This window comes from Thamnophis elegans, chromosome Z (assembly GCF_009769535.1).
Source record: "Thamnophis elegans isolate rThaEle1 chromosome Z, rThaEle1.pri, whole genome shotgun sequence".
In the NCBI taxonomy this organism is placed as follows: Eukaryota; Metazoa; Chordata; class Lepidosauria; order Squamata; family Colubridae; genus Thamnophis; species Thamnophis elegans.
Window position 1 is genome coordinate 58,231,120 of NC_045558.1, and position 576,716 is coordinate 58,807,835.

The 576,716-nt window shown below is 42.3% G+C and overlaps 4 protein-coding genes and 1 long non-coding RNA gene across 15 annotated transcripts; 2 read left to right on the forward strand and 3 right to left on the reverse strand.

Moving 5' to 3' along the window:
• Positions 1-7,854: 7,854 nt before the first annotated feature.
• Positions 7,855-76,795, reverse strand: EXOSC7 (exosome component 7). The gene is made up of 8 exons (XM_032235107.1): positions 76,558-76,795; positions 47,233-47,334; positions 32,848-32,942; positions 24,980-25,145; positions 19,574-19,644; positions 16,424-16,544; positions 13,824-13,979; positions 7,855-8,066 (listed from the first exon to the last, which is right to left on the reverse strand). Exons 1-8 carry the CDS (start codon positions 76,699-76,701, stop codon positions 7,962-7,964), a joined length of 960 nt encoding a protein of 319 aa, XP_032090998.1. The 5' UTR covers positions 76,702-76,795; the 3' UTR covers positions 7,855-7,961.
• Positions 76,796-76,833: 38 nt separating this feature from the next.
• ZDHHC3 (zinc finger DHHC-type palmitoyltransferase 3) lies at positions 76,834-170,219 on the forward strand. Of its 6 annotated transcripts, XM_032235101.1 has the most exons (9): positions 76,839-77,000; positions 82,014-82,222; positions 102,699-102,857; positions 131,018-131,347; positions 143,226-143,350; positions 144,372-144,468; positions 148,390-148,471; positions 150,549-150,679; positions 169,120-170,219. In XM_032235101.1, exons 4-9 carry the CDS (start codon positions 131,042-131,044, stop codon positions 169,357-169,359), a joined length of 981 nt encoding a protein of 326 aa, XP_032090992.1. In that variant the 5' UTR covers positions 76,839-77,000; positions 82,014-82,222; positions 102,699-102,857; positions 131,018-131,041; the 3' UTR covers positions 169,360-170,219. The 6 variants fall into 6 exon arrangements, with proteins under 6 accessions (XP_032090997.1, XP_032090992.1, XP_032090991.1 ...); XM_032235106.1 differs by lacking the exon at positions 102,699-102,857 and having other exon boundaries at positions 76,834-77,000; positions 131,018-131,203; XM_032235100.1 differs by lacking the exon at positions 102,699-102,857 and having other exon boundaries at positions 76,840-77,000.
• A 9,091-nt stretch (positions 170,220-179,310) lies between these two features.
• On the reverse strand, positions 179,311-343,115 carry TGM4 (transglutaminase 4). Of its 4 annotated transcripts, none has more exons than XM_032235683.1 (15): positions 343,039-343,115; positions 267,435-267,567; positions 249,040-249,219; positions 225,631-225,737; positions 224,074-224,203; positions 221,916-222,034; positions 203,786-203,893; positions 193,218-193,392; positions 191,680-191,818; positions 187,881-187,984; positions 186,961-187,212; positions 186,302-186,598; positions 185,830-185,999; positions 184,500-184,636; positions 179,311-180,448 (listed from the first exon to the last, which is right to left on the reverse strand). In XM_032235683.1, the coding sequence occupies exons 2-15, from the start codon at positions 267,448-267,450 to the stop codon at positions 180,307-180,309; spliced, it is 2,076 nt and encodes a 691-aa protein (XP_032091574.1). In that variant the 5' UTR covers positions 267,451-267,567; positions 343,039-343,115; the 3' UTR covers positions 179,311-180,306. The 4 variants fall into 4 exon arrangements, 3 of the variants coding, with proteins under 3 accessions (XP_032091574.1, XP_032091573.1, XP_032091576.1); XM_032235682.1 differs by lacking the exon at positions 343,039-343,115 and adding an exon at positions 303,690-303,812; XR_004256901.1 differs by lacking the exon at positions 343,039-343,115 and adding an exon at positions 303,690-303,812 and having other exon boundaries at positions 180,365-180,448; positions 184,384-184,636.
• Positions 343,116-343,197: 82 nt separating this feature from the next.
• LOC116521068 lies at positions 343,198-387,290 on the forward strand. Its single transcript, XR_004256902.1, has 3 exons — positions 343,198-343,309; positions 385,788-385,987; positions 387,169-387,290. It is a non-coding gene; the product is annotated as an uncharacterized LOC116521068 (long non-coding RNA).
• A 2,461-nt stretch (positions 387,291-389,751) lies between these two features.
• KIAA1143 (KIAA1143 ortholog) lies at positions 389,752-403,350 on the reverse strand. Of its 3 annotated transcripts, XM_032237025.1 has the most exons (5): positions 402,991-403,350; positions 401,785-401,923; positions 398,273-398,307; positions 392,181-392,316; positions 390,354-390,441 (listed from the first exon to the last, which is right to left on the reverse strand). In XM_032237025.1, the coding sequence occupies exons 1-4, from the start codon at positions 403,096-403,098 to the stop codon at positions 392,185-392,187; spliced, it is 414 nt and encodes a 137-aa protein (XP_032092916.1). In that variant the 5' UTR covers positions 403,099-403,350; the 3' UTR covers positions 390,354-390,441; positions 392,181-392,184. The 3 variants fall into 3 exon arrangements, with proteins under 3 accessions (XP_032092915.1, XP_032092917.1, XP_032092916.1); XM_032237026.1 differs by lacking the exons at positions 392,181-392,316; positions 398,273-398,307 and adding an exon at positions 399,252-399,360 and having other exon boundaries at positions 390,349-390,441; XM_032237024.1 differs by lacking the exons at positions 392,181-392,316; positions 398,273-398,307 and having other exon boundaries at positions 389,752-390,441; positions 402,991-403,161.
• Positions 403,351-576,716: the final 173,366 nt, after the last annotated feature.

A 576,716-nucleotide genomic window follows, 5' to 3' on the forward strand; every position in this document is an offset into this window, starting at 1 on the left:
GACTCAGCAGTGAACAATTGCTTCAATTTCTTGAAAGCTGCTTGACATTCCATAGTCCAATTCAGAGGCTTACCTGGCCTAGGTTTAACCTCTCATTTTGATTTTAGGATATTTGTAATTGGCAGTGCAATGCTCACGAATGAGGGGATAAATTGGCAATAGAAATTTGCAAATCCCAAAAAACTTTGTAGTTGCTTGTGGGTGCGAGGTGGTGCCCACTCAGTGACAGCCTGGATTTTTGCCAGGTCCATTTCGATACCTTTGTGGGAGATACAGTATCCCAAATAATCGATCCTCCCTGGGTGAAATTCACACAGACAATTTGGCATAAAGTACAGCAGCCTGGAGTTTTTGAGAACCGAGCGTACCAAAGTCACGTGTTCATCACGTGTTTTCATGTTGATAAGGATGTAGTCAAGGTAAACCAACACTCCCTTGTACAGGTGTTCATGCAAGACTTCATTTATTAACTGCATGAAGACTGCTGGCGCCCCCTGAAGTCCAAACAGGAGTACTTTAAACTGGAAGCATCCCAAAAGGCAGTTGAAAGCAGTTTTCCACTCATCTCCCTCCTTTATTCTGACTCTGTAGTATACTTTCCTTAGGTCCAATTTAGTGAAAATTTTCCCTTTACCCAACTGGGTCAACATGTCCTTCATGAGTCGCAGGGGTACACATTTTCCATGCATATGGCGTTTAGATTTTTATAGTTCACGCATAAACGAAAGGAGCCATCTTTATTTTCCCTGTGATTTAGCCAGTTGTATGAACCCCCTTTTTAAATTTTTGTCAATGAACTTTCATAATTCCTCCATCTCACATGGGGTCATCAAATAAATCTGGGGCTTAGGGAGTTTTTCCCCTGGGAGGATTTCAATGCTGCAATCAGTGGCACGGTGGGGGGGGTGTAGTTTGTTGGAGGCCCTTTCACTTAAAACCCCCCTGAGGTCCCAATATTCTTTGGGGATTTTCTCTTCTCCTTCAATCTTTTCCTGCACTGCAGCAGCTAGGTTCATTTTAGCATTGGCTATGTGGGTCATCCTCCCCTTCAGGGGCTTTAGCGGAACAAATGTGTAATCACCCTTTCCTCCAGTTCACATAAGGGTTCCATTTCCGTAGCCATGGCAATCCCAATATGAGGGGCCAATCCATCTCAGGTGCGACGATGAAACTCAAGGTTTCTTGGTGATCTCCCATCCACATTTCTATTGGTTCAGTTACAAAATGGGCAGGGGCACCCCCAGTGATTGACCCATCCAGCTGGCAAAAGGCAATGGGCACTTTCAAAGTCCTCAGTCAAACCCATTTTCTCCACCACCTCCAGGCTGATTATACATCGGGTGCATCCAGGGTATAAACGGCCAGCATCATAACCAGGGCGCCAGTTGATGGCATTTTTAATTCTACTGGGATGGTCATGGGACCCGATCAGGGATTCACAGAGTGGTCATCATCTGAATCAGTTTCACTTTCTCCCACGGAAGAGGAGGGTTCCTTCTCCTCCTGGCCTGGAGGAAGGACACCAGCCAATTGCATGCCTTCAGGGACAGTTTCACAGCGCCTCTCTAGCTGCCAGCCAGTTTCCTCCCTACCAGCTGGGGTCAGTTTTGGGCCATGTCTAGCATAGCAGTTGGGCTCCCAATGCGCCTCCTTTCCTGCTTTTGGTGCCTCCTTGGACCTCCCCCTCATATGCACAAACAGCTCAAGAAACTCCTGTGTGTACTCAGCCTCAGGCCTCCCCTCCTGGGTTAAGGGTTTCATCCTGCTTTTCGTCTTTTAATTTAGGAGGGGGGGTCATCAAATTGTTTCCTCAGGGCAGTCATAAACCCTTTGTAATCCCTCAGCAGGGGCGGGATCATCATTATGCAAGGCTACGATCCAGGCAGCTGCTTTGCCTTCCAAAGCCATAGTAACACTTCTCACTTTGGCAACTTCCGATGAGAAATCATCTCCATACTCTTGCATGTAATCCCAAAGTTGCAGTACCCCCCCCCCAGTTCTTTGGGATCTCCTCTGTACTTCACACCAAGTGGAGGAATCTGACGCATTTGGTGCCTTTGGGGGTTTTCCCCCATCCTTGGGGGAGCTTCAACTGTTGCTGCTGTGGCTGGAGTTCCTCCCTCTTGCCCAGCTCTGGTAGCTGTTCTCAGGGACATTTCAGGGCTAACCAGGTCTTCTGCTAACCAGGTCTTCTGCTCGGCTAATCCACTCTCCCTTTTAGCAAGACATCATGAGATCCTCTCTTTCAGCTGCCTGCCAGTCATCCTCTGGCTTTCGGCTGGTTGTGAGCCTTGCCATCGTCTTCTCCTGCTTGCTGCAGGGGTTAGACATTTGGGTAATCCCCCCACGGAAGCTTTTAACTCCGGGATGGATGCGAGGTGTGATCTTGCTTAATGTCAGGCATGCCTCCCTCAATAACCAAGAAAAAAAACTCCTAACTCCATTTTTTGTGGAATACTTTTACTGGTTATGAAAAGATAGCGGCAAAAGTAAAGCAAGATCTGAGCCAGGAAGGCGCAAACAAATACAAATCAAATGATAACCCAGCCCCCTCCCTCCAATGACCCCAATCTGCAACTCTCTTAGGTGTCATATGGGGTGCATCTCCAAAAGGCATCATCAGGTTGGTATGCAGGATGGTTGGCCTTGACCAAGTCCAAACACCAGCATGCGCGGAAGATGGTGAGAAAAAAACTCCCTTTTCCATTCACTCCTGTACCATTTATTCCCATCCCAAACACCATGCTCCCACCCTCCCTGTTTCTTATGGCAGCCAATAGTAAGTAAACAAAGCAGAGGCTGACAGCCCCTGTCTATACCATCCTGTCAAAATTCCAGAACTTGCGGTATCGAGGTGTCAGATGGTGTTATGGATGCCGATCAACACCACTTGATGAATGCCAACCACGTGGAATTATAGATCCTTGTAGTCAACGGCTGCCTGGATGCCTTCAAGGTCAAGATGACCCTAGTGGAGACGTTTGCATCCCTCAGGAGGCCCCGTTCAAGTGCCAGGCAGTCAGGTGGAGCCACTGGGGCTCTGGATGTATCGAGGCCCCCTGGCACAGACAGACCTCTTCCCTGGGAATTTTCTAAGGTGCGGAAGTGGACATCTGCACTAAGTCTGCATACCACAGTCTCCTGGGCCAGTTTGTTGCCTTCAGGATTACCTCCGCCCCCTCTGACTCTATCTTCCTGGTGGTCCCTGGAAGAAGGGAGAGAAGCATACAATAGGCCTCTCGGCCGGCTGCATCTCATAGGGTCCATGTCCTCTGCCTCTTGGGTCCGGTATCTGGATATGAACTGAGGAAGCTGTGTATTTGCCAGGGTGGCAAACAGGTCCATCACCGTGGTTCAGAATCTGTGGCAAATGTGATGGAACAGATCCGGATGGAGCTGCCACTCCCTATAGTCCATGGTGGTCCAACTGAGCCAGTCTGCTTAGAGACTGAGCAGTCCCCGAAATATGGTCCACTACAATCGAGGCCACGCGTGTCTCCACCCATGAGATGAGTCTGTGTGCTTCTGTCCACAAGGCCCTCAAGTGTGTGCCATCCTGCCTGTTTACGTGTCTTTGGTGGCAATGTTGTCAATGAGAAGTAACACGTTTGCATTGTAAGTCTGGTTGACTGGCGAAGTGCCAGTCGAGCTGCTTTCAGCTCCAGCCATTTATATTGTGGTGCAGGTCTGTGGCAGTCTAACATCCCTGCACCAGTTTTGAGCCCATCAATGCCTCCCAACAATAAAGGCTCATGTTTGTGGTTACTCTTGTCGGCTCTCTGAATTCTGATCCCTGATCGAGTGCTGCAGAGAGCCACCAGAAGGACAGGCAGACCTGAAGAGACACTAGAATGGCCAAAGGTGAATTGCTCCTCATATCTTTGATATGAGATTAAGGCTCATTGTAATGTCCAGGCATGAAGGTGTGCTGAGAGCACTATCCCAGTGCATGAAATCATTATGCCTAACAATCATGAAAGGTCTACTATTAGTACTACCCGCCTGGAACGCACCTTATGAATTAATTTCTGCAAGTTGGACCATTGTCCTGGGACAAGAAAACCAACCTTGTGCCTGAGTCTATAATTGCTCCCAGGTGCAAGATTTTCGTGGTCGGTGCGAGATGGCTTTTGGGAAAATTGACAGAAAACCCTACTCGATGAAGTGTCTGAATAGTAAGTGGAAGATCATGAAGAGCTTGGACTGGGCTTGCACTAAAACATCATCTAAGTAGCATTGGAGTCTCACCGGGATGGACCATAGGTAAGCCACCAATGCTGCCAGGACTTTAGTGAATGACCTCGGGGCTCAGGCCAGCCCAAAGGGCAACACCTGGTATTGATAATGAGATCCCTCCTGAGCAAACCTGAGATACTTGCGGTGGGATGGTAGTACCGGGATGTGCAGGTACACCTCAGTGAGGTCTATTGATGCAAGATAGTCCCCCTTCCTTGTCCCTTGTAATATGGATCTCAAGGAGGCCATCTTGAATCACCTGTAGACGATATACTGGCTGAGACGCTTCAGATCAAGGATCGCTCTCCACACGCCTCCCCCTCAAAGTCTTCAGGACAACAAAAAGATTGGAGTAAAACCCCAATCCTGCTCCTCCGATGGAACCGGCTCTATCACATGGATCTCTAATAAGTGGTGGATTGCAAATTTCATGAGTTTCTGTTTTGCCGGGTTCTGAGAGTGGGGGGGGGGGAACGACCGGAAGAGAGTCACGGGAGAGGAGAGGGATTCTAATCTGAGGCCGTCATACTGTTGCGCGGACCCATGCATCCATCATAATGCATTCCCATTGTGACGCAAAATGATTCTATGGGAAGGGTTGGATTAGACTAACTTCCCTCTGCGGAAGGGGCAACTGCCTTCCGCACGAACAGGCAGCTTAGATTGGCCCTGGAACTTACTTCTATAGGGGAAGTAAGGCCTGTTCTGAGAACGGTTCATTTTAGGAAAATAATACCTGTTCTGGTGGAAATCAGGTTCACTGAGATGGAAGGAAGGTTGTCTGTGATACGGAGTTGACCGGTTCTCCTGGCGCTTGGCTGTTGTGGGAAGCACTTTCTTTTCGTCCTTGTTCTCTACAAGGATAGGGTCTAAGGACTCCCAAAAAAGACCCTCCCACATATGGGGCAGATGCCAGGTGAAACTTGGACTTGTTGTTTGCCTGTCAGCTTCTGAGCCACAAGAGACATCTGGAGGTGACAGAGGCAGACAGGGCCTGGGAGGCACACTTGACAGTCAAGTGTAGCATCCACCGAAAACTGCGTGGCAGCTGATTTTGCTAACATCTTTTAGCATATGAAAGTCTTCAGGAGGGATGTGCTCCTGTAATTGCTGCAACCATAAAAGGAAGCAGCTACTGCCAATTTTATGGCCCATGCTGAAAACTTTTACCTAAGGTTAATTCTAGGTTAATTTTTTACCTTCGGCTTTGAGCTTATCTGCAACATCTTGAGACTATAGAGGAGGAAGATGTCAAGGCTGTGACTGGGGCATCAACTGTCAGGACCTGGAGGGCCTGTGAGAATACCTGGTCTAAGTTATAAAAGCATCTGCCATTGCCCCCACTGGGTTAGGGAACGCCCCTGGATGAGACCACTGTTTTTTACTACTTCCAGGAATAAAAGATGAGCAGCAACCTCCTCCTTATCCAGGGCAGTCTTGGAAAACATCGTGTGGTCAGATCTTTGCAACTATCTGTAGCAGCTGCTGTGGAACTTCCACCCAGTTTTGTGGTGGTCTTGGCCTTGCTCAAAAGGTTTGAAGAGAGAAGGTGGGAAGATGCCAGTGAAGGTCGGTGTCTGGCTTCCCGGACTCTTCATCCTCCGACAATTCTAAGTAGCGCTTAGGTTCCTCGCCTATCACTGAACTCTCACAGGCCAGTGAAGGAGACCTGGGCCGGTGCTCACTATCTGCTTGACTCTCTGTGGGTGAGACTATATCAGACTGAGTTTGAGATCTCTTGGTCCCCTGGACCCTTTTCCCTTGCTGTCTGAGCCCTGAAGATATCCCTTAAGAAATTGCTGAGGCAATTATTTTTTGCAAACTTGGAGGGGGATGCTCTAGTGCCTCCAAATCATCATAAGGATCATCTACTACAGTACGCTCTGCAGACTGAGGAACTAGAGTAGTCCTAGGAATAAGAACAGCCTGGGATGTGCCCTCTAGAAGATCACCTATAACATCCCTAATTGCACTAGGTGATACCGAGTGAGAGGGAGATATGTCAAGTGTGGACATTCTAATACCCCTGACAGGAGATAGGTCTGGGGAGGAATCTGGACTAGAGGCCCTGGATGGAGATCTGGATCTCTTGTCTTTTTGAGCCTCCCTTAGGTGTTCTGTCTGAGCCACCCATTTTTTAAGGGCCGGCTGCCTGCATTGTTCATCTCGGAGTGCAGCCCTCAATGGGTGCTGGGCAGTGGTAACCTTGGTAGCCTTTGACTGGGTGGCTAGTTTAACTAGCCCTTCCTCCGCCCCATGGTCTCCCAAATCAGAATCCAGCATTGGTCCTGCCAGCCGCCATCTTGTGATCACATTCCACTATTCACAGCTCAGTAATCAGAGTCCTTTCTCTTGGATTGCCTCTGTATAGTCCTGGAATTGTCACTAACAATATTGGGCCTGGCGCAAAGTTTTGAGACTGCTCAGAGCCTCATGGCGGTGAAACAAAATGGTGGCCCACTGTTTAGAGCAACAAAATGGCCACCCATCTCTGCAAACCGCCGGTGCGTCATTTTAAAGCAAGTGGCAACCAGAACTCGTAGCTGAGGTGAGTGGTGGCGAGAGGCTTTTTCAGAGGGCTGCTGGCTGGTTGGCACCCTCAATCAAGGCGAAGACCGATGGCTCGTTGCCAAGGCAAATGGCTGGCTGGCTCGCTTGATAAAAACCGCTGCTACTGCGATCTTTAAATTACCAGTGGCATTTCCCAATGGAAGGGCCACAGCCATGCAAACCTCCGCAATTACTGACTCTTCAAGCCAGCCGCTGTCAGTGCCGGATTCCACATGACTGGTAAGTCCGACTCTCGCTGGAGCGGCGATCCAGCACCCCATGAGATGGCTATTCTAGGCAGCCCCTCACTCGCCCTGCAGCTCAATTTTAAAATTTAGAAGAAATCCAAATTGATCAATTTAATATATTAAATATATATAATATTAGCTTTCCTACACTAGAGCCTAATTGGACCATAGACTGAGAGGAAATTGGGGCAGAAGGAGTAGAGGCATGGCTGCAACACTTTTTCTCAGTCTTTTCTCAGTCTACCAATCAGCCCATCAATAGCACCTACCAGTGGCACTGCAGTATGCCATGGAGAACAGAATATTCACTCTGAAACATTCAAATATGGGTTTAAGTCTTCAACATCAGTCCACTTGTTTATACAGCATTTGGTTAATTTCAGAAAATTAAGGACTAACGCAGGATACATCCTATGAGCATGTATGTCTGTTGCTCTATTTGTGTTCCACCCACCATATATCCCTGGGTCAAAATAAGGTTAGGTAATGCAGATTCAAGAATTGACTATACTTACCGCATTATTAAAAGTATTGATATATTCAGTGTCAATTCCAAAAATGAAAAATAGCATAAAATAAAAACAGAATGAAAAGCAATCAATAAAAAAATATTGGAAGGCGAATATAAAACAAAATATGAAATTGAACAAATGAAAAATACAGGGCATGGGTACCAAACATATCATGCAGAAACTTTGACAACACTTGAACTTTATAGGGCAAAGGAAGAAATGGCATTTGTACATTTTTTGGAGTTTTTTTGGAATCTAATTTCTTTTGTTTTGTTCTAAATATTTAAGATCCACTTAACACAAGTTTATATGAGTAATCCTTTATTTAAAATATATTGAATTCTGTAGAAACAAACAAACCAATAAACACACACTTTTAAGTAAAAATTCAACTGATTGAAGTTGATGATGGCACTCATCCCAGAAATCCAACTTTTTTTTGTGCTGTTCCAAGACTCTCTTCTTTATCTAAAATAGCTTGCAAGGAGGTGTGCAGCAATTTGCCTACTCTTTTTCCAGTCTAGAATACAAATGAAAAATAAACTATATAAATCAGCCCAAATGAATTAAAAGAAGCAAAATTCACTAGAAGGTTTCTCTTTACATATTCACAATGGGTTTTCTGTTGAAATTAATTCATTGGAATAAAACATAAAATGCAAAAAATAACCTAAATTATGTGTTTGTAAGAGCCATCCCTAATCACTTTTTGGCTTATTATTCTATAGGTAGTTCTTGACCAACAACCACTATTTCTGTTGTTAAGTCACTGCGGTTGTAAGTTGAATTGAATTTTACAATTTTTACAGCAATCATTAAGCAAATTACTGCAGTCTTTAAGTGAATCAATAGGTTAGCAAACGAATCCGGCTTCCCCAATCAGTGTTTTTTTGCCAGAAACTCACAAAAAAGATCATATGAGCATAGGACATTCCATCCATCATAAATATGAGTCAGTTGTCAAGGGCCTGAATTGCGACCATGTGATTGTAGGGGCTAGTGCAATGATCATAAGTGTGAGTGCAGGTACTAAGTCACTTTTCCCAAGGACATCTTAACTTTGAATTGTTGTCAAACAGTTGTAAGTTTAGAAACACCCATATGCTGAATTTCTTTACATCCATTTAAGCAAATTGCTAAACAATATGGGGTAGGCTTAGATTCTCATATAGTATTTTGTGAAACAAAATGCTGAAGACCATTGTCTGGTCTATAACTGATGAAATTTTTTGCCATAAGCCAGAAAGGAAGAATACAAGGAAAAGATATATTAGAATAATGTCATAAAATATCTTAAATTTCCACTAGAGTGGTGTTTTTCAAACTGGGAAATTTTTAAATAGCTGGGACTGGGATTTGAAGTCCACTCATCTTAATGTTGCTAAGTTTAAAAAACACTGCACTGGAGAAAGCTGGTATTTTGTAACAGCATTCCAAAGCTCTTGATTTGCACATGATTTGTGAAGAAGATGAAAAATAGAGGCTATAGGATCAAGGGGTACAGCAATAGGACTATACTAATACTGCATGAAAAGTAACAATAATTCTTTTATTTAATGCAAATATCTTAAGAAATAGACAAAAAATTGATTAAAATTTGAAAAAAAGTAAAAAAGTATAGCAATGTAGTACTACTATAAATAAAAGCTGGCATGACGTTTACATGCTAAATGTTTCTAAGCATATGGGATTTATAAACAAAAATGAAGCTATTGTTTGCCTCAGGCCACTAGAGTCTAATGCTCCACTTGAGTCCATGATGATTTTTATCCCACATTTATTATTTTTTCATAAAAAAATCTCAAGGCAGATTGTTCCTGACTCTTAAATGCAACATTATTTCAAAGGAATAATGAGTCAGAGAGATAAAAGTAGTGGCCCTTTAACTCCATTTCATTTGAACCTTCCTGAGGCTGGTGATTGGAGCTGCTGGCTACAAGGGTTGAGTCAGAGAGACAAAGAGGACTAAGTAGTGGCCTGTGCGCCTAATGGCACGTGAATCATATATCTATAAACCAAAATATCAATAATACATTCTGGATTAGTGCGCTTGAGATTGTGATTTTATTTTATTTCAAAATGACGGGCTTAGTTCAATGTAATAGCTGTTTTGCATCTGTCTTTCACAGTACACTTTTCAAATTTGGATACTGTCCCCTTTGTAAACAAATTACTAGTATACATAGACAGATTACCTATCTAGAATCTCTAATCTGTGCTCTCCAAGCAGAGGTTAGGTGCCCAATTCGGCCATTCCACTCTATGGAGTTTTTTTTTTTTAGAGTTTTATTGAACACTTATAGGCCGCCCTTTTCCCTGAGGGGACTCAGGGCGGCTTACAATAATGAGGGAGGGGAGTGCAAGACAAGACATAAAAGAAAATGTGAGTAAAAAATAATTAACAATAAAAGCACAACATTCACTCAGCATTCGGGCGGGGAGAGAGTAAAGTCCTATCCCCAGGCCTGACGGGATAGCCAGATCTTGAGGGCCGTGCGGAAGGCCTGGACGGTGGTGAGGGTGCGGCTCTCCACGGGGAGATTGTTCCATAGCGTCGGAGCTGCAACTGAGAAGGCTCTCCTCCGCGTAGTCGCCAGTCGGCACTGACTGGCGGATGGAATTCGGAGGAGGCCTACCCTGTGCGATCTGATGGGACGCAGGGAGATAATTGGCAGAAGGCGGTCTCTCAAATAGCCAAATCCACTACCATGGAGCGCTTTATGGATGGTAAGTAGGACCTTGAAGTGCACCCGGAGATCAACAGGTAGCCAGCGCAGCTCACGGAGGATCGGTGTTATGTGGGCGAACTGCGGTGCGCCCACGATCACTTGCGCGGCCGCATTCTGGACTAGCTGAAGTCGCCGGATGCTCTTCAAGGGCAGCCCCATGTAGAGCACATTGCAGTATTCCAGCCTAGAGATCACAAGGGCTCGAGTGACTGTTGTGAGGGCCTCCCGGTTCAGGTAGGGCCGCAACTGGAGCACCAGGCGAACCTGGGCAAATGCCCCCCTGGTCACAGCTGACAAGTGATGGTCAAAACTCAGCTGTGGGTCCAGGAGGACTCCCAAGTTGCGGACCCTGTCTGAGGGGTATAAATTTTGCCCCCCCAGCCTGATTGATGGGACATTAGCCAAATTGTTGGGAGGAAAACACAACAGCCACTCGGTCTTTTCCGGGTTGAGTACCAGTTTGTTAGCTCTCATCCAGTCTTTAACAGCCTCAAGGCCCCGGTTCATCACGTCCATCGCTTCATTGAGTTGGCACGGGGCGGACAGATACAACTGTGTATCGTCCGCGTATTGATGGTATTTTATCCCGTGCCTCCGAATGATCTCGCCCAGCGGTTTCATGTATATGTTGAATAGTAGGGGGGATAAGACCGAGCCTTGTGGCACCCCATAAGTTAGGGGCCTCGGGGACGATCTCTGCCCCCCCACCAACACCGACTGCGACCTGTCCGAGAGGTAGGAGGAGAACCACTGCAGAACAGTGCCGCCCACCCCCACCTCCCGCAGTCGTCGCGGAAGGATACCATGGTCGATGGTATCGAAAGCCGCTGAGAGGTCAAGGAGAACCAGGATGGACGCATGGCCTCCATCTCTGGCTCTCCAGAGATCATCGGTCAATGCGACCAAAGCGGTTTCTGTGCTGTAACCGGGCCTGAAGCCGGACTGGAAGGGGTCAAGATAGTTAGCTTCCTCCAAGGTACGCTGAAGCTGGAAGGCCACCACCTTCTCAACAACCTTCCCCACAAAGGGGAGGTTGGAGACTGGACGGTAGTTATTAAGAACTGCTGGATCCAAAGACGGTTTCTTCAGGAGGGGTCTCACCACCGCCGCCTTAAGCGCGGTGGGGAAGTACCCCTCCCGAAGAGAGGCGGTAACAACCGCCTGGATCCAGCCTCGTGTCACCTCACTGCTGTTGGCAACCAGCCAGGAGGGACACGGGTCCAGTATACAGGTGGAGGCGCTCACAGCTCGCATAGCCTTGTCCACATCCCCGGAGGCAACATCCTGAAACTCAACCCAGAGATGGTCTGCCAAGTCATTCCCTTGTGTCTCGGCTGGATCTGCAGGAGTGGAGTCCAGGTCCGATCGAAACCGAGCAACTTTGTCCGCCAAGAACTGAACATACTCCTCAGCCTTACCCTGTAGGGGGTTCCCCGTCTCCCTCCTATTTAGGAGGGAGCGGGTTATCCTAAACAGGGCGGCTGGGCGGGACTCGGCGGACGCTACCAAGGAGGCAATGTGTGATCTTTTGGCTGTTCTCAAAGCCCGAATGTACTCCTTGGTGCATGCTGTCAACAGTGCTCGGTTCGACTCGGACCTATCGGACCTCCACAGGTGTTCTAGGCGTCTCCTCCGGCGCTTTATCTCCCGGAGCTCCTCGGTGAACCAAGGAGGCCTCCGTGAGCCGCTGACCCGGAGGGGCCGTAGTGGCGCAATCAGGTCCAGAGACCTTGATGCTGCCGAGTGCCAGGCCGCAGCAAGAGTCTCCGCCGAACTGTGGGCGAGAGCATCTGGAATAACCCCAAGCTCCGTCTGGAACCTAACAGGGTCCATAAGTCGCCTGGGGCGGAACCACCTGGTCGGTTCCTCCTCCCTACGGTGGGGGTTTGGCCTCCGGAAGTCTAGCCTCAGTAGGCAGTGGTCTGACCACGACAGGGGAATGATCTCATTTCCCCTCAGACCAAGATCATAGCTCCACTGCTCCGAGAGGAATACGAGGTCGAGTGTGTGCCCCGCTGAGTGGGTAGGGCCTCGGATTACCTGGGTCAAGCCCATGGCTGTCATGGAAGCCATGAACTCCTGCGCTCCATCAGAGTGTTCACCGAGCGAAGGCAAATTGAAGTCCCCCAGAACCATGAGCCTAGGGAACTCAATTGCTAGCTCGGCTACTGACTCGAGGAGCGAGGGGAGGGCTGCTGCAACGCAGTTGGGAGGCAGGTACGTTAGCAGCAAGCCCACTTGACCCTTGAGGTCCAACTTCACTAGTAGGGACTCACACCCGGCAAGCTCAGGAGCAGGGATCCTACGAGGTGCTAAAGACTCCCGGACTACAATAGCCACACCGTCACCCCTTCCCTGGGCTCTCGGCTGATGAAGCACCTGAAATCCATCTGGGCACATCTCTACGAGGGGGACTCCTCCCTCCGTGCCCAGCCATGTCTCAGTAATACATGCCAGGTCTGCCCCCTCGTCTAAAATCAAGTCCCGGACGAGGGGAGCCTTATGAACAACAGACCTGGCATGGAGATGCCACACTATCAGCCCCCTCTACCACAAAGATCCTGCAGGGGAAAAGGTTTGGACAACCGTGGGATCTGGCAGGGTGAGAGCTGTGAACCATAAATACAAAGCTTTTGCTGTGACCCAGCATAACAGATATAGCATCCTTGCTGACCTTAATGGGGACACTAAAGAGACAGGTCAAGGTAGTTGTGATAATGATGACTCAAAATAGGCAGGGGATCGTGGTCCAAAATGAAGAACTTTCTTCGGAAAGGCGAAATGGAGACCCAGGTATCACACATCAGTCGCACAAGAAGATCAAGGTATGCAAAAAGAGAAGTCACCTTCTGGTTGGTGATTCAATTGTAAGGGATGTAAATTTAGGAAATGATAGGGAGGTTTAAAAAGAGGTCAGGTGTCTGCCAGGTACTACTGTCAGTGGGGACAAGAGGTGTATTCTTAAGATAGTCAAGAATGCAAGTAAGGACTGTGACGTTGATGCTATTATACATCTTGGCACAAATGATCTGTCCCAAAAAGATGTACTTTCTGTGAAGAATGATTTCCAGAGCTTGGGTTATGAACTTAGTAGTATAGATTGTAGGGTTATCTTTTCAGAGGTTTTACCAGTATATAAGGAACAAAAAGGGAAGGGCCAGTGTGTAGCAGAGTTTAATGTGTGGCTAAAGGAGTGGTATAAAAGGGAAGGCTTTGGTTTTATTAGTCATGATGCCTGCAGCTAGTCCAATGAAAAACTGTACAAAAGAGATGGTTTGCACCCATCCAAGAAAGGGAACTGAGTTACTTGGCATTAAATTCACAGATTTTCTGGATAAACATTTAAACTGAACAGCGGGGACAGAGAATTAATTGATACAGAACATTTCTGTCCCCAGCAATCTAAAACTCATCGGGTTATCAGTGTATGTAACATAGATGTTTGTGCAGGTATGATTATCACTCCTGCTGTCAAGCAAAACCAAGCATTTAATAAAAAAAATTGCACTGTAATTTTAAATCTAATCATTTATCCAGTGCTTGCTTACCTCCATTATCTCAAAAATGCTTTCTGGGTCAAGGCTCCCTCTTCCCACTTTTTTCATGCAAGTGATAATACCCTGACTTGTTACAGAAATAAGGAGGCTAGCCAAGGAACATGCTTCTTCCTGAAGAGTGGCGTCGACCACATGTCTATAGCCAATCTGTGGAAACAAAGGCATATATACTTTATTATATCTGTACTGAACTGTTGAGGCATTAGGTCAAATTCTAGTAAAAGCTGGAAGTAAAGTTGTAAATATAGAATTGTCAAATACAAAGAAACTTCCTACTCATTTCAGGATCAACAAATAATTTTTTTTCCAAGAATATGCAATACTGCTAACAACATCAAAGTATTAATATGGTCTGCTTGAGAATCTGCTTGCCACTGTGATTAAGCTGCTGGACTAGAAATGGGGAATCATGAAGTCTAATCTTGCATTAGGCATAAAAGCCAACTGAATGATTTTGGGTTGATCACTCTCAGAAGAAGTTGAAGAGGAATTTTAAGAGATTTTAGATGTAACCCCCAGAATAATATTAATAGTAATAAAAATAATATTCAAAACAAAAAGCTTGAAAGTATTAGCATGCTTTGTAATACAGCTTGCGGGCCAAAAACCACAACTTCCTAGTTGAGCTTCAAGTAACAAGGTTCTCAAAAGATAAGAGAAACTATTAATCCCAAGAATACAAACCAGCCATAAGTTTGAGGCTGGGAATTATAGAGGTTACTGCTGGAAACCAACGTATTTTCATTAACACCAGTAGTTAAAGAAATTTATTAGTAATAGGCTTTTTTCTAAGCAAAGCCTCATTGTGTAAGAAGAGTGCCTTTCTCTAACCCATATTTTACAGACTATATTAATATGTAAAATCAGATCAAATCAGTCTGTTGCTAAAGGGAAATGACCAATTAAATGTATGCTGATTCAATGTAATTATAATGTAAACAATTATACACGTCTCTGGTAAACTATGTCAATGAATCAATTTAAATTTCACTTAGGTGTGCCTTGCTCTCCAGCTTTAGCAACAATTTCAGGGAATATTTTTTCTATTATAATGGTAATGACAAATCACTTCTGAAAATGCTATCAAGCAAACCACATGATCTTGTCTATTCAGTTTCCAGGAGTTAAATTCAACCTGAAGACAGAAAGAAAAAAGAAAGTAATTTCTATGTCTTCACTCAATCTATCTGTCTTCAAAACTCCTTTGCTAGATGACCCTATAATTCAAGATGAAATATAGCAATTGGATGCAAAATCAGCAGATAGAAAATCTTATTAACATCACCCATTGTGGTATTTTTCTCAGGTAAATTCATGAATGATCTTAATATTACACTGACAATCTTCTTTTTATTCTCCCAGCCATTTTCATTAATTCACTAGCTTGAGTATTAATTCTTGATTAGTCTTGATTATATTAAGTTATTACTATTTTTAGAATATTATTGATTCCTTGGTATTGAGGATATTTCCTTCTAATGCTGTTTTAATAAACCAACTTGAGATTAAAAGAAGTTTTAAATAAGATAGGATGGAAATCCCTATTTACTGTAATGCTTATAATAATGAAAATTATGTTTAAAATTAAAAGTCTATACAAATTACACTTCGTTATTTTAAAAATATTTTCTATGTTTTAGAAACCAACTCAGTATATACTATATACTTTTAAAGTCTGAAATTATGTATTTATATAAAGAACATTTTATATAATGTAATTTTAATATATTTATATAAAACACCAAAAAGTGTTTGGGTTTTTTTGGTTCTAAATCCTCTGTCAGAAATGACCTGTTCCTTTCCTGAGTTTGCTACGTTGGGCAGTAAAAAAACATGACAGGAAAAGCCATGCTGGCTCTGATCTTGTAAACCACTGCCTTGGGTTTCAGCCATCACAAGCAACCAATTCCCAACAAGTATTTTCGAAATATTTTTCAACAGGAAAAAAACTTCTCTATCCTTTTCTTAAACGTAACAATTATAATAACATTTATATATATTTATATATTGACTTTTATTTTAGAGTCCATGGAGCACTAATCACTTAAAAATGGAATTGAAAAAAAGGATCTGGAAAAACCTAGATAGATAGATAGATAGATAGATAGGTAGGTAGGTAGGTAGGTAGGTAGGTAGGTAGGTAGGTAGGTAGATAGATAGATAGATATACATAGATAGAGATAAATATATATAAAGATATATGTATGTATGTATGTATGTATGTATGTATGTATGTATGTATGTATATAAATATCCAAATGAGAAATAGTTAGACCAACATAATTTGCTTACAAAGGACGATTTGAAGCTCCAGAAGCATACTTTCTGCATTTTTGCATACCTAGTTTTATGTCATAACATATATAAATCTTCATAAATAATCTGCTTCCCAAAGATGCTTAAGGAACAAACAAAATTAAATACTAAAAAGGAAATTTCTCTACTTGAAGAAGAAAGATCAAAACACCCTGTGTATGGTTTCCATGAACTTTCCAAGGCTGTGGTCACAAAAAACATAAGTCACATTTTCTGCATAATTTTCAGTTTAAAATAAGCATCAAAAGAAAAGTTCTGAATTTTTACAGGCTTACTTTGCTTAAGGTAACAATACAAGGAATATTATAAACATTGAGTCGAAGACAATCAAAAGGATCATCAGACAGTTCAATTTCATGTCCTCCTTCATCCTCCAAAACACGTACTTTGGGGATCCTAAAGAAAAGAGAAATGATTATCAAACAATATGACATGCCTGTATATTTTGTTAAGTAACATTGATCCAATTCCCAACCAAATGTAAGTAATAAGCAAGGACAGAATTTATATAAATTACACCTGCTTTTGTATTTAACTTTATAACCTAACCATTACATAAAGTGATGGAATATGCTACTTTAAAGTTTTGTAGTAATAGCTGCTTCTTCCTGCAAAAAGCGGAGATACAGATTCCATATCACCTATCTGTACTTTGGGACATAAGATACTTTTGGATATCCCAAGCATGTAGGACAATGGTTTATTATAATCCATTTTAGCATTGAGCTAGCATTACCTTGCATTAGTCAATAGCAATAGCAGTAGACTTATATACCGCTTCATAGGCCTTTCAGGCCTCTCTAAGCGGTTTACAGAGAGTCAGCATATTGCCCCCAACAATCTGGGTCCTCAACTATTACTATGTGTAGGAGACCTAGCATAAAATACTGCTGCTGTTAATTGATCATTAATTGGTGATGTGTGAATAGCACAACGACAATATCACATTTGCTTTTTATATACTATGAATAAACAGAAACATATATGACAATATCATATGACATCAAAATGTGTTAACACATTCATGGAAATATCTTATTTATAGCAATGCTGCGAATAAAGCACTAATCCTCATAGTGTTGAAGTGGTTACATTTTCCTGAAAATATGATCCAGCTTCTTTGAGGGCTTTCCCAAGTTCATGTTCATGCATATACAGAAGACAGAAGACTATTTAGAAGAGCTGTTCTGGGAAGAGCTTCAAATTCACTGTACTGAACCTTTAGAATTGTAGGTAGTAGTTTGATACTTCCAAGAGACACCCCTCTGAATTATCCACACAGCACAGCAGAAGAAGCATTATTTAAATTATTACATACATTTGCTCAATATATTGTAACAATTCTATGTGCAGTGATTTGCACTAAAGTAACTATTTTGTATGAGTACAGCCAATTTCAATAATCTGCCTTAGATGTGCATTTTCATTTGGTGACACATCCTGTAATATACTAGATGAGATATACCATACTATTGATAGGGTGATGGTGGCATTAGGTTCGCCTAAATGAAATAGATTAACTAAATCTATTACAATTCAAAGTTATCACAGCATTTATCAGCTATTTTGCCTATTTAACTTATTATCATGACTTAATCAAATTAAATAAGCTGGAACAAGATTTGACCTTACAATTTTACCATGGCTCCACATTTTTCTTGAGAAATTCTACCTTTTTACAAGGTAGTTCTGGAGCTTTTGACAATAGCTTGACTATGTAAATATTGTATTGTTCCTCAACCTATGTTCTGTCCCTATGTATAAACTTCCAGAAATTTTGAGGAATAGATTATAAGAACTGGTCCATATATCTGGAGGACATCCAGGTTGGGTAAGACTAACCTATAATATCACACTCTTTCTTATCTCTGCTGTTCAAGTTTAATACTGAAGACAATCCTTCAGGATATTGGCTTTGATGCCCTTAATATGCAGATGATAGCTAAACCTTTCTGTCCCACTTTTACCACATTACAAAGAGGTTAGGGAACTGCATATGTAGGCTGCAAACTGAAGCTTAATTCAAACAAACTAAGAATACCATTAGTTCAGGAATTCTTATTCAAGGTTGGATGGGATAGAATTCCTCTTAAAAGCTCAGGTTCATAGTTTGACCTTGAATCTTTGATCTGGCAGTGAACTTGTTGTACATGGTTTTATGTAATGTTATAATTGTGTTATGCTTCCTAGTTTAAAAGTGGATTGCAGCAGTGATCTAACAATGCATCAATTAATATTAATTTGTTAATTTTTCTTGCAGAATGAAATGTCTTTTACATTGACATATTAGGTATAATACGTGTCCGGGATTATTTTATAATGAGAGAAATGTGGCAGACATTTTGGCCTGCAGACAGTATCAAATTAGCCATGGTGACATCCAGGATGTACAAATTTAAAGTGGACCTTTAAAAAATATTGTTTGGCAATGTATGAAACTTCTCCATTCCTTTTAACGGCACCATGCTACCTACAATGTATTCCATTAATCACTTTTAAAATGTAACATCAAAGGTGTGAAGTTACTAAAATATGTCAAAAGACTAATCTGTGCCCTGGATAGAACATTTTGTCACCAACTTGGAAAATATTGTACTCTTCTTAGCTTTCAAAAAATATGTAATTTAGAACGGCTACCCATCTTTAAAGAAGAAAATATAGAGTGCCAAAATGTGGATTCATTCCAAAGCCAGGGCTAAGGCACTTGGAAATAGTAGCCTGCAAATATGTGTCAAACAGCTATGGGGCTTTTATATAATATAGTGGAACACCCCGCTTCCCAGACTAGATATTCTGAATCAGACTATTTGGCTAGGAAGCTCAAAAGAGTTACAGGATTTTGGTAACTGCTTCAATTCATTAAAAGTAAATAAATCTTTCTAAGCAAATATAAGTGACCCATCCTGGGCTAGCCAATTTTTCAGTAGATGAGATCTCCAAATCACAGGAAAGGGGAAAGAAAGGAAGAAAGTAAGTAGAGGAGATGATGCCCTGTGGGTGTATCTGGCCTGCACACATAGGCATGGCTAAAATTTCCAAATTTTTATTGTTTTTTGTGGGAAATGTTGCATATGTTCTTAAAAAAAGTCTAAGTTATGTTTATTTTAGAGTTGACACTGCTATCTAATAAATTTGTGTTTCATTTCAAATTAACAAAAAATATGCTATCAATGTTTGGCAACCACGATCAAGGGATATAGCTGCCTTTTCCCAGTTACCCTCTCATTTGTACAGAATTGCTTTATAAATCTCTTTCATCAAACAGTTCAATGAAAAGGAAAATCCCTGTACAAGAAAAAAACTAATCTAAAGAAAAATGCAAATATTCAGGCCTATATTCACTTTTATTCCTATGCTGATCTACAAACTAATAATTAGTTTGCAGGTAGTACCCCAGAAACTGCCTTTTGAAGAGATGTGTTTACCTGGTATTAAAGAGTGCTGCCTTCACTGCAATTGAGATGGCATCGAACAAGTTACCACCACACTCCAATAACTGAAATTTTGAAAAAGTAGATTTTAATTATTATTCTATTATTTTAATAATCATTTTCTATTCTAAAAGCCATGATTTCATCATCTCCCTCTTATAATAATTCTGATATAAATGTATAAGTTTAAACAATTCTCTTTGTAATATGCAAACAACCATGAAAGATAGGAAAATATTTCTCTGCCTTATATATAGAAATGCTGAGAGATGAATGTTTGAAAAAGGCTAGTTTCAGATTTCCTGGCTTCAATCTTAAATGCTAATTATTCTATTCATTCTTTCCCTGAATTGATTTTTTTAAAGAACAATAGGGACTAGATAAATGTACCATATTCAACATCAAACTGAAAAAACTCGTAGCTGTGAAAACTGAAGTAATCAAAATGCCCTACAGAATAACATCAAGAGTCTGAAAAAGGAGAAAGAGAAGAAATTGATAAGTAAATTACAAGATGGGAAGGGAGACTTACAGGAGGGTGACTTACAGAAAATTATATGACCAAGAAAAAGTGCAAATATTGCAATATTTAGGAAAAGCAGAATTACTAAAAGTACCTGAAATAGTGAAAACTATGTTAAATGAAAATTGACAATGATGGAATTGACAGAGGCAATTAAAAAACAAAACAATGATAAAACACCAGGGCCAGATGGACTGCCAGCAGAATTTTATAAATATCTACAAGACATATTAAGTACATCAATATTACAGGTCTACAATGAAGCATTGTTAGAAGCTAAGATACCAAAGAGTTGAAGGGAAGCATATATTACACTAATCTCAAAAGAAGACTTGAATTTAACTCAAATAAATAATTACAGGCCAATATCACTATTTAAATGTAGACTACAAAATAAAAGTCTAGATAAGCTGTCTGCACTTGGGACCAGTCTGTTGAATAAAACACATAGAAAAAGAGTAGAAAAATTACAAGCTATAAACACTGTAGCTCTTTGATTGGACACACAATTGAGTATTTGCACAATTGAGTATTTGGAACTGGGGAATAATAGAGACTGCTAAAAGATAAAAGAAGAGTTTTATAACCTAACTTTCAATATCTTCTCTCTGGAGATTTATAAGAAATGACTGGAATAGTAAAGGAATTGGATTTACTCTTGCAAAATGCAACGGGCAGGATGGAGAAAATATTTAAAGAAGCTATGGAAAAAATTGAAAACTCCATACTAAGACTAATAAGTGGAGACCAAATTCTCCTGGAAAATGAGGAACTAATAGAAGAAAGGGAAGAATTAACAAAAAAAAGAGAAAAAGGAAGGAGATAAAGAGGAGAAAATATAAAGCCAATAGTGATGGATGAAGTAAACCTGGGGGAAAATATACTGAGAGAGTTGGATGGTATTTTGGAATGGAAAAAGAGGCTGGGGTAGTAAGCTTTGAAACCAGGCAACAGAAGAGGGTGGATATGGGAGGAATATTTAGATAAAATATTCAGGAAATTGACATAAACAGAATCAAAGATGTAAGGGAGGAATATGGGAGGCAGGCAAAAAAAAGCATAACAAATAAAACACTGAAACAGGCAATAGACAATGGTTAGATGTTCTTTTTCTATTATCTAGCATTGTTTGGTGTTGCCTTTCCCCTCCCTCTATTTTATTTAAAGCATAGTGACTATAAGGCTGAAGCAGGCAAGAAATGATGAAGGGGTGATCCCCCTTTTCCTCATGTTATATTGAGTGGCTTCTCACTCCCTCTCCCCACTTGCCTGCTTATTTTACTGAGTGTTTTTTTATACTTTCTGTTGTTTTTTGAAATGGGACAAACTGACTATTAGATAAGAAAGACAGAAGTTAGAAAAGAAGAAATATTAAAAGAGGAAATCTTAAAAAGAAGAATTGTTAAAGCAGAGGATGTTAAGTATCATTGTGACTACGTTATTGCACTACTACTATAATAGTGATGAATATTATAACAAGAATGAATACTATGTCTGATGAAACATTACTGTACCAAACGTTGTTTGATGAAAATTGGATTGAATATAAATCAATAAAAAATTAAAAATGTTGGAAATGCAATGTTACCAGGTTTATACTATCACATGTGGTGGACTTGTCCAAAAGCAAAAAAATTCTTGACGAGAATACATACATGGTTAGAGAAATGGTAAAACAACATACAGATATAAAACCAGAAATAGTTTTGCTAGGTATATTACCAGAAAACTATGATAAAGGGACCACATATTTAATAATACATGTGTTGACAGCAGAATTGTATTTGCACAACATTGGAAAAATGAAGATACACATATGGATGAAATATAATTAGAAAAATCTTAAGACTGTGCAGAGATGGATAGACTAACATTAATTATAAAGGATAAGGAAGAAACAATATTTTCTAAAATGGGATATGTTCAATCAATGGTTGGATAAAAGAGGTGGAAACTAGAAGAAAGATTAATACTATATATAAGAAAAGAATGTAAGAAATTGTATTACATATAAATAAACATTAATATTAATATTACAGTTATATACTTTATTTATTAAATATGAAACTCAGTCAACTGAATATTCAAAAATGCATCACAAATACTATTGACTAGTGCTAATGGTTGAAATGCTTTGCTGCCAGCATCCTAGATATCAACCAAGTACCTTCTTAAAATATAAAATGTTCCGAGTAGTGTAGTTTTTTGCAGTTCTGCTGGTGTTATTGCAGGAAGATGCAATTTGTTGACGTATCTTATAAAATTCTTGGACATGGTGCCAAGTGGCCCAATGACAATAGGTATCACTGTTACATATTCCATCCATAATTGTGTAGTTTCGATGGGCAGGTTGTGGTATTTCGTGAATTTTTCCAGTTCTTTTTCTTCGACTCTGGCATCTCTTGGTACCTCAATGTCAATATATTGTGCGTTTTGGTTTTTGAGAACTGTGATATCTGGCATGTCATGTTCCAAATGACGATCAGTCTGTATTCAAAAGTCCCACAAGATCTTCATCTCATTTTCGATAACTTTTTCCACTTTATGTTCCCATGACTTTCTGGATACAGGTAAATTGTATTTTTTACATAATGACCAGTGGATTAATTTAGCAACTCAATCATGTCTAGCTTTGTGACCAGTTTATGCAATTTTGCTACATTCACATGTTAACTGTGAAACAGTTTGGATTGTTAATGGATTTTTGTATCTTCGCTTTCATGGCATTAGTTTGTAGTGCTTGTTTTGGTTGTTGTTTTTGTTATTATTCTTATTACCAGTATTATCATTATTGTATATTATAAGTAAATGATGTAAGAATCATATTACAAAGAAGCCATTATTAGTATTTTAAGAACAGTTATTATTATTACTCTCACTATTAGTTTATTAATACTTTGTATGAACACATGTAACCAGACAATACACTGCTAATTAAGCATTTATGTAATTTAAAGAACAAGAAAAATGTATAAATAAACAGTTTTTAAAAAAAGAATAACATTAAGAGTTTGGAAAAAGATGATCACTGCAAATATCTGGATATACCTGACAATATGAAGTGCACTGAAATCAAGAAAAAAAGGTTAAACATGAATACATCAAGAGAGTGAAGATCTTAAAGTTCAAACAGTGAAGGAAATGCCATCAAGACAATCAACACCTGGGCAATTTCAGTCATTAGATACACAGCTGGAATAGTGGACTCAAGCAAAATAAAAGCCCTGGATAGGAAGATCAGAAAAATAATGACAATGAATCATGCCCTTCATCCTCGCAGGGACATAGACAAACTTTAGCTAAGAAAGAAAATATGTGGGTATGGAATTTGCAGGAACATCAGATGGTTGAAGAAGAAAAAAGAGCATTGAAAAAATATCTGAAGAACAGTGAAGAAACTAATATACCAGAAAGACTACTGGAGAGACCAAGTGCTGCCTTCATTGCAATTAAGGTGGAATCAAACAAGACCAAATGAAGAGCAGAGTGGAGGCATAGGAAGAGAAAGCATTACATGGTCAATATATTAAAAAATAGCAGGTAAAGCAAATAACAACAAGACTCTTTGTTAGAAACAGAATTCTGGCTGCACAAGACCAAGCCTTAAGAATCAATGCATATAAAGCCAAATTGAGAAGACAGCAACAGACAGCAAACGCTGCCTATGCCAAGAAGCAGATGAAACAGTGAACCACCTGGTTAACTGCTGCAAGAGTATCACACAGACTGACTACAAGCAACGGCATGACAAAGTAGCAACAATGCTGCATTGGAAGAACTGCAAGAAATATCACTGCCTGCAAGCAATAATTGGTGGATGATAAAATAGAGAAAGTCATAGAAAATGAAGAAACTAAATTGCTCCGGGACTTTAAAATTCAAACAGAAAGGCAGCTGTCACATAACACACTTATTGTCAATAAGAAAGACAAAAAAAAATCTGGCTAGTGGACATGGCAAGTCTAGAAACAGGAGAATAGAAGATAAAGAACTGGAGAAGATAACAAAATACAAATATCTGCAAATAGAAATAGAACAGCAAGCAAACAAAGATAATGCCAACAGTAATAGTTGACTTGGATGCAACCCAACACAACTGAAGCATCATTTGAACACTCAGCACTGACAAATTCACCATCAATCAATTGTAAAAGGTGGCTGTCCTCAGAACAGCTTTCATCCTGAAACAATATCTTTAATACCATCAAACATCCATATCTGCCTATCCTAAGTCCTTGGAAAGAACTTGATATACAGCCAAAAATGCAAATCCAGTCTGAACATCTGGCTGCTGAATCATATGATGAATTATCATCATCATAAACACAACAGGAACTATCTGATATACAAACTGTTTTTAGTGTTCCATTTAGGAACCAGAAATACCAAATTTCTCCATGGCGTAGTGAATAACAGAACAGAATAACAAAGTTGGATGGGATCTTGGAGGTCTTCTAATCCAGCCCCATGCTCAGGCAGGAAACCCCATACCATTTCAGACAATGGTTGTCCAATCTCTTCTTAAAAACTTCCAATGTTGGAGCATTCACAATCTCTGGGGGCAAGCTAGAATAAAAAGAAGGCCCAGGCAATTGAGGAATATAAAAGAGATATAAAAGGTGAATAACTGAATACTGGCTGGATGACTTTGGGGCAAGTTGTTCTCTTTGAGCCTAACTCACTCACAGGATTGTTGTTGTTATGGAGGAGGAAGGAGTATTGTTCCATGTTTGAGTTACTTACAAAAGTAATAAATGCAGGATAAAAAAATCTAATTAATAAAATAAATGCATCCAAGATTGTGGTAATATTTAGACTTCCAAAGAAACAAGCTATTGAGCTTATATTTAATTTATATTCACTTAGAACATACTCACCAAAACATCAACATAAAGTATCCAGCAATGCTGTCTGGGATTAATACAGAGGGTTTTCAAGTCGATACTGCTCTCATTATTAAATATCCTATAGAGGGTATTTGCGATCTCAGTGCTAAGTTCTTCACCACCACGTCCTTCAAATTCTGGAGTAGCATTTGCTGAACTAAAAAGAAAAAAAATATTATAATTCAGAAAATTTAAGCCACCATTTGGAATATTAAGTATTCATTAAATATAAAACCAAGGATATAAATCACAATCAAGGATATGGACTATAAAAGTTCTCGAACTAGCTCCAAAGAATTAAGTTGGCTATCTTATTTTCTATTCTTTAATAATTTCTCTTTGTTACTAAATTAAGTCCATTAGGTTGGTGGAAATTATTCTTATGAAATAGAACTACTGAATAATTTAATTGCTAAATTCAGAATAAAGAATAATGTTTGAAAACCAGCAACTCTATAACCTGTTAAACAAGATTGATTAAGAACACAAATGCAGTGGGTGGAACAGATAAAGTAATAGGACAATTGGCATAGTTTTAATATATGCTAGTCTATGACAACATTTATTCAATTTGTTTTAATTGTCTATAATAGAAAAAATTATATATATCAAATTGCTAATTTGCCCCATTTCCTATAATAATTACAACTGAATGTCAGTTAATAGAGCATTTTTCCTATTTTTAGAATAACTTAATAAAGATTACAAAGATACAATAGTAAAAGCTAATAGAAACAAGATACAGGTGAAACTCGAAAAATTAGAATATCGTGCAAAAGTTCATTTATTTCAGTAATGCAACTTAAAAGGTGAAACTAATATATGAGATAGACTCATTACATGCAAAGCAAGATAATTCAAGCTGCAATTTGTCATAATTGTGATGATTATGGCTTACAGCTCATGAAAACCCCAAATCCACAATCTCAGAAAATTAGAATATTACATGCAATCAATAAAACAAGGATTGTACATAGAATATCGGATCTCTGAAAGGTATAAGTATGCATATGTACTCAGTATTTGGTTTGGCCCCCTTTTGCAGCAATTACTGTCTCAATGCAGCGTGGCATGGAAACTATCAGCATGTGGCACTACTGAGGTGTTATGGAAGACCAGGATACTTCAATAGCGGCCTTCAGCTCTTCTGCATTGTTCGGTCTCATGTTTCTCATCTTTCTCTTGGCAATGCCCCATAGATTCTCTATGGGGTTCAGGTCAGGTGAGTTTGCTGGCCAATCAAGCACAGTAATTCCACGGTCATTGAACCAGGCTTTGGTGCTTTTGGCAGTGCGGGCAGATGCCAAGTCCTGCTGGAAAATGAAGTCAGCATCCCCATTAAGTTTGTCTGCGGAAGGAAGCATGAAGTGCTCCAAAATCTCCTGGTAGACGGCTGTGTTGATCCTGGACTTAATGAAGTACAGTGGACCAACACCAGCAGATGACATGGCTCCCCAAATCAACACAGACTGTGGAAACTTCACACTGCACTTTAAGCATCTTGCAGTGTGTGCCTCTCTTGGTTTCCAAATGACATGCAAAAGTTGCTCTCATCAGAAAAGAGGACTTTGGCCCACTGAGCAGAGCAGGTCTGTTTTTCTTTAGGCCAGGTAAGATGCTTCTGACATTGTTTGTTGTTCAGGAGCAGCTTGACAAGAGAAATACGACATTTGAAGCCCATGTCCAGAATCCGTCTGTGTGTGGTTGCTCTTGATGCACTGGCTCCAGCCTCAGTCCACTCCTTGTGAAAGTCCCCAACACTTTTGAATGGCCTTTTCCTGACAATCCTCTCCAGGATGCGGTCATCCCTGCTGCTTGTGCACCTTTTTCTTCCACACTTTTCCCTTCCATGTAACTTTCTATTAATGTGCTTTGATATAGCACTTTGGGAACATCCAACTTCTTTTGCAATTACTTTTTGAGGCTTTCCCTCCTTATGGAGGGTGTCAATGATGGTTTTCTGCACAACTGTCAGGTCAGCAGTCTTTCTCATGATTGTGATTCCTACTGAACCAGACTGAGAGACCATTTAAAGGCTCAGGAACCCTTTGTAGGTATTATGGCTTAATTAGCTGAATAGAGTGGGACACTTTGAGCCTAGAATATTGCACCTTTTCACAATATTCTAATTTTCTGAGATTGTGGATTTGGAGTTTTCATGAGCTGTAAGCCATAATCATCACAATTAATGTAATGAGTCTATCTCATATATTAGTTTCACCTTCTAAGTTGCATTATTGAAATAAATGAACTTTTGCATGATATTCTAATTTTTCAAGTTTCACCTGTACAATAGAAAGGCTGCTTGCTGTAATAATAGAAAGAATATATAAAAAAGAAAGAACAGAAAAAAGAAAAGTAAGATGATAGTAAAGAAAAAGAAAATAAAGACTTCCAATTTTTATTACAAGTATAAACTATTTTAATAACACCAACACCTCTTAAATAAAACAAATGACTTTTCTTCCCATATCCCATCTCTTATTTATAAACAATTCCATACAGCATTGTTATTTCAGTTCTGGTGTCAGCAGAAGTCCATTAATGGTTACCAAATATAACAATGTAGCTACATTAACCTTGAGCAAATAATCCAACTTTATATTCCTCCATTTATTTCTAACAATGTTAATGTGTAGTCCATTCAAATAATGTCACAGATTTTAATTTCTTTTCATGTTTTTTGTTGTTGTTTTTCATGAGATTCAAAACTTTTCCTTTATTTGGAAAATATAATTACAGAGGGCAGACAGACTTGCAGAAACATTCAGTAAAAAAAAGGTCTCTGCTTTTATATGAACAACCGATGATGCCAAAATGTAACTACACTAAAGAAATTCTGAGCTGTGGACTTAAGAGACATTAATTATTAATTGCAAACCATTTTATTCTTCACTAGAGTTTTCCTAATTTCTACTATTTACAGTGTATGTTCCTCCACAGGTTTGCATAAACAATGCATTACAAACTCTAGTTGACCAGTTTATGTGGGCTGAAGTAAAATACCCATTCACTCCTCATTGTATTAGGAGATTTCATCAGTGCTAACCTAAGCCAAGAGCTACCAAAATACTTTCAGCAGTCAAATGTCTCATTAGAGGCAAGAATACTTTAGACCACTGCTACACAACATTAAAAGATGCTTATCAGTTTTGACCATGAGCAACTGGGGCACAGTCTGATCATTGTATGACTCACATTGTATCTGTTTATAGACAAAGGCTTAAAACAATAAAAACCAACAATTAAATCAGTGAAGTCTTGGACTGAGGAGGCAAACTGTCTGGTTTGGCACTGCAACCAGTCAAGACAAACACAGACTTCAATGGATAATTAGAACTGCAGAAAAAAGAATTGCTATCTATCTGCCTTCCATTGAGGATCTATATACTGCACGAGTCATCAAGAGGGCTGTGAAAATGCTTCGCATGCTGGACATAAACTGTTTCAACTTCTACCCTCAAAGCGACGCTATAGGAAATTGCACATCAGAACAACTAGACATAAGGACAGTTTCCCCTCCCATGCCATCACTCTGCTAAACAATTAATTCCCACAACACTGTCAAACTATCTAAAAAGGCATTACCATCATTATTCTCATCTTTCCTATTATCTATCTCCTATTTTTTATGACTATAAGTTTGTTGCTTGCATCTTACTATTTAATTGTTTACTTAGTATTCTAATATGATTTATGTTGATTGCTTATTTACCATATTATTTGGAGTATAAGACACACTTTTTCCCCCTAAAAGAGGCTGAAAATTTCAGTGCGTCTTATACTCTGAATGTAGCTTTTTGGAAGCTTTTTTTCAGCCCCAATGAGGTGCTAATGAGTGAAGCATATTCCTTTTCAGGCAAAGCACAGAAGATCAGAAGATTGCTTCACTCGTTAGCACCTCATTAGGGCTGGAAAAAAAAATCACTGTTCCAGCTGGGAGAAGCAAACAACAAAAGATTTGAAGACTGCCTTAAGAGGTACTTCTGTTGTCCAGTTTCTATTTTTGGGAGATACTGTATTTTTTGGAGTATAAGATGCACCAAGATTTTGAAGAGGCAAATTAAAAAAAAAGTTTTTGCACTCTGCAGAACTCCCCAAAATGGCCCATTTTTCGTGAAAACGGGCCTTTTTTTTCACAAAAAGGGCATGAATAGCCTTTAGGAGGCTTATAGAGTGCTCCTGGGGACTGGGGTAGGAGAAATTGAGCAAAAAAACCAGCCATTTTTGCTCATTTCAGCCCTCCCCAGCCCCCAGGAGCACTCTGGAAGCCTCCTAAAGGCTATGCACAACCATTTTGGTGAAGGGGCAGGGTTTCAGAAGGCAAAAAATGCTGTATTCTGTGTTTAAGATACACCCAGATTTTCAGCCTCTTTTTGGGGAGAAAAAGGTGTACCTTATACTCTGAAAATACGGCAATCCTGTCAAGGGCAAGGCAGAGAGTTCTTGTAACTATGTGATTTCTATTCTTTTTGGGATAATCCCTTTAAGAGCAAGGCAGGGATTTTTCCTATTGGCTGTCTGATTTTTCTCAATGGTTTCCTTTAGGCAAGCACTGAGCTGGTTTGTTGATTCAGCTTTATTACATTTTCACAGGTGTGAAATGCTTTTGGCTGAATGCCAGACATCTAGTTAAGCTTATTAAAAGTTTCCCCGGCTGCCTGCGGAAAGAAAAAAAGTGGCAAAAAGTGTAGTTTTATTATACTATTGTGTTTGCTTGCTTTTCTGGTGTTCTAGGAATAAAAATGAATACCTGGTAGGCAGAATCCCCCCCCCTTATTTTCCTCCCCCAAAACTAAGGTGCATCTTATACTCCAGTGCGTCTTATTCTCCGAAAAAAGGTAGTATCCAATCTAGTATCCATGACTAACACTAAGTGTTGTATCTAATATTATGAGAGGTATTTAATTTATTCATTTATCCATTTAGACTACAGACCCAGTATTTCTGGTTGTATTTCTTCTTCATACTAATCAGGACAGATCATCCTTTGTTAAGGTGGAGAATAACAGTTCTAATAAGAACTTAATTGTTCCTTTCCCCCCTTAAATTTAGCATTTTGGAATGACATTGAAAAAAATGGATAATTTGGCAATCTAATGAAATGGACACTCACTTTAATCAATCTAAGGAAGTAATTCACAGAGAAGTTTCAGATGGTAAAATTTATTCAAGTGGTAAGATCCCTAATATAATATGCATACTGCCAGAGTATGTTCAGAGACTGGAATAGAAATGATAACAGGTCAGCCAATGGGGACTCTTTGAATAGTGAAACATAGTATTTGTTTCAGTGGTGGGATATGACTGGTACACCCCGGTACAGGCGTACCGGTGCCTGCTGGGAGCACCAGGTACTGTTCCGGTACGGTGCTCCGGAGGGCCCACCTGCCGTCCTTACCTGTATTTGTGCCAATCGGCGCTTCCATGCACAGAGCATATGGCCCCTGTGTGATGCTCCACAGAGCAGGTGGAGCGTTGTGGGCAGTGAGTATGCATCCGTGTGCATATGGTGGACACCCAGCCCCATTGCACCATACCTGTTGCAATGGGATCCGGAACCCATCTCTGATTTGTTTTTATGGGGCCTTAAGAGACAGTTTGGAGTCTGGGTGTGGTTTAGACTTGCTAAATTGTATAGAAGAGTTGGTTAGGCCTCTGTAACTTTGCTCAGCCTTCTGTACAATGTAAGCCTCTGTATCTCTCTACTCTGTAATGACTTGCTTCTATGAATATTGCTTCTGTGTTCCTGATATTGTATGCTGAATCCTGCTATTTGGTATTGTATATAAATAAATTTCTTATAATATAACTGAATCCTGCTGAAGTTCATTTACTTGTGTGCTTGCTGGATGTGCTGCTGCAAACAAAAAACTCTTGACACATACTCTAATCCCGTGATGCCTATGGCATGCGTGCCAGAGGTGGCATGCAACACCCACTCTGATGGCATGCGAGCCATTGCACCAGTTCAGCTCCGCTACACATGTTCATGTGCCTACCACCAGCCAGTTGGTCTTCAGGTTTCTGTTGTGCATGCATGGGGGTGGGGCATGTGCAGGGGAGCTGCACGCACATGCATGGGGTGGGGGTGGGGCACACGCATTGCATTTTGGGGGTTCGGGCGTGCATACGTGCATTCACACACTCACACTTGTGCTTTGGGCCCTCAGTCCGGAAAAGCTAAGCCATCACTCCTCTAGTCAAACTATTTAAAATTTTGACAGTGAAATTGAGCTACAAGCATAAGTAGCAGATGCCTGTGCAATATACATAGGAATCATCATCTCAGAAATGACAATGGTTTTCTGCTACTACTACTGTATAATATCATACTTCACCCAAATGACGAGTAATAGAACTAGGTAACTCTTTAGCTAAAGCTATCTTTTCTTAGGACTTTGTGTCAATTTTTAAAGGATGGGGAATAGAGAATTCTTATTCTTACAGAGAATTCGGTAATCTTTACGATATAAATGTTAGAGAGGGAATTAGAGCAATGTAGTTTTTGCAATCAATCCTACATGTACGAATAGGACTTCTATTTTACTTCTGCTATTGAGGGAATTCAACTCTCTGCAACCAAATAATAGTAAAAGCCCCTGAGAAGTTCAGAAGAATCGACACACATAGGTCCCTTTGTTCCTCTGGCAGATAATCTACTAAATTGACCAACAATATTTTAATACCACACTCAGGTTTGATACTAGATTGAAATAATCTGATTTTTAGCATTATTAATGAATTATATAGTTAACTAGTTTTGTTTAAAATTATGAATTGATATTTTATATGTGTATTCTACCCTGATTCATCCTTGGAAGATGTATATACAATTATGTGATCCATCCCTGGAAATTTCTGTTTTTCTTCCCTGCCTTCAGGAATAGTTTATTTCTTAAATCAAATCTTCTAGAAATAGAGGGAATTGTTTTCACAATGTTTAATCTGTTCAGATCTTTAACACATTTTGGGAAAGAACCAAGAAGATATGCATTTAACTATAACAATATTTTTTTTGAAAAATAAAAGATCAAAGAAAACTTGTTATAAATTGTGATGTATATCTTATGTACACAAAACTCATCTACGTTCAAAGAAACAGATTTGGAACAATCAATTTGCAAACAATTTCAATTAAGAATTGGTATAATATATAACTAATCTTAACTATTAACTCTCTCACCCTGATTATTAGAGATCTGTCTCAGTCTTTATTATTATCTTCTGAGCTTTGAGGGAGAAAAAAATCAGTTTCTCTAACCTTTTTATACACAGCTCAGTGTAAAATAACGAGATAGCCATACAATTCCAGGGACTATCCTGGTCCTGAGCAAAGATAAGAAAAATAATGGAAAGAAAGAAAAGAAAAACCTATTATATTAGCTTGCTGAATGTATCTAATGATACATTTGAGTTTTTCAAGCAAATACATATTTATTTGCAAAATGAGTAACTGGAATACAATTCAAATTAACCTGGATGCTTTTCAGGGCACTTCTGAATCCTTATTTTCTTTCTGTATAAAAACAAGGCATTCTATCACTAATGTGACTTTTTGTGTATGTGTGCCTTCACTTGGTGCTGACAAGATTTGCCTTTGGTAAGATTTTGGAAATGGTTTGCCATTGCCTTCTTGTAAGAACTGAGAGACAATGACTGGCCAAAATCATCCATCTGGCTTCAGGCCAAAGATGGGACTAGAACTCATGATCTGTAGATAACATGATGCTTAACCCCATACATAACTAGCTTAACCACCATATGTAACTGGCTCTCAAGATGACTTTTACCTGGCAAAATCATTTTAAATATTTGATAATCAAATACAAGCCTCCACTGTGAATACTTAAACTAACCAATCAACAAAGAATTCCAAGCAGCCTTCATTTGGTTTCTCCAGCTTTGGTGTTCCCATTTCTGCCTTGACTCCAACCAGGATGTCTGTGTGTCCCTGTTATAACAGAGATAGATAGGTTTTCCAAGTTATTTAAGTTCTTACAAACTTATATTTCCACATGAATAGCATTATCCAGCAATTCTCCTTAAACATGAACTCTGAAAATAAAAATACAGTTTTAAATGTTTTAAATTCCCTCAGATAACCAACCAACTTAAATACAGCATTAGATAGACATCAATCATGGTCAAGAATGATCCATATCTGATATGAATGACACTGGAATTAAGAGCAAATGTACAAGAGATAGAAATTAAAACAAATGTATGGGCAGATCATAACCCAATAAAAATAAAATGAAAAGGACAAAGGAAAAATTGAGATGGATGAATCAAGCTATACTAAAAGATAAAGAATTTATACAAACAATAGAAAAAGAAATGGATTTCTTTTTAAAAGAGAATAGAAACAAAGAGACTTAACTACAAAACATATGGGATACAGCAAAAGCATATATTTGGTGAGTAGTCATAATCTACACAGCAAAAAAGAACAAGAAAAAGATGCAAACACAAAAGAGATTAGCAGAAGAACATAAAAGACTTGAAATAGAATTACAGAAAGAACCGGAAAAAGAATTTAAAAAAAACAAATGGAACTAATAAAAGACAAACTTAACTTAATGGAAACAGAAGAACTAACACAAAAAATTAAACTAGCAAAACAAAACTACTTTGAAAATGCCAATAAACCTGGAAGATGGTTAGCATATAAACTAAAATAGAAGAAATTGATAGTTTGTTACATGAAAAGGGAATCCTTCACTACCAAAATGAAATCAAAAAGAAAATAATTCAGAATTACTATGAAAAATTATACAATCAAGAGAAGGTGGCAGAAGAAAAAATAAAACAATATTTGGAAAAAGCTGAACTACCCAAAGTGCCTGAAACAGTGAAGGGTATGTTACATGAAAAGATAATGATAATGGAATTAAAAGTGGCAATATGGGACAAAAACAAAACAAAACAAAACATCAGAACTAGATGGATTATCAGCAGAACTTTATAAACACTTACAAGATATTTTAGGTTTGCCAATGTTAGAAGTCAAAACACCAAACATGTGGATGGAAGCAAATATAACTCTAATACCGAAAGAAGAATCAGACAGAACACAGAAAAAAAATTACAGGCCAATATTACTATTAAATGCATATCACAAAATATATGCTTCAATAATTGCAGAGAGATTTAAAAGATTTTTGAATGAATTTATACTAGACCAGAATGGATTTTGACCTAAAAGGCAGATTAAAAATAATATGAGAATCATCCTGAAGATGTTTACATTCCGAAAAACAAATGCCGTTGATTTTTTTAGATGCACAGAAATCATCTGATAATGCAAATTGGCAATTTATGTTACTACAATTAAAATATATGGATTTGGGTGAGAAATTTATCAACATGATTAAGGCAATATATTCTAAACAAACTGCAAAAGTAATGGTCAATGGGGAAATGACAGAGAACTTTAACATAAGGAAAGGCACGAGACAAGGATGTCCCTTGTCCCCTTACGATTTATATTAAGTATTAAACAGAAACATCAGACAAGATCCAGAAATAAAAGGAATGGAAATTAAAACAGAAAAATATAAACTGCAGATGACCTAGTATTTATCTTAGAAGAACCACAAGAAACTGGATCCAAGTTAATAAAATGATAGCAGAATATGGTAAAGTTGCAGGATTGAAAATGAATAAAGAGAAAACTAAAATATGAGTAAAAAATGTTACAGAGAAACAATAAAAAAAGCTGGTGGAGAAGATAGTTATTCAGATAGTTAAGAAAGCTAGATACTTAGGAATTCAGTTAATAGCAAGTTGTGCAACTATTAAAGAAGATAATTATATGAAAATGCTACAACAAATCAAATTAGATGAAGAAATGGAAAAACCTGCAGTTATCGATGATAGGAAGAATAGGAAGAATAGCTACAATAAAAATGAATATCTTGCTGAGACTGTTATTCTTATTTCAAACAATTCTGATAAAATTAGAAAAAAAATCTTTGAAGAACTAAATATAATGATATTAAAATATATTTGGCAAGGGAAAAAAACAAGAATGAGATTGAAACTACTATAATATATCAAACATAAAGGGGGGGTTGGATTGCCAAATTGGGAGTTATGTTACCAGGCCTCTGCACTTGCCTTGATGAAAGAATGAGTAAATATGAGACATAAAAGATTATTAAATTTGGAGGGACATGATCTCCAATTAGGGTGACATGCTTTTCTCTGGTATGGTAAAAATAAAATACATGGATACTTTCAAAGACATTTTGTTAGAAATGCATTGTTGTTAGTATGGGGGAAAATCAAAGAAAGACATTATATGAAAATACCAGTCAGCTCTCCATGATGGAGGCACTGATACATCCAATGTGATTAATATGGAAAAAAATATAAGATATAATGTCATCTCGAATGACAAAGGGGAATTTAAACAAGAATTGACCAATCAAGGGATTGATTTAGCATGGTGGCCATATGTGCAAACACAATCAAGACATGAGAAAGATGCAAGAATGTATGATTTTTATAAAGAACCAACAGAACTAAATCAGATATTACTAGGGACAGATAAAAAGGGCGGTACTTATCTGATACGCCTCTTCTCATAGTGGGGGGAGGAGTATCCAGAATGGGTTGACCTTGTCCTCTCATGATTGGATGAGTCAGATAAGCTCTTTGGGCAACGCCCCCGGGCCAGCGGATATTCCCCATATTTGACAAAGAGCTCTATCTGACTCGTTGCACCATTCACTCCAGACTCTTAATTCAGTTCTTAGCTTTATCGTCTTCGACATCAATATTTATATAACTTCATAAAACAATGAACATAACACTTAGTCGTACAAACATAGTCAGGGAGGGACTGGATACTCTTCCCCCCACTATGAGAAGAGGCATATCAGGTAAGTACCAACGCCCTTTCTCCATAGTGATGGGGGAGGAGTATCCAGAATGGAACGTACCAAAGCCTGCATGTCCCTAGGGAGGGAGATCCCTGAGGCCCCATGTCCCCCCCTCATGCCAGTTGAGGCATGGGCCCCACCCTGTGAACTGTCTGTGGCTGCGCTCCGCGTGGAGTGAGCTGTGATATGATTGGTGTCTGTAAGCCCTGTGATTGGTATGCAATGGCAATGCAGGTTCGCCACCACCTGCCTATTGTGGTGGAAGTCACCTCATTACCCAGGACCTGGTTGGAAGGAGACAAATAAAGTTTCGGATTTCCTGTTTGGCCTGGTTCTCCTGCGGTAAATCCTCAGAGCCCTCCTTATGCCCGGAGTCTGCCACTTCTTCTCCAATGGGTGAGAAGGGTCTGGACAGGAGTTGGGCAAATCAGTTTCTGGTCTCAATGGAAGCAGGGGCCCACCCTGGGGATGAAGGATGGATCCAGTTGTAACCCCACCCTGTCTTGGTGGAAGACACAGAGATCCTCCCTGGTGAACAGAGCATGCAGTTCGTATATCCGCCTGGCGGAGGTGATGGCCACCAGAAAGGCCACCATAAGAGTCAGGAACTTAAGGGAAACTGTTCGTAAAGGCTCAAATGGAGCGCTGTTGAAGCGTCCCCTACCATGTGTAAGTCCCAGGAAGGGTACCTGAACACCGTGTGTGGTTTGGAGTTGGAAGCCCCCTTGAGGAATTGCCTGACCATAGGATGGTGAGTCAAGCTCTGGCTCCTGCCACGCAGGAGAACTGACAAGATGGCTGAAACCTGTCTCCTAATCGTGTTAGGAGCTAACCCTCTGTCCCAGCCTGCCTGGAGGAAGTCCAGAATCTGAGACACTGAGGCCTGGATAGGATTGTACTCCAGGGAGTTACACCATGAGGCAAAGGCCCACCACATGGAGCCATAGATACGCTCTGTGGAGGGTGTGCGGGCAGTCTGGATAGTCTGCATCACCCTGGGGGGGGGGAGAGGTCTTTCCCCAGGATGCTCCGCTCAAGAGCTAAGCGGTCAGCTGGAGCCATTGAGGGTCTGGGTGCTCCAGCGACCCCTGGTTAAGGGATATCCCCTCCTGGGGGATTCTCCAGGGCCTCTCCCCTGAAAGCAATTGGAGATCTGCAAACCACGGCCTCCGGGGCCAGTGAGGTGCCAACAGAATCCCTTCCGCCCCCTTCCGAAGGATTTTCCATATGACCCTGGGGATTAGGGGTAAGGGCGGAAAGGCATACTGACGACCCCTGGGACAGGTGCTTCGCAGAGCGTCCATCCCTTCTGCCCCCCATGTCTGGTACCTGGGGAACTTCGGGAGCTGAGCGTTGAGGGCCGTGGCGAATAAGTTGACCTCTGGCCGTCCGATGCACTCCGCCTGGTCCTTGAAGATTGCTGGCTGCAGCTTCTGCTCCAAATTGTCCACCTCGATCTGGCTGAGCCAGTCGGCTCTGATGTTCTCCACCCCTGCTATATGTTCTGCCCTCAGCGAATGCTGTCTAAGATCATAGGCTATCTGAGGTGCTTCTGCGATTTCTCATAGTTGGACATCCCATTTTGAGTTTGTGGTGGGCTCTGGCATGGGGACTGGCCTGTCTGACCCTTTTCCCCCCGGCCATAAGGGTGCTATGATTCTATGGCTAGGATTAGTGCAGAGATATTCTGAATGTAAACACAGACGGAGTTCAATGGTCAGCCACTAGAGTGCGTGTAAAGATGAAATGAGGGAAGCTAAGGCTCACAATAAAGAAAAGCCTGCCGCAAAGGTAAAATAATAATAATAATAATAATAATAATAATAATAATAATAATAATGATAACAACAACAACAATAATAATAATACGCCGTTGCCAGTCCCAAGCCTGGATGAGAAAGGAGGAGGGTTGGGGTCAGGTTGGCAACCTGGCTTCATTAAAAAAAACCGCCACCCCATACAATATGGTGAAAGAAACGAATAAAAATTTTATACCGCATCGGTTGTCGGGCGGGTTAACAAGGGCCGCGGCGGATGATGGGGTCCCTGGACATCTGTCGACAAGTGGGCTACAAGTGGACCACCCAACAAGACAACAAAAATATAGTGCAGATGAAAACCGTGCCATAATGGCCTGTTACTACAATTCAGAGCCAGAAAAAAGAGGTTATTTAAAGCGAATGTATGAATTATGGAAACAACAATATCCAGATTCAAATATTAGTGAACAACGGCTAGCAGATCAAAGGCAATTTATTATACGGAATAAAGTGTTTAGTGAAGTTGAACTTCAGGAAATTCAGGCAAATTGCAAAACCAAAAAAACCAATATCACAAGCGGAAATAACTGATATTCAAGACACAACTAAAGACATTATAGTAGAACTCCAAGAAGAAGCTCTCAGGAAGGAAATAACACCACCACCACTAGAACCAGTTATCACTGAACCAACTGATGAACTAACTCAAAAACAAAAAGAATTGAAGGATAAGATCATGGAGCATTTTCTGCTTAATGAGGAAAGGCAACGTTTACCATCACTAAAAACTGTGCCTAAGAAAATTTTGGCCCCTATCATGAAAATGGTTAATGCAGTGTTTTCAACAATTGAATTGGGATCCATCTTGGAAATGAACCAGTTAATGTACAGCGCAGCTATAATAGTCACTAATGAACTAGGCACTAAAATCAAAGTACCTAGTCACACAACAGAAAAAACATCAAAGCCAAAGTGGAAAATCCGATTAGAACAAAAAGTCAACAAATTAAGGGCAGATGCTAGTAACTTAAAGAACATGCATGAGCAACAGCTTAAAAACAACAAAATGATAGATCGGCTAATCAGAAGATATAGATTGGATACAAGAAACATCAATGAAGCTGTAGAGATTGTAAAACAGCAGATAACAGCAACAGCTAGAAAAATCGAAAGATATGAGGCACGAATCATCCAATATAAACAAAATCAGCAATTTCGATCTGACCAACGGCGTTTTTATCAAAGTCTTAATGTCAATGGTGACACCAAAAGTGAAAAACCAGAAAAGCAGGCCACAGTTGAATTCTGGAAGGAATTGTGGGAAAATGCAAAGGACTACAACAAGGAAGCAAAGTGGATACATGACTTTGAGAAAAGCATTGGCAACAAGTGCAAGTATTAGAAATAACAACTGAGATGGTCAAAAATCGAGTAAAAAAGGTAAAGAATTGGACATCACCTGGAAAGGACCAATTACATGGTTTCTGGCTCAAATATCTGACCAGTTTACATGCAATATTGGCCAGGCAACTGAATGAATTTTTACAAAAGGGCCAAATTGATGAATAGTTGACAACTGGAAAAACATACTTGATTCAGAAAGATGCAACTAAAGGAACAACACCAGAAAACTACAGACCAATAACATGCTTGCCCAACAACCTTCAAATTACTCACAGGCATTATTGCAGATAACATGATGGATTATTTGGAAACAAACAACATCTTGCCTGTAGAGCAAAAAGGCAACAAAAGAAGGAGCAGGGGCACAAAAGATCAGCTCCTAATTGATAAAATGATATTAGAAAATTGTAAGAACAGAAAAACGAACTTGAATATGGTCTGGATTGATTACAAAAAGGCATTTGACTCACTGCCACATAGTTGGATCATAAAATGCTTACAAACAACTGGCATTAGCAAAAATATTACATCCTTTACTGAAAAGGCGATGAAACAATGGAGAACTAAGTTGGCAGTAGGGAATGAGATCTAAGCGAGGAATTTTCCAGGGTGATTCACTTTCACCTCTTCTCTTCATCATCGCAATGATCCCACTATCAGTAATCTTAAAAAACAAAAAACAAATTAGGCTCCCAAACAGCCAAAGAAGCTGAAAAAAAATTCACATTTAATATATATGGATGATTTGAAACTCTATGGAAAGTCAGAAATAGAAATCCAATCATTGACAAACACAGTCCAAATATTCAGCACCGATATTTCAATGCAGTTTTGCATGGAAAAATGCGCCACTGTATCCATAAAAGGGGCAAAATCACTGCATGTGAGGGAATTGAAATGCCCAATGGCCAACTAATTAAATGCAATGAAAATGAAGCCTACAAATATTTAGGCATTCTGCAGTTGGATAACATCAAGCATGGAGAAGTAAAAACTATTGTCAGGCAAGAGTACCCAATAGAGTTAGGAAAATTTTGAAATCTAAATTGAATGGTGGAAATACAATCAAGGCCATAAATACCTGGGCAATACCAGTTATAAGATACACAGCTGGTATAGTTAACTGGACACAAGCTGATTTGGACATTTTGGACCGAAAAACCAGGAAACTAATGACAATGCACTACAGTTTACATCCACGTGGTGATACTGATAGACTATATCTGTCCCGAAAATCAGATGGCAGAGGATTATTACAAGTGAAGTAAACAGTTGAAGAAGAAAAACATGCACTGGCTGATTATTTAAAAGAAAGTCAAGAACATCTATTAATCGAAGTAAAGAACAAAAATCTACTGAAGGCCCAACAGATGAAACAAGAATACAGAAAAGATGTGATAAAATCAAGAATGGAGAGTTGACAGAACAAAGCACTGCATGGGCAATTTCTGGAAAAAAATAAAAGATAAAGTGGACAGTGAACAAACTTGGTTATGGTTAACAACAGGTACATTAAAGAAAGAAACAGAGTCACTAATCCTGGCTGCGCAAGAACAAGCTATTCCGCACAAAGGCTAAAATCGAAAAATCCTCTGATGATGCCAAATGCAGACTTTGCAAAGAAGCTGTTGAAACTGTTGATCACATACTCAGCTGCTGTAAAATAATCGCGCAGACTGATTATAAATTACGGCACAATTCAATAGCACAGATGATGCATTGGAATTTGTGCAAAAATTATAATATTAAAACAGCAACAAACTGGTGGGAACATCAGCCTGAAAAAGTCACCGAAAATCAGATGGTCAAGATCTTGTGGGATTTCCGTATACAAACGGACAAAATACTGGCGCATAATACACCAGACATCACACTGGTTGAGAAAAATAAGGTCACAATCATAGACATCGCAATACCAGGTGATAGCAGGGTCGCCGAGAAGGAACATGAAAAAATCGCAAGATACCAGGACTTAAAAATCGAAATTCAACGACTATGGCACAAACCAGCAGTGGTAATTCCAGTGGTAATTGGCACACTGGGTGCTATTCCAAAAGCACTGGAATTACATTTAAAACAGTTAAAAATTGACAAAATCACCATCAGTCAAATGCAAAAAGCCGCACTGCTTGGATCTGCACGCATATTACGAAAATACGTTACGACGTCCTAGGCCCCTGGGTGGGGCCCGACTAGTAACCAATGCCAAATCCGGCGAAACAACTGGCCGCTGTGATACAATTGTACAACAACAACAACAACAACAATAATAATAATAATAATAATAAACTCCGCCGTTGCCGGTCCCAAGCCCGGATGAGAAAGGAGGAGGGTTGGGGTCAGGTTGGCATCTGGTCCCGTAAAAAAAAAAACCGCCAACCCATACAATACCATCAGTCAAATGCAAAAAGCCGCACTGCTTGGATCTGCACGCATATTACGAAAATACGTTACGACGTCCTAGGCCCCTGGGTGGGGCCCGACTAGTAACCAATGCCAAATCCAGTGAAACAACTGGCCGCTGTGATACAATTGTATAATAATAATAATAATAATAATAATAATAACAACAACAACAACAACAACAACAACGACTGGGTGGGGCCCGACTAGTAACCAATGCCAAATCCGGCGAAACAACTGGCCGCTGTGATACAATTGTATAATAATAATGACTATGGCACAAATCAGCAGTGGTAATTCCAGTGGTAATTGGCACACTGGGTGCTATTCCAAAAGCACTGGAATTACATTTAAAACAGTTTAAAATTGACAAAATCACCATCAGTCAAATGCAAAAAGCCGCACTGCTTGGATCTGCACGCATATTACGAAAATACATTACAACGTCCTAGACTCCTGGGTGGGGCCCGACTAGTAACCAATGCCAAATCCGGCGAAACAACTGGCCGCTGTGATACAATTGTATAATAATAATAATAATAATAATAATAATAATATAAAATAAAATACAAAAGCGGGCATCTTCCCACATGTTAAAAACAAGAAAGATTAAGGAAACGACTGGTCCCTTGCTGGGAGAAAGTGGCCAGAAAGTGACAAGCAGCAGGGGTAAGGCAGAACTATTTAACTCATGTTTAGCATCTTCCTTACCCAAAGGGATAAAACAGTTCAACCTATCAAGAACAGCACCCCAAAAATCAGATTAGGAACCCAAGATGAGATAGGAAAGAAATGGTAAGTGAGCACCTGCCTACCCTAGCCAAAGTCCAATTCCCAGGACCGGATAGGTTACACCCCAGGGATCTGAAGGAACTCCAAACAATTGAACTATATCTTTCAGAGAACCTGGAGTACCGGAGAACTATTATATGATTGCTGATGTGGTTCCCCTCTTCAGAAAGGGAGAAAAACAGATCAAGAGCCCAAAGCCAACATGGGTTTGTCAAAAACAGATCATGCCAGACTAGCCATATTTGTAGATTTTGTAGATTTATTTATTTATAGGCCGCCCTTTTCCCTGAGGGGACTCAGGGCGGCTTACAATCAAAAAAGGAAGGGGGGTGTAGGACAATACCAAAAAGAAATGTGCACAAAGTAAATTAGACAGTAAAACTCAACATTCACTCAACATTCGGGAGGGGCAAAAATAAGATTATCCCCAGGCCTGACGGGCTAGCCAGTTCTTGAGGGCTGTGCGGAAGGCCTGGACGGTGGTGAGGGTACGAATCTCCACGGGGAGATTGTTCCATAGTGTCGGAGCCGCAACAGAGAAGGCTCTCCTCCGAGTAGTCGCCAGTCGGCACTGACTGGCGGATGGAATACGGAGGAGGCCAACTCTATGCGATCTGATGGGACGCAGGGAGGTGATTGGCAGAAGGCGGTCTCTCAAATATTGCCTTCTTAGATACAGTGACAACATTAATGGACCATAGGAATGCCATCGATATAGTTACTTGGACTTCAGCAAGTCCTGATAAGGTAGACCATAACCTACTACTAGATAAAGTAGAAGAATGTGGGTTAGACATTGTCACACCAGATGGCTTTGTAACTGGTTGACCAACCACACACACCTGTACTCCTCGATGGAACTGCCTCTTCATGGAGGGAAGAATGCAGTGGAGTACCCCAAGGCTGTGTTGGGGCCAATACTCTTCAACATCTTCATCAGTGCTTTGGATGAGGGTGTTAGGTGTGTAAGCTAACAGTTGGGTTAGCAATATATATGCCATGATAGTAGTACTGTTTCTTTAAGTACTGCTGTTATCTCAAGCGGTCATAAGAAGGAGCCAGAATGACAGTTAGCTCTCTGTTTGTTAAATGCTGCTCAGTGGGGGGACTCATCAGATTTGCAAATGACCCCAAGCTGGCAGGAATAGCCACCACTCCAGAATACAGGCTAAAGATACAGAAGGATCTTGATACATTTGAACATTGGGCACTGTCTAAGAAAATGAGATTCAATGAAGTAAGGTTCTACCTTTAGGCAACGAAAACGAAATGCACAGGTACAGAATACCTTGCTCCACAGTAGTAACTGTGAAGGGGATCTTGAAGTCCTAGTGGACAACCCTTTAAATATGAGCCAGCAGTGTGCAACAGCTGCCAGAAAGACCAACTCAGTTTTTGGCTGCATAAACAGAGGAATAGAATCAAGCTCCCATGAAGTGTTAATCCCACTTTATAAGGCCTTGGTAAGGCCACATTTGGAATTCTGCATTCAGTTTGGTCACCATGCTGTAGAAAGGATGTGGAGACTCTAGGGAGAGTGCCAAGAAGAGGGGACTGGAGGCTAAAGCCTATGAAGAATGGTTGCAGGAACTGGGTAGGTCTACTGAAAGGAAGCACTAGGGGAGACATGATAGCAGAGTTCCAATATCTCTGGGGTTGCCACAGAGAAGAGGCAGCCCGACTATCCTCCAAGGCACTTCAGTGCAGAACAAGAAGCAATGGGTGGAAACTAATCAAGGAGAGAAGCAACTTAGAACTGAGGAGAAATTTCCTGACACTTAGAACAATTAATCAGTGGAACACCTTGCCTCCAGAAGTTGTGAATGCCCCAGCAGTGGAAGTTTTTAAGAAGATGTTTGGTAGCCCTTTGTCTGAAATGGTATAGGATTTCCTGCCTAGGCAGGGGGTGGGGCTAGAAGACCTGCAAGGTCCCTTCCCACTCTGCTATTATATTGCATAGTATTGTATTGCATTGTATTTTGCTCTTTGCCTAGTCGCCCCCACCCTTGGAAGGCCTTCAGGGGTAACCTCTAACCTGATTGGAGGCTCTTCTGTACCTCCATTGAGAGCTGCAGCCTTTAGCAGCCGGGCTGATTACTGCTCCCCCCTCTGCTTGTGTTTTTCCAGGCTGCAGGGGGCTGCCATCTTGGGCCACGTGGGGCCTCTCCTCCCCCTTCTTGCCAAATGGCTCTGCGGGGCAAATACCATAGCCCCGCCCTCAAGAATTAGCAACAAAAAACACAGCTTGTGCTACTAAGAGCTGCTGGCCGTTAACTGTGGTCTCCTTCTGAGAGCCTTCTCACCCCCGCCTCTTTCTCCTACTTAAAGGAGAGTGTTCTTAAGGGGGGAGCCTTCTCCTGTTACTTGGCAGTCAGAAAAGGGACAGAAATGGGCTTGCATACATCGTGAGGCAAGGTTGCTGTAACACCGGGGGACAAGCCGAAGGGGATCCTCCCCCCAGGGGAGGAGTTCTCAGGTTGGGGGGGTGTCTTCCTGCTGCAAGCCTTGTGGCAACTGCCTCTGTGATTCATCTAGGAGGTAGGTTTGGAGGGGGGGGGATTGATCCACCGCCTGCCTCTTTAACCTCCTTGATAAGCCTCCTTTTGGCCCTTTGCTGCCCCCCCCTTGGCTAATGCCTCTGCGATGGTTTCTCACCTTTTTAAGGGCTCCTCAGAGCCTCCGGTGGTGGTGTTGCTGGAGGGCTGAGAGCTGGGCTCCTGCCGGCCTCCTCTGAGCTGCTGGGGGCCGCCATCTTGGACCACGTGGTTTCAAGATGGCCCCCGGTTCCAAATTCAAAAGGCTCCTCTTTGCTGGAGCACATGGAGATGGCTTGTGCTTTGCAGGGTGCCATGCCACTGGAGGCTGTCTCTCTCGCCTCCCCCTGCCTCCCGCAGCTCTTTCTGAGCCTCTCCGGCTCTCACCTTGTTCACTGGTGATAGCTGCCAGCGCAGGCTTTCCAGGGCGTTTTAACAACCCGCGGTTCATGGCTCAACCCCTGAGGGGAGTGGAGGAGCGCTCCTGCTCCTGAGAAGCCTCTGTGGCAACGGCTTGCCTCTAGGAAGGAGGTGCCCTGTCCTGCTGCTTGCCCGGCAAAGGTCCTCACTGAGTGACTCCGTCTCGCTCAGTGGCCAGGGCAGCGTGCCGCCCCAGGGGGCTTGTGGCAGTCCAGTCCTTGCAGGAGGAGGCTGTGTGCGATGTAGGGAGGCAGGATTCGTGGGGTCCAAGTTTATTTTCCTTAATCCTTTGTAAATTACTGGAGGTCCAGAGTGATGCAACCTTTCCAGTGAGTGGATGAGTCAAATATGGGGAATATCTGTTGGCCAGGGGGCATTGCCAAAGAGCTTATCTGACTCATCCAATCATGAGAGGACAAGGTCAACCCATTCTGGATACTCCTCCCCCCTCACTATGGAGAAAAATAATTTTAAAAATGCATAACTATCTACTGAGTATAAAACAACAACAAGTGAAAGAAACAATAATATAGGCTAAAAAATTTGGTTATTCAATAGAACTAGACAAATGGCAGAAACTGTGGAATAGAAATGGTAACCTAACAATGTCAACAGAATATAAAGAAAATTATACAAAATGTTTTATAGATGGCATTTACCACTAGAGAGACTAGCAAAGGTGTTTGAAAATCTATCAGGTAAATGTTGGGAGTGTAATCAGATACTAGGTTCATATTATCATATGTGGTGGACACACCAAAAGCAAAAAGAAAATACTGGACTAAAATACATACTTGGTTAGAAAAAATGATAAAGCCACAGATAGATTTGAAACCAGAAATATTTTTGTTGGGTATATTTCCAGAATAATATAATAAGGGGAATACATACTTAATTTTACATATGTTAACGGTAGCAAGAATTGTGTTTGTATAACAATGAAAAAATGAAGAGATCCCTACAGTGGAAAATGTGATGGCTAGATTAACATTTAAAAGAAAAGAAAGAAACATAATACTTTTTAACATAGGATTTGTTTTACGAGTGGCAAACAGAAACACAGGTTAGAAACTAAAAAGATTAAAAAGATAATAAAAACTTTTGCACTGTATTTTATATACATACATACACACATGCATGCATACATACATGCATACATTCATTACATACACACATATATATATAAATAAATAAAACAAAAAAATACAGTATTAGGTAAACTTGTAAAACTAATTGATGTCAATATCTTATCTATTTGGATAGCTATTAAATATTTAGATATTTCCATGATCCATACAACAAAAAATAGACACCCAGTGCTCTCCAAATGGTTCCAAAACTATTTGATTGTTTTGGTGGTTTGGTTTGGTGGCTCTGGGTTTAACTGTAGAATCCTTGGTGCTCCCTGAGGACCTTGATTATTCATTTGTAGACATTACTAAAATAGATAGCTTTATCAATGCTAGTGAGTGTGAAGCTTGCTCCCTGTTTATATACACTAGCACCCTGCCATTGTTGATGGAACTGTGATTTTCTTCTTGATAATTCCTTGATTAGGGTATTATTTTCTGCTTAAGGGAAAAAAACTGAGCAGAAAACAATACTCATTTAGCTGTGCAACAATGTTAATTATTATATTTATATTCCACTTCATGTTCAGAGACGTATAATGCTTGCTCTTTGCCCCTTTCAGCATTTGTCCACAAAAACATATACAGCTATCTTGAAGTAAGTCTTGCTTTATTGGGAGCAAATTCAGAGCACATTTATAAATAAGGTCTAGGTTATTCTTGTAGCAATTTCTTCTGCTTGCCAATTAGCATAAACACAATTTGGTAATTGAAAATAATATTTCATGCATTTTCATACCAAGTACATTCTGACCTAGAAGAGCCATGTATTAATTTTTAACTTAAGTCTAGAATCCTATACTAGAATTCTTAAGTAATGAATTATGTGCTGATTTCATAAAGAGAAAGATTCCTTCTTCAAATAAAATCAGTGAATATAATGGCAGGGTAGAATATGTTAGACATACTTACAAGTTTTACTCTAGCAGATCCACTTGTATTAGATGTCACATCTGTTTCCACTTCTATACATCTATAATCTTCACAGCCACGGCCATCAACTCGAAGATCTTCCTACAATACCAATTATAATACCGTCACATTATGCCATCACAATGTCAAAATTTGCATTGTTTAACAGTAAGGTAAAAATTACTTAGAGAAGCAAAATTGTGTATTATTAATGACTTTATGGATTAATATAAAAGCAGTCCAAGGAAAGTTTTCTCTTAATTTTAGTTACTCTTGCAATCAGCTCACTCAATATTTAAGCAGGCCTCATTCAAAATAATCAACTCAATCATGATTTAAAAACATCCTTATCATACTATATCAAGGCTCAAGGTTGCATTGCAAATTTCCTTCCCTATATCTACGCTCTGATTTTATGTCAGGTGAAAAAAATGAAAGCTGCTTTTGCTAAAAACAAGCTAAAATCTCATGCAACTTATGAAAAATTATCAAGATATTCAAATAGCTTGTTCTTGGTTTGTTTTAATTACTTTATTAGGCTTTCCACCCACATCTTTATTAAAGAAACTATGTTTTTTTTTCCAACTGTTTCTTTAATCTTACATCATGTGCAAAGGATGCATAGGCAAAATATGGAAGCATAATGCATAATAGAGGTCATTACTGTATCAATAATGAAGAATCTATATCTTTCAGACTTTGACTCAAACTTAACATGTGAATACAGTTACTATGATTGGTTTATAAGGGATAGTGGGAATTGTAGCTGTTCTAGGAAAATCAGTTTCCCACAGTTTGATTCATGGTTTCAAAATTACCACATGAAGTGAATCTTAAGACTGTTGACCAGACCAGTTATACAAATCTTTTAAAATGCCCATGCTTTGCATTTACTGGTTGAAATATTTCATTATTTTTTAGGAAGATTAATTTACAATGCATAAAGCATTTTTATTACTTCCCTTCTTAAATGGTTTTGCTTTTGACTATCAAACATTGCTATGACTCATAATGCCATTTTTATTTTATTTTATTTTTTTTTTTTTTATAGATTTTATTGGTAAAAAGAAAATACAACATCCATAACTTGTAACAAAACAATACAACTACATTTCGAGATATTCCCATACTATCAAATCATTATAAACATCAAAGGTTAGGTATCTTTCCCTCCCTCTTTTCTTCCCTCCCCCCTTACTTCCTTCTCCCCTGCCTTCCCTCCTTTCTTTTCTCCTTTCCTTCCCCCTCCTTTCCCTCCCTCGCTCCCCCCCTCCTTCACACATACCTTCCCTCCTTCCCTGCCTCTTTCCCTCCTCCTTCCTTTTCTCTTAATCTCCCTCCTTTCCTCCCTCCTTCCCTCCTTCCTTTCAACTCACCTTCTCTCTTTCTTTCCCTCCCTCTTTCCCTCTTTACTACCCTCTCTTCTTCCCTCCCTCCTTCCTCCCCCAGTTTCTTCTCTTTCTTCTCTCCTTCTTTCTTCCCACCTTCTTTCCCTTCTCTTCTTTCTCTTCCTCCTCTTTCTTCCCCCCTTCTTCTGCCTTTCCTATTCTTCTCCTTTCTCCTCTCCATCCAGACTTCCCTACTATCCTCCTTCCCTCCCTTCTAACCTTTGTTACATTTGCGTATTTTCCTCTGCTGAGGACAATCTGGTTCTCTTTCCCTTTCCTTGCTTGAAGAGGCAAGGATTATACGTCTTCTCGCCTCATCTAAAATGAAGTTTGATCACTAATTTCATGCAGGTAATTATAGCGAATTTCCTATCAGCTTTTTAAAGTTTTCCCAGCATTGTAGCGTGACAAAATTGCTCGACAGTGGGTTCTCGCCCCTGATACATTTCTCCTTTCGTTTATCTCTCAGTTGTTGTATATTGTTCATTTGAGTTATTGGTTTAATCGTGATAGGTTAGTTAGCTATCTCTTTTTATGTCTAGGTCTTCACTGACTCATCAAGCCATTTGTATAGCTTCTCCCAGACTGTATAAAAGTCTGTGTCTTCTTTGTCATTAATTCGCATCGTCAGTCTGTTCATTTCTGCTAGTTCTAAAATTTTATTCATCACCATAGTGTTGGTAGGGGCATTTTCACTCTTCCAGCACTGTGCGTAAACAATCCTTGACGCTGTCAGAATATGGACTAGGAGGTATTGGTCAGATTTGCAAATTTTTTGATCTATTATTCCTAATAAGAAAGTTTCCGGCTTAAAGCATAGTTTAATTGACAGGATTCCATTCAGCCATCCTAGTATTTGCTTCCAATATGCTTTGGCTACCGGACACGTCCACCACATATGGTAGTACGTGCCCAGCACCGTTTTACATTTCCAGCATATGGCTGAAACTTTTGAAGACATTTTCGCCAGTCTTGTCGGTGGAAGATGCCAGCGATAGAACATTTTATATATATTTTCTTTATAGGCCGTCGACTTTGTCAATTTTAGATTCCATTCCCAGACTCTTTCCCAGTCGTCTAGATCTATTGAGTGGCCGATGTTTTGGGCCCAGGTTACCATGACTTCTTTTACTCTTTCTGCTTCCGTTTTTCGAATCAGTAAGCAGTTGTATATTTTTGAAATTAATTTCTCATCTGGTCCAATTAAAATTTTATCTAATTCCTGGTTCTTGTTCTGGAAGCCAGGTTGTGCTAGATCGAATTTATGTTTGTTTTGAATTTGAAGATATGGCCACCAATCGATGTTTATTCCCTTATCAGCCAAATTTTCCCTGGGGTTTAGTTTGTTTTGGTCGTCTAGCAACTGTTGGTAGGTAACAATTTTATCCAAGTTTATCAAATTCGGGTATATCAGGGCTTCCGTCGGAGATATCCATTTAGGTAGTTGCGTATAGTATCTCCTTCTAATTTCGAGCCAGTCCTTAATCAATACCCCCCTTAAATGGTAACTACTAAAATAATTGTGGATTTTATTTCCCTCGCACCATAAGTAGTTGTGCCACCCGTATTGCAGGTCGTGGCCCTCTATTGTTAAGATTCTTTTATTAGCTAACATTACCCATTCTTTTATCCACATAGTTGTTGCTGCTTGATGATATGTTTTCCATTCCGGTAATCCCATTCCCCCTTGAGTTCTTTTATCCTGCAGGTGCATATATTTTATTCTGGGCTTTTTACCATTCCATATAAAGTTACGAATCATTTTGTCCAAATCATTATAAAATTTTTCCCCTAGCTTAACCGGTGCCGTTTGAAATAGGTAGAGGATTTTTGGGAGAACATTCATTTTAATTACTGCGACTCTTCCCATCAGTGATAGTTGTAGTTTTGACCAGGTTTTTAAGTCCTTTTGGGTATTCTGTAACAACTTATCATAGTTGTCTTCTTTTATGGAAGAGCACTTCGCAGACAGCCAGATCCCTAAATACTTAATTTTTTTAGTTACCTTTAATTCCATTGTTTCCTCTAGTTCTCCAATCTGGTTTTTGGGGAAATTTTTTATAATCATTTTTGTTTTTTCCTTGTTTATTTTTAAACCGGCCACACACCCAAAGTTCTCAATGTCCTTCATCAAATTCGGTCCTGAAAGTAAGGGGTCTTCCACGATAAAGACCATGTCATCCGCGAAGGCCTGTACTTTATATTGTTCTTTTTTTATGGTCAGGCCCCTAATTTCCTGATTTGATCTTATCCGATTTAAAAGGACCTCTAGAGACGTAATAAATAGTAGTGGGGAGAGCGGGCACCCTTGTCTAACACCCTTTCCAATTTGTATCCTCTCCGTTAGTTCCCCATTGACTATAATATTTGCAGATTGCCGTGAATATATAGATTCTATAATCCTAATAAATTTATCGCCAAATTTCATCATTTTTAGTTGAGTGGTTAGAAAGTTCCAATCTAGGTTATCAAAGGCTTTCTGAGCGTCGACAAAGATTAATGCGAGTTGTTTCTCGGATCTTGTTTGATAGAATTCCAGGGTATCAATTATTATTCTTGTATTGTTTCTAATATGTCTTTTTGGGAGAAAGCCGTTTTGATCCGAATGGATACTCTGATTTAATATTATTTTTAGTCTTTCCGCCAATATTGATACAAAGATTTTGTAATCTGCATTTAACAGGGATATGGGTCTATAATTTTGGACCTTGCTACTGTCCGCCTCTTCCTTTGGTATTAGGGTAATGTAGGCTTCCCCCCATGATTTTGGGACCCTACCATTTTGCAATGTATCATTACATAGTTCTAATAATTTGTCTTCTATGGTATTTTGAAGTTTTTTATATATTTCCGACGGGAGCCCATCCGGCCCAGGTGTTTTATTGTTTTTTTGTTTTTGAATGGCCTTTTTCAGTTCTTCTTGTGTGATTTCTTTATCGAGCATCTCTCTCATCTCCTCCGACAAGACTGGAAGCTTCTGCTTTATAAGGTATTTTCTAATGTCCTGTTCATTAATTTCGTCTTGTTTATATAGTTTCCTATAATAGTTCTGTACTATCTTTTTCTTTTCTCCTATTTCTTGTTTCAGATTCCCCTCCTCGTCATACAGTTGTTTAATAATTCTTTTGACCTTCTCCTTTCTTATTTTGTGGGCCAACCATCTCCCAGTTTTATTTGCATGTTCAAAATAATTCTGCTTCATTTTCTTAATGTTTTGTGCTATTTCCTCTTGGGAGATCAAATTTATTTGGTGTTTAATTAACTCTCCTTTTTCCCTGTGTCTACTATTTTCTGGCTCTTTCTGGGTCAGCAGTTCCGTCTCTCTTAGTTCTTTGTTCAGTGTATTAAGTTTTTCCCTGTGCATTTTGTTTCTTCTTATTATATAGGCTATGGAAATTCCCCTCACAACTGCCTTCATCGTGTCCCAAACATTTTGTATTGAGGTCTGCTCTTTACCGTTTTCTTTAAAGAAGTAGCCCAGTTCCTTTTCTATTTGTTGTACAAATTGTTTCTCTTGTAGTATGTTCTGGTTTAATGTCCACCTAGCTTTTATCCTTGCCTTCCCTTTCCATTGCCATAAGACTGGGTGATGATCGGCCCACTTGTTGGTTATTATTTCAATATTTACAGTATCCATGAGTAGCTCCGAGTTTGACCAAACCATGTCGATACGGGACCATGAATTATGTGGATGGGAGTAAAACGTGTAGTGTTGCATCTTGTCATTCATTGCTCGCCAGACATCATAAAGATCTAAATCCTTCACCATATTTACATAGGCAGACGGTAGTTTCCTTCTTGTGCTTTTCTTGTGGGTACCCTTATAGTCCATCTTACCATCTGCTATAGCGTTGAAATCCCCTAGAATACATATATTTTGCCACTCTATTTCATTTATCCTCTTATATAGATTAATATAAAATCTCTCTTGTTTTTGATTTGGGGCATAGATTCCAACTAGTAAAAATTATTTCCCACCATTAATTATCTCCACCATTAATACCCTACCACCTTTGTCTGCATATATTAATTTGGGGTTCAACCATTCTTTTATATACATCACAATTCCTCTTTTTCTGGTTTGTGCTGACGAGCAGAATGTTTTACCTAGTTTTGGACAGACCAACAGGTTATTGTATTTTTCTTTAATGTGGGTTTCCTGAAGACAGATTACATCTAACTTTTGTTTCACTAGATCCAACAGTACTCGTTTTCTTTTGGAAGTTATGTTAAGACCATTTACATTAGCTGATAGTACATTCGTTTCCCATTCTTCAATTCCCTTACACGTTATTCGCTTTGAGGGCACCTTTGGATCGAGTCTCGATGGGTGACCTTGCTCTCGAATCTTCTCTGCCATATCTCTCTCGTTCTCTGGCCTCTCCTGGCCCCCGCCCCTCTGGTTGAGTTTCAATTATAGTGTCCCCCTGTCTTAAAAGTCCTTCTTTATTAAATCTCTCATCGTCTGCTAGTAAAAGTTCCTGGAATTCTTGAGCTTTCGCCAAGGTATCTATTCGGTATTTCTTTTCCCTCCATGTTATCAACATTCCTTCTGGAAGGAGCCATCTGAACTGAATTCTGTCTCTGTTTAAACGTGTGGAGAGGAAGTTGTATTTCCTTCTCTTCTCTCTGACTCTCCGTGGAGTCTGTTTTAAGATGAGAATTTCTTTACCTTTGTATGTTAGAGAGTCCCCTCTTATTGTACTTAGAATGTCCTCTCTCAGCTGTCTTCTCAACACCCTCACATGGATCTCCCTCGGAAGCCGGTGGCGTCTCGCGAAGCCTGTATTGACTCTATAGGCTTCGTCCAGATCATTAATAACCTCTTTTTTCGGCCTGCCGAGGACTAATCCCAGGATTTCTCCAATCAGCTCCCGGAGGTTTTCATCTTTTGCTTCCTCCACGTTTTGTAGTCTTAAATAATATGCTGATCGCTCTAATTCTAGCTGGAGGATGGCCTCCTCCAGGCTTGAGTTTATAGATTCCAGATTGTCCTCCACTTTGTCTATCCTTTTTTCCACTATTTCCGTTCTCCCCTTAACATTTTGAATTTCCTGCTCATTTTTCAGCAGCGCTGTTTGTATTACTCCTATACGTTCCTCAATTTTTCCCATATTTTTTCTTACTTCACGCATTTCATTCTTTACTCCCTCCAGGCCTTTGGCGACACTTTCCCCCATCTTCAATATTGTCTCTTGTAGGGAGTCCATTGTTACTTCCTGGTCTTGCAGGGTTGGGGCTGCCTTATCTCCCGTTTGCCTGCCCTCAGGGGACTTTTCCCTCACCGGGGTAGATAGGGGAGTTTGCTTTTTACTCCCTTTAATTAAGGTTACTGTTTTCGTTGCCATTTGCTTTAATTCAGCTCTTCCCCTATAAGGTGTAAGTCTAGTACCTTCTGAGTGCTGCTTAAGTAGTTATACAGAGCCCGGGGTACATACAGGGTAATTAAGCTGGAGCAGGGCTGTGAAATATAGGCTCAGTTAATTCTATAGTATCTGGGAGAGTCAGGAAGAGAAACGTTTCAGCGTGATACGACAGGGTGCAGGAGAGGCCAGAAAGTATTTAGAACTCACCCATCAATCTCTTCCTGTTGTCAGTGTAGTGTTTTCCTTCTGCTGTCTCTGGCTGTAATATGACACTGGGTACTTCAAACCCTTGTGATTAAACTTCTTTCCTTTTTCCCAGGCAGGCAAATCCAGCTTCTCTTCTTCGTCTCGTCCTCTGTTAATCCTCAAATTTAACTAGTCCAAAGCCTGTCTTCTTCTATTCACAACGTCAATCAGCTTTCACAAAAGTTCACTGTTTGTATTTAATAGCCGCTGCAGATAAATGCGCCCACACACGTATCTGTATTTATTGCAGTAAAGTTGTTTATCTTTTAGGTTTAGGCTTTTAAGTCAGATCTTGTGATTACTGTCATTTGGTCCGCTATATATTCCCTGCAGCTGTCTCTCCCTTCCTTATTAGTGGCTGGCAGTCACGCCTTCTGGTCGGCCATTAATCAGCCGACCTCTTTTGCACGAACTCTGAGGGAGCCTCTTGCTTCGTGGGAGGAGATCGCCTTTCACCCTCCACTGCACAGAGGTTTCCCCTCTCCAAAGGTCCTCGCACCTCGAAGGGACCTTGCCTATTACGGCCACGCTCGTGGAAAGACCGGGCGAACCGAACAGAGAGTCTGTCAGCAGCCCGTTCCAGCGTGACGCCAGACCGGAAGTTCGCCATTTTTAGTTAGACTTAAGACTTGTTAAAAAAAATAATTGTTTTCTTTGAAAAATATGCAAATATAAATAAATAAGAACCACCCAATGAATGATTTTTTTATAGAACATGTAAATGTTAACTAACAGTTCTGCTAGAAAAAGTACAAATTGATAATACTAGCTAGAACAGGAGTGTCAAACCCGCAGGCCGCTTCCAATCTGCATGGCCATCCTGGAAAATGAGTCTGGCCTGCGTCACTTCGGTGTGGCCCACGCCATTCTGGTGTGCAGGGGCACAAGCCTAGTTCTCTGTCGCCAAATGCAGGGCAAGAAAAGTAGTCTGTGGGACTATAGTAAAAAAAGTAGTTCAGACCTTCCAACCTTGCGAGATCTTAATTTTCATGAGAAGTTGGAATGTCTGAACTAATTTTTTCCCATTGACCCACAGACTACTTTTCTTGCCTGCACGTGGTGGCAATGAACAGAGCTGGAAAGCAGGTTAGTGAAGGGATGTGGCTGCTCTGGAGGGGTGAGGGTGGGTGAGGGTTTGGCATGAGTGGCCTGGCTGAAGGGCCCCCTGCCTTGCATCATCCTCTACCCACTGCCTTGTTCTTCTTCACTTCTTCTCCTTGCTTGCCACCATAATGGAGCAGGAGGCTGAACATCAAACTGGTGCAGCAGACACAAAATGAGGTGGTAGTGGGTGGACAAAGCAAGGTGGGGGATGCTGAGATTCCCCCCACATCCTGCATTGATTTTCCTGACAGTCCTGTCATCCAGGCACTGAAGCACCACAACTGCTGCTGCAGCAAGACAGAGACAGAGTAAGAGAGCTCCCCAACATGTGTGTGTAAGAAAGACAGAGTGGTTTGTGCTTCTACCAAGGCACTCAAGCTGCTGGCGGGGGCGGCAGGAGCCATCTGTGTGGCCATGATCCCCTTTCCTCAGCCAGCCAGCTCTGCCTGACCTACTCCTTGAGTTTCACCATTCTTCTCCTTGTCCTCCCCTCTGTAGGACAACAAGGTCTCTCATTTCTCCATGGTCCGAGCACCAGTTCCAGTTGGGGCATTCAAACTGCTGGTTGCAGCAACCATGATTCCCCCCTCCCCCGCCCCAAGTCTGATCTGTTCCCTGCCTGGTCAGCCGGCTGGCTCAAAGCCTCACCATTCTTCTCATCTTTGTTGTTGTTGTTCACTCCGCTCAAGCAGCGGGGGGCTCCATGGGACAGGATCTCATTCCTACCCCGGTACAGCCAGCAGGATGTACGGGAGGATGAAGGGCTTGGTCCCACATTTGAAGGTTTCATTCAGCCTTCAACTTCATTCAGGTAAGTTTGGCCGTGGAATTGGAATTGGTCGGGTGCAAGAACCAATGATGCGCTCTCGCTTGTGTGTGTCAGCCTTACTGTTTGAAGGCTGAACGAAGGCTTCAACTGAGCAAGGAGGCACTGTGGGGCCAGGCTCTTCACACCGGCCCCCAGCCCGCCAGAGTTCACCACGCCGGGGAAGGAATGAGACCCTGTCCCACAGAGACCACCACTGCTTGAGCGGAGAGGATGACAACAACAAAGATGAGAATGGTGAGGCTTTGCGTCCAGCTGGCTGGCCAGACAAGGAACAGGTCACTCAGTGCTGGTTGGCTGGGGGCAGGAGGGTGGGGCACAGCCAGCAGCTTGAATGCCCCAACTGAAGCTGGTGCTTACCGCACTGTGGGAGAAATGAGAGGCCCTGTTATCCTGCACGGTCCACTGCTGCTTGATTGGGGAGGACGAGGAGAAGAATGGCGAGATTTAGGAAGTAGGTCAGGAGGAGCTGGCTGGCTGGGGAGGGGCCGCTCAGATGGGTGCAGCCACCCCTGCCAGCAGTTTGGGTGCCCCAGCAGAAGCATGAATTCTCCCTCCCTCCTCTCACACTCATACTCACACACAAATTCACACACACACACATTGGATCAGATTGTTCTTTTGCTCTCTCTCTGTCTTGCTCTAAGTGCCTCATGTACACACAGATGCCCCATTTGCATGTAAGTATGCAATAAGGCCTCATTAAATAGTTAAGTGGAAAGTGGTTGGGGGGAGGAGCAGGAGACCAGCAAACACTTTTCACACCAAGAATGAAAGTTTTGGGGTCCTTGACTCTGCAAAAGACGACGAATGCCTGAACCTGCGTGATATTATGGCACCAGGAGCGTCCATTCTCAGCACAAAAAGCATTTCCAAGCCAACTCTCCTCTCAGATGTTTGCAAGATAAGTGTGTGTGTGTGGCAGGAAGGGAGAAGCTTGAGGTATCTTAACGGGTTGGGGAGGCCTTGTGGGTTTATTCTATCACTAGGCCCCCTCATGGCCTTCCACACCCTGAGATACCTCATGTGCACTTAACGAAGAGCACATTGATATTCTTGAATTGTGAACTGTTGAGAAAGTATCCCCTCATTGTGTGTTGCAAACAGTCATTTCCAGTGGAGAAAATAGGACAAAGCAAGTGGAAGAGAATGGGAGACTGAGGTAAATATTGCCTTAGCATTTGGCTACCAGCAGCCCTGCTGCCTTTTGCCATCCCCTTATCCCCTCCTCCTGACCTTTCCTGGTGATCTCCCATCCTATCACTGAGGATGCTAACAGAGCCGAGGTGGTGCAGTGGTTAAATGCAGCACTGCAGGCTACTTCAGCTGACTGCAGTTCTGCAGTTCGGCTGTTCAGATCTCATTGGCTCAAGGTTGACTCAGCCTTCCATCCTTCCGAGGTGGGTAAAATGAGGACCCGGATTGTTGGGGGCAATATGCTGACTCTGTAAACCGCTTAGAGAGGGCTGAAAGCCCTATGAAGTGGTATATAAGTCTAACTGCTATTGCTATGCTTTGGTTACAAATCCATATCTCCTCTCAAGGAGAGGGCCTCCCTCTGACCTCCCACACACATCATAAGCAACCTGGCCAAGGAGTGCAAGCACAGCAGCAGTGGGAGCTCCCCCCCCCCGAACCACAACCCTGATGCAGCCCTCAGTGAAATTGAGTTTGACACCCCTGAGCTAGAAATATAACAGCAATGTCCAATAATTTCAGAAAGATATTAAATATCAGATTCTTTCAAGCCATAATCACCTATGTCAAAGCCTGTGCACAATAGACCCCACACCCATAATACAATGTGCGTGTGACTACCCCCTGCACTTCCCTCGGCCCTCTGCACATATATACGACCCCCCATGCCCCATTTTGGGCCTAGTAGGCCTCCCTGCAGCCTCCTGGGAGCAAAAGGTAAGCCTCCTGGGGACCCCACCCGCTTCCTCCACCCCTGCACATGCGCATGAGATTCCCCACCATACTTCATGTGTGCGCTTTTCCCGCATGTGTCCTGTCCCTGCACAGCAGAGACCCAAAAATCAGCCAGCTGGTGGGAGTCGTGTGCACATGCATGGTGGAGCTGAGCTGGGGTGACAGTTTGCATGTCTGCAGAGAGGGCTCTGCTTGCCACATGTAGCACATGTGCTATAGGTTCGCCATCACAAGCCTATGTCCTACAAAATGGCAACATTGAATAAAAGGATCTGAAGTGCAACCAATATTCCTACAATGGGAGAAAGAACGTTGACCTTACCTGTAATGCTCCTGAAGTCAACTTGTAAAGCGTTTCCATGATTACTATCGTTGAAATAGGAAAAGGGAGGAGAATTCCATGCATACCTTTGGCCAGAGTCAGGTGCCATATTCCTACAGCTGGCATGTGAAATGCACATGCTCATAGCCTGCCGCAACACCTTGTTGGTGGATGTGATTTATGACAGAGACAGAAGGGGGGGATACAGGGGTAAAATTCATGCAATTAAGTGTGAATCAGTTTCCACTCTGCAGAAGAACATGCCAAAATGTTGATCCTAATATATGAATGGATTTCTCTTGAACTTTGTCTCAAGGCTCGTAAATTAATTAGGTCATCTTTTGGAAACTTCACAGAGAGCCGAAACTGACTTTTAAAATCGATCAAGATTTCTGGGTTTCCTGAATCCCGGGCTCTCCAAGCACTCCCTCCATATTTGGGGTGCTTGGAGGGAAAATCAGGCAACCATGGCTGAAGAGAGAGACTGATTGCAACTGGAAGTATGCGGCTAGCTCCAGACATCAAAGCTCCAGACAGCCAAGCTGTGATGCCTTTCCCAGCAGTAGAAGCAAGAAAGGATGAGTACTGGTGGAAATTAGCCCCTAAGGCAGCTGAAGTAGAGTTCCCTTACTCTAGTCCCCAGATACAGGGAAGGGTCTCAGCGAGCTAGCAAGGGTGGACTGGAGGTGGGAATTGGCACAAGCCAGGCTCCCAAAGCCCCAGATGGAATTCCTGGAGAGTGCAATAAAGCAACAGAGGGAGGATTTTGACAGGACCACCTTTGCTGATGAGAGGCCATCATGCCGCCCAAAAGGGAGGGGAGGGACATCTGATCCTGTAGAGGGGAGGAGATGCAGACTGGAGCACAGCTCTCCTCAATAGCAGTAGACTTATATACCGCTTCATAGGCCTTTCAGGCCTCTCTAAGCGGTTTACAGAGAGTCAGCATATTGCCCCCTACAATCTGGGTCCTCATTTTACCCACCTCGGAAGGATGGAAGGCTGAGTCAACCCTGAGCCGGTGAGATTTGAACCGCTGACCTGCTGATCTAGCAGTAGCCTGCAGTGCTGCATTTAACCACTGCGCCACCTTGGCTCTCTTCTCCTCCAATAGGAGGAGAAGGAGCCCAAAACTGCAACCAGTACCTCTCCCATGCAGCAGGCAGCCTGCGCAGGGCAGGCAAACCCTCCCTCGTCCTTGCTGTCATATGATTTCCTGAAACTGCTAGAGGCCAGAGTTGAGGAGGTGGTGGAGGACCCACATGCAGAAGAGGAACTCAGCAACCTAAAACAGAGGGAGAACTCCATCAAAGAGCACATCTGTGAATTTAGGAGGGTCATAGGAAGGCTACCCCCTTTACCAGAGTGGCTGCTGGTGCATTTTTCAGAACAAGCCTGGACAAGAAAATTGCCCAGGTAACCGCATACTGCGACATCCCAAATCGACTCTCTGAGTGGTTCCGAGTAGGCTGTGCACCAATGACATGAGAAAGCAACCAGACACAAAAGAGAGTGTCAACCTGACCTGAAACTACCCAGCTGACGGGGAATCCCAGCATCACAGCAGGCCCTGAGACCAGCCCTCCCTCAAAGTCCACTGAAATGCTATGGGCCACATGGCAGCTGCGTGCCCAACCCCAGTCCCAAAATCAAGGTCAGACCCACTGTCAAGGGCATGACCAGGACGAGGCCCCAAACAGACCACCAACACATCTGGGAAAGCCCTCCAGGCAATGACAACGAGTTGCCCGAATCATATGACAGCAAGGACGAGGGAGAAAATGACCCAATGGTGAGTGAACCAATTCACCCTTTCCTTTTTCAAATATGCCTTACAGCCCCCAAAACAGGAAACCATGGGGATTTTCAAATCCTAATAGACTCAGGCTGCATGAGGTGCTTGATCAACCTAACCACAGTCCTGAAACTGTGGATCAGAACAAAAAGACTGGTCCACCCGATCTGGTTCGAACAGGTCGATGGGTCCCTAATGGGAGGATGGGAGGAGCCTATGCCACCCACCTGACCGAACCAGTGAGGCTAGAACTAATGGATCACTGGGAAGTAATTTGATTCATAATAGCCCCCAAAATGACAGACACAGTCATACTGGGACTTTCCTGGCTAGACAAATGGGGACCGACCATCTGGTGGCAAGGGGGTACCCGCAGAATTAAGATATCAAGGGGCCCCCAACCCCACCCACACCAGCCACCAGAAACACCACTCACAAAGGAACCCCCCCCCCCCAGAGGCCACAAGAACAACTGGCAAACACATCCGACAAATCCCAGAGGCCGAACTGATTCTGATGGAATATCAGGACCTCGCAGAAGTATTCAGCGAGGCCAAATGAGATGTTCTGCCTCCTTGCCGTGAGACAGACTGTGCCATCGAAATCATCCCTGAGGCAAAACTACCCAAGCCCAAACTGTACGCCATGACATCCCAGGAAGTGCAAGAGATACACAAATACATAGACCTAGCAAGGAGGTTCATTGAGCCAGCCAAGCACCAGTCCTCTTCAAAGAAAAAAAAGATGGAACTATGAGATTGTATGTGGGGTGTGCATACACAACCTATACTCCTTTCCCCCTCATGAAGGACATGCTATCTCATCTGGCCAAGGGAAAAGTCTTCACATAACTAGACCTCAGAGAAGCATACTATCAAGTGCGTATCAGAGAAGGAGATGAGTGGAAAACAGCGTTTAACTGCCCCCTAGGGAGCTTTCAATTCAAAGTGATGTCTTTCAGACTACAGCAGTATTCATGCAGTTAATAAACGAGGTGCTGCATGAGCACCTCTACATGGAGGATCCTCATCTACCTGAATAACATCGTTATCTACACTGAGACCATGGCTGAGCACATACCCCTGGTCCGCCAAGTACTGGAAAAACTTCCGGCAGCCAACCTGTACATCAAGGTATCAAAATGCAAATTCCATCATGCACGGTTAGACTACCTGGGTTACCAAGTGTCAAATGAGGGAATAGAGATGGACCCAGCCAAAGTACAAGCTCTCCTAGGCTGGCAACCCCTTTGCACCCGCAGACAGCTACAAAGTTTCCTAGGGTTCACGAACTTCTACAGGCAATTCATCCCCTCCTTTGCAAAGATTGCCAAAGCCCTGACAGACCTCCTGAAGACAGGGAGCCCAGAAATGAAACCTTGTCCTGGACAACCCCTACAGTGGGACCTAACCTGCCAAGAGATGTTCGAAACACTAAAAGAAATGTTTGCAAAGGACCCAGTGCTGAAGCATCCTGACCCCGAGCAGCCCTTTGTGATCCAGGCAGATGCCAGCGACATGGCAGTGAGAGTGGTGCTACTCTAAAGAAACAACCAAGGAAACTTCCAACACTCCGCCTACACCTCCCGCAAGCTCACAGACACAGAGAGACGATGGGCTGCATGGAGGCTTTCACAGTGAGATGGGCACTGCTAACCTGGAGACACCTGTTGGAAGGGGGCCAGAAACCGTTCGAAGTCTGAACTGACCACAAAAATCTGGAGGCGCTTAAAACCACACAGAAACTATCACCCAAAAAGTCTGAAGGGCTCAATACTTCAACCGTTTTGATTTTGCTTTAAAGCACATTCCAGGTGGAGGAACTTTCTAGCTGATGCCTCTCCCGCATGCCTCAGTACAAATGCGAACAGGAGCACGTAGTGGACGCCATCATTCTCTCTACTCAGACAGCTGCCTAAGTGACCACCAGGTGGCAACGCTGTGACCGGCAAGACCAACCCGCAAGCGACCTAATCACGAGGTTCAAAACCAAACTGCTAGCAGATCCCTGGTTCTAAAATAACCAACACATCTTGACAAAAAAAGATGACCTTGCATGGAAGGAGACGAAATTCTACATCCCAGAATCTTTACCTACCCTAATTCTCCAGAGGAACCACGACACCAAACCGGCAGGCCACTTTGGGTTCCTAAAGACTTTACACTTAGCCTGGAGGCAATTCTAGTGGCCTGGCATAAAGAAAGATGTGGCTAGTTACGTGAAAAGTTGCACCATCTGTGTCACAATGAATAGATGACCGGGAACACCACCACCCTCCCCACACTGCTGCAAACAGTAGCAGAGCTGATGAGGCCATGGGAGGAGATCGCAATGGACTTTATAGTAGAGTTACCAAAAAGTGGGGAAAACACGGTAATTTAGACTGTAACTGACCTTTTCTCTAAACACTTCATACCCTGCAGCAGACTACCTTCGGCTCACAAGCTGGCTAAACTGTTTATGAAGCATATCTACTGACTGCATGGAGTACCTCGAAGAATTATTTCAGACAGAGGGGTCCAGTTCATGTCTAAATTCTGGAGGGAGTTCTTGCAGTCCATTGGGTCATCTTAGGGTCTTAGTTCAGCTTTTCATCCAAGCACCAATGGGGCAGCAGAGAGACTGAACACCATTCAGTAAGTAATGTAAGCTCAACTCAAAGACCGGGTGGCAAGAGAAGCCAGGACCCTGGTCTCAGGTTGTTGCTGCTAAATGCTAGGTCTGTGATTCATAAAGCTCCCCTGTCCGGTCTGTGATTCATAAAGCTCCCCTTGTCCGGGACTTAATACTTGACGAGGGGGCAGACCTGGCATGTATTACTGAAACCTGGTTGGGCCATGAGGGAGGAGTCCCACTCTCAGAAATGTGCCCAGAAGGGTTCCAGGTACTCCACCAACTACGACACCACAGAAGGGGTGGGGGAGTGGCAGTTATTATCCGAGGATCATTAGCTCCTCTCAGGAGCCCTGCTCCGGAGATTGTGGGGTGTGAGTCCCTGTTCTTGAAGTTGGACCTAGGGGTTCAAGTGGGCTTGCTTTTGACGTACCTACCTCCCAGCTGTGTCACAACAGCCCTGCCTGTGCTCCTGGAGTCAGTAGCCGGGTTGGCGGTTGAGTTCCCCAGACTGATAGTATTGGAGGACTTCAGCCTGCCGTCCCTAGGCAAACACTCTGATGGGGCCCAGGAGTTCATGGCTTCCATGACAGCTATGGACTTGACCCAGGTAATTCAGGGTCCGACTCATAGAGCAGGACACATACTCGACCTAGGGTTTCTCTCGGGGCAGTGGAGACGTGATCTTGAGTTAAGGGGAGTAGAGATCTCACCCTTGTCATGGTCAGATCACTTCCTGTTGAGGCTTGATTTTCGGAAGCTACTCCCCCACTGCAGGGAGGTGGAACCGATTAAGTGGTTCCGCCCCAGACACTTGATGGACCCGTTGGGATTTCAGAAGGAGCTTGGGGAGATACCCAACTCTCTTGCCCACAATCCGATAGAATCCTTGGTCGCCGCCTGGAATATAGTGGTGACTGAGGCGCTAGATCGGATTGCGCCTTTGCGGCCTCTCCGTGGCAGTGGATCCAGGAGGGCACCTTGGTTTACCGAGGAACTCCAGGAGATGAAGCGCCAAAAGAGACGCCTAGAGCGACATTGGAGGGCTAGCAACTCCGAATCCGACCAAACACTACTAAGAGCCTTTATTAGGACTTATTTAGTGGCGATACGGGCGGCAAAATGTGCACATTTTTCCGTTCTTATTGCATCCGCAGAATCTCGCCTAGCCGCCCTGTTTAGGATAACCCGTTCCCTCCTGAAAGGGGGGGAAATGAGGGATGCCTTACAGGGACGGGCTGAGGAGTTTTCTCACTTTCTGTCGGACAAAATCGCTCAGATTCGGACAGAGCTTGACTCCATTTGGACAGAAGCAGCGGAGATGCCGAGGGAGGGTCTTGTTCAGACTTTCTGGAATGAGTTCCAGTTTGTCACCACTGATGAAGTGGACATGGGAGCGATGAGTGCCTCCACCTGTTTAATGGATCCGTGTCCTCCTGGCTGGTTTCGACCAGCAGGGAGGTAACACGAGGCTGGCTCCAGAGAATTACGAACGCTTCCTTGCGGGAGGGTTCTTTTCCACAACCTCTGAAGGAGGCGGTGGTAAGACCCCTCCTCAAGAAGCCTTCTCTGGACCCAGCTATTCTTAAAAACTATCATCCCGTCTCCAACCTCCCTTTTTTAGGGAAGGTTTTTGAGAAGGTGGTGGCCCTCCAACTCCGACGAACCTTGGATGAAGCAATTACCTAGATCCTTTTCAGTCTGGTTTCAGGCCTGGTTACTGCACTGAAACCGGTTTGGTCGCACTGACCGATGATCTCTGGCGGGCCAGGGATAGAGGACATTCCTCTATCCTTGTGCTCCTTGACCTCTCAGCGGCCTTCGATACCATCGACCATGGTATCCTTCTGCGACGACTGGAAGAGGTGGGAGTGGGAGGCACCGTTCTATGGTGGTTCTCCTCTTACCTCTCCAACAGGTCGCAGTCAGTGTTGGTTGGAGGGCAGAGGTCGACCCTAGGCCCTTCAATTATGGGGTGCCGCAGGGGTCGGTCTTGTCCCCCCTCCTATTTAATATCTACACGAAGCCACTGGGTGAGATCATTCACTGGCACGGGATTAAGTACCACCAGTATGCGGATGACACACAGTTGTATCTGTCCGCCCCGTGCCAACTCAGCGTAGCGGTGGAAATGATGTGCCAGTGCCTGGAAGCTGTTAGGGTCTGGATGGGAGTGAACAAACTCACACTCAATCCTGACAAGACCGAGTGGCTGTGGATGTTGCCCCCTAAGGACAGTCCAGCTAGTCCGTCCTTAAGCCTGGGAGGAGAAAATTTGCTCCCCTCAGAGAGGGTCCGCAACTTGGGGGTCCTCCTGGATCCGCAGCTGACTTTGGAACATCACCTGTCGGCTGTGACCAGGGGGACCTTTGCCCAGGTTCGCCTGGTGCACCAGTTGCGGCCCTATTTGGACCGGGAGGCACTGCAAACAGTCACTCACACCCTTGTCACCTCAAGACTGGATTACTGTAATGCGCTCTACATGGGGCTGCCCCTGAAAAGTGTTTGGAGACTACAATTAGTCCAGAATGCAGCCGTGCGAGCAATACTGGGTGTACCAAGGTACATCCACACTACACTTATCCTCCGCGAGCTGCACTGTCTTCCCATTGATCTCCGAGCACGATTCAAGGTGCTGGTTATTACCTTTAAAGCCCTACATGGCCTAGGACCTGGATATCTACGAGACTGTCTTCTGCCGCATACCTCCCTAAGACCGATAAGATCGCATAGGATGGGCCTTCTCCAGGTGCCATCAACTGGACAATGTCAGCTGGCGACGCCTCGGAGTAGGGCCTTCTCTGTTGCCGCTCCAGCCCTATGGAATGAGCTACCCCCAGAGATCCGGACCCTACCCACTCTCATGGCCTTCCGAAAAGCTATCAAAACCTGGCTTTTCCGGCAGGCCTGGGGCTGTTGACCTCTTGATTGAGGTCCAGCCCCGTTTAGACTGGGTGCATGTTGTGTTTCCTTTTTTAATCTGCTATGTCTTATTTGTTTTAATCTTTTTTAATATTTCTTATTTCTGTAAGCTGCCCGGAGTCCTTCAGGATTGGGCGGCCTATAAATTCAATAAGTAGAAATAGAAATACATTGTAGAGCAGTACCTGAGGTGCTACATGAACTATCAGCAGTCCAATTGGACAGACCTTTTATCTTTTGCTGAGGTCGTGTACATTAATGCTGTTCACTGTAGCACAGGACTCACACCGTTGAAAGTAGTGAGCAGCATGGATTTCGTCCCAATGCCTGAGTATCCAAGGGACACCCCCCCCCCCCCCTCAGTCAGCTTGACTGATTGGATGTCGATGCTGAAAGCAACCTGGGAAAATATCAAAAAGGCACTGGCTAAAGTGGCACAAACCTATAAGAAACAGGCAGATAAACACCGGCTCTGCAACGGCCATTCCAGGTGGGAGAGAAGGTTTACCTCTCCACAAAATATTTGAAATTAAAACTGCCTAGCAAGAAACTGAGGCCAAAGTTTATGGGAACATTCCCCATAGTAAAGATCATCAATCCAGTCACAGTGCAATTGAAACTGTCTTGATTGCTGGGGAAGATACACCTGGTGTTTCATAGTAGCCTCTTAAAACCTGGATCCAATCTGAAACCACAACCCTGGGAGCCCCTAGGCCCTGTGGTCATAGGTAGGGCCAAACCCATTATGAAGTTCAACAAGTCCTTGATTCAAGGTGGCACACGAGACAATTCCAATACTTAATCAAGTGGAAGGGCTCCCCTTATCAGAGGCATCTTGGGTAAAAAGTAGAAATATCCAGGCTGATTGCCTTATAGCAAAATTCCATGCAGAAAATCCAAGCAAGCGTGGAGGTGGGATGCATCCCTAAGTTATACACCTGTACTCAAATTGTTTTGTTCCATGCAGGTGGCTTTCGGGAAGTGAGGGGAGCCAGATATCAATTTGTAAAACATTTCCATGGCTACTATCGTTGACATAGGAAAAGGGAGGAGAATTCCATGCATACCTTTGGCCAGAGTCGGGTCTCAAATTCCTATAACTGGCATGTGAAATGTGCATGTTCATAGCCTGGCACAGCACCTTATTAGTGAATGTGATTTATGACACAGACAGAAGTGAGGGGATACAGGGGCAAAGTTCAAACGCAATTAAGCATGAATCAGTTTGCGCTCCTCAGAAGACATGCCAAAATGTTGATCCTAATAAATGAATGGATTTCTCTTGAACTTTGTCTCGAGGTTCATAAATTAATTAGGTCATCTTTTGGAAACTTCACACCTTCTTGATGTGCTGAGTGAGAATCCAAAGTATGGATTAACTCCGCCTTCTTCCTTTCAGAGACTGAATCCATTAAACTTTTCTGCCACACCTCTCCTGAGCACTCCCCTGTTTGATGAAGACATAGCAGTTGATTTGATGTACTACTGATCTTGTTATCCACTCCTGGACTCTGCACCAGACAGTTGCCAGGGTGGGGTTGGATTCTCACTCAGCACATCGAGAAGGAGCGTGTCAGTAAGACCAACGCCTGATATGCTGATGTGAAAATCCAAAGTATGGGACATACCAAAGCCAACCTTGTCTTAAGGGTCCCCATGTTTGTATGCACCTTCTGAAGGACACTTCTGCCAAAGGCTGCCTCAGTTGAGGCAAATGCATCCAGCTTATTGTGCCTGATGAATGGAGACAGTGAGGACCAAGTCACTGCCCTACAGACTTCCTTCTCGACAGAGGCCTGTGTTGCCTAAGCAGCTGTTGTGGCTGCACTTCTGGTAGAATGGACAGTCACTCATCGGGATAATGGAAGAGCTTGAAGCTCGTAGGCCTTGGTGATGCATATCCATATCCACCGTCCCACTGTTGATGCAGTAACCTTGCCACCTAGCATAGAAAGTTGGAATGATACAAACAGTGATTCCATTTTTCTCAGGGGAGCTATTCTCTTTATGTATATGTGAAGATATCTAAGGTATGCCACTTCTTTTCTAATTCATGGGTTGGACTCAAGACAGAAGTCCAGCAATATGATTTCCTGCACCCTGTGGAACCTGGAATTAACCTTGGGTAAAAAGGAGGGGTCTAGGTGCAGTACTACCTTGTTTGGATGGAATATACATAAGTCCTCCCTTACAGAGAGGACTGCCAGCTCCGAAATTTGTTTTGCTGAGGTAATAGCCACAAGGAAAGCTATCTTGCATGTGAGGTATTGCAGGCTGGTGTCCCGTAACAGTTCAAAGAGGTTCAAGGAAAGTGCTTGCAGGATCTTGGGTAGATCCCAGGTGGGATACCTGTGTACCACCAGAAGCTTTAAATTGGTTTCCCCACGAATGAATCTGCGCACCATAGGATGATGCACACGGGATTCTAGATCCCCACATAACAACATAGATGCCAGCACTTTGACCTGTTTGCAAATGGTGTTTGGGGATATTCCTTTGTCTAGCCCTGAAGGAACTTCAGAATCTGGACCATTATTACTGAGATGGGGTTGATGATGCCCTTGGAACACCAGCTACAAAAAACTTTCCAAATAGTAGTGTAGATTCTGTTAGTTGACAGCCTCCTGGACACACAACTTGCCCTGTGTCAGGGCTCTCCCTCAAATGCCAGATGGTCAGCTGCAACCACTGTGGCTCCAGATGTACTAGAGTCCCCTGAATGAGGGATAACTTTTCCTGTGGGTCCTCCAGGATCTGGATATCGATAGGCTGAGCAGGTCTGTGAACCACAACGTCCTGGGCCAGTGGGGGGCTAGGAGCAATATTTCCACCTTCTCCTCCAGCACCTTCCTGATTACCCTTGGGATCAAGAGGGGGAAAGGCATATAGGAGTCATCTCAGCCACAGACTGCAGAGTACATTTGCCTCTTCCACCCCTGGTGTTACAAACCTGAAGTAAAATTTCAGCAGCTGGCTATTTAATGGTGTGGTGAACAGGTCAAGGACCGGAGACCCAAGGCATTCTGTCATTTCCTTGAAAGTTCTGGATGCAGGCGCCACTCTGTGTGATTGACTGTGGTCCTGCTGACCCAGTCTGCTTGGACATTCGTTGCCCTGAGATGTGCTCTGCTCTGATGGAGAGAAGAGGCTTCTCTGCCCAAAGGCTCAACTGCTCTGCTTCTTGCCTGAGCACTCTGGAATGTGTGCCCCCTTGATGGTTGATGTGGGCCTTGGTAACTACATTGTCCATCAGGATGAGATGTGATGGCCAGTTATTTTGTCCTGAAACCCGCTCAGAGCCAAGCGAACTGCTCTGAGTTCCAGACAGTTGATATTGTTTGCTAGGTCCTCCCGTGACCACTGTTCCTGTGCCATCTGCGCCTGAAAGTGGGAGCTCCAGCTGAAGAGACTGGGGTCTGTTGTGATGGTTAGGCAGTTGGCCTCCTTGAAGCACAACCCCTGTCCATGGCCCAGGACATCCACTAATTGAAGGACTGTAGCACTTTGTGTGGGACCGGAACCTTGGTTTTTGAATTACCTTCTCTGGGTCTCTGGTAAGGTAAGAGAAACCACTGTAAGGTCCTTGTGTATAGATGTGCCCAGGGAACCTATTGTGAAGCACAATACCATTTTGCCTAGGAGCTTTGAGAGAAGGGCTAATGGAACTTTGTGGTCCGCCCAAATCTGATTTATTAATGACTTTACGCTGTGCTGTCTATGACCACCCCCAGGACAGGTAAAAGGGTGTTAGGAGTCAGATGACTCTTCCTATAATTTACAGAAAAACCATGATCCTGAAGAATCCGGATTGTGACTTGTAGGTCTTCTGCCGCCTGACTGTGGAAAGAGGACTGGATTAAAATGTCATCCAAACAGCACTGGACTCGGATTGGTAGTGTCCTGATGTGGACCAAGAGTGTTGCCAGGATCTTGGTAAACACCCTGGATGCTGAAGACAGACCGAATGGTAAGGCTCTGTAATGGTAATGCTGACCCGTGTAGCAGAACCAGAGGAACTGTCAGTGTAATGGTAGGATGGGCACATGGAGGTACATCTCCGTTGGGTCTATGGACATTAAGAAGTCGCCCTCCCAGATGCTCTCCAAGATGGACTGGAGAGATTGCATTTTGAATCTCTTGTAAATGAGGTACTTGTTTAGTTTTTTCAGGTCTAGAATTGCTCTCCACCCTCCTGAGGCCTTGGGAACCCCAAATAGTATGGAGTAGAATCCCTGTCCCTGTTGTCTCATTGGGACCAGCTGGATAGCTTGAATATCAAACAGGTGTTGGATTGCAGTCTCTATGAGGCCCTTGTGTTGTCTCCTGGCGCAGGACAACGTATGAAGAATCTCGGAGGTGTGGAGAGAAATTCAAGCCTAGTATCTCTGTGTTTAGAACCCAGGTATCTCATGTGGGCTGAAGACTATGCCCAGTTCTTGGCGGACAAAGTTGCTCGGTTTCGGTTGGATTTGGACTCCACCTTTGCAGAGCCAGCCGAGGCACGAGAGGACGATCTGGTAGACCATCGCTGGGTTGAGTTTCAGGATGTTACCCCCGGGGACGTGGACAAGGCCATGAGGGCTGTGAGTGCCTCCACATGTGTACTGGACCCGTGTCCCTCCTGGCTGGTTGCTAACAGCAGGGAGGTGACACGGGGCTGGATCCAAGCGGTTATTACCGCCTCGCTTCGGGAGGGGCACTTCCCCGCCGCACTTAAAACGGCGGTGGTGAGACCCCTCCTGAAGAAACCATCTTTGGATCCAGCCGTACTTAACAACTACCGTCCAGTCTCCAACCTCCCCTTTATTGGGAAGGTTGTTGAGAAGGTGGTGGCCTACCAGCTCCAGCGGTCCTTGGAGGAAGCCGATTACCTGGACCCCTTCCAGTCTGGCTTCAGACCTGGTTACAGCACAGAAACCGCTTTGGTCGCATTGACCGATGATCTCTGGAGAGCCAGGGATGGAGGCCACGCCTCCATCTTGGTTCTCCTTGACCTCTCGGCGGCTTTCGATACCATCGATCATGGTATCCTTCTGCGACGACTGCGGGAGGTGGGGGTGGGAGGCACTGTCTTGCAGTGGTTCTCCTTCTACCTCTCGGACAGGTCGCAGTCGGTGTTGGTCGGGGGACAGAGATCGACCGTGAGGCCCCTAACATATGGGGTGCCGCAGGGGTCGGTCCTGTCCCCCATACTATTTAACATCTACATGAAACCGCTGGGCGAGATCATTCGGAGGCACGGGATAAGATACCATCAATATGCGGACGATACGCAGCTGTATCTGTCCGCCCCGTGCCAACTCAATGAAGCGGTGGACGTGATGAACCAGGGTCTTGAGGCCGTCAGGGACTGGATGAGGGCTAACAAGCTTGTACTCAACCCAGAAAAGACCGAGTGGCTGTTGTGTTTCCCTCCCAAAAATTTGGTTAGTGTTCCATCGCTCAGGCTGGGGGGCCAAATTTTACACCCCTCAGACAGGGTTAGCAACTTGGGAGTCCTCCTGGATCCACAGCTGACCTTTGATCACCACCTGTCGGCTGTGACCAGGGGGGCATTTGCCCAGGTTCGCCTGGTGCGCCAGTTGCGACCCTACCTGAATCGGGAGGCTCTCACAACAGTCACTCGCGCCCTCGTGACCTCTAGGCTGGAATACTGCAACGTGCTCTACATGGGGCTGCCCTTGAAGAGCATCCGGTGGCTTCAGCTAGTCCAGAATGCGGCCGCGCGAGTGATTGTGGGTGCACCTCGGTTCACCCACATAACACCTATCCTCCGCGAGCTGCACTGGCTACCTGTTGATCTCCGTGTGCGCTTCAAGGTGCTTCTTACTACCTACAAAGCCCTTCATGGTAGTGGATCTGCGTACTTGGGAGACCGCCTCCTGCCAATCACCTCCTCTCGACCCATAAGATCTCACAGATTAGGTCTCCTCCGAGTGCCATCTGCCAGCCAGTGCCGGCTGGCAACTACGCGGAGGAGAGCCTTTTCAGTAGCAGCTCCGACCCTCTGGAACGATCTCCCCGTGGAGATTCGTACCCTCACCACCCTTCAGACCTTCCGCACAGCCCTCAAGATCTGGCTATCCCGCCAGGCCTGGGGGTAAGACTATAATCCGCCCCCACCCGAATGTTGAATGAATGTTGCTTGATTTTAATTTTACATTGTGTCTTTATGTCATTGTATGTCTTCCCTTCCCATACAAGTTGTTAGCCACCCTGAGTCCCCTTAGGGAAAAGGGCGGCCTATAAATAAACTCAACTACAACTACAACTACAACTACTTCCCATTGGTTCGTGAATAGCGCTAGGTGGCCACCAATGGGAGGGTCTGTCCTGAGGTCACTTGTAGCTCTTGAAAGGGTGGCTTCCAGAACCATGAAATGATTTCTTGGTATGTAATTGTTGTTTGTTTCTATCTCAAAATCCAATCTCTGTTTGTCAATCAGTTCTCTGTGGGAACCTCCTTTGGAAGTAGCCCCATCCAATCTCTCCTGGCCAAAAGGCGGAACGTCGGTCCGCTCACCTATGTAGAAACGGCAGGATTTTCCTCCTGTCCTTGGCCTCTACCGAGATGGACTCCATGGCCTCTCCAAACAGCATGCTACCAGTGAAGGGTGCAGAGGCTAATTTCCATTTGGATTTGGCATCTGCCTGCCAATTGCGAAGCCACAGCATTCGGCAGGCTGTTACCGCTGATGCTATAGCCCTGGAGGCACTTTTGGTTGTATCCAAAGTGGCATCAGTCGAGAATTCCGTCACTGCTATCAGTTTGCTGATGTCTTGTTAAAGGCATTGGTCATCAGGTGAAATTCTATTTTGCATCTGGTGAAGCCAGGCTAAGGACATTCTATTGAAAAGTGAGGTGGTTATGGTTGCCCCGACTCTCCAGGCTGCTATCTGATGAACACTGCTAAGGGAGAACTCTGCCCTCGTATCCTCTGATTTCAGATTGTCTGCTGAATCTTGGGACACAAGGTTAGAAGATGTTAAGGCTGCTACTGGCCCATCTACTGTTGATAATTGCAGTTCCTCTGCAAAGTCTGTGGCTACATTATAGAATCTCTTGTCATTCCCATTTCGGTTGGGATATGTTCCAGGTTGGGCCCATTGTTTCCGGACCACCATCACGGAACAATTGTGGCAAGGGGACCACCTCATTCTGCATGACTGGTTGTGTAAAGAGGAGCATATTTGGATCTGCCTTTGATACACTAGGTTCAGCCTCCATGTTGGCTGTGGTCTTGACCTTAAACAAGACAGGTTTGAAGAGAGAAGGGCAGAACAGTGCCGTGAATGCTGGGAGTTCAGGAGCCGATCCCTCTTCCTTTGAAAGACTTGAGTCTCTGTTCCTCCTCTCCTGAAATCCAATCTCTACTCTGTAAGGATAGGGTGAGAGAGCGAGATTCCCTAAATCCCTAAAACCTTCCTGATCTTGGGGTTCCAGGTGTTGATTAAGCTCCAGGGATGAGTCTGATGCCACAGAAGCATTCTGGTTCCCCTGTTGCAAGCATGAGATCAGTCCTTGTGTTAAGGTTATCAAAATCCTCATTTGCCCAGAAATCTCTGAGCTTTGAATCTCTCCTTGGTGAAGCCCCGCTGCTGTGGGGGTAAAGGTGGCCTCTGGAGCCACATGCCTCCTTTTAAAATCTGGTTCCCATCCATTCTCTGCTGACAGGCTATTTGTCTGCGAGGATTGCTCTTTGGTGCCCTCTGGCAACCAATTTGGGGGACTTATATGCCCCTGTCCCTTCCAAGCGTGCCTCAAGGGAGCCAGCTCTTTCCACTCAGCCTGTCTTTTAGCCTTTGAGATTTCCTTTTCCAAGGCTCTCTGATGCCTCAAGGCATTCCTTTCCTCAGATTTAGAGGCTTTTGTCCTTATCTTGGCAGCTATTTTCCCACTGCCCATCTCTGATGCTGAGAGGCTTCTTTGCTAAACTTGGGGTTGCACCCTAACCCCTTATTTCCCCACTTACATGAGCCACCTTGTGGCTTTCTGATGCAGCAGTATTTTGCACCCCTTGTTGTTGCTGCGCTGGGGATTTTGAAACCCTGCGAGGGAGGCACCAGGATGTCTGCTGATGAAAGCGCGCCAAATGTCAGCTCTCCTGGGATGAATCAGAAATGGTGGCTGAATTGAGCAAATTAGATCTCCAGCCATGTTGTTCTGGCAGCTATGCTGCTCAGACCATGTAACCAGCGCACTCGTTGCAGCGGTTGTGCTGATAAAAATGGGGGAACAGCTGTTTCCTTGTAGTGGCTGTGTCAGTCAGACCCGGATAGCCAGCTGGGTCTTACCGGTAACTTCCTAGCTTGCCCGGGCAGTAATGTCCTTTGAAATCCCCTCCAGCGTGGCTATGGAGTCCCTTTAAAAAGCCTCCCCAGTGCGGTTTTCTTGCCCTGCCGCGGTGGCTCCATGAATCACTCTTGAAACGCGCCATTTCTGACTCACTGATTGCCTCAGTGATTGCCTAGATTGTCTTTCTAGCGCTCATTGCTGATTTTTTGCAAGGGAAGGAATCCACAAATCTGACTTTCTTCAAAACAGCTCTGCAGCACACCCCAGAAGCTCGCTTTCAAAGTTATTACCTTCTGCTCTTCAATGCTGCTATTAAAGAGACAGGCTGTGCTTCTCAGCCACCCAGAAAAAGGCTGAACTAAATCGCTAACCAATGCTGATAAATTCCTCTATTGCTGATTCTGAGAATCCAAAGTAGGATAAATTCCATTGTTCTGAAAAACCTTTACTACACATGCCTCTTTCTGATGAAGACTGAATCAAACTAGAGATCGATTAGGAGAGACGTGGCAGAAACTTTTAATGGATTCAGTCTCTGAAAGGAAGAAAGTGGAGTTAACCCATACTTTGGATTCTCACATTAGCACATTGGAGAAAGATAGTTCCTTAAATAACAGATACGATGTTGTGATGGGTTTTAAAGGCAAGAACCAGCACCTTGAATTGCACCTGGGGGCCAGCTGGTAGCTAATGCAGCAGAGATGACACATGAGCAGAATGAAAAGTACCCACTACTGCTTACACCATTTCAAATAATTGCTGCCCCTGGGTGGTCTTCAAGGACAGATTCATGAAAAGTGCATTGCAGTAACCAGATGGCTTTGAGATAACCAGGGCAGGATTGACCATCTGCAGGGCCTCTTAGTTGAGAAAGAGTGCAGCATTTATGAGTCAAGCTGTACAGCCCTAGGCTGTACCCAAATCTCAAATTGGGAAGTTGCAGTTCAAAACTTTAGCTGACTCTGTTACAAAGCATTAGTTTTAACCTATATCAAAGCTTTATGTCTGGTGCTAGAACTGCAATTTGGGAACAATAGGCAGTTCAACTCAGCAAGACTGAGTAGCTTTGGAGGATCCAGGAAATTACCATCTCTGGTGCTGGATAAGATGGTACTGTCAGCCTCTGCTTTGCTGCTGCTTTGGCTGCCATTGAAACGGGGAGGGGGGGGCATGGTATTTGGGAGGGGATTACTAATTGTGCTGGAGGAAGATTCTGGAATTCTGCTGCCTGTCTGACTGCGCATGCGGAGGAGGTTCCCGCCAAGGCCAACGGCACCGACATTCCATCTTGGTGATGCCTTTCGAAGTTATCTCACACCTGACACTTGGGAGAATTACGATTGGACTGCAACTGGGATGCCAAGGGGTGGGGAATGGGTTATTCTATATATCACTCGCTTTCGCACCTAAATAATCAGTCTTCGCTTTGCTACGCTTCTAATCATTTATAATTAGTAAAAGTACACTTGATTTCTATCAATGGGCTCTCGTGGTTTTCTTTCCTAATTATTCAATGAAGGAGTGCTGACAGGTACTGACCCAGCAGATCCTATGTACAATCTCAAGGTCCTTTTGGACATGATTCCAATGCACAGGTGACATCTGTGGCTTGAAGGACAACCTTTGTGCAACTTTGGGTTGCATGCCAATTCATTTGTTCTTGGATCAGGAGACTCTGCTGTAATCTTGGTCACTCTTTTCCTGATCACCTCCTGAATGTACTCTATATGGGATTTTCCTTGAAGAGCATCTCTAAATTTTAACTGGTACAAAATGTGATGGCCCAGGCAGTTATATGCACTCCCAGAACAAACTATATCTATACTCTGAACTGCATTGGTTGCTAGTTTGCTTATGAATTCAATTCAAGGTGTTGATAATGGCTATTAAAGCCCCACATGGCATGGCAGATTATTTGAGGGGCAGATTTTCCCTATCTGCCTTTTAAGATGTAAAGGAAGGGGCAGTTGTGGTCCCATTTGCTAAGGACATTCATTTGTTAGTAGTCAAGAAGACAGCCTTTGCTATCTGCCCTTTGGAATATAATTTCCTCCAAAGTGAGATTGGTTGGACTCTACTGATCTTTTAGAAATCCTTTAAACCTGGTTCTATCATTGTGATAGGGGAATCTAACGGAATTATATAGCCGGTTTTCACAAATTGTTTTATGATTTAATGTTTTAATTAGTTGTAAGTGTGTTTGTTATTATTGTTATGATTACTTAGTTGCATTGTTTCTTATTATTTTTGTAACTATGTGAGTCTCCCAGAGCCGTATATGGCTATGCTGTATAAATTGAACAAATAAAATCGCACACGGACTGCAAGTCACATTCTATGTCTACGAGGAGCAAATAAATACATATGCACATACAGATGTGTTTTCAACAGAATAAAAATGATGGGGCATATTCACTAGAATCACGTAGTGATTCTTGATTTCTTGAAGCAAGATCAAGAAAGAGGCTTAAAAGGAGCCCTTTCAATCCCTAATCCCCATTTCCCAGCCTTTTACCTGGACACCATGCATGATGTAAATCTTTTCCGCCTCGCTTAGGACCACCGACGCCATAATAATTAGTCCTAAGCGCAGGCGCCTTCTTCTCCAACACCAAGAACCGTTTATCCGATTGTCAAAAAAGGCGCCTGACACCACCATAGAGTTCCGTTAGAGCCTCGCGCCTTTGTAGCGCGTTCTGATTACGTCACTCTCCTTCGGCTTTCCCGTCGCTGCTTTTTAGTTTCTTCCCGTTTTTGTTACGAATGTGTGGAGATATGGCATCCCCGCCTATTCTCACTGGGTGACTCATTCCTTGCTCGTACGTCACGGATTGCGAGGGAAGCTCAATGGCGGGATTTCCCGTCTTCGGTGCAATTTTTTTCTGGAGAAGCGGAACGGTGCTTCTGCTAGATCGAAAGAAGGAAAGAAAATGTCCAAGGCATTCTTTTCGATCGTAGGTATGTTTAATCAGATACAAATCCAGCTGATCCCGTCAGATAAATGCACCCTGGTCTATGGTTATATAGTATACTATGGCTAAATTTATGAGTAGAGTTCTGTGCAAATAGAATAGACTGAAGGTGATGCATAATATTCCGAATACAATTGTTTTCAGAATTTGAAATTTTAAACATAATATTTATTTATTTATTTTCATCAAATATGAATTAGACAACAGATATAAGTATAGACATGATTATGAATACATGAAATGAATACGAATACAAGGGAATATTAGAACAGGTGTGGTGCACTTATGCACACCCCTTAAAGACCTCTTAAGAATGGGATGAGGTCCACAGTAGACAGTCTAAGTTTTGGGGGTTGGGGAAGAAACCAGAGAGTTAAATACTGCGTTTCAGGCATTGACAACTCTGTTACTGAAGCTGTATTTTCTGCAATCAAGTTTGGAGCGGTTTATCATAAGTTTGTATCTACTGTGAGCTTGTGTGCCGTTGTGGTTGAAACTGAAGTATTCATTAACAGGTAGGACATTGTAGCAGATAATTTTATGTACTACACTTAGTTCAGATCGAAGATGGCGAAGTTCTAAATTGTCTAAGCCCAAAATTTCAAGTCTAGTGGTATAAAGTATTCTGTTGCGACGTGAAATATCTCTAGACCCATTCGATTGTATTTATATCTGATATGAAATGCAGGTTCCAGACAGATGAGCTGTATTCAAGAATTGGTCTAGCAAAAGTTTTGTATGCCCTAGTTTGCAATTCAATATTTCTGGAGAAGAAGCGTCACAAGATTAGGTTGACAACTCTTATCTTTTCCCCTCTTATTAATTCTGCATTTTGTATTTATCTTCTGGTCCCTTGATCTTTTTTCCATTTATTACTTTCCTATTTTTTACCTCTTTCCTATAGCCATTTGTACCATAAATTCCATACTGTGTAGTACTCGGATTCCTTTTTGACTTTTAGCTCTTTTGTGAGCCTGTCCATTTTGACGCATTCCAGTATTTTTTTAATCACGTTTTCTTCTGTTGGCGTGTGTTTATTTTTCTAGTTCTGTGCGTTTGTGATTCTTGCTGCCAGGATTACATGTAGTATCAGATATTTAATTTTTTTTCATAATTTCCCTTGATTATTCCTAATAAGAACAGTTCCGGTTTTAGATCTATTAGGTGTGTAATAATCTCTTCGAGCCAGACTTTTTATTTTTCTCCAGTATTTTTTTGGAGATGGACACGTCCACCACATATGATAAAATGTTCCGTGTGCTTGGTTTCATTTCTAGCATGCTGGTGAACATTCCGGAAAAATTTGTCCTATTCTTGTGGGTGGTAGGTGTCATTCTGTAGAACATTTTGTATAAATTCTCCCTGTATGCCATTGCCATTGTTAATTTGTAATTTGTTTCCCAGAGATTTTCCTATTCTGCTAATTCTATAGTAAATCTGAAATTTGTAGCCCATATTATCATAGTCTCTTTCACTACTTCTTCTTCCATATTAAATCTTAATAAGTAGTGATATATTTTTTTAATCAATTTGTCTTCCGTTCCCTGTAAAATTTTATCTAATTCTTGTGGTTCTTTGTAGAATCCATCTGTTTCTCGGTCTATTTTGTACCTAGCCTGTATTTGTAAGCGTGACCCGACAAATGTGTGCATGACAACAGCGCGCCGCTGAAAGCACGGCGGCAAAACCGCAACATCATAAATGCGCCCACAACAACGTGCCAACAAAACCGCACCCACAAAAGCGTGATTTAAGTTAAGGTTAGGGTTAGGGTTAGGTTCAGGGTTAGGGTTAGGGTTATTAGGTTGTTATTAGTTGTTTGTTGAAGGCGCGCTTTTGTCGGCGCACTTCTGCGCTCATTCATTGGCGCGATTTCAACCTCGCGATTTTCTTGCCGCAGTTTCATCGGCGCGCTTTTGTCGCATTTGTCGGTGAACCATTTGTAAGTATGGCCACCAGTCTACAGGTGAAACTCGAAAAATTAGAATATTGTGCAAAAGTTCATTTATTTCAGTCATGCAACTTAAAAGGTGAAACTAATATATGAGATAAGACTCATTACATGTAAAGCAAGATAGTTCACGCTGTGATTTGTCATAATTGTGATGATTATGGCGTATAGCTCATGAAAACCCCAAATCCACCATCTCACAATAATCCCACAGTCATTGAACCAGGTTTTGGTGCTTTTGGCAGTGTGGGCAGCTGGAAAATGAAGTCAGCATCTCCATAAAGCTCGTCTGTGGAAGGAAGCATGAAGTGCTCCAAAATCTCCTGGTAGACGGCTGCGTTGACCCTGGTCTTAATGAAGTACAGTGGTCCAAAGTCCTGTTGTTCAGTGGTCCAAAGTCCTCTTTCCTGATGAGAGCAACTTTTGCAAAAAGCACCAAAACCTGGTTCAATGACCATGGGATTACTGTGCTTGATTGGCCAGCAAACTCGCCTGACCTGAACCCCATACAGAATCTATGGAGCATTGCCAAGAGAAAGATGAGAGACATGAGACCGAACAATACAGAAGAGCTGAAGGCCGCTATTGAAGCATCCTGGTCTTCCATAAAACTTTAGCGGTGCCACAGGCTGATAGCTTCCATGCCATGCTGCATTGAGGCAGTAATTGCTGCAAAAGGGGCCCAAACCAAATACTGAGTACATATGAATGCTTATACTTTTCAGAGGTCCGATATTGTTCTATGTACAATCCTTATTTTATTGATTGCGTATAATATTCTAATTTTCTGAGATGGTGGATTTGGGGTTTTCATGAGCTGTATGCCATAATCACAATTATGACAAATCACGGCATGAACTACCTTGCTTTGAATGTAATGAGTCTTTATCTCATATATTAGTTTCACCTTTTAAGTTGCATTACTGAAATAAATGAACCTTTGCACAATATTCTAATTTTTCGAGTTTCACCTGTATATCTATTCTCTTGTTCTTTAATTCTTGTCTTGTTTTTAATCCCTCCTGGTTATCTAATAAATCTTCATATATTATTTTTTTTTTATATCTAATATGTTTGGATAAATTAGTGCTTCCATAATTGGTAGCCAGATAGGAATTTTATTGTAGTGTTTTCTTTTAATTTTTAACCATGTTTGGGTTTTTTTTCCTAGCCAAATAAATTATGTTATTAATTTGTTTACATCTACAGAGAATTTTTTCCCTAAATTTATTGGTGTTATCTGGAATAGGAACAGGATTTTTGGTAGGACATCCATTTTAACTACAGCAATTCTTCCTGTTAGCGAGATTTGCAATTTCTCAAATTTTCCAATTTTAGCTTCCCAAAGTTTATGCATGCCCTATGCGTGCAAAAAATAAGCCTCAATTTTTTGCTCATTTTTCCTTCCCCAGCCTCCAAGAGCACTTCACAGGCCTCTCAAACTCTCTGCCTGCCCCGTTTTTCACAAAAAAAATGATGCGTGCAGAGGATTTGGGAGGCTTGCAGAAATTTAATTTTTTAATTTACCTCTTCAAAATCTTGGTGTGTCTTATAGCCTAAAAAATACAATATACTAAAAATGAAACTGATGAATCTCTTAAAATTAGTATGTAGCTTAATTCCTGCTTCTTTATTATGCAGCCTTTATATTATTTTAAGATTGTGTTGTTTTTTTCATCACTTTAGGATATTTCTTAATTTAATTTTAAACAGACTAATATAATGGTATAATTTTCTTGGACTGTACATTTTATGGGTTGGAATTTTTTAAAATGATCATTAGTATAAAAACAAACTCAATAAAAGAAAAGTATCATGTGAAACAAATCTTTTTACCTGGAAAATATGTAATAATGTGCAATTACTACTATTTACTATGGCAGATAAACCTTAACATATGATCACAATTGAGCCCAAAATTTCCATTGCTAAGCAAGATAGTTAAGTGAGTTTTGCCCATTTTATGACCTTTCTTGCAGTATCTTTTAAGTGAATCACTGCAGTTATTAAATTAGTAACACAACTGTTAAGTGAATCTGGCTTCCCCATTTCTTTTCCTTGTCAGGTCACAAAAGGTGATCACATAACCCCAGGACACTGCAACTGTCATAAAAACATGCCAGTTGCCAAGTGTCCAAATTTTAATCATGTGACCATGGGGATGCAACAAGGGTCATAAGTGTGAAAAACATAAGTCATGTTTTGCAGTATCATTGTAACTTCAAATGATCACTAAACATATGGTTGTAAGTTGAGGACTACTTGTAGTGTATTTTTAGTATTCTAAGATTGCCTAGACCCTAAAACATGCTGCTGTCTTAGGCCATCTCAGACCACTAAAATATTAATAACTAATTAATTTATTGTTTCACCTATTTATTATTACTTATTGATTATTTATTAATAAGTAAATATTCCTATCAGCAAATAGAACTCCATCCCTTACCTCCCTTTGTATCAAGATGTACAAGCTCAGAAATTATTTTTGGCATCTGAAGAAGTCTAATTCTAGACTTTGATAGTAACATTACAACATACTAAATAGTGCAATAGTTGATATTTAAATATTTCCAGTATTTTAATTTAATATTTTGTCCTCTTTAAAGATACCTAGGATATTTTCCCCACTACGTATCAGTAAAATCTTCCTTGACTGTACTGAATGTTCTTTGACCCAATTGTATTAAGCATTAAGTTCAACTGAAACGAATGACATTTTCTGCTAAGTATGTACATTGATAACTTATAATAAACGTTGGATACTTTGTGTCGCATCTGTGTTCCTTACACTTTTTGTATGGAAAGGAAGGAACAGGCGAATTTAGAGTATTTAATTCAATCAATAAGCCTATTCAATGAGTACAATGGTAATTTAATTACTGGAGGATGTGACACCAACAATGCAACTGCCGCAGCAATGACCGGCACGCCTCCTTCGAGACGGTCTGTCCCCTTGCTGGGAGGGAGTCGTTCCGGTTTTGGGGAAGAGGAGGGCGAGGGCGTGGCAATTTTGGCGTTATTCACTTCCTGGTTTCTCCTTTTTCGCAGCGCGAATGGGGAAGCTGTGAAAGGAGTGGGGTAAACCTTAGCCTTATCTCTCAGGAAGGAGCTCCGGCTGAGCATTGAAGGGCGTCTTCTGGCAGACGAATGGAACGCTGTGCTGTGCTGAGCGGTGGAAAGTCGAGCCAGGATAAGCGGGCTGCTGGCAGAACGGGGGCGGCGGGAGCACCAAGGGTGTTGCTTCATCTTCAGCCTGGGTAAGTTAAAGAGAGGAGGAGCTCGTCCAGTGGGAAATGCTTCCATTCCGGGGATTTTGAGCTTTTGCTGGGAAAAGCGGTAGATGGGCATCAAGAGAAAGCGTTGAGCTAGCGAATGAAAGATCGGCAAGGTTGCCCTTTCTGCAATCGAGAATGTGAGGCGGGAGCCCTGCAGGTGGATATTCCTCCCCCCCCCCCGCGGGGTGAGTGAGAGACAAGTAGAAGAGCGAGTCAAGGAAGCTCATAATTTGGGCTCTGCTTGGGTAGGCGGTATGGATTTCACAAGGTAAAAGACAGTAACACGGAGAGTCAAGAGAGGGCCCGACCACGTCCTTATAGCACTATTGGGTGCATCAGATAGTGAAACATGATTAGAGCCCCAATAGTGCTATAAAGATATGTCTCTTCTCATAATGTATAAACAATTATAGTTTATATATTTTTTAGAATACAGCAAGTAACCTCTTCTTCCCATATCTCAATTTTTACTATCATCAACTCCTTAAAACTTCATCATTTAGTTCTGATCACCAAAAGTTCGTTAAAGGTTCCAGCGATATCTTATTTAGTCCTGATCAAATAAAGCAAGTTTATATTTTTTTTATTTTAACTATCTTGATCTTTAATTCTTTTGAACAATGTTCTAGAATTTCATTTCTTTTAAGTCTTATTGTCCTTTTTCAAAAAAAAAAATGATGTAAAGTTTTTTTATTTATATATAAGTATTTTGAATACAATGTGTTGTCCAGGCATTTCATTTTACAGCAGAAAAAACCCATATACTGCTAATAATACATATAATAATTATAATCATATTTATAATTACATCAGCTTATTTATGATCATATTAATTCTATTAGCATACATAGTTATAAAGCAACATTCCTATTTTACTTACACATAGCAAAGCACTTTCTTCATCTAGTTTCTACCTTATCTCTAACCATTGATAAAACCTATTCCACATTAAATAATAATCTGTATCGTCTTTATTTCTTAGTTAGGGTTAGGGTTTTTCCAGTTCTGTCAATGTCAATCTATCCATCTCTGCACAATCCAGTATTTTCTGAATTATATTTTTATCTGATGGAGTGTTCTCATTTTTCCAATATTGGGCAAATACAATTCTCACTGTTATCAATACATGTAGCATTAAATATCTAGTCCCTTTATCATAACTTACTGGTATTATACCTAACAAAAATATTTCTGACTTTAAGTCTTATATCTGTGATGGCCAACCTATACGGAGCAATTTCTGAGGGCATGCAAATTGTTGCCCTGTCAGCTCCACCGCCATACGCGCGCTAGCAAGCTGATTTTCAGTTTTGATTTTCGGCCATTTTTCTCCCTCTGGAGGCTTCCCTGAAATCTTCAGAGGGCAAAAAACCACCCAATGTGCAAACCGGAAGTTCAGGAACGGACTTCCAGTTTGCGCATTGGTCTGTTTTTCATCCTCCGGAGGATTCCTGAAGCCTGGGTAGGACGAAAAACAGCCCAACGTGCCTCCTGGAAGTATGGAGGCTTCAGTGAGGCCTGCGCACATGTGCAGGGATAGGGCATTGAATTATGGGTGTGGGCACACGTGCAACCCCCCACACTTTTGGCATGCCTCAACAAAAAGGTTAGCCATCGCTGGTCTATATGTTGCTTAGTCATCTTTTCCAGCCGTGTGTGTATTTTTGTCCAATATTTTCTTGCTTTCATACATGTCTACCACATAAGATAATACGTACCTGGAATCTGATTACATTTTGAACATTTGAAAGATGTTGTTAAATATTTTTGCTAATCTTGCTGGTGGCAGATGCAACCTATAAAATATTTTAAAAAGATTTTCCTTATACAGTATAACCTCTAGTCACAACCATAATTTGTTCTATAACTTTGGTTGCAAACTGATTTGCTTGTGACCCAAACCTAATTTTGGAAATTTGGTGCTTACAGGGCGGGGCATAACCTTTTCCTAGGGGGTCACAGCAAGATCGACAGCAGTTTACAACTTCCGCGACGCCTCATTTTAAAGCCCATAAAAAACTGAATTGAATGAGCTATTAAATGTTAAATTTGCTTTAAGAATGGCTGGAAAATTCGATTCGGAAGAACAAAGGATCATTGACAGAATAAAATGCATTGCCTTTCGAGAGGCTCGCGATGCTGGAGCCAGATCTCAATTCGCCAGATCTCAATCCGGCAGAGAACATTGGGGCCATAATTAAGGATGAAGTGGAAGCTCTGATGATTCAGGAGCAAGGTCAAAATCGATATTCGGTTGAAACTTTGAGAATGAATTTGGAAACTGTGTTGAAAAATCTGGAAAATCGAACGGAACTGTTTGAAGATTTGTTGTGTTCTTATCCACCTCGTTTGAATGCTGTTCGAAGGGCTAATGGTGGTCATACTGACTATTAAATCGTGTCAATAAACTCAGTTTTTGATGGGCTTTCGAATGGTGTATGAATTATTTGTGTTGTTATTACAAGTGTTGCTGTGACCCCCTAGGAAAAGGTTATGCCCCGCCCTGTACAAAAAAAAATGGCATGGGAGGGGAAATCGGCCCGGAAAAAAAAAGATGCTTTTTTTTGGTTGGAACCCGATTTGGTCGTGGTCAGAAGTGTTCATGACTAGAAGTTCTAATGTGGCCATTGTCAAAGTTTTTGCCATTTATCTGGTTCTATAGTATAGCTAAAGTTTTTTGCCCATACTATTATCGTTTCTCTAACTTGTTCATCTTTAAATCTTAGTGGGTAGTTATATAGTTTTCTTATGTTTTTTATCTGTCCCTGATAATATCTTGTCAAGGGTTGTTAGTTCTTTATAGAAACCATATGTTTTCACATTTTTCTCATATCTCGATTGTATTGCAGGTGTGACCACCATTCTAAATCCACCCACTGATTTTGTAACTCCTGTCTAGTTTCAAGTTTCCTTTTCTCATTTAAAATGTCTTTATTTACAATTTTATCCAAGTTGACAACATTTGGATGTATCAATTCTTCCATTATAGAAAGCCACTGGTATTTTCCTATAGTTTTGTGATTTAATTTTTTCCCATAATAAAAGTCAAGCATTCCTCGCATAGTGTCTTTGAAAATATCTATGTACTGTACTCCTTCCATACCATAGAAAGGCATGGCACCGTAATTGAAGACCATTACCCTACAGTAATAATAATCTTCTATTCCTTAATTTTATCCATTCTTTCATCCATGTAAGTTACAACTTTCTGATAGTACAACTCCCAATCTGGTAGCCTGAAGTCCCCATTCTCTTTAAACTCCTGTAACATTTTCAGTTTTATTCTTGCTTTTATTCCTTTGCCAAATATATTCCAAAATTGTTTTATTCAGTTCTTCAAAATATTTTTTCATTAATTTTTATCAGTGTTGTTTGGAATTAAAAAGTAACGTCAATAATATGTTCATGTTTATAGTAGCGGTTCTCCCTATCATTGAGAGTTGTAGGTTCTTTCATTTCTCCAAATCCAACTTAATTTGTTTCATTAACTTTGTATAGTTATCCTCTTTAATTGTTGCACATCTTGCTGTTAAGTAAATTCCTAAATATTTCACTTTCTTTCCTATATGAAGGTCTACCTTCTTTGTCAATTTGTTTCTCTATTTATCTGTAAAGGTTTTTTATTATTATTATTTTAGTTTTTTCTTTATTTTCAATCCTGCAACTACTCCATACTCCTCAATTTTTCCTATCAGCCTGGGACCAGTTCCTAATGGTTTTTCTAATATAAAAACTAAATCATCTGCAAATACTTGTAGTTTATACTTCTTTTTTTATTTCCATTCTTTTTATTTCTCAATCCCGTCTAATATTTTTAGTTAACATTTCCAATGTGTTAACTAGTCTCTTGTCCATCAGATTCAACGGTCTCCTTCCGTTCCAGTGCTCCTCACAATTGCTGGGGAAGAGGATTTCATGTCTTGCAATCGTTCCCTGGGCAAGGTTGCACGCAAGAGATCTTCAATGGTTCCTCCTTCCATTATAAAGGGCCAACGGCAGCAACTCTACGGTCAAGGTTCGTCTGTTGCCAAAAGTCATTTGCTCCCTCCAGTGGTGGCAGTCCCTGGCCATGATGAAAGGGTTCCTATTCCAGGAGCCTGACTGCCTGACCATCACGTCAGACACCAGTCTATTCAGATGAGGCGCTCACCTCCACAACCAGATTGTGTGGGCAGGTGGTCCGCCTGTGAGTTGTCTCACAACATCAACTGGTTGGAGCTAAGGGCAGTGCACCTTGCTCTCTGCCGGTTCCAGAAGAAGGTTCAAGGTCACCACATCCTCATCCTCATGGACAATGTGGCAACAAAGGCACACATCAACTGACAAGGGGCACTAGATTCAGATTGCTCATGTCAGAGGCACTTGGAAGATGGGCAGAATGACATGTGACATCGATATGGGCGGAACACATCTCCGGTGTTAACAATGTTCGAGTGGACTGGCTGAGCAGGCCCACCCTGAATGAGTCAGAATGGTGTCTGCACCCATGTCTGTTTCAGCAGCTGTCACTGAGGTTCGGTCACCCCATCATCCACCTCTTCACCACTCTGGAGAACGCACGGCTTCCTTGTTTCTTCATCAGGTTCCACTCTCCTCAGGTGGAAGGTGTGAATGCTCTCAGTTGCCCCTGGCCTTGGGCCTTCTCTACGCCTTCCTTCTGTTGCCCCTCACCCCCTGAGTGATCAGGAAGATACTAGTGGCACAAGCGGAGGTGATTCTGGTAGCAGCTCATTGGCCTGGTTCGCCAATCTGACCAGCCTCTCCATTGCCCGCTCCTGGAGAATTCCACAGGAGTTAGTTTCTCTCAGCCAGGAGGTCTTTCTACACTTGGAGCTTTAGTGACTCCAGTTGACCATGTGGCACTTGAGAGGGACCTTCTGACAAAGTGCAAATTCTCTAGCCAGGTCATCCACACCATTCAGGCGGCCTTCCACTACCAGAATCTACGACGCCCCATGATCTGCTTTTGTGTGCTGGTGTGTTAAGCACCATCTGAACTTTCTTGCGGCATTGATTCTACAATTATTGGTCTTCCTCCAGGACGGCTTTGATAAGGGAATGGCTCCAAACACCTTGAGGTGACAGGTAGTGACGCTATCCATGATTTTGCCAGCAGATTCCCATCTATCGCTCAGGGTATGTAGCTTTTTAAAAGGAGCTTTGAACTTACGGCCTCAGGTCATTCATCATTACCCTACCCTGGAGCTTCCTGTCATGCTCAGAGCTCTTTCTGAGCCTCCATTTGAACCTCTCCATACTTCGACCCTTCAGCAGCTATCTCTCAAGATGACATTCCTTATCGCCATTACATTGGCCAAAAGAATTTCAGAGCTAGCAGCCCTGTCGGTCAGGGAGGACTTATGCATTGTTCACCGTGATAGGGTCGTTCTCCGCCTGGCCCCTTTGTTTATACCAAAAATCAACTCATACTTTCACAGGGCCCAGGAAGTGGTTCTACCACATTTTTGATGCAGGCCAAATCACCCTAGGGAGCACCGTTGGGATATTCCTGATGTCCGCAGGGCACTGAAGAGGTACATCAAGCAGACAGCCTCCTTCCGACCTTTGGAAGCACTTTTTGTGTCGTTTCAGCTGGCGTCCATGGGCCGCAAAGTTTCCTCATCAAAGCGTGCATCTCTCTCAACTATGAGCAACAAGGCAGACTAGCTTCTCCTCGTCTTATGGTGCACTCAACCAGGAGTGCGGCCACTACAGCGATCTGGGCGACCCAGACCTCAGTTGAGGAAATCTGCAAGGCAGCAACTTGGGTGATGCCTTCTCTCTTTGTCAGACATTATAAATTGGACAAATATGCTTCTGTGGACGCTTCATTTGGTAGACGAGTTTTGCAGAGTATCCATTCCAGCACAGATTGATTGACCAGGGTTTGGGGTTCGGTTTTTTTACCCGCCCTAGTAACATTTTAGCTTGGGTATGTCCCATGCTTTGACTCTCCAAGCAACACAAAGGAGAATGACCATTAGCTTACCTGAAGGGTCATTCTCTGTGCGCTACGGGAGAGTCCAACCCCATCCTGGGATGTATTTCTAAACTATTTTCTTCTGTGACTCAAGGTTTCTTTGCACCTGAGATGGAACTATGTTTTGATGGGACCATGCCTTCATTGAAAAACTGAGCCTGAAGGAAACTAGGAGGCGTGGTCAAGAAATTCAATCCAGTCCTTGGGAAGAATGACAGAATTTAACCCATGCTTGGGCTCTCCCACAACACAGAGAGAACGACCCTTCGTTCGAGAACGACCAGGTAAGCCAATGGTCACTTTCCCTGGTCTCTCAGAGCCCTGCTAGAGACCATGGACTTGCAGTTTTCTCATGAGGAGAAAGTGTCTGAAGCTCTTGTTGGCAATTTCAAGTCCTCTTCTTATCTGGACAGGAATTAAGAAGAATTCTCCATTCTGCTACGATTGTTGACTTTGTTTTTAGGTGAGCTATCTTCAATTCACCCAATCAGTTTAGATTTTAGACTGTAACATCCATAATAAAGCATTGGAAAAAATACTTTCAAAATTTTATTTATCAATTTTATTTATCAAGGAACCCCTTTTGACCAATTCAGCTGGGGCTTGTAGATTTTATGCTGTGAATACAATACTGATTTGCTGGTGCTGAATAAGAAAATGTTACTAAAATATAAGTTGTGCACTTTGAATTTTAAAACAAAAACAAATGCTGAGCTGAAATCCCTTAGCAATTTTCATGTGGGGTGAAAATTTGAGGTTTGTGTGTATGTGTTTGAATTTAACCCCAAGCTACTCCAAAAACTTGGGATATTGCTATTTTAATAAATTTCAATATTATGTAGTATATAGAATATCACAGCTTCTGTAGAAATCTTAATGATACAAAATGATGATATCCACTTTTCAAGGTAATTGTATAAATGTATTTATATAAATGTAATTACATAGTGTTAGAATTATATTACCATACATATATTTATCTATCTATCTATCTATCTATCTATCTATCTATCTATCTATCTATCTATCTATCTATCTATCTATCTATCTATCCACCTACCTACCTACCTATCCCCCCATATATATATATATATATATATATATATATATATATATATATATATATATATATATATATATATATATATACATACATACATACATACATACACACACACACACACACACACTGTATAATGATTAAGGTACTGCACTAGGAAGGCCATGATGCCATAAGTTTAAGTTGTACCTTATCCATGAAAGCCACCTGACTTTGGGCCAGTCACTTTCAGCCCAGCCCACCACAAAGGATTGTTATGGGAAAATAGGAGGAGAAAGGTGTGTTGGATATGTTCACTACCTGGAGTTAAAGATTTAAAAATAATAAAGGTAGGATACAAACACCGTATTTTTCAGACTATAAGACCCACCTAGCTTTTGGGGAGGAAAAGGAAAAAAAATCTGCGTCTGCCTTCCAGCAATTTGCCTTTTTTCAGTAAACAGCAAATCCATGCAGACTTCTTCGGGGTGCTGGGCTGCCCGTGTGGCTTCTCCCTGGACATGGCCTGGCTCCGGCAGCACTTACTGGTCCTGCAGTGCTTGCTACACCAGGATTGCTTCAGCCCCCAACTGTAGGTGGGAGCTGGCCAAGTGCAGCTTCTCGGAGCAGCACATCACCCTGATCATGTGCTCTGGGGTTAAAAAAAAAAAAGACAGCGAAGAGCCCCAGCCTGGTGCTCCCACCCCCTGCCAAAACTTCTTGCTACTGTTTTGGTGGGTGTGGCTTGGTGGGAGGTCATAACTGAGTGTGCATCAGTGACATCAAGTTGGCCACACCCACTCGGTCATATGCTCTCCATCTAGCAATGCCCACCGAACCGTTAGTAAACATTTTTTGAAACCCACCCCTACTCTGTGCATCCTGTTTTCAACCTCTGCATGCCCCGTTTTCGGGCTGTTCCATGCGGCAGGGATAGGCGGTGGCAACTGGTTGTAAATGGGGCGTGCAGAGGCTGAAAACTGCAATCATGGAGGCCAAAAATAGGGCATGTGGAGGCAGTGATGGGCAGTGGTGAGCCCCACAGCCTGGAACAGCTGTTAGGCGGTATTCCAGAAGGCAGATCCAACCACCAATTAGCTGCTCATGCTAAATTAGGCTGTGCTGAAGCTGACCAGGCTGTTTGCTATTTGCTACAAGGAGGCAAGTTGCTCAGAGACAGAGGCTGAAGGGCGGGAGTTGGAAGGGCTTCGGCAACGTTCGCAGTGTAAGACACACAGACATTTCCATCCACTGTTGGTCTTATATGCAGAAAAATATGATAATAGCAGTTAGACTTATATACCACTTCATAGGGCTTTCAGCCCTCTCTAAGCGGTTTACAGAGTCAGCATATTGCCCCCAACAACAGTCCGGGTCCTCATTTTACCCACCTCGGAAGGATGGAAGGCTGAGTCAACCCTGAGCCGGTGAGATTTGAACAGCCGAACTGCAGAACTGCAGTCAGCTGAAGTAGCCTGCAGTGCTGCATTTAACCACTGCGCCACCTCGGCTCTGTTAGCATCCTCAGTGATAGGATGGGAGATCACCAGGAAAGGTCAGGAGGAGGGGATAAGGGGATAAATAAATCCTCTCCTTTCAAATGGACACACATAGTAGAATCAAATACTTAGCCTAGAAGATTTCTGAATGATGGTGATGATTTTTAAAAAAAACCTATTTTAAAGTAGTTTTGCAATTAAGCTTTATATTATATATTATAGTTTAGTGCGCATGCGCGAGAATGGGAATGGCCGCCGAGCTCTAACGCTCCGGCTACTGAAAAGAAACAGCGGAAAATTCCAGGCGACGAGGACCCCGAATATGACAACGGAGGGGTCCTCGCAAACGATCAGCTGTCAGGCTTCCAGGGAAGGTAACTTTTTGAGGAGGGGGCTGCCTGCGGGTGGTCCCGGGACGGCGTTACCTCCCTCGGTGACTTTTCTCTCGATCAGCTGGGCGGCGGCGGTGGCGGCGTTGCGCGAGCGGCGGCGGCTTCGGCCCCGCTGCCTTAGGAGGCTGCCCCGCTATCCTGGGAGGCTGGATCCGTGCTTTGAAGTGCCTGCTTGGTTTGGAGGATTATTTTTCTACCCTCACCGCAATTCTGGTGCCTGGCATTACGGCCCTGTTGACTGCTCCCTCTTGAACAGCTGGGTGGCGGTGGTGGCGGCGTTGCATGAGCGGCGGTGGCTTTGGCCCCGCTGTCCCAAGAAGCTGCCCCGCTACCCTGGGGAGCTTGTTCCGTGCCCTGATCAGAGGGTAAGGAGCTGCATGGAAGTGCCTGTTTGGTCCGGAGGACTTGGTTTCTACCCCCACCACAATTTTACTGTCTGGTATTGCGGCCCTGTTGACTGCTTTCTTTCCCCTTGGTACGACATCTCCTTTGGGTTCTGCTGCTGCTTTCACTGGGCTTTGCAAGGTTTTATTCACCATCTACCTTCCTGGACTGTGATCCCAGGACTGCAACAACAAACTTTTTATTGTGTTGGGTACCATCTGCTGCTGTTGCTGCCTCAGGAGTGCCACGTCAGGCAAAACGGTCTACCAGACCATCTTGTATTGGACACCATTACTCCGGAAAGGCAGCATATGTGGACCTCTGACTCCCTCCAGTGGCCGTTACTGGCGCTTCCTCTAGTTCTTGGCTGGTTTCATCATTTTTACCATCTCTACCGCCTTCTTAATTACCACCTACTCACTCCACCTACAATTACATCTATAATTACATCTGCCAGGCCTCTGCACGTACGAACTAACTGCATCCATCTGGTCAATATTATCTTTTATCGCCCAAGGGAAACCATCTTAACTGCCCAGACTTTGCCTTCACTGACACTATCGATAAATCGGACTTTAACAGCTTTAACGATTTCTTCTAATCGCCTGGACTTTTTGGGACCTTCCCAAATACATAAGAAGGGACGAAGGCTACTCCCCCTTCTATATATACTCTTTTATAAGATCTACGCACGCTGCGCACACTCTTAAATGGTATGGCGAGTGCATGTGATTGTATGTGTGAATTGGATGATCCCACTTTTATTACCCTATGACTCTTGTATTTTATGTGTTTTAATTATCACGTGGGGACTGCTTGAGTGTATAAATGAGTGTGCTTGATTCGGAGGACCTGCCGGGAATTGCGGGGGCTATGGGGGTGGCTGAGGGGGCTAAAGACACGGGAGAGGGTCGGGGTATTGCGGTCGTGACAGGGAGGGGCAGATACGGCGGGGACTCTAGGGCAGGCCATTACCGGGGAAGGAGGGTTCGCTACATCACAGAGATCCCTCCTTCCGGCCCTAGGAGTCCCACTCCAAGACCAGATGGTGTAAGTAATCAGGACCCTGGTCTCAGGCTGTTGTCGCTAAATGCCAGGTCTGTTGTACATAAAGCACCTCTCGTCCGGGACTTAATTTTAGACGAGAGGGCAGACCTGGCATGTATTACTGAGACCTGGCTGGGCCCAGAGGGAGGAGTCCCCCTCGTAGAACTGTGCCCAGAAGGTTTTCAGGTGCTGCATCAGCCGAGAGCCCAGGGAAGGGGTGGGGGTGTGGCCGCTGTCATCCGGGAGTCGTTAGTTCCTCGTAGGGTCCCTGCTCCGGAGATTGTCGGGTGTGAGTCTTTGCTGTTAAAGTTGGACCTCAAGGGTCAAGTGGGTTTGCTGCTAACGTACCTGCCTCCCAACAGCGTTGCAGCAGCCCTCCCCTCGCTCCTCGAGTCAGTAGCCGAGCTGGCAGTTGAGTTCCCTAGGCTGATGGTCCTGGGGGACTTTAATCTGCCGACGCTCGGTGAAAACTCTGACGGGGCGCTGGAGTTCATGGCTTCCATGACAGCCATGGGCTTGACTCAAGTAATCCGAGGCCCAACCCATTCGGCGGGACACATGCTTGACCTTGTATTTCTCTCGGAGCAGTGGATGTGTGATCTTGGTCTGAGGGGGAGTGACATCACACCCCTGTCGTGGTCAGACCATTGCCTACTGAGGCTCGACTTCCGGAAGCCCAACCCCCACTGTAGGGAGGAGGAACCGACCAGGTGGTTCCGCCCCAGGCGTCTTATGGAGCCAGTAAGGTTCCAGACAGAGCTTGGGGTTATTCCTGATACTCTCACCCACAGTCCGGTGGAGACTCTGGCTGCTGCGTGGCACTCGGCAGCGTCAGAGGCCCTCGACCGGATTGCGCCACTGCGGCCCCTCCGAGGCGGCGGATCCCGGAGACCACCTTGGTTCACCGAGGAGCTCCGGGAGATGAAGCGCCGGAGGAGATGCCTAGAGCACCGTTGGAGGTCCGATAAGTCCGCATCGAACCGAGCAATGGTAACCACCTGCACCAGGGAATATACTAGGGCACTTAGGGCAGCTAAAAGATCACATATAGCCTCCCTGGTTGCGTCCGCAAAGTCCCGGCCAGCCGCCCTGTTTAGGATAACCCGCTCCCTGTTGAACAAAAGGGAGGCGGGGGAACCCTTGCAGGGCAGAGCTGAAGAATATGCCCAATTCTTAGCGGACAAAATTGCTCGGTTTCGGACGGACTTGGACTCCACATCTGCAGTTCCAGCCGAGACTCAGGGGGACCAAGTACAACAGCTCTGGGTTGAGTTTCAAGAGGTTACCCCCGGGGATGTGGACAAGGCCATGAGAGCTGTGAGTTCCTCCACCTGTGCTTTGGATCCGTGTCCCTCATGGCTGGTTTCTAACAGCAGTGAGGTGACACGAGGCTGGATCCAGGCGGTTGTAACCGCCTCCCTTCGGGAGGGGAACTTCCCCGCCGCACTGAAGGCGGCGGTGGTGAGACCCCTCCTGAAGAAGCCATCCCTAGATCCAGCTGTCCTTAATAACTACCGCCCGGTCTCCAACCTCCCCTTTTTGGGGAAGGTTGTTGAGAAGGTGGTGGCCTTCCAGCTCCAACGGTCCTTGGAGGAAGCAGACTATCTAGACCCCTTCCAGTCAGGCTTCAGACCCGGTTACAGCACTGAAACCGCCTTGGTCGCATTGATGGATGATCTCTGGAGAGCCAGAGATGAAGGACATCCCTCCATCCTGGTCCTCCTTGACCTCTCAGCGGCTTTCGATACCATCGACCATGGTATCCTTCTGCGAAGACTGCGGGAGGTGGGAGTGGGAGGCACCGTGTTACGGTGGTTCTCCTCCTACCTCTCGGACAGGTCGCAGTCGGTGTTAGTGGGAGGGCAGAGATCGTCCCCAAGGCCCCTAAAATATGGGGTGCCGCAGGGTTCGGTCTTATCCCCCCTACTATTTAACATTTACATGAAACCGCTGGGAGAGATCATCCGTAGGCACGGGATTAGATACCATCAATATGCGGACGATACTCAATTGTATCTGTCCGCCCCGTGCCAAATCAATGAAGCGGTTGACGTAATGGACCGGGGGCTCGAAGCCGTCATGGACTGGATGAGGATTAACAAGCTTGTGCTCAACCCAGAAAAGACCGAGTGGCTGTTGTGTTTTCCTCCCAAAAATTCGGCCATTAATCCAACACTCAGGCTGGGGGGTCAAATTCTACACCCCTCAGAGAGGGTTCGCAACCTGGGAGTCCTCCTGGATCCACAGCTGTCATTCGACCATCATATAGCGGCTGTGACCAGGGGGGCATTCGCCCAGGTACGCCTGGTGCGCCAGTTGCGACCCTACCTGAACCGGGAGGCGCTCACAACTGTCACTCGGGCCCTCGTGATTTCTAGGCTGGAATACTGCAATGTGCTCTACATGGGGCTGCCCTTGAAGAGCATCCGGCGACTTCAGCTAGTACAAAACGCAGCCGCGCGAGTGATCGCGGGTGCACCTCGATTCACCCGCATTACACCTATCCTCCGCGAGCTGCGTTGGCTACCTGTCGATCTCCGGATGCGCTTCAAGGTGCTATTGACCACCCATAAAGCCCTACATGGCAGTGGATCTGGATACTTGAGAGACCGCCTTCTGCCAATTACCTCCCTACGGCCTATAAGATCTCATAGGTTAGGCCTCCTCCGCATCCCATCGGCCAGCCAATGCCGGCTGGCAACCACAAGGAGGAGGGCCTTCTCAGTAGCGGCCCCGACCCTTTGGAACGAGCTCCCCGTAGAGATCCGCACCCTCTCCACCGTCCAGGCCTTCCGCATAGCCTTGAAGAACTGGCTCGCCCGTCAGGCCTGGGGATAAGGACCATTGCCCCGCCCGAATGTTGTATGCATGTTGTGTATTATTTTATTATGTGTTGTTGTTTTAGTATTGTATTGTTTTGTATTCCCCTCTCCCTGGTTTCTGTGAGCCGCCCTGAGTCCCCTCAGGGAAAAGGGCGGCCTACAAATAAAATCAATTCAATTCAATTCAATTCAATTAAGGGTGGCCACAGATTTTCAGATAACAGTGTAATAAAAACAATGTTGACCTTTTTTTTCAACATAGAATACAGGTTATGTTCAAATTCATCATTCTATGATTCCTGGTAGATAAATAATATCAATACACAAAAGCTTATATAAGGACAAGAGAGAGATGCAATTTTCATAGGACAGGAATTTGGTACGATATTCACTTATGATATAGCTTGAATTTTACCAAAAAGTCTTGCTGTTTATACCTATGAGAGATCTTAACATATGAAACCTATGCAGATCATTTCGTATACTGGAGAGCTTGAGTAAATACTTTAGATAATAGGTTTTAGTTTTATATTGCTGAGTATTCCAAGGAGTTCTGTTCTTGTTTCAAAATTGGATATGTATTTTCTTATGGTCAGCATATCTTTCTTGAGTTTTAATTTTTCACATTTTTAGATTCTTATCTTATAAGTGAGTGGATCGGGTGGAAAACACTATTATTCCTAGATAGTTTGTGATATTGTTGGAAGTAATTTAGTAACTGAAGTAAATTGTCTCTGTAAGGGTTATTTTTCACTGTAGTTTATCTTTTTTTAAAGCTGGAACAGCTTTAAAATTATTAAAAAGACATGTTAGCATAGTGCTGTTTGAAATAAATGCCCAACTTCAACACTTTAAATTTTGAAATATAAAAACACTTTTTATAAAAGGAAGTGTTAGCATTAATTTTCAATATTTTTCACTTTTTCTGTTTGTTTATATAGGTGGTCTCAATTATTATGGTTAATGAATTCACAAAATGATGGCATTATTTGAATTGCACTATTCCAAAGTCATATTTCTATGGAAAATGGAGGAATTAGTTCTATAGAAATAGACAAATAAATGTTTAAACATAAAGTTTTATATATTTTTTCATTAAGTACATAGTAAAAAAGATAAACCCTTATCCAAAGCATACTCTTTATGTCCTATATTCTCCATTTCTTTAACAAATTTCTTCTTAAAATTTGCCTCTTTTTTCTTGAGCTATGTCTTGCTTTTTCCATGTTGCACTAATGATTAGCACCTAAAATCCCAATAGCAACTGGTAATGTAACCTCAAATGAGCCTTAGTAATACATGTACTAATCTCTCACTAACTGAATTTTGATTCACATTAATTTCATACGTTTGTACCATATAAAGTGGAATAGACTATTCTTATTTTAAAAGATTTTGGAGGTATTTAATAATTTTTCACATACAGTGTTATATAAATCACATATTTTACTTGGTTTTTATTCCTAAAATTTATCAGAATTGCAAAGCTGTTTTCTTAGAAATATTTATTTAGTGATTAAAAGCTTAGATTCGACTTTTTTTGGATGGCAGGAAAAGATTTCTGGCAAAACTTTATTTGCCAGCCAAGAAATTACATACTTCCTACATCTTATGAATGGAGAAGTATGTAGTCTATAACATAGAATCTAAATATTGCTGAAGCAAAATCCATTCTATTAAATGATATTATAATAAATGAATTAATTTGTAATAGCATTTCAAAGCAGTGTAGTTCATGTTCACAATTATGTGTAATATTATGTCATCTGCTAAATTGGTAGTTACACATTTTAGTTGCTTGATTTAGACAGATTTATTTATTTACTAATCAATCCATTTATATGTCTGCCTACATCAGATCATGTGACTCTGGTACTGTACAAAAAACATCACAATCATTCAATATAAAATACCTAATTTAAACATTCAATAGTAAAGAAATAAAATGTAAATCAAAATTGGAATCTCTATCTTATCAGGTTGGATTATATATTGCTGTTAACCAGATGCATAAATCAGGTTTCTGTCCCTTAAATTTAACTAAATTTCAGTTGATCATTCTGAATTTTCAACAAATAACAGATATTTAGCTGGATGGCTTTATAAAATAGCCATATCACAGATGTATAGAAAAAATACGTTACCGTATTTTCGAAGTATAAGACACACATCTCCTAAAAGAGGCTGAAAATTTGGGTGTGTCATACTCAAAATGTAGCTTTTTCAAAGCTTTTTTCAGCCCTAATGAGGCGCTAACAAGTGAAGCGATATTCCTGCTTTGCCTGTTTTCTCATTGCTGCTCCCTCCCACATTCGCATCTCATTAGGGCTGAAAAAAAGCTTCTAAAGCACAGCTGATCGTCAGAGGGAGCAGCAATGAGAAAAGCAGGCGAAGTGCATGCTTCACTTGGTAGCCCCTCATTAAAGCTGAAAAAAAAGCTTTGAATGTTTTTTTAATAATTTTTTTAAAATTTTAATTTAAAACAAATACATCATCCTTCTTTACATGCTATAGAAAGTGTATCAGTTGGTTACAAAAAAAAACCTTTCATGCATCTCTTCCACAGTCAACAAATTATATTATCATATTATCTTAAGTATTTTAACTCAAATATTTATACAAGTCACCATCATTATATCTCCATTTTCATTTGACTATAATTGTTTAAACGTCCATCATAAAATATACCAAAGTTTAATACATAACCACATACTGGCCTTTCAATTACTATTTCTAAAATTCTCCACTAACACTAAATCCTTATGTCCTATTCTAGCTAAACATCCATAATATTTAACAACAAAGTTTTCTAATCCTCCTTTCCAAATCACTGTTTAAAGTTTACATCCAGTTTCCTTATGTTATACCCATATTTATATATGCATTGTTATTCTTATCCCTCCTTTATTTGACCATATCCTGTATCATAACATTTTACCCCTAATAATCAAAACTTTAATTGTATCTAACTTAGTTCTATTATTATTATTATTAATAATAATAATCTACAATCCAAAGGAATTGCTAATCTTCCTTACATGGGTACCATTCAATATTCATATCCAATTATACTCATCAAAACACTACCCATTGTATACATTAGTAACTATCAGTTATTTCTATATTTATTATCAATAAATTTCACTGTTTAACTAATTTTTAAATTATATTCTTCCATCTTTCAACCTGTATCTTTCCAATAACATAACAATCTCATATCTTCTGCCATTTGTGGTGCCAATCTTCTAATTATCTTCTTGATCAGCTTTGTATGGACTTTTCTTAGCAACTCCTTGCTTGTAAGATCTCTCATATAATCTTGATGCCCTCTTTCTGTTTCCTTATTCAGCTTGTCTTTGATTGCTAATAAAATTTCTTTCTTTAAGTCCATAGATTCTGTAATTTTTTTCTTCTTCTATATCCTGCCCTCTGGAATAGATTTCCTCTCCATTTACTTCCTCTTTCAGTATTTCATTTTTTCCATTTTCAGGAACAAACCAATTACCATCAATATCAGAAGGTTTAATCTCTTTGTATTCATTTTCCACTTTGGTTTTTTGAGTTTCAATCACCCCGTCTTGCATTTGATAAACATCCTCAATTTTTTCATCATATTTTATTGTTATGTGCTCTTAAGTATTCCAGTTTTTCCCCTATTCTTTCATATATATTTGATAATTTCTGTATTTCTGAAAGTATCTTTTGCAAATTTGAGACTTCTATTTTCTTTTGTAGTTGTACAATTCTAACAAACACAGCTGCTCTAGCTTGGAAGGTTAATAAGATTAAAGCATAGATTCACAAAGAATGTTGCTTCCCTTCTTATCACTCTCTGTAGCCAAGCAGTAAAACCTTGTAGTGCCAAGTCAAAACAATCTGTGAAGGAACAAAAACCTCCCAGCCTCCGAGCAGTGGTAACAGTGTTAAAAAGATTCCTTTTTTATCTTTTTTTTGCATTTCAAGTTAGTCCAAAGATTGAAGTCCAATCTTTAAATGAATTAGAAAAATACCCACAGCAATGTAAGAGAAAAACTTTAGTCTATAGATTACAGAGAATCATAGAGAAAAGGTAGAATAAAACTTAATCCATCCATTTCAAAAGGCTTGCATAAATTCCATCCATGAAGATAGCATTTAAAAAGTAAGATAACCACTGTCCAAAACCATTCCAAATTTAATTCCGCTGCTTGACTCTTCTTCAATTTAAATTATTTTTTAAGTTTTTATAGGCAGTCTCTTTTTTAAAACAGTAAAAGTTCCTCACCAGTTAGAAACACTTTCACTTTCCATATTCTTCCGTTTTGGAACTGCCCCGACTTCATCAGCCTTGGCTGGATTTTTTGTCGCCGGCTTAAAGAACTTCTCTTGCTTCTTTGGGGGATTTTGCGATATCCCCGAGATCAGCAAGACGTATTCTTCTTGTCCACGGTCTCTTCGGGACAGTTGAGGCCCAGCGGCTGCGGTCTCAGAGCATCGAGACTGCATGACCATATCATTGCGATGTTGGCTCTTCCTCTCAAGCTTTGAATGTTTTTATTGCAGCATACTCACCCCTTTGGATACCAGTATATCTAATTGAAGTTTGGAAGAGTAAACAAAATTGAGTCTGTGCTTCAAAAACAATTTCTCAAGGAATGGAGAATCTACTTTTCTCTAATGCAATAGATTCTTTTGCAAGTTATGGCTATCTTCTTTGATTTTTCTCATTTAAGTATGCCTTTCAACTTTTCTGTGGAACAGATAATTTGGTAGTATTACTGCTCCAAGTTTCCAGAATAGAAATAACATTGATCATGCTGGTTGATGATCTCATATAGAGTTTAGATAGGAAAGTATACTTCTTTTTGGTCCAAATAGACTTCTTACTTGCCCTCAATAATGATTGTTTGTAATGATTATAAGTGATTGTTAATCAATGTGGCCTCACTTGGAATACATAGTCCAGGGGATAAAAAGCATGCATGCTCAAAAACAGCAAACTTATGTACTGATGCTGACCAGACTAAGGATGCTAGTCAGATGAATACCTGGTAGGCAGATTTTTCCCCCTATTTTCCTCCCCAAAAACTAAGGTGTGTCTTATACTCCGTTGCGTCTTATACTCTGAAAAATACGGCAATTCATTAATAAACAGAAGCCAACATGATATACGCCACCATAAGGAAATGTGTATGTTGAAAGTGCTATCTTGGAGGAACTATCTCAGAGCATACCATATTTCAGAGAGAGCTAAAAATTTTGCTCTTAGAATTTTGAAAGGACATGGTAGGCATACTATAAAAATTGGTTGCCATGACAAACTGTGGGAGTGACCAGTCAAAAAGTAAGCCTTACGAGCCTCAGCAGTTAGGGCTGCCTGCTAGAGCCTTGTGCCCGTCCTCCTGCTGCCCGGCCAAGGTCCTCACTGAGTGTCTTCAGATTCGCTCAGTGGCCAGGGCAGCGTGCCGCCCAAGGGGGCTAGTGGTAGTCCCAATCCTGCAGGAGGAGGCTGTGCGCGGAGCAGGGAGGCAAGGCTCGACGGGTCAAAATGAATTTCCTTAAATCCTAGTAAATTGCTGGAGATCCAGAATGAGCAACCTTTCACAATCGTTTGAGTCAGAAAAACTGGGGATTTCTGGTGCCAGGGGGCGTTGCCCAAAGAGCTTATCTGACTCAATCCAATCACGAGAGGATAAGGTCAACCCATTCTGGATACTCCTCCCCCCACTATGAGAAGAAGCGTATCAGGTAAGTACCAATGCCCTTTTACCAGAAAGTGAACTATCATATTTTTCGGACTATAAGACACACTGGTGTATAAAACGCACCAAGATTTAGAAAAAGTAAATAAGAAAAAAAAAGTTTTTGCCTTCCCTCAGCCCCCAGCAGCACTCTGCAGGCTTTAGCATGGCTGGAGTAAGGCAAAAACGCCCCCATAACGGAGACGTTTTTGCCTTACCCCAGCCCTGCTGAAGCCTGCAGAGTGCTGCTGGGGGCTGAGGGAAGGCAAAAACGCTTCTATTTTTGGAGAAAATGGCCCGTTTTTCACAAAAATTGGATGCGTTTCTTTGGGAGGCCAAAAATGGCTGTATTTGATGTATAAAATGCACCAACATTTCCACGCTCTTTTACGGTGTGGGGGAAGGTGTGTCTTATTCTCCAAAAAATACAGTAATTCTCCCCTAGTGGTTTTTATCTCTGATCTCAGAGTCATCCCTATAAATAAATAAGCTAATGCTTTGTTTTGCAGAATGGCAGTTGCATGTTTAATTTTTTAATTGAAAAAAGTCAAATGGTCATGAAGCTTAAACATTAAGGAGATTGGAATGTTGGAGCATAGTGCTGCTGGCACCATGTTATGTACTCTTGCCATCTTTATGTCACCATATACAGGACTTATTGGGAGATTATCTGATATTGGAAGAGCCATCAGTGATATACCAAAGCAGTCCAAATAGCTGTGTCTGTCTGACTGACTGACAGACAAACAGACAAGATGAGCTATAAATGTTGAATTCTAAATTAAAATGTCCTTTCAGTCATAAAAATAATTAGGTTCATTACTTTCCTGAGTAATTCATCTGAGAATCTTGTTGGCAAAGCCAGCTCAAACTCATTAAAAAGCAAGGATGATAGCTAGGAATCTGTTACCACATCAGTTGACCAGGAGAACAAACAGAAGTTTTGTGGGAGAGTTTAATGTGGGAAGGGAGAAGGAAATTTAATTGTGAGTTGCCAAGTATGCATTAGACTTATTTTCTTAGTAGAAGACTAAGCTACTGGATCAGTGATGGGTTCCGGATCCCATTGCAACCGGTACGGTACAACGGGGCCCAGCATCTCCCACATGCACACACGCAGCATACGTGCGCAGTGCCCGCATGTGTCCTTACCTCATGCGATGCTCCAGCTGCTTGGCGGAGCGTCACACAGACGCCGTACGTTCTATGCGTGTGCACAGAAGCGCTGAAAAGCTCAAATACAGGTAAGGACTCGGGCTGGTGGGTGGGCCCACTGGAGGACCGTACCGGAACGGTAGCCGGTGCTCCCAGCAGGCACCAGTTTGCCCGTACCGGGGTATACCACCTGCAACCCACCATTGTACTAGACCTGTAGCAAATGAAAACTTGCTATTTTCTGGAGAAGATGAGATGATGGAGAGTAGGCTTTCTTCCTCCTAAAGTAGGAAGAAGTGAGCAGTATCTTTGTAAAACTCATGGTAGGCTATGGTGGTAAGTGGGAACATCAATTTAATTCAGCTAATAGTAAGAGATTTCATAGGTTTATGATTTTGCTTGCTGAGCTTTGTTTTTCAGAAAGTGGAAGAAGCAGGAAGGGAGCAGAAAGGCAACTCTCATGGACCTAATTCTGATCAGCAAAAATGAATTGGTTGATGGACTGAAGGTGTCAAGCACTCTGAGGGAAAGCAACCACATCATGTTGGAGTTCATAATGAAGGGAGAGGGAAAGACGAGGCAAGTCAATTATGTCTTCAGGAATGCAGATATTAATATAAAGCAAATACAATACAATATAGCCTGAAATTCTAAAGTAGCGATAGCTAGAAGGACCTTTGCTCAACTTTCTGTGGTGTGCCAGTTATGCCATTTCCTGGGTAGGGAGGCTTTTCACTTGGTTACTCATGCCCATGTCATCTCCCATTTGGATTATTGCAATGTGCTCTACATGGGCTACGCCTGAAGCTTTAGTTGGTACAGAATTTGGCTGTGTGAGCAATCTTCATTGTGTGTGGCATCTAACACCATTATTGAGTGAGTTTGCATGGATGCCAGTTTGCTTCTGGATCCAATTCAAAATGTTGGTTATGACCTTTAAAGCCCTACATGGCAGAGACAAGATTACTTATTGAACCATATTCATCTCATGTCAGTCTACCCCACACTCAAGTAGGGAAGATATGTTGCAGATCACATCAGCTAAAGAATTCTGATTGGCAGTATATAGGAAGAGAACCTTCTTTGCCATTGCCATCAATTTTTGGAACATTCTTCCCTTATAGGTGAGTCAGTCCCCATTCTCTTTGTCTTTCAGAAAGACATAAAACCATGGGTCTGTGGCCTTGCTTCGGGCTCACAGAAGAGCAAGTAACCGTGGGGCTATTTAGCACTTTGAAAGCCTTTCCCTTGCCTTTCAATAAACTTTAATATTACTTTTTAATCCATCTTTGCCTTTTTAAATAGGAAATTTAATATATTATTTTTATGTTTTAATATTTTTTACTTGTATACTGCCCAGACTCCCTCTGTGAGAGGGATGAGCAGTTTCAAAAATTTGATAAACAAATAAAGAAACTGGGTAGCGGCAAGCATCTCAGTGTTCTCTACCCTGATCTTCAGAGTTTTTCTCTTTGAAAGGTGTTTCTGTCCCTTGGGGCAAAACAGTTGCCATGATGGACACATGTGCGTTACATGATACTGCAATTCAGGGGATTTGCAACTGATTAAACAAATGCACACATTGGTGCTCTTATTGCATTATGTAAAAAATAATCAAATCAGATCTTTATAGAATCTATCCTTGACCAAGTACTCGTTTACCTTTTTATAAATAACACAGAGAATAGAATGTAAAGGATGCTTATGGGTAACATCATGATAGAGGGATTGAGTAATCTTAAAAGGGTTAATTAAAATACAAAATGAATGAATATGTATATTTTAATTTTAAGTACTTTTTATTAAATTATTTTATCATAATAGTAAAATCTAATACAAATTAAATTAAAGAAATTAAAGAAGAAAGTAAAGAATGTTAAAAAGGGAAAAGAGAAGAATAGAAGTGGTATAAACAAAAGAAGATAAATACTGTATTTTTTTCACTATAAGACTGTCCCCCCAAAAAAGTGGATGGAAATGTCTGTGCGTCTTATAGAGTGAATATTGTGGTGGGGGGAGGGGTTGGTGCGAACACCCTGTAACTTTCGCTACCTGTCACAGCTGCCGCCATTTCCTGCACCGCGGAATGCTGGAGCCTCTGCTGCCAAGCAGTTGATGGGCGGTTGGATCAGCCTCCCGGAATACCGCCGATCAACTGTTCTAGGCAGCAGGGATCGCTGATGCTGCCAATTGCTGCTGCCATAGGCGATGGCAGCAAATAGCAGTAATCATCAATGGTGAACGGTGATCAGTGGTGGTGGTGATCCCTGCCACCTAGAATAGCTGATTGGTGGTATTCTGGGAGGCTGATCCAACCGCCAATCAGCTGCTCGGCAGTGAAGGCTTCAGTGTTTCCTGCCGGCAGGAGCTCAGCTCAGTTGACTGATAGCGGGCACAATGGAGCGGAGCTCAGTGTCACAGTCACTGCCAATAAATTGACTCCAAGGCCCCTCTCCTCCCAATTGAATGGCCGTATCACTTTTAGGGATCTGACACTCCCCCTCTCTCCCTTTCTTTTTCTATTGTTGGTGTATATTTCAAAACTCAGTTTATGTTTCCTTGGGAAGGTATTTCCAGCAACCCAAATATAATTTAGTATCATTTCTTATTCCCTTACCTTCACTACTCTTGAATATATACTTATATATTTAATGTTTTCTTTTCTGTTTTCCCCTTCTTCCCCCCCGCCCCCCCTTCCTTTTCCATTTAATAGTGCATTGTCTGGGTACTTTATCTTCTTCCTACTTTCTTTTTTAGCTTGCTTTCTCTAACCAATCATAAAATCTTCCCCATGTCTTGAAATAATCCAATTCCTCTTTATCCTTTATTTTCATTGTCAACCTATTCGTCTCTGCACAATCTAATATCTTTTTTATTATCTCTTCATCTGTTGGTAGCTTATTTAATTTCCAATTTTTGACAAATACAATTCTAGCTGCTGTAGTCACATGTATAATCAAATAAGTATCCTCTTTCTTGAATTTCTCTGGGATAATATCTAGTAAAAATATCTCTGATCTAAATGTTGTAACATTTTCTTTAACCATACTCTTATTTTAGTCCAATATTCCCTTTCTTCTGCACATGTCCACCACATATGATAGTATGAACCTATTGCTCCAACATTTCACTGACTTGTCTTTAAAGATTTTTGCTAATTTTCCCGGTGACATATGCCATCTGTAAAACATTATGTATAACTTGTCTATGTAAGTTGTTGGCATGGTTAATTTATAATTCCTTTCCCATAATTGTTGCCACTTTTCTAGTTCAGTCGTGTGGGAAAATTCTTTGCCCAAGTTAACATTTTATCTTTAACCACTTCTTCTAGCCTAGTTCTTAATAGGTGGCTATATATATCTTGCAAATTTAATTCTTCCACCATCGTGAAAAATGTTTTGGGTAGAGTTTTTCTTAGTTTCTTGTTCATCTTTCTAGATTTATAGTCTATTCCATTATTTATGATGGCATTAAAGTCTCCTAATATACATATATCTTCATAGTCACATTCTATTATCTTTTTGTGTAGTTTCTTAAAAGATTCTTGTTTGTCATTTGGGGCATATATTGCCACTAATAATGTATTTCTCATGTTCATTGTTATTTTCACCATCAGTATTCTCCCCTTCCCATCTTCAAAAATTTTATTTGATTGTATTGTCTTTCTAATATATAATGCTATTCCCTTTTTGCTTTGGTCAGCCAGAGTCTTATATAAATTACCTAGTTTTGCCTGTTCCAAAAATTTTCCGTGTTGCTTTCTAATAGGTACTTCCTGTAAGCATATAACATCCAATTTCAGTTTCTCTAATTTGTTAAATGTTCTTCTTTTTATTGCCAAGTTTAATCCATTTATGTTAATGGAGATTACTTTTATTTCTTCCTCCATGTCATTGGTTTATAGGTTTAGTTGATCTAGTCGTTTTTAGCTCCCTCTGCTCCTTTGTCTCTTTGGCCCGTGCTCCTTCTCTTAGCACTTTCTCCAGTGCACTGCTCAGAGAGCCCAAATGCTGGGTTAACACAGCCTATCTGCCCTTGGACTGAGTGATGTTTTTCTTGACCACGCCTCCCTTTTCCTGCACATGCTCAATTCGAAAACTCAGTCCGCCCGAGTTAGGGCTGTTTTGGGAGAGCTCCAGTCTAAGAGCAGAAAGGCTGGAAAAAGTTTCCCAATTTGGACCACGTTTAAATTCTCAGATAGAGGAAATCACGCTTCTACATCAGGTCTGTCTATTTGCCTCCAGTGAGGCTTCCGTCGCTTTAAGAGAAGGGCTGCCGGGTTTTCCCTGCTGTTGCTAATTGCAAGCACTGCAGGGGGTTGAAAAGGCTTGCACAGCGGGGGCTGGCTAGCAAGGGAGCAATTAGTGGGATAAACCAAGTTCCCTGTTGGAACAGGGGCGTCCCAGGGGGAGGAAAAGTCCAGCAAGGCTCTGAGAAGGCTCTAAAGCAGGTGAGCCGGATTGCTAGGATTCCCTCGCCTGCTCCATTTTGCCCGGCAACAGCAGCGACGGCTGGAGCCTTCGCGCGCCTTTCAGGGCTGGAAAGAGCGGGAAGCGGCTGCGTGCGCACCCCCGCCATTTTGGATCGCTCCGACTCACTGGGCAGAGCGGCAGAGCTCAGAGCGTGCGAGGAACAAGGCAGCAAGAAGAGCCCAGCCAGCCAACGGAGCCTCAGCGAGCCCTCAACGACTGCAGAACGCCGCGGGGAGGCTGGGGGCTAGTCTGGGAAGCCAGCTAGTCTCTCCCTCCGGAAAATAAGCTAAGTCTCGGGGAACCGAGGGCGGTGGGAGGAAGGAAATCCGACCCCAAGGCGGCCCTTCCCTCCTGGAGATTCTGCCAGCGCTTTTGGACTGCAAAGGCCAGCGCGTGCCCATCCCAACTCCAGCTATCTTCCAGGCCTCGTGGGGACCTGAAATGGCTGAGGAATGCAGGGAGGCCTTAGGGGATCAGGTGGGGCCCTCCAGCAAGCGCTGCAAGCTGGATCCCTCTGTAAATAAAGGCAAAGGGCACAAAGGCTCACTTGAAAGGTCTTCTCCAAGAGCCACAGTGGATCCCAGGGAGGTTTCAAGGCCCCTTCAGCCAGAACCTAGCCCAGACCATCGCAGCAGGGAGTCAGCTTCCCCTGATCGTGAGGCCCAATCCCCCGGGGACAGTGAATTCTTGTCTGGAGATAACTATGCATCCAGGGATCCATCTCCTGAAGCATCTTGGGGGTACCCCGACTCCCCTAGCTCCTCCATCGGAGAGGAACGAGATTCTGTCCAGAATTCCCCCTTTGGGAAGGGTGGATCCAGCTCAGGCAGGCCTAGCCGTCGCAGGCCCAGTAAGCAAAAGAAAAAAAGGGGAAAAAGTCCTGCTCTTTCGGACGAAATGAGGGAGGTAATTGCCTTAGCCATCTCCCAAGGGATAGCTGAAGGCATTAAGCGCAAGGGCTCTCGCAAGGGCAAGGCCCCAAAGGAGAAACGCAAACCTAGGGCCTCCACCTCTAAAGAGCCTGTATCCTCTCCATCTTCAAGCCCCTCTCACTCTGGGTTATCAAGTTCTGAGCAGGAAGAAGGGGAGATTTTCGCCCTTTCCGAAGACGAAAACCCCACCCCTGACAAGCCAAAATTCTCTGGCCTGTTTCAACCGTCATTATTCAAGTCTATCTTGCACAAAGCCATGACGGCCACAGAGTTAGGCCCCACTTCCAGACCTGAGGCCTCTCAGGCTTCCACTTCCAAGGATCTTAAGCATGGGTTGTTCAAAGAGACAGTAGAAACTCCCGAGGTTATTCCTGTGCCAGACCTATTTATGGACGCGGTACAGCGCCAGTGGCTACAGCCGGGCACCCTGACCAACCCCAGTGGGGGGGATAGAACTCTATATGCAGTAGAAGATAAAATGGAGGAAATCCTCAAATTCCCAGAAGTAGATGCCCCAGTCGTGTCTCTGACTTCCAATTCCAACCTGCCAGCTGAGCTCCTAGAGGGACTTAAGGCAGAAGATAAGAGGTCGGAAAAGGCATGTCAGAAAACACACATGGCGTCTGCCTGGGCCATCAAGGCATCCACCTCTGCCTCCTTTTTTATTAGGGCCACCCTATTCTGGCTGCGCCAACTCAGGTCCAGACCCCCGCCCAGGAAATCTAGGTGGCGCCATGAGCTAACCAAGATTATTACCGCTGTCGAGTATTCGGCGGATGCCACCTTGACAGCAGCAAAATTCTCTTCCAGAGCTCTAGCTTCCAATATCACCTCCCGCCGCCTCCTATGGCTCAGGCACTGGCAGGCCGAAATGAAGGCTAAATGGAAGCTGGCATCGGCCCCATTTAAAGGGGGCTTTCTGTTTGGAGAGGCCCTGGACAAGTTTGTCACCGAAACCAAGGACAAACGCAAGATCCTTCCGGCAACCTTTAAAAGGGGTGACCGGAAAGGGGCGGGGTCCTTTCGTAAGAGACCCTACAGGAGCCAGGAAACAGGGCAATCTTCTCACACTTCCTCCTATCAGAGGCCCTTTCAGGCAGGGGGGGATAGGCACCAAGACAGATCCTTCGGGGCTCGTGCCAACCAATCCCAGTCTTCCTTTCGGAGACCATTCCGAGGAGAAGGAAACAACAGTGGTGGATCCCGGCCCTTTCGTAAGGGAAAGTGACGGTCACAGGGATCCCCCCATCGGGGGTCGGCTACGGCTGTATGCCGACAGGTGGGAGGAGATAACATCGGACAAGTGGGTCCTCAACACCATTCGCAAGGGCCTTCTCCTGGACTTCCTATCCTTTCCCCAAAGAAAGTTTATCCACTGCCCTACCCCCAGGAACCCAGAAAAGAGGGAACGCATGAGGGCAGAAATCTGCCATCTCCTAGAGATAGAGGCGATAGAGCCAGTCCCCAGGGATCAGCAGGGGAGGGGCTTCTATTCGATCCTCTTCCTATTGCCCAAAAGTTCAGGGGGGTGGAGGGCCATCTTGGACCTCAAGAGCCTAAATCAGCATCTGGCTTACAAAAGGTTCAAGATGCAGTCACTCCACTCCATCCTGGGCTGTGTGAGGGAGGGGGACCTATTGACATCAATAGATCTCAAAGAGGCCTACCTGCATGTCCCCATCCATGTGGCCCACAGGCGGTTCCTGAGGTTCTACGCGGAAGGGAAGCATTTCCAGTACAGGGCTCTTCCCTTCGGGCTATCATCTGCGCCCAGAACATTCACCAAAATTCTGGCAGTGCTAGCGGCTCATCTCCGCAACCATCCGGTTCGTCTGGAATGTTATTTAGACGACATAATCATTCACTCTCTCACCACCAAGCAGGCACACCGCGATGTTTCTCTAACTGTGCAGACCCTGCAGTACCATGGCTTCTCTGTCAACATGGAGAAGAGCCAGTTCCGACCATCCACCTGTATACAGCACCTGGGTGCGGTCATCAACTCCACCTCCTGCCAGGTATTTCTTTCGCCAGACCGGCTGTCGAACCTGAGACGCAGAGTGAAGCACTGCAGCCTTGCCAGGTCGGTACCCATCATTCAGCTGTCCCAGCTCCTAGGGATAATGATCTCGTGCCTGGGGGTGGTTCCCTGGGCTCGCCTTCACGCCAGGGAGCTGCAGTGGTTTCTGCTGCCAGTGCAGAGGGCCAGGAACAGCAACTCACTCAGGCGGGTTCGGCTCCCACGAAAGGTGATCCGGTCTCTGGCATGGTGGAGGTCCAAGGCAGTCAGGAAGGGCTGCCTGTTCAAGGAGCCGGAGAGACTAGTTGTCACCACGGATGCCAGCCTCCTGGGGTGGGGCGCCCACTGTCAGGGCCACCTAGCCCAAGGCCGATGGACTCAGAGGGAGGCCGCCCACAGCATCAATTGGCTGGAACTGAGGGCAGCTCGCCTAGCGCTGAGAAAGTTCGCATCTCTAGTAAGAGGGGCTCATGTACTGTTGATGACAGACAATGTGGCGACAAAAGCGCACATAAACCGGCAAGGGGGCACTCGATCAAAGGCCCTCATGCTCGAGGCAGAAGCACTGGGCAGGTGGGCGGAACGTCATCTGGCTTCTCTCAGTGCAGATCACATCTCCGGCGTAAGCAACCGGGAAGCAGACTGGCTGAGCCGCCAACGCATCGACCACTCGGAGTGGCGCCTGCACCCGGACCTGTTCCAGCAGATCGTGAGGAGGTTCGGCAAGCCACAGGTAGACCTGTTTGCCACACACAACAACACACAGCTCCCACGCTTCTTCAGTCGCTACCACTCGCCCCAGGCGGAGGGAACAAATGCTCTGAGGTCAGCGTGGCCTCAGGGACTTCTGTATGCCTTCCCTCCACTTCCGCTCATCCCTCAAGTGGTGAACAAGCTCCTGACCGAAAAGGCAGACCTCATTCTGGTGGCTCCCTTCTGGCCCAGAAGGCCCTGGTACGCAGACCTGGTCAGCCTCTCAGTTCAAAGACCTTGGAGAATCCCCCGGGACAAGATTGCCCTCAGCCAGGGGGCCATCATCCATCCGGAGCCCCAGTGGCTGCAGCTAGCCGTTTGGCACTTGAAGGGGAGCTCCTGAGAAAGCAAAAATTCTCTGACCAGGTCATTCGAACAATCCAAGCGTCCAGGAAGCCCTCTACGACTAGAATCTACGATGCCACCTGGGCCGCCTTCTCACGGTGGTGCAAGACTAGGAACATAGAGGCCTCCTCAGCCTCGATCCCCCAGACTTTTTGCAAGAGGGTCTGGATAAGGGCCTTGCAGTCAGCACCCTCAGACGCCAGGTTGCAGCGTTGTCTACCATCCTGGCAAAGGGCTCCTCTCGCTCGCTGAGTCAGCTCCCCCAGATCAAGAGCTTTCTCAAGGGAGCAGCGAACATCAGCCCTCCAACTGTTCACCGGTATCTGTCATGGGATCTTCCATTTGTGCTTAAGGCCCTGACCAAAGCCCCATTTGAGCCTTTAAAAAAGACCAGTCTGCGCTACCTCACCATCAAAACCGCTTTCCTGGTGGCCATTACATCCGCTCGCAGGGTAGCCGAGCTTGCTGCGCTCTCTGTCAGGGAGGATTTGTGCGTAGTTCACCCGGACAGAGTAATATTGAGACTTGATCCGTCATTTGCTCCGAAAATTAACTCCCTGTTTCACAGGACTCAAGAACTTATTTTGCCCAACTTCTGTCCCCATCCTTCTCACCCTAAGGAGCGTGAGTGGCACAAGCTGGACGTGAGACGGGCCGTGCGCACGTATGTAAAGAGAACAAAGGACTACCGCCGGTCAGAGGCTTTCTTTGTCTCCTTCCTCCCTGCGTCCCTGGGCCGCAAGGTCTCCTCTCACACTGTGGGACGTTGGCTACGTGCTTGCATCAAACTGGCATATGAGCACCAGGGCAAGACGGCTCCGAGACGAATCACCGCTCACTCCACCAGGAGTGCTGCAACGTCTGCAGCCTGGGCAACCCAGGCCTCTATCCTAGACATTTGTAGAGCGGCCACCTGGGCTTCCCCCACGGCCTTTATTAGAAACTATAAGATTGACACCTTTGCCTCAGCCGAAGCCTCCTTTGGCAGAAGAGTATTACAAAGAGTGGCTGAAATGCCAGAGGCTTCGGCGCTTCCCCACCCTGGGACTCAATAGCTTGGGCATGTCCCAGCATTTGGGCTCTCTGAGCAGTGCACTGGAGAAAGACCGTTGGCTTACCTGAACGGTCGTTCTCGGGGCACTGCGAAGAGAGCCCAAACCCACCCGGGTGTTAGTATTGAACGATGTGGCTGTATTGACTGTAATTGATTACAGGACGGTTCCTTCGTTTTCGAATTGAGCATGTGCAGGCAAAGGGAGGCGTGGTCAAGAAAAACATCACTCAGTCCAAGGGCAGATAGGCTGTGTTAACCCAGCATTTGGGCTCTCTTCACAGTGCCCCGAGAACGACCGTTCAGGTAAGCCAACGGTCTTTCTCTTCCTGTTCTTTCTCCATCTCCCTTTGATCTTTTCCCTTAGCTTCCTGGCATTCAGCTCATCTCTCTTCTCTTACCAGCACTCCCTCCTGTGCTGCTATATGTTGTTCATAAAATAATTCTGCTTTCTCTAGTGTATCTAGTCTATACCTTTGTTCGTGCCAGTTTACCAAAATCCCTTCTGAAACAAGCCATCTAAAACTCACCCCTTTTTTGATCAGACTCTTAGTCAGAAAGTAGTATTCCTTTCTTATTTCTCTGACCTTCCTTGGGATTTGCTTCAATACCACTATCTCTCTAGACTTGTATTTTATTGTGGTACTTCTTGCTGTTTGCAATATTTCATTTTTACAGGGTTTTTTGACAAATCTTACATGTACCTCTTTGGTCAAGTTGTTTCTAATTGCATATCCTGTATATAAATGTCTTATCCATTCTGCCTAGAATATATTCCTTACTCATTTCTGTAGCCGCTGAGAGAATTCTGCGATCTTCTCTGCTAAATTCTCTCCTTTCTCCTCTTCTATGTTCTGGAGTCTTAGATAGAATTCAGATCTTTCCATCTCCCAAAATACACTGGCTTCATCTTGCTTTTTATCTATTGCTGTCAACCTGTAATCCATCTCCTCCACTTTTTTCTCTGTTATTTCTGCCTTTTCTTCCACCTTCTGCAGTCTCTGCTCATTTTTCCCCATCATTTCCTAGACTTCTTTCAATTCGTCTTGCACCTTGCCCATTTTCTCTTCTACTCCATTTATATGCTCCTTGAGATCCATATGTATGTCTAGCTCCAAAGTAGCTTTGTCTTGTTGCATTACTGTGCCTGTTGCTTTCTGTGTAGCTGAACCGGGTGTGGTGGCTCTTGCAGACACATCTGTTTTCTATAGACAAATCTATAAAACATTATTTTTCAGTGTGAGCAAAAAGTCTGTAAAAGGTTACCAGAAGTAACAATATATCTTGTTTTAACTGGTTTTATATTTCTTTTTACTTCTAGAAGTTGTAATCTTTAGTTCATTTAAATATTGTCATAGGGTTTTATTTTTCATTTTTTCTTTGTCTTAGTGCACATAGTTCTTCAAAATTTTAATAAGCCTCTTTTGAAAATTAAGTAGAAAAAATTATATAGGTCACTCTCTTGCTTTGTCATTTAATACAATAACAGAATAACATAATTGGAGGGGATCTTGGAATTCTTCTAATCCAACCCCCTTTTAAATTTGAATTACTCTTTTAAATTTTAAAGCATCAACCAACTTCATTGTTGATTCTTTTCTAAATTATTCTCTAATTCATTTCTTAAGTAGTTCAATTATATGGAAGGCAGGCACCAATTTTGAAAAGATAAAATGTAAACTGATAAAACCATAATAATGATAATTGTTAATTTTGGCAATATTTGCTCAGAAAGTTGTTGGAAATGTAAAAATCAAGTTGCAATATTTTAACATACTTGGTGGAAATATAAAGCCCAACTATTGTAGAAGATGATTTATTGCAAAATGAAGTCCTAAATGTTTTCCTTTCTATCATTTATTTTTCTATTGTGTATTATTAAAACTAGCAGCATTTTATTGTCTTTATATACCGTGTTTTCCCCCAAAATATGACCTACCCCGAAAACAAGCCCTAGCCTGATTTTTCATGCATGCACCTAAAATAAGCCCTAAACCCAAAATAAGCCCTAGTTAAACTCTGCCCACCAACTAGTTGTCTGAGATGGGTTGAAGTGCAGACTTAAAAATCAAGCTGGGGTGGGAGGGGAGGAGCTTCCCCATGTGCCCCACACCCAGTTATTTTAGAAATGCAGTAGCCAAGCTTCCCATGCCTCAACACATGTCACCCCTCTGAGTGACATGTGATAAGACTTCTTCGGTAGCTGCAAGTAGTAGGATGCGAGTGGCCGATTTTTCCTGCTTTAGCTTGGTTGTATTGTAGTAACACTATCTGATACGTTCCCCTCTCCAAATCTATTATACCAAATGATTTATAACAACTCTTGAAACTCATACTGTCAATCCTGAAACTGTTCTGGCTATGGGAGTTTTCCTTTTTCTCTTCTGTAGTTCTATTAGGAGTTGTTTCACTTTACTTCAAGCTTGACAAAGCTTGGAGCTGAGGAGGGGGGAGTTTGTAACTGAAACAAACTAGTGCGTTCCTTGGTCAAGGACATTCCAAATGCCAACTGGCTGGAGGTGGAGGAAAGAGTTGCCTGGTAATCAGCCAGTGCTTGGATTGGATAATACTTTGTGAAAAAGTACAACTTTCGCTTTTATCTAGTTGGAAAGCCCGGGAAAGCTCAGAGTTGGCTTTCATCAGTTGTTGCCAAGATGATGCCTCTAAAATAAAAACCTGTTCTTTGAGAATCTGCCTCGGAGCTCTGTTTTGAAATGGGGTCATTTCTTGGAACTCTGACATTAAGCCAACTTCTCGGCTCCCATGAAGTTACTCTCTGAGATCCTGAGCCCCGGCTGCTGATCTGATGTATCCAAGGTAGGAAGACTCAGGGAAGATCTCAGAATGGAGGAAGAAGGGGAGGAGCTGTGGAGAGGTGGCAGATCCCCTCAGGCAGCCAGCGGTTAGCGGAAGTTGCAGCAGAGACTGTGCAACCTGACACCTAGCTCAGGGCCTGCATCAAGATGCTGCTTACCGGAGGCTCAAGCCAGATGGAGGACAGATTCCAGAGCCAAGGCTTGCCCCGGGGACCAGAGAGGTGTCAGCGAGGAATGCCACAAAGGGAGCCTCTTCCCAGTGTGCTTCTTTGGGCAAGTGGTGGCCATGTGCCCTGGTTCTCTTGCAATAGAAACACAACCCGCCTGAACATCATCTATTTTTCTCAGTCAGCAACAGGTGATGTCTGGTGCCTAATTCCATGGGCTCTTACTGCGAAGCCGGGGTCTCACACATGACCGAGACCACCCAGGTCTCCTGGGAGACACGGCAACAGCTTTGTCTCTGTAACTGAGTATCAATCTGAGGCAAAGATGGATTAGTGCGTTGAAATTCGGAGGAATATCTATCCAGACCAGCTCATCCTGAAACTTCTCCCACAACCCATCCTGGAACATACTGTGAGTGCAGCCTCTTTCCAGACCGAATCCTGACTAAGCAGCCTAAACTCACTAATATATTCCTGCGGAGGGCGCTGGCCCTGCTTCATGGTCTTCAGATGTTGTGTAGCAGTCTGTGTCATAATGAGTTCCTCATACATCAGCCTAAGGTCACAAAACCCCTGGAAATCATCCAGCAAAGGGCTAACCTGAATCAGCAGGGACGTGGCCACAGAGCCAGAGAGAAGGCTAATCATAAACCCCAGCTCTCAGACTGATAAAGAGCGGGCATTGTCCCAAGAATGCTGGAAACATAGCTTGGTTGCCATCAAATTTATCAGACACCGCCACCATACATTTCCTCTGAGGAGATGGAACAGTGTGAGCTTGGAGCTGAGCCATCTGGGCTGCCAGCATAGCTACCTGTTGAGTGAGCTGAGCATTCTCCGCATGAAACTCCATATTAATAGAGGCTTGTTGGGGCAGGAAACAAAATGTTCTAACTTAGGCTTCCCAAAAATATGAAGCTAACTCCTCATCCCTATAAAACCCATTTTATTTAGTTTAAAGTAAATTCTTCGTCAGCAAAGTTCCAGCCAACAGTTTTTCAAGAGATTTCACAACTACAGATGTTTATCAGGCTTTGAGAGCTGCCAGGCCAATATCTCCCAAATGCCACTCTGTAGCAGACAATACTTGGCAAGAAGTCAGGAACAGATCTTCACTCTAATGAATTGAACTAATTGTCTTCTGAAAACTCCCCTCCCCTTTCACTCTTTATTCCCTATGGGAGGGGACATTCACCGTCCACCTGTGGCTTTATTCCCAAGTTGACACTTGTTCCTTAGCTGTTCCCTTCTCCTGGTAGCTCTGTGCACGTGCACACTGGGAACAGGCTCCAACTGTTCTTCTGCCCCACTGATGTCCGACACCGAAGGCAGCTGATAACTGTCAGATGACTACAGGAAGCTAAAACTGGAAGTTGGCCCTGTTCTCCCTTGAAAGGTCATTGAAAGAAGGAAGGCCAGATGATAGAACAGTGCCAAGCAAAGTGAGAAAGCTTCTATCATCTCAGTGTCATCTCCCAACAAACCTCAGGTCCCTAGAAAATACCGGGACCTGACAGAAATGTTCAGCAATGAGGAATGTAACATACTACATACCTCCCCACCCACCCACAGACTGTGGCATAGAGATTATACCAGGGTGAAACGGCCCAAGCCAAGGATGTACCCCATAACCCAAAGGAGATGAGGAAGCTAAGAGAAGACATCGACACCAACCTGGGCTGTGGATTTATCCAACCCGCTAAGTAGCTGCCCCAGTCTCTTTAAAAAGAAAAAAAGATGGGTCAATGAGGCTATGCATAGTCTTCAGGGGAATTAATGCCATATGAGAGGCGTACTATGGGTGCGAATCAAAGAGGGGGAGGAGTGAAAAACCACATTCAACTGCCCTTTGGAGAGCTTCCAGTGCAAAATGCTTTTTGGCCTGCAAGGAGCCCCGGCTGTGCTCATGCAGCTAATAAATGAAGTGTTGCACGAGCACCTGTATAAAGGGGTCCTTCTGTACTTAGACAACATTCTCACTTTCACAAGGACACTAGAGTTCTTCGAGAATCTGCCTCGGAGTTCTGTTTTGAAATGGGATCATTTCTTGAAACCTTAACACATACATTATATGCCCCATTTCCCTGAAAAAAAGACCTATCCCAAAAATAAACTAGCATGTTTTACATATTTTACTCTAGCCTAATATAAGCCCTACCCCCAAATAAGCCTTATTTATGAGCGTGTGCAGCTGTCTGGCCGCACATTCCGTCTGGTTGCTCGCAGTGCCACAGCCACAAGGCATTGCGGGTAGGTGGGTGTTGAGCTGCCCCATGCCCCCCACACTGGGTTATTTCAGGACCCCCGCAGCCAGGCCATTCATGCTCTGACACTTGCCTCTGACATTATGTGCAGCAGGAGCCCATATAGCCACTGGCCCACTTGTTCTGCTTGCTTTCTATCACAATGGAGCAGAAGGCCAAGTGGTGTGTTAGTGCAGCAGTCCCGAGGCAAGGCAGGGCAGATATCAGGGTATAGAAGGCTTGACTGCAGGAGGCCTGAAGTAAGCTGATGTGGGGCGCATGGGGCAGCTCCACCCCATTGACTTGCCGTGGCACCAGCATGTCACTTGTTCTCCTGCTCTATTGCAGCCATGAGCAAGCAGAAGAAGTGGATCTCCAGTACATGGGGGGAAAAATAAGACACCTCCCAAAAATAAGTGCTAGCACTTATTTTGGACCCAAAAGAAAATAAGACCTGGTCTTAGTTTTGGAAAACATATACAAAACAGGATACAGCACTGTATATGCTGGTTTATTTTATTTATTTATTTATTTATTTATTTATTTATTTATTTATTTTCCTTTATTTGTATGCCGCCCTTTTCCCTGGGGGGACTCAGGGCGGCTCACAATTCAAAAGGGAGGGGGGGGGAAGACAAACAGTATTCCAATATGGAAACAATACAACATATTAAAAGAGAACACAACAGTCACACAATTCGGGTGGGGTTGAAATCTTAACCCCAGGCCAGCCGGGACAGCCAGATCTTTAAAGCGGTGCGGAAGGATTGAAGGGTGGTGAGGGTCCGAATCTCCACGGGGAGTTCGTTCCAGAGGGTCGGAGCAGCCACCGAGAAGGCTCTCCTCCGGGTAGTTGCCAGTTTGCACTGGCTAGTAGATGGAATTCGGAGGAGGCCTAATCGATGCGATTGTATCGGTCTAGTGGAGGTAATTGGCAGTAGGCGGTCTCTCAAATACCCAGGCCCACTACCATGAAGGGCTTTAAAGGTGATAAGTAGCACCTTGAAGCGCACCCGGAGATCAACAGGCAGCCAGTGCAGCTCGCGGAGGATAGGTGTAACGGTGAAGCGAGGTGCACCCACAATCGCTCGCGCGGCTGCATTCTGGACTAGCTGAAGTCGCCGAATGCTCTTCAAGGGCAGCCCCATGTAGAGCATATTGCAGTATTCCAGCCTAGAGGTCACAAGGGCACGGGTGACTGTTGTGAGTCTCCCGGTTCAGGTAGGGACGCAACTGGTGTACCAGGCGAACCTGGGCAAATGCCCCCCTGGTCACAGCTGACAAATGATGTTCGAAGGTCAGCTGTGGATCCAGGAGGACTCCCAAGTTACGAACCCTGTCTGAGGGGCGTATAATTTGACCCCCCAGCCTGAAAGATGGAACACTTGGCCAATTCGCGGGAGGGAAACACAGCAGCCACTCGGTCTTTTCTGGATTGAGCACAAGCTTGTTGACCCCCATCCAGTCTTTAACAGCCTCCAGACCCTGGCTCATCACATCCATTGCTTCGTTGAGTTGGCACGGGGGGGACAGATACAGCTGGGTATCGTCCGCATATTGGTGGTATTTTATCCCGTGCCGTCGAATGATCTCACCCAGCGGTTTCATGTAGATGTTGAAAAGAAGGGGGGACAGGACCGAACCCTGCGGCACCCCATACGTTAGGGGCCTAGGGGTCGATCTCTGCTCCCCAACTAACACCGACTGCGACCTGTCCGAGAGGTAAGAGGAGAACCACTGTAAAACAGCGCCTCCCACCCCCACCTCCCGCAGTCGTCGCAGAAGGATACCATGGTCGATGATATCGAAAGCCGCTGAGAGGTCAAGGAGCACCAGGATGGAGGCATGGCCTCCATCCCTGGCTCTCCAAAGATCATCGGTCAACGCGACCAAAGCGGTTTCTGTGCTGCAGCCAGGTCTGAAGCCTGACTGGAAAGGATCGAGATAACTGGCTTCCTCCAAGGACCGCTGGAGCTGAAAGGCCACCACCTTCTCAACAACCTTCCCCACAAAGGGGAGGTTGGAGACCGGACGATAGTTATTTAAAACAGCTGGATCCAAGGACGGTTTCTTCAGGAGTGGTCTCACCACCGCCGCCTTTAAAGCGGGGGGAAAGACCCCCTCCCGAAGAGAGGCAGTAACAACCGCCTGGATCCAGCCTCGTGTCACCTCTCTGCTGTTGACGACCAGCCAGGAGGGGCACGGGTCCAGCACACATGTGGAGGCTCCTACAGCTCTCATCGCCTTGTCCACATCCTCAGGGGTAACAGCTTGAAACTCAACCCAGCGATGGCTTACCAGATCATCCCTTAGTGCCTCGGCTGGTTCTGCAGAATTGGAGTCCAGGTCCACCCGGAACCGAGCAACCTTGTCTGCGAGGAACTGGACGTAATCCTTAGCCCTACCCTGCAACGGATCGCCCGTATCCCTCCTATTTAGGAGGGAACGGGTTATCCTAAACAGGGCGGCTGGGCGCGACTCAGCAGACGCAACCAGAGAGGCAATGTATGTTCTCTTAGCCATCCTAATTGCTCGAATGTACTCTCTGGTGCAGGTTGTTAAACGTGCTCGGTTCGGTTCGGATTTACTGGACCTCCATAAGTGCTCTAGGTGTCTCCTTTGGCGCTTCCTCTCCCGGAGTTCCTCAGTAAACCAAGGAGCCCTCCGGGATCCACTGCCTCGGAGAGGCCGTAGAGGCGCAATCCGGTTAAGAGACTCCGTCGCTGCCAAGTGCCAGGCAGCAACCAGAGTCTCCACCGGACTGCGGGCGAGAGTATCAGGAATAACCCCAAGTTCCGTCTGGAACCCCAAAGGGTCCATAAGTCGCCTGGGGCGGAACCACCTGGTCGGCTCCTCCTCCCTACAGTGGGGGTTTGGTCTCCAAAGGTCAAGCCTCAATAGGTAGTGGTCTGACCATGACAGGGGCAAGATCTCACTACCCCTCAGACCAAGATCACAATTCCACTGCTCCGAGAGGAATACGAGGTCGAGCGTGTGACCCGCTGAGTGGGTCGGTCCTCAGATTACTTGGGTCAAGCCCATGGTTTTCATGGAAGCCATGAACTCCTGCGCTCCGTCAGAGTGACCACCGAGCGAAGGCAGATTGAAATCCCCCAGAACCATAAGTCTGGGGAACTCAACTGCCAGCTCGGCTATTGACTCGAGGAGCGAGGGGAGGGCTGCTGCAACGCAGTTGGGAGGCAGGTACGTTAGCAGCAGACCCACTTGACCCTTGAAGTCCAACTTCACCAGCAGGGACTCACACCCGACAAGCTCCGGAGCAGGGATCCTACGAGGTGCTAGAGACTCTCGGATAACAACGGCCACACCCCCACCCCTTACCTGAGCTCTCGGCTGATGGAGCACCTGAAAACCTTCTGGGCACATCTCTACGAGGGGGACTCCTCCCTCCGGGCCCAGCCAGGTCTCAGTAATACATGCCAGGTCTGCCCTCTCGTCCAAAATTAAGTCCCGGACGAGAGGAGCTTTATGAACTACAGACCTGGCATTTAGCGCCAGCAGCCTGAGGCCAGGGTCGTGATTACTCACACCACCTGGCTTTGGAGTGGGACTCGTAGGGCCGGAAGGAGGGATCTCTGTGACGTAGCGAGCCCTCCTTCCCTGGTAATGGCCAGCCCTAAAGTCCCCGCCATATCTGCCCCTCCCTGTTATGACCGTAATGCTCCGGCCCACTCCCGTGTCCGTAGTCCCATCAACCACCCCTGTGGTTCCCGCGTTCCCCGACAGGCCCTCCGAATCAAACATACTCATTTGTTCACTCAAGCAGTCCCCACGTAATAATTAAAAACACATAAAGTACAACAATAATGGGGTAATAAAAAAAAAAGTGGGATCATTCATTCACACATGCAAGTCCCATACACTCACCATACCAATTAAAAATTGCGCAGCGTGCGAAGGTCGTACAGGCTGATATAAAAGATCTTAATAGTCTTGGCCTTCTCCTCTACAAGTCCAGTAAGAGTTCAATAAGGAGGGTATAGTCCAGAGAGGGGTGGTCCGCCCCTCTCCCTTCCTCCAAGTCCCAGAAATGTGCCCAAGGCCGAAGGTCGCTCTTTTGAAGGGGCTGAGGTGGCATCCCTAAGCCTCCACGGGCGGTAGTGGTCACACTAAATGAGACCAGGTTGTAAATCCAAACATCCAGGTGCCATGAATAAAGAGAGCCAGATGGCAAAAAAGCCCCGTTTGAAACTGACCTGGGCCACTCTAGCAGAGGAGGAGGGGAACGCTGATGTTTTCGAAGCCCAGTCCTCGCCACTGCGGCCGCCATCCTCTATTGCTCCCACACCAACTCAGCCACAATCCTGCTCCTCCTAACGGCTGGAGCGGGAGGCAAGGAGCAATGTCCGGGGGAGGCTACAATGACATAGGGCTCGGTTCAGGGCGTCGTCCTCTTCTCCGCCCGAGCAACCACATCAGTCAGCCAAAGCCTGCCAGGTCTTTTCCTAGGGGCCGTAGGAGCAAGGCAACGGATAACAGGGTGAGCAGAGATAGAACCAGGGGGGGGGGGCGTCTGGGGCAGCGGCAAACACAGCCAGCCATTCAGTCCGTCGCTCCGCGGTCTCAATACAGCTTCCGACGACCCCCTTTTTCAAAATGGAAAGTTGGAAAGTTAAGTTGAAATTAAAAGCCCTCAGAGCTCACCAGTCACCAGGGCTCACCAGTCACTCGGCTCAAGCAAGCTCAAGCGGGCTGTCCAGGGAAGAGGCATTCAAGGTGTAAAATGCTGCGGGCCAGCTGTATGGTGCCGCCATCTTTCCCTCCACGCTTTCCCCCGATTTCCACCACTGCCGTTCCGCTGCTCGGGAGACGACTGCCAGGAACCAGGAGCCAACAGATGAACAGACGAATCCTTGTCAGGGGGCTCACCAGGTCGGGCGGACAGCACCAGGGACACCCAGGCATCCGAGAGTGGTAAAAGACACCGACCGTCAGTGCGCCGCCGCCCTCACGCAGCCAGGTGGTTCAAGGCTGCTACCGTTGCGAGGGCTAAAAACCTCCGAGAGTGATAGCCCCCCAGCTATCTGGATTCCTTTGGGTCCCGCAGATCTTAAGCTCTCCCAGGGACCCTTTCCAAAAAATTCTGCGGTCCGTTTGGAAGGCTTCCAGCGCTCTTTCGCCAAGTTTGAACGGAGCGAAAGAACCCGGTCGCCATTCCAAGCCCGCACATGCGCAGGTTTAGGTTTTTAGGAAAATGAAATATTTGAATACTAGTTCGGTGGCAAGATGTAATCGTATAGAATTCCATGCAAGGAAGTTGGCTAGTACAGAAAGGGGGGAAAACCATGATTATTTAAATATAGAAAATGGGTTGGCTATTGGAAGATGGATGGAATTTTAAAGATTATTTAAAAAACCTGAGCAGGTGAGTACTTTTATGGATTTAAATAATAGAAGTTAGAGTGTGAAGTGCTTAGAGTCAGATAATTTTTGATATTCTAACTAAGCTCCTCTAATGCTCATAAACCTTACTTTATTTTTTATTTTTAAAGGACCTGTGTAAGAATCTAAGAAGTAGATTAGGAATCTGAAATTTGGATATGCTATAGTAGGGGTGTAAAACTCAAGGCCCAGGGGCCAACCCCTGCCCACGGGGTACTTAGATCTGGCCTGCAGGGCCGCCCTAAAAACAGTGAAGGATCGGCCAGTGGTGCCTCTACCAGCAAAAACAGAGCTCAGGAGCTCCATTTTCACTGGCAGAGGGTTGTAAGAGGCTGTTGGCAGCTGAAAACAGAGCTCAGGAGCCCATTTTCCCTGGCAGAGAGCTCGGAGCACCACAGGTGCCCCCCCAACACAAGTGATGTCATGCTGACCACACTCCCTGGCCACACTTAATAAAAGTCTAGCTTAATAAAAGCAAGAAAGTAGGTGAGAAAGAAGAATACTGGTAAAAGGTGAATTATGTGGCAATTAAGGCAATAACTAAAAATAGTAATTTATTAAACTTGTATGCCACCAACTTTCAACAACTCTAGGTGGCTCACAAAGGAAGAAATTACAATAAAACCATTAAAAGATATAAATAAAAAGATTGCAATTCAGTGAGGGATCTCACTCTCCCCCAGCTCAAATGTCAGCTTTTTATAGTATTTCTATACAACAGCAGAAGGGGACATCTGATTCTCAAGGGGTTGAGGGCAGGTATGCAAAGAGAAGGAACATTTCCAGGGTCCTGACATGTTATACACAATACAAATACAATACAGAACTTCTTTGTATCAGAGTTGTTGCTTACGATTTTTACCTTATTTATTTGATGACATAAAATATTTCGGAAGCTCCTGTGGACATAAGGAGATTTGCAGTTACTATATTGGTGCTACCTACTAAATTTTCACTGCATTGAATACTTTTGACAAAAAAATAAATTTAAACAATATTATACTCAATCATTAGCTTTGGATTCTTACAGAGATGTAATCCAGAACATAGATGCTTAAGAGTATAAAATTGCTTAATAAGCATGCTGGCTGCAGTTGATATGGTCCAAAACAGTAGACATACTTCAAAAGCCTGACTGATCAGTGTATAAACATATTACCAAAAATTGATAAAACAAGATTTATTTCAACAGAGTGGCATCTTCTTTCAAGAGCTTGAAGCTCTCTATTTATTTATTTAAAAACCGTTATTTTTATGCATGTATGTATAGAAGTAGTGCTCAACTTAAAACAGGTCATTTAGTGACCGTTCAAAGTTACAATGCAACTGAAAAAAATGGCATGACCATTTTTCATAGTTGCAACCTTTGTAGCATCCCCATGATCATGTGATCAAAATTCAGATGCTTGGCAACTGACTCAAGCATCTGAATTTTGATCACATGATCATGAGGTTGCTACAAAAATTGTAACTTTGATGTTACAAAGGTGGCACCTTACAACCATTGCTGTGTCCCAAGGTCATGTAGTTCCCTTTTGTGAACTTCTGACAAGCAAAGTCAATGGGGACAGAATCACTACGTTATCAACTGCAGTGATTCACTTAACAACTGAGGCAAGAAAGGTAATAAAATAGGGCAAAACTTACTTAACACGTGTCTCACTTAACAGAAATTTTGGGTTCAATTGTAGTTGTAAGTTGAGGACTGCCTGTATATGTATACATTATTAAATAGAAAATACCTACAGGAAAACAATGTTTGTCATCCTAATGATTTTGTAAGACTGCAGCTAGAGATTCTTAAGGATGGCCTACCACCATTGTTTGTTTATCCTTCCTCTAATTGAAGCATATCTAAGTACTTCCTCACATTGAGAATTGGAGTTTAAGGCTGCCTCCTAACCCCCAGCAAGATGGATGATCACCAACTATCATAGAAACTATTCATAGATAAAGCATTGCATGTTAACTTTTGAACCCCTCAACATTATTTGCCAGGATCAAAGAACTCTATTTTTTAATATGGAAGTAGTACATGAGACTGATCTTTGTAGTTGTTGAAATATTTACCAGATCAGACCAAATATTTACTATACCTGGTATAAATCTACTTTAGATACGGCTAGCTCAATATCTATTCATTGGTTTAACATGGATTAAGAGCTACATGAGCTTTCCACAAAGTGGTGTCTTCCAGACACGTGAGACTATTGTTCTATCTTTGGGTAACAGAGTCACATTGGCCACAGATGGTTTACCAATAGTCCTACCATCAAAGAGCTTCATGTTGGGAAAGGCTGTATTGTCAGAAGTTGTTCTCAAGAGCACCATCAGATTGAAAAATATCTGTTTCTAAAAATGAATACTTGTTGAATTATTTTACACCATTTTCGGTTACTGTTAGTAAATATCTGTAAATATCTTGGATTTAGTGATTATTTAGTTTTGAAATATTAATGCAGTGATCATAGTCTGCCTAGTTCCTGAAGCAATATTCAGTGGAACTGTTCCAATTCCCTTCTAAAGATCAAAGTACTACTTTGCCTACCTCCTTCTTCTGTTAATTTATTAATTCCAAAAATATGTCTGGTATTCAGTAATGTATTATTTGATTATAAATTCAACTATCCTTTAGAGCTAAGGTGAAAAGCCTCAATATTTTGTTCATTGTCAAAACAATTATTTAAATGTTGAATAGCTAATTTTCAATTACTTAATTGTAAACTAGTGTTGAGGTGTAATGTATTCTAGACTGCAAAATAATTATTGTTTTTTTAATAGGAATTAGCATTAAATGTGCTATCAGTAGATTATCCTTGCATTAAAAATATAATGTAAGATGGTTAATTATTATTAAATTCCAGTCAAGGCTAAAAAATCTGGCAGTATAGAATTAAAAGCAACTGCTGGTTTTTAAGAGTTCATTTTGTTCTAATTCCCCTATGACATATACTTGCTACTTTTGTTATTAGGCTTTTGTATCTGGGCAAACAAGTTTTGAACAGTAATGTCCATTCCTTGACATTGAAAATGCTTCTCAGTTAAATTTTTGGCTCTGCCCATTATCAAAAATTCTGCAGTCAAAACTGATAAGCCAATCATGTCCTATAATAAACTGGTTCCACAGTAGTTTTGGAGGGCTGATTAAAAAAAAACCATATGAGCTGAGACTGTGCCCCTGTGAGCAAGGGGCCATTGAAACTGTAGGTCACATCCTGCTATACTGCATAAGGACTCTTGGACTCAATTTATAACACCTTACCTAATAAAATATCAAAAAAATACTGATCTTTTTTACATGCAACTACTGTTATCAGATCAGTATGAAACAGTTTCTCTGAATGTGCCCAAATTCTGCTATGCTGTTGCAGAAAATGACAGGCTTTAGACTTCTCAGGATACAGGAAAAGTTTATTTGGCAGCCAGGTTCAGAAAGCTAGCCCATGGCTAGCATTGCAAGTTCTGAACAACCTTAATTATTGAAACACGCATTCTTATACATTCTCAAAAGCATTGCAACACGGAAATACTTAACACATTTCTTAGTTACCTCGAGGGGAAAGCCTTATAAGGAGATGGGGTCTTACTTCTCCTTTTGTTTATGGAGTACGTGTCATTAACGAACTTTAATTGAACCTTGGACTTTTGACATCTTGTGGTTAGGCACTGGCTTCCTTTTTCTTTTGCAAGTTCCAACTCTGTCTATGTGGCTTTTAATATAGAAGTAAAGGGGCTCTAAGAGGCTGCCCAGCCTGACCCAATAGGTTTCACACTTAATATCCAAATCTCATTTTACGTCTGCTTTATCCCTCCCTTCTAGACTCTATTAATACCCACAATTGAGTCTATCCTGTTAGATTAAAAATACAAGCATGCATAATACAGAATAGCAAATTATAGCACATCTTATAGCACATCAATACGCATCTTAGGGCTTATTTTCCAGAATCACTTTCCCTTCTTCTAAGAGTGCAATTTGAATATAGGAGCTAGTATCTGAAGCGTCATCTTCCATGAGGGTATGTGGGATTAGGCTTTACCTTTTTATTACCTGCTAAATTTCTTACTTTTGCTCAAAGTTATGCCCGATGTTCTATCTCCTTATGCACTAGATTGTTAATACCTGTCTCTGCCCTGGGGTGTTCCATAATTTGGACTTCCCAGCAGCGCTGGCTAATTTTTAAAAGTCCAAATTCTTGATCTCCCAGCCCACGCTGGCATATTTTTAAAAATTGAGATATATGGAGACTTCTATTAACACATCATTTGCATCTGGGTGGGGCTCTTGATTCATCTCATGGTGGCCAGAATCTGATGCCCTACAGAAAGGCACCCCAAATCTTGGCACAATGTCTTTTAGTACACACAAAACCAAGAGATCTTTAAATCCCAATTTCTGGGAATATTGTGGGGAAATCTATTTGCCACACAGCACCTGCGAGCCCTGTAGAAGGGCTTCCAAAGAAAGTTTCCATCCTGTCTTTGGGTTGTTGTTTTTTTTCAACTGAGACAGGCTGCAGCAACCTGATTAACAACAGCATATGTGTCTCTAACTACCGATCCCTGCAAACAACCTCCTTGAGGCTTGTGCAATGGGGGTGAGGATAATTTCTCTGCCAGAGACTTTACTAAAACTTTTCTGAAGGTTTTTTTTCAACATGTATTGGAGGGGCGTTCGAGAAACGCTCTACACCCTCCCATGTTCTATTTCTAACACACTTTCTACTGACCTGTGGCCCCAGAGCTCACGGCCACCAATAGAAAATGCAGCAGATTAACTTCCCACACAAACCTAGAGCCTTATTAGGATACGCTGGTTCCATTTGGAAGGGATCGGGCCCCCTCTTCCACTCCTAACCAAGTGGGTCTACAATTCTTTTGATACTTGCCTGTAGGCGTCTTCTTTCGCAGCTGGCGTAATTTTTTATTAACTTGTCCTGTCACTGGTCAGATTCTTGGATCGGTGGTGTCCTCCGGATGCCCAAGAGAGATCATCAGCCTTCTTCCAGAGAAAGGTCTCTGTGGCACCTGAAGATGGGTGAAATGGCCTTGATGGGGCACCGGTCAGTCCGTTCCGTCCTCAGTGAAATATTGCTCTAAGTCCTGTGCCACGGTCGCCAGAATATGTTGCAGAAAATGACGGGCTTTAGATTTCTCAGGATACAGGAAAAGTTTATTTGGCAGCCAGGTTCAGAAAGCTAGCATTGCAAGTTCTGAACAACCTTAATTATCGAAGCACACATTCTTATACATTCTCAAAAGCATTGCAACATGGAAATACTTAACACTTTTCTTAGTGGTTATCTTGAGGAAAAAGCCTTATAAGGAGATGGGGTCTTACTTCTCCTTTTGTTTATGGAGTACATGTCATTAACGAACTTTAATTGAACCTTGGACTTTTGACATCTTGTGGTTAGGCACTGCCTTCCTGTTTCTTTTGCAAGTTCCAACTCTGTCTATGTGGCTTTTAATATAGAAATAAAGGGGCTCAGGGAAAGAAGACGGGGCTTAGCAGTGAGAAGACAGATTTTCAGGCTATTCCTGAAATTCCTCTATTCCGAAGGAATTGGACGGTTCATTTTTGAACCCAAGCTGTCCCGGAGAGACAGTGAAAGGTTGGAGGAGATCCAGTGACCCCAGAGACGTTCGCAAAGTCCCTGGGGGCTTGGAATTTAACCTCCTTTGCCAGTGACTTCTGGATTAGCCGTAAGTTAACCGAAACTGCAGGTTGCCCCTAAGAATGGCGTGAGTGTTTCCAGCTGGTAAGGTGATTTTATTACTCAGAGAGACACGGTCCGCATAAAAATTTAAGCTAATTGAAACCAAAAAACAGAAGAATCTAGCGGCGAATTGGATCTCTTTATTGGTTTATGGATGGTGGTTACCCTATTTCTTAAATGTTTTAAATGCTACTTACATGGACAAAGGAAAGATTACTCCAACATCTCCTCTGACTCTCTGTAAGTGGGCTGTAAACCAATTTACTATAATTTGGCTCCCTACAACTTGACACTTTTATTGCTTGGCTGGGTTGGTCTAAGATCAGATAAGATTGTACAGCTCCCAGCTTGTTTTTACTTGCAAATACCTTAAAGCCTCTAAAGGGAAAATACTAACTGCGTACAAAGATGGCGTCTGTTCAAGTTTCAAATGATTCATTTCAAATGATTTCTTCCGCACTACAAAAGCTATCTGACACGTACGACAGATTTGAAAAAAAGCTGGATTATTTGCTGTTTTTAACATCAAAATATGAAGAAAAAAGTGAGAATGTTGAATGTTTGAATGTTCCTGAAATACAAACGAAGGATGTCAGAGATGAAGATTTTCAATTTGCTGACATTCCGGGCATCTGGTTTACCTCTGAGGGAGAAAAAGATGGAACGTTTGAGGGGGGGGGGGCAGCCACACAGAAGATTTACTTCGAAAGACAGAGCGCAGGAGGAATGAGAAGCATTAAAGAATTTATACTTTATGAAACATCATTTGCAAAACTTTTGATACCACCACTGAGAATTAAAGACAAGCTGAAAAGTGCAATAAACATAGGACAACGACATTATATGAGAGGCACCTTAAGCAAAAAGGTGCAAAGATCTTCTTGTTTGGACTTGCTCATAAAGACGTTTGGAGAACTTGATCCACGAATGGCAACAGGATTAAGGAGGTTTTGTTATTGGAGAGACACAGGCTGATAGATGGAAGAATACAATTCAAAATTAGCTAAACCTAATTAATTTTATTTGTAATAGACATAGTTGAATAATAATTGATAATGATAGTAATGCATATAATGTGGAGTTGATATGATAAATAATAACTGGATATGAGAAGGGAAGGTTAGAAATATTTTTGGACCATATACAAAGGTTATTAATCACAATAATTATCACTATTAAAAAATAAAATAAAACTATATACAGTTAAATGATAACTAATATGGGGAAAATGTTATGATATATGATATAATTACATAAAGAAAGGAGAATGATAATAAACTATATACATGGAGGATGGAATTTTTGGTATTAAATATTATGGATGTTTAGCTAAAACAGAATATGAGGATTTGATGTTAATGGAGGATTTTATAAACAAGTAAATGAAATGCTAGCATGTAGTTATGGATTAAATCTTTGGCATAGTTAAGGATGAAAGATGTTTAAATAACTGTAGTCAACTAAAAGTGGAGGTATGATGATGTCAATATGGTAAACATTTGAGTTAAGATATTTGAATTAATATGAATTAATGGAAGAGATGCACAAAAACGTGTTGTAACCAGCTGATATACTTTTTTATAATATATACTTGTGTTCTTTTTTTTTTCTGTTGTTTTTTCTTTTTTTTTTCCCTGCCTTGTTTTCTGTTTTTTGTCTTTTTTGTGTTTTGATTTTTTCTTTTCCCACTGGTGTGGGCATGTGTTGTTTATGTAACAAAATAAAAAAAAATTAATAATAATAATTAAAAAAGAAATAAAGGGGTTCTAAAAGGCTGTCCAGCCTGACCCAATAGGTTTCACACTTAATGTCCAAATCTCACTTTACGTCTGCTTTAATGCTGTAATAAAATTAGGCAAACTTTAACTGCCTACTATTAATCTACCACTAATCTCAATACATTATTCTCTCATTTTTATTTTTAACTATTATTGTTTAAACATTTTTATTAGTTTATGATTGCAGTAAAAATTGTTTGATTGATTAAAATAACCTGGATTTCTTGAGATTTAAACCTGCTGGTGAGATGTTATAGTCTGGATTAAGAAGCCCACAGAGTATAAGAAGGCCCTTAATACCATTACTTATTATCTTTTCAAAATTTAGAATTATATTAATAGAGTACAAAAATTATTTCATAACTCAACTTCTTTCATATAAGTAAAAATGTAATTTTTAATTATATGTAAGTAAAAATATATTTTGTTGAAAATAAGCCACAAAGATTAATAACATTCCATTTTTAAATTTCCTTTAAGTTATGATTTGGGGGCATTGATGTAAACATTCATCAAGGTGAAGCTCACTAAACTGCTAGACACTCGCTCATGAGTTTGAAGTCCATTATGTGATTTTTCTTTATGATAATGATAAATACATATTGTATCTTTTTTAATCTGCTTCACTGAAGTTGATAGTTTGAGGAAAACTGCTTATTTCATAAAGAAATGTATTTGTATTTTTACACTAAAGTATAAACTTTAATTATAACTGTGTTGTCAAATTTTAATATTGTCAGCCTCCAGAAACCAAGTTACTCCATAATTAGAAGAATTACAAATCCTTCTACCATACATGATTGAACAATATCATGTGCTTGTAGTGTTTCTGGTGAAATTCAAATTTCATTAAGATTAGTCTTCTACTTCAATGTTTATCTATATGATAAAAAGCTAAATACAAGCCAAGTCATGTTTTAGATGGGCAATGCTAATATTTTATTCTTCTTTAACATCATCCTTGCCATCATTATCTGCTGCTAGAAAGTTTTAATCTTTATTTGGTTATAACATGGAGAACTTTTCTTTTCTTTTCCAGATCCAAGAATGGGCATTATAACCTATGATGATTACTCCAGTTCACCGCTTCAGAGATATTGAGAGGAAACCAGAATATCTTCAACCGGACAAGTGTGTCCCACCTCCCAGCCACAGTTCCTCAGGAACAATGTGGTTTATTCGAGATGGTTGTGGTATTGCCTGTGCCGTTATCACCTGGCTCCTGGTATTTTATGCTGACTTTGTAGTCATCCTCGTAATGCTGCTTCCATCAAGAGACTATATTTATAGTGTAATCAATGGAATAGTTTTCAATACTTTGGCATTCCTGGCTCTGGCTTCACATTTGAGAGCAATGTTAACAGATCCAGTAAGTTTATTACTTTAAGAAGGTTTCAAACTAATGCAAAGGCTTAGAAAAAGAGCAGCAAGAATATTCACAAAAGCACATTAAAGGATGTAAGAATACTTAGAAGAGAAACCTTAAGAAGGGATTTGGCAATACAATTTAAATTTCTAAAAGAAATCTAGACAGAAGATGTTTAGATCTTCATTCCATGCTGCAAGTAGTGAAATTATGCTTTTGTTATAGGAAGAGAGATTGAAATGGAATATTAAAAAACTAAAAGCAGAGTTTAATGAAGTAATTTTTTTCTCGTGAACATATTTAAGAAAGGCTGAGTAGCCATCTGTCAGGAATGCCTTAATTTGGATTCCTCCAGGTATTTGGGATTTAGATTTAGTAACTTAAATGACCTTTCCAGCTTCATGAAGCTAAAAACATGTGACTCAGTTGCCTTTTCTCTTAGTTGCTTTGTACCATTTTTTTTTTACAATGTGTAGAGAATATAACCTCTTGGTTAAATAGCATCATTTCTTAAAAACAAACCTTTAATTTTTTGTCTTTATCATTATTTTAAATATGTGCTGTAGACTATTATTCACATAAGAAATTATGTTAGGATCCTCAAACAGTAAGAATGGATCTATATATGGGGCGTGGGGGGAGATACACAGATGAAGATTTGTATTTTTTCTTATCTGCTTCAATACATGTAATATTAACAGCATGCCATGGCAATGAAAATATAGAAATGTTTGTCTCTTTAAACAACTATATTGTATTTTGAATGAAAAATGCTTTTCCATCTTTAGTATAGAATAATAGTTATACATCTATAATTACACTCTAAACAGCAATTTCCATTAGTCTCTGCCAGCAGAGAAACTTGCTGTATTGACTGGGAATGATGGAAACCAAATGCACATATCAAGCAATGGTAAAACTGAATCCAAATACATTTTAAAACAACTACATTTAAATAATAGGAATTCTTCACAGGGTGGATGTGAACTTTATTAAAAACAGAAAGCAGAATTGAGTTTTTAAATCAGTTTTGAATTTCATATTTACAGCAAATTGCATTATCCCTTGAATAATGCTGTCTGATAGTTTGAGCATCCTAATAGATCAGGGCTTTCAAACTCCCAGTCTGTGGGCCAGATGCGTCACACACTGACAATGTCCACACCCAGTTTAGCAAAGGGGGAAAAAGTCCCAATACATCACATGATGCCCCTGTGATAATGTGAGCTTGACTCTCCTGTAATAGATGATTTGAGCAGTCTCTAATAGAGATGAAATTGAAAATGAATGAATCTAGTGGAAATATTTTCCTTTTTAAAAAATATTTCTAGGCACTTAGCTTTATAACTGTAGATACAAAGAGGTGGGGCTTAGGAGTGCTTCTATATCATCTGTTGGCAGTTTTTAAAAGCATTTGAATCTTTTCACGGGATTTGTATGCTGGTCTCTGCAGCTGGTTTTGACCACAGGAAAAGACATATGAGTTTAATGGATTGTCAAAAGGTGCTTCAGGTAGTCCTTGATTATTGATGGAAATTGGGACGAGTAATTCTGTTGCTAAGCAGTGCAATCATAAAGTTGATGTCATGTGACAGTAGTGACTTACAGTGACAGTTGCAGTAATTTTAGTTTTTACTATGCAAATCCCACATGGAAGCAGTGCCCTGTGATGATGCTTGCCATTTGAGACGACCTGCTGGTTTCCAATGGTGTCTTGGAACCGAAGGTTGCAAATGGTTAACATATAGGAGCCATGGTGGCAAAGCGATTAGACTGCAGTACTGCAAGCTACTTAACAGCTTAAAATGGGCTGTAAAAGCACTGTGAAGCAGTATATGTTGAAATGCAATTACTATATAATGCTTTATCAAAATTGCACACCAATTTTCAATTACCCAAATTGAAATTATGTTACCATAGGGACACTGACAGCCACACCCATTCATTAACTCCTGCCATAACTTTGAACAATCACTGAATGAGGACCACCTGTATTTGCATCCTGATATGTGGATAGAAATTATTTGTCTTTTCTACTCCAAAATGCTGTACATCTGACATTAGTTGAACTCAAAAAGACATATTAATGCATGAGGTTTTCATTTCACCAATGATGTTAAACCTCCCATATATTTTCTTACAATAAATATTTCAGTTATAGGTAATGAAATCTCTTATAATTATCTGTGTTTGTTTGTTTTATAGTATATAAATATACTATAAAAGTATATTGAAGTTAGTTACAGCCAAATTAAAGTAACCTGAAGCTGGAAGATGTGTTGCCATACTTAGGCAAATGCAGCTAAATTAATTTTTTTACAGTGAATTGATTCATTTTTCCAATAGCTCCTTGTGGAAAAGAATGAAGTATCTCAATTGGTTGCTAAGGTGCTACTTGAATAACTACAGATAGAAGATAATATTTGTAACTCAGGTTGAACTGTGGGGTTTCTGAGCTTGGTGGTTTTCTTGCAGATGTTTCGTTACCAAACTAAGTAACATCACCACTTGCATCAAACTCGGAGAGCACCAAGGACCCCACAACTTAATAACTCTCAAATAGCTTTTAATGGGCTAATTTGTACTATTATAAAAATCATATTTCACATGATTAAATTTTCCACAGGTCTTAAAAAGGGGATAGGTACCTAATGTTCTGCAGATGTATTTGCTATAATTCCCTTATGCCAGTGATGGCGAATCTTTTTTGGCTTCTGTGCCATAAGAGGGGGAGCACAGGGGAGTTCTGCGCGAGTGTGCTGCACCCATAATGCAACGTGCAACACCCCCCCCCCAGTGTGCATGCACGCGTGAGAGGCGCTCCCCCCATTTTTGCATGCTTTTTTCGCCCTGCTCAGGCTCCAGAGGCTTTTATGGAAGCCTGGGGAGGGCAAAAACAGCCTCCCCCACCTCCCTGGAGGCCCTCTAGAGGTTCAGGGACCTTCAGGAGGCTTCTCTGAAGCCCCCGAAGGGCAAAAAACAACCCTTTGAGCAAACCAGAAGTCACTTCCGGTTTGCTCGTAGGGTCGGTTTAAGCCCTCCGGAGGCTTCAGGGAAGCCTCTCGAAGGTCCCTGAAGCTCCGGAGGGCTTAAACCGACCCTACGAGCAAACTGGAAGTCCGTTCCCAAACTTCCAGTTTGCTTATAGTGCCGTTTTTTTTGCGCCTATAAAGCCTTTGGAGCCTGGGTAGGGTGAAAAATGGCTTTAAAAAAGACTGAACGCCTTGCGTGCCCTGACAAATGGCTCCGTGTGCCACCTGTGGCACGCGTGTCATAGGTTCGCCATCCCTGCCCTATGCTAAGGGGATCACTAAAATTTATTGGAAACATCAGTAGAACATGAGTTCATTGGATGAATCAAAAGCTGCAATCAGGTAGGTGAGTTCACCACCAATAGTGCTGACATAAAACAGAAACTGGGCCTCTAATTCCAATTTGCCTGATCTCTTAGCTTTTACACCTGAATTTTCTAAGAATAGTTGCAGGAAATGCTTGAAAGCACATATGCATTTGTTTCTTATAGTAGTTATCTGTTTTCTTGTGATTTTCCTTTAATTAAATATGATGGGCACAGCATATACTTGTAGAAATGTGTTTTCTGGTGCTGTACTTCAAACTAAATATTTCAATCATTATAGGAGTTTGCTTGACGTCATGAGGATTGCTTGACCTCATGAGAATTGCATTTTCCTCTGAACCTCTTGTGTTAATATGAGGTTGGTTTCTGGACTACCAATGTTTACTGGAACTTATACAATCATAAATGACATTTAAATTTTCTTTTATTCATTATAAAACCCTTCATAATGTTTCCATATTAACAAGATAGAAAACATCATGCTTTATTTAATATGTTTGACTATATTGCATATGGACTTATATAACAAGAAAGCTTTCTCTTGTTTCTTTCTCATAAAGTTTATATTTATAATCCTATCATATAAACCAGGGGTGTGAAACTCGATTACATTGAGGGCCAAATCAGGATTGTGTTTGACCTCCGAGGGCCGGGGTTGTGGGCCCAGGGATGGGCGTGGCCATGTTGGGTATTTGATAGAGGCTCAAGATGCATTTTTTCCCCTTCTTTCTTTCCACAGTTCTTTATTACAACCATTTTCCTATTTCTTCTATCAGATATTACTGGCAAACTTATTCTTCATACTCACTAAACATTTTATTTCTAAATCTATACCCTATTGTTTAATAATAAATTGCTTTTCCAGGCAGAAAAGCTATTTATACTATTGTATTTTTATTATTCAACTAATAATAATACAATAGCATAAATAACCTGATGACACAAGATCTAACAGCAGAGGTAAATTTCTAATAGAAATAGCTGTCAATTATAGATTGTTGATTGTTGATTTATTTATTTTTATTTGTTAGTTTGTAAAATGTGAAGGATAGCAGGTCTAAGTATGAATGTGGACATGAACAGAGGAAATGAATACAAGTAAATGGGGACAATAGAACAGGGATGGTAGGCACGTTGGTGCGCTTATGCACGCCCTCTTTACAGACCTCTTAGGAATGGTCCACAGTTGACAGTTTAAGGTTGAAGCTGTGAGGGTTTGAGGATATAACAACGGAGCTGGGTAGAGCATTACAGGCGTTGACCACTTTGTTGTTGAAGTTGTATTTTCTGCAATCGAGTTTGTAGAGATTGTTTGCCCGTGTATTATTGTGGTTGAAACTGAAGTAGCTGAAGTAGTCATTTACAGGTAGGACGTTGTAGCAGACTTTTTTTTTTTTTATTAAATGTTTTTTAGTTTTAGTTTAAAACAGGTACAGCATCTTTCTTAATATATCAATCAATTACAGATAATACAAAAAAAAGACAAAAACAACAATCAGAAAAACAAGACAAAACACAGGTGTCTATTATGAAAAAATAAGAAGTATATCAACTGGTTACAACATGTTTTGGTGCTTCTCTTCCGTTAGCTCCTATTAATTCAGATATCTTAACTCGAATATTTACCATATCAACATCATTATACCTCCAGTTTTAATTATTATGGTTATTTAAACATCCTTCATCCTTAGCTATGCTAAGGAATTAGTCCATAACACATGCTGGCAGTTCATTTACTTATTTGTAAAATCCTCTATTATCATCAAATCCTCATATTCTATTTTAGCTAAACATCCATAATATTCAATTATATCATATATCATAACATTTTCCCAGTATTGATTAACATTTGATTGTATGGATTTTATTTAGTTTTTTAATAGTGCTAATTATTATAGTTAATACTCTTTATGTATAATCTAAAGGTATTTTCTCATATCCAATTGTTAGTTATCATATCAACTCCACATTATATACATTACTATCAATATCAATTATTATTCAGCAATATCTGTTACATGAAAAAGCAATTAGGTTTAACTAGTTTTCAATTATATTCATCAATCTATCAGCCAGTTCCAAATTATATATATTGCTATCCATATCAGTCATTATTCAGCTATATCTATTACAAATTGAAGTAATCCGATCTAGCTAATTTTAAATTGTATTGTCCCATCTGTCAGCCTGTGTCCCTCCAACGAGATTTCCTCCGTCCGATAGCCATTCGTTGGATAAATTTACCAAATGTTTCCATAAGCAAATCCAAACAAAAATATTTCGGCACCTTTGGATTCTGAATGTCGGTGATGAAGTAATAATGTTGTCCTAGGCTTATAAAATTTCCCAAATTAACTTTAATTCTCAAGGGTGGATTCTCCATTCCTCCTGCACACTGTCTCTTTAAATGAGTCGTCTTTATAGCTTCCCCCCTCCTCTCTTCCTCTGAGATAGACCAGACACCATTTCTCACATTTTCCATTTGTGTTTCAGGAACATTTAAGCATTCAACGATCTCAGTTTTAACTTCATATTTTAGAATCAATTGATCCAGTTTTCTTTCCAGTTTTTGGTAAGAATCAAAGAGTCCTCTACACGCAGAGAAAAGAGTCTGAAATGAAATCTTAGAGGTATTTTGGGACGCCATGATGTGTCGTAGTTAAAATAGAAGCTCTCTTTTTTTTTCCTTACAGGCTTCGAAGCACTTTTTTTTTTTTTTTAGTCTCTTACAGGCTGTCAATCTTATCTAGTTGTAAACAGAACTAGATAGTAAAGTAATAAAAATGTCGAATCGTGACGGGCTAATTAGTAGGAGATAAGTTTTACGATCCACTTAGGGAGATTCAGAGGGGGGAGGATGTCGCGGAGTTTCTTGAAGCATTTAAAAAGTAAAGTAACCACCAGTCATAAATCCATTAGAAAGAGCCAATTCGCCGCTAAATCTTCCTGTTCTTTGGATTCAGTTAGCTTAATTTTTTAACACGAACAGTCTCTCTTGGATAATAAAATCAGCTTACCAGATGACATCACTTCTTCCATTCTTAGGGGCAACCTGCAGTTTCAGTTAGCACGCAGCTAATCCAAAAAGGAATTGGCACGAGGAGTTAATACCCCCCCCCAGAAATTTGCGGATGTCTCTGGGGTCCTGGGTCCCTCCCCACCTTCACTGTCGTCTCCGGGACAGCTAGAGTTCAAAGAACCCGTCCAAAAATCCTTTGGTATAGAGGAATTTCAGGAGTAGCCTAAAACTCCATCTTCTCACTGCTAAGCCCCGCCTTCTTCCGTTGTAGCAGACCTTTGTGTACTATGCTTAGGTCTGACAGCAGGTGGCGCAATCCCAGATTATCCAAGCCCCAAATTTCGAGCCTGATGGCATAAAGGATTCTATTGTCAGCAGAGGAGTGGAGTACTCTTCTTATGAAATATCTCTGGACCCGCTCGATCATATTAATATTCGATATACAGTGTGGTTTCCAGACAGATGAGCTGAATTCGAGAATTGGTCTGGCAAAGGTTTTGCATTCCCTAGTTAGCAGTACAATGTTACCAAAAAAGAAGCTTTGCAAATTTGGGTTAACAACTCTTAATGTCTTTTTGACAATGCTGTTACAGTAAGCTCTGGGGGTTAGATCATTTGAGATGAGTACTCCTAGGTCCTTGACAGAGTGAGGGTCGTCTATGAGGACGTTTCCGCCCAAGTTGTATTTGGTGTTCTGATTTTTATTGCCAAAGTGTAGGACAGAGCATTTGTTAGTTGAAATTTGGAGTTGCCAATTATGCATTGGCATTTTGACACATAGTTGAGGTTGCTTTGTAGGGCAGCAGCATTGTCAGTGGTGTTAAATAATTTTACATCATCAGTTAAGAGGATGCAGCAGCTTATAATATGGTAACAAAGATCATTTATGTAAAGCAGAAAGAGTGTGGGTTCTAGAACGCTGCCTTAGGGGGACACCGCTGTTGACTGATGCTGGGTTTGATAGGGTGCTCTCTGTTTTGATTACTTGTTTCCTGTTTGACAGGAACGCAGCTATCCACTTGTGCAGGGATCTGGAAATGCTGTAAGAGCTTAGTTTTAACAGTAGTTTGCCATGTACCACTGAATCAAAGGCTTTGCAGAAGTCTATGTAAATTGCTTTACCCTGATCAAGATGTGTGGGCCAAATGTTTCTGTAGTGTAGGAGTTGCAGATTACAGGACATGTTTTTCCTGAAACAAAACTGCTTGTTAGAAAGCAGGTTGTTTGTCTCTAAGTGGCGGGTGATGGATTGGTTTATAATTGATTCCATGACTTTATAGGTGATGCAACACAATGAGATTGGTTTGTAATTTTCTACTAAGCTAGGATCTCCCTTTTTAAAGATAGGTATGATCGTGGCTAATGACCATAGGTCAGGCACAAAGCTGGTTCAGAAAGATATCTCATAGATCGTGCTTAGAGGTTCAGCTAGGGCGTCTGGAGGGACAACTATCTGACCTCGGTGGACCTCACAGAGGCCTCCCTCCATGTCCCAATTCACCCAGACATGTGGCAGTTGTTGCAGTTCTGCTATCGGGGGAGACATTTTCAATATCAGGCACTCCCCTTTGGCCTTTCCTCGGCTCCAAGGGTATTTACCAAATTTCTGTCTGCGCTCGTGGCCCATCTGCAAGCCCACCCAATCAGAATCTTATGCTACCTGGATGACATCCTGTTGTTGTCCAGGTCCCCTGGCCAAGCTACACAGAACTTGGAGGTGACGCTCCACACCCTGAGAGAACATGGCTTCTCCATCAACCTGGGGAAAAGCCATATGATCTCGACAACACAGCTGCTCCATTTAGGAGCAGTCATAGACACAGGAAAGGGCAGGGTCTATCTTTCCGGGGAACATCAGGTCAGTTTACTGAGTCTAGTCCGGCAGGTCAAGACACACCATCGAGCCCAGTTGATTGTCCTCTCTCAGCTCCTGGGCAAGATGGTGTCTTGCTTTTCTATAATCCCATGGGTGAGACTCCACAGCCGGCCTCTCCAATGGCTCCTGCTGCCACACCAAAAAGATGACACCAGTTGCTCAACCAGGTCAATTCGCATCCCCCCAGAAGTTCTGAAGTCCCTAGCATGGTGGGATTCTCCAGTCCTGAAACAGAGATCATTATTCCGAGACACCCCCCCCACAGGTTACGATCACCACCAACGCCAGCCTATCTGGGTGGGATCAGAACTGGCCCAGGGACTTTGGTCTCAGACGGAGCAGCGCCACACCATCAATTGGTTGGAGCTTCAAGCGATTGAGTGGGCCTCCTTCACCTGCAGGACGCAGTTGTCAAGAGGCATGTCCTGGTCCTCATGGACAATATCACAGCCAAGGCCCATGTCAATCACCATTGGGGGGGGACACGCTCCAAGGATCTGATGCAGGAAACCATGGGCCTGGGTCACTGGGCAGAGATAATCTCTGTCACTCTGGGCCGAACACGTCTCTGGCAAGGCCAACACAACAGCTGATTGGCCCATCCGAACTCACCTGGACCAGTTGGAATGAACTTTATCCTCAACTGTTCTGGTCACTGATCAGCCGCTTCAGCCCACTCACAGTTGACCTCTTCTCCACTAGAGGAAACAGGAAGATTCCACGCCTCTTCGCAAGGTACGCAACCTTGGGGGCAAAGGGAGTGGACGCGCTCCAATGTCCTTGGCCCAAAGGTCTCCTTTATGCCTTCCCTCCCCTCCCCCTCATTCAGCAGGTCATTCAGAAGATGTTGGAGGAACAGGGGGAACTAATTCTCCTAGCACCTTTTTGGCTGTGCCGCCCCTGGTTCGCAGATCTCAAGGCTCTCTCAGTGGCTCCTCGGTGGCATCTCCCTGCTCAAGCCTCGTCTCTGACACAAGGATCCTTCTCTCATCCAGACCCCAGCAGTCTTTGGGACCATCTATGCATCCAGGCGAGATTTCACCAATCACCTATACAACGCCACCTGGAAAGCTTCAGGAACATCAGTCCATCTGAAGCTCTTACGCCACAGATATTGGAGTTTCTACAGGGGTGTCTGAATTTAGGGTTGGCGCCTAACACACTCAGGACACAGGTAGCGGCCCTCTTTTGAGTCCTACGCTGTGGGGGCCCCATGTTGTTGGCACACAACCCCCTCACTAGGAGGTTTCTGAGGGGAGCCACCAAGCTTTGTCCACCTGTGGTGCATCATTTTCCAACCTGGGATCTTTCCATAGTGTTCCAAGTGATCACGGAACCTCCATTTGAGCCTCTGAGACAGACGTCACTTCATTACCTGTCATTCAAAGTGGTCTTCCTGATAGCTATCACTTCAGCTAGGAGGGTGTCAGAGCCAGCTGCGCTGTCTATTAGACAAGACTTGTATATTTTTTCACATGGTTAGGGTGGTCCCGAGCTCAACCCATCGTTCATCCCAAAGGTGAACTCCATTTTTCATCAGTCCTAAGAACTAGTTCTACCCAATTTTTGCCCGCACCCGTCTCATCCCAGAGAACGCAAGTGGCATACTCTTGATGTGCGTAGAGCCCTACACATCTGCATCCTCAGAACGTTTTTGGCCTACGGAGATGTTGTTTACCACTTTCCATCCAGAGTCGTTAGGACGGAAAGCCTCGTCATCAATTCTGGGGTGCTGGATCTGGCATGTATCACAAAAGCATACACCTTACAATCGCAGGTTTCTCTGGCCAGATCACTGCCCATTCCACTTGAAGCACAGCGACTTCAGCAGCCTGGGCCACCCAGTCCTCTGTGGAGGAGGTGTGCAGAGGTGCCACATGGACTTCACCTTCTCCTTTTATTTGGCATTACAAAATTGACTAGTATGCATCGACCGAGGTGACTTTTGGAAGGCTAGTGTTACAACAGGTTGCAGAGAGTCAGATTTATCCAGCCCCGTCATCATCTCACCCATAATGAGGAGACAGCTTTGGTATATCCCATGCATGAATGCTGTCTCCACCAATGTTGGAGAATGGGTGTTGGTTTACCTGAGACACCCTTTCTCTGGACAGGTGGAGACAGCATCCAGCCCTGCCCTGATGTTGGTTTTTTTGTCCGGTCTGGTATCAGTGGGAGAGATTGCCTCATATGATTTAGTTTTTACATGTCAGTCTGGTATCATATTCGTATTCATCAAAAAGCTGGGTAGAGCTACAGGAGAAGGCATGTCTTAAAGATATCAGACTCAGTCCTATTGGTTAGTATACGAGTATAAACTATGCATGGATGCTGTCTCCACCTATCCAGAGAAAGAGCGTCTCAGGTAATCCAATGCCCATTTTGTTTACGAGGCTTCTTGCGTTACATAGCCTGCATTTAAGGTCTGTAGGGGTGGATCTGGGGTATTAAATGGACCTACAGTATGTAAAATCTGGCATTAAACTGTAGTATTAACATAGGATGTGCTTGTTTTCTATCCAGATCAGGCACTTACTCGAAGACACAGAATTGTAATCAAGTCCTCCTGCAGCACTCTGCTGGCCAAAAACTAGCTGCGCGGAGGCCCCATGTGCCCCCCCAGGCCCTTTTGGCAGGCATGGGCATAATCCTTTGATATTTCCAGTCCAGCCCCATGGGCCTGATTTAAGTACCCCTTGAGTTTGACACTCCTGATATAAACTGTTTTCTTGTCATATCTGCCATATGTGAAGTGAATGGTATTGAAATGTCTATTTCCCCTTTCCTCATAGAGCATAGCTTTCTTCGGGTGGTAATGTATTTTGTAAATACACATAACTTTTGCATTTTTTAAAAATGTAGCAAGTTGTCTTTAGTTCATGAAATTTGCTTGGTTGATTTTAGATGTGGCCAAGAAATGTACCTTGCCTTTAGAAACCCAAGCTGAAAAGTTCTTCTGAACTTTTCTAGATTGACTGTAGTTCCCACATTTTTGTTCTGAATTTTATGCAAACCAGGATGCCAAAGTGATACTGTTGTTTCTTTGAGATGAAACTGATGAATATCACCCTTACTCCTAGGGATACGTGGGGCCACCATTAACTGCTGCACATAGTTGTGCATCAGTTTCACAATGATCTCACTCCTTTCATTGCAGAATGTCCACCTCTATCCTAATCTCTTGAGAACCTTCCCTTTATTCCCTCAGCCTCTTCCATTATTGTCAGGGAAAGCTTTAATCAATTTTTTTTTACTTTTCTCTCCCCAAATGCTTTGATCCAAAGTAACTGTATTGTGGTCTACATTTGGAACAAAACTGATCTAATTCATATCTGTGTATCTACATTAACATATATTTCTGGCCAGCATTTTAGGCATGGAATCCCTTGCATGCATAGGTAGTCCTCATATTAGAATAGCAATTGGGACTGGAATTACTATAACTAAGCCACGTGTTCATAAACTATTTGATTGCACATTTTAGCTTCAGGTTCAAAGGGCCATATCTTTGTAACATATGCATTGTCATTAAGCTTTCCTAAAATCATCTATGTCTACAATAGGGGCTCCTGAGTTTTCTGACATTGTGACCCAGTGTTCTGGCACTCTTTTTTTTTTTCATTTTTAGGGTGCAGTGCCCAAAGGTAATGCCACAAAAGAGTTCATAGAGAGCTTACAGCTGAAGCCAGGACAAGTAGTTTATAAGTGTCCAAAATGCTGTAGTATCAAACCGGACAGAGCACATCACTGCAGGTAATTAAAATACATTATCATCATCATGGTCTATTTATGTTACTATTGTACTTAAATAGTGGCATCAGCATTAATCTAGCCTTTGAATTACTCAAATGATTTTAGCACATTTCTGCATTTTGATTTGTTTTAATTGTGTTGCAAAACTCAATACATTCAGAACTAAATTTTGTAACATCTTCAAACTTTCTGCTTTAAAAAGCAGGTTTGTACACCTATTAATCTGTAATATGTTAATTTATTCACTTTGAGTTATGAGGTAGTTTAGAATTGTTTCCACTGGTATATCCACATGTCTGGAAAAATAAAGCCCTGGTATGCATTTGCTCATGTGTACACACACACACACACACATAGACAGACAGACCGACAGACAGACAGCAGTATTTTTCTGGATATGTGGATATAGATATATCTATCCCCTTCCTCTAAAGACATCTGTGGGCCTAGCATTCTGTCCAAGCCTTCAAAGTTTTCTTGTAGCAGGAGAATCACAACAACATATGGACACCTGCAAGGAAAGACTTTTTCCATTGTTCTATGATGTACAAACCAGTCCCATCAGGTGGACTAAAGGGTTAAAATGCGCTCCACGGCACCAGTACACCAAGCTGAATGCATGTAGTCAGTGAAAAAGTCAGTCTGCTAATTGGCATAGAGTATATTGTGAATTGCACTTAAAAATGCTGAAAATACTCAAACTCTCCCCCTTCCCTGCTCCTAGCTTTTAAATTACATTTAATGACTGAAAAGTAACTAAAATAACTGAAATAATTAAAACTGAAATAAAAAACTAGAGCCTCTAAACCAATTAGATATTTGCAACAAAGTTTGCCACCTATTCATAATGCTCCAAATCTAATATTTACTTCTTCTTTGAATGACAGTGTGAATCTAAAAGTGTCTGAAAAGACATTTTAGGTTTTGACAGTGAAAATATTTATTCCACTGTTTGATATCAATAGACCAGTTTCTCGATGTAGATGGGATTATATTTTGTGGTGTTTTTATTTCCTTTTAGTGTTTGCAAAAGATGTATACGGAAAATGGATCACCACTGCCCATGGGTTAATAACTGTGTAGGAGAGAACAACCAGAAATACTTTGTACTGTTTACAGTAAGTAATTCACTGAGTGAGTGATCTGTGTAACTATTGAAATTAGCCCTGGAACTTCAAGTAGATCTTGCTCAATTTTTTTGACACTTCCTCCAAAACTAATCAAAAGGAGATACTTATGAGAAACGTAGCTACTTGTTGAAACTGCAAAATGCTTGAAGCAAGTTATAAAATATAATTGGCCAGCAAAATATGGTTTTCCAAAGTACATTACTGGACTTTAAATCACAAGCTATAATTCTAGCCATTTTATTTGCTTAATATTGTATCATATTCCTTCACCTAAGTAGTTTGATTAATATGAAAGAGAGAGAGAAGAGAAAGAGAGGGACAGAGAGAGAAAGAGAATCGGAATGAGAGAGAGAGAGAGAATCAGAATAAAGCCAACGTTTTGCCCCAGTGCGTGCACAAGAGCATCACCGCTAACTGTCTAGTAGCAACTGCAGCTTACCGGCCCCTTGGTCAGCACAGTCAGGGGCTGCAGTACCTGCGCAGCTCAGGTGAGTTGATTACTTATCCAAGCAGCAGGGGGAGGCATGCTATCGGGATATGCCATGCAGGAAAACTGAGAATTGGTGGGCTGGAGTGCCTGGCCGAGTGAGGGAGGCTTGCTTTCATGCGGCTGTTCTGGCAAATGATATAGGCAGAGGCGCAGGAGGAAGGCAGGTGATTTTGATGCACTGCACGGGCTGCGGTAAAGCTGAGAGTTGGTGGGCTGGAGCAGGTGGCCGGCCACAGGAAGCTCACCTTTGCATGGCGGCACCAGCAGCAGAGGTGCAGGAGGAAGGCAGGTCATTCTTCTGCATTGTGAAGGCCACAGACAAGCCAAGATGTGAAGATGAGCTTCCTGTGGTCAGTCGACCACTCCATCCCACTATCTCTCTGCTTTTCTGCGGCTGTGCAGTGTGTCAGGATCATCTATGTTCCTCCTGCACTTCTACCTCCACCTGGTACCAGTGCCACCACATGAAGGAAAGTCCTGCAACCAACCGACTGCTGTGGCCCACTGACTCTAGGCTTTTCTGCAGTCCAGACAGCACATCTGGATTACATGCCTTCCCCCTGCCTCTGCCTTGTCTGCTGCTTGGACAGGTAATCAACATACCTGTGCTGTGCTGCGTGGGCTGTGGCTGTGGCCAGAAACGGTCAGCCTCCACAGTCTCGCTTCCGGTGCTGCTCCCGAAGCTTATTTTTGGGGTAAGGCTTATATTAGGAGCATGCTAAAAATCAGGCTGGGGCTTATTTTCTATTTAGGCCTTATTTTGGGGAAAACACAGTACAAACACGGTACATACAGTGCATTCAGAGTATTCAGACCACATTCACTTTTGTTACGTTGCAGCCTGATTCTACAGTTACTGAAATTCATTTTTTCTTTGCCCCATAATGACAAAGTGAAAACAGAATTTTAGAATTGTCTGTAAATTTATTAAAAAGAAAAAACTGCAATATCACATTGGCATTCAGACCCTTTGCAACAACACATGAAATTTATTTCTGGTGCCTCACATTTCTCTTGATCATTGCTGACATGTTTCTACACTTTGATTGGAGTGAACCTGTGGTAAATTAAATTGATTGGACGTGATTTAGAAAGTTATACACCTCTCTATAGAAGGCCTCACAGCTGAGAATGCATACTATAGCAGAGCAAAAAGAACTGCCCTGAGGTCAAAGGAACTGCCCTGCAGAGCTCAGAAATGGGATTATTGCAAGGCACAGATCTGGGGAAAGGTACGATAAAATTTCTGCTATACTCGTAAGAGCACAGTGACCTCCATAATTGTGAAATGGAATAAGTTTGGCACAACTAGAACTCATCCAGGCTGGTTGCCTGATCAAACTGAGCAACCGAGAGAACGCTTTAGTAAGAGAAGTGACCAAGAACCCAATGGTCACTCTGACTGAGCTCCAGAGAGACTTTATGAATATGAGACAGAGTTCCAGGACAACCATCACTGCAGCATTCCACCAATCTGGGCTTTGTGGCAAAGTGGCTAAATGGAAGCCTCTCCTCAGTGCAAAACATATGAGAGTCTGATTCGAGTTTGCAAAAAAGCAAGGGCTGAAGGTCTCTCAGATTGTGAGAAACAAAATTCTCTGGTCTAAAGAAACAAGATTGAACTGTTGACCTCAATTCTAAATATTATGTCCGGAGGAAAGTAGGCGCCACTCATCACCTGCCCAAGATTATCCCAACAATGAAACGTGGTGGCAGCATCAGGCTGATGTATGGGTGTTTTTCAGTAACAGGGACTGGTAGACTGTTCAGGGTTGAGGGAAAGTTGAATGGAGCAAAGTATAGGGATATCCTCAATGAAAACCTGTTCCACTGTGCTCAGGACCTCAGATTGGGCCAAAGGTTCACTTTCTGACAACGATCCTAAACACATAGCCAGGACAACACAGGAGTGGCTTAGGGGCAACTCTGAATATCCTAGATAGAGCCCTCACTTTTACCTATTGAATGTCTCAATGTTCAACCATATTGAATGTCTCTGGAGGGACCTGAAAATAGCTGTCCACCAATGGTTAGTGTCCAGCCTGACTGAATTTGAGAATATTGAGAGCTTGGGAGGATTTGCAAAGAAGAATGGCAGAAAATCCCCCAATCCAGGTGTGCAAAGCTTCCCAAAAGACTTGAGGTTGTAATTGCAGCCAAAGATGCTTCAACAAAGTACTGAGTGAATGATCTAAATACTTATGCCAATGTGATATTTCAGTTTTTTCTTTTTAATAAATTTACAGACAATTTTAAATTTTTGTTTTCATTTTGTCATTATGTAATACTAGATATAGATTAATGAGAAAAAAATGAATTTCACCAACTGTAGAATCAGGGTGCAACATAACAAAATTAACAAAAGTGAACGGGGTCTGAATACTCTCTGAATGCAATGTATATCTTATGCTTCAAACATAAATAGTTCAAAAGATACCAACTTGCTGTTGTTTCATTACCAATAAATATAGGGACCATGTTTCAAGATTTTTAGGGCAAAGGTTCCATTGTTCTTTGCGTGTTTCATAAAAAATTTCTGTGCTGTATTTTGAACATATTTTACACATAGGATGGGACCAAATGATCAGTTGATTTAATCAATTTAAGATCCACTATGATAAGAATGTATGTACCAGGAGAACCCCTGCATTCCAGACAATTTAAAGACCCTAAAGCAAATCGGGCAGGTTTGTGTGTAAAACAGATGACTGAACATTTGGACCTTTGTATCCTTAATGGGTTCACATGAGGCGACTACCCCGCAGAATATTCTTATGGGGGAGCAGGAAGAAAATCCACAGTTGATTACTGGATAATATCATATGACCTCCTGAAATTCTTACAGAAGATGGAGGTAGACTCACAACTGGAAAGTGATCGTGATTCAATAATCCTTACTCTTACATTACGCCAGAAATCCCTGAGGGCAGGCACAGCCTACCTACCCAGGTTAGAGAGCCAAAATATTCAGGTAAAAATTAAATGGAACGAGAAAAATGCAAAGGAAGTTACTAAATGGATGTTAGTTCCAGAAACCGTAGAGTTACGTACATCTCTATTAAGGAGTAAGTTTAAGTCTTAGAGAGGTTTGAAACTTTAATTTCAAATTTGAAATTGGTTCTCACTAACAGAATACTAGCTCACTCCAAACGGCCGGTTTCAAAGAATAAAAAATGGTTTGAAAGAGATTACGTGCAACTAAAAAGGATATATAATATGGAGTACAGGAAAAGTAAAAATGCCCCTTTTGAGGATCACACTCACTACTTAAAGCAGTTGAAAGCACAATATAAGACTCTTCTAAAAGGGAAGAAAAGTGCAGCTCTGAAGGAGTCATGGCATAGACTAATTACATCACTCAGGACATTCTTATTCAATGTTCAAACCTATCTGTCTTAACATTCCAAATTCTATTTCAGATGTATATAGCTCTAATTTCTCTGCATGCTCTAATCATGGTTGGATTCCACTTCCTATATTGTTTGGAAGAAGACTGGACAAGTGAGTATTGGTAATATAATATTTTGAAAGTAAAACATCAATATACATTTGTATAACCCTCACAAAAGAGACTTGAATGGGTGATTACATATTTGCCAATAATATGTTTGTCCATAATTTTATAACATTGTCTTTAGCTTCCTTTTTCTCTCCTTCCCATGAGGAAAAAACGCATATCTCTTTAGAAAAAGAAATTAAAGAAGATTTTATTTAGTTTCTATTTCTATTCCTTGTTTCCAACTGCCTTATTTTACTTCCAGCATCTGCCATTTCATTCTAAAACTTAATTTCATGTCAATGTGAAATAAGTTGTGATTAAGAGCTTCATTTTTTATTTGATGACATTAAATTATATTGGAAAGGATAACACCTAATACTGTGTTTCCCCCAAAATACGACATGTCCTGATAATAAGCCCAATTGGGCTTTTCAGTACATAGGTTAAAATAAACCTCCTCCTAAAATAACCCCCACACATAAATTATTTAACGCATGCGCGACAAGAGACAGGAGGCTTTTTGAAAGTTCTCCAAATCCAAAAGGTAGGAGTAATACGGGGTGGGGAGGGTGAGAGGAGAAGGTTGTTATTGCTGCAGTTCTTATCGGGCAGCAGCGAGGCTTTTCAGCTTTCCTTGCTTTTGGGAGCCGACTTTGGTGGATGTAGGGTGTTCTGCACTGACTGACAGCTTTCGCCACAATTGTCATCCAGCAGCAGTGAGGCTGCTTTTAGAGGAGTTCGGAGCCTCCCTTGCAAGTAGTGGCAAATGTTGTTTATTCCCCTCTACAAGAGGAAGAGGTAGAGGAGGAGGCTGCGCAAGTGGGGAAGCTTGGAGGAGGGGAGAGGTGCTAAGAAAGTCAAAGCCCTCCCTCCTTCCCTCTTTTTCTTCAGCAGTCTCCCTCTGCCTCCCAAGTACACTGCCCACCTCATCTCTGCCCTGTTCAGCTGGTGTGGCTCTGCTTTTGTCAAGAAAAGAAAAGGAAGAGGGGAGGAGGGGGAAAAAGTCCCAGGGCAAGAAATGTGCCTTGCAGAATATCAAACATCCCATTAAACTGTGCCCCCCCACTTTCCCTTCCCTTCCTCTCCTGTCGTTGTCTGTCTGTCTGTCTGTCTCTCTCCCTCCTTCCCTCCCTCTCCCTCCCTCCCTCCCTCCCTCTCTCTCTCTCTCTCTCTCTCTCTCTTGATGAGCCAAAGCCGTTATAGCCAATTTTGCTCGCTTGCTTGGCAGTGCCATTTTTTTGGAAACTGAAGAGGAGTCTCGTGCTTGGCCCATTCCCTGCCCCCCTCCCCCCATAATAAGGCCACAGCCATATTTCCGGGGTCAAAAGAAAATAAGACCCTGTCTTATTTTTGGGAAAACATGATAATTATTTTTATAAGAAGAAATGCATAAAAGATCAAGAACAGATTAGACTTAGATTTGGAAGCCGTGAAAAGGAACCTGCTTGCAGTTACAGCATAACTTATAATTACAAGACTTCTTCAACTGATGACTACAATTGAGCCCAAAATTTCTGTTGCTAAGCGAGACAATTTGCCCCATTTTAAGGCCTTTATTGCCACTGTTGTGAATTACTGCAATTATTAAGCCGGTAAGTGGTTGTTAATTTAATTGGGTTTCCCCATTGACTTTGTTTATCAGAAGATTGCAAATGGTAATCACATGACCAAGGGACAATGCAACAATGAGAAATAGGAACCAATTGCCAAGCTTCCAAATTTTAATCACATAACCTTGCAATGGTCGTGTGAAGAACAGTTAAATCACTTTTTTCAGTGCCGTTGTAACATTGAATGGTCACTAAGTGAACTGTCGTATATTGAGGAGTACCCGTATTTATTCCTGCTACATTTTAAAGTTTGTATGTATGATTGCTGGCTTTCAGAATTCTATAACTCTTAATTTCCAGATGTTGGAATTTGATGATTTATAAATAATTCTGAATAATTAAATCTCATTTATAATTGAATAAACTTAGAAACTACTCAATATAAGCAACTCTAAGTAGTGTACAAAGGCAGCATTATCATTGGTTCAGTTCCTAGAATATGAAATGCTCTTTCATATTACATTTTCAGAGTGCAGTTCTTTCTCTCCACCAACTACTGTGATCCTTCTGATCCTCTTGTGCTTTGAGGCTCTCCTTTTTCTCATTTTCACATCTGTAATGTTTGGAACGCAGGTACATTCCATCTGCACTGATGAAACAGTGAGTACTTCATGACTCTTGATTATTTTGTTCCTTTTTTAAAAGAATCACTTAGCATGATTTCATTGTCTTTGTCCAAAAAAGAATATAAGAGTGCCAAACTACAGTAGAAAATATATTTTATAAATAGCAATTGGATTTCATAAAATAAAAATATTAGCAAAGTTTTTCCTTTCCATGTGATGCTCTCCAGACACTTAATTAATTTAGAGGTGGGAACTTTGTTTGGAAAGTTTGATATAGGGCAAATGTGGATATAAAATGTGGATATTCATTGCTGATAACTTTCTACAATTTCATTTTTTACTGTTCCTGTTGTTCTATTAAATAGTGACATACAAATTAGTGACATACAGAAATAATTTGGGCAGTATATTTTTGTACATATCTAGAGGACTTGCCATCCATCATTTCTGAACTACAATTAAATGATTTAGCAATTAAAGCTGTTGTACATTTCAACATTAATCAGTGCCACTTCTCTTTCAAAGAAAAATTGTTACCTACTATTAATATATGGTATTTTTAATAGCACCTGAAAGAAATCTGTGATTACCTGGCTTAGAATGTAAGTGGATCAGGCATCTTTTAGCATCTGTTCATCAATTTTGATTAGCAATGAATATTGTTGTTTATTTCTCTTTATTGGCTCCTACCCAATAGAAAATGATGTTATTTTGTGCAGTGTGATCAAGTTGCCTGGGGTAGCAGGTAGGAATAAAAGAGATATTTTTTGATATGAGAGCCAAACAAATTGAGCCAGTGTTATCATCTGTTTATTTTGTTTCATGAATTGAAGGAGGTTTGGAAGAAACCTACTCTCATGGAATTATGCATACAAATTTACAATAGTTTTGACCAATAGTTTTGTGCTGTTCTGTAGAAACCTGAAATTATAAATCAAATAGCTAATCATCTTTTTTGTTATTTTTCTTACAAAGGAAATAATTAAAATTATGTACATTGAAATGAGATCCATAGGTGTCATGTTGTGTACAAGTCTTTCACTAAAATAAAGTTGTTGAGATTGCCATCTTATAAGAGAGGAACCTCATGGAACATATTGTCATTTATTTCTGTTGAAGCCTCCTTAGATTTTTTTTTCTGTAATAATCTTCCCTAGATTCATTTTCAAGTGACTTATATTGAAAAATGAGGAATTATATCTCTCTATTGAAGAAAGAGGATGAAAGATTTTAGATAATTGCCCAAAGTGCAATTGGCTATCAAAGAGAAAGAACAAACTGATTATTATATAATTTGGGAATCTTTTTACTGGTGGTTAGAGAATATACATAAGAATTAATAGTTAAAAGAAGTTATCTAAAGTATGGAAAATGCTTTAATGTCAATATAACTAATAGATTTAAATAAATTACAATGGGATTGTTATAATATTATATACTTACGGTATTGGGAATCAAACTAAGATGAGATTAAATTGTGAATAAAATTGTATATTTGAAACTCTGAATACTGAATAAGGACTTTCACCCCTGAGATTTCTCTTTCCTATTTTTTATTACATTTTTTTATATAAACAATCCATTTTCCATTAACCGGTGTGTCATCTGGGTATACTGTTTCATAAATGTTCTTTGCCTATGTTGTTCTCAGTTGTAGAAATTTAATAAGGAAAACTTCAGTCCAAAGAGTCTCAGGATGGTATATTATGTTAAAATGGAATAGAAATTATTTTGCATCAGAATCATAAAATCTTTAAAAGCAATAGGATTCATATATTCCAGTGTTATACCTAAGGAAGATAGTCCATCATCAGCCTCACTTTTGAATGGGAGGAATATGGTAAAAGAACAAAAGAATTCAGTATATCAATGCAGGTGAAGAGAGATTTAGCAACAGTCCCTTTAAATCGACACTATAAATTTAGATGCTTATACAGCCATCTTTAGGGAATACTTTACTTTGTGATGTTTGTTTTCATTTCATCTATTTTGTGAATTAAAATATTTTCAATTCTTTAGCTTTTGCATAGTAAAAAATAGCCCTTCACTATTTTGGTGGTTATTTTGATGTTATTTATTTTCCCACTGTTTTGTTTTGTTTTATTTGTTTTATTTTATTTTATCTCATTTCTTATTTTGAGACGGGAATACTAGAATTCTGCACAAAAATTGAAATATGACCATGCCATTGGGTTTTATACAAAGGCAGATGGCAGCATCTAATCTACCTCGGTTATCTGAAAATAAGATTCAGTTATCTGAAAACAAGATTACTCCAAAATCCCAGGGATGTGGACTTGACTTTCCAGAAGATGGCTGTGACAAACAGCTTCCACATTTTTGTCAAAATATTAGTAGATGAGCAAGCCATCATAAATTGAAGTCAACTCAAGGGCATTGTCATCATTTATTATGATTCCAAAGGTTTACATTGAAGTGCATTGCAAAGTAAATTGACCAGTTATCATTTTCTTGGTTGCATTTGAGAATCTTATATATTTATACATATAAATGAATTATTTTCTTCTGTCCCTATATCATTTTACACATGTGTTACTTGAAATGTCACTGCATTATTTATTCATCCAATTTGGAAAGATAATGCATAAAATTGTCTGTATTTTTGATCAATGTATATTACAACCTCACTGTTTATATCCTTCTCAGATATGAAAAATCAAATGACTCTACTATAGTTCTTCTAAGAAAGTAAATTCTATTCATGAACCTTCACTTGAACACTGCTTTTTCCCACTCTTCTTAACTATTTATTGAACTGTAAAAGGACTGATTGCCAGAAATTGGCCTGCTTTTTTTTTGCCCACAGGATGACTAAATCTGTTGGCTGATGGCAGTGACGTGCAGTCAGGGGAGGCAGAGCCTGCCATCGTGAAAAGAAAAGGAAAATAAAAGGAAAAAGGCTGAGCTAGTTGCTGCCAGAATCACCATGGATGACTCTATTTAGTGCTTAACTATTTAAAAAAGCCTCTAAAAAAGTGTCCTCTACAGGAGGAGGCAGGAGAACCATGTGCCTCATTTAGTCTGACTTTATATCACTCAAGCAGAGTTAAGCAAGGGTTAAAAGCCGAAAAATTCCTTATGTAGATGAGGCACGTGGTTCTCCTGCCTTCTCCTGTAGAGGGCGTTTTTAGAGACTTTTTTAAACAGTTAAGCAGAGTCATCCATTGGGGACTCTGGCAGCAGCTAACCCAGCCTGACCTCAGCAGCTCTTGCCTTTTCCCTTTTACATTTTTATATTTTTATGATGGCAGGAAAGAGCAGAGTTGAAATCCTCTGTGAAACAGCTGGAAATGGTATGTTGGTCAGAGGGAGAGGGGAGGAATTCAAAATTAATGTAATTTGTAAGTAATTTGTGTGTGTGTGTGTGTCTTTCTTCACTCAAACAAACTCTCTCAATTTGAGAGAGAGTTTGTTTGAGAGTGAAGAGAGGGAAGGGGGTAGGAGAGGCAGGGAGGGCAACCCGCCAGCTTTCTTTCTCCGTGTCCGGGGCAGCCCACCATCAGAGGCGGGTCTTTTGCCCGCCTCTGCTGGCAGGCTGCCGCTTTCTTTCTTTTGCCCAGAGGTGGGCAGCTCTGGTGGGCTGGTGCTTTCTTTTGCCCAGAGGCGGCAGTCTACCTGAGCTGCCTGCCTCTGGGCAAAAGAAAGAAAGTGGCAGCCCGCCACTGGCTTTCTTTTGCCCGCCTCTATTTCCGTGGCGGACATAGACACGGGTAAAAGAAAGCGAGCTGGCGGGCTGGCACTTCCTTTCTTTTGCCCAGAGGCGGCGGCCCACCTGAGCTGCCTGCCTCTGGGCAAAAGAAAGAAAGCGGTAGCCCACCGCTGGCTTTCTTTTGCCCACCTCTATTTCCATGGCGGACATAGACACGGGTAAAAGAAAGCGAGCTGGCGGGCTGGCACTTCCTTTCTTTTGCCCAGAGGCGGCGGCCCGCCTGAGCTGCCTGCCTCTGGGCAAAAGAAAGAAAGCGGTAGCCCACCGCTGGCTTTCTTTTGCCCACCTCTGTCCGCAGCGGACATAGAGGCGGGCAAAAGAAAGCGAGCTGGCGCTTTCTTTCTTTTGCCCAGAAGCGGGCAGCTCAGGCGGGCGAAAGAAAGAAAGCGCTTTAGACAGTGGAGTGTCGGGGGAGAGGAGAGAATGCCATTCTCTCCCCCAACACTCCACTGTCTAAAGCGCTTTCTTTTGCCTGCCTATCAGAGCTCAGGCAGGCAAAAGAAAGAAAGCGCTTTAGACAGTGGGATGTCGGGGGAGAAGACTGCCTCACCAGCCATAAACCTCACCGCACATCACTGGCTGATGGAGGGAAAGTTGTTCAAGGTCCGTACTACATATTTATATGCTCTTAGACTAAGAAACAATTGATAGGAGTAGGATGGAGGGTGCTAAAAATCAGTTTTATCAAAAATCTTTTGGCACTCTCAAATTTACTGTGGTTGTTTTTAGATGGCAAAAGCATCAGTAACCCTGAGAAATATGCACTACTATTGCATGAAATGAAATTAGAGGTGTCTGTACCTGGTTTATGGTTAACCTTACTTTTCTATATTGTATCAAACTATGTTTCATCATTCTGCAGCCCAAGCAGAACACATCAAACGTAGCCCAAAATGTCCAGTGAACTATTGCCACAATTCTGAGTTTCTTTTAAAGTATAGAAGCCCAGGATATTTCTGCAGCCTTCTCTTAATCTAACGGCTGCGCACAATTATTCTGTGAAACTAAATTTAGTTTATATTCTCTCCCTTTCTTAGATTTGATTCTGTAGCATTTTAAGATTTGAGATTAGATTGTTTAAAGTTTCAGTAAAGATTTAGTTACCATGTTTAGTCTTTGATTTAAATTAAATTGATTCTTAGCCCTAGTATTGGCTGATTGTTCTCAATTTATCATATGACTTTCATTTAAAAGTTAAACACTGCCCATATAACTTTTCACCAAAATTACCCTTAGTTTTAGGATTTGATCATGTTAAAGTAAGCATAAAAGAGAGAGTAAAGATATGGAACATCAAATAAATGTGTCTTTGAACTTAAGGTATTACAATATGGACAAAATAAATGATTTGCTTAAACCAACATACCATAGCTATAATTTAATGACATACGTAGAACAGAATATTAGCAAATAATTAACAACTTATTCTAGTGCTATATAGAAAATACTGTAGAAGAACAGTAGAATCAGTAGATCATGTGCTCATGGACTGTGTGTACAGTATAGCACAATTTCTCCTGTGTGCTGCTCTGGGAATCCAATCATGGGTTAACTTTGTCCTTTAGCCTAGAGACTGAGTATGTAAATTTGACCACGCCTCCTCTGACTGGACCGGGTCATTTTTTTTACTCAGTCCAGCCTGATGAGATGTATATCGAATTCTCTCTAGATTATTTGACAAAGTACTCAGGATTCTTAGATTTTATCACCTTTCTGAAGAAGGAAACGACTGCTAGTAAGAGATTTGCAGTGAGGAGCGAGAGACGGCAGTTTGCTGCCTGTCGAGGCTTCCGCCGCGCTGCCTTGCCTCCAGGGCTCCAGCAGCTGAGATTCGGTGGCGCTGGGTCGCGCTGTTCAGTCGCGTTGCTGCCTTGCTGGGGAGTCGGTTCGCCGCTCCCAAAGCTGCCTGCAAGCGCTGGGAGATTTACAGTGAGGGGCTAGAGATGGCAGTTCGCTGCCTGTCGAGGCTTCCGCCGTGCTGCCTTGTCTCCGGGGCTCCAGCCGCTGAGATTCGGTGGCGCTGGATCGCGCCATTCAGCCGCGTTGCTGCCTTGCTTGATGGGAAGTAGGTTTGCCACTTCCGCAGCCGCTTGCAAGCGCTTGGGGGTCGGTTCGCCGCCCCACGCCACTTTGATTTTCTGCCTTGTTGGGGAGTCGACTCGCCGTTCTGTAGCCGCCTGCAAGTGCTTGGGGGTCGGTTCGCCGCTCCGCACTGCTTTGCCTCGGGAGCAACCCGCCCTGGCCGGCGCGGTCTCCTTCCCAAGGGTATTTCACTGGAAGATTTCCAGCTGGTGAGTCTGCCGCGAGGCTGCCGCAGCGCGTGGGAGGATTGCCACGCGGCCAACGGCAATGGCAATTCAAATATGCATCTGAAAGTCCCGCCTGAATTGCGGCCGCCATTTTGGAAGGTTGATTTTCGCACGCGTGGGACAATCACAGGGAGCGTGTCCTCCACTTCGAGCCTTTCCGACATTGCGTCAACGGCTCTTTCTCTCTCTCTCATTCCCTGTCTCTTGCCTTGACCGGCTGTGAGGAGGTTGTTCACTGTAGCTCATCTGAGCCATACGCACAGTTCACAATCGGAGCATACTCAGGCCTGACCTTGTTGGTGTTAGGCTTTTGTGGTGGCGGAGATTGAATTCAATCCGCCTATTGGATTTCATGACTGTTTCCTAAGGGGCACGGTAGCTCCAGAGGCCAGCAGGGCCTCCGTCAAGGCCTCTGCAAGTAAGCCAGGCCTCGTCTTGCACCTGATTAGGGCCTATAAGCACGAGGAGCTGTCTGAAACATCGGGGAATCCCTCTGTGTCGGATAGCGGCTCGCCCTGTCCCAGTCTCTCAGTGACCCTCTCTTCGCTCCCGCCTTACGTGTTCCTGGGGCCAGGGTTGGTTTCTGTCCTACCTTGCCCCACTTCCGGCCTTAGAGGAAGGGGGATTGGGGCCCCAATCTCCTCCAGGTCTGTCCGTGATATCCAGACCTCCGCCCATGCGCTCAAGCGTGCCAGGCCTTCAGTTTCCTTCACTTCCACTGTTGCAAGCCTCAGGCCTACAGAGGACTATGATATGGGCCTCTCCCAGGCTTACTCCATATGATTGGACAGCAATTTCCAAGGGTGAAAATGTAGAGTTACACTGCAGGGTTCAAGGCCCTAGGCCTACTGCTGCTGCTACTATTGCGGCTGCTGCTGCTATTGTGGCTCTGCCTGCAGCTTTACCTAGCCTCAGGCAGACCCACGCTCTCCTTTCCCTCTGTCTACGGTGGGATTCCGCCTTGGCAGAAGGCGGGAAGAATTTAGGCATTGGCCTGTCGTTGAAGGGATGACTCTAGACCAGTCGTCTTTCTCTGGTTCATTCCGACCCACACTATTTAAATCTCTGTTGTATACGACACGACCTCTGCAACGTGCGAGTTGCCACCGACCTGGGCGGGACTGCCTCGCAGGCCAGCACTGCAGCTGGCTAGATGCACCATTAATTGCTGAACATGTTCGGAACGGGAAGTTATTCCGTTTACTACATTATTTTGATATTGTTCGGGAGCGGTGGGCACAACCGACTGCGGTTGCCCAGTCAGCAAGGGGATGAGAAATCATACACTTCCACTCCAGAATTGGAGGGCATTCCCCAATTTCCTACAGTGGATCCTTCTGTTGCCGCCCTTGTTTCACCGGCCTTGCTTCCATTGGAGAGCTCTAACGGGCTGAAAGTGGGGAACCATGAGGCCATGCTGGTCATACAGGAGACCCATTAGGCTGCAGCCTGGGTCTTTCTTACTGCTGCCGCGGCGTGCTTCTTTTATAGTACACTCTTGGTATGGCTCACACGACTGCCGGGTAGGCTTGGCCCGGAGTTCATGCGTCTCCACTAAGACATTACCAAGCTGATGGCAGCCTTGGTATTCTCTGCGGGCGATTCTCTGAATGCAGCGACATTCACACCCGGGGCCATGGCTTCCGTTGTGACACCCTGGCAATTGCTAGAACTCCGCCATTGGCGAGCAGTCGCTTGCTCCGAATGGCAGCTGTTTCCCCCCCCATTCAAGGGCGGAGCCTTGTTTTGGCCCAGTTCTTGGCTCAATTCTCATTGACATTAGGGATGAGCGTAAGGTGTTCCCATCCACTGGCAGGCGCGTTGACGGGCGGCACAGCCTTATGATGGGCGCCAATCCTTTTGTACTGGGGGCTCAGGTTCACCGCTGCCCCGTACATCTCCCACGGTAACGGACCCTTCACCCAACCTCTGGATAGGGGTCGGGGTCATAAAGGAACCAGGGATAGAGATCGCCTGCGCCATCAGGTGCAACCTCAGTCGAGGCGACTGTGGCGCCGGCAACCAATCCTTTCGGAGGTACCAGTGGCCCACAACGGAAGGGCCTGTCAGCGGGTGTCTCCTGGAATTAGCTCACCAGTGGGCGGAGGCCTCGTCCGGCATTTTTCACTTCCATGGGGTGAGGCTGGGCCTCACTCTTGAATTTCTCTCCATTTTCCGGGGAGGTTCATCTCGTGCCTGTACCAGGTGCCAAGTGGAATGTCATCCGATGGACGCCGACGTACATCATCTCTTATTCACCACGGATATAGTGCAGGTCCCAACGGGACAGGAAGGGCTAGGCTCTATTCCATCGGCTTCCTAGGGCCCGAGAACTTGGGGGGATGGCGGGCCATTATGGATTGAGATGGCTTGACATGCAATCCCTCAAGTATCTTGGCACCCGCCCGCCTGGGCGGCGTTCTGGCATCAGTTGACATCAAGGGGGCGTATCTCCATGTGCTCATGCATCCCACGCGCCGGAATTTTCTATGTTTCCATTCTGATGGGTGCCATTCCAGTTTCGGGTCCTGCCCTTTGGCCTCTCATCGGTCCAGGTCGCTCGCCACACGCCTGGGAGTCATAGCGGCATCCCTTCGTTCGGGCCCAGTTGAGTGATTTGCTGTGCTGACGACATCTTGGCCCTGTCCTCACCATGAAACCTGGCCCTCCAGGATCTTCGCCTCGCAATGGGCGCTCTCTCTTTCTCTCCCTCTCTCTCTCTCTCTCTCTCTCTCTCCTCTCTCTCTCTCTCTCTCTCTCTCTCCCTCCCTCCCTCCCTCCCTCCCTCCCCCCCCCTCTCTCTCTCTCTCACACACACACACCAGCCATTCTCACACCTAGGTTCGTTTTTCCCAGGTCACCCAGATCCTCTGGTGGTGGACCTCCCCTGGCTCCTCAGGTGGAGCTCGTTCAGGGAATGGACCTCGTTCAGGTTGTTATGGATGCCAGGTATCAATTGGCTACACCACAGGGTGGAGGGCCAACTCTTCAGGGGCTCTCTTGCCAGCTCGGCCAGCCCGAGGTGGGTCTGTGGCTCAGCATCACAATTCTTTCCTTCCTGGTTTCACATCAGGTACCGGGGCAGAGGGCAAGGATGTTCGCCGCGACTGTGGCCGGACAGCCTGCTCTATGTATTTCTGCCTCTCCCGATCTTCCCACTGGTCGCTCGAAGGATACTGGTGGAACAGGCGGAAGTGTACTGGTCGCCCCAACGTGGTTCCGGCGCCCTTGGTACACCAAGCTCGTTCAGCTCACGTGTCGCACGGGGGAAGGTTCTGATTGATCAGTTTCAGCTCAACCAGGGGGCTCTCAGTCACCTGAATTCCCAGCTGCTACAACTTGCCATGTAGTGCGTGAGTGGGTTATTCTGTCTGCACTACACTATTCCAGCAAGGTAGTTGACTTTATTCAAGCAGTCCGTCATCCATCCATGACTTGGGTTTGCAAGGCCACTGGCAGGCCTTCCGCAGGTGGTGCCATTGTACCAGGGCTGGCCCCCTCAGGGCTTCGGTGCCTCGGGTGTTAGACCTTTTCGCTAAGGGAACTTGACAAGGATCTGGCTCCCACACTCCTCGTACCCAAGTCACGGCCGTATCTATCGTGGCAGTTGAGGCCGCCCACTGTCTCGGCTCGCAAGGCTCAACTCCTTTCTGAAGGGGACAGCGAACATCGGACCTCGAACCGTGCACCGCGATCCTATTTGGAGCCCGTAGCAGATGCGCAGGACCTTCACGGCCGCACCTTTCAGCCATCCAACCGATCATCCTCCGTCGGTTGACTTTTAACGCAGCATTGTCGGTGGCCATTGCATCGGCCAGGAGGGATCGGTACTGGCGGCAATTTCGGTTCGCACAATTCTCGTATATTCTGTTCCGACAGAGTTGGGTTCTGTCTGGACCAGGCATTCTTTCCTAAGGTCGACACCCTGTTCACAGGGTGCAGGAGCTCGTCCTCCCGGATTTTGGTTCTCGCCTTCCCATCCAGGGGAGTGCCAGTGACATCACCTGGGTGCCCACGGAACTCTTCAGCGCTACGTGAAACGCAAGGCGTCGTTCAGGGGGTCGGAAGCACTTCTGTCTCCTCCTGGGGAAGGTTTTCTCCATGGGCGGAGGGTCTCTTCCCATTCCATCGGCCATTGGTTAAGGGCATGTTTCGCCCTTGCTTACGACGGCCGGTTCCAACCGGTTTAACGGCGCGTCACCCCTTCTTCCACAGGAGTGCGGTTCTCACGGCGGCCTGGGCTGCGCAAGCCTTAGTGAAGGTGACTTGCAGGGCGGCTATCTGGTCGTTGCCTCCGCCATTTATGACCGTGACCCGTCAAAAGCGCGGAGGACAAAATCGCGCTCGACGAAAGCGCCCATGTGACGTCATCACAGCGCGACGAAAAAAATTAAAAATGGAAATAAAATTAAAATTAAAGCAAGCCGATTCACATAAAGGTAAGGGTTAGGGTTAGGGTTAGGGTTAGGTTAAGGGTTAGGGTCAGGTTTAGAGCGTTAGCGTTAGGTTTAGCGTTAGGTTAAGGGTTAGCATTAGGTTTAGCGTTACGTTAACAGTTAGGTTTAGGGTTAGGTTAAGGGTTAGGTTTAGGGTTAGGTTTAGGGTTAGGTTTGGGGGGGGTTAGGGTAAGGTTTTAGCTTTATTTTTACATTTTTCGATCACAGCGCGATGTTTTTGTCGCGCTGTGATGACGTCAAATGCGTGCTTTCGTTGAGCGCGATTTTCTCCTCCGCGATTTTGTGGTGGAACCTTTATGACACATTGCAGGATTGCCATGTATGCCTCAGCTGAGGCCTCCCTTGGTTGGCGGGTGTTGCAGCGGGTGCTCTCTCTCTCCTTTTCCGGAGGGCCCCGACCAGCCTCGCTCCCGCCCTGGGACTTAATTGCTTTGGCATGTCCCATGATTGGATTCCCAGAGCAGCACACAGGAGAACGACCATTGACTTACCTGAACGGTCCTTCTATGTGTGCTGCGAAGGGAATCCAAACCCGCCCACTGTTTCGGCTGGCCAGGGTTCCACCTTGACTATGTCTCTGTGACTAACCTTGTATTTTCCCCTGACTGGACATTTCTGGACGTGACTTGAGTTATTGTTTGGCCAAGGCCATGAGTGACATTGACATACATCTTCTCGGCTGACTTCGTGCAAAACTGACCCGGTCCAGTCAGAGGAGGCGTGGTCAAATTTACATACTCAGTCTCTAGGCTAAAGGACAAAGTTAACCCATGATTGGATTCCCTTCGCAGCACACATAGAAGGACCGTTCAGGTAAGTCAACGGTCGGTTCAGTATTTGTTAATTGTTCCACCTTTTTCATCATCTTATTTGGGTGACACTAAACATTGCTCATTTACTTTTTAACCCAGAAGTGTGTAAAAGAAGTTAGATTTAGTGTAGTAATTGGGAAATATAACACCAACCCCCAAAATTTACATTCCAGACATTTTAAAATTTGAGACATGCTTAAATATTATGATTTTGCATTTTATAAATATTTTACATTTATATGCTTATTTTAGTTTATGTTTGTTCCACTTTTATGTATTGTAGTCTATGATTATATAAATATTTAAGCATTAAAGTAATTTATAAATAAATAGAACTGATAAATTTTGAAAGCTAGCACTATGCCACATAATAAGATCTCAAATCATAGTTTTAGTTTGGTTTGGATTTTATATTGGGTAAAGTATAATTTTGCTGAATTTAAACAAAAATCATGTTATTCATCTAGCTGTTAATTTATTATTAGTATTTTTATGCTGCTTCATGATCTGGCTTTAAAAAATTTAATAGCAATTGCATATATGAGAACTGATATCAGAAGTTTCTTACCCTTTCAGTGAGGATGGAATGACAGGATGAATTAGGGACCTCAGGAGTGAGCCTCTTCAGTAATAGTCCCATATCCTTTGCAGCACATTTCCTTCACAGATGAGACTGATTCCATTCTTATTGTAGTGTTATGTAGAGCTGTTATGAACTAGAGGGAAAGAATGGTAGATGGACTGTTCCCTTGAGAAAGGTATATCACATTGGTGGGAAATTATTTAGATGTAATCTATATATTACTTTATTGTCTTTCAGGAGGATTTGTAAGCTATTCAGAATAAGTTTGACTGGAGCAGCATGTAAAGTGATAAATAAATTAGTAAACATGCTTGACATTTATGACTTGTCATAATGCAAGCCAACATTCACTGTTATGTCTAAATGCAGTCATTATTTACTTTATTACTCCATTACATAATACTTAACTTCAGAATTTACTTCACAATCATAAATAAGAGTTGTCTGAGCAAAACATGCTAAACATAAGTCAACATGGTTTTTGCTCAGTTTTTTAGTAATTAAATATTAATTTGATGGTTTTATGATTTTTCTGATTTCCCTGAGTCCTTTTAATAATTAGATTGATGGGTACATATTTCATACAACAACTTATATAAAATTACATTCAGAATCTTTTTCTTTTTTGATATTTTAACAGTGAGCTTAAAATGTATTTCTACCTCTTTTTGCAATATTGTATACCAAAATATTTTCTTTGTGAAAGTCTGACTGTGATCAACTTAATAGCAATAGCAGTTAGACTTATATACCGCTTCATAGGGCTTTCAGCCCTCTCTAAGCGGTTTACAGAGTCAGCATATTGCCCCCAACAACAATCCGGGTCCTCATTTTACCCACCTCGGAAGGATGGAAGGCTGAGTCAACCCTGAGCCGGTGAGATTTGAACCGCCGAACTGCAGAACTGCAGTCAGCTGAAGTAGCCTGCAGTGCTGCATTTAACCACTGCGCCACCTCGGCTCTAAAAGCTATATTCTATCAGAATACTATATTTTGGCTGCATCCTGTATTTTTTCTCTATTTTAAATATTACCTTCTTTGGAAGAGGCAATATTGTATCCCTTTGCAGGTAGTCCTCAGCTTATGAGCACAATTGAATCCCAGATTTCTAAAGCCAAGCAAGACAATTGTCAGGTGAATTTTGCCCCATTTTACAGCCATTTTTGCCATAGTTGTTAAGTGAATTATTGAAGTTGTTAAGTTAGTAACACAGTTAAGTGAATCTGGCTTCCTCATTGACTTTGTCATAAAGTCACAAAAGATGATCACATGACCCCGGGACACTGCAATCAACATAAATATAAACATGTTGCCAAGCACCTGAATTTTGATCACATGACCATGAGATCAGGGGATACTGCAATGATCATAAGTGTGAGAAACAATCACTTTTTTCAGTGCCATTGTAACTTAGAACGGTCAGTAAATAAATTGTGTAAGTCAAGCACTACAGTATTGTTTCTATATCCATTGTCACTGTGCTTTTGTGTCTAAATTTTGTTTTTCCAAAAATTTTTCACTGGCGTCAATGCAGTTTTCCAGTTTGAACATCATATATAATGTAACATGACCAAATAGCGTGCAAGGGTGAGCTGTGTGGACTTGTTTTTTTTTTCAGGTAAAGCAAACCAGAGAAAGGAACCACCTTATTTTGTATTTCTTTCTCTGTCTTGTCTGTTTCATGCAGTGATGTGCTAAGCAAACTATGGAGAGATCCATCATAATAATCCACCACACCCATTTTGGGAGAAGTGACTGAATGTAATCTGAATTGTCCATTCACTACTAAGGCAAATAATTTGATATCCAGACCAATTTACTAAGGACAGTAACAGAACCGACTCTATTGTTCCTGTATTTATAAGCATCACTTGAAAAATTGACCTGAAAGAAGGAGAATGGATTGATTTCCAAAAATATCTAATGTGTAATTTTTATAGCCTAACCGATTCTGAATGCAGGTGCAGGTGCTTATTACTGAAGTATTAGAAACTCATCTGACATGTATTCTTCTTCTGAATTTTCCTAAGCTAATATTGTTCCTGTCTCCTCCTTTTCTATACTCATACATTACCTTGCAATTCTTTCTAATGCTGCCGAGTGACTGCAACTTTCTCTAACTACATGCCCTTCAGATGTGCTGGGTTTGTAACTTGTTGCTATATAGGTCAGCAGTCATACTAGCTGAGGAATTTGGGAAAATAAAACTTTAGTGCATCTGAATGGCATCAGAATTGCAGAAAATAAACTTACGATTAAATGAAACTGGAAAAGTAATCGCTGAGGCTTTTCTTAAATCTGGAAGTGTATATATTTTCTTATTAATCATTTCAATAAAACATAATTGGTTTGTTAATTATTTGAGGGAAGGAGAATATTAATATCAACTCCTAAAGTTATCATGGCAACTATGGTTTTTTTTCATTTCTACATTATTGGTTTTCTATCCCCCTGCCAGCCTTCGTTAACATTTGAAAAATATGTTTAGAAAATCTTAGTATTTTCCTGCTCCAGCCATTTGATAAAGGCTATATAAGAGGGAATCTTTTCCCCGAAACCAGAAGTACAAAATAAGTTCCTGCCTGAAAATGTCATATTTCTGTTTTCAGGGAATAGAACAGTTGAAAAAAGAAGAGAGAAGATGGGCTAAAAAAACAAAATGGATGAACATGAAAGCAGTATTCGGCCATCCGTTCTCTATAGTTTGGCTTAGCCCATTTGCTACTCCAGACCAAGGAAAAGCCGACCCATATCAGTATGTGGTCTAAGAATTCATGACAACATTTTCACCCAAACAAAACTGCATTTGCGGCACTATGGCTATTACACATGAATGTTTCCAATGAAAAAAACTTTTGTTTAAAGAAAAACTGCCTGTAAAAAGGCAGATAACTGCAAAGAAAAGATGAGGGGGGGGAAAGGTCTGTATTCTGCAAACGTTGTTAATTCTTCATCTCTAGCTGAAGCGTTTTCTTCTTCTTTTTACTTAATAATTTGACTGGCTTATTTTTTCCCTGTCTGCTTGCTGACACAGCTAATGTAAAGGAGAAACTCCTCTCTCTCTGCCCACCTATGCTGACTGTGTAGTATTTGCACAACCACTAAACAACAGCCTATGCCAGGAATATCATCTTATATGTGTAGTCATGAACTTCTTTGTGGCAGAAATTATTTTATATTGTGGTATTTTGTGTGCGCTTGAGTTAAAGCCTCACATAATGTCTGACATAATGGAAGAGGAAAATATGGCTCAACTAGAAAGCCGGTTGATAACTTTGCTTAGTTTTTAAGCTTTAAAATATGTTGCCAATACTATTGTATTTTGGAGAGCTACAGAATTCTTCTTGTGCTGTTTTTAAACCATATCTTTCTGGAAAGCAGGAATTGTTGTCACTATTGGTTATATAAAGGAAGGTTGTGATATGTATGGCTTTGTAATGCCTTATAATTGAAGAAATATGAGAAGTTGATTTAAATGTGTAGAATAGCAAGATAAAATTTGTATTAATTAAAAAAAGGGGAATGGTTAATGAATAGAGTTCATGTATAGAAGAGGCTTAAAATCCAGGTAAAAGTCTAGCATTGTCCTCTAATTTTCTTTTTAACATTACCTTCTTTTTATATCTTTAGATACTTGTTCTGCTGTAATTCTGTACATAAATACATACATACATACATACATACATACATACATACATACATACATACATACATAACAATTAGAACTATCATGTATAAAAAGATCATGCATGCCTTCATTCATGATTACATGGATGGCAAACTGTATACATAGTAAGAGCTTGGAGATGAGGACTAAAAAGAAGGCATTCTGTTTAAAACAAACATAAGTAGAACATCTTACACACAAACTGAGTGAGTCTGTAATGCTTTGGCAGGGATTTCATTGCATATTTTAGATTTAAAAATTCTGATGGTCTCATTTTGAAAATAATGTGAATGCTGCATTTTTTTCAGTACTGTCAATGCTTCCATATGGGAAACAAATGCAATAAATCTTTTCTGAACTCTGCTTCTGTGCCTTTATTTAAAACAAGTTCTTTTAAATTCCATTGTCCTCTAGATTGTAAGTAGTTGAGTAATTAGTGTTAAATTTATTTGAATCAAAAAGTACTTTGGCTACACTTTTATATTCTATCGTGCATTCAACAAGCAAGCAGACATTTTTGTAACAAAACTACTTTCTTATTTCCACAATTACATATTAAAATGCTTAGTGCAGAAGAATGTATTTTGTGGATCAGTAACCCTTGATGAAATGCATTAAGAGATGTTTTGAAAAAAATACATAAGAAAAAGAAATAGATTTTTTACCTATCAATCTTGAAGTAAGAGTCACTGAGTTCAGTGAAACTTATTTTAAGCGATTATATTTAGATCATAATTTAGATTTTTTTATGAATGATACTATAAGTATTAGCCTATTAGACAAAGAACCTCAGTGATTTATAAAACAAGATATTGAAAAGAGAATATGAAAATGTGTCTAAGTCTTACTCTACATATTAAAAGTAATTTACCACATTTATTCCAGCAGACCAATTTTCCAGTGATGAGAGAGCATTTTCTGATCCAGTTTTCATCAGTTTTCTAACTGTAGAATTTTATCTCCATGGAGGCTTGGATCATTTTGATGAATTTTTGGCAGGATATTCTACGTTTTTCTAAGTTTTAAATATTTCGCTAGATATAAAATAGATCTGAGGATGGGTGTTGTTGTAATAATAACTGTATTATTTTATGGTGTATTTTTGGTGGATCATAAAAATTATACTGCAATGAATTTGTCACAGGATACCATTTTGGATTTGCTATAATAAACTAGTTTGTCTATCTCTGAAAAAAATGTCAAATAATTATATGTTTGCCTAGCTATCAATAAATACAATTATTTACATTCAAATCAAATAAATGATTTTACATTGAATTTGGTTCTTTATTCTTTCCAAAGTGAATACAAACACAAATTGGCAAACACTATGAATAACATAGAAATATGCAAATCAGAGTTACTGTATAAGATAGGTAATTTCAATTTTTTTGTAATATGGTCCATACTAGTTTATTACTAGAACATAATAAATCTGATTCTGATGGTTATCCAGTCCAAACTGCAGATTTATGATATTTCATAGCACTTGTTTTTGAAAGTACAACATTGGGGATTGCCCAGAAACTAACATACTCTGGAATAAACCCCTAAAGTTTTTGGATTTCTAAAATATAATTGTAGCATTTCCACATTAAACGGGGAATTTTACCTACAGGAAATCATAGCATTGATTCATAAAATCCAAAACATGGGATCAAGGGTATCTAGAGGGTAGCTCAAAAACATCGTTGGTAACTGATTGCACAGATGCATTTGGTTTTTTTCCTAATAAACCTAAAAGAGGAAAGGAACCTTACATCTAGAATGAAATCAGATAAACATTTTGTAGTTGCAGCAGCTTACTGAATTCAATATAAAAATGATGCACATACTGATTCTCCAATGCTTAATTCCCTTTTTATGTGTTTCATTGTGAGTTGCAAATGAATCTATATAGTCAATGGCAAAATACATTTCTAAAATATGTTATTTTCTCTATTGTCTCAGATTACCAATGCTATTTTCCCAAATTTTGAATCACCATACATTTTTTAATAATTAAAACTGCCTCCTTAATCACTGTTTAAACATGGCAGTAATGTGTCTCATTTGAGTATTTTAAATGTAAAAATGTTACATTTATATATTGCTTTGGAAATTGTTTTTCCCCATCTTTATCCCTCTAATTCTGTAATTGTAGCCTTTGAACACAGGAAACTGCCTTAAAATTAAAACATACTCTCTATCTTAGATATAGATATAGTTTCCATAGACGTGCACATCTATTAGTACATGCAAAGAATTTTTGCATATTGAAGTTTCCTGAACGTTGAGAAGAGAACATAGGGTTGGCTGTATGTGCAAGTTTTGGACCATATCCATAGGTACATTGTTCATTGTCGTCGTCTGATGGATTTTCTGTGTGAAGAAAAGGTGGGTGGAGGAATAAAAGGTTTAGAAGTTAAAGATGGCATAACCTGAGCCCTTGTACAATTCCATTAAGAAAGTTGTACAATAAAAGTCTTGTGTGGAATCCATACAAGTTATTCTAAGAAATACAAACAGAAATAAGTATACACAAAAATATTAACCTTTAAATTCCAGAATAAGATTTATGTAATCCTAATCAGAAAAATTCTGATAGGTATCTTAGGGAATTCTAGGTAGAAATTTTAGGTAGACAATTCTAGGTGGCAGATTTTAATTTGGCATCTGCTAATCTAAAGTATAGTAAGAGTATATAATTTTTTTCACTAGTTGCAGATAAATATTTTCCAATATTTTTCTGATTGTGATATTCTTTGGTTTCCTAATGGCTGAAGAACATTGTAGAGTCATATATTTTTTCTTTTGAAGGTTTTCCCTATCTACTTTCAGAAGATTCCTTAAATTATTTAGGCTATTATCCATCACATTATAACAGTGTTCCATGTGCCTTTAATGAATAAATGTAAACTGTTTTGTCTTCTGCAGGGCATAGAACGGCTTAAAAAAGAGCAGCCAACCTGGGAAAAAACCAATGGCTGGGAAGGGATGAAACTGGCTTTTGGGGGTAATTTTTCACTGCGATGGTTCAGTCCCTTTTCATACCTGAATTGCAAGAAGGCTCCACCAGCTGGGACTGCAACAGTTGCTCCATCGGAGATGGCTGCGCAAGAAGCCTTTGAACCACTTTATGATCCAATGATGGTTGTGGATATATTAAGTGATTAACATAATGTATCTTTACAAATGTTTGTTCTTTCAATATTTGTGTACTTGACAGTTACCTTTAAGGTATCACTACTAAGCAAAAATAATGCAACTATTTTCCTACACATTTAACTGGTGATGGGTTAATTATATTTCAAAAATTGTACGTTACAAAAAAAAAATTCTGGTAATCTGTCATCTTGATGGGACAGCTTCTAAAAATGTGCAATAAGAATGCTGTTTAGGGTTACCAAAGTTGGTTTAACCAGTTAGATATGAGGAGTATTTTTTCTCAAGATTTGATGACTGGCCAAAATCTACGTTCAGGAATATAATTCTGATCCTTAAAATTCCTGCTGAAGTTCAATGTGATCACTTTAAGTGGTCTCTACTAGGAAATATTTATGTGCTCTAAATTACTGTTTGTACCACAAATGATCATTCTATTGCAAGCAGAACTACAAAAGTTATACATAATGGCTACTTTTCAGCTAACTGATATTGATCACCTCAGAAAAGTTTGGGATGTGGCAACTATAAGACCTAGTTCGGCAATTGTAGACAAAAGCTAAATTATGTTATCAGTCTTTCATTGTTTTGAAAGAGGTCATTAGATTGTTTATTTACAAATGTCCAAATGGTCTAATTTTAGCAGCTGTGTAATTTGTTCATGCAATCCTTAAAATTCCACATCTGAAGTATTACTAATTATGAACAGGGATTCTCTTCTTCTGTACATAATGGAAGCTCATGCATAAGTCCTTGAAGTGTGCGCTTGTATATGATTGAGAAAGAGGACATAGATATTTCCAGCACTTAGTTGTCTTACTGCATGAATTTGGTTAGTGATAAGGCAAGCCCATGAGTGAATTCTCTGTACAGCTTAAAAACAGACCAATTAACATTAGAGTTTATTGATACAATACATTCTAAATAAAAGTGCCATGGACAGGGTTGTTGGAGATATTTCAAGACTGATTTTAGCTCTAGAAACAATAGGGCTGCAAAACGCTGTTGTGATTTGGCAATGAGGATTATCTCTGGGAAGGGTGATTAATGAATCCTGCTTTAAGAGAAGATTATATTCGTTAGGAATATGAAGGCCAATCCCTAATGGGCTCAATATTTTATTTCAATATTTGGTGCTCTTTTATAGTCTATGTTATTTTATAATCTATCACAGAAACCTGTCTTGTGCTGCTTCTCACTTGAGATTGCATTTGTGAGCTCTCTTAGTTGGCAGAAATGTGATCATGGCTTTGCTATATTTGTACATTTCTGTATATCCCAAAGTGCTTTTCCAACTGGACTTTCTTACTTTGTTTATTTAAAAAAAACATTTTGCTTCTCATCCAAGAAGCTTCTTCAATTGTGACTGGACGATGGCAAATGGGAGGATTTATATTCTTTGGCAGTATTTGGTCGTTCCTTCCCTTCTGCCCCATTCAGTCAAAACTGAAGAAACTTCTTGAATGAGAAGCGAAATGTTTGAAGGAAAAAAAACCAAGGAAGTCCAGTTTTCTAAAAGTTTTTTTCTTTAGAAAAGCACCTTTTGGGAAAACCATGACCTGGATGATTGAGAATCTCCACAGGCATTCATTTTTACATGTTAATTAGATTCTGTTTGTTTTCAGACTCTTTGTATCTCAGAAAAAAAGGAGAGAAATTGCATTAAAAAGTGAGGGAAGATACATTCTGAGGTTTTACTGGAATAATTTTAAAGGACTCTTCTACATTAAATAAGTGCCTTATTTGGGTCCACTCTGATTCATAATGCTTTATGTTGACAACTGAGATCAAATGTTTTTATACTATATTAAAATTAATCTGCTATTAACTAAAGATTTTTGTTTGGCTTTCTTCCTTAAGTGAATATTGGCATTATGCTTTTGGAGCCTAAGAAGATCCTCGGGCTAAATAACCACTTCATCTGGTTTCTAGTACAAGTAATCTCCGGGTTATGAGCGTTCCCTTAGTGAACATTCAAAGTTGTGTGATGAGCGCCCCGTAGTGTTGTGAAAAAGTCCCAAAATTACAAATTTACCACTGCAGTTGTTTGTCCTTGCTAATGAACAATGCAAAAGCTCTGCAATATTCCCACTGCCAATCCCCCACTCTGGGTTTTCATCGGCACTAGGCCTAAGAATACTGTATTCACCTTGCAAAGATCTAGAGATCCTTTTCTTTCTTGATCTGTTTTGGCGCTTCAGGCTTTTGGTGAGTACGCAGAGAATGGAGCCCTCATGTACTGCAGGTTCAAACGAAATCAGTAGTGCTATTCTTTTTTGTTTTGTTTTATACATTTTTCTTCTTAAAAATATATAAATGCTTAATAAACAGTGTATTGTCTAAGTAGGTAGGTAGATAGAGAGATAGACAGGGAGAGAAAGAGAGAGAAATACAGTAGGTAGGTAGGGGGAGAAAGAGAGTAGTTAGATAGGTAGGTAGATAAAGGGATAGAGAGAGATAGAGGGAGGGTAGGTAGGTAGAGGGATGGAGAGAGAGAAATACAGTAGATGGGGGAGAGAGTAGGTAAGTTGGTAGGTAGCGGGATAGAGAGAGAAATAGGGAGAGAGAAATACAATGAGGAGAGAGAGAGAAAGAAATACAGTAGGTAGATAGGGAGAGTGTGGGTGGGTAGGTAGGCAGGTAGGTAGAGGGATAAAGAGAAAGTAGGTAGGGATAGAGAGAGAGTAGTTAGGTAGATAAAGGGATAGAGAGAGAGAAATAGAGAAATACAGTAGGTAGGTAGGGAGAGAGAGTGTGTATAGGTAGGTAGGTAGAGGGATAGAGAGAGAGAAATAGAGAGAGAAATACAGCAGATAGGTAGGTGTTTCTGCTGGCACAGCACTTGATCAATGTAATTCTCATCAATCAGTTAAAGAGCTTTCCAAAAAGGGGGAGAAAGATTTTTGCACTCTGCAAATCTTCCAAAAATGGCCCGTTTTTCACAAGGGCCCGTTTTTTCCCAAAAAAAGGCATGAATAGCCTCGGGGAGGGGGGGGCTTGCAGAGTGTTCCTGGGGGTGGGGGGGTAAAAATGAGCAAAAATCTGCTCGTTTTCTTTTGAGAAAACTGGCCCGGTTTTTGTCAAAAAAAATTGCATGCATAGCCTTATGGAGGTTTATAGAGTGCTGCTGGGGGCTGGAGGGGGGGGCAAACAACCGCACATTCTTTTCTCATCCCTCCCCAGCTCCCAGGAGCTCTCTGAAAGCCTCCATAAGGGTATGCACAGCCATTTTGGTGAAGGGTGCGGGGCCTCAGGAGACAAAAAATGCTGTATTCGGTGTATAAGATGCGCCCAAATTTTCAGCCTCTCTTTTGAGGAGAAAAGGTATCTTAAACTCCGAAAAATATGGTATGTATTTTTTGCCTTTGGACAAGTCCACCACATGTGAAAATAAGGACCTGGTATCTGATTACATTTCCAATATTTTGCAGACATATTTTTAAATAACTTTGCTAGTATTGCTGGTGGCAAATGCCACATTTGGAACATTTTATACAGGTTTTCCTTATAAGTGGTTGTCATCATCAATTTGTAATTTCTATCCCAGAGTTTTTCCCACTTATCTAATTCTATGGTGTATCCAAAAATTTTTGCCCAAACTATCATAGTTTATATTTCATTTGTTCATCTTCCATGTTAATACTTAACAAATAACTATATATTTTCTTTATTAATTTTTCATATGTCCTTAAGAATATCTGATCAAGTGCTGTTGGCTCTTTAAAAATCCATATGTCTTTGCATTTTTCACATATCTTGATTGTATTTGTAAGTATGGCCACCATGCTAAATCTACCCCTTGATTTTGCAATTTCTGCATCATTATAAGTTCCCCATCTTCATTTAAAATGTCTTTATATGTTACAGTTCTTTCCAATAATGTCATTTGGATGTATCAGTGCTTCCATCGTAGAAAGCCAGACTGGTATTTTACTATAATTTTTTGTTTTAACTTTTCCCCATGCTAAGAATAGTTCATTTCTTACATTATGTCTTTGGAAATATCTATGTATTTTATTCTTGCCATACCACAAAAATGTGTGCCACCCCAGTTGCAGATCATGTCTCTCCAATAGTAATAGTCTTCTATGCATCAAGTTTACCCACTCTTTCACCCATGTAAGTACAGATGCCTGATAGTAAAGCTCCCAATCTGACAACCCCAAAACCCCGATATTTTTAATTACATCTAAGTTTTATCTTCTTAGCCAGCTCATTTTTATGTTTGTAAGATTTTTAACTACTATTTTAGGTTTTTTAAAATTTATTTTCAATTCTGCAACTCCATATTCTTTTATTTTTCTTATTAGTTTGGGGCCAGTTTCTAGTGGTTCTTCTAAGATAAATATCAGGTCATCTGCAAATGCTTGTAATTTGTATTTTTCTTTTTTGATTTCCATTCCTTTTATTTCTAAATCTTGTCTAACATTTCTATTTAGCACTTCCAATGTTAATATAAATAGTAATGGGTATAATGGACATCCTTGTCTTGTACCCTTTCTTATATTGAAATCCTCCGTCAAACCCCCATTCACAATCACTTTTGCTGTTTGGAATATATTATCTGGGGTTTTATCATTCTTTTGTTTTTTAATTGCTTCTATCAATTCCATCATTCTTATTTTTTCATTTAACCTAGTTTTCACCATTTCAGATACCTTTGGTAATTTCGCTTTCCCCAAATATTGCGCTATTTTTTCCTCTGACACTTTCTCTTGGTCATATAATTTTCTATAAAACTTCTGAGTTATTTTCTTTTTACTCTCATTTTGATACTGTAAATTTCTCTTCTCATCTTGCAATTTGCTTATCAGTTTCTCCTCTTTCTCCTTTTTCAGTTTATAAGCTAGCCATCTTCCCAGTTTATTGGCATTTAAAAAAAATGTTTTGCTCTTTTAATTTGTTTTCCCAATTCTTCTTTATCCATTAAATTTAATTTGTGTTTTATTATTTCCATTTGGGGTTTTTAAATGTCTTTTCTACTGTTCTTTTTGCAAAACAGTTTCAAGTCTTTTATAATCTTGTTCTACTATCTGTTGATATTGTTTCTTCTTATTTTTTCTCACTGTGTAAGTTATAGCTAACCCCCTAACATATGCTTTTGCTGTGTCCCATACATTTTGTAATGAGGTCTCCTCTTTTCCCTTTGAAGAAAAATTCCTTTTCTTTTTCTATTGTTTTAATATTCTTTATCTTTTAATATTGATTGATTCAGCATCCAGCTTACTTTTTCCTTTTATCCCTTCCAACTCTTATTAGATTATGATCAGTCCATATATTTTTTCTTTCTCTTGCACATTTGTGCGAAGTTCTGGGGACATCCATATCATATCAATTCTGGACCATGATTGGTTTCTAGCTGAATAAAATGTATACTGATTTTTCTATGGATTTATTTCTCTCCATGTATCCTGTATACCTGTTTCTTCTGCCATTAAAAAAAACGCCCCAGGAAGAGTCCTTACTTTTTTACCTTTACTAATTTTTGTCAAGTTTTATATCTACAATTGCTTTAAAATCTCCTATCATGTATATACTTGCATCTTGTGTAATTTTTTATAAAATTATTGTTTATCGTTTTGTGCATAAATTACCATCAGAAGTATCTTTTTTTGGTTTATTGTTAACTTTCATCAAAATTTCCCCTTTTTCATCTGTATAGATTTATTTAGTATTTATTGTTTCCTTGATATATAAAACCACCCCTCTTTTCTTTTATTTTGCTAATGAAAATATAAATTCCCAATTTTGGGGTATTCCAATAGTTGACTATTTTGGGTTTTAATATAAATATATTATTGGAGGCAAACTATATTTGTTCCGACCCCTCTAGTCCCACACCAAAGCACGCCGAGCCAAAGATACTTTACGGAATTTATTAACAGACAGACAGGTCCTTGGCAGCAATCCAGCACAGACAAGCCTTGGCAGCAATCCAGCCTGCCAAGCTAACATCACAGTTCTTCAACATTAGTTAATGCGTTGACTCCTGCCAAAGGGGCGTGTGCACAGGCATTCCTTTTATAGTCTTGAGAGGAGCCTAAGTGCCACCAGCTGAGTGCAATTACCTCCTGTAACTGCGCAACTGTTCCTTATGCCTATTAGCTCTCTGGTGCCGGGCATCCAGGAACAACTCCCTTGGCTCCTCCCCACTGGTCCAAGGCTCAGGCGCCTCTTGGTGGCCAACCAGCCTCTCTGCGCCCTGCTTGGAGTTGGAACCCTGTCCAGGGTCCTCCACATCCTCCAAAGCCGACTCATAAGGACCCTCGCTGTCGGAGTCTGGTGGCAGCTCCAATGGCTCCTGCCTGGGCCATAATATATATCTAATTTTAATTTTTGTAGGCATGTAAAAATGTCCTGTTCATAGGAGGATGCAATCCATTTATTTTGAGTGACAACATCTTAGTTTCAATTTCCATTCCTGTCATTTGTATATAGATCTTGCTCTCCTAGTTTTTCTTATTTCTCGCTAGTCTTTTGCTCTTTCTCCTTGTTCTGTTTGCTCTATTTCATGCTATTGCTCTCTTGTGGTCTCACAATGCTTTATGCCTCTGTTCTCTGCAAATGGAGCCTGGACAAGATCTGCAGCAAAAGGCAAATTACAAATGGAGTGAAGGCTTGAAACATTGAAGCGTTCCCTCTGTTTGCAAAGCCTTTTGCCATCTTTGCAAAAATCCTTTGCAGCTGAAAATGGAGCTCCACAGTTCTGTTTTGGTGTTCACAGGCTTTGTCTGGCACTTGGTAGCCTGAAACGGAGCTCTGGAGGGAGGGATGCACCCCTCTTAAGCTGTGTTTTGGCATGTGCCAAACTTCATGTTATCCAACTTGCTGGATAAAATAGAGCTTCAGAGAAGTGCCCCCACCCCTCCAGAGTTCTTGTTGGCATATGTAGGCCTCGCCCGGTGCTTTGCAGCCCAAAATGGAACTTTGGAGGGGTGCAGGTGTCTCTCGGGAGCTCCATTCTGGGATGCAAAGTGCCAGACATGTGCACATACCAAAACCAATCTTTGGAAGGGTGCGCACAGCTGAAAGGCTGGGGGAGACAGCTTGCTATATCTGCACGGTAAGTGACGCAGTGTGGCAGGTTGGATGGGGGGGGGGGAAGCAATTGTTGGGGCCATGAGATATTTCAGTGGGTTGGGAAAGCCTTAAGCAGGTGCTCTGTTCCATTACTACCCCCCCAATGTCCTTCCCCACCCTGAAATACCTTATGTGCACTTAACAAACCACATATTCGACTAGTGAATATGTGGCCAAAAGGAGGGAGTAATCATGTTCAACGTATGAGATTTACTCCCATGAATCCTAGGGTTATGAATGTAATGGGCAGGCTCCATTACATTCGTAACTCGAAAACTACCTGTAAATACATTACCAGGGATATGGCTGATTACTGCCAGTAACTCCGCTGAAGCCAGCTTGCCTTAAAGCTCTGCATTAAATGTATGTATGTATGTATGTATGTATGTATGTATGTATGTATGTATGTATTTGCACAAGCAGAATCTTTAGGGTCTGATAACCTAGAAGTAAGTACTGTTTTGTTTTTAAATTCACCCCTTAACATGACATTATGTAACCAGTTAGCCTGTATCTTAATGTTCAAAACAACTTTGTGTTTTAACAAGACATGCAGCTGTTCTGGATGCTAAGTATGCCAAAAAGTGCTATTAATTCAAATAATTGGGACTATTAACAGTGGGCTGGGATTTAGCATGTGGGAAAATATATATAATGTATTTTCATGAATAGTTGTAGGGCTGCACACTGGCTTATCCTATACAATTAAAGAGAGTAGGCATTTACAAATATTTGTGTATTAGTTTTTGCTCTTTTCTCTTATTTTCTGTATTCCAGGTAAATGGTACTTATTAAAGGATTGTGTTTTTCATCCCATACTTGTCTGCTTTTTGTTTAGTGCTTGCAGTCCTTTTAAAATGATCTTTCTGTAAGGTTATTTTAGAACTCAATTACTATCTAAACCTGTCTTCTCCCCTTGCATAATCTTATGCCGTCAAAATCCTTGCAGTGACTTTAGGTCAAATGAGATTAAAAATCCAAGCTTTCATTTCTTTCACATGGGCTATCCACACATTTGGCTTCTGAATATTGTCTCTTGGAACAGAGAAACCCAGATGCTACATTATGTCATGCCATCTGCCTGTCCATCATCCATCTACCTACCTATCTATCATCTGACAATTCCTGATAAGGAAACCAGCTTCCTGGTGGTCTGTTACTAAAAGCATAATCTGCAGCACAAATATCTGTTTCATCAGCTGATTTGAGGGGGGGGGAATGGACCCCTCATTCCACACACTCTTTACCCCACCCGGGCTCCCCTCCGAGCTTTTCCCCACTGCACGTGGACAAAGATGAAGCAGCCAGTGGCAGGGGGGAGGCACAGGGTGGGGGATTTCTCTGGCGCAGGCAGTTCTGCTCAACCTGGAGCCTGGCAGCGGCGGCTTCCCCATCCAAGTGGAGCATGATCAGGAGAAGAGGCAGTTCACCATCCGCTTGAATAGCTGTCATGATAAAGCTGTCCTGTTGTATGAATATGTAGGGAAAAGGGTGGTGGATCTTCAACCAGGCATGCGAAGGCAGTGGATCTGAAATGAAGGTGTTCCAGGCGGTAGAGATCACGGAAACTGCCTTACGCCTCCTGCACAATGCCTGCTTCGCCAACCAAGTCCCAACCCCTGCACTACATTCGAAGTATAAGACGCACCCAAATTTTCACCCCCTTTTTTTGGGGGGGGGTGTGGAAGGTGCATTTTATACTCCAAAAAATATGGTTGACCATTCTGCATTCTCTAACTTAAGTGCTACAGCTCTCCCAACCCAATTTTAAACAAATAATTGCATGTATTAGTGTGCATTTAAACATTTAATTCCAAACAGGATTTAGTAATTTTCACCTGATATATTAACACAACAGAAAAGAGTGTTAATACCGAAAACACTCTTGAATGAATGAACTGCAAATAAGGCTATAATACTACTCAATTCCTCCAATCTCTTAGCTAAAAGTGATGTGAAATCTAATTGAAGACTGCTAATTGATTTAAAACCTTTTCAAATCTTTATGGAAATAACATGATTTTATGTCCATACTACTCATTGGTTTTAGTGAGTAAAGAGGATGACTCTGAGAATTTGGGAAGAACACACAAATATGGGACTCAAATTTGAGAATACTTTCCACACAAGGCATAGTATGAAGTTTATTTTTTTTAAATTGCACAAACATAAATTTCCCAGTCATACAATCATTCTGTCTGTCTAATATTGCTTCTACCTACTGTATTTTTTGGTGTATAAGATGCACCTCCCCCCCCCAAAAAAAGTGGATGGAAATGTCTGTGTGTCTTATAGACCAAATGTCCTAATGTCTGCTAGCCCCCATCCCCTGGTCTCTGCCTCCCAGCAATTTGCCTTCTTGCAGCAAACAGGCTGGTCAGCTTCAGCACAGCCTGATTTAGCACCAGAAGCTGATTGGTGGTTGGATCTGCCTCCCATAATAATGCCTATCAGCTCTTCCTGGCTACGGGGATCGCCACCGCCCATCGCTGCTGTCGCCATACATCACCACCTCTATACACCCCATTTTCAGCCTCCACATGTCTTGTTTTCAGCCTCCGCCCCATTCCCAGCAGCCTGCTCCAGGCAGCAGGGACCACCACTGCCTATCTCCACTACCTGGAATGGGCCAAAAGTATGGCGCGCGAAGGATGAAAATGGGATGTGTAGAGGCTGAAAGTGGGGCATGGCAATGGTGATAGGTGGTGATGGTCCCCGCAGACTGGAAAATGTCTACAATTTACTCTTCCTTTTTAGGCATTCCCAGATCATCTACACATTTCCAAATTTCCTAGTGAGGACTGATCACTTGTAAAGAAACCATCACATGGATTTTAAAAAGTATTACAAAGCAAGTAACAAAAGGAATAGCAGAAGAATTGATTGAGAAGACATACTTTTTATTCGATAGGAACTATTAATTCATAACTAGAAGTAGTAGAGAAAGTAAAGTAATACTTCAAATTAATACTCATAGTAATACTAGAGTAGTATTAATACTAGAGTAATACTCAGAATTAATACTCTGAATTAAAAGACAATTTAATTTTGGTGATAAATACATTTAAAGAACTTTTAGGCACTAATTTGTGCTTCATTGGCAACCATGTTCATAGAATCTACATGTATAGAAAATAATATTGAAATCTCTGTCAGTTACATTAGTTGTGGAAGTAAACTTGAAACTAATATATCAAACACCCTGATGGCAAACCTAGAACTATCTCTGCGGGCACGTCAGCCATTGCCCCAGCTCTAACACACATGCGTGTGTGCCACCCACTGGCCAGCTGGTCTTTGGGTCTCTGCTGCGCATGCATGGGGAGTGAGGAGCAGGGGGTCACATGTGCATTGCCTTATGGGTGTGGGGGCGCTGTTGCATAGGGGGCGCTGTTGCACAGGGGGATGCTGTTGCGCAGGGGCACCTTCGGCATGTGACAACAAAAAGGTTAGCCATCACTAACCTAGCATATTCTTAATGAAAGAACAATGTGTATGAAGTTTTGTAACGTATTGCATATTAGCAATTAGACCTACAGTGAGGAACAGTTACAAATTATAAAATGAAAAGAGAAGGCTAAATATGCCTCACAGAGCTAAAGGAAGACAAAGAAAAATCCTCCTAAATTATTCCAACTCTTGATTTCACATATAACTTTAGTAGTCAGAAAATGTCAGAACTCTGCAAACCAAAAAGCATATTTCAATATCCTATTAAATCTCCAGTAGATAAAATCAAAATAGTAATCCACTGCTAAAATTCTTTTAATTGTATATAATCTTTTGGCCCACAATCAAGGCTGCAAGCAAAATCTAGAAACTTGAATCATAATATGCATCTCTAGTGCCACCAAGTGATGATCTTTGGAAATACCATCACTATTCAATGATGGAAATAATCTTTTCCATGGTTATTTCTTTTAGCTGGGTAGAATTCAGTTTGGCCACTATCTTCTTCAGTCCAGTCTTCTTTGGAGCACACACTATTTTGGATTTAAAGATTTTACCAGGTTCTATGTCCCTAAGAGAGAAAAGATAAAATGAATTATATAGGGGACTTTAGTTTGAAAAATCTGAGGATAGAACTTCTAATTAAAATCTGCATGCAAGAGATAATTTTGCCATAATCTATAAGTGGAATTGTAGCTGAACACCAATTATTTGGTATATACGTATATATTCTCCTAAACAGTAAAAGTGATATGGCACAAAAGGTCTTCATTATGCTTACTTATATTCCAGACATGTTCTAAGGTATGTAGAGCAAGAATGTTGCACCCAATGTTCCTATTCCAGCCTCTACGTCTGTCTTCATCTTAATGTAATGTCATCCTAAATGACAATTTTAAGAAAAAGGCATAAAGGAGCCACAGACCGACAAAGAAAAAATTATGGCCGCTTTATCCCAAAAGTGCTTTTTCTTTTTTCTTTTTTTCTTTTTTTGAATTTTTTTAATTTTAATTGAACAAAAACACAAAAAAAGAACCATCCTTCATTATATCTTGTAGAAAGTGTGTCGATTGGTTACAGATAACTTTTGTACATTTCTTCCACAGTCATTACTTATAGTTCATATTAGATTATACACTTTAAATCAAAAATCTTTGTATATCTTACTATTATTATTATGGTTAATTAATTGTTAGCAAATAAACATTTGATAACAATCTAAAACAATCTAAGAGTTACAAAATTCCTACTTATTAATCACCAAAATCAACTATTTTTTTATTATCAACTTTCATTGTCAACCTGTATCTTTCCAGTAACAAAGCAATCTTATCTCCCTTGCCAATTGTGGTGTCAGTCTTCTTTTTCTCTCCTTTATAAGGTTTTTATAGATTTCTCTCCGCACTTTGTTGCTTGAATGGTCTCTCAGATAATCTCATTGCCCATCAGTTGCTACTAAAATTAGCTTGTCTTTGGTTGTCAATCTTGCTTCTGAAAAAATTTCTCTTCTTATGTCTATCATCATTAGTATTTTTTCTTCTTCTGTGTCCTGGAATCTGGGGTAGAGCTCCAATTCATCAAATTCCCTTTTCCATATTTGCGTCTTTCCACTTTCACCCACATTTGCTCCATTAATAAATTCATATATTATCTTTATCTTCTATCTCTTCATTCTCCCCTTTAATTTTTGGGGCTCCAACCCCATCATCTTTTGCTGTGAGGAAAATTAGTCTTTCCAACTTCTTCTCAATTTTCCCATATCCTTCCAATAGATTTTCAATTCCAGCCAAGATATTTTGAATTTTAAGGCTTCCTCATCTGAATATTGATCCATGTTTCCAAAACAGAAGAAAGAAAGAAAAAGAAAAAAAAACCAATAGTGACTGCTACTCTACTCTTCCAGGCCTCTTTTATTTTTTATTTTAGATTGACCTTAACACAAGTTCTTTTATGCTCTTCAAAGGTGAAGGGTTCTGTTCCCCCCCTTTCTTTTCCCTGCCAAAATAATTCTCAAAGGCACCTGTGAAAACAATTCATGCCCTTGGTTCTTTATCAGTTTCTGTAAACAAGTTGCAAATCCTTCAGCTATAAAGTTAGTGAAGTCAAATAAGGAAAGAAAAGAGATACGTTGTTTCAAAAAACCCAGCCTCTGACCTCTGAGTGGCAGTGTGCTAATTTTTCACCTTCTAATATTTATCCCTGGCTTATAGGAAACAAAGTTCTTTAGATTTCTTTTAGTGAGATTTAATAACAAGTAATAGGAAGAATTATTAAAATAAGAAGGAAGGTTTTAATCCAGAAGTCAAAAAATAAAGCAACAAAAAGCAGAAGAAAAATCAACCCGCTCACTTTAAGAGGAGAGATGAAAAACATTGTGAGCACTTCAATCCACAAAGAATAGTTAAAAAGAAAAAAAACTTTTCACAGCAATCCAATTAGGGTTATTTTTGCCACTCAGTTCTTTTGCTTAAGGATCTAATTTGGCTTTAAAGAAACATTTCTTTGGGCAGTCTTTAGCAAAATAGAAAAAATACCTCACCAGATGGACTCACATTCTCTTCACTTCCTTCCTTCCGGAGTGTCCCGATTTCATCAGCCTGCAGGCTGCCTGTTTACCGCCGTCTTGAAGCACTTCCCTTGCGATGTCCCTGAGACCAGCAAGCCTTTGTCTTCCTGATCACCATCACTATGGGATGGTTTAGGTCTCAATGGACCATCCAGCGGCAAAAGTGTCAATGGCTGTCTCGGAGTATCGAGACCACACGTTGTGACATCGCGACGTGGCTTCTCCTTCTCAAAAAGTGCTTTTTCAAGAGGCAACTGAACTTTCTGGTTTTTCTTTGAAGACGTTTGGCTTCTCATCCAAGAAGCTTCTTCAGCTCTGACTGGATGATGGGGAATGGAAGGATTTATACTCCTTGCAAGCGGCTGGTCATTTGCATTTATTTTTGTGAGTCATTGGAGGTTTATCTGTGTCACCAGGGTCACCTGAGTGGTGCAAATGAATGTGGAGCCTTCTTGGAACTGTTGAAAGGACTGTGTTGTAGATTGGAGATAGATGATGTCATATCCTTCCCCCTCTATTGAGAGAGGGCTGTTCAATTTTGTCGTAGATGGTCTCTTTGATCCTCTTTAAAACCAGCAGTCCTCTCTGTCCAAAATGTAGACTTTTCTGTCTTCAAAAGCATGGCCTGTATCTTTTAAATGCAGATGGACTGCTGAATCTAGTCCTGATGTGTTTTTTTCTCCTATGCTTTTTTTAAATGTCTTTTTATTTTTTTAAAAATACAAATAATACAAGCAGTACATATACATCTGAATACAAAAAAAGAAAGACAAAAAAGGAAAAAATACATATGACAGTGCACCCCCATCCCCTCTCCCCTTATATTTCTTAGATATACAATATATTCCAATTGTGCCCTTATATCCTTCAAAACAACATATATTCTTGAGTAGGTATATTCCCTTTGCCTTCCACCAACACTAATTTTTATACAATTCTTCCATATTTCGTTATAATTATTTATTTTAATCATCTCTTTTTAAACTTTAATTTCTATTGTTAATTTATCATTTGTTGCCATATTCCAAATTTCATTATACCACTCATTTCTTTGAATATTCCAATTTTCCCCCCAATATTTAGCCATCACTAATTTAGCTGCCATTATCAAATTTACAATTAATTCCTTTTTTGTTTCATTTATATCCCATGTTTCCACCAGCAACAGTAATGCAATCCTCGGTGACATATCTAGATTTACATTCAACAATACTCTAATTTCTGTAAACGCCATGTCCCATATTTGTTCTCCTGTTGTGCGATGCGCTTATGAAGGGAAAACATTTCAACATTTCATGGTCAGAGACCATTTATGTCAAAATTGAACAGCCCTCTCTCAAAAGAGGGGGAGGGATGCAACATAATCTATCTTCAATCTACAACCAGTCCTTTCAATAGTTCCAAGAAGGCTCCAAACCCATTTGTACCACTCAGATGACCCTGATGACACAGATAAACCTCCAGGTGACCTTAATGACTTAAAAGAATCTAAATGACCAGCTATCTGCAAGGAGTATACATCATTCCATTCCACACCCTCCAGTCAGAGCTGAAGAAGCTTCTTGGATGAGAAGTGAAATGTCTTCAAAGAAAAAGCAGAAAGTTCAGTTGTCTCTTGAAAAAGCACCTTTGGGATAACCATGATCTGAATGACTGAGAATCTTCATAGATATATAGCTGTTTTAAAAAGTTGCAGACAAAAATGCCACCATATGGTCCAAACCACCAATAGGAATTTGCATTGTGTTATGCTTCATAGAGGCCTGCACCAAATGATAACCCAAATAAGATGCTTCTAAGAGCTTTACTAGCAATCTGTGAGCACGTTCAGTTGTTGAACTAGCAGCATTAATAACAATAACTGTGAGGTAATTATGGTTACATTTAAACTACAGTGAGACTAGTGTACCACACTTTAAAGCAAAAGAAAATAGCATTACCATGTACAGAAAGAAGAGGTACTTTTAAGGTCCATTAGTCCAGAAAGCTAACTTTGCTTCAGTATGCTATTGACTGACAAGAGAAAACAATTGTGGTTCAGCTATTTTCAATTTACCCTTGATCAAATACTTCCATCATAAAAATGCCCAGGCCTTCTACATACAACTTGCAGTTTTCCAATGGAATGGATAAAGTATTCTTGAAGATAAATGCACAGGTAAAATCTTGATTAACCTTTGCAGTGTCTGCCATCTAAAAAGTATAAAGAATCAGTTGACTGAACATATTCAGTTAAAGAAAATGCAGTATAAAAGTTAAATATAATACAAAGATAGTAAAGGGAATATAATCATAATACTTTTTTCAAACAACTATATATATGAAGATGTTTAAGGCTGAGTATGGATAGAGAGGAAGTTCTTGCATTAATAGTTCAGGAGCCTAGACTGACTGATTTAGTATCACTCAAAGTTTGTACTGAGGTCTCTCTTTAATCTCAGAAGCATTTTGTTTGAATCCAATTCATTGGAATGTAGGAAACTGACTTAATTCTATCCTTGTATATAGTCTCTTGTCTGTTTGCAACCTTCAATTAGCTGAAATTTTTGTGTCAAATAGCAACCATTTTTGAATCAAGCTATCTCAAATCCTGTTACATGAAGAATATATAGCTGCGATGGTACAATGGTTAGAATGCAGTACTGCAAGCTACTTCTGCTGATTACTGGCTGCCAGCAGTTTGGGTCTCATCAGGCTCAAGGTTGATTCAGCCTTCTATCCTTCCGAGGTCGGTAAAATGAGGACCCAGATAGTTGGGGGCAATATGTTGACATTGTAAACTGCTTAGAGAGGGCTTGAAAGCACAGTGAAGTGGTATATACTTTAAGTCTAAGAGCTGTTGCTATATAGAAAATCTAGAACCCATTACTCAGGATAACTGGAAGTTTTAAAGATATTTCCACCAGTTTTGTTCACAAATTTGCATCCATTGCAGGGCTGCTGCGGTCAGCTATAATCACAATTGTAATTTTTGATGTTGCCTGTCAGTTTCCAACAAGCAAAGTCAATGAGGAAGCTGGCAGAAAATTGAAAGGCACTTCTTTGCCCATTCATGATTATCTTGTTTCTCTCTTTAGATACATACATATTGACAAAAGAAGATTCAGTGGGTCATAGGTTGTCTAGTGTGTTCTAAATATCAATCAATACCACACCTTGTAATTGAACAGCTGTTTATTTTTTGTCATAGAAGCTAATCTCAAAGTAAAGAAGACATACATTCATACGGAAGACAAATGGGAAATTCCATAGTTGTAAACTATACTATGAAGTTTTAAAAAAATCACAGAAGAAGGTAGAAAGAGAGAATGTTTATATTTATTACAAATAAAATAATATACTGTATAGTTATCAGTGATCTTTGAAGATTTTATTTAATTTCTTACCTCAATTTTGAGAGGTGGGTGCTCAAAATTTAAAGTAATCTGTTTTGTGAATTTTTCATTTGTTTCTTGAACTTCAGCAATAATATTTACTTTGATTAGAAGTTCATCCTCAGTAGACATAATTTTTTGCATGTAAGTGTCAGCTGTTATTTTCCAAGGTATTTGAATAACTGCAACAACACAGAAATAGCTAGAGAAGGACAAGTTCACAGATCCTTTATTTGGATAATTTTGTTACTTTTTAAAAAAAATATTGCCTTCTGCTTTTGAAATGGAAATACCAAGAAAGCTGAAAAGATGAAGGCAATGAAGACACAGCTCCTCTATTTTTTATGTTCATATAGAAAATACTACAAATAAAAAGTCTAGGTGAAAGTGAGACAAAAGATAAATTCTGCTTATAACAAAAACACTAGTTCTTGATGCACACATGCACACACACACACACACACACACACACACACACACACACCTGGTTTGCCTTCAGTGTGGATAATCTGCTTGATTGTTGAAAGGTCTGCATATACTTTCCCAGTGTAAGATTCAAGCTGACAAGAGGCAGCAAGACAGCCAGTCCAATTCCCCACAGATTCATTCTCTACAATGACATTCAGGTCAACTGGCTGCCCAGGCCACAAAGAATATTTTCCTTCCACCCTAAATTTCAGATTTGCCTTCAGGAGGTTAGGAGATGATATAGCTTCATGACTTGAAAGTTTTGAAATGAAGGAGTAAGCAGTTTCCACAGATTTTCTTTCTTCATGAGTACCTTAAAAAACAGAACAAAAGGAATAACCAATCCCAAGAACAAGAAAAAAAATTGAGTTAATCCGAAATCATTTCCATTGTCAGTTATAAATATCAGATAAGTTTGTATCGAAGAGTTTATTAATATTTAGAATTTCAGACTAAGAATTATCCCATGCATGAAGAGTTAGCAATGAAAAGCTCTTCCTTATTGATTTGCCTTTCTGATAATTATGCTGAATGATGTTTAAAACACAAGTTTGTTTTAGTCATATTTACAGCATAAGTGCACACTTCAAAATCTGAAGTAGGTACCATTAATAAACTAGGTGAAAAAATAAATTTCCCTGTTGATAAAAAAGATCAAATGCATCAGTTGGTTACCTTCCAGAAATTTGTATTGGATAGTGATGTCTTCACGGATGTTCTTCCCAACAGCTTTAGTACTGATGTTCTTTCCTATTGCCTTAATTTCTTCCCACAGCTTGACACAGTCTTTTGTGCTATTCTCATTCTTTACACGCCAAAAAATCTTATCTGCATTCACTGCTGCAAACATAAATTTAGAGTCATAGGGAAGGTAGACTTCACCATTTTTGATGGCCTTGACCGGGCTTGGGCCACACTGGTAAATTCCTACAGAATGGAGGAATGGAGCAAATGGAGAATAATTACTTTCCTATTAGTAAATCCAATAGGTGGCACTTCTGTGTTCATCCAGAATTTCAAGGTAAGCATATAATAGACAGTATTAAGCAATCTACAGTTTCCTAAAGTCCTCCATTTCCATTTGCATATCTTTGTAACCAGGAATTTTGTTGTATTTATGAAAATACTGCAATAAACAATGATCAAACAATGGGTGATGATGACAAGCAGTATACTAAATGTGCATTATAGAAAAATATCATGTTTTCACATCACATAGATGTAAGTGGTTTGTCCTTTGGCAATTGTTATCAAAAACATGATGGCACTATAAAATATTCCCTTGAATGAATTCAGTTTTATGGATTGCTTTACTAAGATCTAGGAATAATATTCCTGTCTCTCATCCATCTGTTGCATTACAATCTTGGATTTGGTTTCTATAGTTCCACTTCACTGTCCCTTGTTATCTGTAAAACTAAAGTTAATAGCACATTTCATGTACATAAATAAAGTATACATAATTTATTTGGAGTATTATACATGCATGTGACATAAAGTAAATGAATTGTGAGAGAACAAACTTAATAGATTTTAAATATAACCAAATATTAACTTTTCATTTGCTTGTGCATATACAGTATCTGGCGTCCTACCTTGGCTTTTTTCCTGAGGTGTGGCATCAATTGCCTGCCAGCCGTCAAAGCCACTGGGCAAGTCCAGTCTTTTCATCCAGATCTCATTCCATACATGAAAGTTCCTACATGCAGATAAGTAATAAGAGTTCCAAGTAAATATAGAAAATTATAGCCATTTCATTTATTTTGTAAATTGCAGAGAATGCCGACAGGTTTTACATATTCCACTCTTTCTTAGAACAGCTTTGCCCCCAACTGATATCCTCCAGATGTATTGGAAGTTATGAGCTTTATGACCCATCTTGATGAAAATTATATGGACAGCAGTAGAATATAGTATTAAGTCTTTCTCTAGTCTGATATCAAAATGGTTTTGAATATTTTGAATGAACCTTTTCTGTAACAAAGTGTAGGATTTTCTAACAAACCTTTTGAAAGAGGAGCTTCTTCAAAACTTGCAAGGGCAACTGTATACCATAGTGCTAAGGAAACTGGAAAAAACATGAAGAGGGTTCTTCTGTTTTGACTAATGAAGTGGGGAAAGGACCAGATCTTGTTATTCAAGTTCTGCCTCTTAAGATGATGCTTTCCTACTTATGTGAAACAATAGGATTTTCAAAAAGCTTTTAATGCAGAAACAGGACACAAAGAAACTATGTTCACAATACATTTATTGTACATAAGAAGGCAGCAAAGATTTATTCTAGCTGTTCATTCATCTTAGAACATAAGAAGGTCTCCAGACCATTGTGAATAGCAATTTAGGAAACAAAAAGAGTAATAGTTTTTCTTTAAAGTAGCAATTTTGGACTTCACAACATTAATTGCAATTTCTGATCAAATCCAAAGTTAACAGAATAATGGAGTTTGATGCAATATTCCAAGTGTGGTCTGGGAAGGCATTATAAAGTGGTATTAATACTTCACATGATCTTTATTCTATCATTCTGTTAATACAGTCTAGGACTGTGTTCGGGTTTTTTGGCAGCTGCTGCATACTGCTGGTTCATATTTAAGTGATTGTCCACTAGGACTCAAAGATCTCTTTCACAGTTACTACTACCACCCATGTTTTCCCGAAAATAAGACCTGGTCTTATTTGCTTTTGGGCCCCAAAATAAGCACTAGGGCTTTTTTTTGGAAGGGTGTCTTTTTCCCATTTACGGGAGGCTCACTTCTGCTTGTTCGTGGTGGGGCAGGAGGCTACACAAAGTGCTAGTGCTGCCGCAGTGAGGCAGGTGATGGAGCTGCCCAACGCACTCCACACCAGCTTACTTTAGGACTCCCGTAGCCAGGCCATCCATGCCCGACACCTGCCTCATGTAAGTTGGTGCAGAGCAGGTTTTTAAGTAGGGCTTATTTTGGGAGTAGAGCTTATATTAGGTGCATGCGTAAAACATGCTATGTGTCAGCTTTGGAAGCCATATTAACACTGGATGTTTCTATGCTGCCACATTCTTGTGCCTGGGAAAGCAAGAGGGGGGATTTAGTAGAGAGGATGTTGTTAGATAAAATAGCATTCTACTTTTTGGTCAAGGTCAGGGTATTCCTGCATCTGGAGAAGGAGTGGTTGGAGTGATGTCTCGAGTTGGGACTGATTGGGATTGGACCATGTGATGAACTGATGGGTGCATTGGATGGATTTGGACTTTTGACACTGAGGGAAAACCCGGAACTCTGAGATTTGAGTTTTCCCAGATGTGCCTGTATACCTACTCTAAGAAATGGGAGCTTTGAGAAAATGCCTGTCTCGAAGTTTCATTGGAGTTGGGGTTTTCAGGAACCCTGACATTATGGCTTATTTTCTGGATAGATCTTATTTTTTGGGGGGGGGAGATATTGAGACAGATACCACCTATGCATTTGGTTTTTCTTGGCTAAATGTAGAACTTTCTGTAGAGATATACTTATTTTTTTATATAAAGGGCAACTCCATCTTCTCTTTTATTAGGTCTGTTTCTTTCATGCATTTTAAGCCCCTCTAGTTATATACAGTATTCCATTCATGGGTTTCATCCCAAATTTCTGTAATGGCAACAATGTCATATCTGCCTTCATCTACTTGGATTTCTAGTTCATCTTATTTATTTCTCATACTTTATGCATCGGGGTAAAGGCATTAGAGTCCTTTTTGACTGACGCTGTGTTTGTTTTCTACATTACCTGTTTTGTGTCTGAGTTCCCTTGAGCCCTACTATCTATTTGATTAGTGCACATGGTATTGTACATGCTTGGTTTTTTTTAACACCAATCTTAATATTCTTAATTGCACAAACATCTATGTTAGAAACACTTTGAACTCTATCAGTTCTGGGTTGCTGGGGAGAGAAATGTTTTATATCAATTAACTCTCTGTCCCCATTATTCAGTTTAAATGATTCTCCAGAAAACTCCTGAATTTAGTACTAAATAACTCAGTCCCTTTCTGTGGGATGTAAACCATTCATTTTGTAAACTTTTCATCAGGTAAACTGCAAACATCATGACTAACATAACCAAAACTTTACGTTTTATACCATTCCTTTAGTCACTTACTGAATTCCGCTTTACACCAACCTTTTCCTTTTTGCTTATATAAAGATAAAATCTCTGAAAAAGTAAGATTACAGCCTATCCTGATAAATTCCTGCCCCAAGCTCTGGAAATCACAGAAAGTACACTATATTGTACACTGTATTCGCTCACCCATCCACATAATCAGAAGCAGTTGTTAGCTAATACTTTTGGCAATATAGTGTATATCTTTTTTGTACAGGTTTATTAGTGCCAAGATGCACAACAACAACATCACTGTCCTTATGAGCATTCTTGATGATCTTAACAATGCACCTCTTTTCTCTGTTGGCAATAGCACCAGGCAGACATGTCACCTGTTTCAAAACCTTCACATCCTTTCCTAAATTGATACCTCTTGTAACTGAATCACCAAATACCAGGTGGCTTTTCTTTTTAGCTACTTTGCTCACCTAATTTGCAATACTTGATTCACAACTTCCCTTATCTAAAAAAATTTCTTCGTCACAAATCACAATCCACTGGTTAGTTGAGTCATCTCTGTCATTGTAAACAGCTAAGCCGGCCACCTTATATCCTTATTAAGTTCAGCAAGGGCACTGTATCTATTATGCAGGGACAAACCAAATGCTTTGTGCTTGTGGCCCACAGTTCTCACTCTGCTAAATCCAACAGTTGTCCACACTACACTTCTGCAGTGGTCAGTGTTGATAGCAAGGCAATTCAAAAGAACACACTGGCTAAGTTGGCCATCTAATTTCAGCCAGAAGAGTGCAATAAAGACTCTAGATAAGCAATAAGTCCACGTAAATTGCTTACAAATAAGACAGTATTCAAATTTGAAAAAAGGACCATGAAAGACAGCTGCAAAACAAGTGTAAACTAAGCTAGACATTCTAAAATAAGATTGTAATCACACAAGCACTTACCAAGGATGAATTACTGCTGTTTTCTGGTCAGAAGGTCAGTTGCCCTCACAATGAATAATTTCACAGTGTCAGTGCAAATAGATATTCTCTTACAGCCTTCCTGTTTTAGATTTAAAGTTGTATGATTTGTGTGCCATTAGTCATGTGGACCGCTACCTTATTCCACTGGACCCAGTCTCAGTCCTGTTGAAATTGCTGTGAGCTGGGTAATATTCCTAAAACTGTACTATATATGAAACAGTGAGCTAACTATGATTAATCCCTCATTCACCTTGTATCTGCATAATAAAAAATAATAGTTTTTCCTTTTCCACTATTTTATTCATAAATTAGCATTTCAATAAAAATAATTTCTTAATTATATTGACAATTACCAAACTGAATCATTTGTTAATGAGTCTATTTTTCTTCCTTTTTCATCCAAATAAATATCCACTTTAAGGTTTTCCTCTGTATCATGTGCTGAAGCAAAATTTGACACACTTCTGCATGGAATCCCCAGACAGCGCATAACTGAGACAAAAAGAAAGTTGTTAGCTCTCACTTCATTAGCTGCTTTACTGTCTTTATTAACAACCACTGCTTATTATAATGCCGAATTTTTAATTGTGTATGAATACTATTTTTAAAGGCATGGCTCATTGTACAAAAGAAGGCATATTAATATTAAAAGTATGGAATCTAACTATAGTAAAATAACTACAGTGCTGAATGGACCTTGATGGTACTTTTCAAGATTTTTATATGTCAGAAGAATTTGCTAGAATAGACCATATTTAACTCTGTCTCTTAATGGAAGTTAAACCTGGAAAATACTCAACTGCTTTTTGAAGTAAGTACAGTTATATCCAACACTATGGTTTCTCTCTAGAGTTAACTTTCTCCCTTGACTTTATTTCTGCGAACTCTGATTTGGAAACAACAAGATAGTCCCTCTCTGTGGTGGGATCAAACACACTTCTGTCCTGCCCAGATTAAGTTTATGATTAATCTTATTCTGAAAACTATTTCAACTTGACTAAAATGTATGTGACCTTAACAGCAATTTTATGACCATTTTAAGAAAATGACAAATGATTTCAGACATGGGTTTTTGGAAGACGTGCCTCATTATCTGCTTTATTATGTTTTTCTTTTTAAAGTATTTGATCTAGAATTTCAAATTATCTCTTGAGGTGGAATAATTGGGCTAACACCCATAAAATTTTATTTCCTCATAATAAATAGTAATTTCACTACTGGTAGTAGGTTATTCTCTATTAAATCCAAAAGCAAATATTCTATGATTTATAGCAGATTAACAAATAAGCCATGATGATAGGTATTGCAGTTTCAACAGGTTATAATGTTTCACCGATCTCATCTGCGCTTGCAGGCTAAGCAGAGTTAGATCTGGGTCACTTCTTAGATGGGAAACTATCAAGGAATGACAAGGCTAAGAAATTTTTCAAAATATTGCAGAAGACAATGCAAGCTTACATTTGTACTGTTTCCAAGAAAATTGCATGTTCTAAGGAGTTTTACTGAAGGGTGTACTTTATTTTTACAGATATTATGAAGGCTTTCTTTTTTGAAATCATTTACTCTTTCCTAATTTATTATACATTTAAAAATGTTACAGTTGAAATCTATATGGAAATAATACAGTTTTGCTGTCTGACTAAGGATGAGAGAATCTGCTGGATCAGATCAGAGAATCAATCTGGTCCACTTTCTTAATTCTAAGAATGTGTTTTAAGAACCTACAATCAGATCGTGAAGGTAGAATCCTGAATCCTGTTATCTTTCCTAGAATGTAGATCACTAAACTGGTTTATGAAAGTTTTGTTTATTTTCATACATAAAAAGTAATTAATAAATGCTTTCATAAAAACATGCAGGAAAAGCTTCTGCTTGGAGAAGTACATCTTACCTGTGGTAATCACTCCAGAGAAAACCCAACACTGACCATATAGGACACTTTTTTGTGTTCTGTAATATTGTTGCAAAATTGGGACACTTCCTGTCCAAGCCAAAGGAGCTGTACCACCAGTATAATGTCCAGTCCAGTTTGCATGCAGAATTCCACGATCATCTTCAGAATTAACCTAAGAAAGTGGTGTGGTTTTTTTTGGAAAAAGTTTTTTATTGTTTTAATTAAACAAAAAAAATATCTATATAAAGAATCATCTTTCATTGCATCTTGTAGAAAGCATGTCGATTGGTTAACAAATAGTTTTGTGCATTTCAACCACAATCATTACATATACTTCCTTCATATTGATTTATACAATTTACATCTGGAATATTCATATATTCTACTACCATCAATATATCACAATTCTCATTCAACTAAAATTATTTGAACGTGCTTTTTATCCGAAATCCTTTGTATTTAAAAAACATAACTACCTACTGGCATTTATTAGCAATTTCAATAAACCTCCTGTAATATTACACTTTGTGACATATTCTAACAAAGAAATTAATTAATAAAATATCTAAATATCCCCCCCACTGCCAGCACATGTAGATCTCATTAAACATTATCCGTTAACATTTCCTTGTTGTTATTGTAATTAATTAAAAATTATTTACTATATATACCACATCTCCACTTATCAGACCCAAGAAAAATTTCATTTTTGTATATAATCTAAACAAAAAGGTACTACTTAAAAAATTTATGCCTTTTCCCCAGGTCCCAATTTACAGTTTAGATCCAAATAGCTTTTACTAGTCAAAATTATTATTTCATTATTATCATCATTATTGTTATATGTAACTAAAGATTATTTACTGTTTATATCACCTCTCCTCTCAGCAGACAAAAGAAAAATTACCTCTTTATAGCAAATCTAAACAAAAATTTGTTAGATACATACATAGAAAAAAATTTTCTCCAGGTCCCATTTTGCTATTTATATCCAAGATGTTTTTACTAGTTAGAGTTATTATATCATTATTATTATCATAATGAATTACTTGTTAATGAAAAACACATTTAAAAACAATCTAAAGGAATCTACAAAGTACTAGAGTTCCTAGCTATTAGTCACCAAAAGTTAATTAAGTTTTTTTTCCATCAACAGTTCGTTTATCAGCCTCTGTCTTTCCAGTAGAACAGTCTTATTTCTTCTGTCAGTTGTTGCATCAAACCTCTTGTTACTTCTTTTATAAGATTTTTATAAACTTCTCTCAGCACTTTGTTTCTTAAAAGATCTCTCAGATAGTCTTGTTGCCCTTAAATTGGTATTAAAATTAACATGTCTTTAGTTGTCAAACATATTTCTAAAATGGTTTCTCTTCTTGACTCCATCATCATCAAGTCCCCCCCCCCCCATATCTTGAACAGGGGGATAGAGCTCCAGGGTATCGGATTTACTTTTACATGTTTTCTTCTTTGAAGTTTCACCCATGTATAGTCCATCAGTTAGATCATCTATTGGCTTATTTTGGTCTTCTCCATCTTTATTAGTTTCTTTAATTTTGGGGTCTCCAACTTCATCATCTTTTACTGTAGAGGACAATAGCCTATCCAACTTCTTGTCAAATCTCTGAAATCTTTCCAATATCTTTTGAATTCCAGCCAAAAAATCTTGAAAACTTAGGGTTCCCTCATCTGAAAATTGATACATGAAAATTGATTCCAGAAAATAAAAAAACAAGGAGAAAAAAGAAGGAGGAGTTCTAATATCTACTGCCACTTTAGCCTAAATCTCTTTTTTGTATATAATGTTATGTTTTGAATTGAATTAACCAGAATTTCTTTCATATTCCTCAACAAGGAAGGGATCTATCTTTCTCTTTCCTTTTTCCTCCCTTACCCAGAGTGTTTCAAAAAGACACCTGTGGAAAATCCCCGTCCTTGAAGGTTTTACAGTTACAGAGTCAGTAAGATCAAAAACAGAAAGAACAAAGGATGCAATGTTTAAAAAAAAAACAACCAAGTTCTGGCTTTCAAGTCGCAGATTCGATTTTACTTCCTTTTGTCTCAGGCTTGTAAAAAAACCAAAAATCTTTGAATGTCTTTAATGGGAATCAATGAGAAGTAATAAGAATTATTAGAATAAAAGAAATTTAAGTTCAAGCCAACAAGTAAGGCAGTTAAAAATAAGAAGACAAAAAAAAACCAGTTTATTCACTTGCGAAGAGAAACAGCAAACTTGCAATCACTTCAATCCACAAAACATCGTTACAAAGAAGAAAAAGGAAAAAGAAAACTTTCTAAGGCAGTCCATTAAAGATAAATTACGCCGCTTTGTTCTTTGCTTAAGGGACTAATTTATCTTTAAACAAAAGAATTCCTTTGGGCAATCATTCTCAAAGGAAAAATCTCACCAGATAGAAGCACTTTTGCTTTCACTGCCTTCTTTCTGGAGCCGTCTCCGACTTCGTCAGCATGGGGCTGTCTGTTGATCGCTAATTTGGAGAGCTTCCCTTGGGTCAATCAGGGACTTTGAGATGTCCCAGAGACCAGTAAGGCTTTGTCTCCCTGTCACCGTCTCTACGGGATGGCTTAGGTCTGTTGGGACCATGTAGCAATAAAAGAATCAGCGGCGGCCTTGGAGCATCAAGACCGCACGTCTGTATCGTTGCGACGTTGGCTCTGCAATCAACCTAAGAAAGTGTTGATGAGGATAAAACCTCCCATTCCTGTTTCTGTTTATAACATTATGAAATACCATCTTTCTTAAGGCTAGAAAGCATGCTGCATTTTCAATCTTAATAGTACAAAACATTCTTCATATAAATAAATAGAGGATGTGCTGGTATATTTTTGAAATTTAAAGGCAAAAAGTTCAAAGCTTGTGTTTCTAGTTATTTTTAGAATCATTAGATCTATGACTTTCATCCTTCCCCTATCATATATAATACTGAAATGATGTCAACTTGTGTGACCCGTCAAAACCGCGGTCCACAAAAGCGTGATCGACGAAAGCGCGCATTTGACGTCATCACAGCGCGACGAAAAAAATTAAAAATTGAAATAATAAAATTAAAGCAAGCCGATTCACATAAAGGTAAGGGTTAGGGTTAGGGTTAGGGTTAGGTTAAGGGTTAGGGTTAGGTTTAGAGCGTTAGGGTTACGTTTAGCGTTACGTTAAAGGTTAGCGTTAGGTTTAGCGTTAGGTTAAGGGTTAGGTTTAGGGTTAGATTTAGGCTTAGGTTAAGGGTTAGGTTTAGGGTTAGGTTTAGGGTTAGGTTTGGGGGGGTTACGGTAAGGTTTTCGCTTTATTTTTACATTTTTCGATCACAGCGCGATGTTTTCGTTGCGCTGTGATGACGTCAAATGCGCGCTTTCGTCGACCGCGATTTTGTCGTCCGCGGTTTTGTGGTGGAACCGTCAACTTGTGCCCTGTCATGTCTTCACATTTCAGAAAAAAGCTTTTAATATAAGCATTTCTACAGACACTTTCCCCTCCATTTGAAGCCCTTTTGCTTAGATTAACATAGTACATTTCAGAACAGGGTTTTTTGATTGCAAACAACTGGCTGCATAAAGAACTAGAAGACCATTATGCTGTAGTCATGTTACATGTACATAATATACAGCAGTTTGTGTGGAAAGTGGATAAGTGAAAGAATGCATGGCAAGAGGAAAAACACTAAAGTTAGAGTATAAGTTTGGAAGAAAATATTCTTCAGGCTGCTGCTTATGTGAAAGAAAAATACAACCATTATTTGTATTATTTGAATAGCATAGTGACAGGAAATCCAGAGTTAATTAAGTTCATTCAGAACAAGGAGTTTTAATATGTTCTCCTCCATTATAGAGAAATAACAAGGGCAGATCTGAACTTCCAGCTTTCTCCAGCCCAACATAACCCATTCACCACTTCTGGAGAACAGGAATACATGATATCACTTTCAATCCACTTCCAGGAGGCAGGTAATATAAATTCCAACAGTGCTCTCTGGCCATATGTTAAAAGGAGTATTTTATGCATGGTGGAGGCTCAAGTTAGAATGTCTAGTTTTCATGCTGTATTTACTTCTTTGTAAGCAACCCTATACATTCCCTTTTTTAAAAATTTTATTAACCATTTCCATAACATATAATCATATGTATATTATTACATAGACAATATCATGTTGTAAGAGAGGACAATATACATGTGCAATCATATTGCTTTAAAATCAAGCCTAGTATACTTCCCCCCCACCCGAGCCCCCGAGCCCCCACAACCTACCCCCCCCCGACTTCCCAGAACCCGTACATGGTATAGATATTTAACAACCACAGTCTAAGATATATTGATAAAAAATAAAAGTAAGAAGTTAATAACATCTTTGCGTTGAACTTAGCTCCTCCTTGCTAAACTAACTTTAAACAATTTAAGTCATTCCTCATCTTAAGCATAGGCTATCTGGAATTTCTTGGTCCCATATTTATTTTGTATATAATCGATCCATTTTTTCCAGTCTCGTTTATATCTCTCATTTGAATGGTCTTAAGATATGCAGATATTTTAGCCATCTCAGCCAAATTTGTGACTTTCAGTGTCCATTCTTGGATTGTAGGCAAATCTTCCTTCTTCCAGTATTGCGCCACCAACAGTCTTGCTGCCGTTATTAAATGCAAAATCAGGTTAACCTCTACTGCTGTACAGTCAGTAATTATACCTAACAAGAATAACTGAGGAGTAAATTTTATCCTTTTTTAAAGAATATTTTGTAAAATCCACCATATTTTTATCCAAAATGCTTTAACCTTTTGGCAAGTCCACCATATATGGAAGTACGTGGCATCAAGAGAACCACATCTCCAACATTTGGGTTGTAAATTCGAATACATAGAAGCCAATTTTTTAGGATCTAAATGCCATCTATAGAACATCTTGTAAAAATTTTCTCTCAGGTTTTGGGCTTGTGTGAATTTCACATTTCTTACCCAAATTCTTTCCCACGTATCCAACATTATTGGTTCTTCAATATTTTGAGCCCACTTTATCATGCAGTCTTTAACTAATTCTGTTTCTGAATCCATCTGTACTAATACATTGTATATCCTCTTTATATGCATTAAGTTTTGATCGCTTATTTGTTTAAATAGATTATCCTCAGCTTGGATAAAACCAATTTTTTTATCTATTTTCCACCTGGCCTGTAATTGCCCATACTGGAACCATGTTTGAGTTACCTTCTCCTCTTTTAGTACCTCTAAGGATTTTAGTTGTAGTACCCCCCTTTCCAGGGTAAGAAGCTGTCTGTAAGTAATTCTATCCTGTTTTTGTGCTATATTCATATTTTCTATTGCATGTCTAGGAATTGCCCACATGGGTATCTTGTCATTTAATTTATGTTGATATTTTTTCCAAACCCGCAATAAAGCATTCCTTAAAATATGACTTTTAAAATTTTTGTCCACTTTTTTGTTAAATAACAGGTAAGCATGCCAGCCATATACCAAGTCATGTACCTCAATATTCAGTATCCTATCATTGGTTAAATCGATCCAATCACTAATTACGGATAATACTACTGAGTCATAATATAATTTCAGATTGGGTAATTTCAAACCTCCCCTCTCACGTACATCTTGCATTATTTTTAACGTTACTCTTGGTTTCTTTCCTGCACATACAAATTTATTAATACCCTTCTGCCATTCTAAAAGATTCACATCTTTTTTAAGTATAGGTAACATTTGGAAAAGAAATAAAAATTTGGGTAGAATATTCATTTTCACTGCCGCTATTCTTCCCAACAAAGATAACTGCAACTTATCCCATTTTTTTCATCTCTATCTGTATACTATGCCAAAGTGGTTCATAATTATATTTATATAATTTCCCATTTGAGATTAAGATATTAACTCCAAGATATTTGACCTTTTTGACTATTTCACATCCTAACATTCCTCCTAGTTCTTCCTTTTGTTTAGTATTCATATTTATAGCTAATATTTTGGTTTTCCCTAAATTTATTTTAAAACCAGACACTTGACCATATTGATTAATCGTATTCATTAAGATCATACTAGATTCCTGCGGTTGATCCAATATTATAACCAAATCATCCGCGAAAGCACGCACTCTGTATTCTTGCTGCCTAATCTTAATTCCATTTAGACCATCCAAGCCCCGTATTTTGTTCAGCAATACTTCCAAAATTATAATAAACAATAGTGGGGACAAGGGACAACCCTGTCTTGTACCTTTTCCAATTTGAAAAGAGTCTGTTAAACTTCCATTGACTATAATTTGAGCCATTTGCTGTTGATATATTGCTTTAATTGATTGTAAAAAACTTTCTCCTATTTGCATTTTTTGCAATGTTTTCAACAGGAATTGCCAATTAACTCGATCAAAGGCTTTCTCCGCATCCAAAAATATGAACGCAGCAGGAATTTGATTGTTCTTTCCCAAATATTCTAATGCATTAATAATTAGTCTTACATTACTTTTCATTTGTCTCCCTTGAATAAAACCTGTTTGGTCACTGTGTATCAATTGTTGAATAACCAACATTAACCTGTTTGCTAGGATTTTGGTAAACATTTTATAATCTACATTAAGTAATGAAAGAGGTCTATAGTTTTTTGGTTGAGTAATATCTTGATCTTCTTTGGGTATCAGGGATATAAAAGCTGTCTTCCAAGATGGGGGCACCTTACCTTCCGTTGGAATCTTATTAAATAATTCTTTAAGAGGTTCTACCATTTCTAACTGTAGATTTTTATAGTAAGCCGCTGTCAAGCCATCTGTGCCTGGTGCCTTCCCTGCCTTTAACTGCTTAATTACCTGTAGAATTTCTCCTGAGGTTATTGGTTGATTCAATTTTTGCCTGTGCTCTTCTTTAACTAAGGGTATTTTCTCTTTATCTAAGTATCTCTCTATATCTAAACTGTTAATTTTATCCCCCTTATACAACTCTGTAAAAAATTCCCGGAAAGCCTTTTGAATCTCATGCTGTTGGAACACCTCCTTCCCTCTATAAATCAGTTTAGATATGTTTCGAGAGTTCTGTTTTTTCCTAATCTGATAAACTAACCATCTGCCAGGTTTATTTGCATTGCAGAAGGTATTGTGTTTTGCATATGACAAATTAGTAGCCACCTGATCAGAAATCAACATGTTAAATTGAGCCTTTGATATAATAATTGCTTCCTTAGTCTTTGTATCTCCTGGGTTTAGTGTTAACTCCTGCTCTTTCCTCCTAATTTCATCTTCCAATTCTGTTCATTTTACCCCTTGTTTATGTCTATGTGATTTATTTATATTTATCAAGACTCCTCTCGTATACGCTTTACTTGCACCCCATACAATTTCCATAGGTGTACCCTTATTCATATTAAAAACAAAGTATTCTGTTAACAATTTTTTACAATCATTAATATACTTTTCATATCTGAATAAATTTTCATTCAATCTCCAAGACCTTCTTGCCTGTGCCACCCCTCCCAACTCCATCCAAACTGGATTATGATCTGAAAAAACTCTAGCCGAAATCTTTGTCTTCTTCACCCTGGAAAGCAAATCATTAGTAATTAGTATAAAATCAATCCTAGAGAAAGATTGATGCCTATCAGAAAAGAAGGTAAAGTCATATTCTTCTGCATTTCTTTCTCACCAAATATCTCTCAATTCAAAGTCATCCATCATATCAAAAAAGGATTTAGGTAGCTTTGCTCGCGTCTGAGTGTTTGGGCGAGAAACTTTCTTGTCTCTCTTAGTATCTATAACACCGTTCCAGTCACTCAGTAGTATGCAGGACCTATAATCCCACTGTACTAATTTAGCATGAAGGTTTCCATAGAATCCATCTTGTTGTTGATTAGGAGCATAAATTCCCAAAATCAATGTCTTTTTCCCTTCTAATACCAGATCTAACGCGATGTATCTTCCATGGGGGTCTGCTTCAATTAGTTCAGCTTTCATGTCTTTTCTTAAGTATATAACTATACCGTTTTTCTTTTCCATAGCAGAAGCTATAAAATATTGGCCAAGTCTTGGGTTAATCAAATATTTTTGATCGGTTGATTTAATATGAGTTTCTTGCAAACAAATTATATCATTCTTGAACTGTTTAAGATAGTGAAATATTTTCTTTCTCTTTTGTGGAGAGTTCAATCCATTGACATTCCATGTTAGAAGCTTAATTGTCATTTTTTGTTTCCTGAAGCTTTTTTAGAGCCTCCTGTATAGCTTGTTTAACCTTTGGCCTGGCTCCTCCCACTGCTTCTAGACTGGTTACTGTAGCTTTTTGACCAATAGCAGGTGATTGTTGGAGTTGTTGCAAATTTGGATTGTTGCTCCATTCATCTGGTAGTCATACGGTTTGGTCTTTGTTCCATAGCTCCTTGTGCTTCTAGGAGAGAGAGATGATCCATCTTATCTGGTAGTTGTGTGGTTTGCTGTCTATCTTGTCCTTCTTGTGGTCTTTTTCTAGGTCCGGATGGTGCGGGATGTCCAGCCATCAAAATATTGTGATAAAAATCTCGAGCTTTCCATACTGAGTTGAGACGGTATCTTTGCCTGTCAAATGTGAGTGCTAGGCCAAATGCGTCCCATCTGTACTGTATCTGACGATTTCTGAGTTCTTCAACTAAAAAAGCATAATCTTTCCTGGATCTTAACATTTGAGGTGGTATCTCTTTCAAAACAGTCAATTCCTGACCCCCAATTTGAAGCTTAGTTTTATAGGACTCTTGTAGTATCGTATTTCTGATCTCTCTTGTGGTAAAATATATAACAATGTCCCGAGGAAGCTGCTTCTGCTTTGCCAGCCAAGAATTAACGCGATAAACTTTGTCAATTTGCCAGTCAAAATTACCCCCTGGTCTTCCCAACAGACTATCAAACGCTTCTGAAAAAATCTGTTTCAAGTTTTCCTGCTTGTCTTCATGCAAGCCCCTTAGTCTTAATGCCATTTCCATTTGTCTGTACTGTATCATAATAATTTCTTTTTCAGCATTTTCAACTTTTTGTTGCACCACCTCTGTTTTCGATGTCAAATTAATATTGGCTTCATTAAGATCATCTAGTCTATCCTCAATTCCGGAAACATGTTCTGTCAATACATTTACAATCCCCAACATATCATCTCTGATTTTAGAGACCTGGGTATCAATTTTATCAGACAGCTCCTTATGTGCCACGGATATCTCCTCTTTGAGCCCTTCTTTAAGTTCTTTAAATTTGGCTTCCACCTTTATTGTCTGAATGTTAAAAGACTCATTCAGTTCCTTCAAAAAGAATTCTTTCGTTAGTGGGTCACCTATAGGGGGCATAGAGAGCGGAGGCTGCAACTTTGTGCCAGGTATGGGTGATGTGCCAGAGCTTCTGGGAGCCGAGAGAGGCATCTTTAAATTAACATTTGGTTTAGAGGCCATTCCAAGTGTTATCTTTGCCCAATTAGTAAAACTCTGCTGGCCAGTTATACAACTGTGGAGCGAGGTAATAAATCACTCCTTTCCTTTGAGGTTTTAAAACTCCGTAGGGCTTTACGATGAGTTTCAAAAGGTAAACATTGTTACGAAGCAATTCAGCAAGCTCGTTGCCATTTTAAGTGTCTCTTTGTTAGCTAGCTAGGTTATCGGATGAAGGTCTTGTAAAAATGAAGCTAAGATTTGAACAAACAATTAAGGTTCTCGCATACGAGTCCTGCTCGCCTTGAAATCAATAAATCAAGCTTTGTTCTGAGAAAGGGAGAGCTTACTTCGTGCTGCAAATGCAGCTGGAATTCCCCGGCATGGAGACAGTTCTGCTCTCAGCTGGCCCCCCTCTCCTTGCAGACACACAAACTGCAAGGATCAGACGGCATTTTGTTCAACAGAACCCGCTCACCTCCTCCTCTTGCCTGAAGAGTAAGGTAAACAAACTGCCAGACGTCCGATAGATGATCGTCTGACAGATAACGCGACCAGGAATTCGGGAGCAGCTATATTAAGCTACTTCCATCAGTAAGCCCCTCCCATGGAACCCTATACATTCCTATTGAATACTAAAGTGGATGCTTGCTTTGTTTGGGTTAGTATTTGCTATCCTCCACTACCACTTTATTAATAAGTTTTTAAAGAAACTTAACAATAAAGATTAAAAAACTGGCCTTTTCTGATGGAATTATGCAGTGTGGATCTGTCTCCTTTTCCTCCTCCTATTTGAACCAGATGAGATTCATGAAAATTCTGCCAAAGGAAATTTCCTCTTCAAGCTCAGCTAATAGAAAAAAATGTAAAACTATACTGTTCTCTTATAGGTTTTATATTTTCCCACTTCAAGTAAACACATCACCAATTTTTGGTAATAGTGAGCACCAGAGACTATAAAACTAGTATGCTATGGGTTACCTGCAGATACTTTGAACTTCGATTCTCTGCCCCAGTTAATAGAGCCATAGGGAAGTGAATCCAAGAGTTGTAGGCTAAAATATCAGTCAGGCACCAGATTTACACTTCTAGGTTAAAGTTCAGATTGATGGGAAGATTAGTTTTACTGATTTCTGTTTTGTGATTTACAATTCACAGATTAGCATAAAGCATTTTTAATGACATACCAAAGCTGACATGACCCTGGAAATGATCACCGGATCCTTTTTAGCACTCGCCTTGAGCTGACTCTTGTCCAGAAGATAGATACAGCAATCCAAAATATCATCTTCAAACTGTTTTGTAGTACAAGGCAAAATATGATTATTTAAGTTTTTCACCACTGGAAAAATAATCTTTTTTTAAAACATAATTATTTTCATTTGTCAAAAAGAATAAAATACAAAACAGAAAAACAAACATCCAACATGAACAATGAAAAAAAAGGCAAAAAATGATTATTTAATGTTCTTCAATGCTGGAAAAATAGTTTCTTAATTCAGTCAACAGTAACTTCATAAGTTTCAAATGTGAAGTCTGCTCTGTTACCACCAGTAAAAAATAGTTTGATATAACAATAACTGCTGCTGCTGTTGCTACTACTACTACCAGTACTACTACTACTATACAAATAAGTATACAAATATATAGTGATTGAAAATAAAGAAATAATTATCTGTTATTACAAAGCAAGCCCAACAAGAAGAGGATATTTGAAAAGAATGCACCAGTTTTGGAAAGAACAATATCCAGAATCAGAAATAACAGAACAGAGGCTAGTGGATCAACATCGATTTATAATACAAAATAAAGTATTCACAGAAGCAGAATTGGAAGAACTGCAAAGATTCAACCACAGCAAAGAAATCAAAGCCTTGCCAAAAATAATTCAGAATGTAGAGGCAAACCAGGGAAAGTTGGTAGTAGAAAAATCCAACAGAGATATACAATTGTTTTCATTTAGAAACCAGGCACCCACTCCTCTGCCACAGAAAGAACAAAATCCTGTAACGAAATAAGTAAAAGAACTGAAATAAAGAATAACTGAATATCTAAAACAGCATAAAAACATCAGAATAAGGCTGCCTGCCTTGAAGCTTGTTCCAAAGAAACAGCTAGCATAAGCATTAAAAGATGCAAATACTGCAATATCAAACATAAGCAGGCTTCTGGGCATTTCACCAGCTGAGAGCCCAGTGCAGGGGCAGGGGTGGTGGTGGTGGTTATTAGGAAAAGTCTCAGACCTCAGGAGGTCACTGTGCTTCAGATAGGCAGGTGTGAGTCCCTTTTTGTGAGATGAGGCCTTGTTATGTACCTGTCTCCCTGCTATGTTTCATTGGCCCTACCGGAGCTGCTGGATGTGTTAGCTAGATTGGCGGTTGATTTCCCCAGGCTGATGATCCTGGGGGATTTCAATCTGCCTTCCATTGGCGAGATATCTAAGTCAGCTCAGGAGTTCATGGCTTCCATGATGGCTATGGACCTAATTCAGTTAATTCAAGACCCCACCCATAATGGGGGACACACGCTCGACCTGATTTTTGTCTCAGGGCAGTGGATGAATGATCTAGATTTAGGGGATATTTCTATCCAACCCTTGTCATGGTCGGATCATTTCCTCATCAAGCTTAACTTCCATTCTGCTACCCCTCACTGCAGGGAGGCGGAACCAACTAGATGGTTCCGCCCCAGGCAGCTAATGGACCCTGAAAGGAGTTTGGGACTTTTCCTGAATTCCTTGCTCACAACTCGACTGAAGCCCTAGTGGAAGCCTGGGATAGGGCGGCCACTGGGGCTTTGGATCGTGTTGTGCCTTTGCGGCCTCTGAACCGGTGTCGATCCTGGGTAGCTCCCTGGTTTACCGAGGAGCTCTGGGAGATGAAACGCCAGAAAAGACACCTAGAGAGTGGTTGGAGGGCCAGCCGGTCCGAATCTGATCGAACACTAGTAAGAATTCATATTAAATCCTACTTAGTGGCGATAAAAGCGGCAAAACGGCAACATTTTTCCACTCTTATCGCATCCGCAGATAACTGCCCAGCCGCCCTGTTTAAGGTGACCCGCTCCTTACTTAACCAAGGAACTGGGAAATACCACTTGCAGGGTAGGGCTGAAGAATTTGTTCAGTATCTGCAGGATAAAATTGCTCAGATCCGGACAGGCTTGGACTCTGACTGGGTATATTCGGGCGAGTCGACAGGGATGAATCTTGTGGAGACCATCTGGGATGAGTTTGACCCTGTGACCCCCGAGGGCATGGACAGGATTATGGGGAGACTCAGTGCTGCCACTTGTGTGCTGGACCCGTCTCCCTCTTGGTTAGTCTCGGCTTCCCGGGAGGTGACACAAGGCTGGCTCCAGGCGATTACCAGCGCTTCGTTGAGAGAGGGGTTCTTTCCCCCTTGAAGGAGGCGATGGTGAGGCCCCTCCTTAAGAAGACTTCCCTGGACCTAGCTTCTTTAGCCAACTATCGTCTGGTTTCCAACCTTCGCTTTGTAGCGAAGGTTGTCGAGAGTGTGGTAGCGCATCAGCTTCCCCAGTACCTGGATGAAGCTGTCTACCTGGATCTGTTTCAGTCGGGTTTCAGGCACCGGATACAGCATGGAGATGGCATTGGTCATGTTGGTCGATGATCTCTGGCGGGCCCGGGACACAGGCTGCTCCTCTGTCCTGGCCCTATTAGACTTCTCAGCGGCTTTCGATACCATCAACCATGGTTTCCTACTGTGACGACTCAGGGGGTTGGGAGTACGGGGCACCATTTTACGGTGGTTCTCTTCCTACCTGTTGGATCGGTCACAGTTTGTATTGACTAGAGGGCAGGGATCGACCCCGAGGTGCGTCACTTGTGGGGTGCTCCAGGGGTCGGTTCTCTTACCCCTCCTGTTCAACATATATATGAAACCACTGGGTGAGATCATCCATGGTTTTGGGGTACAGTATCATCAATATGCTGATGATACCCAACTTTTCATTTCTACCCCAAACCACCCAAACGATGCCCTCAACGTACTGTATCGATGCCTGGAGGCTGTGCAGATCTGGATGGGGAAGAACAGGCTCAAGCTCAATCCCTCCAAGACTGAGTGGCTGTGGTTTCTGTCATCCCGATTTGTGCATCTTGTTCCATCTTTGATGATAGGGGGAGAAATTTTAGCCCCCTCAGAGAGGGCCCGCAATCTGGGCGTCCTCCTGGATACGCAGCTTAGTTTAACACCTTAGAATACCTTACGGGCGTGACCGGGGGGGCTTTTACCAGGTTCGCCTGGTACGTTATTTGCACCTCTTCCTGGATCAGGATGCTCTGTGCACAGTCACTCATGCCCTCGTCCTTTCTCGCCTGGGCTACTATAACGCTCTCTACATGGGGCTGCCCTTGAAGAGCACCCAGAGGTTTCAACTGCTCCAGAATGCAGCTGTGCGGGTTATCATGGGGACACCTAGGTGCTCCCATGTTGCACCCCTTTTAGGCGACCTGCACTGGTTTCCGGTTGTCTTCCAGGTGCGATTCAAGGTACTAATTATGACCTTTAAAGCGCTCCATGGCTTAGGCCCAGGATACCTGCAAGACCACCTACCGGTAGCTTCCCACTGTCCAGTGCGATCCCACAGAGTTGGCCTCCTCAGGATGCTGTCGGCCAGATAGTGTCAGCTAGCGACCCCCAGGGGGAGAGCCTTCTCTGTGGGAAAGCCTTCCCTCTGGAATGAGCTGCCCCCAGAGCTTCGTATAATCCCCAACCTCTGGTCCTTCTGACGCACCCTAAAAAGTGGGCTTTTCCAGCCTGGCCTGAACAAAACAAAACAAATTATTGATTATTGTTAATTTTAATCGATTTTTTTAAAAAAACATTATTGTTAATCTTAATTGGGTTTGTTTGGGATATTCTATTTAACTTTTTTAAACTTTTGTAATATGTGTTTTTTTTAATGTTGTATGCTGCCCTGAGCCCTTGGGAGAAGGATGGCATATAAATCCAATAAACAAACAAACAAACTGGTTTATTCCCACTCATTGGCAAGCAGTTTAACACATACAACAAGGAGGTGAAATTGATGAGTGGCTAACATCTGCAAAACCTACCTGATAATGAAAGATCCAGCAAAAGGGGCAGCACCAGGCAACTACAGGCCAATTACCTGCTTACAAACAACTTTCAAGTTGTTAACTGGTGTGGTAGCTGATGCAGTCCAAGAGCATCTAGCTGAAAACAATCTCTTTTCACCTGAGCAGAAAGGAAACCTCGCCAATAGCAAAGGAACAAAAGATCAACTCCTAATTGACAAAATGATTTTGGAAAACTGCAAAAGAAGGAAGATCAACCTGAATGTAGCATGGATTGACTACAAAAAAGTATTTGACTCTCTGCCACATGACTAGATAATCAAGTGCCTAGAAATAACAGGAGTCAGTAGAAACATCAAAAGCCTTGTGCAAAGATTGATGGCACAATGGAAGACACAGTTGCAGTTGAATGATGAGAGACTTGGAGAAGTTAATATCAAGAGAAGTTAATATATTTCAAGGAGATTCACTATCACCGCTACTATTTGTTATGGCATTGTTTCCTCTGTCAACAATACTGAATAACTCAGGACATGACTATCAAACATCAAAAATACCTGCCAGACTATCCCACATTCTTTACATAGATGATCTGAAGCTGTATGGAAAAACACTATCTGAAATAGAATCGCTTGCCACACTCACTATCAAACATGGAAAAATAGTGAAAACTGAAGGAATCAAGATGCCCCATGAAATAACATTAAGATTCTGAATGAAGATGATTACTACAAATACATGGGTATCGTACAAGCTGATAACATCAAGCACACTGAAGTCAAGAAAAAGATTAGAGGTGAATACATCAAGACAGTAAAAAAGATCTAAAGTCCAAACTCAATGGAGGAAATACCATCAAGTCAATCAACACCTGGGCAATACCAGTCATTAGATACACAGCTGGAATAATGAACTGGACTCAAACAGAATTAAAAGCAATGGATAGGAAAACCAGACAAATAATGGCAATGAATCGTGCCCTTCATCCTCGCAACAACATTGACAGACTCTACCTACCAAGGCAAATAGGTGGGCGTGAAATGTTGCAAGTACATCAGATAGTTGAAGAAGAAAAAGGGACTTTGGAAGAATAGCTGAAGAACAATGAAGAAGATCACTGAAGTTAGTATGCAAGGAAGGCTTGCTGACTACTGGAGAGACCAAACTGGCCTACAAGAAAGACCAAATGAAGTACATTAAAAAAATAGCAGAGAAAGTAGATAATACCAAGACCTGGCAAAAGCTAAGAGCAGGAAAGTTAAAGAAAGAGACTGAAGGATTAATTCTGGCTGCACAACACCAAGCCTTAAGGACAAATGTACCATATTTTTCAGAGTATAAGATGCTCTGAAGTATAAGATGCACCAAGCTTTTGGGGAAGAAAACAAGGGAAACAATTTGCCTTCTTGCAGCAAGCAGCAAACAGTATAGATAGACGATATACACTGTTTGTAGTGTTACGACTATACATGTACAGATGCTGTTTCAATTAATGTGGCTTTCTGGAAGTTTACGTTAGTCTCTGCTATTTAAAAAAAGACACAATAGAATTGGGCCTCTTCAGATCAAGCATTTATTTTAAAAAGCTTCTTCATTTTGTTGTCTAGAACAATAATAAAGCAGCCTTTAAAAAATAAATCTAATAATTTGAACATTCTATAGGCATTTATAGTTATTGACTTACCTCCTTGCAGCAAATAGCCTGTTTCAGTTTAGTCTGATTAAAAGGAAAAAAATCTGCCTTTTCCTCCCAGCAATTTGCCTCCTTGCAGCAAACAGCAAACAACCCATTTCACTTCCAATTTCAGTCTTTAGCATAGGCCTCCCGATGATCAGCTGTTTCAGACTGCAGGGATTTCCATAGCCTATTGCTGCCTCCACAAGCCCCATTTTCCCTTTTCCAGCAAGGAGTTTAATTGCTGGAAGGCAGAGGCCAAAGGGTGGGGTCAGTGGGTGAGCGGGGCTACATTTGGTGTATAAGGCGCACCCAAATTTTCACCCTTTTTTGGGGGGGGCGGCAAAGGTGCATCTTATACTCAAAAAATATGGTATACAAAGTCAGAATTGAGAAGATAGCAACAGACAGTAAGTGCTGCCTATGCAAAGAAGCTGAAGAAACAGTGGACCACGTGGTAAGCTGTTGCAAGAAGATTGCACAAACTGACTATAAGCAGTTGCATGAGAAAGTAGCAACAATGGGGCATTGGAAGATCTGCAAGGAATATCATTTGCCTGAAAGCAAGAACTGGTGGGACCATAAAATAGAGAAAGTCATAGAAAATGAAGAAGTTAAAATGCTCTGGGACTTCAGAATCCAGACAGACAGGCACCTGCCACATAGTTGACAACAGTTGTCAATAAGAAATACAAAAAAGCCTGGATAGTGCATGTGGCAATGCCTTGAGACAGCAGAATAGAAGAGAAAGAACTGGAGAAGATAACAAAATACAAAGACCTACAAAAAGAAATAGAATGACTATGGCAAAGGCAAGCAAGGGTAGTACCAATAGTAATAGGCACCTTGGGTGCAGTCCCAAATCAACTGGCACACCGCTTGAACACCATAGGCCCAGGATGGCAAACCTATGGCACGTGTGCCAAAGGTGGTACACGGAGCCATTTGTCAGGGCACGCAAGGTGTTGCTGTTAGCTGGCCAGCGGGCATGCGCGTGCTAGCTAGTTGAGTTCAGCCTTTTTTAAAGCCATTTTTTGCCCTCCCCAGACTCCAGAGGCTTTATAGGAGCCTGGGGAGGGCATAAAGAGCCCCCGGCCTTCCGGAGGCCCTCCGGAGGCCCTCCAGAGGCTTCATGAGCTTCCCTGAAGCCTCCGGAGCGCAAAACGACAGCCGTATGGGCAAACTGGAAGTTCGGGAAGGGACTCCGGAGGCTTCAGGGGGTCCCTGAAGCCTCCGGAGACCTTAAACCGGCCCTATGAGCAAACCGGAAGTGACTTTCGGTTTGCTTGTAGGGTCGTTTTTAGTCCTCTGGAGGCTTCAGGGAAGCCTTCTGAAGGTCCCTGAAGCCCTCCAGAGGGCCTCCGGAGGAGTCGGGATGCTGTTTTCGTCTTCCCCAGGCTCCTATAAAGCCTCTGGAGCCTGGGGAGAGCAAAAAAAGCATGCAAAAAAGGGGGGAGCACCTCTCATGCACGCATGTGCACTGGGGGAAATCGCACATTGCATTATGGGTGCAGCACACCCGTGCACGACCCCCTGCGCTCTCCCTTCTGGCACATGAGCCAAAAATGGTTTACCATCGCTGCCATAGGCATTGGCAAATTTGCCATCAATCAATTGCAGAAGGCGGCTTTACTTGGAACTGCTTCTATCCTGTAACGATATCTGTAACACCATCAAATATCCAGATTTGCCTATCCCAGGTCCTTTGTAAATGTCAAACCCAAACTGAACACCTGGCTGACTGTGCATGATTAACAACAACAACAACAACAACAACAACAATGATGATGATAATAATCAGTTGACAGAGTTTTATGTTTAATGAATACAAACACCAACAGATATTGCTCAATTAGCTGAGAAAATAAAGCATCAAATGGAAGATGCTGAAAGAACACGTTTGCCAAAGCTGAACCAAGTGAACCGGAAAGAATTGAGAAAGGTACTAAAAAAGGTCAATGAGGCTGTGCAAACCATTCAAACTACTACATTATCTGAAACAAACCAGCTGATGTATGCAGCAGCCTTCATAACCACCAAAGAATTGGGTTTGAAAATACAAAAGAACCAAAGAGGCAAGAAGAGGAAGCCTAAGTGGAAAATTCCATTGGAATTGAAGATCAAAAAACTTGAGCAACTTGAAGAACCTAAGGCAAGGTCAGCTAAAGAACAAGCAAGTCAAAAGCAGCTTGGAAGCAAGATATGATTTGGAGAATAAAGAGATTGCGATAGTAATTGAAGAGCTGAAGCAGAGGGTTGCTGCCGTTGCTAAAAAGATTAAAAGATATGAAAACCGAGTAACTCAATTCAAGGAAAACTCACAGTTCAGAGCAAATCAGCACCAGTTTTATAAGAGCTTAGAAAGTGAAGATGGAGTAACAAAAATGAAAAGCCTGATAAAGAGAAAGCTCTGAAATTCTGGAAGAATTTGTGGGAAAACAACAAGAAGCACAACAGAAATGCAAAATGGATCAAACAGATTGAGGACTCTATTAAAGTGCATAAAATGGAAGATGTGAAAATAACAAATGAAATGGTGCAAAGACAGTCAAGAAAAAGGAAGAACTGGAGAGCACCTAGACCAGATGAGTTACATGGCTTCTGGTTAAAGGTACTTACAAGTGTGCACAAAAGATTGGCAGCCCAAATGAACCACATCTTAAAAGGATGAAAAGGATGAATGGATGACAACTGGAAGGACATTTTTGATCCAAAAAGATAAAGGAAAAGGAAAGGATCCTGAAAACTATAGGTCAATCACCTGTTTGCCAACAACATACAAGCTTCTAACTGGTATCATTACAAACCAAATTTACTTGGAAACTTGGAAAGAAATAACTTGCTTCCTGTAGAACAGAAAGGATGCTGCAAAAATTCAAGAAGAACAAAGGACCAACTGCTGATTGACAAACTAATACTAAAGAATTCAAAGAAAAGACGAACATGGCTTGGATAGACTATAAGAAAGCATTTGATTCAGTTCCCCATAGCTGGATCAAGAAATGCCTGAAAATCTTTGGCAGCAACATACAAAAATTCATGGAAACTTCAATGAACCTCTGGAAAATGAAGCTTATAGCTAATGAAGAAGTACTGGGTGAAGTTGAAATTAAACGAGGCATTTTCCAGGGTGATTTCCTTTCACCCCTAGTTTTTATACTCTCAATGCTACCACTGACAATCATTTTGAAGAAGATGAACTATGGATACGAACTTGCAAAGAAAAGACTGAAAATTTCGTACATGGTGTACATGGATGATTTGAAGCTGTTTGGTAAAACAAAAACTGAATTGAATTTATTAATTGAAAGCACAAAAGAATTTAGCTAAGACATTGGTATGCAGTTTGGAATTGACAAATGTGCAACAATGGCAACCAAAGCAGGCAAGGTCATAGAAGATGATGGAATAGAACTTGAGAATGTAGAAACGATAAAGGCAGAAAAACCAGAAGAAGGCTACAAGTACTTGGGGATTTTAGAGGGCTCTGATTTAATGCATAATAAAGTCAAGGAATTAACTTCAGCCAAGTACATTCAACGAATTCACAAGATATTAAAGTCCAAATTGAGTGGAGGAAACATCATAAAAGCCATAAATACCTGGGCTATATCTGTGATTCTATACTCTTCAGGAATAATTGATGGACCCAGATGGAGTTGGACAGGTTGGACAGAAAAACAAGGAAGCTTATGACAATGAATCATGCTTTGCACCCTAAAAGTGATGTTGACCGATTATATCTACCAAGAGCAGAGGGTGGTCAAGGACTCCTACAAAGTAAAACAGACTGTGGAAGAAGAAAAACACAGCTTGAATGATTACATCCAGAAAAGTGAAGAACCAATGATTACGGAAGTAAATAAAGGAGGCCTTTTAAAGACAACTGTCAAAAGCTGAATATAAGAAAGAAGTAATTGAGAAGCAAGCTGAAAATTGGAAAAACAAGGCTATGCATAGCCAATACTTGAAAAGTATTGAAGGCAAAGCTGACCAAAAGCTAACTTGGAACTGGTTAAGATCAGGAGCACTGAAAAAAAGAAACAGAAGGCTTTATTTTGGCAGCTCAAGAACAAGCCTTAGCCACAAACTGCATGAAGGCAAAAATTTAACATGTTACCACCAACAGCAAATGTTGCCTCTGTAATGAGAAAGACAAGACAGTTGACCACTTGATGAGTGGGTGCAGCAAAATTTCACAAACTAACTACCTACAATGCCATGACCCCGTTGCTAAAATCATTCACTGGAAATTGTGCCAAAAGTTTGGATTTGAGTACAGCAAAAACCACTGGGACAATCAGGTTGAGAAGGTTTTAGAGAATGAGAAAGTCAAGATCTTGTGGGACTTCAGAATTCAGACTGACAGGCACTTGGCCCACAACACACCTGACATAACAATAGTTGAAAAGAAAAAAGTATGGTTCATTGACATTGCAATACCTGGAGATGCACGAATTGAAGATAAACAGCAAGAAAAAATCACAGTACCGGGACCTGCAAATTGAAGTTGAACGACTGTTGAAAAAGAAATCGTGTGTTGTCCCGATTGTAATTGGAGCCCTTGGAGCAATACCTAAAGGGCTACCTCACTATTTGGAAATTTTAAATTTATCAGACTTGAACATTCTGATTCTACAAAAAAACCACCCTACTTGGAACAGCTTATATCCTCCGATGTTACCTCAACAGTTCCTAGGTCCTTGGTTAGGACTCGAGCTGTTGAGCTACCAACCAGCCCCAAAGGCTGTGAATCTCACCAAAGATTAACCAAATAATAACAATAATAATAATAATAATAATAATAATAATAATAATACGAAAATACGTTATGATGTCCTAGGCCCCTGGGTGGTAGTTCCAGTGGTAATTGGCACACTGGGTGCTATTCCAAAAGCACTGGAATTACATTTAAAACAGTTAAAAATTGACAAAATCACCATCAGTCAAATGCAAAAAGCCGCACTGCTTGGATCTGCACGCATATTACGAAAATACGTTACGACGTCCTAGGCCCCTGGGTGGGGCCCGACTAGTAACCAATGCCAAATCCGGCGAAACAACTGGCCACTGTGATACAATTGTATAATAATAATAATAATAATAATAATAATAATAATAATAATAATAATAATAATAATACGAAAATACGTTATGATGTCCTAGGCCCCTGGGTGGGGCCCGACTAGTAACCAATGCCAAATCCGGCGAAACAACTGGCCACTGTGATACAATTGTATAATAATAATGATGATGATGATGATGATGATGATGCAAAAAGCCGCACTGCTTGGATCTGCACGCATATTACGAAAATACATTAGGACATCCTAGGCCCCTGGGTAGGGCCCGACTAGTAATCAATGCCAAATTTGGTGAAACAACTGGCTGCTGTGATACAATTCTGCTGTTGTGATATTATTATTATTATTATTATTTGCAACAACAGAATTGTATCACAGTGGCGAGTTGTTTCGCTGGATTTGGCATTGATTACTAGTTCAGCCCCACCTAGGGGCCTAGAACGTCATAACATATTTTCGTAATATGCGTGCAGATCCAAGCAGTGCGGCTTTTTGCATTTGACTGATGGTGATTTTGTCAATTTTTAACTGTTTTAAATGTAATTCCAGTGCTTTTGGAATAGCACCCAGTGTGCCGATCACCACTGGAATTACCACTGCTGGTTTGTGCCATAGTCATTGAATTTTGATTTTTAAGTCCTGGTATTTCGCGATTTTTTCATATTACTTCTCGTTGACCCTGCTATCCTGGTATTGCAATGTCTATGATTGTAACCAGTGTGATGTCTGATGTATTATGCGCCATTATTATTATTATTATTATTACTATTATTATTATACAATTGTATCACAGCGGCCAGTTGCTTCGCCGGATTTGGCATTGGTTACTAGTCGGGCCCCACCCAGGGGCCTAGGACGTCGTAACGTATTTTTGTAATATGCGTGCAGATCCAAGCAGTGCAGCTTTTTGTATTTGACTGATGGTGATTTTGTCAATTTTTAACTGTTTTAAATGTAATTCCAGTGCTTTTGGAATAGCACCCAGTGTGCCAATTACCACTGGAATTACCACTGCTGGTTTGTGCTATAGTCGTTGAATTTCGATTTTTAAGTCCTGGTATTTTGCGATTTTTTCATGTTCCTTCTCGGCGACCCTGCTATCACCTGGTATTGCAATATCTATGATTGTAACCTTGTTTTTCTCAACCAGTGTGATGTCTAGTGTATTATGCGCCAGTATTTTGTCCGTTTGTATACAGAAATCCCACAAGATCTTGATTATTATTATTATTATTATTATTATACAATTGTATCACAGCGGCCAGTTGTTTCGCCGGATTTGGCATTGGTTACTAGTCGGGCCCCACCCAGGGACCTAGGACGTCGTACCGTATTTTCGTAATATGCGTGCAGATCCAAGCAGTGCGGCTTTTTGCATTTGACTGATGGTGATTTTGTCAATTTTTAACTGTTTTAAATGTAATTCCAGTGCTTTTGGAATAGCACCCAGTGTGCCAATTACCACTGGAATTACCACTGCTGGTTTGTGCCATAGTCGTTGAATTTCAATTTTTAAGTCCTGGTATCTTGCTATTTTTTCATGTTCCTTCTCGGCGACCCTGCTATCACCTGGTATTGCGATGTCTATGATTGTGACCTTATTTTTCTCAACCAGTGTGATGTCTGGTGTATTATGCGCCAGTATTTTGTTGGTTTGTATACGGAAATCCCACAAGATCTTGACCATCTGATTTTCGGTGACTTTTTCAGGCTGATGTTCCCACCAGTTTGTTGCTGTTTTAATATTATAATTTTTGCACAAATTCCAATGGATCATTTGTGCTACTGAATTGTGCCGCAATTTATAATCAGTCTGCGCGATTTTTTTACAGCAGCTGAGTATGTGATCAACAGTTTCATCAGCTTCTTTGCAAAGTCTGCAATTGGCATCATCAGAGGATTTTTCGATTTTGGCCTTAATGGCATTTGTGCGGATAGCTTGTTCTTGCGCAGCCAGGATTAGTGACTCTGTTTCTTTCTTTAATGTACCTGTTTTTAACCATAACCAAGTTTGTTCACTGTCCACTTTATCTTTTATTTTTTCCAGAAATTGACCATGCAGTGCTTTGTTCTGTCAACTCTCCATTCTTGATTTTATCACATCTTTTCTGTATTCTTGTTTTGTCTGTTGGGCCTTCAGTAGATTTTTGTCCTTTACTTCGATTAATAGATGTTCTTGACTTTCTTTTAAATAATCAGCCAGTGCATGTTTTTCTTCTTCAACTGTTTGCTTCACTTGTAATAATCCTCTGCCACCTGATTTTCGGGGCAGATATAGTCTATCAGTATCACCACGTGGATGTAGACTGTAGTGTATTGTCATTAGTTTCCTGGTTTTTCGGTCCAAAAGGTCCAAATCAGCTTGTGTCCAGTTAACTATGCCAGCTGTGTATCTTATAACTGGTATTGCCCAGGTATTTATGGCCTTGATTGTATTTCCACCATTCAATTTAGATTTCAAAATTTTCCTAACTCTGTTGGTGTACTCTCGCCTGACAATAGTTTTTATTTCTCCATGCTTGATGTTATCCAACTGCAGAATGCCTAAGTATTTGTAGGCTTCATTTTCTTTGCATTTAATTAGTTGGCCATTGGGCATTTCAATTCCCTCACATGCAGTGATTTTGCCCCTTTTTATGGATACAGTGGCGCATTTTTCCATGCCAAACTGCATTGAAATATCGGTGCTGAATACTCGGACTGTATTTGTCAATGATTGGATTTCTATTTCTGACTTGCCATAGAGTTTCAAATCATCCATATATAGTAAATGCGAAATTTTTTCAGCTTTTTTGGCTGTTTGGTAGCCTAATTTCATTTTTTTTTAAGATTACTGATAGTGGGATCATTGCGATGATGAAGAGAAGAGGTGAAAGTGAATCACCCTGGAAAATTCCTCGCTTGATATTAACCATTCCGTAGCTCTCATTCCCTACTGCCAACTCAGTTCTCCATTGTTTCATTGCCTTTTCAGTAAAGGATGTAATATTTTTGCTAATGCCAGTTGTTTCTAAGCATTTTATGATCCAACTATGTGGCAGTGAGTCAAATGCCTTTTTGTAATCAATCCAGACCATATTCAAGTTCGTTTTTTTGTTCTTACAATTTTCTAATATCATTTTATCAATTAGAAGCTGATCTTTTGTGCCCCTGCTCCTTCTTTTGTTGCCTTTTTGCTCTACTGGCAAGATGTTGTTTGTTTCCAAATAATCCATCATGTTATCTGCAATAATGCCTGTGAGTAATTTGAAGGTTGTTGGTAAGCATGTTATTGGTCTATAGTTTTCAGGTGTTGTTCCTTTAGTTGGATCTTTCTGAATCAAGTATGTTTTTCCAGTTGTCAACCATTCATCAATTTGGCCCTTTTGTAAAATTTCATTCAGTTGCCTGGCCAATATTGCATGTAAACTGGTCAGATATTTGAGCCAGAAACCATGTAATTGGTCCTTTCCAGGTGATGTCCAATTCTTTACCTTTTTAACTCGATTTTTGATCATCTCAGTTGTTATTTCTAATACTTGCATTTGTTTGTTGCCAATGCTTTTCTCAAAGTCATGTATCCACTTTGCTTCCTTGTTGTAGTCCTTTGCATTTTCCCACAATTCTTTCCAGAATTCAACTGTGGCCTGCTTTTCTGGTTTTTCACTTTTGGTGTCACCATTCACATTAAGACTTTGATAAAAACGCCGTTGGTCTGATCGAAATTGCTGATTTTGTTTATATTGGATGATTCGTGCCTCATATCTTTCAATTTTTCTAGCTGTTGCTGTTATCTGCTGTTTTACAATCTCTACAGCTTCATTGATGTTTCTTGTATCCAATCTATATCTTCTGATTAGCCGATCTATGATTTTGTTGTTTTTAAGCCGTTGCTCATGCATGTTCTTTAAGTTACTAGCATCTGCCCTTAATTTTTTGATTTTTTGTTCTAGACGGATTTTCCACTTTGGCTTTGATGCTTTTTCTGTTGTGTGACTAGGTACTTTAATTTTAATGCCTAGTTCATTAGTGACTATTACAGCTGCGCTGTACATTAACTGGTTTGTTTCCAAGATGGATCCCGGTTCAATTGTTGAAAACACTGCATTAACCATTTTCATGATAGGGGCCAAAATTTTCTTAGGCACAGTTTTTAGTGATGGTAAACGTTGCCTTTCCTCATTAAGCAGAAAATGCTCCATGATCTTATCCTTCAATTCTTTTTGTTTTTGAGTTAGTTCATCAGTTGGTTCAGTGATAACTGGTTCTAGTGGTGGTGATGTTATTTCCTCCCTGAGAGCTTCTTCTGGGAGTTCTACTATAGTGTCTTTAGTTGTGTCTTGAATATCAGTTATTTCCGCTTGTGATATTGTTTTTTGGGTTTTGCAATTTGCCTGAATTTCCTCATGTTCAACTTCACTAAACACTTTATTCCGTATAATAAATCGCCTTTGATCTGCTAGTCGTTGTTCACTAACATTTGAATCTGGATATTGTTGTTTCCATAATTCATACATTCGCTTTAAATATCCTCTTTTTTCTGGCTCTGAGTTGTAGTAACAGGCCATTATGGCACGGTTTTCATCTGCACTATATTTTTGTCGTTTTGTTGGCTGGTCCACTTGTAGCCCACTTGTCGACGGATGTCCAGGGACCCCAACATCCGCCACGGCCCTTGTTAACCCGCGCGACGACCGATGCGGTATGGAATTCTTATTCGTTTTTTTCACCATATTGTATGGGTTGGCGGGGGGTTTTTTACGGGACCAGATGCCAACCTGATCCCAACCTTCCTCCTTTCTCATCCGGGCTTGGGACCGGCAACGGCGGAGTTGTTGTTGTTGTTGTTATTATTATTATTATTATTATTATTATTATTATTATTATTATTATACAATTGTATCACAGCGGCCAGTTGTTTCGCCGGATTTTTCATTGGTTACTAGTTCAGCCCCACCTGGGGGGGGGGTACCACTGCTGGTTTGTGCCATAGTCATTGAATTTCGATTTTTAAGTCCTGGTATTTTGCAATTTTTTCATGTTCCTTCTCGGCGACCTTGCTATCACCTGGTATTGCGATGTCTATGATTGTGACCTTATTTTTCTCAACCAGTGTGATGTCTGGTGTATTATGCGTCAGTATTTTGTCGGTTTGTATATGGAAATCCCACAAGATCTTGACCATCTGATTTTCGGTGACTTTTTCAGGCTGATGTTCCCACCAGTTTGTTGCTGTTTTAATATTATAATTTTTGCACAAATTCCAATGGATCATTTGTGCTACTGAATTGTGCTGCAATTAATTTATTATTATTATTATTATTATTATTATTATTATTATTATTTCCCAATGAATAGTACTTAATGATAGAAATACCCATCACTGTAAAAATCATTTTATGCAGACATATTCACAGTATGTTGAAAAGAGTCTTTCTTAATGTATTAAGCATCTCATAGAGATAAAGTTTCCTATAAATCATACTTGACATTTAAAGATGCCATAAACACATACATTTGTAATTTTATTAACATTTTAACAATTGTGTGCAGATTAAGTAGTTTTTGTGGGAAACACCCATGACAACAGAGAAATGCAATAGCATTTAAGAAATGTTTCATGAGAGTGAGAAAGAAAACAGCTTTTTTTTCTCCACTTCCTGTTGCCTACTCCACTTTAATGTATATTCTTGACCAGAATTTCAACATCCTTGCTCATTGTTTTTCTAGTCACTTAGGTAGATAGAAGGATTTTATACCATGAACTTTCTTCATCAAGTTACTGAAAAAGTGAGAAAATTGAGTGATTTGGGAGAAACCAAAACAGGTGTCAGCCTCTCAAAATAGGAACCAGGTGAGGAAATAGATACTGCAAGGGTTTCAGGTATACATATATTGTGCAGTGGGTTCCGACCGGTCCGCACCCGTACGCCTGTATCGATAGCAGAAATCGGGCCTATGTTTGCATACTCATAGAGCCGGAGGCCCCATAGTGGTACTGTCCCTTCCCTAGCCTGCCCCTGCTTGCTCCCCCTGCCTGCCTGGTCACCGCTCTCTCTCTCTTGCCCTGCCTGTCTGCACCATGCTTGCCCCACCCACCCACTTCCTTTACTGGAGCGGAGGACTTGACTGTTAGAAGAAGCCCCGAGTTCATTCTCTTTGACAGCCACCTCATGTGCAATGGGGTGGGGAGAAATCCATGTGTAGAGGGTGGGGAGAAGGCTGAGCTTCTGCAAGGGATGGCCTTCTCCCCCCTCTAATGCATGGATTTCTCCCCACCCCATTGCCCTCCTCCTACAAGCAACAGGTGCCTCAGAGACTCGGCGGGCAGCTCAGGGGAGACAATGGCCACGGTGACTTCACTCCCCAGGAGCTGCCACCGCCGCCTAAGCCCTCCCAGGAGCTAAGCAGAGCAGGACCCCAAAAAGCCAAACGTCTCTCCTTTCCAGTCATCGCTGTCTGTTGGTCTGATTCCCCAATGCAATTCGTGGAGCTGCTTACCCTCATGAAAACATTTTCAGGCTTTCAATGCCTATGGCTATAGATAGGAAGACGGGAGCATCTCAGAAGTGAAGCCTTTGGTGCCAAGTGCCAAGTCCCCCTTCTGCCCCCATGAAAATCACCCCCACCCCACTCACTTCAATTAAATGTGCATAGGGTGATAGAGTTAGTTTTAAATGGATAGTGAGGCTTATTTGCCAGCCTCCCAGCTGGCAAAACATAAACTTTCACCAACAGGAAGGGATGTGTGTGAGAGAGAGGGGGGGGGGAGAGAAAGAAAGAAAAAGAGTAAGAGAAAAAGGAAGAGAAAGGAAGGAAGGGAGAGAGAGAAAAAGAGAGAGGCAAAGCTAGAAAGAGAGAGAGAGAAAGAAAGAAAGAAAGAGAAAGAAAGAAAAAGAAAGTGGGAGAGAGACACACAAGAAAGAAAGGAAGAAGGAAGGAAGAAAGAAACAAAAAGAAAAGAAGGAAAGAAAGAAAGGGAGAGACACACAAGAAAGAAGGAAGGAAGGAGGGAAGAAAGAAAGAAAGAAAGACAGACAGACAGACAGACAGACAGACAGACAGACAGACAGACAGACAGACAGAATTTATGATCACAATTGAGCCCAAAATTTTGGTTGTTAAGCAAGAGCATTGTTAAGTGAGTTTCACCACATTTTACAATTTGGCCATGCCCGCCCAGTCACACGACTGCCAAGCCACTCCCAGCCAGTCACATCACCACCAAGCCATGCCCACAAAATAGGCTACACCCACAGAATAGGTAGTAAAATATTTTGAAACCCACCACCGATACTATGTAAGTAAAATACAAGAATGTTGAAAGCATGTTCCTTCTGCCCTCTCTTACAAGTTAGAGTTATTCTGAGTTTCTTTCTCAATAATTCCCCTTTTCTAGGACTGAACTTGCTATTTTTTCTTCCTTAGTGATTTTTCATTCCTTAAAAGTTATTTCACATTCTTCTACATGGAGAAACATTCATGGTTGAGGGAATAAATAAAAAATTCTTTCTTACCTGCCCAAAATTCCATGGCCTTCCACGAATATTTGCTACTGATCCTACATAAATGTAGCCAGTATCATTGAGGATGTACTCCACTCTTTCATCATCATTCGGCATAAAAACAGAATCTGCTAAAATAGACATGTAAGCAGATTTAGGAGGCCAAGACCTTATGCAATGGAATATCAACAGGGTCATCAACAATGGGATGGAGGAGGAGGTTAATTTATTTTCTTCACAGTTTTGAATCCATTTAGGGTAATGCCCTGAATTTCTTTGGCTGGGAAACTGTATACTTAGGGTTGGACACCAAAAACAGTGACTGTTGGTCTCCAAAATAATGTGAATTTTCAGATAAGCAGACTGATAGATTTCAGTTCAGAGCCTTTCTTATTCATATGTTCTAGGTTTTCTTATACAGCTACGGTTACCCAAGAATTACAGAAGATTAAATATTCAATTAAGGTTTTCCTTGACTAAATCTCTACTTGTTTAATGGGTAAAATTTATCTCTCTGGAGTTCTATCCATATCATATAAGAACAGCCCTGCTGAATCAGACCAAGGTCCATCTGTTTCCCACAGTGGCCTCCCAAGTCTTGTTTGAACAACAGGTGGAGTTGTGGCCAGGAGAGCTTCAGCCCAATTTTGGTTGGTGTACTAGTACATCTCTATCTGGGGCAGGAAAATCTTAAATGCAATGACTCATGCCTGTAAAACTATCTGTTTGTTATTGCTAGACTAATATACTATTTTCCAGATTTTATTTTCCTGGACTCCAAGATCACCGCAGATGGGGAGTGCAGTCAAGAAATTAAAAGACGCTTGCTCCAGGAGAAGAAAGCTATGGCAAATCTAGACAGCATACTAAAAAGTAGACACATCACCCTGCCAACAAAAGTATGTATAGTCAAGGCTATGGTTTTTCCGGTTGCAATGTGTGGCTGTGAAAGCTGGACCATAAGAAAGGCTGAGTGCCAAAGAATTGAGGCCTTTGAACTATGGTGCTGGAGAAGACTCCTGTGTGTTTCTTGGACTGCAAGGCGATGAAACCGGTCAGTCCTAGAGGAGATCAACCCTGACTGCTCTTTGGAAGACCAGATCCTGAAGATGAAACTTAAATACTTTGGCCACCTAATGGGAAGGAAGAACTCACTGGAGAAGAGCCTAATGCTGGGAAAGATTGAGGGCAAAAGAAGGGGACGACAGAGAATGAGATGGTTGGATCGAGTCACTGAAGCAGTTGGCGAGAGCTTAAATCAATTCCAGAGGATGGTAGAGGACAGAAAGGCCTGGAGGAATGTTGTCCATGGGGTCGTAATGGGTTGGACACGACTTCACAACTAACAACAATAAAATGTACTAAACTTCCAATTGTTTTTAATAACAACTTGGGAGCTGCACAATGGTGCACAACATACTTCAGGGAATTCAGGGATAGGGATGAGGGCGAGACAGGAGGCCCTGGTTTTTGATTGCAGCTACCATCATTTGGAATAGCTACCTGGTTAAAAGGAAATTGACTGACTGGCTTTTGCAAAATGTTTATAGAATACCTCTTTAATAGAGTATTACAAGACTCTAATTGTTATTTTATTATTGCTTTTCTACTATTTCCCCGCCCCCCCCCCCAGTGGATGTTTTAATTGTATACTATATGTCTATAACTGGGAATCACTGGGAATCCTCAACTAAATTAGGTTTGTGGTCCTCTTTTCCGGCTCTCCTTCCCTTCCCTCCCTCCCTCTCTCTTTCTTTCTTTTGCAGCAAACCCCCCCGCCCCATTTTTGGCCTACCAGGCCTCAGGGAAGCCTCTTGGGAGCAAAAACGGACCTCATTTCACCCCCTATTTGTGTCCTAGCAGGCCTCAGGGAAGCCTCCAAAAACAGACCCCAAATGCTAAAAAAATTTTTTTTTAAAGTTCCTATCATCACGCAGCACAGCTGATTTTCGGAACTTTTTTTTACTTTATTAAGCATTTTTTTCACCCCTGACATATGTACGTACGTACGTACGTACGTACGTACATAGATAGATAGATAGATAGATAGATAGATAGATAGATAGATAGATAGATAGATAGATAGATACATACATACATACATACATACATACATACATACATACATAACCAGTGATAGCTTTTAAGCCACTCTAGTTGTCTTAGTTACCTTGACACCAAGGATTGAACAAAATATAGATAAAATTCTTAGTAGGACTATAAATATTAGATCCTGTATCCACTTTCAGAAGATATTTTCCAATGATCGCATCAGCTGGGCTGGCTATAACTATTTCACACTAAGAGAAGAACAAGGCGTTTATAACAGTACAACATTTTATATAATAAATATCTAAATACTGCAGGAAGATGTACATTGAGAAAAGTGTGCTAGTGTGTACATTGCTGTGTATGAATGCAAATTTGTAGGGAAGCATAGCTGTTGATTAAAATACGAGTGAGTCATTTTTTTCTCTTGCTCCATCTTTGGTATGTGTCTTCTTATAATGGCACGTGGGATTAAGCACAGGAGAGAGGATAAAGACCCACAGCCTGGGGAATGGTCTACTAAGAAGCAGCTTTATTTATAGGTGTGGGGAAAGCATAGGAAGCATTTGAGAAGATTAAGAAGAGCATGCTTTTCCTCTTCATTCTTTCTCCCAAGTTCATTCCTGCATACCATTACTTTTCTGCAATAATGAATGACAATTAATATGATACTTAGGTTATAAAAGATTCAGCATACCTGATCTAGTAGTTGCATAAAATAGATGCAAACATATTTAACTGTCTCTGAGAAGAGACATTAGAATTGTGCCATTATTTATATTCAGTGCTTTGGATCATCCAGAAATTTGAACGTACTTCACTATTTCATGCAAATTTCTGCATCAGTGTTGCAGTGATGCTAAATTCTTTACTTCAGAAAATACAGTCTTCCCTTGTTAGCAGTTTACTTACATTTTTTTAATGGAAGATTGTTATAAATTGGTTAGTCACACTTCTCATAAGGTTTGAGTTCACCTAGGATCATTAGCCTAATGAAACAGCTCGGGAGAGTCAGATTAATCTTCAAGAGATTAAACAATAGTCAATAAAACAATAGTCAACACATTACATTTGCTATCCAGTTGTTCAATATAGAAAGTTCAAAGCACTGAGCACTGATGATGTTACTTAGTTGAGTAATGAAATCTCTGCAATCAAACAAGCAAGTAAGAGAGCACCAAGGACTCCACAGTTCAACAATTAGCTACAGATATTCTCCTCCATCAGTTGTGTATCTAAATTGTTTACATTCAGTTTCAAAAGTAAATCTATTTATCATTCTTTTCATCATTCCTCCTTTTCTTTTTTTATCACTATATGAGTTATTTATGCATAGTATTTCTTTTCTTAGGATTCCTCTTAATGCCTTCATTGAAATGTATTTTGGTCTTCGAACAATGCTAGTGTGTTACTATTTAAAGAGCCTCAGGACTGTTGCTTTGTTTCCTGCATAAAACTAACACAACTTTACTGTTGAGATTGCTAAAGTTGTAAGTATAACAAGCAAAACTAAACTACTCTATCCTATGTCTGGTGGATGTGCTGAGTTTACAATTCATAGGTTTTTCTCAATACAATCTAACTTCCTCTGGGAATTGTGGCCTAATATATTTAGAAGAAATTGAGAAACACAGTTTTAAGCTAACATTTCAATGAAGAACATCCCAAAACTTTATACCTCCTTCCCATTTGTTTGACAAATGTTAGCATGCCATGGTTGAGCATCTTGTTGTGTCCTTGGATTCAGGGTTATGAAGGTCCCATTGGATGGCATTGGTGTGTGACCTAGAAAAATATAAATTGATTTAGACTAACATTAATACATCCAGACGGTAGGGCAGCAACTTTTGTATTCTATCTTGAGCTTTGACAGATTCTATTACTGAAATAAAATTGTACCAATGATGCCATCAGAGCAGAACTATGGAACAGATGTCTAAGATCTTAGCCAAGAAAATGAATTGGGAGATTTCTAAAAATGGCAAGCCTGACTTAACACATTTCAAAGTACAGGTAATTCCCAGGTTACAAGCGTTCCCTTAGTGAACATTCAAAGTTATGCGATAAGTGCCCCCGTAATGTTTACAAACAAGTCCCAAAACTACACATCTTGCAGCACCATGGCAATTATTCACCCTTATGAATGGAGAGGCTCTGCAACATTTGTCCTGCACAGTCTTAAGCAGGTGACATGTTCCATCACTAGCCTCCCCCAATGGTCTTCCCCACCCTGAAATACCTCATGTGTACTTAATGAAATGCACATTAGATTAGCGAATGAGTGGGCAAAAGGAGTGAGTGATCCTATTTAAGGTATGAGATTCATTCCCATGAATCCTCAGGTTACAAATGGAATGGGCAGGCTCTATTACATCCATAAGTCAAGGACTACCTGTAAACTAATGCACAAATCACCAACTAGAGCATTGGGATAAAATATCTAAGAGAGAATAAGAAGAACTCCATGTATCCATTAAACAGTCTACTACAGGAAGCCCTCGACTTACAACACTTCATTTAGTGACTGTTCAAAGTTACAACAGCACTGAAAAAAATGACTTATGACTATTTTTCACACGTACGATTGTCACAGCATCCCCGTGGTTACATGATAAAAATTCAGATGTTTGAGGAGGCAGGGCTGACGTCACAGCGGTACGACGTGCGATCTTACAGCTCCAAGATCACCGTAGATATCTCTGCCGCTGGACGGTCCTTTTGGACCTAAACCGTCCTGTAGAGACGGTGACAGAGAAAAGCTGATCCCAGGGACATTACAAAGTCCCTGGTTGATCCAGAAGAAGCCATTTTTCTCAGCAGTTGCGAGCCAGCCATCAAAGCTGTTGAAGTCAGGGATAGTTCCAGGATGGAAGAAAGAGTAAGAGAGAAAGTGTGTCGATCTGGTGAGAGGACTTTTCATCATTATTATTTGAGAGAACACCCTAAAAGACTAAAAAGTAAATTAAAATTGAAGACTGAAGAGGCTGTGGCGAGATTAAGTCAGAATTAAGTTGAGTGGTGTTTTTATTTTCCTTTTTATTGTTGGAATTTGGTTAGATTTTTACAAATGTCTTTTACTTTTTAAACTGGACTGGTTTTATTCTTTGTCTTTTCTTTCTTAAATATTTGCAGAATAATTTTTACTGTCTAAGACTCTTTTCCCCCTACTTCCCCCACTCTTTTAAGGCTCTAATTGTATTTCCTTTTTGAATATTTTCTTTTTTTCTTTTTGAGTATAAGGAAATTAAGGGAAGTGGAAGAGAATAAATAACACTGCCACCTAGAGGCCTGGAAACATTGTTTTCCTTTTCGTGTATGAGTGTTTAGAGAAACGTTTAAAAAATTAAGACCTGGTGTTATATTTCAAGGACTTTAAGCCTGTTTATGGATAGTGGGATGAGCATGGGAGATTGTTATACAGGTGCTTTTCTGGGATACTATCATTGCGTGGAGTTTGGGATTGAAAGAAAATTTGGAGTTCGAAGAAAGAAGATTGTAGTAACCTTGAAAAGAGAATTGCTAATTCTGTTTTGAACTTAATACAACAAGCCTTGGAGTGTTTCTCTCCCCCCCTTTTTTTCTCCTTTTTCTCCTTTACTCTCCTTTTCATTTAACCGCTGCTAGCTGGTTTGAGGCCTTCTGCAGAAGAAGTTTGGCTTTTCTTTTTCTCTTTTCTTAAAGAAGGTGTGCTTCTTTTTTATTTTTCTTGTCTACTTTTTGGGATGCATATATAGACCTATATTTTCTCCCCTTTTCCTACTGGACTTTGTTATTTTATTCCACTGAAGGTAAAGAAGAACCCAAAAACTCTATTATTGTTCCTTTTATTTTTTGCATGTGAATGATCTGGTTTTTTCTTTAAAAAAAAAAACAATGGGAACCAATTGGATTAGGGCAAACAAGAGCCTGAAGATTTTTTCCTTTTCCTTTTTTCCCCTTTTCCCTTTTTTTTTCTTTTTTCCATTCCTTTTTTTTAGGACCACTTGGGATTATAACTGTCCTTTATATAAGTGGATTAAGGTATAGAAAAACCTAAAGATTTTGTATTTCTCAACTACTATATAGTATATCAACTGTTTTGAAATGAGTAAAAAGATAACGGCCACTAGCTCTGCAATACCAACTTCCTCTTCACCATCTGGAGGACAAAGATCAATACACACAATGTTGCAACAGGAAAAAGACAAGGAAGTGACACTGCAGATGATTATGCAAGGAATACAAAAAACCAGCTAGCTCTATTCCTTGATTCAGCTGATATTCACCTAGAACGCTATGGGCATCTCTACCTATCCCCAGAGCCATGGTGAATACCATTGCAGAGGGTCTAGAGGGAATGGCTAGCAGCCCTCCACAAGAGGAGAGCCCTCCAACTGCAAGACGTAGATGACTTCCTGCAACTGCTAGAGGCCAGGATTGAGGAGGGGGAGGAGAACCCATATGGGGAAGAGGAACTCAGCAACCTAAAGCAGAGGGGCCACCCCATCAAAGAGCACATCCGTGAATTTAGGAGGGTCATAAGAAGGCTACCCCCTTTATCAGAGTGGCTGCTGGTGCATTTTTTCAGAAAAAGCCTGGACAAGCGAATTGCCCAGGTAATCACATACTGCGACATCCCAAATCAACTCTCTGAGTGGTTCCAAGTAGTAACAAGAGTTGACAGTGGGCTGTGCGCCAATGACATGAGAAAGCAACTGGACACAAAAGAGAGATGTCAACCTGACCTGAAACCAGCCAGCTGGCCAGAAACCACAGCATAACAGCAGGCCCTGAGACCAACCCTCCCTCGAAGTCCGCTGAAATGCTATAGATGTGGATGGATGGGCCACATGGCAGCTGCATGCCCAACCCCAGTTCCAAAACCAAGGCCAGACCCATCGCCCAGGGCACAACCAGAACGAGGCCCCAAACGGACCACCAACACGTCCAGGAAAGCCCTCCAGGCTTTAGAGGCCCCTTCCCTCTCAGGTGAACATGGTGGAACCCCAGGCAATGACAACCAGTCGCCCGAATCATATGACAGTGAGGACGAGGGAGAAAATGACCCAATGGTGAGTGAACCAATTCACCCTTTCCTTTTTCCAATACGCCTCAAAGCTCCAAAAACAGGAAACCAGGAGGATTTTCAAGCTCTAATAGACTCAGGCTGCACGAGGTGCTTGATCAATCTAACTGCAGTCCTGAAACAGGGGATCAGAGCAAAAAGACTGGCCCACCCGATCCGGTTCAAGCAGGTTGACAGATCCCTAATGGGGGGAGCCTATGCCACCCACCTGACTGAACCAGTAAGGCTAGAGCTAGCGGATCACTGGGAAGTAATTCGATTTAAAATAGCCCCCAAAATGATAGACACAGTCATACTGGGGCTTTCCTGGCTAGACAAGTGGGAACCGATCATCTGGTGAAAAGGGGGTACTTGCAGACTTAGAATATGAAGGAGCCCCCAACGCCTCCCACACCAGGTAGCAGAAACACCACCCACACAGGAACCCCCCCAAAAAGAGCCCACAAGAACAACTGGCAACCACATCCGACAAAACCCCAGAGGCCGAACTGATTCTGACAGAATATCAGGACCTAGCAGAAGTATTCAGTGAAGCCGACTGAGATGTTCTGCCTCCTCACCGTGAAACAGACTGTGACATCGAAATCATCCCCGGGGCAAAATTACCCAAGCCCAAACTGTATGTCATGATGCCCCGAGAAATGCAAGATATGCACAAATACATAAACAATAACCTAGTAAGGGGGTTCATTGAGCCAGCCAAGCACCAGTCCTCTTCAAAGAAAAAAAAGATGGAACTATAAGATTGTGTGTGGACTTTTGAGGGATAAATGGGGTGTGCGTACACAGCTTATACACCTCACCCCTCCATGAAAGACATGCTATCTCATCTGGCCAAGGGAAAAGTCTTCACCAAACTAGACCTCAGAGAAGCATACTACTGAGTATGCATCAGAGAGGGAGATGAATGGAAAATAGCATTCAATTGCCCTCTAGGGAGCTTTCAATTCAAAGTGATGCCTTTCAGACTGCAGGGGGCCCTAGTGGTATTCATGCAGTAAATAAATGAGGTGCTGCATGAGCACCTCTAGAAGGGGGTCCTCGTCTACCTGTATAACATCCTTATCTACACTGAGACCATGGACGACCACATACCTCTGGTCCGCCAAGTACTGGAAAAACGTCAGGCAGCCAACCTGTACATCAAGGTATCAAAATGTGAATTCCACCATGCACAGTTAGACTACCTGGGTTACTGAGTGTCAAATGAGGGCATAGAGATGGACCTAGACAAAGTATAAGCCATTTTAAGCTGGCAAACCCCTCGCACCTGCAGACAGCTACAAAGTTTCCTAAGGTTCGCGAACTTCTACAGACAATTCATCCCCTCCTTTGCAAAGATTGCCAAACCCTTAACAGACCTCCTGAAGACAGGGAGCCAAGGAATGAAACCTCGTCCGGGACAACCCCTACAGTAGGACCTAACCTGCTGTTTGAAACACTAAAAGAAATGTTTGCAAAGAAGCAGTGCTGAAGCATCCTGACCCCGAGCAACTCTTCGTAATCCAGGCAGACTCCAGTGACATGGCAGTGGGAATGGTGCTACTCCAAAGAAACAACCAAGGAAACTTACAATCCTGTGCCTACACCTCCCGCAAGCTCACAGGAACAGAGAGACGATGGGCCATGTGGGAAATGGAGGCTTTCGCAGTGAGATGGGTACTGCTAATCTGGAGACACCTGTTGGAAGGGGGCCGGAAACCATTTGAAGTCTGGACTGACCACCCAAACAAGTCCGATGGACTCAATACTTCAACCATTTTGATTTCGTTTTATAGCCCATTCCAGGGGGGAAGGAACTTTCTAGCTGACTCCCTCTCCTGCATACCCCAGTACAAATGCGAACAGCAGCACACAGGGGATGCCATCATTCTCTCTACTCAAACCACTGCCCAAAGTGACCATTGGCAGCAATACAGTGACCGGCAAAAACAACCTGCAAGGGACCTAACCACAAGGCTAAAACCTGACCTGCTAGCAGATCCCTGGTTCCAAAACAACCAACACATCTTGACAAAAAGAGATGACCTTGCATGGAAGGGGACAAAACTACATCCCAGAATCCCTATGCACCCTAATTCTCCAGAGGAGCTGTGATGCCAAACGGGCAGGACACTTTGGGTTCCTAAAGACTTTACACTTAGCCTGGAAGCAATTCTGGTGGCCTGACATAAAGAAAGATGTGGATAGTTACATGAAAAGTTGCACCATATGCGCCACAATGAAGAGATGACAGGGAAAAACCCACGGATTGCTGCAAACAGTAGAGCCAACGAGGCCGTGGGAGGAGATTGCAATGGACTTTATAGTACAGTTGCCAAAAAGTGGGGGAAACACAGTGATTTGGACTGTAACAGATCTGTTCTCCAAACAGGCACACTTCATAACCCTGTAGTGGACTACCCTTGGCTGACAAGCTGGCTAAACTCTTCATGAAACATATCTACCAACTGCATGGAGTACCTCGAAGAATTATTTCAGACAGAGGGGTCCAGTTCACAGCTACGTTTTGGAGGGAGTTCCTGCGGTCCATTGGGTCATCGCAGGGTCTTAGTTCAGCTTTTCATCCGAGCACCAATGGGGCAGCAGAGAAACTGAATGCTATGGTAGAGCAGTACCTGAACTATCAGCAATCCAATTGGGCAGACCTTTTATCTTTTGCTGAGGTTGCGTAAAATAATGCTGTTTACAGTAGTACAGGACTCACACCGTTCAAAGTAGTGAGCAGTATGGACTTCATCCCAATGCCTGAATATCCAAGGGACACCTCCCCCCCTCAGTCAGCTTGACTGATTGGATGTCGATGTTGAAAGCAACCTGGGAAAATGTCAAAAAGGCACTAGTTAAAGTGGCACAAACCTATAAGAAACATGCAGATAAACACCGGGCTCCGCAACAGCCATTCTGGTTGGGAGAGAAGGTTTACCTCACCACAAAATATTTGAGATTAAAACTGCCTAGCAAGAAACAGGCCAAAGTTTATGGGACAATTCCCCATAGTAAAGATCATCAACCCAGTCACAGTGCAATTAAAACTGCCTCGATTGCTAGGGAAGATACACCCAGCATTTCATAGTATCCTCTTAAAATCCCTGATCAGATCCACTCTGAGATCATGGTGGAAGAAACTTTCTGGCTCATGGAGCTGGGAAGGAAGGCTACAAAAAGAGCCTCTGACCACTGGAAGTATGCCGTTTGTTTGATGTAACGTCGAAGCGTTCGTCAAATGTCGAGGTGATGCCGACTTCCGGTGGGGGGGTCTTGCCGGTGGGAGCTTGTCGTTAACAGCTCCAGAATCCTGGTTGCGTTAAACTGTCTGAACAGCAATCCATCAGCCGTCTGACAGCTTGTTTACCTTTTCTTCAGGCAAAGGAGATAAGGTGAGCTAATTGTGCTAGGCAACGCGCCAACTAACTTTCTCAGACAGACTCTGGGAGGGGAGGAAGGGCACCCGAGAGCAGAATTGTCTCCGTGCCAAGAATTCCTGCTGTTTATTAGCAGCACAAAGCAAACCACCCACCCTCAGAACAAAATTTGATCTACTGAATTCAAGACGAGCAGAGCCTATTCACGTGAACTTTTAATTGTTTGTATTACTCCTTAGCTTCATTTTTACAAGAATTCCTTCTGATATCTTACTTGCTAAAGAGATATTCAAAATGGCGTCGAGCAGCTTCGTAACACTGATCGGGCTTTGAATTTCTACGGAGTTTAAAACTTCAAAGAAAAGGAGTGATTTATTACTAAATTAAACAGCAATTGCTGCACAATCGACCAGCATAGACTTATTAATTGGCTGAAGAAGATTAAAACTTGGAATGGCTTCTAAGCAAAACCCTATCCAAAAGGTTGCCCCCCCATTTCAAAAAGTGCGGGCAGTTCACCTGCCCCCGGCATGAAACTACAGTCATTACTTCCTCCCCCCATAGGTGAGCCGTTAACTAAAGAAACTTTTCAGAAGGAACTGGCTGAAGACTTCAAAAATCATGTAGTTACGATGGAAACAAAAATTAAGGAGGAGATATACACTGCTCATAAAGAACTGTCTGATAAACTTGAGACCCGGGTTCAAAAGATCAGGGATGATATGTTGGGGGTTCTTAATTTGTTTTCAGATTATGTGTCCGGAATTGAAAGCAGATTAGATCTTAATGACTCTAATATTAATTTGGTATCCAAAATAGCCATGGTTTAACAAAAAGTCGGAGATACTGAAAAAAAAATTATTATGTTACAGTATAGACAAATGGAACTTGCACTAAGAATTAGAGGTTTGCGTCAAAATAACCAGGAAAATCTGAAACAGATTCTCTCAGAAGCTTTCGATAGTCTGATGGGAAGGCCAGGGGGGAATTTTGATTGGCAAATTGATAAGGTCTATCGTGTTAAATCCTGGCTTGCTAGACAGAAGCAACTTCCAAGGGACATTGTGGTTTACTTTACCACAAGAGACATGAGGAATATGATATTGCAAGAGTCCTATAAAACCAAGCTTCAAATTGGGGGTCAGGAAGTGACTGTTTTGAAAGAGATACCACCTCAAATGCTAAGATCTAGGAAAGACTACGCCTTTTTAGTCGAAGAGCTTAAAAATCGTCAGCTACAGTTCAGATGGGATGCACCAGTCGGACTAGCACTCATTTTTCAGGGGCAAGGATACCATCTTAATTCAGTATGGAAGGCCCGAGATTTTTACCATAATATCTTGAAGGTCGGACACCCCGTCCCACCTGGACCTAGAGAAAGAGAACAAGAAGGACAAGATAAACAGCAAACTACACAATTATCAACAAGTATGGATCATCTTTCTCTCTCAGAAGCACAAAGAGCCAAGGAACAAAGACAAACCCTGTGATTACCAGATAAATGGACCAACAATTAAAAAAGCAACAATCACAACAAACATCTGTTATCGGTCAAGATGCTACAGGTACCAGCTTAGAAGCAGTGGGAGGAACCAGACCAAAGGTTAAATTCCAGGATGTTCAGGTGGCTCTAAAAAAGCTTCAGGGAGCCAAAGATGACAACTAAGTTCCTAACATGGAACATCAATGGATTAAACTCTCCACAGAAAAGAAAGAAAATAAATCACTATCTTAAACAGTTCAAGAATGATATAATTTGTTTGCAAGAAACTCACATTAGATCAACTGATCAAAAACATCTGATTAATACAAGATTTGGACAACATTTTATAGCTTCTGCTTCAGAGAAGAAAAATGGTATAGTTATATACTTAAGGAAGGATATGAAAGCTGAATTAATCGAAGCAGATCCCCATGGAAGTTATATCGCAATAGACTTGGTATTAGAAGGGAAAAGGACATTGCTAATGGGAATATATGCTCCCAATCAACAACAAGATAGATTTTATAGAAAGCTTCATGCCAAATTAGTACAGTGGGATTATAGGTCCTGCATACTTTTGGGCGACTGGAATGGTGTTATGGACACTAAGAAAGATAAGAAGTCTTCATGGCCAAATACTCAAATGCGAGCAAAACTACCTAAGTCCTTTTTCGATATGATGGATGATTTCGAACTGAGAGATATTTGGCGAGAAAGAAATGCAGAACAATACGATTTTACCTTCTTTTCCGATAGACATCAATCCTTTTTCAGAACTGATTTCATACTAACTACCAATGATTTGCTTTCTAGGGTGAAGAAGACAAAGATATGTGCCAGAGTTTTATCAGATCATAATTCAGTTTGGATGGAGTTGGGAGGGGTGACGCAAGCAAGAAGGTCTTGGAGATTGAATGAAAATTTATTTAGATATGAGAAATATACTAATGAATGTAAAAAATTCTTAACAGAATACTTTGTTTTTAATATGAATAAGGGTACATCTATAGAAATTGTATGGGATGCAAGTAAAGTGTATATGAGAGGAGCTTTGATAAATCTAAATAGATTACATAGATGTAAACAAGGGGAAAAGCGAACAGAACTGGAAGATGAAATTAGGAAGAAAGAGCAAGAGTTAATTTTAAAACCAGGATATATAAAGATTAAAGAAGCAATTACCTTATTAAAAGACCAATTTAATATGTCGATCTCAGACCAGGTAGCCACTAGTCTGTTATATGCAAAACATAACACTTTCTGCAATGCAAATAAATCTGGTAGATCTTCTTAGCATATCAGCTTAGGAAAAAACAAAAATCTCGTAACATAGCCAAATTGCACTACAGAGGGAAAGAAGTGTATCAACATGGTGAGATTCAAAAGGTCTTCCGTGAATTCTTTACAGCGTTGTACAAGGGTGACAAAATTAAAGGTCTAGATATAGAGAGATACTTGGATAAAGAAAAAATACCCATAGTTAAAGAAGAGCAGAGGCAAAGATTGAATCCACCAATAACTTCGGGGGAAATTCTACAGGTAATTAAGCAGTTAAAGGCAGGGAAGGCACCTGGAACAGATGGCTTGACAGCGGCTTACTATAAAAATCTACAATTAGAAATGGTAGAACCTCTTAAGGAATTATTTAATAAGATTCAAACGGAACGTAAGGTACCTCCATCTTGGAAGACAGTTTTTATATCCCTGATACCCAAAGAAGACCAAGATATTACCCAACCAAAAAACTACTTAATGTAGATTATAAAATCTTTACTAAAATACTAGCAAATAGGTTAATGTTGGTTATTCAACAATTGATTCATAATGATCAAACAGGTTTTATTCAAGGGAGACAAATGAGAAGTAACAAGATTAATCGTTAATGCACTAGAATATTTGGGAAAGAATAACTAAATTCCTGCTGCGCTCATATTTCTGGATGCTGAGAAAGCCTTTGATCGAGTTAATTCCTGTTGAAAACACTGCAAAAAATGCAAATAGGAGAACGTTTCTTACAATCAATTAAAGCAATATATCATCAGCAAACAGTTCAAATTATAGTTAATGGAAGTTTAACAGATTCTTTTAAAATTGAAAAAGGTACAAGACAGGGTTGTCCTTTGTCCCCATTACTGTTTATTATACAATTTGGAAATATTGTTGAAGAAAATACGGGGCTTGGAGAGCCTGAAGGGAATTAAGATTAGGCAGCAAGAATATAGAGTACATGCTTTTGTGGATGATCTGGTTATAATATTAACCCAACCATAGGAATCTAGTAAGATCTTAATGAATATGATTAATCAATATGGTCAAGTGTCAGGATTTAAAATAAATCTAGGGAAAACAAAAATATTAGCTACAAATATGAATATTAAACAAAAGGAAGAACTAGAAGGAATGATAGGATGTGAAATAGTTAAAAAGGTCAAATATTTAGGAGTTCATATTTCAACCTCAAACGGGAAGTTATATAAGTATAATTATGAAACACTTTGGCATAGTATACAGACAGAGATGAAAAAATGGGAGAAGTTACAGTTATCCTTGCTGGGAAGAATAGCAGCAGTGAAAATGAATATTTTACCTAAATTTTTATTTCTTTTCCAAATGCTACCTATACTTAAAAAAAGATGTGAACCTGTTAGAATGGCAGAAGGGTATTAATAATTTGGATGGGCAGGGAAGAAGCCGAGAGTAAAACTAAAAATAATGCAAGATGCGCATGAGGGGGGAGGTTTGAAATTACCCAATTTAAAACTATACTATGACGCAGTAGCTTTATCTGTAATTAGTGATTGGATTAATTTAACAAATGATAGGATACTTAATATCGAGGGGTATGATCTGGTATATGGCTGGCATGCTTACCTGCTATATAACAAAAAAGTGGACAAGAATTTTAAAAATCATATTTTAAGGAATGCTTTACTGCGGGTCTGGAAAAAATATCAATACAAATTAAATGATATTGCCATGTGGGCAATTCCTAGACATGCAATAGAAAATATGAACATAGTACATATTTTTTGTTAATAACAATTATAGTCAAATGAAAATGGATATATGATGATTGTGACATTTATCAATATTTGAGTTAAAATGCTCGAGTTAACATGAATTATGTTTGTTGACTGTGGAAGAGATGCACGAAAGTCTTTTTGTAACCAACTGATACACTTTCTATAGCATGTAAAGAAGGATGTTGTATTTGTTTTAAATTAAAAATTAAAAAACATTAAATATATAAAAAAAGAAAATATGAACATAGTACAAAACATAGTACAAAAACAGGATATAATTACTTACAGACAGCTTCTTATCCTAGAAAGGGGTGTATTACAACTAAAATCCTTGGATGAATTAAAAGAGGAAAAGGTAATTCAAACCTGGTTCCAGTATGGACAGCTACAGGCCAGGTGGAAAACAGATTAAAAAAATGGTTTTATGCAAGTCGGGGATAATTTATTTAAACAAATAAGAGATCAAAGCTTAATGCATATAAAGAGACTATACAACATATTAATACAGATGGATTCTGAAACAGAAATAGTTAAAGACTGTATGATAAACTGGGCTCAAAATATTGAAGAACTAATAATGTTGGATACATGGGAAAGGATTTGGGTAAGAAATGTAAAATTTCTTAAAAGCCCAAAACTTGAGAGAAAACTTTTATAAGATGTTTTATAGATGACATTTAGATCCTTAAAAGTTGGCTTCTATGTATCCGAACTTACAACGCAAATGCTGGAGATGTGATTCTCTCGACGCTACATATTTTCATATGAGTTATGAGTTATGAGTTATGAAAGTTTATTTATATGCCGCCCTTTTCCCTGGAGAGACTCAGGGCGGCTTACAACTCGAAGGGGGGGGAGAAAACAGACATTTAACGCGTAAACAATACATAATTAAAAGCACAACATTCATACCATTCGGGTGGGTTACAGTCTTTAGCCCCAGGCCTGACGGGATAGCCAGATTTGAAGGGCTGTGCGGAAAGTCTGGAGGGTGGTGAGGGTACAAATCTCCACGGGGAGATCGTTCCATAGGGTCGGAGCTGCCACCGAGAAGGCTCTCCTCCGCGTAGTTGCCAGTCGGCATTGACCGGCAGATGGAACTCGGAGGAGGCCTAGTCTATGGGATCTAATCGGTCGCGTGGAGGTAATTGGCAGTAGGCGGTCTCTCAAGTACCCAGATCCACTACCATGAAGGGCTTTATGGGTGACAAGTAGCACCTTGAAGCGTATCCGGAGATTGACAGGTAGCCAGTGCAGCTCGCGGAGGATAGGTGTTATGTGGGTGAAGCGAGGTGCACCCACAATCGCTCGCGCGGCCGCATTCTGGACTAGCTGAAGTCGCCGAATACTCTTCAAGGGCAGCCCCATGTAGAGCACATTGCAGTATTCCAGCCTAGAGGTCACAAGGGCACGAGTGACTGTTGTGAGAGCCTCCCGGTTCAGGTAGGGGCGCAACTGGTGCACCAGGCGAACCTGGGCAAATGCCCCCCTGGTCACAGCTGACAAATGGTGTTCAAAAGTCAGCTGTGGGTCCAGGAGGACTCCCAAGTTGCGGACCCTGTCTGAGGGATGTAGTGTTTGACCCCCCAGCCTGAGAGATGGAACACTTGCCGAATTAATGGGAGGGAAACACAACAGCCACTCGGTCTTATCTGGGTTGAGCACAAGCTTGTTAGCCCTCATCCAGTCCCTAACAGCTTCAAGGCCCTGGTTCATCACGTCCACCGCTTCATTGAGTTGGCACGGGGCGGACAGATACAACTGAGTATCATCCGCATACTGGTGGTATTTTATCCCGTGCCGCCGAATGATCTTGCCCAGCGGATTCAGGTAGATGTTGAAAAGTAGGGGGGACAAGACCGAATTCTGCGGCACCCCATATGTTAGGGGCCTAGGGGTCGATCTCTGCCCTCCAACTAACACTGACTGCGACCTGTCCGAGAGGTAAGAGGAGAACCACCGCAAAACAGTGCCTCCCACCCCCACCTCCCGCAGGCGTCGCAGAAGGATACCATGGTCGATGGTATAGAAAGCCGCTGAGAGGTCAAGGAGAACCAGGATGGAGGCGTGGCCTCCATCCCTGGCTCTCCAGAGGTCATCGGTCATTGCGACCAAAGCGGTTTCTGTGCTGTAGCCAGGCCTGAAGCCAGACTGGAATGGGTCAAGATAGCTAGCTTCCTCCAAGGACCGCTGGAGCTGAAAGGCCACCACCTTCTCAACAACCTTCCCTACGAAGGGGAGGTTGGAGACTGGACGATAATTGTTAAGAACGTCTGGATCCAAAGATGGTTTCTTCAGGAGGGGTCTCACCACCGCCGCTTTAAGTGCGGGGGGAAAGACCCCTTCCCAAAGGGAGGCGGTAACAACCGCCTGGATCCAGCCCCGTGTCACCTCCCTGCTGTTAGCAACCAGCCAGGAGGGGCACGGGTCCAGTACACATGTGGAGGCACTCACAGCACTCATGGCCTTGTCCACATCCTCAGGGGCAACATCCTGAAACTCAACCCAGCTATGGTCTACCAGATTATCCCCTTGTGCCTCGGCTGGATCTGCGAAATCGGAGTCCAAGTCCGACCGAAACCGAGCAACTTTGTCTGCTAAGAACTGGACGTAATCCTCAGCCCTACCCTGCAGGGGGTCCCCCGTATCCCTCCTATTTAGGAGGGAGCGGGTTATCCTGAACAGGGCAGCTGGGCGCGACTCAGCGGACGCAATCAAGGTGGCAATATAAGCTCTTTTCGCCGTCCTAATTGCCCTGATGTATTCCTTGATGCACGATGTTAGAAGTGCTCGGTTCGATTCGGATCTATTGAATCTCCATAAGTGCTCTAGGCGTCTCTTCCGGTGCTTCCTCTCCCGGAGTTCCTCGGTGAACCAAGGTGGCCTCTGGGATCCACTACCTCGGAGCAGCCGTAGTGGCACAATCCGGTCAAGAGACTCCGTCACTGCTGAGTTCCAGGCAGCAACCAGAGTCTCCACCGGACTGTGGGCGAGGGTATCAGGAATAACCCCAAGCTCCGTCTGGAACCTCAAGGGGTCCATAAGTCGCCTGGGGCGGAACCACCTGGTCGGTTCCTCCTCCCTACAGTGGGGGTTTGGTCTCCGAGAGTCAAGCCTCAGTAGGCAGTGGTCTGACCACGACAGGAGTATGATCTCATTACCCCTCAGACCAAGATCACAAGTCCACTGCTCCGAGAGAAATACGAGGTCGAGCATGTGACCCGCTGAGTGTGTTGGGCCCCGAATTACTTGGGTCAAGCCCATGGCTGTCATGGAAGCCATGAACTCCTGCGCCCCATCAGAGTGTTCACCGAGCGAAGGCAAATTGAAATCCCCCAGAACCATAAGTCTGGGGAACTCAATTGCCAGCTCGGCTACTGACTCGAGGAGCGAGGGGAGGGCTGCTGCAACGCTGTTGGGAGGCAGGTACATTAACAGCAAACCCACTTGACCCTTGAGGTCCAACTTCACCAGCAGGGACTCACACCTGACAAGCTCCGGAGCAGGGATCCTACGAGGTACTAAAGACTCTTGGATAACAATAGCCACACCCCCACCCCTTCTCTGAGCTCTCGGCTGATGAAGCACCTGAAATCCTTCTGGGCACATCTCTACGAGGGGGGCTCCTCCCTCTGGGCCCAGCCAGGTTTCAGTAATACATGCCAGGTCTGCCCTCTCGTCTAAAATTAAGTCCCGGACGAGGGGAGCCTTGTGAACTACAGACCTGGCATTTAGCAACAGCAGCTTGAGACCAGGGTCCTGATTACTCGCGCCATCTGGCCTTGGAGTGGGACTCGTAGGGCCGGAAGGAGGGATCTCTATAACGCAGCGAGCCCTCATTCCCCGGTAATGGCCAGCCCTAAAGTCCCCGCCATATCTGCCCCTCCCTGTTACGACCATAATGCTCCGGCCCACTCCCGTGTCCGTGGTCCCCCCGGCCACCCCAATGACTCCCGCATTCCTCGGCAGGTCCTCCGAATCAAACATACTCATTCACTCATCCAAGCAGTCCCCACGTAATAATTAAAAAACACAAAAAATACAACAGTAACAGCAGTAAAAAGTGGGGTCATTCACTCAATTACATACACATCGCATACATATCCCATACAAAAGAAGGAAATAAAAGAGAGAGAAAAAGAAAGAAAGGATAGATTGCGCAGTTGCTAAAGTGCGAGTTCAGGCAGAGCCAAATGGCTCTCAGCATTCAGGATGACTGGCGTCCAGCTATGGTCCAGGCGGGGTGTATAGGGGAGTAACTCGTGTCCTCCTCTTGCAGATCCGAAAAGTCCGGGACAATTGAGAGAAACAGGGGGCCTTCTGACATAGGCGCTGTCCCAGATAAAGCCCCAAAGGCAATGGCGGGTGGTGATGATGGTAATAGTCAATGTCAGGTGGGGCTGTTCCAGCGGGCCTAGAAAACCAGAGGTCACGGCCAAAGGAGGCCAGATGATAAAGTGCCACAGTAGGGGGGCGCCAAATATCAGGCAGAGGAACACAGGGGGAGAGCCAGATGATGAAAATGATAGAAAAAAGGGAAGGAATCTCCATAGTCGTTGAAATAGTATAGGAGAGGGGGGGTGCCTGGGGAGGGCATAACGGCGACAACAGGTCCTGCCGAACGATCCCTTTTTATGCCATCCAAGGGGCAGCTACCCCCTCCCTGGTACGATAGTTCCCTGTTCAGTTCAATCCAGGATGGATCTATTGGGTCTCTCACCCGAGGAATAAAGTTGTAAAACGCCGACCTCGTTAACACTGTCGGGCATAAAACAAGCTGGTAAAAATCCAAGGGCTCCTCCGAGCTCCTCTCAATTACGAAAAGCAAAGCCAGATGTCCGGAAAAGGCCAGGAGATGTCTGGAACGTCGCAAGCTGATAAAGCGATGGGGGGGGGGCATCTGGGAGGAACGCGGTGGCGGCAGGCAAGACAAGCAAAACCAACCGCCAGGTCTCTTCAGTGCCATCCCGGGTCAGCCACCCCCTCTCTGGAACGGCAGTTTGCTACGAATCTGAGTTCAGGGCTTCCCCCAGTCGAAAGATCAACAGCGAGATCGAAAGACGCTGGGGCCGTTGAAAGCCGCCGGAAAGCGGCGCCGTCAGCATGCCACCATTTCTCTTGTAACTAGATGGTCGGAGGACTACCGAGGACGGTCGCGCAGCCTGGGAGCCGTTCGAAAAACGGCGACCCCCCAACAGCCGCCCGCTCGGGTCCCCTGGATCACCCTCTACCGTTGGAGCTCCTTCCCGCATCAATTCTGACTAGGTTCGATGGTGTTTTTAATGTTTTTCGCCTACCTAGTCGGAGCGGGGAAGAAACGGCAGCCATCCACAGCTCGCACATGTGCATATATGGTGGACTTGCAAAAAGGTTAAGGCATTTTGGATAAAAATATGGTGGATTATGCAAAATGTTCTTTAAAAAAGGATAAAGTTTACCCCTCAGTTATTTTTGTTAGGTATAATTACTGATTGTACAGCTGTAGAGATTAATTTGATTTTGCATTTAATAACTGCAGCTAGATTGTTGGTGGCGCAATACTGGAAGAAGGAAGATTTGCCTACAATTCAAGAATGGACATTGAAAGTCACAAATTTAGTCGAGATGGCTAAAATAATCTGCATATCTTAAGGACTACTCAAACGAGAGATATAAACAAGACTGGAAAAAATGGATCGATTATATTCAAAATAAATATGGGACTAAAAAATTCCAGATAGCTTATGATTAAGATCAGGAATGATATAAATTGTTTAAAGTTAGCCTAGCAAGGAGGAGCTAAGTTCAATTTAAAGATGCTATCAATTTTCTATTTTTTTTTCCAAATATATTTTAGACTGTTTTTGTTAAAGATTTATACCGTGTATGGGTTCTGGGAAGTCGGGGGAGGGAAGGCTGGGGGGGTTGGGACGAAGGGTGTGAGGGAGGGATATATATTAGGCTTGACAAGGGGTATTAGATTTTAAAGTAATATGATTGCACATGTATACTGTCTTCTCTTATTTTTTCTTTAAAACTAAGATATGTTAAGTATATTGATATGGAAGCATAAATACCATCAACATAGAATGGAGTTTGCTCAGAAGCTGAAATACACCAAGTGAATGAGAGGAAAAGTGGAAAGCAGAGGAGAGAAGAAAGATAGGAAGAGAGTGATAGGAGAGAGGGTAAGGGGGAAGATGAGGAGAATAAGGAGGAGTGGAATGAAGAGAGAGAAGGAGAAAGGAAGGGGAAGTAGAGTAGAAAAGGATGATGGAGGGAAGAAAGGAGGTAGGAGAGAGGCAGAAGAAAGAGGTGTATGGAGAGCAGAAGAGCTAATAATGGGTTTTTATCTTTCTGGGCGTTGATGACAAGAGGAACTGATGTAATTACTACTTAATACAATAGGATATTGGCTATGTAATAGTATACATGTGATTATATATTATGAAAATGGAGAATAAAAAAAGTATATTTTGAAAAAAATGTCGAGGTGATGCCATTTCCGTTCACAGGGATGTGTTGGATGGGGGCAAAAGTCAGGAAGGACCAACTCCTAAGCGTAATGGAACGAGGAGTTGATTTTCGTGAGGAAGGAAGGATCCAGACACAGGACCTCCCTGTTTAGGTGGAAAATACAGAGGTCACTGCGCACTGACAGGGCCACAATCTCTGAGATCCTCCGAGTCAAAGTTATCACCATGAGGAAGGCTACCTTTAACATTAGCAGATGTAGACTAATGGAATGGATTGGTTCAAATGGAGCCGATGTCAGGGCTTTGAGCACAACTGGAAGCTCCCACGAAGGGTAACGATGAACCATTGGATGTCTGATGTTGGCAGCACCTTTCAGAAACGCACGAGCCCTGGAATGGTGTGTCAGTGAGTGCCCTGCGCCTCTGTGAAGCACTGTGGTGAGCACCGTCATCTGTTTTCACAGGGTGTTTGGGGCCAGTCCCTTGTCCAGGCCGTCCTGGAGGAATTCCAGGACTTGAGGGAGTGAAGCTGATCTTGGGACCACCCCCAGGGGGCAGCACCACCTACAGAAAGTGGACCACATCACGTTGTATACCCGCATAATGGACGGTCGTCTGGCCTCCTGGATGGTATGGATGACTCGCTCTGAACAATTGTCCCATCTCAGTATGTCCCCCTCAATGGCCAAATAAATATGATATGGATTTCAACAGAATTGATTTGTAACATACAGGAAATTGACATAGAAAAAAGCACTTGGGCGGACCACAATCCAATGAACAATTACATGGAAAGGATAAAGGAGAAGATCTAGATGGACGCTAAACAATACTATATTAAAAGAAAAGGACTTTGTACAGAAAATGGAGAAAGAATTGGCATTCTTCTTTAAAGAAAACAGAAAAGAAGACATATCAATGCAGAATCTTTGGGATACAATGAAGGCTTATGCCAGAGGCTTGATAATAGACTATACAAGGAAAAGAAATACAAAGAAAAGACAAGGCTTTAAAATACTAGATGACGACTGTAAGAGACTTGAAAAAGAATTACAGAAATCTCTACAAAAAATGACATTAAAATAAAAATGGACACAATTAAACATAAAATGGAGTTAATGGAAAAGGGAGAACTAGCACAAAAAATTAGAGTTGCTAAACAGAATTACTTTGAAAATGAAAATAAACCAGGCAGATGGTTAGCGTATAAATTGAAAAAAGGGAGAGAATCAAGAAAAATAATGCAATTAATAGATGATCAAGGGCAAATTTGCAACAGAAATGAAGAGAAGAAAGAATTATACAAGATTACTACGGAAAATTGTATGAACAAGAGAATATAGGAGAGGGAGGAACTAAACAATATTAGCAGAAAATGAATCTACCCCAGATACCGAAAGAAACTGAAATGATGCTAGAAGGCAATATAGCGATGATGGAGTTAATTGAAGCATTTAAAAAACAAAACAATGGAATGGCTCCAAGTCCGGATGGATTGCCAGTGGAATTTTATAAGACACTGCACGAATCATTGTGTCTTCCACTACTAGAAGTTATGAATGAAGTTATGTTAAAGATGAGGATACCCAAATCGTGGTCAGAAGCATATATCACACTTCTACCAAAAGAGGAAGCCGGCCCACTTCAAATTAAGAACTATAGACCTATTTCCCTGCTAAATTCAGACTATATTTGCTTCAATATTGGCAGAAAGATTTAAAAAATATTTAAATAACTTTATTCACCCTGATCAAAATGGCTTTCTGCCAAAGAGACAAATTAAAGACATGAGAATAATTCTGGACACTTTGGAATATTATGAGGCATATCCTGAAAAACAAATGGCTTTAATGTTCTTAGATGCACAGAAAGCCTTTGACAATGTGAACTGGCGATTTATGTTGCTACAGCTGAAACAGATGGGCTTTGGTAAGAAATTCACCCAAGCCATATAAACTATATACACAAACAAACAGCAGAGATAATGATAAACGAAGAACTGACAGACTCTATTGAAATAAGGAAAGGGACAAGACAACGTTGTCCACTATCGCCTCTACTGTTTGTCTTAACATTAGAAGTCCTAAATAGAAACATTAGAGAAGAAAAAGACATAAAAGGAATGAAAATTAAAAAGGAAGAATATAAATTGCAGGCATTTGCAGATGACCTGGTCTTCATCTTAGAGGACCCACTAGAAACTGCACCTAAATTGATAGAAAAAAATAGAGGAATATGGAAAAGTAGCAGGTTTGAAAATAAATAAAAACAAAACAAAGTTCTTGACAAAGAATGTTATTAAGACAAAAGGAAAAAATAGCAGAAGCTTTGAAGATCCAAGTCACGAAAAAAGTCAAATATTTCGGGATATATTTGACAGCAAGATGTAGTACACTTAAAGAGAACAATTACCATAAACTTAAACAACAGGTTGCGACAGATTTGGCAAAATGGGAAAATTTTCAATTATCAATAATAGGGAGAATATCAACAATCAAGATGAATATATTACCCAGGATTTTATATTTATTCCAGACATTTCCAATTAGACTAGGGAAAAATATTTTGACAATTTAAACAAAATAGCATTGAAGTATATTTGGCAGGGAAAGAAAGTGAGAATAAAATTAAAATTGTTGCAAGATGCTAGAACAAGAGGAGGATTTGGTCTACCTAACTGGGAGTTATAATATCAGCTAATGTTTGATGTGGGTAAAGGAATGGATAACATTAAGAAACTATAGATTATTGACTGTAGAAGGACATGATTTGCTGTTGGGATGGCACACTTTCTTATGGTACAAGGGAACTAAAACGCAGGGATATTTTAGAAGACATTACATATGCGAGGCTTTGCTATTAAATTGGGAAAAGATTAAAAAGCAACATTACTTAAAAATTCCAGTCTGGTTATCAACTATTGAAGCTTTTTCATATCCAGTAACATACAAAAAGGAACAAACAGTTAGATATGGTGAAATATTGAATGCAAAGGGTGAACTTAAATCTATGCAAGAACTGGAACAGCAAGATATAAAGATGAACTGGTTTTCATATGCGTAAATACATTCCAGATATGACAAAGATCTTAAAATGGAAGGTTTCCATGATAAAATGACTGAGTTAGATAAACTTTTGATAGGTACTGATGAAAAGGTGATTAAAAAATTATATAGACACCTACTAGAGGTTAAGTTAGAAGAAGAACAAGTTAAAGAATCTATGATTGCTTGGGGGGAAATTTTGGACATGGGATTGACTTAGAGAATTGGCAGAAATTATGGTCTCAAAATTATAAAATGACAATGTCAACAGCATATAAAGAAAATTTGTATCAGATGTTTTACAGGTGGCACCTATCCCCGACGAGAATAGCAAGAATAAATTGGAAAAGTGTTGGAAATGTCATCAGATACCGGGTTCATATTACCATATGTGGTGGACTTGCATAGAAGCTAAAAGATATTGAACTAAAATCCACACCTGGTTGGAAAAAAATGACATAAAAACATATAGACTTTAAACCAGAAATCTTTCTATTGGGAATTATACTGGAAACATACAATAGAGAATTGAAACATTTGATTGTAAATGTGTTAACAGCAGTTAAAAATGTATTTGCTAAAAATTGGAAAAATGAGGAAATACCAACGCAAGAAGATGTTATTGATAAAATAATGGAATGTGCTGAAATGAGTAAATTGACATTTGAAATTAAAGAACAGGAAGATAAACAATTTTATAAGATATGGGATTTATTTTATCAGTGGTTAGATAAAAATGTTAGAGAATGTTATAAATATGAGAATAATAAAATGATACAGAATATAACATAAAGGTATATTATTATTGGATAGATTTAAGATGATGTAATGAATTGTTATAATATAAATGAATCCAATATTTAGAATATCTTGTTTAAAATGAAGCAATAATAGTGATAGTTAAATATATGTGGTACAATGATAATAAGGTATACAAATATATTTGACTTGATAATATGTGATTTCATATAAATTGTAAGTGATGATTATGGAAAGGATGCACAAAAACCTTGTAACCAATCGACACACTGTATGTAATTTAAGAAGGTTTTATGTTTTGTTTGTCTATGTTTGTCTAAAAATAAAAACTTTTTAAAAATGCGGATGCTTGGCAACTGACTCATATTTATGATGGTTGCAGTATCTCAGGGTCATGTGATCACCTTTTGCAATCTTCTTACAAGCAAAGTCAATGGGGAAGCCAGATTCACATAACAACCATACTACTAACTTAATAATTGCAGTGATTTATTTAAAGAGATGGCAAGAAAAGTCATTAAATGGGGCAAAATTCACTTAATGATTCACTTAGCAACAAAAATTTTGGTTTCAATTGTGGTCCTAAGTCAAGGACTACCTGTAATTGCCACATAATAGGAATGGCTATGTTTAGTTTTTACTGCAGAAAGATAAGAAACTGTCCAAATTGTCTTTGTTGGTGTAATAGGCCATTGAAGAGCATCTGCAGTTTGATGTAGTCCTGTGCAAATTGTCCTTTAATAAAATACCACTTTGAAAGATTTTATGAGCTATGGTATAAATTTATTTATTTTATTTATTCAATTTCTATAGTCACCCAACTCAATGAAAGTGAATAGCAACATTATGTTGAAAGAACAGAATGGGTTGAGAAACATTATTTAATAGCTTAAACCCAAAGAACTCAGCTACCGTCTGGATAAGAAAACAATTTTGGAGGCTAATGGATAGCTAAAAGGAGATGGGATACTAATGTAAAATGCAAGACAGAGCTTCTCCCTTAATTCCTCTTCCCATCCTTTTTCTTATCATAGGAGCAGGGAAGTTCACCCCTTCCCCTAAGAAATTGCCTGGTTTCAGCTCTCAGGAGTCTTCTCTAATTGTACCTCATGAAGAGGCAATTAGGAGTTGAAGTTCAGCAATCACTTCAGATCTACCAGCTTGCTGCTTTTTGTTTGTTTGGTGACTTGTGGAATCCAGACCATAGCAGCTACTTGGATTGTATGTGTAATTGCCTTTGAGGATTAGAGCAACTGGTTGGAAAAGCAAAGGTGGGAGAATCAGAAAACATGATGTTCTGAGCTAGACGCAATTGAGTTAATTTTAGTGTGTAGGCAGGTGTTCCAAAATGGAATATTGTATCAACTTTGTAGAAAGTTTTCTACAAGGTCAATAGCCTCCTGAAAAATAAAACAAGCAAATCCTTTGACTGCTAGTTAAGATCTGATTAGTCCAATAACCAAAACATAATTTATATAAAGGCACTGACCCCTTCAGTTTGATGGAGGATCCAGTCTCAATGTAAGCAGCTGGTGTCCTGCCAACATCTAGTTTTCCTTAGACTCATCCTCCAGGTTACACACTATTCATATAGGGAGCTTGTTCCATTTTTTAAAAGAAAACATTAGTTTTATACTAGATTCTATCTGCAGTTTTTTTTAGCAGCAGTCAGCCCCAAGATGAAAACTCAGTTGTGAATGTACATCCTAAAAAAATTGTAAGTAGACCAATTTGATACCATGGCAAGGAATGTTGTGTGTGTGTGGATTAAATCATTTAGCTAGTCTAAAAAGCTAATGTTATGTTCCATAATCCATTTCATTTTATTATTTATTATATTTTACATCAATATATCACACTTGATATCTTTTGATAGTAGTTGCCAATGCTTACCAATACTCAGCTGTAGAGTGACTTTATCACTGTCTTGCAGTTCCCTACTAAATGTCACTTTTAGCCGAAATTCTTGTCCACGTCTCACAATTAAGCTACTATGGGAAAACTCATTGGTATGATGAAGACGGGTGTTGTCATACCTGAGAAAATCAACACCAACAGCTCTCAGAGGATCTCCTGTAAATAATAAAGAATGATTAACTTTTAAAAACTGATTTTATTGACTTTTCTCTCTTTTGCAGATATGCAAATATATTTTCTGCTATTTGCTTCTATTTATACCAGTCCTTAAATGAGATAGTCAATAATAGTCCTTAGCTAAACTATAATATATTAGCAATATAAGTAATATTTTCCTATTTATTCCATGATTTGATTCACATTTGATTCACATTAACTGAATGAGAATATGATTGTTTCCTATAAGTTTAATATTTTTTGTCATACTGCAATTACACATTCAGGCACGAATAAGACCCCCATATGCAAAGTTTAAGCCAAATACTTCATTATGTTCCACCTGTAATAGAGGAATCTTCTTAGTCTGGAAATTCTCTCTTGGGAACAATTAGGTAAGGCTCCGAAGAATTGAGAGAGGGTGCTTTTATGCTTGCGCAGCAGAGGTGGGTTTCATAAAATTTTACTGCCTATTTTGTGGGCTCTCAGTTCTGGCTCTCCCTTCCTCGAGCATGTTGCTTCCTGTTGCTGCTGGCACCACTTTTGGTGAATCGACTCGGCAGCGATGGCAAGAAGCAGCTGCTAGCGATGCTCTCAACGATGGCAAGAGCTCCACCATCAAGCCAGATTCACCAAAAGTGGCGCCAGAAGCAATGGGACATGCTTGGGGAAGGGAGAGTTGGAACTGACTGCCTGGGATTGTGCTTAAGCCGCCCCCACCGCTTCTGCAGCCACCAGAGACTCCTTCCTCACTGATGCTTTGTTTCGGGCGCCTCTGAGGGCTGTCCCTGGATGACACTTGAGGCCATCCTCACTGCGGCTCTTGGAGGAAGGAGGCAAGGATGCTGACAGGCGCTCGCCCTGTTGGATTCTCGGAAAGAACCAGGCGGGAGGCGTCTGAGGTAAAGGTAAAGTCAACCAACTTTTTTACAGGCAACAGCAAACAAGAACAGTAGACCGGCACCCGCTCCCTGTCTGACAGCTATTTATACGGAGCTGTCAGACAGGGAAACCAATAGCCGCGCGTATGACAGCCCGGCAACTTCAGGTCGTGCCTGATTGGCTCCAGCGGCCTGGCTGTTGCCGAGCTGTCATTCGTAAGTCCGAGGACTTAACACCTCTTCCCCCCCCCCCAGCGAGGGCGCATGCATCAAGAGTGGCGCATGCGTACTCTTGCAGGTAGGCGGGCGGACGGCAGACACGCCCAGAACACCTCAGTTGAAGAGGCCGCGCCAGAGAGTGAAGACATCCCTGTGAGAACTCCTCCCTGGAGGGAGTGGAGCTCTGGGTGATGTCACTGCGGCCTAGACCAGGAGGCGAAGCCCTAGAAGAAGGTAGGCCGGGTGGAGGGGGCATGGCTGGAAGAGGCGGTTGATTTTGAACAGGCCAGTAAGCAGCCAGGGGGTGGGAAGGGCCTGACAATGGAAGGCCTAACTGGGCGGAAGAAGGGAATGTGAAGGCGGATTGAGCGGTTGCTGGGGGCTGTGCAGGGGGCTGCGGTGACCCAGCGGCCGGGCAGTGGTGGCCTGATTTGGGGAAGGCCAGTGATGGAACGGTGCGCTGGAACTGCGGCGGATCCGGGGCAGGCTGCCTGATGTCGGCGGCCAGCCTCTGCATGTCAGTTTGACTGAAGGCCTCCGGAGGGTGGCGGCGCCTCAGTTGATCCAGGTGGCGCTGCCACTCGCTGTCATCGGGTAGGTGGACCCTGTAGGAAATGGGGCCGGTTACATTGGTGACGGTGGCAGGCACCCACCGAGGGTCCCCTGGGTAGTTACGGGCCCAAACCAAATCCCCAATAGCAAAAGAACAGGAAGGGTGCCCCAGGTTGCCAGGCTGAAGTCCTGAATAGAGGGGGTGTAGTCTATCCAGGATGGTCCGCAGGCGCCAACCCATCAACAGCTCCGCGGGGCTTTGCCGCATGAGGGGGCAAGGGGTGGAATGCTGGGCCATAAGGTAAGCATCCACCCTTGCCTGCCAGTCGCCACGGTCCATGCGGCCCAAAGCCTCCTTGGCCGATCGGGCCGCCCTCTCCGCCCGGCCATTGCTGGCCGGATGGTAAGGGGCGACTGGAGCGTGGCAGATCCCTTGGGCAGCCAGGAAGGCCTGGAAGACTGCGGAGGAAAATTGTGGGCCGTTGTCAGACACCACCGTGTCCGGCAACCCATGGGTAGCGAACAAGCGTTGTAGGGCCCGCACTGTACTCTCCGTTGTGGTGGAGTGCATGAGGACTAGCTCCACCCAGCGCGAGTAGGCATCCACAGCGACCAGGAAAACCTGGCCGTAGAAGGGACCCGCGAAGTCGAGGTGAAGGTGGGACCAGGGCCCGCATGGCATCTCCCACTCCAGAGAGGAGGAGGCGGGGAGCAGGGCGGGACACCTGGCAGGGGTCGTATCTGCTGACCCATGCCTCTATGTTACTGTCAAGGCAGGGCCACACATAGCTTCGGGCCAGCGCCTTCATGCGCGTGACCCCAGGGTGATCGGCATGGAGGTGGAGGACCTGGCAGCAGACGGCGGAAGGGATGACCACCCGGTCGCCCCAGAGAAGGCAACCGCAGTGGAGTGACAGCTCCAACTGACGGGTTTTAAATGGGCGGCACTCGGGAGAGACGCCCTCTGCAGGCCAGCCCCTCAGGACCCATGCCATGATCTGAGAGAGGACAGGGTCAGCTTGAGAGTGGGAGGCCACATCAGAGGCAGTGAGGGGGAGGTCCAGCTCAGCAATGGAGAAGATGGAGAGGCAAGGGACCGGCTGGGGGTCAGAGCAGGAAAGGGGGCAGCGACTGAGGGCATCAGCATGCCCTAGTTGCTTGCCCGGACAGTAGCACAGCACGTAGGAATACGCGGCTAGGAACTCCGTCCAATGGGTCATCCTGGGAGACAGGATGGGGGGGTCGGCCTATCACCGGCCAAAAGCCCAAGGAGAGGCCTATGGTCAGTGTAGAGGGTAAAGTGCCGACTGTAGAGGTAATCGTGGAACTTTTTAACCCCGGACACCGCTGCCAGAGCCTCCTTGTCAATCTGGCTGTAATTCCTCTCGGCTGAGGAAAGTGTCCGGGAGTAAAAAGCGATGGGGACTTCCGAGCCATTGGGCAGGACATGGCTCAGGACCGCCCCCAAGCCCACTGGGGAGGTGTCACAAGCTAAAGTCAGGGGCATCTTGTCGCTATACTGGACTAAGACTGGCTCTGACATCAGCAAGGATTTGACAGCCGCGAACGCATGCGCTTCGTGGCTACCCTATTACCAGGCCGCGGATTGGTCGAGCAACCGATGCAGCAGCTCGGCTAGTGACGCCTTGTGAGGGAGGAACGGTGCATAAAAGTTTAAAAGGCTGAGGAACGCTTGCAGCTGCGCCTTGGAGGTGGGTGCAGGGGAGTTCTTGATGGCCGAGATTTTAGACCGTCGCCATGGTCCATGCGGCCCAAAGCCTCCTTGGCCGATTTTAGAAGGGGTGGGGTGGATTCCCTGGGCGTCAATCATGAAGCCCAGGAACTCCACCCGTGGCACAGCAAAGGAACATTTGTGGCCTGGTTCTTTCTGAGAATCCAACACTGGCGACGAGGATGGGACCAGGCGGGAGGCGTCTGAGGTAAAGGTAAAGTCAACCAACTTTTATTACAGGCAACAGCAAACAAGAACAGTAGACGCCCCCTCACCGCTTTCCTGACCAGCCACTCAACTAAACAGGGCAGGAGGGACTGCAGGAGCAGCAGTGGCGAGCGGTAAGGGAAGCGAGTGCCGGCCAACATCCCTGCCTCCTTTCTCCGTGAGCGTGGCAGGGGAAAAATCAGGGGGAGAGAGGGAGGAGAAGGCCATCCCTAGCAGAAGCTCGCTTCCCCTCCCTCTCTCCCCCTGATTTCTCTCCATGGCAAGCAAGGCGGCTCTCAAAGAGAATGAAGCGTGGGCGCTTCTTCCAACAGCTGAGGCCTCCACTCCTCTTCCTTCATCGGCTGTTTCTTTCTTTTGCTGGTATGGGGGTGTGGCCAGGCCACCATCGCTACCGGTCCTATCTGCTACACTAGATTTTTCTCTACCTCTCTTGGCGTACTGTACCGTACCAGAAGGAGCCCACCCCTGTCGTGCAGTGACTCTACTGTAGACTAGATCTGTGCTTTATTCTCCTTTCTACCAATCTAGGTACTTCTCACAATATTACTTATATTGCTAATTAATATAATATCCCCAACAGCAAACAACTATACTTCCCAAAGCCCTTCTACAATTTGTGTCCCTTTCCAGGGATTTGAGGTTGGCATTTTTCCTTCTCAGTTGCTTTGTTTTTACAAAATGCAGCACTTTCCCATCACTCCCTTTAAGAAATATGCCCAATGTGGCCTCTAGCTGCATGAAGAATATATGAAAGAATCTGAAATCTGACAATATGATGGGACATGTGTTGTGGATGAAAGTTCCCATTCTCAGTTGGTTAAATAAAGGGAGCTTTATTCAATTTTTGAGGAAATCCCTCTTCTCTGAAAGTCAGGGTTTATAGCAGAGATTTTTCTGGATCTAACCTCATCATTAGAAGCCCATGTTACCCCATGATAATAATCTGACAATGGCAGCTTCTTGAGGAACCCTCTCGCCCCACTAGGATTTGCCCGCACCATTCATTCTGACAGAGGAGGCATACTGCAACTCCCATCAGTCTAATTATTCTGGTTTGTGGAATCCATGAGGCCGGCCTTCTCTGCTTTTGTTCCTGCCCTCTGGAACAACTTGCCCCTCAATGTGAAATTGGTCCCAATCCTCCTATGTTTTCATAAGGGCCTAAAGATATGGCTCTGCCAGTTGGCTTGAGGCCCCAGTGAGGAAATAGCACAATGGAGATGGTTGATTGAGTAAAAACAGATCCCACCTCTCCCAACTCCGCCCTTGCCCTCCCCATGGGTCCTTGGTTTGAACTTTAAAACATAAAAAGTTTTAACTTTTTATGATTTAACTGTATATGTAACTGAGATTGCTAAGAGTTACCCAATGGTAAGATGGGTATCCAATAAATTTTATAAATAAATAAACTTTTGACTGAGATAAGCTTAGTTCTTCAAACTGAATTATCACTATTTTCCCCAAATTGGCAACCTCTGCTTACATTAAACCAATATAGCCAAATTGAACCATAAAGTAAAATGACATTAGAAATAAAAATCAAGAAAAATATTTTTCCTAGTCAACTATAAAACTTTTTTGCAACTCTAAAGAATTGAGTGGAAGCCTATCTCCTTAATAAGTAGCATTCTTTTATTCTTCTTCTATAGCACTTAAAACTGTATCTGCAAGATTTTTGGCCCCAGAGTCATTTTCCATGGCATTTTTCCTGATGGAGCTTTCTTTTGAATATTTGTGCTAAATAATTTTTTTCTAGCATATAAGATTACATGAATCTCCAACTTCCTATTACAGAAATGTTATGCAAATTAGACAACCATCTAAGCATATATGAGCAGACTAGTCAAGCAGAGGATGATACGGCTGGTAAGACCACATGTTTAGAGATGGTTTCTCTAAGTGAATTTCTAAGTGTATGTGGGGGTCTTCCCTCCCCTCATTCAGCTCTCTTTGTGTATAGTCTTTAGCATATCCAAGTTAGCATCACCAGCTGCCTTTAAACATGCTGTATTATGACTCCTTTGCACCTCTAAACATACTGCCTTCCACTTTTAGCCAAAGTTGAGCTAAAGGCATCCTGTTCTTTGCAGGCAGGCAGAGTAGGCAATGTTCATTTCCCACAAGAAGTAAAAAATACCACGTTTCTGGTCTTCTCTGCTTACAAAGAAAATTAATAACTTAATTTGATAACATCTTTGCCCTACTGCTGTAACTCCTTCAAGTTTTACAAATGCTTCTGCATGTCAGCATGGTGATTGCTGCTACTTTTCTCTCTCTCAAGTGTAGTAGGGAATTATCAGCTACCTCTAAAAGTGTTACTACAGCCCTAAAATATATTAGTTGCCATGACATCATTTAGGGTTAGGCCTACCTTAGGTTCTGCAGCTTTGATAACAGCTCCTTCCTTGGTATGAAAAAAAGAAGCTGTGGTTTTAAAGCACATATTTATTGTATTGTATAATGACAGTGAGTGGCTATGTTGCCTTTCAGAATGGAAAGGGGCAATGTTCTTCAAAGCTCACTGAACCACAGTTCCCAGAAACCCAATAACATGCTTTTAAATTTGAGCTCAAGTTGAGTTTCTTTCTCAAGGAAATGAAAGGGAATGACTAATGCGTTGTTCTGCACTGAATAAACAAAGGCAGGAATCAGAAATATGGGTTATTAAAATGATAATGATAATCTCTTGACAATATATAATAGAAATTTCTTCTCATTTGTCACACATTCCTTGCACTTCAACCCTATATATATTGTCAGAGCTAATGCATCTTATGTCAATTGTAACAGTTCACATACTTCTTAAAGGTTAAGTTGGAGTAAGTTCTATTAATCACAATGGGCCTTATCAGGGTAGAAGTAGAAGCCCAAGGTAAACCTCTCAGATGAGAACCTTCATGATAGGAACGCCCTTATGCCAAATATCCTGCAGTTGGGGCAATTGAGGGTAGGCAGGAGACAGGAAGAGAAAAGTCACCTGACCATTTCCCCCACATAACCACCTTAGCAAGCTTGAGCCAACTAGGGTCTCCCTTTACATTATTCTCACTAATCCCTCCCATTGTTCTTAGCCACTAAACTCTGTCATTTGCTTAGCAATAGCCCATTCAAGAGTGGCAGCAGACATCAAACCAATAACAAATTTGGTGACACTTCCAAACAGTTATATTAAAACAAAAAGATTGTCAGCCTAAATTGTGCCCCCCCCCCCACTGCTGATCCCTAATCTGCTATAATAATATAGTCTGGCAAAGGGTATCACACTCTACCATTAAGAAAACAGAGTGGGAAATTCCTACACTTAAACCAAAGGTGCTTTTTTTCAAGAGGCAATTGAACTTTCTGGTTTTTCTTTTAAAACGTTTCGCTTCTCATCTAAGAAGCTTCTTCAGCTCTGACTCGATGGTAAGAAATAGAAGGATTTCCTTGCAGACAATGAACAAACAAACAAATATCCTTCTATTTCCCACCATCCAGTCGGAGCTGAAGACGTTTCTTGGATGATAAGTGAAACATCTTCAAAGAAAAACCAGAAAGTCCAGTTGCTTCTTGAAAAAAGCACTTTTGGGACAACCATGATGTAGATGACTGAGAATCACTATAGACATTTCCCAGGCTTAATTTCCCATCCCTTTTTTGTTAGTGTTGAGAGAACAATAATATTCATTCTTGCAAAGGCAAGAGATTCTAGGGCATGGGTCCTCAAACTACGGCCTCTGGGCCGCATGTGGCCCGCTGAAGCCATTAAACCAGCTTGTGCAGGACCATGAGACTGCCCCGCCCACATCACCCTGCCCATCCTTTGCCCGAGTGCAGGACTTATCTTCGGGAGTCCCGCAAGCTGGAACTGAAAGGTAAAGTCAACAATTTTGGCCCGCAGAGACAAAAAATGAGCTGGTTTTGCCTCTTTTTCTGCAGAATGCTTCTGGAGGAGGGGAGGAGTGAAAAACGACCCATTTTTCACCTCCCCCACCTCCAGAAGATAGATGTAGAGAGAGAACACAGAGAGAGAGAGACAGAGGGAGAGAGAAAGAGAGGGGGGAGAGAGAAAGAGACAGAGAGAGGGGGGAAGAGAAAAAAGAAAGAGAGGGTGAGGGAGAAAGAAAGGAGACAGAGAGGAAAAGAAAGAGAGAGAGAAATTTCTCAAGCTCCTAACCTCTTCTCCCTTTCTCATTGAGCTCAGAATTGCACAGTCTCTTAATTTGGGCTTCTGTCTGGAATATAATGCCTCCTTCCTAGGAAATGATGGGACTCCTGCTAGGAATTCCCCTCCCTCTTCCTTCTCCAGATGCACATTCATTTACAGCATCAGCATTATTAAAAGCTGTATCAATCAGTCACAAACCCTAAAAAGAATCTATCAGACCTGCAAGCCATCTTTTCTTCTGGTTTGGATTTCAGCCTGCCACACTTTCTACTGTGGGAAAATGTGATGGGGGAATATATGGAATTGGGGAAATATGTAGCCATAACAACATTCTTCTTAGAAAGTCAATGTCGCTTTTGTCTCTGCACCTGGCCAGATGTGGATGGGAGGAATCTGTCTTCGGTGCAGTGGAAGATTGGACCATGTGATGAACTTGTGGGTGTTGGGGCAGGATCTTGAACTTTCAACTGGGTGGGAAAACGTGGAAACTTTTAGATTCGGGTTTTCCCAGATGTGCCAACATGACACCTCTAAAACGGGCCATTTTTGGGAGGTTTGCAGAGTGCAAAAACTCCCCCCCCTCTTTTGGAAAGCTCTTTAACTGATTGATGAGAATTAGATTGATCAAGTGCTGTGCCAGCAGAAACAAAGTCTTAGATGATGCAGATTGTCAGCTATTTCTTTCTCCAGCACATGGATAAATACACCTGGAAACATCTACCTACCTACCTACTCTCTCTCTCTCTCTATCTACTGTATTTCTCTCCCCCCTCTATCTACCTATGTACCTACCTACTCTCTCTCTCTCCCTACCTACCTACCTACTGTATTTCTCTCTCTCTCCCTCTCTATCCCTCTATCTACCTACCTACTTTTTTAAAAAAAATTCCTCTTCAAAACCTTGGTGTGTTTTATACTCTGGTTCGTCTTATACTCCGAAAAATGTGGTAACTACTGTTTGTTTTAGCAATTTCCCAGGCTAAAATGCAATTAGCTGATTTATGGCTGTATATATTATGCCAACCCAACCAGGGATGGAAGGGATGCACATTTAAGACAGGGATGACAGGAAGTGAATCTTCATAATGATTCTGCTTCTTTTGTTGATAGCTTGACGTGACAACTGCAGATACTCAGACCATATGTGGGACTTTGTCTATATTGGCTTACTGGCCAAGAAGGAGAGCAATATAAAGTGTGGAAATAGTAGCAATGGCAGTAGTTCCTCAAACTATCTATCACACCATGGGGGTGAAAGGTCCTTGGATTTCATAAAACCAATGTCACAGAGTCTATCCCTTTTGAGCATTGTGAAACTATATTGCAATTTATTTGTCACTAAGACTTAAACTATCTGCATTCTTAACATTCTTCCACAAGATTGTAAATCTTTAAATCCCAAGATTTAGTTTTAAGGCTTAAGTGCCATTGAATAAAGTGCTATTTCCAAACCTGTAGTCTACAAGTGTTATGCTTTGGGAAATTTCCTTTAAGAATTCCTGAACCAGATTCATTCGATTTATCTCCCTATCTGTTTTTTTTTAATAAAGTTTTTGTTTTTTTAATACAAATAACATATTTATGAACAAAGCATTGTTCAGGTTTTCCTGGTACATGTCCAGGTACATCCCCTTTTATACATAATCCATTTTACATCATAATTCTATTTCCAATTTCAACTCTATTATTCTCTTCTCATATTTTCCATCTTAAACTTATTTTCTTATTGTTATATAAACAATATCATTAATTGTCCCTTCAAAATTATACCAAATTATCATTTCATGATTCCTCTTTTCATCTATTTTACCCTAATGAAACCATCTAGTTATTTTTTTATTTTTAGTTCCCTTTTCTTCTATTCTTGTTCTTCAATTAAGCTCTCTTACTCTCTTCTCTTCTATTTCCTGGTCTGAGTGCTCCATCTAAATTTCTAGTTTATCCTTGCCCTCCAAAGTTTCACACACATTTTTAACATCTCAAATAGTTATACATTCATACTACCAATTTATCAAATTAACAATTTTTTCATTGTAGTTCTGTTTCCATTTCCAACCCAATTTATTCTCTTTCCATTTTTCATCTTAAATTTATTTTCTTCTTAGTATCTGAATAATATCACCAAATTCCCTGGTTGGGTGCCTGGTTGTTTTCCACTGTTGCAAACAGGTCTAAGACCGGCAGGCCGAATCGAAGCATCACTTGATGGAAGAGGTTCGGATGGACACTCCACTCCGCCTGATCTATCCTGGTCAGGCTCAGCCAGTCTGCCTAGATGTTGGAAGCCCAAGATGTGCTCCACTCTGAGAAATGACAGGTGAGATTCTGCCCATTGACACAACAGGGTGGACTCCTGCATTAGGGGCCAGGAATGTGGTCCCCTCTGCCTGTTTATGTGTGCCTTGGTTGTGGTGTTGTCTGTTAGGATATGGTTGTCCTGGACAGTGTGTTGGAATTGAATGAGGGTGAGACGTACCACTCGCAACTCTAGCCAATGTATGCTGTTTTGGCTTTCTTCGAGGGACCACTGACTGACCTTGAGCCACTTGAGCTCCTGCATGTGCACTCCCCACCCTGTCAGACATGCTCCATCGTAAGTGTGAGACAGTTCAGATCTCTGAACAAAGTTCCCTGCAAAATTGCCGGGGACTGCCACCATTTGAGGAACCGTAAGACCTGTTTGGGAAGGGAGACTCTGAGAGGGGAGCAGCTCCTGTTGGCCTTCTGATGTGGAAGCATGAACCATTGAAGGGTCCTGCTATGGAACCTGGCCCACCAGACGACCCCGAAGCAAGATATTATCTTTCCCAAAACTTGGGAGAGAAGAAGAGATGCCTTGCGGAGGGGCGGGACTTTCCCGACAATTTTCCTCAGACTGTGTATGCGGTCGTTGGACAGATATACCCTTTCCGCCATGGTGTCTATTAAGAACCCGAGGTGAAGAATGCTAGTTCTGGGTACGAGGTGACTCTTCTTGAGATTCACCCCAAACCCGTGATCTCACAGGGTGTGGATGGTGGGAGCGAGATCCCTTTCTGCTTGAGACAGTGACCTGGATAACAGGAGAATGTCGTCCAGGTAGCAGAGAATCCAAATTGGAGATGATGCCTTAAGGTGCAGGTGGCCTCCTATACGCCTTTCCTCCCTGAGTGCTGCAGAGTGAGGATTAGAAATGAAGGAAGGCCAGATGAATGGCCCTCAATTTCAGCCAATTCATACTGTAGGAAAGGTCAAAATCAGACCAGAGACCCTGAGCTACTTGGTCTTCCAGGTGAGTGCCCCAACCCGTCAAGCTCGCATCCGTCGTAACTATCAGATGAGGATGTTCCCTGAAGAGGGACCCCTGAGAGATGGCCGGGGAGATCTACCAGTCCAGAGAGTGGAGGACATCTGGAGTCAACCTGACCTTCACTAGGGAACAGCTGCTGTTGGTTTTCTGGAATGGCAGTAGAAACCACTTGAGGCAGCGGCTGTGAAGCTGCGCCCAAGGGACGATGGAGAAGGAAGAGACCATCTTCCCCAGCAGTTGAGACAGCTGGAGAAGAGGGACCTGCTGTCTCCTCCGTACCTCATAGGCTAAGTCCCTGATGCTGATCTAGCATTCCCGAGACAGGAAGACCTTCCCCTGAGAAGAGTCCATGAGGGCTCCCAAGTGCACTAGACAAGATGTGGGAACAATGTGGCTCTTCTCCTGATTGATGGAGAATCCCACCTCCTGAAGCACCTGTAAGGTGTCCTGGAGATCCCGAAGGGCCTGGTTGAATGTCATCCAGGTAGCAAAAGATCTGAATTGGCGTGGCTTGTAAGTGGGCTGCTACGACTGACAGGAGTTTGGTGAAGACCCTTGGGGCTGATGACAGCCCGAAGGGGAGGGCCCAATTCTGAAAGTGACGGCCCACATAGGCAAAGTCTATATCTGTGTTGCTTGTGAATGGCACGTGGAGGTAAGCCAACGTGAAGTCCACAGATGTGAGGAGATCAAGTCTGCGCACACTCTCTAGGATTGACAGGAGAGAGTGCATTTTGAATCTCCTGTACCTGATGAATCGATTGAGGAATTTGAGATAGAGGATTGCTCTCCAGCCCCCCGAAGACTTTGCACAATAAAGAGACAAGAGTAAAAACCCCGTCCTACCGGGCCTGGAGGCACAGGCTGAATGGCCCGAATGTGGAGCATATGATGGATGGCCTGCTCTACTAGGAGCCTCTTTTGAGGATCCCCGGAGATTGGGCACGTGACAAAGTGGTTTGGAGGCCTGGAGCGCAAGTCCAGAAGAAGGCCGAATCTGATTGTGGACCTGACCCACACGTTGTTGGTGATGTCATCCCAATGATCCGCGAAGGTTGACAGACATTCCCCTATGGAGAGACCCTCCAGGCAGTCACTTCTGCCTCTTGTAGGGGCTGTTGGTATTGTCCCTGAATGACTTTCTGGACTGGAATCTCTGGTTGTTTCTGCCTGATCTGTTGGAAAAAGATGGGCCCTGTCTGGGGGGAGCCTGACATTGTGGACGGGAAGCGGAGGCACCCCTGTCCTGACCATGAAAGGGCTGCCTATGATAAAAGGATTGATTGTGGAAGAAGGATCCAACGTCGCGATGTCACAACATGCGGTCTCGATATTCCGAGACCGCCATTGATACTTTTGCCACTGGAAACAGTCCATTGAGACCTAAACCACCCCACAGAGATGGTGATCAGGAAGACAAAGCCTTGTTGATCTCAGAGACATTGCAAAGTCTCTGATTGACCCAAGGGAAGCGCTTCAAGCCGGCGGTAAGTCAGGACAGCTCCAGAAGGAAGGAAGTGAAAAGAGAAAGTGAGTCCATCTGATGAGGTATTTTTCCTATTTTGCAAAAGACTGCCCAAAGAAATTTTTCTTTAAAGCCAAATTAGATCCTTAAGCAAAAGAATTGAGCAGCAAAACTAACTCATATTGGATTGCTTTGGAAAGCTTTTTTTTCTTTGTAACTATACTTTGTGGATTGAAGTGCTCGCAACATTTGTCATTTCTCCTCTTAAAGTGAACGAATTGATTTTTTTCTTCTGCTTTTTGTTGCTTTATTTTTTGACTTCTGGATTAAAACCTTCCTTTTTATTTTAACAATTCTTCCTATTACTTGTTATTAAATCTCATTAAAAGAAATCTAAAGAACTTTATTTCCTATAAGCCAGATAGATATATTAGAAAGTGAAAAGTAGCACACTGCCACTCAGAGGTCAGAGGCTGGAGCTTCTGAAACAACATATCTCTTCTTTTTCCTTCTTTGATTTCACTGACTTTGCAGCTGAAGGGTTTGCAACTTGTATACAGAAACTGATAAAGAGCCAAGGGCATGAATTGTTTTCACAGGTGCCTTTGAGAACTATTTTGGCAGGGGAAAGAAAGGGGAAAAAACAGAACCCTTCTCCTTTGAAGAGCATAAAAGAACTTGTGTTCAAGTCAACCTAAAATAAAAAAAAATTAAAGAGGCCTGGAAGGCTAGAGTTTTTTTCTTTCTTTCTTCTTTTTTGGAAACATGGATCAATATTCAGATGAGGAAACCTTACACATTTAAAATATCTTGGCTGGAATTCAAAATCTATTGGAAGGATTGAGAAGAAGTTGGAAAGACTTCCTCACAGCAAAAGATGAAGGGGTTGGAGCCCCAAAAATTAAAGGGGAGAAGGAAGATATAGAAGATAAAGATAAGACAGATATGATATCAGCCATGCCAGATGAGTAAGAATGACAGTGGTGGGGTGGGGGGAAATGTCCTCCTGGTAGAGGGGGTCCTCATTAGGAGTGATGATCCTGCCACCCTCAGATTCATCCCCACTGTTGGCCAAATCACCCGTGCTCCTGGCATCCTCAGGTTGGATCATGGATGCAGCAGGGGAGAGATCATCCTCCGAATTGGAAGAAAGGTCAGGAGGAGGACTAGGCTGAATGGACCTCTGGGCCTAAAATAGACAGGATTCCGTGTTTTGGTCTTAGTTCTGGCCTTGCTGGGAGGGGCCTGAGTGGCAGTATCCCTTTCCTGGGGGTGGATCAGCTGTATACTTGTGACTAGACCTCAGGGCCTTGGAATCAGGCTCAGTAGGGGAGGCCTCTGGAGCAGATCTGTGCCTGTGTGCCCCAGATGAAGGGAACTCGGTGGGTGGATACACTTGAGGCTCAGGGGCAGGAGAGGCCATTGCCTGTACTCACGGCTCAATGAATAGTCAAAATGGCCGCCGAGGCTACAGAACCTATGGACTGGGCACCACAAGGTAGCCGAGTCTGCGGAACGAGGGAGGGCATTGAAAGCCCTGCGGAGAGGCTGCAGAGGCAGCAGCGATAGTCTGGCGGTGGTGGAAGTGCTGAGGAACGGTGGTGGCATGCAGCGGCGGCATGCAACGGCATGCAGTGGCACTTCCTGACAGCGGCACTTCCTGGCGGTGGCACTTCCTGGCAGCTCCTGGTGCGGTTGGAGGCTTGGCAGTGTTAGCGGCAAGCGAGGGAGAGCCAGGGAGATCCAGCGGTGGCAGCAGCGCTGAGTGGAGCCTCCAACGGCCAGTGCTGAGCAGTGCTGCGCCCGAAGAAACGTCTGAGGCTGCTGGCAAGTTCGGGAGGCAAAAGCCTCAAAGAATCCCTGGCAATTTCCCTCAGTAAACCCAAAGGCTAACTGAAAGTCCTGGCTCCAAAGGGAGCAATCCAAGAAAACCTTTTTTTTCTTCCTTGCAATTTGGAGATGAATTCAAGCCAACTAATTTTGATTAGAGAAGCCAATTGAAGTTTTTAAGTAGAAAGTTGAGGAGAGAGCAATTAGCACAGCCAGTTCAAATCAAACTGAGTCTAAAAAAGCAGGAGGACATTCCTCAGAGGCGATGACATCACTTTGGTAGACTCAGTTCTATTGGTTACTGACTGAGTTAACCCATGCATGACTGCTGTCTCCACCAACTTTGGAGAATAGCAACATATCTACTTTAAGTTTGATCAAATAAACCAACTTAATCAATTAATTAATTTAATTTCTATAGCTGCGCAACTCAATCAAATGACTCCTGGCAGCTTACAATTCTAAAACTATAAAACAATGAAAAAATAAACAAAACAGTAAAAACATCCAGAAAATGCCTTTCTTTTAACAATCTTTATCTTTATTCATCAAGATGATGATGAAACTCGATATCTTATTCTCTGTTCCCCGAATATCCTTCAATATGTCCAATTTTGAAGTGTTTTATTTCATTCAAGAATAGAATAAAATACTTAAATTATTAAGATAAATTTAAGTGTTCTTAAATTGTAATCTTTAGTTCCTTCCAGTTTTCTTTAGGCTCCAACCTTCAAAGTCCATCCAATCAGAGGTGGGTTCCTACCAGTTCGCACCTATTCGATAGAACTGGTTCATCAAATCTACCGAACCGGTTAGAAGAGACATTCCACCAGTGGACCCAGAAAGCAGGCCACATCTACAGAAGAGGTTCCAAAATTTATTGAAACCTACCACTGGTCTTTGGATATGATTATTCTACACTATCATGCTCATATTTATAAAACTCAGTGCCTCTGTGAAAGGTAAGGATGACTACTGTGTTTGTGGTGCAATCAGAACATTGCGTGTGTTGAAGTTGTTTTAACGCAAACCAAAGATGCGTTTTAAAAAACAAGTTTACATCATATTCTTATGCATGCCAGTGCTGTGTGTGAGGTAATTTAAGGTGGTTCTGACAAGTGTCATCGGCATCTTCATATCCGGTCACATGGGTGGCAAGCCACTCCCATCCGGTCACATGGGTGGCAAGCCACTTCCACAAAGGGGGCCACACCCACAGAGTAGGTTTGAACAATTTTTGAAACCCACCACTGCATCCAATATTGTTTTGTTATAAGAATTTACAACTGCAACATTTTCTACAGGAATCTTATAATTTATTTCTTGAAATTTTATTTTACATTCATGTGGACTCTTAGTTCATTTCCAACTTTCCAAAACCAACATTCTAATTATTCTTGTGATTAAGAAAGCTCAGCAAACTTTGTCCATTTAGGCTGCATTATAAGTATAAGTTTGGTTGAAATCCTTTGACTCCCATCCTCTTGATTTCCAAGCTCACCACAGAAAAATTCAGCATCTGCAGTCTATTCATGCGAAGCGGGTGTCCAGGAAACAAGTGAGCAATCTCACAATCATTTTCTGGAGATATTTTGCTGGTCAGAATTCATTGCCAGGCCACCAATCTCCAGCACAACGTCTTCCCTGCTCTTTCAGGGACATCTAATAACTGAAGTCATAAATTTAGTTTTGACTGTTTAGATTAGGAGTTTTGCAAATAGAATGCAATACCATTAATTATTTCACCAAAGTCAGTTGATAATTGGTAATAGATGTTCATTCCAAAAGGAGGGGGCAAGGATGCTCAAAGTGGCATAAATAATAGTACAAATATGACTGCACAATATCACTGCACAAAGGGAATTTTGAAAGCAGAAAACTAAATCTTATCTGCAGGACAATTCACTATGGGTGTCCTTAAATCTTTAATAGTGAATTAGTGTTGAAATTAACTTCCATCTTAATATTATTTATTTATTTAATTCGTATTGCTGCCTTTTTGACCATGGCAACTCAAGGCGGCTTATTGTTTTGTACATTTAAAACACTAACAACTAACAAAAAGAATAAAATAAATTAATATAGTACAATATAACAAAATCACCCACCCCCTCCCACCCCCTATCCCGGTCACAGAAGATCGCAAGAGCTATTTGATGGCTCCATCCTGCTCTGGGTACCCCAGGCTGGCTGGCAGAACCAGGTTTTCAGCTCCTTCGGAAGAATATTAGAGTGGGGGCCATTCTAATATCTGGGGGAATGATGTTCCAGAGAGAGGAAGCCACAGAGAAATACCCTTTTCTGGGTTCCACCAGGTGTATCTCCCTCGGGGATGGGACCTGCAACATTCCCTGCATCCCCACTCTGATGGGTCAGGAAGATGTGACTGGCAAGAGACAGTCCTTCAGATAACCTGGTCCCAAACCATAAAGGGCTTTAAAGGTAACAACCAGCTTGAATTGCACCTGGAAGCAAATCGGCAACCAATGCAGCTCCTGCAATAGCAGTAGACTTATATACCGCTTCATAGGCCTTTCAGGCCTCTCTAAGCGGTTTACAGAGAGTCAGCATATTGCCCCCAACAATCTGGGTCCTCATTTTACCCACCTCGGAAGGATGGAAGGCTGAGTCAACCCTGAGCCGGTGAGATTTGAACCGCTGACCTGCTGATCTAGCAGTAGCCTGCAGTGCTGCATTTAACCACTGCGCCACCTTGGCTCTAAGAGGTGCAAGAGGTGGTACATGTGCACAAAACCATGCGGGCTGCTGCATTTTGCGCCAATTGGAGCTGGATGCTCTTCAAGGGCAGCCCTATGTAGAGTGTGTTGCAATAGTCAAGACAGGAAGGGGCTAGGGCATGAGTGACTGTGAGTAGGGACTGTTGGTCCCGGAAAGGGCATAACTGGCGCACAACCCACAGTTGTGCAAAGGCCCTTCTGGCCACAATTGCATATTAGCCTATGTGTGTAGCCTAAGTACAAATGAATCTTATATTATGAAATATTGCAAGGGTTCTTAGACTTCCAGACAAGGCAATTGAGTTTAAAAGAAACAATGTAACTATAAGATTTATTAGATTAGAATTTAGGTCTATGTGAATAAATTTAGTGTGATGCATGATATTTGAAAATCATTCAGTGTTCAAATAAAATAATAAAATGAAAACAAAATGAAACACAATCTGATATAGCAGAAACACCTATATAAATAGTATTAAACCAGAGTAACAGCAGCTCAAATTGCTAATCCAATTTCCATCAAAATGTGAATAAAGAAATGGCAGTTGCTGAAAATGACTATTTAAAATCTCATAAACCTGCAGAAGCCCTTGTTTTTAGTTGACTATACCTACTGAACAAAGAGATGTGAATTCTTTTACACAGCTAGTATCCTTTACAAATTATAAACAAAAATATTTGGTGCATGTTATCACTCAGGCAAATGCATATTTTTAAAGAAAAATCCCACTAAATTTTATCAGATAGAAAAATTAGCAATTTTAACCAGATTATCGTTTATTTATTAATAAATGTGGCACAGAAATTTCAGTGCAACCTGACAACCAAAGACTAAACTATTGATCCTACTGATAGGGGAAAAATTCTATAGAACAAATATAAAACAAATTACAATACATGTTCAGCGCAGACATCTTAAATCAATTTCATCCTTATTTGAAGTTCCTGTAGTTCCATCTGTCATTTTAAAAGGTTGAATTTCAGATTTTAAAATCTCAGAACTCAACTTGTACTCAACTTGTAAAATTCCTAATATCATGCGGCATGCTGCTCAAAGTTTTATCAGAGTTATCAAATAATAGCAAGGAAAAAGAAAAAAAATTGAGTTGATTTAAAATATTTTCTTGTACTTACCAATTGTTTTACTCATTTTATTTCTCAGCTTTATTCCTGCAAGTTTTGCAAGAGGCAGCCAGGTGTTGTTTTTGAATGGGCCAAATGAACCTTTCTCCTTTTATCAGGTTAGCTGTGGTGTCAGTGTACAATGCTGGTGGGTGGAGATAGAATGAGGAAATTGAAACATAAGATTGACTTTAAAAGTTTACAAAATACATTAAACATATTAAGGAGATTACACAAAGATCATTTACATAAATGGCTTTTCTGAAATAAAAGAAAGCCAGTTTTCATTAGCAAGAGGAAGCTATTACATGAAAAGAATATAGAATGCAGTATGTTAATCCCTACAAATGATTGTCAGAAATCATTTGTTCCTTATGGAAATATAGTTTCTCCCACTATTAATAACAGAGCCATACACATTTCAGATTTTGGAAAACCATGTCTTACTTTGTAGGCTACATATGTAGCATTTTCCTGCAACTTTTTAAATCAATCACATTTCCCCCCAGGTAATACAGATAGTTCTTGACTTACAATTACACTTTGTGTAAGATGAATGAACATATAAATCTGATACATAAATAAATGTGTTCAAGCAGAATCTAGACAGCCATTTGCTGTGGATACTTCTTGTACTTAACAGAAGGTTGAACCCAATGGCCTAAATTCTGATTCTAATACATTTGTCAATTGTTAAACATTTCCAGAAGGGAAGTCACATTTATTTGTTAATGAAACAAAAAACATTTAACCCATAACATAAATATTGTGTCTTGTTTGATGAGCAAATAGGATTTGTAAACCATAAGTGTCCTCTCTACCTGTTTGACCTTGAAATTCACAAATGTTTGGAAGCCATATCAAGGAAGAAAGGATTAATGTGTTGTGCAGTCCCAGGCAATTTTTTTATTTTTTATGTTGTTGTTTTTTTTGGTACAAATCTTTTTTATTTCCATTTCATTCTATACAATCACATGTTTACTGTGCAACCGAGGCATATAACATTGGGTAATAAACACAGCTCTCACTTTTATAGAAAATGCCCCCTACAATACAAACCCAATATACCGCCTTAGCCCACCATACACCCTCTTTCATCCCCCTCCAACTTTCATTCTTCCTTCTCTCATACCCCTCTACACCTACTTCCCCTCCCCCTCTATCTAACCCTAACCCTATCACTCCCTCTCTTAATCCATTCCCTCCCTTCCTTCTCCTCCTCCTCTCTCTCACCCTCTCTACTCTCCTTCTTCTTTCATTCAGCTCCTCCCTTCGGTATACTTCTATTACTTTCCAATATATTCAGTTTGTTCTGTTTTGACACTAACATTAAGAAAACCACAGTATACAAGTGCAATCATGCTTTAAAATTTAACACATATTATATTTCCCCCCTCCCCCTAGATCCCCGCCTCCCTTCCCTCCCCCCCGACTTCCCAGAGCCCATACATGGTATAACTTTTTGACAATCACAGTCTAAAATATCTCTACATTGAACTCAGCTTCTTGCTGTTACCCAAATTTTTAACAATTTAAGTTATTACTAATTTTAAGCATAAGCTATCTGGAATTTCCTAGTCCCGTATTTGCTTTGTATATAATCAATCCATTTTTTCCAGTCTCGTTTATACCTCTCATTTGAATGTTCTTTAAGATATGCTGAAAATTTTGCCATTTCGGCTAAGTTTGTAACCTTCAAAGTCCATTCTTGAATTGTAGGCAGGTCTTTCTTCTTCCAGTATTGCGCCACCAAGAGTCTTGCTGCCGTTATTAAGTACAGAACCAAATTAATCTCTACTGCTACAAAGTCAATACATATACCTAGTAAAAACAGTTTGGGAGTGAATTTTATCCTTTTTTTGAAGATATTTTGCAGGATCCACCAAATTTTTATCCAAAATGCCTTAACATTACGACATGTCCACCATATATGAAAATACATAGCATCAAAAGAACCACATCTCCAACATTTAGGCTGAACATTTGAATACATAGAAGCAAGCTTTTTGGGATCTAAGTGCCATCTATAAAACATCTTATAAAAATTTTCTCTCAAATTTTGTGCTTGTGTAAATTTTACATTTCTTACCCATATTTTTTCCCATGTGTCCAGCATTATAGGTTCTTCAATATTCTGAGCCCATTTTATCATACAATCTTTAACCATTTCGGTTTCTGAGTCCATCTGTACTAATACATTATATATCCTCTTTATGTGCATTAAACTTTGATCTCTTATTTGTTTAAACAAGTTATCCTCAGCTATTACAAAACCTATTTTTTGGTCTATTTTCCACCTGGCCTGTAGTTGGCCATACTGAAACCACGTTTGAACTACCTTCTCTTTTTTAAGTACCTCTAAGAATTTTAATTGCAACACCCCTCTTTCTGTAATAAGGAGTTGTCTATAAATGGTTCTATCGTGTTTTTGTTCTATATTCATATTTTCAATTGCATGTCTAGGAATTGCCCACATGGGCAATTTGTCATTTAGTTTATGTTGATATTTTTTCCAAACTTGCAATAAGGCATTTCTTAAAATATGATTTTTGAAATTCTTATCCAGTTTTTTGTTAAATAACAAGTAAGCATGCCAACCATATACCAAATCATGTCCCTCAATATTCAATATTCTGTCATTGGTTAAATGGATCCAATCACTAATTGCATCATAATATAATTTTAAATTTGGTAATTTCAATCCTCCTCTTTCACGTACATCTTGCATTATTTTCATCTTAACCCTCGGCTTCTTTCCTGCCCATACAAATTTGTTGATACCCTTCTGCCATTCTAAAAGATTCACATCTCTTTTGAGTATTGGTAACATTTGAAACAAAAATAAAAATTTTGGTAAAATATTCATTTTCACTGCCGCTATCCTTCCCAACAAAGATAAATGCAGTTTCTCCCACCTTTTCATCTCCATTTGTATACTATGCCAGAGTGGTTCATAATTATGCTTGTATAATTTCCCATTTGAAGTTAAAATATTAACTCCAAGATATTTGACTTTTTTAACAACCTCACATCCTAACATCACTCCCAATTCTTCCTTCTGTTTGGTATTCATATTCATTGCTAATATTTTGGTTTTTCCTAAATTGATTTTAAATCCAGAGACTTGACCATATTGATTAATCGTATTCATTAAAACCTTACTGGATTCCTGCGGTTGTTTCAATATTATAACCAAGTCGTCCGCAAAAGCGCGGACTCTGTATTCTTGCTGTCTGATCTTGATCCCTTTTAAAGCATCCAAGGCCCGTATCTTATTCAGCAATACTTCCAAAGTTATAATAAACAATAGTGGGGACAAAGGACAACCCTGTCTTGTACCTTTTTCTATTTGAAAGGAATCTGTTAAACTTCCATTAACTATAATTTGGGCTTTTTGCTGCTGATATATTGCACCAATTGACCTTAAAAAGCCCTCTCCTATCTGCATTTTTTGCAGTATCTTCAACAAGAATTGCCAATTGACTCGATCAAAGGCTTTCTCAGCGGATTTCCCCAGAGGTTATTGGTTGGTTCAACCTATACCTATGTTCTTCGCTAACTAGGGGGATTTTCTCTTTATCTAAGTATTTATTTATATCTAAGTCCCTAATTTTGTCCCCTTTATACAACTCTGTAAAAAATTCTCGAAATCCCTTTTGGATCTCTTCCTGCTGAAACACTTCCTTCCCTCTGTAACACAATTTGGATACATTTTGAATTTTCCTTTTTTTCCTGATCTGATAAGCCAACCACCTACCGGGTTTATTTGCATTGCAGAAAGTATTATGTTTAGCATATAATAAACTGGTGGCTACCTGGTCAGAGATCAGCATATCAAATTGAGATTTTAATATGGAAATTGCTTCTTTAGTCTTTGTATCACCTGGGTTCAATATTAATTCCTGCTCTTTCCCTTTAATTTCCTCTTCCAATTCTTTACGTTTTTGCCCTTGTTTATGTATATGTATTTCGTTTATATTTATCAATACTCCTCTCATATAGGCTTTGCTTGCATATATATATTGCTTGCATACATATTCCATAGGTGTACCCTTATTCATGTTAAAAACAAAGTATTCAGATAACAATTTTTTACAATCATTAACATACTTTTCATATCTGAATAAATTTTCATTCAGCCTCCAGGACCTTCTAGCCTGAACTACCCTTCCCAGCTCCATCCAAACTGGATTATGATCCGAAAGGACTCTGGCCGTAATCTTTTTCTTCTTCACCCTAGAAAGTAAATCATTAGTAATTAATATAAAGTCGATCCTTGAAAAAGATTGATGTCTGTCGGAGAAGAAGGTAAAGTCATATTCTTCTGCATGCCTTTCACGCCAAACGTCTCGCAGTTCGAAGTCGTCCATCATGTCAAAAAAGGATTTGGGTAGTTTAGCTCGGAATTTAGTATTCGGGCGAGATGTCTTCTTATCTCTTTTGGTGTCAATCACGCCATTCCAATCACCCAATAGTACGCACGACTTAAAGTCCCACTGCACTAATTTAGCATGGAGATTTCTATAAAATCCATCTTGTTGTTGATTAGGAGCATAGATTCCCAAAAGCAATGTCTTTTTCCCTTCTAAGATTAAATCTAATGCAATATATCTTCCAAAGGGATCTGCTTCGATTAGCTCAGCTTTAATGTATTTCCTTAAGTATACTACTATACCATTTTTTTTTTCCGTAGCAGAGGTCACAAAATGTTGACCAAGTTTGGGATTGAACAGATATTTTTGATCGGTTATTTTGATATGAGTTTCCTGCAAACAAATTATATCGTTCTTAGATTGTTTAAGATAATGAAATATTTTCTTTCTCTTCTGTGGAGAGTTCAGTCCATTAACATTCCATGTCAAAATCTTAGTTGTCATTTTTGGTTGCCTGAAGCTTTTTTAGAGCCTCCCGCATGGCCTGTCTCACCTTGGGTCTAGCTCCTCCCACAGCTTCTGAGCTTGTTGCTGTAGCTCCTTGGTCAATGGCCGAAGATTGTAAAGATTGTTGCGTTATGGCTTGTTTTTCTGTTTGTCTGGTGGTCATATGGTTAGATCTTTGTTCCTTAACCCCTTGCCCTTCTGGGAGGGGGAGATGATACGTTTTGTCTGGTGATTGTGTAGTTTGCTGTTTCTCTTGTCCTGCTCATGGTTTTTCTCCATATCCTGATGGTTCAGGGTGCCCCACTTTCAAAATCTTATGATAGAAATCTTGAGCTTTCCATACAGAGTTGAGACGACATCTTTGCTTATCAAATGTAACTATGATGCCAAATGGGGCATCCCATTTGTACTGTATCTGGCGCTTTCTGAGCTCTTCCACCAAAAAAGCATAATGTCTTCTGGCTCTTAGCATTTGAGGTGGTATCTCTTTCAAAACCATCAAATCCTGTCCGCCAATTTGAAGCTTGGTATTGTAGGACTCTTGTAATATCTTATTTCTGGATTCTCTTGTAACAAAATATATTACCACGTCTCGGGGGAGTTGCTTTTGTTTTGCCGCCCAGGAGTTGACGCGAAAATTTTTATCAATCTGCCAATCAAAATTGGATCCCGGTCTTCCCACCAGACAGTCAAAGGCCTCAGAAAACATCTGCTTTAAGTTCTCCTGTCTCTCTTCGCGCAGCCCCCTAACTCTTAATGCAAGTTCCATCTGGTTATACTGTATCATAATCATTTGTTTTTCAGCATTTTCAACTTTTCGTTCCACCTCTTCGGTTTTAGATGTCAAATTAGTTTTAGCTTCATTGAGAGTTTCTAAGTTCTCTTCCATCCCAGAAATATATTCTGTCAGTACGTTTACAATTCCCAACATATCATCATTCATTTTGGTAATCTTGGTATCAAATTTATCATATGAGACTTTTATCTCATTGCTTATCTCTTTCCTTATTTCATCTCTGAACTCTCTGAGAGCTTCCAAATTCTGTTCCCTTGATTCTCTAAACATTTCCAACAAAAATTCTTTTGTTAATACATCTCCACTAGGGGGCATAGAAGGTGGGGGCTGTGACTTTGTGCCAGGTATGGGAGAAGCAGATTTAGGAGGTAATTTCGCAGGATTCGACTTGGAAGCCATAATATCTTTGCTTCAAGCACTTAACAAACCACTATGCCGAGAAGAGAAAAAAAAATTCTCCCTTTTTTGCCAAGAATTTTACGGAGGATTTCAAAGGGCTGGCATTACGCCAAAACAGTTCAGCAAAGCAAAACAAAAATCAGAGAAAAGCCCTGTTCGTAATGTCTCTGTGTCAACAAAGGGCCTTTGAGAACTTTTAATTAGATAATGAAGAGTCTTCAAAGGGAATAAGGCTGATTAGAAAGGCTGCCGGAATGTACCATCATTGCAAATACAAAGGCTGGAGAATCGCCATCTTAAAATTTTTTTAACACTGAAGCTTGAGTTTTCCTAAAAAAACAGATGTAAAGTTCTCAAATATGAGCTCTGCTTGTATTAATTTCATAAGAAAAAAAATAATTTCAATAATTTGTCCTAAGAGGGGGTTCTTGGCCTTGTGCCGTTGATACAGCAGAGAAATCTGGCCGGAGATGACTCAGCTTAAAAAAAAAACCAACCCCCCCCCCTCGTTTGCAGCAGAAAAAAAAGCTACAAACTGCAAGGAAAAGTTCTTACCAGCTGAGACGCTCACTACAATCTTCTTATCTGAAGTTTGAGTTATCTAAAGGGTGTTTAATTAGATAACGAACCAGAAATCTGGGAGCGGCTCAATTAAGCCACTGCCGATGGCCAAGTTCCTCCCCGGAAGTCCAGTCCCAGGCAATTTTGATACCACATAACAATGTATAAATTCTAAGATTTAAGCTTTAATATAATTCCACACGAATATGTAATCTTATCCTCTTTAGACTAGAACAGGGGTCCTCAAACTTTTTAAACAGGGGACCAATTTGTGGTCCCTCAGACTGTTGGGGAGGGCAGACCGATTGGGTGGGCATGGCTAGGTGGTCATGTGACTTGTGGCCATGGCTAGGTCATGTGACTTGGTGGGCATGGCCAATTTAACAGTCCATTGAACAATGCCTTTTCTTTTTACTATATTGTTTTTTCAGGTGTTTAGGAGTCTAGTGGCCCACTTCAGGAAACTCAGTTTTGCAGCCATTCTTCTCAGCCCCAAGGAGCTTGAGAAATCATTCTCTCCCTCTCTCTTTCTTTCTCTCTCTTTCCTTCTCTCTCCCCCTCTCTCCCTATCTTTATCTTTCTCTCCCTCTTTCCTTCTCTCTCCCCCTCTCTACCTCTCCTTTTCTTTCTCTTTTCTCTCTTTTTTTCTCTCTCTCCCTCTCTTTCTCTCTCTCTCTCTCTGTCTGTCTATCTTTCTCTATCTATCTTCAGGAGGTAGGGGAGATGAAAAGCAGCCTGTATTTTTGTCTCCTTTCAGCTCCCCCTCCAGAAGCATTCTGCAGGCAGAAACGGGCTGTTCTTGCCCATTTTTTGGTCTCCTTTCATCCCACCCCACCCCCAGAAGCATTCTGCAGACTAAAACCAGGCAAAAATGACTCATTTTTTGGGCAAAATGACTCATTTTTTGGGCAAAAATGGACTATTTTCATCCATTCTTTGGCTTCCTTTCCACCTCACACCCCCCACAGAAGCATTCTGCAGACCAAAACAGTAAACATTAAGTAAAGCGTAAACCTTTCAGTTCCAGCCCACAGGGCTCCCGAAGGTGATGTGGTCCGTGGGCTGTAGTTTGAGGACTAGAGCATAGCAGTGGGGAAAGAGGTTGAAGATTATACAGTATATTCTGTTCATGGACTCTTCCTATTTAGTGTCTTGAGTATTGAAGAAATATGTTTGGTAAAATAAAGAAATAGATGAAAAAACAAATGGCACTTTAAGAAAACAAATTAAAAAACAAAAGTGAATGACCAGTGGGAGGCAAAAGCAATAGAGGTGTTTTGGTCAAATACAATGAACACTGAATCACAAATACATATACCCAGGAAGTATCAAGAGGAATGAGAAATTTGTGATTGAGAGTTGAAAAGGTTCTCAAAGAATAGTAAGATGTTTCAAGAACCAAAGGAAATATACAAAGCAATGTTTGAATATGGCTGTAGGGAAAACAAGGTATGGAGAGACATAGTGAGTTGTTTTCGGGTAAACTAGATTAGTTCTATTTGTTTTATTCTTATGGTGAGGCTTTGATGTGTTTTCCTTTTTCCTTATAAAAAATGTATATATCTTTTATATTTTCCACTACATATGTGTAGAGATAGTTTTGTATAGAGACATGATGCCTTAACTACTACATCAGTTTTAGTTCTGCCCTAGGTATGAAGTCAGCTGGTTGACTTTGGTCTAGTCACATTCTTATAGCCTTAGGTAGGAGGCAATAGCAAACCACTTTGAAAATACTTGCCAAGAAAATTTCAAGGACTAGTTCTGGCAACCTCTGAGAACAGGATATGATTGAATGGGGAAAACACTGTATATGTGCAGTTCATATATTTATACTTGATTTTCTTGGAAACTGCTAGAATAGATGCGGAAGTTTGCATTTATTTTAGATAAATATTGAGACTTTCCTAACCAACTTTACACAATTTCCCACCCTGGATAAGCAATACTATCATTAGGAAGAAAAAGAAACACACCCTCCAAATAAATGGTGTTGAAGTACATATTTGGTACATCAAATTTACTTGTTTTTATATAGAGAATCTTGACCTCAGAGGACATTCTGAGAAGTGTAGGGCAGAAAAAGGTGATCCACATCTCTCCAGAGCTTTGGCATATTTCCCACAGCCCATCAAAGTATCACCTATTTCATGACACTGAAGGGGAAATTATTAAATAATCTAACTATCTAATTCAAACCATTAAATACATTATCCTGACTGTAACTACTAGGAGCATAGTATAAAACTCAGCTTTTAAAAACTTGTGGATGTATCTTATGATGAAGTAAATTAGAAAATTCTCAAAATTGTAAAGCTACAGAAACTTTACCATGATTGATGCTGAACTGTCTGTACAAGGATTTATAGTGTGGTCAACAGTATTGTATTTACAGTGTTAGGAATATAACCTAACGGTTGGGTTGGCAATATATAAATCATGTAACAATGCTATATCTGTTTCTTTAAATCATGCTGTAAAATGTGATTGGTTGCTGTTACCTCAAGCAGCCATAAGATGGAGCCAGAATCACTGTTAGATGCTGATCTGATCTGATCGTTTTGGAAGCTGGCTGTTAGAAGTGTCGTATTGTGATCAACGTGAGCTATTGTAAGTTTTGCAACTGCTAGCAAACTTTGTGTACCGGACTGTTTGTATGATTATGGACTATGTTATTTGGATTATCCCTTAACTGAAAGTCGTTGATGACTGACTGTCTTAACTGTGTATGACTTGGACTGTTTGATGGACTCTGATACCTCTATTTCCATGAAAGTAAAAGCCTATTTAAACTGCAGTGTCTCTGTATGCTGGTTTGTGTGTTCTCCAACAACACTCTCACAACGCTTCTCTGAACGTACTCGCTCTCCCAATGGGGAGCTTACCTAACATACAGGTAGGATGTAAATACACATTTTCAATAATAATTTTCTAGACTGATGGGCCATAAAGAATTTTGGGAGTTGAGTCCAACAGTCAGAAGTAGAGATATACAACTAGAGAATACTTAACCCATATCTATAGATAACTCAATCTAGCAGCTTCATGTAGAATAGAGAAAGCAGACCTCAGGGAACCCCATAAAGAAGAGGCAGACTTCTCTTGCCTATATTTGAACCTACCCTAGAAGAAGGAAGTTCTTGTTTGCACAGATTAACAATAAAACAAACCAAAATCAGATCCTATTAAGTTGGCCTCTCTGAGGATGGAGAAATATCCAACAGCTATGACCCTGGAGATATTATTAGGCATAGGACTAGCGCAAAAACTCACATACATTTATTTACCAATTTATTTCTTACTCTCTCTTTGTGATTAGTCAGCTTAACATAGAAAAGGGGAAAACATATTGCATTTAGTACCATATCTTTCTTAAGAATTGTGAAAGATCTTTTATTCCAGTTGATCATGGTAAATTGTGTGATAATTATTCACCAAATATCCTCAAGGTCACTTTTTTCCAAAATTCTGTTTATGGTTGTTTTGCAGTAGTTCAGTGTGATTAAAGTATTTTGAGTATCCAGCACAACAATATCTACTATAAGGACATCATGGCAATTCTGTATTTCCACTAAACCTGGAGTCCTGTTTTATTTGTTTATTCATTTCCTGTGTTGTGAATTAAAAGCCTATTACATTCTATTTATTTTTCTTCTTCAGACAGATTTGCTGTTCTGGTAGAGATGATGCTGTGTGAAGTAACAGAAGTCCAAGGAGAGAAATGGATATTCCGATCCACCATAACAGGTCATCTATTTCTTCAAACAACAGCCTTCCTAAAAAGGCCTAAAAGACAAGAGGAAATCTAATCAATAGTAACTTGTACTCTGATCAGTGTGTAAATTTCTCAACTGCAGTAAACTGAAGATGCATAGATTATCTTTAAGACATTTGCACAATAATAGTATTTTGGACATATTCAAAAGGTTCTTTGTGTATAACATTCAAAGGCTATACAATAGTTTAGGATTTAAATATACCATTTAGAAAATAGCTAGGGACTAACAAAAGAAATCACCCAATACTATCAACTCACATATGCTTGCTAAAACCTCCTTATTTGTGCATTCAGAGTACGAGTGTATTAAATGTTCCAGTTCTAGAATGTTCTGTCACCATAATGGATTTTCTAAATCTGGAAAAACTATTTGGTTTTGGACTACTCGCACATCATTCAGAACACTCACGAGTGGTACAGCAATACTACTATGATATTCTGCCTTAAAGAAAAGAGAGGGTCTCATTTTGGGGTTTTTATCAATAATATGGTCTCACTATACTCACTGAAAAGATGAAGTTGGATGTTGTTGATGTCACAGTTACTGTAGCTGAGGAGGAGGAATATCTTAAAGCTTTAGCAAACAAAGTCCACATTATGGCATTGCACACAAACACTAGACCACCACAAACTATTCCAAGTATTATGGATACCTGCAGAACAATTGAGAGCAAAAATTATGATCTTTTCTATTTTTTAAAAACATTCAATTCAAAGCAGGCAACAACAGATATACAGAAGTCAGGTAGAACTCAGCTCTGAATATTACATTAATAAATACATTTTTTTAAAGAGAGAAGGATGTTGTTGCTGTAGGAAATTTTATGAAAGACACTGGTCATGATTCAGATTTGCTTTGCAAATGGTATATCAATGTTTCATCATCTTGTACAGGTAATCCTCGATTTAAGGGAGGCTTACTACTGTATCAGAATTAAAGTGGAAGATGAATGGAAAATTGCATTTAATGCCCCTCTTGGATGCTACCAATTCAAAGTGCTCCCATTTGGGCTACAAAGGGCCCCTGCAGTGTTTATGCAAATAATAAACAGAGTCCTACATGAGTATTTGTAAAAGGGGTGTTTGATATATTTAGATGACATTTTGCTATATACTGAGACCAAAGCAGAACATGCAAAACTAGTCTGGGCTGTTTTGAACAAACTCCGCTCTACCAGACTTTATGCTAAACTTTCTAAATGTGAATTCCACCAAGAAAAAATCAATTATTTAGGGTACCGCATTTCACACCAGGGCATAGAAATGGATCCTTTAAAAGTGCAGGCAGTACTTGATTGGAAACCACCCAAAACACATAAATAGTACAAAGCTTCCGGGGATTCACCAACTTTTACCACCAGTTTATCCCCGCTTTCGCCCAGATTGGTCTCCTCATCACCGAAGCAGCCTTTGAACTGGACAATGGAATGCCAAGCTGCATTTGAAAAACTTAAATGGCTGTTTTCAGTAGAGCCAATTCTAAAGCACCTAGACACAGAGAAATCATTCATCCAAGCAGATCCAGTGATGTGGCAATAGGAGTGGTCATGCTTCAGAAAAATGAGCAAGACCAATTACAACAATGTGCTTACACATCCAAAAAAATTGAATGACACTGAGCAAAGGTGGGCCATTTGGGAAAAAGAAGCTTACGCAGTTCGGTGGGCCCTTTTAACCTGGAGGCATTTCCTAGAGGGGAGCAAGATCCCTTTTGAAGTCAGGATGGATCACAAAAATTTAGAAATCTTAAAGACCCCAAGGAAACTCTCCCCAAAACAAGTACGATGGGCTCAGTACTTTAAACAGTTTGAATTTATGCTCAGATATCTCCCAGGGAAAAAAAATTTTCTGGCAGATGCACTATACAGAAAACCGCAATACAATAGTATGAAGCCAGATGTAATCAAACCCATGATACAAAACAATCAACTAGCCACTAAACTAACTACCAGATCCCAGGCAAAACAAGAAACTTTGACAGACAATGACACCACCCAAACTTTTAAATAAGCTTTACCCACCAATGAATGGTTTTTGAGCCACAAATCCAGCTGCCTGATGAAAGATAACTTAGCTTGGGTGGGAGGGAAGTTGTATGTTCCAGCTAGCCAAAGACTGCACTTAATGGCAAGGTGCCATGACTCCAAATTAGCTGGACACTTTGATTTTGTAAAAACTTTACACCTAATTAAAAGGCAATTTTGGTGGCCATCATTAAAAAAAGGACATAGAGAGCTATGTAGTTAGCTGTCCGATTTGTGCAGTGGCTAAAAGATCTCAAGGGAAAATCCCAGGACTATTTCAGAAGGTAGCTGAACCTTCAGCACCCTGGAAAGAGATTGCTAGGGACTTTTTTGTTGAACTACCAGAAAGTGTGGGAAATACTGTCATTTGGGTCGTAACAGACCTGTTTTCAAAACAGGCACATTTTATACCTTGCCAAATGATCCCAACTGCCAAAAGTCTAGCCAAGTTATTCCTGATACACATTTATCGCCTTCATGGAGCCCCGCAGAGGATCATTTCTGACAGAGGGGTCCAATTCACCTCAAAATTTTGGAGGGCATTTTTAACTTTATTTGGTACCACCCAAGGGATGAGCTTGTCGCACCACGCCCAAACTAATGGGCAAACTGAAAAACTGAACTCGGTCCTAGAACAATATCAAAGATGTTTTATTAATTTTCAACAGGATAACTGGGCTGATCTTTTAGCTTTTGTGGACGTGGCCTTCAATAATGCTGTGCACTCAAGCATTGGTTTCCCTCCTTTTTGAGTAGCAACAGGCCAGGATTTCAGCCCCATGCCTGAACTACCCACAAAAGTACCCACTATCTCCTTACTTAAGGAGTGGATAGACACGTTACAAAACACATGACCAGTAGTTAGATTAGCTTTAGAGGAAGCTAGAGCGGCTTTTAAAATTTAAGATGACAAGAAAAGAGTGGAACCCAAACCTTTCCATGTTGGAGATAGAATATACTTATCTACAAAATTCTTGAAGTCATTGCAGCCATCAAAGAAATTAGGGCTGAATTTCATTTCCCTATCACTAAAGTCATCAACCCAGTAACATTAGAATTACTCCTGCCAAAGACACTCAGGAAAGTCCACCCACTATTTCACATTAGTTTACTCAAATGAGAAGTAATCTCACCACTCAGACCACCTGCACCTACACCTCCTGTTCCTATCATGATAGAAGGCGAACAACACTTTGAAATTAAGGAAATCCTTGACTCTAGAATCCCCAGGGGGAAAACCCAATACTTAGTTGCTTGGAAGCATCTACCTTCATTCCAAAATGAATGGGTAGCTAAACACCATGTTAGGGTCCCTACCTTATTGAAAAAAATCACTCCCAATACACTGACAAACCTTGTTAAAATACTATGATGGAATTTTTGTTTCTATCTTTTCACAGGTGGATCTCTCCTTTTTCTAAACAATGGCTGTCAGGCCTGCAGTTATATTCCTTTTAGGATTTTGGGCCTGCCACACTCTCTATTATTTCATTATGCTGTTTCATTAGTGTAGTAATTGGAGGGGGAATAGAAAGGAGTAGAATTGTGGAATGTGTTGTTGTCATTCCTTTCTAGAAGCCCAAGGTCATCTTTTGTCTCCACACCTCTGCATCTGACTGGAACTAAATGGGTGGAAATGCCAGCGTGGCCCAAGAAGATTGCACCATGTGGTGGATTTGTGTGGGGATAAGATCATGAACTTTCAAGTGTGTGGAATCCCAGGAAGCTTTTAGATTTGGGATTCCACAGTTTGTGCCAACATGTCTGTCTTATTAAATTGGAACTTTAAGGATAGCTCTGCCTTGGACTCTGATTTAATTCTGCATGATATTTGGAACACTGACATTATCCCAAATCTGCCTTTATAATAAATCACCAGCAACCCAGCACATGGCTGGTGAGGGGTGCTGACTCCCAACGCTGACTGAATTGGTCAGCGTAAAATATCAGCGAACAATTAAGAGAAAGTCTTTTCAGATAAGAAGCTGAGATGAGATGCTTCTCTACATACCTCCCCAGCAGCAAAGGAATTTGTGGGAGAGGAAATTTTCAGATAAATAGTGTCTGGAAAGATGCAGCCGGAGGGGATGGGTAAACGAATTCACCGCACGGCTGGAGAATGAAAGTCCCAGATCAACTTGAGCAGCTAAACATGAGTGATGCTCCCCCTCCTTCCCCAGCCAAAGCTCGGGGAAAAAAACTGGAGTGGAGAGTTTGACTCCTTCCAAACAACAATAAATGAAATGACCCATTAACCTGCAACTGAGTTGAAGACAGTTAAAATGGGGAATTCAAACCAGCCAGCAGGAAGGATTTTGGCCAATCTCCCCCTAGCCAGCAAATGATTTTTGGGCTGCAGCCTGTGAATCAAGCACCACCAGGTTGGGCTTTTTTCCCAGGTCATGGATGAAATAGATGCCAATGGGCACCTGCTTGGCCATCAACATGGGAAAATCCTCCAAGCCAGCAGAGGGGGCCTTGGCACATAACCCCCCAGAGCCAGCTATTGTTGGTTGAACTGCAACCTGTGAATCAGGCAACCCCGGGATGGGTCTTAACCCAAGGTCATAGATGGAAGGGATGCCAGCAAGCACCTGCCCTCCCTCTGCAGATGGCATCATGGCAGATAACTGGGCAGTGGCCAACCCAGGGATTGAAACCCCCACCCCAGAGTCCAGTCTTACCTGCAATGCCCCAACAGATTCTTACCCCGCCTTCCTACAGAGAAGAGTTCTCAACAATGGAAGAAAGGATGAATAAGGGGAAAACTGCAGGATGGATAGCGGAACAATGTGATGAGGTGGTTCCTAAGTTTAGAGATGTAACTAGGTTCCTTCCCTCATGGGGGGGCCAATAAAATGCCACCGTTGCTGTCAACTTGGCCACAGAATATCAGAGTGCTTGGCTCCAGCCTCAATGCCACAAATGTGCACACCAAACACCACGGCAGTAAAGGAAAAGCCCCAGATGACACCAGAAAAGAGTCATCTGGGCCAACAACCACTGGAAGAGGACCCCCAACCTAAGGTGATGAAAAGTCCTACCAAGGGGGAGGCCGCAGAGGAGGAAAATGTCAAAGATGACCCAATGGTGAGTGCACCCATCAGCCCCTTCGCCTTCCAAGCCAACCTCCAAGTACCCGAGAATGGAGTGGAAGAGGAAGTTGCAGCAGTTGTGGACACCGGTTGCACTCGAGGCTTTATCAGCATATCGATTGTAAACAACTGGGTATACACACAAGACCTCTAGCCTGTCACATTGGGTTGAGCAGGTAGATGGAATGCTAATTGGAGAGGCCCCACCCACGCTAATAACTGAACTGGTAGAGTTACAAGTGGGCCACCACTATGAGCTTTTCAGATTCATTGTGGCTCCAGAGATGTCGGAATATATTATCTTGGGGTTTGCCTGGCTTGACAAGTGGAAGCCTACGATAAAATGGGGAGATGGCGGTAGGAAATTGATGATTGCGTTTGGGCCACTACCACCGGGGGAGGAAAAGGGCCACCCAGGGATGAATAAACCCAAGAGCCCAGCACCTGCAGCACCTGCAGCAGAGACAAAAACCCCAGGGGTGCAACAAGTACAAAAAAAACTTGTTGGGGGATGTTTTGTCGAGAAAACCCCAGGACAACAGTAAGAAGGGAGAAGTTGTTCACCCCATCATTTCTTCCTCCCTTGAAAAGGCAGCCCAAGTCACTAACCGAAGCCAGGATAAGCTGATGACAGCTATGAAATTGGTGCTCCCAACAGACCAGTGGCTCAACAATAACCAGGAAATCCTAATGATGGAAAATGGATTAGCCTGGAAGGAGTCCAAACTGTACATCCCCACGGGGTTGTGGCTGGAAGTTCTACAGCAAAGCAATGAGGCGGATCTAGGAGGCCACTTTGGATTCCTAAAAACGCTCCACCTTGCCAGGCGTCAATTTTGGTGGCCAAAGATGGAATAGGAGGTAGATGATTACGTAAAAAGCTGTGCTACTTTTGCAATGATGAAACTATTGTCGGAGAAATCCCCTGGACTACTACAATGAGTAGCCAGCCCTAACCAACCATGGGAAGAGGTCGCAATGGACTTCATCATGGAACTCCCAGACAGCAGCGGAAATAGAATAATTTGGACAGTTATTGATTTGTTTTCCAAGCAATCGCATTTCATCGCTTGCTCAGGGCTGCCGTCCGCAAAGAAATTAGCGAAAATGTTTGTGAAACACTTTTATCGCCTGCACGGAGTGCCCATTTCAGACCACATAGTCCAGTTCACAGCCAAGTTCTGGAAAGAGGCTCTGAGGTCCATTGGGTCCACACAAGAACTGAGCTCAGAGGTTTAGCCCAGCATGAACTGCGCAGCAGAGGGCCAATGCGGTGGTGGAACAATACATCCGGTGTTATGTGGACTATCAGCAAGACAACTGGTCGGACTTGCTACCTTCGCCGAAGTGGCGTACAACAAAGCAGTCCACAGCAGCACTGGATTAACTCCTTTCCAGATTATCAATGGCATGGAATTTGTTGCCATGCCTGAGCTGCCTAGAGAACCTCCCTCCACCATGGCTCTGAATGAATGGATAGACACACCAAAGAAAGGATGGGAAAATACGAAGAAGGCTCTAGCAGATGCAGCAGAAGCCTACAAGAAGCAAGCTGATAAACAATTCGCAATTTAATGGGTTTATATGCCGCCCAATCCCGGGGGACTCTGGGCGGCTTACAAATACGAAATGAAATAAAATACACGCAGGGGGAAGAGTACAAACAATACGAACAATTTTAAAAAACACAACATACATTCGGTTTAATTGTGGGTTGAACCTGATTCAAAAAATCAGCAACCCCAGGCCTGTCGGAACAGCCAGGTTTTGGCAGCTTTTTGGAAGGCCACGAGGGTGGGGAGGGTCCGGATCTCTGCTGGTAGCTCGTTTCACAGAGCCGGAGCAGCTACAGAGAAGGCTCTCCCCCGAGTGGTCGCCAGTCGGCATTGTCCGGTCGACGGCACCCGGAGGAGGCCTAGCCTGTGAGTTTTTATCGGACATTGGGAGGTGTGTAGCAGGAGACGGTCTCTCAGATATCCAGGTCCAGTACCATCTACGGCTTTAAAGGTAATCACCAGCACTTTGTAGCGCGTCCGGAGACTAATGGGGAGCCAGTGCAGCTCGCGGAGGTGTAACATGGGTGTACCGAGGTACACATCATATCGCTTGCGCGGCTGCATTCTGGACCAACTGCAGTCTCCGAACACTCTTCAAGGGCAGCCCCATGTAGAGTGCGTTGCAGTAGTCGAGCCTTGAAGTGACGAGGGCATGAGTGACCATTTGAAGTGCCTCCCGGTCCAGATAGGATCGCAACTGGTGCACCAGGCGAACCTGGACAAAAGCCCCCCTGGTCACAGCCGACAAATGATGTTCTAAAGTCAGCTGCAGATCCAGGAGGACACCCAAGTTGCGGGCCCTCTCTGAGGGGTGTAAGCTTTCACCCCCCAGGCTAATAGATGGAAAATCCGGACTATCCTTGGGAGGAAACATCAAAAGCCACTTGGTCTTGTCTGAATTGAGTGCCAACTTGTTTACTCCCATCCAGACCCTAACAGCCTCCAGGCCCTGGCACATCATTTCCACTGCTTCGCTGAGTTGGCACGGGGCGGACAGATACAATTGAGTATCGTCCGCATATTGGTGGTACTTGATCCCATGCCGGTGAATGATCTCACCCAGCGGCTTCATGTAGATGTTGAATAGGAGGGGGGACAGGACCGAGCCCTGCGGCACCCCATATTTGAGGGGCCTAGGGGTCAACCTCTGTTCTCCAACCACACTGACTGTGACCTGTCAGAGAGGTAAGAGGAGAACCACCGTAAAATGGTGCCTCCCACTCCCACCTCCCCCCAGTCTTCACAGAAGGATACCATGGTCGATGGTTATAGGTTATAGGTTTATTTCATTTATATGCCGCCCTATTCCCGGAGGGACTCAGGGCGGCTAACAAACCCAGGGGAGGGGGTAATACAGACAAGGCAAAAACAACAAACAGGATACAAAGAAAAACAATCAACAGTCACACAATTCGAGCAGGGAAGGGAACTCATCAACCCCAGGCCTGCCGGAACAGCCAGGTTTTAACGGCTTTACGGAAAGCCTGAAGGGAGGTGAGGGTCCGGATCTCCGCGGGGAGTTCGTTCCAAAAGGCCGGAGCAGCCACAGAGAAGGCCCTCCTCCAGGTGGTCGCCAATCGACATTGGCCAGTAGATGGAATCCGGAGGAGGCCTAATCTGTGGGATCTGATGGGTCTTTGGGAGGTAATTGGCAGCAGGCGGTCTCTCAAGTACCCAGGTCCAATACCATGAAGGGCTTTATAAGTGACGACTAGCACCTTGAAGCGTATCTGGAGACCAATAGGCAGCCAGTGCAGCTCGCGGAGGATAGGTGTAATGTGGGTGTACCAGGGTGCACCCACAATCGCTCGCGCGGCTGCATTCTGGACAAGCTGGAGTCTCCGAATGCTCTTCAGGGGCTGCCCCATGTAGAGCGCATTGCAGTAGTCCAGTCTTGAGATCACAAGGGCGTGAGTGACTGTTGCGAGAGCCTCCCGGTTCAGGTAGGGACGCAATTGGTGCACCAGGCAAACCTGGGCAAATGCCCCCCCTGGTCACACCCAACAGATGATGTTCTAAAGTCAGCTGTGGATCCAGGAGGACTCCCAAATTGCGAACCCTGTCTGAGGGATGTAGAATTTCACCCCCCAGCCTGAGTGATGGAATATTAACCAAGTTTTTGGGAGGGAAACACAACAGCCACTCGGTCTTGTCAGGATTGAGTGCAAGCTTGTTTACCCCCATCCAGACCCTAACAGCCTCCAGGCACTGACACATCACGTCAACCGCTTCACTAAGTTGGCACGGGGCGGACAGATACAACTGTGTATCGTCCGCATACTGGTGATATTTTATCCCATGCCTTCGAATGATCTCACCCAATGGCTTCATGTAGATGTTAAACAGGAGGGGGGACAGGACCAAACCCTGCGGCACCCCGTACTTAAGGGGCCTAGGGGTCGACTTCTGCCCTCCAACCAACACCGACTGCGACCTGTCTGAGAGGTAGGAGAACCACCGAAGAACGGTGCCTCCCACCCCCACCTCTCGCAACCGTCGCAGAAGGATACCATGGTCCATGGTATCGAAGGCCGCTGAGAGGTCAAGAAGCACCAGGATAGAGGAAAGTCCTCTATCCCTGGCCCGCCAATGATCAACGGTCAGTGCGACCAAAGCAGTTTCGGTGGAGTAACCAGGCCTGAAACCCGACTGGAAGGGATCAAGATAATCAGCTTCGTCCAAGGACCGTCAGAGTTGAAAGGCCACCACCTTCTCAACAACCTTCCCAACAAAGGGTAGGTTGGAGACAGGATGATAGTTATTAAGAATAGCTGGATCCAGAGAAGGTTTCTTAAGGAGGGATCTCACCACCGCATCCTTTAGGGGCTGCGGGAAAGATCCCTCCTATAGAGAGGTGTTAATAATTTTCTGGAACCAGCCTCGTGTAACCTCCTTGCTGGCGGAAACCAGCCAGGAGGGACACGGGTCCAATAGGCAGGTGGAGGCACTTACCACTCCCATGGCCTTGTCCACTTCCTCAGGAGTAACAGTTTGAAACTCAATCCAAGAAATCCGATCAAGGCCCACCCCCGGCATCTCGGCAGGAACTGCCCAAGTGGAGTCCAGGTCCGTCCGAATCTGGGCAACTTTGTCCGACAGAAACTGGACAAATTCCTCAGCTCTTCCCTGCAAGGGTTCCTTCGCATCCCTCCCCTTCAGAAGGGAGCAGGTGATCCTAAACAGGGCAGCCGGGCGCACATTTTGCCGCCCATATTGCCACGAGATAAGTCCTAATATAGGCTCTTAGCAGTGCTCAGTCAGATTCGGAGTTACTAGCCCTCCAGCATCGCTCTAGGCATCTCTTTTGGCGCTTCATCTCCCGGAGTTCCTTGGTAAATCAAGGAGCCCTCCTGGATCCACTGCCGCGGAGAGGCCACAAAGGCGCAATCCGATCAAGAGCCCCAGCCGCCGCTATATTCCAAGCAGCGACCAAGGACTCTGTCGGGCTGCGGGCAAGGGAGTCAGGTATATCCCCAAGCTCCATTTGAAATCCCATAGGGTCCATCAGGTGCCTGGGGCGGAACCACTTAATTGGTTCCACCTCCCTGCAGTGGGGGAGTGGTTTCCGAAAGTCCAGCCTCAGTAGGAAGTGATCTGACCATAACAGGGGCGAGATCTCAATGCCCTCTAATTTCAGATCATGTCTCCACTGCCCTGAGAGAAACACGAGGTCGAGCGTGTGTCCCGCTGTATGAGTTGGGCCCAGAATTATCTGGGGGGCAGGGGGGCTGTTTTCACCCTCCCCAGGCTCCTATAAAGCCTCTGGAGCATGGGGTGGGTGAAAAAAGCATGCCAAAATGGGGGGAGCATTAGTCATGTGTGCATGCATGCTGGGGTCATGTGCATAGCATTATGGGTGTGGCATACCTGTGCACAACCTCCCTGTGCTTCCGCTGCTTTTTGCACGTGAGCCAAAAAAAAGGTTTGCCATCACTGGCCTAAGGGGATTCAGATGTTGCTTTGACTTTAATGGCTTTTATTCTTCTAATAAAAGGTTCCTTTTGAAATACTCCGTTTCAAGAATCTTCATTTTCTTAAGTTAGGGAAGGAGCCCTTACAGATGTCTTTCATTATATCTACTGTTGGAGGAAAGCTTATTGATTTCATTAAGTGCTTTCACCAAACATGTACATATTTTGTCTCAACATCTTCACAGAACTACTGAATTACTCTGAGCAACAGAATAATAGCAGGGCATTATATTCACCTTGAAGAAAGACAATATGGAAAGAGCAGTTTTATTGAAGAAAGCGCTTAAATGAGAAAAATGTCATAGTAAATAGCTGATTTCTCCAAGTAAAATCTGCAGCTTTTCATATTTCCTTGCTTTAAAAAAAAAGACAGGATTTGCACAATAAGTTCAATTCTGATTTAGAATGTTATGTGAACTCAGTTATGGTTTCTAAATCATTGTTCATAACTTGTTCGACACTCAAGTTTATAAGTAATACAGATAATCCTCCTCTACATACAATCACAATGATGGTCATAAGTCATTACGGTCTTAAATTGTGATTCAATTTTATGACAGTTTTTACTATGGTCATAAAAATGAGTCACTGGAGGGCAGCAGCATGTATAACTTTGAAAAAGAATTCATAAATACTGTGAGAAGGCTTGTATCAAAATATATTTTATTCTTTCTACTGTTTCTATCTTTCCTTAAACATTAACAGAATCCACAATGGACTGAGAATCAGTGTCCTAACCCTAACCCTAAATAATTGACAGTCAAACTGAAATTAAGTTAATCAAGTAAAAATAGCGAACAAGGTGAAGTCTTTTATTCAAACTTCCTCAAGTCCCAAAATAAGTTTCTCAGACCTAATCCACTTATCAAAAGATAAGTTCTGTGAACACAAATTAATAAAATTAGGTCTCCCGGTGGAACTACATAGGAATATGTACAATAATAGCTATATGTACAAAAACATACACACTCTAGAATCAGCCCATAGACAATTATACACCCAGGACAAGCAACACTATATAAACTGTGTTGCTGTATCCCATTTCTCTACAGCTACGCCTAACGGTAAACTTTTTGCTTGTAGCAATAAATATTTCTTCTTTCCTCACAGCTATCTGGATCTCATTTTTATTTATTCTTGCATAAGCCTGGCTTAAGTTGGAACTCCAAATTATTCTTGACCATATGGTGATCCAGGTACAGACTTGATACTAAGTCTTGGCAAGTTGACCTAGTTTGGGTTAAGTTCACCCAGCTAGCAGCAGAAAATTTTTATCTATGGATGCTGCTCCTGGATTCTGCCCGCTTGGCACTGGTAATAAAAAGGCCTCGAGTTTTGAATCACACAGCTGCTTGAAAAGGAGAATTTTGTAAGTACCTCCCAATTTGTTTTTTGTGCTCAGGGAGTGAGTGATGAATTGTATGTCTCTGTGTGTGGAGTTTCTTCCCTTCTTTCCTTTATGCTAGATTTTATGCTCTATGCCTTTCCTAGCTACTCCCCAAATTCTTGCGAGCCTCACTAACTATGAGACAGCTAGGGGATTGGCACATTCCATATCAAAGCCAAATTATATTATATGATATTGTAGTATATTGTTTTTCCGAAAATTAGACTGGGTCTTATATTTTTTGGACAAGCCAAAAAGACACCAGATCTTAATTTTAGGGGGTGGGGTGGAGTGCTGCTCTTCCCGCTTAGAGTATCCATGGCCTCACTAAACAGCTGATCTGCACATCTTTTAGAGCCTGAAGGTCCTCTGCACAACAACTGATCTGAGTGTGTATATCTTCTCTGAATAGTATTTTCCTGCAGAACCTTCAGTGTTGCAATCCTGGGATAGGCTGAAGGCTTGAGGGGGGGACTTTTCAGTGATTGGCAGGAAAATGGGTAGGGGGACTTTCCTGCCTGTCATCCTTTTCTTAGCTCAGCAGACTGAGGACAGGCATCTGGGTAAGCAACTCAGCACCTGCTCAGAGTGGTATCCCGAGGCCTGACACCTGTGTGGGCAAGCCCCACCCGGCAAGGAAACCCTTTCCAACAGCATTGCCTGCAATTCTTGTTACTCCCCTCCATTGTTTCTCTTTCTTTCTCACACACACAGACATTTGATTGCTTGAAAAGGACAGGCTGTGCTTTGTTTCTACCGTAAGCACACGTATCCCACATATCTTTCAGATATGTGGAAATCTTTCAATCTTTCAGAATTGCCTGCCTTTTTGTCCTTTTCTCAAGTAGCAGCAGCCGGGTAGAAGTGGGGAACATCTCTAGGCACCTGGAGAGACACAACTCCCGGCCCTCACTGGATCAGCTGATCAGCGGGCCAGGCTTAAGGGGACAAAGTGATAGGGAAGAGCTGCCTTCTGGGCTGGCCATGCCCACCCACTTCACTAGGGCTTACTTTTGGGGTAGGGCCCACCCACTCCCCAAAATTAGGGGAGGGCTTACTTTCGGGATAGATCATATTTTGGCAAAAACATGCTCTCTCTCTCTCTCTATATATATATATATATATGTATATATATATATATATATATATATATATATATATATATGTATATATATATATATATATATATATATATATATATATATATATATGGAGAGAGAGAGAGAGAGAGAGAGAGAGAGAGAGAGAGAGAGAGGGGGGGGGGGGAGGGAGGGAGAAGGAGAAACCAGTATCTTTTTAATGCTTTTAAACTGCTAGTTGAAAGGAGGTGTCCATACTGCTCCAAATATAGCAGTCCTAAAAGGCTTGAAAGCAGAACGGCCGGTAAAAATAGAGACACTACATATCTCACTTAGGTCATTTCCTTGGGTGTATGTGTACATCCCAAACTGATAAGAGACATATGTCGGGTAGGGAAAAGGAAAAGGGAACTTCAGATTTGCATGTTTCCCTAACCTCTCCAGTGGGATGGTTACTGGTTTAGGCAGGAATGAAAAAGCAAAAAGTATAGAATTTATATAAAGAAATGGCCTAAGATATGGGAACAGACAAGTAATTTAATTTAATTTAGCAAAACAAAGGTACATTCAATTGTAATTAAAAAATCCTTAAAAAGACTATTGTCTTACTGAAAGGTTGTTCTTTGTGCACTGTGGGAGAATCCAAGCATGGGTTAACTTTTATCTGTTTGCCCAGAGACTGAGTTAGAAAAAATCTTGACCATGCCTCCCCTGCTTGACAGAGCTCAGTTTTTTCAACGAAGGCACAGTCAGTCAATAGAGATGGAAATATTGAAAGTAAGGTCCTCTCCTAACCCTGGACCAGATTGGTCACAAGGGTGGGGTTGGATTCTCCCGCAACACATAGAGAACAACCTTTCAGGTAAGACAACAGTCTTTCTCCTGTGCACTGCTTGGAGAATTCAAGCATGGGATATATCCAAACTTAATGTCTCAAGGGCGGGAAGTGGACTGGTCCAGGGTCCTGGAAGCTGAATGAACCCTCAGCAGTAGTTGTGGCCCAAAAGATGCCTTGGCCGAGGTGAACATGTCCAGTCTGTAGTGTCTGACGAAGGTTAATGGGGAGGACCACATCGCCGCCCTGCAAATCTCTTCGACTGAAGCCTGCTGTAAAGTACCCTAATGATGCCTGCTTCATAATAAGTGACCCAATGTTGTAATAAAAAAGCAGTGATTTATTAACAGCTTCATTAGACATTCTTCATTAGGCACTTCTTATTCGCAGCCATCTTTTTTTGCTTTCTTTATCTGCTTTTGAACTTTGCCAGTGTTTCTGTCCTCCCTTCAGCTTGTCATAAATCATGTTATCCAATAGCTTCATTCATTTCAACCCAGCTACTGTAATCTGAGATTTGGCTCTGCTGCCGTTCTGCATGGAATGGCAACACAGAGAGTTGACATCCGGCTCCCCGCACTTTTCAAAGGCAATCTGTGCAAGCAAAAATAATTTGAGTACCAGTATGGGATTCAAGATTGCGTCTTCCCCCAAGGCTTGTTTGGATTTTTTTCATGGAATCTCTCTATAATGTGATCAGCCTGGATATTTCTACTCTTTACCCAAGATGCCTCTGACAAGGGATAGCCCTTCCATTTAATTAAGTATTGGAGCTGCCTCCTGTGCCACCTTGAATCAAGGATGCGTTGCACCTCATAATGGGTTTGGCCCCCTATAACTACAGGGCCTGGGAGCTCCCAGGGCAGTGGTGTCAGAGTGGATCCAACCACGGGTTTTAAGAGGCTACTATGGAATACTGGGTGTACCTTCCCTAGCAGTCGGGGCAGTTTCAATTGCACTGAGACTGGGTTGATGATCTTTACTATGGGGAATGTTTCCACAAACTTTGTTCTAAGTTTCTTGCTAGGGAGTCTTAACCTCAAATATTTTGTGGAGAGTAAACCTTCTCTCCCACCAGGCATAGTCGTTGCGGAGCTCAGTGTTTATCTGCCTGTTTCTTATAGGTTTGTGCTGCTTTAGCTAGCGCTTTTCTCACATTCTCCCAGGCTGCTTTTAGCATTGACATCCAGTCAGTCAAGCTGACTGAGGAAGTGAGATCTTTGGATATTCAGGCATTGGGACAAAATCCAATCGCTCACTACTTTGAATGGTGTTAGTCCTGTGCTGCTGTGATCAGCATTATTGTATGCAGCCTCAGCAAAAGATAGAAGGTCTACCCAATTGGACTGCTGATAGTTAACGTAGCACCTCAGGTACTACTTTACCATAGCATTCAGTCTCTCTGCCCCCCCAATGGTGCTTGGATGAAAAGCCAAGCTAAGCCAAGGTTGGTCATGCCAGTCACGGCGTTGTCTGTTGGTCACTTGGGCAGCTATTTGGGTAGAGGGAACGATGGTGTCCACCACCTGCTCTCATTCACATTTGTACTGGGGCATGCAGGAGAGGGCGTCAGCTAGAAAGTTCCTCCCCACTGGAATGTGTTTTAGTATGAAGTCGAAGTGGTTGAAATATTGAGCCCATCGGACTTGTTTGGGTGATAGTTTCTGTGGGGTCCTAAGAGCCTCCAGATTCTTATGGTCAGTCCAGACTTCGAACGGTTTCTGGCCCCCTTCCAACAGTTGTCTCCAGATTAGCAGTGCCTATCTCACTGCAAAAGCCTCCTTTTCCCATGTGGCCCATTGTCTGTATCTATGAGCTTACGGGAGGTGTAGGTGCAGGGTTGTATGTTTCCTTGGTTGTTACTCCCACTGTCTTGTCGCTGGCATCTGCTTGGATCACAAAGTGTTGCTCGGGGTCAGGATGCTTCAGAACTGGTTCCTTTGCAAACATTTCTTTTAGTGTCTAGAATGCCTTTTGACAGTTTAGGTCCTACTGTAAAGGTTGTCCCGGGCGATGTTTGGTTCCTGGGCTCCCTGTCTTCAGGAGGTCTCTCAGGGATTTGGTGATCTTCACAAAGGAGGGGATGAATTGCCTAGAGAAGTTTGTGAACCCTAGGAAGCTTTGTAGCTGTCTGCGGGTGTGAGGGGGTTGCCAGCTTAGGACGGCTTGCACTTTGGCTGGGTACATCTCTATTCCCTCATTTGACACTCAGTAGCCTAGGTAGTCTAGTCGCTCACAGTGGAATTCACATTTTGATACCTTGATGTACAGGTTGGCTGCCAGGAGTTTTTCCAGTACTTGGCGGAGCAGGGGGTATGTGGTTGTCCATGGTCTCAGTGTAGATGAGGATGTTATCCAGGTAGATGAGGACCTCCTTGTAGAGGTGCTCATGCAGCACCTCATTTATTAACTGCATGAACTCGCTGGGGCTCCCTGTAGTCCGAAAGGCATCACTTTGAATTGGAAGCTCCCTAGGGGGCAGTTGAATGCTGTTTTCCACTCATCTCCTTCCTTAATCCGTATTCGATAGTATGCCTCTCTGAAGTCTAATTTGGTGAAGACTTTTCCCTTGGCCAAGTGAGATAGCATATCTTTCATGAGGGCGAGAGGGGTATAGGTTGTGTACACACACGGCATTTATCCCTCGAAAGTCCACACACAGTCTCATAGTTCCGTCTTTTTTCTCTTTGAAGAGGACTGGCGCTGCAACCCATGGCTTGGCTGGTTTGATGAACCCTCGTGCTAGGCTTTTGTCTAGGTATTTGTGCATTTCTTGCATTTCCCGGGCCTCAGGGTGTACAGCTTGGGTTTGGGCAGTTTTGCCCCGGGGATGATTTCAATGGCACAATCTGCCCCATGGTGGGGAGGCAGAACATCACACTCAGCCTCGCTGAATACTTCTGAAAGGTCCTGATATGGTTCCACCACAAAACCGTGCTCAACTAAACCACGCCCGACTAAACCGCGTCGCTGACGTCATCAAGGTGACAACAGCGCAGAGACAGAAGCATGCTGTAAACCCTAAACCTAAAATTAACCCCTAAACCTAAACCTAACCCCCCAAACCTAATCCTAAACCTAAACCTAAACCTAACCCTTAACCTAACCCTAAACCTAACCCTTAACCTAACCCTAAATCTAACCCTTAACCTAACCCTAACCCTAACCTTTAAGTTGAATCGGCTTGCTTTCAAAGCGCTATTTAAAGCGCCCTTCTTTCTCCACGTTGGCTGTTGTCGCCCTGTTTATGATGTCAGCGAGGTGGTTTAATCGGGCCTGGCTTAGTCGAGCGCGGTTTTGATGGGTCACGTCCTGATATTCCCTCAGGATCTGTTCAGCCTCTGGGGTTTCATCGGATGTGGCTCCCAGATGTTCTGGTGTGCTCTTTTTTGGGGGGGGGGTTTCCCTGTTTGGGTGACATTTCTGCTTGCTGGTGGAAAAGGGGTTGGGGCCCCTTTTCTATCCTAAGCTTGTGGGTACCCCCTTGCCACCAGATGGTTGGTCCCCACTTGTCTAGCCAGGAGAGTCCCAGTATGACTGCATCTGTCATTTTGGGGGCTATTTTGAATTGAATTACTTCCCAGTGATCCACTAGCTCTAGTCTCACTGGTTCGGTCAGGTGGGTGGCATAGGCTCCCCCAATTAGGGACCTATAGACCTGTTCAAACCGGATTGGGTGGGTCAGTCCTTTTGCTCTGATCCGCAGTTTTAGGACTGTGGTCAGGTTGATCAAGTATCTAGTGCAGCCTAAGTCCATTAGGGCTTGAAAATCCCTCTGGCTTCCTGTTTTTGGGGCTGTGAGGCATATTGGAAAAAGGAAAGGGTGAATTGGTTCACTCACCATTGGGTCATTTCTACCCCTTCATTATCCTCCCCTTCTTACTTCACTTCTTCCTTCACTTCCTACTTCTTTGAGTTCAAAATTCTATTTAGACTTGATTTTAATGATTTATGCATATTTTTTTATAATTTCACGTAGTTCTTCAAATTCCCACCTTTCCATAATGTCCAGTTCCAAAGTTACAGTAAGTTATACAGTTCTTATTTCAAAGTTCTGGTCCACCTTAAATTTAGCTAATTCAGCTAATGTGAAGAGGGAGAGAAATGGGAGCCATCTTGATCTTTTGCAGAAAAAAAACCATATTTTCCCGATTCTTGATTTTATTATTTTTTCCCTTGTTAGCTTCTACTTCTCATTGATTATAGTTGCTCAAAATATATTAATTGGAACAAACTTGGATACACCCAAACTCCAGTATGTTTCTCTTTGCCTCCTGCTTTTCCATATTCTGATTTATGGCAATTGGTTAATTAAATCTTCCTGCTCAGAGTTCCGCATTCCATTCACCACAGGCAAGATTAGGTTATCAGTGAGAAAATAGTGCTTTTTTCTTGATTTTTCCCTCTTGTTACATTCCACCTCTCATTAATTGGAGTTGCTTAAGATATATTAGTTAGAAGAAACTTGAACGAAGCAAATCTCCTCGGTATGTTTTGGCTTCCATTTCATCCTCTTAATCTCCTTTAAAGCCACAATCTTTTCAAATCCAAAACCAAATTTAGAGTTTGTATTGAGTGGGTTTGTCACTTCTCTACTTTCTCCTTTTCTGTCCAAATTGTTTCAAGCAAATGGCTCTTTGGGCTAATGATTCAACCCTCCATTTTTCTCCTTCTTTCTTTTTGCTAAAATCCAGTTCTGTCCATTAATGTTATTTATACTCTCAAGGCTCTTTGCCTTTTCCAAATTCTAATTTATGTCTGTGGGTTAATTAGATCTTCTTACCAGGCTTTCATCTCATCTCCTGTATGCTATTGCTCGGTTGCTTTGGCCTGAAGGCAGCTTCTTGTGAGCCATGTTGCCATGCTGCCGCCCCGACCCCGATTCAGAGCACAAATCTCCAACCTACGAGGGACCTGTTGTACTCCCTCTGGGTCTGATGAGACGCTGTCCCTTCTTCACCCCCCCACAGGGGGGGTTCTGATCCAAATTCTGATCTTGGAATTGGTTTGTTAAATAGAGTTCATGTGAGACTCTTCAGAGCTCACATCCCCACATCTGTCCAGCTGGAGAACTTCCTGTCAACCCCTGCACCTGCAATACTAAGAAGAGGTCCCAAGTGATATCTCACAGGAAGCCTCAGGTTGGATGCCCTTTCAGGAAACTACATACCCTGGGATGATGAGCAAGGGTATGGCTAACTCCACCCGCTAGTATCATGGCTAAGGTGGTCACCTGCTGGCGAAGAGTGTTGGGAGTCAATTCCTTGTCCAATCCCTCCTGCAAAAGTACGAGACCTGTGGAATTGATGCAGTAATAGGATCTATATGTCCAATGCGGCACCATCTGCAAAAGGCAGTCCAGGTGGTATTATATATTCCAAGTAGTGGAAGGTCTTCTGACAGGCTGAACGGTTTGAATGACTTTCCTGGAGAACTGATCTCACTTCAAGATATCCCTTTCAAGTGCCAGATGGCTAACTGGAGCCATTGAGGCTCCGGATGGAGTAGATCCCCCTGGCTGAGGACTATCTTGTTGTCTGGAATCCTCCAGGGTCTGGAGACAGAGGGGTTGACCAGGTTGGCATACCAGGGGCGTCTGCGCCAGTGGGGAGCAATGAGCAGGACCTCTGCTCTCTCTGCAAGCACCTTCCAACTGACCCTTGGGATGAGGGGAAGGGGAGGGAAGGCTTACAATAGCCCCTGAAGCCAAGGGCTGCAGAGAGCATTGACTCTCTCTGCTCTGGGCATAGGAAACCTGGCGAAGAACCTTGGGAGATGAGTGTTGGTCGGTTGAGTGAACAAGTCCATGGTCGGTTGTCTGAATCTGTGGGACAGCCCCTGGAACAGGTCCAGGTGAAGGTGCCGCTTTGCATGGTCCACCATGGCTCTGTTCAACCAATCCACCTGTACATTTGCAATCCCAGAGATGTGCTCCACCCTGATGGACAGGGTGTACGACTCTGCCCAGAGACCCAGTTTCTCTGCCTCTAGCATGAAGGATTTGGAGTGGGTGCCCTCCTGGCAATTGATATGGGCCTTTGTAGCCACATTGTCAGTGAGGAGCAGGACGTAGCAGCCTGTTACTAATTCCTGGAAATACAGAAGGGCTACATGGGTGGTCCAGAGCTCCAACCAGTTTATGTTGTTCACTAGCTCCTGTGGGCTCCAGCGTCCTTGAGCCACCTGAGTCTGGGTATGGGCACCCCACCCAAAGAGGCTGGCATCAGATGTCACTGTGCAGTCCGGTTCCCTGAACAGGCACCCATTTTGCAGAGCGGAAGTGTTCCACCAGTTCAGTGAGCTGATCACTTTCGGCACACCCGAACCCTGGTGTTGGAGCTGCTGCTGCTGGCCCGTTGATATGGGAGCAAAAACCATTGAAGGGTTTACGCATGCAGTCATGCCCAGAGAATAATATCTATGCAGATAATCATTTTCCCCAGGAGCTGGGAGAGGACTACCAAAGGTAGTGACCTCTGTGATTGAAGTTGATTCACCAGTGATGGATGCTGGAGTGCCGCTCCTGGGAGAGGTAGACCTCGCAGTGTTCAGTGCTTATCACTGCCCCAAGATGGAGTAGGCAGGTGGATGGCAGCAGATGACTCTTTTCTAGGTTCACAGAAAATCCGTGTTTTCTGGATCGTGGTGTGAAGAAATCAGCTTGCCTGAAACAGGGACGATGATTGGATCAAGATGTCATGGAGGTAATATTGTATCCTTATGGGTAGCAACCTGAGGTAAGCCGCCATGGCTGCCTGCAGCTTTGTGAAGGTCCTGGGAGCCAATGTCAGGTTGAACGGCAGAGCCCTGTACTGGTAGTGGCGCCCTGCAAAGTGAAATCTCAGGAACCTTCTGTGGGAAGGACCGATGGGCACATGAAGGTAGGCTTCTTTGATGTCAATAGAGGTGAGTAGGTCTCCCTGGTGAATGCAGCCCAAGATGAATAACAGGAACGCATTTTGAAGTGTTTGTATGCCAAATAAAAGTTGGGCTTCTTTAAATCTAGAATGTCTTTCCACCCCATCCCCTGAGCTTTTGGGAACTAGGAAGAGGATTGAATAAATTCCCAGTCCTTTCTGGCCTGATAGCGAGAATGTCTAACAGATGCTGAATCTCAATGTCCATAAGGCCCTTCTTGACCTGGTGCCTTGGGACAGGATAGCTGATGAAATGTCTTGGGGGGGCTGGTAAGAAACTCTAGAGTCAGGTCTAGCCTTACTGTCTATAATGCCCGAAAGGACTGACGATGAAAATACGGCTGGGCTTTACGGTTGGCACGTCTGTGCATGGACAGTAGCACTTTGCGTTCTCGAACAGGATATTTAGGGCTTCCCCAAATATGTTGCCTCCTTTAAAGGGTGTTGAACCTAGATGCCATTTGGAGTGCATGTTCACCTGCCAGTGGCGGAGCCAGATTAGGCATTGAGAAGTAACATTAAGATGCTATGGCCCTAGACGTAAACCTGGCTGCATTAAGAGTTATATCAGAAGTGAATTCCATGGCTGCTACCCACTTGTTTATGTCTTGGTGCAGTTGTAGATCCTCAAGAGATAGCCTAGCTTGCAATTGACAAAGCCAGACTAGGGAAGGATGCTGCAGTAACCCCTTGAACTAACCAAGTAGCCGCCTGATGCAATTAGCAGGGGGTCATCTCCGTCTTGCAGTCTTCTGCCCTCAAGCCCACTGATACATCCAAAGGCACAATGGCAGATGAGGCCAGAGTAGCCACTGGAGTATCTACAGTCAGGACCTGCAGGAGTCCCTCCAGGTCTGGGCCAGCGCCATGTAGTCTCCGGTCATTATTGCTAAGGGGAGGAATGGCCACAGGTTGAGTCCATTGCCTCTGGATAACATCCAAGAACAGCTTCAGGGATGATATAACCTCCTGTTCTGGAACTGGTTCGGAAAATAATCATGCCTTCCCCAGTGTTGGCTAAAGCTTTGGCCTGTATAAGAGGGATGTAAACAAGGCAGATCTGAAGAGTCCAGAGAAAGCGGGCCTGTCAGGGAGCAGAACTCGTCTTCCGACAATTCCTGTTCTCCTAGATCCTCTTCTCCCACGAGCAAGTCCTTACTGTGCAGGGAGGATAATGGTGAAGGAGAGTCCTATAGGGGCTCTGTGAATGACCTAATCTGTAGCAGTGAAGATTGAACCCTTCACTGTAAATCTGAATCTACTCCCTGGGATATGGCTGCAGAAAGCAAGTCATGAATCTCCCTGGGGAGACTCATCGCTTGGCCCTCCTCTAAGCGGAGCCCTGCTGCAGTGGGTGTGAATGTAGCCTCTATTGTAGTTGGGAAGGTACAAAGGACAGGTGCAGCCAGGCAGTCCATTAAGGAGACGAGTTCCACCAAAAAAGGAGGAAAATCTTCAATAGGGATGAGCTGCAATGGTCGCTAGGAAGGTCCAACAAGGAAAAAAAGAATGGAACACTGCCAATGCACCAACAACCACCTGTGAAGCTGTGATGGCACCTGTGATGGCACGAGCGCAGTGCACCGCCTCTCCTGGTGCCAAAAAAGACTGTAAATTTCAAATTAACAAAATGGCACGAGAGTCGCACATCAGCTTTCCAGCGCCGAAAAAGACAACTCTGCTTTGCAAAATCTAAAAGTGGTGTGACAGCGGCGAACGGGCTCTCCTGGCACTGAAAACATAAACTGCAGCTCCTTTGAACTCAAAAAGGATGCGACAGCGACAAACTAGCTCTCCTGGCACCAAAGACAGCCCGCGGTTGGAGAAGGCTAGCCCAAGTGATCAGGTAATATCACTAGGCTGCCAGAGTCTCTGATTTAAAGAATGAGGAAACCATAAAAGTAGTGGTGGCGGTTCTAGCTGATGGGCAAGGGTAAACCAGTACACTCACTTGCAGCCAGCACCAAAAACACACTCCAGTAAATCCTACTGAAGTGAAATGAAAAACTGCTGTATGTTTCAGGAGAATCCAAGCTGATAAGCTAACTATTGTTTAGGCTGAGGTGGAGAAAAATTGATTAAGTTGAAAAAACTGGACTCTGTTGAGCAGAGGAGGTGTGGTCAAGACCTTTTCTAACTCAGTCTCTGGGCAAACAGACAAAAGTTAACCCATACTTGGATTCTCCAAGCAGCGCATAGGAGAAGAACTATTTTCTTGAAAAGTTACATTGTTATGGAGTATACAAACATTTCTACAAGTTTAAAGTGACAGTGAGACTATTTTAATAACATTGTACATGTATGCATATTGTAATTTTGTTTTAAAATAAGAAAAGGTTAAAAGATGATAATTATCCTGTTTTGAGGATCTATGAAAAGAACCTATACAAATCAATATTTCTTTCAGCTCCTCCATTTCACCTGGGTTTACAAGCCTCCAAGTAAAATCTGAATGCTGAGAAAAAGGGGGGGGGGAGGAGAGACTCTTTAATCCTTCACTCTTTAGCCTGTTCTAGCCTTTTGCAACTTCGAAACATTTCTTCCCTCTAAACTTCTTTAAGAAAACCAAGCTATGAAGAATAATCTTTCCAGCTTGACTTGCCTGGCCAGCAAGGCAATACGGAGAGAAATCCCTCTTCTCCTTTTCATTCCTTTTCTTAACCCTTTCCCCTTTCCCTAAAAAATAGAGCAAGAGTTCTGTTTTTAAAATCTTGTGAGAGTGTCTCATAAAATATGTTTATGAATGCTGCAAGTCCTATAGATAATTTATTCAGTCGGCTGGTTTCTTCAATTAATTCCTGGTTAACTTACTGTTTTACTTATCATATGTGCTAATTAAGCAAAAGCTTCATTCCCAACTCTGGTGCAAAGTATATTAAAAGAAATAGCCCCATTCTGCCTTTGTAATTATAACTGCATTATGAGAGAATAGAATGTATGGATAAACATAACTATCATTTTCATAAATACATATGCTATTAAAAAGTTAATGATTTCTAATGTGTAGAAAGAGAAGTTTGAGAAATAATGCCATGTTTAGAAGAGTATTCTAGATAGGATGTAGAGAAGACAGAGAAAAGCTTATACTATATATGGTCAATAATAAGAAAATTTAAGAAATGTGATTTAGAAGATCTGAAGCTAGCATATGTTATGTAGCAAAATTTAAAATTTTTGCATTTTAACTGGATGTATCCTTAATATTGTATTTGGAACTACAAAGAGACTAGTTGTTGCTAAATGTGTGATAAACTCATTTTCCTTTCTCTTAAAGCCAAGGTAAAAAAATTTACAGAATTTTATAGAGAAACAGAGTTGGAAGGGACCTTAACGGTCTTTTACTCCAACCCCCTGCTCAGGCAGGAAATCCTATACCATTTCAGACAAATGGTTGTCCAATCTCTTCTTAAAAACTTCCAGTGTTCTGGAGGCAAGTTATTCCACAACTATCGTTCAAACTATTCTAACTATTGTTCTAACTATTGTTCTGAAAAATAATCTTTAGTTCCAATTTTTTTCTCTCGATTAGTCTAACTGCTATTGCTTCTTGTCCTGCCTTAAAGTGCTTTGGAGAATAGGTTAATTCTCTCTTCTTTATAACAACTCCTTAGATATTGGAACACTGCTATCATGTCATCCCCCGACCTTCCTTTCATTAATTAGACATACCCAATTCCAGCAACCATTCCATGTTTTAGCCTTCAGTCCCCTAATCGTCTTTGTTGTTCTTTTCTGTAGTCTTTCTAGAGTCTCAACATCTTGTTTATATTGTGACAACCAAAACTGGATGCAGTATTCCAAATGAGGTCTTACCAAGGCATTACAGAGTGGCATTAACACTTCATGTGATCTTGATTCTATCCCTCTATTAATGCAACGTAGGACTGTAGCTCTTTTGGCAGCTGCTGGCTCATATTTTAAGTGATTGTCCACTAGGACTCCAATATCTTCTCAAAATTACTAGTATTGAGCCAGGTAGCACCTACACTATATCTCTGCATTTGGTTTTTCTTGCCAAAATGTAGAACCTTTTTTCCCCATCACTGAATTTTATTTTGTTAAACAGGGTCCAATGTTCAAGTCTGTCAAGATCTTTCTGTATCTTAAGTCTACCTGCTATCTTCTGCTGGGTTGGCTATTCCTGCCAGCTTGATGTCATCTGAAAATTTGATAAATTCCTCATCTAAATAATTGATGAAGATATTAAAGAGTATTGTGCCCAAGACAGATTCTTGAGGTGCCCCACTGCATACTTCCCTCCATGTGGATGCAATTCCATTGAGGACTATATGTTGTGTGTGGTTGATCAGCCACTTACTGATCCATTTGGTGATGATGCTGTCAAACCCATATTTTTTTAAATCTTATCAAGTAATAAGTTGTGGTCTACTTTATCAAATGCTTTATTAAAGTCTAAGTAAATTATATCCACAGCATTTCTCTGGTTCACTAATTTTGTCACTTTGTCAAAGAATGCAGTAACATTTGTCTGGCATGATCTGTTTTTGACAAACTCATGTTGATTTTGTTTGCCTCTAGGTGTTTGGAAATTCATTGTTTGATTATCTTTTCCAGAATCTTCTCAGGTATTGGTGTCAGTCTGATAGGTCTGTAGTTTTCTGGATCCATATTGTTTCCTTTTTTAAAGATGGGAACTACATCAGTCCTTTTCAGTCCTCTGGTAGTTCCCCAGTGCTCCAGAATCTTTGAAAGATATAGTTCAGTGGTTCCAAGATAACATCTGCCAGTTCCTTCAGAACCTTGGCATGTAATCCATCTGGTCTTGATGACTTGAATTCGTTTAGGATGGACAGGGCTCTCTTACCATTTTCTTTCCTATTTTAATTTGTATTCTTAATCTGGTACTGTAAAAGTTACCTTTACTGGTACCTTTTACGACAGTAAAAGGTAAACAAGTTAGTGAGGTGAATCAGTTTGGTCTAAAGTAGCAAGCTAAAAAGTAAAAAAAAATGTGTCTTCAAGTCTTACCTTAGCCATGTAAGTGAGCTGGGCAAGTCATTTTCTCTCCGCCATAGGAAAAAGGCACATTTTTTAAATTTCCCATCTGTTATTGCTTAATCTGCAGTACTGTTGTCTAATCTTTTGGGTTACCTCCAAGACAAACTTGCATTTCAGCCTCTATCAATAATCCACCCTTACACAGGAACATTTCAGCATTGTTGACTCTGCGTGGGCTAGTGAGGGGAAAAAAACTAAAGGTGTGTGACTTTACCTTTTACTTGTATTTTACCTTTTAAAAAAAATCCTAAATGGGTCATGAGAGCATATTTACTAAGTTTCATTTTTATTCCTTATGGCACTTGATAAAGGTGAAAGGGAGGAGAAACAACATTGATTAAGCTCCATAGACAGGAATAGTTTATCTGCAATAAAATTTTTGTATTGCAGATAAAATAGCTTATCTCCAAGAGCAAAAGCAATATAAAAAATAAATATATTTTGATGTACCTATCTAGTTTTAAAAGATCTTATTCTGGGTAATTAAGAAATGGGAAAGTATTAAACACTTTTATAGTTCAAGTAAAGGACAGTTTAAGTCTTGCCTTAGAATATACGTGAATGTAAATAATTATGTATCTCATTATGGTTGGCAACAGGCTACTGGTTGGCTGCCACCACTGGGAGTGTTACGGTACAGCTGGGAGTGGGGCTTTTTCCTCCCCCCTTTTTACCATGGGGTTTCCCTGGCTCCCGTGTGTCCTTTTGTTCCCAAGGGAAGGGGTGTTGCTGGCCTGTCGTCGCCTATGGCTAGCCCCGCAACTTTCGCTGCTATATCCACTGCCTATGGCCTACTTGTCTCCCAGACATTTCCTGGCCTTGCCCTCCAGACCATCGTTGGGGAGCAAATTGGGGCCTATGACTTTATTGCCATCCTGGGCTTCCTGTTCATATCCCCACTGACTTTCTATAGTAACGAGAGAGAGGACTGGGAAGTGTGGCTCTTTCTTTTATTTCTATCACCATATGTCTTTTTCATCATTTCCTGGATCTTGGGCTCTCACGTGGGAGGTCTTGGACATTACTCCCTCCTCGGCTTTTTCGGACTATATTCGATCAATTTGCTATATTGCACAATTTTTTATAAATTTGTAATTCTTTGTAATTTTTAATTGTATGGAGAGTGTGTGGTATGATTGTGGTTGACTGAATGTTCCCACTTTTATTATGATATTGTTGTTTCCCTGTTTTAACTTGTTTGTGGGGACTGATTGATTGTATGTGTGTGTATGTGTGATGGGCCGGGAGCATAGCTGGGTACCTCCTGCACTGAGTGCTCTGGCAGAAGTGTCAGGGGGGCCAGGCCTAATCCAGACCTTGGATGTGTGTGGCCTGCTGGTGAATCCGGCGGCCGGGGGAGAGGGTGGAGGGACCATAGATGCGGGAGTGGGCCGGAACATTAGGGTCATATCGGGGAGGGGCAGATATGGCGGGAACTTCAGGGCGAGCCATTACCGGGGAAGAAGGGTTCCCTACGTCGGAGGGATCCCTCCTTCCGGCCCTGTTAGTTCCACTCCAAGGCCAGATGGCATGAGTAGTCAGGACCCTGGTCTCAGGTTGTTGTTGCTAAATGCCAGGTCTGGGGTTCACAAGGCTCCCCTCGTCCAGGACCTAATTTTAGATGAGGGGGCAGACCTGGCATGTATTACTGAAACCTGGCTGGGCCCAGAGGGAGGAGTCCCCCTCACTGAAATGTGCCCAGAGGGTTTTCAGGTGCTTCATCAACCGCGAACCCAGAGAAGGAGTGGGGGAGTGCCCATTGTTATCCGAAAGTCTTTAGTTCCTCGTAGGATCCCTGCTCCGAAGCTTGTCGGGTGTGCGTCCTTGCTGGTGAAGATGGACCTTGTGGGTCAAGTGGGCTTGTTGTTAACGTACCTGCCTCCCAACAGCGTGACGACAGCCCTCCCCTCGCTCCTCGAGTCAGTAGCTGAGCTGGCAGTTGAGTTCCCCAGACCTATGATACTGGGGGACTTCAATCTGCCTTCGCTCAGTGAACACTCTGATGGAGCGCAGAAGTTCATGGCTTCCATGACAGCCATGGGCTTGACTCAAATAATCCAGGGCCCGACTCACTCAGCGGTCACACACTCGACCTGTATTTCTCTCGGAGCAGTGAAGTTGTGATCTTGGTTTGAGGGGTAGCGAGATGTTGCCCGTGTCATGGTCGGACCACTTCCTACTGAGGCTCGACTTTCGGAGACCAATCTCCCACTGTAGGGAGGAGGAGACGACTAGGTGGTTCCACCTCAGGCATCTTATGGATCCTCAGGGCTTCCAGACGGCGCTTGGTGTTGTGCCTGATACTCTCGCCTGGAGTCCGGTGGAGACCTTAGTTGCTGCTCGGAACTCAGCAGCGTCTGAGGCTCTCCACCGGATTGCGCCTTTACGGCCGATCCGCAGGAGTGGATCCAGGAGGGCTCCTTGGTTTACCGAGGACCTCCGGGAGATGAAGCGTCAAAAGAGAAGCCTAGAGCGCCGCTGGAGGTCCAGTAAATCCGAGTCAGACCGAGCACTATTAAAAGCTTGCATCGGAGCATACCTTTCGGCAATACAGACAGCTAAGAACACCTATATTGCCGCTCTGATTGCGTCCGCTGAGTCACGCCCTGCCACCTTGTTTAGGGTAACCCGCTCCCTCCTGAATGGGAGGGTTGCGGATAATCCCTTACGAGGTAGAGCGGAGAAGTATGTCCAGTTCCTCGCGGACAAAGTTGTTCGGCTTCGGATAGACCTGGACTCCAATTGCGCAGAGCCAGCCGGGGTACCGGGGGAAAGTCTTGAGTGACATCTCTGGACTGACTTTCAACTTGTTACTCCTGATGAAGTGGTCAAGGTCATGGGAGCGGTGAGTGCCACCACGTGTGCACTGGACCCGTGCCCCTCCTGGCTGGTCGCGAACAGCAAGGAGGTGATGCGGGGCTGGATCCAGGCGATGGTGAATGCCTCCCTTTGGAAGGGCTTCTTTCCTCCGCCATTGAAGACAGCGGTGGTGAGACCCCTCCTGAAGAAGCCATCTCTGGATCCAGCCATTTTGAATAACTACCATCCAGTCTCCAACCTTCCCTTTGTTGGGAAGGTTGTTGAGAAAGTGGTGGCCTTTCAGCTCCGACAGGCCTTGGATGAAGCCGATTATCTGGATCCCTTTCAGTCTGGATTCAGGCCTGGCTTCAGCACGGAAACCGCTTTGGTTGCACTGACCGATGATCTCTGGAGAGCCAGGGATGGAGGTCATGCCTCTGTCCTAGTGCTTCTTGACCTCTCAGCGGCCTTCGATACCATCGACCATGGTATCCTTCTGCGACGGTTACGAGAGGTGGGGGTGGGAGGCACCGTCCTTCGGTGATTCTCCTCCTACCTCTCGGACAGGTCGCAGTCGGTGTTGGTCAGGGGCAGAGGTCAACCCCTAGGCCCCTGAAATATGGGGTCCCACAGGGTTCGGTCCTGTCCCCTCTCCTGTTTAACATCTACATGAAGCCGTTGGGTGAGATCATTCGGTGGCACGGGATAAAATACCATCAGTATGCGGACGATACTCAGTTGTATCTGTCCGCCCCGTGCCAACTCAGTGAAGCGGTTGACATGATGTGCCAGTGCCTGGAGGCTGTCAGGGTCTGGATGGGGGTAAACAAGCTTGCGCGGTGAACTGAGAATTTTATAGAGCCATGGTGGCGGACAAATAAGGGCCAGATATAGCAATAAGGGACACATTTGTGGTACGAATATATAGAGTCATATGTTGAATATTTGACCTGAGCAGAAGGCTGTCAGAAAATTATTGAACTGAACTTCAATAACCGCCTATTGTAATCCAAAAGATACCATCAATACTACTGCCACTGCCTCAAGTATCTTTGATTTACCACTGTGACTATCGTAACTATTGTAAACATTATAAGTATTACTAGGATTGTATTTATTTGTATTTACTAAGTTGAGTGGTAGTATTATGTATATTGATAACAGTATATATGGTGCTAGACAAATGTTAAATATTGTTAGGTCTATATAATTAGAACAATTTTGATATTTTTGATATTCAATGACTAATATTAATAATTTAAGTAATGAGCAGTGGTGGGGTCTATCGGTGGGAAAAAGCAGTGGGAATGTTGGTTGGAGTCCAAGTTTGTAGAAAAATTTCTAAAGATGACAAGTGTGGCCTGGACAGACATTTAGATCTCCCAGACACTGTCAGTTACTGTGGATTACAATAAATTGGAAGGCTGATAGACCAATGTGGATTACAAATTGAAATTGTTAAAAGAAGGAGGAAACAGAAGGAAACAACTATTCCTAAAGAAATTTTAAGTTGTTGATGGACTTTTTGGATTGATTAATTTGTGCATTAGAGATATATGAAAGAATAAGAATAAGAATTTAACTAAAATAGAAATAGGGAGGAAGCAAACGTCCTGGACGTGATCAGCTACTTCTAGTCCATTAATGCAGAGATCAATTGAGGATATAGTCCAAACAGATAGGTCCAATTTGTTTAAAGATTTGCAGGCCATGTTGCAGTCAATGCAAGAAGCCATGACAAAAAAACATGACAAAATGAAAAAAGAGATAGGAGAGGTAAGAAATGATATGGGAGAACTTAAAGAAAAAATGCAAACAAAGGATGACAAATTTGATTTTTTTCAACAACAAATTATCAAAAATGAACAAAAACTGCAGTTGATGGAAAAGAAGATGGAGAAATGGAGAGAGAAGAAAATAGATCGGATGAAATGAGTGAGAAACTCACCCAAGCAAAAGAATTAGAGATAAGAGTTATTTTTCTCAATCAGAGAAAGTGGTACATTATATACGCTTCCAGAACATCAGAGAGGAGAAAGGAAAAGACCTGCTAGATATTATGGTGGAACTAATAGTGAAAGCACTTGGAATGGAAAAGGAGGAAATGCTAACAGAGATAGACGAGATCTATCGAATACACACAAACTATATGAGGAGACACAATCTACCCAAAGAACTACATGTTAAGTTCGTGAAAAAATCGATGCAGGATGAAATATTGCACAGAACAAGAGACGATCCAATAAAATACAGAAGGAAACAACTGACAGTCCTAAAGCAAGTCCCAAGAAGAGTCAAGGAGCTGAGAAGATCATACCAATTTCTAACATCAATGTTGACCAAATATAACATGAACTTTAGATTGCTGACACTGGAAGGTATAATAGTTACCTGGCGAGAAAAGAGGTATAGACTCCTTGGACAAAGCAGAGGAATTTTATAACCAACACTTTGGGAGTGAGGAAGAACCAGAAGAGAGGGAAAAAGCAGAACAAAGGATCCAAAAAATACCAGTAGTGGAAAAAAGGGAACTATGTTTTAGAAAGAAGGCAAAAGAACAAAAGAAAAGACCGGACAGTAATGGAGAAAGGCCTAAGAACCAAGAGAGACTAGGATAACAAGAACAACGTCCAAGATGTAAGATATAAACAGAGAAAGGCAAGAGGAAAATAATGGATCAAATGGATTAAATTTTCTTTCAAAAGCGAGAAAGACATTTCATAAATTACAAAGCTACCATCTGGATATAATAGAGCTACAAGAAGTGCATATAAAAGAACAACACAAACTGGTATTGGAGTCCCCCAAATTAGGGAAATTATTTGTATCATTGCCACAACAAAAAAAGAGAGGGGTAGCACTGTATATTAAAGAAACAATATAGGCCAAACAAATGTATAAAGATGAAGTGCATAGGATTTTGATTGTAGAAATATTAGTAAATCAAAAGTGGATCCTTTTAGTAGAAATCTACGCTCCTAACGGGGAACAGGAACAGTTTTACTACAAATTGCATAATATTATCTGAGACATAGAATGTGACAATCTCTGTATGTTATATTTTAATGTGATAGTAGACAAAGAATTAAATTATAGAAACAACAAATTAAAAAAAGGAATCAGAAGAATCTTGCCTAAAACTTTTTTCAAAATGGTAGATGAATTGAAATTACGGGACACCTGAAGAGAGAGAAACCAGGGGAAGAAACAATACGCATATTATTCCAATAGACATCAATCCTGGTACAGACTTGACATAGCATGGATGTCAATGGAATTGAATGCAGAAGTGAAAGAAGTAGAAATTAACACAAATGCATTGGCAGATCATAACCCAATGAGGGTCTGTTGGAAAGGACATCAAAAATGGTAAGATAGACCCTAAATAGATCAATCCTAAAAGAAGAAAAATTCAGGCTGACAATGGGAAAAAAATGGACTCTAAAAAAAAAAGAAAATAAGAAAGAAGATACATCCCTAGAAAATCTATGGGATACTGCGAAGGCATACATGAGGGGAGTCACTGTATCATATATGGTAGTATTAGGTTTCAATATATTTTACTACTGGTTTGCTCATACCTGTGCGTGTGCGAAGGGTGGGTGGGTGAAGCCTCCCCGCCACCGCCACTACCAGTTCGCCTGATCCGGGGCGAACTAGCAGAACCCCACCTCTGATGTATGGCAAATAAAGATAAAGAGAAGAAACAGCGACAGAAACATCTAGAAGAAGAATATAGAAGAGCTGAAGCAGAGTTGCAGAGGGAACCTCTAAAAAGGGAATTAGAGCAACAAATGGACTTAATTAAGCATAAACTGATTATGTTTGAGAAGGAAGAGTTGGTGAGAGACATTAAAAGAAACTAAACAAAATTTCTGTGAAAATGCAAATGAAAGGTGGTTAGCATATAAATTAAAGAAAGATAAAGAAAAAAGATGGATTAGTAAACTACAAAATGACAAAGGAGAGATCTGCTATCAGAATGGGCAGAAAAAGAATATAGTGCAGGAATATTATAAGAAACTCTATGATGATATAGATAGATATTTGGAAGATAAAGTAATAAAATGTTTTTAAAAAGCCTCGCTGCCCAAAATTTGAGAAGAAACAAAAAAATATGTTAAATGAAGAAATAAGGATGCCAGAATTAATTGAGGCAATAAAAAAACAAAAGAACAAAAAAGCAACAAGTCTGGATGGGTTGCCAGCAAAAATGTATAAAGAGCTACAGGATACATTAGGACAAGTGTTGCTTGAGATATACAATGCAGTGTTAAATGAGGCAAAGATTCCACTGTCATGGATAGAGGCAAATATTATATTGATTCCGAAAGAAAATACAGATTTAACATTAATTAAAAATTATAGGCCTATCTCATTGCTGAATACAGATTATAAAATATTTATGGTAATAATAGCTGAAAGACCGAAAAGTTTTTTAAATGAGTTCATACATGTGGATCAAAATGGCTTTTTGCCAAAAAGACAAATTAGACAAATGAGAATAATATTTGATACCCTAGAATATTATGAAATACACAGTGACACACAAGCAGTATTGATGTTCCTAGATGCCCAAAAAGCTTTTGATAATGTCAAATGGAACTTTATGCTGCAATAATTAAAATATATGGATTTCGGTGATACATTTTTTAAATATGTTCATTGCTATATATTGCAAACAGGAGGCCAAAGTATTAGTGAACAGAGAGGCAACACAAAATTTTAAAATCCGGAAAGGTACTAGACAACGGTGTCCATTATTTCTGTTGTTATTGTCTTTGGAAGTACTGACAAGAATAATAAGAAAAGACACACAAATTAAAGGATTGGAAATTAAAGGAGAAAGTTACAAATTGCAAGCTTTTGTGGACCATTTAGTTTTCATTTTGGGGAAACCATTACAATTGGGTTTGAAGCTCATGGAGGTACTGGAGGAATATGGAGAAGTAGCTGTACTAAAAGTAAACAAGGAAAAAACTAAAATGATAGCTAAAGATATGACTAACAAACAGAAAGATGATTTGATTAATCCTGAGATGTAAAGAATTATTGAACTTTCCGAGGAGCAACATTGGACTTGAATATATTGTTTTTGGACTTGAGTAAGGGTAAGAGACTGATTAAAATAAGACAAGATGCTCCATCAGGGGGAAATAAGTGAGATTGCAAGACATAAATGGGAAAATAGAAAATATGCTACAACTGATAATGAATGAAGATCAAAGAGCTTACGAAAGAGAGGAGACAGCAGAAAAAATGGAGGAAAAGATAGAAAAGACAAACCAGCAGACAAAGAAAGAAGATGAGAAGGAGAAGACAATAAAGATAATAATGACTGATGAAATAAACCAAGGGAAAAGTACTTTAAGACATTTAAAAATGGAATTGGATAACCTGGAAGATACTTTTGAAAGGGAGATAGGGGTTTGGGTGGACATTCTGGAGACCTGGAAGCTTAGGAGGATAGAGATGGGAGAAATTTAGACATTTTTTTTTTTTAGACATTTATTACGATTTATAGGCCGCCCTTCTCCCTGAGGGGACTCAGGGCGGCTTACAATCACGGGAAGGGGGTGCAATAATACAAGACAAACAGTGAGTAAACAAGATAGATAATAAAACACCAACTTGCATTCAACAGTCAACCAACACTCGGGCGGGTAATTTAAAAACTTATCCCCAGGCCTGCTGGGAGAGCCAGGTCTTAAGGGCCGTGCGGAAGGTCTGGATGGTGGTGAGGGTACGAATCTCAACGGGGAGATCGTTCCACAGGGTCGGAGCTGCAACAGAAAAGGCTCTCCTCCGTGTAGTCGCCAGTCGACATTGACTGGCAGATGGAATCCGGAGGAGGCCCAATCTGTGCGATCTAATCGGTCAAAGGGAGGTAATCGGCAGAAGGCGGTCTCTCAAGTACCCAGATCCACTACCATGGAGTGCTTTAAAGGTGGTCATCAATACCCTGAAGCGCACCCGGAGATCGACAGGTAGCCAGTGCAGCTCGCGGAGGATGGGTGTAATGTGGGCGAACCGCGGTGCGCCCACTATCACTCGCGCGGCTGCATTCTGGACTAACTGCAGTCGCCGGATGCACTTCAAGGGCAACCCCATGTAGAGCCCATTGCAGTATTCCAGCCTAGAGATCACAAGGGCTCGAGTGACTGTTGTGAGAGCCTCCCGGTTCAGGTAGGGCCGTAACTGGCGGACCAGGCGAACCTGGGCAAATGCCCCCCTGGTCACAGTCAACAACTGATGGTTAAAAGTCAGCTGTGGATCCAGGAGGACTCCTAGATTACGGACCCTATCTGAGGGGTATAAAATTTGACCCCCCAGTCTGAGTGTTGGGATGTCAGCCAAATTGTTGGGAGGGAAACCCAACAGCCACTCGGTCTTGTCCGGGTTGAGCACTGGTTTGTTAGCGCTCATCCAGTCCTTAACGGCCTCAAGGCCCTGGCTCATCACGTCCACCGCTTCATTGAGTTGGCACGGGGCGGACAGATACAGTTGAGTATCGTCCGCATATTGATGGTATTTTATCCCGTGCCTCCGGATGATCTCGCCCAGCGGTTTCATGTAAATGTTAAATAGTAGGGGGGATAAGACCGAACCCTGCGGCACCCCATATGTTAGGGGCCTCAGGGACGATCTCTGCCCCCCGACCAACACCGACTGCGACCTGTCCGAGAGGTAGGAGGAGAACCACTGCAAAACAGTGCCTCCCAGCCCAACCTCCCGCAGTCATCGCAGAAGGATACCATGGTCGATGGTATCGAAAGCCGCTGAGAGGTCAAGGAGAACCAGGATGGACGCATGGCCTCCATCTCTGGCCCTCCAGAGATCATCGGTCAATGCGACCAAAGCGGTTTCAGTGCTGTAACCGGGTCTGAAGCCGGACTGGAAGGGGTCAAGATAGCTAGCTTCCTCCAAGGCCCGTTGAAGTTGGAAGGCCACCACCTTCTCGACAACCTTCCCAATAAAGGGGAGGTTGGAGACAGGACGATAGTTGTTTAAAATGGCTGGATCCAAGGATGGTTTCTTCAGGAGGGGTCTCACCACCGCCGTCTTAAGTGCGGTGGGGAAGTGCCCCTCCCGAAGGGAGGCGGTCACGACCGCCTGGATCCAGCCATGTGTCACCTCCCTGCTGTTGGCAACCAGCCAGGAGGGACACGGGTCCAGAATACAGGTGGAGGCACTTACAGCTCGAATGGCCTTGTCCACATCCCCAGAGGCAACATCCTGGAACTCAACCCAGAGATGGTTTGCCAAGTAATCCCCCTGTGTCTCGGCTGGATCTACGGCGGTGGAGTCCAAGTCCGAACGAAACCGAGCAACTTTGTCCGCCAAGAATTGGGCATAGTCCTCAGCCCTACCCTGCAAGGGGTCTCCCGCATCCCTCCTATTAAGGAGGGAGCGGGTGATCCTAAACAGGGCGGCTGGGCGTGACTAGGCGGACGCTACCAAGGCGGAGATATGCGTTCTTTTGGCAACTCTTAGTGCCCGGATGTAATCCTTGGTGCAGGTAGTCAAAAGTGCTCGGTTCTCCTCGGACTTATCGGACCTCCACAGGTGCTCTAGGCGTCTCCTCCGGCGCTTCTTCTCCCGGAGCTCCTCGGTGAACCAAGGAGGTCTCCGGGATCTGCTGACCCGGAGGGGCCGTAGTGGCGCAATCCGGTCAAGAGACTCCGAAGCCGCCGAATGCCAGGCGGCAACCAGAGTCTCCGCCGAACTGTGGGCGAGAGTGTCGGGAATTACCCCAAGCTCCGTCTGGAACCTCAAAGGGTCCATAAGTCGCCTGGGGCGGAACCACCTGGTCGGTTCCTCCTCCCTACGGTGGGGGTTTGGCCTCCGGAAGTCAAGCCTCAGTAGGCAGTGGTCTGACCACGACAGGGGTATGATCTCATTACCCCTCAGACCAAGATCACGCATCCACTGCTCCGAGAGGAATACGAGGTCGAGCATGTGACCCGCTGTATGAGTTGGGCCCCGAATTACCTGGGTCAGGCCCATGGCTGTCATGGAAGCCATGAACTCCTGCGCCCCATCAGAGTGTTCACCGAGCGATGGCAAGTTAAAGTCCCCCAGAACTATAAGCCTGGGGAGCTCAACTGCCAGCTCGGCTACCGACTCGAGGAGCGAGGGGAGGGATGCTGCAACGCAGTTGGGAGGCAGGTACGTTAGCAGTAAACCCACTTGACCCTTGAGGTCCAACTTTATCAGCAGGGACTCACACCCGGCAAGCTCCAGAGCAGGGACCCTACGAGGTAACAGAGACTCCCGGATAATAATAGCCACACCGCCACCCCTTCCCTGGGCTCTCGGCTGATGAAGCACCTGAAATCCCTCTGGGCACATCTCTACAAGGGGGACTCCTCCTTCTGTGCCCAGCCAGGTTTCAGTAATACATGCCAGGTCTGCCCTCTCGTCAACAATTAAGTCCAGGACGAGGGGAGCTTTGTGAACAACAGACCTGGCATTTAGCAACAGCAGCCTGAGACCAGGGTCCTGACTACTCGCACCATCTGGTCTTGGAGTGGGACTCATAGGGCCGGAAGGAGGGATCTCTGTAATGTAGCGAACCCTCCTTCCCCGGTAATGGCTTGCCCTAAAGTCCCCGCCATATCTGCCCCTCCCTGTTATGACCGCAATGCTCCAACCCTCTCCCGTGGCCATAGTCCCCCCGACCACCCCGGTGACCCCCGCAAACCCCGGCAGGTCCTCCGAGTCAATCATACCCAAGCTCTCACACAAGCAGTCCTCACGAGTAATTAAAAAACACAGATTACAACAATAATAATAATAAAAGTGAGATCATTCACGCCATCCCAGACAATCCCATGCACTCAACATACCAGTTAAAAAAATTAAAATTTAAAAATTAAAAGTTGCGCAAGTTGGCAAGTCCGTACTAAGCTTGTGATAGTCCAAGGCGTCCTCCACCCTCCCCTAGGGGGGGAGGGAGGGGAGAGGTACTCCACTCCTCTCCCTTCCTATGGCAATTAATTGGCAAGATGGTTAAAGGCCCAGTTCCAATCCACTGAAAATACATAGAGGGGGGAGGATGGTGCCTCCCTCCCTCTGGTAGGATTGAAAAGTCCCAGGAGTCTAGATGATTTAGGGGCCTGCCAAAGATGTTAAGTCCGGACTGCCAAACGTGTAGTAAAAGGCAGAGTCTGAGTGGCTGCAGTAGTGACACTGGGGCAGAGAGAGGTGACACTGATTGAACAGATGTAGTTCGTTCATACATATAAAAATCCGTATAAAAATCCGAGGGCTGCAGTTGCAGTAGTGGCCACTGGGGGGAGTCCAAGCTGCCAGCTCGTTGTCTCTCCGGAGTAATGGCGTCTAATACAAAATGATAGCAATAGTGGTGACTAATGCGATACTCCTGAAGTAGTAGCAGCAGTGGATGGCACTGGTCACCACAGGAGGCCTGTCGTTGGGTTCCTTGAGTCCCAGTCCGAGCAGAAAGATGGTCAGGCAACGTGGGGCCTCGTAGGGACAGCGGCAAAAGCGAAAGAAAACGCCGCGCCAGGAGGGAAGGGGGGGAGTCCACAGGGCTATGGTGGGGGCAAGAAGCCAGTCCCCCAGTCCCGATAGGCATCTCTCCTGGGCTCCCCACCCCCTCTTCGGGGCACACACCAACGCCTCGGCACTGCTCAGTCAAAGGAAAAGTCCAACACTTCCCAGGGCAACGGGGCCGAAACCGCCGCCTCTCGCACAAAGCCGTCTCTGCCGCCGCCGCCAGCCAGCTGTGTAAGTAGGTCAATGAAAGAAACGGGGGAGGCAACGCCGTCCAGGAGCCGCTCAAATGCAGCCCCCTCCTCAAATAGTTACCTCCCTGAAGAGCCCAAACGTCCGTGCTCTGCAGGAACCCCTCTGCTTCCATGTCCAGGGTCCTGGTCATCCGAATTATTTCTTTGCTGTCTTTCGGTAGCCGGAGCGGTAAGACTCGGCAGCCATTCTCATTCTCACGCATGCGCAGACTGCATGGTGAAGACGCAGATACTGATAGAGACAAAGATCCAAGAGAGGAGTATGGGAGACAAGCCAAAAAAACGAATAAGAATTGCAGTATTAAAACGGGCAAGATATGATAGAAAGGAATTATTACTTTTTTTTCTTTTTTCTAATATAATGATGACCTGGTTAAAAACTAGACTAGAGGTAGAAATAAGAATGTACACCTTTTATAAAGCAATAGTTAGATGGAAAGATTGGCATTTGAAAGATGGTATTATTAGATGGTGACCCGACAAAAGCACGCTCGTCAAAATAGCACCGACAAATATTATTGGCAACAATAATGCGATGTCATTAGCGCGCCCACAACTTCGCATCGATATAAGCGCGCCGATGAAATCACGAAGGAAGAAACTTAAGCAGTAAAATGTACTAGTATTTTTGGCATAAAGATATATTGAAAATTTGCCGACGAAACCGCGAAGGAAGAAACGTAAGTAGTAAAATGTAGTAGTATTTTTGGCATAAAGATAAAAAGTAATAGTTTATAGTAGTATATTGAAGCGGTACATTGAAACTTTTGAATGCTAGTAATAAAAAATCTAAAAATTTTAACCAGATATTTCATTTTGGCATAAAGATATATTGAAGCTTTTGAATGCTAATAATAAAAAAATCTAAAAAATTAACCAGATATTTAATTTTGGCATAAAGATATATTGAAGCTTTTGAATGCTAGTAATAAAAAATCTAAAAAATTAACAAGATATTTCATTATGTCACTAAGTAAGTTAAAAAGTCAGCAGTAAAAGTTTATTATGTCACTAAATAAGTTATGGTTAGGGCTGGGGGTTAGGGTTAGCTTTTGAATGCTAGTAAAAGTTTATTTTGTTGCATCAAATGGAATAAAGATATTGATTACAGACAGTAAAATGTAGTAGTAAAAGTTTATTTTGTTGCATCAAATGGCATAAAGATATTGATTACAGAATCAATCAGTTTATTATGTCACTAAATAAGTTAAAAAGTCAGCAGTAAAATGCAGCAGTAAAAGTTTGTTATGTCACTAAATAACTTAAAGTCAGCAGTAAAAGTTTATTATGTCACTAAATAACTTAAAAAGTCAGGAGTAAAAGTTTATTATGTCACTAAATAACTTAAAAAGTCAGCAGTAAAAGTTTATTATGTCACTAAATAAATTAAAAAGTCAGCAGTAAAATGCAGCAGTAAAAGTTTATTATGTTACTAAATAACTGAAAAAGTCCGCAGTAAACATTTATTATGTCACTAAATAAGTTAAAAATCCATTAAGTTTTAAATTATTAAAAATTATTATGTCAATAAATCAATTAATTTAGATGTTAATATTATGACATATTGCATGTAGATAGTCCATACGTTCACGCCCTGCATATGTTGGAAGAATTGCAGCAAGACATCTTGAAAGTTGCATGTATTTAGACTTGCTTGCTGCTTGAGTGTTGGTGATTCCGCTCTGTATACGACTGATGGTTTGTTCTGTCACGTCTTGTTCATGACGGAAATGATGAACCAATGTGTAAATGGTTGGATGGTGGCATGCTACAGACGACTGGAACGCGTTATGCCAACCCACGATTGAGTTATTTGTTCGTGGCAAGCCATTAGCAACATTCTCGCATGTTCCACATGGTGATAGGAAACAACAGGTTAGCTCGTTGATTGCGTCTCCAACGGCCAATGTAATTATCTTCCCAGTAATCATAAATATTTTGTAGATTGTCTGGTTTATTATTGTTCAGTTTGTCAAAGGCGGAGCCAACATCTTCTGGAGGAATGAAACTCAGTGCAATTAGCATTTTTGAGTACATTTTAATGTTATTGTTATCACAATATAAATTAGATAAGCCTTCATTTTGTATACGATGCCATAAGGACTGACCAAGGTGAAACAGACAACCAAGTACGGTAGCATGTGGAAATACAGTTGCCAGTGCATTCATAGTTCATTGTTCAAAGTCAATTAGAATGCTGCCAGGCACGACAGAAGGTCGCAGTTCGATCACTTTGTGGAAAACCCTCTCATAGTCAGCCTGTGTTTTTGTTCTCATGAGCACATATATTAATGGAATTGAGCAATTGTCAATTAAAGCATGTATCGTAAATACCTGTAGAAATATTTCGGGAGCTACCTTGAATGTTCCGTCCATAAACCAGTGCGGATATTGCTCCAACAATTGCAAATTTGCTGCAGTCCCAAACATGAACATTCTGTTTGTGTCTTGATCACCCAAATCCCACAGAAGAAAATTTTCTGAACGTGTTGTCACCTTCATAGTGTCCGGAAGAATAATGTCTTGAACAGATTGTAGTCTAGGATTGGTGACATCAGGCCTCTTCCATTTTCGCTGTATAGTCCATTGGCTTGCTGAATACGATGGCAAAAGATGGGTTGCTTCTCAGAATAATTTGGCGTAGTTTTTCAACACTATTTTCAGCTCATTTGCGTATAAGTCGCTTTTATTTTTTCACTTTCCTTTTTGGCAGTATCTGGAGCGTGCACGTGTTCAGTTGTTGTTTGTAATGTCCCATCTGTTCTCATCTTAAGTCTGCCACCACACTCTTTTTTAATGCACCTCCATGAAGATGACACATTTAGATTTAATTTGTCCCATCGATATCTATATCCTTCATAGAGCAATTGAGGTTTCCCTTTCTGTGACTTTATAATATCCATGGAATCACTTTAACTTAAAGTAATATTGAGTTGGTGAGAGTTGACTGCGTTTTAACTTAGTTCTTCAAGCACGTGATTTTGATTAAAATTTGATTATTCAGTTGGGGAGTGTTGTCTGCATTTTAACGTTTTAATTAGTGTTGACTGTGTTTTGATTTTAGAGGCAGTTTATTATACAGTTTTTTTCTTTGTTTTCTATTTTCAACAGCGTGCAATTGTGTCGGCGTTTTAACCTTTTAACAAGTTGCCAGTGTTGCCACCTTTTTGATTTGACTGCGTTTTGATTTTAGAGGCACAGCACAGTTTATTATAAAGTTTTTTTCTTTCTTTTCCAATTTCAGCAGTGTGCGATTGTGTCGGTGCTTTAACATTTTAATGAGTTGGCAGCATTGACAGCGTTTTGATTTCAAACATGTGTGCGCGATTGTGTCCACGTTTTAACATTTTAAGGAGTTGACAGTTGACAGCGTTTTGAATTTAAGCATGTGCACGCGATTGTGTCGGAGTGCAGATGTCGGCGTGCTACTGTCGCAAAATGATTAGCGCTTTTGACAGCGCAGATTTGACCTCCGCGGTTGTTGGTGCAGAAAAGGCTTTCGCGCATTTGTTGGTGAACCTTATTAGATATGTTTAAATAATAGGATGACTGGTACTTAAATGGTTTACTGTGACTTTGAACAACTAAATAATCAAGGACTATATCTTAATATAAACAAGTATATTAAGACTGGGATTAGTAATGGTGGCCTGACTAGAAAAATAAGAAATGGGAATATTAGCAGATATAATTTTTATATAAAAGAATATAATAATTGGATGGAAAGATTAGAGGTTGAAAGATGGTAATTCTATGTATGCTTAATAATATCTGGCATTAAAATGGAACATTGAAATATTGAATAACTACTCTAAAACAATTATGTATAGCAATACTACAATTATAGAAGTTTGATTAATATAGCAACTATTATTATTATCATTGCTGTATCAAAATGTATTATACTCAGAGGCTATACTGTTTATATGTTGATATTGATGTATATTTAAAAATAAAAATCCAATAAAACATTTTTTAAAAAAGGCCTGGAGGAGACAGTAATTGTCCTGGAGATAGAAAAGGAGGTCTGCTTCCCGAGATTCCAGAATATTGAAGAAGAGAAAGGGGAAGACCTGATGGATGTGAAGATAGAGTTGTTGCTGGAGCTCTACAGAAAACTAAACAAGAGGTTCAAAGGGAAAATGATGAAATATTTAGAATTCATACAACCTATGCAAGAAGATATAAACTCCCAAGAGAGATATACATGTGAGATTCACTAAAAAGACATTGAGATAAAATACTTAAGAGATCAAGAGACAAGCCTTTGAAATATAAAGGAAAAGAAATAATGACTTTGAAACACGAGAGTAAGAGATCAAAGGAGACAATATCAATTTCTGACAACACAACTGATTAAATATATGATTTTTTTAATGGTTGATACCAGAGAGAAAAAAGATTTAGACTGGATTCACTAGATAAAGCTTATGAATTTTTTTGATCATCATTTTACTGCAAGTGAAGAACAGAAAAGCAGAGAAGAGATAGAAAGTAAAAGACAAGAAGAAATACAAGCAGAAAGAGCATTGGTCTTACCTGAACACTTCTTGTCATGCTGAAGGATAATACAATTTGTGGGTGTTCCTCTGCTTCCTTGCTTTGAGGCTGAATCAATCATTTCTTTAGTCCTGCCTCCTCCTACTGCACATGCCCAGTTTTGATGAAGACTGATTGACTTTTGGAGTTCTTTGGTGCTGTTACTGATCACTCCCAGACCTAGGACCTGACAGTCACCAGGGTGGTATTGTATTATCCTTCAGCACAATGAGAAGAAGCATTCAGGTAAGACCAACACTCTTTCTCCATCGTGCTGACAGGATAATAAAATTTGTGGGCCATACCAAAGCTGGCTGTCTTAAGGGTGGGGCAAAGTCTGTTCCTGGATCCCCGCCACCGTATGTACTCTCTGAGGTACTCTTCCGCCAAAGGCTGCCTCCGCTGATGCAAAGGTGTCCAGCTTGTAGTGTCTGATGAACGGTGACAAAGAAGACCACATTGCTATCCTACAGATGTCCTCGATGGAAGCCTGAGTATTCCATTCTGCTGTTGTGGCCACCCTCCTCAATGAGTGGGCCATCACTCATCTGGGCAGTGGCAACCAATGTTCCATCTAATTTTTTTTCAGTGTGAGCAGAAAAGTATAGTCTTTGAGCGGCACATTTTCATGCCTGAGCACGTGAACTTTTTTCACAGATGTCACCTAAGACAACAACAAAATCAGTATTATTTGAAACTCAAAGTTATGTTTATTCAAGGTACCCCCTTAATTAAAAGTGTTATATAATATCAGTATCACTTAACAACGCTCCTGCTTAGCAACCAAAATGTTGGCTCAGAAACTCTGGCATTTGAAGCACGCAAATCTTAAAGTCAAATTACAAGACCCTTGCAACCCTAACACTTTAGAAAAAAACCCAGGGGTGTTCAAACCTGGCAGCTTTAAGACTTGTAGACTTCAACTCCCAGAATTCCTCCTCCAGTCATGTTGCTCTTTTGCCTCAGCGCCGCTCTGGCTACCTCCGTCCAGACCTGGCAGCTGTGGCGACATCATCAGCCTGGATCTGCTCCATCTTAGTTTTTTTCACCGGGGGCAGGGCCGCCACTGAAGATGCCAGTGAGCCTCCGCCGCCACCAGAATAACTGCTGCCACCTTCTCCTCCAACAGCACCACTGCATTTGCTGCCAGGTGCTGTGGCGGAGGTGAAGCCGCCAAAGCTCACGCTGGCACCCCCGCCCGGGGCAGCAATGCCGGTGCCTCCCCCTCTGCTCGGAGCACCTGAGCTGGGCACCGCATTACCCCTGCCGCCGCCTCCTCCGCTGCCGTGCTTTTGAGAAGCAATGAGGCCTTTTTTTTCCTGCTCCCATCCCCTCCAGCGCCTTCCTACTGGCTCCCGCGATGGTACCACCATCAGGTTTCTCCTTGCCACCTCACCTTTGCCAGCGCTCCAGTGCCCTTTTCCCTCCCACGGTCGGTCGGTACCTGCCATCCAGCTCCCGTCCCGCAGGGAAAAAAAAGCATCATGGCTCCTCAAAAGCACAGCAGAGGAGGGGGCAGGGGTAACGTGGGCCCAGCTCAGGTGCTCCAAGTGGAGGGGGAGGCACCACTGCCATAGGTAGAGGCGCCGGCGGGAGCTTTGACGGCTTCACCTCAGCCGTAGCGCCAGGCGGCAAATCCAGCAGTGCTGTTGGAGGAGGATGAGGCGGCAGCAATTATTCCGGTGGTGGTGGTGGGGCCTTTGGGACTTCATCTCAGCCGTAGCGCCGAGCGCAAGAGGCTAGAACTGGCCACCCACAAAGGATCTCCCCCAGGCTTGCTTTGCTGAACAAGGGGTGACTGACGGTAGTTTGAGCGGCACAGCTGGCGCCTAGGAGGTCCTAGGAGACCGGCCGTGCCACATAAGCTCCTGCCGCCATCCCCCCCGCTCCCGTGCTAACCATAACCAGGACAGAAAATCTGAGGCCTCTCAGCTTCCAGAGCCTGTGACATTAGAAATCACTGTGCAGCAGTTGGAAACTGCTTCATGTTTTCTTGCCATGTGCGTGGCTGCGCAGGCACGCACCTTAGAGGGATCATTGGTGATAACGGCTGCAGCTCATAGGTCTTAGTAATGCATGCCCCAATCCACTGACCTATGGTCAATGGTGAAATCTTGTTGCCCAATGAGCCTGCCTAATTGCGACGAACATTGTGTCTGTCTTCCTGGTAGGAGCTATTCTCTTTAAATAGATGTGTATTGCCCTTTTAATGTCCAAGGGCTGCCACTTCTTTTCTAACTTGTGTACCGGCCTAGGACAGAAATCCCCAGTACTATCTCCTGTGCCCTGTGAAAGGTGGAATTCACCTTCGGTAGAAAGATGGGATCTAGCCACAACACTACTCCATTTGTGTGTTATATACATAGATCCTCTCTTATGGACAGGGCTGCCAGTTCAGATATTCATCTACCGGAGGTAATTGCCACGAGAAAGACCAACTTCCAGTGAGGAAGTTTAAGCTGGTGGAGCGTAATGGTTTGAATGGATTCACCATTAATCTTCTCAGGACCTTCATCGGGTCCCTTGTTGGATATCTATGAACCACTGGGGTTTTTAAGTTAGTTGCTCCTCTGAGGAAGCTGCATACCAGTGGATGCTGGGTGATGGACTCCATCCTCCTGCTGTACAAGACTGATGCTATCGCTGCTACCTGTCTATGTAAGGTATTGGGAGAAAGGTCTTTGTCCAGGCCTTCCTGTAGGAATTCTAGAATTCATATCACTGAGACTGTAGTTGATTCAATATGTGTTTTACCACACCAACCACAGAAGGCTCTCCATATGGCATCGTAGATCCTGTTGGTTGAAGGCCTTCTAGAGGCCTGTATTGTCTGAATAACCCTGGTGGAGCACTTGAGCTGACCTAATCTAGCCCATTCAAGTGCCAGACAGTCAGTTGAAGCCAGTGTTTCTGGGTGTAGCAGATCTCCCTGGCTCAGAGATACTCTGTACGTGGGGATACGCCACAGTCTGGCCACCAACAGGTTTACCAGATCTGGGAACCACGGCCATCTGGCCCAGTAAGGTGCTATGAGCAGGATCTCTGCCCTCTCCTTCACTACCTTCCTGATAACTTTCAGGATCAGTGAAAGTTAAACCCCCCACTGGTAATGGTGGGAATGCATATAACAGTCCGCTTGCCAATGGGCTGTGGAGAACATTGGCTCCTTCCACTTCTAGTGTTAAGAATCTTGCACAGAATCTTGGCAACTGCATGTTCGTTTTGGATGCAAAAAGAACTAGGACTGGATTCCCAAATCTTTTCACCAACTCCTTGAATAGGTTGGGATGTAGGTGCCACTCTGAGTGGTTGACTCTTGTTCTGCTGAGCCAGTCTGCCTATATGTTCACTGACCCAGAGATATGTTCTGCTCTGAATGAGAGGAGATGCCTCTCTGCCCAGAGGCCCAGGCATTCTGTTTCTTGCATGAGAGCCTTCAAGTGTGTGTGTTCCCCTGGCAATTTATTTGGGTCTTGGTGGTCACATTGTCTGTCAGGATGAATATGTGTCAACCTTTTCTAGTGACCTTCACCACTGAAGTTTTTGCCTTACCCTTGGTGGAACCCACACCCTGATCTTGGTGTTGCTTCTGCTTGATCTCTGATGTGGTAGGAGAAACCTTTGCAGTGTCCTTACATGCAGGTTTGCCCAGGGCACAATTGCTATGCAGGACACAATTTTGCCTAGGTGCTGCAGTAGCAGATCCAAAGACACTGTTCGGGCTGTTAGGATCTGATCCGCCAATGCTTTTATGCTGGTTTGGTATTCCTGTGAAAAAAATACACCTCGCATAAGGTGGTAGCAAAACTTGTTCAAGGTCCTGAAGCATGCCTTCATGAAGGAGCCAATCCTGAAGCACCCTGATCCCCATCATCCACTTGTGGCTGATGCATCCAACCAACATTGCGGTGGATGCGGTGTTATTGCAGGCTCACACCCCTGGCGGCACCCTTTTCCCTTGTGCTTTCTTTTTGCGGAAACTCAATCCTTCTGAGCGCAATTACACCATCTGGTAGAAGGAGTTGCTGGCCATTAAGGTGGCGTTTGAGGCATCATCTGGAGGGGGCCAGGCATCAAGTCGAGGTCCTGACGGACAATAGCAATCTAGTGTTCCTGAAAACGGTGCACAAGTTGAACCAGCGCCAGATCTGGTGGGCCCTGTTCTTTGCCTGGTTCAACTTCAGAGTGACCTACACCCCAAGTTCGCGCAACCAAGGGGTGGATAACCTGTCCAGGAAACCTGAGTACTCTTGCACCACAGACCCGCTTCCACCCCAGACAGTTTTGCCCATTGAATCCTTCGCTGCAGTTCACGAGCCCATGGACTTACAGCCTTGGATACGGGATGTGCAGTGGTACAAGTGGGTGGAGCAACGGAGGGCAGAGGTAGGGCCGGCCTCCCCATGGACCTTTGACAATGACCTTTTGAGGTACCAGGACAGGCTCTATGTGCCCGCAGGGCCCCTCCATGGACTTATTCTCTCCCAGTGCCATGACAATGCAGCGGCGGGACAGTTTGGCCTTTTCAAGAGTTTGAACCTGGTCTCCCGTACCTTCTGGTGGCCCAGCTTATGACACAAAGTACAGACGTACATCACCTCTTGTGTACAGTGTCAGCAGCCCAAGTCAGCAACGGGAGCTCCTCCAGGGCTGCTTCAGCCATTGCTGACCCTGGACAGACCCTGGGGAGCCATGTCTATGGACTTTCTGATGGAATTGCCTCTGTCTTCAGGGTTTACCACAGTCCCTGTGGTGATGGACATGCTCACGATGTTGGCGCATTTCATTCTGTGTTGGACATTGTTGACAGCCCGTGCCACCGCCCGAATGTCCATCCAGCACGTCTTCCGGCTGCACGGCCTACCCAATCGGGTCGTGTCGGACTGTGGGATGCAGTTCATGGCCCAGTTCTGGAAAGGGCTGATGGAGACTCTGGGCGTCCAGATGTGTTTGTCCTCGGCGCACCATCCTGAAACCTGGGGGGACCGAGGTGATCGGGATCTTGGAGCAGTATCTGCGCTGCTTCGTGAATCGGCAACAGAACAACTGGGCGGATTACCCAGCCATGGCGGAGTTTGCATTTAACACCTTGCAGCACTCCTCCACGTGGACGACGTCCTTCCTGGCTAATGTTGGGTATCACCCTCGCTTCTTTCCTCTTACCCCAGTTGACTCCCCGGTCCCTGCAGCGCAGGACTTCCTCTCGGAGTTCCAGGCGGTTAACCAAGTGGTGCGTCGCTATCTGACTCAAGCCAAAGAGGACTACAAGAGGGTGGCGGACAGGTCTCGGCGTGCAGTACTGGAGTTGGCTGTGGAAGATCGCATGTGGCTGTCCACACGACACCTTCTGGCAAGAAGTTGGACCACCATTACCTTGGGCCATTCCCGGTGGAGGCCATCATCAACCCAGTGGCCTATCGCCTGACCTTGCCATCGCTCACTCCTGGTCCCTGAGCGGTCGGCTTGTCCTCTCCGCCCACTTTCTCCACCGCAGCCATCACCATGTGAGGCGGAGAAGCAGCTTACACACATAATGGCCCAGATCCGGGACCCGAGATGGCTAAAGGGATGATTCCAGTACTTGGTGGACTGGAAGGACAATGGACCAGACGGGGGGACTTGGGCTGATGCGACAGACGTGCACACCCCCGCTTTGGTGCGGGCCTACCATGCACAATGTCCCTCGAGGCTGCACCCTGAACGTCAGACCCAGGGAAAGGGCCCTGTGGTGAGAGTTAGTGTTGTGGCCCAGCAGGATCCAGTTGAGCTGCTGACGGATTCAGATAGTGAGGAACCATATGAGTCTTCCCTGGACAATGTGGAGGACCCTGGGCAGGGTTCAGACTCAGAGAGGCTGGTTGGCCACCAGGAGGTGCCTGAGGCATGGAGCAGTGGGGATGATCAAAGGCAGTTTGTCCTTGATGCTAGATTGAGAAGGGCTGAGAAATGGAAGCAGCAACTCCGTAGGCAGACTCACAGAAGATGATTAAGCACAGGTGGTTGTTGATTGGCCCCTCCCAAGAGAGATTATAGGTGAGGTGTTGGGAGGGGACATTTGCAGGAAACAACCATTCGAATTACTAGTTAAGAAAATCTATCTGTGTGTTCTAGCCGTGTCTGTTCATTTGGACTATCTGCGTGGCTGCAGAGCTACTCTATTGAACGTGAATTGCCTGGGCCCTCAGCCAAAGGATTCATTATCTCAGTAACAGTAACAGTGGCAAACAGCCAATCCTGTGTTCTGGTTTATTCACAGGCCGGGGGCAGAACACATATGTATATATTATCATTATCAATTATTTATTTGACTATATCTATTGTTCCCACTGATTTTCAAAGTCCTGAAGGTTAGAGCCAAGGTGGCGCAGTGGTTAAATGCAGCACTGCAGGCTACTGCTAGATCAGCAGTTCAGCGGTTCAAATCTCACCGGCTCAGGGTTGACTCAGCCTTCCATCCTTCCGAGGTGGGTAAAATGAGGACCCAGATTGTTGGGGGCAATATGCTGACTCTCTGTAAACCGCTTAGAGAGGCCTGAAAGGCCTATGAAGCGGTATATAAGTCTACTGCTATTGCTATTGCTATTGCTATTCTTGCAATTCAGGCAAGGCTTCATCCTCTCCCAAACAAAGGATGTTTTGGTTTGATTGTTCACCAGCGCCCTCTGGTGTTGAAGCTCTGATACTAATTCTTTGCTGCTTCATCTCTATTGACTGAAATACTGAAGCGTGGGAAATTCCATTCCACTCCACCTCCTTTTCAGCTTTTGCAAAGCTTTTATCAATGGCTTTCTGCCTCCTCAAAGCGTCTTTCTCCTCAGCTTTGGAGGATTTGTTGGAAATTAGTGGCTTCCCTCTCATCTCAAGTGTTGCTACTCTTGCAGCTGCTCTGGGCCCGTTTGAGCTCATTTCACGGGTTTAGGGCAGGGAATTCCTGCTCCTCCCCACTTGCCCTGTCTCTGAGTAATCCTCCATGTTTGTCTCCTTTTTTTCCTGGGAGACAGACAGACTTATCCACGCTGGAGCTTTGTTGCCATGACCTTTGTTTATTTGGCTGTTAATGAGTGTGCCCAGCTGAAACTGAAAGTGGTGACTCTAGCCCCTTTATTATTCAGATGATGTCCTGGGGCCTCAGCTTTTCAGTTTAAAGCTGCAGTGGGCTGAAAGCCTCTCCTAACACCCTTGCTGTAAACTGTCCCTTTGCGGCTTCTGCCTCAGATTATGCACCATAATTCAGACCATTTTGGTTATGGATGGTGAGCTGGTGTCTTTAAGGGTTTGCTGCCGGTCAACTTCCCCCTCCCCTGTGGCTGCTCTATCACCCGCAGAGCCAGCCCAGTTTTACTCATGGTTCCGCCACGGTTAATTTTCCTTCTATTAGTTGGATCCTGTGTCTCAAACATTCTTTCCCTCTGGAGCACCTCTCCGTGCCTCTTCTTTGCATGAAAGGCTGAGTCAAAAACTGGGCATGAAATGATGGAAAAAGAAATAAAGATGCTATCAATTAACATAAATGGATTGAACTCCCTTATGAAAAGGGGGAAAAAGTTTACGAAACTATAGAAATTAAAATTGAACCAATTTGTCTTCAAGAAATGCATATTAAAAAACAACATGACAACTTATTGGAATGCCCCAAAATTGGGAAATTATATTTTGCAGTAGCACAACAAAAGAAAAGAGGGGTGGCATTATATGTTAAAGAAATGTTAAAAGCCAAACAAGTATATTCAGATAAAGAAGGGAGAATAGTGATGGTTAAAGTTCTAACAAATCAGAAACAGATTCTCTTGATCGCAATATATGCACCAAATAACAAACAAGAAGAATTTTATAAAAAGCTCCATAAGAAGGTAATTGAAATGGACTATGAAAACATGTATGATAGGAGACTACAATGCAATTGTTGATGTCAAATTAGACTATAGATGCACTAAAAAAAGTAAAAAAATAAGGATACTTCCAAAAACTTTTTTTGAAATGACACAAGAAATAGGCATACAGATATATGGGGAGAGTTAAATCCAAAGAAAAACCAATATACATTCTATTCGAACAGACACCAATCGTGGTCTAGAATAGATATGATATGGATGTTGCCAGAAATGAGAACAGATGTCCAAGAGGTTGATATAGAAATGAAAATATGGACAGATCATAACCCAATAAAAATCAGGTGGAAGGGACAAAGGAAGAGCTACTCTACTCAGAAAGCTGGAGACAGAATTACAGAAAGATCCTCAAAAAAATAACGTAAAAGAGAAAATGGAATTAATAAAGCATAAATTAAATTTAATAGAAAAAGAAGAAATGGCATAAAAACTAGATTGTTAGTATACAAATTAAAAAAGAGAAAGAGAAGAAAATGATACATAAACTGATAGATGAGAAGGGGATCCTTCAACATCAAAATGAAGATAAAAAGAAAATAATCCAGGAATTCTATGGGAAACGTTACAGTCAAGAAAAAGTCAGAAGATATAATAAAACAATACTTAGAAAAAGCTGCATTATCCAAAATACCAGAAACAGTAAAAGAGATGTTAAATGAAAGAATAACATTGATGGGATTAACAGAAGCAATTAAAAGGCAAAAAAACAATAAAACACCTGGCCCAGATAAGCTTTTGGCAGAACTTTATCAACATCTACAAGATTCTTAGGCTTTTCAATGTTGATGATCTATAATGATGTGTTGTTAAGGACAAATCTTCCCAAAACATGGGGAGATGCAAATATTACTTTAATACCAAAAGAAGATTCAATTTACAGCAGATAAAAAACTATAGACCAACCTCATTCATTATTAAATGTAGATACAAAATATATGCTTCCATAGTAGCAGATAGGCTAAAAAGATTCCTGAATGAATTTATGCACCGGAACCGAATGGTTTTTACCGAAAAGACAAATTAAAAATAATGAGTATCATCTTGAATACATTGGAATATTACAAAGTACATTCTGAAAAACAGCTATCACTGATTTTCTTAGATGCATAAAAAGCCTTTGATAATCTGAATTGGCAATTCATGATACTACAACTAAAATATATGGACTGGTGAAAAAATTATAAAATAATAAAGGCAATATATTCAAACAAATGGCGAAAGTGATAGTAAATGGGGATATGACAGATAATTTCAACATAAGTAAGGGTGCAAGACAAGGATGTCCTCTGTCTACCTTATTATTTACATTAACTTTGGAAGACTTGATTAAAAAGATCAGACAAGGGCCAGAAATAAAAGGTATGGAAGTAAAAAAAGAAAATTACAAATTACAGATGTTAATTGACAATTTAGTATGTATACTAGAAAAACCACTAGAAATGGGATCTAAATTAATCCGCCATTCTGCCCTGGGAGGGAAGGACCGTCCTTTTGTCTCTGGTCTCTACTAGAAATGGATCCAGAGATGCCCCAAAGAGATTTTCTCCCCCAAAGGGAGCGGACGCCAGCTTCCACTTATTCTTAGCGCCCATGCGCCAATGTCGCAGCCATAACATACGATGAACTGTCACTGCAAAGGCAATGGCTCTAGCCGAGAACTCAGCTGTTCTTAGCTGTGTTTAGTGATGCATCTGTAATGAATTCAGCTGCTGCCATGATTTTGCTGAGATCCTGGTGTGCCCACAGATCCTCCATTGGGATACGACCTTGAAGTTGTCTGAGCTAGTGCACCAAAGCTCAGGTGAAGGAGGATACTGCTGTGGCGGCTCGGATCACCAAGGATTCAGCCTGATGAGCTATGCAAAGAGCCATCTCTTCCTTTCTCTCCTTAGTTTTCAATGCATCTTTCGCGGCTGATGGAAGTACCGAGGATGATGCTAAGACAGCCACTGGAGTATCCACCTTAGGAACCTGGACCAAGCCCAAGAGTTCAGAATCCACACAGTAAAGTGTGTTCTCCGAACTACTGGGTCTAAATAATACGGCTGGAGAAGTCCATTTTCTCTTATAACATCGAAGAACATCCTTGGAATAGGGATGGCATCTGCCTCTGTGGTGTGCTCTGTGAAAAGGAAGTCCTTCTGCTCAACCAAACCCTGGGCTGGCTCTTGGGCACCTGAGTCCTTTCCCAAGCAAGCAGTGCTTCGAGCTTTAGATAGAAGCAATTTAAAGAGGGAGGAATTAAGTAGACCCCTGAGGATCGGCCTGCAAGGCCAGTCCCCCTCACCCTCAGAAAATTCCCCTTTGCCAAGGATCTCCCCTTCTGATAGGGAAGACTGGACGGCAATTCCTGGGGAATAAGGCCCTAGACCCATTTCTTGGTAATCAGGGGGCTCAACCTCAAGATCCCTGTCCTGGTCAGCAACCTTTCTGGATAATTGCTGGCTCTGATGCATTTCAGCCATCTCCTGCCTGATGACCTGAGAAATCAAAAGTCTCAAAAGGGGTGGCCTATTCCTGAAGCCCCTCTGGACGGAGCCCCGGTGATGTAGGGGTGAAGGTAGCCTCTGAAACCTGCCTGTGTCCCCTACCAAACTTCTGTCCACCCACTGGAATTATAGCCTCGCATAGAAATATAAATGTGGAGTACCCTTCTTACATCTAATTTATGCCATTGCTTTTCTAAATCATGCTGAGGCCGACGACAGAAGTCTGGCAGTATCAACTCCTGTGTTCGATGAAACAAAGAGTTAACCTTAGGCATAAATGCAGGGACCCGGAGAATCACCCTGTTTGCATGAAACACACAGAGATCCTTTCTCACCAACAATGGTGCTAACTTTGATATCCGTCTGGCAGATGTTATAGCCACTAGGAATGACACCTTACACGAGAGGAGATAAAGACTAACCTCCCTTAAGGGCTCCAAGGATGCTGTGGTCAACGTCTGTAACACCTTGGGCAAATCCCAGGTTGGGTAATAGTGTGCCGTTGGAGACCATTAAGTTAGAAGCGTCCCTGAGAAAGATTCTAACTCTGGGATGGTGAGCTAGAGAACTAAAACCTCCTATACTAATAACACAGGCCAAAGCAGCGACCTGTCGTCAGGGTGTGTTTGAAGAAAGTCCTTTTTCTAAACCTTCCTGCAGGAATTCCAGCACATTTGCCAGAGGCCAAAGTAGAATCTACCTGCCCCTTCTGACAGCAGGTACTAAATTCCCTCCAGGTTGTATTGTAAATTAGAATGGTAGAAGGTCATCTAGTCACCTGAATTGTTGTTATGACCTTATTAGACAAGTTTTCTCTTTTCAGCAGTTTCTGCTGAACCACCAAACGGTCAAATATAACCACTGGGGCTCTGGGTGTTGGATGGGCCTTGGACTGAGGGATATTCTTTGGGGGGGGGGGGGGTCCACGGTTTGCCTTCTGACAGTCCAACCAGATCGGCCAACCATGGTCGCCTGGGCCAATGGGGAGCCACCAGCAATACCTCCATCCTCTCCATCAACACCTTTCTCACTACAACCAGGATTATAGGCAACAGGGGGAAAGCATATAGTAGACCCCTGGGCCAAGGATATTGTAGAGCATCTACTCCTTCTGCTTCCAGAGCTGGAAACTTCAAGAAGAATCTGGGAAGGTGAGAGTTCGTTGGAGAGGCAAAGAGATCCAGGACAGGATGGCCAAAGTAGTCGGCCATCTCCACAAAGAGACTGTGATGCAGACGCCATTTTGCATGGTCTACCGTGACCCTGCTCAACCAGTCTGCTTGCACGTTGGATACCACCACAATATATTCTGCCCTGATCCACAGCAGGTGCAACTCCACCCACCGACACAATGTCATGAGGGACTTTGATTGAGTCCCCCCCATCAATTGATGTGGGCCTTCATGGCCACATTCCATCATTTTGAGGACATGGCAGCCAGAGATCAGCTGGCTGAAAGCCCTGAGAGCTAGGCGAGCTGCCCGTAGTTCCACCCAGTTTATATTGTGGCTTAACTCCGGTTTCTGAAATGGGGCCCCCAGCCGAATAGGCTGGCATCTGTTATTATGCACAGCCTGTCCATCTCCTTGAAAACACACCCCTTGGTTATGGCCCTGAACCCCCACCAGCGCAGCGAGTGGCAGCACCCACACTTTTGCCAGAGACATATTGCGACACACCTTCTAATAGGGCAGCATGAACCACTGGAGTGGTCTGGCATGGAATCATGTTCAGGGCACCAGAGAGATGCAAGATACTAGTTTCACCAAAAGCTGGGACAGCAGCACCAATGGAACCACCTTGTCCGCCCAAATCTGAGCTGTTAGCACCCTGATGCTGTCCTGCCGCTGCTGAAAAAGAAAGAGCTGTCTGGTAAGAGTGTCTACGAGTGCCCCTAAGTGCACCAGTCTCGTAGAGGGAACTAGATGAGATTTGCCCAGATTTACAGAAAACTTCTGATCTCTTAGAACCCAAATGGTGGTATGAAGGTCCTTTTTTGCCTGTCGGCGGGACGACATCTAAATCAGCAAGTCATCTAGATAACACTGGATTCAGATGGGCAATGTCCAAAGGTAAGCAGCGAATGCTGCTAGCACTTTGGTGAAAGTTTTTGGGGACGATGCAAATCGGAATGGAAGGAGTGTGTACTGGAAATGACTGTTGTTGTAACAGAAAAAAATTTGGTCTTACTTGAACGTGTCTTTTAGGAGGAAGAGAGGGAATGGTCACATGTGGGTATTCTCTAAGCCTGATTGGTCCAAAGACTGAGAGCAAACTCTTAAATACTGGTGCCTTCCAATCCTAGCCCAGTTTCCTCGAAGGCAAATGGTAGAACTGAAACAACAAAAACAACAACAACCAACCTTTCCCCCGGGAACCACCCAGGTCCTCCCCTTGGCCCCAAAAGTAAACCTACAAGGCGGGTCATGACCACTCCCTCTCTTCTTCCTAAAAGACACATTCAGGTAAGACCAACGTTCTTTTTCCAGAGGAAGAGAGGGAGTGGTCATAGGTGGAACATACCCAAGCTTTAGTCCCAGGGAGGGAAAACAATAGACCCCTAAGGCCCAAGTGGATCATCGGCTGCCACCCTCTGCAAGACCCTCTGACCAAAGGACGTGTCCACCAAAGCAAAGGCATCCAGGCGATAATGTCGGATGAAAGGTGTCGGAGAAGCCCAAGTGGCCGCTCAACAAATGTCTTCAAAGGGGACCCTTGTGGCCCACGCCGCCGTGGTTGCGGCACTTCTAGTAGAATGGGCAATTATGCCCGAAGGAACCGGACAACCAGCCGCCCCATAGGCTTCAACAATGGCCTGACGCAGCCAACGGCCAATGGTGGCCGAGGACACCCTAGATCCTAACGTCCCTGGCTGGAATGAAACAAACAAGGCCTCCGTCCTATGGACCTCCTCGGTCCGCGTCCACCGAAGGTAGATCTGCAGCGCGCGGTGCATGTCCAACCAATGCCAGAGCCTCTCCCTATCATTGGACGGGCCCGGGAAAAAGTCGGGCAGAATGATCTCCTGAGCCCTATGAAATGGAGTGTTCACTTTTGGGATGAAGGTCGGATCAAGGCGAAGCACCACCGTGTCCTGGTGAAAATGACAAAGGTCATCCCTGGAGGGCAGGGCGCCCAGCTCTGAAATACGCCAACAGGAAAGCCACTTTCAGGGACAAGAACCATAAACGAATAGACCGGAGAGGTTCGAACGGGGCCCCCGTCAAAGCCCTGAGAACTATGGGGAGATCCCACGTAGGAAACCTGTGGACGGGGGGAGGCCTAAGATTAGCTGCCCCCTTCAGAAAACGCTTGATCAGGGGAACATGGGACAGGGAAGAAGACCCCACACCCCCCAGAACCAAAGACAAAGCCGCCACCTGACGGCGCAAAGTATTCTGTGAAAACCCGTTCTCCAGATCCTTCTGCAGGAAGTCTAGGACATTGGGGATAGTGGCCCTGTTGGGAACAATGCCCAGAGGAGACCACCAGACAAAGGCCGTCCAGGTGGAATTGTAGATGCCGGTCGTTGACGGACGTCTAGACGCCTCGATGGTATGAATGACCCCGGAGGACAAGTTAGCCCTCCTCAGTAACCGCCATTCAAGAGCCAGGCAGTCAGATGGAGCCACTGAGGCTCCGGGTGAAGCAGGACTCCCTGCTGCAAGACCACCTCCTCCCGTGGAATCCTCCACGAAGGAGCCACTGACAGTTGGACTAGTTCTGCGAACCAGGGCCTCCTGGGCCAATAAGGAGCCACCACAATGGCTAGGGCCTTCTCCGCTACCACCTTCCTGATGGTCCCTGGAACAAGGGGAATGGGAGGAAATGTGTACAGAAGGCCCGGGGGCCACCTGCTCTGGAGAGCATCCATGCCCTCCACAGACCGGGACTAAAAACAGGTGAAAAACCGGGGGAGCTGTGCGTTTGCTGGCGAGGTGAACAGATCCACCAGCGGAGCGCCGAACCTCAGGCAGATCCTCTGAAACAACGACGGATGGAGTTGCCACTCGCCATTGTCCAGAGTCGCCCGACTCAGCCAATCCATCTGGATGTTGGAGAGCCCAGAGATGTGTTCCGACACCAAGGACAAAAGGTGTCTCTCCGCCCAGGCGTCCAGCCTCAGAGCCTACAGCCAGAGTGCCCGAGAATGAGTCCCCCCTTGACGATTTATGTGGGCCTTGGTGGCCACATTGTCCATCAGGAGGAGCACGTGCCGCCCCTCCACCAAGGTCCGAAAGTGCAGCAGAGCCAGGCAGGCTGCCTTCAACTCCAACCAATTTATGTTGTGGTGGAGATCCGAGGCCAACCATCTGCCCTGAGCCAACCGGGGACCCACCAGGGCCCCCCAACTGAACAGATTTGCATCCGTGGTGACGATTACCCTGTCCGGTATCAGCTAAAAGAAAAGAGTTGCAAAATATTGAGACAGAACAGGTTCAGAGAAATCTAATATACGTAAATAGGGAATTTTATGAAAACAGTAATAAAAATTCTAGAAGGTTGGCTACAGGCACATAAGCTGAAAAGGCAAAAATCCCGATTGGAGTAATAAAGAACAACAAGGGGGAAAGATGTAATATGATGAGAGAAAAATTGTTGATATTTCAGAAATTCTTTGAAAATCTATATAAGGTAAATGTAGAGAAGTCATATATAGAGAAGAATTTAAATTGTAAAATTCAAGATAATGATAAAGAAATAATGGAATTACAAATAGAAGAAAAGGAAAGTGGAAGTTATTAATAAATTGAAGATAGGTAAGCACTGGGTTGGATGGATTAGGTGTAGAATATTACAAAAATTGCAAAGGGCTACTGGTGCCAAAGATGAAGATAATGTGTAATAAAGTAATAGAAGGGGAAAGTGTTCCATGTTCCTGGAAGCAATCCTTGATAATAGCAACAGCGAAACCAGTTAAAGATCATGCAAAACATAACACTTTCTGCAATGCAAATAAATCTGGTAGATAGTTAGCATATCAGATTAGGGAAAAACAAAAAATTCGTAATATAAGCAAATTGCACTACAGAGAGAAAGAAGTGTTTCAACAGGGTGAGATTCAAAAGGTCTTCCATGAATTCTTTACAGTGTTGTACAAGGGTGACAAAATTAATGGTCTAGATATAGAGAGATACTTGGATAAAGAAAAAATACCCATAGTTAAAGAAGTGCAGAGGCAAAGATTGAATCAACCAATAACTTCGGGGGAAATTTTACAGGTAATTAAGCAGTTAAAGGCAGGGAAGGCACCTGGTACAGATGGCTTGACAGCGGCTTACTATAATAATCTACAATTAGAAATGGTAGAACCTCTTAAGGAATTATTTAATAAGATTCAAACGGAAGGTAAGGTACCTCTATCTTGGAAGACAGCTTTTATATCCCTAATACCCAAAGAAGACCAAGATATTACCCAGCCAAAAAACTACAGACCTATATCACTACTTAATGTGGATTATAAAATTTTTACTAAAATACTAGCAAATAGGTTAATGTTGGTTATTCAACAATTGATTCATAATGATCAAACAGGTTTTATTCAAGGGAGACAAATGAGAAGTAACATAAGATTAATTGTTAATGCATTAGAATATTTGGGAAAGAATAACTAAATTCCTGCTGCGCTCATATTTCTGGATGCTGAGAAAGCCTTTGATCGAGCTAATTGGCAATTCTTGTTGAAAACACTGCAAAAATGCAAATAGGAGAACGTTTCTTACAATCAATTAAAGCAATATATCAACAGCAAACAGCTCAAATTATAGTTAATGGAAGTTTAACAGATTCTTTTCAAATTGAAAAAGGTACAAGACAGGGTTGTCCCTTGTCCCCATTACTTGTTGAAGAAAATACGGGGCTTGGAGGGCCTAAAGGAAATTAAGATTAGGCAGCAAGAATATAGAGTGCGTGCTTTTGCTGATGATCTGGTTATAATATTAACCCAACCGCAGGAATCTATGATCTTAATGAATATGATTAATTAATATGGTCAAGTGTCAGGATTTAAAATAAATCTAGGGAAAACAAAAATATTAGCTACAAATAAGAATACTAAACAAAAGGAAGAACTAGAAGGAATGATAGGATGTGAAATGGTTAAAAAGGTCAAATATTTAGGAGTTCATATTTCAACCTCAAACAGGAAGTTATATAATTATAATTATGAACCACTTTGGCATAGTATACAGAGATGAAAAAATGGGAAAAGTTACAGTTATCCTTGCTGGGAAGAATAGCAGCAGTGAAAATGAATATTTTACCTAAATTTTTATTTCTTTTCCAAATGCTACCTATACTTAAAAAAGATGTGAACCTGTTAGAACGGCAGAAGGGTATTAATAAATTTGTGTGGGCAGGGAAGAAGCCAAGAGTAAAACTAAAAATAATGCAAGATGTGCGTGAGAGGGGAGGTTTGAAATTACCCAATTTAAAACTATACTACGACACAGTAGCTTTAATTAGTGACTGGATTAATTTAACAAATGATAGGATACTTAATATCGAGGGGCATGATCTGGTATATGGCTGGCATGCTTACCTGCTATATAACAAAAAATTGGACAAGAATTCATATTTTAAGGAATGCTTTACTGCGGGTCTGAAAAAAATATCAACACAAATTAAATGATAAGATATCCATGTGGGCAATTCCTAGACATGCAATAGAAAATATGAACATAGTACAAAAACAGGATATAACTACGTACAGACAGCTTCTTACCCTAGAAAGGGGTGTATTACAACTAAAATCCTTGGATGAATTAAAAGAGGAAAAGGTAATTCAAACATGGTTCCAGCATGGACAGCTACAGGCCAGGTGGAAAACAGATCAAAAAAATTGGTTTTATGCAAGTCAAGGATAATTTATTTAAACAAATAAGAGATCAAAGCTTAATGCATATAAAGAGACTATACAATATATTAATACAGATGGATTCTGAAACAGAAATAGTTAAAGACTGTATGATAAAGTGGGCTCAAAATATTGAAGAACCAATAATGTTGGGAAAGGATCTGGGTAAGAAATGTAAAATTTACACAATCCCAAAACTTGAGAGAAAACTTTTATAAGATGTTTTATAGATGGCATTTAGATCCTAAAAAGTTGGCTTCTATGTATCTGAACTTACAACCCAAATGCTGGAGATGTGATTCTCTCGACGCTACATATTTTCATATATGGTGGACTTGCAAAAAGGTTAAGGCATTTTGGATAAAAATATGGTGGATTATGCAAAATGTTCTTAAAAAAAGGATAAAGTTTACCCCTCAGTTATTTTTGTTAGGTATAATTACTGATTGTACAGCTGTAGAGATTAATTTGATTTTGCATTTAATAACTGCAGCTAGATTGTTGGTGGCGCAATACTGGAAGAAGGAAGATTTGCCTACAATTCAAAAATGGACATTGAAAGTCATAAATTTAGCCGAGATGGCTAAAATATCTGCATATCTTAAGGACTACTCAAACGAGAGATATAAACGAGACTGGAAAAAATGGATCGATTATATACAAAATAAATATGGGACTAAGAAATTCCAGATAGCTTATGATTAAGATCAGGAATTATATAAATTGTTTAAAGTTAGCCTAGCAAGGAGGAGCTAAGTTCAATGTAAAGATGTTATCATTTTTTTATTCTTTTTTCCAATATATTACAAAAACATCTGTTTTTGTTAAAGATTTATACCGTGTATGGGCTCTGGGAAGTCGGGGGAGGGAAGGCTGGGAGGAGTTGGAGGGGAGGGAGGGATGAATATTAGGCTTAACGAGGGGTGTTAGATTTTAATGTAATATGATTGCACATGTATACTGTCTTCTCTTATTTTTTCTTTATAACTTAGATGTGTTAAGTATATTGATATGGAAGCATAAATATCATCAACATAGAATGGAGTTTGCTCAGAAGCTGAAATACACCAATAAGAGGAAGAGTGGGAAATAGAGGAGAGAAGAAAGATAGGAAGAGCGGGATAGGAGAGAGGGTAAGGGGGGAAGATGAGGAGGATAAGGAGGAGTGGAATGAAGAGAGAGGAGAAGGAGAAAGGAAGGGGAAGTAGAGTAGAAAAGGATGATGGAGGGAAGAAAGGAGGTAGGAGAGAGGTAGAAGAAAGAGGTGTATGGAGAGCAGAAGAGCTAATAATGGGTTTTTATCTTTCTGGGCGTTGATGACAAGACGAACTGATGTAATTACTACTTAATACAATAGGATATTGGCTATGTAATAGTATACATGTGATTATATGTTATGAAAGTGAAAAATAAAAAAGTATATTTTAAAGATCATACAAACCCAGGAACATATAGACCAATATCACTTATTAATCAGGACACAAAGATTTTTACAGTAATACTGGCAAATAAATTGAATATATTTATAGAGAATTATATTAAAATTGATCAGTGTGGATTTATAATAAACCGACAAATGTCAGATAAAGTAAGGAGGATATAAAGTAAGGAGGTTATTATATAAAGAATCAGAAATTAAAGTCAAGTGTATTAGCATTTGACGTATTTAAGGCCTTTGATTCTGTGGAATGGCCTATAGTAAAAGATATTAATAGAGAAGTTAGGTTTTGGTAAAAAATTTAGACATGTGATAAATCAAATATATTCAGAGAATAAAGCGAGTATAGCCATCAATGAGGGTGTTACAGAGACAATACCTTAAGCCAGGGAACAAGGCAGGATTCCCCTTTATCCTCAGTTCTACTTGCATTATTGATGGAGGTTTTGGCAAATGCTATTAGAGAAGATTCATTGATTGAAAGGATTGGAGTACAGAAGAAAACTAAAATAAATTTATTTGCAGATGATACATTATTAACAGAGGATATATTTACATCTGAATGAATTTGGGAAATATAATGGATTACAAATAAACTGGGAAAAATCAGAAATGATATTCTATAATCATAATAAAGATAATCATTATAAAGATTATAATAAAGAACAAGTGATACTGCAAGGGAAATATAAATTAAAAATAGTAGTATTAAATATTTAGGTATTGACATCCCAAAAATATTCAAGAGTTAAAGAAAATAAATTATGAAAAGTTAAACAAAGATATAAAAAGAAAATAAATTATGAAAAGTTGAACAAAGATATAAAAGATAAAATATATAAATATGAGAAAGTAAAATTATCATGGTTTGGAAGAATTGAAATATTAAAAATGAAAGTTTTACCAAAATTTATTTTTTTGTTTTAGATGATCCCAATTAAATTCTCAAATCAAGAATTAAAGCAAATACAGAGGCTGTTGGAGGTATATTGTAATGGAGGTAAGAAAGCAAGAATAAGTAAAGCATTATGGTATGAATCATTAAAAAAGGGTGGGCCAGGTCTTCCAAATATTAGAAATTATTGGGTAGCTAATCAATTAAAGATAATCCCAGAAATTACAGTAGTAACTAGAGATTTAATATGGAGGGATATAGAGTTGAAAAAGCTATGGGAAATAGGTGATCCTATAGAAACATATTGGTTTAAAAAGGATATTTAAAAAATTGTTAGGAGCATACAAAATCCCTTTTTAAAAAACTTGATGGAATTATGGAATACATGGAGATACTGACTAATGCCAGGAATCTCTCCTTTAACACCGGTGGTGGAAATGGAGAAATATCCTAAGATTGAATTGAAAGAATGGATTAGTAAACTAAAAGAAAATCAGATATATAAATGGGAAGACTGGAAGAACAAGATAAAGAATATAACACAACTAAAAAAACATTTTAGCAGATATTAAATTAAATTGGTTGAATTTAATACAATTAGAGGAACGGATAAAAGTGGAAAAAAGATTCAAGGAGAAAGATAGACAGTTAACAAAATTTGAAATGGTTATAAAAGAATGTGAGATGAACGAAGAATATATAGGGAAAGGAAAAATATGGAAAATATATAGAATATTAACTGATTTAGAAGAGCAGGTAAAAAGTTTAAAATTAATTTGGGGGTAAGATTTGGGAGAAATAAATGATAATGATTGGAAAAATATTTGAAATAGAAGATTATATAAGAATATGTCAGTTAGAGTTAAGGAAAATGTGATATGAAGGTGGTACCTAACACCACGTAAATTAAATCAAATAGATGATAAATATACAAATATTTGTTGGAGGTGCAAGAAAGTTATCTTGCAGAAAGGTAGCATCCACCCTTCTCCTAGAAGAATGAAATATTCTAGGAAATATTAAAAAGGAAGAATATTGTATTTCCCTGGAGGAGAAATGGAGAAAGATGTTTTTTTTTTCCTCCAAAGCCCAAGAGAGGGTATAAATACATCTCACTCCACTCCCATGTGATCAGCTACCTAGGACTTCAAATCCATGTGGTACTGTTCAACATTAAACCATCCTTCCAAGCAGACTCCATGTTTCCAGTGTCTTCCTTCCCACTTGAAACTAAACCCAGATGGACATTCCTTCCAACAGTGTGTTTGTGGTCACAGCAAGCAAGAATGTTACTTAGTGCCATCTTTAAGTCAAACTAATTAAGCTGAGATCTTATTTCAAATCATTCATGCTGAATGTGAAGCGTTTTTTGAATGAGGGGGTCATTGGTGCACTTTGATAAGGGCATCTTCACTAGCCTTGCTAATGTTACTTATTTGGGCAATGAAATGTCTGCAAGAAAGCAACCAAGCTCACAATATACCAAGGAACCCTCATTTCAACTGTAAGCTAAAAATATTCTCCTTTATTTTTGAAGGAGGTGTTGGAAGAAATGTCCTTCTGGGTTCAGTTCCAACTGGGGAAAAGACACTGGAAACATGGAGGCTGCTTGGAAAAATGGTTTAACGGTGGACAGGATCACATGGTTTGAGCTCCTGAACAGAAAAGGGGACCACATGCTTCAGGATGTTGGGTGAAGAAGAAAAAAGAGGCAGAGATGCTGAAAGTCCCTGGTTTTATGCCCTCTCTGGGCTTTGATCTTGAGCTTGTATTCTGACTGTCAGACTTCAATGGGGCCATAGAGGGGCAACTCTGTAGGCTGTGTTTTAAATCCAAGTTTGGTTGAGTATTGCTTTTTCCCAGATGCCCTGTGGTGACATGGGTAAAGGGCTAATACTATCATGCCTTAATCCCATCACCTTGGAGCTGAAGGGGGAGACCTTTGTTACGTAGAATAGACTGGCTCAGGTCTTTTAAAGGCCCATTGTCAAAGGTGGTGGCTATTACGAGTGAGTCTGTTTCCTGCCTAAAAACACATTTCTCCATTTCTTATCCAGGGAAATATAATATTCTGTCTTTTCAATATTTCCCAGGATATTTCATTTTTCTAGAAGGGTGGGTTTTAACTTCCTACATAGGATTTCATGAACAAGAGCCATCCTCAGCCAGATATGTTTATTGGGTGATTTTGAAATAGGCGTTGTCTCTCAGCCCTACCTTCCCCACTAGGTTATTGCTGTGAGGAAAATAGGAGGAAGAAGATATGTTGGATGTTTGTTGCTTTGAGTTATTTGTGAAAATAATAAAAATGGGGAAAGAGAAATTTAAACTACACAAAGGAATCTTGTTACAGTAACATAAGCTTTTGTAGATCAGCCCTCAAAACTTCTTCCAAGGCAGAAATATGGGCCATTTCCTTTCTTGCAAAAGAATTTAAGGGGAGGGGAAAATCTGCTACCCGATCTTGTTTCGGATCCCTTGAAACTGCTACATTTATTAGACCCGCGAGTTTCTCTGATGCGGGCCTGTATCTCTTCCTCGTAGGCTACTCGGCCTTCCAAGCTGCTGCCGGATTAGAGACCCGCGGTGACGAAGAATCATAGCGCCAACTGCTTCTTCCGCAGCAAAGGCGGCCTCTTACCCAGATACAGGCTTCCCCGGTGATCTCTTCTTCCCCGAGGATGGCTTGGCAAGCAGCCCTCAAGTAATCGTCGCCCAAAGCCAGCTTGGCTGAGGAAGCAGCCAGCGTCCCCAGCAGGCCAGCGCCTACGGCGCACGTAGTTCTCAACGCCAGCGGCATAGGCCCAGCGCTTCGCTTTCATGAGTCTTTCGAAAAGACGTCGCTCGCGCGTTCCACTGAAGAATTACGTGACGATGCGACTCCGCCTTGCTGTAGTTATTCTCCAAAAGAGGTAATCTGTTAATGCCTTATTGTAATCTACGAATATGGATTGTAAGACCACCTCAGATGTCTGGAGGTCTATCTATTTTATTTTAAATGTCAGAAATCATATAAAGTTGTAAAGTTGTATTGTAACAATGCTCTACAGTAGATATGCTGTAGATTGGAATAAAAAGGGGAGATACATCTCTGTTCCACTGTTTTAAAACTAAAGAAAAGTTGAGTTTCAATGCACAAATAACACTGCAACCAAGAATTATGTATGCACTTAAGGAGGCCCTCCTTATCCAAAGATAAAAGCCAGAAAGAAAATTGTTGTAAATTTCTTATGATATTCAGCATCTGGTCTTATTACACTTTTGTCTGAAGACAAAATGATAGGGCTTGATTGATTATACATGAAATAATTTAAAAACCATTACACTAGAAATCAGGGAAAGTAAAGATTTTTCTCAAATGTTACAAATCTGGAGTGAAACGATCAGTGTGGAAAAGCGGGTGCTCCATCGTGACATCTTCAAAGTCACAAAACTCAGAAAATCTTTGATTTCATTATGTATTGTTTTGTGTTGTTTTTAATTTTTGTTTGGTATCCCCCTTCCCTGGTTTGAGTTGTGAGCTGCCCTGAGTCCCCCTCGGGGAAAAGGGCGGCATATAAATAAAATAAACATTCAAACATTCAACATTCATTCATGGAAAATCATATGCACACATGCAGAAGATCCTTGAAGATGTACAAAGTAATTTGTAGAGTTCAGCAACTGCTCTGGACACCACTTCAAAGTTTCATCAGATATATGGTTTGTTGAAATCTTGATTGAACAAAACATCTCATTATTGTAAGAGCTTTCCCTCACTGCTGAGTCAATATGCCATCCACATACTTGGGGAGGGATGGGGGGACTATCCCAAGATGAAATTGGATTTGCCAATATGCTTGTCCTTCTCCTGTTGCCAAATAGATTGGTTGAAAAAGCTTAATAGATGTTATACCTGGAGAATGCTCTTGGATAGTTTCAGAATACTGATACAGCTGAAGATAATTTAGGATTATCCTGCACCTGTTGGTGAGACAAGATGAAATCAAAATTCTGAGGACAAAAAAAAGCAGTTTACAACTTTTCTTCATCACAAAAAAGGAATGTCCAAAGACTCAGGGTGTATTTTCAAAGCAGGACTACATCAGACTAATTAGGCCTGAAAATGGACTAGAAACTTAACACAGAGATAGTGAAGAACTGACATAAATGATCATCCAGGCTTGATTAATATATATTTGGCCAATTCTTAAAATTATTGATTCTGGGCACTTTTTAAAGATAAGCTCATCTATGCTGCATCAGAGTAATCCAAAAGGAGATTACTAATCTGTATCTGAATTTACTATATTGGAAATAAAAGAAAGATTTTTGTCTGGATAGGATTGTGGATGGTGTCAGATCCCCAAAAGTGATACTGCCATTCAATTGTGGAGAGGGGAGCCTCGGAATTAAATCATTAGCTACATCTGAAACAACTGAGTTTTACAACTTTACAACTGGTTTCCTGTCGCCGGGAGACTGAAGGTCCCAATATCTCCGGAGGGATGTTTATGATAGCCATGTGGGATAGAGATGTGCCCAGAGGGTTTTCAGGTGCTCCATCAGCCGAGAGCTCAGAGAAGGGGTGGGGGTGTGGCTATTGTTATCCGAGAGTCTCTAGTACCTTGTAGGATCCCTGCTCCGGAGCTTGTCGGGTGTGAGTCCCTGCTGGTGAAGTTGGACCTCAAGGGTCAAGTGGGTCTGCTGTTAACGTACCTGCCTCCCAACAGCGTTGCAGCAGCCCTCCCCTCGCTCCTCAAGTCGGTAGCCGAGCTGGCAATTGAGTTCCCCAGGCTTATGGTTCTGGGGGATTTCAATTTGCCTTCGCTCGGGGAACACTCTGATGAAGCGCAGGAGTTCATGGCTTCCATGACAGCCATGGGCTTGACCCAAGTAATTCGGGGCCCAACCCACTCGGCGGGTCACATGCTCGACCTTGTATTTCTCTCGGAGCAGTGGACTTGTGATCTTGATCTGAGGGGTAGTGAGATCGTACCCCTGTCGTGGTCAGACCACTACCTACTGAGGCTTGACTTTCGGAGACCACATCCCCACTGTAGGGAGGAGGAACCGACCAGGTGGTTCCGCCCCAGGCGACTTATGGACCCTCTGAGGTTCCAGACGGAGCTTGGGGTTATTCCTGATACCCTCGCCCGCAGTCCGGCAGAGACTCTGGTTGCTGCTTGGAAGTCTCTTAACCGGATTGCGCCTCTACGGCCGCTCCGAGGCAGTGGATCCAGGAGGGCTCCTTGGTTTACTGAGGAACTCTGGGAGAGGAAGCGCCGGAAGAGACGCCTAGAGCACCAATGGAGATCCAATAAATCCAAATCGAACCGAGCACTTTTAACATCTTGCATCAGAGAATACATCCGGGCAATCAGGATGTCAAAAAGAACTTACATTGCCACTCTGATTGCTTCAGCTGAGTCGCGCCCAGCCGCCCTGTTCAGGATAACCCGTTCCCTCCTAAATAGGGATACGGGTGATCCTTTGCAGGGCAGGGCTGAGGATTACGTCCAGTTTCTCGTGGATAAAGTTGCTCGGTTTCGGACGGACTTGGACTCCAATTCTGCAGAACCAGCCGAGGCACTAAGGGATAATCTGGTAGACCATCGCTGGATTGAGTTTCAGGCTGTTGCCCCTGAGGACGTGGACAAGGCCATGAGAGCTGTAAGTGCCTCCACATGTGTACTGGACCCGTGCCCCTCCTGGCTGGTTGTTAACAGCAGGGAGATGACACGGGGCTGGATCCAGGCGGTCGTTACCGCCTCCCTTCGGGAGGGGGTCTTTCCCCCCGCTCTTAAGGCGGCGGTGGTGAGACCCCTCCTGAAGAAACCATCTTTGGATCCAGCCGTTCTAAACAACTATCGTCCAGTCTCCAACCTCCCCTTTGTGGGGAAGGTTGTTGAGGAGGTGGTGGCCTTTCAGCTCCAGCGGTCCTTGGAGGAAGCTAGTTATCTTGATCCATTCCAGTCTGGCTTCAGGCCTGGCTACAGCACAGAAACCGCTTTGGTCGCATTGACCGATGATCTTTGGAGAGCCAGGGATGGAGGCCACGCCTCCATCCTGGTACTCCTTGACCTCTCAGCGGCTTTCGATACCATCGACCATGGTATCCTTCTGCAACGACTGCGGGAGGTGGGGGTGGGAGGCACTGTTTTACGGTGGTTCTCCTCTTACCTCTCGGACAGGTCGCAGTCGGTGTTAGTCGGAGGGCAGAGATCGACCCCTAGGCCCCTAACATATGGGGTGCCGCAGGGTTCGGTCCTGTCCCCCCTACTTTTTAATATCTACATGAAACTGTTGGGCGAGATCATTCGGCGGCACGGGATAAAATACCACCAGTATGCGGACGATACACAGTTGTATCTGTCCGCCCCGTGCCAACTCAATGAAGCGGTGGACGTGATGAGCCAGGGCCTTGAGGCTGTTAGAGACTGGATGAGGGTTAACAAGCTTGTGCTCAATCCAGATAAGACCGAGTGGCTGCTGTGCTTCCCTCCCACTAATTTGCCAAGTGTTCCATCTCTAAGGCTGGGGGGTCAAATACTACACCCCTCAGACAGGGTCCGCAACTTGGGAGTCCTCCTGGACCCACAGCTGACTTTTGAACACCATTTGTCAGCTGTGACCAGGGGGGCATTTGCCCAGGTTCGCCTGGTGCACCAGTTGCGCCCCTACCTGAACCGGGAGGCTCTCACAACAGTCACTCGTGCCCTTGTGACCTCTAGGCTGGAGTACTGCAATGTGCTCTACATGGGGCTGCCCTTGAAGAGTATTCGGCGACTTCAGCTAGTCCAGAATGCGGCCGCGCGAGTGATCGTGGGTGCACCTCGTTTCACCCACACAACACCTATCCTCCGCGAGCTGCACTGGCTACCTGTCGATCTCCGGGTGCGCTTCAAGGTGCTACTTGTCACCTACAAAGCCCTTCATGGTATTGGATCTGGGTACTTGAGAGACCACCTACTGCCAATCACCTCCACTCGACCAATTAGATCCCATAGATTAGGCCTCCTCCGAGTTCCATCAGCCGGTCAGTGTCGACTGGCAACCACGCGGAGGAGAGCCTTCTTGGTGGCAGCTCCGACCCTATGGAACGAACTCCCCGTGGAGATTCGTACCCCCACCATCCTCCAGACCTTCCACATAGCCCTTAAAACCTGGCTGTCCCGACAGGCCTGGGGCTAAAGACCTCAACCCCACCCGAATTGTATGAATGTTGTGCTTTTAACGATGTATTGTCTTATGTGTTTAATCTGGTTTGTCCTCCCTTTCCCTCTGAACTGTGAGCCGCCCTGAGTCCCCCCAGGGAAAAGGGCAGCATACAAATAAAGTACCTATACCTATATATAACTTTGATGTCTAATAGAGATAGCCATGGGAACATGTGCTTTATTGACTCCCAGGGCAGAAGAGTTAAGGACATCTTCACACTTGTGTATTGGTTGAAATCTGCATTCGGGCAAAGGGGAGGGGTCATTATCAGCTTAATCCCATTTGCATGGCTTAAAGGTCTTCAGATGTTGCTTTGCTTCTAATAGTTTCCATCCTGACTGATTAAAGGTTCCTTTTGGAATAATCCATTTCAAGAGTCTTTATCCTCCTAAAATAATAAAAGTATTCTGAACTAGAGAAGATACATTTAGCAATGGTAAATGGACTATGGACAAGATGTATTTTATAAACCTCTTACATATTAACTTTTGCAACAATTCTCTTAAATGTTCTGAGTACTACAGACCAATTCAATTTATAGGGAGGCCAGGATCCATGTGGATACTTCCTTAGGGTATGTACCACTTTTGTATACCACCTGCATTTTTATATTAAGAAAGGTAATTTATCTTATTATTTTTTAAAGAAAGCAATGCAAATGAAGAGTATTCATCTTTGTAGAAAAAAGAATATAACCAGTAAAGTGTTGGGAATATCCTGCAAATTGGACTTAAGTTTGCATAGCATTCTGATTAATTAGGGTGTAAGTTTCCAGCAGTTTTCCCCTAGCCACTGAGATGCCAAAGAGAGAGACTTGAGATGAGGCTTGCAAAAAGTATCAGCTTTTATTTATGGCCATAGCAAAAGCTGGGTGACAAAACTATATCCAAAACATTCAAACAAAAGCATGTAAGGAATAGCCACACTCTAAAAGAGTGGCTCAGAGTATTATATACATTTTAGGCAGATAGAAACAAAGTTTATCCAATCAGAGACAAAAAAATTGTTACCAACGTGATCTTTAAAGCATGCTTTGGTTTAAGCTCCTATCTATGTCTTATCTGTGGAGTATCTCTATAGCCTTGTGTAGGGAGTGGCTGCCCCCCTATGCCAAATTGTTTTTTGCAGAATGCTTTAAGGATTTATGAGCCAGGAAAACTCCCTAGTTTGGTTCCTTTATCTATAGAGTTTGATATTCCCATGTAACAATTTCTTCTACTAGCTTTCAAAATTGTGCCAAGCTTTGAGGCTAAGAATAGAAGCCAGACACAGAAGTGAGATAACATTTGCAGTCTGGTATTAAGGTTACAATTTGCTTGGCTAGAAAACAACTAATTTCTGACAGTATACAATAATATAAGCAGAAGCCAATATTGATTCATATACTCCTTCATTCCTCCTTTTTTATTATTGGACAGGTTGCTACCTGTCAATGATGAAGTAGGGGAGCATATTCTTTAGGGATGGTGATAAGAACCGTGATATTAGCTGGGCAACCAGGGATTGCAGAGGTTACCGAGGAGGATGACAGTCATACCAGAAAAGGTAGACTGAATTATATGCTGGAAAAAAGGATGAGACAAAGAAGGAAAAAGAGATCTCCAAAGGCCAACAAGATAAAAACCGAATCCTTTTCCAGTTAGAGAACATATTAACAAACCAGACAAACTTGATAGCCCTAGTCCACGTTTGTACAAGGACATGAGCGAGTTTCCTCATCCAAGTAGTAATGTCATCAATAGCGTTTCTTTGGTCATCGATCTGTAAATAGAATTTGTGAGATAATTTTTCCACAGAGACATCCTTTTGCTAACCAATCATGTAAAACAAAGGTATTCTGGGATATTGTTGTTTTAAAAGTTGGAGCAGTTGCAATAGTTATTATTGCTAGCATTGGCAGTGTCCTTATAATTCTATTCAGCATATACACATGCTTCATACCATCGGCTAGGCACATAGGCAAACCTTATAAGCCAGCTGGAGCATGCTAATTAAGAGTTATCACATCCGTCCATAACCCACTCTGTCTAGTTATATTTACAAGTGAGTTACTAGATTGTGTCAGGTTAATTCTAGACTGCAAGGTGACATTAAACGAAGAAAACACCCTTGCTTTGAATGTATGATTTTTCACACTTGTCACTGCATTACATTCTCCTCCTCCTCTTTGTCCTATGCATAAGAAAATTATTCCCAAATATCGAACATTGCATTACATCAATACATATTATCTCTTCAGGGATTATGATATCACTATCTCTTAGTATTACTATATTCAAGTCAGGTTGATCTGATTCAATGTCCCAATATATATGAATTTTACATGGGAGCCATCACCATTACAGTGTCCCACTATTCCCCAAAGGTGTATATCAGTTTACAAGTACAATAATAACATTCAGTGGAACAGTTACAATCACAAAATCAACACAATCCATAGAGTGCAAGCTTGCACAGCATCTTTTAGGATCTTCAAGTGGAATAGTAGAGGCCAGAAAGACCAAACATTGCTACTCCTGCAATGAGAGGAAAAAAATCATTCACAAAATCTGTGCATACCACCATGACTACATCAGTTTTGGGAAATGCTTATTCTCAGTGGGTCTTCTCCAGGAGCCATTTTCCACAAGTGTAGTGATTTGTCCTTTGTCACTAGTTTGGGCTGCTGCTTCGGTGGTCAGCAGGGCTTGGTAGGGTCTGTCCCAGATTTGGCTTTTTCCTCATGTCAGGTTTTATCAGGACCCAATCACCAGGCTTGAATTTATGAACAGCAAAATTGAGAGGTCAGGTTTTAGCTAGGAGTCCTGTGATTCTGAGGAAAGATAAAGAACAGGAGAGGCCAAGTATGCAATTCTTTACAGACATATCTTTAGTCTCATATTGTGTAATTTCCCCCATTCTGTCCAAGTGTGGAAATTCAAACATTATTTCAGAAGGCAGACGATGTTGCATTCCACAGAACATTCCCACTGCCTCTATGATCGATTGAAGCATTTTTGCAGTAAAATGAGTAAATTTCATATTGACAGCACTCCTCCATTGAATAATTAGGAAAGAAAATCACGAGACTCCATTGACAGAAATCAAGTGTACTTTTACTAATTATAAGTGATCAGAAGCGTAGCAAAGCGAAGACCGATTATTTAGGCGCGAAAGCAAATGATATATAGAATAACCCATTCCCCACCCCTTGGCATCCCAGTTACAGTCCAATCATAATTCTCCCAAGTGTCAGGTGTGAGATAACTTCAAAAGGCATCACCAAGATGGAATGTCGGTGCCGTTGGCCTTGGCAGGAAACCTCCTCCACATGCGCAGTAAGACAGGCAGCAGAAACTCCAGAATCTTCCTCCAGCACAATTAGCAATCCCCTCCCAAATACCATGCCCCCCCTCCCCGTGTCAATTGCAGCCGAAGCAGCAGCAAAGCAGAGGCTGACATCCAGCCCTCCTCCGGAAAAAGGCAGTCAGGCCTGGAAAAACGACAAAACACAAACAAACAGACGAACAACAAAAAACAGAAAAAGAAAAATGGGAGGGGGAGAGAGAAAGTCAGGAAGGAGAGTCAACTAGGGCTTGTCAGGATAAGCAGAATAGAACTGGCGGAGCAGCTGGGGGCCCCGGAGATGGGACTTGTCCACCCACTTGGCATGACACTGAGGAAAATGCTTCCAAGCCACCAGGTACTGAAGTCGATTCCGCCGTCTTTGAGAGTCCAATATTTCCCGGACCTCAAAATGCTGTTCACCATCAATCAACAGGGGGGCAGGTGGCGGATCCACTGGCGGACGTAAAGATGAAAAATGAACAGGTTTAATGAGATTAATGTGGAAAACAGGATAGACACGGTTGAGGTGCTTGGGTAGCTGCAAGCGAACTGAAACAGGATTGATGACCTTGATTATGGGAAACGGGCCCACATACTTAGGCCCCAACTTCTTCGATTTCTGCATAGTTTGAAGGAACTTTGTGGATAGATAAACTTGGTCAACCACTTTGTACTGATAAGGTTGAGCACACTTCTTATCAGCTTGTTTCTTATGCTCCGAAGTGCCAAAGGCCAAATATGCCACAACCGCTCACTCCACTCGGAGATGGATGAGACCTGTGGTTGCTCAAGAGGAACTTCGGGAATAGGAACAAAATCCTGGCCAAACACAACTCGAAAAGGGGTGAATCCAGTGCTGCTATGTACAGAATTATTATAACCCACTTCCGCGTGCGGCAACAAGTCTACCCAATCATCTTGCTGGTAATTGATGAAACAATGTAAATATTGTTCTAGAACAGAATTAGTCCTCTCGCAAACCCCATTAGTCTGAGGGTGGTGGGCAGAGCTTAGACTCTGGGCGGAGCCAATGCGCTTAAGAAATTCTTTCCAGAAGACGGAAGTGAATTGTATGCCTCTATCAGAAATGATGTGATCAGGCACGCCATGCAAACGGTAAACGTGAGAAATGAAAAGTTTAGTGAGTGCCTTTGCAGAAGGAATCTTAGGGCAAGGTATCAAATGAACTTGCTTGGAAAACAAGTCAGTAACCACCCATATGACAGTGTGCCCCTGGCTCTCAGGAAGTTCAACAATGAAGTCCATAGAAATCTCCTTTCAGGGAGCGACAGGGTGAGCTACAGTCTGGAGCAAACCCTGCGGTTTCCCCGGTGGGCATTAGCGGCCGCACAAACAGGACAGCTGGCAACATAAAGTTCAATGTCCTTCTTCAAAGAGGGCCACCAAAACTGCCATTTCACCAGATGCAGCGTCTTCACAAATCCAAAGTGCCCCGCCAACTTGGAATCATGAGCCTGTTGGAGAACAACGAGATGAAGAGAGGCAGGGACGTAAAGTTTCGCTCCAATTCATGGCAAATCGTCTCTCATTGTGCATTCACCTTGAGGCTGCTGGAACCAATCATCCTGAGGAAGGGCCTTCTTGAGATTGGAAAGAAAATCTTGAGACACGTCCACCTTAGAGCGTGTCTGTTGCCTAGTAACAACAGGAGCAGCGAGGCTGGATGTGGGAACCACTGGCTGGATAATGCTGAGCTTAGAGCAGTTGTATTGAAGGAGTCTGGACAAAGCATCAGCCATGAAATTCTTCCCTCCCGGGATGTACTTAAGTGTGAAATTAAAACGATTGAAATGCTGAGCCCAGCGCATCTGCTTAGGGGAGAGCCGCCTGGGAGTTCTCAAAGCCTCCAAGTTCTTATGGTCAGTCCACACCTCAAACGGGTGCTTAGCGCCCTCCAGGAAGTGGCGCCATGTGGCCAAAGCCCAACGTACAGCAAATGCTTCTTTCTCCCAGATCGCCCAACGTCTCTCCGTGTCTGTGAGTTTACGAGAGGTGTAGGTACAAGGTTGTAAATTACCTTGGGCGTTAGTCTGAAGCAAGACGGCCCCCACTGCCACGTCGCTGGCATCAGCTTGAACGACAAAGGGCTTGTCCATCTCCGGATGCTTCAGAACCGGCTCCTCGGCAAAAAGTCATTTCAACTTTTCAAAAGCAATTTGACACTCCATGGTCCAATTCAACGGCTTGCTAGGCTTGGGTTTCGGCCCACCTTTGGACTTCAACAAATTAGTGATGGGAAGTGCAATTTTGGCAAAAGAAGGGATGAACTGACGATAGAAATTGGCAAAACCTAAAAATTTCTGTAATTGTCTACGTGTACGGGGCGCCTCCCACTCAGTGACCACCTTGACCTTAGCGGGGTCCATCTCCACACCTGCGTGGAAGATACGATACCCAAGGTGACTACTACTATCTTCTCCTGGTGAAATTCACATTTGGATAACTTGGCATAAAGTTCTGCGGCTCGGAGTTTCTTTAGGAAATTTACAATGAGTAAATTTCATATTGTCAGCACTCCTCCATTGAATAATTAGGAAAGAAAACCACGAGACTCCATTGATAGAAATCAAGTGTACTTTTACTAATTATAAATGATCAGAAGCGTAGCAAAGCGAAGACTGATTATTTAGGTGCGAAAGCAAATGATATATAGAATAACCCATTCCCCACCCCTTGGCATCCCAGTTACAGTCCAATCATAATTCTCCCAAGTGTCAGGTGCGAGATAACTTTGAAAGGCATCACCAAGATGGAATGTCGGTGCCGTTGGCCTTGGCGGAAAACCTCCTCCGCATGCGCAGTAAGACAGGCAGCAGAGACTCCAGAATCTTCCTCCAGCACAATTAGTAATCCCCTCCCAAATACCATGCCCCCCCTCCCCGTGTCAATGGCAGCCGAAGCAGCAGCAAAGCAGAGGCTGACACATATATTTGTTACAATTCACAGCATCCAGAAATTTCCAAAAAGAAATCACATCATACCTTAATCTAACTACATTGTAAAACAGTCATATACCCTAATTTAGATTTACATCAGACAGATTCCTTTCTGGCAGTGTTTAACTTTTGGTATTCCTGATTGGCCCATTAACAGCATAAAAGGTGTGAGGATTGCTCTGGTAGTTTGAGTTACATGCCAATTCCAGGAGGGAATGGGGATGGCATTTATAGAAGAAGGAAAAGGACCCATGAAGGATTCCAATGCAGGAAGGATACAACTGACTGTAGGCACATGCTTTCACAAAGGTACATGTGTCACAAAAGCCAAACAATCAAATGCTCAAAAGGAAAACACCTTTACAGCAGCACAATACATCATTTTCTTTCTTTCTTTCTTTTTCCAAATGATAGAATTCTTTCTATCATGATGAATGAGGGATGTATATTTAGCAGGGATAGTTTGGAGGACCATAATATTTGTAGACTTATGATAAGGGGTGGCAAGCACGAAGGATGCAACGACTGCCATCCCAGAACATATTGTAATTTCTAACTCATCTCTAATAATTCTAAAAAGGACAATAACTTGTGTTGCAAACAAACAAACAAACAAACAGACAGACAGACAGACAGACAGACAAAATATCATAGGGGTGGGGCACCTTGACTCATAAATGTTTAAAAATGCACTCAGGTAAAAGAGGGAAGGAAGAACAGCTTCAAAAATAAAACACAATAAAAAAGGCACTTTGAGTCAACACTCCAAAATATCAGATTCCATTCAGATGGAAGCAAATTCTCCAAAGGCAGATATCAAAAATAAACTAACAAACCAACAATGATATAGGATGGAGCCCTTTGACTCCGACATCAAAGAGGTAGGTAGGAAGAACAGCTTCAAAAATAAAACAAAACAACTTCAAAATAAAACAAACTTAAAAGAGGTATGTTAAAACATACAAATGTAAGCAAAATATATCAAAATCATTTCTTTTCATAGGTTTAATTAAACATTTTAAACCTAAAAAAAATTCCAGAAGAAAAATCAAAATAGTATTCAGAGCAATAAGGGAAATATAACTGCATAGCTTTTATATGCAGATCAAAAAGATCAAAACAGCGAAAGGTAAAGGTGCATGAGCAGGTCACCCATTTGCCCCAAATTTTTCAGAAGAGAGAAAAAATGGTGAAAATGAGCAGAAAAACCACTCCCCTTAATGATACAGAAGGAGCGGGGAAGAGGGTGGAATACACAGAGGCATTCACAGATCTCGCTCCGGGCATCTCACACACACACACACATGGTTAAAATGAGCAGACACCCGCACTCCCCCTCCCTTGCCTGTTTCTCTCCAAAGAATTACCCAGGAGGAAGAGGGGGAAGAGCGGTCGGGATATACACAGGCAACCACAGATCTCCATATTCCTTCCCCTTTTCATTCCTCAGGGCATCGGACACACACACTCACATTCGTACTGCAATCAAACTTTCATGCTTGCTCATGCCAACCAATCATTACAAGTATTTCAGGGAGCTTTTTCACAAGCCAATTTTGTATTATGAGAGGATCTCACCCTCTCTTCAGATTTCGAAATGATAACATACATAACACACACATACCATTAAATAACCTTACAGCTTACTGTTTCTTTATTCAAAAGGGAATCAACGTACATTCACACCAACTTTCACCAGCAGCATACTCACATTTGCACTGCAACAGACTGCTTGTGTTAACCAATTTCACATACAAAAATCCTATTTCATTCTTTCTGCATGCAAAGCAATCATTACAATTATTTCGGGGAACTGTTCATAAGCCAATGAGCTCCATTTTCTATTATTAAAGAATTTCAACCTCCCTCCAGGTCTGGAAATGATCACCTGCACACATACTATGGAACAACACTTTCAGACCTGGGGGAGGTTCTGTCTCTTCAAATCTTCAATTTTTTCTTTCCTTGGGAACCTGTGGCTCATTTTTGAAACAGTGGGAAAACTCAGAGAGCAGTTCAAATCATAAATGTGATTGTGGGCCCTACTCTCCTGTTCCCCACAGCTTCAAGCCCAAACTGAGAAGCTTACTTATTTTGCCATCTGGTCAAACATATCACAATCAATTCAATCCTATTCAATTCTACATGCTATTAGTATAGATGCACACCTAAGAATTTTAAAAGAAATCACATCAAATCAATCAGGTCAAATTATCTAATTCTTCACATCAAATTAATCAAGTCCAATTATCTAGGTCTTCCCATTCAAACAGGCTTTACCTTTTTATTGCCTGCTAAATTTTCTTACTTTTCCTCAAAGTTACACCCATTTTTTTATCTCCTTAAGCACTAGATTGTTAATACTTGTCTCTGCCCTGGGGTATTCTGTGTCTTTTCTTCCTAGTTTGGACCTACCAACAGGCGCTGACTGATTTTTTTAAAGATCCAAACTCTTATCTTAGATCTCCCAGCAATTGCTGGCATATTTTTAAAGATCAAGATGTATGGAGGCCTTCATTAACACATTATTTGAATCTGGGCAGGGCTCTTGAGCTCTACTTTTCTTTTTAAAGACAACTATTACTGCTGCAACAACGTTTTAACATATTCTTGTGGGCTAGCACGCAGCCCAATGAAGAACACGGTCCTATTCTTTTTGCTAGATCATCGGTTCTAGACAGACTACTAGTTTTATTGCCTATGATTCCTAAGGGATTTCTCGGACTGGGCTTCTTCAATATGGAGCCTGAGCAGACCAACCCTAGCCAAGGGTTTTCTCAGACCTTTTCTTTAGTATGGGGTGTGATCAGGATCTCTCCCTTGTATTAGGAATCCGGCCAAAACTCTCCCTTCACTCTGGGATTTCTTGGACCTTTCCCTCGGTACTGGGCTTGGCAATTATTCCAACAGTCACACTCCTTTCAAAGTGATCTGCTCTAACTGATCTTCTTGCAAATATGCAACTCTCACTTGATCATTCATACAGACACAAGGCAACACTCCCCTCAAACCTCCAAAATAAGAGATTTCTACTCACCTAGAGGGCACTATCTTACAACCTTCAGTCCAAGCCTCTTTGATGGCGTTCAAGCCAGGGTGGGATCGGAGTCTGCCAGCAATTACCAAGCCGAGGTCACTGGATGAAATTTTCCAGGAGCTCTCTTGACATCGTCGCTGGTTTTTGCTGGTTTTTCCCATCCGCCAAAATGAAGGCCACTGAGCTTGTGAGGAGCTGAATGTAGCTACCTTGAAGGAATAAGGCCTCCAATCCATCACGTTGGGCGCCAGAAAATGTAAGGTTCCAACAGTTTTCCCTGAGCCACTGAGATGCCAAAGAGACTCGAGACGAGGCTTACAAAAAGTATCAACTTTTATTTATGTCCATAGCAAAAGCTAGCTGACAAAACTATATCCAAACAAAAGCATGTAAGGAATAGTCACACCTGGAGGAGTGACTCAGAGTATTATATACATTTTAGGCAGATAGAAATAAAGTTTATCCAATCAGAGACAAAGATTCGTTACCAACGTGATCTTTAGAGCGTTCTTTGTTTCAAGCTCCTGTCTCAGTCTCTTTATCTGTGGAGTATTCCTATAGCCTTGTGTAGGGGGTGGCTGCCCCCTTTGCCAAGTTGATTTTTGGCAGAATGTTTTAAGGATTTATGAGCCAGGAAAACTCCCTAGTTTGGTTCCTTTATCTTTACAGTTTGATATTCCTGTGTAACAATTTCTTCTACTAGCTTTCAAAAATATGCCAAGCTTTGAAGCCAAGAATAGAAGCGAGACACAGCAGTGAGATAACATTTGCAGTCCGGTATTAAGGTTACAATTTGCTAGGCTAGTTAACAGCTAATTTCTGACAGTATACAATAATATAAGCAGAAGCCAATATTAATTCATATTGATTCATATACTCTTTCAAGGGCTTTGTAACTGTGACACTGCTCAGATATTTCTCAATTTGTAAATGGCTAACCATCCCTGTAGCCATTACACAAGAGTGTACCTATCCCTATCATAATTTCAAAATTCTAAATTTGCTAGGCAGACAAAGAATTAGGAATCATTGACTCCAAGATAATGTAATGCTGACATTTTAAAGATAACTTGAGCCTAATTATTCATACATTTCTTGATCTTTTCAATTTCACATTTAATCTGGATATTGACATTTGTTGTTAGTCATCTTTTCAAATTCCTCCTGTTTCTTAAATCCCATTATTCCTTAGAAAATAGAGGATTAATCCCTTTCTATTTATTTAGTTCAACAGATAATAAAACTTGTCCCAAACATGCTTTTTCAGGAGGCAACTGGACTTTCTTGTTTTTTTCTTTTGAAGACTTGTAGCTTCTCATCCAAGAAGCTTCTTCAGCTCTGATAGGATAGTGGGGAATGGAAGCAGGGATGGTTTCCAGCTTCTGTTACTGCCAGTTCACTCAGGGACACGCTTTGCATGCCCACACACTTGATGCGCGCTGTGTGCATGTGCAGTAGTGAAAAAAGTTTCTGTGCATGCACAGAAGCAAAAAACTAGATGGGGCCATCTATGGCACCACTGATAGAACTGGTTCAGGGGCGAGGCCAGACAAGTTACTACCTACTCGGCCGAACTGGTCCGAACTGGTAGGAACCCACCTCTGAATGGAAGGATTTATATTCCTTGCAGATAGCTGATAATTTGTGTTAAGTATATCTCCTTTTGGAAACTAGAGTTGAGTAGCAGAAGGTAGCAAGGAATGTGCCGCTGAATAGTCACACTATCAATCACAGCCGCCAAAGTTAAAACAAGGATAACTTTACTTGTTTTAACAAAAATAAAGTAGGATAAACGTTCTCCAAAACAAGCGATAAGTAGTCTTGAATTATATACACTGTTTATGATACAACACGTTGGTTTACAGATGCTCAATTCACGATTCACCATGTAGACAGGTAACTGTTGTGACTCAGAAGCAGTCTTCTGTGAGTCTTTTCGGAATGCAAGTTTCACAATGCAGCTGGGGCTCGTTAGTGGGTCTTTGGGTGATAAAAGGATGGATGGTGCCACGCCTTGGTTGCAGGAGTCAACGTTCCTTGGTTTGTTCAACATTGATGGATCATCAGTCGTGGTTTAGGTAAGATACACTTGGAAAAGTGCTTTGTTTTCTGTAACCCTGATTCAAGAAGATACACTTGGAGAAGTGCTTTGATTTCTGTAACCCTGATTCTTAGAGACTTTGGAAGAAGTGCTTTGCTTTCATTTTGTTCAACTTGTGTTGCCGTAAGAGAGATTTGTTTTGTATTCTGTTATCTGGTCAGAGACTGTATTTATGTTATTTTTGGGCTCGAAGCCAGTCTGAAGCCAAGAACTGATAAAGAGAGTTCCTTTTAAGTTGTTTTCCTGTCGTCTGTTAACGAGCAGAGAAGGGGGGACAGAACAGATTGACTCCTGCCTGACAACCCTTCATTTCCGTAATTATGGAGCAGTTGATGGCTGAAAATAGACAAATGGCACAACAAATCGCAATGTTGTCGGACCAAATTATGCAGTTGCAGAGAGCTGCAAACCCCCCCAGCCAAGGAGGAAGTGCCCAGTAGCCATGCCAGATAAATATGATGGGAGTCTGGCCATGTTTTCCGCGTTTCTGGGACAATGCCAGCTGTTCCTGAGTTTGAGAGTGGAGGACTTTCCCACTGGCCGGACGAAGGTGGGATTCATTATCAGTTTGCTCTCAGGCACAGCTGCCCGTTGGGCTACCCCCTTGTTAGTTCAGCAGAGCCCTTTGTTGGATAACTTTCAGGGCTTTTGCCAGTACTTCAAACGAATGTTTGAAGATCCGATCAAGGGGGAAACATCTGCTAGAAGTCTAAAGTCACTGCAGCAGGGGAGTAGTTCATTGCAGGACTATGTGACTGAATTCAGGCTACGTAGCCAGGATTCCACATGGAATGAACCAGCTCTAATGGACACGTTCCAGGATGGATTGTCTGAGGCCTTGCAGGATGAACTGTCGAGGGTGGACAGGCCACTGACATTTGACGCATTGGTCCACCTGTGCCTCCGGATAGACGCCCGGCTGCAGAGGCGAAGGCCTCGCCATGTATTCCAGGAGACCACCAGCATGCTGGTTCAGCAAGGGAATGCAGTGGACTGGGAGAGCCCATGGAGTTGGATGCTGTAAGACCTCGAGTGTCACAGACAGAGATGAACAGACAACATGCGGAGGGATTGTGCTTCTACTGTGGGGATCTTGGACACCTGGCAGGGAGCTGCCCCAAGAAGAACAGAAGGGTTGCGCGGACTGCAGCCGTCCCTCAGCAACGCACTATCATGTCGGACAACCAGCACGTTGGTGCGGCCGTGATACCCCATTTGCACAAGATAGCGTGAGTTCGGAGGGTGTGGAGTCCCAGGGCGGATGCCCTGCCGAGTAAAGTAGAGAACTCTGACCCTGCAAACTCGCTCCCACCTCGGACTGTTCTACCCATTGCAGCCTGCGCTGCCGTTTGTCATCCTGTGAGCATGCAGTCTCTGATACGGGATGCACAGCGGGGTGACGACTGGGTGAAGCAACAAAAGGCGGAAGTGGGGCCAGCGTCCCCATGGACTTTGGAGGGGGATCTTTTGAAGTGTCGGGGCCAGCTCTATGTTCCCGCAGGGCACATCCGTCGATGGGTGCTCATGCAGATTCATTGCGCGTCTGCATCAAGACATTGGTTTTTTTTTTCGGACGTTGCGCCTGGCCTCCCGTCAATTTTGGTGGCCCCATCTGAAAAATGACATGCGGAGGTGCATGGAGTCACGTGCCCAGTGCCAATGGGTCAGGTCTGCACGGAGAACTCCGCCAAGATTCCAGCCATTGTTGACTCCAGTCCCCGCAGCACTGGACTTTGTCTCTAGGGTCCCAGTGGGGTCCCAGGGTCTTGGACCGTGTTCTGGGGAGGCCATCACCAACCCTTCTGGGCCGCACCCCGATCATCGAAACCGGGGGAAGGGCTCTGCGGGAGGAGATTGCGTGGTGGCTCGGCAGGAGTCGGTGGAGATGCCGCAGGACTCCGACGGCGAGGGGGCATATGAGTTGCCCTTGGAGGAGGTGGAGGACCCTGGACAGGGTGTTAAGGCTCGGCCGAAGCTGGTAGAGCTGCAAACTTCTCCAAGTTGGTTTCTTTGAATCATGAACACGAACAGGGAACCTTGATTAGAACAGGAACGGAACGGAATAGAACGGAATGAACGAACGTTGACTTCTGCAACTAGGGCATGGCACCATCAGTCTTTTATCCGCAGGAGGAGATCCTTAACGAGCCACAGCTGCTTGTTATCCTCTCCTGTGAGCATCCTGAAACCACTCACAGGAGGTTTCTGTGTCAGAGTCTGATAGCAGCTCCAAAGGCTCCTACCGAGCCACAACACCTCACATTCTTAGTCCATAGTCATCACAACACTTTTTGTGTTTTATAGCACCTTGCGCCTTAGTGAAATGGTCAGCTATATTGTGTTCAGACATACAATATTCCAATACAATCATTTTACTCTGAATATTCTGTCGCACATTTAGATATCGCAAGTCCGTATGTTTAGTTCTGGTTTTTACTGCAAGATTTGTAGAAAGCTGTATAGCTGCCTGGTTGTCCTCATGAACAATGATCGTCTCTATTTCAGTGATCCCCATATCTATTAACAATTGTTTATAACAAATTATGTCTGTACATAATAATGATAAACAGGAAAATTCAGCCTCCATTGTTGATAGGCTAAAGTGTTTTTGCCTAATAGACCTCCATCCAATTAGTGCTTTACCTAAAAACACAGCAATACCAGAAGTTGACTTCCGTGTATTAACATCTGTGGCGAAACTTGCATTGGCATAGGCTGACAACCTAAAATCATCGGTAGGTTCTAAATACAATGCATAATGCATTGTGTGTTTCAAATATCTTAATATTCTTTTCACAGCTTGCCAGTGTCTTTCAGTTGGTTCTGCGTTGAACCTAGCTAGCTGGTTCACGCTATATGATATATCAGGTCTTGACTTGTTGCTGAAATAGGACAAACTACCAATCAACGATTGATACAATCCTTTATCAAAAATAGAACTCTTTACATCAACATTGCCAAACTCCTGACTCATCGGGTTTTTGATGGTTTACATAATTCCATCCTAAAATTCTTAAGTAACTGATTAATCTCTGTTTGCGATATTTTAAATCCTCCCCTTGTTTTTATTATTCTCAATCCGAAATACTGCCGAATCTCTCCAAGATTTTTAATAGTAAATTGCTTCTGCAAAAGTGAAATGATTTAATAGCCCCTTGTTCAGTTTTTGTTATTACGGCTATATCGTCAGTAAATAATAGTAATAATGAAACTATGCCATTGTTATCATTTTTAAACAAAGGATGAGCCATACCAGCCTTAAACCCTATTTTAGTCAATGCTTTAACTATACACTGATTCCACTCGAATCCTGATTGCTTCAAGCCATAAAGACTCTTTTTCAATCTGCAGCAATCAGTGGTTTCTTCGGCTTTCAACCCCAATGGCTTTTTCATGTATATGGTATGCTGCAGCGGTGCATGTAGATATGCAGTTTCCACATCCAAATGGTACACTGCATACTTCTGTTTCGCTGCCCATACTAATGCTGCACGCAATGTGGTTGCCTTCAAACTAGGAGCAAAAACTTCATCGTAGTCATTAGCTGACTGATCAAATCCCCGAGCTAGCCCTTCTCTACGCAAGAGTAGACTGCACTTCGTGAAACAGGAAACATAGTTTGTGCCATCCAACAGGGTGACCAACGACAAATTCGTGGCTTGTTCGTGCACCATCTTCATAGGGATAGATGTTATCATGAACAGCTATCTGGATACAGTGGTGTGCAGCGACTCCAGCTCTCCTATCACTACTAATGGCATTCTGGACCCATAACCAATGTTAAGTATATCTCCTTTTGGAGACTAGAGTTGAGTAGCAGAAGGTAGCAAGGAATGTGCCGCTGAATAGTCACACGATCAATCACAGCGGCCAAAGTTAAAACAAGGATAACTTTACTTGTTTAACAAAAATAAAGTAGGATAAACATTATCCAAAACAAGCAATAAATAGTTTTGAATTATATACACAGTCTATGATACAACACGTTGGTTTACAGATGCTCAATTCACGATTCACCATGTAGACAGGTAAGTAACATACAGAGTAGCCACCATCCAATATACAGTATTCAATTCCAATAACAAGCACGGAAAGCATACAGGAACAACCAGGAACAACAATCCATTCCTACTCCTACACTATTCATCCCAAATTCTATAGCTAAAAGTCTGCAGAGATTCTCAGTCATCCAGGTCATGGTTGTGCCAAAGGTGCTTTTTCAGCAGGCAACTGGACTTTCTTTTTTTTTCTTTTGAGGACATTTCACTTCTTATCCAAGAAGCTTCTAGATAAACAGATAACAGACACAGGTAAACCTCCAAGGGCTTCAAAGACCCTCTAAAAGGATGCAAATTACCAGCTGTCTGCAAGGAATATAAATCCTTCTGTTCCCCCACTACCCTGTCAGAACTGAAGAAGCTTCTTGGATGAGAAGTGAAATGTGTAGCTTGGTGGGCATGGCAGTGGAAGGATACTCTAAAATCACAATTTCCACCCCACTCTAGGGGAAGGTTACTGCAAAATCGCCATTTCCTCCCTATCAGCTGGGACTTGGGAGACAGAGAATAGATGGGAGTGGGGCCAGTCAGAGGTGATTACTAATTTGATTAATTTTGGATTTGAGAGTTTAGTTTTTTTAGTCAACTATTTGTCAACCAAAAAGATTGCATAAATGCTTTGTATTGAAATATGGCAATTTTATGAATTAGTAAATGCATTTTACTCTATAATGCAGTTTGAATATAAAATTTACTATTTTCATTAATAATTAGGAAGATAGTAGGTCATATAAATTATGAATATTCTTTAGCACTATGCACATTGTTATGAAAGGCACATATAGAATAGTTTTATAAAACATAATGTACTTTTTGAAAATTGAACATTGGAATATTCCAGAGAATTCGAGAGAATATTCCATGAGAAAAAAAGAGTTATTAATTGGTTAAAACCTTCATAAAAGTAATGAATTTACTCTGTTTCTGCTATACAAATAATTAAATAGTATAGGCATTATCCATATTTTTTACTATAGATATGTAGAGAGCTATTATATTCAGCATATTCAGCAGCAAAAAAAGGGTGGGGGAAATCAGTGCTGTAGTTTCACGCTGATTTTAATTTTATTTATTTGATTTGTGTGCTGACCACCTCATCCTGCCCCAGGTGACTTTGGGTGGCTTACAAACATTAAAACCTGATGAATATTAAAATGATAAAACAATAAATAACAATAATGTTGATTTACAATTTGAAGATGGGGAGAAGAACATATGAAGCTCATGTGGAGAGGTGAGGTCTTCTCTTAATCTGAAAACCACCTCAGTGGTACATTCCTATTGGGGCCATAGGCCAACTGGCAGAGCCAGGTCTTCATGCCATTACAGAAGGTCAGGAGGTTGAGTGTAGATTTTACCTTGGGAGGGATAAAATATTCCAAAGGGCAGGAGACAAGCCTCTTCTCCAGCCAAAATTCCTTGTCCAACAGGAGCTGAAACATACCCTTTCTGCTGGCTCTGGTGGTGCCAGTTAAATCCCATTGTTCTGAAACAGCTCCTTAGACAGCCTTGTGAGAAAAACCCTCACCAGTCAGAAATTTGACAGACTCATTAAGTGAAACAACAAACAGTTTACTATAAAGTACAGTGACGTGCGGTGAAGCTTTTGGCTGGTGAGGCAAAAAGAAAGCGGCTTTTGCCCCCCCCCCCCCAGCAGGCTGGAGCGAGAGCCGTGGAGGCAAAAGGCGAAGAGGGGTGGGGGTGGGGTGTTCCAAGAGGCCCCCTCCCCTTTTGGCATTCCGCAAGCCAGGCCCGCAGCAGCAAGAGGATCCGCTCCGCTTCTATCGCCCCCCCTCCGCTCCAGAGAAGCCGGCTGTGAGCGAGTCTCCATGAGCCCCGGTTCCCTCTCCCAGCAGCCCCAGAAGTAAACGGGCCAGCCCCACTTCCCTCCCCGGACTTTCCGGCAATAGAGGACAGCATTCTGCTCCCGCTGCTTTCTCTCAGAGCTCCGGCAGGCCTGCCGAGGAGGAGCCTAGACAAGGCTGGAGCGAGAGCCATGGAGGCAAAAGACTGGCCACTCGGGGCTTGGAAGAGGGAGCGGAATGCTGTCCTCCACTGCCAGAAAGTCCGGGGAGGGAAGCGGGGCTGGCCCGTGTCCTCCTGGGGCTGCTGGGAGATGGAACCGGGCGGCGGGGTGGCTTTTGCCTGCTTTCAAGAGGCAAAAGCCGCCCTGCCACTAACTTTACTCTAGTCATGTAATGCGTTGATTGTGGTAAAACATTCAGTTGCTGTTATTTTTACAATGGGTTAATGTTAACAGAAGTATCATCAGCTAAATAAAAATGTGAGCTATATGTAAGACTGGTGCGCATGTGCGGGTTTGGAATGGCGACCGGGCTTTTTCGCTCTCTGTAATCTGGCGAAAAAGTACTGAGAAGCCTTCCAAACAGTCCGCAAAGTTTTCGGAAAGAGCCTCTGGGTGAGTTTAAGATCTCTAGAACTAAAGGACCGGAAGGAATTTTGGAAAACATCGCTCCCGAAGGCTTGCTTTTAGCCTTCACAGCGCCTAGCAGCTTGAACCATCCAGCTGCGTGAGGGCGAGGGCGGCGACGGCGGCGACGCACGGACGGTCGGCGTCTTTTTAACATCTTGGATACCTGGGTGCCCCTGGGTGCCCCGGTGGTCGTCTGCCCAACCTGGTGAGCCCATTAACTTTATCTGCGAGCCCTGGTCCTGGAAGTTGCCCTAGAGCAGCGGAACGGCGACAGCGGGAATTGGATGAAAAATGGCTGCCTGAGCTTTTCGCTCTCACGACTGGAACTCCCCCGCTGTTCTTTTTAGATTTAAACAGTGTGGGGCTTGGAGAGGAACCCTGGATTTTCATCTACAGCCTAGAAAAAAGGAGCGGTGAGCCTGGGGATTTATAATCGGCTGTTACCATCTTTTATTACCACTACCATCTTCCATTGCCCTAAAGAGGAGGGGAAATTATCGTGGCTTGGGTGAGCGAATTGAGCGGCGATTTAGCCACCACCATCATAGCTCGCCTGAACGCCCGCCCCTCCCTTATCTTGTGCTGTGGTGCCTACCTCTCTCGCCGTTGTAGCCTCTCCTTTTATCCTCCCATGTGTCGGACAATTTCTTTCCCTGCCTGCCCCTGCTGCTGCGGAGCCTTGCCTGCCTGTTTCCCTGTTTTTTCATTTAACACGAGCTTCTTACTGCCTGGCCTGCGACCATCGGCATAGGCCTGGAACAACCGCCCTTCTCCACCACTTGCTACCACTGCTGCCCTGGAACACCTAATGTGAGCAGCGACCACCTGTTTTAACATTTGACACCTTATGGTGTACATACTTATGGTGCATTCGGTTTGGGGAAAGGAGTGATAGAGGATGGCAGCTTCAGGGACAGGGACTTGGCGTTTTAAAAACTGGGCACCAAGCTGGCACCCTCCCCTTCCCCCTTTCAACTGGTTCCAGTCATTTGTAGACTTTAGACATCTAGACTTTGCCCTCCCAGGACTTTAGGAGAGGGGGAGGATAAGACATCCCCCCGCATATCATCCTTATATCTCCTATGGACCGTTATTGATGATTATTCTACGCTTTATCTTGACTTGGAGGGTGTGAGACTGCAAAGCTGGTGCTTGTTAATATCTGGGGCTTGCGCTTTGCCCCCCCTCCATCTACAACCATTCCACATAATACGGACCTTGGACTTTGGCCTTGGATCTCTCTGGAACTTGGAGGAAGGGAGGTTGGCTCTTCCGGAACTCATAATTTAAACTCTGTGTTTGCGCAATTTTTAATCGGGTATGTTGAGTGTATGGGATTGAATGGGTTAGTATGAAAGACCCACTTTTAGTATTATTACTGCTGTATTTTTTCTGTGCTTTTAACTATATTGTGGGGACTGTTTGTGTGAGTGTCTGAGTATGTCTGATTCGGAGGACCTGGCGGGGCATGTGGGGGTGGTTGGGGTGGTTGGGGGAATTACATCCACGGGAGAGAGTCGGAGCATTGCGGTCATAACAGGGAGAGGCAGATACCGCGGGGACTTTAGGGCTGGCCATTACCGGGGAAGGAGGGTTCGCTATATCGCAGAGATCCCTCCTTCCGGCCCTATGAGTCCCACTCCAAGGTCAGATGGCGCGAGCAATCAGGACCCTGGTCTCAGGCTGCTGTCGCTAAATGCCAGGTCTGTTGTTCATAAGGCTCCCCTCGTCCGGGACTTGATTGTAGACGAGGGGGCAGACCTGGCATGTATTACTGAGATATGGCTGGGCACGGAGGGAGGAGTCCCCCTCGTAGAGATGTGCCCAGACGGATTTCAGGTGCTTCATCAGCCGAGAGCCCAGGGAAGGGGTGGCGGTGTGGCTATTGTAGTCCGGGAGTCTTTAGTACCTCGTAGGATCCCTGCTCCGGAGCTTGCCGGGTGTGAGTCCCTACTAGTGAAGTTGGACCTCAAGGGTCAAGTGGGTCTGCTGCTAACGTACCGGCCTCCCAACTGCGTTGCAGCAGCCCTCCCCTCGCTCCTCGAGTCAGTAGCCAAGCTAGCAATTGAGTTCCCTAGGCTAATGGTTCTGGGGGACTTCAATTTGCCTTCGCTCGGTGAACACTCTGATGGAGCGCAGGAGTTCATGGCTTCCATGACAGCCATGGGCTTGACCCAGGTAATCCGAGGCCCTACCCAATCAGCGGGGCACACACTCGACTTCGTATTCCTCTCGGAGCAGTGGAGTTATGATCTTGGTCTGAGAGGAAATGAGACCATTCCCCTGTCGTGGTCAGACCACTACCTACTGAGGCTAGACTTCCGGAGGCCAAACCCCCACCGTAGGGAGGAGGAACCGACCAGGTGGTTCCGCCCCAGGCGACTTATGGACCCTGTTAGGTTCCAGACGGAGCTTGGGGTTATTCCAGATGCTCTCGCCCACAGTTCGGCGGAGACTCTTGCTGCGGCCTGGCACTCGGCAGCATCAGGGTCTCTGGACCGGATTGCGCCACTACGGCCCCTCCGGGTCAGCGGCTCACGGAGGCCTCCTTGGTTCACCGAGGAGCTCCGGGAGATAAAGTGCCGGAGGAGACGCCTAGAGCACCTGTGGAGGTCTGATAGGTCCGAGTTGAACCGAGCACTGTTGACAGCTTGCACCCAGGAGTACATTCGGGCATTAAGAACAGCCAAAAGATCACACATTGCCTCCTTGGTAGCGTCCGCCGAGTCCCGCCCAGCCGCCCTGTTTAGGATAACCCGCTCCCTCCTAAATAAGAGGGAGACGGGGAACCCCCTACAGGGTAAGGCTGAGGAGTATGTTCAGTTCTTGGCGGACAAAGTTGCTCGGTTTCGATCGGACCTGGACTCCACTCTTGCAGATCCAGCCGAGACACAAGGGAATGACTTGGCAGACCATCTCTGGGTTGAGTTTCAGGATGTTGCCTCCAGGGATGTGGACAAGGCTATGCGAGCTGTGAGCGCCTCCACCTGTATACTGGACCCGTGTCCCTCTTGGCTGGTTGCCAACAGCAGAGAGGTGACACGAGGCTGGATCCAGGCGGTTGTTACCGCCTCTCTTCGGAAGGGGCACTTCCCCACCGCGCTTAAGGCGGCGGTGGTGAGGCCCCTCCTGAAGAAACCGTCTTTGGATCCAGCAGTTCTTAATAACTACCGTCCAGTCTCCAACCTCCCCTTTGTGGGGAAGGTTGTTGAGAAGGTGGTGGCCTTCCAGCTTCAGCGTACCTTGGAGGAAGCTAACTATCTTGACCCCTTCCAGTCTGGCTTCAGGCCCGGTTACAGCACAGAAACCGCTTTGGTCGCATTGACCGATGATCTCTGGAGAGCCAGAGATGGAGGCCATGCGTCCATCCTGGTTCTCCTTGACCTCTCAGCGGCTTTCGATACCATCGACCATGGTATCCTTCTGCGACGACTGCGGGAGGTGGGGGTGGGCGGCACTGTTCTGCAGTGGTTCTCCTCCTACCTCTCGGACAGGTCGCAGTCTCTGTTGGGGGGGGGGGAGAGATCGTCCCCGAGGCCCCTAACTTATGGGGTGCCGCAGGGCTCGGTCTTATCCCCCCTGCTATTCAACATATACATGAAACCGCTGGGCGAGATCATTCGGAGGCACGGGATTAAGTACCACCAATACGCGGACGATACACAGTTGTATCTGTCCGCCCCGTGCCAACTCAATGAAGCGGTGGACGTGATGAACCGGGGCCTTGAGGCTGTTAAAGACTGGATGAGAGCTAACAAACTGGTGCTCAACCCGGAAAAGACCGAGTGGCTGTTGTGTTTTCCTCCCAAAAATTCGGCTAATGTTCCATCAATCAGGCTGGGGGGGCAAAATTTATACCCCTCAGACAGGGTCCGCAACTTGGGAGTCCTCCTGGACCCACAGCTGAGTTTCGACCATCATTTGTCAGCTGTGACCAGGGGGGCATTTGCCCAGGTTCGCCTGGTGCGCCAGTTGCGGCCCTACCTGAACCGGGAGGCCCTCACAACAGTCACTCGAGCCCTTGTGATCTCTAGGCTGGAATACTGCAATGTGCTCTACATGGGGCTGCCCTTGAAGAGCATCCGGCTATTTCAGCTAGTCCAGAATGCGGCCGCACGAGTGATCGTGGGCGCACCACGGTTCGCCCACATAACACCGATCCTCCGTGAGCTGCGCTGGCTACCTGTTGATCGTCGGGTGCACTTCAAGGTCCTACTTACCACCTATAAAGCGCTCCATGGTAGTGGATCTGGCTATTTGAGAGACCGCCTTCTGCCAATTACCTCCCTGCGTCCCATCAGATCGCACAGGGTAGGCCTCCTCCGAATTCCATCCGCCAGTCAGTGCCGACTGGCGACTACGCGGAGGAGAGCCTTCTCAGTTGCAGCTCCGACGCTATGGAACAATCTCCCCGTGGAGATCCGCACCCTCACCACCGTCCAGGCCTTCCGCACGGCCCTCAAGATCTGGCTATCCCGTCAGGCCTGGGGATAGGATTTTACTCTCTCCCCGCCCGAATGTTGAGTGAATGTTGTGCTTTTATGGTTAATTTTTTTTTTTTTTACTCACGTTTTTCTTTTATGTCTTGTCTTGCACTCCCTTCCCTCATTATTGTAAGCCGCCCTGAGTCCCCTCAGGGAAAAGGGCGGCCTATAAATGTTCAATAAATACCAAATACCAAGTAGAAGAATCTATTCCAAAACACTTGAAGGAACTTCAACTGTTTGCTTAAACAAATTAACAAAAAATCATGTCTTCTTTGTGGGATATTGGAAAGATTCCTGACAGCAAGTTAATGTGTCTTAAAACTTCATGGCGACTTCCTCTTTTCCATATATCAAGTAATGATATAAGATGTATGTACTAAGGCAAAGGGGCTTCATTTTGTTATAAAGTATAAATCAAGGGACATATTGGTTTGGCTCAATCAACTAATCTATGATTTGCTTTTGGCTTAACCTATTGTATGAACACAGCAATTGTGATCTATAAATCCATAGTTTAGAACTGATCATGACAAGATGTGTTACATTAGCATATTAGGCTAAGTAACTTCACATATTTTTTCCATTTTTTTTTTAATTCAAGGGATAAAATACAAACTCATAGAAAATAACCAAGAACAGAACAAAACTATACAGGACAAAATTGTTTGGGGAGGGGGCATGATTTTGTTCCTTGATTTGGCAGTTATGCCATCTTAGCAAAATGTTTCAGAATCCAATCCTTAAACCTAAATCATAGTTAGCCGGTTGCCTGAAGAAATATCATCTATTACTGAGATGGATTAGAACTAGTTAAACGCCAAGCCTTCCTTGAAAGGTAGGGAAACCAAGTTTCTTAAGCGTTTTGAAGCAAATATCTTTTAAAGGTCTTACTTAATTCCAAGTGATCTTTTGCATATTGGGGAGGTAAGTAGGTTAAAAACAATTCAGCCTTTTATTTCCTATCAATTCTGGTGCAAGACAATGATTTAAACTCCCCCCCCCACACACACACCAATAGCGCAGAAGCTGAGGAAAATGAGAGCGGAGAATCGAGCTGCTAATTTTTCCGCAACCTGGCGGGGCAGAGGAAACGAGGCAAGGCGAGGCAGCCTCAGGTGACAGCCCTTTGGAGGCGTCGCTTCTCGGGTCGAGCCCAGGTGTGTCTGTAACAAAGCCCGTAGTAACGTGGTTGCCACCGCAGTGCTGGTTGCCTGATAACTGGGTCCTGCCCCTTTAAGCCGCCAGAGGGTGGGATGGAGGCGAAGAAATCCTTTCCACCCCAACCTCCGGCCAGTTCATCCAGCGCTTCCATGGGTCGCTGGCTCCTGGAGCTGTCTTATCAGCCAAGCGGCAAAGGGGAAGGAGTCTCTGGTGGCTGCAGCGGCAGCAGAAGCGGCGGCGGCAGCTGGAGCACAAATCCGGGCAGCCAGCTCTGGCTCTCCCTTCCCCAAGCATGTCCTGTTGCTGCTGGCGCCGCTTTTGGTGAATCCGGCTAGGTGGCGGGGCTGTTGCCATTGCTGCTGCTGCTGCTGCTGCCACCACCGGCACCACCACTACCAGAGAGCTTGCCATTCCAAGCCGCGCTCATGAGTATGGCTGGGCCCGGGGTGGCGGCATGCACTTTAAAGTGCCGGCATGCCTTCTGGGCCGGCCATTCAGCATGTCGCGCTGAATCGCCGGCCCAGAAGGCATGCCGGCACTTTAAAGCACATGCCGCCTCGGCCGTCATTCAGCGAAACATGTCCTGGTTTGTGGCCGGGCGGCACGCTGGCATTTTAAAGTGCATGCCTCCTGGCCACAAACCAGACATATTTCGCTGAATGGCATGCACTTTAAAGTGCCAGCATGCCTTCCAGGCTGGCCATTCAGCATGTCCCACTCTTTCAAATCTCAAGTTATGTTTACTTGGGATGATATTTCCACTAAACCAAATAGCTTAGTATCATTTCTTTCCTTCGCTAATCTATCCTAACTATGTTTTTCCCTTTATATCTTATTCTTGAATCTAAACTTATATATTAGTACTTTTTTTTCTGTTTTCTCCCTCTTCCCCCTTTTCCTGTGTCGTCTGGGTTCTGTATCTTCCCCTTACTTTCTTTTCTAGATTTCTTTCTCTAGCCAGTCATTAAATCTTCCCCATGTCTTTTTTTTAATTTAAAAGTTTACTACTTTTAATGTCCATTCTTGAATAATAAGCAATTCTTCCTTCTTCCAGCAATCTTGTTGCCATTATTAAATTCAGAATCAAATTAATCTCTATAACTGTACAGTCTGTAATTATACCTAGCTAAAACAACTGAGGAGTGAACTTTATCCTCTTTTTAAAAATATTTTAAATAATCCACCATATTTTTATCCAAAATGCTTTAGCTTTTTTACAAATCCACCATACATGATAATACATACCATCAACACAATCACATCTCCAACATTTAAATTATAAATTCGGGTACATACAAGCTAACTTTTTGGGATCTAAATATCATCTATAAAATATCTTATAAAAACTCTCTATCAAATTTTAAGCTTGCATAAATTTTACTTTTCTTACCCAAATCTTTTCCCATGTTTCCAACATTATTAAACAAAGTTATCAATACCTTTCTACCATTCTTCCATATTTGCATCTTTTTTAAAATATTGGTATCATTTGAAGAAGAAATAAAAACTTAAACAAAACGTTCATTTTTATTACTGTTATCCTTCCCAGCAAAGACTATTGTAATTTCTCCCATTTATTCATCTCTGTCTATATTTTGTGCCATAATGGTTCATAATTACACTTATGTAATTTCCCATTTAAAATTGTAATATAAACTCCTAAGTATATAACCTTTTTTACTATCTCACATCCTGTTAATTTTTCTGATTCTTCTTTTTGATTTATCCTGGAGATGGTGGGTATCCAGCCTTTAGTAGATTACTGTAAAAATCTTTTGCCTTCCAAACTGAATTAAGATGATATCTTTCTTCTAAGTAATTCACCACCAATCCAGCAGGATCCTCCCATCTATACTGTATCTGGCGATTTTTAAGTTCATCAACTAGGAAGGCATAATCCTTTCTGGATCTCAACATTTGTAGGGTTTTTACAGCGAATCACATGAAGGTCCTTAGAACTGAGGTTACACGTGTAAGTAAAAACTGCAGCAATCTGCAGAAAATATTTGCCTGTCAGCTATTCTTTGCTTGCAGTGTGTTCCCAGGCATGAAGGGCACAGGATGATACAAAGTAAACCTGCAACATTTTATTCACTCATTTGATAACACTTGATTCATTCAGCTGCAACAACATGCACATTCTCACGAACACCAATGATGTAAGGACTAACCAATTATTGTGCCTTGGAGACTTGTTAGCCAATAATGATATTAACACGTAAAGTAGGTAGAGCTAAAGAAGCTGCAGACACTATAAGAATGATGTTTCATGATTAATAATTTTGCTGTTGATTCTGCCATCCATGGCATGATTCTGCTTCATGCTGTTGATTCTGCTATCTATGGAATGCTTTGTTCAATAAACTTTGGTTGGTTTAGCTATCTGTGGGTGGATTACTTTCCTCTTCAGCCTCGGGACCCTAAATGCTACAAACATTTTAGGAGGAATTTCCTTCAGTACTGCCATCTCCTGTCCTGCCACCTGTAGTTTGCTTTCGTAAGTTGCTTGTAATATTCCATTCCTTGTTTTCCTGGTAACAAAGTAAATTACAATATCTCTTGGTAATTGTCTCTGTCTCACAATCCATGAATTAACGCGATATTTTTTTTCAATCTGCCAGTCATATTCTGCTTTTGGTTCACCAATTAACTGAGCGAAAGCCTCTGCAAAAGTTTCTTTCAAATTTTCTTGGTTATTTTCTTTCATGCCTCTTATTCTCAAAGCAAATTCCATTGCTCTGCATTGTATCATTGTAACTTCTGCCTCTGATTTTTCAATCTTGATTTGAACCTTATCAACTTTGTTCTCCAAATTCACCTAAGACTGAATAATTTCTTCCACCCTATCTTCCAGTGATGTTACATAACCAAACAAACCCTTAAATGCATCCACTATAGCCTCTCTTAAGGACTTAAGGACTTAAGAATTAAGTCCTTAATTTCAGAGACTTCGTCAGACACATCTTTAAGGGCAGTTGTAATTTTTTCTTGCAAAAGCGAGCCTTGTGCCTTTAAAACGCCTTGGAAGGCTTCAAATGTCACTGTTTATGTATCCACTAAAGATGATAATGACTGCAATTTAGGTGGCTGGGCTGGGAGACTTCCAGCACTCTTAGAGGCACTTATTTTTGTTTGTTTTGAAGGCATTTCCAAATATTCAAATCACACTTTCCTGCAGCCAAATTATTGAGTCCAAAAAGTCCACTTAATCCCCAAACTTGTTAGATTGTTTATTAGTAAACCAATACTGTTTTCTTTAATCTTGAAATCTTGATTATTTTAACGACGTTAACAAGCACTTAACAAATACTTTCCTGTTAAGTTTCGCTTTCATCACACCCTTTGACTTCCAGACGCCTTTGTTCTCCTCAATCTTCACAGAAGGAAGTGATACTGCTGCAATTATAATCACTCCTGTCTTTGCTCTACCTGCTTCTTATTCAAGTGTAGATTAAAACATTGATTGCAGGGATGGTCGTGGCGCTACAGCAGAAGCGTCCCGGGATGCAGAGCTTTGTCGGGCTGCTGGGGGGCTCTCACCCTCTGAGCACCAGAATTGTTGCTGGGGGTCTATGAGGAGCTCTACCCTTGCTGGGCTGCTCACCTCCCCCCTTTTCCCAAGGGGAGAGTTTCTAAGCAGCTTAAACACGATCACTGGCGTTCCACAGGAATGTCCTTCAACGCCTACGGTGCCACCGGAAGTCTTCCCCATGTCTTGAAGTACATCGATTCCTCTCCTTTATTTTCAAAGTTAACCTGTTCATCTATGCACAATCTAATATTTTTATTATCTCTTCATCTGTTGATAACATATTTGATTTCCAATTTTGGGCAAATATAATTCTCGCTGCTCTAGTTATATGTATAATCAAATAAGTATCCTCTCTCTTAGGTTTCTCTGGAAGGATACCCAATAAAAATGTCTCTGGTCTAAATTCTATTTTTTGTTGTAACATTTTCTCTAGCTATGTTCTTATTTTAATCTAATAATTCCTTGCTTCTACACATGTCCACCACATGTGATAATATAAACCTGTTGCTTGTTGACATTTCCAATATTTTGCTAACTTGTCTTTAAACATCTTTGCTATTTTTTATGGTGATATGTGCCATCTATAAAACATTTTGTATAGGTTTTCTTTAGAGGCTATTGACATCGTTAGTTTATAATTCCTTTCCCATAGTTGTTGCCATTTTTCTAACTCAATTGTGTAGCCAAAATTCTTTGCCTAAGCTTAACCACTTCTTCCAGTCTAATTCTTAATAGATAGCTATATAATTTCTTAATTATTCTTTCGTGTTCCCATAAGTATCTTATCCAACTCTGAGCTTCCCAAGTTAAAACCATACTCCCTTTTATCTTTTTCATATCTTGATTATATTTGCAATTATGAAAACCAACCTATATCGATCCCTTGTTCTTCTAATTCTTGTTTTTGTTTTAGTTCCCCCCTTTCTGTTAAGATATCTTTATATCTAATAATATTCTTTATGCTACTAATATTTGGATCAATGCTTCCATTGTTGAAAGCTATATTGGTATTTCTAGATAGTGTTTCCCTTTTACGCTTTCCCATGTTGTTAGTAGTCCGTTCCTTATATAATGCCTTTGGAAATAGTCATGTGCCTTACTTTTACCGCGACGTCGACAGCGCACCCACAAAGGCGCGTCAAGAAAAGAGCGCCGACAGAAGCGTGATTACGGTTAAGGTTAGGGTAAAGGTAAGTTTAGGTTTAGGGTTAGGTTTAGGGTTAGGTTTAGGGTTAGGTTTAGAGCGTGCTTCTGTCAGCACGCTGTTGTTGGCGCGCTTCTGCGCTCATTCGTTGGCGCAATTTTGAACTCGCGATTTTTTCCCAGCGGTTTTGTCGGCGCACTTTTGTCGAGCGCGCATTTGTCGGTGAACCCTTTTACTGTACCACAAAAGGGCATGCCAACCTAGTTGCAAATCATGACCCTCTCATGTTAATAGTCTTGTATTTCTCAGTAAAATCCATTCTTTCATCCAAGTTAGTACCGCTGCTTGGTAGTACAATTCCCAGTTTGGTAATTCAAACCCACCTCTAGCTCTTACATCTTGCAACATTTTTATATTAATTCTTGCTTTTTTCCCTTGCTATATATATTTCCCTACTATTTTATTCATACTATCGAAATATTTTTTCTCTAATTTTGTTGGTATTGTTTGGAATAACATTCTTGGTAATAGGTTCATTTTTATTACAGCTATTCTTCCCATTAGTGATAGTTGTAAATTTTTTCAATCTTTTTAAGTCTATTTCTATTTGTTTTTTCACCTTATAATAGTTATCCTCCTTTAATGTTACACATCTTGATGCCAATTGGATACCCAAATATTTCACTTTTTTCACCACCTGTATATCCAGTTTCTCTATTAACTCTCTTTTCTGTTTTTCTGTTATGTTTTTCACCAAGATTTTTGTTTTGTCTTTATTAATCTTCAAACCTGCTACTTCTCCATACTCCTCTATTATTCCAACTAGTTTCGGCCCTGTTTCTATAAGATCCTCCATAATAAACATCAAATCATCCGCAAATGCTTGTAATTTATATTCTTCTTTCTTAGCCCTCATCCCTTTTATCTCTTTGTTTTGTCATATTTCTCTATTCAAAATCTCTAGTGTCAATATACAGAATAATGCCATCCTTGTCTGGTTCCTTTCGTGATCACTACCTTTCCAGTCATGTCACAGTTTACCATTATTTTTGCTGATTTATTATTATAAATCATTTTAATCATATTTATAAACCCCTCGCCAAATTCCATCCAAATTCATGATAATGCAATTCATGATCATTGCATGATCATGAATTGCCAATTCACATTGTCAAAAGCCTTTTGTGCATCCAGAGACAACAACGCCATTTACTTCTCTGGGTGAGCTTTATAGTACTTCAGCCTATTCAATACAATTCACATGTTGTCTCTGATCTGTCTCTTAAGAAGGTATCTGTTTTGGTCTATGTGTATACATTCATTTAAGAGTCTCTTCATTCTTTCTGACATTATTGATGCAAAGATTTTGTAATCCGCATTTAATAGTAAAATAGGTCTATATTCTTTATTTGTTGTAAATCTGACTCTTCTTTTTGTATAAGAGTTATATATGCCTCCGTCTATGTTTCCAGCAACTTTGCCTCCCTTACTAATTCATTAAATAGTTCCAACATTACATTACTTAATACTTCTTACATTACTTAATACTTCTTGTGGTGCAGTGGTTAGGGTGCAGTACTGCAGGCCACTTCAGCTGACTGTTATCTGCAGTTCAGCGGTTCAAATCTCACCGGCTCAGGGTTGACTCAGCCTTCCATCCTTCCGAGGTGGGTAAAATGAGGACCCGGATTGTTGTTGGGGGCAATATGCTGACTCTGTAAACCGCTTAGAGAGGGCTGAAAGCCCTATGAAGCGGTATATAAGTCTAACTATTGCTATTGCTATAGTTCTGACGGTAGTCCATCTTGTTCTGGTGTTTTCCCCTGCTTTTGCCTTTTGATGCCCTCCTACAGTTCTGCTGGTAGTCCATCTCGTCCTGGTGTTTTTCCCTTCTTTTGCCTTTTGATGCCCTCTGTTACCTCTATCATTGTTATTCTTTCTTCTAGTGCCTTTCTTTAGGCCGCCTGCTGCCTGAAACATTCTTTTTCCTCTGCGATTGCAAAAACAAGACATGTGTTCCTCCTGGCCAGATCTATCTCCCATTCCCAGCCAATCAGCTGCCCCTGCTGAATCAGGCAACAATAATGTGCTGAAGCTGATCAGGCTGTTTGCTGCAAGGACGCTAGCCAGATTAATACTGATGGAAGCTGGTAGGCAGAGGCAGAAACTTTTTTCCCTGTTTCCTCCCCCCCCCCCAAACAAAAGCAAAGGAATTTTGGTGACAGATTCAGATGTGGTTAGAAAAAATAGTTGGACAAAGATTAGAATTTAAACCAGAGTTATTTTTATTAGGAATTATAACAGAGGGCCACAGTAAAAGGTCAACATATTTAATACTATAAATTATAACAGCAGCAACAATTGTATATGCCCAACAATGGAAAAGTGAAAATATATTTTAGAAAAAGAAATAATAAAGTAAGTATTGGATTGGGAAAAAATGATTAGATTGACATTAGAATTAAAGAATAAAGGAGAGACAGAATATGATATATTGGAATAGATTTTACCAATTGTTGGAACTGAGAGGTAGGAGTTGGAACAGGAAATAAACAGGATTGGTAGACCCGAAATGTATTGTAATATGTGTAAATATAAATGAGTATATTTGGCAGAATAAATGTATATAAATAGTAATGTTTGATGAATATATAGGATATTTGTTGTATATTATAGTGGGTATGGCAGAGATAATGCAAATATCGCACTGTGTCTGATATTTTAATATGAAATGAATAGTTTTTAGTTAGTTAGTTGCGTTTATTTATAGGCCGCCCTTTTCCCTGAGGGGACTCAGGGCGGCTAACAACTTATGGGAGGGGAAGACGTACAATAACATAAAAATACAATATGTAGTTAAGATCAAACAACATTCATTCAACATTCGGGCGGGGGCAAACTATGGTCTTTACCCCCAGGCCTGGCGGGATAGCCAGATCTTGAGGGCTGTGCGGAAGGTCTGAAGGGTGGTGAGGGTACGAATCTCCACGGGGAGATCGTTCCAGAGGGTCGGAGCTGCTACAGAAAAGGCTCTCCTCCGCGTAGTTGCCAGCCGACACTGGCTGGCAGATGGCACTCGGAGGAGGCCTAATCTGTGGGATCTTATGGGTCGAGAGGAGGTAATTGGCAGAAGGCGGTCTCCCAAGTACGCAGATCCACTACCATGAAGGGCTTTATAGGTAGTAAGAAGCACCTTGAAGCGCACACGGAGGCCAACAGGTAGCCAGTGCAGCTCGCGGAGGATAGGTGTTATGTGGGCGAACCGAGGTGCACCCACGATCACTCGCGCGGCCGCATTCTGGACTAGCTGAAGCCGCCGAATGCTCTTCAAGGGCAGCCCCATGTAGAGCACGTTGCAGTATTCCAGCCTAGAGGTCACGAGGGCGCGAGGGCGCGAATAAAATTTCTTATAAAAAAAGGAAAAGAAAAAAGACTAGAGTGGGAGATTGGATAAATTAAGAGAGACAGAGAAACCGAGAGAAGCTCAGCTGCACTCAAGAGGCCTACCCACGAGACAGGAGGCCCATTGAAGTGAGGTGAATGGAAAGGCAAACCAACTGTGGACAGCAAAATAAACTGGTGGAGGAAAAGAGAAGTGCTGGTGAGTGAGTGGGACCAACTGCAGAGCAGGGAGGAAAATCAGCTGGGGGGAGGGGGGACAACAGACCAAAGGCAGCACAACGATTAGCAGAGAACAAAGAGGCGAGCTGGTGAGAGAGCGGAGAATGGGATTAATAAAGATCAATCAAATAAATAAAGCAAATCTTAAATAATAAGATAGGGAGGAACTGGAGCTCAAAAACTTTAAAAAATATATAGGGAAGAAAGATAAATAAAACATAATAGTAAGCAAGTTAAATAAATAACAAGATAATATTGTGGTATGCAATATATGTTTCATATATGTGCTTATGCCCAAAGATCACCAAAATTATACATGTATTAGATGTAAACTATCTAAACTACTAGAGGAAAAAGTAAGGGATCTAGAGGCAACTCTAGTTGAATTCCAACCTACACAAACAAGCTATGCCCAAATTGAAACAAATAATGAACAAATAATTCCCAGAGGATTTGACCCTGCTGATAAACCCTTGGTGAAAGACAAATGGAGGTATGTCATACAAAGAAAGAAACACAACAATCAAAGAAGGAAGCAGCACACATCTAACAAAAACCTACTGCCCAATCTAATCCAATCAGAAACAGGCCCATTAAAACTGAGCAACCGCTTTCTCTCCCTAGACCAGAGGTGTCAAACTTGCGTTGTCACAGTGTATGCAGACCCACAACATACACAAACAAGTTATGCCCAGATTGAAACAAATAATGAACAAATAACTCACAGAGGATTTGACCCTGCTGATAAACCCTTGAGGAAGTCAAATGGAGGTATGTCACACATAGAAGGAAACACAATAATCAAAGAAAGAAGCAGCACACATCTAACAAAACCTGCTGCCCAATCTAACCAAATCAGAAGCAGCCCCATTGAAACTGAGCAACTGATTTCTCCCCCTAGTTGAAAATACTCAGACCTACAACCTTCCCCTCAAAGAAACATGCAAACATCTAGAAAAGGGGCTTAATCAAATATCCCTTAAAAAGTCGCATCAAACTCACCTGAGAGAAACAGAAAAGCACCCCAGACTGCATTCCCTAAAAAAGGAAGGTGAGTGTTGGTGATAGGAAATTCTATTCTCAAAGGAACAGAAACAATCATCTGCAGACCAGACATACAAACTAGCCATCTGCAGACCAGACATACAAACTAAGGAAGTTTGCTGTCTCTCTGGACCAAAAATCAAAGATGTGGCTGAGAACTTAACCGAAATAATTAGGCCCATGGATTACCAACTGTTTAAAAAAACCAGACCCCACAAAAGAGGAAGTGAAGTTGCATTGTATGTAAAGGATCACTATATTGTTACAGAAATGCATGAAACAAAAGAAGAAACCTCTTAGAATGCCTATCGGTCAATATAAAAGAAAAAAAGAATACATTGCCATAGTAGTATACTACAGGCCACCCAACCAAACAGAAAAAATAGATGCACTCTTTTTAAGGTGACCAGATTTTCAGATTGGTAAAGAGGGACACCATTGACCGGGGGGGGGGGGAGCTAGGCCGCGGCAGTTAGTGCCAACCCGCGGCCTCGCTAGGGACGTCTGGTCACCTTAATTATACATATCCTCTCTCTCTCTATCCATCCATCCATCTGTCTGTCTATCTGCCTGCCTATCTGTCTATCTAGTTATGGTATCTCTCTGTCTCTCTCTCTCCTTCTGTCTGTCTGTCTGCCTGCCTATCTGTCTATCTAGTTATGGTATCCCTCTCCCTCTCTCCCTCTCTCGGTCCGTCTATCTGCCTTCCTACCTATCTCTCTCTCTTTCTCTCCATCCATCTATCTGCCTGCCTATCTAGTTATGGTATCTCTCTCTCTCTCTCCCTCTCCCTCCCTCATCTCATTATCATCTATCTCAGTGTTTCTCCACCTTGAAGACTTGAAAGTATGTGGACTTCAACTCCCAGAATTCCCTGGCAAAGAACAAATGGCAGGAAGGGAAATCGTCTTTCGAAGAGAAACGCCGTTTCCAAATAAATGCAGCTTTCCCCGCCTTTCCAGATCTCTGCCTTGATTTGAAACGAACCTTTAAGCTCCATAAACCTCAGAAATGTTTCCTACGATGAAGGAGCCGGATTCTCCATTCCTGCCGTTTGTTCTTTGCCAGGGAATTCAACGCTTTGCCTGCAAGGATCGTGGGAGAAAAGGGGGATTTTACGGGGAGAGAAAACCGCCCTGGGACTCCCAAGTCCTAAGAATCCAAACTCCGAGATCAGCTCCGTTCTTCTGGAGGGGAGTGGAAGGAAATATTTTTCCCCAAAGAAGAAAAAATCCATATCCCCAGATATTTGTAAGAGGATTTGAGCGGATTTTCTTGTAAAAGGTTTCGGTGTTATTTAGGAAGGGTGGATGGATGGACGGATAGATGGACAGTATATCAAAGCAAGTGGCTCTGGTTCAAGAAGGGCTCTGGTTCATCTCAATGGGCGGAAAGTAAGAGGGAGGGACCCTTCCTCCCTCCCTTCCATCTACTTTATTGAACTCCGTGGGAGGAAAAGCTCTCCTAGCCCCGCTCTGAAGTGAAGGAGTATATTCTTCCACGCTACGGCAGCCCTGAAGGGTCGGGAGATATTTGGGCAGTTCTCGTTTCAGTTCTATGGGCGAGGAGATGGGGGAATCGGGAAGATATTCCCCTTCCTCCAACCCTTCCCCAGCTTGCCCAGGCTTCCTCCTCCGTTCCTTCCCCCGATCTCAGCAGTTTCCTTCTCCTCCGTTCCTTCCCCCTTCCCCAGCTTGCCCAGGCTTCCTCCTCCGTTCCTTCCCCCGATCTCAGCAGTTTCCTTCTCCTCCGTTCCTTCCCCCTTCCCCAGCTTGCCCAGGCTTCCTCCTCCGTTCCTTCCCCCGATCTCAGCAGTTTCCCTTCTCCCTTACTCGTCGCGGGTTATATAAGTGGGCGGGGTGTACGGAAAATATTTTACACGATCTTGAAAACCTGCGGGTTATTCGCGTGGGGGTTATTTGCGTGGGCGGGTTATATGGGTGAAAATACGGTAATAGGTATGCCCCAATTTGGGTTGTGTTAACAGTTACATTTGTTAACAACTTTGTTTAGACCAGCAGCATTTTAAACATAAGACACTTGAAAAACCATAATCTTCTTGGATGCTCAAATGTAAAAGGGGAAACATTTTTTGATGCCTTCTCATCTTGTGACCAAATGCCACTTTTGCTAGTAGTTTGTGGTCACTTAAAGGACTGAGAACAAACCAGGCTCAATTTATCCCATGCTTGCATTTAGTGGGGATGTCCACAGACAACAGTACAATAAAACTGTCAAAATGATATCTGTGATAGTTGATCAGAACTCTCCTGTTTTTTATGTGCAACAGGTTTACTGTTTAGGAACAGAGCTGAGTTGGTTGCTTTTCTATTAATACATAATCCTTAAAAGGGCTCTCCTGTAGGGACTCTCCATGGGCTAATTCAGACTGAAAATATAGTAAAGGAAAATATTTCCCCTCACTCTGCTTTGTCCTGTTTTCACCACTGGAAATAGCTGTTTGCAACACACAAGGAGGGGATACTTTCCTAAGAGCTCACAATTCAAGAATATCAATGTTAATGTGGATTGCCAACAAAGTCCTGTCTGTGACGAAACAGAACACAAAATTGCTTTGTCCTTTCCTGGATCCATTCAGCCCAAGTCTCAATGGATCCAGGATTGATGCAGAACTGTGAACTGGGGCATCTCCAACTAAGTTGCTCTCCTTCCTTCCTTCCTTTTTCCTTCCCTCTCTCCCTCCCTCCTTCACTACCTCCATGCTTCTCATTCCAATCTCCTTCCTTCCTTCCTTCCTTCCTCCCACCCACCCACCCCTGCTTCTAATTCCCATCTCCTTCCTTCCTCTGTGCTCAAGAAGGAATGAGGGGAGGGGGAAGAGATTGCAAGTTCTGCCAGTGGCTGTGTCACATGGGTGGTCCCAGTGAAAAGCCAGACTGGCATGGAGGCTTGTGGCAATCATCCAATCTGCAATGCGATCAGCCTTAGATCTGATCCATGCGACTGTCCTGAAGCCAAGGAGGGGCCATTCCACGCATCAGCCCCACCCTCTGGGCAAGTGCACAGGAGGCAGCAAGTGCTGGCATCCTGGGTTAAAGGGAAGCCCTCAGAATGTGGTCAGCCTGTGGGGCAAGAGGGTCCCAAGCAGTGGTGGGTTTCAAAAATTTTTAGAAGCTATTCTGTAGGCGTGGCTTGTTTTGTGGGAGTGGCTTGGCGGTCATGTGACCAGGGTGGGATGTGACTTGGTGGGAGTGGCTTGGCACTCATGTGACCAGGTGGGTGTGGCCAACTTGTGAAATGTGGTGAAACTCACTTAATGCTCTTGCTTAGCAACCAAAATGTTGGCTCAGAAACATTGTGGACTTCAACTCCCAGAATTCCTCCTCCAGTCATGTTGGCTGAGGAACTTTGGCATTTGAAGTGTGCAGGATTTAAAGCTGTCAAATTACAAGATCCTTGCACCCTTAACCCTTTAGGAAAAAAAACCAAGGGGTGTTCAAACTTGACAGCTTTAAGACTTGTGGACTTCAACTCCCAGAATTCCTCCTTCAATCATGTTGGCTGAGGAACTCTGGCATTTGAAACGTGCAGACTTAAAACTGTCAAGTTACAAGACCCTTGCACCCCTAACCCTTCACAACACCCCTCCAAAAAACCCAAAACTTTATTTTTTAAAGCATTTTGCACCCATGGAAATTCAGAATGGCACACCAGCCACACACCACCTCCACTGACTTTGAAGTCTTTTGCTCACACTGCCAAAACCCCTCGGCACTCTTCACTTGTGGTTGCTCCTTCAACCTCCCATCCGTGGAGGATATGCGGTGGTCCTCATGGAGGGGCAGCCAAGGGGCACTTCCCCCACCCCCAGAATAGCGCGTAGGCTGAGAAAAGTGAGAGGGAAGAGGGGAGCTGCTCTTTTTTCCTGCTTCTCGGACCAAAACAAAGTGGCAGCAAGGAAGCAGTTTCCGGTGCCTGCAGCAGCAGCAGAAGTGGCTGTGGCAGCTGAAACACAATACCGGGCAGTCAGTTCCAGGCTTCAGGCAGGAAGTCCATTTGTGGACTTCAACTCCCAGAATTCCTCCTTCCCTCGCTCAGCTGCTATCGCCAGGGTGCCGCCAGGACAAGCAAGGTCTTGGGAAGGACTTTCCCTTCCACTCCAGAGCCCAGGATTGTGCTTCAGCTGCCACTGTGAAAATGTCTGTTTTGCAGTCGCAGGAGGGAAGGAAAGAAGCCGGTCTTGAAAAGAACCTTCCATCCCCCTCCAGAGAACCCATGCCAAAAGAGGGGCAAGCTGGTTTGAATGCGGGTGAGCGGGCGGTTTGGGGCCAGCGCCTCCTTAGCTCGTTCGGGCAGGTGGAGAAAAAAAAGGGGGCATGTGATAAAGCACCCCTGCCACCAAGGGCGAAGGGGAACACCTTAGCCCTGTTATTGCATGCCTTTTTTTCTCTGCCCACCTGAATGTGCAAAGAAGATGGGACACTAAACCGCCTGCTCACCCACATTCAAACCAGCCTGCGTCTTCTCTTTCGGCATGGGCTCTCTGGAAGGGGAGGGTGGGTTTCTTCCAATACCTGCTTCCCTTGCCTCGCAGTGCAGTTCAGGGGCGGCAGGATATTCTTTTTTCCGCTGGTACGGAGGCATAGCCTCGACCTACCTTCCTGCCACCTCCAGTCCAGCCTCGTGCAATCTCCCCGCCACCCCACCAACCTAGGGACACTCCCGGCTGTAGTTGGCATTCTCCTAGTAATCCTTCCTGGCTGCACCCCCAAAACGGTCACATGGTGGCACGCGGGCTGCTGACCAACCAAGGGCCCGCCCAGAGAGGAAGGATCTGCAGGAGAAAGCCAACTGCTGCCGGCAACGGGGCACAAAGGAGCAGCCACCCAGCAGCTGCCACATCCCATTGCAGGCACCCAGGATGGCCTTGATGTCCCACCTTCCTGCCACCTCCAGCCCCGCGCAGCCCCCCCTGGCCAGCCCACTGACCTCAGAACACTCTGCTGGACTGCCTCTCCTTCACATTCTGTTGCCAGCTGCAGCTGCATCCAGGCAGGTGCTGTGCCCCCAGAGCAGTCATAGGGCAGTAGCGCCTGGGCTGCTGACTGTCCCAGGGTCGGCCCAGTTGCTTCTGGAGGGGGCAGGCAGATGGGCAGTGTGCTGTCCCAATAGTATATAGCTAATGTAGGAATTAAGAACTGTCTCCTTTAAGAAATTACCTCATGGGAAATGCAGCCACCTTATGGGAAATGTAGGCAGAACTGTCTTGTGGGAAATGTAGTTCCATAACATGTGACCACATCTGTGTTCCCTGATTGGCCACCAGGGTATTCTGCCCGTGAAGTGATTTATTGCTGGTCAGTCTTTGAATCGCTCTTTGTTAATCGAGATGGCAGCAGCCTTCGCACCTCCCCTCACTGTCTCCGTTGGTCATCTGCATTCACTGGGGGAATAGGAAACCACAGACTTTTTATACTACCTGATGGGACAGATCATGGAAAGTCAGAAGTATCTTAACACTGAACTGTAAGTTTTGCTATTAAGGTAATAATAAACTTGGTCTGAAAGAACATCCTAAGCGTAGAGTTTAACTTCATGCCCCGAGTCATCTGCATCGCTGGGGCAGAACAAGCAGCATTTCCCCCCACCTCCCCGCCTGCAGCCATGGAGCCTTAGCTGAGCGGGCAAAGAAAGTTGGTGGGTAGGGCAAACATGGTGTGGACTGGAGGGAGCAAGCCAAGGGAGGGAGCATTTCAGTATGGGGCCTCCAGAAGAACGGGTACATGAAGACATGCTAAATTTCACCATCTGGTACGCCTGTACCGGTGCGTACCCGCTGAACCCACCCTGGTCCCAATGGACCAGGCACTCACCTCCTCCTGTGTGCACTGGAAATGGTTGTTTGCAACACACGAGGGGATACTTTCCTAAGAGCGCACAATTCAAGAATACTAATGTTAACTTGGATTGCCAACAAAGTCCTGTGTGACAAAACAGAACATAAAATTGTTTTCTCCTTTGAGCTCAAGTCTCAATGGATCCAGAATTGATCATTTCTTCCTTCCTTCCTTCCATTTCTCCTTAATTCTAGGTTGTTTCTCTCCTTGATTAGTTGCCATCTATTGCTTCTTGTCCTGCCTTCAGTTGATTTGGATAATAAGCTGACCTCCTCTTCTTTGGGGCAGCCCATCAAATATTTGACAATCAACATCTTTTCTATATCATGATGACCTTAACGAGATATAACAATATTCCAAGTATGGTTTTACCAAGGCATTATAAATATCCTATCATTTTTGGGGGGGTTCTGAACAAGGCAGACACAATATGTGTCGGCCACCCACCCCTTGTGTTGCAACGGCAGGCAAGGGTTCCTTTTTGGAGAGGAGGGAGACCCCTGTCTTGGTTCTCTCAAGAACCACCACAAAGTACAGATTGTAGATTGGTTTTCTCCAGCACCACCACAAAGTACAGATTGTACAGATAGCCAAGGTGCTGCAGGCTGGTCCTTTGCTGTTTCCAGGGTGGCCCCGCAAGCCAAATCTAACCACATTGTGGTCCGGATCTAGCCCACGGGCCTTGATTTTGACACCCTTGTGTTTGAACAATATACAAACTTGAATATTTGCATTAAATAAGTATATTTAGAGTTGTAACTATTTGTTATAATGACTTACACTGTTTTTTATTTGTCTCAAATGTTCTAGAAATTGGATATCCTTTAAGACTCGATTGCACAGGATAATCCACTCAGTGGTGCGAAGTACCCGTGGTTCGTCCATGAGGCCAATGTTGAGAAAAGACACAGTCACGAGCTTTCTCGGGATGGAGCGACCCAGATTGGGTCTGGGAGCCCCTTTTATTGAGATAGGACAAAGGCAGGAGGAGCAATAGCATGTGATTAAAACAGCCTGTAAAACTACAATTGCTAATCTACTGCTCAGGGAAGTTCTGTCTATATATGGTCAAATCCTGGGCATCATTGGGTAAGGCACGTCTAGAGTGAACTATCAGGATGTTATGTTATGCACTATCAGGATATCAGGATGTTATGGAGTTTGTTTCCTGTGGTTCAGCGTGGCTGCGCATGCCCTGTTATGCACTGGGCCATGGGTGACCGCCACACCTACACAAGGAGTTATGTGACAACATCTCCTACTTTTTTCTTTTTTGTCAAAAATACTTTTCCTCTTCGTCTGACAGGGCTGTCAACAGTGCTTTTTGTTGCTGCGCATCAAGGCCTGTTAAAGCCATGTTAATACTCTTTTTCTGTACCATGCCCTCCACTGTGGACTGGATTATACTTCGGATGACAGGGATAAAACAGGGTAGTAGTAGGAGGCCTAAGAAAATGCTGCCTGCCATAAAGGCGGCTTGCTTCCAATTCCGGAAGTGACCGGGTTTCCCGCAGTTATAACAATTCCCATTTTTACCAGCAGCTGTTTGCTGGAGAGCAGCCGCAAGGCTTTCCATCTTAAAGACTTGAGTTCCCACCACCCGGCAAGCCTTCAGGAAATCAGCTATAGTGGAGGAGGGATTGGCTGCCACAGGCTGCAGGACTTTCTGACAGTCCGCATTAGCATTTTCCAAAGCCAATTTCCACACCAATTCAAATCGAGCCTCCGGGTTGTCAATTTGACGGAGCACTGCCTTTTGAAGGCGGTCAATGAAGTCTGCATAGGGTTTGTTGGGACCCTGCAAACTTTTTGCAAAGGATCGGGTGGTGCCATCCATAGGGTCATCCACCTTTTCCAGGGCTTTAACAGCCGCCCGTCCCACCATTTCAAGGGCTTCCCAGGGGGGCGTGGCCTGCAGAGGTCCCGTATCAAACCCATCCCCTCCCTTTAGCTGAGGGGCAGTAACATTGTTGGGCAGACCCCTGGCAATTGCCTTGTCAATCTAAGGTATTCGGAGGCCCAAATGGCAAACTGGGAGGGGGTAAGAAGCATGCCAAGAATAAGTTTCCAATCCTCCAGCACGTAGGGGTGAGAAAAGGGTTTGGAACAGTCCCTTGCAGTATGGAGATTGCACCCCATAGGTGGAAACTGCTTGCTTGAGATCCTTAATAACCCTATAGGGGATTGCGGTATGAGTGGGTACAACCCCCCCAGCCGCGTTGGTTTGAAAGGAAACGGGGAAACAATCCTGTGCCAATTCCATGTCCCCTTGATTATAAGCATCGCGCAGGGCGTCCTGGAGAGCGCTGCACCACATTTGCGGGGCAGGGGAAGGGGCAGAAGGGAGAGGGGACGTCTTCTCTTCCGGAGGGGCCGGGGGAGTTGGTGGGGTCTCGGAGAGGGCCATCGCCTGGCCAGCAGGAGGGGCGATCTCGTAGTGCGGGGGAGTTGTTTCCGAGGGCTTAAGAGCAGCCCCCTGCATGTCTTCCTCATGAATTTGAAGGCATTTTACAAGAAGTCTCCAAGTAGTGAGAACTTCTGGCGGGGCTCGAGGTTCCTCATGGAAATAAATACCCAATTTGATCCATAAGGAGACTTTAAGAGAGCCCTTCTCAGGGTAAATGGGACAATTCTTATAGATGTAAGCCAATAGAGAGGAAATGTTTTTTCGGGGGAATGGGAAGCGGACGACCTGCCGCTTGAGAGATTGCACTGGAGGATTTAACGATATCCCGAAGTTCCTGCAGGTGCGCAGTCTGAGCCTTCGAGAAGCCCGAGCCCATACTCACGATTTGGGAGGGTGCTCCATTCGCTGACGGCCGGCCCTGGTTGCGAGACTTTGCCCAGTCGGGGGTGAGTGAAGGGCTGGCGACAAAGGTAATCACGTCGGGGTCACCAAATGCGAAGTACCCGTGGTTCGTCCATGAGGTCAATGTTGAGAAAAGACACGGTCACGAGCTTTCTCGGGATGGAGCGACCCAGATTGGGGGTCTGGGAGCCCCTTTTATTGAGATAGGACAAAGGCAGGAGGAGCAATAGCATGTGATTAAAACAGCCCGTAAAAGTACAATTGCTAATCTACTGCTCAGGGAAGTTCTGTCTATATATGGTCAAATCCTGGGCATCATTGGGTAAGGCACGTCTAGAGTGAACTATCAGGATGTTATGTTATGCACTATCAGGATATCAGGATGTTATGGAGTTTGTTTCCTGTGGTTCAGCGTGGCTGCGCATGCCCTGTTATGCACTGGGCCATGGGTGACCGCCACACCTACACAAGGAGTTATGTGACAACACAGTGGGACTTTCTCAATCATACATTTGAGGTCTCTACTGTATTTTCTACACTAAAGGATAATCATTTATAATATCGGTAATAAGAAAAATATTATATACACAGAAAATCTTTTTATTTACTGAAGGTTAGGGGTAAAAGATAAAGACAAAATAATTTTAGCCAATTAGTAGTAGCAGAATATCAGCTTTACTTAAAACAGCTGTTCAGATCAGCTCCTTGATGAAGCCTTACATAGTTAATCTTGCTACATGTTTTGTAGCAACACAATCCAACTCTAGTTACAAGCATACAGGATTTCCAAATATTTTTTTACCAAAGCCTGTGTTGTGTCAGGATCTTCCCTTTGAAATCAATATAGTTAGCATAAGCATAACCCCAATAAATTTCCTGAGATTTTTAAGAAAGAACAGGAAGTTTTCCCGAAGTAATATTTACATTCTTAGTCCCAAATAAAATATATTGCATTTTACAATGTGTATGAGTAAAAATGTGAAAATAATTCTAAATGCTGAATGCAAAGCCTCATTTATAAAATGTAAAGCCTGTTTGCTTTAAGAAAACGTGTATACAGCAATTAGATTGTTCCTAATCATCACTTTCTTCAGCATCAAAAGAAAGCAAGCTTTTATTTTTAACTTGCTTAGCTGAATTTTGAAAATTTAGAGAATTCTTCTTTATCGCTTTAATTTTTTTATTTGAAGTAACTGTCAAACCAAAATAGTTCTCTTCTGCTGAACGCTTAGGAGGTTTCCGGAATATAATCTTCCCATCTTCAGGATCAGCTTCTAGAGGTAAATATACAAATGATCTTTTATATACTTTCTTTTCTTAATTACAATGATCCAACAGATTTCATCAAGTATCCTGAGGAATAAAACCTTTCAAAGAATATTTTTACATTCAAAAATTTCAGATAATATTCTGCATTGCCACACACAGCTGGGAGAATTTCCATTACAAATGCTAGAGAGGTATCATCAGTCAATACAGATATTTCAGCTACAGAAATTTTCTGATTTATAAGCAATCTTCTCTTTGATAATCTAAATCTTCACTCAGTTCTCTTACTATGAAGGAGGGGGGCAATTTTCTTGTGCATGACAAGACATTTTGGACAATTTTAATGCAGCCATTGGCAGCACTAAAGCCACAAAAACTATGCTGTAATTAATAATTGTCAGAGTAAAGTCAAGCTTCACTTCTGTTGTAAACTTTCAGAAATGCAGATTCTGAATCTATTACAAAATTTAAAATGTATTAGAAAATTATTGTAAGCATTTACAAAAATTAATCAAATTCAGAGTTTACTCCAAACCTATTGGAGCAGAAAAGAATAGTTAACTTGAATAGTATGCTGATTATTTTTTTAAAAATAAAAAAATTTTCTGATCAAGATCAGAAATTTGATTAGGGTTATCAAATCTTCTTTACAAATATTCAGATGGCCACAAGATGGCATCCAAATATTCAGAATGCACTGCATTTTTGTGCCTCTGTCCAGTGGCTGTGCAGATTTTGGGAGTTGAATTTTGTGGGTCCGAACTTGACATTTTGTTATCCCCCGCAGACAATAAAAATGGATTCAGTCAACAATTCAGGAAGCTAGTTTCATCAACCAGAAAGTAAAGGGTGAAGGTTGAGCAAGTAAAGTATGAACTGATGGCACAAACCTGAAAATCTTTTACCTATGTCAAATCAAACTTGGAACACACAAGTTAAGGAGTCTAGCAGATGCTGGTTCACAACTACCATTCAATTAAATTATATACTGCTAAAAATATGGTAGCAAAACACTAAACACCAGCAAAACACACATACAGAATCCAAGTTCTGAATTCTATATATATTTATTTTCTTGGACCAGTTCATGAGGTCGTCTTTTGGGGTGAAAATACAAGAGAGTAAAAATCAGCTGCAGGATTAAAGTACCTCAAGTCTTTTTTCTTTAAAATATATAGGAAAGCTACAGCTATAATTCACAAGCCAAATTTTCCCTTGAAACTGCCTGTAATTCATGTGATTTATAAATAAAACATTACCAAAACCATTACTTTTACTGAGTAACCTATGTTAAATAATAGAACATTATGAAGAAATCAATTTTGTAATAAAAATTTACTCCAAACTACTGAGCAATACCGTGTTTTCCCAAAAATAAGACCCAATTAAAAAAAAAACCTCATACCATGAATTTTTTTAGGTTGCTCGTAACCCTTAAGCCTTAGCCCCAAAATAAGCCCCCGTTAAGATCATCAGCCCTGATGGGGGAATGGCCAGCATAGGAGGCGGCGAGTGCAGAGGGGGGGGGGGGGTAATGGAGTCTGGCAGCAGCCGCAGCTCACCGGACCCTTGGCCAGCACACCCTGGGGCTGCACAGCCTATATAGCACAGGTGAATCCGAGTACTGGAACAGCCGGCCCAGCCTTCCAAACAGCAGGTAGAGGCAGAGGTGTGGGGGTGGGAGAAACATGATTCAGCCAACCGGACACGCCATGATTCAGCCAACCGGACACGACACGCCTACCCTGTCACAACAGCAAGCAAGCAGACATATGTTGATGAAGATTCTTGGTCTTCTTGTCTGAAAGTTGAGTCATGGCAACTGGATGTATTTTCTTTTTGAGACACATTTTTCTGTCCATCCAAGCAGCTTGTTCAGTCTGAGCAAGTTGGTTAGGGTGAAAAGGCAGAATCATTGGAATATACCAACTAAATTAAAGCATAGGTGATTTTTTTTTAAATGTGATTTTTTTTCTTTAACATCCATAAGTGCTTGGTGAACAGTGTATTTATCTGGGTCAATATACTTTCCATTCAATTCTGATAATGGTATTAACATTTAAATATACATAATTGTAATTTTTCAATGTCTAGTATTTGTGTATACATAATAATTATGCTTCAGGATACATAATACTATTTTCCCAATTTCTACTTTCTACTTCTTTTTTCTAACACTTACTAAAATAACCACCATGTTAAAAATATTCTATCTCTATCCATCATTTCTTGCCGTTTTTAGAATTTCAACTCTTTATTAACATTTTGGTGAATCTTTCCTGCTTCTCCTCTGGTATCTTGTAACTTATGTATCATGTTTATTTGATCTAAACATTTCTTCTGCCACAGTGTTTATCTCTTGCTGTTTGGAATGTTTGGAATGTTTATTATAATTTATAGGCCGCCCTTTTCCCTGAGGGGACTCAGGGCGGCTTACAAAACACGGGAAAGGGGGTACAAAGACAAAAGACATAAGACAATACATAATATTAAAAATAGAGCACAACATTCATTCATCATTCGGGAGGGGACAAACTAAGATTTTTCATCCCCAGGCCTGACGGGCTAGCCAGTTCTTGAGGGCTGTGCGGAAGGCCTGGGCGGTGGTGAGGGTGCGAATCTCCACGGGGAGATTGTTCCATAGCGTCGGAGCTGCAACTGAGAAGGCTCTCCTCCGAGTAGTCGCCAGTCGGCACTGACTGGCGGATGGGATTCGGAGGAGGCCTACCCTGTGCGATCTGATGGGACGCAGGGAGGTAATTGGCAGAAGGCGGTCTCTCAAATAGCCAGATCCACTACCATGGAGCGCTTTGTGAGTGGTAAGTAGGACCTTGAAGTGCACCCGGAGATCAACAGGTAGCCAGCGCAGCTCACGGAGGATCGGTGTTATGTGGGCGAACCGTGGTGCGCCCACAATCACTCGCGCGGCCGCATTCTGGACTAGCTGAAGTCTCCGGGCGCTCTTCAAGGACAGCCCCATGTAGAGCACGTTGCAGTATTCCAGCCTAGAGGTCACAAGGGCTCGAGTGACTGTTGTGAGAGCCTCCCGGTTCAGGTAGGGCCGCAACTGGCGCATCAGGCGAACCTGAGCAAATGCCCCCCTGGTCACAGCTGACAAATGATGGTCGAAACTCAGCTGTGGGTCCAGGAGGACTCCCAAGTTGCGGACCCTGTCTGAGGGGTATAAATTTTGTCCCCCCAGCCTGATTGATGGAACATTAACCAAATTTTTGGGAGGAAAACACAACAGCCACTCGGTCTTTTCCGGGTTGAGCACCAGTTTGTTAGCTCTCATCCAGTCTTTAACAGCCTCAAGGCCCCGGTTCATCACTTCCACCGCTTCATTGAGTTGGCACGGGGCGGACAGATACAACTGTGTATCGTCCGCATATTGGTGGTATTTTATCCCGTGCCTCCGAATGATCTCGCCCAGCGGTTTCATGTATATGTTAAATAGTAGGGGGGATAAGACCGAACCCTGCGGCACCCCACAAGTAAGGGGCCTCGGGGACGATCTCTGCCCCCCCACCAACACCGACTGCGACCTGTCCGAGAGGTAGGAGGAGAACCACTGCAGAACAGTGCCTCCCACTCCCACCTCCCGCAGTCGTCGCAGAAGGATACCATGGTCGATGGTATCGAAAGCCGCTGAGAGGTCAAGGAGAACCAGGATGGACGCATGGCCTCCATCTCTGGCTCTCCAGAGATCATCGGTCAATGCGACCAAAGCGGTTTCTGTGCTGTAACCGGGCCTGAAGCCAGACTGGAAGGGGTCAAGATAGTTAGCTTCCTCCAAGGTACGCTGAAGCTGGAAGGCCACCACCTTCTCAACAACCTTCCCCACAAAGGGGAGGTTGGAGACTGGACGGTAGTTGTTAAGAATTGCTGGATCCAAGGACGGTTTCTTCAGGAGGGGTCTCACCACCGCCGCCTTCAGCGCGGTGGGGAGGTGTCCCTCCCGAAGAGAGGTGGTAACAACCGCCTGGATCCAGCCTCGTGTCACCTCACTGCTGTTGGCAACCAGCCAGGAGGGACACGGGTCCAGTATACAGGTGGAGGCGCTCACAGCTCGCATAGCCTTGTCCACATCTGCTGTTGAATCTCTAGAGCATCGATCTGCAACTCCCCGATCATGTTTAGGAAATCTTTCTTTTCATTCTCTTTTCTATTTTGAATTCTTAAAATATATTCTCTTTGTTCTGTGAAATTATTGCTATCTCTTCCATCTCTTTATCTGCTTGTATCATTTATGGAATTATCTCTATTCTTTCCTCAGTTGTTTCTGGATTCTCTATTTTCTGAATTTTTTGTTCATTTTGTATTGTCATTTGCTGGGTTTTTCCTAATTCACAGTAATATTGCATCAATCCCATCATCTCTCTATGATTCTTTGTTTTATCTTCCTTAATACATTGAAAGATAAATAATATTTCTTTATAGATTATGTTTGTTTTCTCTTGCTGAAGCATTTTGTGCTAATAAACTACACTAATCACTGCTCAATATTCCACAAAAATTTCAATAACCCAGTTGTCCAGAAACATCAAAAACACCAGTATTAATAAAATATACAGTCCTGGAACTATTCCTCAAAATCTCCTAAATTTATAGTCCTTAAAATTTTCCAATTTGCACCAATTTTTCCAAATATTTAGGTCTTATTCAATTTTTCTTCTTTCTTCTTGTGGAATGTTTTATCAGATGATTTTAATAATCCAGATTGGCTCACCAAATTTTCCCAAATGTTTTTAGTCCACAAAGTCAAATATTCAGTTTCAGAGATGTTAGTTGTCTTCAAACGGCTCACTAACACTTCTAAGCAGCCAACACTCCAGTACATATGAAACCAAAATAAAAAGGCCTTCCATGCGTTGTTTGCCTTTCACTATTTTCTTTCTTCTCCTCTTTCTTCTTGTGTTATCCAATAATATCAAATAGTTCTTATTTTCCATCCTCGTGATCCACAAAACATCCCTCTTTTCTTCATCACCCCCCCCCCCCCAGGTGGCTTTGGCCCTGTAGGGTCTCCTGGCAAGCAGATATTGGTTTCACGGTGCTCCATGGAGCTCCGCTATCCCGTAACAATCCTGCTGTGATGCCAACCGGTCAAAAATAAAGCATAGGTGATTTCTGTAGACTGCCATTTTTCTTACTGTAGTTTCTTATTCGCACACTCCAGCTTCAGTTTCTTCCCCAAAGTGCATAACAATATGAAAGTGAAGATTCCCAATCATCCAGGTAGGATTATCAGAAAGTGGCAACTAGACATTTTTTGTCTCCAACACATACATACATACATACATACATACATACATACATACATACATACATACTGGGGGGGGGGGGCATTTATATATTCAATTCACATTCAGCACTTATTAATCATTCATTCTATTTCTTCTTGTTCTCCTACACATATTCTCTTAATTAACTGAGTTCTACTGCATTCAATTTACAATTATGTTTCTATTCACATAACCAATACTTATTTCCAGTAATGCCATTTTTATTTGGTTTTTTTTTTTACAACAGGCCATATTCTATCCACTAATTTTTACTAGCTTTTTCATGTGTTAATTATTCATCAATCTCTCGATATTTAGTAAACATTTTATCAAGTTCTGCAAATTTATCTAATTTTTCACAATATGTGCAATACATTGATCTTCCATTCTAGGTCAACACACTTCTAACATATTACAAATCCTGGTCTGTCATCACAAATCACTGATCAACAATGAACTGTTTTCTCAAATCATTTGATAATGTGAATTGGCAATTTATGTTGTTACAACTAAAATACTTTGGTGAGATTTATTAATATGATAAAGGCAATCTTTTTGTCGAGGCGTGCCAAAAGCATGGGGGAGCGGGAGGGGGTGTCACGCATGTGCATGCCCACGCCCATAATGCAATGTCCTCTCCCCCTGCACATGCACACACAGCTCCCCGCGCATACGCTTGAGGAATAAAAGACTACTGACATTCAAGGCACATGATCTTGAAATAGGTTATGGTACGAGGGGAAAAAATACACAGCTGTTTCCAAAGACACTATATTAGGAATGTACTATTATTAGTTTGGGAGAAAATTAAAGAACAGCATTATTTGAAAATACCGGTCTGGCTTTCAACAATGGAAGCATTGATTTATCCAAATGTTATTGATATAGAGAATGTTACTAGATATAAATATATTTTAAATGAAAAAGGGGAACTTAAAACTAAACAGGAATTGAGTGATCAAGAGACTGAAATAGCATGGTGATCATATGTGCAAACACAATCTAGATATTAGAAGGCTGTTAAAATGTATGGTTTAAATAAAGAATTAACAGGATTAGGTCAAATATTAACTGGGACAGATGAAAAATTAATAAAGAAAATATACAGCTATTTGTTAAGTATTAAGATGGAAGAGGAACAAATAAAAGAGACATTGATAGTATGGGCTAAAAATTTTGGCTACTCAATTAAGTTAGACCAATGGCAGAAATTATGGGATAGAAATTATAAATTAACAATATCTACTGCATACCAAGAAAATTTTTATAAAATGTTTTATAGATGGCATTTCCACCCTCAAGATTTGCAAAGATGATTAAGAATAAATCTGCAAAATGTTGGAAATGTCAGCAGACACCTGGTTCATACTATCATATGCAGTGGACATGTCAAAAAGCGAAAAAATATTGGACAAAAAATACATACATGGTTGCAAAAAATGATAAAACAACATATAGAGTTGAAGTCAGAGACATTTTTGTTGGGCATTTTACCAGATAAGTATAATAAAGGGAATATATATCTGATTTTACACGTATTAATGGCAGCGAGAAGAGTATTTGCACAACAGTGGATATGTGAAGAGATCCTAACTGATGAAGACGTGATTAGAAAAATATTAATGTGCAGAAATGGACAAGCTAACACTTACAATTAAGGAAAAGAAAGAAACAATATTTTTTGACTTGGGACTTATTTTATTAATGGCTGACAAAAATAGGAGCTAGAACAGGGAAATATATGAAAGGATCAGTGAGTGATACAGGGAAGATGTGTTAAATTGGTTAAACAAATAGTATGACTATTATTTGTATTAATATATATTGATATAAATGTGATGAATATTGCAGTAAATACTTTGAATGTTACTTCCTAAAATGATTTGTACCCATTCAACATACTGTTCAACTCTGAAGTTGGACTTTTTATATACTATAAAATAAAATAAAAACTTATTACAAAAAAAACCACTGAATGGTTTTCTGAGCATTATATTTAATTTCTTGCATTCTTTATTCTCTCGTATCCTAAATGAACCATAGGAAAACAATACAAAGTATGTATTGTTCAATCTATGTAGCTTTTAACTGCAAGCTTGCTAAAATAATTATTTGATTTTCTCTGACATCATTGGTATACTCATGTCTATATAAATGACGCATTAAAAAGGGTTTCTAATGTTTTCATTAGAATTGTATCTCATGGTTTTCAGATTACCACATTCAACCACCTAATGATGTCTGCTTAAATAATTGAAATAAAAGAACACTAGAATCCAATCTTTTTTTCTCAATGTTAAAAATCATTTTGCGTACTGTACAACTTTACAGACATAATAGCAACTCAGTAAACCTGCCAGTCATAAACACTGCAGCAGCATTTTGGAATAAATAATGTATACTTTAATACCTAACGAATAATGTGAAGCATATGTTTTTAGGGAAAAAGAGGGGAAGAAAAAACAAGTGTGCAAAATGAACAAGACTAAAATAAGATAACAATTTGAGTTACTAAGAAGACATTATGTCAAGTTTTTCAACTTAAGGATACATTACAATGTCCCATAGGATGAAGTATTAGAAAAGCTGCAGGAAAAAATTATACAAATTATAATGAATACAGGTAGTCCTCAACTTACAACAGCTCATTTAGTGACTGTTCAAAGTCACAACGGCATGAAAAAAGTGACTTATTATTATTACGACCTTTGTAGCATTCCCATGATCAGATGATCCAAATTCAAATGCTTGGCAACTGGTTCATACTTATGCCCCAATGTCATGTGATCAGCTTTTTAACCTTTTCACAAACAAAATCAATGGTCATGCCAGATTCATTTAACAACGGTGTTACCAATATCAACCGCAGTGATTCACTTAACAACTAGTTAAGTATCATAAGAAAAGTTGTAAAATGGAACAAAACTCACTTAACAAATATCTCACACAACAACAGAAATTTTGGGCTCAATTGTAGTTGTAACTCGAGGACTGCCTGTAAACGAAAAAAGTTTAATACCCCAATTTACTATTCCTGTAATATATTATTTTGTAAAAAGTGTTAAAGACTACAAAAGAGGGACACATTACTAAGGCTGATTATTAGCAGATAGCCAGAACAAAGAGGAAATAAGGAAAGCAAAGGCTCCGAATGAGTCAAAGATAATTTTAAAAGGTTTCTTTCTACATATTAATAACAAGAAAACATCAATGAAACAGTAGGTCCAGTAAAGAGAGAAGATGGCAAGGAAGTAACAGGCAGTAGGGAGAGCTGCTTAACTCATTCTTTGCATCAGTCTTCACACACACAAAAATATAGTCCAATGTACCAAAAAAACCTACTGTAAAAGATAAACTAGAAAAAAAATTAAAATAAGCAAGAAAATAATAAGAGAATACCCATTTGACCTTGATGAATATAAATAACCGGGATCTGACAGATTACAACACAGCTTTGAAAGAGCTGGCTGATGATACCTCAGAATCATTGTATCAAATTTTTCAAAAATCCTGGATCACCAGGAAAGTACCTGAGAATTGGAAAAGGGCTGAGGTGGTTTCTAATCTTCAAGAAAGGGGAAAAAAACCAGACCCAAGAAACTACAGACCAATCAATTATCATCAATACTTGGGAAGATCCTGGAAAAGATAATCAAGAAAAAGTTCTGCAAACAACTAAAAGCAAATGTTATAACTAGTAACAAGCATGGGTTTGTTAAAAACAGATCATGCAAAACCAATTGTATTTCATTCTTTGATAAAATGACTCTATTAGTAGAGCAGCAAAATGCTGTGGACAAGGTATACTTAGATTTCAGTAAGGCATTTTACATAGTAAACCACAATCTACTTCTTGGTAAGCTAAAAAAAAATGGAATAGATAATATTACCACCAGATGGATTTGTAACTGGCTGACAAACAGTACTCAGTGAGTAGTCTTTAATGGTACTACATCCACATGGAGAGAAGTAAGTAGAGGGCTACCACAAAGTTCATTCTTAGGCCCTGTACTCTTCAATATCTTCATAAATGACTTACATGAGGGGATAGAAGGAGAACTTATCAAATTTGTAGAGGACACTAAACTAGCAGGAATAGCCAACACCCCTGAAGACAAACTCAGAATCCAAAAAGATCTTGATAGACTTGAATAATGGGTCCTATCCAATAAGATGAATTTTAATGTGGAGAAAAGCAAAGTTTTACATTTAGGCAAGAAAAATCAAAGGTATAAATACAGATTAGGTGAGACCTAGCTCAAAAACAGTAACTGTGATAGAGGCCTTGGAGTCCTAGTGGATGATCACTTGAATATGAGCCAGCAGTGTGCAGCAGTAGCCAAAAAAGCTAATGCAATCCTGAATTGTATAAAGAGCGGCATAAAATCAAGATCATCTGAAATATTAGTACTGCTTTATAAAACGGTAGTATGACCATACCTGGAATACTGCAACCAATTTTAGCCACCAAGATACACAAGAGATATTGAGACTTTGAAAAAAGTTCAGAGAAAAGCAACTAAGATGATCCAACTAAAACATATGAAGAATGGCTGCAGGATTTGGGTTTGCCTAGTCTAGAGAAAAGAAGGGCTGGGGTGGCATGATATTTGAAAGTATTTGAAAGGCTGTCACAAAGAAGAGGGGGTCAAATTATTCTACAAAGCACCCAGAGGGCAGGACATGAAACAATGGTTGGAAACTAACTAAAGAGAGAAGCAACCTGGAATTAAGGAGAAACTTTTTAACAGTGAGGACAATAAACCAGTAGAACAGCTTGCCTTCAGAAATCGTGTATGCTCTATCATTGGAGGTTTTTAAGAAGAGACTGGACAGTCACTTATCTGAGATTGTACAGGTCCTCCTGCTTGAGCAGGGGGCTGGACTAGAAGACCTCCAAGTTCCCTTCCAGCTGAGCTCAGCACTGTTCTATTCTATAAATAAGAGCAATTCTCTTCAGGATTCATGTGGGAGTCTTGTAAAAAAAAAGAAAACCCTACATTAACTTACTGAAGTAATTTTATTTTAGAAATTAGTTTTGCTCTCAGAGAACAAATTAATGTTAAAGTAAAATAACAGGCTTAAACACATCTTCATAAGAAAAAAATATCTATTTTCCCCAGTATGATTACAAAGATTTAATTACCAAAAATTACCTTTTTGTGTTAAGTTCTTAAAAAGTAATATATACAATACTTGCCTGCAAAAAAATTGTCTTCTTCAAAACAAAAAGACTGCTAGCTCTCTGTTCCCTCCAACTTAGCTATTGCTATAAAGTTCCATCTCATCCTGCCTACTATTCTTATCCTATTCTTTACTAAGTGGAGAGAGAACTAAAATAAAATAAAAGCATGTTGGATAAAAGAAATAAAGTAGTACAGTAGTAGGAATAGATAATTTCAGGTGGCTGTAAGTAAAAATCACTAACATGAATGCTTGGAAAGTGGGGATAAAAGCATCTACCTTATGCAACAACTTACTCCTTAAAATCTAGACCATTCCAATCTGTTGATTCTGAGAGATATTTTTAAGAAAACTTTAATGGGGAAGTTTATTTATTTATTCAGTTTGTTTAACTGCCCATCTCAAATGAGTGTTTCAATCATGATGACTTTGTCCGTCATATAAATGGGGAAATCAGTAAGGAAACTGATCAGCATTGTATAAAAGGAAGTTAACAAATAAGGATACCCTACAAAGAGGCACTTAAAATACTTTTACTGTAATTATAATTTAATATCTGATCAAATAAATCCTGTTACTGCTGTTAAGACTGATTAGCTCAGCAACTTGCAAGCAGAATTTCCTTGTTTTCTTAATTATAAGTTTTGCAATCAAAAAGCTTGCAAAGCCTAGTGGATAGCTACAGGATAGGAAAAGATGAATCCTTCCTGGGCAGTCCTGTTTGTTTGTTTATTTTTTAAAAAGATACCTGCAAAGGGTGGAAAACTAAACTAGTGGATTGGTTCCTGCTACAGCAAAGTCCTTTCCTACATTCTGCCTTCTTTCCTAGAGGACAAATGGTACAACAATAACTTAGGAATTAACAATTCTATAATATACCTGTGACCTCTTTGAGCTCCTCTTTGATCTTTGCAATTTCTTCTGCAGTTAGGTCTCCTTTTTTCAGTACAATCACCTGTGGTTGTTCATCTTCCTTATCACTTCCACTGTCATCTTCAGGAGCTGGAAGCTGTTCTCTCTAGAAAAGATGTGAGTACCAATCTACACAAATAGGTTATCATTGAAAAAAGAAACTTAGGGGAAGGAAAATTGAATAGTGAAAGGGTTGAGCTAAAAAGGTGAGGTTAACCTTCTCTTCCAGTAGTTTTCTGAGTCTTTATATTGTGACCCTATCTCCTACTTTAAGTAATACTTTGAAAATTTTGATATCATCATTTGTATGAGGGGGCTATCATATATCTAGGGGGCAGCTCCAGGGAAATAAGGAAAAAGTGACTTCCACAGCAGAAAAAAGAGATATTCTTAGCACAGAAACTTGCCTAGACTTGCTATCTACTTCTAAAAAAATCCAAATTTTAATCAAAGGCTGTATCTTTCCCCAGATTTGTTTCACAGGTTTTTTTTCTTTTTTCTTCCTTTTCCAGTTTTGCCCTCAATCGTATCTATAGGGGTGTTTTACCATGCTTCTCCTATCCCAAAACCAACAGAAAATCATAGTATTGTAAGTTTTCTATAGTATTATAAAGGATGGAACTAGAATATATCTATGTGGCAAAGAACTGAGACTTCTTGACTTCTCCTTGATAAGAGAAGGTATAATGGGAATGTATAAGTACTGCTGGTAGTTAGAAAATTACAATTAATTTATGACCACAATTGAGCTCAGAATCTCAGTCATTATGCAAAGCCGTCATTAAAGTGAGATGTCACAACTGCATGAGTAACCACAATTCCAGTACTCCTGATTGCAATTATTTCAATGTGGTCATTATTCAAGCAGTATCCTATTTAAGAAGGAAGGGGTGACTGTGGTATGGTGGGAGTTTTCCATTTTGCGCTGAATGAAACAATGGACCGGATGGATTTTAAGGAAAGGGAGGGCCCAAGGAACAGAAACAGAAGGGGGGGGGAGTCTATGGAGATTCTCAGTCATCCAGGTCATGGTTGTCCCAAAGGTGCTTTTTCAAGAGCTGAAGAAGCTTCTTGGATAAGAAGCGAAACGCCTTCAAAGAAAAATCAGAAAGTCCAGTTGCCTCTTGAAAAAGCGCCTTTGGGAGAAGGGGGGGGGAGGTTTGATACTGTTACCTTGGTGTCCACGGTGGGCCCCTCTCGATAGCCGATTCGCTCTTTGAAACGACTCAGGAAGGCGGGTTCGTCCGGCTTCACATACGAAACCTGATTCTTTTTGCTCATAATGGAGGATTGAAGAGACTGCGTCTTCAGTTACTCATCCAACTAGTTTCCGCATAGGTCACGTGGGAGGAACTGCTCTCAGCGACCTCCTTTCCCTGCTTGCCGATGGTTGCTCCCATCTTGGCTTTCTTTAACAGAGGCTTCCTGGGCGCCTACTTTAAAAAGGGAGCCATTTTGAACGGAGGGACGTTAGTGCTCAACGGAGACGAATCTGGAAGGGTAGAAAGAAGAGGATGGCGTCCGAGAGCCCCAGTAGGTAGCTAAGAGGGGGTGACTAATGAGAGGCTAAAATTGATCTATAGGAAGAAGACGGGGCTGATTAGCCCCGAGGGCCACAACTACATTCTTCACTCGCACCACCGTTCCTAGATTTAAAATTAAAGAATATCAGCCCGTGTTGATATTTTGTTGTGAAATACAGCCTCGGCTTCTTAGCTGGCCCTGTTTTTCATTCATTAAAACACTAATATTTACTGTAACTGCACTGATAACATATTTCATTTAAATATCTGCAGTAAGTATAATCTAAAACTGTCTGATTCAGTGCTCCCAAATTCTGCTTTTCTTTTTCTTACATCAGTTAAGGGGGCTTAAAATAAATTCATGGAAGGCAAGTCGCCAAGAGTGTTAGAAGAATTTTTTTGGTCCAATTTTTTGAGCTAGTTCACGAATAAACAAGTGCTGCTTGGAAGTAGTTTAAAGAATGGTTGAAAGTAGCCTACATTGTTAGGATGTTTAAGATATGCAGATTGAGATGCTTCTGCCCTGGCCTTTGGTAATGAGGGGTAAGTCTAGATGTGTATTGGAAAGCAGATGTTTAACTCCAGAGTGTTCATAAGGTTTTGAAAGTGGTTGGCATGGGGAGTTTGTTCATTTGGGGTGTTTTTTGTTTTGTTTTTGAACACTTGCCTGTTTCTGTTTGGAGGTCTCATTATCTGACACTAAAATTTCAAATATGAAAGTAAAAACAAAATTAAAACAGTAAGAAAAACTGCAGATAAATACACAGCTTTAAAAAGCTTTCACATTCTCCTACATAATCCCTTTGAAGGGAAGAAATAAACAAATTTATATTTATACAGGAACACTGTCCTCTGATGGTCTTACCAAGAGATTGGCTATCAAAACAGAAAATTTTATTGGCATATTCTTGTGTTACTTCAGAGTCAGGAAGAAAGTGTATTAAACTGGCTGAACGCACCTTTGGGTTCATGAATCCAATTTCTGATAAGAGTCTGGTAAATTTAGCTGAGTCTTTCTGAAGTAATGCTTACCTTTTCATAAATAGGTATGCCATTATGAATGTTAATGTAATTGAAATGTAAGTTGATGTCTAGTCTTATGACATTTTTTGAATAACAATGCAGGAGAAATTCTAGACATACTTTAAAGGAAGTAAATCTGTTTCAGCTGATATTCAATGGGATATTGCTGTTTAAATGAAATATTCCATATTTTATTTTCCTCCATGAATATAAACTTATTTTCATATTCTTTCATTTTTCTTTCTGTCATTACTTCTTGCACAACAAAATGGGAGATGGTCCACAAACATCCTAATAAATCAACATATTATAATTTTTTTCTGCAAAAATAGTATTTACTATTTACTAAAATGTACGTTTTAGTCTTTTAATAATCATTTAATAGCATACTTGTTTGTAGAAATGAAATAAGCGTCCCCCTCTCAAAGAAAGATAGTTAATCAAAGACATGGTAGCATATATTTTATGATACGTTTGCCTTCCAGGTTTCCTGAATGTGACTTTCAAATTTTGCTAGATCAGTAGTATCTGTCATCAGCAGCTGGCTGTATATTTAAAACGTGGCAGCCTTTTTTCTTTTTTCCCCAATTTTTTTATTTTTTTATTCTCTTGCATAACATTTTGAGTATACATTCATATAATTGTTATTCTTTACATTTATCATTCTTATACATTTGTTATTTCATTTAATAGGTTATAATATACAGTTTGGGTTGCTTTATTTGCCATCCCTTCCGCTTGTTGTAACACCACCTTATTTTCCCTTTCTTTTCTCCCTCCCTGCTCTACTTCATTCCTTTCTCTTCTCCTTCCCCTTCCTTCTTCCCTTCCCTTTCTTCTACTCTTCCTCTTCCTCCCCTCTCTCCTTCTCTTTCTCACCCTTCCATCCTCCTCTCCTTACCTCTTTCTTCTTTCCCCCGTCTTCCTCATGTTCTCTCCTCCTCTCTCCCTTTCTTTTTCTATTATTGTAGAGTTCTCTTTCAAATCTCAGTTTATGTTTCCCTGGGATGGTATTTCCGCAAATCCAAATATAATTTGGTATCACTTCTTATTCCTTACCTTTGCTAATCTATGCTAACTATGTTTCCCTCCCCTTTATATCACGCTCTTGAATATATACTTGTATATTTAATATTTTCTGTTTTCCCCTTACCCACTTTTCCATTTAATAGTGCATTGTCTGGGTTCTGTCTCTTCTCTTTACTTTCTTTTCTAGCTTCCTTTCTCTAGCCAATCATAAAATCTTCTCCATGTCTTGAAGTTCACCAATTCCTCTTTATCCTTTATTTTCAGTGTCAACCTATTCATCTCTGCACAATCTAATATTTTTTTTATTATCTCTTCATCTGTTGGTAACTTATTTAATTTCCAATTTGGGGCAAATACAATTTTCGCTGCTGTAGTTATATGTACAATCAAATAAGTATCTTCATTCTTGAGTTTCTCTGGAATAATACCTACTAAACATATCTTGTCTAAATTCTATTTCTTGTTGTAACATTTTCTTTAGCCATACCTTTATTTTAGTCCAATATTTCCTTGCTTCTGAACATGCCCACCACATATGATAATAAAAACCTGTTGCTTGTTGATATTTTTAACATTTCGCTGACTTATTTTTAAACATTTTTGCTAGTTTTTCTGGTGACATGCGCCATCTATAAAACATTTTGTATAGGTTTTCTTTATAGGCTATTGACATGGTTAGTTTATAATTCCTTTCCCATAGTTGCCATTTTTCTAACTCAATCGTGTAGCCAAAATTCTTTGCCCAAGCTAACAGTATCCTTAACCACATATTCTTCTAGCCTAGTTCTTAATAGGTGGCTATATAGTTTCTTAATTTATTCTTTCTTTCGTTCCCATAAGTATCTTATCCAACTCCGAACTTCCCAAGTTAAAAACGTACTCCCATTTATTTTTTTTATATCTTGATTGTATTTCCAATTGTGAAAACCATCCTATATCAATCCCTTGTTCTTCTAATTTTAATTTCCCTCTTTCTGTTAAGATATCTTTGTATCTAATAATATTTTTCATACTACTAATATTTAGATATGTCATTGTTTCCATTGCTGAAAGCCACATTGGTATTTCTAAGTAATATTGTTAGTAATCCATTCCTTACATAATGTCTTTGAAAATAGCCATGTGTCTTACTTTTACCATACCACAAAAAGGCATGCCAACCTAGTTGCAAATCATTACTCTCTAATGTTAATAATCTTGTATTTCTCAATAAAATCCATTCTTTCATCCAGGTTAGTCCCGCTACTTGATAATACAATTCCCAGTTTGGTAATCCAAATCCACCTTGAACTCTTACATCTTGCAACATTTTTATATTCTTGCTTTTTTCCCCTGCCATATATATTTCCCCACTATTTTATTCATACTTTCAAAGTATTTTTTCTCTAATTGTATTGGTATTGTTTGGAATAGGTATAGTAATCTTGGTAATATATTCATCTTTACTACTGCTATTTTTCCCATTAATAATAGTTGTAAATTTTTCCCTCTTTTCAAGTCTATTTCTGTTTGTTTTTTCACCTTATAATAGTTATCCTCCTTTAATGTTACACATCTTGATGTCAATTGAATACCCAAATATTTCACTTTTTTACCATCCAGTTTCCCCATCAACTCTCTTTTCTGTTTTTCTGTTATGTTTTTTACCAGGATTTTTGTTTAGTCTTTATTAATCTTCAAACCTGCTACTTCTCCATATTCTTCTATTATTTCCACTAGTTTTGGCCCTGTTTCTATTGGATCCTCCATAATAAACACCAAATCATCCATGCATGCTCATAATTTATATTCTTCTTTCTTGACCCTCATACCTTTTACCTCTTTATTTTGTCTTATTTCTCTATTCAAAATCACGAGTGTCAGTATAAATAATGGCAATAGTGGACATCCTTGTCTAGTTTCCTTCATAATTGCTACTTTTCCTTTCATATCACCGTTTACCATTACATTTGCCGATTGATTATTGTATATCATTTTGATCATATTAAATCCCTCACCAAATCCCATCATTTGAAGTTGCATTATCATAAATTGCCAGTTCACATTATCAAAGGCCTTTTGTGCGTCCAAAAATAACACCACCATTTGCTTCTCTAGGTAGCCTCATAGTACTCTAGTGTATTCAATACAATTCACATATTGTCTCTGATCTGTCTCTTTGGGTGAAATCCATTTTGGTCTATGTGTACAAATTCATTTAAAAGTCTCTTAATTCTTTCTGCCATTATTGATTCAAAAATTTTATAATCCTCATTTTATAGTGAAATAGGTCTATAGTTCTTTACTTGTTGTAGATCTGACTCTTCTTTTGGTATAAGAGTTATATATGCCTCCATCCACGTTTCTGATATTTTTGCCTCCCTTAGCAACTCATTAAATAGTTCCAACATTACATTACTTAATACTTCTTGTAATTTTAGTTCAGTTCTACTGGTAATACATTTGGTTCTGGTGTTTCCCCCTTTTGCCTTTTGATGCCTTCTGTTACCTCCGTCATTGTTATTCTTCTAGTGCCTTCTTAAATTTTCCTGTTATTTAGTTTTCTCTAAGAATTGTCTTACTTTCTATTCTGGAACCCTCTCATGTTGATACAACTTATTGTAGTTCTCAATTATTTTTTTATTTTATTTTTTTTCATTTGAATGTTGTATATTCCTTCTTCATCCACCAATTAGTTTATAATCCTTTTTTCTCTTTCCTTTTACATTTTATAAGCCAGCCAACATCCTGGTTTATTTGCATTTTCAAAAAATGTTTTGCCTATTTTATTTTATTTGTCAAGTCTTTATTTTCTATCAGGTTCAATTTATGTTTTTCCAGTTCCATCATATATATTTTTTCTTTTGCGGGCTTTTCTGCAGCTCCATTTCCAAACTTTTATACTCTGATTCCAACTTCGTTTGAGTTTGTCTGTTTTGTCTATTCTTTTTCCCTAAGTATGTCATTGCAAGGCCTCTGATACATGCTTTACAAGTGTCCCATACATTCTGTAATGATGTGTCTTCCTTTCTATTTTCCTGGAAGAAGTAAGTGAGTTCCTTTTCCATATATTACTGGAAACTTTTTTCATTCAATATTCTTGTGTTTAAAGTCCATCTCCCCTTTTTCCTCTGTCCCTTCCAAGTCATTATTATTGGGAGTCGACCAGAAGTTCTTCAGCTGGACAATCATGGGGGGTGTGACCTCTGAAGAGCCTCACATGAACTCTGTCTGACAAACCAATGCCGAGATCCTTTTTGGATAGGAACCTCCCAGGGTGGTGGTGAAGAAGGGGCAGCATCTCATCAGACCCAGAGGGAATGCAGCAGGTCCCTTTTAGGTCAGAGATTTGCCCTCTGAATCAGCATCGGGGCGACAGCATGGCAACATGGCTACACAAGAAGCTGATTTCAGGCCAAAGCAACTGAACAGGAGACAAGATGAAATCCTGGTAAGAAGATCTAATTAGCCCACAGTCATAAATCAGAATTTGGAAAAATCAAAGAACCTTGAGAGTATAAATAATAATATTGATGGACAAATCGGGATTTTGACAAAAAGAAAGAAAGAAGGGGGAAAATGGAGGATTGAATCACTAGCCCAAAAGTGAGCCATTTGCTTTAAACAATTTGGACACAAAAGGAGAAAGCAGACAAGTGAAAGACCCATTCAAACACAAACTATAAATTTTTAAAAGACTAGGAGGGTGAAACAGAAACCAAACATACCAAGGAGATTTGCTTCATTCGAGTTTCTTCTAACATATCTTAAGCAACCCAAATTAATGAAAAATGGAATGTAACAAGGGAGAAAAAACTCAAGAAGAAAGCACTATTTTCTCACTGATAATCTAATCTTGTCTGTGCGGCGAATGGAATGCGAAACTCTGAGCAGAAAGTTTTAATTAACCAATTGCCATAAATCAGAATCTTGAAAAACGGGAGGCAAAGAGAAACATATCAGAGTATTTTGATTTTGTTCCAATTAATATATTTTGAGAAACTACAACCAATGAGAGGCGGAAGGTAACAAGGGAAAAAAATAATAAAATCAAGAACTAGGGAAATACGAAGGTTTTTTTTTTTTTTTTTTTCTGAAGGAAGAACAAAAGATCAAGATGGTTCCCACTTCTCTTCCTCTTCACATCAATTGAATTAGCTAAATTTAAGGTGAATCAGAACTCTGGGAGATGAAGCACCAAAAGAGACGCCTGGAGCGACGCTGGAGGGCTAGTAACTCCGAATCTGACCGAACACAATTAAGAGCCTTTATTAGGACTTATGTAGTGGCGATACGGGCGGCAAAATGTGCGCACTTTTCCGCTCTTATTGTATCCGCAGAATCTCGCCCAGCCACCCTGTTTAGGATAGCCCACTCCCTCTTGAAAGTGAGGGATGCGGACGAACCCTTACAGGGTAGAGCTGAGGAGTGGAGCTAATAGGGCCAGAAGGAGGGATCGCTGTAACGTAGCGAACCCTCCTTCCTCAGTAATGGCTAGCCCTATAGCTCCCGCCAAACCTGTCTCTCCCAACAATGACCGGGATGCACCGGCCCATCCCCGCACCCGTAGACCCCACTTCCCCTCCCGTAGCCTCCGTTCTCCCTGGCAGGCCATTTGTATCATTCATCCTAGGATAAGAGGTAGGCCTGGGCCCCCTACCACTTCTGCTTCAGCACTCAGTGGAGGAGGCACCAGGCTGCACTCCCAGTCCTCTCATACGTACAGTCACTCACTCATACAATCCCCACTGTAGTCAGTTTAAAAAGTACAAAAATACAATAGATAATATAAATTAATTAAAAGTGGGCACAAGCATCAACAATCATACCATACACACCTCATCCATAAAATTGCACAGATCTTAAGTCCAGTCAAGTGGGTTTGTGCAAATATGGGGTGGAAATCAATGGGATGGAAGGAGGGAGAGCTCCTCAAGACACAACAAACACCATAAAAATATATTCCATTACAAATTATAAAAAGTGTTCCAATTGGTTACAAAGAACTTTCGTGCATCCTTTCCACAGTCATCACCTATAATCCATATCAAATTATATATTTTACATCAAATATATTTATATATATTACTATCATCATATCTCATCCTTCATATGACTATAGTTGTTTTAACATCCCTTTATAACAAATATTCCAAATTCAAAGCAAAACCACATAATGGCATTCCATTATCTATTTTCAATATCATCCAACAACATACTATCTTTGTGAAACGTTCTAAATAAAAATTACGTTTGATAACAAAGTTTCTACACCTCTTTTCTTAATCACAGTTTACAATTTATATCCAATTTCAATATTATAGGCTTTCATACATAACTAAGTTTCAAAACTTCCTTTCGTGGTCACCATTTAAAATTTATACCAAATTTCCTCTTATTGAACCAACGTGTATGTGTGTGTGTGTGTGTGTATGTATACATTATATCATTATCAATTATTTAACTATATCCATCATCAATCCAATTTCAATATTATAGGCTTTCATACATAACAAAATTTCTAAACTTCCTTTCATGGTCACCATTTAAAAATTTATACCAAATTTTCTCTTGTCAAACCAATATATATGTATGCATTATATCATTATCAATTAACTATGTAGCTCTATCCATTACTTCATTTTTAACATAATGCTCTAATTTTAACTATTTAGCTAGTATTTTGTAAATAGTTTTCAACCTGTGTCTTTCCAGTAGTAGTACAGTCTTATTTCTTTTGCCTTATGTGGGATTAATCTTCTGGTTATTTCCTTAATCAATTTTGTGTGGACTTCTCTTTGCACCTTGTTGCTTGTTGCATGTCTTATAAATTCTGGAAACCCTCCATTAGCTTCTTTAATCAGTTTATCTTTGGTTATCAGTTGTGCTTTCTTTTTTCTCCTTCTATACCTTGAAATCTGGGGTAGAGCTCCTTTCCATCTCTCTTCCCTTTTCATGTTCCATTCTTTCCATTTCCAACCACACACAGATCACTGTCAATATCCACAGTTATCTTGCCTCTTTGTTCATTTTTCCCTTAGGTTTTTGAGATTCTAACCTCCACTTTTTCTATTAGCTGGCTATCTTCAATTTCATCAATTTTTGCTATATTACCATCTATATTTTCCAATTTCTTCTTAATTCTAATAATTTTTGAATTTCAAACATAATCTGTTGTTATGGTTTCCTCTTGGTATTGTGTCATTGTCCAATTTATAAACACTGCCACTCTAGTTGGAAAACAAAGCTTTGTTTTTCACTTCTCTCTCGCTGCCAAAGAGACATCCAAAAGGCACCTGCATAAACAACCCATCTTATCTCTTTGCAAGCTAAAACCTTTGAAGTGCAAGGTCAAAATGATGAAAGAAAAGAGAGAGAAAAATATTTCCAGAACTCAGCCTCCAACCTCCAAGTGGCAGTGTAACTTCTTTTCCCTCTGATGTTACTGCTCTCTTTATATTCCTTTTATATCCTCTTTATATTCCAAATTTAAAAGAAACAAGGCTCTTAAATAGAACAAAAGAAAAAGAAAAAAAAACCCATCTAAGCCAGTATTGTGAAAATAATAAAAAAATATTTAATCCGTAGGTTTAAAAAAAAAAGTAGTAGAAGAAAAGCCAATACTTTCACTATAAAAGTAGGAAGTGTTTGCAAAACTTCCATCCATAGAAGACAATTAAAAAAAAAAAAAGGATAACACACTGTCCAAAATAGATTAAATTCGCCTTTTCTTTTCTTTTCTTTACAAGTTTGATTTGGTTTTAATCTTTTTTGGGCAGTCTCTTTTGTAAAAATAAAATTTCCTCACCAGATGGACACACTTTCTCTTTCCGCTTTCCTCCGGTTGCGGAGCTGTCCTGACTTCAGTGGCTTGGGGCTGTGCTTCTATTGCCGGCTAGAACAGATTCTCTTGGATCAATCAGGGACTTTGCGATGTCCCTGAGATCAGCAAGAGGTACTCTTTCCTGTCACCGTCTCTTTGGGGCGGTTTAGGTCCAGATGGACCACCCAGCGGTAAAAGTATCGGCTGCGATCTTGGAACTCCAAGATCACACGTCTGTATTGTCACGGCATCAGCTCCTTTCTCCTACAGTGGAAAATTATTGAGATTATAAAGGCAGAACTACAAATTTGGGGCATGTAAGGATGCATAACTATATAAACATAATGATGAGAATAGATGGGAATCTTAACCAGGTCTACATCTCAGCCAAAAATAGGTTGGAGTGGAGGTTTAAAAATACATTTATTATATATGTATACTTTTTTCTTTTTAAAAAAGGAGGGAGATGGGGCGGAGCCTGGATGCCGTGACGAGATGACGTGCGATCTCAAAGCTCTGAGATCGCACTCAATACTTTTATTGCTGGGGGGTTCTAATGGACCTAAATCATCCCGAAGAGATGGTGAACAGGAAGATTACATCTTGCTGATCTCGGGGATATCGCAAAATCTCCGAGAAAAGCAGGTTTAAAGTCTTCGTCTGGCAGTAAAAATTCCAGTCTTTTAAGGCTGACAAAGTCAGGGCAATTTGAAGAAGAAGTGTTTTCAGCTGGTAAAAACCTTTTATTGTTTAAAGAAAAACGGACTGCCTAAAATTTTTTAAAACTAATTTAAATTAAAGAATAGAAGAACCTTGCGGCGATTTTGATCTTTTTAATGGTTTTGGACAGTGGTTATCTTACTCTTTAAATGTTATTCACATGGATTGATTCTAAGTAAACCTTTTCAAACAGAAAGATTACTCCAACATTTCTTCTGATTCTCTGTAAGATGGCTGTAAACTAATTGACTACAATTTGACTGTTTACATCTTGACACTTTTATTGCTTGGCTGTTTTGGCTTAAGATCTGATAAGATTGTACAGCTGTTCCCTTTGTAGTCTGCTTTCATTTGTGAATGCTTCAGAGCTTTTAAGAAAAAATACAACTGCATATAAACACGCCGTCTCTTCAAGCGTCTCTCCAAGCTATACTTTCAGCTTTGAAGAGGGTGTTTGATACAGAGGACAGAATTCAGAGAAAATTGGATTATTTGGTGTTTTTGGCAACAAAATATGAGGAAAAAACTGAGGATGGTTACCAAATACAAAATAAGATGGAAAACGGAGATAAAGAATTTGAGCTTATTGATATTCGTGACAATTGGTTTATTTCTGAGGGAGGAAAGAATGGAATATTTGAAGGGGAGTTAAATGAAGAGAAAATTTACTTCAAAGGACAGGGCATAGAAGGAGAAGAAAATATCAAAGAATTTATGGACTATAAAATACTATTTGCAAAACATTTGATACCACTGCTGAGAATTAAAGACAAGCTGATAAAGGAAACAAAAAGAGGGCGTCAACATTATATGAGAGATACCACAAACAAGAAGGTGCAAAGATTTCTTCATATGGATTCGTTCAAAAAGATCTTTGGAGAATTGGATCCACAAATGGCAGCAGATATAAGACTGTTCTGTTATTGGAGAGATACAGGTTGATAGATGGAAGAGTATAATTCAAAATTAGCTAAACTTAGTTAAATCCATTGGTAATAGGTATAGTTAAATAAAAATTTATAATGATAGTAATGTATACAATGTTGAGTTGTTATGATAAGTAATAATTGGATATGAGAAGGGAAGGTTAGAAATATTTTTGGACTATATATAAAGATTATTAATAACAATAATAATTATCATAAAAAAACAAAACTATATACAGTTAAATTTTAACTAATAGGGGGAAAATGCTATGATAAAGGATATAGTTAAATAAAGAAAGGATAATGATAATAAATTATATACATGAAGGATTAGAAAAGTTTGGTATTAAATACTATGGAAGTTTAGCTAAAACAGGATATGAGGACTTAATGTTAATGGAGGATTTTATAAATAAGTAAATGAAATGCGAGCATGTGGTTATAGATTGAATCTTGGTATACTTAAGGATGAAGGATGTTTAAATAACTAGTCAAATAAAAGTGGAGGTATGATGATGTTAATACAGTAAATATTTGAGTTAAGATATTTGAATTAATATGGATTATATTTGATTACGGTGGAAGAGATGCACAAAAGCTTTTTGTAACCAGCTGATATACTTTTTACAATATATGTTTGTTTTGGAAATAAATAAATAAATAAATAAATAATTTTAAAAAAGGAGGAAGATATGCTAAAATTAAATATGTATATTGAAATGGAATTTTAAATAACATCAACATAAAATGGAGCTCGCTCAGAGGCTGAAATACACCAGTAAATGAGATGAAGAGTGCAAAGTAGAGGAGAGAGGTAAGGTAAGAAGAGAGGGCGAGGGGAAGAGTAGGAAAGAAAGATGGAGTGGAAAGGGGAGAGAGGAGAAGGAGAAGAAGGGAAGTAGAGAAAAGAAGGATGACAAAGGGAAGAAAGGAGCTAGGGAGGAGGAGGAGAGAGGGAGAAGAAAGTGATGGATAAGGTACAAATCTGGTGTATGGAAAGCAAAAGAGCCAATAATTGTTTTTGGGAGTTGATGGCAAGATGAATTGATGTAAACATTTAACAATATAATATAATGTTGGTTATGTAATAGTACACATGTGGTTATTTGTTGTGAAAATGAAAAAATAAAATTTATAAATCAAGTCATTATTATTGGGTTATGGTCAGCCCATGTGTTTTTGTGTATGTCTATTTTGAATGTTTTGAACATTAACTCTGTTGACATCCACATCATATCTATTCTTGACCATGACAAATTTCTGTTTTGAGTAGAATGTATATTGTCTTTCAGGTGTCTTATTCTCCAAACATCTTGCAGAGTTAATTCTTCCGCCATCATGAAAAATGTTTTGGGTAGGGTTTTTCTCAGCTTCTTGTTCATCTTTGTGGATTTATAGTATATTCCATTATTTACAATTGCATTAAAGTCTCCCAGTATACATATGTTTTCATATTCATAGTGTATTATCTTTTTGTGTAATTTCCCAAAAAAATCTTCTTGTTTATTATTTGGGGCATATATTGCCACTAATAATATCTTTCTCAAATTCATTGTTATCTCCACCATCAGTATTCTCCCCTCCCCAGCTTCGTAAATTAGATTTGATTGTATTGTTTTTCTAATATATAACACTATTCCCTTTTTGCTTTGATCAGCCAATGTCGTATATAAATTGCCTAGTTTTACCTGTTCCAAAAATTTCCTATGTTGCTTTCTAATATGTACTTCCTGTAAACATAAAATGTCCAATTTCAATTTCTCTAATTTGTTGAATGGTTTTTTTCTTTTTATTGCCGAGTTTAGTCTGTTTATATTAATGGAGATTACTTTTATTTCTTCTTCCATGTCATTGATTTATAGGTTTAGTTGTTCTTAGCTCCCTCTGCTCCTTTGTCTCTTTGGCCCTTGCTCCTTCTCTTAGTGCTTTCTCTTCCTGTTCTTTCTCCATTTCCCTTTGATCTTTTTCCTCAGCTTCCTGGCATTTACCTCCTTCCTCTTATCTTACCAGCATTCCCTCCTGTGCTACTATATATTGTTCATAACATAATTCTGCTTTTTCTAGTGTAGCCAATTTACCAAAATTCCTTCTGGCACAAACCATCTAAAACTCACCCCCTTTTTAATCAGACTCTTAGTCAGAAGTGGTATTGCTTTCTTATTTCCCTGACCTTCCTTGGAACTTGCTTCAATATCACTATCGCTCTAGACTTGTATTTCATTATGATACTTCTTGATGCTTGCAGTATTTCATTTTTAGAGTTTTTAAAATAAAACTTACATGTACCTCTCTGGGTAAGTTATTTCTAATTGCGTATCTTGTATGTACTCTAAATGTCTCATCCATTCCACCTAAAATATGTTCCTTACAAATTTCTATGGCCACTGAGATGATTTCTGTGATCTTCTCTGCTAAGTTCTCTAGTTTCTCCTCTTCAATGTTCTGAAATCTTAGGTAGTATTCAGCTCGTTCTATCTCCCAAAGTATGCTGGATCCATTTTGTTTTTTATCAATTGTTATCAGTCTAATCCATCTCCACCACTTTTTTTCTGTTATTTCTGCCTTTTCTTCCACCTTCTGCAGTCTCTGTTCATTTTCCCACACCATTTCCTTGACTTCTTTCAATTCGTCTTCCACTTTGCCCACTTTCTCTTCTACTTTATTTATTTGCTCCTTGAGATCAATGTGTATGGCTTGCAACATATTTTTTAGTTCAAAATAGCTTTGTCTTCTTGTGTTGCTATGCTTGTTGCTTTCTGTGTCCCTGAACTGGGTGGTATAGCTGTTGCTGACACATATGATGTTATTTTCTTCATCTTTGTATTTGGTTCTGACATCGTTGTATTTGAGTTGTATTCGAATTTTATAATCCAAAGAGTAAATTAACTGTAATCCTGGAGTCACCCACACTACTCCAAGCTCCAGCCTCCAATAAACCAACCTCTGTTCCTGCACCCAGTCTTCAGGTTCTTGTTACCTTAATCCTGGGATGGCGAATTTATGGCACATGTGCCACAGGTGGCACTCGGAGCCATTTTTCAGGGCACGTGAGACGTTTCCCTGTCAGCTGGCCAGCGTGTATGCTTGCACTGGCCAAATGAGTTCAGCTTTTTAAAGCCATTTTTCACCCTCCCCAGGCTCCAGAGGCGAAAAGAGCCTCCCCCCTGAGGCGCTCTGGAGGCTTCAGGAGCTTCAGGAGTGTAAAAAACCGTCCCTATAGCCAAACCGGAAATTTGGGAATGGACTTCCAGTTTGCTCATGGGGTCGGTTTAAGCTCTCTGGAGGCTACAGGGACCTCTAAAAATGACTCTACGAGCAAACCAGATTTCTGGTTTGCTCTTAGGGCCATTTTTAGTCCTCTGGAGACTTCAGGGAAGCCTTCTGAACGTCCCTGAAGCCTCCGGAGGGCCTCCAGGGGTGGGCGGGGAGGCTGTTTTCGCCTTCCCCAGGCTCCTATAAAGCTCTGGAACCTGGGGAGGGCGAAAAAAGCATGCAAAAATGGGTGGGAATGCCTCTCATGTGCGCATGTGCACTGGGGGGGGTTGCACATTGCATTATGAGTGCGGCACGACCCTACATGACCCCTCTGCACTCCCCCCTTATGGCATGCGAGTGAAAAAAGATTTGCCATTGCTGTCTTAATCCATTCGCTTTATAATGCTAATGTGAAGTTAAAAAAGAAAAGAAACAAGAAAAAAGATTGGAGAAAAGGCACCCACAAAAAGAAAGCTAATTCCACAATAATAATCCACGCCTCATTGCAAAAAGGCAGAAAAAAGAGATGAAAAAAAGGAAAGAAAAAAGAAAAATTCAAAGGACCCAAAGTACCCAACTGAACAACAAAAAATAGGTTGTCTGGGTTTTCCAAGTTTCTTCTTCCAGTAAAAAAAATGCACTATAAGAAAGGCATTCTTAGCAGCCCTTATAATGAAGCAAGAGAGAACATCACTGCTGTTGACACAGCTGGTCTTATTTTCTTTCTTTTAGAGGGACTTTATCATCAATTGGTATTATCAGCAACAGTTCAAAGTCAATCCTTCTTAGGGAGCTTTTCTTTATTCGGCCAGCAATTACTACTAGATGGCAATGCGGACAATTAATTCACCATATTCACCTTTTAAATTCCCGGCTTCGAAAGCAAATCTCAAAGTTATCAAAAGTTATCAAGAGAATCAAAAGCACAGAGTAAAAGTCAAAAGACAGAAGGTTCCAATTTGCTTTCTAACCATTAAGCAGTTCTCAAGATCTATTGTTTCTTTTGTTCTTTGCTAATGGCTTTGTTTGTTCACTGCTAGCCCGGGAGGGGGGGGGGTCTTACTAACGCCTGCTCCCCCCATCTCCTGCCACTCTTTCTTTAAAAAGTTTTCAACTGGAGGTTAAAGTTAATTTACACGAAAGTTGTATTTCAAGCCAATCTTGTTATCTCACCCAGACGATCACCATGCTGATTTTTCTTGCTCTGTTGCAGCCGCTCAGCTGTGGCAGCTCACAATAGTTGCCTTCCCAGCTTTGGGTCTGGAGGGAATTGTGAGTTTCCCGACCACACCTGCTTGCGCCCCCTATTCACTGTCTTCTTCCCTCCTTCTCTTTCTCTTTCCCTCCCTATCTCTCTCCCCCTCCCACCCCCCATGAGAAGGAACCTCTGAACTGGTGCTAGGTGGTGGGAATGACGTCCAAAAGCCGAAGAGCTCAGGAGCAGCCGCCCACACTCAGCTGGCAGGGAGGTGGAGCATCCCAATACAAGTAGCTCTGCAGGAAAAGAAACTGTTTTTTGTTGGCAAGCCTCATCAGCAAGAGAAGGAAAGACAGTGGTTAGTTAAGCACAGTAGGACCCTGAGATTTGTGCTGGTCACAATAAGGTGCTTAAGGTACATTCAAGTGGCTGGCCACTGTAGTACTTAATGTACACTCTTGCAACTGTAACACTGGGGCTAATCTGAGACTTGAAAAGGGTTCAGCCTTCTATCTTGGCTCAAAGTGGATTTTATTTTAATCAAGTTGATTTAAATCACAATTTAAATCACTACTAAAAAGGCTTGATTTAAATCAACTCAATTTAAATCATAATTTTTATAGAGCAACTGTCATCTCTGTCCTGCAGTGACTCCTCTGATCCGCTGTTGACTCACCAACAGTCCCAATATTGCAGAACATACAGCCTCATACTACATAACTAAGCTCCATTTTATGCTGAATAAACTAAAGTATTAAAATAAATTTAATAAAAATAAATTCAATTTAATTTTTTTAACTTTTTTAAACCAATTTTTATCCACTCTGTTTTAGCTCCAGTGTCCCCTCAAAAGGGTACAGGTGGACATAGGGGTCTGTCAATGGAAATTCTTCAAAGGCTACCAAGGTTGTAAGTGCATGTGGGCTGCCAAATGCCTTCCTTTGATTATATGACTATGGGGCACTGCAGCAGCCATAACTTCATAAGTTATGGCTAACAGCCTTGGTCTTTCCCCTTAGCTTCCTGGTATTTGGCTCCTCCCTCTTCTCTTACCAGCATTGCTTCCTGTGCTGCTATATGTTGTTCATAAAATAATTCTGCTTTCTCTAGTGTATGTAATCTGTGCCTTTGTTCTTGCCAGTTTACCAAGATCCCTTCTGGAACCAGCCATCTAAACTCACCCCTTTCTTAATCAGGAAGTAGTATTCTTGTCTTATTTCCCTAACCTTCTTTGGGATTTGCTTCAATACCACTATCTCTCTAGACTTATATTTAATTGTGATACTTCTTGTTGCTTACAATATTTCATTTTTAAAATTTTTAAAATAAATCTTACATGTACCTCTCTCAGCAGGTTGTTTCTCACTGCATATCGTGTATGTACTCTAAATTTTCCTCCATTGCACCTAAAATATATTCCTTACTTATTTCTGTGACCCCTGAAAGTATTTCCGCAATCTTCTCTGCTATATTCTCTCCTTTCTCCTCTTCAATGTTCTGAAATCTTATGTAGAATTCGGATCTTTCCATTTCCCAAACTATGGTGGATTCAGCTTGCTTTCTGTCAATTATTCGCAATCTATGATCCATCCACTTTTTTCCCTGTTATTTTTGTTCTTTCTTCCACCTTCTGCAGTCTCTGTTCATTTCCCCCATCATTTCCTTGACTTCCTTCAGTTCATCTTCCACCTTGTCCACATTCTCTTCTACTTTGTTTACTTGCTCCTTAAGATCCTTCAGATCCATGTGAATGGCTTACAACATACTTTTTAACTTCAAGGTAGCTTTATCTTGTTGCGTTGTTGTGCCTGTTACTTTTTGTGTCGCTGAACCAGGCAGTATGGCTGTTGCAGAAGCATATGATGTTATTTTCTTCATCTTGGTATTTGGTTCTGACATTGTTGTGATTGAGTTATAGTTGAAGTTATAATCCAAAGGATAAATTAGTAAATTAATTATAATCTTGGAGCCATCCACAGCAACTCAAACATCAGCCTCCAATAAACCAACCCCTGTTCTTGGACCCAGTTTTCAGGTTGTTGCTACCTTAATCCATTCATTGTATAATGCCAACATGCAATATTAAAAAAGAAAAAGAAGCAGGGAAACAAGAGAAAAGAGGGTTGGTAAAAAAAGAGAGAAAAAGGCGTTCACCCCAACAAGAGACAAAAAAAGGAGGCTGAATCAACCTTGAACCAGTGAGAATCAAATTGCTGAATTGCTGGCAGCTGGCCATCAGCAGAAGTAGCCTGCAGTACTGCATTCCAACCACTGTGCCATCACGGCTCAAGATATGTTTTGTCTTTGTTTTTGAGCTTTGTTAATTTTTGTTAACAGCATGGCCATTTAACTAATCAGGAAATCAACACAACATCAAATTTGGAGATATCCCTCTCCCCCTCCCTCCCTCCCTCCCTCCCTCCCTCCCTCTCTCTCTCTCTCTCTCTCACCTTTAAATACAGTCCTAGATTAACCCTTTAGTTGGAAGTTTGCAAAATAAAATGTTTAAATTATCTGTTCTAAAGGAGAACCTTTTGAACACAGAACCAGAATTATTAATTAAAGACGAATCAGGAAGGGACGGGGGGAGGAGCTAATGTCACGATGATATGACATGCAATCTTGGAGCTCCAAGATTACAGTCGATATCTCTGCCTCTGGACGGTCCTTTTGGATCTAAACTGTCCTATAGAGATGATAATAGAGGAGGGCATATCTTGCTGATCTCAGGGACATTGCAAAGTCCCTGATTGATCCAGGAGAAGCAATGTAATGAGAGAAATTTTGGCAGAAGCATCGGTGATAACCAAAGGCAAGAGGATGGAAGGAACAGATGGAGGGTTTCGAATTTTTCCGGAGGAGGGGAGGGATTGGTCACCTGTGGGTTTTCTCAAAGCCTGATTGGTCCAAAGACTGAGAATAAAGCCTTAAATACTGGTGTCTTCCAATCCTGGCCCAGTTCTCTCAGTCTTTCTTGGTCCAAGCACTGTTTGAGATTATCCATAGGTAGGCTTTATTTTGATTGCGATTTGGCTTTCCATTTGGTTTAATTGGGCACTTTAAATCTTTTTCTAAATTCTAAATTGTGCAGCTGTGGCCCCAAGGGACAGATCTCTGCCTCGGGAAGTTGGGGAGAGCCTGTGGGGCGTTTGGCCTCCCCCCGTGGGCCCGGAGCCTCAGCCCTATTCCCGGGATTGCGGGGGTGCCAGCTCCAGCCTTCAGATGCTTGAGGAGCAGCTTTCCTTGCAAGGATCGGCGGCAGCAGCAGCTTCGGCGCCATGTGGAGCGCACAAGCCGCCCGCAGAACAGCTGATCGCTCTGGGTGACTGCCACTCCGCCGATATCTATGTTGCTGCTGAGGGGGATGAGCGGGGGTGAGGAGAGCGTGCCTGGATGCCGTGTGGCTCTCCCTGACTCTGATCAGCGTGGCGCCGGCTCCTGGAAGCCCAGCTGAGCCGCTTGATTTAGTGGACGGCCTTTTCGCCTGCGCTTGGAGTTCCAGCAGCCATTTTGGAGGTCGCCACGTGTGCGGGGCCTTTACTTCGGCCTGCTTCGTGGGTGAGGCCTGGCAAGGGACTTTTTGGCCTAGTTCCCCCCCACAGGCCGTTAGGCCCTGGTCCCAGTGGGGCCTTCGGAGGCCTGTGTTCCTGCTGCCTTCGTCGGACATGTGAGTGGGCTATGGACGAGGGAGCGGAGATTCCCCAGGGCCAGGTGGTGGGCCCAATTAGGGGTGAGGAAGCCCTGGAGCAGGAGGTGGGGTGGGGGTTACCCCTGGGATCCTTGGCTGCCCAGTGCCTTTCTAGGTCCTCCACCAGGGAGGAGGCCAGGCGGCATAGGGCGATTGAGAAGACATTTGCCAGGACAGAAAGGCAGGCCCAGTCAGCCTTCATCCCAAGACAGGTCCAGGTCCCCCCTCGGGCCTATTTCCAGCAGGTCTTCCCCTAGAGGGTTTAGCCCTGCTTCTTCCTCAAGTTCCCCCGACAGGCTTCGGGCCTATTCCAGGAGGAGGGGTTCCTCTTCCCCTTCAGGTGATCCTTTGGAGGGTATGTCTAGGGCCCCTGTCCCTCTCGCAGATTGGCGCCTCAGGGCCCTAGTTCTGCTTGGCCACCTCTGTCACCTCTCGTAGGCTCCTTTGGTTGCATCACTGGCAGATGGATAACAAGGCAAAATGGATTTGGCGGCCGCCCCTTTCAAGGGACCAATCTTTTCGGGGAGGCCCTCGTCCCCATCCTAGTAGAGAATAAGGACAAGCAGGTTCTTCCTTCTAATGCTAAAAAGCCCGAGACTAAGTCACGCCCTTTCCGTAGACAAAGGTATAGGGCTGCAAATTACGGCTATAACCAGCGTTTTTCTTCTTTCCAAGCTGATAGGCAGTTCCCCGGGTCGTCCTTTCAGGACAGGAATTGTTTCCAGAGCCAGTCCAGGCGGCCCTTTCGTGGAGGAGGTGGCCGTCCCTACCGCAGGGGGAAGTGACTCGAACCCGAATCGTCCCAACGGCGGCCGCCTCTCCCTCTATGCGGATCAATGGGACAAGATCACGTCAGACGCTTGGGTTTGGGCCACGGTTCGTCACGGTCTCAGGTTAAAATTTCTCCATCCCTCTGAACCTCTTCATGTTGTTCCCTCTGTCTCGGAGCCGGGAGCGCCGGCGCCTGATGGATCAGGCGATTGCCTACCTTCTCGACATTCGGGCAGTGGAGGCAGTTCCTCTAGGGGATTGAGGCCTGGGCCACTACTGCAATCTATTCGTGGTTCCGAAGAGCACCGGGGGCTGGAGGGCAATTCTAGACCTCAAGTGCCTGAACAGGTTTCTGGTGTACAGGCGTTTCAAAATGTCCTCCCTCAAATCTATCCTTCAGGACATCAGGAAAGGGGACTTCCTGGCCTCTGTGGACCTCACGGAGGCCTAACTTCACATTCCTATTCTGCCCACTCACCGCTGGTTCTTGAGGTTCTCGCACGGGACCCGCCATTACCAGTACAGGGCTCTTCCTTTCGGGCTGGCCTCAGCTCCCCGGACCTTCATGAAGGTTCTGGCGGCCCTGGTGGCTCATCTACGCTTTGTTCCAGTGTGGCTCCAATGTTATTTGGATGATGTCTTGGTTCAGGCAGGGTCTCTTCCTCAGGCCATCTCGGACCTTTGGCTCACCATTCGGAGCCTTCAGAGCCTGGGCTTTTTGGTGAACTTCGCCAAAAGCCTGGGCAGAGAGACACCTGCTGTCCTTGGTGTCGGAGCACATCTCCGGGATTTCCAACGTCCAGGCGGATTGGCTGAGTCAGGCGACTCTGGACAATGGCAAGTGACAGTTCCACCTGTCGCTGTTCCAAAGGATCTGTCAGAGATTCGGGACTCCTCTGGTGGATGTTTGCATCGCCTGCAAACTCCCAACTTCCTCGGTTTTTCACCCGTTTCCAGTCCAGGTCGGCGGAGGGCATGGATGCCCTCAGGAGCCAGTGGCCCCGGGCCTTCTCTATGCATTCCCTCCCATTCCCCTCGTCCCGGGGACCATCAGAAAGGTGGTGGCAGAGAGGCCCTGGTCATTCTTGTGGCCCCCTATTGGCCCAGGAGGCCCTGGTTCGCAGATCTGGTCCAACTGTCGGTGGCTCCTCCGTGGAGGATTCTGCGGGGGGAGGTGGTCTTGCTGCAGGGAGCTCTGGTTCACCCGGAGCCCCAGTGGCTCCATCTGACCGCCTGGCTCTTAAACGGCGCTTCTGAGAGGGGCTAATCTGTCCTCTGGGGTCATTCGTACCATCAAGGCGTCTTGGCATCCGTTGACGACCCGCATTTACAATTCCACCTGGACGGCCTTTCTCCGGTGGTGCTCTCCTTTGGGCATTTCTCCCGATAGGGCCACCATTCCTAACGTCTTGGATTTCCTCCACAAGGACCTTGAGGGTGGCCTTTCGCAGAATGCTTTGCGCCGCCAGCTGGCGGCTTTGTCTTCAATCCTAGGGGGGGTCGTCTTCCCTCTCGCATCGGTCCAGGTCCCTCCATCCGACCCCTCGTCGGTCCAGTCTACCAAGTACAGGAACCATCCTTTGAGCCATCTCGAGTCACCGATCCGGGCCACTTCGTGCAGTTGCTGTGTGTCCACCTTACACGATGATGGCTGGGGGGAAGAGCGTTGGTGGAGAGGACAAGCCGATCGCTTGGGCACGGGAGTGGGTCGGAGCATTACGGTCGTAACGGGGAGGGGCAGATATGGCGGGGACTTTAGGGCTGGCCATTACCGGGGAAGGAGGGCTCGCTACGTAATAGAGATCCCTCCTTCCGGCCCTATGAGTTCCACTCCGAGACCAGATGGCGCGAGTAATTTACCGAGGAGCTCCGGGAGAGGAAACGCCGAAGGAGACGCCTAGAGCACCTGTGGAGGTCCGATAAATCCGAATCGAACCGAGCACTTTTAACAACTTGCACCAAGGAATACATCAGGGCACTTATGGCAACAAAAAGAGCATATATTGCTTCCTTGGTTGCGTCCGCCGAGTCCCGTCCAGCCGCCCTGTTTAGGATAACCCGTTCCCTCTTAAATAAGAGGGATACGAGGGACCCCTTGCAGGGTAGGGCTGAAGACTATGCCCAGTTCTTGGCGGACAAAGTTGCTCGGTTTCGGTCGGATTTGGACTCCACCTTTGCAGATCCAGCCGAGGCACGAGTGGACGACCTGGTAGACCATCGCTGGGTTGAGTTTCAGGATGTTACCCCCGGGGACGTGGACAAGGCCATGAGGGCTGTGAGTGCCTCCACCTGTGTACTGGACCCGTGTCCCTCCTGGCTGGTTGCGGGGCTGGATCCAAGCGGTTATTACCGCCTCGCTTCGGGAGGGGCACTTCCCCGCCGCACTTAAAATGGCGGTGGTGAGACCCCTCCTGAAGAAACCATCTTTGGATCCAGCCGTACTTAACAACTACCGTCCAGTCTCCAACCTCCCCTTTATTGGGAAGGTTGTTGAGAAGGTGGTGGCCTACCAGCTTCAGCGGTCCTTGGAGGAAGCCGATTACCTGGACCCCTTCCAGTCCGGCTTCAGACCTGGTTACAGCACAGAAACCGCTTTGGTCGCATTGACCGATGATCTCTGGAGAGCCAGGGATGGAGGCCACGCCTCCATCTTGGTTCTTCTTGACCTCTCGGTGGCTTTCGATACCATCGACCATGGTATCCTTCTGCGACGACTGCGGGAGGTGGGGGTGGGAGGCACTGTTTTGCAGTGGTTTTCCTCCTACCTCTCGGACAGGTCGCAGTCGGTGTTGGTAGGGGGACAGAGATCGACCACGAGGCCCCTAACATATGGGGTGCCGCAGGGGTCGGTCCTGTCCCCCGTACTATTTAACATCTACATGAAACCGCTGGGCGAGATCATTCGGAGGCATGGGATAAGATACCATCAATATGCGGACGATACGCAGCTGTATCTGTCAGCCCCGTGCCAACTCAATGAAGCAGTGGATGTGATGAGCCAGGGTCTTGAGGCCGTCAGGGACTGGATGCGGGCTAACAAGCTTGTACTCAACCCGGAAAAGACCGAGTGGCTGTTGTGTTTCCCTCCCAATAATTTGGTTAGCGTTCCACCGCTCAGGCTGGGGGGCCAAATTTTACACCCCTCAGACAGGGTTCGCAACTTGGGAGTCCTCCTGGACCCACAGCTGACCCTTGATCACCACCTGTCGGCTGTGACCAGGGGGGCATTTGCCCAGGTTCGCCTGGTGCGCCAGTTGCGACCCTACCTGAATCGGGTGGCCCTCACAACAGTCACTCGCGCCCTCGTGACCTCTAGGCTGGAATACTGCAACGTGCTCTACATGGGGCTGCCCTTGAAGAGCATCCGGCGACTTCAGCTAGTCCAGAATGCGGCCGCGCGAGTGATTGTGGGTGCACCTCGGTTCACCCACATAACACCTATCCTCCGCGAGCTGCGCTGGCTACCTGTTGATCTCCGTGTGCGCTTCAAGGTGCTTCTTACCACCTATAAAGCCCTTCATGGTAGTGGATCTGGGTACTTGAGAGACTGCCTCCTGCCGATTACCTCCTCAAGACCGATTAGATCTCATAGATTAGGCCTCTTCCAAGTGCCATCTGCCAGCCAGTGCCGGCTGGCCACTACGCGGAGGAGAGCCTTTTCAGTAGCAGCTCCGACCCTCTGGAACGATCTCCCCGTGGAGATTCGTACCCTCACCACCCTGTAGACCTTCCACGCAGCCCTCAAGAGCTGGCTATCCTGCCAGGCCTGGGGGTAAAGATTTGATCCACCCCCACCCGAATGTTGAATGAATGTTGTTTATTTTTTAATTATGTGTTATGTTATATGTTACTGTCTGTATCCCCTCCCTATAAGTTGTTAGCCGCCCTGAGTCCCCTCAGGGAAAAGGGCGGCCTATAAATAAACTTATTCCTATTCCTATTCCTATCGCTCAGGGATCAGGAGCGAGTGATGGAACACCGGGTGCACTCGCATCAAACCTGGGAGGGTCAGGCAATAGGCCACAGGGTTGATGACGGTCTCCATGGGGAATGGCCCAAGATACCGGTGGTCCAACTTCTTAGTCGGCTAGTGGGATGGAAGATGCCACGTGGACAGCCACACGCGATCTCCCAAAGCCAACTCCGGCACCGCATGCTGAGACTTATCTGCCATCCTTTTGTAGTTCTTCTTTGCCTAATTCAGATAGCGGCGCACCACTTGGTGGATCGCCTGGAGCTCAGAGAGGAAGTCGTGCTGTGGGGACCTGGGAGTCCACCGGGGTGAGAGGGAAAAAACGAGGGTGGTACCCGATGTTGGCCATGAAGGGCGTCGTCCGTGTGGAGTTGTGCTGGGAGTTGTTAAATGCAAATTCCGCCATGGCCAAGTACTCTGCCAAGTTGTTCTACTGCTGATTCACAAAACAGGTGCTGTTCTAGGATCCCAATCACCTTCTCCGTGCCCCCATCGGTTTCGGGATGGTGTGCCGAGGATAAACATATCTGGACCTCTAGAGCTGCCATCAGCTCTTTCCAAAACTGGGTCGTGAATTGCATCCCACGGTCCGAGACGACCCCGTCAGGTAGGCCATGCATGCGGAACACGTGCTGGATGAACATGTGGGCCGTGGTGCAGGCTGTCAGCAATCTCCGACGGGATGAAATGCGCCATCTTGGTGAGCATGTCCACCACAACGAGGACCATGGTAAATCCTGACGACGGAGGTAGCTCGGTCAAGAAGTCTATGGACATGGCTCCCCAGCGTCTGTCTGGAGTCGGCAAGGGCTGCAGTAAACCTGGAGGAGCTCCTGTCGCTGATTTGGCCTGTCGACACTGGACGCATGACGTAACGTACTTCTGCACATCATCTCGTAAGCGGGGCCACCAGAACGTATGGGAGACCAGGTGCAATGTTTTGAAAAGGCCAAAATGTCCCGCTGCTGGAGTGTCATGACACTGGGAGAGAACCAGTCCACGGAGGGGCCCTGCAGGCACATAGAGCCGGTCCCGATACCTCAAAAGGTTCTCATCAAAGGTCTTTGGGGAAGCCCTACTTCCGCCTTTCATTGCTCCACCCTCTCATCACCCCGCTGTGCATCCCGTATCAGAGATCGTATGTCCACGGGTTCATGAACTGCAGCGAAGGATTCGACGGGTATAACAGTCCAGGGTGGAAGCGAGTCTGCAGGGTCCGAGTACTCTGGTTTCCTAGACAGAGCATCCGCCCTTTGATTCAACGCACTAGGTATGTACATCACCTTAAAATTGAACCAAGAAAAGAACAGAAACAACCGCATCTGGCGTTGGTTCAGCTTACGCGCTGTGGTCAAAAACTCTAAATTCCAATGGTTCGTCCGGACCTCGACCTGATGCCTGGCCCCCTCCAGGTGATGCCTCCAGCCAACAACTTCTCCCATATGGTATAATTGCGCTCGGAAGGATTGAGTTTCCAAGAGTAGTAAGCACAAAGGAAAAGGGTACCATCAGAGGTGTGAGCCTGCAGTAACACTGCACCCACTGCGACATCAGACGCATCCGCCTCCACGACAAATGGACGATGGGGATCAGGGTGCTTCAAGATCGGCTCCTTCGTAAAAGCCTGCTTCAGGGCCACGAATGCTCACTGCTCCGTGGGACCCCAGTGAAACAGCACTTTCTCTTGCAGGAACCGAGTGAGGGATGCGGTCAAGAAAGCAAAGCTGGGGATGAAGGTAGTAGTTGGCAAATCTGAGAATTCTCTGCACATCCTTCATATATCAAGGAGGTTGCCAACTACGCAACGCCTCCACCTTGCCTGGCTCCATCGCAATTCCTTCAGGGGAGATATGGTGCCCCAGGAACTCGATGGTGGTCTGCCAAAACTGACACTTCTCCAGCTTTGCGAACGAATGATGGCCAGACGCAAATGACATTGATGATCCTTCCGGGACATCGAGTAGATCAACCACGACGTCATCCAAGTAAATGATGACAAACTGATCCAACAGGTCCCGGAAGATATTGTTCATAAAATGTTGGAAGACCAATGGCGCATTGGTCAACCCGAACGGCATGACCGTGTACTCGAAATGTCCGTACCAGGTGCCAAAGGCCATCTTCCATTCATCCTCCGCCCTGACTTGAACCAGATTGTAGGCCCCATGCAAGTCCAACTTCATGAATACCATTGCCTCCCGGAGCCGCTCCAACAACTCCGGAATCAGGGGCAGCGGGTACCAGTTACGTACCGTGATGGCATTCAGGCGCTGGTAATCACAACAAAGTCTTAGATCCCTGGTCTTCTTTTTCACGAACAAAGCCAGGGCAGACAAGGGCGAGGACGAAGGCCGGATAAACCCCCAGGCAAGGTTCTTATCAAGGAAGTCCCGCAATGCAGCCAATTCCGGTTCAGACATGGAGTACAGACGACCCGTGGGAAGCTTCACATCAGGTACCAGGTTGATGGGACACCGCCTCCTGCTCGCTGAAGACATCCGCGAGGTTCGCTAAACCCGGCAGCACATCCACCTTGGGCGAGCTGCTGGATGTGGTCGACGCATTGCAGGGACGAGAACGTGACCAGATTTTGTGACTAGTGGATCTGAGAGTCATGCGTCCCCAGCCAAGCCAAGCCCAAGATCACGGGGAAATGCAGGCCTGAAGCCATGTAAAATTGGATTGCCTCGTGCTCCCCAAGGATCAAACACAAAGGTTGTGTGGCGGCCTTGATAGGCCCAGACAGAAGCAACCGGCCGTCAATAGTCTCAACCAGCATCGGTGGGTCCACCGGACACAGAGGTATGTCGTACTCTGTAGCAAACGCTGCATCCATAAAGTTCATGGTAGCCCCGGAATTGACCAAGGCATGGGCCGGAATTCCCTGCAAACTACCCGACAAGAGGATGTGTGCTGCTAAAACCATGTGCCGTGGCAGCCTGTCCACCTCTGTTTCGGACTGCGCCCAACCTACAATTTCCTTCGGATTGGGCCCCACCTGAGTCCTGACACGTGGTTCTGGAGCTGAGGGGTTGGTCTCAGACCACGCAACCCCCCTACTCTTCTTAGGGCAAGCTGTGGCTAAGTGTCCAAGAACCCCACAAAATAAACACAACCCCCCTGCGCGCTGTCTGTCCATCACCGTGCGTGCCACTCAGGGTGCGGCGGCACCCAACTCCATGGGCTTTCCCTTGGCAACTGCAGTCTCCTGAGGAACCGGCACACTAGTGGTTTCCTGGGATGCACGGCGAGACCTCCGCCTCTGCAGCCAGGCGTCTATCCGGAGGCACAAGTGGACCAACGTGTCGAACGTCAGTGGCCTGTCCACCCTCACCAGCTCATCCTGCAAGTCATCCAACAGCCCATCCTGAAAAGTGTCCATGAGGGCTGGCTCATTCCAAGCTGAGTCCTGACTAAGCAGCCGGAATTCGCTGACATAATCCTGCAAGGAGCCACTGCCCTGCGGCAGTGCCCTGAGTAGTCTGGTGGCTGTTTCTTCCTTAATGGGATCCTCAAACATCAGCCGAAAATGATTACACAAGCCCTGGAAATCATCCAGCAGAGGGCTAGGCTGAGATAGCAACGGCGTAGCCCATCAGGCAGCTGTGCCTGAGAACAAGCTGATGATAAATCCCACCTTCGTCCGATCAGTGGGAAAGTCCTCTGCTCTCAAGCTGATAAACAGCTGGCATTGTCTCAGGAACGCTGCAAACATAGCTTGTTTGCCATCAAACTTATCTGGTGTAGCCACTGGGCACTTCCTCCATGGCTGGGAGGGGGGGTTAGCAGGTCCCAGAAGCTGGGAGACTTAACCAGTCAGCAAAGCAAGTTGTTGAGCCAACGGCATTCTCAGCACAGAGTTGCTCCATTGTAGCTGAATGGAGGTTTGTCTTGGGCGGAAGTCAATCTGTTCTGACCCCCTCCTCTGTTCAGCAACGAAAGCCGAGACAAGCGTAAAGTGGAATTTCCTTTAATTAGCAAGTCCAGACTCTTGGTGGCTGAAAGCCAAATAAACAAACCAATAAGGAGTTTGGCAGCAAGTTTGAGAAACCTTGGCAGCAATGTAAACAAACTCTGGCAGCAATCCAGCCTGCTAAGTTCGTTTCTCTTTAGTCTCAAATGTTGACTTCTGCAAGAAGAGCGTGGCACAAGCAGTCTCTTTTATAGTCTGGGAGAGGAGCTTGATGACCATCAGCTGAGCGTAATTACCTCCTCTAATTACGTAGTTGTTCTTGATGCTGAGTAGCCCTTTGATGGCGTGCATCCCGGAACAACTCACAGTTGGTTTCTGGATCGCTCTCTGTTGTCTCCTCCCCACTGATCCAAGGCTCAGGCGCCACCTGGTGGTCAACCAGTCTCTCTGCGCCCTGCTCAGAGTCGGAACCCTGTCCAGGGTCCTCCACATCCTCCAGGGCCGACTCATAGGGCCCCTTGCTGTCGGAGTCTGGTGGCAGCTCTAACAGCTCCTGCCTGGCCACAACTCTTAAGGTACACCATAAGTCGAGGATAGAAGGCAATAGGATATGAGCAAAAAGAAGCTGGTTGCCAAATTGCAGAACCAATGGCTAGGAAAAGGTTACGGGGACTTTTGGGCGAGGCAGGATATTGCAGGATGAGGATTTCAAATTTTGCGCTTCTAGCCAAACCTCCTTGCGCATCTCCAAAGGGGGTGAAAAATAACTTTGTTTGAGGTTTAAAGCAGAAACGAGTGTACAAAGTCCTAAAGTCAGAATTATCTCAGGCTCTGATAAGAAAAGGAAAGTTGGCAACAACTTGTGGCTTATCTAGACGAACAGTTGATGCAAAAGGCTGGCTGCTACTCTCTTAATGGAGGAAGCTAACAAATTACACCAACCACTCAATTCAAAGAATTTTAGAAACAAAGGGACATTTATATTTAACAAACCCTAGAATTTACAACTATTAGGCACTCCTGACTCAAAAGGCACTAGTGCCCAAGTAGCAGAATTATGGGCTTTAATCCGTGCATTAGAGAGGAAACTAGTGTGCTTGCTCAAGGGAGTTAAAGATTCCATATGAGGAAATCTGCACAATCTCTCCAAGCTGGATGGTCGGATCCAGCAGAAAAAGGAAAAGCAGCTGACAGAGAAGCAAGGCTGTCCGCAACCCGAGATGATCAGAGCCACCCTGACATAACAGCTTATGCAGCATTGGAAATGTGAAGGGGACTGAGCCCCAGATATTCCAAAGCAGAAGAACTCCATCTTACATTGACCGCTTACATGCACTGTGTGCCCATGCAAGTGAAAGGTGTAGCATTTGTGCTCAAGTAAACCCAAGGCAAGGACCTAGACTCTCTCCTGGAAGTCAACCTAAAGGGTATTACCCCATGGATTCATTAGTTGTTGACTTCACAGACATGCCCAAGTGTGGGCTATATAAGGCAATGCTAGTCATAAATGGGTGAATGCATTGCCACTGACACTTTGGTCTGTGTGATGCACTACATGAAAGGGAATTAGGTTATCTCCTTTTGAAATGATGCTTGGGAGACCCCCAGTTATAAGTGCTAACTTGAAAAATCATATAGGACACCTATGTCAAATGGGGGCCTCATGGGTGAATCAAATGGTGAGAGAATTAAGCAAATACAAGAAATCAAAAAATACTGTGTATCCCTCAGTCCACCATTTTGGATTCATACTACAGATTATTGTGATTATTGTTCTCTGTTTTTCTGGATTCTGATTTCTGGTTCTGGATTCCGCTGCATGGTATTATATATAAAGAAGTTTCTTATATAAATGAATCCTACTGAATTATTTACTTGTGTGCTGGTTGGATTGCTGCAAGCTCTAACAGGTTATGGGCCCAGAGCATACAAAGACTGAACTGTAATTAAGATGAGGGACTGCCTGTGTTTAAAAGGAGAAACAAGGTAGAGAACACTTGCAGGATGGCTGTTGAATTCAAGGAGAGCTCGCTGCCTTGAATAGGACAGAAGAATTATATTTTGGGCTGCAAAGATGGAATATTTCCTGAAGGCTAAGGAGCTCTGGGATGTTTTTGTTAATCCATCCCAGTGGCCATTAGCAGCTGCAGATCAAAGACAGCATGATAAGGCATTGGCCTACATCATATGGAGTTTAGAAGATGAACAATTTTGAACGTGGTTAATTTGAAAAATGCAAATTAAGTCTGGTTGAAACTAAAAAGTGTGCACATAAGTGTGTCAACATGTAATATTCAGAGGTGGGTTTCAGCCGGTATGGTATGGTATGCCCGTACCAGTTGAAAGAATTTTGTGTCCGTTCCATACCGGGGCTTTCGGAGGCCCAGAATTGGAACGGTCCCTCCCCTGGCCTGCCCTCCCCCCACTCGCTCCCCCTGCCTGTCCAGTTGCCGCTCGCTCACCGCACCATTCCACACCATGCTTGCCCCACCTGCCTACCCACCCACCCACTGCTCACTGACTCACTGGATTGCTGATCACCTTGCCTCTGAGTTTCCTATATATACAGTGGCACAGATGGCCCACTTACCTCTTTTCCTCACGTCGTCGCTCGCTCGCTAATCCGATCCTCGCTGACGTGATCCTCACTTGCCCGCCCTGCTGTTACTGCTGCCTCTTCAAGTAAGTAAATCTATGGCTGTGACTTGGCAGGGGGCAGGGGGTGGGTGGCAGGGGCAGGGGCGGCAGGAAGCTAGCTGCAGTTACCTAAGCTCTAGGCAAGGATGGGAATCATCTGCGGCCTTCGTTGCAGCCATTCCCAATCTTGGCTAGAGTGCAGGACCGTGTGGCGCTCAGCCAGTGACTTTGCATGTGTGGCAGGAAGCTAGCTGCAGCACCCTGTGCTCTAGGCTAGTCCAGGGATCGGCTGCGGCCTACAACGAAGGCTGCAGCTGATCCCCACCCTTGACTAGAGTGCAGGTCACTGCAGCTAGCTTCCCGCCCCTGCTGCTAAATTGATTCTATCATTTTTATAAATTTTTCTCCAAATCTCATCATTTTTAACTGTGTGATAATGAAATGTCAATTCAAGTTATCAAAGGCCTTCTGGGCATCTAAAAAGACCAGTGCAACTTGTTTTCCAGGATTCTCTTCATAATATTCTAATGTATTTATAATTATCCTCATTGTTTTTTAACTGATGTTTTGGTAAGAGGCCATTTTGATCTGTGTCGATAATTTCATTTAATATTTTTTTTAATTCGAACTGCCATTATTGATGTAAAGATTTTATAATCTGCATTTAGTAAAGAAATTGGTCTGTAATTTTTTATTTGTTGAAGGTCCAAATCCTCTTTGGGTATCAATGTTATATTTGCTTCCCTCCATGATTTTGATAACTTTGCTTCTATAAATGCTTCATTAAATAAGTCTAAAATCACTGTTTCTGTCTGCTCTTACATGGCTTTATAAAATTCTACAGGTATACCATCTGGGCCCAGTGTTTTATTATTTTTTGTCTCCTCAATGCTTCCTTTAATTCTATCACTGTAATTTCTTTGTTTAGCATTTCTCTTCTCTCTTCAATTTTATGTAGATTCCTTGTATTTAAGTATTGTTCGATACTGTCTTGTATTCTTTGCTGTACAGATTCTTGAAAAATTTCTGTACTATTTTCCCCTTTCATCTTGTAAGTGATGTATTTTTCTTTTTTCTTTTTTCAATGTGTGTGCTAACCATCTTCCCGGTTTATTCGCATTTTCAAAATAGTTTTGTTTTGCAAATTTGATTTTTTTGGGGCCATCTCTTCTTGTGTCATCAAATTTAATTTGTGTTTTATTAGTTCTTTTTTCTCCTTTGTTTTTGATTCTTATGGGGTTTTTTTGCAGGTCCATTTCCAATTTTTTAAGTTCTTTCTCTAATGATTCTTGTTTTTGTCTCTTTTTCTTGTTTTTCCTTGCCAAATACACTATTGTCAACCCTCTTGTAAAAGCTTTTGTAGTATCCCATAAATTTTGTAACAATGTTTCTTCTTTCTTAATTACTTCGTAGAAAAGTTTCAATTCTCTTTCCATCATTTTTATATATTCTTTATCTTTCACTATTCTTTGATTCATTGACCATCTCTTTTTCTTTTTTGGTTCTTTCCATGTTATTTTTATTGGGTTGTGATCCGCCCAGGTATTTGTCATTATTTCAATCTGTTCTGTATCTCTTCTCAATTCTTGGATTCACCAAGTCATATCTATCCTTGACCATGATTTGTTGGGGTTTGAATAATATGTAAATTGTTTGTTTCCTATATTCCTTTCTCTCCATATATGTTTCAGGCCCAATTCCTGCACCATTTCGAAAAAGGTAGATGGTAGCATTCTTTTTTTCTTATTTATTTTGTTACTCTTGTTACTCTTGTAGCCATCGTTGATATCTGTTATAGCATTGAAGTCACCAATTAGACATATATCCTCATATTCTATTTCTTTTATTTTTCGATGGATCTTCTTGTAAAATTCTTTTTTGTTTTTATTTGGGGTGTATATTGCTGTGAGAAGAATTTTTCTTTGTTCTGTTTCTATTTCTATCATTAAAATCCTCCCCTTTTCATCTGCATTTTTTTTTCATTTATCCATTCTTTGATGTATATTGCAATTCCTCTTTTTGTGTGCTAACGTTGTAAATAATTTTCCTAACTTTTGATATTCTAGTAGTTTGTTATATTGGTTTTTAATATGTACCTCTTGAAGGCATACTATGTCCATATTCATTTTTTGTAATCTAGTCAAAGTTTGCCTTCTCTTTTCCAGTGAGTTTAATCCATTTATATTTAGTGAGAGTAACTTAATTTATTGTTCCATTGTGTTATTTGTGTACCACCCTTAGTTTCCTTGTGTTTCTTGTCTCTATTCCTATTTTACTACCTTCTTGTTCTATTTGTTCTCTTTCCTGTCTTCTTTGTTCTCTTTCTTCCTCCCTGTTTTCAACTGACTGTTCTTTTTGACCTTCTACTCTGGTTCCTCTTTATTTTCTTGTTCTTCCTCAGCAGTGAAATGATGTTCAAAGAACTCATGTGCTTTCTTGACTGTGTCTATTTTATATCTTTTATCCTGCCAGGTAATCATCACTCCCTCTGGTGTAAGCCATCTGAACATTACATTGTACTTTATTAGTTGTTGTATAAGGAACTGATATTGCCTTCTCTGGTCTCTCACTATTTTGGGGATTTGTCTCAGGATTTGTCTCTCTCTTCCTTTATATGTTATTTTGTTCTTCTCTCACTTTCTTATATACTTCATCTCTTACCGATTTTCTAGTAAAGCGTACGTGGGTTTCTTTTGGGAGCCTGTGTCTGTTGGCATAATTTGTGTGGATTCGATACACCTCATCTATGTCCCTTCTCGTTTCTTGTTTGTTTTTTATGTTCGCAACAATCTCTGTGATTTTTTCCCCTAAATCCTCCTCCTTTTCTTCTACTATATTTTGAAAGCGCAGAAAGAAGCCAGCTTTTTCGAGTTCCAAAACACTATTTCCCCCCTAATTGTCTGTTTAGTGTAGTCAGCTTCTCATCTACCATCTCTATTCTCTTCTCCGCTTTTTCTACCTTTGTTTCTACTTTTTTCATTTTTTTTCATTTTTTGTTATTTCACTTTGTATTTTCCCTATTCTATATCTATTCTTCTAATCTCATTCTTCATTTCTCCCATTTCTAGTTTAATTTCTTTATGATTTCTCCTAGTTTCTGCATGATTTTTTGTCATTGTTTCTTGTGTTTTTGTCATTGTTTCTTGTGTTTTCAGCATTGTTTCTTGTATCATTGCTAATGCATCTTGCATACGCTGAAGGTTCATTGTTGAACTCACTTTCTCTATACCCAGTGTGCTCTCAATTGTGCCCTGATTTGAGGGTGAAGATGTTGCTGATGTTGGATTGGATGCTGCCTTTCTATTCATTTTACTAATTGTTGTTGTACTTGTCATTTTTGATTTTAATTTCCTTACAATTTCTTCCCACAATAAGGTATACTTCTCTCTGCCCACTGCTTGTTTCCCCTCTCTTATACCAGCCCTTTCAGTCTTTGAACTTTCCCTCTTCCATGCACATTTAAATTCAATTGAATATCATTCAATCCTACAATCTCACAAGTTAATTTCTATATATTCGGGTTAGTATGCAAGTCAATCCATACAACATTCATGCAATATTGAATATATATTGAATATATTTAACCTAACACATTCTTAATTTGATTCAGTATGCAATCTTATATTGTCTCTTCAATAATTACATTTCCCACTTCAACACTATTGTAGGATTGAATGATATTCAATTGAACACTATATTACTATTTTTTTACTATTCTCTAAATATACAATATGTTTAGGCTAATAAATCCTTAATTTTAATTCTTATATAATATTATGTCATCTATTTATAACATTGATAATTTCAAAGTATCTCTAATAGTTCACCAATAGTTCATATAACCTCTACACACTCTCTTCCAAATATAATATGATTCAATACCATTTAACAATATTTTATCTCACCACAATTCAGCTTATATTTATATTTCTTCTTTCAATGTTCTTCTATTTTTAAAATCTGATTTCAGAGATCCCAAAAAATAAAAAACAAAATCGTTTCCCAAATTGCATCAGCAATCCTGTATTTAATTCTTATTTCTTTCTCCACTAGATGGAAGTAACGTCACTGCAGGAAATCCAAAGTGGCTGCTTTAGTATGGGCAGGTCAGGTTCCTATCATGGGGGTTAGTTCTGCCAGGAAACAAAAAAAGGGGAGTTCCAGGCAAACTATTTTTAGCCTTTGTCTTAATGGGTGTACTTAAAATTTTCCTTTCAGCTATTGTTTTTATCTGGTATTTTCTTAAAGGGGGAAACCACTGTTTCTGGTTCTGTGAGCTTTCTGGCACTGTCCTTTATACTTCCCACAATGCCTTGATGGTTTTTATTCCAGTGGCTTTGTCTTTCCTGTCCTTAGGGTTAGGGAAAAAACTGGTTTCTTCTTCATTCTTTTTTGGGAAAACTATTGTTATTCTTTTGATGTTTTCCTCCTGCTGTCATAGGTTGGTGTGCTGGTGTAATGTCCCACAGTTATCTACACATTAATAATGATCAAATACTAGTAATATTTGCTTATACATTTTAGTGACCTTTCCTTGCATAATTGGTCTTTTCTTTTATACTTTTAGATTTCTAGCTTCTGTTTCTGTTAGTTAGCCATTGATAAAACAAATCCCATGTGAAAAAGTATTTGAAGCCTTCTTGATATTGTCAATTTATTCATTCCTGCACATTCTAATATTTATTCATTTTCATATCTTTGTTTTTCCACTGTTGTGCAAACACAATTCCAGCAGCTGTTAACATGTGTAAAATTAAATATGTATTGTATTCCCTTTGAAATACCCAACAAAATATTTCTGGTTTTAAATCCATATCTTGCTTTACCATTGCTTCTAACCATGCCACCACTAACTCTTGAATAGCTACTTGGACTAACCTAAGTACCTAATACATATATTCCTGTTTTTTGAACTGAGGAATAAATTTCAGAAAAAGAAATCTGTATTGCTCTGTGAATCTACCTATGACATTCATTCTTCTTGGTCTAACTTTTTTAATGAAAAACTATATTTCCTGTTTATTGGAGGACATCCTTCCTGTACATTGTTGGGTGAAAACAGAGGTCCCTTCTGTTACCTGTAGTCCTCAGTTTACAACCACAATTGAGTCCAATATTGTTTTATTTATTTTGCAGTTAGTGTTATTTAACAGAATGAAAAAGAGACAACAAATTATTATTACTTTCTTCTCCAAAAAACCAAGAGAGGAGCAACCAGCTGATCTACAACAGTCACCAGCACAATCAGCACCAACACCACCAGTGACAGCATCAGCACCACCACCACACCAGCACCAACACCACCACTTGAAGTCAGAGAAGTCCATCTCCTCCACTGAAGTTCCAAAACTTCCTGATTGCTGGAGTTTGCAGCAATACAGAAACTTCAAGGAGAAGTATAATGGACTGGCAGTATCCAGCAAAATGTTAGGTTGTAAGTACTGCGCACAACACAGAAAATGGAAAAAATTCCAGGTTGAGGCAGCAGGGACAAATAAGGAGAATCAGCAAGCATCTCTCAGGGAAAAAAAATGAAGGACCATTTTCAATCAAAAGCACACCTTATTTGTAGAGAGAACAGTAAACAACAGGAGCAGGATGCTTTAACCAAATCCATAGATAAGTCAACTGACAAATATTTATCCAGTACTATCAAAATATAGTGCTTACAATCTGGCACAAAGATGCAGACCATTCTCAGACATCGAAGGGAGGTAGATTTGCTAACTGTGATTGGAGTAGATGTGGGAGGAGGCTTGCATTCACGAAGATCCACAGTGAAAATAGTTGAATTCATTGCGAACAAAATTAAAACCACCATGTTTGCTAGCATTATTGTAAAAAATCTAAAGGTTTAATCATCGATGAAGCTTCAACACTATCAATGAAAGCAGTTCTGATAGTTTTTGTTAAAATTGAGGATTCAGGATGCCCAGCAACCATTTTCTTTGAGCTGTTGGATGTAGAGACCATATGTTCTGCAGTGATGGGAAGCTTACGTAAAGTTGGGTTTACCACTGAATATCTGCAGAAGAATTTAATAGCATTCTGCTTCGATGGTGCCAGCGTTATGCTTAGGAGAAAATCTGGAGTCAGCACCAGAATAGTTCAAGACTTCCCAAACATTGTAATCTGGCACTGCTTGAACCACCGCCTCCAACTTGTGCTGGATGATGCGATAAAAGAAATAAAACAAGTCAACCACTTCAAGATATTCTTGACAAGATACATACCACTTTTCATAAATCCTGCAAGAGCCACAATGAACTTTTCCAAATCTCTGAACAACTGGGCATTGAAATCATGAAGATTGGCAGAGTTTTGGGACCAAGATAGGCTGCCTGTAGTTTAAGGTCAACCATAGCTGTGTGCCATGCTTATCTAGTGCTACATCAGTTTTTTCTGGGCAATGAAAGATTCCCAGGCCTGGCTGCCCGCTTTAAAATTTTAAATTTTTTGAATGATTTGGCCCTCATGATTGATATTCTGAATGAGATTTCTTTTCTGTCAAATGCCCTGTAGGGGAGAAAGACAGATATCATGAAGGCTGAAAAATTGGTTATGCAATCAATTAAAGCATTTGAAATGCTTAGATGGAGAAAAGGCCCATATGAAAAAAAGGTTGATGGAATGCTAGCTTCAGAAGCCTTCAAAAACATAAAATTTGTTCCAAATCAACAATTTGTTGCCCTTCCTCATAAAAATCTTTTGGCAAGCATAATCACCAATTTGAAGAAAAGTCTGATGGATTGCAACCATCTAAAAACAGGTAGTCAATTGCCAGATGCAAACAAATTACAATTTCTCACATATTTGGAGCTGGATTACTGGAACATTGAAGATGTAGTCATTCCATGGGCAGAAGCAGAGAAAGGGTTGATTGAATTTGGCGAAATGTTTAATCATGAAATTGATTTGAACGACTACAGAGATTTTTTGGAAAATGTGATCAAAGATCCAAAGAACTACAAAATTCCTAACAGTATCAAAAAAGCTAGAGATATTGTCAGGACAATTGCTCTTAGTTCAGAAGAGGTGGAAAGGGGGTTCTCAAAAATGAACCTCATATGTTCAGAGCAAAGAATCTGCCTAACTGTTCCAAACATTAGTAATGTGATGACTATAAGCATTGTTGGCATGCCTGTTGAGAGATGGGACTCAATTCCTTCAGTCAAAAAGTGGCTCAGAGCATACCATCACATGGCTGATGATCCACAGCTGAAGACCAAGAAAAGTGCAACTGAAAAGTCTGGAAGCCTAATAACAATCTGGAAACATCTTCAACCACAAAACCACACAAACAAGTACTTGAGTGTATCTCTTTCATTGTGTTATTCTTATGTAAGTTGTAAGTGCATGCAATTGAAGTCTTCCTTTCTGTGTCTCTTCTTTGTGCAGGTTATTGGAGGAAAGTGGTGAGGTGGTGGTGTTGAAGACTGGCAAAGACAGTCATCTTTCCTCTGTAAGTAGCTGTTTTGTTGTTTTGTGTGTTGATTTCATCCTGATGCAGTGCATGCAATTAAAGTCTTCCTTTCTTTCTCGTCTTTGTGCAGGCTATTCATTGGAGCAAGGTTGTCAATGATGTTGAAGACTGGCAAGGACAGTCATCTTCCTTCTGTAAGTAGCTCTTTTATTGTTTTTCTGTGCTGGTTTCATCCTTAATGTAATAGGGCATGCAATTAAAGTCTTCCTTTCTGTGTCTCTTTGTGCAGATCATTCATTGGAGCAAGGTGATCAGTGATGTTGAAGGACAGTCATCTTTCCTCTGTAAGTAGCTGTTTTATTGTTTTGTGTACTTATTTTATTCTTATTTAAGTAGTAAGTGCACAAAATAATAAATTTCCTTTTTTATATCTTCTTTTTGTAGGTCATTCATTAGGATAAAGAATTCAGTGACATCAACTTGGCCACTCCCACCCGATCACATGACTGCCAAGCCACTCCCACCTAGTCACATGATCGCCAAACCACTCTCACTCGGTCACATGACCGCCAAGCCACTCTCACAAAACAAGCCACACCTACAGAATAGTTTCTAAAACTTTTTGAAACCCACCACTGGCAATATTGTGCAATTATCAAAACAATTATACAGAGCCTGGTTGCAACCACAAGAATCTGTGGAAAGACATTTGTTGCACATGCAAACTCTATTTGTTGAGTTAGAACAGTGTGGAATGCAGATTCCTGAATTCCAGAAAGTGTTGTTGGTGTTAAACAGTCTTGATGAAATGTGGGACATTGTTTCAGCTATATTTGAATGCAAACCAGAGCAGGAGTTGTGTTTGGAGACCCTTAAAGCCTGTTTAATTTCTGAGGAGAACAAAATGCCATTTTAGGAGAAGACACAAAGAGAAATTCCTGAGGTGGGGGCCCAAGGAGCAGAGAAAGAACTGCAACAGACGTCTGCATAGAGAAATGTAACAGACTATCTGTCTGCAGAGTCCAGAAAAATAATAGAAGATTATAGTCCAGCAAAGATTAGACCAGAAACAATGGTGGTGTTTCATCAGTGGTAAAATGACACATTTAAAGAAGGACTGTTTGCAAAGAAAAACTATTTGCAAGAAACAACAACAGATGGACAAATTGCTATTGCAAAAGTTAGAAATTGTAATAGCAGTGACAAATGGTTAATAGGCAATGGGACTAGTCAAACAATTGTTAATAATTCTAAATTGTTTTTCAGGATGGATCCAACTGGAAGAGATGCAGTTGTCTTGGCGAATGGCCAGAAGGCTAGACTTATTGGAAAAGGCATTGTCCTGGTTTCATGTTTGAAGCAAATGTTTTACGATATATTATGTGTGCCTGAAATGAAGCATAATTTACTGAGTGTATCTAGCTTAGACAAGCATGGATTTGAGACCACCTCCCATTTGTAAATGGGAGGTGTCTCATAAAGAAAAATGGAAGTGTACATGCACAAGCATAAAACAGAATAATTTTTGTGTGTTGCAGGAACAAAGGTTCAATGTGCCCAAACATTTAGAAATGTGGCACAACATGCTTCCTATGTTCATCTCTTGCACAGAAAGCTTGGCCATGCCAGGTTCAGAGTTTTGCAAAAGTTGCAATAGTTTAGAGAAGGGTTGAACTTAAAATGGATTGTGCTATATGTAAGTCAACAAAGTCCAAGGCATTTCCAGTAAGCAAAAGTAGCACAAGGCAGGCAACAAGAGCTGGTACATGCAGATTTGGTTGGGCCAATGCAAGCCAGTTTAGGAAGAGCAAAATACTCACTGGTCATTGTTGATGACTACAGCAGATTTGGCTTCTGCTATTTACTAAAGGGGTAAAATAGAGGTGCTACAGATTTTTAAGCAATGGGTAATCTTCAGGGGTGGGCTTCCAAAATTTCAGCAATAGGTTCTCTGCCCGGTTGCTGGGTGGGTGTGGCCATGGTGGGCATGGCCTAATTGGCCTCCTGCACCATGGCAGGGAGGGCGTTTTTGCCTTCCCCAGGCTCCAGAAGTTTTTCTTGACACCCAGAGGGCAAAAACTGCCTCCCCTGGCTCTGGAACTTCCAGAAAGCCCATTTTCCCCCTCCCTGAGCCTCCACGTGGGCCCTGCACTTACCCCACATCCAAAATGGGCCACAGGGAGACTTCTGGGAGGAGAGAGGTGGGGTGGGAGGGGTAGGTGGGGCAGGGTTGGCCAGCCAGGAGTGGGGTTTGGAGGGTCTCTGAACTGGCCATAACATTATCTACAGGTTGTCCCGAACCCAGGCAAACCCATAGCAGCTCACCCCTGGTAAGCTTCGTCGAAAGAAGGTATTAACAACAGGTATGTCAGCTGCAAACTGACAGACGTTCAGAATTTATGTCAGCAAGTTTTCAACAGTGGTTCGGACAGTTAGGAATAAAACACAGACGTACAAATCTGTATACAGCAGCTGATAATGGCATGGCTGAGAGACAGAATGGAGTCTTACAAACAATGAAGGACTCACTGCTGGAGAATTCTGGTCTGAGTAGGCCATATTGGGCTGAAGCCACATTGACTGCTAATTATTTATTCAATAGGCTGTGGAGTTCCTCTATTAATAATGCTCCATGTGGGAGAAAACCATCTCTGGCACATGTAAGGGTTTTTGGAAGCAATGCGTGGGTGCATATTCCAAAAGTAAATAGGAGAAAAGGTCAAAAGCTAGAACGCTCAGGTTTACAGGCTATGAGCCTGGCTGAAAGAGCTATCACTTTAGCGATGGGAGCAAAGGAATAGTCATTTCCAGGTTGCTAGTTTTGCAATGCAAAATTGGAACAGAATTGATGCCAATTTTTTGAATGCTCCACTTAGTGATGGTAACTCACTTAGTGACTGTGCCAGCATTCAGGGAGGAGAAACTGAAAAAGAATAAGAGAAGCAGTCAGGAGAAGATTATGACTCAGATATGAAGCAATAGAGGGTTGAAACACAAGAGCAGTCAATGTCATGCAGGTCAAAGTGATGGAACAAGGGGATTCCACCCAACAAGTATTCTGCTAATGAAATTTGAGTGAGGACAAAAGTTAAGCCTGTGTTCAAGAGATATACCAGTCAACAATAGGAAGTTTGCTATATCTGTCACAGTGGTCCAGACAAGATATAGGTTGTGCAGTAAGCATCTTGAGTTGTTTTACTGCTGCACTGATGCAATTGCATTGGATAGGTATAAAAAAGATTCTCGGGTATTTGAAGGGAACTGTGAATTTAGGTCTTAAAATACAGGTCTCTGAAATATATTTAAGTTATTCGATTTTATGTCTATTCTAGTCATGAAGGGAAGAGTGTCAGTGTATGAGAGTTAGACATGGAATAGACATGATAACAGGTCAGCCAATGGGAACTGTTTGGTGACTCAGACTGCTCGAAGCCTGTGTGTGACTTAGCTTGACTGATTTGTATATGAGTTGATGTTTGATGTTGATGTTTATTGGTCTTGTATGCCGCCTACTCCCGAAGGACTCCGGGTGGCTTACAATAAACAAGGGAAGGGGATAAATACACAAAACAACACTTTAAAATACACAACAGTCACAGTTTCCACGGGGCTAGATATTTCGAGAGCCCCCCAGCCTGCTGGAGCAGCCAGGACTTAACGGCTTTGCGGAAGGCCGGGAGGGTAGTAAGGGTCCGGATCTCCACGGGGAGGTCGTTCCAAAGGGCTGGAGCTGCGACAGAGAAGACTCTCCCCCGGGGAGTCGCCAGCCGACATTGGCTGGCAGATGGAATCCGGACAAGACCTAACCTGTGAGATCTAATCGGTCTATGGGAGGTGATCGGCAGGAGGCGGTCTCTCAGGTACCCAGGTCTGATGCCATGTAGGGCTTTATAGGTAACGACCAGCACCTTGAAGCGGGTCCGGAGACTAATCGGTAGCCAGTGCAGCTCGCGGAGGATAGGTGTGACGTGGGTGTACCTGGGTGCACCCACAATCGCTTGTGCGGCTGTGTTCTGGACCAGCTGAAGTCTTTGAACACTCTTCAAGGGCAGCCCCATGTAGAGCGCGTTACAGTAATCCAGTCTTGAGGTCACAAGGGCGTGAGTGACTGACTGAAGGGCCTCCCGATCCAGGTAGGGTCGCAATTGGTGCACCAGGCAAACCTGGGCAAAGGTCCCCCTGGTCACAGCCGACAAATGGTGTTCTAAAGTCAGCTGGGGATCCAGGAGGACTCCCAAATTGCGAACCCTCTCTGAGGGGCGTATAATTTCACCCCGCAGTCTGAGTCTCCTGGATCCGCTGCCTCAGAGAGGTCGCAAAGGCGCAATCCGGTTTAGAGCCTCCGCCGCCGCTATATTCCAGGCAGCGACTAAGGACTCTACTGGATTGTGGATGAGAGTGTCAGATATTTCTCCAAGCGCCATCTGAAATCCCATAGGGTCCATCAGGCGCCTGGGGCGGAACCACCTAATCGGTTGCCCCTCCCTACAGTGGGGGATTGGTTTCCGAAAGTCAAGCCTCAGTAGGAAGTGATCAGACCATGACAAGGACAAGGTCTTAATGCCTTTTAACTCTAGATCACGTCTCCACTGCTCCGAGAGGAATACGAGGTCAAGCGTGTGACCCGCTGAATGAGTCGAAACCTGAATTACTTGGGTCAAGTCCGTGGCTGTCATGGAAGCCATGAACTCCTGCGCCCCATCAGAGCATTCACCAAGTGTAGGCAGGTTGAAATCCCCCAGAACCATAAGCCTGGGGAACTCTACCGCCAACTCGGCTACTGACTCGAGGAGCGAGGGGAGGGCTGTTGCAACGCTGTTGGGAGGTAGGTACGTTAGCAACAAACCCACTTGACCTCCAAGGTCCAACTTCATCAGCAGGGACTCACACCCGACAAGCTCTGGAGCAGGGATCCTACGAGGAACTAAAGACCCTCGGACGATGACGGCCACTCCCCCACCCCTTTACTGGGGTCACAGCTGATAAAGCACCTGGTTTAAAGTCTATTTGTTTGTGTGTCATTTTCTCCAACCACATGTGGATTTTAGTCCAGTATCTTTTAGCTTCAATGCAAGTCCACCACATGTGGTAATATGAACCCGGTATCTGGTGACATTTCCAACACTTTTCTGATTTATTCTTGAACATTCTTGCAATTCTAGTTGGGGGTAGATGCCACCTGTAAAACTTCTTATATAAGTTTTCTCTATGCAATAAACATTGTCATTTTATAATTTTGAGACCACAATTTCTGCCAATTCTCTAAGTCAATTCCATACCTAAAAATTTTTCCCCAAGCTATCATAGTTTATTTAACTTGTTCTTCTTGCAATTTAACCTCCAGTAAATATCCATATAGTTTTTTAATTACTTTTTCATCAGTACCTGTTAAAATTTTGTCTAACTTAGTCATTTTATTGTAAAAACCTTTGTTTTTTTTATCTTCATTATATCTAGATTGTATCTGTACATATGAATACCAGTTCATTTCTATCCCTTCTTGTTTCAACTCTTGAATAGATTTGAGTTCACCCTCTGCATTCAATAATTCAACATATCTAACTGTTTGTTCCTTTTTATATATTATTGGATATGAAAATGCTTCAATTGTTGATATCCATACTGGAATTTTTAAGTAGTGTAATCTTTTTACCTTTTCCCAGTTTAATAATAACGCCTCCCTTATATAATGTCTTCTAAAATAACCATGTGCTTTCGTTCCCTTATACCATAAGAAAGTATGCCCCCCCAACAATAAATCATGACCTTCTACATTCAATAATCTAGAGTTTTTTTTAATGATATCCACTCCTTAATCCACATCAAGTTTGTTGCTTGATAATATAGCTCCCAATCAGGTAGGCCAAATCCTCCTCTAGATCTAGCATCTTGTAGCAATTTAAGTTTTATTCTAGCTTTTTTCCCTTGCCAAATAAATTTCAAAACTATTTTATTTAAATCTTGAAAAAAAACCTTACCCAATCTGATTGGGATTGTCTGAAACAGGTATAGAATTCTAGGTAAAATGTTCATTTTAATTGTAGAAATTCTTCCCATCATTGATAAGTGCAGATTTTCCCATTTCATCAGATCAGTCGCTATTTGTTGTTTTAGTCTGGTATAGTTGTCCTCCTTAAGAGTGCTACATCTAGGTGATAAGTATATCCTCAAATATTTAATCTTACTTGTAGTTTGAATCTGCAAAGTTTCTGACAACTCTTCCTTTTGTGTTGCTGGGATATTCTTTGTCATAATCTTTGTTTATTTTCAAGCCTGCTACTTTTCCATATTCCTCTATTCTTTCTAGCAGTTTGGGTGCTGTTTCTAGTGGATCTTCAAGGATAAAAACTAGGTCATCTGCAAACGCTTGTAGCTTATACTCTTCTCTCTTAATTTTCATTCCTCTTATTTCTTCTTCTCTGATCTTTCTGTTTAGGACCTCTAATGTTAAGACAAAAAGTAGTGGTGATAATGGGCAACCTTGTCTCGTACCTCTCTTTATTTCAATAGGATCTGTTAATTCTCCATTTACCATTATCTTTGCTGCTTGTTTCTGATATATCATTCGTATAGTTTGAGTAAATTTCTTAGCAAAATTCATCTGCTCCAGTTTTAAAAACATAAATTGCCAATTCACATTGTCAAAAGCCTTCTGCGCATCGAGAAACATCAATGCCATTTGTTTTTCGGGATGGGCCTCATAATATTTCAAAGTATTCAAAATCATTCTCATGTTGTCTTTAATTTGTCTTTTAGGTAAGAAGCCATTTTGATCTGAGTGGATGAAGCCATTTAGATATTTTTTAAGTCTCTCAGCTAGTATAGATGCAAATAGCTTGTAATCTGAATTTAATAAGGAAATTGGTCTATAATTCTTAATTTGTGTTAGATCAGTCTCTTCCTTAGGTAGTAATGTAATATACGCTTCTGACCATGACTTCGGTATTTTGCTCTCAGACATCAGTTCATTCATGACTTGTAGGAGTGGAAGGGTCAATGTTTCTTCAAATGTTCTGTAAAATTCCACAGGTAGTCCATCTGGTCCTGGGGCTTTCCCATTGTTTTGTTTTTTAAGTCCATCATTGTTATTTTACTTTCTAACATTGTTCTAATTTCATCTGATGTCTGGGGGAGATTAGCATCTTGTAAGTACTTTTTGACTCGTCCCTCCTCCACCTTCTCTTGTTCATAGAGCTTAGCATAGTAGTCTGGTATAATACTTTTTTTCTCAATATTTCCATACTGAATTTGTCCTTGTTTATCTCTTAATTGAAATATTTTCTTTGTTTCTCTCTCTTTTTTCAGCTTATATGCCAACCACCTGCCTGGTTTATTTGCATTTTCAAAATAATTCTGTTTAGCACCTCTAATTTTTTGTGCCAGTTCTTCCTTTTCTAGTAGGTCCATTTTATATTTAATTATGTCCATTTTTATTTTGACATCTTTTTTTTTTGTGGCGCTCTCTGTAGTTCTCTTTCAAGTATTTTATAATCATTATCTAAAGCTTTATGCATTTGTCTTTTCTTTAAGTTTCTCTTCCTTGTGTAGTCTATTATCGAACCTCTAATAACAGCCTTCATTGTGTCCCAAAGATTCTGCAGTGATGTATCTTCTTTCCTATTTTCTTTAAAGAAAAGGACTAGCTCTTTTTCCATTTTTTGTACAAAATCTTTTTCTTTCAATATAGTATTATTTAATATCCATCTAGATCTGCCCTTTGGCCTTTCCATTTAATTGAAATTGGATTGTGGTCCGCCCAGGTACTTGCTCCAATCTCAATTTCTTTTATATTACAGCTCAACTCTGCTGAGGCCCATATCATATCTATTCTAGAAAATGATGAATGTCTATTTGAGTAGAAGGTGTATTGTTCTTTTTTAGCATTTCTTTCGCTCCATATATCTTTTAGATTTACTTCATCTATCATCCTAAAGAAGGATTTCGGCAGAAGCTTTCTATTTAATTTTTTTGTTTTGTGTGTTTTATAGTCCATATTTTGATTCACAATGCCATTAAAGTCTCCCATCATACAAATATCAACATAGTCTAAATCCAAAAAACGTTTATGTAATTTTTTGTAGAATTCGTCTTGTTTTTCATTGGGGCATAGATTCCGATTAGGAGTGTTTTTTTAGTATCCATAATTTCCACCATCAGAATTCTTCCCTTTTCCTCTGCATAGATTAATTTTGCTGGAATGTTGCCTTTAATATAGAAGATCACTCCTCTTTTCTTGCAGTTCGCCAGTGTTGAGAACATTTTCCCAAGCTTTGGTTGAATTAATAAATGTTCATATTTCTTTTGGATATGTACTTCTTGTAGGCAAATTATGTCAAGTTGTAACTTCTCTAATTTATGAAATGTTTTCTTTCTTTTAGTTACCGAATTAAGTCCATTAATGTTAATTGTAATCATTTTTCTTTCTTCCATGTTTATACTTTATATACAGGGTTTATCGTTCTAGTAGATCTGGGTTCTCGTTTTTCTTTATAGCTTCCATCCCCCGCCGCCCCTTCTTCTTTCTCAATTCCACCTACTGCTTCTTCTATTTTTTCGGTCGCGGTTGTGGGTAGTTCCAGTAGTTGTGCCACTGAGTCATCTTTCCCAGTTTTCTCAGCCATTTCTCTAAAGTATTCTGCATAAAAAGCTTCTGCCTTCTCAATTGTATCTATCCTGTGTCTTTGTCCTTGCCATGTACATAGTAAACCTTCCGGTATGAGCCATCTGTAATTAACACCTTTTTTAATCAATACTTTGGTCAGGAATTGGTATTCTCTTCTCCTCTCTCTCACCTCTCTCGGAATTTGTTTGAGAACTACAATCTCCTTACCTTTATATTTTAATTTTCTATCTCTCAATTTCTGTAAGATTTGTGATTTAATTGTTTTCTTAGTAAATCTTATATGCACTTCCCTTGGGAGAGCATTTCTCATTGCATATCTTGTATATACTCGGAAGCTTTCGTCTATCATTTCTATTATCTTATCCTGAGATATCTCCAGAACATCAAAATCTTTGATATTATCTGAACTAAGTTCTCTCCTTTTTCTTCTTCTATGTTTTGAAATCTTAAGAAGAATTCAGACCTATCCATCTCCCATCTTAATATTCCACTACTCTCTCTTTCAACATTGCTTAATCTGCTCTCTAGCTTCTTGGTTTTCTTCTCTCCTTCTTGGATTTTATTTTCAATTTTTTGAATCCTGTCTTCATATTTCGTCATCCAGTTGTGCATACTTTCAATTTTCCCTTCCATTTTATCAACTTTTTGAGGAAGAAGGCGGGGCTTAGCAGTGAGAAGACGGACTTTCAGGCAGCTCCTGAGGGGACCATCTAAACTGGGTCATTTGGACAGTTCTTTTTTGGACCTAAGCTGTCCCGAAGAGACAGTGAAAGGTAGAGGGAAACCCAGTGGTCCCAGAGATGTTCGCAAAGTCTCTGGGGACCTAGGGAAACCCCTCTTTGCCAGTGATTTCCGGACCAGCCATAAGGCTGCTGAAACTGTGGATAGCCCTAAAGAGGCTGGATAAGAACATGTCGTTTGGTGTGAGTTTTAAATCTTTTTTTTTTTGTTGGAAAGAGAACATTCTAAATTTGGAGGCTTAGTTTAAAATAAGGCTGACTAGTGAGAAAAGCGGCGAGTATAAACGTTGCCAATTGAACAATTATTTTCTCTGTTCCTTTTTTTATCTTTGGAAACCGGGCTGGACTTTCTTGTAATTTAAATCGGCTTTTTGTGTTCTTCTTTTTGCTGTTGATATCTCTAACTTTGAACCTTGTGGGGACATTGAATTTAAACCTAAAGTGCTTTGAAGATCTGTCTTTTGTTTTCTTTTAGCTTTTTGGTTGCATTTTAACAATTAGTAATTAGCAATCGCTACGGAAGTTTTAACAGAGTTAATGCAAGCTACAAGCTACAAGCTAATACTGCCATCTAGCGGACTTGAACTATTGCTACCAAAATTTCCACTGTAATTCATTTGTCCTTTAAAAAGAAAAAGGCTTTATTTACACAGGTGCTATTTTTTCCTTATCTGGACTTCTGTTAGACTAAATAACAGAGCAGTGAAGGAGCTGAGAATGACCTTGGAAAGAATTTTATCTTAGGGGGGAAAAAGAGTCTGAAAAGACTATTTGTTTTAGCTTGGTGGCATCTTTTCTCTTTTCAACATTACTTTCATACCATTTTGTTGGGGAGATATTGACATTGATTTTTTTTAATGATCATTCTTTTTGACCTTTTGACTACTTACACTTTTTGTTTCCACTTGTGGCTTGAAGCACCCTTCCTTTTTTTGGGAGGGGGGGGGTTCTTTTCTTACTTTATGTCTCCTTTTTGTATATTTTTTTTTTGAAGACATTGGGACATCAATAGATGGCTCACTTTAAACTTTGAGCAAAATAGTCTGAAGAGTTTTTTCTTTCTTTTTTTCCCTTTCTCTCTTTCTCTCTCTTTTTTTCCTTCTTTCCTTATTCTTCCACTATCTCTCCTTTTTCTCTCTCTTTTGTCCCCTAGGCATTTCACCCATTGTACTTATAATCTTCCACCCTCTATTACTAATTGACTATGAGTAGAAAAGCAGCCCCCCTTGGCTCTACATCAACTTCCGCCTCCTCACCTGCGGGAGGCCAGAGGACAACACAGCCAATGCTTCAGCATGAAAAAGAGAAAGGAGCATATTTTGAAACACTCATGCAAGAGATGCAGAAAATACAAGCAGGACTTGACAGTAAGGATGACAAGTTAGACACCCTTGTAAAGAAGTTTGAGAATATGGAGGTAATGGAACAACAAAACCAAAGCATAGTACAAAAAGTTGACAAAACATGTTTTGGAGCAGGAGTTCCCACCTGCCATTTTTTTGCAGACTTCTGTGCATTTTGCATTGATTTCTGTTGTGGTTGTAGCAGTGTGCTCTTCCTCCCTGCCATGCTCATTGGCACTGTCAGTGTGTTGTAAATTAGAGTGGGGGGCCATCCTAAACTCAGGGAGAATGATGTTCCAGAGAGAGGGAGCCACCACAGAGAAGGCCCTTCTTCTGGGTCCCACCAGATGTATCATTCTCGGGGAGTGGCACCCCCAACATTCCCTGCCTCCCCACTCTAATTGGTCAGGTAGATCAGTGGTGGGTTCCAACCAGTTTGGACTGGTTCAGCCAAATGGTAGTGGTTTGGCAGCCTGGGTCACTGGAACCGGCAGCAACACAGGTCTGCCATGCCCCATAACCCATTCCCCAGTTGGCACCATTAGCAATGCTATCTTATTTTTTAGTTCTGTGCATGCAGTGCACACCCGAGCAAACAGGCAGTAGTGCCGGCCAGAATCCACCCATGGGGTAGATGTGACTGGCAAGACACAGTCCCTTAGATAACCTGGTCCCAAGCCATTAAGAGTTTTAAAGGTGACAACCAGCATCTTGAATTGTACCTGGAAGCAAATTGGCAGCCAATGCAGCTCCTGCAGGAGAGGTTAAACATGTGCACACAGTGGTCTGCACAAAACCATGTGGACCACCACATTTTGGACCAACTGGAGCTTGTGGATGCTCTTCAAGGTCAGCCCCATGTAGAGCATGTTGCAATAGTCAAGATAGGAAGTGACTAAGGCATGAGTGAACGTAAGTAGAGATTGTCAGTCCAGGAAAGGACATAATTGGCGCACAACTCCCAGTTGCATGAAGGCCATCCTGGTTGTGATTGTCACCTCTTCAAGCAGGAGTCGCGAGTCTAGGAGAACCCCCTAGATTACGCACAGGGTCTGTTTGGGATAGTACCACCCCATCCAAACCAAAGATGGCAGTTGTCTCTGAGCCAACAAACCCAGAGCCACCCCATCTTGTCAGGGTTTAGTTTCAACCCATTGCTCCCCATCCAACCCCTAACAGTCTCCAGACACCGTGAGAGGGAGGACACGGCATCACTTAACTTACCATGAGCTGAGACATATAGTTGAGTATCATCTGCATATTGGTAATACCTCAGTCCATGGTGACAGATTATCTCACCCAGTGGCCTCATATAAATGTTGAGTGGAGATAGCACCGAGCCCTGTGGCACCAAACAAAGCAGTGGGTGAAGACTAGATCTCTCCCTTCCTATTATACTGACTGAGAGCATCTGCAAAGGAAGGAGGTGAACCAGGATAGCCCAAGGCCTCCCATTCCCATCTCCTGAAGCCACTCTAGGAGAATACCATGGTCGATGGTATCAAAAGCCACCAAGATGTCAAGTAGGACAAGGATGGATGCATTACCCCATCTTGCTCCCACCAGAGATAATCCAAAAATGCGACCAGTTCTGTTTCTGTTCCAAACCCAGGCCTGAATCCTGACTGGTTGGGGTTGAGATAATCCATTTCATCCAGAAACCTCTGGAGCTGCCACGCAATCACCTTCTCAACAACCTTCCCCCAAAAGGGGTGATTGGAGAAAGGTCAGAAATTATCCAACTGGGTGGAGTCCAGCGATGGATTCCTAAGAAGAGGGCAGACCACAGCCTCCTTAAAGTGCTGGGGCACTGCCCCCTCCTTTAGGAAAGTATTAATTACTGTCAGAGTTCCCCTGCCTGTTGCCTCCTGGGAAGCGTTCACAAGCCAGGAGGGACATGGGTCTAAGACACAGGTGCTTGCACACCAGGGACGTGCAGTCAGGGGAGGCAGAGCCTCACCACTGTCATGAAAAGAAAAAAAATGTAAAAGGAAAAAGGCTGAGCTAGTTGCTGCCAGTGGATGACTTTGCTTAGTGCTTAACTGTTTTAAAAAGCCTCTAAAAAAATGCCCTCTACAGGAGGAGACAGGAGAACCACGTGCCTCATCTAGTCTGACTTTATGGTCACTCGAGCAGAGTTAAGCAAGGGTTAAAAGCCGAAAAATTCCTGATGTAGATGAGGCACATCGTTCTCTTGCCTCCTCTTGTAGAGGGTGTTTTTTTAAGAGGCTTTTTTAAACAGTTAAGTAGAGTCATCCATGGCGACTCTGGCAGTAAGTAGCCCAGCCTGACCTCAGCTCTTGCCTTTTTCCTTTTACATTTTTACATTTTCATGAAGGCAGGCAAGAGCAGAGTTGAAATCCTCTGTGAAACAGCTGGAAAAGAAAAGGTACGTGTACATGTGGGTCGGAGGGAGGGGGAGGAATTCAAACAATCCTCCTGGTGCAACTTTGTGTGTGTGTGTGTGTGTGTGTGTGTGTGTTTGATATGAGTGAAGAGAGGGAAGGGGGTAGGAGAGGCAGTGAGGGCAGCCCGCCAGCTCAGGCGGGTGAAATACTTTCTTTCGCCCACTTCTATGTCCGCGGCAGCCCGCCCGCTCAGGTGGGCAAAAGTCACTTAGTAGTCCACCTTTTCCTGATGAAATTCGCATTTGGACAATTTAGCTTACACTTCTGCTGCGCGAAGTTTCTTGAGCACAATGTGAACCAATTTCACGAGTTCTTCACGTGTTTCCGTGTAAATGAGGATGTCATCCAAATAGACCATCACGCCTTTGTAAAGGTGGTCATGTAAAACCTCATTTATCAATTGCATGAAAACAGCTGGCGCCCCCTGCAGTCCAAACGGCATAACTCGAAATTGGAAACAGCTAAGAGGGCAATTAAACGCAGTTTTCACTCATCCCCTTCCTTAATTCTGACTCGATAGTAAGCCTCTTGCAGATCTAACTTTGAGAAAAATTTTCCCTTCCCCAATTGGGCTAGCATGTCCTTCATCAGTGGTAAAGAGTCGACATTTTAGGCACAAATTACATTAAGGTTTTTAAAATTCACACAGAGATGGAAGGAGCCATCTTTCTTTTCTCTGAACAAGACTGGAGCAGCCACTCGGGGCCTAGCAGGTTCAATGAATCCCCTTTGCAAATTTTTGTCAATGAATTTTCTTAATTTGTCCATTTCCCTAGGGGTCATTGAATAAATTTGGGGCTTAGGGAGTTTTACTCCAGGTAGAATATCAATGCTGCAATCTGGGCCTGTGAGAGGGCAACTTATCAGAAGATTTCTCACTGAAAACATCTTTGAGGTCCCAGTATTCTCTTGGGATTTTCTCCTCCCCTTCAATCTTCTCCTGCCCTCTGGCCGCTAGTTTGGGGCCTTTCTCATTCGGTTCTGGACCCCCTCCTCCCCTTCAGGGGGTGTAGCAGACCGAATGCGTAGCCAACCTTTCCTCCAATTTATACATGGGTTCCACTTACGTAGCCAGGGTAATCCCAATATAAGGGGTCAGTCCATCCTTGGAGCTACAATAAAACTTATCATTTCTTGGTGGGTTCCCATCCACATCTCAATAGGTTCAGTAACAAAATGATCAGGGCTTCCTCCTGCAATAGAGCCATCTAATTGGCAAAATGCAATTGGGATTTTCAAAGTTTTTAGTCTTAATCCCAATTTTTCTACTATTTCTGGGCTCATAATGCATTGTGAACAACCAGAATCCAAAAGAGCTAGAATTTTCTCTTGCGTGCCAGAAGAGGGCATTCTAAGCTCAACTGGGACAGTCATGCGCCCTGAACGGGAACTTACCCAGCATTCTGCTTCATCAGAGTCACTGTCATCGGACAAGCTGGGGGTTTCGTTTTCTCCTTCCTCTGGGTCGAAACGCCAAGAAGGATCCTCCCCTGTTAAGACTGGTTGGTTCCTTCTGCTGGGAGGCTTCTCTAGCTTCTCTTTCCAAGGGGGTGGGGCGCTTTGGCTGATCTTGACTCGGCAGTTTACGGCACAATGCCCCTCCTTCCCACAGCGGAAGCACACGGGAGGCTTGGGTTTGCCTGTAAATCCACCCTTCCCCCCTTTCGGCATTCTTGGGAGAGGGGTTTTTGGAGGGGGAGGGGATTCCTCGCTCTCCCCTTCTCCTTTGTAATAAAGTCTGACTAGGTCAATTTCCACGTCAGTGGCTGCCTCATACCAGGGCTGCAATTTTTTGGGGGGGGGGGTGAGGGTGTCTCCTGTTCACACATTGCTGGTGAATCTCTTTGTTTAATCCATCAGCGAAACAGTCTAGCAAGGCTTCTTCAGACCAACCCCTCAGCTCCTGAAATTCTTGCACATACTCAGCCACTGATCTTTTTCCCTGCCTAAGGGTTGTAAAATTAATTCTTGCTCTGCACTCAGTGAGGGTTTCATCAAAATGCTTCCTAAAAGCTGCCATAAATCTGTTAAAGTCTCTTAGAAGAGGGGAGTCATTATTATGTAGCCCCATCATCCAGTCCGCTGCTTTCTTCTTCAAAGCCATTAATACAATTTTCACTTTAGCTTCATCAGATCCCAGATCTTGGCCATACATTTGCATATAATTCCACACCTGAATTAGAAATTAGAACCCGAGTTCTTTAGGGTCTCCCCCATATTTCACACTTAAAGGAGGGACTTTAGCCATTCGGCATCTGTGAGCCCCTCCCCCTGCTCTTGGAATGTCTCTACCCACAGGGATTGGGGTCGGCGCTGTGTCATCTTGTGCAATTCCCCCTTCGTCTCCCCCCAGCCTCTCTCAAACTAGGCAAAGTATACCTTCTCTCTGTTTCCTCCTCAAGTCCTCTGTCCATACCACTCTCGAGTTCGGCGTTTTTCCCGCTCTCCTTCGAGAAGCTTCATGGCTTGGGACATCATCAGATTTTCCTCTCCAGGTCCTCACCAGTCAACTGCTGGTTTTCTGGGTCTCCTCACCGTAATCCCAGTTAATGGTTCTTCTGATTCCTCTTTCTGTCCCACTCCCCAAGTCCACCTGGGTCAAACAGATTGTTCCTCTACTTGCAGGTCGGCCAACATTTCCGTCACCGAAGGAACTGCAGCTGCTCCCATGTCTTCCTCTTGATCACTGCCATGGAGGGACATTTTTCAGCCTTGGGTGCACCCCCCTCAGAAGGTGTTTGCTCCGGGATGGGTGCGAAGTGAGATCCAGCTTAATGTCACAGCCTCTTCACTTAATAACCAAGAAAGAAACCACTCAACTCCATGTTTCAGAATTAAGTGTACTATTACTGATTATAACCTATGAGAAGCGAAGCAAAGCTGGATCTGAGTAAAAGCACGAAAGCAATAGATATCAATACATGATTCATTCCCCTCCCCTTGGTACCCCAGTCCACAGTCAAATCATATATCGCCACAACTGTCAGGTGGGAAACATCTTCAAACATCATTGTCAGGTTGGAATGCTGGACAGTTGGCCTTGGTGGGAAACTCCCCTCCTTCCACATGCACAAACGAATGGTGAGAACAATTCCCAAATAACAGTCCTCCTGCACAGATCATTTCCCCCACCCAAATACCATGCCCTCCCTTCCTGTTTCAATGGCAGCCGAAAAGTGAGCAGCAAAACAGAGACACACTTTCTTTCGCCCGCCTCTGTGTCCACGGCAGTCCGCCAGCAGAGGCGGGTCTTTCGCACGCCTCTACTGGCGGGCTGCCGCTTTCTTTTGCCGGCCTGTGCCCGCAGCAGCTCCAAGAAGCCCAGCAGCCCAAAGAGGTGTGCTGCAAAGCATGGCACAAGGGGCAGAAGCCCCTGAACCCAGCAGGGCAATGCAGCTCCAGCAGCAGCAGCATCTGACTGTCTGGGATCAGGGTGGGGATGGGACGGTGAGCATTGCATGCGAGGGCTCTGTGGCAAGCCTGAGGTTGCTCCTGAAGGGGGCAGGCAGATTGGCAGCATTTCCACCCCCCTCCCCAGTCACCTGCAGCCTCAGAGCCTGCAGCTGGATGGGAAGCCAGTGGGCTGCTTTGGAGCTCAAAGCCCCGCAGAGCCAGCATGGGACGCCCGGGTGGAAAGCAGACTTTTCTGCAGCATCCTCCTCCCCTCTTTGGATTGCCCTGCAGCAGGGGGGCTCTGCCTTTTCAGAAATGGAGCAGGCGCATGGAAGGCAGAGAAGCATGGCAAGGCTGCGTGGAAGGGAGTAGGCTGCTTGTTCTCTTCCCTGCATTCCTGCCATGCTTCCCTGCCTTCCAAGCAGCCTTCCGCTTGCCTGCCTTCACAAGTTGGCCATGGGGATGCCAGGAAGGCTGTGTGGAAGGCAGGGAAGCATGGCTGGGCCGTGGGGAAGGGGGCAGGAGTAGCTAGCTAAGCTGCAACTGACATGCTTACCTGCCAGACAGATCAGGGGCGTAGTACTTCAGGCAGGCAACTGCAGAGCAGAGACTGGGCGGGGTGAGCGAGCGAAGACTGTGGGACTGGTTTGGGGGGCAGATTTGGGTATGCCAGATTTTTACTATCTATTCGGCCGAACCGGACCAAATAGGTAGGAACCCACCTCTGTCCCGGAAGCTACTAGAGAGTCTCTCATAACAACAACAACACTCCTTACCCGGCCCTGAGATCTAGACTGGTGCCATGTTCAATAACCCACTGGGCACATTTCTATGAGGGACACGCCTCTCTCTGGACCCAGCCAGGTCTCAGTGATACATGCCAGATCAGCCTTCTCTTCAAGGATAAAATTGGCAATAAGGCTACTCTTATTGTAGGCTGATCTGACATTTAAAAACAGCAGCCTAAGACCAGGGCCACCACAGATTTGTTGATCAGGTAAATGAGGTGAGTGCAAGGGAGCAGAACATGAGATCAGTTCTAAACACTGACATTGCATTTCCCGTGCCAGTCCCCCCTTGCCTCCCGTATCTCCTGTTACCCACCACTGAGATAGCTCGCTCTGCTTTCCCTGAGAACTCTTTCATCCCCCATTTCCAACACTCTTCCTTAAAAGGGAGAAAATCTTGTCTTGTATGAAGATGCCTGGCTCTGTGACACGGTGTCTTCTCAAGGTGCTTGATTGTCTAGAGACCACTGTATGGCCATATGCAGGTAGTTGCGTTGACAGAGTAGCAGGTCTCTGTATAGTCATTATCCTGTATCCCACTTGCTGGGTAGCTGCTGTTTCACTGTTCTGTCCTCACTACTCATTAGACTAAGTGTGCAGATTGACATTCACCTAAACCCATCTATCCTCCAATTAATCAGTGTGCATAGATCTGGATGCTTTATTGAAAGAACAGGATATGGTGAAACTGGGGAAAATAGGAATACATACAATGAGAACCAAATACAAGATAGGCAATATTGAATTTACTACTGAACATAACCATTAATAAATACAGGTAATCTAAATCTCACCAGTGATGCTCTGTGTGTGGGAAATGGGTTTGTCCTTGGATGACCATGTGCCACAGATTAAGATGGGTTCTTCTTTATACTTCTATCTCCTCCAAATGTCAAAGCAAATTAGAGTCTGGCTTCCCAGCATACACTTCTTTTGAGGGTGGAGGCTGATGGGTAAAGGAGTTGGATTAGCTTCAAAACAATAGAATTATTGTATAATAAATATTGTTGTATTTGTCCATCTGGCCACTAAGTGGGGCCACTAGAGAGCAGCAACAGTATATAAAGATCATATGCTGAGGCATGACAAATATTCTAGGCCTTTTATTTTATTTTCTTTATCAAAACAGAAAGGAAACATCTGTTAATAAATCAGGTCTAACTCTAGTCGGTGATTCAATTACTTCAACACAGTAATGTTCAATATCCAATCCTCCTTCTAAATCTACTCTTAAAAACTGAACTGGATTCAAGTTGATATAAGTTGTTAATACTAAATTAAACCAGGATAGAATGTGAATTAAAATATAAAAGTAAGGCTAAAATGTGGTGTATGTCTAAGTTTTGTGTGTGTGTGTGTTTTACATGTTTGTTAATAAAAAAAATTAAAAAAAGAAAAAAAATATATAAAACTAAGACGTAGCAAAAGGGAGAGATAAAAACCTGCTTGTAAGACATGTACAAAAACAGGAAAATGTCAAAAGCCATAAACCATAGAGTCCAGTAAAGGTTCCAGTAAAAGTTATGTCAAATGCCCCCAAACACAGTGTTCAGCTAAAGTTCATATAGAGGCACGTAGTCAGTACCTATCAGTGATGTGCAGTGAGGTTTATGGCTGGTGAGGCAAGCAAGCAAAAGCTGCCCTGCTGCCCCGGGGTTATGTCTGACATAGCGGCGGGATGTCTCTATGTCGGACATGGCGTCCTGCCTATATCTACTTATAAGCCTACTTTCCTTAAGATAACCAATAAGAAATGAGTTAAGTGTTTCTGTGTTGCGCTTCTTTTGAGAATGTATAAGAATGTGTGCTTTGATTATAAGGGTTGTTCAGAATTTGCATACTAGCCTTTGACTAGTTTTCTGAACCTGGCTGCCAGTAAACTTCTGGATCTTGAGACGTCTAAGTCCTGTCATTTTCTGCAACAATTCTGGCAACTCCTCCGCCGGAACTTAAATATTTCATTGAGGATGGAACGGACTGAGTGGTGCCCAATCAAGGCCGTCTCGCCCAATCTTTAGGCACCGATGGAGACTTTCTCTGGAAGTCGGCAGATGACCTCCCTCGGGCATCCGGTGGACCCCGCCGATACAAGAACCTGACCGGGATCAGAACAAGTTAATAAATTACACCAGCGGAGAAGAGAAGACGCCTGCAGGCAAGTATTGTGGGAATTGTAGGCCCACTTGGTTAAGAGTGGAAGAGGGGGCCTGATCAACCACCTGAGCCCAAGATAGCGTTCCTTCCTAACGGAACCGGCATATCCTAATGAGGCTCTAGAATTGTGTGGGTGGTTAAGCCACTGCAGTTCCTGTTGGTGACTGTGAGTCTCCGAGGCCACAAGTCAGTGGAAAGTGTGTTAGAAATAGAACATGGGAGATGGAGGAAGCGTTCCTTGAACGCCTCTTCAATGCATGTTGAGAAACTTTAAGAAAGCTTTTAGTGGAGATTATGGAGATCCCAAGGCCAATCCCGAGGATTTGAAAAGGTTCTGTGAGAATGAGTGGCCAACATTTAATGTAGGGTGGAAGCCCAAAGACAATGATGTCTGGATTAAGACATCATTTCAAAAGTACATCAGATCGTAACAGATGCAAAAACCAGCCACCCGGATCAGTATATTGACCAGTGGCAAATAGCAGTACAACAGAATCCTGACTGGCTTCGTAAATGTAGAATGGAAGTCATCAAGGTCTGTGTGTCTCGAATGAGAGGAAATGACAAAGCCAGGTAAAAAAAAAGTCAGCCTGAAAAGAAGCCTATCCTAAAAACCATATCCTATGAAGAGGAAAGTCCCCCTCCATACACTCCCCTTTATCATCCGAGGCAGCAACAAAATGCTCGCGATTATAATAATCAAGTGGCAGTAGGACAAAGTGACCAGAGGGAGAAACAAAAAGTGGAAAGTCCTTCTAGCAGACCCCCTTCTCCTGAAACCCAATGGACTTCTCCCATTGCTGCCCGAACTGCAAGTCAGCTCTTAGCTCCACTTCGCCAAGTGGATCAAAGCATTATAGATGGACAGGGATAGGCAGAAATGCAGCCTCTATTTCAATACATCCCGTTCACCACCACAGACCTATGAAATTGGAAACAACATCACAGGCCGTTATCAGCTAAGCCTCAGGAGGTTATTGACCTGTTCAGAGTTATTATCAAAATCCATAATCCAACCGGGCAGGATTTGGAACAGTTGATGACTACTCTCTTTAATGGTGAAGAGAGAAAGATTAAGTAGTGCCTTTGAAAAAATCCTAAAGCCCGCGGATGGAGGTAGCCTTCAGGCTGCACTAAAATTGCGGTTTCCAAGACAAGATCCACAATGGGATCCCTACGGAGTCATGACATCCCTCCCGGATTATCAGGCACTAATTCTTCAGGGCTTAGAACAGGCTGCAAAACCTCCAATGAATATGTCCAAGCCTTCTCTTGTAATCCAAAAAACGGACGAAAGTCCTGAAGCCTTCTTCCAAAGGCTGGTTGAAGCATATAAAACATACACCCAATCAATCCCCTGGATCCCAAAAATGCCCGCAAGTTAGACATGGCTTTCATATCTCAGAGTGCCCTGGACATTAAACAGAAGCTCCAGAGGCAAGAAAGGGCCTTAGAATGAATATGAGCCAATTAATGGAAATTGCACAAAGGGTCTTTGTGAATAGAGGCAAAGTGGAAGAAAGGAAGAAAGATGATAGGATGCAACGTAAAGCTGAATTGCTGGCAGTTGCATTGTCAAATAATTCCAAAACCCAGGATAGAGATAGATGTAATTAGTGTAAGGAAGAAGGCCACTGGCTACAAGAATGTCCCAAGAGACTTGAAGTCAGAATAAGGGGACAGGGAAGAGGACAGAAAAGAAGAATGGACTGTGGTCAATTGACTCGAGAGGTCAAGATTTATGGTTTCCAGAGAGGAAAAGTGAAAAAGGAATGAAGTCCCATGGATTCCAGGGCAAAAGCCGAAGTCGGTACCAAAAGGACAGAAGCTATAGGCTTGACCACAATAAATGAGCGGTCTGAAGACTGAAGGGGACCAGGGTTTAGTCAAGCCCACCCTGACCCCTTGGTCCAAATGAAGATAGGGGGAAATAATGTAACCTTTTTGGTAGACAGAGGAGCATCTAGATCCGTGATTACAAAGCCCTTGGTTTTTTCCCCCCAATAATGTATTAAATATCCAAGGGGTTGATGGTCTAATAAATCATCGTCCTGTATTAAAGCCCCTGAAATGTTCCCTGAATGGAAGAGATATAGAACACCAGTTCCTCTATATGCCTGAGTGTCCAATTTCTCTTTTGGGTTGTGACATCCTATGCAAAATGGGAGCTACCCTGTCCTTTGAGGAAGATAAGATGGCCCTGATGATGAGGCGCCCCCCAGATGAGATATGGCGAGTAATGGTGACTCAAGAGAGTCAGGTCCCCGATACCTGGCAGGAGTTTGAAGTGCACCAGTTGTGGGCAGAAGATAATCCATCAGGCCATGCATCTCATCATGCACCAATAATTATACAAGTGAAGCCTCTAGCAGTGCCTGTCCTTCTCAGGCAGAAAAGTTATCCTCGCCCCATTGCACAGACAATTCAGGATCATATTGTCAAATATTTAAAAGCAGGCATTCTAAGAACAATATAATCCCTCAGGAATACCCAAATTCTACCTATACCAAAACCTGATGGCTCTTACAGGCCAGTTCAAGACCTGAGGATTGTGAATTTAGCCACAATCACTGTCCACGCTATTGTTCCCAACCCATATGGCAATTGGGTCTCAGTGGTAGATTTGAAGGATGCCTTCTTCACCATCTCAATACCATAGCAAAAACTGTTTGCAGGTAACAGGTAGAAAGAGGCAGTATGCTTGGACTAGGCTTCCCCAAGGATTTAAAATTCACCTACCCTTTTTGGCGAAGCCTTAGGCTCAGACCTAGAAGATTTCCAGCCTTGCAAAGACGGAGATGTGCTACTCCAATATGTAGATGATATCTTAGTAACTGGACAGATGAAGGAGACTTGTTGGGATAATACCAATCAACTGCTTCATCTGTTAATGGACAAGGGATACAGTGCCTCAAGGCAAAAAGCTCAGCTGGTAAAGCCCCAAGTTAAATACAGGTTATACCATAAGTCGGGGACAGAGGGCAATAGACATGAGCGAAAAGAAGCTGTGTGCCGAATTGCTGAACCAATGACTAGGAAAGAGTTACGGGATTTTGGGGCGTGGCAGGATATTGCAAGATATGGATTCCAAATTTTGCTTTTCTAGCCAAACCCCTTTACGAATCCATGAAGGGGGGTGAAAAAGAACACTTTGTTTGGGGTTTAGAACAGAAACGGGCGTTCGAAGCCCTAAAGTCAGAGTTATCTCAGGCTCCGATGATGGGACTCCCCAATCTGGAAAAACCCTTTAATCTCTTTGTGGACTGAAAAGGCAATACGGCTCTGGGAATCCTGACACAAGAAAAGGGAAGTTGGCTTATCTATCCAAACAGTTGGATTATGTTGCAAAAGGCTGGCCACATTGTCTTAAAATCCTGCCGCTACGGCTCTCTTGATGGAGGAAGCTAATAAATTAACCTTTGGATAGCCAACCACTATCTATACCAGCCACACAATTCAAGGAATCTTAGAAACAAAGGACCATTTATGGTTAACAAACCCCAGGATTTACAAGTATCAGGCTCTCCTGACTCAGAATCTACAAGTAACCTTAAAACAAACGAATGCCCTAAATCCAGCCACTCTCTTGCCAATACCGGGACCTGAAATTGAACACAACTGTATGCAAGTCATTGAGAGCCAGTTTTTGTGCAGGCCGGACTTAACGGACGTACCATTGAAACCTGCAGACCATAACTTGTTTACAGATGGGTCGAGCTTCATTACTACATGAGAGCGCTATGCAGGCTATGCGGTAGTTTCTCTTGACCGAGTCATAGAAAGTGGACCACTTCCAAAAGGCACTAGTGCCCAGGACTAGTGGACTACTTATGTAGCATTGGAGATGCTGAAGGAATTGAGCCCCAGATATTCCAAGGCAGAGGAACTCCAGGCAATTGTAGACTTGAGGGGACATAAACAAGGAGAATGGTATGTACTTCCAGATGGAAGGATTTTTGTACCAGCCACCATAGCCTGGCCAGTAGTAAAAGACTCTCATTCAACAATGCATATGGGCAAAACTGCATTAGCCAAAGTGCTTCAACATATATCTTACATCAACCGCCTCCACTCTCTATGTGCCCATGCAAGCAAAAGATGTAACACATGTGCCCAAGTTAATTCAAGACAAGGACCTAGACTTCCCTCTGGAAGCCAACCTAAAGGGTATTATCCCATGGATTCACTAGTTGTTGACTTCACAGATATGCCCAAATGTGGACTTTATAAAGCTATGCTGGTCATGGTGTGTAATTATACTGGATGGCCTGAATGTTTTCCTACAAGGACAAAGCAGGCACGCAAGGTGGCCAGGATCCTACTTAAAGACATTTGCCCCAATATGGAGTTCCCTCGTTCATATCTTGGGTGTGCGCATGTGCAGGATGGAATATGGCTACCCGAGCCGAACGCTTGGGCTTGCGAAGAGTAAAAAACAGGAAATTTCTTGGGACGGAGCTGCCAGGCTTTGGAAGGGAGGAGTCCCCCACGAGAGACTGTTTATTGGGCAAGCCAGGGGAGCGTCTGTCGGGAGGGGGTCGCTTTCAGGCGGCCCGTGGACTGCATTTTGGATGTTCCTGTGTTTTTTCACCCCTGTGCTGGCTGGCGGCGTTCTGAAAGTGGCGGCGGCGACGGCGCTGGAGCGGCGAGTGGCTCCCAGCTGCGCTGCTGGAGTGAGGCCTCCATCTGTGCTGGCCTTCCTAGACCTTCTGGGCTTGCTGGTTTTGCTGGAGGGGGTCGCTCTCGGGCGGCTCCCGGGCGGCAGCGTTTTGCAAGTGGCGGCAGCACTTGGGCAGCGAGTGCCTTCTGGCCACGCTGCGGAAGTGAGACTATTGATCTGAGCCTATTGGACCTCTGGACTTAGACTATTGGACCTCTGGACCTGTCGTTATTGGAGTGGCGCCGTGAGGAGGGGCGGTGAGTGGATTAACCATGCTTGCCGGGACTGGGTGGCTAGCCTTTGCTGCTGCCACAGCCCTTCTAGGCCTCCCCCCTCCCCTCCTTCTCTTTCTATCTACTATCTGCCATCTGCTCCTCAAGAGGACCCTTTTTGATAGCGCCTTTGGCCGGGTCAGCTGGGTCAGCAACGAGAGGTGGGGGGAACGAGACTGTGAACTTGTCATCAATTTCAACTGGCATCTACCCCCCTCCCCTACAACTACTCCAGCCATCTCAGACTCTGGGCCTTTGCCCCCCCCCCCCTTGCATTTCTGGACCTATGAGAGGGAGAGGGATTGTGGAACTCTCCCTCCATTTTATCATCATTAGTTTCCGACAGCCATTTCTGCACAAATCCACTTGAGTGTTATTTTTTTAAAGATCTGCGCAATTCCTTTATGGCTTTATGGGTATGTATGGAGTGTGTTTGGTATGATTGTTTGATGAATGAACCCACCTCTTTTTTTATTATACTATTATACTATTGTATTTTTATATGTTTTAATGGATTTCAGTGGGGTATGTATGAGAGAGTGATTGAGAGTGCATCTGAGAGGACTGAGGGCGCGGCCTGGTGCTCACCCACTGAGTGCATAAGCAGAAGTGGTAGGGGGCCCCAGGCCTACCCCTTATCTAGAATGAGTGATAGATGTGGCCTGCCGGGAAGAGCATGGGCTATGGGAGGGGGGAGTGGCCTTCCGGGATGGGGGCAGGCCAGACCATCCCGGTCATGTTGGGAAGGGGCAGGTACGATGGGGGCTACTGGGCTAGCCATTACCGGGGAAGGAGGGCTTGCTACATCACAGAGATCCCTCATTCCGGCCCTGTAAGCTCAACTCAAGGACCAGGTGGCAAGAGAAGCCACGGCCCTGGTCTCAGGTTGCTGTTGCTAAATGCCAGATCTGTGATTCATAAAGCTTCCCTCGTCTGGGACTTAATACTTGAGGAGGGGGCAGACCTGGCATGTATTACTGAAACCTGGTTGGGCCATGAGGGAGGAGTCCCCCTCTCCGAAATGTGCCCGGAAGGGTTTCAGGTGCTCCACCAACCACGACACCAGAGAAAGTGGTGGGGGAGTGGCAATTATTATCTGAGGATCATTAGCTCCTCGCAGGAGCCCTGCTCCGGAGATTGTGGGCTGTGAGTCCCTTCTTTTGAAGTTGGACCTAGGGGTTCAAGTGGATTTGTTTTTGATGTATCTACCTCCTAGCTGCATCACACAGCCCTGCCTGCGCTCCTGGAATCAGTAGCCGGGTTGGCGATTGAGTTTCCCAGACTGTTAGTACTGGGGGACTTTAACCTGCCGTCCTTAGGCGAACGCTCTGATGGGGCCCAGGAGTTCATGGCTTCCATGACAGCCATGGACTTGACCCAAGTAATTCAGGGTCCGACTCATAGAGTGGGACACACGCTCGACCTAGTGTTTCTCTCGGGGCAGTGGAGACGTGAGGCTTGATTTTTGGAAGCTACTCCCTCACCGCAGGGAGGTGGAACCGATTAAGTGGTTCTGCCCCAGACACCTGATGGACCCATTGGGATTTCAGAAGGAGCTTGGGGAGATACCTGACTCTCTTGCCCACAATCCGACAGAGTCCCTGGTTGCCACTTGGAATACAGCGGTGACTGGGGCCCTACATCGGATTGTGTCTTTGCGGCCTCTCCACGGCAGTGGATCCAGGAGGGCTCCTTGGTTTACTGAGGAACTCCAGGAGATGAAGCACCAAAAGAGACGCCTAAAGCGACGCTGGAGGGCTAGCAACTCCGAATCTAACCGAACACTACTAATACCCTTTATTAGGACTTATTTAGTGGCGATACGGGTGGCAAAATGTGCGCATTTTTCCACTCTCAGTGCGTCCGCAGAATCTCGCCCAGCCACCCTGTTTAGGATAACCCGTTCCCTCCTGAAAGGAGGGAAAACGGGGGATGCCTTACAGGGTCGAGCTGAGGAGTTTGCTCAATTTCTGTTGGACAAAATCGCTCAGATTCGGACAGACCTGGACTCCATTTGGACAGAACCAGCAAAGATGCCGAGGCAGGGTCTTGTTCAGACTTTCTGGAATTAGTTCCAGCTTGTCACTCCTATGAAGTGGACAAGGCCATGGGAGCGATGAGTGCCTCCACCGGTTTACTGGATCCGTGCCCCCTCCTGGCTGGTTTCGACCAGCAGGGAGGTAACACGAGGCTGGCTCCAGAGAATTACGAACGCCTCCTTGCGGGAGGGATCTTTTCCACAACCTCTGAAGGAGGCGGTGGTGAGACCCCTCCTCAAGAAGCCTTCTCTGGACCCAGCTATTTTTAAAAACTATTGTCCAGCCTCCAACCTCCCTTTTTTAGGGAAGATTGTTGAGAAGGTGGTGGCCCTCCAACTCCGACGGACCTTGGATGAAGCAGATTATCTAGACCCTTTTCAGTCTGGTTTCAGGCCTGGTTACTCCACCGAAACCACTTTGGTCGCACTGACCGATGATCTCTGGCAGGCCAGGAACAGAGGGCATTCCTCTGTCCTTGTGCTCCTTGACCTCTCAGCGGCCTTCGATACCATCGACCATGGTATCCTTCTGCAACGGCTGGAAGAGGTGGGAATGGGGGGCACCGTTTTACGGTGGTTCTCCTCTTACCTCTCCGACAGGTCGCAGTCAGTGTTGGTCGGAGGACAGAGGTCGACTCCTGGGCCCCTCAATTATGGGGTGCTGCAGGGGTCGGTCTTGTCCCCCCTCCTATTTAACATCTACATGAAGCCACTGGGTGAGATCATTCGCCGGCATGGGATTAAATACCACCAGTACGCAGGCGACACTCAGTTGTATCTGTCCACCCCATGCCAACTCAGTGTAGCAGTGGAAGTGATGTGCCAGTGCCTGGATGCTGTTAGGGTCTGGATGGGAGCGAACAAACTCGCACTCAATCCTGACAAGATCGAATGGCTGTGGATGCTGCCCCCTAAGGACAGTTCATCTAGTCCGTCCTTAAGCCTGGGAGGAGAAAATTTGCTCCCCTCAGAGAGTGTCTGCAACTTGGGGGTCCTCCTGGACCCGCAACTGACTTTGGAACATCACCTCTCGGCTATGACCAGGGGGGCTTTTGCCCAGGTTCGCCTGGTGCACCAGTTGCGGCCCTATTTGGACCAGGAGGCACTTCAAACAGTCACTCACGCCCTCGTCATCTCAAGACTGGATTACTGTAATGCACTCTACTTGGGGCTGCCCCTGAAAAGTGTTCGGAGACTACTATTAGTCCATAATGCAGCCGCGCGAGCGATATTGGGTGTACGTTGATACTACATCTATCCTCCGTGAGCTGCAGTGGCTTCCCATTGGTCTCCGAGCACAATTCAAGGTGCTGGTAATCACCTTAAAAGCCCTACATGGTCTAGGACCCGGATATCTGCAAGACCGTCTTCTGCCGCATACCTCCCTTAGACCAATAGGATCGCACAAGATGGGCCTTCTCCGGGTGCCTTCAGCGGGACAATGCCGGCTGGCGACGCCTCGGAGTAGGGCCTTCTCTGTTGCCGCTCCGGCCTATGGAATGAGCTGCCCCCAGAGATCCAGGCCCTTCTCACTCTCATGGCCTTCCGTAAAGCCGTTAAAACCTAGCTTTTCCGGCTGGCCTGGGGCTGTTGACCTCTTGATTGAGGTCCAGCCCCCCTTTGATTGGGTGTATGTTGTGCTTCTTCTTAACTTTGTTGTGACTTATTGTTTTAATTCTTTTTTAATATTTTTCATTTCTGTAAGCCGCCCAGAGTCCTTCGGGATTGGGCGGCCTAGAAATTCAATAAATGAAATGAAATGAAATCTTCAGACGGGCCTGAGTTTGCGCACCAAGTAATTCAAAAGCTAGCAAAATCCTTAGGGACCCAATGGAGGATTCATTGTTCTCTACACCCGCAAAGTGGGGGCCGTGCTGAATGTGCGAACTGCACTGTTAAGGAAAATATAACTAAGGTATGTCTTGAAACCCACTATAAATGGGTAGATGCCTTACCCTTGGCTCTCTGTGAGATGTACTCCACGTAAAGGACTTAAATTATCTCCTTTTGAAATGATGTTTGGATGGCCACCGGTTATAAACCCTAATTTGAAAAAGCATATAGGGGACCTAGGACAGCTGGGGTCCTCATGGGTGAATCAAATGGTGGGAGAATTAAATAAGCAAATACAAGAAATCCAGCAGTACTATGTTTCTCTCATCCCACCATTTCTGACAACTTCTAGTCATAATATTCAGGTTGGGGACAGAGTTTGGGTGAAACACTGGAAAGGGGAGAATCTAAAACCCAGATCGAAGGGCCTGTATACTGTAGTTATGTGTTCTCTGCTTGCAGTAAAAGTATTAGAATCCAAGTCTTGGATTCACTGGACATGAGTTAAGCCAGCTGCTGAGGAGTACTGGAAGGCTAACTGGGACGAAGCCCTTCCTCTAGTGATATGATTAAAGAAGCGTCCCCTATAACTGTCCTACCAGCAACGGGTAGACTACATAAGGGGCAGAAGAGGCCCCACTAAAGTCACCCCTGGAAGCTGATTTCTCTATGTATGGCTGAAGATTTGGAGAAGGAAGACAACGTTCCAATTATTAGATATAAGATGAATTAGAAAGTTTGAGCACCTGTCAGGGTATGGCAGTTCAATCATTTAAGTCCATAGCTTCACTATCTCTTGCTTTCGTAAGTGTGCTTTATCCTTATTTTGATTTGTTGTATATATCTAGCAAATAAGATTTGATTCTGTGGATTACCCAAAGCCGATATTGCCCATCCTCAAACTATAGATAACCCCTGCCTTCTCCCTGACGGTGATTCTATAGGCTAAAATAATTGTGTCAGGGGAAGTTTTGCATAAGAGAAAATTATGAGCTTTTTGTGGTTCTGGCTGTTATTGGCAAAGGGCTTGCTAAGTGATAACATCCTGAATATTAGTTCCCAATGTTGCAAAAATACCCGAGCAACCCCCCTTGCTCTTGAAGAAAGATCCGAGGATGTTAAAAATCCCAGAGAACAGGGTAAAATCAAGTCACAGGATGTGGAACAGGTCCGTTTCCGCCAATGGCGCACCATCTATGCTTGGGGACGGAACCGTAAACTAATCCCATCACCTAAAGTCAATTATCTGACAATCCCTGTAAGAAATAGGGTAGAGCATAAGGAAAACGGGCCCCTGCAACAATTGAGAAAAGGGAACTATATGTTAAGAGTGCTGGAGTTAGGTCAAAGCTTAATCAATCTAACCCTGCCCTGGGTCAAAAATGCTGGTTGTGTTTATCTGCTGGACCTTCATCTTATCATGCTGTTCCAGTTGAACCAGACCTTTGGGAAAAGACCAAGTCTACGATAGTCCTTGATAAGGGAGGTATATGGGGAACCAAAGCAGCAGAAGCCCAGCTACAAAGTGATTTGTATAATGCACTCAAAAAGCTGGGGATGAGCCATCTCCCCATCATTGGCCCCATAGCCATGGGTGTAGAAATTATAGGGTCACCCTCCTTGTGCATCAAATGTTATCAGGAACCTGGCATTCCTGTGAGGTCACTGTTAAAAGAACAGTGCCTATCTGAAATGTATCTTGCCCCTAGGAAGACACTTGTGGACGTGAAATTAACTCGCAGCATGTCTCCTGTTCACAACCTCTTCCAACAGAAGGTCACTTTCTCGCTTCTGCCCCCACTCGTTTTTAACTGTTGGGAGTGGAATTTGACTACTGGAAGATGCCCAAGGCCATTTCAGCCACCCCAATTCCCTGTTTGGCTTTTGATTCAATCCACTATGGGATTTTGTGTTCACTTTCCCACTGCGAGGGTGCATGGTGTGTTTTTTCTATCTTTTCTTTCCTTCTTTTTTTTTTTTAATTTATTTGTATTGTTAGCCGTCCGGAGTCCTACGGGATTGAGCGGCATATAAATGTTATTAAACTTTAAACTTTAAACAGGACAAAAGGAGAAGTAAGACAATATCTACTTATAAGGCTACTTTCCTTAAGATAACCAATAAGAAATGAGTTCAGCGTTTCTGTGTTATGCTGCTTTTGAGAATGTATAAGAATGTGTGCTTCAATAATAAGGGTTGTTCAGAATTTGCATACTAGCCTTTGACTAGTTTTCTGAACCTGTCTGCCAATAAACTTCTCCTGGATCTCGAGACATCTAAATCCTGTCATTTTCTGCAACAAAATCATTGTGTTCCATAAGTGAACCCTCATATTTTAAAATCCATGAATCTGTCAGTCATCAACTGGCCTTTTGGTTCAAAATCGCTCTCACTTGAGGAGGGGCATCAGGGCTCTTCCAAAAGTCAATTTTCTGGTTTCACTCACTAACACTGCCCTAGTCACCACCGCTTGAACACAATTTGCCCACCTTCTACAAATAGGGTCTAACATTTTAAACAAAAATACTACTGGATGTCTCTTTCCTCCCCATTTCTGGGTTAAAACCCCAAAAGCCATTCCTTCATCCATGTTTACAAATAGAAAAGTTTACCATATTTTTCGGAGTATAAGACACACTTTTTCCCCCTAAAAGAGGGTGAAAATTTGGGTGCATCTTATACGTTGAATGTTGCATTAGCCATACCTGGGGGGAAGGGGGAGGGATTTGGAGGGGCGGTGGCAATGGCAACAAGCAGCTGATTGGCGATAGTCTAGGAGGCTGATCCAACTGCGAATCAGAGGGGTGGGATTCAAACAGTTCGGCCTAACTGTTAAAGTGAGGAGAATCGGCTGATCCCATCACTGCCTGCTCTGTTTGTTGAGCAGTTTGCTGAGGACTCCCTGCCATCGCCTGCTGCCCCACCACCTGCCACTCCACCACCTGCTGCCCCGCCACCTGCTGCATCACTGGGCCTGCAATCCCACCACCACACACTGCCTGCTGCCCTGATGCCACCTGCCATCCCGTCGCACTGCCAGGCCTGCACCCCACCACCAGGCCTACCGCTCCACCACCACCACCTGCCACACCGCCGCTGGGCTTGCCACACTGCTGCTGCTGGGCCTGCCGCACCACATCTGTTGCACTGCTGCCACCTGCCATACTGTCACACCACTGGGCCTGCCCTTACTGCCACCTGCATCCCAGTCGCATCACTGGGACTGCCACCCTGCCAGGACTGCATGGGCTGTGTAGACTGTGAACCCAGAGACACACAGAGAGGTATGGCTTGACTTTCAGCATTGGAGATGGCAAGCAAGGGTTAGGGTTAGGGTCATTGTGAGTGGGGCATGCATGGTGAGATGGGGGCTTCTCTTGCCATCCATTTCCCTCCTCCCCATTGCTGGGCATGGCATGGCATGGCATGACTCCCTTCCCCACCACAGCTATTGCCACAATTTGGGGGTGGCAAACTATGTTTATTAGCACAGGCTTTGTAAAGATAACATGGCTAGATTTTTTTTTCAGGAGGAAAAGTATCACCAAGGTCCTAAAATTCTCGGCTTGCTATTGTTGCTATTGCTTGCTAATGAACACAAGAAACCTGGTTTCAGCTACAGTGCTCTGTATTTTCATAAAGGACACATTACTGTTCTTTCTTGCAGAAAAATACTACGGGACCTCCTGATGCTACATACAAAGATGTCAAAGCAGAAAAGGCAAGCATATAAAATTTATTTTAAACTGGAAGAAGTAAAATATGCTGAGGAACATGGAAACAGAACAGCAGAGAAACATTTTGGACCACCTCCAACAGAAAAAATGATAAGCACAATTTCGTGGGCTTCCTGCAAAGTGACCACAGTTAGAGATGGGCATGAAAGACTGCATCACACATTACCGGAATAATGGTTTCGCAGTTTCCACAAAAAGGGTAATATATGAAGTCAAATACATTGCTGCACAGAAAGGCATTCAGGATTTTACTGGATCACAATTGTGGTGCTTCAGATTTATGAGGCGATATGGCCTTGCTATGCACACCAAAACTAGAATTGCACAAAAAATGCCAAAAGAATCTAATATTCTGTCTTTTCATATATTTATGATAGATGTTAGGAAGAGAAATAATTTTGAGATTGCCCAGATTGGGAATATGGATGAAGTCCCACTAACCTTTGATGTGCTAGCTAATAAGACTGTTGACCTAAAAGGTGCCAAAAGCATAATCGTGAAAACCTCAGGACATGAGAAAGCACATTACATGGTTGTGTTGTCCTGCTGTGCAGATGGCACCAAAAGAAAATGGAAAAGAGTGTGGGTTGAAAAAGTGTGGTTCAAACATCCTGGAGGGCTTTTGAAAAAACCTTTATTCATACTCAACCTTTAGAGCACATTAGCAAAACCACAAAGAAATTATTTAAAGAAATGAAGACTTATCTAGCTATAATTCCTGAGGATCTTACCAGCCAATTGAAAGCACTTGATGTTTCCATCAACAAACCATTCAAAGTCTACATGCTAGAAGAATGGAACAAATGGATGGCTGTTGGTAATCATGATCTGAGACTTACTGGATGAATGAGGAGACCCACTGTCACTCAAGTTTATGAATGGGTGAAAACATCATGGCACTCAGTGAAGGATGAAATTGTTACACAGTCATTCAAAAAATGTGGCATTAGCAATGCCTTAGATGGAACTGAAGATGATATGATATATAAAGGTAGCGAGGAAAGTTATATCAGTGATTGTGAGCAACTGAGCTTCCTAAATTCTGATACTAGTTCTTGGGATTTCCAGAAAATTAGAAGACTGCTTTAACCTTAACATGTCTCCTCATTTGTTAATGATAGTGATGATGGTTCTTAATACAGATGTTGACTTTACATGGTTGTAAAAATTATTCTGCTATATTTTATTGAATATATTACTACACCATTTGGTTCAGAATATTTTTTTCTTGTTTTCCTCCTCTAAAACCTAAATATGTTTTATAGTCAGGTGCATCTTATACTCCAAAAAATACGGTACTTAGTGAAGGAAGAACCAACACAGGAGTGCTTACCAAACTCTGAGTTTGTTCAGTAATTATTTTTCCTCCTCAGTCCATTGTATAATACTAGGCTCTTCTTCTAATAGTTTTGCATACAAGTCTTTAGTTAAAATAGCATAATTATCTACCCACAGTCCACAATATCTAGTAAATTCTAGAAATTGCTTCATTTTAGGCAAGAGTTGAGTTACTATTCCCTCAATTCTTTTAGGTATTATTTTTCTACTACTTTCACTAATGAAATACCTAAGTATTTTATCTCTCTTTCTACCTATTGTAATTTCTTTTTAGATACTCAGAGTCCTTTTGCTCCTAAAAAATTAAATAATTCATCTCTGTAACAATTCCTGAAAGGGCACAATGTATGCTGCTAAAAAGTGTATCATAGGATGGAGCACTTTGACTCCTAAATATTCAAAATGAGTGTGTCCCGCAACAGATGTAAAGATATAAAGAAGGAAGTAAAAATAACAACTTCAAAAAGAAGCAATCTTAGTGAAATATTCTGAGTTAATGCACTGAAATATATGTGGGTATGCAAGTAAGCCACTGGGCTACTGCAAAGGCTAAAGTTATCAAACTTTAGTATCAATTTTCTGCTTTTAATAAAAAGTGAGTCAGATTCAGATTCCATTCAGATGGAAGCAAATTCTGATTAAGTTGGTTAAAAATATTTACAAATCTAAGCAAAAGATTTCAGAGTCATTTCTTTTGCTTGATAAATATATAGGTTTAACTAAGAGTCTTAAATCTCAAAGACTTTGAGAGAAGAAATGTACTCAGAAAAGAAAAATAGATCTGCATAGCTTCCTAGTATATGCAGACCAAAACTGAAAGTTAATGAAAAAGAAGGTATCAGTTGTCACAGTTACCCTGCCTTTTCTCAGGCACATTCAACTAAGCAGGAAAAAAATGGTTAAAAGGAACTGCACCCACCTCCCTTTCCTGCTCTCTCTCCCACCTTCAAGGCAGAAAGCAGAAAGTCTTTGAGTAAAGAATGACCCAGTGAAAGACAATACAGGAAAAAATGTTTAAAAGACTACACAGAAATCTCACCTCCTTTTTCCACTCAGGATCCTTTTATCAAAATAATTCATTCTCTCTCCCTCCCACTCTTCCTCTCCCTCCCCCCCTTCAGTAAATCACACACATTTTTCTATGAATTTTTCTCCCACATCCTCCATGGGTAAGGTGACTAGATTTTCAGATTGGTAAAGAGGGACACCTTTGATGGGGGAGGGGGGGCTTGATAAAAAATTTTATACGGAGCAACAAAAATTTTCATACAACGCAAAAATAGTATTGTAATGGTTTTTTTTATTTCAACATATAAATTGTAACTGTTGCCAAACATCCAAATTTTGATCACGTGACCATGAGGATGCTGCAATGCTCGCTAAGTGTGAAAATGGTCGCTAAGTGTGAAAAATGGTCATCAGTCACTTTTTTCAACGCCATTGTAACTTTGGTCACTAAGCCCATTAATACCACCTTTCTTGCCACAGTACTTAAGTGAATAAATGCAGCTGATAAGTTAGTAACATAAGTGAATCTGGTTTCCCCATTTGACTTTGTCAAAAGGTGATTATATGACCCCAGAACACTGAAACTATCATAAATACGAATCTGTTGCCAAACATCAAAACTTTGATCGCGTGACCATGAGGATGCTGCAACAGTCGCTAAGTGTGAAAATGGTCGCTATGTGTGAAAAATGGTCATCAGTCACTTTTTTCAATGCCATTGTAACTTTGGTCACTATACCACCTTTCTTGACACAGTTCTTAAGTGAATCTTAAGTGAAGATGTTATATCTTAAGTGAATCTTAAGTCTTTTTTTTTTGTCTCAAATATGTTTTTATTTTCATTTTCATTTCATACAGTCACATATATACTGTGCATGACCGGGGCCATATAACATTGAACAATAAACACAGCCATCCTTGTCAAAAATACTCCCCAAAATACAAAACCAATATACCACTTCAACCCTCCATACACCCTTTCTTTCATCCCCCTCCAACTTTCCTTTCTCCCCTCCAACATTCCCCTCTCCTACTTCCCCTCCCCCTCTATCACTCCTTTCTCCCAATACACTCCCCCCCTTCCATCTCACCCTCCTTCCGATCCTCTCTCCCACCCTCTCTACCCCTCTTTCTTCTTTCCCTCTGCTCCTCCCTTCGGTGTATTTCTACTATCTATCAATATATTCAGCTTCTTATTTTTACACTAGAAATTAAAAAGGCAACAGTACACAAGTGCAATCATGTTACTTTAAAATCTGGCACATACTATATTTCCCCCCTCCCCCCTCCCCCCTATGACCCCACCTCCCTTCCCCCCCATGACCCCACCTCCCTTCCCCCCCGACTTCCCAGAGCCCGTACACGGTATAGCTTTTTATCAAACACAGTCTAAGATATATTAAAACCAAGGAAATTTTTAAAAAAAGAAAAGGAAAAGAAAAAAGAAAGAGAAAAAAAGTCAGTAAAATCTCTGCGTTGAACTCAGCTTCTTACCATTACACAAACTTTAAGCAGTTTACATTGTTCCTAATCTTAGTTGTTTGATTACCTGCAGGATTTCCCCAGAAGTTATTTGTTGGTTCGACTTTTGCCTGTACTCTTCTCTAACTAGGGGCATTATCTCTTTATCTAAGTATCTGTCTATATCTAAACCCTTAATTTTGTCCCCTTTGTACCTCCTTCCCTCTATAATACAATTTGGATACATTTCAAATTTTTCTTTTGATTTCCTCTTCCAATTCTTTTTGTTTTTGCCCTTGTTTATGTCTATGTATTTTGTTTATATTCATCAGTACTCCTCTCATATATGCTTTACTTACATCCCCTACAAATTCCATGAATATACCCTTATTCGTATTCAGAACAAAGTATTCAGATGGCAATTTTTTACAATCATTAATATACTTTTCATATCTAAATAAACTCTCATTCGACCTCCAAGACCTTCTTGCCTGCACTACCCTTCCCAATTCCATCCAGACTGGGTTATGATCCAAGAGGACCCTCGCCGCAATCTTTGTCTTCTTCACCCTAGAAAATAAATCATTAGTGATTTGTATAAAATCAATCCTTGAAAGGGATTGATGTCCATCAGAAAAAAGGGGTGAAGTCATATGCCTCTGCATTTCTTTCTCGCCAAACATTTCTCAATTCGAAGTTGTCCATCAAGTCTTTTTCCCTTCTAGAATTAGGTCTAATGCGATATATCTTCCAAAGGGATCTGCTTCAATTAACTCAGCCTTAATGTCTTTTCTTAAGTATACAACTATACCATTTTTCTTTTCCGTAGCAGAGGTCACAAAATATTGACCAAGTTCGGGGTTGAACAGATATTTTTGATCAGTTGATTTGATATGAATTTCTTGCAGACAAATTATATCGTTCTTGAACTGTTTGAGATAGTGAAATATTTTCTTTCTCTTCTGTAAAGAGTTCAGACCATAACTCCTTGATCAATAGCCGATGATTATTGAGGTTGTTGCAATATGCCTTGTTTTCCCATTCGTCTGGTAGTCATACGGCTAGATCTTTGTTCTCTGGTCCCTTGCCCTTCCGGAAGGAGGAAATGGTGCTTTTTGTCTGGTAGTTGTGTGATTTGCTGTTTATCTTGTCCTTCTCGTAGTCTTTCTCCAGATCCAGATAATTCAGGTTGTCCCACCTTCAGGGTCTTGTGATAAAAATCTCGGGCTTCCCATACAGAGTTGAGACAATATTTTTGCTTATCAAATGTAATTATGATACCAAATGGTACATCCCATCTATACTGTATCTGACGGTTTCTGAGTTCTTCCACTAGAAAAGCATAATCTCTCCTGGCTCTTAGCATTTGGGGTGGTATTTCTTTCAAGACAATCAAGTCCTGTCTGCCAATTTGAAGCCTGGTATTATAAGACTCTTGTAGTATCATGTTTCTAAACTCTCTTGTAGTAAAATATATAATTACATCTCGGGGGAGTTGCCTCTGTTTTGCCACCCAAGAGTTAGTGCGGTAAATTTTTTCGATCTGCCAGTCAAAGTTGGTCCCCAGTCTTCCCACCAGACGGTTAAAAGCCTCTGAGAAAATCTGCTTCAAGTTCTCCTGTTCGTTTTCACGCAGCCCCCTGACTCTTAATGCAAGCTCCATCTGTTTGTAGTGTATCATAACAATTTGTTTTTCAGCGTTTTCAACTTTTTGTTGCACCACTTCAATTTTGGATGTCAAGTTAGTGTTGGCTTCATCAAGAACCTCTAGCTTATCTTCCATTCCAGAAACATATTCTGTCAATACAGTTACAAGTCCCACCATATCGTCCTTTGTTTTGGCAATCCTAGTATCAAGCTTATCATATAGGTCTGCATTAAATTTCTTTATCTCCTCTCTGAATTCTCTGAGGGTTTCTAAATTCTGCTCTCTAAATTCTCTAAGAGTCTCAAAAAAAAGTTCTTTCGTTAGCAAATCTCCAGTAGGGGGCGTAGAGGGTGGAAGCTGCAACTTTGTGCCAAGTGCGTGAGGTGTATTCCTAAAAAGAGGTCTCCCCGACTTTAATTTTGATGCCATTATATCTTTTCTTCAAACAATTATTCAACAATTATTCAAACTCTGCTGGCCCGTTATGTAGCTTACGAGAGAAGAAATTATTAAGTCCCCCCTTTATTTGTTCTTAGAGGTTTTTCAAAAGGTTTCAGAAAAGAGCATTGTAACAAAGCAGGTTTCAAAAGATTAGCATTGTAATGAAACAGTTCATATTCATCTCTGTTTGGAATGTCTCTATATTAACAAGGAGTCTTTTACAGCTTTTAAAAGTTGATAAGAAAAAAAATCTTGTAAGCTCTTCAGAGAAACGAAACTAATTAGTCAAAGAATGCTATCTGGCTGTTCCTTTGATCTTTTTCTCTGCCGGACAGTTAAAAATGTAGCACCCGCCATTTTAGGAGCTTATTTTTTTAGAAACCCAGTGCACAAAGAAAGCTCTTTCTTTTTTTAAAAAAAAGGCAGATAAGGTTCTCGGGTACGGACTCTGCTTGTATTAATCTCAAATAAATATATAAAAAATTGTCCTAAGCGGGGGTTCCTTACTTTGCGCCGTAGTGGTTACGGCAGAAGTTCCTGGCACGGAGGTGTGATTCAGCCTTCGGTCGGCCCCCCTTCCGTTCGCAGCAAAACAAAAAAAAAAGCTGCAAACTTCAAAGAAAAGCTCTTGCCAGCTGGATCTCTCTCTCATTCTTCTTTGCCTGAAGAATGAGTTTATCTACCAGGTATTTAGGCAGATAACGCGGCCAGGAACCCGGGGGGGAAGCTCGTTAAGCTGCCGCCATCAGCAAGGTCCCGCCCCGGAAGCCGTGAATCTTAAGTCTTAAGTGAAGATGTTATACAGTAGAACCTCTGGTCACGAACGCTTCTGACCAAAATATTCACATTCTCCCCGCTGCTGATTTCCCCTTCTGCACCATTTTTTTTGTAAGCGCCAAATTTCCAAAATTAGGTTTGATTCATGACCAAATCAGTTTGCGACCAAAGTTATGGAACGAATTATGGTTGTGACCAGAGGTTCTACTGTATTCATGCTTTTACATACTCTATATCACCTCAAAATGTTGCACAGCCTTCATAAGTTTCTAATACAGATAAAATTAAATACAACATCAAAACCATAAAAAAGTAAAATTAACCTGGCTGGAAAATCCTATGCCTGTCTTGCTATTATTACTGACACACTTGCTGCAGTATTTGATGGCTAAAAGAAAAAAATATATTGTTAAAGTGTGTATTATGTTCACTTCCATGTCTTGTCTGCTGCGTTGATTTTGAATTTATTAAAAAAGCTTATTTTACATCAAATCCCTCTCATATTATTCTCCTATGTTCAATAAACCCTAAGAGACAGCATACTATACATGAAATTCCTGTAACTGTATATTTAGTAAATTGTGGAGCTGAGTTTATCCAATTAACTCAGTTTTTTGACTTGAGTAATCACATACAATAAAGGAAATAAAACTAGAATGAAGTGTAGTTGGCTATTTGTGATTAAGGGTGTCATGCAGAAACAATTATAGTTTTGATCAGGAAAATACCCTAAAAAAAAACCTTTTGTTCTTTCAGGTTTTTTTAAATGATTTTTCCATGGCACATCATAGTATTACACATATTGTTTTGAATAAAAAAACAGCAGCTGCACATTTTTTAAAACCTACATTATTTTAAAATGCATTAAAAATAAAAGAAAAAAACCCAGCACACTTACCAGCAGGCAGAAACTCCAAGTCAATCCAAAATGATATAGATGTTAATACAAAGAACTGAGCAAATTGAAACTTTCCCACCATTTTGGAGCAGTCCTCCAACCTCCATGCCCCTCCCCTCCGGAAAATCCAAGAAGTAACACTGGCGACCTCTCTAGCCATTTCCTGCAGCTCTATGGTACTAGATCATTTTTTTCTTATAAAATGAGGTCGACGCGGCGTGTGGGGGATCCGTTTTGTTGCTTTAATGTTTTAATACTGAGACAGAAAGAAAGAGGGATTAGACAGGGTGTCTTTTGTCTTGCCCCAGTTAGGATTTCTTAAGCAAATCCACTGGGCTTTCAACATGAAGCCAGAAAATCTGGACTTTTTTAAAAACGCGGAGGGACACGGGAAAAATTGTTATAAAGCGTGCTTGTCACGCTGAAATCGGTACGTCTGGTCACCTCATCCATGGGACCTTTCTCATTTCTTTTCCTTGTAAGCACTTTGCTATTGCTTTCCACTTACTTCACAACAACAACAACCTTGCAATTAACTGTTTCTTTGTAAGAAAGGGAATCAAAGTATTAGCTCCTTTCAGTCTGGGGATGGGGTAAAACACACACGCATTCACACCAACTTGTTCGTACTGCAATCAGACTGCTTGTGTAAACAATTTCATATACAAAAATTTCACTTCATGCTTTCTCCATTCAAACCAATCATTATAATTAATTCAGGGATCTTTTCACAAGCCAATAAGCTCCATTTTCTAAATAACATTTTGTGTACTATAATTAGAGTTCTCATCCTCCCTCCAGGTGTTGGAAATAGCTACACACATAGACATACAAACACATACCATTAAACATCTTTTCCAGATCTGTGGAGGTTTTGTCCCTTTAAATCTCCTCTTTTTTCTTTCCTTGGGCAACCTGTGGCTTGTTCTCCAAGCAGTGGGAAAACTCAAGGCATGATTCCAATCAAAAATGTGATGGAGGGCCGTAACCACTGCCTACCTGTTTCCCACAGTTTTAAGCCCAAACTGAGAAGCCTACCATATTTTTCGTAGTATAAGACGCACCCTTTTCCCTAAAAAAGAGGCTGAAAATACACTGAATACAGCATTTTTTGCCTCCCGAAACCCCATCCTCTCCTGTAATCGCTCCAGGCGATTAGCAATGCTTCATTGAGAGAGGGGTTCTTTCCCACCACCTTGAAGGAGGCGGTGGTGAGGCCCCTCCTTAAGAAGCCTTCCCTGGACCCAGCTTCTTTAGCCAACTATCGTCCGGTCTCCAACCTTCGCTTTGTAGCGAAGGTTGTTGAGAGTGCGGTAGCACATCAGCTTCCCCAGTCCCTGGATGAAGCTTTCTACCTGGATCCGTTTCAGTCAGGTTTCAGGCCCGGATACAGCACGGAGACGGCATTGGTCGCATTGGTCGATGATTTCTGGCAGGCCTGGGACAGGGGCTGCTCCCCTGTCCTGGTCCTATTAGACCTCTCAGCGGCTTTCAATACCATCGACCATGGTATCCTACTACGACGACTGGGGAGGTTGGGAGTGGGAGGCACCGTTTTACGGTGGTTCTCCTACCTGTCAGATCGGTCTCAGTTTGTTTTGACTGGGGGGCAAGGATCGACCCCGAGGCGCATCACTTGCAGGGTGCCCCAGGGATCGGTTCTCTCACCCTTCCTGTTCAACATATATATGAAACCATTGGGTGAGATCATCTGTGGTTTTGGGGTACGGTATCATCAATATGCTGATGATACCCAACTTTTCATCTCTACCCCAGACCACCCAAACGATGCCCTCGACGTGATGTCCTGATTCCTGGAGGCTGTGCGGATCTGGATGGGGAGGAACAAGCTCAAGCTCAATCCCTCCAAGACAGAGTGGCTGTGGTTTCTGTCATCCCGATTTGTGCATCTTGTTCCATCTTTGATGATAGGGGGAGAAATTTTAGCCCCCTCAGAAAGGGCCTGCAATCTGGGCATCCTCCTGGATACGCAGCTTAGTTTAGAAGAACACCTGACGACCGTGACCAGGGGGGCCTTTTACCAGGTTCTCCTGGTACGTCAATTGCGCCCCTTCCTGGATCGGGATGCTCTGTGCACAGTCACTCATGCCCTCATCCTTTCTCACCTGGACTACTGTAACGCTCTCTACATGGGGCTGCCCTTGAAGAGCACCCGGAAGCTTCAACTAGTCCAGAATGCGGCTGCACGGGTTGTCATGGACGGGTTGGCACCCAGGTACTCCCATGTTACACCCCTTTTAGGCAGCCTGCACTGGTTGCCAGTTGTCTTCCGGGTGCGATTCAAGGTACTAATTATGACCTTTAAAGCGCTCCATGGCTTAGGCCCAGGGTACCTGCGAGACCACCTACTGCCATCGGTAGCCTCCCATCGTCCAGTGCGATCCCACAGAGTTGGCCCCCTCAGGGTGCCGTCGGCCAGACAGTGTCGGCTAGTGACATCCAGGGGAAGAGCCTTCTCTGTGGGAGGGCCTTCCCTCTGGAATGAGCTGCCCCCGGAGCTTCGTATAATCCCCGACCTCCAGTCCTTCTGACACGCCCTAAAAAGTTGGCTTTTCCAGCAAGCCAGCCTGGCCTGAACAAAACAAATACAGTATTGATCACTGTTAATTTTAATTCGATTTTTTAAAAAAAATGTATTGTCAATTTTAATTGGGTTTGGGATATTCCATTTCATTTTTTAAAACTTTTATATCATGTGTATTTTTAAATTGTTGTACGCCGCCCTGAGTCCTTGGGAGAAGGGCGGCGTATAAATCTAATAAATCTCAAATCTCTCTCTATCTCTTCACCAAAATGACCATGCATAGCCTTTAGGAGGCTTCCAGAATGCTCCTGGGGGCTGGGGAGGGCAGGAATGAGCAGAAATGGGCTACTTTTACTCAATTTGGGGCCCCCAGCCCCCAGGAGCACTCTATAAGCCTCCTAAAGGCTATGCATGCCCTTTTTTGAAAATAAAAACGGACCCATTTTTGCAAAAAAATGGGCCATTTTTAGGAGGTCTGCAGAATGTAAAAAATGTTTTAAAAAATTGCCCCCTCAAAATGTTGGTGCGTCTTATACTACGGTGAGTTTAATACTCCCAAAAATATGGTACTTAATTTTCTGGCTGGTCAAACATATCACAATTAATTCAATTGTATTCAATTCTTCATGCTATAGAGGCACATCTAAGAATTTTGAACAGAAATCAAATCAAATTGATCAAGTCAAATTATCTAAGTCTTCCCATTTAGACAGGCTTTACTTTTTTATTACCTGCTAAACCCCAGATACGAAAACAATAACCTTTTCTTCTTTGGTCGGCCGCAATTCTGAATCATTTTACTGCATGGCAGGGCTTCCCAACCTTTAAGTATTTTCCCTAAAGCACTGGTCCCATCTCTATGCAAGTTGAGATTCTTCCTAATTATTTTAGTGCACTTTTATTTGAAATTCCACCCATTGTTGGTTGTCTATTTCCATAGGTACTGAATCGATACTACCTATCACTGTCCTGGAGGTATTCTGTCTCCTCTCTGTCTGTCTTAGATCTCCTAGCGGGTGCTGGTCTATTTTTAAAGATCAAGATTTATAGAGATATTTGTTCAGATATCCAAACACTTCATTCATACCTGGCCAGGGCTCTCATGAACTTCAGGAAATGCAAGCTTGAACTCCACAATCATGTCACCTTGCCACTCCTTATGAGCCTCAGGGCATCTCACACACAAACTCACAGGTCTCAGGATTCACAATTGTACACAACCAACTCCCCCAACTTCCCAGGCAATTTACTTTACCTAGATCCATGCCTGAAGTTACCTGGTGGTTTATTCCATGGGATCCAGTTTCCTTTTGAGTTTCTTACTTCTTTGATGATCTCTATTTGATGTATGCATTCCTTCACAGGCACCAGATCTGTCATCACCTCCCTTGGTTGAACTACTGAAATCAGCAGGGAATGCCTTCCTTCCAGAATGCCTCCAGGCTTCCCAGATGCCATTCTGGAAGCCCCACATTAGGCACCAAATTGTGAGTAATAAATTCACACAATACTTGGGTCAACCAGAAGTAAGATTTATTAGAAAGCTGTTTGCAAAGAACTGGTGGAATTTCGCTTTGGCACAGAAGTCCACATCTAGTTACAGATCTCAGCATAACAGTTGGAAATGCTTCATACTGAGAAAACATAACAAATCAAAAAGAAGGTGGGAAAAGAAGGTATATGTCAGCCAGCCTGTTTCTTGCTGCCTTAGAATAGGAGGGGAGGAAATGGGCAGATTACATTGCAGCCTTGCTGCTGTTATCTCCAAGGCCAAGTCCGTTGGCTCTGGTATGTGGTTGCCTAGTTACAAGGGGGTTGAGCTGTATACTGTGCTTGAAGTTTATATGCTCACGTTTTCCTTCTTGGCTTGCTTGAAACTGCTAGCTTTCAGTTTGTTCCTAGTAAAAGTACTTTTCTCTAAATCTATGGAGAGCCAAGAATTTTTCTTTCCTAGGAAATGAAGAGTGGCAGCCCTGACATTAAGCAAGCAATATATTAATAGTCAGCCAGGAGACAGCAGTCTACCATGGGGATCAAGCATCCATTGTCCAACCACAGGGGTGAGCTGGAGGAAATTGGAGCTATGCCTGGCTCCCCCACTAAACCACACCACTCGAAGTAAGACAGAATGGTAAGAGGAGCTGGACATCAGTGAGAAACCTATCATGCTCAGGTGGGTGAGGGGCTTGGGGCAATGGGAAGACCCCACCCCTGGAGAAAAGCCCAGAGAAAGCCATACTAAACCAGGCCCTGTTCCTGATACAACAGGGGAAGTTGAGGAGCCCAAGAGCCTCTTGCACAGGTGGCTTCTCAAGATTTCTGGGTTGCCGCAGACCAAGCTGTGCAAGCCACTCCACCTGCAGAGACCATTCCTCGAAGGCCCTGGACCCTAAGGTCCCAGCCTTGGGTGTTACGTATGGGGAAGCAATTGGGGTTCTTCCAGGTGCAAGTCTGGAATTACATGCAGGAGTATGGGGCTGAACTGGAGATGACAGAAGCCCAGATAATACAAGTAACCATAGCCCTGGATGGGGAGAGGCAAAGTGGATGGCCTCCCTCCACAATGACAATCCCCCCCCAACTGTTGAACTATAATCACTTTATGGCAGCCCTTTGCCAATGGTTCTAGGAGCCACTGGCTGAGTGCAAGGCTAAGATCCAGATAAAGACCATCACCCAAGGGCAATGATCATTGGCCACGTACATCCAAGAATTTTGAGAGTTGGCATGCCAGTTGGCAGCATGGTCCAAAGACATCCTCATTGACTGCTTCAAAGATGGCCTCAATGATGACATCTACCATATCTGCATCTCGTGTGGGGCCCCATGAACCCTACAATACTGGTATGTGTTGGTGGCAGAAGCAGAGCCAAAGACTTGTGGGAAACTTTTTTGGTCAAAATTACCCCTGCTAAAACCGTTCAAGGATTTGGATGCCAAAATGTCACTCACTCTCTTTTAATTCCCTTCACTGTTTGGGGACGTCGCAAGAAAAGGAATGTCCCCACTCATTTTCTAGCGCGATCTGTAAAAGATCGAATGCATTGACAAATCTCCACAGAGAATCTGTCTAGATGAATGTACTCCATGTTGAAAGGAAAGATCTGGTCTCTGTTTTGGGACATTTTTACGGCATGAGTGAACCAGTGTGTTTTTTGTCATTCTTGATGTTGTGGGAAAGAGATCGGAAGGAAGTCGTCTTCTCCAAAATATTGGGATATTTACCAACCTAGCCCCTGAGGGTCAACCTTCCTCAAAATAAATCTGGTGAAGAATTTCTCTCCAGGGTCCTTGGATCACCAATGAAAGTTTTAAGTCACAAAGTCTGGGCAAAGTGGTGTGAAATGTCAGAGAGGGGTTTCTCATGGGGACAGGTTGGGAAAAAAAGAGAATAAAGGTTCTCCTTTGAAAGATCAACATGACAGCTGAACTGGAGGCTACTTGGTCTTAACTTTATAGGCGAGAACAAAATGGTAGAAAAGGCACAAAGGACATTTAATGGGAAGAAGGGAACTGTGTCCTTAACGTGGGAGAACGGAATGAGGGATGAACTAGGGGGCACTTTTGTGGCCATCGGTGGAGGAAGGAGGACAAGAGTCCACCTGCCTAGGTCACTTGGTCTCCATGTCCCCAGATTGAGGGGACGGGGATATCCCTCAGAGGTCTGCCTGTCTCTTTGCAGGCGCAGGACATGGTCCCAGAAGTTTTCACAATGTTTCCATTTCCCAGTTCTATTCCTTCTGTTTTTTCCATTTTTCCTTGCCGCATGGATAATATAGCACATTTTTCAAGTCCAAAGTTCATTTTGATGTCGCTGCTGAATAGTTGAACTATGTTGAGTATTGATTTAAGTTCAGTGGGGCTTTTTGCATACATTTTTAAGTCATCCATCTTGCCATGTTGGTTTGAGATTTGGTATTACAGTTTGTGTTTTGTAGGGTTATTGTCAGTGAAATTAATGTAATGTTGAACAGTAGTGGTGAAAGGAGTCCCCCTGGAAGATTCCTCGTCTGATATTGACTTCACTAATGTTCTCCCCATTTGCTGTTAGAACTGTTTTCCATTTTTGCATAATTGCTTTCGAAAATGAACAAATAATTTTGCTGATTCCAACATTTTCCAGACATGTGTTAATCCAGATGTGGGGTATTTGAGACAAATGCCTTCTTGTAATCAATCCATGCCATATTTAAATTTGTTTTTCTTTGTTTTGCATTTTTAGTACCATTTTGTAAATGAGCAGCTGATCTTTTGTTCCTCTTGATTTTTTTATAATTTCCTTTTTGTTCTATTGGCTAGAAACTGGTTTTTTTAAATAAAGTTTTTTATTTTTTCATTTTCATAACAAATAACCACATGTATGCTATTACATAACCAACATCATATTATATTGTTAAATGTTTACATCAATTTGTCTTACCATCAACTCCCAAAAATGATTATTGGCTCTTCTGCTCTCCATACACTGTATTTGTATCCTATCCATCACTTTCTTCTCCCTCTCTCCTCCTCCTCCTCCTCCTCCTCCTCCTCCTCCTCCTCCTCCTCCTCCTCCTCCTCTTCCCTCTGTCGTCCTTCTCTTCTCTACTTCCCCTTCCTCTCTCCTCCTTTCTCCCCTTTCCAATCCTTCTTTCTCTCCTCCTCTTCCTGATTCCCCGCCCTCTCTCCTGTCCCTCTCTTCTTCCCTTCTCTCCTCTACTTTGTACTCTTCATCTCATTTATTTGGTATATTTCAGCCTCTGAACGAGTTCCATTTTATGTTGATGGTATTCCGTTTCAATATACATATTTAATTTTAGCATATATCTTCCTCCTTTTTTAAAAGGAAAAAAGTATACATGTATAGCAATTGTATTTTTAAACACCCCCCCCCCAGCCTATTTTTGGCCGAGATGTAGACCTTGTTATGATTACCAGGTATTCTCATCATTATATTTATATAGTTATGCATCCTTACCCGCCCCAAATTTGCATTTCTGTCTTTATAATCTCAATAATTTTCCATTATAAGTATATTTCATGTTCCCTCTCCATTTTTCCATATCTTGGTTTAGGTTACCCTTAATTGTCTTTAAATAGCAGTCCTTTTTGTTCAATGTTCATTACAATTCCCTTAATCTACTATATAGAATAACAAGCAGGACACATCTCACTTTGTTCATCATCTTAGGAGTTCTATGTGTGTCCATATTCCATATATTTTAACCTTTATTTAATTATCTTTCCATTATCATATTCAATCAGTTAGCAACTCAGTTTTATTATGATGTATAGGACTAAACCACATATCTCAGCTTTATATTTCCCCATATAATAATTTCTAATTGTCTGATTTTTTCTTAGTAAGTCTTTTGTCCCACTTCTCTATTCCTGTCTTCTCCCTTTTCTTTGTTTTCTCTTCAATTTTTCCCAAGCCACTGTCAAACCCAATGAAATCTTTTGTATTTCCCTTTGTTGGGGCATAATGCCCCTCTTCAGTTTTCCCTATGCCACAAACTCAATGAGGTCTTTTGTCTGCTTTTTATTTCCTTTTGTTGGGACACATCCCCCCTTTTCAATTTTCCTTATACAACTGTCAAACCCAATTAGGTTTTTTGTCTGCTTTTATTTTCCACCGTTTCTACCCTTCATTATCCCTCCTCTTCTTCCTTCACTTCTTCCTTCACTTCCTGTTTTTCCTCAATATCTAACTTCAAAATTCTATTTAGACTTGATTTTAATGATTTATGTATATTTTTTATAATTTCACATAGTTCTTCAAATTCCTACCTTTCCATAATGTCCCGTTCCAAAATTACAATTAGTTATACAGTTTTTATTTCAGAGTTCTGGTCCTCCTTAAATTTAATTAATTACAAACTGTTATACATCAAATGGTTGGATACTGAATTTGCCAGTATTCTTGTAAAAAGTTTGAACATTGTTGGCAGACAGGTAATTGGGTGAGAGTTGCTTGTTGTTGTTGTTATATGACTAATACCAATGTAATGGATATTATTGTAAATATTATGATTATTATTTCCCAACATTATTTGTACCCAGACAACGCACTGTTTACCTAGAAATGGAATTTTTACATGTAATAAAACTTTAAAAAATAATCTGGAAGGCCTGAAAACTCCACGCAGACTATACCCTAAACAAATCTATTGGGCTCAATACTAATCATTTCAACTTCACCCTGCATTATGTCCCAGGGGGGAAGAATTTTATGGTGGATGCTTTATTTAGATTGCCCCGTACAATCTAGTTTTATAGTTACAATTTTCATTTATTGATCAAATTAGCAAATTTTATAAATTCTATTCACAACCGGAATGGTCTAATTCTAAAAATAGGGGTGTTCCTAACATTTTTGGAAACCGTTGTGGTTACTATGACCTCAGGTCTGTGATTAAGGGTTAAGAGGCAGTTTTGGTGACCTTCCTTGAAGAAAGATATTGAAAGCTATGTGGCCAGCTGTCCAGTTTGTGCTGCAGCAAAGAGAATTCTGGTGAAACCCACAGGGCTTTTACAGATAGTGGCTCACCCACCCACCCCCAGGCACTGTGGAAAGAAATGTCTATGGACTTTATTGTGAAATTTCCTGAAAGTGGGGGGAACACTGTTATTTGGGTCATTACTGATCTTTTTTCAAAACAGGTGCACTTTGTTCCCTGCCCCAAAATTCCCTTCACTAGCTAAACTCTTCATACAACACATATATAGGTTGCACTGTGTGCCTGAGCGCATTATTTCTGATAGCGAAGTGCAATTTACATTGCAGTTTTGTCAGAAATTTTTGAAGCTGTTGGGAACTGCCCAGTGCTTAAGCTCCTCCCATCACCCCCAAACTAATGGGGCTTGTGAGAGAACTAACACAATCCTGGAACAGTACATCAGGTGCTGTTACTAACAGTAACAGATGAACTGACCTTTTGCCTTTTGCACAGGTAGCATATAATGATTCTGTGCATAGTAACACACGGGTTAAGGTGGCCTCTGGTCAGGACTTTGTAGCTATTCCAGAGTTGCAAATCATACATACCCTCCTTAGTGGAGTGGATAGCTCAACTCAGAACACTTGGCTAGTTGCCCGTAAGATACAGGAGGAAACAAGTCAGGAACATAAGAAACAAGCTGATAAAAAACATGTGAAGCCAAACGATTTTAAAGTAGGTGACAGAGTCTACCTCTCCATGAAGTGTTTACAATCCATTAAGTGCTTACAATACACCCAATCATGCTTGGTCCTAAATACGTAGGCCCATTCCCAATTGTTAAAACAATTAACCTAGTCACTACAACTGGAGTTGCCCAAGAACCTCAAGTGTATTCATCCTGTATTTCACTGCAGTCTGTTTAAACCTGAAACTGTATCATCCATTCATCCTGCACCTGACACTCCTCCTGTACCCACTCTGATTGAAGGGGAGCAGCATTTTGAAGTTAAAGAAATTCTAGATTCCAGGAAACATAAAGCAAGAGTCCAGTATCTCATTGCCTGGAAACATTTTCCCCCTGCACAGTCCAAACGGGTGGATGCTAAACATGTCTGTGTCCTTAAACTCTTCCAGACTTTCCATAGAAAATATCCCAACAAATCCTGACAGGATTGTTGTTTTTGGTATGATGTTTGATGTGTATGTTTTAATTATATAAATTCTCTCTGTCTGACTAATGTCTCTGTTACGAGGGGCCGAATGTAATCTAGCCTGCTGCTTGCTGCCATAGAATAGGGGGAGGGACTAGGGGGAAGATTACATTGAAGCTTTGCTGCTGTTACCTCCAAGGTCAAGTCCATTGCTCTGGTATGCAGTTGCCTAGCTACAAGGTGGTTGGGCTATATACTGTCTTTGAAGTTGATGTGCTTGCGCGTTTTCCCTCATAGCTTGCTTGAAACTATTTTCATTCAGTTTGTTCCTAGTAAAAGAACTTTTCTCTAAATCTAGGGAGGCAAGGATTTTTCTTTCCTAGGAAATGAACAGAGGCAGCCCTGACAGTATATGCAAAGTATCAAAGGATTTATTTGAGTTAACTGGTTCCCAAATTCCTGCTAACAAAAGAAAAGTCTCCTTCATGCTGCTCCTAAGCAGTGACCTGTTCAGTGAGGCAAACTAGTAAATATATATCTATAGTCACAGAAAAAATGGGCTTGAGCAGACCTGAGTATTTTACAGCCCCCAGGCTACATTTGGTTATCACTGCCCAACCCTCATGAAGTCAATCGGAGATTAAAAATCAAATATAAGTAAGCTGTAACATATATTACATATATGTTATATATAAGAGCCGAGGTGGTGCAGTGGTTAGGGTGCAGTACTGCAGGCCACTTCAGCTGACTGTTATCTGCAGTTCAGTGGTTCAAATCTCACCGGCTCAAGGTTGACTCAGCCTTGGGTGAAATGAGGACCTGGACTGTGGGGGCAATATGCTGACTCTGTAAACCGCTTAGAGAGGGCTGAAAGCCCTATGAAGCGGTATATAAGTCTAACTGCAACTGCTATATTCTTATCAGTAGCATTTAATCAAAGTGATCTAATTTACTTGCTTTTTACTAAACATAAAATCAATATTGAACAGAATTAAGTTCAGCCTATTGGTTCATCCTTCCATAACAGTCCATATTTGTCACATGGCCCCATGCAAAAATTAATTGCCCACCCTTGGCTAGAGGATAGCCTTCCTTAATGATGCTTGAACTTGGGCACAGACAACTACAGAAGCAGGAGCTACTTTGTGATTTATGAGATGTACAATAACTTTAATATAATGGATGACCTGGGGCATGGCACAGGGATAACACAGGCAGCTGGAAGTTCAAACCGCCCCTTTATCGCTCCAAATTATCTAAACACTCCCATGTTTCTGGCAAATCCCAGAGCAAAGTGATGAACACACACACACACACACACACACACACACACACACACACACACACACAGACCTCAAGCAGCCTCTGGCTGCAAATAATTCAGCCCAGCACTGTGTACATTAAGGCTGCACAGCAATAAATCCAGCAGGGCAAATCAAGAAATTCAGAAAGCAAAGGATCCAGTTAATTAGTCCAGAAAGCCAAAACGAATGCAAGGACTCTTAGAAAGTTTATGCCCCTCCCCACAGTGTCTTCTTAAGTCTCATTCTCTGGGTGTGCCTTGTGAAGATGGGTAGGGTACTCTTCTTCTGAATAGCCTCAGGAGAGAAGAGTCTGCACTATTCTCACCTTCTCTTCACTCTCCGTGTTCTCAGATCAGGAGGGAGTGGTCCTTACTCATTGCCTGAGCTCTGTCTCTCATATTCATCCTGCCCTTGTTCCTCCCTGTCTACAAGCTGTTCTATTCCTGAGAAGCCCTGGCCTGTGTGCTCTGCCCTTCCTCATTTTCCTCTGAAGCCAACAAAGCCACCCTCTCAATCTCTGTCAGCTCCGGTTCCAACTCTTCTTCCCCCGCAGATTCAGGCTCCAATGGGGGCATGACATATAACTTAGTTGAGGTTGAGACTCCTGATGACTGACTGGACTCTCCCTGCAGTTTTCTCAGCAATATTTTTAGAAGAGTTTTTTTTACTTCTTTATAGAACTGTGAGAGAGGGATCAGCCCAAGGTCACCTATTTAGCTTTGTGCCTAAAGCACAACTAGAACTCAGTTTCTTGGTTTATAGCTTGATGCCTTAACCACTACACCAAAATGGCTCTCCAAATCATGTACATATCCTTTTATCATTGTTTTTGAACTCATCCTTCAATGTTGGCCATGATTTTCAAAACAATATTTGGGGGTTCAGGGATCTAAAATTTGGCCTTAATGAATCTTTAATTAATCTGTGAATGTGAATGACCTGAACTTTATTCATTTAAGATTTGATAACTAACTTTATTATGTCAGCCGGATCTCCAGCATGAGTTTTTCCCTTTGATGCTTGCTTGCTTGCTATTGGCTGCCATGTAACGGGGGGCATGGCATTGGGGTTTGGTAAGTGAGATGGTGTGAACAAGGCCCATGTGAATAAAAAGGGAGGTTTGCTCTCACAAATTACTGAGCTGCTGAATGGAGTTGTTTACATCCTGTCAAGGCCAACCATCCTGGAACTCCAGATGGATGAAAACATCCATCTGAAGATGTGCCCCACATGACACTATATGGGATGGGGATTGGACATTCAGCCTGGGTCCCTGGGGGGAGGGATATGGAGAAACTTTCAATATGTAACTTTCACATCTTTTGGCTCAGATCTTGCATTTCTTTCACTGCTATCATTTCAAACTCAGTAAAATTACCTCTTCTCTACTTTAATGGAGTCAGGGGGTTTCTTTCTTGGGTTTTGAATGGAGTCAGGCCTGACATTAAGCAACATTGGCTGCTCTATCAGCCAACCCAGAGACCTACTGAGGGGGCTGAGCACACAATGTCAACCCACAGTTCAGAAAGACTGGGGAGCTGTGGGGTCAACCTCCCCTCAGCTACACCGTTACTGGGAGGAGACAGAGTGACTGGAGGAGTTGCAGGGGTGGGGGGAGTTATAAAAAGTTTTTTTATTTTTTCATTTTCATAACAAATAACCACATGTAATAACCAATATTATTTTATATTATTAAATATTAACATCAATTTATCTTACCATCAACCCCCAAGAACTCTCTTCTGCTCTCCATACATCATATTTGTATCTTATCCATCACTTTCTTCTCCCTCTCTTCTCCTCTGCCCTAACTCCTTTATTCCCTCTGTCATCGTTCTCTTCTCTACTTCCCCTTCCTCTCTCCTTCTTCTCTCTCTCTTCCACTCCTTCTTTCTCTCCTCCTCTTCCCCCCTCTCTCATAACCCTCTCTTCTTCCCTTACCTCTTCCCTCTCTTCCACACTCTTCATCTCATTTACTTGGTGTATTTCAGCCACTGAGCAAGCTCCATTTTATGTTGATGGTATTTATAATTTCATTTCAATAAACAATTTTAATTTTAACATATATCCTCCTCCATTTTTTTCAAAGGAAAAAAAAGAATACATATATAGCAATTATATTTTTACTCCCCCCCCCACTTATTTTTGGTCAGAATGTGGACCTGGTTACAATTCCCAGCTATTATCATCATAATATTGTATAGTTATACATCAGTACACCCCCCACCACCAAAATTTGTAGTTCTGACTTTATAATCTCAATATAATTTTCCATTATAAGTATATTTCATGTCCCCCCTCCATTTTTCCATATCTTAACTTAGCTTGCATTTAATTGTCTTTAAATCACAATCCTTGCTGTTCAATGTTCATTACAATTCCATTGGTCTGCTATGTAAAATAACAAGCAATACACACCTCACTTTGTTCATCTTGTTAAGAATTCTATATGTATCCATATTTCATACATTTTAACCTATATTTAATTATCTTTCCATTATCATTCAATCAATTGGCAACTCAGTTTAATTATCATGTAAAAGAATAAATCATATACATCTACTTTATATTCTCCACATAACAATTTCTAAATATATTTCTTCCTAGTAAGTTTTTAAAACTGCTTTTTAAAATAATAATCCTTGCTGTTCAATATTCATTACAATTCCATTGGTCTGCTTGAGTTAGCAACTCAATTTAATTGTCATGTAAAAGAGTAAATCACATACCTCAACTTTATATTCTCCACATAACAGTTTCTAAATTTCTGATTTTTTCCTAGTAAGTCTTTTGTCCCAATTCTCTATTCCTGTTCTTTTCCTTGTTGGGACATATTCCCCCTTTTCAATTTTCCCCAAGCCACTGTCAAACCCAGTGAAATCTTTTGTCTGCTTTTTATTTTCCACCATTTCTACCATTTCATTACCCTCCCCCCTTCTTCCCTCATTTCCTGCCTCTCCTCAGATTCTAACTTCAAAATTATATTAAACTTAATTTTAATCAGTTATGCATATTTTTTAATTTCACATATTTTTTTAATTCCCACCTTTCCATAATGTCCAGTTCCAAGATTACAGTTAGTTATACAGTTAATTATAATTTAAGTTCCTAGTTTTCCAAGGTTTCTTTTTATTTTGCAATTCTGATCCAAATTTATATTCTGATTCAGCTGAAATGGAGAGGAAGAAAAGGGGGAGCCATCTTAATCACTTCGTTTTCTTTGTTCTTTGTACTTCCCTCCGGCAAATGGCTCTGTGTTCTTTCAACTCGATGATTCCCAACAATACAGCTTGATATTTTTAAATCCAGTTTTAAATCCAGACAAAATAGGATTATGACCTGAAAAAATAGTGCTTTATCTTGATTTTTTTTCCTTGTTATTTTCCACCTCTCATTGACTGGAGTTGCTTGAGATATGTAAATTAGAACAAATTCGAACAAAGCAAGTCTCCTTGGTATGTTTTTAAGTTTTGTTTCTCCCTTCCTTCTTTCCCTTTATAGAATTCCCAATTGTTAATTAATCTCTTTTAATGACACAATATTTTCAAATCCAAATTCAAAGTTTGTATTCCAGTGGGTTAGTCAATTCTCTATTTCCTCATCTCTGTCTCCAAGTTGTTTAAAACAAGCAGTTCTCTGTGAGCTTAATAATTTAAACCACAATTTTTCCCCTTCTTTCTTTTCTTTCTGTCAAAATCTATCCGTCAATATTATTTATTTCTACTCACAAGGTTCTTTGCATTTTCCAGATTCTCATTTATGTCAGTTGGTTAAGTAGATCTTCTTACCAGGTTTCACATTCCATTTCTACACCGCTCCTGCTCAGAATGCTTAGTACATAAGCCTACAACTTGATAGCAGCCATACTTCCTCCCTTGCCACTGATTCAGAGAGCTAATCTCCGACCTATGAGGAACCTGGTACATTCCTCTGGGTCTAATGAGACACAGCAAGGAGTTGCAGTTTGAGGAGAAACTGGTTTGAGCCAGATGGTCACTGGGTGTAGGACTCATGGAAGACCTAGAGGAGCACCCCCCCCAGGGATAACTGTCACCAGACGCTGATGGGGAAATGAGGCCTTGCAGGAAGGTTACAAAGATGACCTCCTGCTGACCCATGCTCTGCAACTCCTTTATGAAGCACTCGAGAGTTGGAGAGCTAGGGGGGCCCTTGCAGAGAAGCATGCCCTGCCAGCACACAAAGAGGCAGCAGAAAGAGCTGATGTCTCTGCAACCCCAGCTGTGATTCCTATATCTCAATAGAAGCCAAGGCTTAGCTTTAGCTTTAGCTTTTATTGAACCTGTATGCCACCCTATTCCCCGAGGGGACTCAGGGGCTAACAAACTAAATAGGGGAAAGGGGAAATACAAAAACCGAAAAGACAGACAAATACAAACAGATTAAAAACTCATCAACAGCCGCAACAATTCGAGTGGGGCTGGGAACTCATCAGCCCCAAGCCTGCTGGAACAGCCAGGTTTTAACGGCTTTGTGGAAAGCCTGAAGGGTGGCAAGGGTCCGGATCTCCACGGGGAGATCGTTCCAGAGGGCCGGAGCAGCCACAGAGAAGGCCCTTCCTCGGGGGGGGGGTGTCAACAAACGACACTGGCTAGTTGATGGAATCCGGAGGAGGCCTAATCTGTGGGATCTAATTGGTCGTGAGGAGGTAATTGGCAGAAGGCGGTCTCTCAAGTACCCAGGTCCGATACCATGTAGGGCTTTAAAAGTAATGACTAGCACCTTGAAGCACATCCGGAGTCCAATAGGCAGCCAGTGCAGCTCGCGGAGGATAGGTGTGATGTGGGTGTACCGAGGTGCACCCACAATTGCTCGCGCGGCTGCATTCTGGACAAGCTGCAGTCTCCGAATGCTCTTCAAGGGCTGCCCCATGTAGAGCGCATTACAGTAGTCCAGTCTTGAGGTCACAAGGGCATGAGTGACTGTTCTGAGTGCCTCCCGGTTCAGGTAGGGCCGCAATTGGTGCACCAGGTGAACCTGGGCAAATGTCCCCCTGGTCACAGCTGACAAATGATGCTCTAAAGTCAGCTGTGGATCCAGGAGGATTCCCAAATTGCGAACCCTGTCTGAGGGGCGTATAATTTCACCCCCCAGACTGAGAGTTGGAATAAAAGGCCAATTATTGGGAGGGAAAAACAGCAGCCACTCGGTCTTGTCAGGATTGAGTGCAAGCTTGTTCACACCCATCCAGACCCTAACAGCCTCCAGGCACTGACACATCACGTCAACCGCTTCACTAAGTTGGCACGGGGTGGACAGATACAACTGTGTATCGTCTGCATATTGGTGGTATTTTATCCCGTGCCGCCGAATGATCTCACCCAGTGGCTTCATGTAGATGTTAAACAGGAGGAGGGACAGGACTGAACCCTGTGGCACTCCATACTTAAGGGCCCTAGGGGTCTCTGCCCTCCAACCAACACCGACTGCGACCTGTCCAAGAGGTAGGAGGAGAACCACCGAAGGACGGTGCCTCCCACTCCCACCTCCCGCAACCGCCTCCCGCAACCGCCGCAGAAGGATACCATGGTCAATGGTATCGAAGGCCGCTGAGAGGTCAAGGAGCACTAGGACAGAGGCATAACCCCTGTCCCTGGCTCTCCAGAGATCATTGATCAGCGCGACCAAAGCAGTTTCTGTGCGGTAGCCAGGCCTGAATCCAGACTGAAAGGGGTCTAGATAATCGGTTTCATCCAAGGACTGCCGGAGCTGAGAGGCTACTGCAGCTCAGTCCCCCCCCCTCCCGGAGGTGCCGAATTCCAAAGGTTCCTCAGCTGGGAGTAAAATACAGAGGGGATCCCAAAGCTCTGGGATTCTTCCTAGCTCAAGTCAGGAATCACATGCAGGAGTATGGGGAGGATTTTGCTTCAGAGGCAGCCAATTCATTGGCTGCAACACTGTAACCATTTTAATTTTTCCTTGCACTACCTTCAAGGGGGGAAGAACTTTATGGCAGATGCTTTATCTAGATTGCCCCAGCACAATAGTGTTTGGCCAGAAGTAACCCACCCAGTTATCTCCTCTAAGCAACTGGCTGCCCTGGTAGTCACCAGAGCCCAGAAGAAAGTCAATCTTCCCAGTGATTTAAGCAAAGAACTGAAAAATGATGACTGGCTCCTGTTCCACTCAAACGAGTGCACCATGTGAAGTGATCTAGCACAAAGTGGTGCTAAACTATACATCCCAGCCAGTCTTAGGCTGACTGTGCTGCAACAGGCCCATGATTTGAAAGCTGCTGGATACTTTGGCTTCATGAAAACTTTACACCTAGTTAAACGGAATTCCATTTCTACACCGTTATGGTGGCCCTTGTTCAAAAAGGACATAGAAACCTATGTGTCCAGTTGTCTTAGCTTCTGCTAAGAGGCTTCCGGGAAGCCTGCTGGACTCCTCCAGAATGTGGCCAGTGCTAATGTCCCTGGAAGGAAATATCCATGGACTTCATTGTTGAATTACCTGAGAGCAGGGGGAACACAGTCATTTGGGTGTCACAGACTTATTGTCAGTGTTCCAGATAGCATCCAAAATTAAATCAGTCCAAAGCAAAGTACTGCTCAAAGTTCCAATCTATTAAGAGAGCCATAGTAGCACATCTGGGAAAACCTGAATCTGAAGTTTCTCAGTTTTCTCTACCCAAGTTAAAGTTCATGATCTTGCCCCCACACCCTCAAGTCCATCACATGGTCCAATCTTCCACTGCCATGCTGGCAGTTCCACCCATCCAGTTCCAGTCAAGTGCGGCGGTACCAAGATAAAGGATGACCTTGGCAATCTAGAAAGGAATTTTATTTTGGCTACATAACATTCTACTCCGTACTATCCCCCCTCCCAATTCCCCACTATAAAAACAGCATAGTGGAATAGAAGTGTGGCAGGCCAAAGATCAAAAAGGAACAAGGCCTGACACTTATTTTCCAAGCAGATGTATTTCATATCCTACTCCAAGATCCCCTCTGCAAAAACACTTGCCAAACTATTTATCCAACATGTGTATAGATTACACAGGGTTCATGACCACATCATTTCAGATGGGGGGTACAATTCACTTCCCACTTCTAAAGAGAATTCCTAATGTTGTTAGTCTCTGCCCAGATCTAAACCGCACCCATCACCCTCAAACTATCGGGGCCTATGAACGTAGAATTCGGTTCTGCAAAGTACCTTAGTACCAGCAGGACAATTGAGGACCAGCAGGACAAAGTACCAGCAGGACAAATGAGCCAATTTGCTTCCATTTGCAGAGGTTGCTTATAATAACTTGATCCATAGTAGCACTCACTTCATCCCATTTAAAGTTGCTTCTGGTCATGATTTTGTACCCATTCCAGAACTGCACCAGGGGAAACTTCAGATCCCTTCCTTAGTGGAATGGATTGAACAACTTCAGTGTATTTGGCCCATCACCTGTAAGGCACTAGAGGTGGCACATCAATCCTATAAAAGACAGGATGACAAGAAAAGAACTAAACTGAAAGAGTTCCAAGTAGGGAACAGGGTATTCCTGTTATATCCATGCCCGAAAACATATCCATGCACAAGGTGTCCAATCAGGAGAAGCGCCGGCCGGAGCAAGAAGATAGACACCCGCTGATTGGCTGCCCTATTTGACAGCCTAGATATAAATAGCTGTCAAGCAGGGAACTGTTCGTTCTGTTTGGTTCTGGAGTTGCTTACAAAGAGAGTTGTTTGATTTGAGAATAAACGGTTGTCATTAACAACTGTTTCGCCTCAGTTATTACCACCTTCCGAGTATGTAATATTGGCAACAAAGGTAGGATGCTGAGGCATAGGAGAGCAAGCACAATGAGGGACAATTTTTTCCCTCTCTCTCCTTTTCTCGCTCGCACTAATGCCTGAGGCAATCTCCTCAGAACGCTTATCTGAATGGCGACTCTAAACAACTTCACAATTTTTTTGCTGGCTTCTGAATCCTGGGATGCATACATTGAACGTTTCGAATGCTTCCTTTAAGCAAATGGCCTCATTGATTTTCCGAATAGCAGGAAACAGGCTCGGTTCCTGAGTGTTTATGGACACAAAATGTTTGGAACAGCCTGGGCTTTAGCTGCCCCTCAGCCGGTTCAATCCTTGTCCTGGGAAGTCCTGCTACAGAAATTACAGAACCATTATGCTCCAGCACCGTCACACATTGCAAGGCGCTACACATTCAGGCAAAGACTGTAGAAGGAAGGCAAGTCTATAAATCACTATACGGCTGCCCTCCAGTCTGCTGCATTGCATTGTGACTTTCCTAACCTAGATGATTCCGTTAGAACAACTTATGTGCGGAGTGAGTGATGTGAGACTCCGGCATCGTTTGTTAGCCTGGCAGGACATCAGCCTCCAGTCAGCATTAGACAGGGCCCGGGCTTCTGAAATGACTGTGCAAGTACATCCGGAGGAGGTGGACAAAGACCCTTCACCTGATCCTGACAAGACTGGCATCAGCTGCCTCAAAGCCACCAGGTTTAGAGCTAGCTGCCCGAGAAAGGAATTGCCTCATAACTATTGCGCAGACTGCGGCGGTAATCATTCCTGCACTTGGTGCATTTTAAAAATGCTGTGTGCCGAAAGTGCGGAAAGAAGGGGCATCTGTCAAAGGTGTGCCACTTGACTTTCCCTTTCTGTTACCAAGCTAATGACACCCAGCCTATCATAAGCCGAATGGTAAAGTGCATCAGACTGCTGAGGATTATTTCGCGATCTTCCACGACCAGTGGCATATATCAAGCCAACGTGACATCGGGCAACAAGATCTACTTCACCGTCCACATTGAGGGGAACCCCTGTTGTATGGAGGTGGACACCGACTCATCTAGATCCATACTGTCCTGGTCTACTCTGAAGCGTCTGATGTCGTCTCTTTAAAAACAGCACTGTCACTTTGCTCCCTCAAATTGTGGGACTATCAAGGGAATAACATTCCCATTGTCGGCAGTGGCAAATTTAAAGTGGCCACCACAAAATTTTTGGGTCACCTGCCACTCATTGTGGTCCAGGGCACTCTTCCCAGTCTGTTAGGTTTAGACTTGTTTGATGGCCTGGGCCTGATGTAAATTCCACAATGGGCGTTGATGAGTGGGCCATCCTGCAGAATGAATTCGCCACCATTTTTGACGGGTCTCTAGGTAATTATAAGGGAACCCCCCATTAGCTTTAACCTAGACCCCCAGATAGCACCCATCCGCCTTAAACCTAGGCGGGTGCCCCTGGCTCTGCGGCCTAAGGTGGATGCTGAGTTGGACAAGTTAATAGCCCAAGATGTCTTAGAGCCAGTAGATTACTCTGTGGGAGACCCCTATTTTTATTCCTTTGAAACCAGATGGGTCTATCAAATTGTGCGCTGATTACCAATGCACAATAAATAAAGGGCTTCAGGTTCATCCTTACCCTGTCCCTGTGGTCCAGGAGTTGCTCCACACATTAGGACAGGGCTCCATTTTTGCCAAATTGGACCTTGCCCAGGTGTATCAGCAGCTCCCTGTGGACGATGCAACTGCTGAAGCACAGACAATCATTACCCACAGGGGTGCTTTTAAATGCTGGTGGCTCCAGTTTGGCGTAAGTGTCGCCCCGGGCATCTTTCAGGGTCTTATAGAGCGCTTGCTCCATGGTATCTCTGGAGTTGTTCCGTATTTTGACGATGTCCTCATTTCTGCTGAGAACACTGACCTCCTCGCTAAGGGGCAAGCTATTTTGTCAAAGTTCCAGGAAGTGGGGTTAAAACTTAAACCATCTAAATGCCAAATTGGGGTCCCTGAAGTTGAGTTTTTGGGTTGCTTGATTGATGTCAAGGGCATCTATCCAACCCCCTCGAAATTGGCAGCCATTAAGCAAGCATATGTTTCCACCAGTAAGCACCAGTTACAAGCCTTTCTGGGGCTTTTGAATTTTTATGCTGTTTTTTTACCCCATAAGGTATCAGTGGCTGAGCCACTGCATAGGCTCCTAGATGCCAAGGCTGTGTGGAAATAGGGTAGCATTGAAGCAGCTGCTTTCGCAGCTGTTAAAGTTCTTTTGACTTCCAACGCTATTTTTGTGCAGTACAGCGAACACCTCCCACTTACTCTGATGTGCGATGCTTCCCTTATGGAGTGGGCATTGTGCTTAGTCACCGATTACCTAATGGGGCTGAGGCATCTTTGGCCTATTTCTCTAGGACTCTCTCCTCCGCAGAGAGAAATTATAGTTCAATTGGATAGAGAAGCCCTAGCCGCAGTAGTTGGCATCAAATGTTTTCATAACTACCTTTATGGTCATTTTTTTGAATTGATCACTGACCATAAGCCTTTATTAGGTCTTTTGGCAGGCAATAGGCAGGCCCCATCCATATTGTCACCACGCATGTCCCACTGAACAGTATTCCTGTCTACGTTCAACTATAAGCTCCACCGCTCTGGGAAACAGATAGGGCATGTGGATGCTTTGAGTCACTGCCCTCTTCCTGGTGAGGGTCTAGTCCTGTCCCTGATTATGATGTCCTGTTGATAGAGGACCTCACGGTCCCTCTTTCGGCCACCGATGTTGCTTTGTATTCTGCCAAAGATCCTACCATGGCTCAGGTGATCAACTTGGTCAAGAGGGGATGGCCACAGGCGCAGGTTCCCTCGCAATTCCTGCTATTCAAGTACAGACAGCATGAGCTGTCTCTACAAGGGGGGTGTTTGCTGTGGGGCCATAGAGTGGTAATATGTCCGCAGATTAAGAAACCCATTCTCCGTTGTTTGCATGAGGGGCACCCTGGAATAGTCAGGATGAAGGCTTTGGGGAGAAGCTAGGTGTGGTGGCCTGGTTTAGATCACAACATTACCTGTTGGGTAGAGGGTTGTCAGGATTGCCAACAGTCCAGACCACCACCACCCTCCATGCCGCTGAGACAATGGGAAATCCCCAAGGGTCCATGGTCTAGGATCCATTTAGATTTGGCAGGCCCCATTCATGGGCAAATATTCTTGGTAGTGGTCGATGCATATTCTAAGTGGGTGGAAGTCATCCTTATGCCATCGACCACTATTGAGGCACTTATAAGGGCATTGCAGAGGCTGTTCGCTACTCATGGATGTCCAGACATTTTGGTGTCCGATAACAGGGCCCAACTAACGTCTACCCCTTTCCAGATGTTCTTGGCCAGGCATGGTATCCATCACACCTTTGTTGCCCCTTACCACCCCTCGAGTAATGGGATGGCGGAGCAGACAATGCGATCCATCAAGGAGTCCCTAGTAAAATTAGGTCCAGGGGATTGGCAAACTTGAGTGAATAAGTACCTTTTAGTACAAAACACCACATCCTGTCAGCTGACCAACCGCAGCCCCACAGAAGTGCTAATGGGCCACTGCCTCCGAACCAATCTTGACCGGCTTCATCTGAGTTACTATGCAGATAACTTACTGGACATCGTCAGCCGCAGCCGGTTACTCCAAGTGGGCGACCCAGTATTCACTCACAACTAGGGGGGTGAGCTGAAATGGTTACTGGGACATATATTGCAACTAACCAGCCCCTGCTCTTACAGGTTGGGCCTGAGCGACAGGTGCATTTGCTGCTGCCACATTGATCAGTTGTGAGGGCGGCAGGCCTCAACACAGATGCAAGCTGATCCTCCACAAGTTGGCCCCATTGAACCCCTGGATGTTCCTGTTGGCCCCACAGCGATGTTGCACCTTCCTCTCAGTCTTCCCACCATTCTGGGGCTGGACTTACCTGAAAAAACAGGCCCAGCATTGGTTCTGCCTAATGAGGGGTCAACGCAGTCTCCAGTAGTTCCTTGGGAGAATCATTGTCCAGCAGCTGCCACAAAATTAAGAAGATCCAGCCGGGTGCGCAGGCAGCCTGCATACTTGCAGGACTATGCATGTGCTAGGCTGGCAGAAAGGAGTGTTATGTCCGTGCCCGAGAATGTGTCCACACCGAGGTATCCAATCGGGAGAAGCCACCGGCCGGAGCAGGAAGATAGTCACCCACTGATTGCCTGTCCCGTTTGACAGCCTAGATATAAATAGCTGTCAAGCAGAGAACTGTTTGTTCTGTTTGGTTCTGGAGTTGCTTACTAAGAGAGTCGTTTGGTTTGAGAATAAATGGTGGTCGTTAATGACTCTCTCGCCTCAGTTATTACCACCCTCTGAATATGTAATACTTCCTATATACAAAGTACTTACAGACCACCCAGAAATCAAAGAAACTGGGACTCAAATATGTAGGTTCTTTCCTTATTGTTGGGATCATAAATCCGGTCATGGTACAATTAGAGCTACCCAAACCCCTTAGACAGATCCACCCTGTGTTTAATGTTAGCTTGTTGAAACTTGAGCATTTATTTCCTATTTGACCAGACCAGCCTGCTCCTCCAATTCCCCCCCTCATCAAAAGTGAACAACACTTCAAGGTCAAAGAGATCCTGGATTCCAGGAAGCATGGGGGAAAGTACAATATTTGGTGGCTTGGAAGCATTTCTCTCCCTCACAGTCTGACTGGGTGAACATTGGGATGTCCAGGCCCCTAAACTCCTACAACTATTCCACACTAAATACCCTGACAACCCTTGATGCTATTTTACTCCTCTGTATGGTAGATTGCTTCTATCCTGTCTAGTTTGCCTTAAGGTTTTTTCCTTAGGGCTAACGCCTTTACTGCAGGCCAAATGTCAGTCAGCTCTCCAACATGGGTTTTTCCCTTTGATGCTTGCTTGCTACCGGCTGCCATAGTAACAGGGAGGAGGGGCATGGTATTGGGGTTTGTGAATGAGCTGGTATGAAGAAGGCCCATGTGAATAAAAAGGGATGTTTGCTCTCACGAATTACTGTGCTGCTGAATGGAGTGTTTACATCCATTCAAGACCAACCGTCCTGGAACTCCAGATGGACAAAGACAACCGACTTGACCCTCCAAATGGCATTAGATGAAGCCCGTGCCGCAGAGCTGTCTGAACAGTCTACAGCTGCCATTCAAAAACCGAATAGCCTGCTGACAACTAGCAAGACTCTCACAATCCACCAGGAAGATGCAGTCTCCAAAGAACCAAATGGATGATGATATTCACCACCTATGAACAGAACCAGAAAAGGGTCACCTGGGTGAGAAAAAAATTCCTCAGACTAGCTACTTGGGCTGCAAAGGTAATCACCAGCGGTCCGCTTGCAGATTTAAAAATGCTGTTTACATTGTGGGAAAAAGGGTCATTTGGCCAGGGTGTGTAGGGCAGCCCAGCCAGCAGTAGACTGACCCACAGGGCAAGAATACAAGAGAGGACAATTCAGAAAGCAAATTAACCAGAATGACAATAGTTTCCTGATTTCTAAAGAACAAACTGAAACAATCATAGGACAGGCTAGTTTGCCCCCTAGGAATATTTTTTTCATTACCTTTAACATAGAGGGATCACCTTGCTGCATAGAGGTAGATTCAGGTTCATCATTGTCTCTGGTCTCCTGGAATACTGTTAAGAGATTGGTACCCAGGATATCTAGAAAGTGGCTGAAACCCTGTGCACTTAAGCTAAGAGATTACCAGGGAAAGGGCATACCCTTCCTTGGCAGTTGCAAATTGCTGGTGTACTATAGAAACTTCACAGGGTGCCTACCATTAGTTATAGTCAGAGATGACCTGCACAGTCTACTGGGTTTAGAGCCTTGGGTCTAGGTATTAGTGGCATTAATCTCATCAGTAATCCTGAGTTAGACTTATTGACTAGGGAATTTCCCTTTGTTTTCAAAGGAGGTCTGGGAAAATACAATGGCACCCTATTTCTTTTAATCTAGATCTGCAAGTCATACTCAGGAGGTTAAAACCACAGCCCTGAAAGGGAGTGCCCTTCTCTCTCTCAGGGCTAGAGTTGATGCAGAGCTCAATAAGCTCATAGCTCAAGGCATTTTAGAACCAATAGATCATGCAAAAATGCGAAATACCCATAGTAACACCTTTGAAAGCAGATGGCTCTCTTAGAATTTGTGCAGACTATAAATGCACACTCAATTGCTCACCTGCCTACCAGCGGTGAAATGCTACCGATTCAGGCTGGTTCACCTGAACTGGTAGTAAAAAATATTAAAAAGGGGGAATTTTGACGACCATCTGGCGCACAGCTGATCTTTGGAACTTTTTAAAAACTTTTAAAGCAATTTTTAACTACAGGTTCTCTGGAAATGCAGGAATGGGGGTCCATTTTTGCTCCCAGCAGAAAGAAAGAAAGAAAGAAAGAGAAAAAGGGAGGGAGGGAAGGAGGGAGGGAGGGAAAAAGGAGAGGAAGGAAGGACTATAAACCTGGCACTAGACGCCACTTCAGAGGATAATCCAGAGCTGGAAAGGACCTGGAGATCATCAAGTCTAACCCTGCTCCAGCAGGACATTGTTAAGTTTCTGTCTTTTGATCCTCCCATAGCCATGCCCACCCAGTCACATGACCTTCACTAAGCCACGACCACCAACCCATGCCCACAGAACTGGTAGAAAATGTTTTGGATTTCACCACTGGCACTTACCCTGTACCTGTGGTGCAACATCTGTTACACTCATTAGGAGAAGGGAAGGGCTTCACAAAATTAGATTTGGCCCAGGCATATAAGCAGTTTTCTTTCGATGATGCCACAGCTGAGGCTCAAACAGTGGTTACCCACAGGGAGGCTTTTCTGTGCTACAGACTTCAATTTGGAGTCAGGGTGGCACCTGGTATTTTCCAAAGTCTTTTTATATAAAAATTTTTATGTTTTTCATTCTCATAACATAACCACATGTATACTATTACAGAGTCAACATCATATTGTATTATTAAATGTTTGCATCAATTCATCTTACCATCAACTCCCAAAAATAATTATTGGCTCTTCTGCTCTCCATACACCATATTTGTCACTTTCTTCTTCCTCCCTACCTCCCTACCTTTCTTCCCTCTGTCACTCTTCTCTTCTCTACTTCCCCTTCTGCTCTCCTTCTCCTCTCTCCCCTTTCCACTCCTCCTTTCTCTCTTCCTCTTCCCTCACCCTCTCTCCTATCTCTCTCTTCTTCTCTTATCTGTATCCTCTACTTCACACTCTTCATTTCATTCACTTGGTTATTACAGATTCTGAGTGAGCTTCATTTTATGTTGATGGTATTTATAATTCCTTTTCAGTATACATATTTAATTTTAACATATATCTTCCTGTTTCTTTTTTTTAAAAGAGAGAACAAAAAGGTATACATATATAGTCATTATACTTTAATACACACACACCGGCCTAATTTTGGTCGAGATGTACACCTGGGTACAATTCCCAGCTATTCTCATCATTATGTTTATATAATTATACATCCTTATACGCCCCCCCCCTTGTAATTCTGTCTTTAATCTCAATAGTTTCTCATTGTAACTATATTTCATGTTCCCTCTCCATTTCTCCATATCTTGGTTTAGATTACCCTTAATTGTCTATAAATGGCAATCCTTACTATTCAATGTTCATTACAATTCCCTTAATCTACTATATAGTATAACAAGTGGTACACATCTCACTTTGTTCATCATCTTAAAAGTTCTATATATGTCCATGTTTCATTTATTTTAACCCATGCTTAATTGTCCTTCTATTGTTATATTCAATCAATTAGCAACTCCGTTTAATTATCATGTATAAAAGTGAATCACAAACCTCTGCTTTACAACCTTCCCATATCAGTTTCATATTTGTCCATATTCCATATGTTTTAACCTTTAATTATCTTTCCATCAGTGATGTGCAGTCAGGTGAGGCAAGTGAGACATAGCCTCACCGCTCTCATCATGAAAAGAAAAAAAATGTAAAAGGAAAAAGGCGAGTGCTGAGGTGAGACTAGCTAGCTGCTGTCTCACCATGAATGACTGCCTAACTGTTTAAAAAAGCCTCTAAAGAAGTGCCCTCTACTGTGAGGCAGGAGAACTGCATGCCTCATCTAGTCTGACTTTTTAGGCATTTTATGATCATTCAAGCAGAGTTAAGTGAGGCTTAAAAGCCTACCTCCCGAGGTAGGTGAGGCACACAGTTCTTGTGCCTCATAATAAAGGGCACTCATTCTTCCTGTGACTCAATGGCACCACCGCTACCCCTCTTCCCTTTTTCTTCCCTTCTCGCTTGCGATACAGTGATAATAAAGGGGGAGCGCAGAGATGTACCTTTATCTCTTCATTGATTTCCCTTTTTACAGGATGAGCCAGCTTCTTGCTTCTTTTATTTTCTGGAGGTCTCACTTCTTTCTCCATTTTTGCCATATTTTATTTTATTTTTTTGTTTGGTGTGTGTGTGTGTGTGTGTGGCGCACACACATGTGTGTATGTATCTACTTTGGTGGAGATGAAATGGCTGCTGGTATTATTTGGGAAAAAGCTTTCGGGGGAAGGTTGTGGAGAGGAAGGGAGGAAGGATGGGGATGGAATTTAGCATTGATTTGTTTTCCTCTCTTCTCTCTCTCTCATTCTCTCCCTTCAGATCTCTTTCATTTCTCTCTTCCTCTCCCTATTCTCTCTCTAATTTGATTCCCTCTCTTTTCCCTCTCTCCCATTCTCTCCTTCCAGCTCTCTTTCATTTCCCTCTCTCTCTTTCTCCCCTTTTCTCTTTCATCTCTTTCTTGCTCATGCAAGCAAAATACCCCAGGATCATGGTGGCGGGGACAGCGACTCCTTCCACTGCCCCCACTGAGAAGTGAATACCTGGCTGCGCTGCGGAGAAGAGCTATGCTGTGCAGGAGACTCCTTAGCGCTAGGCTTAGGTCAGTGTGAGCCGCGGTCCCCTTCATATTGGCTCAGGAAGGAGGGGAATGGAACCGCGGCTCACGCTGACCTGAGTCTAGTGCTAAGGAGTCTCCTGCACAGCGTGACTCTTCTCCACAGTGCAACCAGGTATTCACTTCTCAGTGGCGGCAGCGGAAGGAGTTGCTGTCCCTGCCGCCGTGATCCCAGCCCAGAAAAGTATTTTGCTTGCACACGCAAGGAAGAGATGAAAAGAAAAGGGGAAAGAAAGAGAAAGAGAGAGAGAGAGAGAGAGCTGGAAGGAGAGAATGGGAGAGAGGGAAAAGAGAAAGAAACAAATTAGAGAGAGAAGGGGGAGAGGGAGAGAGAAATGAGAGCTGAAGGGAGAGAATGAGAGAGAGAGAAAAGAGAGGGAAACAAATCAGGGGGAAAGAAAGGAAGAGAAAAGAAAGAAAGAAAAAAGAAAGAAAGAAAAGAAAGAAACTTTCTCAGACTTATGACGAAAGCAATGGCAAGCTATATTTCTTGCCAAAAAAACTGTAGTTTGCTAGAAGGCACAAATTGGAAGCAAGTCTGATTTTTTAAAACAGAGATGGCAAATAATGCATCTGAAAATAAGATTATTTATAATTTTGGATAACATATTATATTGTCAAACTCAAAAGGTTTTAATACTTAATTGTCGTCATCATCATCATCATCATCATCATCATCATCATCATCATCATCCTTTCGCTCTCTCCTCTCCCCCCCTCAGAGGACTGTCATCCCTTGTGGAAAACACAACAAGAAACTCCTCGGTTCCTTGCTCCACCCCCATCTCTTTTTTTGTTGTTGTTGGCCACTGGTGGTCACCACATATGGTCTTCAACGATATGCTCTTGCCCGACACCCCTTCAAAATGCGCAAGGACAGGACAAAATGGCACAGATCCTTTTATTAAAACTCCCTGTATTACAAAGGCATTTTAATAAAAAGATTGTGATGCGTCACCAGCCATAAACCTCACCACACATCACTGCTTTCCATTATCATATTCAGTCAGTTAGAAAATCCATTTTATTGTCATATTTAGGAATAAACCCCTTATCTTAGCTTTATATTTTCCCATATAACAATTTCTTGTTGTCTTATTTTTTCCTAGTAAATTGTCCCATTTCTCTATTCCTGCCTTCTCTTTTCTTTGTTTTGACATGTCCACCCTCTTCAGTTTTCCCCAAGCCTCTGTCAAAAAGATCTTTTATATTTCCCTTTGTTGGGGTGTAACCTCCTATTTCAATTTTCCTTATGCCACTGTCAACCTCCAAAACATCTTTTGTCTGTTTTTTATTTTGTTGGGACAGATTCCCCCCCCCCATTTGCAATTTTTCCTATACCACTGCCAAGCCCTATGGAGTTTTTTGTTTTTTATTTTCCACCATTTCTACCCCTTCATTGTCTCCCCCCCCCACTTCCTTCCCTTCTTCCTTAAATACCTGCTTCTCTGAATTCAGAATTCTATTTAGGCTTTATTTTAATGATTTATGCATATTTTTTATAATTTCACATAGTTCTTCAAATTCCCATCTTTCCATAATGTCCAGTCCCAAAGTTACAGTTAATTATACAATTCTTATTTCAGAGTTCTGGTCCACCTTAAATTTATCTACTTCAGCTGCTGTGGGAAAGAGAGACGGAAGTCATCTTGGTCTTTTGTTCTTCCTTAACGTCCAGTTCCAAAATTGCAGTTAGTTATACCTATCTTATTTCGAAATTCTGGTCCACCTTAAATTTAGTTAATTCAACTACTGTGAAAATAGAAAAGAAGCTGGAGCCATCTTGATCTTTTGCAGACAAAAAAGAAAAAAAGACTTTATATTTCCCCAGTTCTTGATTATGTTATTATTTTTTCCTTGGTACTTTCTGCTTCTCATTGGTTATAATTGCTCAAAATATATTAATTGGAACAAACTTGCATACAGCCATATTCGGGTATGTTTCTCTTTCCTCTTGCTTTTCCAAGTTCTGATTTATGGCAGTTGGTTAATTAAAATTTCCCACACCAGCAAGATTAAGTTATCAGTTGTCAATAAGGAGATGGTGCTTTTTTCTTGATTTTTCCCCTTTGTTGCATTCCAGTTCTCATTAATTGGAGTTGCTTAAGATATGTTAATTAAAAGACAGACTAAGCAAATCTTCACACTCCTAGACTCCTTTAAAAACACAAACTTTTCAAATCCAAAACCAAATTTAGAGTTTGTGTTTAAGTGGGTTTGTCATTCTTTCTCCTTTCTGTCCAAATTATTTCAAGTAAATGGCTTATCCTTTCTTCTTTCTTCTTTCTCCTTGCTGTCCAAATTATTTCAAGTAAATGGCTCTCTTTGGGGCTAGTGATTCAACCCTCCATTTTCCCCCTTCTTTCTTTTCGCCAAAATCCTGATCTGTCCATCAATATTATTTATGCTCTCAAGGTTCTTTGCCTTTTTCCAAATTCTGATTTATAACTGTGGGTTAATAGACCTTACCAGGCCTTCATCTCATCTCTGCATGCTCCTGTTCAGCCGCTTTGGCCCGGAGCCAGCTCTTGTGCAGCCATGTTGCCATGCTGCCGCCCTGGCTCTGATTCAGAGGGCAAGTCTCTGACCTATGAGAGACCTGTTGCACTCCCTCTGGGTCTGATGAGATGCTGCCCCTTCTTCACCCCCCCAGGGGATTCTGATCCAAAAATGGATCCCAGAGACAGTTTGTCAGGCAGAGTTCATGTGAGACTCTTCAGAGTTCACATCCCTCAGGCCTGTCCAGCTGGAGAACTTCAGGTCCGTATTTTCCAAAGTCTAATGGACAGATTACTCCAAGGGATCCCAGGCATCATACTGTACTTTGATGACATCCTGGTATCTGCAGCTAATTAATCAGACCTTCTCTTCTTCCTAAAATCAGTACTTACCCAATTTAGGGATGCAGGCTTGAAGCTTAAAAAAGAAAAATGCCACTTTACTGTTCCAAGTGTCCAATTTTTAGGCTACCAAATAGATGCCACACGATTACACCCTACCTCTGAAAAAATAAAAGCTATACAGGAAGCCCAAGTTCCTACCAATAAGACTGAGCTTCAGGCATTTTTAGGGCTCCTTAATTTTTATAGCATTTTTTTTACCCCATAAGGCTTCTGTGGCAGAGCCTTTACACCACCTGTTGGATTCTAAGGCTCCTTGTGTGTGGGGTCAATGAGAACTTAGGGCATTTAGAGCTGTAAAGCATCTCTTGACATCAGACGTTATTCTACGATACGATGAACGCATAGCGTTAGTATTGGCATGTGATGCTCTCCCATAGAGTGTGGGGGCCATTATCTAATGGCTTAGAAGTTCCCATAGCATTTTTTTTTCTAGGACCCTATCTCCAGCTGAGCAGAATTATAGTCAATTAGTCAAAGAGGCTTTTGCTATGGTGGCTGGAATTAGACGATTCTACAAATATTTGCAGGGCCACCATTTTGACTTAATCACAGCTCATAAGCCTCTCCTGGGACTGTTAGCCAGCGACTGGCAGACAACACAAGTGCTTTCTCCATGAATGACCTGGTGGACTGTTTTTCTTTTGCTGCATATAATTACTCACTATTTCACCGACTTGGAAAGCACAGTGCATGCAGATGCCCTAAACTGCTGTCCATTACCAACTATTGTCACTGATCCAGCTCTGATGAGTTCAGTTCTGCTAATCAACGGGTTCTTGGTGCCAGTGACTTCTACGGACATTGCTAAACATACTGCAAACAACAGAATTTTGACTCAGGTGCTAGACTGGGTGAGAAGGGGGTGGCTCAGGCGCTAGTTGACCCAGCGTTCAAACCGTACAAACTAAGGCAGCATGAGCTATCGACCCAGCAGGATTGCCTGTTGTGGGGCAGTTGGGTGATCATCCCAGAGCCTTTACAAAGCACAATTCTAACCACCTTGTACGAGGGTCACCTGGGAATTATACGCATGAAAGCATTGGGCCGCAGTTATGTGTGGTAGCTCAACATGGATCATGAAGTGGGTCTTGGGGTGTCAATGTTGCAAGGAGTCAAGGCCAGCATCTCCCAGACCCCCCATACATGTCCCAAGGAACATGGTCTCAGCTGCACAGGGACTTGGCGGGGCCATTCCAGGGACAAAATTTATTGATAATTGTGGACGCCTACACTAAATGGTTAGAGGTCATTTTAATGCCTTCCACGACATCAGAGGTGGTCAAGAGGGCACTCCAGAGGGCATTTGCAACCTATGGGATACTGAATCTGATAGTGTGCAATAATGGGCCACAATTTACCTCTGGGCAGTTCAAATAGCTCTTGGCTAGTTTAGAAATCTGCTACACTCTTACCGTTCCATTCCACCTGGCCAGTTGTGGCCTGGTGGAGAGAATGGTGCAATTGGCAAAGAAAATTCTGGGAAGAATGGAAGGGGAAGACTGGCAGTCTAAGATAGTGCAGTAGTTATTGATCCAACATGCCATGCCCTGCCCTAATAACAACCACAGCCCAGTTTAAGTTTTAATGAGTCACTGCCTGCAAACCACCTGGATAGATTACATCCAGATACTTCCCCTGAAAAAAGTCCCACCAGACTTTGGTGGGAAAATAAGAGTGTTTGACATAGGGGCCTCTGTCTATGCCCGGAACTTTGCAGGCCATCCCCCATGGCTACTGGGCAACATCACAGGGATAGCTGGATCCTATTCTTTTAAAATAGAGTTAGGGGATGGGAGGGAGTGGAGATGCCACATTGACCACACACAGAGGAGGGTAAGCCTCTCCCTGACTCAGGACCTAGCACAACCAGCACCACCAGAGATGGGCGGTGGAACACCAGGAACTGCAAGCCACTGTTCCCTCTAAGGTGCGCGCGTGCGCGGCTGCGCACGTTGCAAGAAAATCCCGCGCAGCAGTTTTTATCTGCCGCGCAGAGATTTCTTAAGGAAACGTGTGGAAGTCCTTTGCAGGCAGCTGCAACTGAATCCAGCAGTGCTGTTGCCTGTTGGAGGAGGAGGAGGCGAACCAGCCTGCCACCACCGCCCACCGCCAGCCCCGCTGCTCTTCCCGCCCCCTTCTCAGCCCCACAGTCCAGCGGTCGCAGCAGAAACTGCTCCGGGTTTCCGCTGCCGCTCCCCGCATTTTCTGGACAGGGTCTCGCAGGAAGGAATCCCCTCTCCAAGGGATCCCCGTCCAGAAAATGCGGGGAGCGGCAGCGGAGACCCGGGGCTGCTTCTACTGCGACCGCTGGACTGTGGGGCTGGGAAGGGGGCGGGAAGAGCGGCGGGGCTGGCGGTGGCCGGCAGTGGCAGGCTGGTTCGCCTCCTCCTCCTCCAACAGCACTGCTGGATTTCCGCCCAACGCTGCGGGGCGCCAGCGGGAGCTTCGGCGGCTTCACCTCAGCCGCAGCGCTGGGCAGCAAATGTGTTGGTGCTGTTGGAGGAGGAGGAGGAGGAGGAGGAGGAGGTGGCAGCAATAGCACCTGAGGACAGGACAAGAAGCAATGGAAACTTGTCAGGAGACTCAAGATGGAAATAAGGAGAAATCTGACAGTAAGAACAATTAAAATCAATGGAATCTTAATTCATTTGCTGCAGGTTTTCAAAAGACTGGACGGCCATTTGTCTCAGATGATATAAAGACTCCTGCCTTGGACAAGGGGCTGGACTAGAAGACCTCCAGTATCCCTTCTGATTCTATGATTTTAAAAACCACAAGCTTTTTACAGCTCGCTTGCAACTTTACCAAATTTAATTCAGCCATTTCCTTTTGTTATTAAATGGGTATTGCTAGTTCAATGCACATGCGCTCCACTTTTAAGATGCTGAAAAAATCCCCATGACCTGCAGCAAAATTCATTCTTCCACTCTTATCTTGCCCTAACTTCTGATAGGTTCCTGAAATATAGATCTACAAAATTTAGTGAAAATATTTCTATCTATTTTAATACAGACTCGTAAAACAGATTGGGACAAATGAAATTAGTGCTCTGGGATAATAGCAGGTTTACTCTATTTGGATTTTCAGATAAAAGGTATCTTTTGTGCTAAGTTCTAACAATGTAGTTCTCTAATGTAACTATGAAACAGTCCAAATATATAATTCCCCTCAGGGAGGAATTCTGGGAGTTGAAGTCCACAAGTCTTAAAGCTGTCACGTTTGAAGACCCCTGGAGTTTTTTTCCCTAAAGGGTTAGGGGTGCAAGGGTCTTGTAACAACAGCTTTAAGACTTGCGTGCTTCAAATGCCAGACTGTCTGAGCCAACATTTTGGTTGCTAAGCAGGAGCGTTGTTAAGTGATACTGATATTATATAACACTTTTAATTAAGCGGGTACCTTGAATAAACATAACTTTGAGTTTCAAATAATACTGATTTTGTTGTTGTCTTAGGTGACATATGTGAAAAAATTCAGGTGCTCAGGCATGAAAATGTGCCGCTCAAACACTATACTTTTCCGCTCACACTGAAAAAAAATTAGAGGGAACATTGCTGCAAGCAATGCTGAGGGAGAAGCAGACTTACCTGAAGAAGGCATCCAATTACCATTGAGTCTGACACCAGTCGGTGAGGTCCTGCGGCCTGCTAAGAATCTGAGAGAGTGCCAGGAACATCCTCCTGTGCCAACCGCTAGAAATACACTATGAAGATCTCAATGAATCAGGTGGCGGCCACTGTACCTAAAGAATTATGCATGCACAATGCTGGGTGGGAAGGAGTGCTGTTTATAGTTTCCAGTCTGGTCCTCCATCTAGAGAGTGCAATCCTCTTTCCTGATTGGTCGTTCTGTTTGACAGCCGGATATAAAAAGAGTTGGATGGCTTGAACTTAGCTGTTGTCAACAGCTGATCAGGCACTGTGTTAGCTGTTGCGTTGGCAACCAATGTTAGCATTAAACAACTGTTAGCTTATTATCTCAGTCTCGCCTCCATTCTGTTACCCCTCGTTCTCAGGACAGAACAGAGAGTACAGCCTCAGTTAATTCTTGCAGCTCCAAATGTTCAAATATACTCCACTCGGTAGTCTCAAAGCAGTCCTGCAACTGGGAGAGTGCTCCCTCTGGCCAGATTTTGATAGTTTTCCTGATTGGCCATATCCTTTTCCTAAGGAGGATATACTTTGGGCACAGTAGCAGAGAGATGTGGTCAGGCGTACCCTAATGGGAGAGGGGGATTGCTCTGTATGCCTGTCTTAAGTTTGAGTGCTTATGGTCTAAAGTGTTCTTACCTCTGGTGGTACACTGCACAAACTTAGGAAGAACAGACTTTAGACAGGCTTGATTAAAATCCAGAGCAATGACAAAAGCACCCTCATTTGCTGCTGCCTCTCGATGGAGGCAGCATGTAACTTAGAGAGCGCTGTGCTAACATTTGCATCAGGTAGAATATAGACAGCAGTGATAACTATAACAGAAATCTCTCTAGGTAAATAAAATGGCCAACAAATGACAGTTAAGAATTCCACATCTGGAGAACAGTATGTTTAAGTAACTACTGTTTTTTTTTAAGTTTTTTTTTTATTTTTGGTTAAACAGACAAACACAACACACACACAAAATAATCTTTTGTTACATATTGTAGAAGTGTGTCAATTGGTTACAAATAACTTTCGTGCATCTCTTCCAGTCATTACTTATAGTTCATATCACATTATTTTTTTTAAATCAAAAATCTTTATATATCTTACTATCAACATATCACGCTTCTCATTTGACTGTGGCTGTTTTAACATCCTTTTGCATGAAATCGACCAAAATTAAAAACACAACCACATAGTAGCATTTCATTAATCATTTCTAATATCATCCAATAACATTACCCCTTTATAGCATGTTTTAAGTAAAAATTAACCTTTGATAACAAGGTTTCTAATCCTCCTTTCCAAATTGCTGTTTACAATTTATATCCCAATTCCTTTTATTAAACCAGTACATATATATTGTTAACTATATCCCTTGTCATTTCATTGTTATTGTTATAGTTAGTTATTAACAGAAATTCATTCGCTAATTATATCAAATTCTCTCATCAAACCAACACATGTATGTACCTTATTATCCTTATCAATTATTTATTTAACATAACACTCTAGAGATTACTAAACTACTAATCACTAATTACTAAAATTAACAAATTTTTTATTATCAACTTTCATATATCAGCCTGTATCCTTCCAGTAATAATACAATCTTATTTCTTTTGTCATTTGTGGAATTGATCTTCTACTTATTTCCTTAATAAAATTTTTGTGGACTTCTCTCTGCACCTTGTTGCTTATAGTATCACTTAAGTAATCTCGATGCCCTCCACCTGCTATTTTAATCAGCTTATCTTTGGTTGAGAAGTTTTCTCTCCTTAAATCCATCATTTTTTCTCTTTTTTCTTCTTCCATGCCTTGAAATCCAGGGTAGAATTCCTGTTGATCTAAGTCCCTTTTCCATACTCCCCTTTTCCCACTTTCAACCACATTCACTCCACTGGTAAAGTAATCAGTTGTCTTGTCTTTGTAATCATTTTTCCCTTCAATTTTTGGGATTCTGACCCCATCATTTTTTGCTGTTATAAACTCTAATTTTTCCATCTTCTCGATTCTCTCTGTTATTTCTAATACATTTTGAATTCTGGCCAGGATGTTTTGCAAAGTTTTTTTTTTTTTAATATTGTGCCATTTTGGCAAGCTGGTAGATATTGCCACTGGCTTCCAAGGCTTCTTATATTAAATTAGCTTAAACACAAATTCATTTATGATCTTCAAAAAAAAAAGATTCTGTTTCTTTTTCTCTCCCACTTCCAGTAAGACTCTCAAAGTGCACCTGTATAAACAATTCAGGCCCTTGCTTCTTATCACTTTCTATAAACAAGTTGCAGAGCCTTGAGATACAAAGTCAGTGAGATCAAAAGGAAAAGGGAAAGTGCATTGTTTCAAAAACTCAAGCCACCAGCCTCCAAGTGGCAGTATTGCTTCCCACTCTCTAATGTTATTTAAAACTTAAAAGAAACAGAGTTTTTAAATGGAATTAATAGCAAGAAATAAAGTCCTTGTTGAAATAAAGACTTTAATCCATAGATTAAAAAATAAAAATAAACATAGAAGAAAAACTGATCCATTCTCTTTTTTTTTTTTAAAAAAAAAACAAAGTTGCGAGCACTTCTATCCACAAAGTAGAATTACAAAGAAAAAGAAATACACTATCCAAAGCAATCCAATATAGGTTAATTTCGCCACTTGTTTTCTTCTGCTTTCAAATATAATTTAACTTTTTTAAAAAATTGAGCAGCCTTTTCCAAAACAGTTTCCTCACCAGATGGACACATTTCTCTTTCCGCTTCCCTTCTGGAGCCATCCCAATTTCATCAGCCTGGGGCTGGACTTTTTGTCGCCGGCTTAAACAACTTCTCTTGGATCGATCAGGGACTTTGTGGTGTCCCTGAGATCAGCAAGACACATTCTTCCTGTTCACCATCTCTACAGGATGGTTTAGGTCCAATTGGACCATCCAGCGGCAAAAGTATTGGCAGCGGTCTCAGGGCATCGAGACCGCATGTCCGTATCATCTCAATGTTGGCTCCTCCTCAAGTAACTCTACTGTCAGTACACCAGTAATTATGTGTGTAAATACAAAGTCCTCCACCTTTGCTTTTACTGGAGTTGCTGTTTCTGTCAAAGCTGTGTGTGGTGTGATTAATTAGCTTTACTGGCACATCCAGTACAAGTGGATGAAGTCAAGTCTCTGTGAGGAAAATCACAAACGAATGATCTTATTCGCTGTCATCCATAGCTCTGGTTCATCAGTTTTGTGGACAAAGGATCTAGAGTTGGTTAGAAAAATGCTTGGTAATGCTGATCTGTGAGGCTCTTCCATAATTGAACTAGCAAACCAGCTTTGCATCCCCACCTCTGCTTCCACATACTACCGTATTTTTCAGGGTATAAGACGCATCCTTTTCCCTCAAAAAAGAGGCTGAAAATCTGGGTGCATCTTATACACTGAATACAGCATTTTTGGCATCCCGAAACCCCACCCCCTTTGCAAAAATGGCCGTGCATAGCTTGTAGGAAGCTTTTAAAGACCTCCTGGGGGCTGGGGAGGGCAGAAATGAGCAAACCAGCCCCCCAGGAGCACTCTATAACCTTCCTAAAGGCTATCCATGCCCTTTTTTAAAAATGAAAAATGGGCCCATTTTTGTGAAAAATGGGCTGTTTTTTGCTCATTCCCCCTCCCCAGGAGCACTCTGCAAGCTCCCTGAAGGCTATTCATGCCTTTTGGCGGGGGGGAACAAGTTGTTTTTGAGAGGTTTGCAGAGTGCAAAAACTTTTTTTCCTCTTCAAAACCTTGCTGCATCTTATACTCCAGTGTATCTTATACTCTGAAAAATATGGTACTTTTTAAAATGACCTACCCAAAATTGGAGAGAAAGTTCCCATTGTTCATGCAATTGAAGTGATAAAAAGAATAACCTAATTCTGTGTCAACATATCTACCTGAAACATTTTGCAACAAAGAGTATGAAATGTTACTCAAAAAATCCTTTTAGATCTGTTAAAAAGATATTGTGACATCCAAAATGAAGTAGGAAGGATGCACTCTATATTATAGAAACCAAATAATACTGTAAATATTCCACCTAGCCTAACCAAGGGTGACAAAAACACACAAAAATTTTCCAGAAAACAAAAATACTTTATTTTGAGCTCTTGAAAATACTGATGGCACCATGAAAATCTTTAAATTCTGTAGTATATTAATGCTAAACATTTCTGCTTATGACAGTCTTGCTGTTGGTGTTGTATCAAGACTTGGCTGTTGCCCTAGTGTATGTGTATCTACCTACAAGATGGGACAGCAACCAAGTCTTGATGCAATGCTAACAGTAAGACTCTGATCGGACAAATTAGTAACCATACTTACTGCTTGAGATATGGGAAAAGACAACTCCTTTGGCAGAACTTCCTTTTAATTGCTTTAATAACCAGTTAAGCATGTTTGCTGAGCAGTCTAGCATATCAATAAGATTTTTCCCTTAAGCTAGTCAGAAAATTGTAATTTTTTTTGCCAAGTGCTATACCAACAGACAAGTACTTTTTTTTTCAATGAATGAAATATTTGGGGGGGGAACCCCTGTATGTTTGATAATTTTTATGGAGGAGATCCTGTGTACTTTAAAATCCTGTATCTCCCTTTACTATGGGGGGGGGGTTAAGCCTTAAGCCTGCTAAATATTAAAATATGCAACTTTCATAAAATATTGTTTTCCATAGAGGGAGGATAGTAAGAAGATTGAAACACACCAATCAATAGTTGGATGACCAGATTAGAAGTCTTCCAAACAATCATTTACTGGTAGAATATCTATTTAACACAAGAACAGACTTTCTACAGAATTTAGTCTGGGATGTGGATTCATGCAGATTTTGGCCTCTTCCTTATAGCCATGCAAATTCCTCCTCCCCTTATATTGGAAGAAAAGTATGCCATGAAAATTTGCCCTGCCCTGATATTGTATTGTTCTGCTGCTGTGATAAGACAAATCATTGATATCCTTACAAAATTAATAAGGGAGAAATTAAAGGAAAAAATTAGTGGATTGCTCTGCTCTATTTCCTGTCCTACCCAGCATCACCACACTGACAAGAAAGACAAAGACTGTCAATTATGGAGAAATGAGCTTTGGCAATTGTTGGCAGCTGCATTGGTGTGTTAGTGGCCTACTATGCAGAACATTTCTAAACATAGCTCTAGCAATCTTTTTGGAGAATGCTAAACTTTTATCCAAAAATAGTGTAAGTGGCAGATTGGTGCAGTTGGCCAATACACAAGTGTGAAGATGTTTCCTTAACTCTTCTGCCCTGAGAGTCGAATAAAACACACGTTCCCATGGCTATCTCTAGTTTGACATTAAAGTAAGATATCCCACATGGCTATCATAAACATCCCTCCAGAGGTGCTGGGACCTCCAGCTTTCCGGCAACAGGAAACTAGTTGTAAATCTCAGTTGCTACAGATACTGCTAGTAATTTAATTCCGAGGTGCTCCTCCTCCCAATTGAATGGCAGTATCACTTAAGGGATCTGACATGCTTGTTGTTCTTTAGAAAAAGGAGAGATCCACCTTGAAAAGATAGGAAAAGAAATTGCATCATAGTATTTTAACAAGATTTGTCAGGGTATTCAAGGGTCAAGTGGGCTTGCTGTTAACGTACCTGCCTCCCAACAGTGTTGCAACAGCCCTCCCCTCGCTCCTCAAGTCAGTAGCCGAGCTGGCAATTGAGTTCCCCTGACTTATGGTGCTGGGGGACTTCAATTTGCCTTCGCTCGGCGAGCACTCTGATGGAGCGCAGGAGTTCATGGCTTCCATGACAGCCATGGGCTTGGCCCAAATAATTCGGGACCCGACTCACTCGGCGGGTCACACGCTCAACCTCGTATTCCTCTCGGAGCAGTGGAGTTGTGATCTTGGTTTGAGGGGTAGTAAGATCTTACCCCTGTCATGGTTGGACCACTACCTATTGAGGCTTGACTTTTGGAGGCCAAACTGTAGGGAGGAGGAACCGATTAGGTGGTTCCACCCCAGGCGCCTTATGGAGCCTTTGGGCTTTCAGACGGCGCTTGCCGTTGTTCCTGATACCCTCACCCGCAGTCTGGCGGAGACCCTGGTTGCTGCCTGGAACTCAGCAGTGTCAGAGGCTCTCAACTGGATTGCGCCTTTACTGCCGATCCAAGGCAGTGGATCCAGGAGGGCTCCTTGGTTTATCGAGGAACTCTGGGAGATGAAGCGCCAAAAGAGATGCCTAGAGCACCGCTGGAGATCCAGTAAGTCCGAGTCAGACCGAGAACTATTAAAATCCTGCATCAGAGTTTACCTTCGGGCAATTAGGACGTCAAAAAGAACTCATGTTGCCACTCTGATAGCTTCCGCTGAGTCGCGCCCAGCCGCCTTGTTTAGGATAACCCGTTCCCTCCTGAATAGGAGGGATACGAGTGATCCTTTGCGAGGTAGAAATGAGGAATACGTCCAATTCCTCGCGGATAAAGTTGCTCGGCTTTGGGAGGACTTGGACTCCAATTGCGCAGAGCCAGCCGAGGCACCAGGGGAGAATCTGGAGCGACATCTCTGGATTGATTTTCAACTCGTTACCCCTGAGGAAGTGGACAAGGCCATGGGAGCTGTGAGTGCCTCCACATGTGTGCTGGACCCATGCCCCTCCTGGCTGGTTGCGAACAGCAGGGAGGTGACACGGGGCTGGATCCAGGCGGTAGTTATCGCCTCCCTTCGGGAGGGGTTCTTTTCCCCCGCTTTAAAGGGGGCGGTGGTGAGACCCCTCCTGAAGAAGCCATCTTTGGATCCAGCCGTCTTAAATAACTATCGTCCAGTCTCCAACCTCCCCTTTGTGGGGAAGGTTGTTGAGAAAGTGGTGGCCTCTCAGCTCCGGCGGTCCTTGGATGAAACCGATCATCTAGATCCCTTTCAGTCGGGATTTAGGCCTGGCTACAGCACGGAAACTGCTTTGGTTGCACTGACCGATGATCTCTGGAGAGCCAGGGACGGGGGTCATGCCTCCGTCCTAGTGCTCCTTGACCTCTCAGCGGCCTTCGATACCATCGACCATGGTATCCTTCTGCGATGACTGCGGGAGGTGGGGGTGGGAGGCACCGTTTTTCGGTGGTTCTCCTCCTACCTCTCGGACAGGTCACAGTCGGTGTTGGTTGGAGGGCAGAGATCAACCCCTAGGCCCCTGAATTATGGGGTACCGCAGGGTTCGGTCCTGTCCCCCCTCTTGTTTAACATCTACATGAAGCCGCTGGGTAAGATCATTCGACGGCACGGGATAAAATATCATCAGTATGTGGACGATACACAGTTGTATCTATCCGCCCTGTGCCAACTCAGTGAAGCGGTTGACGTGATGTGTCAGTGCCTTGAGGCTGTCAGGGTCTGGATGGGGGTTAACAAGCTTGCACTCAATCTGGATAAGACCGAGTGGCTGGTGTGTTTCCCTCCTACTAATTGGCCAAGTGTTCCATATCTCAGGCTGGGGGGTCAAACAATACGCCCCTCAGACAGGGTTCGCAATTTGGGAGTCCTCCTGGATCCACAGCTGACTTTTGAACACCATTTGTCGGCTGTGACCAGGGGGGCATTTCCCCAGGTTCACCTGGTGCGCCAATTGCGTCCCTACCTGAACCGGGAGGCCCTCGCAACAGTCACTCACCCTTGTGACCTCTAGACTGGACTACTGCAACGTGCTCTACATGGGGCAGCCCTTGAAGAGCATTCGGAGACTTCAGCTAGTCCAGAATGCAGCCGCGCGAGCGATCGTGGGTGCACCTCGGTACACCCACGTTACACCTATCCTCCACGAGCTGCACTGGCTGCCTATTGGTCTTCGGATATGCTTCAAGGTGCTAGTCATCACTTATAAAGCCCTTCATGGTATTGGACCTGGGTACTTGAGAGACCGCCTGCTGCCAATTACCTCCAACAGACCGATTAGATCCCACAGATTAGGCCTCCTCCAAATTCCATCCACTGGCCAATGCCGATTGGCTACTACCCAGAGGAGGGCCTTCTCTGTGGCTGCTCCAGCCCTCTGGAACGAGCTCCCCGAGATTCGGACCCTCACCACCCTCCAGGCTTTCCACAAAGCCTTAAAAACCTGGCTGTTCTGACAGGCCTGGGGCTGATGAGTTCCTGTCCCCGCTCGAATGGTGTGGCTGTTGATTGTTTTTTTAAATTGTGGTGTTGTGTTGTTTGTTGTCTTTTTCTGTTCCCCCCCCCTGACCTGGTTTGTGAGCCGCCCTGAGTCCCTCTGGGAATAGGGCGGCATAGAAATACAATAAAATCAAAAATCGAAATCGAAATCAAATATTGGGAGTGAAATTTTTTCAATAGAGCAGGGACCCTAACATGGTGTTTCACTACCCATTCATTTTGGGCTGAAGGTAAATGCTTCCAAGCAACTAAGTATTGGGTTTTCCCCCTGTGGGTCCTAGAGTCCAGGATTTCCTTAATTTAAAAATGTTGTTCGCCTTCTATCATGATAGGAACAGGAGGTGTAGGTGCAGGTGGTCTGAGTTGTGAGATTACTTCTCGTTTGAGTAAACTAATGTGAAACACTGGATGGACTTGTCTGAGTGTCTTTGGAAGGAGTAATTCTACTGTTACGGGGTTGATAACTCTGGTGATTGGGAAAGGTCGGATGAAATTTGGCCCTAATTTCTTTGATGGCTGCAATGACTTCAGGAATTTTGTAGATAAGTATACTCTATCTCCAACATGGAAAGATTTGGGGTCTACTCTTTTTTTGTCAGCTTGATTTTTGAAAGCCTCTCTAGCTTCCTGCAAAGCTATTCTAACTACTGGCCATGTGTTTCGTAGGTCTATCCATTCTTTTTTTTTTTCAAATATACTTTTTTATTTTCCATTTTCATAACATACAATCACATGTATACTATTACATAGCCAGTATCCTATTTATTAAGTAGTAATTACAACAGTTCCTCTTGTCATCAACACCCAGAAAGATAAAAACCCATTATTAGCTCTTCTGCTCTCCACACACCTCTTTCTTCTACCTCTCTCCTACCTTCTTTCTTCCCTCCATCATCCTTTCCTACTCTACTTCCCCTTCCTTTCTCCTTCTCCTCTCTCTACATTCCACTCCTTCTTATCCTCCTCATCTTCCCCCCTTACCCTCTCTCCTATCCCTTTCTTCCCATCTTTCTTCTATCTTCTGTTTCCCACTCTTCCTCTCATTGGTGTATTTCCGCTTCTGAGCAAACTCCAATCTATGTTGATGGTATTTATGCTTCCATATCCATAGAAAGTTTTTATTTTCCATTTTCATAACATATAATTACATGTAAACTATTACATAGTCAATATCATGTTGTATTAACTTAATAATCAATTACATAAATTACTTACATCAATTACTTACATCAATTCATCTTACCATCAACTACCAAAGAAAAAAAAAGAAAAACCCAGTTATTGTCTCTTCTGCTCTCCATGCACCATATTTATACCTTATCCAACACTTTCTTCCCCCTCTCTCCTCCCCCTTTCTACATCCTGTCTTCCCTCCATCATTTTCTACTCTACTTCCCCTTCCTTTCTCCTTCTCCTCTCTCCCCTTACCACTCCTCCTTATATACCTTATCTTCCCCCTTCACCCTCTCTCCTATCCCTCTCTTCCTATCTTTCTTCTCTCCTCAGCTTCTCACTCTTCCTCTAATTCACTTGGTGTATTTCAGCTTCTGAGCCAACTCCCTTTTGTGTTGATGGTATTTATAATTCCATTTCAATATACATAAAAAAGAAAAAATAGCAGTATACATGTATAATCATCCAACATCCCTCCTCCAACTTAGTAAACTCCATTCCCTCCCCACCAACCGCACCAACCTTCCCCCACCCTGACTTCCCAGAACCAATACAAGGTATAAATCTTTAACAAAAACAGTTTAAAATATACTTAAAGAAAAAGTAGAAAGTTAATAACATCTTTGAATTGAGCTTAGCTCCTCCTTGCTAGGCTAACTATAAACAATTTGTATCATTTCTGATCTTAATCATAAGCTATCTGAAATTTCCTAGACCCATATTTATTTTGAATATAGTCAATCCATTTTCCCCAGTCTCGTTTATATCTCTCGTTTGAATTATCCTTGAGATATGCAAATATTTTAGCCATCTCTGCTAAGTTTGTGATTTTCAATGTCCATTCCTAGATAGTAGACAAATCTTCCTTCTTCCAGTATTACGCCACCAACAATCTAGCTGCAGTTATCAAATGCAAAATCAAGTTAATCTCTATTGCTGTACAGTCAGTAATTATACATAACAAAAAATAGGTGGGGGGTAAACTTTATCCTTTTTTTTTAGAACATTTTGCATAATCCATCATATTTTTGTCCAGAATACCTTAACTTTTTTATAAGTCTACCATGTCATTTAATTTATATTGATGTTTTTTCCCAACCCGTAGCAAGGCATTCCCCAGAAGATGACCTTTAAAATTCTCATCCACCTCTTTATTATACAGCAAACAAGCAGCCATATACCAAATCATACCCTTCAATACTGAACACTCCATCCCCTGCTAAATTGATCCAATCGCTTAACATTCCATATTAGAGACTTAGTTACCATTATTAGCCCCCTGAAACTTTTTAATAGCCATCTAAACATCTTGGAATTTAACGTTTGGCCTAGCTCCTCCCACTGTTTCTAATGTAACACCTGTATGCTCCTGAATGGTGGCTTGTGTACATTGCTTTCTTAATTCCTGTTCCATTCATCTAGTAACCACACGGTCTTGTCTTTGTTCTTTAGCTTCTTGTACCTCTGAGAGAACAAGTTGATCCCCCCTTGTTAATACTTGAGTGGTTTGCTTTCCATCATATCCTTCTTGTTCTCTTTGTCTAGATCTAGAGGAAGAGGGTTGTCCATCTTTCAGTAAGTTGGTGTAGAAATCTTGTGCCTTCCATACTGTATTGAGACAATGTCTTTTTCCAAGGTAGCTAAATGCGATGCCGGCTGGTGTGTCCCATCTAAACTGTATCTGCCGATTATTAAGCTCTTCAACTAAAAAGGCATAGTCTTTTCTAGATCTCAGCATTTTAGGTGGTATCTCCGCTTATTTTTGTAGGATTCCTGTAATACCGTATTTCTCACATCTCTAGTGGCGAAGTAGATCACTATATCTCTTGGTAATTGTTTTTGTTTTGCCAGCGAGGAATTAACATGGTAAACCTTTTCAATTTGCCAATCAAGATTCCCTCCTGATCTTCCCGCCATTAGGTCGAAGGCTTCAGAGAGAGTCTGTTTCAGGTTCTCTTGTGTATTTTCAGGGAGGCCCCTTATCCTTAAAGCAAATTCCATTTGCCTATACTGTAGCATTATGATTTCATTTTCTGCATCGCTAACCTTTTGCTGGACCACCTCCATCTTCATTACCAAGTTCGTATTAGAGTCACTAAGATCTTCTAACTTTTCTTCAAGGCCATATGCATAACCCGCTAGCAAATTCAGAGCCATCAGAAAGTCCCCTCTAATCCTTTGGTTACATGTCATAAGTTCTTCAGACATCTGTTTGTTAGAAGCAGCTATCTCTTCCTTAAGTTTTGCTTCCATCATAACAGCATGATTTTTTAACGCATTGATTAATTCCTTCTGTAGAATTTCCCTTGTCAGGGGGTCCCCTGCAGAAGTAGAAGGGAGTAATGATTGTATTTTAGTCTATCCATTCGTTAAGTTAGGGGATAGTGGGTTCTTCTGTGGGTAGTTCAGGTATGGGGTTGAAATCTTGGCCTGTTGCTACTCTAAAAGGGGTGAAACCAGTGCTTGAGTGCACAACGTTATTGAAGGCCACTTCTGCAAAAGGTAAAAGATCAACCCAGTTATTCTGTTGAAAATTAATAAAACATCTTAGGTATTGCTTTTAGAACCATATTCCAATTTTCAGTTTGACCATTGATGCATGGATGGTGACTGGAGCTCAGTCCTTGGGTGGTGCCAAGTAAGTTTAAGAATGCCCCCCCAAATTTTGAGGTGAATTGGACCCCTCTGTTGGAGATGATTCTCTGTGGAGCTCCATGAAGGCGATAAATATGTATGAGGAATAACTTGGCTAGACTTTTGGCAGTTGGGATCGTTTGGCATGGTATAAAACAAATTTGAAAACAATCTGTTACGACCCAAATGACAGTATTCCCTGCACTTTCTGGTAGCCTGACGATAAAATCCATAGCAATCTCTTTCCAGGGTGCTGAAGGCTGGACTACCTTCTGTAACAGTCCTGGCATTTTGCCTTGGCGTCTTTCAGCTGCTGCACAAATTGGACAGCTGGCTACATAGCTCTCTGTTCTGACCCCCCTCCGTCCGGTGATTAACACCAACACAGGCTTACTGTTAGCAACGCTTTATTCACAGCAATTACAATCCTGTTGTCTGAAAGCCCACACACGACTCACAGGCAAGACGTTGGCAGCAACTCAGACTCTCACAGACAAGAGATAGAATACAAACAACAGCTTCTCCAGATTGTGATGTCCTGCAAAAGGACTCCTCCCAAAGTCTCCTCTTACATACTCTCTTGGGAGGGGCCCAGCCACAACCACCTGGGCTTGATTATCTCTTATGAGTCTGTCTCCATAACTGCTGCCTCCATTTCTCCATCCTATGTTCCCTGACATCAGGGACAAACTCCCTTTGATCTTCCCCACTGCTCCATGCTTCAGGTCCTTCTTGGTGGCCAACCAGCCTTTCTGGTCCCTGTTCTGAGTCTGAACCCTGCCCAGGGTCCTCCACATCTTCCATAGCTGACTCATAGGGTTCCTCGCTATCGGAGTCCATCGACAGCTCCAACGGCTCCTGCTGAGCTACAACAGCTCTCCTTGTCCTTTTTTAGTGATGGCCACCAAAATTGCTTCTTAATTAAGTGTAAAGTTTTTTACAAAACCAAAGTGTCCCACCAATTTGGAGTCGTGGCACCTTTCCATTAAGTACAGTCTTTGGCTGGAACATACAACTTCCCTCCCACCTAAGCTAAGTTATCTTTCATCAGGCAGCTGTCTTTGTGGCTCAAAAACCATTCATCGGTGGTTAAAGCTTGTTTAAAAGTTTGGGTGGTGTCATTGTCCTCCAAAGTGTCTCATTTTCCCTAGGATCTGGTGGTTACTTTATCAGCTAGTTGACTTTTTTGTATCATGGGTTTGACTACATCTGGCTTCACATTATTGAACTGCGGTTTCCTGGATAGTGCTTCTGCCAGAAAATGTCCCCCCCCTCCCGGGAGGTATCTAAGCATAAATTCAAACCATTTAAAGTACTGAGCCCATCATACTTGTTTTGGAGAGAGTTTCCTTGGGGTCTTTAGGGCTTCTAAATTTTTATGATCCATCGAGACTTCAAAAGGGATCTTGTTCTCCTCTAGGAAATGTCTCCAGGTTAAAAGAGCCCATCGAACTGCATAAGCCTCTTTCTCCAAAATGCCCTACCTTTGCTCAGATTCATTCAATTTTTTGGATGTGTAAGCACATGGTTGTAATTTGTCTTGCTCATTTTTCTGAAGCAGGACTGCTCCTATCACACATCACTAGCATCCGCTTGTATGATAAACGGTTTCTCTGTGTCTGGTTGCTTTAGAATCGGCTCTACTGAAAACAGCCGTTTAAGTTTTTCAAATGCAGTTTGGCATTCCATTGTCCAGTTCAAAGGCTGCTTTAGTTTTGGGTTACCCTCCCCCTTCGTTTTTAAGAGCTTTGTGATGGGGAGAGCAATCTGGGTGAAAGCAGGGATAAACTGGCGGTAAAAGTTGGCAAATCCCAAGAAACTTTGTAACTGTTTACATGTTCTGGGTGGGTCCCAGTCAAGTACTGCCTATACCTTCGAAGGATCCATTTCTATGCCCTGGTGTGAAATGTGGTATCCTAAGTAATTGATTTTTTCTTGGTGGAATTCGCATTTGGAGAGTTTAGCATAAAGTTTGGCAGAGCGAAGTTTGTTCAGAACCGCCCGGACTAGTTTTACATGTTCTGCCTAGGTCTCAGAATAAAGCAAAATGTCATCAATGTAGACTATGCAATCCTTCTATAAATGTTCCTGCAGCACTTTGTTTAATTGCATAAACATTGCAGGGGCCCCTTGTAGTCCAAATGGTAGCACTTTGAATTGATAGCATCCCAGAGGGATGTTAAATGCCGCTTCCCATTCATCTCCCTCCTTAATTCTGATACGATAGTAAGCCTCCCTTAAATCCAGCTTTGTGAAAATTCTCCCTTTTGCGAGGTGTGCTAGCATATCCTTCATGAGAAGAAGAGGCTATACATTCTCCACACTGATAGAATTTAGGTTTCTAAAATCAACACAGAGGCATTTGGAGCCATCTTTTTTCTCTCTGAAAAAAACTGGGGCTGTAATTTTCAGCTGGGCTGGTTCAATGAAACCCCTTGCTAGTTTTTTCTCAATGAATGTCCTCAATTCTTTCAGCTCCCTTAGAGACATGCTATACATCTTGGGTTTAGGGAGTTTGGCTCTGGGTAGAATTTCTATCGCACAATCAGTGGAGCGGTGGGGGGAAGCTCTTCAGAGGTTTTTTCGTTAAAAACCTCAGCCAAGTCTTTGTATTCTTTGGGTATGCTCTGGGTTGGCACAGTGTAAGTGAGCATTGCTGTTTCTTGGTGCTCTGCCCCCTCAGTTTCTTGTTTTGGATTCTCAGCAGAGGTTACATGCGTCTGCACTCTTATGGTGCCTTGCTTCCAATTAATTTTGGGGTTCCATTTTTTCAACCATGCAAGTCCCAAAACTAGTGGCCATTCCATGCCCGGTGCCACTATAAATGTAAGCATTTCTTTGTGGCTTCCAATGCCAATCTGTAGGGGCTCAGTGGCAAATGAAGCTGGTTCCCCCTCCGTTATTGACTCATCTAGTTGGCAAAAAGCTATGGGGCTCTTCAGCTTCCTTACATTAATCCTCAACTCCCTTACCAGGGTTGGGCTGATCAAACAACGGGTGCATCCTGAGTCCACTAAAGCAGAGATTTTTATCCCCCTCTCCCAGTTGGGAATAAACAGTCTTAGGGGGAGGGTAAGCGGTTTGATTGGTTTTCTTACCAGTGGTTCATCCTCTGGATCGCTTCCGAATGAGTATGGTTCCTCTTCCCAAGAGGCTGGGGTATCCCAGCTTTGCGATCTGCGATGGGGTCTTCGAAACATCGTCGCAAGGCCATCATGAAATGGTCGAAGTCCTGCAGTTCTGACACATTGGCATCGTGTAGTGTCACCATCCATCGGGTGGCGGCTCCTTCCAGAGCTAGGGTAACCACTCTTATTTGGATCCTTGGGTTTGAAAGTCACACCCATATTCTTGCATGTAGGTGAGCACATGTGCCACAAAGAATCCCAATTCTTTTGGGTTCCCATCAAACTTCACCCCAAGGGAAGAGGTTTTCCTTTCCAATTGTAGGTTTCGGGGTTCGTTGGGGGTGCCTCCCAATCCATGTGCCACCTGGGGGGAGGGTTCTCTGGGTTACTAGCTGTTGCTGCGGTATTATCTGCTTGATCAGTAGATCAGAGGGGGTTAGCTACCCTGGCCTCCTCTGCCATTGCCACCCTTCCCACGCCTCTTGGTTGCTGTTCTGGCTCCCCCTGGATGTTGAGATTTTCCAAAATCTCCATCACCAACTGGGTTGCATGTCTCTTCAGGCAATCCCCCCTCCCTCAGTGAGGCTTCATTTTGCTCCTCCTGGTCAGAGGGGGCTTCTAGTTCCACTTTCCACTCTGGGTTTCGGCTCCCTCGGGTAAGAGTGACTACCCTGGATCTCCCATCCCAGCCATCTTTCGTCCCGATGCTGATTGACCAGTGTGAGGTGGCAGGCTGAACCAAGGTAGGCCTCAAGCCTGAACCAAACTAGGGTTTCATGATATTAAGCTTTAACTGTTCATATACAGAAATTGCAAAGGTTTGCTTTTAGGACATGGTGCGGTTAGACATAGGTTAGAGGCACATGAAACCTGTTGAAGCAAAGTCTCTATTTTAATGTATTTGCTGGCTTGACTGTCTGGAGGACACATTTAAATTCCTCAAAATCCGAGCTACTCTGCTCCGTTAGCTGACTATGTATTATTACTTCCTGTAGACATAATATTGCTGTGACTCAAGGGCAAATCTTGGGGGTGTTTCCAAAACTAACAGATGGCTTTATCTGAACGCGATAAACTATATAAGGGATTTCCTGCCTGTCACTCATTGTTCAGGCCATTTATTCTTTGTCATGAACCTGCACAAATACACTATTCCTTCCCTGAAGAGCTGGCTTGCGTGTCCTGTTTTTTCTAGCTTCACCTCATCCTCTCTGATAGGGTATATGGAACAGATCTCTGATTGGGAAGGGGTTGTCATCTCCCTCCAGCAATCAGCTTCTCCTTTTTCACTGTTGTGCTCAGACATGGTTTGCAGGGTCCCCTCAGTAGAGCAAATGTCATCTCTCCTGGTTGACCAATTCACAGATGCTGCTTTATGTAATGGTTCCTCTCCTAACTTAAGAAAGTAAAGACTCTTGAAATGGATTATTTCAAAAGGAACCTTTAATTAAGCAGAATGGAAAACCATTAGAGGCAAAGCAGCTTCTGAAGCCTTTTAGGCAATGCAGGTGGGATTAAACTGATAATGACCCCTCCCCTTTGTCAGAATGCAGATTCTGGCCAATACACAAGTGTGAAGATGTTTCCTTAACTCTTCTGCCCTGAGAGTCGAATAAAACACACGTTCCCATGGCTATCTCTAGTTTGACATTAAAGTAAGATATCCCACATGGCCATCATAAATATCCCTCCAGAGGTGCTGGGACCTCCAGCTTTCCAGCGACAGGAAACTAGTTATAAATCTCAGTTGTTACAGATACTGCTGGTAATTTAACTCCAAAGTGCCCCTCCTCCCAATTGAATGGCAGTATCACTTAAGAGATCTGATAGGGTGGCTAGCAGGTAGGCACACAGAAGAATACAGTTCTTTAACTTTTTATTCCCTCCACCCAAACCACAAATTCCCCCTGCAGTCCCCTTTGACAAAGACCACAGGATTGCAATCTTCCCAGAACGCCTGTTTCTCCATGAATTTCCCCATGCTTAATCTGTTTCCTCACCTTTGGCCCAGTTCCCACTTTTCCAGACAACCTTTTGTCCCTTTTTTACTTCTTAACCTATATTTCTTGTTTCCTTACAATCCTTGCAGCATAAGCATAATAAATTGAAGCAAGTGGTTAATTAATTTTTCCATTATATAACTAGACTGTGTGGTTAAAACTGTTAACTAATCTGCTTGCCCAAGATGACTTCCTTATCAGAATAGCAGACTCTTCCTGTTTTCCAGTCTTGAACCTTTTACCTTTAATGTCCCAATGTTGTACTGAACAGGAAGGAAGAGGAGGAGTGTTGGTGCTAGTGGCTGCGTCACAGTTTTATGGAAGCAATACAAGCAGCCAGGTAGGTGATGCTCCTCCTCCATCCAGGGCAGTGTCTCCCTCCTGTCCGTCCCCTGTGCCTGAGAGTCTGAATAGTCCATTCTGGCTGAAGAGGGAAAGCGAATGTGCCATCTGAGGAGCAGCACTGTGCTCCTTGTCCCTCAATTCCAGCCACAGAGCTTGCAGTGGAGGGCTACATCCAGGGTACAGCTGCTGTGGGAGAAAAAACTGTGTGCTTGGGCTTTCTGACTCCTTTCTTTTTCTCCCTGCTTCCTCTGAGGGACACGCTACTCCCAGGATTCTCTTCCCACAGCCAGTGCTCACATTGAGGACACCCACTCTTGAGGCCATCCACACTGCAGTAACGCCAGAGCGTGCCTGTGTGAGGAGCTCTGCTGAGTCCCAAGTGACTTCTGGCTCCAGTTGCCACACACACATTAATAGAAGCTCTTCAGCTTTGGGAGCATGTTCCTTTCTCCCCCAATCCTGTTGGCTTCAACCTGAGGAGGATTGCGGTAGCCTGCCAGGTGGGTGATTCTTCACTGCCCACTTTGCCTCTAAGTTGCTTGCCCTTTGGACTTCTTTGGCAAAGAAGGGGAAGAAGGCTTGTGTCATGTAATGGTGGTTGAGGGAAGGTGCTTTCCTCCTGCAGGGCCAGCCATCAAAGGAAGTGCCATCCCCACCCCCCTCAGGAGGCTAGGCAAGCAAGCGGCCGGGAGGCAATGCAAGGTTAAAATGCCAGGTATCTCCAGATATGTTGCTGATAAACTGATTCACACACAGAACATCTTCCTGTTCATTTTGTAACTTTAGCATTTCCCAACCTTGGCAACTTTAAGCTGTGTCAATTTCAGCTCCCAGAATCTCCCAGCCAGCACAGTAGTTTCTTCTTCTTCTGTATCTTGCCCTCTGGAATATATTTCCTCTCCATTTAATTCCTCTTTCAGTATTCCATTCTTTCCATTTTCAGAAACAAACCAATTACCATAAATATCAGCAGATTTAATCTCTTTATATTCATTTTCCACTTCGATTTTTTGAGTTTCAACCACCCTGTTTTGCATCTGATAGACATCCTCAATTTTTCATCATATTTTATTCTTATGTGCTCTAAGTATTCCAGTTTTTTCTCTATTCTTTCATATGCATTTGATAATTTCTGTATTTCTGAAAGTATCTTTTGCGAACTTGAGAGTTCTATTTTCTTTTGAAATTGTGCATTTCTAACAAACACAGCTGCTCTAGCTTGAAAGGTTAATAAAATTAAAGCATAGATTCACAAAGAGCTTTTCACTTTTCTCTGATTAGAAATATACTTCAAAGGGACATCTGTGTGCTTCCATTCTTATCACTCTCTGAAGCCAAGCAGTAAAATCTTGTAGTGCCAAGTCAAAACAATCCGTGGAGGGAAAAAAGTGTTCCATTTTCAATACATATACGCCAATCAACAAATCTTCCCAGCCTCTGAGCAGCAGTAATACTGTTGAAAATCTAATTTCCTTTTGTATCTTTTTTGTATTTCAAGTTAGAAAAAAGAGTTCAAACTTTAAATGAATTAGAAAAATACTCACAGCAATGAAAGAGGAAAACTTTAGTCCATAGGTTACAGAGAACAATAAAAGAAAAAGTAAAAGAAGAAATCTATCCATTTCAAAAGGCTTGCATAAATTCCATCCATGAAAATAGCATTTAAAAAGTAAGATAACTACTGTCCAAAACTATTCCAAATTTAATTCTGCCACTTGATTCTTCTATTCTCCAATTTAGATTAATTTTAAGTTTTTATAGGCAGTCTCTTTTTAAAACAGTAAAAGTTCCTCACCAGCTGGAAACACTTTCTCTTTCCGTATCCTTCCATTTTGGAGCCACCCCGACTTTGTCAGCCTTGGCTGGATTTTTGTCACCGGCTTGAAGAACTTCTCTTTCTTCTTTCAGGGACTTTACGATATTCCTGAGGTCAGCAAGACGTATTCTTCCTGTTCACTGGCTCTTTGGGATGGTTTAGGTCCGATTGGACCACCCAACAACAAAAGTATTGGCTGCGGTCTCAGAGCATCGAGGCCGCATGTCCATCTCATCACGACATTGGCTCCTCCTCAAGTTCACATAGTTTAAAGTGACCAAGTTTGAGAAAAGCCTGCTCAAAAAATGATCACCTCTATCTCTCTTGAACTGAAGTTCAAGAAGAAGTAAAAGCTTTTCAACTGGTATTATTGTAATAAGCAAAAGTGAAGATGAAAGGACAGATATCTGCAATTGTGAGCTGCTGTGTCTATGGAATGATTGCCTTCTTGCCTGAAAATAACTTGGCATACAAATACACATTTATGTCAGTCATCGAAGGAAAAGGATTGGAATAGCAACACAACTCATTTCATATTTTAAGAAAGGATAGTTTTATGTTTAAAGATGCACTACAGCAGAAGCCAATATTGGGAACAATAAACCAATAAACCTAACCTAACCTAACAATTTTCCATAAGAAAAAAGTCAGTCAGAAAGAAGATCAAACCCAACTGACTAAGATAATAACCAAAATAGACATAGGAAATATTCTACATCAAGGTCAACAAACTTCTCTAAAGGAACAGATCCCACATCTCAATTTTCCTTCATAGTGTGGTGGCAAGCCTGCAGTTCAATGAGCACAGAAGCCGTTGATTGTATAAGCTTGCTAGCTGTCACTGGCCAAGATGCCTGGTCCTCAGCCTTCGGTCCTTCACCTCTGTTCATCTTGTTTGGACCCCTCCCCCCACTGGGCATCCCTAAAGTAGTCCCATATAACTGAAGTTTAGTCATCAAAACCAGGGGTGAAATGCTGTCTGTTTGGACCAGTTCTCCCAAACTGGTAGCAAAAACATCTATGGTTCGCCCAAACTAGTAGTAAAAAAAGGTTCCAACAATCAGCTGTGACAATGTCATGCGATCAGTGGAATCTTTTTTTTACTTTGGCAGGGTTGGTTCATCAGCTCTTTAGCTCCTCCTTGGGGTCTTCTCCGGCTTCTCTGGTGGGTGGTGGCTTCCTTCCTGTTTGCAGGGTTGGTGGGAAGGATTGCTCATTCAGCCTCAAGAGCAAAGAAGCGCACGCTTGCTCGCTTTGAAAGCTTCCACCAAATGGAAAAATGCCAGGAGCAAGCATGCACTTCTTTTCCCTTGAGGCTGAATGGGGAATCCTTCCTGCCAACTCCTACAAACAGGGAGGAAGCCACCCCCTCAGACAAGCCAGGGAAGACCCAGAAGCTGAGCCATGCCCCCATTTAGTTTTTATATTGAAAGTGGGATTGAATCTCCAGTGATTAGCAGAAAGTTCTTCAGCTGGATTTGATTCCTGCACCCGCACCAGATGGTCCTCCCCCTCCCCAAAGCACAAAAGTCTCCTTCTGAAGCTGTACATCCTGGCTCCCCTCCCCCCCTTGCCCAAAGGGACAGCTGCCACTTAAGTCCTTGTACTGCCCCTCTCTCTCGCACCCAGGTCAAGCAGTGCCACTCTTGACAGGCTGGCCACCTGAGACCCCTCCCCTCCCACCACCTTTTCTCACACCAAGAAAAGTGGGTCAGAGAGGAGCGGAGGGGTGATTGAGCTGTTGGGGTAATGGGCAGATGTGGGGGTTCCCTGCGCCTCTTCTCTCCTGGGTCATGTTGGGGCTCTGGCTCCAGAGGCTGCAGTGCCCCTGCCAAGAAGCATGGCCTGAGGGTGCATGGGGGGGGCAGGCAGCAGTTGCTGGGGCTCTGAACTCATGCAGGACCCTGAGGTGGCTGCAGGGAGATCTCCTCTCATCCCCCACCAGGACGTGCAGTCACTAGAGGCAAGGGAGGCGGAGCCTCACCAGTCTCCTCAGGAAAAAGAAAGAAATTTAAATATATTTTTTTAAATAATTAAAGCCAAGATAGTTGCTACCAGATTCCAGGTCACAGTGGCTTGGTGTCTTCTTAGTGTTAACCAAAGCAGGAGGCGAGAGAACTCGGGGCCTCCTTTCCATAAGGAATTTTTCGCGTTCTAAAAGTTAAGAAAGAGTTAAAAGGCAAAAAAGTTCAGGTGCAAAAGAGGCACTAATTCTCCCGCCTCCTGATCTGGAAGCAGCGAATCATGTCTTCTTGAGCACGCTTACGTTGGGCGGGTTATTTTGGAGGGCATGCTTCAGAGGAGAGAGGAGTGGGGAAGAAGGAGGAGGCTCGCTCTTTGCTGCAGACCTGGGCTCTTGGCGGCTCCTGTGATGCAAAGTGCCCTGCTGCCCCCGATGCTGCCGCCCGCCTGCTGCCCCGGCCTGCTTCTCCAGGCTCCGCCGCTGGAAGTCCCGGATCGCCTCTGGGGGAAGGCTGGGTGAGAAGTGGAGCGAAGCTTCTCCGCGGCCTCCCGGCGCTGCGCAGCGCTTAAAGCTGCCTTGTCTCGCAGCCAGGGCCGCTCCGGGCTGCCGGCCGCTGGCACGCACTCCTGCGAGAGCCTCTGCGTAGTACCAGGAGGCCGCGGAGAAGCTTCGCTCCGCTTCTCACCCAGCCTTCCCCCAGAGGCGATCCGGGACTTCCAGCAGTGGAGCTTGGAGAAGCAGCGGCCGCAGGCCGGGGCAGTGCGTGGGCGGCGGCATCGGGGCACTTTGCATCGCGGGAGCCACCAAGCACCTTTGCTGCAGACCCGGGCACTTGGCTGCTCCTGCAATGCAAATCCCCCCCCCCCGCGCTGAGGCCGATCGCTGCCCTGCTTTGCTGCTTCGCAAAAGGATGCCCAGCTGAGCCTCACCAGGTATAAACCTCACCGCACGTCACTGTCCCCCACCCACAGACTCTGCAAGGGAGGCAGGCAGGTGGACGAGGCAGGCGAACATTGCGGAGGGGGTAGTGGGCAATTCAGTCTTGGGAAGAGTGGATCAGCCACTGCAGGGCTCCAGGAAGGGTATCTCTCCCTATGAAGTTGCAGGTGTCAAGCTGGGGGAGAAATGGCTCCTTGCTCCACGGAGGGAGCAGGAGAGGTGAGGAAAAGTGGCGGTGCAAAGTTGCCACTCTAGGAAGGGATGGGGAGGGCAAGAGGGAAGTGACTCTCCTGGGGGGAGGTATAAACATCCCTTCCTTTCTTGCCTGCATCCAGGTAAGGTTGGAAGAGCCATGGCATCACCTGGAGCTTTTCATCAGTTGCAGATTTGAGCTCTGCCAATTCTGCTCCCCTGCAATGATCTCCAACATTCTTTCCCTTCCCTCTCCCCCCCCCCCCCAACCTCCTCCTATTAATCATTTCCCTGGTCTTTGTCCAACCCAGCACTCCTCATCAAGCCACACCCAGCAAGTCATGCCCACATAACCGGTGGCAAAAAAAAAAAAATAGATTTCACCACTGATCAAAACCCACAGTTAAGATTTAGACAAGATATAAACTCAGCAGTTGTCCAGATGTCATGTTGAAATTATATCAACCATTGAAGCCTTTTCATATCCAATAATATATAAAAAGGAACAAACAGATATGTTGAAATACTGAATGCAGAAGGTGAACTCAAATCTATCCAAGAGTTGAAACAAGAAGGAATAGAAATGGTATTCAATGTGCAGATATACTCTAGATATAATGAAGACAGAAAATCGAAAGGTCTTTACAACAAAATGACTGAGCTAGATAAAATTTTAACAGGTACTGATGAAAAAGTAATTTAAAAACTATATGATATTTATTAGAGGTCAAATTACAAGAGGAACAAGTTAAAGAAACTATGAGAGCTTGGGGGGGGGATTTTGGGCATGGGATTGAGTTAGAGAAATGGCAGAAATTGTGGTCTCAAAATTATAAAATGACAATGTCAACTGCATAAAGAAAATTTGTATAAGATGTTTTACAGGTGGCATCTACCCCAAACGAGAATTGCAAGAATTTCCAAGAATAAATCGGAAAAATGTTGGAAATGTCATCAGACACCGGGCTCATATTACCACATGTGGTGGACTTGCATTGAAGCCAAAATATATTGGACTAAAATTCACATGTGGTTGAAGAAAATGATACACTAACACATAGACCTTAAACCAGAGATTTTTTTAAATTGGGAATCATACCAGAAATTTAAAATAAAGACTTGAAATATTTGATTGTAAATGTTTTAGCAGCAGCTAGAATCATATTTGCAAAAAGTGGAAAAATGAAACAATACCAAAACAAGAGGAAGTTATTCGAAAGATAATGGAGTGTGCTGAAATGAGTAAATTGACGTTTGAAATTAGACAACAAGAAGATGAGCAATTTTATATTGGATTTGTTTTATCAATGGCTGGAAAAAAAACCTGGAAATGAAAAATGGGGCATTTTTTCATAATGACCACAAAGAAGGGATTGACCTCCGAGCAGCTGGAGCATCACAGGGTGGTGGGTGAGCATGCGTACGCAGTGCGCATGCATACGCAATGCGCATGCATGTGGTGGATGCCTGACCCTGTCGCAGTATACTGGTTGCAACGGGATCTGGAACCCATCACTGAAGTGCTAAGATATCTCAAAACATTTCCCTTGATGCCTGCCATGCTCCATGTCCCCATCAGTTGTTATTTTATTAGAGCTTACCTAAAAGACAATAATAAACAATCCTCATGCATTCATTTTAAGATTCATATTTATTTCCAAGAATTTTTTGGTCACATGTAAATCTGAGAGGCATTCTTAAAAAAATAAAATGGCATGGATTATAATCTAGGGTTTTACTGAAAGAATACACACTTGCTCAGAAAAAAATAAGCAAATGGTTAGCAGCATTTTAGAGAGCCAAAGAAACTTATGAGGATTAATGCCATTAGTTTGTCTTCTGGTAAATGAATATTTGGTGACAGATCAATCCCTTCTTTGTGGTCATTATGAGAAAATGCCCCAAATTTCAAAGGCATCTTTGTCTGCTCTAATTTCTACCATAGGTAGAATTAATTACTTAAAAATTACCCTTATTTAAACCATAGATGTTTATTCTTTAATAGAAATATGAAAAATATTGATGTAGCTTACTATCCCACCCAGAGGCAGTGGATGAAAAGATTGATTTATATTTATATATTGTTTTATTTCCAATGTTTTATAGACACGCACATATAAATTGTACTGATCATATACAGGCAGAATACACAAAACTAAATTAATGTTGATAGAACTGTGATTCCTGTAAAATCAATATGACTTTAAGAAAGCTGTATTTTTTACATGTCAATGTTAGGTAAATTAGAAGCCTTAATTAGATTGTCACATGGTTCATCTTACTGTCCAAACTATATGTTACCTTAGATTGATCTTTATATTTTATTTTGAAAAATGCCAATGGTTTTCCTACAATTTCTTTTATCTTTGCTAATGCTCTAATACACTTCATTAGTACCTCCAGATTTTTGCTGAATGTTTTATTTTCTCTCTACAGCTTGTTAAAACTCTACTGATTCCAAGCAAATGGTTTGTTATGAATTAGTGACACATGATGGGAGTTTATTTTTTAGTCAAATTATTTTTAACTGTATCATGCTCTCATAATTCTGTCCAAACATCTTTCAGTCTATTTCTATTAATAATTTTTATTAAATCTGTATTATTATACATTATATCAGCTTTTAGTGGATTGCACCTGTCAATTCAGTTATCCATAACCATATTATAATCAACTGCCATTATCACATAACCTTTTTTTACTTCTATTTCTTTATATACCCTATTATAAAACTCTCTTTGATTTATATTAGCTGCATACAAATTGACTAAGGTAACCTCTTGTCCATAAATCAGGTCGTGAATTATAAGAAATCTTTCCATTTCATCCCTTTTTATGGCTTTTATCATAAATTCACATCTTTTAGCTATGATTGCTATTCCTCTTGCTTTTGATGTACCAAATGCCTTTTCATATAGATCAACCCAGTATAACTTAAATTCATTCATCCCTTCTTTCTTTTGATGTGTTTCTTGTAAAAATACAATAGCTATTTTCTTTTTGTTAATTAATTTTTCAATTCTTGCTCGGTTATATTTTCCCTTCCCCATCTATTTGTCATATTACATATTCCCTTTGGTCTCCTTATGTGCTCTAACATAAATCTTACAAAACTAAAATTGCACAGTACACATATTAGCCCAAAATGTGTTTACCCGCCCATAAACATATATAATGTCCCCCTTCTCTTCTTCAGGAGGTCTTCCTCCTCTCCACAGCATAGAGCCTCTAGGGGAGAGAAGAGGAGCCAACCATACACAGACTTAGGTTGCCTACTCCACTTCCCTTAACCATCTTTACCCTATTTCTACACCGGTGGTGGGTTTCAAAAAAATTTAGAACCTCTTCTGTAGGTGTGGCCTGCTTTGTGGGAGTGGCTTGCCAGTCATGTGGCTGGGTGGGAGTGGCTTGCCAATCATGTGACTGGGTGGGTGTGGCCAACTTGTAAAATGTGGTGAAACTCACTTAATAACGCTCTTGCTTAGCAACCAAAATGTTGGCTCAGAAACTCTGGCATTTGAAACATGCAAGTCTTAAAGCTGTCAAGTTACAAGACCCTTGCACCCCTAACCCTTTAGGAAAAAAACCCAGGGGTGTTCAAATTTGACAGCTTTAAGACTTTAAGGTTTAGATAGGACTTTTAGAGGTGGGGCGAGGCGATTGGTGAGCCAGCCAATCAGTGAGCGGTGGGCGGGGCAAGCGTGGTGCAGACGGGCGGGGGGAGGGAGCTGGAACTGGTTCTAAATGGCACGGCAGATTTGTGGAACCTCTTCTATAGAAGAGGTTAGAACTGGCAGGAACCTACCCCTGTTTTACACCCAAACATATTATAACACATATCCCTTAATATAACTATTACTAATATTTATATACTGTCGCTGCAGCAGACTTGTAACTCCTGTTGCTTCATCCAGCCTCCCTCCTTCCCGTAGATCATCTTTCTTCTTCTCTATCTCCCTTCTCGAGAATTTTGACATCTTCATTTTCTGGATTTGCTCCATGAGCTCTTCTTTATTGATGATTCCAAGCTCCCTTAATTTCTTCTTTGTTTTTTTTCTAATAAATTTTTTATTTCTTATTTTTTACAAACATATCAGTGTATGTGGTTCCTGGGTATCATACACTTCATACAATAAAATTAATATTAATCATATTTGTTTCATTATTTATGTATTGATTTATTTATTGATTTATTTATTAAATATATTTATATGCTGCCCAATCCCGAAGGACTCCGGGTGGCTTACAAAAAATATAAGAAAAAACACATAACGATAAAAGAAAACAATTTAAAAACAACAAACACCCTCATACATTCATTCTAGTCGGGGCTGGACCTCAACAGTGAGGTCAACAGCCCAAGGCCTGCCGGAACAGCCATGTTTTGACAGCTTTCCTGAAGGCCATGAAAGTGGGTATGGTCCAGATTTCTGGGGGGAGCTGGTTCCAGAGAGTCAGAGCAGCCACAGAGAAGGCTCTCCTCCGAGGGCCTGCCAGCTGACACTGTTTGGCTGACAGCATCTGAAGGAGGCCCAATCTGTGGGATCTTACTGGCCACTGGGAGGTATGTGGCAGCAGGCGGTCTTGAAGGTATCCTGGCCCTAAGCCATGTAGGCTTTAAAGGTAATAACCAACGCCTTGAATTGAGTCCGGAGACCAATTGGTAGCCAGTGCAACTCACGGAGGACAGGTGTAACATGGGTGTACCTCGGCACACCCAATATCGCCCATGTGGCCGCATTCTGAACTAACTGCAGTCTCCGAACACTTTTCAAGGGTAGCCCCATGTAGAGCGCATTACAATAATCCAGCCTCGAGGTGACAAGGGCATGAGTGACCGTTAGAAGTGCCTCCCGGTCCAAATAGGGCCACAATTGGTGCACCAGATGAACTTGGGCAAAGGACCTCCTGGTCACAGCCGACAGATGATGCTCCAGTTTCAGCTGCGAATCCAGGAGGACTCCCAAATTGCGAGCCCTCTCTGAGGGGCGTAAATTTTCACCCCCCAGGGTTAAGGATGGACTGTCCAAGCAGTCCTTCGGGGGCAACATCCAAAGCCACTCAGTCTTATTGGGATTGAGCACAAGTTTGTCCGCCTGCATCCAGATCCTAACAGCCTCCAGGCATCAGCACATCACGTCCACCGCTACACTGAGCTGGCATGGGGCAGAAAGATACAATTGAGTATCATTGGCGTATTGATGGTACTTTACCCATGCTGTCGCATGATCTCACCCAGCGGCTTCATGTAGATGTTAAATAGGAGAGGGGACAAGACCGAACCCTGCGGCACACCACATTAGAGGGGCCTAGGGGTCGACCTTTGCCCCTCGACCAACACTGATTGCGACCTGTCAGAAAGGTAAGAGGAGAACCACCGTAAAATGGTGCCTTTCACTCCCACCTCCCTAAGTGTCGCAGAATGATACCATGGCCGATGGTATCGAAAGCCACTGAGACGTCAAGAAGCACCAGGATAGAGGAATATCCTCTATCCCTGGCCTGCCAGAGATCATTGGTCAGGGCGACCAAAGCGGTTTCCATGCTGTACCCAGGCCTGAAACCAGACTGAAAGGAGTCTAGATAATCCATTTCATTCAAGGTCCATTGGAGTTGAAGTGCCACCACCTTCTCAACAACCTTCCCTAAAAAAGGAAGGTTGGAGACGGGACGATAGTTTTTCAAAATAGCTGCGTCCAGGGAAGACTTCTTGAGGAGGGGTCTTACCACTGCTTCCTTTAATGGTTGCGGGAAAAACCCCTCCTGCAAAGATGCATTGGTAATTGTCTGGAGCCAGCCTCATGTCACCTCTCTGCCGGTTGAAACCAGTCAGGAGGGGCACGGGTCCAATAAACAGGTGGAGGCACTCATCACTCCCATGGTCTTGTCCACTTCCTCAGGGGTGACAAATTCAAACTCATCCCAAAAAATCTGATTAAGACTAGCCCTTGGCATCTCGGCTGCTACTGCCCAAGTGGAGTCCATGTCTGTCCAAATCTGAGTGATTTTATCCGACAGAAACTGAATGAACTCCTCAGCTCTTCCCTGCAGGGGTTCCACCACCTCTTCACCTTTCAGGAGGGAGCGGGTCACCCTAAATTGGGCGGCTGGGCGAGATTCCGTGGATGCAATAAGAGTGGAAAAATGTGTGCATTTTGTCGCCCATATCGCCACTAGATAAGTCCTAATAAAGGCTCTTAACAAGCTTATATTATATAGGAAGAAGGTGGGGTTTAGCAGTGAGAAGACGGATTTTCAGGCTATTCCTGAAATTCCCCTATTCCGAAGGAATTGGACGGTTCATTTCGAACCCAAGCTGTCCCGGAGAGACAGTGAAAGGTAGGAGGAGATCCAGTGACCCCAGAGACGTTTGCAAAGTCCCTGGGGGCTTGGAATTTAACCTCCTTTGCCAGTGACTTCTGGATTAGCCGTAAGCTAACCGAAACTGCAGATAGCTCCAAAGAATGGCGAAAGTGTTTTCCAGCTGGTAAGGTGATTTTATTACTCAGAGAAAGACGGTCCACATAAAAATTTAAGCTAATTGAAACCAAAGAACAGAAGAATCTATCAGTGATTTTGATCTCTTTATTGGTTTATGGACGGTGGTTACCCTATTTTTTAAATGTTTTATATGCTATTTACATGGACAAAGGAAAGATTACTCCAACATCTCCTCTGACCCTCTGTAAATGGGCTGTAAACCAATTTACTATAATTTGGCTCCTTACAACTTGACACTTTTATTGCTTGGCTGGATTGGTCTAAGATCAGATAAGATTGTACAGCTCCCAGCTTGTTTTTACTTGCAAATACCTTAGAGTTTCCAAAGGAAAAATACTAACTGCGTACAAAGATGGCGTCTATTCAAGTTTCAAATGATTCATTTCAAATGATTTCTTCCGCACTACAAAAATTATCTGCCACATATGATAGATTTGTGAGGAAGCTGGATTATCTGCTGTTTCTAGCAACAAAATATGAAGAAAAAAATGAGAATGTTGAATGTTTGAATATTCCTGAAATACAAACGAAGGATGTCAGAGATGAAGATTTTCAACTTGCTGATATTCCGGGCAACTGGTTTACCTCTGAGGGAGAAAAAGATGGAATGTCTGAAGGGGGGCAGCCACACAGAAGATTTACTTCGAAAGACAGAGCGTAGGAGGAGTGAGAAGCATTAAAGAATTTATACTTTATGAAATATCATCTGCAAAACGTTTGATACCACCACTGAGAATTAAAGACAAGCTGAAAAGGGGAATAAACGGAGGACGGCAGCATTATATGAGAGGCACCTTAAGCAAAAAGGTGCAAAGATTTTTTTGTATGGACTTGCTCATAAAGACGTTTGGAGAACTTGATCCACGAATGGCAACAGGATTAAGGAGGTTTTGTTACTGGAGAAACACAGGCTGATAGATGGAAGAATACAATCCAAAATTAGCTAAACCTAATTAAATTCATTTGTAATAGACATAGTTGAATAATAATTGATAATGATAGTAATGTATATAATGTTGAGTTGATATGATAAATAATAATTGGATATGAGAAGGGAAGGTTAGAAATATTTTTGGACCATATATAAAGGTTATTAATCACAATAATTATCACTATTAAAAAATAAAATAAAACTATATACAGTTAAATCTTAACTAATATGTGGAAAATGCTATGATATACGATATAACTACATAAAGAAAGGAGAATGATAATAAACTATATACATGGAGGATGGAATTTTTGGTATTAAATATTATGGATGTTTAGCTAAAACAGGATATGAGGATTTGATGTTAATGGAGGATTTTATAAACAAGTAAATGAAATGCTAGCATGTGGTTATGGATTAAATCTTTGGCATAGTTAAGGATGAAGGATGTTTAAACAACTGTAGTCAACTAAAAGTGGAGGTATGATGATGTTAATATGGTAAACATTTGAGTTAAGATATTTGAATTAATATGAATTAATGGAAGAGATGCACAAAAACATGTTGTAACCAGCTGATAAACTTTTTTATAATATATACTTGTGTTTTTTTTTCTCTGCCTTGTTTTTTGTTCTTTGTCTTTTTTGTGTTTTGATTCTTTTTTCCCCCCACTGTTGTGGGCATGTGTTGTTTATGTAACAAAAAAATAAAAAAAATAATTAAAAAAAAACAAGCTTATATAATACTAGTAATAATACACATCTTTATATTAAATTATAATCGTCCATTGTTTATTCAATATTTCAATGTTATTTTTATACCAATCACCCTATCTTAATTGTCATACCTTTTAACATGAATAAAATATCATCAATCATATTTGTTACATTTAACAAACATAAAACTATTATTAACACCAATATTTATATTACATTAAGATCTTCCATTATTATGTTATTTGGTTATTAAATATTTGAATATATTGTTTTTATATCAATCTCAATATTCTACATAATACAACTGGAATATTATTCATTATATTTGTTACATTTAGCATACATATGCATATTCATATTGAATTATCATCTTTCATTTTTTGTTTAATCAGTAATTCTATGTATTGTTTTTATGCCAATCACCATTTTATAAAATATTTCATAAAATATTATCCAACATATTTATTTCATTTAACAAGCTTATATATTTCTGATAATAACAACCCTCATTTATACTAAATTAAGATTTTGTTTTTTGCTTATTCAATTTATAATGTTTCATTTTTTAATTATTCAATGTCTCAATGTTTTTATATCAATCATTTTCCTCATATCATACATTTTGATCATATTTATTAGATTTAACAAACCTACTCACATTCATATTGAATTATAATTTACTAATACCATCCTTCCAGTTTTAATTTATCTTCTCATTATTGCTTCTCCTTATTACATAAAAATGTATTTTATCAATCCCCCTTTCTCTAAATCCTATTTCTCTGTTTTTTTTGTTTTCCTTTTATTGTACAACTACTATTTAAAGATATTCCCTTTGCTAACCATTATCTCTTACTTGTCTTAAAGCTTTGATTATTCTTTTCTTAGATCTTGGATCTTTATTTCTATGTATTTCCACATCCTGCCTACTTATTTTAAACTTTCTTCCCTTCTCTATTCTTTTCCATTGTCTAGTTTTCAAAATATCTACTTTTGCCCCTATCATTCTCCCATAAGCATCTTCCTGTTTCCCCAATTTCTTTTTTAATTTCCTTAAAGTACACTCTCTTTGGCTTATGTCATCAATCCCTGTTATTTTTATTATTATTGCTCTTTCTTTTTCTTGTTCCACTTGTTTTATCTGTCCCCTTTTTCTGTCTCCTCTTTCAGTTGGCTCCTCCTCTTCCGGAACATCTTGAACACTGACTGTCTCTTGTGTTATATTTCCCAGAATTTCATCTATACTCTTCATTTTTTTCATAATTTTCTGGTATTGTCTTATCAGTGTGTATTTTGAATTGCCAATGCCACCCCTTTCCAACCTCCACTCCGTTCTTCTTGATGAAGCATCTCATTGAATTTTATTGAATCCCTTTTTTGTCCAATAGTCCAAATACCATATTTTCAGACCTACAAACACTTATTGAATTATTGAGTATTCTTATTTCTTCATATTCCAAGCTTAAGAGCCGAGGTGGCGCAGTGGTTAGCGTGCAGTACTGCAGCCACTTCAGCTGACTGCTAAGCTGCAGTTCGGCGGTTCAAATCTCACCGGCTCAAAGGTTGACTCAGCCTTCCATCCTTCCGAGGTGGGTAAAATGAGGATCCAGACTGTGGGGGCAATATGCTGACTCTGTAAACCGCTTAGAGAGGGCTAACTGTTATTGCTATTGCTATTGCTATTAATCTGCCTGTTTTGAGATTGTGTTCTTCCTTTCATCAGCAGGTGACACTCTTTAATTAAATTTCAGTATTAATCCATTTTTTACCAATTTTAAATGATATAAAAATAGTGTTAATTTTTGAGTAAATAGTTCCAGTGTTTCAAAATGCTTTTCCAATACAATACCTATTCAGTTTAAAAGTCCATTTTTTTGTATTTTTTAGCAATTTTTTCTGTCTTTTCTTTTCCTTTGATTCTGTCTCCTTCAATTTTAATATTTTTTCAAAGTGCCCAGTTGCTGCTTCATTAAATAATTGTGGACCCTTTTCCAAATTATTTTTGGATTTGAGAATTCAAATAAACGAAGTTCTTCTTATCCAGTTCCAAACACTTCCAACCAACTTCGCTCCTGCACTATGCTTACATGGTCGTCCTCTCTCCCAGCCTTGTGACAGCCATCTTAGACTCTCTTTGTCCAATGTGGCAGAGGGGAAAAAACCCCTAGAACTCAACAGAAGATTGTTGTCAGCCTCTGTTTTGGGTACTTGCTTACGACTGCTTTGCTATGCTTGCTTACTATCGGCTGCCATAGGAATGGGCGGGGACATGGTATTGGGGAAGGGAATAATATTGTACTGAAGGAATCTTGTTCTCACCATCTTCTGTGCATGCTGGTGGCTGATGTTTGGATTTGGTCAAGGCCAACTGTCTCACATGACAACTTGATGAAGCTGTTTGAAGATGCACCCCACATGACACTTTAGGGACACTGGGTTGGGGAATTGGGGGAGAGTGCTGGGTAAACTTTTGATATGTATATGTTCCCACCTTTCTGGCTCAGATCTTGCTTTCCTTTTAGCTGCTTTCACTTCATATCTAGTAAAGGTACTTTATCTCTATTAACATGGAGTTGAGGTTTTTCTTTCTTGGATATGGAAGGAGGCATGCCTGACATTTGTGATCCTGCCTGTAACCTCACAGAGTGCCCCTCCTTAGCTTCAACCCACCTCCAGGGAGGCTTAGGCTCTTTTATAGAGCCCACAAACAGGAGAAGAAAATGAAAATGATTGAGATGATGACCACTCGGTGAATCCCTGATCAGGCCCCATGACCATCCCAGTAGAATTAAAAGTGCCATCAACTGGAGCCCAGGGGAAGATGCTGGCCCTTTTAGACTCTGGATACACCCAGTGTGTAATCAGCCTGGAGGTGGTGAAGAAAACGGGTTTAAGACTGAGGACTTTGAAAGTGCTCATTGCCTTTTGCCAGTTGGATGAGTCAATTACTGAGGGTGCCCTGCCCATTTTGTAACTGAACCAATAGAAATGTGGATGGGGGATCACCAAGAAACCTTGAGTTTCATCATGGCACCTGGGATGGATTGGCCCCTCATACTGGGATTACCGTGGCTACGGAAATGAAACCCTTACGTGAACTGGAGGAGTGGGTGGTTGCGCATTCGTTCCGCAGAAACCCCTAAGGGGAAGGGAGGATATCCCACATAGCCAATGCCAAAACAAACCTAGCTGCTGCAGTGCAGAAAAAGATTAAAGGAGAAGAGAAAATCCCCAAAGAATATTCGGACCTCAAGAAGGTTTTCAGTGAAAAGGCCTCTAACAAACTACCCACCCCCACTGTGCCACTGATTGAAGCATTGAAATCATCCCAGGGGAGAAACTCCCTAAGCCCCAGATATACTTGATGACCCACATGAAATGGAGAAATTACAAAAGTTCATTGACAAAAACTTAAAAAGGGGTTTTATACAACCAGCTAGGCCATGAGTGGCTGCACCTGTATTGTTCAGAGAAAGAAAGATGTCTCCTTTCATTTATATGTGAATTATAAAAACCTTAATGGAATTTGCATGGAAAATGTATACCTCTGCCACTCATGAAAGATATGTTAGCCCACTTGGGGAAGGACAAGACTTTTACCAAGTAGTACCTAAGGGAGGCCTATTACAGAGTCAGAATCAAAGAAGGGGATGAGTGGAAAACTGCTTTCAACTGCCCTTTGGGATGCTTCCAGTTCAGGGTACTCCTGTTTGGTTTGCAGGGGGTGCCAGCAGTTTTCATGCAATTAATAAATGAAGTTTTGTATGAGCACCTGTACAAGGGCATGTTAGTATATCTCAACGACATCCTTATCTACATGGAAACACGTGAGGAACACATGACTTTGTTCTGCTCAGTCCTCAAGAAACTCAGAGCCGCTGAACTTTATGCAAAATTGTCTAAATGTGAATTTCATCAGGAGAAGATCAATTACCTGGGATACCGCATCTCCCACAAAGGCATTGAGATGGACCTGGCAAAAGTCCAGGCCGTTACTGAATGAGCACCTCCTCGCACCCACAAGCAATTGTAAAGTTTTTTATTGTCAATTTATTCCCCCGTTTTCTAACATCGCTCTGTCCATTACAAATCTTCTAAAATCTAAAGGAGAAGCAAAACCTAGGCCAGGGAAGCCTTTGAACTGGACTATGGAGTGTGAAGCTGCTTTCAAGAAATTAAAGTGACTCTTTGCAGCAGAGCCAGTTTTGAAACACCTTGATATGGATGTGCCATTTGTGGTACAGGCTGATTCCAGTGACATGGTGGTGGGGATGGTATTACTTCAAACAAACGCTGACGGTAAATTGTAACTGTGTGCTTACACCTCACTTAAGCTGAAAGGAGATGGGCCATATGGAAGAAGGACGCTTTTGCTGTTAGATGGGCTTTGATAACATTGCGATATTTCCTGGAGGGGGTGAAACACCCTTTTGAAGTATGGACTGATCATAAAAATTTAGAAGCACTGAAGATCTCGCGAAAACTGTCACATAAACAAGTGTGTTGGGTACAACACTTCAACCGGTTCAATTTTACTATGAAATACATCCGGGGGGGGGGGAGGGACTTTATGGCTGATGCCTTGTCCAGGCTTCCCCAGTGCAACAGCTCTAAACTGAGCATGGTTCATCCGGTCATCCCAGCTAGAAATATTGCTGCCCCAATGATTACTAGGAGCCAAGGCCCAATAGATTTGGAGGTAACTATGGACCTAATGAACAAACTCAAAGACGGCCTTGAATCTGATGACTGGTTCAAGGAACATTCTGATGAATGCACCATGAAAGATGGAATGGTGTGGGTAGGAGCTAAACTGTATGTTCCGGCTGACCTGAAACCTGTCGTACTTCAACAGGCCCACAATTCGAGAAAGGTGGGCCATTTTGGATTTGTAAAGACTTTGCATCTGATTAAGAGGCAATTTTGGTGGCATTCATTGAAAAAAGACATTAAGTCCTACATAGCCAGTTGTCCCATCTGTGCGGCCGCAAAAAGACCACCGGGGAGGCCCCAGGGTCTCCTCCAAAGTGTTGTCCATCCTGGGACCCCATGGAAAGAGATATCAATGGACTTTATTGTCAAGTTACCAGAACGTCTGGGGAATACCATTATTTGGGTTATCACCGATCTGTTTTCCAAACAGGTTCATTTTGTGCCGTGTTCCAAGATCCCATCAGTGAAGTTTAAGATTTAAGATTAAGATTTAAGATACTTTATTTGTATGCCGCCCTTTTCCCTGGGGGGACTCAGGGCGGCTCACAGTTCGGGGGGGGGAGGACAAACCAAGTTACATATAAGACAATACATCGTTAAAAGCACAGCATTCATACTATTCGGGTAGGGTTAAGGTCTTTAGCCCCAGGCCTGTCGGGACAGCCAGGTTTTAAGGGCTATGCGGAAGGTCTGGAGGGTGGTGAGGGTACGAATCTCCACGGGGAGTTCGTTCCATAGGGTCGGAGCTGCCACAGAGAAGGCTCTCCTCCGCGTGGTTGCCAGTCGACATTGACTGGCTGATGGGACTCGGAGGAGGCCTAATCTGTGGGATCTAATTGGTCGAGTGGAGGTAATTGGCAGTAGGCGGTCTCTCAAGTACCCAGATCCAATACCATGAAGGGCTTTGTAGGTGACAACTAGCACCTTGAAGCGTACCCGGAGATCAACAGGTAGCCAGTGCAGCTCACGGAGGATAGGTGTTATGTGGGTGAAACGAGGTGCACCCATGATCGCTCGCGCGGCCGCATTCTGGACTAGCTGCAGTCGCCGAATACTCTTCAAGGGCAGCCCCATGTAGAGCACATTGCAGTACTCCAGCCTAGAGGTCACAAGGGCACAAGTGACTGTTGTGAGAGCCTCCCGGTTCAGGTAGGGACGCAACTGGTGCACCAGGCGAACCTGGGCAAATGCCCCCCTGGTCACAGCTGACAAATGGTGTTCAAAGTCAGCTGTGGGTCCAGGAGGACTCCCAAGTTGCGGACCCTGTCTGAGGGGCGTAGTATTTGACCCCCCAGCCTGAGAGATGGAACACTTGGCCAATTAGTGGGAGGGAAGCACAGCAGCCACTCGGTCTTATCCGGATTGAGCACAAGCTTGTTAACCCCCATCCAGTCTCTAACAGCCTCAAGGCCCTGGCTCATCACGTCCATCGCTTCATTGAGTTGGCACGGGGCGGACAGATACAACTGTGTATCGTCCGCATACTGGTGGTATTTTATCCCGTGCCGTCGAATGATCTCGCCCAGCGGTTTCATGTAGATATTAAAAAGTAGGGGGGACAGGACCGAACCCTGCGGCACCCCATATGTTAGGGGCCTAGGGGTCGATCTCTGCCCTCCGACTAACACCGACTGCGACCTGTCCAAGAGGTAAGAGGAGAACCACCATAAGACAGTGCCTCCCACCCCCACCTCCCGCAGTCGTCGCAGAAGGATACCATGGTCGATGGTATTGAAAGCCGCCGAGAGGTCCAGGAGTACCAGGATGGAGGCATGGCCTCCATCCCTGGCTCTCCAGAGATCATCGGTCAATGCGGCCAAAGCGGTTTCTGTGCTGTAGCCAGGCCTGAAGCCAGACTGGAATGGATCAAGATAACTAGCTTCCTCCAAGGACCGCTGGAGCTGAAAGGCCACCACCTTCTCAACAACCTTCCCCACAAAGGGGAGGTTGGAGACTGGACGATAGTTGTTTAGAACGGCTGGATCCAAAGATGGTTTCTTCAGGAGGGGTCTCACCACCGCCGCCTTAAGAGCAGGGGGAAAGACCCCCTCCCAAAGGGAGGTGGTAACAACCGCCTGGATCCAGCCCCGTGTCACCTCCCTGCTGTTAACAACCAGCCAGGAGGGGCACGGGTCCAGCACGCATGTGGAGGCACCTACAGCTCTCATGGCCTTGTCCACGTCCTCAGGGGCAACAGCCTGAAACTCAATCCAGCGATGGCCTACCAGATTATCCCCTAGTGCCTCGGCTGGTTCTGCAGGGTTGGAGTCCAAGTCCGCCCGAAACCGAGCAACTTTATCCGCGAGAAACTGGACGTAGTCCTCAGCCCTGCCCTGCAGAGAATCACCCATATCCCTCCTATTTAGTTGTTGGCTAAATTGTTTATTTCATATGTATATAGGTTGCATGGAGTGCCTGAACACATTATTTCGGACAGGGGGATCCAATTCACCTCTCTCTTTTGGAAAGAGTTCCTGAAATTGATTGACTCTGCCCAGAGGCTAAGGTCCGCCCACCATCTTCAGACTAATGGGGCTTGTGAATTGACTAACTCGGTTTTGGAGCAGTACCTCCGACGTTTCATCAATTATCAACAGGTTAATTGGGCTGAACTGTTACCACATGCAGAGGTGGTGTCCAATAATTTGATACACAGCAGTAACGGCATGACCGCTTTTAAAGTTGTGTTTGGTTAGGACTCTGTGCCAATTCCTGAATTGCCTCAGGAGAAACTGCAAATTTTGTCCTTGTCTGAATGGAATGATCAACTTTGGCAGTTTTGGCCCATGACCCGCAAAGTGTTAGATGCAGTGCACCAGGCTCACACATGACAAGCGGATAAGGGTTAAGCCGAAAGAATATCAAGTTGGGGATAGTGTTTTTTTGTCCACCAAGTTTCTGCAAACCACCCAAAAGTCGAAGAAGTTGGGGACGAAGTACATAGGTCCGTTTCCCATTGTAAAAATAATAAATCTGGTAACAGTGAAGTTGGACCTGCTGAAAAACCTTAGCAGAATTTATCCTGTGTTTCATGTGGACCTGTTGAAAAAAGAGCATACTTTTTCCTTTCGCCTGCCTCAACCTTCACCTCCGGTCCCTCTTCTTATTGAGAGAGAGCAACATTTTGAAGTTAAAGAAATCTTGGACTCCAAAAAACATAGGGGTCACATTCAGTATTTGGTCTCCTGGAAACATTTTCCCCCTTCCCAGGCTGAATGGGTTGACAAATCTCATGTTAGAGCTCCCAGACTTTTGCAGAAGTTCTATACCAATTATCCTGATAAACCTTGATTTTATAATAGATGTATATGCTGTATTGTTATTTTGTATTGTTTTTCCTCTCTCCGTTCCTTCATGGAATGATATCTCTTTCTGAAGGAGGGCCAGATGTCAGCCTCTGTTTTGGTTACTTGCTTATGGCTGCTTTGCTATGATTGCTTACTATCGGCTGCCATAGGAATGGGTGGGGACATGGTATTGGGGAAGGGAATAATATTGTACTGAAGGAGTCTTGTTCTCACCATCTTCTGCGCATGCTAGTGGCTGATGTTTGGACTTGGTCAAGGCCAACCATCTCACATACCAACTTGATGAGGCTGTTTGGAGATGCACCCTACATGACACTTTAGGGAGTTGCAGATTGGACACTGGGTTGGGGAATTGGGGGAGGGTGCTGGGTAAACTTTTGATATGTATATGTTCCCACCTTTCTGGCTCAGATCTTGCTTTCCTTTTAGCTGCTTTCACTTCATATCTAGTAAAAGTACTTTATCTTTATTAATATGGAGTTGAGGTTTTTCTTTCTTGGATATGGAAGGAGGCATGCCTGACATTTGTGATCTCACCTGTGACTTCACAGAGCACCCCTCCTTAGCTTCAACCCCCCCCCCCCCAGGGAGGCGTAGGCTCTTTTATAGAGCCCACAAACAGGAGAAGACCAGCACAGGAATGGAGATCACTGTTCTCTGTAACTAGAGTTGCTGGGAGGCTCCACTGCCTCCCCCCCTTGTTTCAACTATATAGACTCTTCCCCCATAAGGAAATCTCAAAAAAAGCTGGATAACCCCAGCTATAATTAATATTATTTTTCTTCAGTAATTAACAAATGTGATGCATCTCTCTCCTCCATTGTAAAGTCTCACACTTAAATCTGGAAAAACTTGTATCTGATGACCCCCAAACACTATCAACACCATATCTTGCAATTTACGCATCAATTGTTTTTGTTTTTTTTTGCATAAAACCAGAATCTTATCACAATGTTTCTTGGCAATTTTTTTCTCAACCTTTTTCTGCCAAATTTATGTATTACATCAATATAATATCTTGTAAAGAGAATGTCTGGGAGGATCAAGATAGCTCAGTCCAATACTTCTTGGATCAACTGCTTCATTTTTTCATTTTTCTCCAGATATCCACGTATCCTTAAAATTGAGCGGCGCTAATGGTTCGATATCTCGATCAAATCCTTTTTCACCTGATGCATCATAGTCATCTGGCTTTTAAATACCCTATCATGTTCTTCAATCTGAGTCTTCACTTCTGTAATATTTTGTGTCATATCCTGACTTTGTTTCACCAAACAAAGTCCAACAAATCCATACTATCCATTTTATCATTTATTTGCTTCAAATCCTCCTTTATATTTTTCTTCATTTCTTTTAACCCTTGTAAGAGAATATTAAATTTGTCTGATTGAGTCAGTGATTTCTCAGGTGATTTTTTTCCACACTTTCATTTCTAAGGCTTTTTCCACTTGAATCAGGCATAACTCTGAAGATCTAAGGCCTACTTTGGGACTTTGCCAAACACTTTCCACACTTTTGCTGTGTTCTGACATCCAACCATCCAAAAAGAGTTCTTGATCTTTTAAGAGTTTTACAGTCTATAGTCTGGGGTTTTGGAAGCGGCACTCCAGGTAAAATCTCGATGGAGCAGTCAGTGCTCCTGTGGGGTGGAAGCTTATCCGAAGATTTTTCACTAAAAACCCCTTTTAAGTCCCAATATTTTTTCGGAATCTTTTCCTCCCCCTCAATTTTCTCCTGGCCCCTGGCGGCCAATGCGGGGCTGGAGCCACCAGGCTCAGGGGCATTTGCATCCCCGTCTGGGGCTGTGCTGGTCCGGATGCGCAGCCACCCCTCCCTCCAATTAATGCGAGGGTTCCATTTACGAAGCCAGGGGAGTCCCAAAATAAGGGGTCTGTCCATCCCAGGTGCCACAATAAAAGAGATCAATTCTACATGGGTGCCCATTTTCATCTCTAGAGGTTCAGTGTAGAAATGGGCCGGGCCTCCCCCTGCAATGGATCCATCGATTTGGCAAAAAACAATAGGGGTTTTCAAAGTCCTTAATTTCAAGCCCAGTTTTTCAACCATTGCAGGGTTAATCATACATCTCGAACAGCCCGAATCAAGGAGGGCGGAAAGCCGCTCTGCCTCCCCAGCAGGTGGCACCCTTAACTCAATTGGGATCAACATGGGGCCTTTATGTGAACTCATGCATTGAGGCGAGCCGTCGTCATCGGAGTCATCCGAGGAGCTGGTGGTCACGTCCGCTCCCTCCTCCATCTCTGGCTGGAAACACTGGGGGGTATTTTCAGCAGCGAGCACAGCTCCCTTCTCCTTCCCCAGGGCCTTGCTTGCCTTCCCTTTCCTCTTGGTAGGGGTTTGGGCGGGCGGAGGAAGTTTAACACGGCAATTCATGGCGCTATGGTCTCCTTTTCCACAACGGAGGCACATAGAAGGCTTGTCTTTGCCGGTGGAGCTTCCCTTCCCTTCACCCCTGATGCAGAATGGGGCCCTTTGAGCTGAGGTGGGGGGTGATCTCTCTGCTTTTTCCCCTTTCACACGTGGAATTCTAATCAAGTCTAGTTCAACATCCGCTGTATTTTCATAGCCAGCAACAATTCGCTTAGGAAGGTGTCTGTTAACGCATTGTTGGTAAATGTCCTCATTTAATCCCAATGCAAACTGGTCCTGAACCTCTTCAGCTACTGGCTCATTTCCCTGTTTTAGGGCCATAAAATTCACCTTCCCTCGTCTCTCAATCAGTGGGTCATCAAACCTCCTTTTTAGTGCAGTCATAAAACTATTAAAATTCCTCAGGACAGGGGAATTACATTGGTATAAGCTCACCATCCAAACGGCCGCTTTTTCTTCCAAAGAAAGTGAAACTATTCGCACTTTCATCTCATCTGACTCTAAAACTTGGCCATATTTTTCCATATAGTTGCAAATTTGCATGACGAAAGGACACAACATCTTTGTATCACCGTTATATTTTGCTGGTAAGGGAGGGACTTTTGCACTTCTGCGTCTTCTGGGGGACCCCCCCCCCCACTCTGGCAACTGCCCTGGCTGGAGGGGGAGACTGTTTCTGGGTTTGCTTGCTCCCATCCCCCCTCGACCTCTTCACCCTCCCAAAATTTATGCAAAGAGTACCTTTGTGCAAATTCTTCCGTTTGCTCTCTTTCCATTTCTCTCTCCCGGGACCTCCTCTCGGTCATAGTTTCTTTCCAGTCTGCTGGGGGTTTCCTTTGTTTCCGTCTGGTGACTCCTGCATCCAAATTCTCATAATCCTCATAATCCTCTTTTTGCCCCACTCCCAAAGTCCATCGGGGCTGAACCGCAGGCTTCTCTATCCTCAGGCCAGCTAGCCTTTCAGGTAAAGTTGGTTCTGCAGTTTCTCTTTCAATCTCCTCATCATCACCTGCTTGCAATGACATTTCTCCGTCCTTCTTGTGAGTACACCCCCCACGGTAGGTTGAAAACTCCTGGTGGGGTGTGAATCAGTCTTTCGCTTAGTGTCAGCACTCCTCCATTGAAATAATTAGGAAAGAAAACCATGAGACTCCATTGATAGAAATCAAGTGTACTTTTACTAATTATAAATGATTAGAAGCGTAGCAAAGCGAAAGACTGATTATTTAGGCGCGAAAGCAATTGATATATAGAATAACCCATTCCCCACCCCTTGGCATCCCAGTTACAGTCCAATCATAATTCTCCCAAGTGTCAGGTGTGAGATAACTTCGAAAGGCATCACCCAGATGGAATGTCGGTGCCGTTGGCCTTGGCGGGAAACTTCCTCCGCATGCACAGCAAGAGAGGCAGCAAACTTCAGGATCCTCCTCCAGCACAATTAGTATTCCCCTCTCAAATACCATGCCCCCCTCCCCCGTTTCAATGGCAGCCGAAGCAGCAGCAAAGCAGAGGCTGACAGTTTCTCTTTCAATCTCCTCATCATCGCTTGCTTGCAATGACATTTCTCCGTCCTTCTTGTGAGTACACCCCCCACGGTAGGTTGAAAACTCCTGGTGGGGTGTGAATCGGTCTTTCGCTTACTGTCAGCACTCCTCCATTGAATAATTAGGAAAGAAAACCACGAGACTCCATTGATAGAAATCAAGTGTAGTTTTACTAATTATAAATGATTAGAAGCGTAGCAAAGCGAAAGACTGATTATTTAGGCGCGAAAGCAATTGATATATAGAATAACCCATTCCCCTCCCCTTGGCATCCCAGTTACAGTCCAATCATAATTCTCCCAAGTGTCAGGTGTGAGATAACTTCAAAAGGCATCACCCCGATGGAATGTCGGTGCCGTTGGCCTTGGCGGGAAACTTCCTCCGCATGCGCAGCAAGAGAGGCAGCAAACTCCAGGATCCTCCTCCAGCACAATTAGTATTCCCCTCCCAAATACCATGCCCCCCTCCCCCGTTTCAATGGGAGCCGAAGCAGCAGAGGCTGACATCCAGGCTCTATTTTAGCATATAGGAAGGAGCCAGAATCAAATTAATTCCAATTAAATCAGATATCAAAATCACAATCATCAAATTATTTAGTAGAACAGAGTGAAAACTGATCTTGCTGCTTAAAACATAACATACATAAAATTGTTATAATTTATTTCTTAATTTGTTCATCTACAGATCGAAATTGAATACATGGGAAAGAAGGTACTACTTCAATAGCAGAGTTCATGCTTAGTGTAATATAAACATTGCTTAGTAGTGTAGGAAGTTATCACACAGCCCTCTCCCAGAAAAATGAAATATCCTAGAAAATATTGAAAAAGCAGAATATTTCTCTGGATGTGAAAAGGAAGAAACATGTTTTAAAAAACAGAATAGCTCCCTGTAGCTTCCTGTCCATCCCCACTTTGTCAATGGGCCATTAAGAAGCCCAAGCTAGTCCACTTTACATAATAAAGAGTTCTCCCCTTCAGCTCCAGGCAGATGGGATTAAGACATGATAATATTGGCCCTTTACCCAACTCCCCACATGGCATCTGAGAACTCAAACAAACCTGGATTCAAAACACAGCCTAGAGAGTTGCCCCTGCATGGCTCCATGGGAGTCTGACAACCAATCAGAACACAAACTCAAGATCAAAGGCCAGAGAGGGCATAAAACCAGAGACTCAGCTTCTCTTCCTGGCTTCTCTTTTTCTCCACAACATTGAAGCATGTGATCACCTTTTCTATTCAGCACTCAAGCCATGTGGTCCTGTCCACCATTAAAACCATCTTTCCAAGCAGCCTCCATGTCTCCAGTGTCTTTTTCCCCACTTGGAGCCGAACCCAGAAGGATATTTCCTCCAACAATTGGCACCCCAGATGGGACTCCAAGCTAGCCTAACCAATGGATATGGCTCAGGTAAGCCTCCCATGCCAGCACAGACCCCATTGAGTCTGTGGGTGGACTTTATCTTGGCCTTAACCATTTGGATCTAGGTTTTAAAGGGGTTTTGAGTTTGAGCTTAAAGGCTGCTTGGAAAGAAGGTGAGTACCACTAAATTTTAATTCTCTAAAATTTAATTTTAAAGCGTGGGAAATGTGGGTATGCCTGCATGTGTGTGACTAGTGTGTGTGAAAATGGATGGAAAAGTGAATGAAAATTTTTTGTTGCTGTTTTTGTCCTGTGAGAGCAAAAAGCAAATGCCAATTGTATGTAAAGAGAGAGGAAAAGAGGAGGTGCGCATACCTGCTGATGACAAGACCCCTTCTGGGTAGCTGTGCTGCTGGTCCTCTCGAGTCTCTCCCCAAGACTTGAAAACTGTTGAAAAGTCCCTCCGAAGGGCACAAAAAGTCCCTCCGAAGGGCGCGAAAAGAGTCCCTCCGAAGGGTGAGAAAAAGTCCCTTTATTGAGAAAATTCCTTATTGTTTTAGTCAAAGAGAAAGAAAAAAAAGAAAAAAATCATCTTTCGTTACATCTTGTTGAAAGCATATCTATTGATTACAAATATATTCCATGCGTTTCTTCCACAGTCCTTACATATACTTCATTCAAATCATGTTCTACATTTTAAGTCAAGAAAGAAAAGTTATGTATTTTACTATCCCTGTACCATAATTTTCATTTGGTTACCATTGTTTAAACATGTTTTTATCTAGAATCCTTTATATTGGAAGACATAACCACCTACTGGCGTTCATTTGCAATTTCAATAGATCTCCAATACCATTACACCTTTATGACATGTTCTAAAATTGATTCGGTTAAGTAAGATATCTAAGCATCCCCCCCCCCCCGTAACACACCTGTATGTATCATTAAATATTGTCCATTAACATTTCATTGTTATTATTGTAGTTAACTAAAGGTTATTTACTAATTATCTCACAATATTATAACTTTATAACCATCTTTAAACAATGATTTATTAATAAGATTTATAGGACTTTTCCCTCAGTCCCAAATTAGTTAATGATGGGCTAAGAAAATAAACATTAGACATCTAAGACAATCTAAGAAATATTAACATTTCTATTTGACAATCACCCAGAATGTATACTAGTATTTCTATGGTCTGGTTATTTATGCTAACTAGGGTTATTATTTCTCTTAGTATCATAGTAAATTTATGTTAATGGATAATCATTCAATGGTAATTTAAAACAGTCTAAAAGGTACTATAATCTCTACTTAACAATCAGTCAAGAATTAACTAGTTTTTTCCCATTAATTGGCATTATTAACCAGTATCTTTCCAGTTACAAAATAGCCTTTCATCTCTCGCAGTTGTTGTGCCAATTCTATGTCCAAAGCCTTTCCAGGGTTTAAAACCTCTCTCCGCACATTGAAGCTTCAACGATCTCTCATGTAGTTTTGTTGCCCTTGAGTTGTTATTAATGTAAGCTTAACTTTAGTTGTCAGTTTTGTTTCTGAATAGATTTGTCTTATTACCTCCATCTTTTTCACTCTTTCTTTTTCTCCTACATCTTAAAGTTTGGGGTGGAACACCAAATTATCAAAGTCACTTTTCCAGCTTCCCTTCTTTCCACTTTCACTCACGTTTACTCCATTTATAAGTTCATCTAAGTTCTTATCTTTGTTTTCTGTATTTCCATTCATTTCCTTAATTTCTGGGGCTATAACCCCATCATCTTTTTCTGTAATATCCCATAGTCTGTCCCATTTCTTGTGGAATCTCTCAAATTCTTCTGCGATTTTTTTTTTATTAAACATTTTTGGAAAAAAAATACAAACTTTTACAAATGTTTAGTTCTCACCCCCACCCTCCCCCCCAAACCCCCTCAACCTTCCCCCTCCCCCCGACTTCCCAGAACCAATACAGGGTATAAATCTTTAACAAAGAAAATCTAAGGCACAATTTAAGAAAAAAAAACCAAAAAGATGGTGAACAACGTATTTCCATTGAACTCTAGCTCCTCCTTGCTGGACTAACTCTAAATAATTTATAATTCCTAATCTCTAATCGTAAACTATCTGGAGTTTCTTAGTCCCATATTTGTTTTGAGTATAATCAATCCATCTTTTCCACTCCAGTTTGTATCTCTCGTTTGAATGGTCCTTAAGATATGCAGATATTTTGGCCATCTCGGCTAGGTTTGTTACTTTCAATGTCCATTCTTGAATAGTGAGCAAGTTTTCCTTCTTCCAGTATTGCGCCACCAACAATCTAGCTGCAGTTATTAAATGCAATATCAGATTAATCTCTACAAATGTACAATCAGTAATTATGCCTAACAGAAATAACTGAGGGGTAAACTTTATCCTTTTTTAAAGAACATTTTGCATAATACACCATATTTTAATCCAAAATGCTTTAACCTTTTTGCAAGTCCACCATATATGAAAATAAGTACCATCCATACACTCACATCTTCAGCATTTAGGTTGTAAGTTCGGATACATAGAAGCCATTTTTTTAGGATCTAAATGCCATCTATAAAACATCTTATAAAATTTTTCTCTCAAATTTTGGGCCTGTGTAAATTTTACATTTTTCACCCATATCTTTTCCCATGTATCCAGCATTACTGGTTCTTCAACATTTTGAGCCCATTTAATCATACAGTCTTTAACTAGTTCTGTTTCCGAGTCAATTTCTATTAGTACATTATATAATCTCTTTATATTAATTGGACTTTGATCTCTAATTTGTTTAAGTAAATTATCTTCAACTTGCATAAAGCCAATCTTTTGATCTGTTTTCCATCTAGCCTGTAACTGTCTGTACTGAAACCATGTTTGAATTACCTTTTCCTTTCTTAGTACGTCCAAGGGTTTCAGTTGTAGTACACCTCTTTCTGCAGTAAGAAGCTGTCTGTAAGTAGTTACATCCTGTTTTTGTACTATATTCATATTTTCTATTGCATGTCTGGGAATAGACCACATAGGTATCTTATCGTTTAATTTATATTGATATTTTTTCCAAACCTGCAGTAGAGCATTCTTTAAAATATGACTTTTAAAATTCTTATCCACATTTTTGTTGTATAGCAAATAAGCATGCCAACCATATACCAAATCATACCCTTCAATATTAAGTATTCTATCATCTGTTAAATTAATCCAGTCACTAATTATAGACAGAACTACTGCATCATAATATAGTTTTAAATTGGGTAATTTCAAGCCTCCTCTTTCACGCACATCTTGCATTATTTTTAGTTTTACTTCCCTACCCATATAAATTTATTAATACCCTTCTGCCATTCTTGGAGGCTTGCATCTTTTTTAAGTATTGGTAATCTTTGAAAAAGAAATAAAAATTTAGGTAAAATATTCATTTTCACTGCTGCTTCCCAGCAAAGATAACTGTAATTTTTCCCATTTTTTCATCTCTGTCTGTATACTATGCCATAGTGGTTCATAATTATACTTATATAACTTCCCATTTGAGGTTGAAATATAAACTCCTAAATATTTGACCTTTTTAACTATTTCACATCCTGTCGTTCCTTCTAGTTCTTCCCTTTGTTTAGTATTCATATTTATAGCTAGTATTTTTGTTTTCCCTAAGTTTATTTTAAATCCTGACACTTGACCATATTGATTAATCATATTCATTAATACCTTACTAGATTCCTGTGGTTGGGTAACTGTTATAACCAAGTCATCCGCAAAAGCACATACTCTATATTCTTGCTGCCTAATCCTGATTTCCTGTAGGTCCCCCGAACCCCGTATTTTATTCAAGAGTAGTTCCAAGGTTATAATAAACAATAGTGGGGATAAGGGACAACCCTGCCTTGTACCTCTCTCAATATTAAATGAATCAGTTAGACTCCCATTAATTATGATTTGGGCTGTTTGTTCCTGATATATTGCTTTAATTTATTTTAGAAAGTGCTCTCCTATTTGCATTTTTTGCAATATTTTCAGCAGGAATTGCTAATTCACTCGATCAAAGGCTTTTTCAGCATCTAAAAATATAAGCGCAGCAGGGATTTGGTTATTCTTCCCCAGGTATTCTAATGTATTGAGAATTAATCTTACGTTAGTACTCATTTGTCTCCCTTGAATAAAACCTGTTTGATCATTATGAATCAATTGCTGAATAACCAACATTAACCTATTCGCTAGTATTTTAGTGAAAATTTTATAATCTATATTAAGTAATGATATGGGTCTATAATTTTTTGGTTGAGTAAGATCTTGATCTTCTTTGGGTATCAAAGATACTTCCAAGATGGGGGAACCTTCCCTTCCACTTGGATCTTATTAAATAATTCCCTAAGCGATTCTACCATTTCTAATTGCAAATTTTTGTAGTAAGCCGCTGTCAAGCCATCTGTACCCAGTGCTTTCCCTGCTTTTAGCTGTTTAATTACCTGAGGAATTGGTTGATTCAGTCTTTCCCTCTGCTCGTCTTTAACTATAGGTATTTTTTCTTTATCCAGGTTTCTATCTATATCTAAGCTTTGGATTTTATCATTTGTGTACAATCCTATAAAGAATTCACGAAAAACTCTTTGAATATCCTCTTGTTGGTACACTTCCTTCCCTTTAAAATGTAACTTCGATATATTACGAGACTTGTGTTTTTTCCTGATCAGATATGCTAGCCATGTACCAGATTTATTTGCATTGCAGAAAGTGTTGTGTTTTGCATATAGCAAATTAGTAGCCACCTGATCTGACATCAGCATGTTAAATTGCTCTATTAATAATGTGATTGTTTCTTTAATCTTTTTGTCTCCTAGTTTTAAGACTAGGTCCTACTCTCGCTTCCTAATTTCATTTTCAAGTTGAGTTCTCTTTTCCCCCTGTTTGCGTCTATGTAGTCTATTCATATTTATCAGAACTCCTCTCATATATGCTTTACTTGCATCCCATACCATTTCCATAGATGGACCCTTATTCATGTTAAAAACAAAATATTCTTTTAACAACTTTTTACATTCATTAATGTTTTTCTCATATCTAAATAAGTTTTCATTCAGTCTCCAAGATCTTCTTGCTCGAATCCCAGCCCCCAACTCCATCCAAACCGGATTGTGGTCTGATAAGGCTCTGGAGCATATCTTCGTCTTCTTTACCCTAGAAAGCAAATCATTGGTTATTAATATGAAGTCAATCCTGGAAAAGGATTGATGTCTATCAGAAAAGAAGGTAATGTCATATTCTTCTGCATTCCTTTCTCACCAGATATCTCTCAATTCAAAATCCTCTATCATGTCGAAGAAGGACTTAGGTAGTTTTGCTCGCGTTTGAGTATTTTGGCGGAGAGCCTTCTTATCTTTCTTGGGATCCATAGCACCATTCCAATCACCCAGTAATATGCAGGATCTATAGTCCCAATGTACTAATTTAGTGTGAAGCATTTTATAAAATTTATCTTGTTGTTGATTAGGAGCATATATTCCCAATAGCAGTGTCTTTTTCCCTTTTAATACCAAATCTATTGCAATGTATCTTCCATGGGAATCTGCTTCAATTAATTCAGCTTTCAAATCCTTCCTTAAATAAATGACTATACCATTTTTCTTCTCTGCTGCAGAAGCTATAAAATGTTGTCCAAGTCTTGTATTGATCAGGTATTTTTGATCAGTTAATCTAATATGAGTTTTTTGCAAGCAAATTATATCATTCTTGAATTGTTTAAGATAGTGGTTTATTTTCTTCCTTTTCTGTGGGGAATTTAAGCCATTGATGTTCCTTCTGAGATGTTTTGAAGTCCAGCCAAAATGTTTTGAATTAACAAGTTTTCTTCATCTGAGTATTGTTCCATTTTTTAAAATAAGGAATAATATAGGGAAAGAGCAAGAAGAGAAGAGGAATTTAGCACAATCTGCCACTCTAGCCTATCACAGATTTTGAATAATATATCTATTTTTATTTTAGACGAATGTTCTTTTATGGTTTTCAAAGAAGAAGGGTTCTGAAGTTTTTCTTTTCTTTCCAATTCTTGTCAAAGTATTTTCCACACACCATTATTTGTTGTTGCGCAGTCGCAGTCAATATAGATAAGAGTGAACAAAGAAGACATCGCTACAGCAGCAAGAGAAAAAGAGCTTCAGATTTGGGCTTTCAAGTGGCAGATTCGTTTCTTTTAAAATCTCTTTCCTTAAGTATCTCCAGTATAATATTGCAACAAGTAGAGGAAGAAATTTATTTAAATAGAAAGAGTTTTAATTTAAACCAAAAAAGTTAAAGTAGTAAGGGAAAATAAGGAAAAAAGAGATCCCTTCACCTCAAGCAGAAAAAACAGGAGCGTTGCAGTCACTCAATCCACAAAAAATTACAAGCAAGAGCAAAAAACTTTCTAAGGCAGTCCAATGGGATTAAGTACGCTACTTTGTTCTTGCTTAATGGACTAATTAAGCTTAAGAAAAGAGTTTCTTAGGGCAATCTTCTAAAAGAAAAGAAAAAAAACCTCACCAATAGAAACACTTTTGTTTCATTCTCTCTTCCGTGGAGCCATCTCCAACTATGTCAGCCGGGGGGAGGCTGTCTGTTTGCCGCCGGTTGGAAGCACTCCCCTTGGGACGATCAGGGACTTTGTGATATCCCTGCGACCAGCAAGGTCTTGTCTTCCCAGTCACCATCTCTTCGGGACGATTTAGGTCCTGCCGGACTGTCCAGGGGCAAAAGTGTCATCAGTGGATTCAGACAGCCGAATACAACAATGTATTATTGTGACGTTGGCTCCTCCCACAGAAATGATAATATTGGCCCTTTACCCAACTCCCCACATGGCATCTGAGAATTCAACCAAATCTGGATTCAAAACACAGCACGAAAGGTTCCCGCGGTGAGGAACGCGAAAAGTCCCTCCGGAGGGCACGAAAAGTCCCTCCAAAGGGTGAGAAAAAGTCCTTTTAAAAGGGCGTGGAAAGGTCCTCTAAGGAAGCTAATTTGAAGCAGGGAATATGAAGCAGCAAGCCCGGCTAGGACGAAGTGAGTCCCACATCTGAGCGGGATCATAGGAAGCGATAGCTCACGGGTGGCCACGGAAACCCCCTTAGGGGAGCTCTTGGGGGCCTGAGATGAAAAGCAGATGCTGTCCTGGCCGGAATGAAAAAAAAAAGAAAGCAAAACAGATATGTAGAGAATGGGTTTTGCTGAAAGATGATTCAGGAAAACTAATTTGGCCACATAAAGGTACTTAAAAGAAAAGGAAAAATGTTGGGGTTTCTTTCTTTCTCTTGACTGTTTGTCTCTTTCTCTGTCTTCTATGCAACCATGTGGTTTGTCTGTTAAGATTTGTGCCTTCCCTAATTTAACAGATTTGTGCTGAGAATGACTAGGATGTGTAAACCTGAGAGTTCTCCCCCCCCCCTCTTATTTTCTCCTTGTCCTTGTGTATATGTGTGTCTAGGTCTTTGTGCTCCCTCAAGGTAATTGTAACTATAAAATATCTCCAATCCAAAAAGACAAGAATTTTAAAGTGTTCAAAGAAAGAAAAGAGTAAACTGGCAGAAATTGCCTTCACTCAGTTTGTTGGGCCCAGAAATCTGAGTGAAGGGGGAGGGGACTGCTCCTAGGTGCTGGCCGCACTGCGCAAATCTCTCCGTGCTCAGAAAAGCAACTCCGGGAAGGTCCTTTGGTGGCGGCAGGTGTCCTAGAACCTGCCTGCTAGCAAAAGACCTTCCTGGAGTTTTCTGAGCACGGGCAAATGGACAGTATTTTGTCCCTTCTGTCTCCCCGTGCTCAGAAAAGCAACTTTGGGAAGGTCCTTTGTTAGCAAGCAGGTTCTAGGATGCCTGCCGCCACCAAAGGATCTTCCCAGAGTTGCTTTTCAGAGCACGGGGAAACGGACAGTATTTTGTCCCTTCTGTCTTCCTGTGCTCAGAAAAGCAACTCCGGGAAGGTCCTTTGGTGGTGGCAGGCATCCTAGAACCTGCCTGCTAGCAAAGGACCTTCCCGGAGTTGCTTTTCGGAGCATGCGGAAACTGATGGTATTTTGTAACTTCTGTCCCCCCGTGCTCAGAAAAGCAACTCCGGGAAGGTCCTTTGCTAGCAGGAAGGTTCTAGGATGCCTGCCACCACCAAAGGGCCTTCCTGGAGTTGCTTTTCTGAACACGGGGAAACGGATGGTATTTTGTCCCTTCTTTTTTTTTCAAAATACTTTTTTTATTTTCCATTTTCATAACATACAATCACATGTATACTATTACATAGCCAATATCTTATTGTATTAAGTAGTAATTACATCAGTTCCTCTTGCCATCAACTCCCAGAAAGATAAAAACCCATTATTTATTTATTTTATTTATTTATTTATAAAATTTATATGCCGCCCAATCCCGAAGGACTCCGGGCGGCTTACAAAAAAGAGGAAAAAAAGAGAAAAAAGAAAGGGGAAAAAACGGTTTAAAATCACAACACCACATACATTCATTCTAATTGGGGCTGACCTCAACAGTGAGGTCAACAGCCCCAGGCCTGCTGGAACAGCCAGGTTTTTACAGCTTTCCTGAAGGCCATGAGAGCGGGTATGGTCTGGATCTCTGCCGGTAGCTGATTCCAAAGAGTCGGAGCAGCCACAGAGAAGGCTCTCCTCCAGGGGCCCGCCAGCCAACACTGTCTGGCTGACGGCATCTGAAGGAGGCCCAATCTGTGGGATCTTACTGGCCGCTGGGAGGTATGTGGCAATAGGCAGTCTCGAAGGTACGCTGGCCATAAGCCATGTAGGGCTTTAAAGGTAATAACCAACACCTTGAATTGCGTCCAGAGACCAATTGGAAGCTCATGGAGGACAGGTGTAACGTGGGTGTACCTTGGTGCACCCAATATCGCTTGCGCGGCCGCATTCTGGACTAACTGCAGTCTCCAAACGCTTTTCAAAGGTAGCCCCATGTAGAGCGCGTTGCAATAATCCAGCCTTGAGATGGCAAGGGCGTGAGTAACCGTTTGAAGTGCCTCCTGATCCAAATAGGGCCGCAATTGCTGCACCATGAACCTGGGCAAAGACCCCCCCTGGTCACAGCCAGTAGATGATGTTCCAGTTTCAGCTGCGAATCCAGGAGGACCCCCAAATTGTGGACCCTCTCTGAGGGGCGTAAATTTTCACCCCCCAGGGTTAAGGATGGACTGTCTAAGCTGTCCTTCAGGGGCAGCATCCAAAACCACTCAGTCTTATCAGGATTGAGCACAAGTTTGTTCACCCCCATCCAGATCCTAACAGCCTCCAGGCACATCATGTCCGCTGCTACACTGAGCTGGCACGGGGCAGAAAGATACAGTTGAGTATCATCTGCGTATTGGTGGTACTTTACCCTGTACTGTCGCATGATCTCACCCAGCGACTTCATGTAGATGTTAAATAGGAGGGGGGACAAGACCAAACCCTGTGGCACACCACATTTGAGGGGCCTAGGAGTCGACCTTTGCCCCCCGACCAACACCGACTGTGACCTGTCAGAAAGATAAGAGGAGAACCACCGTAAAACGGTGCCTCTCACTCCCACCTCCCCTAGGCGTCGCAGAAGGATACTATGGTCGATGGTATTGAAGGCTGCTGAGAGGTCAAGAAGCACCAGGATAGAGGAATGTCCTCTATCCCTGGCCTGCCAGAGATCATCGGTCAGGGCGACCAAAGCGGTTTCCGTGCTGTACCCAGGCCTGAAACCGGCCTGAAACGAGTCTAGATAATCCGTTTCATTCAAGATCCGTCGGAGTTGAAGTGCCACCACCTTCTCAACAACCTTTCCCAAAAAAGGAAGGTTGGAGACAGGATGATAGTTTTTCAAAATAGCTGGGTCCAGGGAAGGCTTCTTGAGGAGGGGTCTTACCACTGCTTCCTTTAATGGTTGCGGGAAAGACCCCTCCTGCAAAGATGCATTAGTAATCGTCTGGAGCCAGCCTCGTGTCACCTCTCTGCTGGTCGACACCAGCCAGGAGGGGCACGGGTCCAATAAACAGGTGGAGGCATTCATCGCTCCTATGGCCTTGTCCACTTCCTCATTATTAGCTCTTCTGCTCTCCATACACCTCTTTCTTCTGCCTCTCTCCTACCTCCTTTCTTCCCTCCATCATCCTTTTCTACTCTACTTCCCCTTCCTTTCTCCTTTTCCTCTCTCTTCATTCCACTCCTCCTTATTCTCCTCATCTTTCCCCCTTACCCTCTCTCCTATCCCTCTCTTCCTATCTTTCTTCTCTCCTCTGCTTCCCACTCTTCCTCTCATTCACTTGGTGTATTACAGCTTCTGAGCAAACTCCAATCTATGTTGATGGTATTTATGTTTCCATATCAATATACTTAACATATCTTAGTTTTAAAGAAAAAATAAGAGAAGACAGTATACATGTGCAATCATATTACTTTAAAATCTAACACCCCTCATCAAGCTTAATATACATCCCTCCCTCCCACCCTCCCCCCAACCCTCTCCCCAGCCTTCCCCCCCCCGACACGGTATAAATCTTTAACAAAAACAGTCTAAAATATATTTGAAAAAAGAATAGAAAATTGATAACATCTTTAAATTGAACTTAGCTCCTCCTTGCTAGGCTAACTTTAAACAATTTATATCATTCCTGATCTTAATCATAAGCTGTCTGGAATTTCTTAGTCCCATATTTATTTTGAGTATAATTGATCCATTTTTTCCAGTCTTGTTTATATCTCTCGTTTGAGTAATCCTTAAGATATGCAGATATTGTAGCCATCTCGGCTAAATTTGTGACTTTCAATGTCCATTCTTGAATTGTAGGCAAATCTTCCTTCTTCCACTATTGCGCCACCAACAATCTAGCTGCAGTTATTAAGTGCAAAATCAAATTAATCTCTACAGCTGTACAATCAGTAATTATACCTAACAAAAATAACTGAGAGGTAAATTTTATTCTTTTTTTAAGAACATTTTGCATAATCCACCATATTTTTATCCAAAATGCTTTAGCCTTTTTGCAAGTCCACCATATATGAAAATATGTAGCGTCGAGAGAATCACATCTCCAGCATTTGGGTTGTAAGTTCGGATACATAGAAGCCAACTTTTTAGGATCTAAATGCCATCTATAAAACATCTTGTAAAAGTTTTCTCTCAAGTTTTGGGCTTATGTAAATTTTACATTTCTTACCCAAATCCTTTCCCATGTATCCAACATTATTGGTTCTTCAATATTTTGAGCCCACTTTATCATACAGTCTTTAACTAATTCTGTTTCGGAGTCCATCTGTATTAATACATTGTATAGACTCTTTATATGCATTAAGCTTTGATCTCTTATTTGTTTAAATAAATTATCCTCGACTTGCATAAAACCACTTTTTTGATCTGTTTTCCACCTGTAGCTGTCCATACTGGAACCATGTTTGAATTACCTTTTCCTCTTTTAATTCATCCAAGGATTTTAGTTGTAATACACCCCTTTCTAGGGTAAGAAGCTGTCTATAAGTAATTATATCCTGTTTTTGTACTATGTTCATATTTTCTATTGCATGTCTAGGAATTGCCCACATGGGTATCTTATCATTTAATTTATATTGATATTTTTTCCAGACCCGCAGTAAAGCATTCCTTAAAATATGACTTTTAAAATTCTTGTCCACTTTTTTGTTTTAACCTTTAAATGTTTTATTCATTTTCAATTTTGTACATTCACTTATATACTGGATATTGAAAAATATAATAGTAAGAAAAGAAAAACCCCAACCTAAACACAACTCATAAACCCGACCTATCGCTTTCATACACCCCTTCTTCTCCCCCTCCAACTTTCCTTTCTCCCTCCAACAATCACCCCTCCTACTTCCCTTTCCCCTCCTATCTTCCTTTCTCGCCTCCTTCCCCTCTCATCCTCCTTACATTCCCCTCTTCCTCCCTCCTTACTTCTCCCTCTTCCTTTCCTCTACTTCTCACTATGGTGTATTCTATTCCTTAATCTATTCAGTTACGCTAAAAAGAAAAAAGAAAGGAAAAAAGCAAAAAGAAAAAAAAAGAGAAAAATAAAAAGAAAATATAAAAATCAACAGTATACAAGTGTATTCTTCTTGTTCTATGTATTGAAACTATATCTTCACCCACCCACCCACCCCCAATGAACCCCCCTCCCTAACCCCCTCCGACTTCCCAGGTCCCACACCCGGCACAGTTCAGTAACCTTCACCTTCAAAATATCTTATTAACAATAATAATGAAAATAAAATAAAAAGAACACTCCGAAAAAGAAAAAAAGAAAAAAAAAAAACGAAAAAGTAAGTAAATAAAAAAAACTTAAAAATCTTTTACGTTATGCTCAGCCTCCCATCATTCTTAAAGTTTAAACAGTGTGAATCATTCCATTTATATTTTGTCATCGTCCCTTACTTCTTAAAAATCTTTTGCATTATGCTCAGCCTCCCATCATTCTTAAAATTTAATCAGTGTGAATCATTCCATTTTTATTTTGTCTTCGTCCCTTACTTCTTTGATATTTACCCCCATCTTCCTGTAAATTCTCCAAAAAAAAAACTTTCTTAACCTTATATTCAAATATTAGTTTATACAAAAATCAATTTATCTTCAAATACAGAGCAATCTAGTCATACTTTCGCTACTCATCTTCCTACCCTTCATTTCACATCTCCATTCCACCCAAACCGAAATTACATATGATTAGGATCTCGCTCTTCACTTTAAAATCCTAAGCTTTTTATGTTATACTTCAAGCATGTAAATCCGTAAAATGTGTACCCAAAATCCATACCAGTTCATTCAATCCCAAGATCCCTTCATCAATATCCCATTCCACCTTCCTTTCTGCCACACTCTTCCCCCCTCCATTCCTCCCAAGCCACAATTCATGCGCAGTTTGGATTAAGATTCAAGTAAATCTTATAAAAGTCCCGTATAATGTCTGTCTGGAATAAGCAATAAGCGATTCCTCATCAATGCACAGCTTTACCATTTACCAAACAGAAATAATCAGTCCAAAAGCTTAGAAGGTATTTTAAGAACATCGCTGGGTCTATGTTCCTTACTCTTCTGCCCTTCGGAAAGAGAAGGCTACCCTCTCCCTTGTAACCACATGTCCCACTGCTTTGAAAATATGACTGAATCCTCAGTTTCCACTCTTCTGTCTCTCCAATAGGGGGAGAACACCTCCCTCCTTCTTGTAACCAAGTAACTTGCTGCTTGTCTTTCCTTCACCTTGTCCTTCCGCGTTTCCGAATGAGTCAGGAAGCCCCGCCTTCAGAGTTTTATAATAAAAATCCCAGGCTTCCGAAACAGAATTGATGCGAAATCTTTGATTTTCAAATGTAACTGTGATTCCAACTGGGGCCTCCCACCTATACTTTATTTGACGATTTCTGAGTTCTTGGGTTAAAAAAGTGTAGCCTTTCCTTGCTTGCAACATCCGGAGCGGAATTTCTTTAAAGACGAACAAATCATGGCCATCGATTCGAAGCCTGCTATTATGAAACTTTTGTGAGATCGCATCTCTGGATTCTTTTGTGAAAAAGTATATAATTATGTCTCTTGGAAGCTGTCGTTGCTCTGCTATATGCGAATTTTGGCGATAGATTTTTCGAATATTCCAATCAAAATTGAGTCCCGGACCTCCCACCGCTTGGCTGAAAGCTTCTACAAAAGTCTGTTTCAGGTTTTCTCCTTTCTTTTTAGGCAGTCCTCTGACTCTTATTGCAGACGCCTTTCTGTTATAATTTATCATTGTAAGTTGTGTTTGAGTGTCCATAATCTCTTGTTGTAAGGCTTGGATATTAGAAGTCAATTTAAAATTAGCCCCCTCCAAAGTTTCCAATTTAGTCTCCATTTCTTCAATATAATCTGTCAAAATAGACGTGGTTTCAAACATATCCGCATTTATTTGGGCAATTTTGGTCTGTATTTTATCGCATAAATCCAGCACAAATTCTTTGATCTCTTTCTTAAAGTCATTAATTATTTGAAAGAAAAGCTCCTGTGTCAAAGAATCTCCAGTAGGTGGCGTAGGAGACAAAGGCAACGATTTACTAACAAGTTCTTTAAGCACAATCGGGGAGGATTTTTTTGCCTGTTTAGACCTGGGAGACATTATAGATAAAATCTGAGAATAGACAGATAAACAGTGTCTTCAGCTGGTCAGTTCTCACTAAATTATTTGTAGATTTTGCTTGTTAATGAGTAGCAGTCTCCGGGGAAATAAAGCCAGTTAATTACGTCATCAATCACCAACACAGTAAAAACGCCATTTTGTATCCCAATTGCGCAGAGACGTTCAAAGAAAAAACAAGGCTGGTGTTTAGATAGTTATAAAAAAAAACCTCACAGGAGTAAGACCCGCTCGTATTATCTTAAAAACAATTTATCATTGTCCTGAGTGAGGGAGTCGGCTGTCTAGGGCTGCAAAAAGGCAGCTGCGAAGAACTGGCTGGAGATAAGAGCTCAGTTACGCTAGAACTCTTCTTCATTCACAGCCCAAAAAAAAGGAAAAAGGGCTGTGAACTACGAATAAATCCTAACACCTGAGCTTCTGCCTGTCCCTTTCTGCCAGAAAGGGATGATATCTATTGATCTTAATTAGATATACAGACCAGAACTCTAAGAGGGGCTTCGTTGAGCTCCTCGGCGACAGGCTCCTCCCACAGGAAGTCCCTGTCCACTTTTTTGTTATATAGCAGGTAAGCATGCCAGCCATATACCAGATAATGCCCCTCGATATTAAGTATTCTATAATCTGTTAAATTAATCCAATCACTAATTACAGATAAAGCTACTGCATCATAGTATGGTTTTAATCGGGTAATTTCAAACCTCCCCTCTCACGCGCATCTTGCATTATTTTTAGTTTTACTCTCGACTTCTTCCCTGCCCATATAAATTTATTAATACCCTTCTGCCATTCTAACAAGTTCACATGTTTTTTAAGTATAGGTAGTATTTGGAAAAGAAATGACGTATATAGAGTCTATACTTCTTATACTAGGAGACAGAAACTGCCACGTGAAGTGCACGTGAGGTTTACTAAACGATCCCTGAGAGAAGAAATTCACCAGAAGGCACGTGACCAGAATACCATGTATGCGGGGGAAATGGTCATAGTACTAAAACAGATACCAAGAAGAGTGAGGGAAAGGAGGCAGAAATATCAGGACCTAACAACACAATTGAGGAAACTTCAGGTGATGTATAGGTGGCTTTTCCCAGAAGGGTTATCTTTTCTCTGGCAAGGCCAGAGGTTTCGGATTGAATCATTGCAAGATGCACAAGACTTTATGGAAAGCCAGTTGAAAAGGGGAACTCAGAATAACGATGGAGAATTGGACAAAAAGAGCCGAGGAGAGGAGCGAAAGAATAGTGTCCCAGGAGATGAGAAAGGGGGAAATGAGAAACAAAGCAGAGATGAGAGACCGCAAACGAGGCAGACAACAAAAGCTAAAGCCTTAAACAAATAAACATGGCGGATGAACTCCGCCTAATTTCCTTAAATATATATGGTTTGAATTCACTAAGAAAGAGAAATAAAATACTGAATGCTCTACGGAAAAAGAATTGTGATTTGATATGCTTGCAAGAAGTACATATAGTGAACCACTAGCAAAATGTGTTGTATTACCCCCGGCTGGGTATAATGTATACAAGTTTAGCAGATGAAAAGAAAAAGGGCATTGTGTTGTATGTTAAAGACCATATCGATTCTAAATTGGTTTATACGGATGGGGAGGGTAGACTTTTAATGGTCAAATTGAAATTTGGTCGATATAAAATTTTGCTGGTGGCCATATACGCACCGAATGACAGCCAAAGTACTTTCTTTAGAAAGTTGCATTTAAAAATTGCAGAGTTAGGCTATGACCATATATGTGTGGTGGGTGATTATAACGCGGTGGCAGATAGGACAATGGATTATAACCCAGGAAACATCCAAAAGGGGGGGAAATTAAGAGAAAGGAGGAGAGTTCTCCCCAAAACCTTTGAAGACATGAGGGAGGAATATGAATTAAAGGATGTATGGCGTGAACTCCACCCACAGAAACAACAATTTACTTTCTTTTCACATAGACATCAATCCTGTTCTAGGATCGACATGGCCTGGTTGACACCAGAAATTGGGGACTTGATTAAGGAAGCAGCAATTGAGGTTAATACCTGGGCCAATCATAATCCACTCTTATTGGTGTGGAAAGGAGTAAGGCAGGGGAGGAAGAGAAGGTGGATGATGAATACAGAGATAGTGAAAGAACAAGAATTTCAGCAAATGTTTAAAAGGGAAATGGGGCTTTTTTTTTTGAAGAAAATAGGAAAGGAGTAACCCCACAAATACTTTGGGATATGGCCAAGGCTTATATGAGAGGCCTAGCTATTAAACATACAACAGGCACACACAGGAAAAAATTAGAAGAGAGGGCAAAATGGGTAGGTAAACTGGAGGTGGTAGAAAAAGCCTTGCAACAGAACCCACTAGATGATAGGAAAAAAGAAGAAATGGCTAGAATTAAGCACGGGATCTCTCTTCTAGACCAGGAGGATGTCTCTCGGAAACTTAGGGGGATTAAGCAAAACTTTTTTGAGCATGCTAACAAACCGGGTCGTTGGCTCTCTTATAGACTTCGAAAAGAAAGAGAGAGCAGACGTATAGCTCAACTGCAGAATAGTAAAGGGGAATTAGTAGAAACCAAGGGGGAGAAACAGGAAATTATCCAAGTTTTTTTTCAGCAACTATATAGTAGGGAAGAAGTTTCTGAGGACCAAATTAAGGAATTTTTAGACAATGCAAATCTACCCAAGATCTCAAATGAAGCAAAAGGGGTACTGAACCAAAAGATAACAATAGATGAATTAGAAAAGGCAGTCAAAAAAATGGAGAACAACAAAACTCCTGGCATGGATGGTTTGCCAGTTGAAATCTATAAATCTTTTTTGGAAATTTTAGGACAAGAGATGATAGTAATATTTAATGCTGTCTTGACAAATTCTATCGCACCGAAATCATGGGCTGAGGCTTATATAACCCTTTTGCCTAAAGCTGGAGCTGACCGCACCCAAATTAAAAACTATAGGCCCATTTCACTTTTGAATGTGGATTATAAAATCTTTGCAGCTATACTGGCAGATAGACTTAAATTCTTCCTTAACAAATTTATACACCCTGATCAGAACGGCTTCCTGCCGTCAAGGCATTTGAAAGACAATGTTAGAATTATTTTGGATGCCTTAGAATATTATGAAGCTCGGCCGGATAAACAAGTGGCCTTCATGTTTCTTGACGCACAAAAGGCTTTTGATCGGGTAAATTGGAACTTTATGTTGTCACAACTAGAAAATATGAAGTTTGGAGAAAACTTCTTAAATGCAATTCGGGCAATTTATGTATGACAAACTGCGACATTATTGGTAAACGGAGAAGAGGCGGGTGATATTGAGATTGGTAAAGGCACAAGGCAAGGATGCCCGTTATCCCCCCTACTGTTTATCCTCACATTAGAACCCCTTCTTAGAATAGTGAGAAGTGACACACAAATTAAAGAGTTACGAGCTAAAGCTCAGGAATTTAAGGTCCAGGCTTTCGCCGATGACCTTGTTTTTATCCTGGAGGATCCTATGGCTTCTGGGATACAACTTTTACGTAAAATAGAGGAGTACAGTAGGATAGCGGGACTACGTATAAACAAAGAGAAGACAAAACTGTTAATTAAGAATATGACTCTGAACCAGAAAAGGGAAGTACAAAGCCTGTTAGGGATTAACATGGCCCACAAAGTACAATACTTGGGAATTTAGCTCACGGAGAGATGTTCCTCTATCAAGGTAGATAACTATATGAAATTGCTACAGCAGGTATCTAAAGATATGACTAATTGGAGTGGTAAACAACTGTCTCTGATGGGCAGGATTGCGACAGTCAAGACATATGTATTACCAAAATTTTTGATTCTGTTTCAAA

What these genes read in the sequence shown, in the direction of transcription:
- TGM4 (XM_032235683.1), bottom strand. An exon ending in GTTCAATCCTTGGTGTCAAG is followed by an intron (nt 222,035 to 224,073) that starts GTAACTAAGACA and finishes TGTCTATTTTAG; the next exon opens with CAGATTCTGTTTTTATGCCG. An exon ending in ACCCACCTCTCAAAATTGAG is followed by an intron (nt 184,637 to 185,829) that starts GTAAGAAATTAA and finishes TATACTTTTTAG; the next exon opens with ATGGCAGACACTGCAAAGGT.
- KIAA1143 (XM_032237024.1), bottom strand. Translation starts at nt 403,098, where the DNA reads ATGAGCAAAAAGAATCAGGTTTCGTATGTGAAGCCGGACGAACCCGCC. An exon ending in GGCCCACCGTGGACACCAAG is followed by an intron (nt 401,924 to 402,990) that starts GTAACAGTATCA and finishes CATCTTTTCTAG; the next exon opens with AGAGAACAGCTTCCAGCTCC. An exon ending in GGAGCTCAAAGAGGTCACAG is followed by an intron (nt 390,442 to 401,784) that starts GTATATTATAGA and finishes ATTTACCTCTAG; the next exon opens with AAGCTGATCCTGAAGATGGG.
- ZDHHC3 (XM_032235101.1), top strand. Translation starts at nt 131,042, where the DNA reads ATGATGATTACTCCAGTTCACCGCTTCAGAGATATTGAGAGGAAACCA. An exon ending in GAGCAATGTTAACAGATCCA is followed by an intron (nt 131,348 to 143,225) that starts GTAAGTTTATTA and finishes TTTCATTTTTAG; the next exon opens with GGTGCAGTGCCCAAAGGTAA. An exon ending in TTTGGAAGAAGACTGGACAA is followed by an intron (nt 148,472 to 150,548) that starts GTGAGTATTGGT and finishes TTACATTTTCAG; the next exon opens with AGTGCAGTTCTTTCTCTCCA.
- EXOSC7 (XM_032235107.1), bottom strand. Translation starts at nt 76,701, where the DNA reads ATGGTGGTGTCAGGCGCCTTTTTTGACAATCGGATAAACGGTTCTTGG. An exon ending in ACATCATGCATGGTGTCCAG is followed by an intron (nt 47,335 to 76,557) that starts GTAAAAGGCTGG and finishes TTGGTATTGTAG; the next exon opens with GAAGATCTTCGAGTTGATGG. An exon ending in GATCTGCTAGAGTAAAACTT is followed by an intron (nt 32,943 to 47,232) that starts GTAAGTATGTCT and finishes CTGTTATAACAG; the next exon opens with GGACACACAGACATCCTGGT.